At 43.6% G+C, this 576,716-nt stretch overlaps 6 protein-coding genes across 23 annotated transcripts; 2 read left to right on the top strand and 4 right to left on the bottom strand.

The window, feature by feature from the left end:
- Positions 1-70,953: 70,953 nt before the first annotated feature.
- On the bottom strand, positions 70,954-98,076 carry GEMIN7 (gem nuclear organelle associated protein 7). Of its 5 annotated transcripts, none has more exons than XM_033945004.1 (3): positions 97,944-98,076; positions 72,728-72,804; positions 70,954-71,900 (listed from the first exon to the last, which is right to left on the bottom strand). In XM_033945004.1, exons 2-3 carry the CDS (start codon positions 72,749-72,751, stop codon positions 71,490-71,492), a joined length of 435 nt encoding a protein of 144 aa, XP_033800895.1. In that variant the 5' UTR covers positions 72,752-72,804; positions 97,944-98,076; the 3' UTR covers positions 70,954-71,489. The 5 variants fall into 5 exon arrangements, with proteins under 5 accessions (XP_033800895.1, XP_033800896.1, XP_033800894.1 ...); XM_033945005.1 differs by having other exon boundaries at positions 97,819-97,987; XM_033945003.1 differs by lacking the exon at positions 97,944-98,076 and adding an exon at positions 97,502-97,798.
- Positions 97,903-163,610, top strand: CDIPT (CDP-diacylglycerol--inositol 3-phosphatidyltransferase). 4 transcript variants are annotated; one of them, XM_033944999.1, is made up of 7 exons: positions 97,903-98,034; positions 120,546-120,778; positions 135,805-135,939; positions 136,102-136,255; positions 136,578-136,659; positions 160,713-160,794; positions 161,365-163,610. In XM_033944999.1, the coding sequence occupies exons 2-7, from the start codon at positions 120,724-120,726 to the stop codon at positions 161,514-161,516; spliced, it is 660 nt and encodes a 219-aa protein (XP_033800890.1). In that variant the 5' UTR covers positions 97,903-98,034; positions 120,546-120,723; the 3' UTR covers positions 161,517-163,610. The 4 variants fall into 4 exon arrangements, with proteins under 4 accessions (XP_033800890.1, XP_033800891.1, XP_033800889.1 ...); XM_033945000.1 differs by lacking the exon at positions 120,546-120,778 and having other exon boundaries at positions 97,908-98,034; XM_033944998.1 differs by lacking the exons at positions 97,903-98,034; positions 120,546-120,778 and adding an exon at positions 98,113-98,226.
- Positions 163,611-195,193: 31,583 nt separating this feature from the next.
- PRRT2 (proline rich transmembrane protein 2) lies at positions 195,194-239,044 on the bottom strand. Its single transcript, XM_033944065.1, has 3 exons — positions 238,586-239,044; positions 211,261-211,393; positions 195,194-195,993 (listed from the first exon to the last, which is right to left on the bottom strand). The coding sequence occupies exons 1-3, from the start codon at positions 239,042-239,044 to the stop codon at positions 195,986-195,988; spliced, it is 600 nt and encodes a 199-aa protein (XP_033799956.1). The 3' UTR covers positions 195,194-195,985.
- Positions 239,045-258,720: 19,676 nt separating this feature from the next.
- Positions 258,721-348,542, bottom strand: MAZ (MYC associated zinc finger protein). 5 transcript variants are annotated; one of them, XM_033946400.1, is made up of 7 exons: positions 348,004-348,542; positions 347,670-347,791; positions 345,266-345,966; positions 345,078-345,141; positions 282,385-282,556; positions 262,661-262,883; positions 258,721-261,117 (listed from the first exon to the last, which is right to left on the bottom strand). In XM_033946400.1, the coding sequence occupies exons 2-6, from the start codon at positions 347,700-347,702 to the stop codon at positions 262,672-262,674; spliced, it is 1,182 nt and encodes a 393-aa protein (XP_033802291.1). In that variant the 5' UTR covers positions 347,703-347,791; positions 348,004-348,542; the 3' UTR covers positions 258,721-261,117; positions 262,661-262,671. The 5 variants fall into 5 exon arrangements, with proteins under 5 accessions (XP_033802291.1, XP_033802289.1, XP_033802292.1 ...); XM_033946398.1 differs by having other exon boundaries at positions 262,676-262,883; XM_033946401.1 differs by having other exon boundaries at positions 262,729-262,883.
- A 13,569-nt stretch (positions 348,543-362,111) lies between these two features.
- Positions 362,112-558,562, bottom strand: KIF22 (kinesin family member 22). Of its 3 annotated transcripts, none has more exons than XM_033946061.1 (14): positions 558,458-558,562; positions 527,090-527,306; positions 513,421-513,548; positions 512,886-513,046; positions 512,564-512,773; positions 511,666-511,896; positions 469,295-469,448; positions 469,046-469,208; positions 439,363-439,531; positions 439,029-439,209; positions 410,169-410,236; positions 389,211-389,408; positions 380,638-380,697; positions 362,112-362,329 (listed from the first exon to the last, which is right to left on the bottom strand). In XM_033946061.1, exons 2-14 carry the CDS (start codon positions 527,290-527,292, stop codon positions 362,300-362,302), a joined length of 1,956 nt encoding a protein of 651 aa, XP_033801952.1. In that variant the 5' UTR covers positions 527,293-527,306; positions 558,458-558,562; the 3' UTR covers positions 362,112-362,299. The 3 variants fall into 3 exon arrangements, with proteins under 3 accessions (XP_033801952.1, XP_033801953.1, XP_033801954.1); XM_033946062.1 differs by having other exon boundaries at positions 527,227-527,306; positions 558,458-558,495; XM_033946063.1 differs by lacking the exon at positions 511,666-511,896.
- A 36-nt stretch (positions 558,563-558,598) lies between these two features.
- On the top strand, positions 558,599-575,565 carry PAGR1 (PAXIP1 associated glutamate rich protein 1). 5 transcript variants are annotated; one of them, XM_033946057.1, is made up of 4 exons: positions 558,599-558,749; positions 561,773-562,157; positions 572,861-572,946; positions 573,630-575,565. In XM_033946057.1, the coding sequence occupies exons 2-4, from the start codon at positions 561,802-561,804 to the stop codon at positions 573,812-573,814; spliced, it is 627 nt and encodes a 208-aa protein (XP_033801948.1). In that variant the 5' UTR covers positions 558,599-558,749; positions 561,773-561,801; the 3' UTR covers positions 573,815-575,565. The 5 variants fall into 5 exon arrangements, with proteins under 5 accessions (XP_033801948.1, XP_033801949.1, XP_033801950.1 ...); XM_033946058.1 differs by having other exon boundaries at positions 558,614-558,829; XM_033946059.1 differs by having other exon boundaries at positions 558,614-558,857; positions 561,808-562,157.
- The last annotated feature ends 1,151 nt before the right edge of the window (positions 575,566-576,716 follow it).

The following is a 576,716-nucleotide window of genomic DNA, read 5'->3' as shown; positions in this document are numbered from 1 at the left end:
GTCAGACCAGGGGTCCATCGTGCCCGGCAATCCGCTCCCGCGGCGGCCCCCCAGGTCCATGACCTGAAAGTGTTCCCTACCTAACCTAAAATATCCATACCCTATTCGCTCAATGTCCTGTAAGGTAAACCTCTATCTGTACCCTGTTATCCCCTTCGCTTCCAGGAAGTCATCCAGTCCCTTTTTGAACCCCAGAATTGTACTCTGTCTTATCACTTCTCCGGGAAGCGCATTCCAGGTGTCCACCACCCTCTGAGTGAAGAAGAACCTCCTTGCATTCGTTATGAATCTGTCTCCTCTCAGTTTTTCTGAATGACCTCTTGTTTTAGTTGTCCCTGCTAGTCTAAAGAATCTGTCCCTCTCCACCTTCTCTATGCCTTTCATGATTTTATAAGTTTCTATCATGTCCCCTCTCAGTCTCCGCTTCTCCAGGGTAAAGAGCCCCAGCCTGTCTAACCGTTTGGCATATGAAAGGTTCTCCATACCCTTTATCATCCTCGTTGCCCTCCTCTGGACCCTCTCGAGTATTGCCATGTCCTTCTTGAGGTATGGCGACCAGTATTGGACGCAGTATTCCAGATGTGGGCGCACCATTGCTCGATACAGTGGCAGGATAACTTATTTTGTTCTGGTAGTGATACCTTTTTTGATAATGCCCAACATTCTGTTCACTTTTTTTGAGGCCGCTGCACATTGTGCCGCCGGCTTCATTGTGTTATCTACCAATACCCCCAGATCTTTTTCATGGCTGCCTTCCCCAAGTACCCTCCCTCCCATCGTATAGCTGTACATGGAGTTCCCCTTCCCTATGTGCAAGACCTTATATTTCTCCACATTGAAGCTCATCTGCCATTTTTTTGCCCACTCACTCAGTTTGTTCAGGTCGCTCTGCAGTTCTTTGCATTCCTCAACAGTTCTGGCCCTGCTGGAGAGTTTTGTGTCATCCGCGAACTTGATAACTTCGCACTTTGTCCCCGTTTCTAGATCATTAATAAATATATTGAACAGCAATGGTCCCAGCACTGACCCTTGCGGAAAACCACTTGTGACCCCTATCCAGTCAGAGTAGTGCCCCTTTACTCCTACCCTCTGTTTCCTGTCCGCCAGCCAATTTTTGATCCATCTGTACACGTCCCCTTCCACCCCGTGACTCCACAGTTTCTTCAGTAAACGTTCATGGGGCACCTTGTCAAAGGCTTTTTGGAAATCTAGATATATAATGTCTACTGGGTCACCTTGGTCCAATTGCTTACTTATCCCCTCAAAGAAATGCAGTAGATTTGTCTGGCATGATCGGCCTTTACAGAAACCATGCTGGCTCGATCTCATCAGATTATTTTTTTCTATATGCTCATTGATACCTTCCCTGATCATTGATTCGACCATCTTCCCCGGAACAGAGGTTAAGCTCACCGGTCTGTAGTTTCCCGGGCCGCCTCTCGATCCTTTTTTGAAGATCAGTGTAACATTCGCTATCTTCCAGTCCTCCGGGATTACCCCTGTTCTCAAGGACAGGTTGCAAATATGTTGCAGTAACTCTGCTGTTTCATCTCTGAACTCTTTCAGTATTCTCGGGTGGATCCTGTCTGGGCCCGGAGCTTTGTCCGTTCTTAATCTATCTATCTGCCTGAGAACGTCTTCGAGGCTTACTTCCATGCATGATAATTTCCCCTCTTGATCTCCCCTGAAGATTTTTTCCGGTTCTGGCACACTGGATGTGTCCTCTATTGTAAAGACCGACGAGAAGAACTTGTTTAGCCTACCAGCCACCTCTTTTTCCTCTTTCACCACTCCCTTCCGGTCACCCTCATCCAGGGGCCCCACCTCCTCCCTCGCTGGCTGTTTCCCTTTCACATATCGGAAAAATGGTTTGAAATTTCTTGCTTCCTTGGCTAGTCTCTCCTCATACTCTTTCTTGGCTTTCCTGACTACTCGGTGGCATTCTTTTTGTTGCTTCCTGTGCTCTCTCCAGTTTCCTTCAGTTTTGTCCTTTTTCCACTTCCGAAATGATTTTTTCTTGTCTCCTATCACTTTCTTTACTTCACTGGTTATCCATGCAGGGTCCTTTGTCTGATTCTTCTTGGAACCTTTCCTAAATCTTGGTATATATAGGTTTTGTGCCTTGTTTACTGTGTCCTTGAATAGGGACCAGGCTTGCTCCACAGTCCGAGTTTCCTTGGAGCTGTTTCTGAGCTTCTTTCTCACCATTTGTATCATGGCATCATAGTTCCCTTTCTTGAAGTTAAATGTTGTTGCCTTGGTTCTCTTTCCCATAGGTAGTCCTACTTGCACTTTGAACTGAATCATGTTGTGGTCACTGGTTCCTAGTGGTCCTATGATCTCCACATCCTTCGCGGGGCCTTTCAGCCCATTGAGGATCAGATCCAGAGTCGCTGATCCTCTCGTTGGTGCCTCGACTAGTTCCATGAAGCAGTCCTGGACTGCTTCCAGGAACTCCGTTTCCCTTGCACATTTTGAATTTCCAAGACACCAGTCTATCCCAGGATAGTTGAAATCTCCCATAACTATGGTGTTTGGGTTCTTGCATTCCCTTCTCAGCTTGGCTACCATTTCTGTATCTTCAGCTTCAGTTTGCCCAGGTGGACGGTAGAACAGTCCCATCTTTATCTCGGATCCGTTGCTTCCTGGTACTTTGATCCACAATGACTTCAGTTGGGCATTTGTCTCTGCTGTGTCCACAGTGGTTGAGTGAATGGTATCCCTTATGTATAGTGCTATTCCTCCCCCCTTCTGGTAAGTCCTGTCTTTTCGGTAGAGTTTGTATCCTGGCAGTACTATGTCCCATTTGTTTTCCTCGTTCCACCATGTTTCCGTGATCCCTATGATGTCTAGTCTCTCATTATTGGCCATGACTTCTAGTTCCCCCATTTTGTTCTTTAGGCTCCTTGCATTAGTATACATGCAGTTCAAGTCCTGGCATTTTCCCTTCCTTTCTATTTTCCCTTGCATTTCATGCTTCATTCTGTCCCCTTCCTGGCCTGCCAACTCCTGAGTATTGTCTCTTTTGTCCTCTCTTTGTGGTAGATTCCTATTGCCTTCCCCTTGTGGCGTGTTCCTATTGTCCTCCTCTTGTTCTTTCTCATCATCCAGTCCCGTTTTGACTTCCCCTTCCAGTATGTTCATCCTTTCCCCCTCTCGCTTCATCTGACTCCCTTGTTTGTTCATAGTCTGTTGCTTGCCACTTGTGTCTTCCCCAAAATCTTTCCCCTCAGTACCCTCACTGGGTACTGTTTCCCGAACCGTCGATACCAGGTCGACTGTCGGCTTTCCCCTTCTACTTAGTTTAAAGCTTGCTCTATCGCTCTTCTGACGTTATTTGCTAGTTGTCTAGTTCCCGCCTTGCTCAGGTGTAGACCATCCTTCTTGAAAAGCTTGTTCTTTCCCCAGAACGTTGTCCAGTTCCTCACGAAGAGAAATCCCTCTTCCTCACACCATTTTCTCATCCATGCGTTAATTGATTGTAGCTCCGTCTGCCTCTTCATTTCTGCCCTCGGTACTGGCAGGATCTCTGAGAAGGCTATCCTCTGGGTCCTCATCTTCAGTTTCCTTCCTAAGATCTTGAATTGTTCAGTCAGTGCATTCTTGCTGTAGTCCCTCCTGGTGACATCGTTCGTCCCGACGTGGACTATCACTGCTGTCTCTTCCGTCTCTGCTCCTTCCAGGATTCTCTCAATCTTGTCAACGATGTCCTTTGTTCTTGCTCCTGGGAGACAGGTCACTAGCCGATCCTCTCTCCCTCCTGCTATGTGACTGTCAACGTGCCTCAGGATTGAGTCTCCCACCAGGATTGCAGATTTCCCTTCTTTCAGCCTCCGTGTCGGTCGCAGGTCTGTGTCCTGGTGTTCTTCGTTTCTTCCAGCAAGGTTCCTCCGTGGGTATCCTCTACCTTGGTGTCAGATGTTTCTTGTCCTCTGCTCTGTGTGTCTTCCTCATTTCCGTGCTCCTGTTCTTCCACTCTCCTGTAGGCATCCTCGATGAACCTCTCGAGCTCCCTGACTTGTTCCTCGATGCACCCCTCTCGCATGGGGTCTTCGGCTGTCTGGAAGAAGGCTTCGGAGATGTAGAGTCCCTCCAGCTCCTGGATCCTGAGCTTCAGTCGACTGACTTCGCTCTTCAAGCTCTCCAGTTCCTGGCATCGTCCTCACACATATGACTGCTGCCCGGAGGGGAGGTAGTCATACATGTGGCAGTCCGTGCAGTACACTGGGAAGCTCATCCTTCGGGTTCCTTCCGCTTCCATATTTGTCCACTCTCTAGGAGTCCTGTTGCTCTTTGCTAGTGTGTTCACTCCTGTGCCTGGCTCTTCCTTACCTTCTTCGTCTTTCGCTTCCTTTTACTTATGCGCTTGTGCTATTTGCCCCTTGCTTACCCTCTGTGGCTGCCTTCTCCTTTAGCTCGTGTTCTCTCTTGAGTCCGCCTTTTCTTGTCCTGCTGAGCTTGTTACTGCTGTCTCTGTGTATGTGTGTGCGCTACCTTCTTAGCCTGCTTCTACCCTGTCTTCTGCCCTTGCTACTGTTCTTCAGTGCCTTCCTTGCCTGTCGTTCCTTTGATGTGTGGTCCTTCCTGGGCCTACTCCTTCCTTTTTTTCTGTGTTTGCTTCCCTTTTACTTGTGTGTGTGCGTGTATGTGTATACTTCCTTACCTTGCTGTCTTCCTTTCTTGGAGTCCTTGGATGTAGTGACCTGGCCTGCCCTTCTTAAGGCCCTTCGCAAAGGCGCTCTCGCTAAGGCGAGCGCCTTTTCCGCTCGCCTTCGCTGCGCGCCGAACGGCTGGGCGCTGTTGGCTCCCCTCCTCTTAAGGGGGAGTCCGGCCTCTGGCTCCGCTGGTGACGCGGTGCGGGTGGGCGGAGCTTACTCTCGCCGCTGCCCGCCCTCGCCGCCGCTACCTTCTCTGTCTCTGCCTCAGCCCTCCTTCTTCCTCCCGGCTACCTCTCTCCGCCGCTGCAACAAGCCTCCACGCGGCTTGTGCTGCCTTCGCGCCGCAGCTCCCCTCCTCTTAAGGGGAAGTCCGGCCTCTGGCTCCGCTGGTGATGCGGTGCGGGTGGGCGGAGCTTACTCTTGCCACTGCCCGCCCTCGCCGCCGCTACCTTCTCTGTCTCTGCCTCAGCCCTCCTTCCTCCCGGCTACCTCTCTCCGCCGCTGCAACAAGCCTCCACGCGGCTTGTGCTGCCTTGCGCCGCAGCTCCCCTCCTCTTAAGGGGGAGTCCGGCCTCTGGCTCCGCTGGTGACGCGGTGCGGGTGGGCGGAGCTTACTCTCGCCGCTGCCCGCCCTTGCCGCCGCTACCTTCTCTGTCTCTGCCTCAGCCCTCCTTCTTCCTCCCGGCTACCTCTCTCCGCCGCTGCAACAAGCCTCCTCATGTTCTCTATAGATTCAATTTTAGAATGTATCACTGTAGAATCTTTAACAGCTGATACCGAGACAGCTTGTAAATTATTACATTGAGTTTCAACAACATTTAAACGTTTATCCAAACAACCTAAGTTTGAGTCCACATTTTCAAATTTAGAAGAAACTAACTGAGAAAAATCTCCCATTTGTTTCATCGTTGTCCTGAGAAACCCTTCAACCCTGGATATTCCTAACCATAAGTCCTTTAAAGTAATATCCTGTGTTTCCTCTGTTCTTGGGTTTTCATCGACTCCTCCAGAAAATATCAATGGTTTAGGTATTTCAGCATGTACTAATTTACTAGTATGGGTAGATGAAGCCACTTGAGCATTGGATATAGTAGGGTTTATATTCCCACTATCACTGGGTACCGGATGAAGGGGAGGAGTGCGATTGAGGGGACTTATTGAAGCTCCTGACAAGGAGGAGTCTACATTTGGTAGTACCCCAGGTAAATTATCAGAAAGTAATGTTAAATGTCTATCCATTGGACCTGATATCACTGGTGTAGAGCTTTTTGGTTTGATTTCTCTTTTTCCCATATTGTAACTGTCATATAAAAATTATAGGAAAAAATTTTTATATTATCAACCAATTCCAGCTCCCGGACTCCTCGTGGCTCCAAGGGACTCCCAAGGGGCCACGCCCTGCGGCCGCAACCGTGGCAGCAGCTTGATTTTAAAGAGTTAGAGACGGACCCGATGACGTCAGGGGGTCCGTCTCAGTAGGTGCCTGCGGGCGTGTAAGGAAAGTTAAGATCCGCTGCTGCAGGAGGCCAGGAATCCACAAACGCTCCCCTCAGTGATATCCTCTTGGTAAGGACAAGGCTCCCGATACAGCCGCAGCAGCTGCTTGATTTTAAAGTGTTGGAGACGGACCCGATGACGTCAGGGGGTCCGTCTCAGTAGGTGCCTGCGGGCGTGTAAGGAAAGTTAAGATCCGCTGCTGCAGGAGGCCAGGAATCCACAAACGCTCCCCTCGGTGATATCCTCTTGGTAAGGACAAGGCTCCCCGCCGCGCTACATGCTAAGAACTAACGTCAGCTCAATGCTGGCATTAGCGTCTAGAGCGCGCACTAAAACCGCTAGCGCAGTTTAGTAAAAGGAGCCCTAAGTGACAATATGGGACAAATGTAGTGAGCAGGTCACAATGATAAAGTGAAAGCTGCATTGGGACTGAGACAACATTAGTGTCAGATAAAAATGAAGATCTATTTAGAGAATATAGTATTTGATACTGGAACTCCTTGATCATTGGAATTGAAAGATACAAATAACTGGAAGACTTGCTTATGGATGCAGTCTGTTTAAGGTAATACAACAAAAGTCAATGACAGTCCAGTGTATGAAAAAATTTGTGACAAAAGTCAGACTTACAGGCCTATAGTTCCCTACTTCTTTCTTTCTTCCTTCCACTTTTGTGGAGAGGGACCACATCCGTACTTCTCCAGTCCTTCAGTACCAATCTTGATTCTAGAGAAGTATTGAAAAAGTCAGCCAGTGAAGCTGCCAGAACTTCCCTCAGATGTATACATTCCGAGCCACCCTCGGATGTATACCATCCGGCCCCATCGCTTTGTCCACCTTTAGTTTAGTTAGCTCCTCATGAACACAATCCTCTGAAAATCAATCAAGGTCTACCACTTTTCCATCCCATCTGTTGAAAATCTTATCTGTAATAAAATTTTCAGCTGTTTTACCCAGAAATAGATATCAGCTTTTTATTAGACCTCAATCTCAATGCCAACCTTTTTTCTCTTATTCTCAATAATCAAGGCCAAAGGAAACAAAGCAACAGTCTGCAGCCACTGCAGCTGCACTTGCAATCCTCTCTTTTTTGACTATCTTCCTATCAGAGGCAGGATCTACTTTTTCTAAAACCCTTGGTATGCTTTCACAACAGACAATTGAGTCCTGAAAATTATAGATTATCACAATAGCATAAATTTCATTAATACTATACTGAACAAATGTCTCAAAATAATATCTAACGTTTCAGATGACTATGTACTAATTCTGGAGTAAGATATGAAGAATCTAATGTTAAACAGTGCAGTTGCAGAAGTGTCTCCAAAACAAAGAGGAAAAGGTTCTGTGCCAATTTCTTCCTGATTCCCAAAACAATTGAAGGCATCAGGCCCATTGTAGACCTTAGAAACCTCAACATCTTTGTCAAAAAAAGAGAAATTCAAAATGGATACCCTTTCTACTATCCTTCCTCTCCTTGAGAAGAAGAATTGGCTAGTCTATCTAGATCTCAAGAATGCACTCAAATCCTGATTCACCCAAGTCACTGGCATCTTCTCTGTTTTATCTTCATGGCCTCTCAACTGCACCCAGAATGTTCACGAAATGCCTAGTGGTGATGATGGCACATCTCACAAACAGAGATACTTTTTGTCATCCACATCTAGATTTGACTTTTTCAACTACTACACCTTCACTTATAGAAATTTTTTTTTTAAATTCTTTATTCATTTATAATTTACAATAAGTGTACAGTAAATATCAAGCATTTAAAATACAAGATCACTTATAGAAATCTTATTGCAAGCAAAAATGAATGGAAATGTTTTTTTTTTAAAGAGAATAATGAAGGTTCTGTAATCCAGTGGATTACAGGACCCAAGGCAACATGGATTCACTAGAGGCATAACTTGTCAGACAAATCTGGTAATTTCTTTGACTGGGTGATCAGAAAATTGGATAGAGGGTGTGCGCTAGATGTGGTGTATTTAGATTTTAGCAAAGCCTTTGACAGTACATGGTACTACTTGAAAGGGTCCAGAGAAGAACGACTAAGATGGTTAAGGGGTTGGAGGAGCTGCCGTACAGCGAAAGATTAGAGAAACTGGGCCTCTTCTCCCTCGAACAGAGGAGATTGAGAGGGGACATGATCGAAACATTCCAGTAAATAAAGTTTTTTGACAGTGACAGTGACCCCTATGAACCTGGAAGAATAAATTCCAACGCCATTCTGAGCCATGTGTGGACAGAGCAGGAGAGAATGTGATTGCCCTGACGCAGTCGTTGTTCGGCGAAACAAGAGCCTTGTTGGTGACATCCAGTTCCTTGTCTTTTGTCAGCGTGAGAAGTGCTATAGCAGGATGATCTACTCGCTGCTGTTTGTGCCATCGTCAGAAGATAAGTGAACTGTTTTGTTCTTTTTCTGGTTCCCTGTGCACAGTGGTGGCTTTGGTCCCATTTTGAAAAATTACATTTTGAAACGTGTAGAGTTTTTTGCCTATGATACAGAGCAGGACTGGCTTAAGAACTCATTGGGTTGCAGTCTGTATATTGTTGATAAGTTGAGGCTTTTTCTCCACCTATTATAAATGTACTTTCATGGGGTATCCCCACCACTAGGCTAATAATTTTTTGCTGATTGTATTTATATTTTGTTATTGCTATTTGGATTCTTGAGAGATGTTTAAATACCTACATGGCATAAATATGCATGAGGCGAGTCTCTTTCATTTCAAAGGAAGTTCAGATATGAGAGGGCATAGGATGAAGTTAAGAGGTGATAGGCTTAGGAGTAATCTATGGAAATACATTTTTATAGAAATTGTGATAGATGTGTGGAATAGTTTCCTGGTACAGGTGGTGGAGAGTATAGAATGACACAGGGAAAAAATTTGTCCCTGTCACCATCCCATCCCCGCAAGCTCGGTCTCTGTCCCTGCCCCGTAAACCATCTGATCCCATCCACACAAGCCTCGAATAGTTTTATACTGAACTTATTTTATTAAAGTATAAAAAGAAACAATATTCTGTACAATTGTCATTTTATAAATCAAAGTTCTGGCTGCTGAACTAGAGAAAGAGATGTTCAGCTGGCAGGGCTTTGTTTATAAATGTTTATCAATACAACTAATATACCACTTTATCCTAAAGCAAAAAAAAAAAGAAAATAAATAGAATTTTTTTTCTACCTTTGTCGTCTGGTTTCTGCTTACCTCATCTTCTCATTCAATTCATACGATCCACTATCTGCCTTCTCTCTCCCTTCCATCTCTCACTCCACCCTTCCCCTCATTGGTCTGGCACCCATCTTCTTCCCTCTGCTCCCTCCATAGTCTAGCATCTCTCTCTTCCCCATTTCCCTTTAGCATCTTCTCCCCTCTCTCTCTTGCCCATTTTCCCTTCAGTGTCTTCTCCACACTCTCCACTTCTCTTCCCCATTTCCCTTCAGCATCTTCAGCCTACTCTCTCTTCCCCATTTCCCCTCAGCATCTGTTTCTCTTACCCCCCTCTCTCTCCTCTTCCCTTCAGCACACGCATGCGCGTGGTCCAGCAGCCCCCTCCCTCCCTCCCAATTGTTGGAGATCCTTCCTACCTCCTGATCACCGAAGTCATCGAGTCATCCGAGGGCATCTACCTCCCTCCCTTTGTTCCTCTCACCTTACCATGGCAATTTTCTGGGATTTTTTTGTCTCCCAGCTGCCCGAGCCGGCTTTCATCAAGTCGCATGTGACTGCTAAAACTTCTCCTCTGCCGCAACTTCCTGTTTCCGGTTGCGTCAGAGGAGATGTTTCGGCAGCCACACACAACTTGATGAAAGCCAGCTCGGGCAGCTGGGAGACGATAAACCCCCCAAAATCTCCACGGTAGGGGGAGGGAGTGAAGGAAGGAAGGGAGGGAGATGCCCAATCGGTGACCACACGCGTTCCTGACCTTAACTGCGGAGACAAGGCCATTCACCGCACCATGGGGCAGTGAATGGCCTTGTTCCTGTACCCACGGTGATGATGATTTTTTCTCCTACCATTTTGGTGGGTTATCCACCACTAGCTGCGGCTAGCCATGGGGAACAGCCACCATGTTATTCTCTAGTGGAGACAAAGACTGTGTCTGAATTCAAGAAAAGGTCGGACAGGCACATGGGATCTCTTATGGAGGGAGATAATGGATGCTGTGGAGGGACAGACTGGATGGGCCATTTTGCTTTTATCTGCCTTCATGATGCCTGCAGGTGAGGCTAAATGATCTACATGCGGGACAAAAAGTTCTTTAATTTTAGAGGAATTGTCCTTAATTTGTAAAACTGTTTCTTTAACAGTGTCATAAAAGGAAATTTCCTGCAGAGGTTGCATCTGCCAATTTATGCAAGTCTTCCCATAAGCTAGAAGCAAGGACCCATGCCATCCTTTATGCCCCAATAGCGATAGCTGCTGATCAAGTAGTAGTAGTATATGCATATGTAGCTTTTATAAGATAAAAAGAACATTTCTGTAAAGATATAAAATTACAAAAATTGCTCTTGAGATAACTGCAGCATTTGCTTTGAGAGTTCAGAGAACTACTGCAAGAAAGCATGATGACAACGAACCCATGAGGTTAAAATAATAGTCCAATAATCTTTTCATCCCACGGTATCTATGATTTTATGATCCTTGCCCAAAGGTGAAAGCTCTTTGGTCTAGCTTTTCTAGACCACTGGATGGAAGCCTCTGATATCACCAACTAGTGAGGAAGTTGTGAATGGTCATGTCCTGGAGCTGAGCACACTTAGTATTTCATTTCCACTTTCTTGGAAACTGCTTGAATGTAAAAAGTTTTTTTTCCAAATTTCCATCCATAACTCCTTAAGTACTATATTTGATTTACTAGGAGTGTTAATGACTCTTTAGGAATCTTTAGGAATATTAGAATAACTTTGAAATCCCTTTGAATTTGAGAGTGTCTATGCTAGCTAAAGAGTTTTCATCAAGTTTAATAAAAATTTGGGATATCTTCCTGTTCTTCTTTGGAAGACCCTTCAGGGGGAGTAAGTTGAACTAAAGGCTGAAGCTGCTGAAATGCAGTGTTCTCTGATCATTCTGCATGTTCTCTGAGCATGTTGCATATACGAACCTCACTCTCTAGGTTTCTGAGCATCAAAATGAATCTAGAGACAACCAATTCTTTCCTTCATACTCAGGTAAACGACATCCCTGATGGGTATGGTCATCCATGTCATAGACAGGCAAAAGACCAAGAAAGTTTTCATGTTGTTAAAAGGATGACCTCCCCCCACGGGTCCTGAGGGACAGTTACAGGAGTTGATAAAAGCTGCAAACTATCTCTTAGAAAATTCTGAAGCAGATGTGAGGCTGAAGACAGCTGAGGGAAGATATGATTGAAGTCTACAAAATCCTGAGTGGATCAGTTTTTTACTCTGTCAAAAAGTACAATGACTAGGGGATACTCGAAGTTACAGGGAAATACTTTTAAAACCAATAGGAGGAATTTTTTTTTCATTCAGAGAATAGTTAAGCTCTGGAACGCATTGCCAAAGGTTGTGGTAAGAGCTGATAGCTTGGCTGGTTTTAAGAAAGGTTTGGACAATTTCCTGGAGGAAAAGTCCATAGTCTGTTATTGAGAAAGACATGGGGGAAGCCACTGTTTGCCCTGGATCGGTAGCATGAAATGTTGCTATTCCTTGGGTTTTGGCCAGGTACTAGGGACCTGGATTGGCCACCATAAGAACCAGTAAGGCTATTCTTATGTTCTTATGTGCTTCATTTTTATTACCAAGTGAAGACAGGTGTGTGGTGGTTGGAAAATTTGGCTGTATGCTTAAAAGTGGAGAATTGCATCCCAATTAACTTTTAGGCTTAAAAGAAAAACCCAAAAACAATTACAGCATTTCTTACTTGAACTTGGGGACTGCAACTGTGTGTTCTTTTTTTAGATGTCTTTGTCCATTTTGTCAGAGGTAGATAGCTCAGCTGCTTCTTATCTATGCTTGCATTGTAACAGTTGCAGAACACTGGCAGAAGCTGCCTATGTTTTGGTTTGTTTCTTTTTTGGCATTTCTGCACCAGAAAAGACTGACAGGTGAAGAGATGGTGGGGCAGAGAAGTGGTCTCTAATAAGTGAGCCACTAACTCCATTTATCTGAGCAGGTGCCAGTCTGAAACATACACTCGATTGGCTAGTAAGTTTTAATTTCCTTTTTTGTATTATAGCCGGCAAGCTCCAGGGAAGGTGTCTGGGGTCACCGGAACAAGTAGATTCCTGTGAGCCGCCACGGGCCGCATAAGGAGGTGATAATTTTAGCGTTTAGAATAAGGAACACCCTCAAAAGTCATAGGCACAGCTTCAATGAAATCAAGGCTTTTAATCTTCAAAACGAAAAAAAACAACTTATTTGTCAGGATTAATCAACAGAAGTCAGCGGGCTTCCCATGCACAGTTCAAAATAATGTTGGCAAATAGTCTCTGGATGAGAAAACAAGAGAGTCCAAAATCAAATAATCAAAATCTTTCACAAAAGTAAGTTCTCTTTTTAGTTTGCAGTCCAGCAATAGTCCATCACACAAGAAAAGAAAACTTCCCAAAACAAAAAGCAATACTTCTGGGAGGAAATACTCCAGCTCTAAGTCAGCGCTACTGTACTGGCTTCTTCAGCAACCAAATGCTGGAAAGACAGTGTGCTCCGTGTGGTCTTTAATTGCCAGAAATTAGGCCCACTATCCCACCACGTAACATGGGGCAAACCCCACTGCCTTAGCATACCATAGTACACTTTCCTCAAAGAGAAAGCACAATTAAGCTTTCAAAAAGGAAAAACAAAACTTCAAAATAAAAGTCCTTATTCAGCTTCACAGCAGAGAAAATTCACTCTTTAGCATGAGTCAGAATTATTCAGTTCTTGAGACAAGGTAGGCAAAAACAAATTTGCAATAAACTTCAGCAAACATTCAGATACTTGCTTTTGTGAGGCATGTGAGCCTCACAAAAATGTGAGCATTTTCAGAAGTCAGCACAGCACTAGCTTCAGGGCTTATTTCCAACTCCATGGCAAGTGGTTCCTCACACAGACTGGAAGGTACTTCTTCTCCAGCCTCTGAAAACTCCATAGCCTCAGGAGCTTGGCTGCTATCAGTAGCTCCCAGCCCTGAGCACTGTGACCTCTCCTGCTGCTGTTCCTCTCCCTTCTGATTTTCTAGGAGCCTAGTCTTCAGGGATAGCAGCTTGCAGCCCCGCCCCCAACCCTCAGGTGGAAAGGATTTCCGGTGATTCACTTTAGGACACAGAGGGGGATGGGAACCTACCACTGCTGCTCTCTTACTCCCTCTACAGGCCCCAGAAGTAAATTCAGTCTGAGAGACATAAAATGGTGTATAAGGCAGATTATGGGCAGGGTCTGGATTAGCACTGGGACCTGCACTAGGGACACTCCTAGCAGGCATAGTCTGCTTATCACATACCCCTCCCTTAACTGTCTGCTAGGGGTGGACCTGGTTCTACCCAAATCTTTTTCCCCAACCCTGGATAAAGCATCTGCATTAGTATGGAGACACCCCGGTTTATGTATGGTTTTGTATCGGAACGTTTGCAGAGCCAAATACCATCTCGTAAGGCAGGCATTATTGTTTCTCATGGAATTGAGCCAGCTCAGTGCCGCGTGGTCCGTGACCAAGGTAAATTCACGGCCTTCCAAGTAATGCTCTAAACTTTGCATAGCCCACTTGGCGGCCAGACATTCCAATTCCACTGTTGCATAATGTTTCTCATTATCATGCAACTTTCTACTGAGATAAAGGACTGGATGTTCCAATCCTTCCACTTCCTGACTTAGGACTGCTCCTAACCCAGTTTGGGAGGCATCCGCCTGTAGCACAAATGGACGCTGGAAATTAACTGCTGCTAAAGGTGTTCAAATAGCTCAAACAGGAATATCCCCACTGAGACATAACAAAAATATAACATGGAGGGCTATGTACGTCAACGCACACAGTTTAGGAAACAAGATCCTGGAATTGGAAACAGAAATAAGGAATGCCGACCTGGATGTGGTGGCGATATCCGAAACCTGGCTCACAGACTCCCACGGGTGGGACATGGTCATACCGGGTTACAACTTGCTTCGCCGGGACAGAGAGGGTAGGAAGGGAGGGGGTGTAGCATTATATACTAAAGATGACATTAAGGTCACGAGAATCTCAGATGTCCAGTATACTGGGGAATCCCTTTGGGTTAATTTGGCCAGATGGAAGGACAAATGCTTGTATCTTGGCATAATTTACAGACCCCCAAGACAACAGGATGACCTGGATATGGAAATAATCGAAGATATAGAAAATATCACCTTGCGTGGGGGCACAGTATTGCTAGGTGACTTCAACATGCCTGATGTGGATTGGGTTACACTTACCTCTGCTTCCGGCAGCAGCAGGAGGCTATTAAACTCTATGAAAGGAGCAAGCCTCAGGCAACTGGTGTTGGAACCGACAAGGGATCAGGCAATACTGGACCTGATACTTACCAATGGAGAAAGTGTCACAGAGGTCTCGGTGGGCGACACATTGGCCTCCAGTGACCACAACATGGTATGGTTCAATATCAGGAAAGGTTTCACTAAATCTACTACACTAACCAAAGTCCTCAAATTCAAGGACACAAATTTCAAAGAAATGGGAGACTTCGTTCACCAGGCGCTACAAAGCCAAGAAGAAACCGATAACGTGGAAGACATGTGGTCAACTTTGAAAGCAACCATACAAGAAGCAACAAACCGCTATGTAAAATCAGTAAGTAAACGGCGAAGGAACAATAAGCCACAGTGGTTTACTGCGGAGATCTCAGACCTGATCAAGGAGAAGAAAAAAGCATTCATCTCTTACAAACAATCAGGGAAGCAGGACTCTAGAGCAGACTACCTGGCCAAATCAAAAGCCGTCAAAACAGCAGTCAGGGAGGCTAAATTCCTCATGGAGGAGTCTCTAGCAAAGAACATCCAGAAGGGAGATAAATCCTTCTTCAGGTATATCAGTGATAGAAGAAAAAACTCAGGCGGGATTGTACGTCTTAGGAAACCAGACGGAGACTATGTGGAAAAGGATTCGGAAAAAGCCCAACTATTAAATGAATACTTCTGCTCAGTCTTCACCCGAGAAGCGCCAGGGCTCAGCCCTCAGCTACAGACAAGGGTTGGCTCAGTTGACCCGTTTAGTAACTTTGAGTTTACGCCCAGCAGTGTCTACGGTGAGCTGTCAAAGCTCAAGGTTAACAAAGCAATGGGGCCGGACAACCTGCACCCCAGGGTGCTTAGGGAGCTGAGTGATGTCTTGGCGGAGCCACTGTCCGCGCTCTTCAACCTCTCCCTTAGTACAGGCAGCGTCCCGTTGGACTGGAGGACGGCTAACGTCATTCCACTCCACAAGAAAGGCTCAAAGATGGAGACAGCAAACTACAGACCAGTGAGTCTAACATCGATAGTGAGCAAACTAATGGAAACTCTAATCAAACACCAATTAGATAAGATCCTGGATGAAGAGAATCTACGGGATCCCCGACAACATGGATTTACTAAGGGGAGATCCTGCCAATCCAACCTGATCAGCTTCTTTGACTGGGTAACGGGGAAGCTGGATATTGGGGAATCCCTGGACATCGTGTACCTGGACTTTAGCAAAGCATTCGATAGCGTACCACACCGCAGGTTACTGAGCAAGATGAGTTCTATAGGATTAGGTGACACATTGACGAAATGGGTTGGGAGCTGGCTTGGAGGTAGGCTCCAAAGGGTGGTGGTGAACGGCACCCCCTCCAAAATGACGGAGGTGATTAGTGGAGTACCACAGGGCTCAGTCTTGGGCCCAATCCTATTCAACATCTTTATAAGAGACTTGGCAGAAGGGCTTCGAGGTAAAATAACATTATTCGCCGATGACGCCAAACTGAGTAATGTAGTGGGCAAATGCACAACAGACGAAGATTCAGTGCCCGACAACATGATGCACGACCTACTCCTACTGGAGCGATGGTCTAGGACATGGCAACTCAACTTCAATGCCAAAAAATGCAAAGTTATGCACCTGGGCAGCCAGAATCCATGCAAGTCTTATACCCTTAATGGCGAGATCCTAGCAAAAACGGTAGCAGAACGAGACTTGGGGGTAATCGTCAGTGAGGACATGAAGTCTGCCAATCAAGTGGAGCAGGCTTCGTCCAAGGCAAGACAAATCATGGGCTGCATACGAAGGGGTTTCGTCAGTCGTAAGGCGGAAGTCATTATGCCATTGTATAGATCCATGGTGAGGCCCCACCTGGAATACTGTGTGCAATTCTGGAGGCCGCATTATCGCAAGGATGTGCTGAGACTGGAGTCGGTGCAAAGAATGGCCACCCGGATGGTCTCGGGACTCAAGGATCTACCATACGAAAAACGGCTTGACAAATTACAGCTATACTCGCTCGAGGAGCGCAGAGAGAGGGGGGACATGATCGAGACGTTCAAGTATCTTACGGGCCGCATCGAGGCGGAGGAAGATATCTTCTTTTTCAAGGGTCCCACGACAACAAGAGGGCATCCGTTGAAAATCAGGGGCGGGAAACTACGAGGTGACACCAGGAAATTCTTTTTCACTGAAAGAGTGGTTGATCGCTGGAATAGTCTTCCACTACAGGTGATTGAGGCCAGCAGCGTGCCTGATTTTAAGGCCAAATGGGATCGGCACATGGGATCTCTTCACAGGGCAAAGGTAGGGGAGGGACATTAAGGTGGGCAGACTAGATGGGCCGTGGGCCCTTATCTGCCATCTATTTCTATGTTTCTAACACTGGTTCTGAGCACAGACTAGACTTGAGATCCTCCAGTGCTTTCGTACTCTCAGGGTCCCAGCGTACCTTATCTGGCCTATTCTTTTTCAGCATTTTGGTTAACAAAGTTGCCAGGGTCGCAAAATGTGGAATAAACCGCCGGTAATACCCCACCAATCGTAAGAAGCTCCGTACTTGTTTCTTGGATTCCGGTACGGGGTACTCCCGAATGCATTGCACTTTATCCTATCAGGTATCCTAAATACCTAACTTCCTTCTTTCCTACACTGCATTTCTTAGGGTTGACAGTTAACCCTGCCTTCCGTAAGGCACATAGCACCGCCCTGACTTGCTCTATATGCTGGGCCCAGGATTGAGAATGAATAATAATGTCATCCAAATAGGCCGCACCATACTCCTGATGCCCCCTCAGCACTTGGTCCATTAGGCGCTGGCATTAAGCAGCAGCACCATGCAATCCAAAAGGCATTTTGACAAACTGAAACAAGCCCAAAGGGGTACCAAAAGCAGTCTTAGGCCTCGCTGCAGGTGTCAAAGATATCTGCCAATAACCTTTTGTAAGATCAAGAGTAGTGAGATACTGAGCTTGGCCTAACTAGTCTAATAGTTCTTCCACTCTGGGCATAGGAAAAGCATCAAACTGGAAGATAGCATTCAGTTGGCGGAAATCGATGCAGAACCTGGGTGACCCATCTGCTTTGGGCACAATCACAATAGGGCTGGCCCATGGACTTTGGGACGGCTCTATCACCCCTAGGGCTAACATCTTCTCCACCATCTCTCCTGTACAAGGACCTTCTTCTCCTCAGATACACGGTATGGCTTCACTCTCACTACCTGTCCTGGAAGAGTCTGGATGTCATGGTTCACTAATGTGGTACTACCAGGAATGGGTGAGAATACATCTTCAAACTCTTTCAGCAGACCCCCAACCGCCTTCTGCGTCTGAGTAAGCTCCTCTCCCATAGTCACTTGCTCGCTCAAATTAAATTCTCCTATCTGGGGTCCAAATTCGTCCTCCTCACAAGCCTGAGCAATGAGGGCTAAGGTCTGACGTTCCTTCCACGGCTTAGGGAGGTTTATATGATAGATTTGTTCCCTTCCTTTTTTATCCTTGACCTTATAATCGACCTCATTAACTCTCTGGATTATGGTGACCGGCCCCCTCCATTGTGCCAGAAACTTGTGGGGATCCATGGGAATTAAGACCAGGACTTGTTCTCCTACCTGCAACTGACGATTCTGAGAACCTTTGTCATAATGGGTTTTTTGATTCTCCTGGCTTTTCCCCATCTGAGCCTTACCCTTCTCCACCAAACTCTTAAAGCGTTGTTTAAGGTCCCCCAGGTAAGATATTATATTTACCCGACATTCTGGAGGAGGGTCCCACCTGTCTTTAAGGATATCTAGTAGCCCTCTAGGTTTTCTCCCAAATAACATTTCATAGGGACTTATTCCCAAAGAAACCTGTACCTTTTCCCTACTAGTGTATAATACCCAAGGGATCATCACATCCCAATCAGTCAACTCTTTACTGGCTACTTTCTTGAGCATCAGTTTAAGGGTCTGATTAAACCGTTCTACTAAACCATTTCCCTGAGGATGATAGGCCGCGGTCCTAATATGCCTTATATTAAACCTTTGCCAAAATGCCTCCATCTCTTGGGAAACGAAATTACTTCCCTGATCAGTGAGTACCTCTTTAGGGAACCCTATAGAACAAAATAAACTGATTAACTCCTTAGTGATGTTTTGCGTAGATGTCCTCCTTAAGGGAAACGCCCACGGGAACTGGTGGCAATATCTATCACCACTAGAATGTACTGATACCCCCATGGTGTTCTCTGGAGGGGCCCTACAATAGCCATGGCCCATCTTCCCAAAGGTTCCTCCACCCACGGAATGGGAATTAATGGGACCCTAAGGGGTTTTTGAATGGCTAATTTTTGGCATGTGGGACAAGAGGCACAGAAATGCACCAACTCCTGGTGTAAGCCAGGCCAAAAAAATCTTTGCAGAATCTGCGTCTCCGTAGCGTCCATTCCCTTATGACCAGCCAAAGGGTGATCATGCGCCATCTGCAGTATTAGGAACCTAAAACCTTGGGGTACTACTAATTGTTCAACCCTATTGTTCAATCCCCTCGCAGTACTAATTCGATACAATAACCCCCGTTTCACTATCATGTTAAATGCTCCCTTGCACTATTTCCCACCTGCTGCCATGCAGCCCGTAAAGAGGGATCTGCCTTCTATTCTGCCTGAAAGGTAGGAAAGGTCGCTAATACCTTTTCAGGAACGGATGGGACTTCCTGCTGTTGAGAGGTGCGGGTGAGAACTTGCCTCCTTTGCCATTTCTGGCGTTTCACTTGAGCCTTGGTGAGACGTGATCCTTTCCCTATTCTCTCCTGGAATAGCTCCCCCTGAAATGGGAATGTCTCCCCTAGGGTCTCCCCAGAAGTGGTTGTTCTTTCACATTGGGCCCGTGTACTGACCAAAGCCTGCCCCAGGTCCCAATCTATTGGCCAACCCTTCCAATCCCGACCCAAAATCATTTCGTAAGGTTGGGATTGGAAGGGTTGGCCAATAGATTGGGACCTGGGGCAGGCTTTGGTCAGTACACGGGCCCAATGTGAAAGAACAACCACTTCTGGGGAGACCCTAGGGGAGACATTCCCATTTCAGGGGGAGCTATTCCAGGAGAGAATAGGGAAAGGATCACGTCTCACCAAGGCTCAAGTGAAACGCCAGAAATGGCAAAGGAGGCAAGTTTTCACCCGCACCTCTCAACAGCAGGAAGTCCCGTCCGTTCCTGAAAAGGTATTAGCGACCTTTCCTACCTTTCAGGCAGAATAGAAGGCAGATCCCTCTTTACGGGCTGCATGGCAGCAGGTGGGAAATAGTGCAAGGGAGCATTTAAGGGAACCACCGCAATTAATAACTTGTCCTCCCTGTTCCCATATTGCACCTTCATCCAATGAGTTACATACTCCTGAACATCCCCATGAATACATTTAATCGAGACTTTAGGACCTTCTGTACCCACCATCGCCTCCCTCCTCCGGATAGCATCCCAGACCTGCTCCCTCATCATAGAATGAGAGACCCCGCTATCAAAGAAGGCCACCAAAGGATAAACTTCCTCACAGCCACATGATATCCATCCTGAGAGGAGTCAGTTGGGATCTGAAGCCCCAACAAACTTATTCCCTTGGTACACTTACTCTGAACATGCCCCCATTTACCACATCCCCCATTTCTCAGCAGCCACGATCTCCTCAAGAGTTCTCAGAGGTATTTAACTTGCTGCTTCGCTCTTCATAGAATAGTCCATCCAAAAAGAGCTCAAAAATTGAAACCACAAAAAAAAAACCCACAAACCAGAAAAAAAACCCACAAACACTGTCCTACTTTAAACTTTTATTCTTGGTTTTATCGTCCCTTATTGCAGTCTTGCATGTAGGCAGTAAATATAAATCCCAAAACTGATACCACGTTTGTAGCCGGCAAGCTCCAGGCAAGGTGTCTGGGGTCACCGGTACAAGTAGATTCTTGTGAGCCGCCACGGGCCGCATATGGAGGTGTTTAGAATAAGGAACACCCTCAAAAGTCATAGGCACAGCTTCAATGAAATCAAGGCTTTTAATCTTCAAAACGAAAAAAAACAAACTTATTTGTCAGGATTAATCAACAGAAGCCAGCGGGCTTCCCATGCACAGTTCAAAATAATGTTGGCAAATAGTCTCTGGATGAGAAAACAAGAGAGTCCAAAAGCAAATAATCAAAATCTCTCTTTCACAAAGGTAAGTTCTCTTTTTAGTTTGCAGTCCAGCAATAGTCCATCACACAAGAAAAGAAAACTTCCCAAAACAAAAAGCAATACTTCTGGGAGGAAATACTCCAGCTCTAAGTCAGCGCTACTGTACTGGCTTCTTCAGCAACCAAATGCTGGAAAGACAGTGTGCTCCGTGTGGTCTTTAATTGCCAGAAATTAGGCTCACTATCCCACCACGTAACACGGGGCAAACCCCACTGCCTTAGCATACCATAGTACACTTTCCTCAAAGAAAAAGCACAATTAAGCTTTCAAAAAGGAAAAACAAAACTTCAAAATAAAAGTCCTTATTCAGCTCCACAGCAGAGAAAATTCACTCTTTAGCATGAGTCAGAATTATTCAGTTCTTGAGACAAGGTAGGCAAAAACAAATTTGCAATAAACTTCAGCAAACATTCAGATACTTGCTTTTGTGAGGCAAACCTCCATAGGAGCATTTTCAGGAGTCAGCACAGCACTAGCTTCAAGCTTATTTCCAACTCCATGGCAAGCGGTTCCTCACACAGACTGGAAAGTACTTCTTCTCCAGCCTCTGAAAACTCCATAGCCTCAGGAGCTTGGCTGCTATCAGTAGCTCCCAGCCCTGAGCACTGTGACCTCTCCTGCTGCTGTTCCTCTCCCTTCTGATTTTCTAGGAGCCTAGTCTTCAGGGATAGCAGCTTGCAGCCCCGCCCCCAACCCTCAGGTGGAAAGGATTTCTGGTGATTCACTTTAGGACACAGAGGGGGATGGGAACCTACCACTGCTGCTCTCTTACTCCCTCTACAGGCCCCAGAAGGAAATTCAGTCTGAGAGACAGAAAATGGTGTATATGGCAGATTATGGGCAGGGTCTGGAATAGCACTGGGACCTGCACTAGGGACACTCCTAGCAGGCATAGTCTGCTTATCACATTATTCCCTCCTGATGATAACAAAGGGTTGTCCAGAGAAAAGAGGGCCTCAAGTAAAGAGGATCATTCAAACTCCCACAGAACTCATTTTGGTTCCATCAGGAGGATTAAATGCTGCATTCAGTTTCTCACAGAAGCAAAATAAATTTGGATGTGATGCTGTCTGGTTAAAAGTAAGGCTGGAATTGTGAGAGAAAAACAGGAGAGCCATGTTCATATGCAACCTGAAGAAAAGACTGCTCAGCACAGGAACTACTGCATCCGTTTAGGAACCCTTAAGCAAAGGGTTCCTGAGTTAGAGGAGGGCACCAGACCTAGGATCCATATGGAGGTCTTCATCAGTAAGTGTGCCTGCATATCCCTGCTTGTTGACAGAAGACTGTGGTTTATATCATATTCAGGGCTATAACTATGGGTAGGTGAGAATGACAGTTGGCTGGGACACCAAGCACCTCTGAGGTAGAAATAACTGATTTGTAAACATAGGCAGCACTGGTGGTGTAGATTCTATCCAAAATGCTTCTACAGTGCAGGGGTGGTAGAAGAATGCATTCAGTCACAGATCTTCTGAAGTAGCCTCCCTGGTTGTAGCACTCTTTCCAAAATTATTGCTGGGGGACAACTTAATTTGAACTTAAATCAGTAATGAGCTGCTCTCTCCTCTTACTATCCAGATTGAGAGGTGAGAGGGCTAGGGATCAGAATACAGGAAGAAAGGGGATTAGTGGGTTGAAACCAGGGTTCAGCTACACTTATCTCAGGTGCCAACATGCTCACTTACAACTATGTCCACACCATGCTGCCATGCTAGAAGCTCTCTTATTTGCATCCTCCTCTTTGACACCTCCATTGTTTCCTCTTCTCCTCCCTCACAGCTAGAGTCAATAAGGAATGAGGAACACATGGGTGGAGCTTATGTGACCCACCGTCGCCGCTCACCCAGACATTCCCCCCTGTCAGGGGTTGAAGCCGTCTCTCCACTGGTCTCTGAGGATGAGTTAACTTCCATCAAGGTAGAGCTTTTCACACTCCCTCTCTTATCATGAACCAAGGTATAAGTCTTATGACCCACTGTCACCATACAGAAGCTGGGTATGTAGATAAGGAGCCGTTTTACTAAAATACATTAGGAAATAGGCTTAGCACCTTTTAACGCAGGACTTTCCCATATGCCAAAGCCAATTTCTAACCTGGCAGTATTTAAAGCATTTTTAAATTATTTGTTTCTCAGGTTGTAATGTAATGTAATGTAATGTAATTTATTTCTTATATACCGCTACATCCGTTAGGTTCTAAGCGGTTTGAAGAAAATATACATTAAGATTATAAATGAGAAGTAAGAAGGTACTTAAAAAATTCCCTTACTGTCCCGAAGGCTCACAATCTAACTAAAGTACCTGGAAATTAATAAAGAAGAGAAAATAAAGATGGTTGAAAAAAGAAAAATTCTTTGTGAATTTATAGGATGGAAATTAAACTGACAGTGAAGAACTGTATGAAAAATACATATGGAATGCAGTTAGAGAGGGTAGGTTACAATCTATTTATGGTATTTGTTTAATTGGAAGGTGTTAAGGTGGGTAATTTGGGGGAAGGTTATCTGAAGGTAGGTGAATCTTCTGGAGGTAAAAGAGGAGGGGTTAAGATATTTGGATGAATTTTTTGAAAAGCAGGGTTTTGATTTCTTTTCTGAATGTTTTGAAGTTGTCTGATATTGTCATAAGATTGGAGATGGAATGGTTGATTTTTGCTGCTTGTGTTGCTAGAAGGTTGTCAAACATTTTCTTGCGTTGTGTGCCTTTGAGTGGGGGGAAGGCGAAAGGGTTCGAGGTTCTTCTGTGTCTTGAGGTGGAGATTTGGTTTAAGCGGTTATTTAGATAGGAGGGGGAAGATCCGTGTAATGCTTTGAATATCAGGCAGTAGAATTTGAATTGGATTCGTGCTTGTATGGGTAGCCAGTGAGAGTCTAAGAAGGCAGTTGTTATGTGATCATATTTTTTGAGTGAGTAGATCAATCTGAGGGCGGTGTTTTGTATGGTCTGGAGTTGTTTTATCATAGTGGCTGGACAAGGAAGATATAGGGAGTTGCAATAATCCAGCAGACCTAAGACTAGGGATTGGACGATTAGTCTAAATTGTGCTTGGTCAAAGAATTTTCTGATTTTACGGAGATTTCTCATGGTTAGAAAAGCTTTCTGGGTTGTTTTGTTGATCTGGGGCTGCATTGTGCAACATCTGTCTATCGTAACTCCTAGGAGTTTTAGTTCGGGTTGTATTGGGTATTTGGTATTTTTGATTTTCAGTTCAGTGATGGTAGGAGTTTGGGCTTTTTCGAGCAAAAGGAATTTTGTTTTTTCAGAATTTAGTTTTAGTTTGTGATCCATCATCCATTTTTCTACTGTGTCTAAGGTTGTTTCTAGCTTTGTTGTGGAGGTGGTCTCTGATGGGTCGAATGGGAGGATTATGGTGATGTCATCAGCATAGCTGAAAGATGTGACATCTAGGGTATCTAAAGTGGCTCCTAGGGAGGAGATAAAGAGGTTGAAGAGCGTAGGTGAGAGAGGTGATCCTTGTGGAACTCCGCAGGGATTTGTCCATGGTTCTGATTTGATATCATTGTATTTTATCCTGTAGGTTCTAGATTTGAGGAACCCCTGAAACCATTTGTAGACCTTGCCTGAGATTCCTATGGCGTCGAGAATTTGTAGTAATAAGGTGTGGTCAACTAGGTCAAATGCTGCGGAGAGGTCTAATTGTATTAATATCATTTTTTTTCCTTTACTGATGTGTTGTCGGGCTGTATCTAGTAATGTGACAAGTAGTGTTTCTGTACTATGGTTAGTTCGGAATCCTGATTGTGAGGGGTGGAGTAGGTTATGTTTTTCCAGATATTCGGTGAGGTATTGTGCCACTAGGCCTTCTATTATTTTAACGTACAATGGTATTGAAGTGATAGGTCTGTAGTTGGAGGGGCTATCTATTGGGCCTTTGTGATCCTTTATGATTGGAGTGATTAAGATCTCTTCTAGGTCCTGTGGGAATTGGCCTTCTGTCAATGTGGTTTGAATCCATAGCATGAAGTTGGTTTTGAATGTGGTGGAGGCGTTTGATAATATGTAGGTGGGGCAATTATTTAGGTCACTGGAAGCATGGCTGTATTTATTGTAGAGTCGGTTCATATCCGACCAGACTAGAATTGGGAAAACGGACCAGCTTCTGTCTGCTACGATGGCTTCGCTAGTTGATGGGTTTGTTGTTATCTTTTCTAGATGGGTGTGTGTGTTGATGAATGTAGATCTGATATTGGTGATCTTGTTTTTGAAATGGTCTGCTAGGTGAATGGCTGTTGGTGGGTGGATACCTTGGGTGGAGAGGTAAGGTTTGGTATCTGTGAGGTTCTTTACTAGATTAAATAGCTTTTTTGTGTCTGGGATTTTTTTGCCTATCATATTGGAGTAGTAGGCTTTTCGTTTTTCCTTGAGTTTGGTTTTGTATTGATTAATTTGGTATCTCCATGCAGTTTTAGTGTGTTCTAAACTCTTGTTTTTTTTCCAGACTCTTTCTAGTTGTCTGCAGAGCTTTTTAGATTGGAGAAGTTCGGCGTCGAACCATTTATCAGAAGGTCTGCATATTTTGAATTTTAGTTTTTCTGGGGCTAGCTCATTTAGAATGGTTTCGCTTATGGATCTCCATTGGGATATAAATTCGTTGGGAGCTATGTTGGTGGTGGCGTGGTCTGCTTTATCCCAGAATATGGAGGGTTCGATTTTTTGGCGTGTTTTGAAGGAGGTTTTTATTGGAGGTTGTTTGTTAATGTTTTGAGGCCAGTTGATGTCAAAGGTGTATTTATAGTGATCTGACCAAAGGGAGGGGTGCCATGCCCCATTAGAGATATTGATTTTGGGTTTGTGAAGATGTTGGGTCATATAAGCAGCAAGATCTAATTGGTGTCCTTTTTCGTGTGTGGATTGGGGATTGAGGATTTGGTAGTTTAGTGCATTGAGGTATGAGAGTAAATTTATTACTTGTTTTGAGGTGTGATCTTCTAGATTAGTGAGCATTACCTGAATATAGGTAACGAGGGATTTAGGAGGTGCTGCTATTTAGGAGGTGCTGCTCCCACATTAACCAGTTAGGGTGCACTAATGTGAATTTGTTAGCTGGTTAATACTTCCACACCCATTCTCTGCCCCCTTTAAAAAATATGTAAAACATTTTCTTGTATAATCCCATCTTATTCTGTGACCAGTGGGTTATTTCCTTCCTCCCGCCAGGGATCTGTAGGAAGCCTCAAAACTTTAGAGACTTTTACCCCCTCCCTCTCATACCTCATCTGTCCACAGCAGTCTTCTTTCCTACAAGCCAGGTTGTAGGAGCTTATATCTTTTGCTTGTGTTTCATTTTGTGATATTTCAGTACCTTTCAGTTATTTTCAGTCATGGTTTTTGCCCTTGTGCTGTGGAGGTTCCCTGCAGGGACATCCTTGACTGCGGGAGATCGCAGACTGTTGGAGAACCTCTACTTCTGGGGGGTTCCTTGCTTGGCAGTAAGCTCCCTGGACAACCTGCACATCAGATTGGGGCTCCGGGACCATTCCCTTGAAAGCTAACTCACCCCAAGTTCGTCCGCTAGTTGGATGGAGTGCAGGCTGAGTGGTTCCATGGGGGCATGGCCGGGATTGGAGCCAGACTGCTTTAGAAACATAGAAACATAGAAAGATGATGGCAGATAAGGGCTACAGCCCATCAAGTCTGCCCACCCTATTGACCCTCCCTATTAAGTCTAATGACCCCCTTAAGTATGATTGTAATTATACTTCCATTCTACTGACCCGCTCTTTCAAGTCTATACCCTATTGACCCTATCCCTTGGCATGACCCTCGTAGGGATCCCACATAGGTATCCCATTTATTCTTGAAGTCTGAGATGCTGCGTGCCTCGATCACCTGCACTGGAAGCTTGTTCCAATGCTCAATCACTCTCTCCGTGAAGAAGTATTTCCTGGCGTCTCCACGAAACTTCCCTCCCCTGAGTTTGAGCGGATGACCTCTTGTGGTCGAGGGTCCCTTCAGAAGAAAGATATCATCTTCCACCTCGACCCGTCCCGTGATGTACTTAAATGTCTCAATCATGTCTCCCCTCTTCCTACGCTCTTCGAGAGTGTAGAGTTGCAATTTGCTCAGTCTTTCTTCGTACGGGAGACCCATTAGCCCCGAGACCATCCTGGTGGCCATCCGCTGAACCGATTCAATTCTGAGCACATCTTTACGGTAATGTGGCCTCCAAAATTGCACACAGTATTCCAGATGAGGTCTCACCATGGCTCTGTACAATGGCATCATGACTTTAGGCTTCCTGTTGACAAAGCTTCTCTTGATACAACCTATCATCTGTCGTGCTTTAGATGAAGCCTTCTCCACTTGAGTGGCTGCTTTCAAGTCAGCACTGATGATTACTCCTAAGTCTCGTTCTGCCGTAGTCCTGGTTAAAGTTTCTCCATTCAGGGTATAAGTTCTGCAAGGATTTCCGTTACCGAGATGCATGACCTTACATTTCTTGGTGTTGAAGCCCAGCTGCCAGATCGAGGACCAACTTTCTAAAGTACGCAGGTCTTGCTCCATAGCATCCTGTAGATTATAGCCGTTTACTATATTGCATAGTTTGGCGTCATCAGCGAATAAGGTTACCTTTCCTTAAAGCCCTTGAGTCAGATCCCCAATGAATATGTTGAAGAGGAGTGGGCCCAGGACTGAACCCTGTGGCACTCCACTAGTCACCTCCGACATTTTAGAGAGGGTACCGTTAACCACCACCCTCTGAAGTCTGTCACTAAGCCAATCTTTAACCCATGCAGTTAGAGTCTCTCCTAATCCCATCGATTTCATCTTGTTCAGCAGCCTGCGGTGTGGGACGCTGTCAAACGCTTTGCTGAAGTCCAGGTACACGACGTCCAAGGACTCTCCTGAGTCCAGTCTTCTTGTTACCCAGTCAAAGAAGCTGATAAGATTGGACTGGCATGACCTACCCTTGGTGAATCCATGTTGACTGGGATCCCGGAGATTTCCCTCGTTCAGGATCGTATCTAATTTATACTTAATTAGTGTTTCCATGAGTTTACACACTATTGAGGTGAGGCTTACCGGTCTATAGTTCGCAGCCTCAGCCTTACAACCCTTTTTATGTAGAGGAACGAAGTTGGCTGTTTTCCAGTCCAACGGAACTATCCCCGTACTTAGTGAGAGATTGAAGAGCACTGCCAACGGTTCCGCCAGAACATCTCTCAATTCTCTGAGCACTCTTGGGTGTAAATTGTCCGGTCCCATGGCCTTGTTTACCTTTAGCCTTGCCAGTTCGTTGTAGACGTCCCCAGGTGTGAACTCAAAATTCTGAAACGGGTCATCCACGTCTTGTTTTACCTTCAACTGTGGTCCGTGTCCCGGTGCTTCGCAGGTGAAGACTGAGCAGAAATATTCATTTAGTAGTTCTGCTTTTTCTGAATCCGCCACTGCGTAGTTTCCGTCCGGTTGTCTAAGGCGTACTATACCGTCTGTGTTCCCTTTCCTATCACTGATATACCTAAAGAAGGATTTGTCCCCTTTTTTAATGTTTTTTGCCAGAGTTTCTTCCACTCGAAGTTTGGCCTCCCTAACTGCTGTTTTGACCGCTGCAGATCTGGTCTTATATTCTACTTTAGTTTCCCTTCTCTGCGTACGTTTGTAGGAAAGAAATGCTTTTTTCTTCTCCTTAATGAGGTGCGAAATCTCTTCAGTGAACCATTGGGGTTTGTTGTTTCTTTGCCGTTTATCTACTGATTTTATGTAGCGATTAGTTGCTTCGTGAATGGATGATTTCAGGTACGACCACATAGTTTCCATATTGCCGGCCTCTGCTTGGTCCTGCAGCGTCTGATGAATGAAATCTCCCATGCGTGCGAAGTCGGTGCCCCGGAATTTGAGCACCTTTGTTTTTGTAATTGATTTAGGGGATCCTTTCCCAAGGTTGAACCATACCATGTTATGGTCGCTGGAGGCTAGCGTATCTCCTACCGAGACCTCTGAGACGCTTTCCCCGTTGGTGAGTACCAGGTCTAGGATCGCCTGGGCCCTAGTGGGCTCCGTTACCATCTGTCTGAGATGTACTCCTTTTATGGAGGTCTAAAGCCTCCTGTTGCTGCTGGTTGTTGCTGAAAATGTGGTCCAGTCTGCATCAGGCATGTTGAAGTCCCCTAGCAGTACAGTGTCGCCCCGTAGAGTGATATTCTCTGTCTTCAATTAAATCTGCGTCCGTGTCTTCTGGTTGTCTTGGAGGTCTGTATACCACTCCAAGATACAGGCATTTTTTGCCACCTCTTGCCAGGTTTACCCAGAGGGACTCCCCGGTATACTTGACATCAGTGATCCTGGTGGTTTTGATGTCCTCTTTAATGTATAGTGCTACCCCTCCACCTAACCTGCCCTCTCTGTCCTGACGAAGTAGATTGTACCCCGGTATAGCCATATCCCACCCATGTGCGTCCGTGAACCAAGTCTCGGATATTGCCACCACGTCTAGGTTGACATCTCTTATTTCAGTTTCCAGTTCTAGAATTTTATTGCCTAAACTGTGTGCATTAACATACATGGCCCTCCACACTTTGTGTTTGCTGAGTCCCAGTAAGGCTATTCCTGACTGAGACTGTGTGGCTCCTAGAGAACTGTTTGCAAATTGGGTCCTTACCTCGGAAACGGAGTGTCGACTCGTCCCATCAGGATAGTTCCTTTCCACACCAGTATATGAGTAGGTCCCCTCCCCCAACTTACCTAGTTTAAAGCCCTGTGAAGCAGGCGGGCTAGTCGGTGTCCGAAGATGTTCTTACCTCTGCTGGTCAAATGGAGTCCGTCTGGTCACTGTAGTCCCTGCAGCGCCTCTCTATGATCCAGGAATCCGAAGTTCATATCCCGACACCATCCTTGTAGCCATTCGTTCGTTCGCAGGATGCATTCATCTCTGGCTCTTCCCTTGCCTCTAACTGGGAGGATTGATGAGAAGACTACCTGCACACTTGTCTGCTTCAGCCTCTCACCCAAGGCTCCGAAGTCTCTGGTGATGGTCTCCGGGGTGTTCCTGGCAGTGTCATTCGTACCTATGTGGATAAGAAGCATAGGAAAATGGTCATGAGGAGTAAGTAGTTTACCCAGGCTGGTGGTGACGTCCCGTATTTTGGCTCCAGGCAGACAGCAAACCTCCCTTGAGTGTGCATCCGGTCTGCAGATTGGTCCCTCGGTGCCCCTCAGCATGGAGTCCCCAATGACTATAACTCTGCGCTTCTTCCGTTGGGGGGGGGGAAGTCGGTCAGCAGATGGGGTTGCGTGTTGGGCCTGCTCTTGTTCTTCGAGTTCTTCGTGCTGGGCCTGTTCCTGTACTTTGTCGGCAGCTTCTTCCTGAAGAATCTGGAATCTGTTCTTCAGAACGAGTTGAGGGGTTGATGTAGGGTTTGCCTGTTGGGAAGAAAAAGAAGAGGATGAAGAGATTGAAAAAGGGTGGGGGGATCTTCTATGTTTACCTGTGGAAGAGGTCACCAACTGCCAGGTGTCATTGCCGCCAGCCATTTCCTGTATCCCAAATGTTGGCTTCAAAGCTGATGATTTGGGCGTCTCGAGAATGGACTTGTCGTGGGTCTGCTCTGTAATTTCCGACAGGCGTTTGCGCAATATGCCTATGGGTGGCAGAAGTCTCCGGCTGTGGTGGTCAGGCTGCTGCGGCAGTCAGAAGACTTCAAATCCAGATTTCCAGTTCACTGAGGCAAGGGATCTCCCTGTAAACTGTGTTCAGCTCTGCCTGCAGTTTCTCTCACTCAGCACAGAGAGTAAAAGTTGCAGTGTTTCCTGTCAGCACATAGTTATTTATTTATTTTAAAAATTTATATACTGTTTAAAACTAAGCGGTTTACATAATTTACATACATAAGTATTAAAACAGACACATGATAAAATAGACGTGTGATAAAATAAACATGCAAGCAATCCTCAGAAAGATACCATAATTTGGATAATAAAGATCTTGGATAGTTCATCAACTTTACTAGAAATGGCTAGAAAAAGGCATCTAAAATAACTGCGTCTTAAGTAATCTGCCCTTTTCACAGCAATTTCATATCTGACCCACCAAGGAATTCCATAACTTATCTCCTGCACAACAGAAAGTCATTTTACCAGTCTTAACAAGCCTTGGATTCACAGACGTCTTCAGTAAAGCTAAATTCTCAGAACGCAAAGATCTTTTTGGTTTATAGCTAAATATATTATTTTTAAACAAATCAAAAGATTTAGGGGAGGATCTTTAAAAGGGTTTTTTAGGGGTTTCCCTGCATGCCCTATGCCCCCACCACCCCTAAAATCTCTTTTTGAGGGTTCTCTATGGTTTTCCAGGGCTATTTTTAGTCAAAACAGGGCCTCAGTGGCCATTTTGGATTTTTCCAGATTTGATTTTGAAAGTTATTTTTCATACTTGACAGCTTAATTTTTGAAAGAAAACCACATAATCTCCCAGGGCAGGATGAGATGGATTAATGCCTTATTTGCTGTGGATGGTTGTTGGTTGTGCAGCTATGTTCTACATTCGCTGCGGCCTGAGAGGGGGGCAAGATTTGCTCGAATGTCATGCCTTTGATCTCCGAGGAGGATCTTCAAGCGCCTTCTGCCCTGACTCCTTCAAAATTGGCATCTGGGGAGTATGCTGATAGTATTTTGGCAAAACGCAAGCGCATCTTCAGCAATAAATCTCATAAACCTTCCAAACATTTCAAATCTGAGGCACATAAGTCAGCTTCCACCACGAAGGATGGTTTTCCCCCGGAATCTGTGAATATGCTTTATCAGGCATACTTACCCCCTCTTTTACTAATGCATAGCATGGGTTTTAGAGCTGGCAGTGGAATTCTATGAGCGTCGGAGCAGTTGCACCAGACACTCTTTCCATTCCTCTGCTTTCTCAGGGTGGCACTGTGGTGGCCTGGATGTGGCAAATCTAGCGGATCTCCAGGATCCAGATCCATGGGGAGCTCGTGATTGTGGTGTGCAGATTCTTTAAACCCGTACACCTTATGGATTTAATCTCTGAATCTCTGCAGGAATTGAAGCTACGGACAGAACAACCGGTCACTGCTGAATGTTCCCTCTTGGGTGACCAGAGGCCACAATTTGCCTCTTTTCCTGATCATCCTGACATTGTTTGGATTCTTTCAGAGATCTGGGACACTCCAGAGGATCCCTTGAAATGTACTTGGGCCATGGCGCAGCTTTATCCCATGGCGGATGGATTTTAACATGTGCTTTTGGATTCTTCAGTGGTGCAGATCACCAAGCACACATTTCTCCCCAGCGATAGGGAGTGGTCCTGAAGGATGTCGAGGACTGATGCATGGATTTCATCCATGGCCCATGATAGGGTGTCTGTTGAGGTAGATAGCAGTTCATGAGGGTCTGGTGATTCTGGTGGCTCCCGATTGGCTGAGATGGCCGTGGTTTGCCACCTGGTTCGGCTCCAGCAGGATCAGGGGCTCCAGTTACCTTGTCATTCTCACCTTCTCATGCAGGGTCTGATTGAGATGCAGGATCTAGACCGCTTTGGTCTTACAGCATGGCTCTTGAGTGCACAGCCTTGACTGGCCAGGGTTATTCTTTGGTGGTAATTGGCATGTTGCTTCACAGTAAATGGAAGTCCACAGTGGCAGCCTATGCGAAGGCTTGGCAGGTTTGGATTCAGAAAAGAGCAACACGACTGATAAAAGGTATGGAAAACCTTTCATATGCTGAAAGATTAGAGAAATTTGGGCTCTTTTCCCTAGAAAAGCGGAGGCTTAGAGGGGACATGATAGAGACTTACAAGATCATGAAGGGCATAGAGAAAGTGGAGCGGGACAGATTCTTCAAACTTTTGAAAACTACAAGAACGAGAGGGCATTCAGAAAAGTTAAGAGGGGACAAATTCAGAACCAGTGCTAGGAAGTTCTTCTTTATCCAGAGGGTGGCGGACATCTGGAAATGCGCTTCCAGAGGGTGTGACAGGACAGAGTACAGTATTGGGGTTCAAGAAGGGATTAGACAATTTCCTGAAGGAAAAGGAGATAGAAGGGTATAGATAGAGGATTACTATACAGGTCCTAGACCTGATGGGCCGCCGCATGAGTGGACTGCTGGGCATGATGGACCTCTGGTCTGACCCAGCAGAGGCACTGCTTATGTTCTTATGGTGCACCCTGAGACAGGTAGACCCTTCTCTTCCATAGATTCCTCGGATCCTGGAGTTTTTGTAGGATGTCCTGAAGAAGGGTCTTGCAGTAGCTTCACTCCAGGTTCAGATTGCTGGTCTTTTGTGTATGGGCTATCCTTCCCTGAGGGGCTCCTTGGCAGTTCATCCAGATGTGGTTCATTTTCTGTGGGGCACGTTATGACTGAGGCATCCCTTGCGCCTTCCCTGTCTAACCTGGAACCTTAATATGGTTCTTCGCTCTCTGGCTAGTCCCCCGTATGATCCTTTGGAGCAGGTATCTCTGATGGATATCACAATCAAGATGGTCTTCCTTGTGGCTATTACTTCAGCCCAGAGAGTTTCATAGCTTCAAGCTCTTTCCTTCAGGGATCCCTTTCTACATATTACAGATTCCACTGTGATGCTGCATACTGCTCCCTCTTTTCTTCCGAAAGTGGTGTCTGCTTTCCATGTGAATCAGGATGTCTGGCTTCCTGCTTTTGCTTCCTCTGGTTCGAGGGAGCAGGACCAGGTGTTGCGGTCAGTGGACATGCGCAGACTTTTGTTACGGTATCTGGAGGTTACCAATGAGTTTCATCTTTCTGACCACCTATTTATTCAGGGGGGTCCTACCCACACAGGGAGGCCAGCCTCTAAGGCTACCATTTCCAGGTGGATTTGCATGGCCATTTCCGTGGCTTACGTGGTGGCTGGAAAGAAGCCTCCCCTCGTGGTGCAGGCTCATTCGACCAGAGGAGTTTCCTCCTCTTGGGCAGAGTTGTTGGCTGTATCTGGATGAGATTTGTAGGGCTGCTACCTAGTCCTCCTTGCATACCTTCACTAAGTTTTACAGGATCGATGTGGCAACCAAGCAGGATGCTGCTTTTAGTTCCTCTCTGTTTGCAACAGGCTCATCAGTCCAACCCTGAATTTTTGGGACTGCTCTGTTATGTCCCACTGGACCCGGAATAAAGTGGGATTGTACAAGAACAAAAAATTAGGTTCTTACCTTTGCTAATCTTCTTTCGTGTAAATTCTCCATTTATTCCGGGAACACGCCCTATATATTACTGATTTGCTGATTGTCTGCCTTACAAGTACTGGTTAGCTGGATTTCTGTTTTCTGACCAGCCTTTATAAGAGTGCCATAAGACTGGGTTTAGCACTTAATTGGAGGGGTCCCTTAGTTCAGGTGCCCCCTTCTGACAGTGCAGGCTTTATCTCCCTTTAGCACTGTTGTGTCGCTCAAGTTTTCAATGTTTTATAACCCGTTATTTCATTTTACATTGTTATTGCATTTATTTATGAGCAGAATTGACTTGCTTGCTGGGGAGTTCCCCATTCCTCTCTCTTGTTCTTATCCTCTACAAATGTTCCCGGCTCCGTAAAAGTCTTTAAAGTTTTGAGGCTTTCTTATGGATCCCTGGTAGGAGGAAGGAAATAATCCACTGGTCCCGGAATAAAGTGAGGATTTACAAGAAAGAAGATTAGAAAAGGTATGAACCTAATCTTTCTTTTTAAAAAGTCTAATGTGTGAGGTAGCTTGTGCATGCTAACAGGCAGAACACTGCAAAATATGTTAATGTGTTTTTCAATAGCCTGATTTTGGCATTCTATGCATGCGTTAGGTCTTAATGACCTTTAGTAAAAGAGTTCCTGAATAATATGTATACATTAATGTAAGCAGATATAAGTCTTATTTAAGAAAGATTGTTTTTAAGAACATACAACACAATAAGGAAAAATACCCAGTCCATGATTTTCTATTGCAGACATGTGGCTTGTTGGCAAGGGCTGGGCTCCATAGCAGCTCTTGTTTATTTCTCATTTATATAAGCAGAACTTCCAAGTCTTGAACACTCCTGCTGCAAAAGATGACCAAACTCCAGTCTAGAGAATGACATGGTGACTTACCCACAGGAACAGGGCAAAAAAGTATGGTAGCTGTGGTTACGGGGACAAAGCCATTCACTGCCCTGTGGAGCGGTGAATGGCCTTGTCCCTGAAGTAAAGTATCTGCCACGTGTTGCCTCCCTTCCCACCCCTTCCGGTCAGCAGTCTTCCTCACAATTGTGCTGTCTAACAGCCCCCTCCCTTCCGATCGCCACAGTCCAGGCAACTCTTTCCCTCGTCGGGCCATCTCCTTCCCTTCCCATCACCTTCGAGGGCGCTTTTCAGAATCGAGGTTTTCTCTCTCCAAGCGGCCTGGATGCCATAGTCTTCTCACAGGTCACACACGACTTCCCCAAAACTTCTCCTATGACACAACTTCCTGTTTCTACATGGGCGGCTCGCATCAGAGGAGAAGTTTTGGAGCAGTTGTGCACAACCTGTGAGAAGCTGTGGCGTCTGTGCTGCTCGGAGAGAGAACCTCAATTCTGAAAAGTGCCTGCGAAGGTGACGGGAAGGGAGGGAGATGGCCTGACGAGAGGAAGAGATCGAGTGGCGCCAAAGGGGAGGGGAGAGAACAGATGCCGAAGGGAAATAGGAAGGAGAGAGGAGGGATCAGACGCTGCATGGAAGTGGGGAGGAGAGGGGAGAAGATGCCAAAGGGAAGTGGAGAGAGAGGGAGGATCAGATGCTGGATGGAAGCGAGGAGGGGAGAGAGGGGAACAGAGGCTAAAGAGAAGTGGAGAGAAGGAAGAGAAGAACAGAAACCGAAGGGAAATGGGGAGCGAGGGAGAGAAGACGCTGCATGGAAGTGGGGAGGGAGAGAGAGGGGAGCAATCACTGGAAGGAAGTAGGGAGAAGAGAGGAGAGCAGATGCTGAAGGGAAGTGGAGAGAGGGAGGAGCAGATGCTGGATGGAAGTAGGGAGGGAAGAGAGGGGAAAAGATGTTGAAGGGAAGTGGGGAGGAAAGAGAGGGTAGCACATACTGGATGGAAGGAGGGGATAAAGAAAAAAGGGCACATGCTGGATTGAGGGAAGAGGACAGAGTTAGTGAGATACTGGAAGGGGTGAGGGAAAGAGGTGGCAAGCTGTAGGTAGACACAATAAAAGGGAAATTGAGGACTGAAAAGTAAGAAAGTAGACAAGAGGTAGAAAACAAATTGAGAAGGAAGAGCAGAAAAGGAAGGGAAAGGGAGAGGAGAGATTCCAGAGCATTGGGGGAGGGAGAGGAGACAGATACCAGATCTGAAGGGAGGAAAGAAGGAGAGAGATACTAAAAGCCACCTGGGGGAGTGCAGTGTTCTCCCCAGAAATTTTTTCCAGCCAGGTGGCATGAAAAAGTAGCCTGGTGGGGCGGGATGGGGAAATTTGGTGGTGGGGAAGATTAACCCCCTCTTTTACTAAGGTGTGCTAGCATTCTTAGCGTGTGCAATCCCCCACGCTATGCAGGAAAACTAACGCCAACTCAATGCTGGTGTTAGCGTCTAGCGTGCATGGCAATTCTGCATGCGCTAAGTGCATGCTAAAACCACTGTCACAACTTAGTAAAAGGAGCCCTAAATGTGTACTATTTAATTATTATTATTTTCCAATGCTCAATATGACTTCCTTTTTTAAGGTTTGACACTTGTGCCAGAATATTTTTACTAAATTTAAGAAGTATGGGGAATGGGCGATGAGATGGCAGATGAAGTTCAATGTTGAGAAATGTAAAGTATTACATGTGGGAAGCAGAAACCCAAGGCACAATTATATGATGGGAGGGATGTTATTGAATGAGAGTACCCAAGAAAGGGACTTGGGGGTAATGGTGGACATGACATGACAATGACAATGACAATGAAGCCGATGGCACAGTGCACAGCGGCCGCTAAGAGAGCAAATAGAATGCTAGGTATAATCAAAAAGAGTAATACTACCAGAATGAAAGAAGGTATCCTGCCATTGTATCGGGTGATGGTGCGTCCGCATCTGGAGTACTGCGTCCAATATTGGTCGCCTTACCTTAAGAAGGACATGGCGTTACTCGAGAGGGTTCAGAGGAGAGTGACATGTCTGATAAAAGGGATGGAAAACCTTTCATATGCTGAGAGATTGGAGAAACTGGGTCTCTTTTCCCTGGAGAAGAGGAGATTTAGAGGGGATATGATAGACTTACAAGATCATGAAGGGCATAGAGAGAGTAGAGAGGGACAGATTCTTCAAACTTTCGAATAATAAAAGAACAAGAGGGCATTCGGAAAAGTTGAAAGGGGACAGATTCAAAACGAATGCTAGGAAGTTCTTCTTTACCCAACGTGTGGTGGACACCTGGAATGCACTTCCAGAGGGCGTAATAGGGCAGAGTACGGTACTGGGGTTCAAGAAAGGATTGGACAAATTCCTGCTGGAAAAGGGGATAGAGGGGTATAGATAGAGGATTACTGCACAGGTCCTGGACCTGTTGGGCCGCTACGTGAGTGGACTGCTAGGCACGATGGACCTCAGGTCTGACCCAGCGGAGGCATTGCTTATGTTCTTAAGTATCCAATTCTAGAAGGGAATAATTAGATATCTGCCCTTTTTCAAATGGTATAGAGGGTTAAAAAAGGGAAAGGCGTTAATGAAGTCATTAGGTTCAATCTAGCCATTTATTTCTGCATGAATTTAGACAACTAAAAAAAAAAGATAAATATAGCTCATCCAGTCATACAAGAAATGGCTCTATAGTAGGGGTGCACACACTTTTTCGACTTGCAAGCTACTTTAAAATGACCAAGTCAAAATGATCTACCAATAATAAAATTTAAAAAATACAAAGCACACTGTATGCAGAGAAAATGTTAATTATCATTTATATTCCGTAGGTCAAGGCAGATGACTTTATGCAATGTCACCTCAGGAACAACTATACAAAAATAGACAAATATACCCCCCTCCCTTTTTACTAAACCGCAATAGCGGTTTTTAGCGCAGGAAGATGCACTGAATGCCCTGCGCTGCTGTCAATGCTCATAGGCTCCCTGCGCTAAAAACCGCTATTGTGGTTCAATAAAAGGGGGTAATAGTGCAAAATATAGACAGCAGATATATATTCTCCAAACGGACACATTTTAATCACTAAATTGAAAATAAAATACCTTTTTGTCTGGTGATTTCATGAGTCTCTGGTTGCACTTCCTTCTTCTGACTGTAAATCCAATATTTCTTTCTTTCTGCCCCTCCCCTTTTCTTTCTGTCTCTTTCTTTCTCTCTCCCCCCTGCCTGCCTGTCTTTCTCTCTTCCCATGCCCCCCCAAGCCATCATGCCGATTTCTCCACTTTCCCAATTCTTTCCCTACCCCCTAAGCCACCATGCCAATTTCTCCCTGCTGGTTCCCCCAGCCAGGCCAGGCACGTACAAGCGATTGGCTGGCTCAGAACTTCCTCTCAGACGTCAGAATTGACGTCAGAGGTTAAGTCTTGTGAGTCCGGCGCTTGTACGTGCCTGGCCTGGCTCGGGGAGGTAGGAAGAAAAAGATTGCAAAGGCAACGCGATCAACTCACATTGCCTTTGCGATCTACTGGTTGATCGTGATAGACCATTTGGGCACCCCTACTGTTATGGTATCCTGTCCTGACCTGAGGAAAGGGGTTTAGTCCCAAAAAACTGCCTTATTTCCATTTCCTATCTATAAACTTTAATCAATACAGTTACAATACTACTTGATTCTACGTAAAGCAACAAAACAATTTTTTTCTACCTTTTGTCGTTTCTGCTTTAATCATCTTCTCTTCGCTCTCTTCTTTCTATTCAGCATTTGTCCTTGCTCCCTTCCATGCAACATCTATCCTCTCTTTGTCCCTTCCACCCATCCTCTGCCCTCTTTCTCTACCCCTTCCATCTACTGTCTACCCTCTTTCTGCCCCTTGCATCCACTGTCCACCCTCTATGCCCTTTCCATCCAGTGTTCGCCCTCTCTCTGTTCCATATGGCATCTTCCCTCTTTCTATGTCCCTTCAATAAACAGTATATCCTGGGCCCTTTCTCTCCTTTGTACATGATTCATTTCAGCTTCACCCCCTCCCCTATGCTCTGGCATCTCTCTCTTCTCCTTTCCTTCCTTCCTTCCCACTCCACCCCATGGTCTGGCATCTCTATCTCCTTCCCTTCTCTCCCCCCATACCCTGGCATATCCCTCCTCCCCCCTCTCCCCATATGCGCTGATATCTCTCCCCCCTCCATGGTCTGGTAGCTCCTTTCCTTTCCCTCCCTCCCTCCCATGGTCTCGGCATCTCTTGCCTCTCCTCTCCCTTCCCTGGTCTTACTTCTCCCCTCTCTCTCCCCAATTGGGTGCTGCTGCAGCAGCACTTCTCTTCCCCTCCCCAATTGGGTGGAGCAGCAGTTTTTCTCTCCCCCCTAAATTGAGTGTACCAGCTTTTCTCTTTCCCCTCCCCCCAAAAAATTGGGTGCAGCAGCAGCAGCAACATTTCTCTTCCCTTCCCCTTCCCCCCAAAATGGGTGCAGCAGAACATTTCTCTTCCCCCTCTCCTCTCCATTCGGTGCAGCAGCAGCATTTCACTTCCCATCCCTCCCAGCTCACACACCTGTCGGCAGAGTTGCTAGGCAAGTTGTAAGCTTCCCTCCATCGCTGACCTATCTTCCATAGGTCAGTGACGGAGGGAAGCTTACAACTTGCTGCTTTTACTTGCTTTGGGCCTTCCTCGTTGCCGGGTCCTGCCTACTTTCTGTTTCTGCGAAGGCAGGACCCGGCAGTGATGAAGGCCCGAAGCAAGTAAAAGCAGCAAGTTGTAAGCTTCCCTCTGGAGCTCTAACGTGTGCGTGCTGGCTTCCCTTCTCTTCCCTCCGAAACCGGAAGTTACGTCCCGTAGGAGAAAGAGAAGGGAAGCCGGCATGCACACGTTAGAGTCCCGGAGGGAAGCTTACAACTTACTGCTTTTACTTGCTTCGGGCCTTCCTCGCTGCCGGGTCCTGCCTTCGTGGAAACAGAAAGTAGGCAGGACCCGGCAACGAGGAAGGTCCGAAGCAAGTAAAAGCATGCTGGCAAAAAAAAAGGCAGGTGTCAAACAAAATTTTCGGTGGCGAGTCAGCCCGGGAAATAGCATCGGCAGCAGCAGGATTCACCGGGTGGTCATCTAAATTAGTTGGGCGGAGCACCCAGCTAAAAGGCCCTGGGGAGAACACTGGAAGTGAGATGAAAGGTTAGAAGACAGACGCCAGACCATGGAGGGAGCGGAGGGAAGAAGATGGGTGCCCGTCCAATGGGGGGGGGAGGGAGAGATGGAAAGGAGAGGCATACATGGAAATAGAGCAGATGCCATATGGAAGAGGCAGAGAGAAAGCAGACAGTGGATGGAAGGAAGAGAATAATGAGAAGGTGAAGAATGCAGAAACCAAACAACAAAGGTAGAAAAAAAAATTATATTTATTTTCTTTTCTTTTTGATTTTGGATAAAGTAGTATTGTAGCTGTGTTGATAAACATTTATAAATAAAGCTCTGCCAGCTGTAGATCTCTTCCTCTAATTCGGCAGCCAGAACTCTAATTTATAAAATGACAATTGTATAGAATATTGTTTCTTTTTATACTTTAATAAAATAAGTTCAGTATATTTATTTATTTTTATTTCTTATATACCGCTATACCGTGAAGTTCGAAGCTAAACTATTCGAGGCTTGTGCAGATGGGATCAGATGGTTTGCAGGGATGGGGACCGAGTTCACTGCAGCGGAGATGGGGACTGAGCTCGCAGGGACAGGGACAATTTTTCCCCTGTGTCATTCTCTACTCGAGTCTGCACAGAACTGGTGCTGGCTCAGCTTTTCCACCAGATGAGAGCAAGCCCAGTTAGCCCCTCCAGCAACAAAGACCTTCATCTTCCTCCCTACTACACCTCCTGCTACACCTACCTACTGTACCTTTCCCCCACTGCCATTTTTGATTTCCACCCTCCTTTCCTCCCATAACACACCTTGACCAGGCTTCCTTGATCATTACACTCCTTTCCCCAATTTCATGTTGAGTGTTAATACCATTCTTGATCTAGTAATCTTGATCATCTACAGTAATTAGATTAATGCAGCATTAATAATGTGATACCTATAGACCAGTGGTCTCAAACTCAAACCCTTAGTAGGGCCACATTTTGGATTTGTAGGTACTTGGGAGGGCCGCAGAAAAAATAGTTAATGTCTTATTAAAGAAATGACAACTTTGCATGAGGTAAAACTGTTTATAGTTTATAAATCTTTCCTTTAACAGTTAAAGGAAAGATTTATAAACTATAAAGAGTTTTACCTTATGCAAAATTGTCATTAACTATTTTTTCTGCGGCCCTCCAAGTACCCTATTTTTTCTGCAGCCCTCACATTTAAAGTTTAATATCTTTCCTTTCTCAAAACTCACACATTTCAATCACTATATTGAACATGAAATCATTTTCCCTACCTTTGTTGGCTGGTGACTTTATTTTTCTGTGCTTTTAACTGTTTCCAGGGCCTTCTTGTCCTTTGACTGTTTTTCTCTCCATCTTCACTTTTTGCCTTGCATCCATCTTTGGCATTAACTTAATATTCAATTTTTCTGCTTTCTTTTCAAAATCTACGTTTACATGTCCTACCTTCCCTTCTATCTCTCTCTTCTTCCGTCCCTATTTCCATGGTCTGACATCTCTTTCTTTTCTTTTTCTCCCTCCCTCCTTCCTTCCTTCCTTTCCCCTGGTCTGGCATCTGTCTCCTTCCATCCCCCAACTTATTTCTTTCACCCTGCCACCTTCTTTCTTTTTCTCTCTCGCCATGCCCCCTTTCTTTCTATATGTCTGGCTTTCTCTCTCTCTCCGTGTCCCCTTTCTTTTTTTCTTTCTCCATGCCTGCCCTTTCTGTCTTTCTCTCTCCTTGCCCCTTTCTGTCTGTGTCCCATCTCCCTTCTTTCTTTCTGTCTCCCTGTCCCCCCTTTCTTTCTTTATTTCTCCCTGCCCTCCCCCAAGCCACCACCATTGGGGAACAGGCCCGCCACTGCCGCAATCAGGGAACAGGCCAGCGCCGAGGTCTTAGCTCTCCCTTCTTACCTTCCCCAGCGCGGGGCCGACCAATTCTCATCACCCAACGTCATGTAGGTACCAACGATACCGCCAGGAACACATCAGACAGCATCCCTAAAGACTTTGAAACCCTGGGAAAGAAGCTGAAGCAGACAGGTGCACAGGTGGTCTTCTCATCAATTCTCCCAGTAAGAGGCAAAGGCAGAGACAGGGAAGAGCGTATCCATTGGACCAACGAGTGGCTTCGCGAATGGTGTTTGGAGATGAACTTTGGATTCCTGGATCACGGAGAGGCGCTACAAGGACTACAGGGACCTGACGGACTACACCTGACCAAGAAAGGAAAGAAAGTATTTGGACATCGACTAGCCCGCCTACTTCGGAAGGCTTTAAACTAGGTAAGTTGGGGGAGGGCACATACACACATTCCAGAACAACAAGGATCCACCCTGGGGAAGCAAGTAGCACCCACACTTCTGAGCCTAGGGTAAGTACCCATAGTATACACAAAAAAATAGGAACCACACAAAAAGGGACAGACATCTCTTCACAGGTTTGGAGAGCTATGTATGTTAACGCACACAGCTTGGGCAACAAAATCCTGGAACTAGAAACAGAGATAAGGAATGCTGACCTTGACGTAGTAGCGATATCCGAGACCTGGTTCACAGACTCACATGGGTGGGATATGGTTATACCAGGCTACAATCTACTTCGTCGGGACAGAGAGGGCAAGTTAGGAGGGGGGGTAGCACTATACACTAAGGATTATATAAAAACTACCAGAATCACAGAGGTTAGATACACAGGGGAATCACTTTGGGTAAACCTGGCCAGAGGGAATGAAAAATGCCTTTACCTCGGTGTGGTATACAGACCCCCAAGACAATAGGAAGAAAAAGACAAGGAATTGATTGAAGACATAGAGAACATCACTTTGCGTGGTGACACAGTACTGTTAGGGGACTTCAATATGCCAGATGCAGATTGGAACACACTCTCCGCGATTACGAGTGGTAGCAGAAGAATATTAACCTCCATTAAGGGTGCACAACTCAAACAAATGGTATTAGAGCCCACAAGGGAACAGACAATACTGGACCTGGTACTCACCAATGGAGACAGTGTCTCAGAGGTATCAGTAGGAGACACGTTGGCCTCCAGTGACCACAACATGGTATGGCTCAACCTCAGGAAAGGCTTCTCTAAATCAAACACAGCAACGAGGGTCCTCAACTTTAGGGGCGCAGACTTTGACCACATGAGAGACTTTGTCCATCAAGAGCTGCAAAACCATGCAGAAACTGACAATCCAGAAACTATGTGGTTAAATCTGAAATCCATCCTGAACGAAGCAACTAACCGCTACATTAATACAGTAAGCAAACGCCGGAGAAACAAAAGACCACAATGGTTCAACAAGGAAATTTCGGACCTCATTAAAAAGAAACATTTATCACCTACAAACATCTTGGGAAGAGGGAGGCAAGGGAAGACTATCTGGTCAGATCGAAAGCTGTCAAAAAAGCAGTCAGGGAGGCCAAACTACGAACAGAAGAAGATCTAGCACGAAACATTAAAAAAGGGGATAAATCCTTCTTCAGGTACATTAGCAACAGGAAGAGAAACAAGGATGGGATAGAGCGCCTTAGGCAGTCAGATGGAAACTACGCGGAATCTGATTCTACCAAGGCAGAACTACTAAACGAATACTTCTGCTCAGTATTCACCTGTGAAGCACCGGGAGCTGGTCCGCAACTACAGACAAGAGACAGTCAAAAAGGTTTTGAGTTTACACCCAGTAGCGTCTACTACGAACTTTCAAGACTCAAAGTAGACAAAGCCATGGGACCAGACAATCTACACCCCAGGGTGCTCAGAGAGCTGTATGAAGTTTTAGCTGAACCACTATCCGTGCTCTTCAATCTTTCCATGCGCACGGGAAGAGTACCCCTGGACTGGAAAACAGCTAACGTAATTCCACTCCACAAAAAGGGCTGCAGAACAGAAACAGAAAATTACAGACCGGTGAGTCTCACATCCATAGTGTGCAAACTCATGGAAACACTGATCAAACAGGAACTCGACCAAATACTAGAAGAAGAAAATCTACGTGATCCACACCAACACGGATTTACCAGGGGAAGGTCCTGCCAATCTAATCTGATTGACTTCTTTGACTGGGTGACTAGTCATCTGGATGCCGGGGAGTCCCTGGACGTGATTTATTTGGACTTCAGCAAAGCTTTTGACAGTGTCCCACACCGCAGGCTGTTAAACAAACTAAAATCTATGGGATTAGGGGATACACTCACTACATGGATTAGGGATTGGCTAAGCGGTAGGCTTCAAAGGGTGATGGTAAACGGTATCCTCTCCAAAACATCAGCAGTGACAAGTGGAGTACCACAGGGCTCCGTCTTAGGGCCGATTCTATTCAATTTATTCATAGGAGATATTACCCAAGGGCTTAGAGGAAAAGTATCACTGTTTGCCGATGACGCCAAACTATGCAACATAGTAGGTAAAAGCAGTGTGCCTGACATTATGACGCAGGACCTACGGCAGCTGGAACAGTGGTCGTCAAATTGGCAGCTAAGCTTCAATGCTAAAAAATGTAAAGTGATGCACCTAGGTAAAAAAAATCCACACCGAACTTACACACTAAATGGTGAAACCTTGTCCAGGACCAAGGCAGAACATGATTTAGGAGTGATCATTAGTGATGATATGAAGGCTGCCAATTAGGTGGAGATGGCTTCGTCCAAGGCAAGACAAATGATGGGCTGCATCCGTAGGGGTTTTGTCAGCAGAAAACCTGAAGTCATAATGCCATTGTACAGATCCATGGTGAGACCTCATCTGGAGTATTGTGTTCAATTCTGGAGACCGCACTACCGGAAAGATGTGTTGAGAATGGAGTCGGTTCAGCGAATGGCTACCAGGATGGTCTTGGGGCTCAGGGAACTCAGGTACGAAGAAAGGCTGAAAAAACTGCGGATGTACTCGCTGGAAGAACGGAGAGAGAGGGGAGACATGATTGAGACCTTTAAGTATATTACGGGACGTATAGAGGTCAAAGATGCTATCTTCTGTCTTACAGGGCCCTCGGTTACAAGAGGGCACTCGCTGAAAGTCAGGGGAGGGAAATTTTACGGTGATACCAGGAAGTACTTTTCACCGAAAGGGTAATCGATCATTGGAACGAGCTACCTCAGCAGGTGATTGAGGCCAGCAACGTGTCAGATTTTAAGAGAAAATGGGATATTCACGTGGGATCTCTAGGGGATAAACGTTAGGGAGTGGGTCATTGGTGTGGGCAGACTTGATGGGCTAAGGCCCTTTTCTGCCGTCAATTTTCTATGTTTCTAACGTCAATTCTAATGTCGAGGAAGAAGTTCCGGGCCAGCTAGGCAGCAATTGGCTGGCCTGGAACTTCCTCCCCAACGTTAGAATTGATGTCGGGTGGCGAGAATTGGTCGGCTCCGAGCTGGGGAAGATAAGCAGGGAGAGCTAAGACCTCGGCGCTGGCCTGTTCCCCGATTGCGGCGGCTTGGGGGAGGGCAGTGAGACGGGAAGGGAAGCAGATTGGGGACCCCTGCTTTAGGCGAGCCGCAGTCGCGGTCTGTACACGATTGTCCTCTCCACAATCGAATCGGAAAACTTGTTAAGTGGAGAGGACAGATCGCGGGCCGCAAAATAGTCCCTGGGGGGGCCACATGCGGCCCATGGGCCGCGTGTTTGAGACCGCTGCTATAGACCTTCTGCTGTTTCAGAAGATCTACAGGCACTACACAGTTTATAACACATGGAAGGATAGAAGGTAACAGACTAAGGTAGAGATGGAAAAAAAGGCATGACCCATGAGCAGAAAGATAGATTAATGAAGAGCTGGTGTGGGAAAAGCAAAGTCAAAAGAAAGATGCAAAAGATTTCAGGAGAGAAAGATGAAAATGGAAGGCAGATGGCACAAACAAATAATAGAAAAAGAAAACCAATATAGGAAATATAAGAGAGCACAATGAGGGGAAAAAAATTAGACAAAGACAAACAAAATTTTGAGAGTGATAGGCAAGATTTGTCTTGGTGACTTTGGATGTTACCCAAACAAATCTTTGATTTTGAAATCCTCTTCTTTCCCCATGACCATGTAAATTTGAGGCAGGAGGCATTTTAGGGGTACAGCTTCAGTCAGATAACTCTGTTCATGCCAGAAACCTTTATCTGTATTTATTCAGCAGTAACTGGACAGTTAATCAGGTAAAGATATTTAGCTATATCAATCATTCACCCCTGTGCTGATTTACTAGCCCCTTTATTTTCAAATAAATTATGGTTGACTTTTTTTTTTTTTGGTCTGGAAGTTTTTCTCTTGCCTTTTTGGACTTCCAGTTTAACTGGATTTATGGCCTCTTTTACAAAGTCGCACGGCAACAGCCCCGAAGCCCTTTAAATCTCTATGGGCTTTGGGGCCGTTAGCGTAGCGCAGCCGTTAGCGCGGCTTTGTAAAAGAGGCCGTTAGACTTTCCAACGTGGCTTTTAGTTGTAGCTACTCGTAGATCTCCCATCTTAATCCATTTAACCGAGGTGTAGAACAATTTATAACTGTGACAAATTGAAACATTGATACTGAGTTACCAAGCTAGCTCTGACTTGGAAAATTTTAAATTATGATGTGGTATGAAGTCATATGGCCACTTTTGGTACTGAGCTAAGAGGTAGAGTGATATTTTTTAAAATGCAGTAAGGGAATGGAGAAATACTACTACTACTAATCACTTATATAGTGCTGAAAGGCATATACAGTGCTGTACATTTTGACATTTATAGATGGTCCCTGCTCGGTAGAGCTTACAATCTAACTTGGACAGACAGACATGACATATAGGGTTGGGGATGCGGAACCCAAAGTGAGAGGAGTCAAAAACACCTTCAAAGAGGTAGGCTTTTAACTGGGCCTTGAACACCTTATTGTTAGGCCTGTTGTTGCTAGCCAGCATCTCCTCTCATAGCCACTTCTACTTCTGAATTCCTCCTCTAAAGGCCAACTGCTAATGCTCAGTTGCTAGTGCTTCTGGTGCCACAAAGGAGCAATAGCTCCTGTCCAAATCTGCCTTGTTAAAAGGTACAGAGACTTATGGATCAGTGGCGATTGGACCATTCCATTTCAAGTGATCTATTCTAGAATGAATATGTGCAAAGTCTTAGAACAGGATCTCAACTTTTTCCAAAGTTAGAGACCTCATTAAAGGGGCCGTTGGGGTTTTTTTTTTTGTTCTAGGGAAAATAGTGAAAAAAAACATCAACTTTTGGTTCAGGTTGTGGTAAGGATAGTTGCTCAACTAAGCAAAAACATACTTCTAGTAAAACTTTTTGTGCTGCATCCAAATATACCACTCAGACCATGAGTGCTTTGGTGTATCATTGGGGGACCGCAAAGTTGATGAAAAGGTTTGCAAATATTTGACACAACAGCTCCTTAACAGAAAGCACAATAGGGCTCAGATTTTAGGAAATGGAAGAGATTACGGCCAGTTACTGCCCCATAAACTTTTAGACATACTGTGTTTTCATATTAAGATTGTTGAAGAAATATTTATGTAAATTTTTACCTATATTTAATGTCATATTACAACTGTATATCCTCCAGTCTCTTTCTTTCTTGTACCATTTGAAAGAGCAATTGTTTGGCTACAAAACTCACCAAACCATATTTTTGACCCACTATTCCTAATAGGCCTGAAATTACATCAAGGTTTAAAACTACATCTAATTTTAAAATATGTTGGAGATGTAGAAAGGCACTGAAATAATGAGAGAAACTTTGAGTTGGAAATTTTTATTAGGATCGAAAATTAATGTGATCAAAGAACAGTATAGTGAGGAAAGAGTAACAATTCAAAAGACAAATCATGCTTCACAATCACTTCAAATGCAGCTCATCATGCAGCATAATGCCTTGAATTTGTTGTCAGTATTGGACAACACAGTTCATGAATGCTGTATTGCCTTCCTGTTGAAGTTGTCAGTGGAGCTTCAAGAACTATAAAAATATGTTCCTCTGAAACCCACACAGTAACTATTTTTATCCCAGGACAAGCAAGCAGCATATTCTAACATATGGATGACGTCATCCACGGAGCCCCAATGCAGACAGCTGCACAAGCAGTCTTGCTTGAAGAACTTTAGAAAGATTGTGACTAACTGCACCATGCATGCATGCGTGCCTTCCCGCCCAACGTAGAGCATGCGTCTCTTCAGTTCTAGTTTTTCTGCAGAGCCGAGAAGACCATCTTCAAAGTTCTGCGCGTTTTTCTAGTGCTTTCTCTCCACGGGATTTATTCCCTTTGGGTTCTTTTTTTTATCGTTCAATCTCTCTTTCCTTCTTTCATTAAAAAAAGAATATTTTCTGTCTTTTTTTCTCTTTGTCAGCTGTTTTCGACAGCAGGGCCTTCTCTTCTGCCTCAGACCTTGGACTTTGATTTGGCTGAGGCGGTGTTTCCATCCATGTCCCGCCCGCTCATTGGCTTTAAAAAGTGTAGCAGGTGTCCCTCACAGACCCCCACAAGTGGTGCATCCAGTGCTTGGGGCCAGACCACCATGTGGATTCTTGTTTGTGCTGCGCCACACTACAAAAAAGGTCAATTAAAAACCGACTTATTCTACAAAGGAACACCTTTGGGACCATGGATGCTGCTTCGGTACCCCCAACACTGGTAAAACCATTGACATCGAAGGCATCAACATCGCCAGAGATACCGGTGTCCAAGTCGGAATCGCTGTCCCAGTCAGGTAAGCCAGTTAAAGAAGCTGGCAGCTTCCCAGACAGGGTCTCAGGCCATACAGGTATCGAGTCCATTTGTACCGGCCAAACAAAGATCTCTGCTGCGGCTCGCCTCCAAGTCTCAAGGGGCATCTTCTTCAATGTCTTCCTCTCTGGAGTGAGCTGCGGCACCAGTGATACCAGCATCCATATCGCAGGTATCGATGCAGGCTTTCAAAGAGAAGCTCGAGGCTCTCTTTTAGTTGGAGTTTGGGAACATGTTCTCGATGCTTACTCCCATGTTGGCTCCTCCGGTACCAGTCTAGCCTGAGCATCGCTCCATGCCAACTGAAGGTACCAAGGTTGCCTCATTGGTACCAACTCGACGATATTGATCTTCGTCATCAAGTCATGCTTCTTGACACCAATCTTCAAGGCATCGATCTGCTTTACTGAAGCATCGCTTCTCACAGCGTCGCTCTCCACTGAAGAGTTATTCTTCACCTTCACTGAAGCACCGGTCTTCTTCTTCTTCTTCAAAGCATCGACCATGGAAGCATCAGTCATCTTCTCCAAAGCATCAGTCATTGAAGCGTCGATCAGTTTCTCCGCGACATCGATCATCGAAGCATCGGTCTCCTTCTCCGAAGCATAAATCTGATATGTACTGATCTGCTTCTTTGGAGTGTCAGCAAAAGCACTGTCGTACTTCAGGTCACAGGTCCAGTCTTTCCAGGCATTCAGATGCAGTCTCTGGCATCTTTGTTTCCCCTTCTGGATCACAACAATTGGTTATGCTCTCTGGATCTCAAAGAGGCTTACACTCACATTCCTTTTCATCCAGTTTCTTGCAAGTTCCTCAGATTTCGGGTGGGAAATCAACATTACCAATACAAAGTGCTACCTTTCGGCCTGGCATCATCTCCCAGAGTTTTCACCAAGTGCCTGGTAGTGGTAGCATCAGCTTTGCAAAGTCATGGACGCCGGGTTTTTTCATATCTGGATGATTGGCTCATCAAAGACTTTACGTCTCAAGGGGTTATTGTTGTGACACAACAGACTGTGTTGTTTCTGCTAAATTTGGGATTCAAAATCAACTTTCCCAAATCTCAATTGCAGCCTTCTCAGACTCTGCAATTTATTGGAGCTCTTCTAGACACTGTGCAACTCAGTGCATTCCTTCCCCAGCAACATCAGGATGCACTCCTACAACTTTGCCAACAAGTGTCCACCCTCACTTCACTCTCAGCGAGACACATGATTGTTCTCCTAGGTCACATGGCCTCTACAGTTCACATGACTCCTTTTGCCAGATTTCACCTAAGGATTCTGCAGTGGACCATGGCTTCTCAATGGTCACAGGCTTTCGACCCATTCTCCCAACACATTACAGTGACACCTTCTCTATGGCAATCTCTTCAATGGTGGATGCTCTCTTCCAATCTTTCTAGAGGTTTGCTGTTTCAAACGCCCCCTCATCAGAAGGTTCTCACTACAGATTCCTCAACCTACGCTAGGGGGGTTCATCTAAATGGTCTTTGTACTCAAGGGCATTGGTCCACCACAGATCGTCAAAATCACATCAATCTGTTAGAACTCAGGGCAATCATCAATGCTCTCAAAGCTTTTCAGCATCTTCTTCAAAATCAAGTCGTGCTCACTCGTACAGACAACCAAGTAGCCATGTACTACGTGAACAAGCAGGGAGGAACGAGATCTCTTCCACTTAGCAAGGAAGCTCAGAAAATTTGGAATTGGGCAATCCCTCACAACATATTTCTGAGAGCTGTCTATAATCAAGGAGAGAAAAATTCACTGGCGGACAAATTGAGTCGAATCCTGCCACCACACGAATGGACGCTCAATTCACCGACTCTCCATCACATTTTTTCTCAATGGGGGATTCCTCAAATAGATCTTTTTGCATCTCTCCACAACAGCAAACTGCCCCAGTTCTGCTCCAGACTAGAGAGTTGCGCGGGGATAGAAATCAAACCCATCTCCACCCATCCCAGGTAGAATCAAAACCATCCCTGTCTGTCCCCACTAGGAGTCAAACCCGTCCCCGCTGGAATCAAATCCATCCCTGCTCGTCCCTGCTGGAATCATATCCGTCCCTGCCCATCACTATAAACTTCAGAAGTAGTTATTTCATTTAATTATGCTACTGAATTAAAGGCTCTGGTAGAGACCCATTTACAAATAAGCAAAGACACTTTATTAATTTTGAAATATTAATTGGGAAGAATACATACTTTGTAAATGGGTTTCTGCCAGAGCTTCTAATGTAAATATAAAATATAAATACTCAGCTGATGAGGATTCCCAAGTTGTCAGCTGAGGACTTTCTCTGCAGTTGGCCGGGGATCCTTTTTGCCAAGCTTGGCAGGCAGCAGTAGTGTCCCTGAGTCACAGATGCTGGCACCTCAGTGGCTCATGGATGCTGCCATCGACTGCTGTGCTTGGTGGAGGGGAATTCTGGCCATCTCTAGGGGAGCCCACCAGCCACAGAAAGGGTCAGCAAAGTACTTCAACACTGTAGACATAAAACCAGAAATGCATTTCCTTTTTTTTTTTTAACACAATACAAAGATATCTGCTATATACATTTCTCAAAGCTAACATATTTTAGTCAATAAATTCCGTTTTTTACCTTTCTTGTCTGGAGACTTATTTTCCCATCAAGTTGATCCCAGTTTCTTTTTTCCGCTTTCCCATCTTCTGTAAATTCTTCTGTTGCTGTTCATTGGTTCCTCCTACCATGGTCCAGCATTTATCCCTTTCTCATCTTTTGCCCCTGCCCACCAGCACCATGCCCAACATTTCTCCTTCTATCACCCCTCTCCAGCACCTTGCTAGATCTCTCCCTCCATTCCTTTCACCACTATGTCCAATATGCCTCCCTCTTGCATCCCTTTCAGTCTGTCCCACTGTTCCCTTTCCACCACATTTCTCCCTCTCATCTTTCTCTTCCCTCTCATCTGTGCCTCACTCCTTTCCTATGACCAAAAATTATCCTTTCTTCTATTCCCCGTGTACATGACCATCTCTCTTTCCCTCTCACTGACACACCAATGCCCAATTCTCCCTTTCTATTCCCTCTCCCACCTCAGCATCTCTTTCCCTCCCTTCCTCCATCCTCTCTCCCAAGTTCATGCCTTCTGTGTCCAAAAACGCACTCCCTCCCCCTCCCTTCTGTGTCCCGCATTTGCCTCCCATGTTTGAGTGCAGATAACAGCAAGGGTTAGAGGCAGCTCAAGAGGCTTGTCTTCTTTTCTTGCCTGCAGCACGCCACGTGTAGCCAACCCAGAAGTCTTCCCCCAATATCACGGGCAGCGGAACCTCTCAGATCGACGCGGTTCACAAAAAGTAAAAATGCTGGACAATTCCAGCGATCTACAAATCAGACATTAACCTTTTTTAAAATTCTCTAGACTTTGCAAATAGCTCTTAACAGAATTGTATTCTCCTACGTTTAAAAAGTACCAAAAGACGTTTTGCTTACTCAAAATGTACTTGTCTATCCTTACACCAAGGTAGCTGTTGCTTGTTTCCAAAGTTTGAGCTATTTTTGCTTCCATCTTCTCTCAAAAATATTGCCGATCTTACTACTTGCACCTTCAAAAGTTCGATTTTCAAGAGTCAGGAAGTAAATCGTGCACAAAAAAAAAAAAAAAAAAGAGCAAGAGCAGATCATCCAAGCTCACGGGGCTTCATCTGGTAGCGGCAGAGCAGCTTTCATGCTCGCTTGCTGCAATCCAAGATCCCAGGTTGCAGATCCTCGCTGGGTTTTTGCAGCTTCTGCTCAGCAACCCTCGGCGTCCACCGATTCCCGCTTAGCTTTGAGCCACAGATCACATCTTGTGAAGCAGAACTGGGCCCTGCAAGTTGCACGAGACAGATGTGAAGCCTTCCCTCCAACGTCAGCTCTGATGTCAGGGAAAGACTTCCTGGTCGGCTACGTGTGGCATGTCTGCAAGCAAGAATAGAAGACGAGCCTCTCGGCTCAAGCTGCCTCCAACTCCGCGGGATTCCTGAGACCATGAGGGGGGTCCCCATGAGATACACGCAACCTGAGGGGGGCGTCCCCACAGGATCCCTGCGACCCAAAGGGGAAACCGTGGGATTCCCAACATCTCCATTCCTGTGCAACTCTCTACTCCAGACTCTACTCTCCTCATCGCCAGGAGGCAGATGCTTTTCTCCTGGAATGGGCAAATAAATTCCTCTATGCGTTCCCTCCATTTCCACTTATTCTCAAAACACTTGTCAAACTCAAGAGGGAATCGGCCACCATGATTCTGATAGCTCCTTGGTGGCCCAGACAATCTTGGTTTATCCTTCTACTTCAGCTCTGCTGCAGGGAACCACTGCCAGTATTTCCGTCTCTGCTTACACAGTCACGGTTCTCTTCTTCATCCCAACCAGTAGGTACGTGTCAAGGGCCCGAACTTGTCATGGGGGGCCTGCTAAAAAAAGATGACTAGGATTTTCTTTTTTAAAAATGGCAGCGTGGGTGGGATCGGCAACGCCTGGAAGCTCCCTCCTTGCTTCTTCCCCTCCCCCCCCCCACCAGCATCAGTAGCAACCGGCAATCATTCTGTTTCAAGCAGTGCTCAGCCTAAAGCTTCCCCTCTGACACAGCTTCCTGTTTCCGCCTGGGCGGTTCGCAGAGGGAAGCTTTGGCCGAGTAGCAGCAGCAGCAGCAGCACCGTTTGCAACAGAAGGGTGGCCACCACCACCGCAGCCACGTTATCGATCTTATGTCGATGCTGAGCCCGGGACCCGTCTTCGTTTGGAAAAAAAACAACCCATCAGAAAGAAGGTGAGTGGTGAGTCACCCGTTGTAAGGGGAAGGGGAAGGGTGACTGACCCGCCGCATGAAGGTGAGGGGAAGGGAGGGAGATGGGACGGGGCCCTGCAGTGGAGCCAGGACAGGAGAGTTGTTTGGGCCTTAGTCTGGCACAAGTAAGTAGGGTATTCCAGAAGTCAGTACAGTCCTGTAAGCTGTAAAGGCATTGATGGAAAAGGTAAGAGTAGGAAGGGACCAAAAGGGTAGGGATGTGGAATCTATACTGTGTGTTGACCTAAGGTAGTTGTGAAGGGGGATGATTTGGGAGCACACTGCAGAAATAGTTATCAAAAACATATCTAGAAAGTGGTTTGTCCATAAGAGGAGCATGGCAAAAAGGGATATTAAACAAAGAGGTGGGGATTTAGGTGTCAAAACTAGACAGGGCCTGAAGGAAATGTTCTTTACTAAATTTACTAAAGATCTGGCACATCCAGAAACAAAATATATCCCTCCCCTGGTTGGCTTCTTGGCTGGCTATCTAAACTGAGGAGACGTGCGCCCTACGTCGGGCGGGAAGGCACTCGTACATGCGTGGTGCGATCAGTCATGAACTTTCTAAAGTTCTTCAAGCAAGACTGCTTATGCAGCTGTCCGCATCGGGGCTCCGTGGATGATGTCACCCATATGTGAGAATATCTGCCTGCTGTCCCTGGATAACACCTGTTGCGGTAAGTAACTGTGCTTAATGGGCCAATGAAAGGATCGAGCAGGGCCTTGTGAATGCAGAAAGTTAATTAAGGCATCATTGTGTTATGAGGAGATTTCAGAGATATTTCCAATCCACCAATAAACTTTCATACATGCAAGCAACATATTGACAAGGCAGCAGATTGATAAGCTAAATAAATGAAGGAGGATTATCAGCTATAGTAACATCAGCAATGAAAAATGTTTCATCTCCTTATACACTGCTGAGACAAATTTTTATTTCAATTGGCTTAAATTGGTGATTTTCCCAAGTTCCAGCTACTGTATGGCCATTCTCAAACCTGGATTCCTGAATAGGTCTTAACTTCTCAATGTCTTCTTTTGAAATGAATAAGAATTTGACCCCAGTAATAATTTCTTCACAAAAGCTAAACAAATCATTTGGAGTGAAGATCTAATTTTCCAGAGGCCGCTGCAAGCTGGCATGTGTAGCAAGTCATTTTGCAGTTCCCCCAAAACTATCACATGATGATTTTCCATGGCTAGTACCAAAAAATAAAAAAAAATCTATTCACAAAGTCATTGTAAATGGCAGCAAAGATTAATAAAATTTTTGTATTGTGTTGCAGATCCATTGCTAAAGTGGTGCACATTTTTGATTCCAGGAATAAGTTGGTTCATAAAGGCAATTAAAATTTTCAAAAAGGCATGAACTACAACAGTGTCATGCTGCAAGCAGTCACTAATTATGAAGAGACTCAAATTCTGAAGTCCTGAGCCAGAACTGAAGTAAAGCATAAAGGGGTGCAAAGCTGTTTGGCTATTTTCCCAGTGAAAGCCTTGGACTGCATCCTGGACTATAAAAGAATAGTTCTAAGCAAAGTCCATTAAGATAATGATATGATCTTCCCTGAAACAGTTTTGGCCTCTATGACTGACCATCTTTTCCATTTGTTTTCCCGAGAAAAAAGCGCACTGGTACTGCAGTTCGATCTGAGCAGTGCCTTTGACCTTGTTGATCATGACCTCCTGCTTGGGTGCTTTGATTCCATCGGCATTTCTGGACAGGTGCTAAATTGGTTCACGGGTTTTTTTAAAAAACATACTTACCAGGTCTACAGTGAAGTAGCCTACTCTCAAGCTTGGTCCAATCCCTGCAGAGTGCCACAGGGCTCACCACTCTCCCCCCCTCACTTTTCAGTATCTACATGGCTTCACTTGGAAATATGTTATCCGATTTAAAACTGAAATCATACATATACGCGGATGATATAACAATTATTATTCCCATAACCTCATTGACCTAAGAGACAGAACAATTCATCTCATTCGTCCTTACCAAAGTAGAACATTGGACTATGCACTCCAAACTAAAACTGAATCCCGAAAAAACCAAGATTTTCTTGGCAAGTCCCAATAATAAGATCGTGAACACCTCCTTGAGACTAAATGGTTCAGACTACCCAATTAATCCCACAACCAAAATCCTTGGCGTCACCCTGGACCGAAGCCTGCCATTTGAAGATCACACTAATGCTCAAGTCAATAAATGCTTTTTCACTCTATGGAAACTTCATACCATTAAACAATACTTCGATTTATTTTCCTTTCGACTGCTGGTTCAATCCCTGATCTTAAGTACCTTAGACTATTGCAATATTATATACTTGGGATCTCTCAAGAAAACCATCAAATGACTGAAAGTCATCCAAAATGCTGCAGTCCGTTTCATTTATGGCCTCAAGAAATCAGACCATGTAAGCCCATATTACAAAAAAACTACACTGGCTGCCTGTGGAAGCAAGGGCTATTTTTAAGTTTGCTTGCATTTGCTTCAAAACCATGACAGGTTCATCCCCAACCTATCTGTCTCACCAATTCGAATTCCCAGGCACAACTAATACACGCAGTACCTACTTGTTTACTTTTCCAACCCTAAAGGGCTGCACCTACAAGAGATACCTCGATAGAACACTATCATTCTAAACAGGCAAATGGAACAAATGTTTAACCAACTTCATCTCAAACGCACTTTCGTACCAAATGTTTAGGAAGTCAATATAAACTTATCTCTTTGACAAATTTCTCTGACCCCATTTCAACCTGATGTACCTCAACCTGATGTAGTTCCAAAACACTTCCAGATAAACCTGACTACACTTAACATGCCAATGTAATTTCAAAAGTTCTCCGTAATGTTGCTGTCTGTATACAGTCTCTTCCCTTGTAAACTGCTTAGAACTGTTTGTGGTATGGCGGTATATAAAAATAAAGTTATTATTAAGTTTTTTTTAGGGTTCTGTGGTAGGAGCTTTGATGTTTGGAAATAAAAGTGGTGACTGGTAAGTTAGAATATCTTTGTTGTAAGTTCTGCTACAAAGTTCTCAGTGCTCAACTGACAGAAATCTAGAGTATCATGATCAGTTAGGACCCACTTCTTGAATGTAATTGGGTCGTCAAGGTCTGAATCTTTGAGGATCTCAGACAAGTAATCCTCAAGTGCCTCATTGCCTGGACACAGTTCACAGCAATGCAGCATGCGGTTGTTTGTTGTTATTTTTTTAAATCTAAACTGCATACAATTTTGTCCATTAGAAAGTTGTAATAATCATCTAAGGAAGTAGCTCCCAACATAAAAGTTTTATATTCTGATGACTTGTGCAGACACACACACATAATGGGTTCCAGTAGAGCAGGCTGTAACGCACCATTTTGGACGAAGCTCACAAACTGTAGAGAAGCCAACTTCAGGCCCATGGCATTGCTGATAAGCTAGCCAAAGTTCTTTTAAGTTGCACAATAACAGGTGCTTCTGCTTTTACATCTATTCACCATTTATCCTAACAGATACATAATCTTTCCAGGGCATAATCGAGAAAATTCATCATCCTGATACATTGTCAATGTCAACTGAAAGTATCTTCCCCTGCCTTTTCCCAGGCATTGCAAGGACATCCTTGTCATGTTTAAGGCCTCTGGCCTGATTTACCATTCAGGATGATATATTAAAATATTAAATAATCTCCTCAATCGTCTGTGTGGGGCCAATGTAAGGATCTTCATTTTTTGAGCATGACTTGTAATTTGTAACTTTGCCTTCAGATCCTCAAGTAATCTGTCATAATCGAAGCATTAGGGCAACAATTGGTATTTTGTTTTTCCAGGATTATCAATGGAGGGGTGAGACTAGGAAAAAAAAAGCAAGATTTAGGGGGACATGGTTCGAATACAAACCAGTGCCAGTTACCCCAACAACATTGACGACTTCAACACCACAGTCAAATAGCTACAGAAGAGAATCCGAACAACCCCATCATAATGACTCAGCCCACTTTCCTGAGTGAAGCTCAGTCTTCCAGGTACTAACCTTTAAATGAGCAGAAGGGAGAGTTATTATGCAATAACACACATAGCACAAGTACATAGAACTATATAACAAAATAAAGTTGGGAGAATGCTAGGTAGTGAATGTATTACAAATATGCCTGATTTTTGGTTCAAGCAAGATACTTTTTAAATAGCTGGTTTGAGTGGACATGTAAAAGCAAATCATGAGTTGTTACTTGTCAGTTGAGATGAAGGGAAGGGTTTTGTCTGGTTTTCAATTTTTCCAGGATTATAGTGAGCAGAAATTTAATAAGAAAACACGCACAACAATCTGCATCATCAGCAAGAGTGGAAAAAAGTTGAAATAAGAACTCAAAATGTTAATTTTGAATCATATTATTTCAACTATATTAACCAAAGCACGTTGATATCTAATAAGCTGGTCAGTTAGTAGCCCATGGGCCAAAATCTATGCCACTAAAGTTTATTAAAATTGGAGATATACAACTAAGAGCCTTTCTTGAACTTGCAATGAATCACCAAAAACTAAATTTCCATTTTGATGGGCCTTTTATAGGAGTATGTGAAAGCAGTGGATGTCGTAACCTGAGTTAGCATGCCAAGCCCAACAAGCTTAGCTGCACAATGCAATTTTACACTTCTAGCTCATTTTCATATTACAAAATAGGATGCTAAAGATGCCCTTTTTCAGCACTGCATGTATATACCTGTGAATAATGCATGCATTTGAGATCTAACTTCTGGCCAAAGCAAGGCGGGTTCAAATATGAAACGAAATGGCTTTTGTAACAAAAAAGACGCTCTTTCAAGTGATATAAAAAAATAAAATAATTGGACGATGTACAGTTGCAATATTTGCATCAAAAAACCAGCCAAAATTTGTATAAAGCACTAATATTATTTCTTTGTGTAATTATATCTTTGCTTCCAACTGGCTACAAAACCTCTTCCAATGCAATAGGTGAAACATTCCAGACAATAGGTTATTGCCCCATACTTGCATACCCTGCAGAAGGAATCCACGCCAAATTTTTCACTCTGCCTCTGATGTACTTCACTGATTGGTTTAGCACCCTGTACAGTATTTTTTTCTGCAAGTATGTCTGCAGCTATGTGTGTTCTGCTCTCCCCATTTTATTGTTTTAAATTTGTCCCCTTTGCGGGTATTTTCAGGTTTGAAGCAAATTTGGAGCTCTGCTTGCTTGAGAATTCACAGACTTCGGTATGTAGCTGACAGGCCGATCACTTTTGGGCATCTGTTGGCCAGTCTGCATAGTTTTCCTTGGAGCTCAGGGCCATCCCTGAAGTAGTCAAGCGCAGACTGTTAGGCATGCTTAGGGGGCTCAGCGGTGTTCCGCAGTGTGCCAGGTACGTTTTTGCACCTCCGCCCATTCTGGTGCGCATCCGGTGGTCCACGGGAGTGGAGGCATAGTCAGGCAGTTGAGTCTGACCGGCAGCTCAAAGATCAGCTTTGTGAGAGCATCCGGCAGTGAATTCTTGTACAGCTACTGAGAAAGAGCTGCAAGCAGGTAGAGTCCAGTCTTAGGTCACAGTGAGTACAAGGAGCAGACAGCTTGTGAGAGATTGGGGAAAGTTTTTAAAAAGTGGGGTTTTCTGAGTTTCTGCATGTTCCCCCTCCTGAAACATCTTAAAATCGCCATTTTTGGACTTTGGGAAGTGTGAGAAATATCATGTTTTTGGCGCAACTATGGTGCCGGTGGCCATCTTGGATTTTTAAAACACACAAAAAAAGAGGCAAGTGAGATGTCTTAAAACAACGAAATGAGACACGTATATTAGTCCAACAAAGAGAAACACTAATCTATTGTGGTCCCAACTAGGATCCCAGTTTCAGCACAAGCCTTCCTCAGGGGACTAGTGAGATACTTGTTAATGAGGTGTACGCAAAACCAGAGTACAATACGCCAACAAGGCCATTTGCGTACACCTCATTAACAAGTATCTCACTAGTCCCCTGAGGAAGGCTTGTGCTGAAACTGGGATCCTAGTTGGGACCACAATAGATGAGTGTTTCTCTTTGTTGGACTAATAAACTTGTCTCATTTGGTTTTTTAAAGACATCTCACGTGCCTTTTTTTTTTTGTTTTAATATTGATTTTATCGAGGCTGGTTTTGTACTTTTCTCTTTGTGTTTTCATCTTGGATTTTTATCAATCTTTTTTTTCTTCTTCTCCCTGTTTCTTCAAAACTTTGAATTTTGCCTGGAAAACTGCTGGGATGGAGACCTTAAGGTCTCCTCCTGTGAATTCATGCCAGGATTGCACAAATTTAGCGCTTTTATTTTATTGCAATTGTAACATGATTTCACAAGAGACCTCTTTTTCAAGCAATACAGAAAATAATATTTCAATAGAAGAAAAACCAAAATGTATACATTTATACTAAGGAAAAAGAACTTAATTCTTTCTTAGACCTCAATACAAAGGGGGAGGGAGTATGAAAAAAATGAGGACTAACTAAATAAGAAAATAATACAAGAATCAAAAGCCCTACTTTTCCTTGTGACTATCTGAAGATTTTCCTACACTTTCCCAGATGCTATTTTCTTCATATCTAGGAACGCTTGGAGTTGTTCGGGCATAAAGAAGGCATATTTTACCCCTAGAAATTTAACAAAACACTTACAGGGATATGTCAAAAGAAAAGTGGCTCCAAGGGTCAGTGTCTTAGATCGCATTGCTTTTCAAAGACCAAGGAAACTAATAATGTAGCTCTCTATGTTTCTGAAGATAGTGTAGATTCAGTAATTCAGCGATGTTTAAGGGTTCCATCACATTCAGAACTCCCTCTCCTATAGAGGTACCTGACTGCTTCTTAATAGGTATATAATATATACAGTTCAATGGTGGTAGTATATGTTCTGGAGAATATTTCAGTATTTCTACCAAATATTTTTTTTTTTTTAATCTTTATTCATTTTCATATCTTACAACAAGTGTATAAAAATCAATCAGAAAAATTTTTAACAAATCACTTGACAATCTTACTTATAATCCTTAAAATATAAAATAATCCCTTCCCACCCACCCATTTATTAATAATAAAACAATTAGCAATTATTATCTTTCCCAATCCCACCCCACCTATATCTTATATAATACCAAGGTGTTTAAGATGTCTGATCATTAGAATAAGTAATCAATGCTTGCCAAATATTTTTTAAACATTTAAAGGGGAGTCACTCCAAGTGCTTTCGAAAAATTCAGTAAATGTAAATTTAACCTCCTATTATGATTTTCTAGTTTATACTTCAGGATCCCATTTGTCAATTCTTGCAAATTTAACACTTTTATCATTGACCTTAATTTCTGAAGAAAACTCTTCTTTAGTAACAGTCAATGATTTCCCCAAATCAATGATTTCCACAAGGTTGGTCAGTTCCTGCGAAGATCTAGCAACATTTGTATTCAACCTATTAAGAGCTTCCCAAATATTCTCGAGGGTAACCATGGCAGGTTTCTTCTTTCCTGTTCTAGCCGAAAGACTGATTCCCAGGACTCTCTGATCTCCTTCTTCTCTCGAGAGCTCAGCTCCTTCCAATGGGGTTTCTCCAGATGTTTCCTCCGTGTATGGGTCACCCAGCTGAGCTACGAGTGGAGCAGGACACAGTGGCAGGATAGTCTCTGGAGGGGAGAGAGAAACCTCTAACCCCAAATCGCCGATGGCTCCTCCTGCTGGCGAAAGCTCGGGAAACCCTCTGGATCCCCGAAAGCCAGTTGTGGCAGCAGCAAAGTTCAAAATACTGCGCTGGGTCAGGGTTGAAGTCCTTGCAATGGAGGGTCCAGCCAGACAGCCCCCTTCCTTTTAGAATGAGCCATTAAAGTAACTTTTTCCAACCAAACAGATTTGCGATGTTAACCCTGCTGCCTATACCACCATCTTTACTTCTCCCCCAAATTTAGCGTTTTTAGAGCGTCCTTGTGCCACATGCTGCATGGCACAGCTGGGAGGAGAGGGCTGTAGTGACCGGCTTAGCTTTCCCCCCACACAAGCACGTGATCAGATGCTCAGCTAGCCTGGTGGGGCGGCCTCTATTGCATTCGGGAATCGGCACAGCTGGTTCTTTGGTCAGCCTGACTGCAGACTCTCCGCAGCCTAAGACAAGTGTATTTAAGTCATCTAAGGGTGACTCTATGCCCCAGTAGCCAGATACTTTCTATAAAATCCTGAGGTTTTGTACTAAGAGTAAAAAAAATAAAAAATAAAAATAAAAGCGTGTTCTTCTCCTGAGTAGTTGCCTGGGCAATTTTAGGTGGCGTGTTGCCTTCGGGCGTGTTCTCACCTCCGCCTGATCTCTTGATCTGCCTGCTCACGATTTGGGGGATCCTGACCTCTCTGACCCCTTGTTTGACAGTGGATCAGGGGATCTGGGCTTGTATGCTGGATCCAAGGATCCTTTGGGGGCTCCAGATCCTGGTGATGATCTTACTGTCCTGCACTTTATCAAGTTTGCGGCTCTGCCTGTTCTTTCTGCTAAATCTTTGCAGGAATTGAGCTTAGCCACTCAGCCAACTCCATCCACTTCTTCTCCCTGGCTTTGTAGTGGACGCTCGCAATCTGCGACCTTTCCCTGGCATCCAGATATGAGTTTATGGTCTCTGAGCAGTTTAACTCTCTGGCAGGTACCTTGAAGAGTGCTAGAGCTATGTCCTGCTTGTATCCCCTGGTGCAGGAATGTCAGCAGCTTTTGGGGCAGCCCAATGTGGATTCTTTGGTGGCACAAGTGACTCAACGCACCTCTCTTCCCAGTGCAGGAGGTGTTTTGTTGACAGCTATGTAGGACCACCGTATGGATGAGGTCCTCAGGAAACTTTTTAAAACAGCTAATTTGGGCATCAAAGCTGTGGTGGCGACATCTTTTATCACACATGCCTGTTTCTGTTGGCTGAGCATGATAGAGACTGATGTGCTGGAGCCTCCACCTCAACTGCGGATGGCTGAGTAGCATGATACAATGGATGCCTTATATTACCTTCTGAATCTAAGGAAAACCCGAAAAATGGGAGCTGAAAGAACTAAGAAAAAGAAAATCTCCCAAGCCCCAAGAAGGAAACTGTGATCAGGGGGAGAGACCGCCCACAGAGACAATCAAAGTAGAACAAACTACTTCACTTAAGCAGTGATTTTTTCACTCACAGCACTTTTGTGTTATTTAGCACTAAACTCACAGAGAGCCCGAGGATGTTTCACATTTGACACCTTTCTGGGTGCAAACCAGTGGCAGCCGTGTCCTCCGGAGTTCGGAGGTTGGTTGTGCGACTGAGGGCTCTCTATAAATTATTTTCATAGTCATTGTATAGCATTGCTTAAGTGAAGTAGTTTGTTCTACTTTGATTGTCTCTGTGGGCGGTCTCTCCCCCTGATCACAGTTTCCTTCTTGGGGCTTGGGAGATTTTCTTTTTCTTATATTACCTTCGACAGTGCTGGCAAAAGTGTCAGCATACTCCATTTCAGCCTATCGAATGCTCTGTGCCAGGCAGTGGGCTGGTATTTCCACTTACAAGGCAACTTCAGCACAGCTGTCATTAAAGGGGCAGTTATTGTCTGGCAAAGGCCTGGAGGTTCTCCTGGATTTAGTAATGGACCGTCGCCCTTAGACCCTGCCTGACAGTAGACCCAGACCCTCCTCTTAATCTCTTAAACAGTTATTAAGTGTAGAAAAAGCACTTAGCTATTGATTGGTTCCGACATGAACATGTTTCGTTCTCTGCTTCAGGAAACCAAAAAATCTTTGTACTCAATGTAGTTTATAATCAGCAAGATAAGGTTAGATTTCTAAAGGAATTGCACCTCTCATATCTTCAAAGACGTTCAGAAGCGTTGTTTAACCACTTCTGAAAGGTTCAATTCAATCATTCCTGTCTGTTTTTACTCCTAGTCCGTTGGTCAGCTGTGTCCTTCAGATGATCTTGGTTCATCCTGGCTGTTTTATCCTTGTGGCGTCAGCTTGATCATGTAGGCGTGTGTGTCATAGCCTTTGGGCTGAGCACTTCTTCGGATCTTTTCACGCAGGGTCTGGTTACCATGCCAGTTCCAGGGCTTTTTGCTCTCTTGAGCATGCAACCTTTGGGCATACAAGATGTTTTGCCCTTATTGTTGAGGCTCTTTTAAAGTCTAAGAAATCATCCAGGAGTTTGGCATATGCTACGGCGTGGAAGACCTTCCAATGTTGGTGCCTACACCACCAGGTAGATCCATATTCAGCTCTGATCTCGCTTTTCTTTCTGCTGGATAGATGCTGGCCTTACTGCGGGTCCCAGTAGCCAGGCTCTCTTACTTGGATCCCAGGACAGTTGGTCCTCTATGGCAGCTTATCCTTATATCACTCAATTCTTGCAGGGGTCTGTCATGTCGACGGCTGGTTGTCCATCTTCCCTGCATCGGACGTTAGCCTGGTGCTGTCTAACTTTATCTAGGCTCCCTTTTGGCCTTCTTTCAGATGCTTGGATTTGACGCTCTAGGCCAGGGATGTCCAATGTCGGTCCTCGAGGGCCACAGTCCAGTCGGGTTTTCAGGATTTCCCCAATGAATATGCATTGAAAGCAGTGCATGCAAATAGATCTCATGCATATTCATTGGGGAAATCCTGAAAACCCGACTGGACTGCGGCCCTCGAGGACCGACATTGGACACCCCTGCTCTAGGCTGTTGTTTCTGTTTTTTCATGTTGAGTGGGCAGTGTGTTTACCCGTCTTTTTGCTAATAGGTTCGACTCAGGACTGCCTGTTGTAGCCTCTGGACATGCACATGGTGAGATAGTGCATGGGGAGAGAGCATATTAGTTGAAAGTGAGGTTGGGAATGAAGGAAAATTGTTGCAGGATGAATGAGAATGATGAGCGGGATAAATGGTGCATAGGGAGAGAGCATGTTGTGAGTGGGGTAGGGGAGAGATGGACTGGGATTCATCCTATCCATCTCTCCTCACTCTCTCATCCTGCAACAATTTTCCTTCCTTCCTTCCCTCCCCCCAACTCCACTCACAGCTAATAAAGTCTCTCCCTATGCACCATCACCTTTCCTTTCCCTCCCCTTCACCTTCAAGTCCAGCAGCACCTTTCCCTGCCCCTTCCCTTCTGACAGGTCCAACAGCACCTCTTCTCCCTTTCCTTTCCCTCCCTTGTCCATCAGCACCTCTCCCTCTCCCCATGTCCAGCAGTACCTCTTCTCTCTTTAGCACTGTGTCCTAGGATGGAAAGGAGGGATGTCACACTTAAGGGGCGAAGAGAAAGTGTGCAGGAGGCAGAAAGTGTTGGATTCATGTAAAGAGAGAGGGAGAGATGGATGGGAAGGGTTGAAAGGAAATGTCACACTCGGGGGAAGGGGGAGAGAGTAAAAAGTTGGACTCTTGGAGGAAGAGATATGTTGGTTGGGGGAGTGAATGACTGGTGAAGAAGCATGCAGTAGACAGAAAGAAATGGACTGGTGGAAAGGAGGGAGAAATGTTTTATGTGGCAATAGAGGGAGTAGGAGAGATGCACTCTGAAATATCTCTCTCTCTTTCCCCACTCCCTTTGCAGAAAGGGAGGGAATGAGAGGACAGTGAAAGAGAGAGAGAGGGAGACATGTTGCCAACGGAGGTGGTGGAGAGAGGACGAAAAGTTGGACTCATGGAGGGACAGAGAGAGATGTTGGTTGGGGAAGGGAATGAGGTCCAGAGGAGTGGAAGCGTGTAGGAGGCAGAAAGAAAAAAAATATTGGATGCAGTCAGAAGGAAGTGCAACCAGAGGCTAATGAAATCACCAGACAACAAAGGTAGGAAAAATGATTTTATTTTCAATTTAGTGATCAAAATGTATCAGTTTTGAGAATTTATATCTGCTGTCTATATTTTGCACTATATTTGTCTATTTTTCTATAATTGTTACTGAGGTGACATTGCATATTTTTAAAGTCATCTGCCTTGACCTCTTTGAAAAAAAAAATCTGAATATCAATGATAATTAACATTTTCTCTGTGCATGTGTTTTATAATTTTGTGGTTACCATTATGTATTATTAATAAGATTGTGTGTATATGAAAAATGAATCGAAGAAATTGCATTATAATTAGTACTATTATTACGGGGAAGGGGTCTGGGGCGGAGCTTGTGTGGGGGTTCTCAGTTGATATTTGTTAGACTTAGGGGGTATTTGGCTTGAAGTTGAGAAACTCTACTTTGGATAATTAAAATAAAACACATTCTACCCTGCTGCTGCTTCCCTCTCCTCTCATCCTGGTAGAACGGAAGTTATTATGACACTGCATATGTTCATAATCGCTGCAGTGAGAGTCCCAAAAACAGGACAAAACAACCACACACGAGATGGGAAGTCTTCTGATAATAAAGCTGGCCCACAAGAATCCCCTGAAGGATGGCGCACTCCTATTGCTACAACAGCAGCAACAGCACAAAATTCTTGTAGACCTCCCCCTCTAAGATCTGGCTTCTCTGACATCTAATGATCCTGCCTACAGCTGCTCTTCCTTCTCCTTGATGTGCTTTTTACTGAAGGCAAAAAGCTAGTGACATAGCTACCATCACATTAACTGGAAGCTCCAGTCCTCCTATTCTGCTAGATTGCTGTTATGGTTATGCTGTTATCCCTTGCTGCTCCATCCCCAGATGGAAAGGAGGAAGATTTAAGAACTAGAACCTGTCCTTGGAGAGGCATGAAGGTGAGTGATGAGGTTGAGAGTTTGCATAGGTGATCGAGGCAGGTCAGCAGTGAAGAGCAAAAACTGTTCTACAAGGGCAGGGCAGCTGGACCAAGCAGGAGGGGTATGAGAAAGAAGTTCTGTGTGATGTACTGAAAAATCTCTTAAAATCTCTCCAGCCTAGTAACTTTGTATTAGATGTACTTTTGTCTTCAATGTTTAAAATTATATATGATTATTTTACTTTGTTTTTCCCTTCAGTCAGTTAATCACTCCCCGTCTCGGCTCACCTCTCCCAAGTTCCTGAATAAAATCTTACGTCGTGAACGGATGCAGGAGAGCTCCGATAGTGACACAGACCATATAGAGGATACAAGAAAGAAAGAAAAAGGAGGAAGCTCTTCAGTGCTGTAGCACTTTGAAAAGCAAACAAAAAATGGCTTTTTACTTGAATAAAACTCTGTAGTGTATCAAGCATGGCATACTCTTTTTTAATATATAGCATAAAGGATCATTTCTAAATATCTAATAATAGTCCAACTCTTGTGGTCTGTATATTGCTAGAATTTTTCTGAAATTCTAAGCCCAAGTTCCATTTGTCATCAGGTATCTTCAGCACTCATAAACTTGAAGACTTCTCTTCATTTGTATCAATACTTGTTTATTGGTATATCAACATGGTTTACAAAACTATTGCATAAACCTTGTGTCGCACCGTTTCTATTGGGGTCATTTTTTCAACATAAACAATTCGACTCACAAAGTCAGTATCAAAGTACACATTACTCTATACATGTTAATTCTTCCTTAAACAATGCCCTACAAAACTTTGCTTATAATAAGCACATAAAATAGCTCTTACCCCTATCCACCTCAAACCACCTTTCCATCTTGAAGAAGCCATATGCAGAGGGTTCTGTGGGTTCTTCGGCCCTCCACTCATGCAAGTAAGTCTTCCCCAACCCCCCATCCCTCACTTCCCCCCACCCCAAAGTCTAAGGAGACACTTTTATGAACAGTAAAGTCTAGTCTCTCTGATACTGCATATGATATCCTCTCCTTTTTTCAATTAAGTACGATATTCCATCTGGATCAGCATGTGAAAGTGCTCTCGCCAAGCATCCTTTGTGGGTGGCCTAGTTTTCAAGTTTCAAGTTTATTAAAATTTTTGATTAATCGCTTAATCTTGCTTCAAAGCGATGAACATACATAATAGGAAATAATTAAAATTACAATTTTAAAATTAAAGTTTTCTTCCAGTTTAGCACTATTAAACATTTTGCAGCTGCTAGCCCTAAGTGTAACAGTTTACTTTTCCAATAAGAGCCTCGTTTATTAAATATTCTCAGCAGGCAATTCTGAGGAGAGGCTATAACTGGTTTTAAGAAAGGTTTGGACAATTTCCTGGAGGAAAGTCCATAGTCTGTTATTGAGAAAGACATGGGAGAAGCCATTGCTTGCCCTGGATCTGTAGCATGGGATATTGCTACTCCTTGGGTTTTGGCCAGGTACTAGTGACCTGGATTGGCCATGAGAACGGGCTACTGGGCTTGATGGACCATTGGTCTGACTCAGTAAGGCTATTCTTATGTTCCTATCCCAACCATATTGACAGCTGCAGTAACGCTTTCCACAGTCCCACCAAATATGTATAAAGGTACCCTTTATGAGCATTAGTAATTGATGATGTCAGTCTCAATAAAATGGCCAGTCACATGCAATTATGTATGTAAATTATGTAAACCATTTAGTTTAAACAGTACAGAAATTTTTAAAATATCAATAAATAAATAATTCTGGGAGATTCCTGATTGTTTCCTGACCAGTTGGTAAGATGCCAAGAACTCCCAAGGCCTTAAATGTTTAAACTACACTTTTGTGTCTGGTAGTTTATTCCTGGCTTCCTCTAGACATAGAAGAAAGAGCTGAAGGGGTATGAAGATTGTTCATGCAGTTATTTAGAGCAGTCTCTGAAATCATCCAGTCCAATATCAGCCGCAACTGGGCTGCCTGATAATACCAAAACAAGTTGGGAACTGCCCTCCCCCCGTTTCCCTTGCTCCCTAAAGATCTTTCTAGTCACTCTTAGGTTTTTCTACCCTACATAAACCAAAAAAATTTCCTATGTTAACCCTGAAGCACTCCCCTTGGGATAGAAATAGGAAGGATTTGAAATAAAAATAGTAATCTGGGCAGTATATTCATTTTTACCACTGCTATTCTATCCCACCACAACAAACATATTCCCTTCCACTGCTGTAAGTCTAAACGTACCTGCTGGATAAGTCTAATATAATTTTCAGCATACAAATGGTATATATTTCTTGGAAGTTTAATTCCCAAGTACTGGAGCTCAGCTCCAGCCAAGTGAAACCTAAAACTATGTTGTGTTGCTCCTTCCCTTCTGTTAAGGTGATGCCCATCAGCTCATATTTATCCATATTAACTTCAAACCCTGCCAACCTACAATATCCTAAATACCTCTTCCACTAAAGGCAGAGAGAGTAGGGTGTCTCTGAGATATAATAGAATATCATTAGCAAAGAGGGCAATACTATGTGCCACCCCTCCCACACATATCCCAAGGTCTGTATAAGTTCTAATATAAGTTGCCAAGAGTTCAATATAAACTGCAAAGAGAAGAGGTGAAAGTGGGCACCCCTGCCTCATTCCCCTCTCAATAGGGGAAAAAAATCCATATATGAACCATTAATTCTAAGACAAGCCCTAGCATATCTATAAAATGCCTGGATCCAAGATTCCAGTTTTTGCATAACAGCCTATAGGAACCCCCAGTGGACCCTATCGAATGTCTTTTCCACATCTATTGTAAATAGGACCAACTTGTCTTGAGTGTGCTGAGCCCCTCCTCCATATACACAATAAATCAGCGGTCTCAAACTCGTGGGCCGTGGGCCGCATGCGGCCCTACAGGTGCTATTTTGCAGCCCGCAGTCTGGACGCGATGATCAACTGCTCCCTTGCTGAAGTCAATTGTTCCGGTCAAAGCTGCGGCCGCCAGTGGCTCCTCGCACCATCCACACTAGCATTTCTCTTCCTTGTGGAGCAGTAGCATGTCTGGCTGGCTCCCTTGCTGCAGTTGATCGTTCCGTTCAAAGCCGCAGGTGGCGGCTCCTCATGCTATCCACACCTGCGTCGGAAGCCTCTCTGACGCAGGTGCGGATTGCGAGAGGAGCCGCCACCCGTGGCTTTGAACAGAATGATCGACTAAGCAAGGGAGCCGGCCAGACATGCTGCTGCTCCACGAGGAAGGGAAAAGAAGGGGAGGGGAAAGAGAAATGCTTCTGCTGCACAGGAAAGGGGGAAGGGAAATGCTGCTGCTGCACAGGGAAAGGGAGGGGGAGGGAAGGGAAATGCTGCTGCACCCAATTGGGGAAGGAGAAGGGAGAGGAGAGGAACAAGAGATGCTATGGGAGGGAGGGAAAGGAGATAACAGACTATGGAGGGGGAGGGAGAGATGCCAGGGTATGGGGGGAAGGAAGGAGACAGATGCAAGACCAGGGGAAAGGAAGGAAGGAGGGAGGGAGGGAGAGAAAGGAAGGAAAGAAATGTCAGACCATGGAAATAGGGACGGAAGAAGAGAGAGATAGGAAGGGAAGGTAAGACATGGAAACGTAGATTTTGAAATGAAAGCAGAAAAATTGAATATTAAGTTAATGCCAAAGATGGATGCAAGGCAGAAAGTGAAGACGGAGAGAAAATCAGTCAAAGGACAAGAAGACCCTGGAAACATAGTTAAAAGCACAGAAAAATAAAGTCACCAGCCAAAGGTAGGGAAAATGATTTTATTTTCAATATAGTGATTGAAATGTGTCAGTTTTGAGAAAGGAAAGATATTAAACTTTAAATGTGAGGGCTGCAGAAAAAAAAGGGTATTTGGAGGGCCGCAGAAAAAATAGTTACTGCCGTATTAAAGAAATGACAATTTTGCCTGAGGTAAAACTCTTTATAGTTTATAAATCTTTCCTTTAAGATTTATAAACTATAAAGAGTTTTACCTCAGGCAAAATTGTCATTTCTTTAATACGGCATTAACTATTTTTTCTGCGGCCCTCCAAGTACCTATAAATCCAAAATGTGGCCCCACAAAGGGTTTGAGTTTGAGACCACTGCAATAAATGCAGAGTCCGCCGCATGTTATCTCTCACCTGGCCTTTCAAAATAAATCCCAACTGATCTACATGTATAAGCCCAGGCAGTACCTTGGCTAGATGCAAGGCCAAAATCTTAGCTAGAATTTTGCCATCTGTATTCAAAAGCAAAATAGGTCTATAGGCTCCACAACTAGAACTCGTATCATTCTGACCCAATTCTGGCAAGAAACACTACATTAACATAAGACAGTTTTCTTTATCATAAATGGTGATTTCTTAAATGAAAAACATAGGAGATGGAGTAGATTGAGGGAAAAGTGCTACGAAACACTTATGCTCTACCAGCCCAGTGCACGGCTGCCCAATCTTGGCCCTGAGGTGCTGCAACCCAATAGTGTTTTCAGGATCTCTTAAAGACCTATCTGTATATACTGCTAATAGAATATGAATGCAGCTAGGCAGTTTCGGTATGGAGATAAAGGGGAAGGGAATTTCAAAGATATGGTCCCAAGTATACACTGGCGTTTCTATATAATATAGAGAATCCAAAATGTTTTCCCATGAAAACTTATGCTTCTAGCCTAAAAGTGGAACAAGAAAAAAAAAAAAAGAAAGACCAGCATGACTCAGCCCACCCAACATCAATGGAATTCCTCTGTTATCAAGATCAAAAATGCAAGGCTAGCATACTTATCCCTTTGTGAAAATCTTGCAACCTTGAAGGGACTGTAGTCCTCCAGGACCAATATAGCCTAGTGTTTTATTTTTCCATATTATTCTTGTCAAAGCCATTCAAAGTAAAAGCAAAGAAAAAAAACCCTTCAGAAATTATTTGAGCCAATACTAATAAAGAATCTAAGTTAGAAATGCAAAGCAATCAACTTCAAAATTCTCTGTCATATGTTTCCTGCTCAAAGAGAAGACTGCCCTTATCTATTATACAGTAGAAAGCCAAAAATTAGGCAAGGTCAGCACTTTCCATCAAGGGTTCCCCCTACTCCTCTGAGGATCAGACAAACACAGGGAATATAAAGTACTAGTTCTGAACGAAATCAGAACACTCCATGCCCAAACTGCAGCAGATTTACAGGCAGTCAAGGACTCAAAAGTAAGTCTGAATGGAAGGACAAAACAGAAGGTCACTGTAAACTTGATGAGAAGCCTCAAAACCCATATCTTGATCCACTCCACAGCAGTGTATTATAATTAATAAAAATAACAATCAAAACACATTAACAAATACAACAACATATATCAATATAAAATGCAAAAACCAGATCAGCACCCCTCTTTAAGCTCTTGCTGTACCCCTGTGTGCTGTGGGCTGAGTTGGAAGGTGTAGGAGATGATGTCAGGGCAGCGGAGTAGAGCTTCTCGCTGCACTCCCAGTGGTGTCTGCAGCTCCGAGACCTGGAAGTTTAAAATATCAATGTCGGCACTGCCGAAGCAAGCCATGACAGTCACTTTCTCATACATGGTGAAGCAAACAGGTTGTCCCACCATAGCCAGGAGACTACGCAGATATTGTTCTCGCATCACTGTCCGTGCCTTCTGCTCTTGCTTTAGCTCCTTGTAGTCCTTAAGGCCCAGAGCCTGATACCTGGGTGAATTCAGGTCAAAACCACGACTGATGCCATCAGGTCCCCTAGGTAGCCGGATAACGGGGACAGGCATATCCATCCTTGATTCCTGCACCAAACAGATGGGTCATTTCATGAATAAGGCAAAAGAACTGAAAAAGAGATCCTATAGGGAGATCAGAGGATCCTAATTTGTTAATGCTTGTTCCCTCCCTAGTATGGAGTAGATTTTTTTTAATGTGAATTCCATTGCACTTAGAAAGGGCTCACAGATCCCTGGCACTTGCCCATTGAGCGATAAAACTAATTCTGGCTAAATTTCATAGGGACAAGTTCAGTTCAAATGAAATCTCAAGAGCTCAATGTAGTTTAAAAAAATGGTTTGGACAAGTTCCTGGAGGAAAATCCATAGTCTGCTGTTGAGACAGACATGGGGGAAGCTGCTTCTTGCCCTGGATCAGTGGCATGGAATGCTGCTACTATTTGTTTTTTTGCCAGGTACTTGTGACTTAGATTGGCCTCCGTGAAGACAGGATACTGGGCTAGATGGACCATTGGTCTGACCCAGTAAGGCTATTCTTATGATGTTATTGGGTACAATGAACACCAACTACAGGTCTAACTAGTAGCAGAACAAACAAGAACTAGGCAAAGAAATATTCCTGTATCTCAAGTTAGGGGAAGGAATAACTAGGCTACCGCTTTATAATGGGAGGCAAGACATGGAGAGCTTTCTGTTATGAAAATGAGAAAGATGAAGGCTATGTTTAGGCAGTACATCAGATGTAATAAATAAATACACGTCTGTGCTGTGAAGCAGATGGAAAATTTTGTAGAAGGAAATTTACTTGAGGTTGATGTGATAGGGAACAAAGGTTCAAAACATTCTGCTTAACTTCTGATATAAGAATTAGATTCAGGTTGCTACCTACATACCCAGCCTTGGGATCCAGGTATCATATTACAAGAGAGAGTTGCTGACTTCCTAGTTTATCCAAGGATCAGCTGCGCACCTAGAAATGTCAAAAATAAAAAGGTCCTTGTAATATAGAAAACAATAGTTCACATGAATTGTTTACTGTTAGTCGTACGGTGAAAGAACCACTACCACAGCCCTGAGTTCCTCCGCCAGCCATCTGCACGATGTGTTCGATGGCTATGGATGTCTGGCCAGTGGGGCAGTCAGAGGAATTGAAGTCCATGTTGCCTGCTTTCTGAGGCAGAGAATATCCCTGTAAGCTATTGTAGCTTTTTTGGCAGTGTTTTCCATTTAGAACATACCCCAGTGACAATTGGCTGACAGCCTGAATCAGCAATTATAGGGAGGGTCTAAAAAAGGGAATTTGGGGTGGTTTTCTGAGGTACCTACCCCCACCCCTAAAATCACCATTTTTGAGGGGTTCTTATGCTTTTCCCGAGCTATTTTTTTTTTTACTGTAAAATTGGCACCCTCAGCAGCAATCTTGGATTTTCCTGATTTGAAGTAAGTTTATAAGTAGGCAGCATATTCTCACATATGGGTGACGTCAACCACAGAGCCCCGAAGCGGACAGCTTCACAAGCAGACTTTCTTGAAGAACTTTTAGAAAGTTTGCAATTGCTGCACTGCGCATGTGTGAGTGCCTTCCCGCCCAACGTAGGGCGCATATCTCCTCAGTTCTAAGTTTTTCGCAGAGCTGAGAAGCCCTCGTTTCAAGGCTCTGCATAAGAGTTAGTTCTATTCACTGCAGCTCGTGTATTTTATTTACAGGGTCGCTGTGTTGCGTGTTAAAAAAAAAAAAGTTTAATTTTTTCAGTCATGTCACTGTGGGGCCTGGTCCACGGCCTCAGCCTGCAGGCTTTGATTTTGCCACTGCCGTGTTTCATTCAATGTCCCAGCCAGTCATAGGATTTAAGAAATGTAGCCAGTCAACATGCGAACTCCATCACTGACCCACATAAGTGGTGTGTGCAGTGTTTAGGACCTGACCATTGTCCAGAGTCGTGTGCCCACTGTGCTACACTTCAAAATCGAATTCTTAAACGTTGAGTTCAGATTGAAAAATTCTTCGGGGGAATGGATTTTTCTTCAACTAAAGCCTTGACCCTGATTGCAGCCTCGTCCTCGACTGCATTGAAGTTTTCTGTGGGGCCCTAAGCTTCAACCTCGACCTCGCTAAAACCCTCCTCGATGGGAGAAGTCCTCATCCTCGGGGAAGTCAGTTAAATCCTCTCCGGAGGGGCCGTTATCCTCAGTGTCTCCATCAGGTAAACTATCCAAGCCAACCCCTCAGGAGTCACAGGCCATTTCAACAGTGACACTGGTGGACCCGGTCGTTTCGAGACTTCCTAGGAAGTGTGTCTCAAAAATCGAGGCAACACTCTTCCTCGGGGTTGTCTTATTCGGAGTCCATAGCCACACCAAATGTACCAGCTCCAGTGGTCTCGGTGCCAGCTTTGCAGAATATGTTGGAGATTATTCTGCATCAGGAGTTTGGTAACATGCTTGCAAAATTAACTGCCTCAACCCTGCTTCCTGCAGTCCAGCCTGAGCACTCAGCAGTAATACAAGCAGTCGAGTCCTTGAGAGTGCCTCGAGTTCAACCTGACCATTCTATTCAAGGAGTCAAGTCCTTGAGAGTGCCTCGAGATCAATCTACACTCTATGCAAGGCGTCGAGTCCTTAAGAGTGCCTCGAGATCAATCTACACACTCTGTGCAAGGAGTTGAGTCCTTGAGAGTGCCTCAACATACAGCTGCACAAGAAGCTGAGTCCTTATCAGTGTCTCAACTTCGATCTCCAACTTCCAGTCCTACCTCTACACATAAGGCATTGCCTTCTTCGAGGCACAGGGCAAGGACTCCTTGATATTCCTCATCGAGGCTGGATTCGAGATCATTACCTCGTTCTCTGAGGCACAGTTCATCTCCACACTATCTGTCAAGACATTCATCAATGCCCAGGTCCTCTTCTCGAGACAGACCTTGTTTATCGAGGCATCGAGACTCCTCGAGACAACCAACTTCCTTGTCAAGGAAAGCACAGCATTCTCATCAGTCGAGTTCTTCTCCTGCGAGTTTTTCTTCACCAACTGGTTCTTCTAAACAAAAAGTTCTGCTTCTTCGGCTCATTCCAGAAGTGGTCTTTCCTCTGCTTCTTTGCCTATGGATTCAGATCTGCGGTATCAATATTCCAGAGAAGCTTCACCTTCTTTCTGTGCCATGAGAGGTACTTCGAGGAGCTCTTGTTCACCTTCACCTCAACAAACCACCCCTCTTCTGATCTGGTGTCCTTTACAAAGTTTCTATGTCACATGAGTAAAGATCTTAGCATCACTTTGAAGTCTGATTGAAAATACTCTAAGGAGTATTTGGAAGAACTGGGTATGCCTAATCCTCCTAGGGATTCCTTAAAATTATCCATGAATGGCATTCTCTCTCAAACTTTTAAAAGGAATCTTGATACACTATATTTTATTCCTGCTGTGCCAGCAAAACTGGAATCTCGATATCAGATGGTCCACTGTAAGGGATTTGAGAAGTCTCAACTATCCCATCAATCTCTTCTCGTAGAGTCTTCTTTAAAGAACCAATCCGGCCAAGGTCTATGCCATAGCCCCACCAGGCCGAGAAGGCAGGACCATAGACAAGTTTGGCCATCGGCTTTATCAAAATTCTATGATGACAAATAGGATTTTAAACTACAATTTTGTCTTTACATCATATCTCAAGCATTGGGTCAACGCTATGCCTACTTTCTTCAAGTATCTTACCGAACATCGCCTACCAGAATTCCAGCATATGCATTCCACTCTAAGTCAACTTCGCATGCATATGGTTCAGGCTGCATATGATGCTTTTGAGATGTCCTCCAGGGTCACTGCGTTCTCTGTGGCAATGCGCCATCTAGCCTGGCTTCGCACCGTAGATACGGATACATATCTGCAGGATCGATTGGCCAACAGCCCATGTCAAGAGAATGAGTTGTTTGATGACTCAATTGAGGTAGCTACAAAACGCTTGTCTGAGCATGAGAAATCGTTTGCCTCTATAGTTCGGCCGAAGCCTTCTACTGCTAAGAGTTACAGCCCTCCATCTTATCAGAGGCGTTATCCTCAGAAGATAGCACCTTATTCAGGCCACCTCCTAAGAAACAACAGCAGCAACAAAGGCAGCGTAAGCCTCAGACTCCTGCTGCGCCCAAGTCTATTCAGCCTTTTTGACCATCTAACACAAAGCATAACTTCAATCGTTCTGCCTCTGTCCTCTCCTCTTCCCATCAGAGGTCGTCTCCATCATTTTTATCATCGATGGGAACTAATTACATCTGACCTCTGGGTCCTCACAATCATCAGGGAAAGTTACTCTCTTCACTTCCTTCAGGTTCCACCAGATCTTCCCCCAAGAGAGCATCCTTCCAATCAGTCACAGACCACCCTTCTTCTTCAGGAAACTCAAGCTCTGCTTCGTCTCCATGCCATCGAGGAAGTTCCTCTGGAACAGCAGAGCATGGGGTTTTACTCCCGTTACTTTCTTGTCCCGAAGACGACGGAAGATCTGCAACCTATCTTGGATCTCAGAGCTCTCAACAAATTTGTCAGAGAAAAATTTTGGATGCTGTCTCTAGCATCCTTGTATCCCTTCTGGATCACAACGATTAGTTATGCTCTCTGGATCTCAAAGAGGCTTACACCCACATTCCCATTCATCCAGCCTCTCACAAGTTTCTAAGATTTTGGATGGGAAATCATCATTTTCATTACAGAGTGCTGCCTTTCGGCCTGGCATCATCTCCCAGAGTTTTTACCTAGTGCCTAGTAGTGGTGGCAGCATCTCTGCGCAGCCATGGTCTCCAGGTTTTCCCATACTTGGACAACTGGCTTATCAACGATTCAATATCTCAGGAGGTTATTGTAGCGACCCAACGGACTATTTGGTTCCTCCAATATTTGGGGTTCGAAATAAACTTTCCAAAATCCCAGCTACAGCCCTCTCAAAACCTACAGTTCATTGGAGCTGTACTGGACACTGTACAAATCAGAGCATTCCTTCCTCAACAGCGTCAGGATGCTCTCATTCAGTTTTGTTCAAGGTCTCGTCCCTCACTTCACTCTCAGTGAGACACATGATGGTTCTCCTAGATCACATGGCCTCTACAGTTCACGTGACTCCTTTTGCCAGACTTCACCTCAGAATTCTCAGTGGATCCAGACATCTCAGTGGGCGCAGGCTTCCGATCCGCTCTCTCAGCACATTGCAGTGACTCATTTGTTGAGACAGTCTCTCCACTGGTGGATGCTCTCTTCCAATCTATCCAGAAGTTTACTGTTTCAAATGCCCCCTCATCAGAAGGTCCTCAGACAGATTCCTCAACTTACGCTTGGGGGGCTCATCTCGATGGTCTCCGTAATCAAGGGCATTGGTCCAGCACAGATCGTCAGAGCCACATAAATCTGTTGGAACTTAGAGTGATTTTCAATGCCCTCAAAGCTTTTCAACATCTTCATGATCAGGTAGTCCTCATTCGTACAGACAATCAAGAAGCCATGTACTATGTCAATAAGCAGGGAGAAACAGGATCTCTTCCCCCTTTGCAAGGAAGCTCAGAAGGTTTGGAATTGGGCAATTCTTCACAACATCTTTCTGAAAGCCGTCTACATTCAAGGAGAGAAAAACTTCCTGGCGGACAAATTGAGTTGTCTTCTACAACCTCACAAATGGACACTCAATTCATCGCCTCTCCATCACATCTTTTCTCAGTGGGGAACTTTTCAAATAGATCTCTGTCTCCCCACAACAAGCTCCTCAGTTTTGCTCCAGAATCTACTCTCCTCACCGCTTGGAGGCAGATGCTTTTCTCCTGGAATGGACAAACAAATTCCTGTATGCGTTTCCTCCATTCCCTCTCATTCTCAAAACACTTGTCAAACTCAAACATGAACATGCCACCATGATTCTCATAGCTCCTCAGTGGCCCAGACAACCTTGGTTCTCCCTTCTACTTCAACTCAGCAGAAGGGAGCCACTACTTCTACCAGTTTTTCCGTCTCTGCTTACACAGAATCAGGGTTCTCTACTTCATCCCAATCTGCAGTTTCTGCACCTAACAGCTTGGTACCTTTCAACATAACTGCCAATCTACAGTTCTCTCAATTAGTTCAGGACATTTTAGAGGCTTCCAGGAAGCCTACTACTAGACAATGCTACAACCAGAAACGGACTAGGTTTTCTGCTTGGTGCGCTCTTCATCACAAGAAGCCTCAGTCTACCGCCTTATCTTCAGTTCTGGACTCCCGTTTCATTTATCTCAATCAGGCCTCAAATCAACATCCATTCAAGTCCATCTCAGTGCAATTGCTGCTTTTCATCAGCCATTGGAGGGGAAACCTTTATCTGCTCATCCTGTGGTTTCCAGATTTATGAAAGGATTTTTTAATGTCAAACCACCTCCAGTGGTTTGGGATCTCAATGTGGTTCTTGCTAAGTTGATGAAGCCTCCATTTGAACCAATGTCTTCGGCTCATCTGAAATTTCTCACTTTGAAAGCGGTTTTCCTCATTGCTTTCACATCTGCTCGTAGAGTTAGTGAGCTACAAGCTTTAGTAGCGGACCCACCCTTTCACAGTATTCTATCACAAGGTGGTCCTCCGTACTCATCCTAAATTCCTTCCAAAAGTTTCTTCAGAATTTCATCACAATCAATCCATTGTACTTCCAGTGTTTTTTCCAAAGCCTCATTCTCACATTGGAGAAACAGCTCTTCGTACTTTGGACTGCAAGTGTACTTTGGCTTTCTACTTACAAAAGATTAAACCACAAATATTTTCTCAACTTTTTGTCTCCTTCGATCCAAACAAGTTGGGACATCCAGTTTCCATGCGAACCATCTCCAACTGGTTGGCTGCTTGCATCTCATTCTGCTTTGCTCAGGCTGGACTGCATCTAGAGGGTCGAGTCACAGCCCATAAAGTTAGAGCCCTGGCAGCATCTGTAGCTTTCCTTAGATCTACTTCTATTGAAGAAATCTGCAAGGCTGCCACTTGGTCCTCGGTTCATACATTCACCTCTCATTATTATTTGGATTATTTTTCCAGACGGGATGGACAATTTGGCCAGGCAGTATTACAAAATTTACTCTCCTGAATTGCCAATGCCCCTACCATCCTATTCTGGTTAGCTTGGAGGTTACCCATATGTGAGAATATGCTGCCTGCTTGTCCTGGGATAAAGCACAGTTACTTACCGTAACAGGTGTTATCCAGGGACAGCAGATATTCTCACAACTCACTCACCTCCCCTGGTTGGCTTCTTAGCTAGCTATCTGAACTGAGGAGGCGCTGAGGAAACATGCACCCTACGTCAGGTGGGAAGGCACTCACGCATGTGCGGTGCGGCAGTCGCAAACTTTCTAAAAGTTCTTCAAGCAAGTCTGCTTGTGAAGCTGTCCGCACCCATATGTGAGAATATCTGCTTGCTGTCCCTGGATAACATCTGTTACGGTAAGTAACTGTGCTTATTTGGCTCTTGCAAAAACCCCTCAGATAGACTCCCCAGGCAGGATGAGGTGGATTCATGCCCTATTTGCGATGGTTGGCTATCGGGTGCGCAGCCGTGTCCCACATGCACTACGGCCTGTGAGGGGAGCAAAATTTGCCCAGAACCTGTGCCTTCGATCTCTGAAAGGGGGCTTCCTTTTTTTCTGCCCATGTGCCCACGAAAATGGCATCAGGGGCCCCGGGGAGTGAACAGATGATGCTCCAACGAAACGCAAGTGCGCTTCGGGGGAAAAATCTCACAGATCCTCCATTGTTCCAAAAAGGCTTCGAAGGAGGCTGCTCTTGCCCAGGAGGATGTGTTTTCTCCCAAATTTATCAATATGATGTATCAAGCTTATTTGGCTAAGAAATCCATGCCCGACTCTCTTCTTTTTATTTATTTTTTTAAAGTTCTTTATTCATTTTTATAACTTACATCAAGTGCATCAAAAAGTAACCACATTTTATCTTAAATACATCACTTGAAATTCTACGTTTCTTCATATTAAATAAAAATTTACCCCTTACCCTCCCATCTTTACAATACCTCATACCATATAATAAAATCCCCCTCTCCCCACCCCATTCTTTCATTTGTACAATCAGGGAAAATAATACCTATTCATTGCAATAATTTGTTAATGGCCTCCACACATCTTGAAATTTATTAAAATTCCCTTTCTGAATAGCTAATGATCTTTCCATTTTATAAATATGACATAATGAATTCCACCAAAAACTGTAGTTCAATCTATTCCAATTTTTCCAATTACATGTTATCTGTTGTATGGCAACTCCTGTCAAAATAAGTAAAAGTTTATTATTTTTGCAAGATATTTGACTCTTAGCCCTCATAGACATGCCAAATAGTACTGTATCATACGATAATGCCACATGATTTTCTAACAGACAATTTATTTTGCCCCAAATTGATTTCCAAAAAGCCAAAATAAATGGACAATATAATAATAGGTGATCTAAAGTCCCTGCTTCAAGATGACAATGCCAACATCTATTAGATTTAGAGCCATCTAATTTTTGTAAATGAACTGGGGTCCAGAATGCTCTATGCAACAGGAAAAACCATGTTTGTCTCATAGATGTAGACATTGTACATCTCATCTTCCAAGACCAAATTTGTGGCCATTGAGACGCAGTAATTTGATGCTTAATCTCAATGCTCCAAATGTCTCTTAGACCAGTCTTTGGTTTTTTTTTTCATAAATCCAGATATTACTTTGTACCACTGTGCAGCCTGGTGTCCCAGGAAGTCCGTCTGAAAGCATAAGAACTCTAAACTATATTGATTATTAAGATTTTTCCATTCAGGGGACCCCGCCTGAATTGCAACCACTTATAACTCTCTCTTCTTCTGGTGTCCTTGCAATCCACAAGGACCGCTCCTCCTCCAGACCCAGGTTTTCCTCTTGCCTCTCTTTGGGGATCCCGGTCAGTATGCTAATCATGTCCGTGGTTCATCCGGATGTCTTTCCAATGCCTTTGATTATGGAGGTGGGAATCACGGCTGCCGGTGATGTGGTAGCCCTAACAAATGTCCAATATCCGGATCCGAGCGAGGATCCCACTGTGTGCAGATTTGTTAAACCCGCTCATTTGGTGGATTTAATCTCTGCATCCTTCCAGGAATTGAAGCTGGAGGCTGGGCAGCCTATTGCTGCAGCGTGTTCCCTCATGAGTGACCAAAGGCTGCAATCCACCTCTTTTCCTGTTCATCCTGATATAGGTTGGATTCTCACAGATATTTGGGAAGCACCTGAAGGCCCCTTAAAATTCGCTTGCACTATGTCTTGGCTCTATCCAATGGCGGACGCATTCAACCAGCATTTCTCCGAAGGTGGATGGCTTAGTGGCACAGGACTGGCGAGTGGATTTTATCCTTAAGCACCTGTTTGATTCGGCAGCTGCCAGCATTAAGGTTGCGACGGGCTCGTCCTTTGAGGCCAGGGTGCGCCATTCTAAGTTCTGCCATATTCCTGACACTATTGTGCTCCAGGACCTAGATTTCTTGGTCTCAGAACATAAGAATTGCCACTGTTGGGTCAGACCAGTGGTCCTTCATGCCCAGCAATCCGCTCATGCGGCGGCCCTTGGTCAAAGACCAGCGCCCTGAGACTAGCCCTACCTGCGTACATTCTGGTTCAGCAGGAACTTGTCTAACTTTGTCTTGAATACCTGGAGGGTGTTTTCCCCTACGACAGACTCCAGAAGAGTGTTCCAGTTTTCTACCACTCTCTGAGTGAAGAACTTCCTTACGTTCATACGGAATCTATCCCCTTTCAATTTTAGAGAGTGCCCTCTCGTTCTCCCTACCTTGGAGAGGGTGAACAACCTGTCTTTATCTACTAAGTCTATTCCCTTCAGTACCTTGAATGCTTCGATCATGTCCCCTCTCAATCTCCTCTGTTCGAAGGAGAAAAGGCCCAGTACGGCAACACATGCAGCTCCTTAACAATTTTAGGTCGCTCGTCTCTGGATCCTTTCGAGTAGTACTGTGTCCTTCATGTATAGCGACCAGTTCTGGATGCAGTACTCCAGGTGAGGGCGCACCATGGCCTGGTACAGCGGCATAACCTTCTCCGATCTGTTTGTGATCCCCTTCTTTATCATTCCTAGCATTCTGTTCGCCCTTTTCGCCGCCGCCGCACATTGCATGGACGGCTACATCGACTTGTCGATCATAACTCCCAAGTCTCTTTCCTGGGAGGTCTCTCCAAGTATTCGTGCATGAGATTTTTGTTACCTACATGCATCACTTTACACTTATCCACATTGAACTTCATCTGCCATGTTGATGCCCATTCCTTGAGCCTGATTATGTCACGTTGCAGATTTTCATAAAACCCCCTGTGTCTTCACTACTCTGAATAACTTTATATCGTCCACAAATTTAATCACCTCACTTGTCGTACCAATGTCTAGATCATTTATAAAGATGTTGAAAAGCACGCGTCCAAGCACCGAGCCCTGCGGCACCCCACTGGCGACGCTCTTCCAGTCTGAGTATTGTCCATTTACCCCCACTCTCTGTTTCCTATGATCCAGCCAGTTTTTAATCCACATATTTCACCCTCGATTCCAAAGCTCGCAATTTTCCGAAGTAGTCATTCATGCGGAACCTTGTCAAACGCCTTCTGAAAATTCAGATATACAATGTTGACCGGGTTGCCCTTGTCTATCTGTCTGTTTACTCCCTCAAAGAAGTGCAGCAAGTTCGTCAAACATGATCTGCCTTTACTAAAACCATGCTGACTGGTCCTCATCAGCCCGTGTGGACTATTTGGCCGATGCCCTGAATGACATGTTAAAAGTCTTCTCTAAGCTTTTCGCCTATTCCATTTCAGCTTGCAGGATGCTGTGGATCCTTCAGTGGTCTGGTGATTTATCCTCTAAAGCAGGGCTGCCCAAGTCCGGTCCTCGAGATCTACTGGCAGGCCAGGTTTTCAGGATATCCACAATGAATATGCATGAGAGAGATTTGCTGGCACTGTCTTCTTGGTATGCAAATCTCTTTCATGCATGTTCATTGTGGATATCCTGAAAACCTGGCCTGCCAGTAGATCTCGAGGACTTTGGGCTCTAAAGCAACCTTGGGCTGGTTGCCCTTCAAGTGACTGCTTCTGTTTGGCCAGGGTCTGGATGACCTAATGGCCAGTGTGCAAGATCGAAGATCTAAGTCCTTGCCCGTGAACAGGTCCCACTCCTCCAGGTGTTTGGGGCGCTCTAATTTTCATCCCTTCAGGTGTTCTCATTTGTACTCGGGGCCCCTGGCTGGCCAGCGGCCCTCTGGCAGACCACAGTTTGGCAACCCTCAGTGCCAGCCAGCCACAGTGAGTTGTCCGCCGGCATCTGCAAAGAAGAGGTTCTGATGCCAGGCCTGTGTACCCACCTCCACGTATTGGGGGGGAGGGCAGTTGTCGGCCTTTTGTTGGGTTTTGGAGGCTCTTTAGGATGGCTACAAGTTGGAACTTCCCTGTCCTCTGACCGATTATTTCCTGGACTCCCTGGCAGGCCAGCCCGAGAAGGAGGCTCAGGTACAGGGTACAGTTCGCAGATTGCTGGATATTGTGGCCATAGAGCCTGTTCCAGAATAAGAATTCTACTCTGGGAGATGCTCAATATACTTTATCATTCCAGAGAGAGGCTCCAAAGTGGTCAATGCTGCGCTGCGAGTGCCTCACTTCCGTATGGAGACAGTACACTTTGTGATCGCCTCGGTGGCTCTGGGGGAGTTTCATGTCTCCATCAGATCTAAGGAGGCCAATCTCCACATTCCTATTTCCAAATAGATCCTTATGGCCATTTCCTCTGCTTACATAGCAGCTGGCAAGAAGCCCCCCCCTTACAGTGCGGGCTCATTCTACCAGAGGGATCTTGTCGTCTTGGACAGAGTCGTTGGCGATCTTTTTGGAGATTTCCAGGGCCGATACTTGGTCCTCTTTGCATACGTTCACCAAGTTTTGCAGGATGCTTCTTTTGGTGCATTTGTTTAGGCAGCAGGCTCATTAGTTCCTCCCTAATTCTCCGGGATTGCTCCGTTACATCCACTAGTTCTGGAATAAAGTGGGATTGTACAAGAATGAAAGATTAGGTTCTTACCTTTGCTAATCTTCTTTCTTGTAAATCCCCAATCCACCCTATGCTTGCTGATTCACCGTTTGCCTGCCTTTCTAAGTACTAGTAAGCTGGATTTCTGTTTTCTGACCAGCCTTTATAAGAGTGCCATCGGACTGGGTTTAGCACTTAGTTTGGGGGGGGGGGGTTCCCTAGTTCAGCCGCTCCCTTCTGACAATGCAGGCTGTCTCTCCTTTTAACACTATTTTTGTCGTTCAGGTTGCTAATGACCTGTTTCAATTATTGCTGTTTATTCTACATTTCTTGTTATGAGTAGATTAGACTTATTTGTCAGGGAGTGTCCCCATTTCCCTCTCTTTTGTTCTTGTCCTCTGCAATGTTCCTGGCTACTTTACAACAAACTGGCTATGGAGAAGACAGAGCTGAGTTAAAAGGGGTGGAGCTTAAGTCTCTGAAATATGAGGCTTTCTACAAGTTCTGGCGGGTATGGAGAAATAACCCACTAGTGCCAGAATAAAGGTGGATTTACAAGAAAGAAGATTAGCAAAGGTAAGAACCTAATTGTTCGTTATATTCAAGTCAACCTTTTTTCCTCCTTTTTTTTTTGGAGGGGGGAAGTTAGCTCATTTTATATTCAGATTGGTTTATATTCAAGTATATGGGGTAGGTACATGGCCAATGTTGGAAACAATACTGGGGTTGATGAACCTTCAGTTTGTCTCAATATGATAATTCTTATGTTCTTATGAACAAGTGAATAAGGTACCCATAGTCAGTATCTTACTATCGAATGAAAGAGGTACCTCCACTACCCTCGAACACGTCATGCAGATGCCTGGCAGAGGAATGCAGTCTAGCCCCGATCCCGGGTGCATCTCCACAGAGCCACGCAACCTGCACTTGACCCATTAGCAGACAAACCTGGGGTGAGTAAGCTCCTAAGGAAAAATTATGCCTTACCTGTTCATTTTCTTTCCTTGAGACACAGCAGATAAATCCAGAGACTATTGGGACACCGCACATCTACCAGTAGGTGGTGATAGAGAACTGAATTGCAGCTGCTCCTCTTGGATGGAGCCCCTTCTTGCCATTTAGTATTGCTCCTTGCCCAAGCATCAGGAACCACACAACTGCATGTATATTTTTAAAAACTTCTTTCCCAGAACAAAATCCAATCATGGACCAACAACAACCAACAAGCAATCACAACGCCACAAAAAAAAATGCAAACACCCCCTCAATGGGAACCAACCGCAGAAAAATCCCAAATCCTGAATGGGTGGGGCTCTTGATTCATCTGCTGTGTCTAAAGGAAAGAAAATTAACAGGTAAGGCATAATTTTTCCTTTCTTAGCAACAGCAGCAGATGAATCCAGAGACTAGTGGGATGTAGCAAAGCAATCCTCAGCAGAGTAGAAGCCAACACAGCCTCCGCGATAACCAAAGCACCAAATGCAGACTCTCCATGCGCAGTCACATCCAAACGGTAATGTTTGGAGAACATATTCGAGGAGGTCCACGTCATGGCCCTACAAATCTCCTCTAAGGAAAAGCCATTGGACTCCACCCAAAAAGTTGTGACCGCTCTAGTGAAGTGCGCGCACAAATCCAGTGGAACCAGCTTACCAGCCAGAAAGTACACAGAAGAAATAGCCTCCCGGACCCAACGGGCCACCGAAGCCTTGGAAGCTGCCAAGCCCTTCTTAGGGCCCAAGAACAAGACAAAAGGGGTGGTCCAACTACCTAAAGTCATTAATAACTTGAAGATAGTATAACTGCATCCTCCGCACATCGAGAAGGCGTAAAGTTCGGAAGCGCAACCCATAGTACTCCTCCCTGAAATAGGGGAGGAAAAAAGTGATTAACATGAAAAGAAGAAATCAGCAGTTGTGAAACACAGAAAGGGATTCCTGCAGGACAGAGCTTGCAGTTCACACACCCGACACTAGAGCCACCAGAAAGACCGTCTTCAAGGTGATATCTTTGAGGGAAGCTGCGCTCAAGGGTTCGAAGGGGGCACACTGCAAACCACAAAGCACCAGGCAAAGGCTCGAGTCTAGACAGGGCCTCCGCAAAGGAGGACAAAGACGCTGCATCTCTTTCAGAAAGCATACTAACTCAGGCATAGAAGTCGAGAAAGAGCAAGACACTCAGCCCCTGTAACAGGCGATGGCCGCCACTTGAACCTTGAGGGAATTGTATGCCAACCCTTTAGATACTCGATCCTGTAAGAAGTCTAGAATATGAGACAGAGAAGCCTGGAAAGGGGAAAGACCCTGCTGACTACACCATAACTCAAAAACGCTCCAAACCCGGGTATAAGCTGTGGATGTAGACCTCTTCTTTGCCTGCAGCAGAGTAGAAATAACCTGTTACGAAAATCTCTTACGCCTCAACCTTGACCGCTCAATAGCCGGGCCATAAGACCAAAGCAAGAGGGATCATCCGTCCGTACTGGACCCTGCGTTAGCACGTCTGGTGTTACTGGCAGCCAGAGAGGAATCGCAATCACCAGACCCAGCAGATCCACATACCACGTATGGCGTGGCTAATCCAGAGCCACAAAGACTACTTTCCCTCTGAAGCGAGCAACCCGATGTAACACTTGACCTATCACTGGCCAGGGGGGGGGGAAGGCATACAGATGGCTTCCTAGAGGCCATGGCAGAGCAAACATGTCCATCCTCTCGGAAGATGGTTCCCAAAGTCTGCTGAAGAAATAAGGAAGTTTTGCATTTTGAACTGAAGCCATGAGGTCCAACTCCAGACGCCCCCACCTTTACACTGCAAGCTGGAATACCTCCTGTGACAGTTCCCATGCTCCTGGATCTAGAAGATTTCTGCTGAGGAAGTCCACCTGAACATTGGCCGACCCCGCAATGTGAGCCAACTTCTCCATCTCATCTGACACCAGTGGGTACAACTGGTGCATCGCCTTTGCCACTTGCAATCCCGCCTCCGGAGAAGTCCACTGAGCCTCAATGAGCTCCTTCATGGCTTCATGAACCGGAAAAGACTTGGAGGACTTCTTTGTGCTGGTCATGAGAAGGTAAAGTGGCACAGACTGGCACATCGAGAAATCTGTAGCCTCTGGAGCGCCTTAGTAATAAATGCGGGCAGCGCCTCTATGGAAAAGATGAAGGGCCATGGGATTGTCTGCCTCACTCAACTGAGACTCCCCTATGTCCAAATCATGCAGATCCTACAAATCCCCATCCACCAAGGAGCTCGTGATAGGAGACCTATCAGGCTCATGGCAGGGTCTACCACCACCACGGTTTCCATCTTGCATCTTTGAGCACTCTGAGCCCTGACCCCAGCTGTCCCTGATAGCTAGTCCATTAAAAGGCAATCGTCCCAGGAACACATCCCAGATGGAACTACAGCGGATCCGCACATATGAAAAGCCTGATACATCAATAACACAAACTCTGGGAAAAATGGCATTGCTGAAGAACCAGCGTGTAGAAGCGCCGGATCCGGTGAGCCCAGCCCCAAAGACGCTCCGCTAGCATCCGTATCTGCTCCTAATTCCTGTCCATGACCCGATGAACCCAAAACCACAAGGCCCGCCAAAGTCAAAACAAGTGAAGCCGCTTCAGGTGTGTGGGAAAATACACTGCCCCATATTAGATTCCACAGGGGCACCATCCAAGCAGCCCGCCATGCAGAGGCCCAATGGCGAATGCCGCTTTCTACAGCCAAACACCGTTTAACACCCTCTGCAGCCATGAGCCATACAAATAAAAAGCGCACACGTGCCGAACACCCGCACACAATATAAAAAGAATATACAGTATACTCACAATTGCAGGGACAGTAGTTGCAGTGTGAAAGAGAAAGATAGTGCAAAACACTACTCCTTCTAAATGGTCTTTTTTTTTAGCCAACTGGGAAAGAAGAAAAAATACAGAGACGATAGGACCCTCAAACACCAGAGGAAGGGTGGGGTAGGGACCTGGGGGGCCCAGGTATAACCCCCAAAGCTGGCACTGCTCAGCTAGAAACCCCTGCATTAACTGAAGCCATAGCAATAGTGAAATCCACTTTTTCAGTGAATTTGACTAATTTTCAGTCAGTAAAGCAGGAGCCCAAAGACTGGCATTCATCCTCCTGCTGGAGATTGAGGATACTAAATGGAAAGAAAGGGTTCCATCCAAGAGAAGCACCTGCAATTCAGTTCTGTATCTCCACCTGCTGATAGATGTGCGGTATCCCACTAGTCTGTAGATTCATCTGCTACAGTTGCTAAGGAAGAAACTAATGCCGAAGCCCCGGTTCAAAGTACAGGCTGTCTAGAGGGTGCACCGACAAGCAGCCTGCCCCCTGGAAGCAGACTTTTTCCAAAGGTCGACGATCTCCTGCAGTCAGAGCTGTCCTCACGGGGAACCTCTGTAGCACGAGGGCAAAACCCATGAATGAAAAGACTAAATTAAAAAAATAAATAAACACGAGCAGAAAAGACAAGCTGGCTTGTAGGAAAGAAACCGACTATGGAGGCGACAGTGCTGAGGTAAGAGAGGTAGAGCTTAAGTCTCTGAAATATGAGGCATCCTACAAATTCTGACAGGTACAAATTTATTAAAAATTTGATTGAACGCCTATCTTGGATTCTAGGCATTTTACATTTTAAAGAATGGGTTATAAAATTTACAATGTGTAGACAAGGAATAACAAGATACACAAACTTGACACACAGTTAAACAAGATGAATGAAAGGAGAACTACAATATAGCAAAAAAAGAAAACATTCAAGGGATAAAAAATAGGAATAAGGTAGGGAGACTTTCTTTATCGCTGACACCTTAGAGAAGCAAAAAAGGAAGAATCATTGTTCAAAAGCATTTTTTATAAAGGAAGCACTTTAATGCTCCTTTAAATTTATCTAAATTTTGCTCCTCTCCGATATGAATAAGCAGCGAGTTCCAGATCATAGGGGCAGTTACGGAGAAGGTTTCCATTCCTTTCCTGATAATTCCTAACATTCTATTTGCTTTCTTAGCCACCGCCACACACTGAGCTGAGGGTTTCAACGTAGCCTCAATGATGACACCTAGATCTTTGTCCAGGGCAGTGACTCTTAACGTGGAACCCTGCATCACGTCGCTATAGTTTGGGTTTATCTTTCCCATATGTATCACTTTGCATTTGCTCATATTAAACATCATCTGCCATTTTGACACCCAATCTTCCAAGGTCCTCTTGCAATTTTTCACAACACTATTGCAATTTAACAACTTTGAGTCATCAGCAAATTTAATTCTCACTCGTTATTCCCAACTCTAGATCATTGACATATATGGTATGTAAAAAGCACGGTCCTAGCAAAGACTTCTAGGGAACCCCACTATTTACTCTTCTCCATTCAGAACACTGACCATTTAAATCTACTCTCTGTTTTCTATCTTTTAACCAGCTCTTAATCCATAATAGGACATTACCTCCTACTCACGACTCTCTAATTTCCTCAGAAGTCTTTCATGAGGTATTTTGTCAAAAGCCTTTTGAAAATCCGAATACACAATATCAACTGGCTCATCTTTATCCACATGTTCACTCACCCCTTCAAAGAAATGCAGATCGGTAAGGCAAAATTTCCCTTGACAAAATCCATGCTCATGTATGTGTTCTGTCATTTTGTTCTTTATACCATTTTGCCCAACACTGACAACAGACTCCCTGGTCTATAATTTCCTGGATCACATCTGGAACCCTTTAAAAAAAAAAAAAATTGGTGTCATGTTGGCCACCCTCCAGTCTTCCGGTACTATGTTGGATTTTAGGAAAAAATTACAGATTACTAACAATAGCTCTGCCAAGTTCATTTTTCAATTCTATCAGCACTCTGGGATGCACACCATCCGGTCTAGACAATTTGCTACTGTTCAATTTGTCAAATTGACCCATTACATCTTCCAGTTTTACAGAGATTTGTTTGAGTTTCTCCGATTCAACAGAATTGAATATCGTTTCTGGTACTGGTAACTCAGTAATTCCCCCACATCTTCCTCGGTGAAGACCAAAGCAATTAATTTATTTAATCTCTCTGCTATGGCGTCTTCCCTGAGAGCCCCTTTTACCACTCTGTCATCTAGCGGTCCAACTGACTCTTTTCTCGGCTTTTTGCTTGTAATATACCTAAAAAGGTTTTTGCTGTGTTTTTGCTTCCAGTGCAATCTTCTTTTCAGGGTCTCTCGTTGCCTTCCTTATTAGCGCCTTGCATTTGATTTGCCATTCCTTGTGCTGTTTACAGTTATTTTCAGTCAGATCCTTCTTCCACTTTTTGAAGAATTCTCTTTCAGCTCTAATTGTTTCCTTTACCTCATTCATTAACTACGCCAGCTGCTGTTTGGTCTTCCTTTCTCCTTTTTTAATACATGGAATATATCTAGTCTGGGCTTCCAGGATGGTATTTTTGAATAAAATCTATGCCTGCAGTATATTTTTGACCTTGAAGCTGCTCCTCTGTTTCCTTTTTTTCCTCATGTTATCATAGTCTCCTGTTTTAAAGTTAAAAAGAAATTATATCCTTACCTTGATAATATCTTTTCCAGTAGATAGATGAGGCATTCTAGACAAGTGGGTTATCTCCTATTGGCCACGAGTCTAGAATGTCTCACCTATTGCACTGGAAATACTATTTTATTGGAATTCTTGTGTGAACTTATTCCAGGGATTATTTCAAGTCTGATCATGTTATGATCACTGTTATCAAGCGATCCCAACACTATTAGTTCCTGCACTAGTTCACGTGCTCCACTAAGAATTAGGTCTAGAAATGCTGTGTCTCTTGTCGGTTGACAAACCAGCTGCTCCATAAAGCAGTCCTTCATTTCATCAAGGAATTTTATCTCCCTAGCTTGCCCTGATCTTACATTTACCCAGTCAATATCAGGGTAGTAGAAATCACCCATTTATTGTGTTACCCAGTTTGTTAGCCTCCTTAATTTCTGATAACAATTGAGCATCTGTCCGTTCATCCTGTTCAAGTGAACAGTATTAACTCCAATCACTATTCTTTTCCCCTTAACACATGGGATTTCTGATGATAGGGATTCCAATGGTGTGTTCTGGCTCCTGAAGAATTTTCAGTCCATTCGATTCAAGGCACTCCTTAACATATAATACTATACCTTCACTGATTCAATCCACCCTATCACTGCGATATAGTTTGTACCCTGGTATGACAGTGTCTCATTGGTTATCTTCCTTCCCCCAGGTCTCAGAGATGCCTATTATATCTATCTTTTAATTTAGTGCAACATATTCTAACTCTCCCATCATGTTTTTTAGGCTTTCGGCATTTGCATACAGACATTTCAAACAATGTCATATCCACTTATAATTTGCTTAGCAGTTGGCATGGATAATTTGCAATCTTTATAATCAGCCTGCTCTGTATTTAAGGAAACCTGGTCTACTGTGGCCTGTATTGCAACCTCGCTAGCAGCATACTCTAAGGTTCACAGGTTGAGGGAGGAAGGGCTGTGGCTCACTGGCTCTGCACCCAGAGGTCGTGAGATCAAATCCCAGTGCTGCTTTTTGTAACCCTGGGCAAGTCACTTAATCCTCCAGGGCCACCACTTTGAAATGCAAAGCAACAAAAATGTGATATACAAGTCCCCTTTCCCCTTTTTATGGTGATATATTTTAAAGATACCTTGTTCCAAACCGTCAGCCTTCCCCCAGTTTCTAGTTTAAAACCTGATCTCCTTTATAAAATGACACCAGCAACTTGATTCCGCATTGGTTATGGTGGACTATAGAGCCCATCTTTGTGGAACAGGTTCCTCCTTCCCAGATTGTCACCCAGTTCCTAACAAATCTAAAACCCTCCTCCCTGCACCATCACCTCATCCACACATTGGGACTCCAGAGCTCTGCCTGTCTCTTAGATCCTGTGCATGAAACAAGGAGCACAGCTGAAAACGCTACCTTGGAGGTTCTGGATTTTAACTTCCTAAGAGCCTAAATTTGGCTTCCAGAACCTCCCTACTACATTTCCCCAAGTCAATGATAACCACATGTACCAAGACAGCAGCCTCCTCCCCAGCACTGTCTAAAATCTTATCTAGGTGGCGTGTGAGGTCCACCACCTTTGCACCAGGCAGGCAAGTGACCAAGCAATCCTCAGGTCCATCAGCCACCCAGCTATCTACATACTTAATGATTGAATCTCCTTCTATAATGGGTGTCCTAGCCCTTCCCCTCTTGGATAAAAGCCCCCGGTGACACATCTTCAGTGCGAGAGGATATTTCGTCCCCTGGGCAGGTCCTGACTACAGGATTGCTTCCTACTTCACCAGGGTGATGCTCTTATTTGAGGTAGCAGAGGCTGCCAGACTGGATGTGGACTTCTCTACAACATCCCTGTAGGTCTCCTCTATGTATCTCTCTGGCTCCCTCAGTTCCTCCAAGTTTGCTACTCTAGCCTCAAAGATCAGACCATTCTCTGAGTGCTATGAGCTCTTTACACCGAGCACACATATAAGGCCTCTCACCAACTGGGAGATCAAACAAGTGACACTCGATGCAAAAGACTGGATAGGCCCCATCTTGCTGTTGGACTGCTGCCTGCATCTTGATATTGGTGATGTCTTTGTTAAGTTGCTAAGGGAGTTGGAATATGTACACTAAGGTCCCCTAAGATTGCTAGTTATTTATTATTTTATAATGTTGTAATTGGTAGATTACCCTCGGGGCGGTGGATGGCCTTGTCCCCATACCTGCAGTGAGCACTTTTTCCCCCCTCACCGTTTCAGTGGGTTACCCGCGACTAACAGCCACCGTGTCATTCTGTATCTCCTACCTGATCCACCCATGCAAATGAGGGGAAATGGCATGCAAAAGTAGGAAGCCATCGATTCACTAAGCAGAAGAAGAAACTCCAATTGGGTTTGCCGATATGAAATGAAGCGACTGCTGAGGACCAGCCGCTTTACTATCCTTGCCAACTCTCATGCCCTCTTCCGCCCTGAAATCTCAGTATCAAGGTTACAACCCCATATAAAAAATAAAACTGTAAAATATCTTTACATATGCATAAGAATTTCTTTTTTTATATATTCTGCAAAAATCACAGTGCAAGCCCATTGTTTTAACCTTCGGGTTTAAAGCGTGTTCTGTTCCATAATCTGGCTGCACAAAAATTCAAATCATTCCTTTTAAAATGTCCACTCGTAGGGCCAGCAAGTAAACTGCAGCCACCCCTCCCCCTTTCTTTTGAGCTCGCTTGTGCGAAGAGCAAGTGCATGTGCAAATTGCATCTATAACCAACAAAGATACTCTGTGCATGTGTTTCAATCGCGCTAGTGATCCATGGGATCACTATAGGGCGTGCGTCCGATAAGATCATTTGCATGCAGAATTTGTTGTGAATCGGTCTCTCAGCAAAACATGACCAAGAATCGCTCAACAATGATCCAGATCGGTGAGTTTAGTGAATCGGGGTCTAAGTGCGCAGAGTAATTTAAATAAAATTACATAAGTCTTTGAGCTTATCTATTTAGATTTAGGTTTCCCTTTTCCCAAGTTTGTAAACAATTTCCAGTAAAGCCTTACCAGTGACGATATCTCTGTCGCTGGAAGTGCACTCATAGCATTTCTTTCTGTTCTCAAAGGGAAAGGGATGGGACTTGTATACTGCCTTTTTGTGGTTACACATACACAGGTATGTATTTTGTACCTGGGGTAATGAAGAATTAAGTGACTTGCACAGGATCAGAAGGAACAGTGCCTTTGATTTGATCCCACTGGGTGCTAAGGCAGCAGCTCTACCACTAGGCCATTTCTCATTAGTGGGGGATGGGGTGTTGAGTCAGGGAAGGCTACCAACCTTGGGTCAGGGTGATCAGTTACAGTGAGGGGGGGTGCTGCTAAAACACACATTTCTCAACCAACCCTTCTATGCTGTTCCAGATATGTCACTTAATTTTTTCCCCACCTGCATTGCCATGGGATAGCTAATGTCCACATAAACATGCATTTCAATACATTTCAGAGCAGTCTGTGGTACGGCTTTCCACTTAAGTTGGCACCAACACTTAAACCCTTTCTGTACTGCTCTCACGGTAAATTAGTGTAAAAATCCACAATAACTGCATTGGTCTCTGGAATGAGGCATAGCTTTCATAGCCTGTGGGTGGGAAATGGGGAGAAGGAAAAATTTTCACAAATCACTTGGTTTCCTCGAGTTCAAATATGTTCTTAGTATTTATGTTAAAATCGGGAGGGGCAAAGTGATTAAAGCAGGTTTTGCACAAGTAGATGATGTTCTAGCATTAAAAGGATGAGAAAGGATGTGATGAAGTTACTGTAGTCTAGTGACTACAAGAAAGTGAATACACTTAAGAAGGCTTTTCACACTTTTTCTCCAGTAGTGCAGAGATTTTGAGGATACTGCACATACTCATCTAAAATCTGGCATAGAAACATAGAGTATGACAGCAGATAAGGGCCTGCGGCCCAACAAGTCTGCCCACTCAAGAACCCTCCCTCAACAAATCAGCCCACTCTAGAATCCCCTCTCCCACGAGAATCCATCTTTTAAGCATAACTCTAGCAACCCCATATGTTTGTCCCATTGTCTCTTGAAGTCGAGCACGTTGCTGGCCTCGACCACTTGGCGTGGAAGACCATTCCATCGATCAATCACCCTTTCGGTGAAGAAGTATTTCCTGGTGTCACCATGAAATCTCCCCCCTTTAAGTTTCAGCGGATGCCCTCTTGTCGCCGTGGGACTCTTGAGAAAAAAAGATTTCTTCCTCCACTTCAATGCGCCCGTGATGTATTTGAATGTTTCTATCATGTCCCCCCTTTCTCTGCGCTCTTCGAGAGAATATAAGCGCAGTCTGGTCAGACATTCCTCATAAGGGAGATCTTTAAGTCCTGAGACCATCTTAGTGGCCATTCTCTGAATCGACTCAATTCTCTTCACATCCTTTTGATAATGTGGCCTCCAGAACTGGACACAGCACTCCAGGTGAGGTCTCACCATGGATCTGTACAATGGTAGTATGACTTCAGGCTTTTGGCTGATGAAGCTCCTTCTGATTAAACCCAGCATTTGTCTAGCTTTTGCTGAGGCTTTCTCCACTTGATTTGCAGCTTTCATATCATCCTGGATGAGTACTCTCAAGTCTCTTTCTGCAGTAGTTCTTGTTAAGTTTTCACCGTTCAAGGTGTATGTTCTGCATGGATTACTGTTTCCAAGATGCATTATTTTACATTTTTTGGCATTAAAGTTTAGTTGCCAAGTACTGGATCATTTTTCCAGCAGAAGTAGGTCCTGCTCCATAGTGTTGGGCCTGGTTGCGCTGTCAGGGTCCTTTGCCCTGCCCACAACGTTGCACAGTTTAGCATCATCGGCAAATAATGCAATTTTGCCACGAAATCCCTGAGTCAGATCCCTTACAAAGATATTAAACAGCATTGGGCCCAAGACCGAGCCCTGTGGCACTCCACTGGTCACTCTTGACGTTTTTGAGGTATACCGTTTACCATTACCCTTTGAAGTCTGCCGCTAAGCCAGTCTTTTACCCATGCTGTCAGTGTTTCTCCTAGGCCTAGCGTGTTCATCTTGTTCAACAATCTACAATGTGGGACACTATCAAAAAGTCTAAATATACGATGCCCAGGAACTCACCCCCATCCAGTTTTTTTGTTACCCAGTCAAAGAAGCTTATCAGATTGGATTGACAAGACCTTCCCTTCGTAAAGCCATGCTGGTGGGGATCCCTTAACCTTTCATTATCCAGAATCGCGTCCAATCTGTTTTTAATCAACGTTTCCATGAGTTTACTCACTATTGATGTGAGACTTCACCGGTCTATAATTTTCAGCCTCTGACCTGCATTCCTTTTTGTGGATTGGGATAATGGCAGTTTTCCAGTCCAGGGGCACTTTTCCCTTGCTTAGGGAAAGATTGAAGAGCTCGGCTAATGGTTCTGCCAGGACATCTCTCAATTCTTGAAGTATTCTGGGATGCAGATTATCTGGGCCCATAGCTTTGTTCACTTTTAGTTTTGATAGCTCGTGGTAGACGTCGCTCGCGGTAAATTCCATGTCCCGGAATGGGTCCTCCGAGCTCCCCTTTGTCTATAGCTGAGGACCGGATCCTGGTGCTTCGCAGGTGAAGACTGAGCAGAAGTAGTTATTGAGTAGTTCTGCTTTGTCCGCGTCCGAATCTGTAAAGTTGCCATCAGGTTTCTTCAGGCGCCCAATACCGCTTGTGCTCTTCTTCCTGTTGCTAACGTATTTAAAAAAGGATTTCTCCCTTTCCTTTTCCTGCCTAGCTATGTTTTCTTCCATCCGGAGTTTGGCCTCTCTGACTGTCGTTTTAACCTTACTAGATTTTGTCAGATAGGTTTCTTTAGCTTCCGGTTGTTGTGATTGTTTGTAGATAGCGAAAGTTCTGAGATCTCCGCGGAGAACCACTGTGGTCTATTTTTTCTGCGTCGTTTACTCGCAGTTTTTATGTATATGTTGGTTGCTTTTTGCAGAGTAGATTTCAGAGCCGACCATAGTACAGTGGAACCTTGGTTTACGAAGCATAATTCATTCAAAAAGCATGCTCGTAAACCAAAATACTCGTATATCAAAGCGAGTTTCCCCATAGGAAATAATGGAAACTCGCTTTGATACGTTCCCCCCCCGAGACCAGCGACGCTGCTCCCCTCCCCCCGCAAACCGGCGAGAGGGAGAATTAGAAGGCCTTGAGCATGCGCAGATGCATTCTCTGTCTGAGATAGTTTGTCCCCTTCAATCTTGCCTTTTGTCGCCCTTTCTATTACCTCTGTTTCCTTCAGTGTCCACGCGATTCCTTACCTCTGACTCCAAGGAATCACATGGACACTGAAGGAAACAGAGGTAATAGAAAGGGCAACAAATGGCAGTCTTGATACCAAGTATGGTGAGGAATTGTGCAAAGATAACATTGTACTGCATACATTTTAGAGCAATAATTGATAACCCCATCATGGAAGCATGTGATGGTAAGATGCCTTTTAACAAAGAAAGGTTTGTATGCAAGTGTTCTTCAATTATGTTGTTTCCTTTTTAAATTTACCTTTTATGGAAACATTGATATCTGTGTTCAAGCAGCTGCTAGATTTATTTGAGGGGGGACTCTGCACTTGACTATTCTCTGTCTATTAGGATTTATTGATGAGAACACGCACGAAATTTAATCCTAACTTAATTTAAAATATTTTTTACCGTTCTTCCTGTTATGCTTATCATTTTTTTTATCCAGTGTACATTTTCAGGTCTTTAGATGCAAAATTTTAATCCTGTACAAAATAAAAAAAAGTTTTTAAAATAATTCAGCAGGCTGTTTCACTGAACCGTACCATTTTTTTTTTTTTTTGGGGGGGGGGGTGTTAAGAAAAGTTTGCTGCATATATTAAAGTTATTTTAAATTCTTAAAAGTAAGGCTTGTCTGAACTCACGTCGTAACTAGCAGTAACCGGCATTCTCCTCTCAGAAGATTCTGGACCCTGCCTAAACCCCGCGGCTCAAACCTAGAGACTACCAGTCCAGCGTGCTTTGAGCGCCGCCATTCACTAGGATCTGCTGTGACCGGGGCGGGAAATCCTGTTTTTACCTTGTTTCCGTAAAATGCACCAGGCTGGAATCCGAAGCGGCTAATAACCTTACAGTTCGCAACTAAGCTTCCCCGATAGATCTCAACGATCTTCACGTAGCTGTGGAAGATATTCGCTCCCTCCCTAGACAGTGCGTTCACGGAAAGAAAGCGAGAACAGGGGGCAAAGATAAGTGTCTTGGAGAATAGGGGTGGAAGCATCAGCCGAAAGATACAAATAAAACCATTTTTTCTTTTCAGTGTAAACTTAATTATCATTTAATTATTAAGGGACGTCCAGTGGGCAGCTACGCAACATCCAAGCTCCCCTTCCTTACTTCAAATGGATTATTCTAGTTCCTCCCACTTCCATCCTGCTGTTGGTTAGATCCGTATATTAGCATAGACGTCGGGGAAGATAAGTGACGTCACTAAAATTCTCGAAAAGGGTAGATCGGCAAACCTGTGTGCTGGCGTGTTTGTAGGAGAACACGACAGGAAAACTAGCAACATGACAGAGGAAAACATCTTCTTATTCGTGCCTAATCTTATAGGTGAGCGCCATCCCTGTCTGTCGTAGCACCTGGGTTAGGTAACTGAACCAATCCTTTAAGGGCATGCGAGGCGGGGCCAAATTGCCCCTCCCCCGAGCGGGTGGCGGGTCTTTATGGTCGGGAATCAGGATACTTTCATTCTCAGCGGGTCCGCGTTGTGTTTTGCTAGCAAGAGAGAGCTGGTTTCTTCCTGTAAATACGCTATTAGCGCTAGATTCAAAACAGTGCCGCTCATTCGAACATGTGCAAGTAGGGTAGAAAGGCTGAGGCGCCATTTTGAATTTGGCAGGAAGGAAAGAATCTAGTATGGGGTTCTTGTCTGCAAAAGACCTATTTAGCGAGGGTGTCTGAGAGGCCCATGCTTTAATATTAGCTGTGGTGTCTAGGAGGTGGAGAAGAGATTGAGATAGGTTATGACTTCCAAGGGGGCTGCCATGGGGTTTTCATATCCAGGGAGGGCTGCTTCTTTTGAGTTGAAAAGGTGGTGATGAGCCCAAAGACTTGATTCAATTGGGTAGGATCAGTATAAGCCACCCTAGGTAAACCTTCATTCATGTGCCCCCATCACCACCACAGTCAATTAACTTTTAGGCTTCTCTGAAATATGGATAATTAAACCCAGCAATAAGGATAATCCCAACATCAGCCTTCCCGGAGCAATCTTGCAAAATGCATAATTGTGCATCCTACTGGTAAATGTTAAACTCTTTGGACCCATATTAAAAAACAAATGAGTACTTAAATTTATGCTCCTGAACCCAACCCCCCCCCCCTTTCCCTTTTTACAAAGTCATGTTAGGTTTTTTTATCGCTGTTCACAGTGGTATTAGTTCCGACGCTCATAGAGATTCTATGAGAATTGGAGCTAATACCACTGTGGCCAGCAATAAAAAAGCTTAACGTGGCTTCATAAAAGTGTGTGTGTGTGTGGGGGGGGGGGGTTAAATGAGGATCCTAAATTTGTGCCTTAATTTTCAGCCAAATTTAGGTGCTTAAGTTTTCAGCTGAAAAGATATTCTTATTAGTTTAGGGCTGAAATTCATTTGCTCAGATTTGTGAGCCTAATTTTAGTGGTTCTTAACCCAGTCTTCAGGGTGCACTCAGCCAGGTGGGTTTTCAGTACAGTATATTCTTAATGACTATGCATGAGATAGATTTGTATATCAAGAAGGTAGTGCATACAAATCACATGCATATTTGTTGTGGATATCCTGAAAACTTGACTGGCTAGGTGTGCTCGTGAGCACTGGAATAGATAGGTGTGACCTAGTAGTTAAAGCAGGTGCATCTCCTTGTGATTCTGAATAAGTCACTTAAAACTTCATTCTATTGCAAAGACATAGGATTCTGTATTGAAGCTGTCATCTCCTATAGTATGGAATCCTATGTCTTTACAACAGAATGGAAGATTAGGTTCTTACCTCGGTAATCTTATTTATGTTGGAAGACATAGGATTCCATATGGCCTGCTCTGTGCAGACTTCTAATTTACCTGCTTGTTGCTGTGTCTGTCACGGGACTTCTTTTGAGTGAGTAAAAAAATAAAACAAAGCTACAGGAGTATGAATAAAATTAACCTTTGTGAGGGTTTATTACATGATATTACCATTAGTGACTTTTATTCCACCATTACCTTGCAGTTCTAGACAGATTACAAAAGAGATATTCTGGACATATCCAGGAGAATTACAAGATTGATATTTAATTAGAAAGTTACAGGGTCCAGGAATAGATTGAAATGATCAGTTAATGCATTAGTTTGTTTTGATACATTTCCTGAATAACAGGGTTTTTATTTCTCTTCTGAAAGTTTTGTAGTCTGATGTTGTGATCAGTAGGTTAGAGAGGTAGTAGTCTAGTTTCGCTGCCTCGGTGGCAAGTAGGCCATTGTAATTTTCTTGCACTGTATGCCTCTGATTGGGGGGTGAGTAAATGGTGCCTGGGTTCTCCTTTGTCTGGTTGTGATGTTCCTGAAAACCCAGGTGGTGGGGGCACCTATTCAAGTAAGTTGGGCCATCGCCATTCAGGGCTTTGAATAGTAGACAGAAAAATTTTAAAAGTATCCGTGCTTGTATTGGGAGCCAGTGTGTGTCTAGGTTTGCAGCGGTGGTGTGGTCATACTTGTTCAATGAATAGATTTTGTACTGTTTGTAATTGTTTTATCATGACTGTGGGACAGGGTAGGTATAGGATGTTGCAGTAGTCTAGAAGTTGCTAGTTGCACATAGCAGGTTGGTTCCTAGATACTCCTAAATTATTTGTTCTTTTGTTATGATTTACAGAGCAGAACATAAATATATGTCTCGGGGAAGTTCCCCTTGTCCGTCCTCCTCTCTTCTTTTGTTTCGGTGGAGTTTGATTGCTTTGGTACTAACTGAAGCTATTCCCCACTGGTGAAGGAGAGAAGTTGAGAGATTTGAATGATAACCTTCTACAAAGTCAGCTTCAAAAGACTACACTGTAATCTGGTATGACAGGCTCGTTCCACGAAGGAGGCTGCTGCTTTGATACCCAAATCTAGCACTTCAAACTGTCTAAAACAGGGGTGCCCAACACGTCGATCGCGATCGACAGGTCGCTCGCTCAGGCGACCCCAGTCGATCGCAGAGCGGATTCCCTTCTTCCCTTCTCTTTTTTCCCCTCCTGACTGGCCTGCTCCTGAATTCTGCTGCTGCCTTTGCTGCTCAACATTAAAAAACAAACAAACAAACGGCTTGAAGAATTTATGCTCCGGGGGCTAACGTGTGCTTGTACCGGCTTCCCTCTGAAACCGTAAGTTATGTCGGGGGGGGGGGGGAGAGAAGGGAAGCCAGCACGCACATGTTAGAACCCCGTTCGCGGGCTAAAGCGGGAGACAGGTCAGTGAAGCTTGCGATTTGCTCTTCTTGCTGCCAGGTCCTGCCTACTTTCTGTTTCCTCAAAGGCAGGACCCGGCAGCATTTCTCCCAATAGGTCGATCTTGGGCCGATCAGCCTTCCTCTCCCCGACGTCAATTCTGCCGTCGGAGAGGACGTTCTGGCCAGCGGAACTTCCTCTCCGACGGCAAAACTGACGTCGGGGAAAGGAATGCTGGTGGGCCCGAAGCAAGGAGAGCTTGGCCGGCGGCGGGCGGCTTTGGGGGCCTGTTATCCGATGGCAGTGGCAGTGGCTTGGGGGAAGGCAGGGAGGGAGAAAGAGGGCAGGCAGGGAGACAGAAGGAAAGAAGAGAAACAGAAAAAAAGAAAGGGGGCATGAAGAGAGAAAGAAAGAGAGGGCAGGGAGAGAAGAAGAAAATGTTGGGGGGGGGGGAGAATGAGGTCAGGAGGAGAGGAAGCATACAGGCTAAAAGAAGGGAAGAAAGATTGGATGCACAGTCAGAAGAAGAAAGTGCAACCAGAGACTCATGAAATCGCCAGACAAGGTAGGAAAAATGATTTTATTTTAAATTTAGTGATCAAAATGTGTCTGAATTTATATCTGCTCTCTATATTTTACAATATGGTCCCCTTTTACTAAACTGCAATAGAGGTTTTTAGCGCAGGGAGCCTATGAGCGTCGAGAGCAGCGCTGGGCATTCAGTGCAGCTCCCTGCGCTAAAAACTGCTATCATGGTTTAGTAAAAAGGGCGGGGGTGGGTATTTGTCTATTTTTGTATGGTTGTTACTGAGGTGACAGTGCATAGAGTCATCTGCTTTGACCTCTTTGAAAAAACTCCGGAATAGGAATGATAATTAACAATTCTATGAGTACAGTGTGCGTTGTGTTTTTTTTTTTTATTTTATTGTTGGTAGATCATTTTGACTTGGTCATTTTAAAAGTAGCTCGCAAGCCCAAAAAGTGTGGGCACCCCTGGTCTAAAATATGTAAACCACTTTGAATGTAACCACACAGAAAATGCAGTGTAGTTGCAGTAGGAATCAAACTCCAAAAGCGGTTTATCAAGTCCCATCTCCTCTTTAATTTATGAGCTTAGTGCTGAAAATCTGCGCTAGGTTCCATTTTCCCTATCTCTAAATTAGTATTGCCACATATACTCGAATATAAGACAAGATTTTGGGGCCTAAAAATGGGGGTCTCGTCTTATATTCGGGTCAGTTCTCACCCACCCCTCCTTCCGGACTTGTTGCAGGCCTCCACCGGGCCTGCTGTATGTAATGTAATGTAATGTAATTTATTTCTTATATACCCCTACATCCGTTAGGTTCTAAGCGGTTTACAGAAAATATACATTAAGATTAGAAATAAGAAAGGTACTTGAAAAATTCCCTTACTGTCCCGAAGGTGGGCCAGTACAGGAGGGGTCCTGGCTGACTCTGACAATTTTTTTACCTCTCTCTGACTTCCTCCCCCACGTACCTTTTTGAATCCCTGGTGGTCCAGTGGTTTACCGGGCAGGAGTGAGCTTTCCATGATCCTGCCCTGCGCTGAGCCCCTCTGAATGGCTGCTGCTAGTTCTCGCAGGACTCGTGAGAACTTGCGGCACCCATTCAGGGAGGGGCTCAGGTAAAATTTTACTATGCTGCACCTTGGGAAAAACATCATGGCGGCTTACAATCTAAAATACACCAACATTAGATACAATAAAATCATAATTAAAACATAGTGGATGAACACAACATAAAGGATAGGGGGAGGAACTACATACAATATAATAGAAAAAAAGAGGGGGGAGAAACATTAGGGAATTTCCATTTTACATGATACCCTCAGCATTGTCAATTCTGATGTCGGAGAGGAAGTTCCGGGCCAGCCAATCGCTGCCTGGCTGGCTCAGAACTTCCTCTCCGACGTTAGAATTGATGTCGAGTGGGGAAGGCTGGTTGGCCCGGTGCGTCTGCGTCCTCTTTACAGCGTTGGGAAGCAGGTAGAACGCGAAGGCAATGTGAGTCTATCACTGAGCCTGGGATGGGCTCCACGATCGACTCGCATTGCCTTCACTATCTACTGGTCCCAGAACAAGCATGCATACAACACAAATTTTACTGCACCCTATTCAGAGCCCTAAATGGAAATGGACCAAGCTATCTGAACAACCGCCTAATCTGGAAAAACACATCCAGACCAAGGAGAACTGAAGCACACTACCCACCCCCCAATCAAAGTCATGCAAAGCAAAAAAATATATGACAGTCTACTAGCCACCAGAGCAGCAAAAATAGATCACCATTTCTCAAATCTGCTGACCATGATGCCCAACTACAAAACATTCAGGAAAGAACTGAAAACCATACTATTCAAGAAGTTTGTCAAATGATCCAACCAAACTGTATCGACCATTCCCAGATCTCGACGCATACTATAGCTATCAATCTTGTAATCTCCCTGGGAATGCCCAGGCTAATTTCTTATTGTAAACCGCATAGAACTGAAAGGTATTGGCGGGATAGAAGACATCAATGTAATATAATGTAATTTTATTTTCAATGTAGTGGTCAAAATGTGTCCGTTTTGAGAATTTATATCTGCTTTCTATATTTTGCACTGTGGCCCCCTTTTACTAAACCGCAATAGCGTTTTTTAGCGCAGGGAGCCTGTGAGCATCAAGAGCAGTGCAGGGTATTCAGTGCAGCTCCCTGCGCTAAAAACTACTATTGTGGTTTAGTAAAAAGGGAGGGGTTATATTTGGCTATTTTTGTATGGTTGTTACTGACATTGCATAAAGTCATCTGCCTTAACCTCTTTGAAAAACCCCCGGAATATAAATAATTAACATTTTTTCTGCGTACAGTGTGCTTTGTGTTTTATAAAATTTTATTGTTGGTAGATCATTTTGACTTGGTCATTTTAAAAGTAGCTTGCAAGCCCAAAAAGTGTGGGCACCCCTGCCGTTTAGGATTGGATGTTGAGGAATAGTTTGTTGACTGATCTTGGGTTCCTAGTCAGTGTATATGTAAACTGGCGTGCTAGGTAAAGTGGTTCTTTTGCGATTAGGACCTTGAAAGTTAATAAGAGTAATTTGTAAGTACTTGTACTGAGTCAACTTGATTACTGCAATATCGCCTATTTAGCTATCTCCCAAAAGAATATGCGACGATTACAACTAATACAGAATGCAGCAGTCAAACTGATTTTTGGACTGAGGAAGTTTGACCACATGACACCTTACTACCGGCAGTTACATTGGCTACCGATCAAGGCACGCGCAAAGTTTAAGTTTGCCTGCTTCTGCTTTAAAGCACTATATGGCCTAGCCCCCAATTACATAACTGACCTTTTTTCCTTCTCTGCCAACAGACACAAGAGAAGCACACACCTGATCTTCGTTTCCCCCCCCCCCCCCCCCCATTAGAGGATGTAAGTTCAAAAGACACCACCAATACCTTCTCTCCAACCAAGCAGCACTATGGGGTAAAGATCTAGAACAATTGCTCACGCCTTCCACTTATGGGGAATTTAGGACATGCCTAAAAACATATCTGTTCCTGATGTATCTAAACAACTGACCCGTACAACTCTATCTCTTCAACATCGGTTACCTTGAACTATTAACTCGATCTCTTTCCTCTCAAGTTCATTCAACCTGTACCATCTTTTAATCTTTGTAAACCGCATAGAACTTCATGGTCCTGTGGTATATAAGCTATAATTATTATTATTAAGTAATGCGATGTTTGACTGGAAGTCATTGGGCTTCCTTCAGAAAAGGCGTGATATGATCAAATTTCCATTTTTACAAGATTGTTCTGAGAAGGTTGGTCATTATTGTTGGGATTAGTAACATAGATTGTTGCTACTATTTGGATTTTTGCCAGGTACTTGTGACCTGGATTGGCCACTGTTGCAAACAAGATACTGGGCTGGATGGACCATAGGCTTTACTCAGTATGACTATTTTTATGATAATTAACAAAGTCTTTGGGGGAGGGTGGGACAAGGCTGAAGATTTACCTAAAGTTTCTAATATTCTTGTACTAATCCTACTCTCCCCAATAATGCTCCCTCTCCAATTCAGAAGAAGTTGGCAGCCCCCTGAGAATGGTAATGGTGAGGTAATCATTATATAGAAGACAATTTTTATTTACTTGGCTAACCCTCCCTTTTACAAAAGCATAGTGTGGTTTTTAGCGCCGGCTGCGGCAGTAACAGCTTGGATGCTCATAGAAATTCTATGAACATCGGAGCTGTTACCGCCATGGCTGGCACTTTTGTAAAAAAAAGTGTGTGTGTTTGTGTGCGTGTGTGTGTGGGGGGGGGGGTTAAATGAGCTGTTTAAAACTGTCTATTCTCCTGGCATGTAAAAGGAAGTACTGCTGATTCTTGGCTAACAAGACCTACTTTTTTCCCCTTGACTGCAGCAGCTCCCATCACCTCTCATAAGCTGCTGCTCTAGGTAGTGGCCTAGTCAGCTAACAAAGGAGGGGGCATTGTGATCCTCAATAGGACAAGACTACATGCGTGAAGTCCTGAGACAGGTTCTTGACAGGAAATACTATCTATCGTTGGCAAAAGAATCTACAGAATGACTCAAAGAGGAAATTGCAGAATTGGTTGGCATATCAAATGGAGCAGGTCTCCTCACACATAAGGAAAAGGATTTCCTGAAGGTTGAACATCCAATCATTCCAACAATACACAATCCGATCATTCCAAAAATACACAAATCATTGTCCGAGCCACCTCGCAGGCCAATTGTTACAGCGAATGGATCAGTTCTGGAACCTTTATCAATTTTTGTGGACCACTTTCTTAGACCTTGCATATCTACAATTGACTCCTACATATGGGACTCCACTCATTTCATCAGCCTTTTGGACAAAATAGAATGTAATTTGTCTGAGATCATTCTAGTTACCTTGGATATAGAAGCACTCTATACTAATATCCCCCAGATCAACACCTTGGCCATTATAGAAAACACCCTAGATGGCAGAGATTTCATCAAGGATCGCGAACCGACTTATTATGGCTCTCGCAACAATGGTCCTAACAGAGAATTACTTTGAAATTCAAAGAACATTTTATCAGCAGGTCATTGGCAAAGCCATGGCACCCAACCTCGCTAACTTATTTGTAGCCAATTTCAAAAATATCTATTGAGAGATCATCCATTTCAAAATGGAGATGAGCTTTCATTAGATGCCTTTTTTAGGTGGTTCAACATGAGAGATCTCCACTTGAAATTTAAGATAAACCATGATGACATAAAGATTAATTTTCTAGACCCTTTGATATGCAAAGGTGAAAACAAGTTTACAACCATCTTTATACAGAAAACACACTTGTATTATACAAGTAATCACTATCCACCATATACCCAATTCCTAAGACTGAAATGGATATGTACTATCCATCAAGATTTTGAAACAAATACCACAGAATTAGCTAAAAGATTTCAAAGTAGAAGATATCCTTCTTCTCAAATAGCTTTAGGCTACAATAAAGTTACGAGAGAAAGGTTTGAGCTATTAAAACCGTCAATAAAGATTGCTCCAGGGACTGTTTGCTCCCTACACGATACATATTTATCCAAAGATATCAATAAGATCATCAGAACACATTGGAAAATTCTTGAGGGCTGTGAGTGCTTACTGAACAAAAAACTTGTCATGGCATACACGAGAGACAAAAATCTGAAAGAAAAATTAGTCCCGTCAAGACTTCCAGACTCGGTCCCTGACCATAGAGCACAAACATAGGCCACAGGAAATGTGGCAATGTACAGTTTGTCCTCTTAGTCTGGAAATCAGTAACTTCATACTTTCGGTGACCAATCATACTTTCCATTTACATCATTCGTCGGATTGCAACACCAGCTGTGTCATCTACATCAGTGTTCTTCAACCACCGGTCCGCAGAAAATTCCTGCCAATCTGCGCAGGGCCGGCGAGATCGGATTGGGGCCATCGGCAGTGTCTGGGCTGCAACAGCGATGGGCGGCATTGCCCCCCCCCCCCGTGACGCAATTCAAGATTGGCAACGGGCCTCCTCCCCCCGGCATCAACAGCACTTCAGATCGGCAACACGGTGCTCAGCCCAAAGCTTCCCCTCTGATGCAGCTTCCTATTTCCGCCCAAGCAGTTCAAGTCAGAGGGAAGCTTTGGACTGAGCACCACATTGCCAATCTGAAGTGCTGTAGATGCCGGGGGAGAAGGAGGCCCGTTGCCAATCTTGAGTGTCATCAGGGGGGGGGGGCTGTTACCAAAATTGGAAAGAAAGATGAGAGGAAGGGAGAGAGATGGGCCTGTGGTGAATGGAGAGATTGCGAGAAGGGGGCAAATGATGGAAGTGGGGGAAAAGAGACAGAAGGGGCAGATGATGGAAGTGGGGGAAAAGAGACAGAAGGGGCAGATAATGGAAGTGGGGAGAAGGGGGAGAGAGAAGAGGGTAAATGATGGAAGTGGGGAGAAGGGAAAGCAAATGCTGAATGGAAATAGTGAAGGGAACACATACTGGATGGAAGGAGGGATAAAGAAAAAGGACATGCTGGATGGGGGAAGAAGATAGTTAGTGAGATAGTGGAGGGGTGAAGGAAAGGGATAGCATGCTGTGGGTAGACACGGTGAAAAGAGGGAAACTGAGGACTGCATAGTAAGAAAGGCAGAAAATAGACGGAGGCAGAAAATAAAGACTGGAAGACCAGACAAGAGAAGAGAGAGAGATGCCAGAGAACGGGGAAGGAGACAAAGATATCAGATCTGAGTGGAGGAAATGAGAAGAGAAAGATGCTAAAAACCACAGGGGGGAGGGAAAGAGAGATGAAAGGAGAAAGATGCCAGACCATGAGGGAATAGAGGGAAGATGATGGATGTCAGACCAAAGTGGGGGTCTAGAGTAGAGATGGCAAGGGGAGACAGACAGTTTTTGGAAGGGGTAGACAGTGGATGGAATGGGCAGATGTTGGATTGAAGAGACAGGGCAGATGCTGGAAGGAAAAGAGTGAAAAGAAGATGAAAGCAGAAACCAGAGACAACAAAAGGTAGGAAAAAAATCATTTTATTTCTTTTTTGTCATTAGAATATATCAGGTTTGAACTATATATCCTGCTAGAGACATAACTGGGGACTGAAAAGTCCAGGCAATGCATCTTTAGCTTCCAGCTGGCTTAGGGCTCTCTCTGACCAAGGGGCACTCCCCTAACACTATTCCTGTCATGTGTGACTGTAGTATTCTGTTAGCATGATATTTCTGTATAGCATTCTGTAATAATTTGGCTTGTTCAGTTTTCTTGATAGTAGAGGGGATATATGTGAAGGGAAGGGGAGACAGGGGTTTTGTTGGTCCTTGCTCTGTATATTTGTATTTATAAAATGACAATTGTACAGAATATTGTTTCTTTTTATACTTTAATAAAATACATTCAATATAAAATCATAACTGAGGCTTGTGCGGATGAGATCAGATGGTTTGCGGAGACCGAGCTCATGGAGACAGGGCGAAAATGTTTTTTTTAATTTCAGTCTTAGTAGTTTGCCGGTCCACAAAATAATTCTTTTATTTCTGCCGGTCCATGGGTGTAAAAAGGTTGAAGAACACTGATCTACATCATGTCATGCCTGTGTGAGCTGATATATGTTGGTAAAACTAAAAGGATGGTCAAAACAGGAATCATTGAACACTAAGCAACATTAGGAGACAAGTTCTTTCAGCAGTACTGGTAGAACATTGGCTTGATCTCAATCTGTACATGATCTAAGATTTTTTGTCTTCAAGACAATCAATTCAAACCCAAGGTGATGACATATGTTATATTATGTTATGTTATTTATTTCTTATATACCGCTAAATCCGTTAAGTTCTAAGCGGTTTACAGAGAAAAATACATTAAATATACATCAAATTGCTACAAGTTGAATGACAAATTATACATGATCTCAAAACTCTCCGTCCTTCGGGTCTTAACACAGACATTGATTATAGTGTTTTTCTTTAAATATCTCACTTTTATACGTACTGGTTGCTTTATGGACTCTATTCACAATTCATTGGTTCATAGGTGCATTTCTGCATTGTTCATCTTTTAGGGTTTATCACTGTTCATAAAGATAGTGTCCTACGTCTACCGTTTTGATTTGTTTCTTTATATGTCTAATCATAATTGGTACTCTAAGCATTGTTGTGCATACCTTTTATATCTTTTTCTTGGTTTTTCCTTTTTATCTGACTATTGTTTTAATATTGTGAGATATTTCAATATTTATTATATTCCTTCTTTGCATTAGAAAAACATCTATTCCATTTGATTTAACTTTTATAATTAGCCTTTATATACTCCATTTATATTAGGCATTCATACATTGTCATACACTATTATATTTCATTGTGCCTGGCCTTAGTTCAAGTATTCAAGTTAGGCTGGCCTTTCCAGGTATGAGGCGCCTTGCGTTAACTTTTCTTCCAATACTTCATGCTCTGATAGGTAGCTTGCATTATTAACCTACCTAGGTATTAATGCTGGATATACTGTTTACCACTAACATATAATAAACTAACTGATATAAACTATTCAAGTTCAGTGATGTTACCCTGCATACAAATAATATACTGTACATTGTATGTAGGTATTGGCCAAGGTCCATGTTAATGCATGTGAAGTGGGCTTTCCAGATGTTGGGGCTGAGGGTTACCCCAGAGGCAGGTATATTAATAGCGTCAAAATGTACTTGGTGCTCTCCAGTTTCTCCTTAAAGGCACACAAATAGTTGAAGGATCCATTGCTTACAGCTTCAGGCATTAGGTGAAATGACAAGCAGAATTATTTAGGAAATGAGGGCAGAAAGCCACTGTAGATTAGTATGACTCTAACTCCCTTTAATGTGCACTCCAGTATTGTATACATATGAAAGCCGAAAGACACATAGTTGTAAACAGAATCAAACAGCTTTGTAAAATAAATACCTCTGGGTCTCCTCAAAACAGCATCATTTACCTTGCAGTCTACCATCACTTGCACTGCTTTATAAACTGGTTAGCTGAAATTTTCTTCTTCTGATGGTGCTTTTTTCTTCAAATGCTATTTTGTGGCTCTTATTTCTTTTAGTTGACATAGTGTCATGCCTCCCTCTCTTATGTGTTGCAACAGTAATGTGCTTTCATTACTTGATGTTCCTTCTAGCCTCCCCGCCCCCTTAGGACTCTGTTAACAGACAAGAGACCCTGGGTGAGTGTTTTATTCCTTTACCAAATCCACAGCTTCCAGGGCTTAGATGCACTAAAGAGGATTGGAAAGTCCGTGTGGGTCTCTCTGATCCGATTTTTTTTAGCTGATTCAAAAAGAGCTGTTGATACACTAAGTTTGCATGTAAACGATTCACATTGAAATTCGTCATAATCTCCATCTCTCCCGTCCGACCGATGGCCGTGAGAGCAACTCTCACGTATGCGCAGAAACGATAGGGAAAGCCCGAACAGCTGAGAGGTAGGGGAAGTCCCAAAAGCTGCCTCCTGTCACTCAGCTGTTTGGGGCAGGAAACCTCTTTTTTTTTTTTTTAAATGGGCACAAATGCTGTGCTTGTTACACATGCACACTATCTGTCCCATAAAAGAAAAAAGCCTCCCGCCCTGACAAACCGGCACTGGAAACTGACCCCTTTCTGCGGCAGCAAAAACACAGAAGGAATGCCCACTTCCTCCTGCCATAGTGACCCCCACCCCCCATGATTCTTTCCAGGAATTAAAGCTACAGTCTGAGCAGCCTGTCACTGCAGAATGTTCCCTCATGAGTGACCAGAGGCCACAATCCGCCTCTTTTCCTGATTATCCTGACCTCGTTCGGATCTTTATGGACATCTGGGAGACTCCGGAGGGTCACCCTAAAATGTGCTTGCGCCATGGCACGACTTCATCCTATGACGGATGCCCTTTTTTTTTTTTATTAAGTATTTTCAACATATTACATCCATTTAAACATCACAAGATATGGATTTCAAAGTAATTTATACATCATCCAAAATCAAATTAATCACTTAAGGTGAATATCCATCTAGCCCACAATTGAAAGAAGACAACTCTTATAATTCAGATAACATAAAGAAATCAAAAAATAGGAATAGAAGGAGGAAAATAAACTTTCCCTCCTTCATAACCTATATACCTTCATATGGCGCTACACTTATATATAACCCCATTGAGAATTGCTAATAACTAGTCTTATTTCTTTCCCTTAAGAAATAATTCTAATTGAAATGGGTCCCAAAAAACATAATCTTTGTCTTGAATATGCAACAAACATTTACAGGGAAATTTAAGAAAAAACGTTGCACCAATTTCAAGAACTTTAGGTCGCAAAGCAAAAAAGGCTTTTCTCCTATGTTGAGTAGCCTTTGCCACATCAGGAAACATTAAAACCTTATATCCACAGAATTTTGCCTCTCTGTTTTGGAAATATAATTTCAAGATTAAAGTTTTATCTAATTCATTTGCACAGGAAATTAACAAAGTAGCCCGGGTTTGGATCAATTCTTGAGAATGTTCTAAAAATTTTGTTAAATCTACATCTACAGCACTCAAATGATCCATTCTCCCTTCTACCAGAATTTTTTTCTTTTGAAGTATATAAAAGAAGTTAGAGAACATCATAGTATCTGAGTTAGTTACCCCAAGTATCTCCTTGAGATACCTTCTCAAAAGTATCTCAGGGGATAACAAATGGGTCAATGGAAAATTTACCAATCTTAGATTCCTTGCTCTAACCTGATTTTCACTCATTTCTAACTTATAATGAATATTCAAAGAATCTTTTGTAGATGCCACCATAGATGTCTGTAAATTCTTTATCTGCTTTCCCAAAGAGAGTGTACGTTTGTCTAGATTCCCAATGTTGGCATCTACATTTCCCAATTTATCTACTACTTCCTTGGAGAAAACCTGAACTTGATTAGTAACTTTTCTCAACATTGCCTCCATCCTCATATTAAGAGTCCACAAGTCTTTTAAGGTAACTTCCTCTGGATTTTCTTCTAGCCCCTCAGCCTGGCTAATTGTTCCAGGAAAAACTTGAGGCATCTGTGAAAATACAATCTCCAAAGCCTGCTGGGGGTTGGAGGCTTCAAAAGAAGCTGCTTGAGAGCCTATAGGTTCCAAGCCCCTAGGAAGATCAGGAGGGAGGGGGGGGAGTACGCTCTAGAGAGCTCAAGGAAGCTCCCAAAAATGAATCAGGTTTATCTATTGGCCTTGAAGTACCTGGTAATATCAAATATTTGTCCATGGGTCCAGCCATAACCGGAGTTGAGACTCGAGGTTTCCCTTTACGTTTTCCCATTGTCAATCTAGGAACAAAATCCAAAGCAAAATAAACTTAAGCTTAACTTAGCTCCGTTTCTACTCCAGAGGCTCCAGTGGCTCCCAAGTGGCTCATAAGGGGCATGACCTGCCCCTCAGGGCACACCCTGCGGCCACACGCCTGTGGCCGCGCCACAGGAGGAAGCGCGTTCTTATCTCCCGGGCTACAGGACCCGATGGTTGTTGGTGTCCTTCTCCAGTGCCAGTTGGCAATAGGCACTTTAATGTCGGGGAAGCACTCCGGAGAAAAACTTGCCACAGGAGGAAGCGCGTTCTTATCTCCTGGGCTACATGACCTGATGGTTGTTGGTTTCCTTCTCCAGTGCCTGTTGGCAATAGGCACTTTAATGTCGGGGAAGCACTCCGGAGAAAAACAGTAGGTAATAGCAAACAGAAAAGTCCCTGCTCTCTAGATTCTCTGCGCCCTCCAGGAGAAGCTTCCTCCACGGATGCCTTTTAACAAGTGCTTTGTTTCTCTAAAGGTAGATTCCTCAGTGGCGCAGGTCACCAAGCGCACTTCTCTCCCCAGTGACGGGGAAGGAGGTTCAGGACAGATGTGTGGATTTTGCCCTTAAAACGTCTGTTTGATTCGGCAGCCGCTGGAGTTAAGGTGGCATTGGCCTCTTCTTTCTTGGCCAGGGCATGCTGTTTCAAGCTGCGCCATAATCCTGATACTGTGGTGCTCCGTGACTTGGATTTTATAATCTTAGGAGTGGATTATAGGCTGATGCCTTGTATGACATCTTGAAAGTCTTTGCTAAGCTTTCCATCTATTCCGTTTCGGCTCACAGGATGCTCTGGATCTGGCAGTGGTCTAGCAATTCATCTTCTAAAGCAGGGGTCTCAAAGTCCCTTCTTGAAGGCCGCAATCCAGTCTGGTTTTCAGGATTTCCCCAATGAATATGCATGAGATCTATGTGCAGGCACTGCTTTCAATGCATAGTTATTGGGGAAATCCTGAAAACCCGACTGTATTGCGGCCCTCAAGGAGGGACTTTGAGATCCCTGTTCTAAAGCGACCGTGAGCCGGTTGCCTTTTGGAGATAGCTGCTGTTCAGCCAGGGTTTGAATAACCTGATGACCTGTTGTATGCAAGATTGCAGGCCCAAGTCACTGCCTGTGAATAGATCCCACCCTTCCAGAGGTTTGAGGTGTCCTAATTTTCATCCTTTCAGGCGCTTTTGTCCGTATTCGAGCCCTTCAGCAGGCTAGTGGTCCTCTTCGTCCACCAGACCACATTTTAGCAGTTCTCAATGTCAGTCGTCCAGCAGCTCCTGCAAAGAAGAAATTTTGATGCCAGGCCAGTGTGTCATCCCTCATCCCTTGCGTATCGGGGGGGGGGGGGGGTTGTCGGCGCTTCTGGCAGAATGGCAGGCCATTACCTCCAACTGCTGGGTCTTTGAGGTCCTCAGGAATGGCTACAAACTGGAATTTTCTTTGTCCTCTGACAAGAGTATTTTCTGGATTCCCCAGCAGGCCATCCCGAGAAGGAGGTTTGGGTGCAGGCCACAGTCTGCAAATTACTCGATATTGCAGCCATAGAACCTATTCTGGAGCGAGACTTGGGCTCTGGGAAATACTCAATATACTTCATAGTTTCAAAGAAAGGCTTCAACAATTGGAGACTGATTCTGGACCTCAAGGCGGTTAATGTGCTGAAAGTGCTCCGCTTCCGCATGGAGATGGTGCGATCAGTGATAGCATCGGTGGCACCAGGGGAGTTTCTAGCCTCTCTGGATCTGACAGATGTATCTCCACATTCCCATTTTTCTAGGCCACCAGAAGTATCTGAGGTTCCACGTCTTGGGGCAACATTTCCATTTGCAGGATGCTCAGGCAATTTGTGCCAGGCATATGGTGCAGCAAAGTAGAAGGAGCAGAGTCTGGAGTTGGCTGTAGAGGAGAAGGGTACAGATAAGAGATTTATTCAACGAGCAGAGTGCCCAGTGGGGAGTGTGAGAAGAGATGATAGAGGAGCAATACTGAGGAGTTGCAGAGTGCATACACTTGTAGGTCAATACGCCATTGAAGTGACTTGAGGAGAGGGGTAATGTAGGCATAGTGACAATGGCGGAATATGAGGCATGCAGCAAAGAGTTCTGAACAGATTGAAAGGGAGAGAGATGGTTTAGTGGAAGGCTAGTGAGAAGCAGGTTGCAGTAATCTAGGTGAGAGGTGGTGAGGGTCTTGGCAGTGTTCTCAGAAAGGAAGGGTCTGATATTAGCTATATTGTAGAGAAAGAACCAAATAGTTTTGGCAGTCCATTGGATATGTGAAGAGAAGGAGAGAGATGAGTCAAAGATTATCCCAAGTTTGCGAGCTAATGAGACAGGGAGGATTAAGGGTGTTGTCCACAGAAATAGAAAACAGGAGAAGAGGAGAGACTGGTTTAAGAGGAAAGATAAGGAGCTCAGTCTTGACCATGTTTAAGTTTAGATGGTGATGGGATTTCCAGACATCATCAAAATGATGCCAGTGAAACAATCTATGGATTGTTTCCATTCTGGCAGGGTTGGCTCAAGGGGCTATGGCTCCTGAAGGAAAATTATACATCTATATTTTCTGTTATGAATTGTATAGAGGCCAGAATTCAGTGTTTCTTACTGAAGGCCATTGCCAACCTGCAAAAGAGGTCTGTACAGAAACAGACGTTAACTAAACACATGTTTTTGCTGAGTCCATTCATTTACTATTTTATGGCAGAGATAGCCCGTGCTATGATCTACTAGGAATGTTTACTCTCTCTGAGACTAGGTGGTGCCAGAGGACATCACTCATTAGTGATAGACATTCTGATTATAGATACAATAGGTGAGGTAATTATCATATAACAATTTTTTTGTTGTTCCTGGGTGATGTGTTCTTTCTTAATTTCATATGCCACAAAAGTATAGAAAATGGCTATCATTCCCCTCAAACTTGGCTTTCGTGACCAGGACATTGATATTTTGAAATTTACCTTTTTTTGCAGAACATTGTTCCAAGCTGAGTAAACTTGGGGGCCCTTTTACTAAAGCACAAAGATCTGGCAGATGCATTTTGCTATGTATATGGCCAATTTATCAAGACAAGAGGAAAAAAGTACTCCCATAGAAGCATTTGCTAAGATGTGCAATACCTGCAAGGCATTTTTTTGGCATACCTGTGGGGGATGAAGACAAACCTTGTGCACTTCGCTTCACATGTGAGCACTGCCAAAAAACTCTGGAAGGTAAGACAATTTTGTTTCTCACTAGAATGGAGGAATTTTCTGCTATAAACATTTCTTAGAATGTTTAATTAAAAAAAAATATTTAAATTTAAATTTTTCAATGTTATTTGAAAATATATCAAATATGAAATATGTTGCGAGAATCTCATTCACACTAGTCACAGGGAAATTAATTTATTTTCATTACCACAATTTTCCTTTTGTTCTTCTACAGGATGGTACAGAGGGGAAAAGAAAGCCATGAAGTTTGCTATCCCAAGAATTTGGCGGGAACCCAGTGACCACTCAAGCAAGTGCTACTTCTGCATAGTGGACCCTTCCAAACATCGAACTGGCAAGCATGCATTTGCAATCACTTATCCAGACATTCTTTCATCCATTGCCCCGGTGCCAAATTGCCCTGAACTCCCTATATTCACTCCCCCCCAGAGAAAGAGCAGGTGTCTTCAGAAGAGAGCAGCAAATCAGAGAGTGAGGGAGATGTAGATCCAGTTTACAATATCAGTGGTGCAGCTGATGAGAGAAATCCATACTAAGTTTTATTTTTTTATTATTTGATTAATCGCCTATTCAAACCAAAAAGATACTATCCAAGCCAAAAAGACCTCAATGACTTAATCGGAGATCTTGGTTTCACCAAGTTCAATGCCGAGCTTTTGATGTCTAGGCTCAAGCATTGGAACTTGTTGGATAAAAGTGTGCAAGTCACAGATCAGAGGAAGTATCACCAAGCTTTATATACCTCCTGCTCTCATCAAGATGGGCTCTGCTTCTGCCACAATGTGACCAGTCTGAGCCAATTGCAATCACCTGTAACTCAAAAAAAGTGGCATCTCTTCTTTGACAGCTCATCCAGGAGCATCAAACCATGCTGATCCATAATGGTAACAAGTACCCATATCTTCCACTAGTTCACTCGGTGCACCTCGAAAAGGATTACAACAGCATCAAGACCTTACTAGGCATCTTGAAATATGAGCACAGCTGGGGGGTCATCAGAGACTTCAAAATGATGCTATTCCTAATGGGTCTCCAGGGAAGTTTTACCAAGTTTCCTGTTGTCTCTGCCTTTGGGACAGCAGGGACACAAAGGCGCCTCACCAAAGGCGGGACTGGCCACAGTGGACAGAGTACTCTGTAGTGAGAAACAACTTCAAATGGGAACCACTGGTAGACTCTAGGAAGATGCTGATGCCACCACTGCACATTAAATTGGGCTTAGTGAAAATAAGGATAGGGAGTCGGCAGCCTTCAAGTACCTACAAGACATCTTCCCTAATCTGTCTGAGGCAAGGGTCAAAACTGGTGCCTTTGGACCACAGATAAAGAAGATCCTGGAATGCAAGGAATTTCCCAAGAAGCTAACTAGGAAAGAGAAAAGTGGCTTTGAACAGTTTTGTCACAGTGGTTGGGGGCTTCCTGGGCAATCACAAGGCTGAAAACTGTATGGTGTTGGTTGAGAATCTGGTGAAGAATTATACTAAAATGAGCTGTAGGATATCTCTTAAAGTTCATGTCTTTGATGTTCATCTTGAGACATTCAAGGAAAACATGGGAGCATAAACAAAGGAGCAAGGTGAGCGCTTCCACCAGGATATACTGGACTTTGAATGCCATTACAAAGGACAATTATAATGAGAACATGATGGAGACTAAATTTTGGTGCCGATTCGTGAAAGTGACTTACAATATAATTGCAAATCTTGAAAAATTCACTTCTAAATCTTCTCTGGTCATCTTTGTATAACTTCAATATAAATGTATGTTAATTGTGATTCATTTGTTGCTTTTTATGACTTTATATAAGAATGAAAAGATGAACATTTGGCATTTTCACATGGTAAATTGCAAAATTTGACTATCCTGGTCACAAAAGCAAAGTTTTGTAGAAATAATTGACATTTTCTATACATTTTAGGCACAAGCAATTAGGAAATTACACTTACTGCTCAGGAACAAAAATCTTGTTATATTACACACCTTTGCGACCTCTGAAGTCCTCTCAAGGAGCATCACTATAAGTACCCTCATCAAAAGAAATTGTACAATGTGATACCTGCAAGTGAGTCTTCTCAGGAGTAGCCCCCCCCCCCCCCCCACACACACACACTCACTCTCTGGCATTTACACTGAGGTGCTATGTCTAACTCCAGACTACCTCTACTTCAGGAAGCAGGTAATAGCCTGGTTCTTCATTCAAGCTTTTAACACGTAGGATGATTTACTATATACTCATTCTGCACCAGGACTAGCTTGCAACACACACTGTAATTAGATGAGTTCCTTATGTATAATCAATTTGCCTTGAATTTAACCTCCCATCTGTTTATCCCAATGGACTCCGTACTACCAATCTTGTCCCCATCTAATAACTACACGGCCCCTTGGCTGTAGGATAAGCTGTATTGTAGAAAAGCATTAGCGTCATATCTGTTATTTGAATGTTCTGATTTCTACTTATTTTAATTTCAGTGCTGTTATTTTTGAAACTATTTCATGGTAGTCCTATTATTAAGTTTCAATTAGCTGATTTTGAGTTTACCTCACTCATTGTATTTGTTTATAGTTGGTCTTTTATTTATTAGTATTTTATATACCGTCTATCAATGGAGGATGTCTAAGCAGTTATTTCATTCAGGTAGTCAAGCATTTTTTCCTATCTGTCCCGGCAGGCTTACAATCTACATGTATTTGGAGCAATGGAGAATTAAGTGACTTGGCCCGGAGTCACAAGGAACAGTACCGGGCTTGAGCCTACAACCTCAGAGTGCTGAGGCTGTAGCTCTAACCACAAGGCCACTCCTCTCTCCCATACTGTTAACAAAATTGTAAGATTTTTATGTTGAATTGTACATACTGTATACCATCTTGGGTAAATCTCTTCATAAAAGCGGTTAATAAATCCAAACCATGTATGTATTTTCCTGGGTTTACTCATGTAAATCACACATTTGTAACATTATATAAAATATACTGCGAAGTTTTGTGTTCGAGACAGAAAAATCTAGTTTCTAGTTATGTCTGTCTCCCAGCACAGAAAAAATAAAACACTTTCACATATTGCTTTGATGACTGGTTTTTGGTGGAAGGAAATCTAGAGACCTTGAACTGGACTGTTTCAGGTTGCCCAGAGATATGGTTACTGCTTGGTAAGAAATTTATTTTTCCTCCGGTATGGCTGGGTTTTTCTGTTTGGTCCCTTCAATGCCTCTGAATATCTCATTTTATGTTTGCTCCTGTTAGTGCGTAGGCAATCTGACATTATGGAAATGTTGAAAGTGGTTTGTTTGACTGTATAACTTGGCCAAGTACTTTTGCTTACACTTTGATACTTCTGTTTCACAACTGAAAATATTTATTTATTTAGTTACTATAGTTAGTTTGCTTATTTTATTTATTTATACTGTTCTCCCAAGAGAGCTCAAAATGGTTTACATGAATTTATCCAGGTACTCAAGCATTTTTCCTTGTCTGTCCTGGTGGGCTCACAATCTAGCTAATGTACTTGGGGCAATGGGGATTAAGTGACTTACCCAGGGTAACAAGGAGCAGTGTGAGTTTGAACCCACAACCTCAGGGTGCTGAGGCTGTAGCTTTAACCACTGCCCATCCTCCCAGAGTAGCTCAGAACCGGTTACAGCATTACATACATAATACAGATTGGTATACCGAATTACTGTATTTTTTTTGCCCTATAAGATGCACTTCCCCCCCAAAAAAAAAAGTGTGTGGAAATAAGGGTGTGTCTTATGGAGCAAATACTTCCTCCCCCGGTACCTTATTGTAACCCCAGCAGTCCAGCGCTGTATCGTCAGGCGCTCCTGCCCTTCCCTCGTTGGACAGCTGCCTGAGTCCTGATCTGTTGCGGCGCATAAGGCAGGCGCGAGCTTTTCGTGCGCCTGCCTGGTCCCATTCAGTTAGCGGTAAGGAATCAGGCAGGCGTGAAAAAGCTCATGCCTGCCTTGTGCGCTGCTCGCTGCCGCAGCAGATCAGGTCTCAGGCAGCCATCCAGCGATGGAAGGGCAGGAGCGTCTGCTGATACAGCACTGGACTGTTTTGATTTACATTAACATTGCATTGTTTACAGCTCATTTTGTAGAATGTGGAAGGGGTCATAAATCAGAACTGATAAGAGGGAGAAGATGTGTCTGGAGGTAAAGATTTGTAAAGGCTGTTTTGTTTGTTTACATATATTGTAAATGGATACATGTGAGTTTAGTATAGTATGGCATCTTGCACTTGATTTCGGAATTATTGGCTGCTGTTGGATGGCATAGTCGTATGTATTGGTCTGGGGATGTTAACAGATTTTTCACTGCCTTCCTAAAGTTTAGTAGTGACTTGAGTGGTTGTGGTGTTTTGTTCCAGAATTTGGGGATGAAGTATGAGTATGAGCTACTGTTGGCTTTTTCATACAACAGTGAGTGGCTAGATGAGACTGTCGGGAGTTTTTCTTTTTGTGATCTTAGAGGGTGTTTAGGTATATAGGTTTAGAGCTCATCATGCATAGATCCTGGGATCATGGTGTGGAAGGATTTGTAGGCTAAGGTTAGGGCTTTGAATATGCAACATTTGTTTATGAGTATCCAATGCACTGAGGTCAGTGCTGGGATGACATGGTCCCAAATGCTGAGGCGAAACATAGTTTTATGTCGGAACTTGATCCCCCTAGCTGTATTGATACTAAAGATGAGATTAACATTAAATAAATAATTTATTGAATAAAGTTTAAGCATAGAAGAAAACATACAGTATATTAAAAATAAAAAGACCAATGACAATCTGGGTACCATTCGTCTGTGAACACCTTCTACACACAGCGGTACCGGCGAGGTCTTTGAATGACTTACTTAAGATATAAACTGTGAAGAATTTACTGAGGTTTTTTAGAAGACAGGTGCTGTTAGTTTTTCTTGGATAGTCCTACAAATAGTGCGTTACAGTAGTCCATTCGAGATAACACGTAGGCATAGAGGAGTTGTGCAAAATCTGCTTCAGAGAAATATGCTCAAATTTTCCAAAGTTGTCGAAGGTAGTAGAACGTTTTAATATCAGTATTTCACTCTGGGTTGGTTTTGGGAATATTCTTCTTTCCTTTTTGAAGGATCCTCAAGCCTCTCTGGGTGAGGGCTTCCAGATCTGTCCCTTCATTCCACGAGCCTACTTTTGTGAGAATAAAGAAACACCTTCTCACTGCTGCAAAAGGTGAGGCAGGCTAAGGGTATGCTGAGCCAGTGCCTCACCTGGATCATGCCTTAAACTGTCCCTGCATCCTGGAAAGAATGAAGGAACAGGATTGTGTTCAATTTATACAGAGATGGATTCCTAGAATATCAGGTATGGAACTTTAAAAAAATGGCGGCATAGAAGGATTTAAGCCTCAAGCCAAAAACCTTGTTTGTTCTCAGTTTCTAGGATGTTAAAAATACTGGTTTAGTTTGTGTAAAAGTAATGTTCTTTGAATCAGGGTCTGGATGGGCCGGGCCTGCCCAGTTTGGGCTCAAGCGCACCCACCCAGTAGCCACAAGCCACTAGCAGTGGTTCCTATACTATACACTGTTGGTGGCTGACCTGGAAGTCCTCTCTGATTTGTTTGCGTCAAAGGAAAGGCTTCTGGGTCAGCCACTAGCAGTATGTAGGAACCGCTGCTTGTAACCTAAAGAGAAATAGAAATGCTGCATGGGCTTGGGGACGAAGGAGAGAGGCTGCACTGGCTGGGGATGTGGGAAGGAAAGAGTGGCTACCGCACAGATAGGGGGTTGGGTGGGAAAGAAGGGAAAAGAGAGTTGGCTACACAGATGGGGGGAAAGAGAGATGCCTACCCACTTTGGGCTCAGGCCTGCACAAAATTGGCTGTCTGGCTAAACCATTGCCATGAATTATTCACTGAACTCCAAAACTTGGCAAAGTTTCACCAAAGATAAGTGGCTTCTTTGCCAGTAGTGTGACAAATATGATGTGCGAGATATTCCACCAGACAGCATGTTGATCATGCAAGGAAGGTCTACTTGCTCATATCCCCTAAGGAAATTTCAGTTCATCTAAATGACTCTTTGGGCTCTGCCTCTCCAACATGATGTAAAAACCAACTCTGAATTTTTTTCTTACTGGGCTTGCATTTTAGGATGTCAGAACTGTGTTATCTGTGCGCAAATATTTCTTTTTATTCATGTTATGCATTGATGGACGAACTTATGAGAGTCCCTGTTGTAACCTTCTATTAAAGAACCTTTGAGGCCAGTGATAAAAATTATTAGGAAATTTTACCCCTCCTTTACTAACACATAGTGCAGGTTTTAGCGCCGGCAGCTGCGGTAACTGCTCTTATGCTCATAGGAATTCTATGGCGTCTGAGCAGTTACTGGCACTAAAACCCACACTATGCGTTAGTAAAGGAGGGGGTTTATTGATGCTAGGCTAAAAAAGATGTTTGTTAATCTAAAAATGATCCTCCATATTAGGCCTTCCCTAGTGACAACATTTGCAAATGATAATTCAAGCAACTGTTTTGTCTCACATGGACTACTGTAACATTGTATTGCTGTGTCTCCTGGACAGACAAATACACCAGATACAAGTCTTACAAAATAAAGCAACAAAGTTAGTACTAGGGGGGGAAACCTACAGAATGTGCAGGAGATATTTAGAAGATAAGAATTGCTGCTGCTGGGTCAGACCAGTGGTCCATCGCGCCCAGAAGTCCGCCCATGCGGCGGCTCTCAGGTCGAAGACCTGTGCCCTAACCAAGACCAGCCCTGGCTTCCAGTGAATATGAGAATAAAGTTCATACTGTTAATTTTTATTTTTAAGACATTATGGGCCAGATTTAGTAAATGGCACCCAATATTACAATTGTAGATAATCAGAAGTATAAAATATATAATACTAGTGTATAATTTCACCTGATCAAAATTAATCACCAGTTCATTTAATTTTCTTATTAATAATAATTGTTCATTTCATGACATACATCAATTTTATTTACTTAAAAACATTACATTAGAACCTGTGTAGTTTATTTCATAAGTGTTCATTGGAGATTGGGTACTGAACACTTATGAGAAAAGAGCACAAAAACAAAATAAACTACATAGGTTCTAATATAATGTTTTTAAGTAAATAAAATTGTATGTAATGAAATGAACAATTATTATTAATAAGAAAATTAAACTAGAGATTAATTTTGATCACCCAATATTACACACCATGAAGCTCTACACTAAGCTAGTAGTCTATAAAGGGTGCTTTGCAACGTCCTTTTTTCACATGGCCAATGCTGGTCAAAAGAAAGGCCACCTGCAGCTGGACCCAGAGCTTATGTGCATCCCAGAGACGGGGAAAATACCTAGGCTACGACCTAAATGTAACTCACCTTAATTATCCCAGCCCTGGGTGACCCCCAACATTTGCTACCCGCTGAATGTCTTTGGCTTAATTCTCACTCACATGCTGACTTTATACACTTCAGATTCCTTCTGATATCCTTTCAGTCTGCGCTTTTGCTTACCAAACAAGAATACTACGCTCATTTAACCAACTCTTTTAGCTCTAACCCTTGCTGTCTCTTTGACACTCTCTACTCAAATTTCCCCACCTCTAATCCCCACTTCACTCTCCCCCAGACAATGGCAAAGTTCTTTCACAAGATTCACCTTGAGTTCTCAACCAGGTCACCTCCCCCCACCCCCTTTCCAGCTGTCTACTCTTTCAACCTCCCTTCAACCCCTGCTACTTTTTCTTCCTTTTCGAAATCACTGAAGAGAAAACTGCACATCTCTCTTCCTCCAAACCCACTACCTGCTCCTTTGATCTGATTCCTTCCCACCTATTTGGCACTCTCTCTCCCACTGTCATCCCTCCTATCTGCCACATCCTGAACCTATTGCTCTCCTGCAACTGTTCCTGGTGTCTTCAAACATGCCATAGTTACCTCCTCAAAAAAACCCTCACTAGAACCCACAACTATTGTCCCATCTCCCTCCTCCCCTTCTTATCCAAGTTACTTGAACGTGCTGTTCACTGCCATTGCCTGGACTTCCTTTCATCTCAAGCTATTCTTGACATACTTCAATTGGGTTTTTGCCCACAGCATTCCATGGCAACTGCCCTTGCTAAAGTTTCTAACGACCTGTTCCTGGCCAAATCCAATGGTTTCTACTCCATCCTCATCCTTCTCGATATATCTGCGGCCTTCCATACTGTTGATTACCACATACTCCTCAATCCCTCATTGGGATTCCAGTGTTCTGTTCTCTCCTGGTTTTCTTCCTAACTCTCCCATTGCATTTCAGTGTATGCAATTGTGACTCCTCTTCCACTACTCTCCCACAAATCTGTGTACCTCAAGGCTCTGTCTTGGGCCCTCTCCTTTTCTCCATATACCCATTCCCTCCCATGGTTTTAGTATAACCTCTATGCTGATGACTGAAATGGTATTTGTAAAAGCCCATTTCTAAACTGTCCAATGTAACTTCTAGGACATAATGATGAGCCAAAGATGACCTACATATACTTGCAACTATGACCTTACTGTTTAATAACTGTACTGATCTACATGTACTAGCAACTCTATTGAATGCCCATGTCAAACTAAACTCTCCATTGTAACTTCTTGGATAACTGATCCAACTTCTTGTAATGTAATCCAACCTTGAACTGAATAGGTAAAGGTGAAATAGAAAATCTGATTAACATAACTTAACATGGCTCCTAAATCTACCTTTCCACACCAGATATCTCTAGAGTAATCCAGGCCCCAATCTCAGCCTGCCTGTCTGACATTGCCATCTGTATATCTCACCACCATCTAAAATTATATGGCTAAGACTGAGCTCCTTATCTTTCTTTTTTTTTTAATTTATTTATTTATTTATAAATTTTCACATTATTTGACAAGCATATCATCTTGTACAGAAAGTGTAATTAAGATAACATAATATTAAAATTACAATTACAATTACTTTCCATCCAGGAAATAAATCAAATTATAATAAGAAATTATTTCTCTACTTAATCACACACTAGTCCTCCAAATTAGGATCCATGATTTTAAAAAAAATAGGAGTGATTGAACTAACTAATAATTAACAAGAAAGCTCATTATCTGATGCTGAAATAAAGCTAAATTATTACTTGGACTTAGATATTATTCCATTTCAAGGCGCTTATTGGAGAGGAAGGCTGTCAAATGAGCCGGTTCAAAGAACACATATTTTAAAGTACAATACCTCACTACACATTTACAAGGATATCTAAGGAAAAATAAACCTCCAATTTGAGTCACACCTTGTTTCAATAATAGAAATTCCCTTCTTCTCTTTTGAGTCTCCCTAGAGACATCAGGAAAAATTTGAATATGGAAACCCAGGAAGTCTCTGGATCTATTTTTAAAGAAAAGTTTAAGAATCCAATCTTTGTCTGGAGCCAAAGCCACAGACAATAAGAGAGTGGCTGAAATAGCCACTTCTCTATCTGATTGTTCCAATAATAAAGAAACGTCCAGGGAACTTTCCTGAGGTTTTCCAACACCTTCTTTCTTCTGAGAATCCTGAGTCTTTGTAGGTAGATAATACACTCTTGACAAAGGTGGTAAAGAATTCTCAGGAATTTTAAGTATTTCCAGAAAGTAACGCTTTATCATTTCACTTGGGGAAATTGACGGAACCCTTGGAAAATTAATTAAGCGTAAATTATTAATGCGACTATTATTTTCAAGTACTTCCAATTTTCTCCTTATAATCAAATTATCCTTTACAAGTATATCATGATGGCTTCCAATCATTTTTATTTCCTTCTTCTTGCATATCTGATTTCAATAATACAATATCCTCTTTCAAAATTTTTATTTCTTCTTTCTGGTCTTTCAATTCTTTATCTAAATTAGCTCCTTATCTTTCCACCTAAACCCACTCCCCCTGTTCTCTATTTCTGTGGACAACACTCTCCTCCCTGTCTTGTCAGCTCACAACCTCGGGATCATCTTTGATTCCTCTCTCTCCTTCCCCACTCAGATCCAACAAGCCACTAAAACCTGTCACTTCTTCCTTTATATAATTACCAAAATCCTACCATTCTAAGCACACTACCAAAACCTTTATCCTCACTCTCACCTCTCGCTTAGACTACTGCAACTTGCTTCTCTCAGGCCTTCCGCTCAACCATCTCTTTCCCCTTCAATCCATTCAAAATTCTGCCGCACGACTTATGTTCCACCAGCGCTGCCATACTCAACATTAATCCTCTCCTCAAGTCACTTCATTAGCTCCCCATCCATTTCCAAATACAGTTCAAACACCTCTTACTGACTTACAAATGCATTTACTCTGCAGCCTCCCAATATTTCTCCTCACTTATCTCCCTCTGTGTTCCCCTCTGTAAATTCCATTTATTGGCTAAGTCTCTCTTATCCGTACCCTTCTTCTTCACTGCCAACTCTAGACTCCGTCCCTTCTATCTTTCTGCGTCGTATGCCTGGAACAGACTCTCAGAGTCATTATGTCAAGTTCCGTCTCTAACAGTATTCAAATTAGAGAATGACACGGGGTTCGTTTACTGCAGTAAACCGTGGCCACCACAGTAAATCCTCAGGAATGGAGACATTTGCAACTGGTTTACCATGGGAATGGGGAGAATACCTTTTATCCCAGGACAAGCAGGCATGATATTCTCACATGTGGGTGACGTCATCTACGGAGCCCCAGCGCGGACAGCTTTTCAAGCAAACTTGATTGAAGTTTCAAGTTTGCACACTGCACCACGCATGTGCTAGCCTTCTTGCCCACTAGAGGGCGCATCCCCACCTCGTGGTCCTCAGTTCAATTTCATCCGCGGAGCCAGAAGCCCTGTGGAAAAAATTGTGCTCTTGTGCCTTCTGTCGCCGCGGCTGTGTAGGGTATTTCGCGCGGTCGCTGCGTTTTTTTGTCTTCTTTATTCTTTATTCTTTTTTTCCTTTCGTTTCAAAAAAAAAAAAAAAATTTCGATTTTTATCGCTACCGGGGGCTCCCGGTAGCCGTGGCCGAGGAACCTCGCTTGTTCCCGGCCTCCCTTGGGCCCATGTCCCGGCCCGTAACGGGCTTTAAAAAGTGCGGGCGCTGTGAACGGCTCCTATCGATCACTGATCCACACAGGTGCTGTTTGAGGTGCTTGGGGCCCCAACACCCTACAGCGTCCTGCGAGAAGTGTGCCACCTTCCAGAAGCGGGCACTCAAACGCCGCAAAGCCCGCATGGCAGAACTTTTCTCGGTCGAGTCCCCGCCCGGGAAGGCCTCGAGTTCGGCCTCGGCTTCGGCCCCGGCCTTGACCTCGGCCTCGACATCGGCCTCGACCTCAGCTTCGGGACCATCAGCTTCGCCTCGGGCCTCGTTGCCATCGAAGCAGCCGGCCTCATCCAAGGCCTCGGGTAAGTCTCCACTTCCCTCCTCAGCTCCTGGATCGTCCAAGAAGCCATCCTCGGGCTCTTCGGCGGGAGGGTCCTCCTCTGTTAAGCCCAAGATGCCCGCGTCCGCCGCCCCGAGGGAATACTCGAGACCGAGGTCGCCCTCCGAGGAGCAGCGGCAGGTCTTGCCACAGGGAATGTCAATCCCCGTGTTTCAAGACTTGCTCCGGGCGTTAATCGCCTCGGAGCTCACCGGGGCCATTGAACATCTGCAGCAGGCTTCGGCCTCGGCTGCTCCGGCCTCGGTGCCCCCGCAGTTGACGACCTCGGCCTCGGGTACCGGGGCTTCGGCTCCCGAGGCGCCCACGGCCTCGACCTCGGCAGTACCCTCGGACCCGGCTTCGCGGGATCCGCCGGAGCGTAGTGTGCGCCCGAAAGACAAGGTGCGCCGGGTGCGGAGGATCTCGTCTTCGTCCTCGGAGTCCTCACGGGGGTCGTCGCCCTCGGGCAGGTCTCGGGCGAGGCGCCGGCCGAGGAAGGCCAAGAGGTCTCGGGCCTCGCCTCGGCGGCACGGTCGCTCGTCACCGGCCGGGGCCGAGGCCTTGCAGGTGAGAGACCTGCGGGTGGATAACCCTGTCTTATTCCGGTCTCCGGCCAGGGAGAGCTCCCGGGCCTCCTCGCCGGGACCGAAGGGTCGGGCTTCGGTGCCTAGGACCCCGGGGGGATCCCCGAGGGGTTCCTTTAGACGCACCCGGTCTCCGACTCCGTCGAGGTCGCAGGACTGTGCCTCGTTGGGGTCGGGGTCTGGTAGGGAGCCCAGATATTCTCACGAGGCCTCTCCCTTCGGCTCCGCCGGGAAGTCTCGATCTCCCTCTCCTCCTGCTAAACCTTCCTCTTTTACGAGGTTCGTGCAGGATATGGCGGCGGCTTTGGGTGTAGACTTGTCTGAAGGGTCCACTTACACCAAGGAGTTTTTGGAGGAGCAGGATCTTCCTGCCCCACCTCGGGAATCCCCGCGCCTTCCGGTTAACAAGGTCCTCTGCCAGACCTTCCTGAGGAACCTTGAGGCTCCCTTGACGGTCGCTGTGGTCCCCTCAAAAATGGAGTCGAAGTATCGCACCCTCCCCATCAAGGGTTTTGAGAAGGGCCAACTTTCTCACAATTCGCTCCTAGTGGAATCGGCGGTTAAGAAATCGCAGCCCTCCAGGGTCTCTGCCGCGGTCCCGCCGAGTAGGGAGGGCCGGACCTTAGACAAATTCGGGCGTCGTCTCTATGCGAACTCTCTCATGGCGACGAGGGTCCTGAACTACGCCTTTTCGTACTCGTCCTTCCTACGTACGATGGTCAAGGACCTCCCCTCTTTTCGTGAGGTGATACCAGAGTCGCATAGGGACAGGTTTGCCACCTTCAGCTCTAATCTGGCCCAGCTGCGCCTATATTTGTTCCACGCAGTTTACGATGCGTTTGAACTTGCCTCGAGGGTATCGGCCTGTGCGGTGGCCATGCGCCGGTTGGCGTGGCTCCGTACCCTCGAGATGGAGGCACATTTGCAGGAACGCCTGGCTAACTTGCCGTGCGTTGGGTCGGAATTGTTCGACGAATCTTTGGATGCGGCGACCAAAAGGCTTTCCGAACAGGAGCGCTCTCTGGCATCTCTGGTGCGCCCGAAGCCTAAGGCCCCTACCCAGCGTCCCTTCCGGCAGCCCCCGAGAAGGTACCCTCAGAAGTCTACGCCGGCCTTTTCCAGACCGCCGCCACGGCGTCCACCCCAACAGAATAGAGGTGGCCCCTCTAAGCCCGTTGCGCAGGGGGCGGCCAAGGCCGCGCCGTCCTTTTGACGGGGTGGGCGGTCGGGGGCGGGCCCCCGCTGCGACATCGTGCCACCCCCTTCCCATCGGGGGTCGGCTGACGGCTTTTGCCGGGGCCTGGTCTGCGATTACGTCAGACGCATGGGTGCTCCGGACAATCTCAGAGGGCTATTCGCTCAACTTCTCCAGTCCGCCTCCGGACTTGCCTCCTGGAGCTTGCCCTCCCAATCAGAGCCAGTTGGCCCGTCTCCTGGAGGAAGCCAGGGCCCTGTTGAGCCTCCGAGCGGTTGAGGTGGTACCTCGCGAACAGATGGGCCAGGGGTTTTACTCCCGTTACTTTTTAGTCCCAAAAAAGACCGGGGACTTGCGCCCCATTTTGGACCTCCGGAAGCTCAACAAGTTCCTGGTCCGGGAGAAGTTCCGTATGTTGTCGCTTCCGGTTCTCTATCCACTATTGGAGGAGGGGGATTGGATGTGCTCCCTGGACTTGAAGGAAGCGTACACCCATGTTCCGGTGCATCCCGCTTGCCGCAGGTTCTTGCGTTTTCAAGTCGGGGATTTGCACCTGCAGTATCGGGTTCTTCCCTTCGGGTTGGCGTCGTCCCCTCGGGTGTTCACCAAGTGTATGGTCGTGGTTGCGGCGGCCCTGCGCTCGCGGGGTCTACAGGTCTTTCCCTACCTGGACGATTGGCTGATCAAGGCCTCGTCCAGGGAGGGGGTTATCTTAGCGACCCAACAGACTATCAGTCTTCTGCAGAACCTGGGGTTCGAAGTGAACTTTCCCAAGTCTCAATTGTACCCGGCACAGTCTCTTCAATTCATTGGAGCCGTGCTGGACACGGTTCGCCTCCGCGCCTTTCTCCCCCCGCTTCGGCGGGAGGCTCTGCTTCGGTGGAGCCGCCACTGTCAAGGGCAGTCGGAGGTGTCGGCCCAGAGCATGATGATTTTGCTGGGTCACATGGCGTCGACGGTTCACGTCACGCCTTTCGCTCGCTTGCACCTACGGCTCGCGCAGTGGACTCTGGCGTCGCAGTGGCGGCAGGATCGCGATCCGGTGTCTTCCCGGATATCAGTGACTCCTTGTTTACGTCGATCGCTCCGTTGGTGGACCGGCTCTTCCAATCTGTCCGGGGGTTTGCTGTTTCTCGTTCCACCTCACAGCAAGGTCCTGACCACGGACTCCTCCGAGTACGCGTGGGGAGCCCATCTGGACGGCCTGAGGACGCAGGGTCTGTGGTCGGCAGAGGACCGCCGATGTCACATCAATGTGCTGGAGCTTCGCGCCATTTTTCTGGCCGCACGAGCTTTTGTCCACCTGCTGCGCGACCAGGTGGTGCTCGTGCGGACCGACAACCAAGTGGCGATGTACTATGTCAACAAACAAGGGGGTACGGGCTCTTGGCCTCTGTGTCAGGAGTCTCTTCGCCTTTGGGAATGGGCGATCTCCCAGAACATATTCCTGCGGGCGGTGTACATTCAGGGAGAGCAGAACCAGCTGGCAGACAAACTCAGTCGTCTTCTCCAGCCGCACGAATGGTCTCTGAACTCCCGAGTACTTTGCGAGGTCTTCGACCGCTGGGGAACTCCTCAGGTGGATCTGTTTGCCTCTCCGGAGACTCGCAAACTGCCCCTCTATTGCTCTCGGATTTACTCTCCGGATCGTCTCGAGGCGGATGCCTTCCTTCTCGAATGGGAGGGGAGGTTCCTTTATGCGTTTCCGCCGTTTCCTCTGATTTTGAGAACGCTGGTTCATCTCAGATCGACCGGAGCCTCCATGATCCTCATTGCGCCTCGTTGGCCCGGGCAGCCCTGGTTCTCCCTGCTTCTTCAACTCAGTACCAGGGAACCTCTACTTCTGCCGGTGTTTCCCTCTCTGCTGTCTCAGAGTCGGGGTTCGCTGTTACATCCCAATCTTCAGTCTTTACATCTGACTGCTTGGTTTCTCTCCCCCTGACTTCGATTCCAGTGTCTCGGTCCGTGAGGGAGATTTTGGAGGCCTCGCGCAAGGTCTCGACTCGGCTTTGTTATGCCCAGAAGTGGACCAGGTTTACGTCCTGGTGTTCTTTGAATCGTCTGGAACCGAGTTCGGTGCCTGTGTCTTCGGTTCTGGACTATCTATTGCATTTATCTGAGTCTGGCCTGAAGACGACTTCTATTCGGGTGCATCTCAGTGCCATTGCTGCATTCCATCGGCACCTTGAGGGTCGTTCTCTCTCTCTTCATCCTCTGGTGACTCGTTTCATGAAGGGTTTAGTGAATGTCCATCCTCCTCTGAAACCTCCTCCGGTGGTGTGGGATCTTAATGTGGTCTTGGCTCAGCTGATGAAGCCTCCCTTTGAGCCCATTGACAAGTCGCATCTAAAATTTCTCACTTGGAAAGTGGTCTTTTTGATTGCGCTCACGTCTGCTCGTCGGATTAGTGAACTGCAGTCCTTGGTGGCGGATCCTCCTTTCACAGTGTTTCATCATGATAAGGTGGTTCTTCGCACCCATCCAAAATTTTTACCTAAAGTTGTGTCTGATTTCCACCTCAATCAGTCTATTGTCCTTCCGGTGTTTTTTCCGAAGCCCCATTCTCATCCTGGTGAAGTGGCGCTTCATACGCTTGACTGTAAGAGGGCGTTGGCTTTTTATCTTCAACGCACCAAGTCTTATCGGAAGGTTCCTCAATTGTTTTTGTCCTTTGATCCGAATCGGTTGGGACACCCGGTTTCAAAGCGCACCTTGTCAAACTGGTTAGCTGCTTGTATTTCCTTTTGCTACGCTCAGGCTGATCTCCCGCTTTCGGGTCGAGTTACGGGTCATAAAGTCCGAGCGATGGCAGCTTCCGTGGCTTTCCTCCGATTCACGCCTATGGAGGACATCTGTAAAGCTGCCACTTGGTCTTCGGTTCATACGTTCACCTCCCACTACTGTCTGGACACTTTGTCCAGAAGCGACGGCCGGTTTGGCCAGTCGGTGTTACGTAACCTGTTTTCTTAATTTGCCATCCTCCCACCTGCCCTTTTTTGGTTGGCTTGGAGGTCACCCACATGTGAGAATATCATGCCTGCTTGTCCTGGGATAAAGCACAGTTACTTACCGTAACAGGTGTTATCCAGGGACAGCAGGCATATATTCTCACAACCCGCCCACCTCCCCGGGGATGGCTTCTTTGCTATGATATGGAACTGAGGACCACGAGGTGGGGATGCGCCCTCTAGTGGGCAAGAAGGCTAGCACATGCGTGGTGCAGTGTGCAAACTTGAAACTTCAATCAAGTTTGCTTGAAAAGCTGTCCGCGCTGGGGCTCCGTAGATGACGTCACCCACATGTGAGAATATATGCCTGCTGTCCCTGGATAACACCTGTTACGGTAAGTAACTGTGCTTTACCGCCCCGTGGGAGTTGTGAAAAGTCTTGCTCATGTGGTAAAAAAAATTGTGTCTGAGACCAATGTGATTTGAAGAATAAAATTACCAGAAAACAAAAAGAAAAAAATTAATTTATTTTATATTTTGTGATTAGAATATTTCAGATTTAAAATATGTATCTTGCTAGAGCTGGTATTAGACATAACTGGGGACCACAAAGCCCAGGCTGTGCTTCTTTAGCTTCCAGCTGGCTTAGGGCTCTCTATCTTTCTGACCAGGGGGCAGTTGCCATAGTTGTACTTCCCTAACACTATTCTTGCCATGTGTGACTAAAGTATTCTGTTAGCTTGATTTTTCTATGTAGCATTCTGTAGTAATTTGGTTTGTTCAGTTTTCACAAGAGTGGAGGGGATATTTGTGAAAGGGAGGGGAGACAGGGGTTTTGTTGATCCTTGCTCTGTATCATTTGTGTTTATAAAATGACAATTATACAGAATATTGTCTCTTTTTATACTTTAACAAAATAAGTTTAGTATAAAATCATAACTATTCAAGGCTTATGCAGATGGGATCTGACAGCTTGCAGGGCGGGGACAGGGACTGGGCTTGCGGGGATAAGGCAGGGGCGGAGACAAGCTCATGGGGACAGGGACGGGTGGGAACGGTGATAAATTTTTTTCCTGTTTCATTCTCTAATTCAAATCCAAGCTCAAAGCCCACTTTTTCGAGACTGCTTTCAACTTCTAACTCCCATTCACCATAAGATACCTATGTCCATCCTATCATTCTGTCTGCAAGAAACTCCCCAACCACTATATGTTCTGTCTGTCTAAATTAGATTGTAAGCTCTTCTTAGCAGGGACCATCTATCGCATGTTGCATGTATAAGCTGCATAAGCCTCTCAGCATTGTAGAAATGATAAATAGGAATAGTGGTAGCAATAATTGTTGCAGAAAAGGTGTGAGCTAAAACTAAAATAATAAAAAAGGAGACTGTCCAAGCATCAGAGTCTCTTAGCAAAAATTTTCAGTTTAGAAAGGCTGCATAAAGAAACATATTTAACTGTTAAATATTTATTTAACTGTTAAATATTTGTTGCAAGGACTGATTTTACTGCTAACCAATTAATATCTTTCATCCAACGTGGCATCCTACATATCACAACCATCATACATACAGACCCTTTCCATTTATCAACTAATACGCCATGAACAATCCCAATTCAACTCTAAACAATCACCGGCAACCGCCCAACTAATAAAAGGAAACCCTAAACCCCACCTTAAAGAACCACTACCAACTTACATAGAATCCCTTAGAGCAGACATGTCAAACTCTGGCCCGCCAAACAATTCCTGCTGTCGTTGAGATTTGGCCCGCCGTTCCTTCCCTCCCTCCATCAGGTAAAGCACAGCTCCGCCAATGTTAAAAGGAGCTGCATCAAAATCAGAGCCCTGCCGCTGCCATAGCATGTTCTCTCAGCCACGGCAGAGGGAATGAGCTGCGGTAGGGCTTCAATTTCGACGTGGCTTCTTTTAACATTGGCGGAGGTGCACTGCACCTGATGGATGGAGGGAAGGAATGGTGGTTGGGCCCTTCTTTGGCCTAAGGCCCTCTCCTACCTCAGTATCTGCGCGTTGTGGATGCTCCCTCCTGTCTCAGACCGCTAGGGGGTGGTGCCTGTCTCCAGCTGCCGTGATGGAGGGAGGGAAAAAGAAAGAGGGGGCCCTGGCAAGCGAGTTATCAATAGACAACTAGAACCTGGGACCCCAACATGATCTGAATAATACCAGACAACAAAAGGTAGAAAAAATAAATTGTATTTTCTGTTTTGTGATTACAATATGTCAGGTTTAAAATGTGTATCCTGCCAGGCGTGAAGTAGGACCTAAAAGAGAGCAGAAAAATCTCTTTTTCAAAAATTATTTTGTTTACATCACAAAGCCGGTGTGGGGTTGGAGAGGTTGTAACCCTATACTTCTACTAATACTAAGGGGTCCTTTTATTAAGGTGTGCATTTAGCGCACCTTAATAAAAGGACCCCTATGTATCTTAATAAAACAATTGGCCCATGACTTAGCCTATGTTTTAGATTTTGGCCCCTTAAGTAATTGAGTTTGACAACCCTGCCTTAGACCTATCACTCCCTAGAGAAAAACAACCATTCCAGTCCCATGCATTTATATTAATGGCAGGTCAGTAACCAACAAACTCCTGCTAATGAATGATTTGATTTCCACCAACAACACAGGCCTCACCTTCTTCACAGAAACTTGGCTAAAAGAGTCTGCAAATCCAGACCTTCCCCACCTATGTCTGCCAGGCTACAGCATTATCTACATACCCAGACCAAACAAACGAGGAGGTGGCCTCGCTTTGATCTACAAAAGTTCCTTTCACATCTCACTATCCGACTGTACAATACAACTGGAACTAGAATATGTGATCTGCAAATTAGAAGATAAAAATCAAGCATACACTCTAACAGCATTGGACTGTTACTAATGTATTGACCCCCAGGACCCTGTTCCAACATTACAACAAAAATACAGGAAATTATCTCAGATATAACCTGTCAATATACCAGACTGATTTTCCTAGGAGATATAAGCATTCCACTTGAGTCTCAGAACAACATAGTCTTCCACAGGTTTTTACTAGACCGCCAGCTAGACCTGATGTCATGAGGACCTACATGTAAGAAAAGCCACACCCTGGATTTGATATCTTCAACCCCCCCCCCCCCCCAGCTTATAGCAGAAACTAAATGGACAACAATCCCTTGGTCAGACCACTACTTATAATCCTTCAACCTTAACCTTCACAAGGAAAAACAAACCATCAAGATTACCACTGGGAAACCTCTAACAAGAGGCAAGATTAATGCCAATGAGTTCTGGAACAAAGCCTCTGAAATTCTAGATACCACTTCAACCAGCTGCATAACCTCAGCTAGAGAGTCCCAGATGTGAGAATATGCTGCCTGCTTGCCCAGCATAGTTACTCATCTGTAGCAGATGCTATCCGAAGACAGCTGGCAGATATTCTCACAACTCTTCTCACCTTTTCTAGTTGACTTCTTAGCTCTGTTACTAAACTGATGGTCCCGTGAGCCAATATCAGCCTTAAAGTGCCAGTACACTTTTGACTGTCCGTACCGGGCTTCGTGGATGATGCCCACATGTGAGAATATCTGTCTGCTGTCCTCGAATAACACCTGCTACAGGTGAGTAACTATGCTTTACTTGCAGTTACATTACTATAACCTCCTTGTATTTTATGGTGAGCCCTCCAAAACCTTTTGTATACCACAATAATAGCCCTTATGCCTGCAGATGTCACCTATATGTAGGTATAGTAGATTTTGGGTGGGTTTTGGAGAGGCTCACATGTTTCACCACAAGTATAACCTTTCAGCTGAAAATGGGCTGAAGAAGGATTGTGGGCCAGTTTTGGTACCATAACGAAAACTGAAATTTAGTCAGCCTCTAATGCCTGCATTTTACTTCAACCACCCATGCAAATAGAAAGTGCAAACTATGATGCTAAAAGCATTTCTATACTTTGTGCTCTCTAATTTTCAAAGTGAAACTACGTAAGTTGCTAAATATGCATTCTAAAATAATTTGCAGTTACTTGAGTTGTTTGAAAATTGCCCACTTTGTCTAAATATTAAAACATTTTGCCCAGGTATGTATCAAATGGAATCTGAAAACAGTAGTGGATGAGTCTAGGGGTTGAGAACACACACTGCAAAAGACATTGAGACCCCCCCCCCCCTCAACCAATAACACATTTAACTTTAATCTCTCTCTTTCTTTTCCCAGGCTATGCTAGGATCCTGTTTGCATTTGTGGCATTCTACTTCATGCCTACCTGTCCCCTCACTGCATCGACCTTCTATCTGCTCAGTGGGCTCTTGGATGCTTTTGATGGGCATGCAGCACGTGCCCTCAATCAAGGTGATATTCTCTTATTTCCCCAGGTCTTTGGCTAGTGAAACTCAGAATTGTTTTAATATTGTGAAAGCGCAAAAGAGAAATTGTTCTAGGCCAGAGGCAAGGGAGGGCCTCTGTTTACTTGTCTATGACATCATTTGTCCCTGTTCTCCCCAACTTTGTCAGGTACCAAATTTGGGGCCATGTTGGACATGCTGACGGACCGCTGCGCCACCATGTGTTTGCTGGTGAACCTGTCCCTGCTGTATCCTTCCTACACCATCCTCTTTCAGCTCAGCATGACCATTGATGTGGCCAGTCACTGGCTTCACCTGCATAGGTACCTTTTGAGAGTAGAAGACATACCTTCACAGGTATTCAAAGGGAAAGGAGAATGATAGGACAGATATATGAAGTGGAAACAGGAGACAGGTGGACAGGTGCTCGAGTTTACTGGGGAATAAGGTGGGAGAGAAGAGAGAGCTACATGGGTATCCTGGAAGGGACAGAGAAAGGAGAGATAGCTTCAAGAGTACTGTGGGAAAGAAGGGGGATGGGAGAGGAGAAATAACTGAATGGGTATCTTGGGAAAAGAAGAATGGGGGGTTTTGAAGGTCCTTAGTCCCTTAATGTCTCCTAATGACTTTCAAATTCCTCTGCAGCTCCATCATGAAGGGAAGCGAAAGCCACAAGAGTATCGACCTATCTGGAAATCCTATCTTGCGTCTCTACTACACCTCACGGGTATAAAAGATGGAGGGCACAGACAGGAAAGTTCCTGTCCCATATTTCTCTCACTTCGAGTGTGTGTGTCTGGTTTTCTCCTTATTTAAGTTTGTTTCTCAGTCCCTCTAGGATTAATCAGGTCAATATTCAGCCATCACTGTCAACAATGTTTTTAAATGCTGGTTAAGGTGGTCAAAAGAGATTCCGCATTCAGTACTACCATCAAGATAGTGGCCACCACTGAATATCTGGATAAGGTGGTCAGCTCTAGAATTTCTAGAATAATAGCAATATTTGATTAGGGCTAGCTCAGGGGACTATGGCAGCCCTGAGCCTTTTGCTTTGGTGCCACCTTTCTCCCGATCGATTTGGCGCTCCCTCACATCAGCTTCCTTTTACCTGGCGAACTCACTCATCTAACCCCAGAGGTCCTGGGGACGACAGGAACAGGATGATCCCCCAACTCATTCTTGCCCTGATGGCTCTTTCTTCAAAATGGTGCTGTTAAGGGGTTCAAGTTGCCATATTTAAAAAACATAAGAACATAAGAACATAAGACTTGCCTCTGTCGGGTCAGACCGGAGGTCCATCGTGCCCGGCAGTCCGCTCACGCGGCGGCCCCTCAGGTCCAGGACCTGATAGTGCTCCTACCCTAAAACTCACATATGCTTTTCGCTTTTGTCCTGTAGTGTAACCTTCTATCTATACCCTGTAATCCCCTTCTCTTTCAGGAAGTCATCCAGTCCCTTTTTGAAACCCAGTATTGTACTCTGTCCTATTACCTCCTTTGGAAGCGTGTTCCAGGTGTCCACCACCCTCTGAGTGAAGAACCCTTATATGGCAGCTTAAATCCTAAAGCGATATTATTGCAAGACTGTTGCTATGGGGTCAACAGCACTAGTCTGAAGAAAACTCTAGAACAGAGATACTCAATTACAATCCTTGAGGTGCACAGGCAGGCCATGTTTTCAAGATATCCACAATGAATATGCATATGAGAGATTTGCATGCATTTCCTACGTGGTATGTAGATCTTTCTCATACATATTCATTGTGGATATCTTGAAAACATGGCCTGCCTATGGACCTTGAGAACTAGAATTGAGTAGCCCTACTACAGAACTTTAATATACCTACTGGGAAAACTAAACAGGTTGGATTGTAGGTCCTCATTCTTTTATATAATTAGCCCAAACTATGGAATACATTACCTCTGTCTTTATATCTAGAGCATAATCTGCAAACTTTGAAAAATAATTTTAAAATGTTTTTATTTTAAAAGCCTTTGATGTTGATTTGAACTGAAGTGGTGGCTTTATCTAATAGTGTTTTTATTTAATTTTTTTTTTTTTTTTTTTTTTTATTTATGAATTTTTAAAAATTTTAACAAGCATTACAATCTTGTACAGAAAAGTACGATCAAGAAAACATATCATTGATTATTCTCAAACTTGAAAATAAATCAAAATTACATCAAGATTACATAAAAGGTAATAAATCCGACTTAATCATACACTAGTCCTCAACAATGGATCCAAGATTAAGGAATTAGGAGTAAATATAGTACAATAAGAAATTTAACCAAAACACGTCATCTGATGCTGAAAGAGAGCTTAATTAATTGATTAAGACACAGATGTTTCTCCTTTTTCTAGGCGCTTCATAGAGAGGAAAGCAGTCAGATGAGACGGTTCAAAGAAAATATATTTAAAGGAATTATATCTAATTACACACTTACAAGGATATCTAAGATAAAATAATCCCCCCATCTGGGTCACACCAGGTTTTAACAATAAAAAGTCCCTCCTTCTTTTCTGAGTTTCTCTCGAAACATCAGGATAAACTTGAATATGGAAGCCAAGGAAATCCCTGGATCTATTTTTGAAGAAAAGTTTAAGAATCCAATCTCTGTCCGGAGCCAAAGCTACAGTCAGTAAGAGAGTGGCTGAACTAGCCACCTCTCTATCAGATTGTTCCAATAAAGCTGTAACATCCAAAGGATTTTCCTGTGGTCTGCCATCACCATCTTTTTTTTGAGAGTCCTGATTTTTTCTATTGGGCAAATAGTACACTCTTGACAATGGTGGAAATGAACCCTCTGGAATTTTTAAATTTTCCAGAAAGTAACGTTTTATCATTTCTCCTGGAGGAATTGACGCAACCTTCGGAAAATTAATCAAACGCAAATTATTAGACCGACTATTGTTTTCAAGTACTTCCAATTTTCTTCTCATATTAAGGTTATCTTTCACAATCAAATCTTGGTTGCTCTTTAACATTTTTAAGTCCTTCTTTTCTTCTTGAATCTCAGTTTTTATAAGTACAATGTCCTGTTTAACAATTTTAATTTCTTCTTTCTGAACTTGTAATTCTTTATCCAAATTCTTTATCTGAGGACTGAGAGAATTACCCAAACTAGAGACCAAATCCCATAAGGATTCCAATGTAACCTCAGGGGGTCGGATAGGGGCAAAGGAAAGTACCTGTGCAATATTAGTTAGTTCATCCGAGTGTTTTACCTCCCTTGAGCCTTGTTGACCCTCAGACATGGTTGTTCCGGTCGCTGGTTCTCTTACAAGGAGAAATTCCCCTTGTGCTGTTCCCTGTAGCAAGCCCTCCGCTTCGCTGGCCTCTCGAGAGGAAAACTCTGCCTCTTCAGACCTGCTCTCCTCCCTCGGAGAGCTAGCTCCCAGCGGCAACGGCTGTAGGGGAGGCGTCCTGACGTCGGGCCTTAGCGTGACGTCCAGCCCGGGGGTATCCGCTGAAGCACTCCTCTCAGCCGGCGCTCCCATCGGGCGATTCCCCAAACGACTCGGCTCGCTTTGAAGACGTCGGAAAATGTCATCGACGGTAAGGACTGCGGGGCTCGAGCGCTGGGAGGCTCCACCAACGCTTCTACCCCTTCTCTTCGGCATTATTGCAGTAAGGAAAAAAGACACCCTCCAGCGTCTTTTCAGCAACAGATGGCGGCAGCCATCTTGGATCACCAGCAACTCTTCCTTTTTATTTAATTTTAATTGTCTTTGGATGTTTTATTTGTTTTGTGTAAGTCATTTTCAAGTTCAATTTATTTGATATACCGTAAAATATAAACAGAAGTTTAGTCTAAGCAGTTTACAATAAAATCTCTGCATTCTATATGAAGTACAGTGGTGCCTCGCATAACGGACGCCTCGCACAGCGAACGCTGCGCACAACGAACTTTATGTCTTGATCCGTACAACGAACTTCGTTTCACACAACGAAGTCGCCCGAGCTGCATCCTTCCGCGCAGGCACTGCGCTTAACTGCCCTCTCTCCGCCTGGTTCCCTCTTGCCCTCCCGACTCCCCGACACGATCGGGGCAAAAAGGAGCCCAAGCCCTCTTGCCCCGCCGATTCCCCAACTCCCCACACAATATCGGGCCAGGAGGGAGCCCAAGTCCTCCTGGCCACGGCGACCCCCTAACCCCACCCTGCACTACATTACGGGCAGGAGGGATCCCAGGCCCTCCTGCCCTCGACGCAAACCCCCCCCCCCCCCCAACGACCGCCCCCCCCCCCAAGAACCTCCGACCGCCCTCCCAGCCGACCCGCGACCCCCCTGGCCGACCCCCACGACACCCCCAACCCCCTTCCCCGTACCTTTCTGTAGTTGGCCGGACAGACGGGAGCCAAACCCGCCTGTCCGGCAGGCAGCCAACGACGGAATGAGGCCGGATTGGCCCATCCGTCCCAAAGCTCCGCCTACTGGTGGGGCCTAAGGCGCCTGGGCCAATCAGAATAGTTTTTGCCGCTGAGACTCTTCCCTCTCACTGTAAAATTAGACTCTACTTAGTCTGTCTTTAAATTTAAAAAATGTGTGTTGTTTTAAAAAACAATTATGTTTTTAGATGTATCTAAATAAAAATAATAACCAAAAATTTATCTTTTTTTATGTCATCTTAGCATATTTTATGCTACAGAACGAATTATTTTTTTTAACATGTATTGTTATGGGAAAACGCGTTTCACATAACGAACTTTTCGCATAACAAACTTGCTCCTGGAACGAATTAAGTTCGTTGTGTGAGGCACCACTGTAGTATATTTTAGAAGGTGGATATTTAATTCATGATCAAACTCAACATTTGATTTTTAATTTTTGCCCCTGATGCAAATGCAAAAGGGCAGACATAGTGTCAGAAGGGAGTGAGGATGCTATACAATGGGAGGGAGGGAAGAGAGAGGGAGCAATGCTGGACCACATGATAGGGGAGATGGGAAGAAAGAAGGGACAGGAGGATGCTGATGATGGGGAGTGGAGTGGAAGGGGCAAGGAGATTTCAGGCTTCGAGGGTGGGGAGGAAAGAAAGAAGGAGTAGATGCTGGGCAAGAAGGACAAAAGAGGGAAAAGCTGGGAATAGTGGCACCGTGGGGGGAGGAGTGACAGGAAAATGAATGAGCAGAGGATGGTGATTACAGTGGCTAAAATATGATAATGGGGAGTAGACTGAAGATGATAGGGAACAGAAGGCTGGGGAAGGAGTGAAATATGGAATGGAAGAGTGAGCAGGATTTGATAGGTAGCTGAAAGGTAAAGAGTGGACTGAGGTAGAAACCCCCCCAGAAGGAAAGAGTTAAAGGGAATGGAACAAAACATATGGAACAGCAGTTGCTTGAAGGAGAATTTGCAGCAGAGAAACTGGAACCAACTTGGTAGAAAAATAAATGTCCAGACGACAAAGGTAGAAAACGCATGTTATTGAATTTATTAACTGAAATATGTTAGCTTTGGGGAATGCACATAGCAGATGTCTTTGTATTGTGCTCAGTAGAAAAGGAAATGCATTTCTGTTTTTATTTCTCTAATATTGCAATATCTGATGAGTTTAAGTTCTAGGGATTCCTAGTTCAATTTTTGTCTATGTATTTTTGTTACTAATTTGTGATCCCTTGTCCTGTATTTGGTGAGGGTCTGTCAGCATGATGTTAATGGCTGGTGGGGAGCTTGGAGCAAATAGAGAGGAGAGGGGATCATGAGGGCCCTTCTTTATTTTCTGCCCTGAGCTCCAGGAATGCCCTTTCCTTGAGCTACTAGGGTGCCAGCTTCTATGGCTCAGGAATGTTGCTGCTTTCCAAGGGATTTTTGGCCACCTTCGGAGAAAGTCATCAGCCAACAGCGTTTTAGGATCCTCATCAGCTAGAACATGGTTTGCCAAGTACCCCCTAGATCAAACAAATTTCAACCAAGTACCCTAGAGCTCCGAGCAGCAGAGATTGTGAAATGGACATTTTATTATTAAACAGTAACTAACTGGGCAACATACATAACAACAAAATGTCAGTGCAACTCGCATACAGTCACACGACATGATCTGTTATATTTCAGTCTCATATAAACTGCCCCTTGACAAGTGGTGTGCTATTCTTATAAACTGAGTGAAAATAAAGAATGACACTTAAAAAAGGCCTATTTATAAGAACTGGAGAAAGGAAGTTTGCCACAAAAGTTGTCAATAGTGACCAGTTTCATCTTTTCTCTGGGAAAATGAAATAGAAAATCCAATTGGTCATTCTGGGCAAGTTCTCACACACACATCCTTCCTGCCCTCAGCCACTCTTCTCCCTCTGAGATCTTGTTGATTTTGCTTTCTTATGAGACTGAGCATTACAAGATCAACAGGCTCACCTCAGCACAAATCAGTTACTGCAAAATGTCTAAAGCCTTGTCTGATGTTATGACAAACTAAAACTATATTTAAAAGTTTTGATATCACCTTAGTAAGGCCAGTTACACAATCCTACCACTGAAAAACACTTTGCACCAACTTGCGTGAAAAAAAGTTGGAATCTTACCATATCATAGCAGCACTAACTCCCAACACTCAAAGAGCAACAACATTATATGTTAAAAAATGCACTGTAAATATTATACCAGGTCCTAAAACACTAATACAACCCTTATAGTGAGAAAACAGAACAATGGGACCGCTGCAAGATTTCTACTCAAACTACATACTAGCAGAATATTACATCTTGGTCGCACACACAAAACACAGACAGACCCTCAACCAACCATGAAACAGGGGACCACAGATCAGTAATAGATATATGAAGACAATAAATTTAACCGGAAACCTCAAGAAGTTAGACTCAGCATATACAGCAATACTAGAGAAACAGAAACTAAAATACAACATATCAGAGATGTGCATTTCCAATGACTGATGTATTCCAATTAATAAATTCAGAATTAAATACTTTTTTCTACCTTTGTTGTCTGAGTATTTTATTTTCCCATTTGTTTTGCTCTTTGTCTTTGGTTTATATACGGGGTCATCTCTTTTCTCTCCGTGTCCATCTTCCCTCTGTATCCCTTTCTATCCTGTCCAGTATCTACCCTCTGTGTCCTTCTCTCTTTTTATACCTGTGATCAGTATCGCCTTTCTGTGTCCCAGTTCCCTCTCAATCTAGCATTGCCCTTCTATGTCTCTGTCCCTGTCCCTCCCTCCATGCCCTGTATCTCATCTCTGTGCATCACCTCTCTGTTCTTTTCTGCCCCCATCCCTCATCTCTGTGTCCCACACAGTGGCATACCTAGCATATGTGACACCCGGGGCCCATCATTTTTTGGCACCCCCCCCATCTGTACAAAAAACATGATTTTTAGTAACAAGCCACACGACACACATGAGTACCTAGGAAAAGGCAGCATCTTACATATGCAGTGAGCAGTACAACATCAATACACCCATTGTAAAACTAAACAAGCCAGACTAGTACAGATCAATTCTACACCGTCAATCCTAACCGAAAACCATGTCTTTCGAACACACAGAAAATACCTTCGCCTAGTATGGAATATGTCATCACAAACTAACCCCTCCCTCTTTTACAAAACTGTAGTGTGGATTTTAGCCATGGTGGTAACAGCTCTGACGCTCATAGAATTCTGAGCATCAGAGCTACTACCACCACGGCTGGCGCTAAAAACGCTCCACAGTTTTGTAAAAGGGGGATAAAATAGAAATATATAGACAAAGGTTAAATTGAACCAGCAAGAAGCTGGACTCTGCATACAATGCAACACCACAGAAACAGTGACACATGTCTCCTAAAGCAACAAATAAATAGAAAATTTTTGTTCTACCTTTGTCTTCTCTGGTTTCTGCTTTCCTCATCTTCTTGTTACTCTCTTCCTTCCATCCACTGTCTGCCATCTCTCTGCCCCTATATGGCATCTTCTCTCCTTCTATACCCCTTCCATAAACTGTATGCCTCCCCCTTCCATCTCTCCTTTCACCCCATTGGTCTGGCATCTCTCTCCTCTCCTTCCCTCTTCCACACCTCTCTTCTGCAATCTCTTTCTTCCCTCATTTTCCTTTATAATTTATTTTCTGCATCCATCTAGATTACGTTCTTACTACCCTCTCATCAATTTCCTTTTTTACTGTCTACCTACAGCTCGCCACCTCTTTCCCTCACCCTCTCCAGTATTTCCCTAACTCAATCATTTTCCCCCATCATGTGCCCTCCTTTTATTTATCCCCTCCTTCCATCCTCTGCCCTCTTCTCTCTCTCCCTTCTCTCCACTTCCATCATCTGCCCCTTCTCTCTTTCCCCCACTTCCATCACCTGCCCTCTTCTCTCTCCCCACTTCCATCACCTGCCCTCTTCTCCCCACTTCCATCATCTGCCCCTTCTCTCTCTTCCCCCCCACTTCCATCATCTGCCCTCTTCTTTCCCCTTCTCTCCACTTCCATCATCTGCCCCTTCTCTCTTTCCCCTACTTCCATCATCTGTCCCCTTCTCTCAATCTCTCCATCCACCACAGGCCCATCTTTCTCCCTCACCTTTCCGATTTTGGCAACAAGATCGGCAGGGCCCCCCCCCCCCCACAACAGCACTGAGCGGCATCAGCGCCCCCCCCCCCTCTGCGATGGCACTCAGCGGCATCGGCATCCCCCTCCGCGACAGCACTGAGCGGCATTGGCGCCCCGCCCTCTGCGATGGCACTCAGCGGCATCTGCGCCCCCCCTCCGCAACGGCACTCAGCGGCATCTGCACCCCCCCTGCCCCGCGACAGCACTCAAGTTCGGCCTCCTGCCGGCATCAGCAGAACTTCAGATCGGCAACAGATGCTCAGTCAAAAGCTTCTCCTGACTCAGCTTCCTGTTTCTGCCCAGGCAGTTCAGTCAGGGGAAGCTTTTGACTGAGCACCTGTTGCCGATCTGAAGTTCTGCTGATGCTGGGAGAAAGAGGCTGAACTTGAGTGCTGTCGCGGGGCAGGGGGGGCACCGATGCCGCTGAGTGCCGTTGCGGAGGGGGGGTGCGCCAATGCCGCTGAGTGCCGTCGCAGCCCAGGAATTTTTCAGAGTTATCCGGCTGTGCACCCCCCCCTAAGGCTGCACCCGGGGCGGACCTCCCCCCCTTGGTACGCCACTGGGCCCACATCTCTCCTTCCCTGAGTCCTGTGTTCCCCTTCCCCTGATTTAGACTCTCATTTTCCTCTTCTCTACTGCCCTCCCCCGCATCCAGCAGCACCTTTCCTTCTTCCTCCTCTGTCCCCAGTCCAGCAATACCTATCTCCCATCCCTCCCCCCAAGTCTAGCCACACCTCTCCCTCTTACCTCCCCTCACCACCAGGTCTAGCATCATTTCTCCCTCTCACCTCCCCTCACCTAGGTTTAGCATTAACTCTTCCTCTCAAACTTCTCCCCAAAACCAGCAGTAGCTTTCTCTTTCTAGCCCTATTAGCAGCAGCTCCCCTTTCCCCATCCCTAGTAGCAACAGCAACGTACCCCCCTCACCACCTCCTGCCCCAAATTAGCGGCAGCTTTTTCACTGTTTTAACTTGCCTGCACAGTAGCAGTAGCATTAGTGAAGCCATTCACTCAGCCAGTCTTGGGGCCTTTAGTAGGCCACAGCCTGCCTCCAAGGAAAGAGGAAGTTGTATCATTGGAGACAGGCTGTGGCCTAGCAAAGGCCCCGAGGCTGGCTGACTGAATGACTGTGCTAACGCTACTGGCAGCTGTGCAGGCAAGTTGAAACTGAGAGCGAGAGTGTTGCTGCTAGTTCCGGGGAGGGGGAGGGGTAAGGGAGGCAAATTGACAATAATGATGGCAGCTGCACAGGGGAAGGAAAGAGGGCAGGAGACATGCAGTTGCTGCATATCCCCTGCCAATAGTTCACGTACCCCTTCATCTATGCATATCTTTTGTTAGGAACATCCTGAGCTAGAGTATTTATATTTTATATTTACATTAGAAGCTCTGGCAGAGACCCATTTACAAAGTATATTTTCTTACCAATTAAAATTTCCAAATAAACAAAGTCACTTTATTAATTTGGAAATATTAATTGGGAAGAATACATACTTTGTAAATGGGCCTCTGCCAGAACTTTTAATGTAAATATAAAATATAAAGTGCCTTTGTTTATTTGGAAATGTTAATTGGGAAGAATGCATCCTTTATAAATGGATCTCTGCCAGAGCATCTATACATACTTCAGTAGCATAATTAAATGAAATTACTTCTGATGGTTATGGAGATGGGTGGGGATGGAAGAGATTACTTGTGGGGATGGGTCAGATTCCAGTGCCTCTGTGCAACTTTCTACTCTCAATTTCTACCTCTCAAAGTCAATCTGCACTTTTTCCCTGACCATCCCAATGTCCAGCATATCCTGTCCATTTTGTATGCCTTTGTCCAATATTTTCTCTCCGTTTCACCTCTATATCCAGCCATCTCCTCTTATCCTCCTTACATCCCTCCGTTTCCATGTGCTCCTCTGTATCCAACAACTCTCCTCCATCTTCATACCCCCCCAAGGTGTTCTGTATTTACTTCCATCTCCCTTTGTCATCATATGTCTAGAATGTCCTTTCTATCTCCCAATTCCACCTCCTGTCCACTATCTGCATGCTATCTCCTGATCTCTCCCCATTTCGTGTCTGCACTCTTCCCTCTTTACTACTACTACTATTTGTTATTTCTATAGAACTACCAGACACACTCAACTCTGTACACTAAACACGCAAAAGAGAGTCCTTGCGCAAGAGAGTTTGCAAATCTAATTATGACAGACAAACAGGACAAAAGGATGAATCTATATACACTGCTCAGGTAGGGAATGTGTTTACCTTGAATGTTTCTTTGCTTTTAAAAATTGTAATTCTTCCCTTTCTTTCCTTTTGTTTCTCGTAAGTCAGTATCAACATCAGTATTGTTTATATGTTTTCTTTGTAAATTACTATTTTAATATTTTTAATGTAAATCACTTAGATATTATATAAGCGTTTAATCAAATTTTTAATAAAACTTGGAAACTTGGAATTACAAAGGAAATGATGAAGTACATAGGGTAGGGGACTGTAGAAACATAGAAAATGATGGCAGAAAAGGGCTACGGCCCACCAAGTCTGCCCACTCTAATGACCCACCCCCCTAATTTCTTCCATGAAGAGACCCCACATGCTTATCCAATTTTTTCTTAAAATCTGGCACGCTGCTGGCCTCGATTACCTGCAGTGGAAGATCATTCCAATGATCAACCACCCTTTTGGTGAAGAAATACTTCCTGGTGTCGCCATGAAGTTTCCACCCCTGATTTTCAACGGATGCCCTCTTGTTGCTGTGGGTCCTTTAAGAAAAAAGATATCTTCTTCCACCTCAATACGGCCCGTGACATATTTGAACGTCTCAGTCATGTCTCCCCTCTCTCTGCGCTCCTCGAGTGAGTATAGCTGCAACTTACCCAGCCGTTCCTCATACGGGAGATCCTTGAGTCCTGAGACCATCCTGGTGGCCATTCGCTGAACCGACTCAACTCTCAGCATATCTTTTTGGTAATGTGGCCTCCAGAATTGTACACAATATTCCAGATGAGGTCTCACCACAGATCTGTACAATGGCATTATGACTTCCGGCTTTCGGTTGACGAAACTTCTACAGATACAACCCATCATTTGTCTAGCCTTGGATGAAGCTTTCTCCACTTGATTGACCATCTTCATGTTTTCACTAATGATTATCCCCAAGTCTCGTTCTGCTGTAGTCCTTGCAAGGCCAGCCGAAGGGAAACTGTAGGAGCTGTGCCTAGTCCTGAGCACATGGTAGAAGAGTCCTGAGCACATGGCAGAACAGTGAGCGGATAGTGTGCTAGCAGAAAGAAGCAGAGAGAGGAGCAGAGAAGGCGGTGCTAGCAGGGGAAGAGGCGAGAGCTAACTCCGCCCACCCCTGACATCACCAGCCAAACTCCCCCCATAAAAGGGGACAAGCCAACGGCAGAGAGTCCACAGTGCAAGGCCAACCGAAGGGAGACTGTAGGAGCTGTGCCTAGTCCTGAGCACATGGTAGAAGAGTCCTGAGCACATGGTAGAACAGTGAGCGGAGAGTGTGCTAGCAGGAAGAAACAGAGAGGAGCAGAGAAGGCGGTGCTAGCAGGGGAAGAGGCAAGAGTTAACTACACCCACCCCTGATGTCACCAGCCAAACTCCCCCCATAAAAGGGGACGAACCAACGGCAGAGAGTCCACAGTGCAAGGCCAGCCGAAGGGAGACCGTAGGAGCTGTGCCTAGTCCTGAGCACATGGTAGAAGAGTCCTGAGCACATGGCAAAACAGTGAGCGGAGAGTGTGCTAGCAGGAAGAAACAGAGAGAGGAGCAGAGAAGGCGATGCTAGCAGGGGAAGAGGCGAGAGCTATCTCCACCCACCCCTGACGTCACCAGCCAAACTCCCCCCATAAAAGGGGATGAGCCAACGGCGCGCAGCTGTTCGGCGCGTGGCAAAGGCGCTCGCCTTAGCGAGAGCGCCTTTGCGAAGAGCCTTAAGAAAAGCCAAACTACACAAGACAACGATACCTTAGGGCAACAAGCGGACCTCTCAAACACACTATCCCTTCACCCTAATCGTACAGGCTCTCATACTAACTCACAGACAGCAACCCTCTCAGACATCTCAAACTTTCAGTCTCTCAGACACCCTTATCTTTCAAGCACTAGATACCCCAATCTTCCAACTCTCAGACACCCTAATCTTTCAAAATCTCACACTTGCTCACAGACAGATTTTTCTAATTTTCCTAATTCTCTACCTTACTGACAGGCAGTCCTCAATTACAACTCAGCAATGGCAGGGAGAACAAGAAGCGCGAAGTCTACAATCAAGACCAGTATTCCAGTCGCTATGGGGATCCAGGAAGCGACCACGGACTGCGTGCAGAAGGAGGAGGACCCAGGACGGTGGACAGATCTCTCTGTGCAGACCGAGACCACTTTTTGGCATTGAAACTTAGTTGCCAAGTCGTGGACCAATGTTCCAGTAAGAGTAGGTTCTGCGTCATACTGTCTGGCACTGTGCTATTGCCCACTATGTTGCATAGTTTGGCGTCATTGGCGAATAATGTAATTTTACCTCGAAGCCCCTGAGCCAGGTCGCTTATGAAGATGTTAAATAGGATCGGGCCCAGGACCGAGCCCTGCGGCACTCCACTGATCACCTCCGACGTTTCGGAGAGGGTACCGTTCACCACCACCCTCTGAAGTCTACCTCTAAGCCAGTCTTTAACCCATACAGTTAATGTTTCACCTAATCCCATCAAACTCATCTTGCTCAATAACCTGCGGTGTGGGACTCCCCCCATATCCAGCTTTCTTGTTACCCAGTCAAAGAAGCTGATTAGATTGGATTGGCAGGACCTTCCCTTTGTAAATCCATGTTGATGGGGATCTCGCAGATTCTCCTTGTTCAGGATTGTATCTAACTTGTGTTTGATTAGTGTTTCCATAAGCTTACTCACTATCGAGGTGAGACTCACCGGTCTATAATTTGCAGTCTCCGTCCTGCATCTCTTTTTGTGGAGTGGAATGACGTTGGCTGTTTTCCAGTCCAACGGAACTCTTCCTGTACTTAGGGAAAGATTGAAGAGTGCGGATAACGGTTCCGTCAGGACATCACTCAACTCCCTAAGCACCCTGGGGTGTAGATTGTCTGTAGAGTGAATGACAAACAGATATAGGTTCTTTACAAGTGGGTTGGGGATAGGACTTAAATGCAGCTTTAAAAAAGTGGGGTTTCAGCATGAATTTGAATATTGCCAGTGACTGAGTTTTGATGTACCAAGTCGAGCAGTTTGTTTCATGCCTAGGCACAGCGCAGAAGGGACAGAGTCAGGAGTTGGCAATAGTGAAGGGTACAGACAAGAGAGACTTACCTGATGAACGGAGTTCCCTAGGTGGAGTATAGGGAGAGATGAGGAGAGGTCCTGAGGAGCTGTAGAGTGAAAACACTTGTAGGTCAATAAGAGGAGTTTGAATTCTATGTGGCAACAGACAGGGAGCAAGTGAAGTGATTTGAGGAGAGAGGTAATGTAAGCATAATGACACTGGCGGAATATGAGACATGCAGCAGCATTCTGAACAGATTGAAAGGGAGAGAGACGGCTTAGCAGAAGACCTGTGAGAAGCAAGTTGCAATAGTCCAGGCAAGAAGTGATGAGAGTGTGGATGAGGCAGTGGCATAGTAAGGGGGGCGGGTGGGAAGGACTGCCCCAGGTGCCGTTGTGGTGGGGGTGTTGGCTCCTCTCTGACCCACTGCCACGTATGTGCCTTCCCTTCCTCATACCTACTTAGAGCCAAATACACAAAGCTCCCATACCACGGTAAAAAATACCGTGGTGGGAGCAATTTTTATTTTACCAGCGATGCTCTGCACAATAGGAAAGGCTGGGTTTTAGCAGCATTGAAGAGAAAGAAACGGCAGGGTTTAGCAGTCTGTTGGATATGCAAAGAGGAGTCAAAGATGACTCTGAGGTTGCGAGTTGTTGAGACAAGAAGGATGAGAGCGTTATTCTCAGAAATAGAGAATGGAGGAAGAGGAGAGGTGGGTTTAGAAGGAAAGAAGGAGTGCAGCCTTGGCCATGTTTAATTTTAGATAGCAGTGAGACATCCAGGTATCAGTGATAGTCAGGCATTGATCAGCTGTTGGGAAGCCTATGGGTTTGTATGTTTTTTTGCTCTTTGGGTGATGGGAGGGGGTCGTAACCATTGGGGGAGTAAAGGGGGAGGGTCATGCCTTAAATCATTCAATAGTCTTCTTGTCAGTTTGGGCACCTTTGTGGAACTTAGACGCAACTCGAACAGGGCTAACTGCCAGCATCTTAAGTTCCCTCTAGGAAAGCTTTGATTATGGCTGGGGTGCATCCAGGTTGAAGCCTACCGATTCCTGCCCATAACCTCCCAACATGCCCCTTTGCTCTCTACTGCATGTCCAGAAAGTTGGTTTTGATTATCAGCATTTGGATGTCCCTCCTATTAGGACTTTCAAGTGCCAACTTAGGCAGGTTTTTGGACATTTTAAAGTTTGGATTATGAGCCCCATAGTTTATAGAATGCTAGTATTTACACACATCAGAGACAAGTTTCAAGTTTATTGGAATTTGTTATCTACGCAATATCATATATTTCAATGCGTATAACAATTGTTTTTAAAATAACAATTAACAAATAACAAACAAGATAATATAGACAAATTTTGGCATTCTATTACAAACTGGTACAAAAGGCAAAGGGGGTGAACTACAAATTTTTAAGAAAAGAAAGAGAAACATTTAAGGAAAAAACACATATGGAGGGGTCATATAAAACATATATGGTAGGATCTCAAATCCAAGATATAAAGTAAAATAAAGAGTATTTTGGCGACCTACACATAACACTCATTAAAAACCGGGATTTAGTACTTGTAGGTAATATTTTCTATACATTGAAAGCGTCCTTGAACAAAAAGCTTTTAAGGGAACGCTTAAATTTTTCTAAAGAAGGTTCATTACGTAAAAATAGTGGTAAATTGTTCCAGAGCTGGGGTGCTATGACCGAATAAATGGTAGATCTCCTCGTCCCTATTATTTTTAAAGACAGAATAGTTAATAGATGTTGTGTTGATCTGAGTGTCCTGGATGAAGAGTATGGTCAAAAAACGGTCCAAAAATAACGGCACATGTGATTGTTGAATTTTAAATGTTAAGAGTATGATTTTAAAAGTTATTCTGTGTGTGATTGGTAGCCAATGAGTAGTTTGTAAAAGTGGTGTAACATGGTTTTTTTTATGATTTTCAAATTTACATAATAGAAATATTATATACAAAAAAAATTATCCTAACCAACAAAAGTTTATTACAGAAATAAGGGAATTGGAAGGGAGGAGCAATAAATGAAAATATATGTCTGCTTTATCCAAAAACAAAAAGAAATTACAAGGATACAAATAAGATAATAAACAATTAATTCTCACTAAACCTAAACAAACCCCTGCTTAATTACTACTACTTCTTATCACTTATATAGCGCTGAAAAGCATATGCAGTGCTGTACATTTTGACATTTATAGACGGTCCCTTCTCGGAAGAGCTTACTATCTAACTTGGACAGACAGACATGACATAAAGGGTAGGGGATTCAAAACCTAAGGTGAGAGGAGTTAGGAGTCGAAAGCACCCTCAAAGAGCTGGGCTTTTAAACATGCTTTGAACACTGTCAGAGACAAAGCCCACTATAGGGATTGGGCAGCTTGTTCCAAGCAAGGCAGAAGGGACTGAGTTTGGAGTTGGCAGTTGAAGAGAAGGACACAGATAGGAGGAACTTACCAGCTGAGCAGAGCCCACAGGGAGATCATAGGGTAAGTAAATTCTTATCAACCACCAACTGCTATAAATCACACCCTCCTCAACAATCTGAACAGGTGTAGTAACTCTAGTTTACTCTTGAACTTTAATCAGGTTCTCTATTTCCATGGGCTCCAAAAAACATAATCCTTTTCCCAAAATTTCATCAGACACTGCCTGGGGAATTTCAAGAAAAAGGTCATTTTCAGGGACAAAAACCCTAGGTCTTAATTTAAGAAATTTTAATTGAATTAATTGTGTTCTATGAGATACATCGGAATAAATTTTTTAAAAAAATTATATATATATATATAAGAGAGCCATGAAAATGGGCTAATTGTTTTCTATAGAAATTGATCAATATTTTATTTCCATTTTCACAACTAAAAGTGGTACACATAAAAGTACCTCTTAAAATAGTTTCTTAAATAGATGTTTCCAGCGTAGTAATTAGATCTACCGCTAGCACCTTTTCCATCCCACCACCTGAAACATTTTTAATAGTTGAGGAAATATAACAGGTCTTATAAATTTGTCCATAGATAAGATCTCCAACATACTGTTTTAACATCTCTTTAGCAGAAATCATATTATGAGGAACATTTAAAACACAAAGATTATTAGCTCTCATTTGGTTCTCCAACCTTTCCACTCTATTCTCAAGTAAATTGTTCCCTTTCACCAGAGAATTACTAATAGTCTCCAACTGTTCAATCTTCTCTTAAATGAGTATTTAATTTTCCACTTTGGGAGATCAAATCTAATTCCAAAGTAGACACTTTGGCTGCTGCCTGGAATTGAAATTGCTCTGTCTAATGTTTAAGGCTTACAACATTGGACAACCAGAATATTTGTCAAGTGGGCTGTCAAGATATTTACCAACAAGATTGCTGCACTCCTTGCAAAAAGAGCAATTTCAGTTGCCAGGTCTGAATGTAATCAAATTATCATCTGCAAGAAATAGGACTTTCTCCTTCACTGGTCCAGCTCTCTGGATTTCATTATTGGATATTTTCCATAGTGATTGTCCATATTTAGCTTTTTCTAAGATGATTAAAGCAATCTGGTTTCAGCAGTGTTTTGTATAATTGTTATTTTGATTAATGCTGTGGATTGTTTTATCTATTAATTTCTAGACTAGTAATTTTGGTATTCTACTATTTTATATAATGTAAAACTCTATGAGATCTATTTGTTCTGTAAACCGCTTAATACTCTAGTCAATAGCGCTATATCAAATTAATAAATCCAATCCATAAAGGAGCACAGCTGAGATAGACAATTAGTCAGTGTCCCTTCCTTTCCAAATATTAATCTCCAAATCTCTTTAGAAGATGGAATACTTATACTATCTTCACCCATACAACCAAAGGTTACTGGTTTCAGAGAAGATATAGTAGATAACAGGTCTAGAGACTTCCCCATCTTCACCTCTCATTGGGGAGGTGGGCAAATCAGCCTCCTTCTGTTGCTGTAATCTTAGTTCCCCAACCTTTCTAGACCAGCCCCTAAAGAACAAGCCACAATTGAAAAATTTCCAGTAGCAGAAATAGGTGGATTAGAAGGAAAGCATGGATTTGAGTTCAAAGAGGTAGCCTCTATACTATTCCTGTCCTGAGGTGAAGATGATTTTCCAGGAATAGATGTAGAAATGGAACCAACAACTGTAAGAGTCTATTGGGCCTTGCACTGATCTCTTAGGGCCCTTAATGATTTCTTTCCTTTTACCCATCTTAGGAGATCTTCCCTGAATAAGAAAATGTGGACAGTAGCTCAAATTAAAGAAGAATTTTTTTTCTCCTCTGTTGCCTCTGAAGGGGATCAAAAGGGGTGGACCCCTTTGGTCACGCCCCTTTGGGGACACCCCCCCCCCGGTCCCTGTACATGACCATAGGCCACAGCACCTTCCCTTCAACAGGAACCTCGGTGTTCTGGCAGTTTTTTTATAGCACCTCCTAGTGTCGCGATGATATTGGACACTGACATTTGCAGAGCTCCACCTCTTCATGTTTGCTCTGTACAGGTTAAGCAGCACCTTCCCTTCAACAGGAACAGCAGTGTTCTGGCAGTTTTATATAGCATCTCCTGGCATCTCAATGACATCAAATGCTGACTTTTGCAGAGCTCCACCTATCCATTTTGTTCCATACAGGGTAAGCAACGCCTTCCCTTCCAGAGATGCCAATAATATGGCATATATATATGCATAAATGCTATGCCCGCGCTAATCTATAAACTATACCCTAAGAAACTTTAGTGTGCAACTGGGCGAGGATGGAGCATGGGTTTTCCACCAAGCACCACATGCAACTTATAGTATACATTACATTACAGATTTATATTCCGCCATTACCTTTCGGTTCAAAGCGGATTACAAAAAGAGTTATGGAAGAAGGGGTACAACGTTAGATCAGAGAAGGTTTCCAAGAGAGGGAAAAGTAGGATCTGGGGTTAGGGAGGGGATGGTAAGAGGGGGGTTAAGCTTTATCATGGTATTAAGCTTTATTAAGGGATTTCTTGAAGAGTATAGTTTTTATTTCCTTTCTGAACATCTTGTAGTCTGGGGTTGTTGTCAATAGGTTGGAGACTTGGTTGTCTATCTTCGCTGCCTGAGTGGCCAGTAGTCCGTTGTATAGTTTTTTCCGTTTTACTTCTTTGATTGGAGGGTAAGTGAATGGGGTGTGTGTTTTTCTATGCCTGGTAGAGGTGGTTTGGATGAGGCGGTTGTTTAGGTAGGTTGGGCTGTCTCCATTTATAGTTTTAAATAGTATACAGTAGAATTTAAATTGTATTCTTTCCTGGATTGGAAGCCAATGAGAATTGATGAATGCCTCAGAAATGTGATCATGTTTTTTCAATGAATAGACGAGTCTCAGAGCTGTATTCTGAATTGTCTGTAGTTGTTTAATCATTATTGCAGGGCAGGGGAGGTAGAGGATGTTGCAATAGTCTAGGATACTTAGGATTAGAGATTGTACTAGGAGCTGAAATTGTATTTTTTCGAAGAATTTTCGGACTTGTCTAAGGTTTCTCATAACTGCAAAAGATTTCTGTATTGTTTTGTTAATTTGTGGTTGCATGGTGCAGCCTTTGTCAATAGTCATACCTAGAAGTTTTAGGGTGGTTTGCAAAGGGTAGTTGATGGAGTTGATTTCTAAGTTGGTTATGGTTGAGATTTTGTTATTTTCTAGGAGGATGAATTTAGTTTTGTCTGGGTTGAGTTTCAGTTTGTGGTCTTCCATCCAAGTCGTAACTGTAGCTAGAGTTCTGTGTAGTGTGTCTGACATTAAGAGCATTGGTTGGTCGAAAGGAATGAGGATGGTGATGTCATCAGCATAGCTATAAGAGGATAGGCCTTGTTTGTTCAGGTAAACGCCAAGAGAGGCCGTATATAGGTTGAAGAGAGTAGGGGACAGTGGAGACCCTTGTGGAACGCCGCAGGGGTTGGACCAAGGTTTGGATTTTTCTTTGTCTGATTTTACTTTGTATGTTCTGGATTTTAAGAAACCTTCAAACCATGAGTATACTTTATCTGAGATGCCTATTGAGTCCAAGATTTGCAGTAGGATGTTATGGTCTACCAGGTCAAATGCCGCCGTCAGGTCCAACTGTATGAGCAGCATTTTTTTTCCAATGCTGAGGTGTTGTCTTGCTGTGTTGATAAGGGAGCCTAGTAGTGTCTCTATGCTGAAGTTAGTTCTGAAGCCGGATTGCTTGGGATGGAGTAAGTTATGGTCCTCGAGATAGTTGGTGAGGAATTTGGCTACTAATCCTTCTGTTAGTTTGATATATAGAGGTATTGAGGCTATTGGTCTGTAGTTGGATGAGAATGAGAGGTCTGTTGGTCCTTTTGGGTCTTTTAAGATTGGGGTGATGATGATTTCGCTGAGGTCATTCGGGAAAATGCCATCTGTGAGCATGGTTTGTATCCAGTGTAGGAGTAAGGTAAGGAACTTAGTGCTCGCTGATGACAGGACATATGGCGGGCAGTGGTTGAGTTCACATGATGCGTGGCTGTACTTATTGTAGAGTTTGTTGAATTCGGTCCAATGTATCTTAGGGAATTGGGAGCAAGATCTTTCTGCAGCACAAGATTCATTTTCTGTGGGGAGTATTGTGACTTCGAGTAGGTGGGTTGGGTTACTAATGAGAGTAGCTCTGGTGTTTGTAATTTTATTCTTGAAGTGTTCAGCTAGGAGGGAGGCTGAAGGGGAGGAGTTATTGTTAGTGGTCAAATAGGGTATGGTGTTAGTTAGATCTTTTAATATTTGGAATAGTTTTTTGGTGTCTTGGGTTTCCATGCCTATTAGGTTGGTATAATGTTTTTTTCCCTTTTCTTTTAATAGAAGTTTGTATTGTTTGTTAATTTTTTTCCAGGCGGTTTTCGTGTGATCTTGGTTGGTTTTTCCCCATTTTCTTTCCAGACGTCTACATTGTCTCTTGAGTATGAATAATTCTTCGTCGAACCATTGGTCTGATCATCTACATGTTCTGGTTTTGGTTCGAAATGGGGCTTGTTCATCAAGGATGTTGTTGCTCAAATAGCCCCAGTGTGAAATGAAGTCTTTGGGGTTATCTTCTTGGATTGTTTTGTCTACTTTTGACCAGAAAATGGCGGGCTCGATGCGTTTGCGTGATATGTAGGTTACTATTTTGGATATTGGTTTGGATTTGTTTTTGGTCCAGATGATGTTGAAGGTGTAAGTGTAGTGGTCTGACCAGAGGGTTCCATTAGACGTTTGAATTTCTGAAGTAGATGTTTGATGGGTCATGAAGGCTGCAATGTCCAGTTGGTGTCCTTTCTCATGAGTAGTTTGTGGGTTTAAAATTTGTAAGGATAGGGCATTGAGGAAAGAAAGTAGATTGTCTACTGGCTTGGATGAATGGTCTTCAAGATGAAGGTTTAGGTCTCCTAGGATAAGATTGTGTGCTGCTGTAAGTGAGTTTTGGTATATGAAGTTTTCAAATTCGGATCTAACCATGGCCCAGTTTCCCGGTGTTATATAACAGAGCATGCAGTTTAGTGAGTTTTTCAGTGCGGTGGAAGAGATTTCCCAATATGTTTAAGGTTAGGGAGTCTTTGAGTAAGATCGCTAATCCACCTCCTCTTTTTTTCTCTCTGCAGGTCACTGTAATTTTGTATCCTTGAGGGCAGACTTCTGTAATTCTTGGGTCTGTGTCGATGTTAGCCAGGTTTCTGTGAGGAAGAGGCAGTCTAGGTTTTCGTTTTTTATCCAGGTTTTTATAAGTTCTGTTTTTGGACCTAGGGCTGTGACGTTTAAGTAGGCAGAGTTAAGGGTGGTGGTTTCTGTTTGGTGGTTGTGAATCGTTTTATGGTAGATGAGTGAATTTGGGTTAAGGTGCGGTTTGCTCTTGGGTTGTGTTGCTCTTCTTCCCCATGCTGGTGTTATGGGGTGTTGAACGCTTGTTTGGTGGTTGGAGTTTCTGTCTATTGGAACTCTCCTGTTAGGGTGAAGGGTTTTGATTGCAATTGAACTAGTGGGAATGTTGGGTAGGTTGTTTGCTTCTACCTTACAGCTGGATATGAGAAGGATTATTAATAGGATAATCTGGGTGTTTGTTTGTGGAATTAGCTTAATTATGGAGGTGGGGCTGCTGGTAGAGGCAGTGTAGTTTCCAGTGGTTAGGTTGTTGGCTGTGTTTAGTGTCTGGGTAGGAGAGTGGATTGTGGAGGGAGGTGTTGAGGACCGGCGAGAAGGTAAAAGAAACTAAAACCGGCAAAATCAAACTTTTAAACTGTTGGGGAGATCCCGCTGAGCCTTCCAACTGGCTCAGCGGTGCACCTTCTGGAGGGGAGGGGGCGGAGTTCGCTCCCACGCCCAGAGTGTGCCTTACTCTGCTCCCACTCTGCCCCGAGTGCTCCCGGTCTGTGGGGGGAGGTGTTGAGGTCCGTCACATGGCGTACTTAGGTGTGCCAACATATGCCAACCATTCATCTGGAATACGTGGACATACCTAAATTTAGGAGTACCAATGTGGCTTTGCACTAGCATTCTATGACTGTTTAAAAACGTGCCTTTGATGCAATTGGTATTAAACACACCCTATTGTGGCACCTACATCTTGGCACCAAGTTATAGAATCTGGCCTCTATCTGGATAGTGCATAGGCAGTCAATAAGGATATTGAGAGGCACTATCTTCATTGTACTTTGAATATCCGAGTCAGCAGCACTTACCTGGATGGTAGGTGCTGTCACCAAGATAAGTGTTTTTGAATATTTAAACCAATATCTCCCATTTGGATTTGTTTTGTACATACCATGACATGGACCTCTTAAGGTGTATTATATGCAGGCATTATAAATAAAGCTCTGTGCTAGGATGTTTGGGGTTTTGTTTTTTTTTTTTTAATCAAGCTGTTGGCTCCTGACACAGTTGAGCCAATTCCTGCATCTTTCTGGTACACTTTCTTTGTCTCCAATTGCATCTCTTGATATCTGGTGATTTTTCTCTCGCTCTCTCTGTACATCATACTGGACAGTCATTTGGCAGACACTTCTATTAGTGATCTCATTCTTGTGTTTTTGCCCTTTATCACTCTATCTGGTTTTCTAGCACTTGGCACTAAGCTGTTTATCAGTTGATATGGGAATGTCCATATTGCATATGATCACAATGTCTTCCATCAGAGAAATAATTCTCATGTTTCTGTGGCATCACGATGTTACAGAGTTCATATTTTTCTATGGATGAGTATCAGTTTCTCTGTATTTTTTTTCCCCTTTCTCCTGGAGTTCAGCCTTCCTTCTTTTCTAGTGTACAGGGTTGGAGGTAGGGTCTTTTCTATGCTGAGGGCGCAGGAGGTGCAGAAAGTGGATTTGTGAGACTTTCAACCACAACTATCTTCAGTCGTTCAGCATAGTTTTTTTTAAACATATCTTTATTGATTTTTAGAAAACAAGAAATAACAAAAACTGCACCGTTTAGTACATTTGAATTGAATAGCTGCATAATGAATGCATTTTACAAAAAGAAAAAAGCAATGACAAAGAGATACATATGTAAGGAGATTCATACATTATCACAGAAAATGTCTAACACAGCCCATGTTCTCCGAAAGTGTGAATGAGTATGATTTTTTTTAAGCTATGATATCTTCATATTTTCTAATAGTAAAGATGTAAGTCCACCACTCATGAGTATTTAATTGGGAATTATCTTTCCAATGACAAACAATAAGGTGGACTATATCAAAGTGTTTACTGTTATCTGCTAACAGATGAATATCAGGATTGTGAGAGCTCAATACAATAGTTTTATATGTGATGGGATAGGAGTCGTCTTTAGAGAAAATATTTTTAATTTTATTCCAAATAGTATCCCAATATGATTGGTTGTTGGGACATTGAAAGAGAGAGTGGGATACTGAGCCCAGAGCTGAAGAGCAAGACCAGCATCTGCTAAGTTTATCGACCCTCATAACTCTTGCTAGTTTAGCTGGAGTCCAATATGCTTTATGCATAATGAAGTAGGTGGGTTGAGAGATGGATGCTGCTAGTGTGGGACAAGAGGAGTGTGCCCAGAAGGAGCTCCAATCAATGTCTGTGTGTTGTAGGTTGAGTTCAGCTTCCCAGTAGCTTTCTAGCTGAGCGTTAACATGGGGGTGTATTCTGATAGGTTTTTAAAATAAATCTTTGAGGCCTTTTTGTTACCAAGAAGAAAAGTCTCAGTAAGCAAAGAGAAATTTTTGGAGTGTAAAGAATGATATGGGGAGGATGTAATAATCGTAGTATAATCCTCGATGATGGACCAGTTTAAACACTGTAAGATGGGATAGTTTATGTTTTCAAGATGTAATCGATAGAAGGTAGCTGTCAAGCATTCATAAGTTGAGATATTAACCATAAGTCATGAGATTGCTCATAAAGGCTGTGGGATCATCAAGTTGTAAGTTACTATTGTGCCATAAAGGTACATCCATTAGATTATAAGTATTTTTATTTAGCAGTTTGTAGAAGTCTCTCAGGAGGAGAGAGGAGGCTTTTAGGACTCGGAGTGAGGGAGGGAAGATGAATTTGTCCATAAAAGGTAATAGTTTGATGGGGTATGAATGAATCAGAGATGATTCCAGATGAAGCCATCTAGGTACATTTTGAGTCTCTGATGGGATGAACCAGAGAAGAGCTTGAGAGCAGTGAAAGGAGTAATGATAATCCTTAAAATTAGGGAGACCTATTCCACCTGTAGTTTGTTGGGGTTTTTTTAATTGTGTATTATTCACTCAGTTAAACCATTTCTCTTCCCTCAAGCTCTCAATATCTTGGTTCAATCCCTAGTAATAAGCCACTAACTTACTGTGGTGCTCCTCTAAAATGAGGATATGTCCAGGTAAATCTGGACATCTGATAATTCTAGATGGGCTGTATATCAAGAACTAAAGAAACTTGAAATTTGTACCCTAAACCAGTGTCTCTTTCGCCCACAGCCTGTCCTTTTCATCATGTGTGCAGGAAATGAACTCTTTTACTGCATGTTATACCTACTGCACTTCTCTGAAGGCCCAATGGGTGAGTAACAACCAATGAGTAGGCCGGGTCTTGGTCATGAAATTATGAAGGGCTAACTTAGAGCTGGGGTGGGAGTAGGGTTACCAGGCGTCCGGGAAAACCCAGATATGTCCTCTTTTTAGAGGACTGTCTGGGTGCCCGGAAGGATTTCCAAAACCCACCAGTTTGTCCGGGTTTTTCAAGTCCCCAGCTTAGAGTCACATATGGAGGCCCTCTGTGCATGTGTGGATGTCAATGCAATGATGTCATACATGCACATGAGCGCATATGTGTTACTTTGTCACATCGACGTCCATGCATGCACAGAGGGCCTCCAGCCCTTGAAGAAAGAGACAGGCGGTTCAGCTGGGGCTGGGGCTGGGGCTGGGATACAGCTGGAGGCAGAATTGGGCAGGGCCAAGTGTCTTCTGTTTTTTTAAAGAGGAAATCCGGCAACCTTAGGTGGGTGGAATCTGGTACTAACCTACTGGGATGTGTCCTATTGTGCTTCAGAGAGCAGGGGTATAAATCTTGGGACTGGTCTATAGTTGTGAGTGTACCCTTGAACTGTGTGTGTTTCTCTGTTCCTAGTTGGCCTTCAGTCCCTGGGTCTCTTTCGTCTCATCTTCTGGGTCTCCACTCCAATTGCTTTACTGAAGACTGCCATCAGCCTGCTCCATCTCATCATTGCAGCCTGCAACATTGCAGCGCTGGATGCTGCTGAGCGCTCCAAAAAGAAGTAGCAGCAGTGAATCAACAGAGGGGGAGGCATTATATATACAGAGACCCGTCTCAGTCTAGATCCAGATGGAAAGGAAATGCAGGATGGGGGAGAAATATTACAGAGTTTACATTTACAGCTTTTTGTTGGGATGTGGGCTAGAATCCATTCCAAGGATGTATAGAATCCAGTCTGGTGTCTTAGTGTCACCACTATAGGGAAGCATTGGGAATTAAAGTTATTTCCACATTGAGGGATGCAAGAGTCTAGTCTGGGGTTCAACTGTGTTTTATTTATTAAGCAGTATTAGTGTATATAGCCTGTCTAAGAACAATCATGTACTGCTCCTACGAGCTTCCACTCTGTTTAAACACAAAGTGATTAACTGATTTGAGCTCCCACGCAGGGATTTGTTGGTAGCAGCGGGACTGAACATTGTTTTGGCAGGTGTCTTTGATCTGAGTGTCTTGCTGCTGAAAAGCACGCAGCTGGTGCCCTGTATATGTGATGGCTGTCTCACACTATGAAACTTAATATCTTTGTATTTGTGGTATACTCTGCACTATGTAGACTTAATTCCTGCTGATGATCCTTTACTACTGACTTGCAATATTAAGAGCTTGGATTTGTTGCATGGAAACTGGGCAGCAAAGAAGACATATATTTAATGAACTATGTCATTTCAAGTAGGTGGATGTGTACAGTGTGTCTGTGCTTGCAGTGTATATCTGGGGATATCCATTAGCTCACCCAAAAAAATATGTAGGCACAGAGAGAGAAAATTATCAAAATTACCACAAAATACCTCTCTTCTATCATAAAATGTTAGAGAAAAATCTTATATTTACTCTATTAGGGGATATCCATTAGTTCCCCACAGGCATCTTTCTGTATTATGAAATACCATTAAGTGTGAAAAATGCTTTTTTTTAAAGTAAAATCTGTATTTTTTGTTGTTGTTAAAGAAATTGGACCTAGGTTAAATTCCCAGTTTGTATCTCCAAGAGGAAGGGATAGTAGATAGTATGGCTGAGCAAACTGGTTAGGCTGATAAAGATCCGAATGGTCCGTCCAGTCTGTCCAACCTTACCCTCTCTTTAAATTACTGATTTAATTTAAATTTTCCTTCTTAGCTATTTCTGGGTCAGAACCCAAAGCTCTCCTCTGTACTGTGCTTAGGTTCCATTTAAACCATCCAAGCTGTAAAAGCCCTCCCCAGCCCATCCTCAACTAAATGACCATATACGGACACAGATCATACAAGTCTGCCCAGTACTCACCTTCGTTCTTTAATGCCATTATTATCATCTTTATTTGCTGTCATTTTCTGTGTTTTCCCTTCTTGGCCCTGCTGTATCTGGGGTACTATAGAGGAAGCACCCACAGCTGGGAGGGAGGGGTGTGCCCAATCACCACCATGGATTAAATGCCAGTCATTGCGGAGTGGTAACACCTAGTGGCTGGAGTCAGATCCCATAATTGCAGGACTCTAGTTGAAGACTCGCTCAATTGAATTGTGATGGGATATAAAATGGGGATGGGGAACTTCTAATGAGCTGTAAAGAAAGACTCATAGTACTGTACCCCAAAAGCACATGAGGAAAAGGCTGGGCCTAAAAGGAAAGAAGAGAAGACCAAAAGAGTTTTTCATGTGATGCATTTTCCCTGCTGCCTGACTGGAACAGACAGTGATTGCACTGGGGACTGGATATTACCCCAAGCAAAGAGAAAGTGTGGATCTGAGTGACCCTTGCTATTGTAAAACTTGATTTCTATTTTATAATCCATTAAATGTAATGAAACAAAGTGGGTCTGGTGATCTTTTATTAATATTAAATAGCTCACTGACATCTTATTATGATTAATGAAACCTGGAGCTGGTTTATAATATAGGACAAGGGCAGCATTAATCTTTTAACAAAGCAAGGAAGGACCATAGAAATGAATGATAACACAGGAGCAAATAATAAATGCTAGTATAACAGGTGCAGGGGTTGTTAGCAATAATTACGATTATATGCAGGGCAAAAAGTTTTGCTTCATTTGGCCTATTTTCCCTAATTTTCAGACTTTTGTTCAGTTCATTTTACTCATTTTAATAAAATGTTTAAACACACCCATCCATAATTCATTGGTTAATGCACATTAAATCAATTGATCATGTACTAAATGTTTTAAGGCATGCCAACTAACCAAATGCACATCCCTTGTAATAAGTCAAGATGTGGGCGGGCTGTGTTTATAGTAATAATCCATAACAGGAGCAGATTTAAATGCAGGAAAAATGAAAAAGGAAGCCAGGTTTATTGGTAGAACTAACAGCAGATGAGACTAAGAACTGTTGAAAATAGCCACTCAATAATTCAGCCTGGGGCGGTCTGTAGTTTTAAAGCTGCTGACTGCTTCAGGCTGAATCTAATCTGGATATTCAATTGCAGGGTCGTGTCTGGGCACCAGCACTGAAATTCCAGGTCAGTTGCCAACCCAGAAGTTATGCGGGTGCTGGCTGATACTCATTGCCATCACCCATACAACTAACTGGGCACTTCCTCTTGTGCACTCTTTGCTCAGTTACCTTTGTGGCCAATGGCATCGAATATAGCTGGTGTCTGCAGAACTGCCAGCAACTTATGGATTCTGCCCACGGATTGCCCATATACTAGCTGCAAAGTGCTGTAGCAGTCATTCGGGATATTCAGCTGTACTGTGCAGTTAAGTGCCACTGGATATTCAGGGATGGCCTTCTGAGCAGGGTTTAAGAAGGCAGAAGTCTCCATTGAATATCTACCTCATTAAGAGCAATTGCAGAAGGTAGGGAGTATTAGAAGTTACAGGCTGAGGAGGAATATTACATTTATCACTGTAATAAAAGTGGAGAGCAAATATTAAGATCAATAACACGTGATAGGGAATATTAAGAAGAACACAGGGCTGGGGATCACTAATGGATACAAAGGGGAGGAACAGGTCAACCTACTGTATAAATGCACAATAGTATAAAGCTGCAGTGCCTTGGAGCAGCAGCATTTGACTACTTGTCCAGGCATCACTTCCTGAAAGACACCAGGGATGGAGCTTTTATATTTACCATTTATTTGATAAACCCACAAGGTTTATTTTAACCAAAGTGGGGCAATCCATTTGAGAGACAGAGAGCTGAAGGTGCTGAATACGATGCTCCTTGTCTGTTCGAACTTACCCATCCTTAGCATTCTGTGCTAGTTCTGCTATGCAGTGCATAATTGTGTATAGAGAATGATACGGGGACAAATTTTTTCCCATCCCTGCGGGAACTCATTTTCCTGTCCCATCCGAGCGAGTTCTTTTCCTGTCCCTGCCCCATTCCTGTAAGCTCTGTCCTCATCTGCATAAGCCTCAAACACTTTAAAATCATAAGTATTCGAGGCTTGTGTGGTTAAGGCAGAGCTTACAGGAATGGGGTAGGGACAAGGACAGTGAGAAAACTTGCGGGGCGGGGAAATTGAGTTCCTGTGGGGACAGGGAAAAATCTGTCCCTGCGTCATTCTTTAATTGTGGCCATTTCATAATGTTTCTTTCTATAGCCAATGCTATGAACAGTGACAGAACACGTTTCAGCATTGTCAATAGTATCACATTGTGCTTTGGTTTCTCTAAGATTTCAATTTAAGGGAAAAATGAAATGAGAATCTGAATTTTAGAGTGTTGAGGGAACAGGGTGCTGTATGATACCATCTGGCAGCAAATTGGATGGTTCAAAATTAATTAGACAAAGTGGGGAGGGGGCACACAGACATGATGATTTTATCAGGCAACTTTCCCTTTAGGAAAGCAGATTGAAAAGAACGAGAGCAAAACCCGCCAACCTGAATAGATCTGTAAGCAAAAATGTACTTTATGTTAGAATCTACAACCATCCCTCACCTACCCATTTATCACGATGTCATCTGGGATCCCTGCCCTGAAATACACACACAAGCAAACACAGCACTGGGTCAGCTCCACACTGCGGCAAGAGAGAATACAGGGACTACTAGCCTGTTACCCCTGTTCCCCTCCTCCGGTTGCTAAGCAACCCTTCCTGTAACCTTATTAAATTTCAGTTCCTTAATGAGGAAATCTGGGAGCACTGCAGAAATGTCAGCAAATTATTCCTGCATTACGCTATGTGCCTACTTTGCTCTCACTCCCTCACCCCACATCTCTCATTCTAGATTGGTAGCACTGATTAGATTTCTTTGGGTATGGCAGGGCTCTTCCTCACTCCCCCCACCCTTCTCTTGTCTGCAGAAAAGCACCAATAAAAGGGATTATGTATTAAATTCTGACAGCTGCACCTGCTCCTGGGGTTTAGGGACTTTCCAGCAGTCCTTTGCTCTCAGGCTGAGCTGGGGACTGAAAAGACAGCAGAAGAGATGTTGTTCTTTTAAAATAAGTTGGTTTTGAGGCTTCTATACATTTATTTAGTCTATACTACACTCTTGCTTCCTACCCCTACCCAATCAAAGAATTGCATTCACTAATACTGTAGGTCCAAAATCTAGGGCTGATGCGGTGAGAGGCATCCTATGTGAAACCTTCAGTATTGCACACCCTCCTTAAATTATAAATAAATACATTTTCAGGCCCCTTGTCTCCCCCCTCCCCCTTAGATTTTTATAATTAAAGTCAACAATTCTGATTGTCCTAACAATCCTACTTAAGGGCATAGTAAGGGGGCAGGAGTGGATCACTGCCAGTGCCATCTTGGGCCCTCCCAGTTCCTTCCCATCCTTTTCTGCCATGCATGCTCCTTCACTTCTACACATACTACTAGCTTCAACCTGCTGCTCACACCAGCCTTGGCTCTCCCTCCGACATCACTTCCCTATCCTGTGACCAGGAAGTGATGTCAGAAGGAGAGCTGAGGCTGGCACGGGCAGCTAGTTGGAGATGCTGCTTGCACTGGGGAATTTAAAGAGGTACAGGGGTGGTCCCTCCTTGGTGCATCCCGGAGAAGAGGATGGGGAGTGCCATCGCCCCGGGCACTTCCCACCTTTGCTACGCCACTGGGTACCACTTTAAAGTGACCCAACTCATCTAATCAGTTCAAACAGGGAACTGCACTATTCTCAATGGCATAGCAAGGGTGAGAGGCACCTGGGGCAGTGATTCTCCTTCACCCTCTTCTCCACCCCCCCCCCCCCCGCCACACACACGTTCCTTTCCCTTCCCCGTACCTACATATTTAACATTGCTGGCGCAAGCAGCAACCCCAATCTGCTGCTCCCACCAGCATGGAGCCTTCCTCTGAAGTCACTTCCGAGGTACAGGTTCAGGAACTGACATCAGAGGAAGAGCCGATGCGGGCGCAAACAGCAGGTTGGGGTTGCTGCTCCCAGCGGGAATGTTAAAGAGGTGTGGGGAAAAGGAAGGGGCACACGCGGTAGTGGGGGGTGGGGAAAGAGGGGAATGGAGAAGAGGGATGGGTGCCAGCGCCCCCACCAAGATGGTGCCTGGTGTGGACCCCCCTCTCTGCACCCCTCTTACTACACCACTTACTATTATAGGCTATATTCATTGAACAGCAAAATTTAAGATGAACTGAGCCACCTTTTGCATGATGAGGTTTGAAATAGCAAAATTATGTTTCCAGTTATGCTGTTTCATTTGGTTTACTGAGGAATTGTCATTTACATCTCTCTTCCTCTTTTACTTTTAACTGCAAATGTAACTAGGTAAAAGTAAAAAATTGGCAAAAATTATTTCAGTAAAAGTAAATGTTATCCTATACTTTACAAGTAAAGTATCAAAGCTTTTACTTAAATAGAAACAGAGAAACATAAAAACATGATGGCAGACAAAGGCCAAATGGCCCATCTAGTCCAGTGGTTCCCAACCCTGTCCTGGAGGACCACCAGCCCAATCGGGTTTTCAGGCTAGCCCTAATGAATATGCATGAGAGAGATTTGCATTTAATGGAAGTGACAGGCATGCAAATCTGCTCCATGCATATTCATTAGGGCTAGCCTGAAAACCCGATTGGGCTGGTGGTCCTCCAGGACAGGGTTGGGAACCACTGATCTAGTCTGCCCATCCACAGTAACCATTATCTCTTTCTCTCTCTGAGAGATCCCACATGCCTATCCCAAGCCCTCTTGAATTCAGATACAGTTTCTGTCTCCACCACCTCTTCCGGGAGACTGTTCCACACATCTACCACCCTTTCTGTAAAAAAGTATTTCCTCAGATTACTCTGGAGCCTGTCACCTCTTAACTTCATCCTATGCCCTCTCATTAACAATAATTAGGTACATTTACTTACCCCCTCTTTTTTTTTTTTTAAATACAAAACCGTGATAATGTTTTTTAGCGCAGGCTGACACGCTGAATGCTCTGCGCTCCTCCCGATGCTCATACGTTTGTTAAAAAGGGGAGGGGGGTTAGTTACTATACAACAGTGGTCCCCAATTCCTGTCCTGGAGGACCATCAGGCCAATCGGGTTTTTAGGCTAGCCCTAATGAATATGCATGGAGCAGATTTACATACCTGTCACTTCTATTATATGCAAATGTCTCTCATGCATATTCATTAGGGCTAGCCTGAAAACCCTATTGGCCTGGTGGTCCTCCAGGACAGGGTTGGGGACCACTGCTATACAATACTGTCAAGGTGTGTGGGTAGAAGGGGCATGATTTGAACCTGGTCCTCATTGGTTTTTAGCTCTTTGCTTTTTAGCCACCAGACCACTTTTAATGGTTTGGAGCAATTTGCATGCTAACAATATCTGATCTAACATTTCACAGTTTCAGTTTTATTTGATATACCACAAGTAAAATAAAATCAATATCCAAGTGGTTTACATTAAAAAATGTCATATAAAAATAGGGAACAAGAATGGATAAGAGAAAGGGCAGCCTATGTTACAATCCATAAAGTAAAAGGGCTCTACAGTCCATTAATAAGAGCTAAACTCACAACAGATAAGAGGAATCACTGCAAGATAACCACAACTAATCTACAGTCCAGAATTTAAAGAAACTTGGAAGAGAATGCCTAAGAAAAATAATGACATTTTAAGGCAAAATTGTTTAATGAAGTTTCTGAATGGATTTCAAAGGGAAGATCGTATTTATGTTGATTTAAACTTTATATATCACCTTTACTGATAAGCAGGCCAAAACAGTGTACATTAAAAAAAAATAAAATGTTCAGAAAAGGAATGCCATATTACAACAGGAAATATATACGTGTGTTGCCCAGTGGGGGATATTTGCTTTGTCATAGGTGTGTCTCCTGGGTCGCAATTATATTCTGCAACAATGGATTTCTCCCTATCCTCCTTTATTCTGGCAGTGGAGGGCTCATTGGGAGGCGCAGGAAGCAACTGGTTCAGCTAAACATAGGCACCACTTTTTACTCCTTTGGGATTCTTATTTGCAATCCTTATCTCCTACGGGGCGTAGTATTCTTTTGAATACCCATGCTTAAATTGTCAGTGGGTCGACTGGACACCTACCAGGATTTGATTTTGATCTTTCTTGGGGGGAGGGGAATTTTGGAGGGGAGGCTGTGGATAGTTGCTGTTAGCAATAGCTTGCCCCCAGGGTTATAAGAGACCAGCCCTGGGATCTGCCTTTTTTCCCCTATAATGGTGGATCTTTTAGTACTCTGAGTTTTCTAGACTATCCATATAGGGTCTGGTAGGTCATGATGGGGGGAGGGGGGGAGAGGTCCATGAGGGATGGGGAGTTGGAGTGGGGGGTAAGGGGAGAGGGGGGATATTTTGATATCTGGCTAATTTTTGTTTTTCTTTAGTGCCAAAGTTCCGTTTCAATGCTTGTATTCTATGCAGTTATTTCTTGTTCTAACTTTGCTATGTGCAAAAATTTAATAAAAATTGTTTGAACATAAAACAGGAAATATATAATTTAACCAAGGGATGCAATCACACTTAAATAAAATAAAATAATTAGGAGACTCACAATTCCTGAGAAACTAATAATCCCAGAGAGTTCCCAAAAGCTAGGTGAAAAAAGCAAGTTTTTAACAAAATCTTGAATTTCTTCAGGGATAACTCCTTATGGAGGGAAACCAGAAGGGCATTTCAAAGTAATAGTGAGATGTAAAAAATTGTTGTGTGGCAGATGGATTCCAAGCGGGCATGTGAGGATGATGGAATAGAAAGGTGCTGTTCATAAACTGATCACATGGGGTAATTTGAAGAAACAGTAGAAATAAGATTGGCAAGATAGAGTCGAGATTGCTCAAAAATAGCCTGATGAGTCAATGTATTTTAAATTGAATGTAATATTGAACCGGAAGTCAGTATAATTGTATAGAAACATAGAAACATGATGACAGATAAAGGCCAAATGGCCCATCTAGTTTGCCCATCCGCAGTAACCATTATCTCTTTCTCTCTCTGAAAGATCCCACGTGCCTATCCCAGGCGTAATATGCCTATACCAGGTGCAATATGATCAAAGCATGTAGCCTTAAAAAAGAATCTGGCTGCTGTTTTGTAATTTTTTTTATTTTTTTTTTAAACATATGTTTATTAACGGTGAAAAAGTCACAACCCAACAGAGTACAAACTCAACAGCAGAGATACACAAATGGTCCAACACAAATGTGAGTAAAACAAATACAATACAACGAGCCCATCAGTGGAAGCCATGCTAGGCATCGGAGAAATAGAGCAAACAGAAGAAAGGCGCAGCTCGGCTAAGGAAGGGCTTAAACGGACAAAAAAGACAAAAAAGTGATATATCAGGTACAGTGGCCATCCACCTTTTTCGAAATAAGTATTCCCAAAAAGTGTTTTGTAATAATTGCAGACATTTCAATTGATACAGTGGTAATTCTGGAAAAAAGAACACAACAAATTACAGTAGTCTGGTCTTGAAAGAAGTAGTGAGATTACCAGAGAAAGTAATGTAGAAAACTCAAAGTGGTACGTAATGAACCAAGCAGACATCTAATGACCTGAAAACCTTTTTGCATTACAGATGATACTTGATGTTTAAAGGACAGTTCACTATCAATAGGGCCACCTAGTATTTCAATGACTTTAAAGGTATTTTAGAAGAATCCCATAGAATGAATGGGTCAGCTGGTGGAGTTAAGTGGCCTCAAAACCAAGAGAAAACTACCAAAATCCTTATTCACACCTTTATCACCTCTCACCTAGACTACTGCAACTTGCTTTTTACAGGTCTTCCACTTAATCATCTCTCTCCCCTTCAATCCATTCAAAATTCTGCTGCATGACTTATATTCTGCCAGGGTCGCTATGCTCACATCACCCCTCTCCTCAAGTCACTTCATTGGCTCTCTATCCATTTCCGTATACAGTTGTGCATTTACTCCACAGCTCCACAATATCTCTTCTTTCTTATCTCTCTCTATACTCCCTCCTCAGGAACTCTGTTCATCAGGTAAGTTTCCCCTATCTATACCCTTCTCCTCTACTGCCAACTCCAGGCTACATCCCTTCTCTTTTGCTGCACCTTATGCCTGGAACAGACTGTCTGAGTCCTTGTATTAAGCTGTTTCTGGTAGTCAAATCTAGGATAAAAGCCCACTTTTTATAGATTGCTTTTAGCTCTTAATTCCTACTTGCTTGTAAAGTACCCATGCATGTTTTATCATTCCGTCTCTGAGAAACTTACTGATCCTCTACTTGTCTGTTTTAATCAGAGCAGGGACTGTCTCTTAAATGTTTAATGTACAGCTCTGTGTACATCTAGTAGTGCTATAGAAATAAGTAGTAGTAGCTATCGCCTTCATAACCAATTCCAGTCTTGTTTACTCACAAAGCTTCTCCTACAAAGCTTGGCCTGTGATTATAATAAGCAGGTTGATATACAGTGTTATCTGAACTTACCATCTACTTCAAAGCATTGTGGTTTATACTATCAGGAGGTGGTCTTGATGGAGATTAATTTCCTTTTACAAGCAAATACAATGGAGATGGTTCTATGGTACAGCACCAACCAAGATAATATAATGAATGAATGAATGAATAAATCAATCAACCAATCAAATAAAGGGATTGACTCTCAATGCTTCCTTGTCTCTGAGAAATCAAGGATTGTTTTCCCATCTCTATGAGTTCATTCAGATAATTAAATTCATGATCATGTTGTTAGTCAGTATTCTATCCTTCCTCCAGCCCTTTGATCTCACTTGTAAAATTCCTGAATTTTACTCCTTAGGAGAATGTCACCAGTACTGACTCCTTTCCATGAATTTAGGGTTACCAGACGACCAGGAAAACCCAGACAATACTTCTTATAAGAGGACTGTCTGGGTGCCTAGAGGGATTTCTAAAACCTGGAAGTTTGTCCAGGTTTTAGAAGTCCCTGAGCTCAGAGCTGCGTCTGGAGGCCCTTTGCGCGGGCATCAACGTAATGGCACTATATGCCTATGCATACGCATGTGACATCATCATGTAACATCCATGCATACACAGAGACCCTCCAGATGTAACCCCAAGCTCAGGGAAAGAGGTTGGGCATTCGTGTGGGGGTGTGGCATGGCTTGGGGCCGAATGAGATGGAGCTGGAGATGGAACAGGGCAGGGCTTGGTTGGAGCACAGCAGGTCCAGGTGTCCTCTTTTTTTTTTTAAAGAGGAAATCTGGCAACCCTAAATGAAATCTACTGCTGGTGCAGATTCTTATAATTGTAGGGGGCTAAGCCATAGTTACAAACAGAGCTTGGTTAACAGCTACCTGCAGTTCATAATTCAGACAATGCTTCAATGCAGCATGACCTTTGGTCTGAATCTGCCATGGCCTGCACTTCAGCAAGAAGATGCCTGTGAGTCACTTAGATGTAAAGCGATCAATCAAATTTTAATAAACTTGGAAACTTGCAATCACCTTGTAACCATTGTATCATGAACTTCTTGTGCAGATATAGGAACATCTGGTCAAGTTACCCCAGCCACTTTGGAGCCTGTGTTCAAAGAGACTTTCCAGAATAACATAAAAGTTGGGTTTTTGAATGTCCAGGACAGAATTAATTGCTTATCTTATCTTTGGGAAAAGTGCCTCTGCCAGAACCATATAAAAAAGACATCCCTGGGGATCAAAAGTTATCTCGTACTCCATCAGGTCCAAGCTGTCAATTTATAAATTCTACTGAACTCCTCTACTCATCTCTGCACTGCTGGGACACTTCAGTGCTCTCCTGTCAGCTGGATCACCTGCTGATCTGGACCTTCACCCTGAACAAGAAGAAACTTGCCTTACTGCCTGGTTGTATACGAGGTCTGTTCAAAAAGTTCCAGGACAGTTTGAATTGCGCGCCAACAGAAAGTCACGCTAGGCAGCGTTGAGTAGCTTGAAACCTCACGAGTAACCTCCTTTTTTCCGTTTGTTGATATTTATTTTTGTTTCCGAGCTACAGCAGTTTTTGTGAAAATGTATTTTCATGATCGGCTATTTTTCATCATGTGCAACCTCAATGAGCAGTGCTACAGAGTGAAGTTCTGTTTTAAATTGGGTAAGGCCACTACAGAAACTTATGAAATGTTGAAAGTGGCCTATGGGGAACATGCCATGAGTCTTAGAAGGTGTTTTGAATGCTTCAAAATTCACGAAATTTGTTCAAAACTGCAATGACAGTTCTTCCCCAGTCACCTTACTCTCCTGACTTGGTCCCTGCTGAAAAAAAAAGTGATTTGACACCACTGAAAAGATAAAGCAAAATTTGACGCGACAACTATTGGTGATTCGTGAAGATGAGTGTAAGGACTGTTTCCAGAAGTGGAAACGATGTTGGGAAAAATGTATACGTAGGTAAAGGGAGTATTTTGAAGGGGACACACTGGAACAAGTTATAAGACTGTTTAGTAAATTTTTATAAACTCAGTCTTGGAACTTTTTGAATAGACCTCTTACAAGCTCTGTAGTGCAATCAGGCAGTCCCAATAGTGGGCCTAGGGGGAGTGTGTTTACTCTGAAACCATTTCTGATAAGTGTTTACATGTAAACATTTATAGAACTTTTGTTAATTGCTTTTCTGTGAGCTACGAATACCTAGCATTTGTACATGAATCTCACATTATAATTACCTCTGTTTTATCTTTGGCGTTCTTGCTTGTAAATAAATCAGCTTTTATGTTTATAATCTTAGGGCTTTGCATCAGTTGCTTGTCAGTGTTCCCAGGAGCTAAGGACTTAGATTTGCATAGCCAGGGGAAGGATCTTAGAAATCCTCCTGATACCAGAGTTCTACCATTACATAGTTTGGGCATTATTTCATACAGTGTCCACTAGGAGGCACTGCATATCGGTTTTGCTTTTTACATCACCATTCGATAGAAATCTATTTCCTTTCATCAATGAAGAGATAGTGCCATCAACTCATTAATCCCTTGCTTTGATTTAATTGAGCTCATTTATTGCTTTCTCTTTCTCAAGCATTCCTGCCTTTACCTTCACCATTTCTTCATTCTGGAACCAATGAAACAATTTAAGAATAAGGAAGACACAGTAGACTGCTATAATTTTTTTCCAGCTAATAGCTAGACCATGCATTCTGCATTAAGTGTAATGCCTTTATTTTTGTTAGTGGGCATCCCAAATAGATGGCATTACAGTAATCTAATCCACATAAATATAGTATGGAAATCAATAGGATGTAAAAATATTTTAAATGCTAGACCAATCTGAGCTTAGAGAAGACCCACACCACTATACATTTTACATGCTGACTTAAGGACAACTGAGAGTCAAACATTTCAACAAAGATTTGAACATCAGACACCAAAGACAGTGAAAAATCTGATCTCCATTTTGTGTTTGGTTTTTGTTTGTTTGTTTTAAATTTAAGGCAAGTTACTTCTTGCCATTCAACAGTGAACTCAATTAATACATAATAATTCAATCTTACTAGCACGGTTCAAATCAGACCCCCTCTTTTATGAAACTGCGATAGCAGTTTCTAGCACAGAGAGCCGCACTGAATGGCCCGCGCTGCTCCCGACACTCATAGGAACTCAATGAGTGTTGGGAGTGGTGCAGCCATTCAGTGCGGCTCCCCGCACTAGAAACTGCTATCGCAGATTCGTAAAAGGAGGTCATGCTAGGAATTATTTAAAAAGGGATGGATAACAAGACTAAGAATGTTCTAATGCCCCTGTATCACTCCATGGTGCGACCTCACCATATTGCGTTCAATTCTGGTCTCCTTATCTCAAGAAAGATCTTTGGGCTGAAGAAATGGGATCACATAAGCCCCTATTATCAAAAACTCCATTGGCTGCCCCTGGAGGCGCAAATTCTGTTTAAGTTCTCTTGTTTGTGTTATAAATCAGGACTTGGTTTGGCCCCCACTTACCTAGTTTCCCAATTTAATCTGGCAAATTCTATTAGGCTCACCCGAAGAATACATCTGTTCACCTACCGAACAATAAAGGCCTGCCACTATAAAAGATTCCTGCCCAGAACCCTCGCCTACCAGGCAGGCAAATGGAATGATTGGCTGAGTAACATTATCACGCACTCCTCAACCTACCTCAATTTTAGAAAATTGATAAAAATGAGTTTGTTCAATCGATTTGTAAACTAAGAATTTTATAGCACTGCAAATTCAACCATTAACCTTAAGAACTATATAGCCTTCTACTTCTTCCATTATATAAGATTGTATAGATGTCTTTGAATTGTAGACCTCTTCACTGATTGTCCAGCGCTTCTTGTTGTAAACCGCCTTGAACTTGTCATGGCTTTGGCGGTATATAAAAATTAAATTATTATTATTATTATTAGAAAAGGCTCAAAGAAGAGTGGCCAAGATGATAAAGGGGATGGAACTCCTCTTGTTTGAGGAAAGACTAAAAAGGTTAAGGCTTTTCAGCTTGGAAAAGAGACGGCTGAGGGGAGATAGGATTGAAGTCGACAAAATCCTGAGTGGAGTAGAATGGGTATGAGTGGATTGATTTTTCACTGTCAAAAATTACAGAGACTAGGGACACTCGATGAAGTTACAGGGAAATACTTTTAAAACCAATAGGAGGAAATATTTTTTTCACTCAGAGAATAGTTACTGCTGCTACTATTCATTATTTCTATAGCACTACCAGACGCACGCAGCGCTGCACAGTCACAAAGAAGAAGAACAGTCCCTGTTCAAAAGAGCTTACAATCTAAACAGCCAAGACAGACAAACAGGATGTCATGGATACAGTTAAGGCAGTGGTCTCAAACTCAAACCCTTTGCAGGGCCACATTTTGGAGGGCCTCAGAAAAAAATAGTTAATGTCTTATTAAAAAAATGACAATTTTGTATGAGGTAAAACTCTTCATAGTTTATAAATCTTTCCTTTTGGCTAAGTCTTAATAATAATATTGTAATTTATAGCTAAAGAGACATATGATCAAGAAACTGTTTTATTTTACTTTTATGATTATGATAAACATACCAAGGGCCTCAAAATAGTACCTGGCAGGCCACGAGTTTAAGACCACTGAGTTAAGGGGAATGGTTAATCAGATGGCTGGGTTGGAGGGCAGAGGAGTATGGTTAAGGATTGAAGGCTATATCAAAAAGGGGAGTTTTCAGTCTGCTTTTAAACATGGGAAGAGGATTGATGGACAAATGCATTGCCAGAGGTTGTGGTAAAAGTGGATAGCGTAGCTGGTTTTAAGAAAGGTTTGGACAATTTCCTGGAGGAAAAGTCCATAGTCTATAATTGAAAAAGACATGGGGGAAGCCACTGCTTGCCCTGCATTGGTAGCATGGAATGTTGCTACTCCTTTGGTTTTGGCCAGGTACTAGTGACCTGGATTGGCCACCATGAGAACGGGCTACTGAGCTTGATGGACCATTGGTCTGATCCAGTAAGGCTATTCTTATGTTCCTTGTACTTCTTTCCAAAATTACACCTTTCTGTGTGTTAAGAAGGCTTTTAATTATTTAAATATTTCTTCCTCTTTTCTCTGGCAATACGTTTGGGATGCTTTAAAGCTCTCTTTTTAGGATTTGTATGGCAGCTTCTCTAAACTGCCTCCATCTGTTCATCTGTTCAATGTTCTGTTCAATGTCCAGAGCTGAATACAGTACTCAAGAATGCTGAGATGATAACTGTTAATTAGGAAATAAATCTAAGCGTAATCAGTACAAATCCTTCTATACGATAAGTGACTAATGGATTTAAGTACCTCATGTGCATTATTTTGTATTTATTTATTTGTTTATTTATTTTTACACTGAAGAACAAAGCATTGACCATTCTAATCTGTTTTTTTAGGGTAATTTTATAACAAGTCTTCTAGATGAGGATGCCAAATAGGTGCCTATTTTATAAAGACACTGAAGTCAATATTCAAAATTATATAAATGGCTAGGAGTGACTCCTGACCATTAAAATCACTTGTCCAGGCACTTAGTAACATAGTAAATGACGACAGATAAAGACACAAATGGTCCATTCAGTCTGCCCAACCGTACACTCTATAAATTAATGATTTAAATTGTCCTTTTTCTTAGACATTTTTGGGACAGAAACTCAGAGCTCTGCCCAGTACTGTGCTTAGGTTCCATCTACTGGAGTCTCCGTCAAAGCTCACTCCAGCCCATCTAAACCATCCTGAAGTAAAAGGCTGCTTTGTTTACCTCATTGGAATAACTACAAGACGGCATTGTATCTTCCAAAACAGACAATATTTGTTTATTGTTAGCATAAAAATCTTACAGTATTAGAGCAGCAAAGACATATTGGAAAAAAATATATTGTCAGTTCAGAATATGCAATAGAGAGAAGAATTTGCACCCATATGCTTAGCAGGGGGCTAGCAGTTCCCCGTAGCATAAGTAAGTGAATCTCTCTGGCTTTTTTTTAGAATGCACGTGTTTTTTATACAGAGCAATTCTTCCTTTGTCCCAAGAACGTCCATCCCCGAATTCTGGTTATGTAATTCCCTATTGGTACAAAAAATATTGTATAACTAACTCCTCCCTTTCGTCCACGCCTCTCTCTCACCTCCACAACCCCCCCCCCCCAGTAAAAGGGGGGCCTTACAGAAACAGAGAACTGTTGTTGAACTTTCTTCTTTCAGCATTGAGACATGCAGCTGCTAATTAGAGGTGTTACAATTCTGTGCATATTCGAGTTGGTGTCCTTGTAAGATGAAAAGTTGGCAAAGATGACCTTTCAACAATCCAGCTGTCTGGTTCCCATAGCTTGGTTGGGAGACAGGAAACCCATGGTTTGGTACCAAGTTCTTTCATCTCGTTACACCCACATGAGCAGAGCTCCTTGCTCATTATAAGAGTTTTATGGCTTTCTAGGGTGTCTGGCATATGAAGTCATACAGCAGTGATAACAGTTCAGCATAGGGTGTCTGGCATATGAAGTCATACAGCAGTGATAACAGTTCAGCATAACCTTGAAAGGATATACTCCCAGCAAGGAAACAAGAACATCATTGTTAGCATTGCAAACAGTCTGGGCCTGGCTATGGGAAAATATGTCTGTAGTTTCCAGCAGGGTGTCCAGCATACACAAGTGAAAAGATAGATCTGTAGAGTCCAGTTGAATCATCTGTATGTCCAGGATATACATGTCAATCCCAACCGTCAAAGCCCTCCTCAGCCCATCCTCAACTAAATGGCCATATATGGGACACAGACCATTCAAGTCTGCCATGTACTAGCCTTACTTCTTCAATATATACCATTATTTTGCTGATTAGAGATTCTCTGTGTTCATTCCATGTTTGTTTAAACTCTGTCACTGTTTTTCTCTCAATCACCTCCCTCGGGAGCCCATTCCAGGCATCAACCACCCTCTCCGTAAAGAAGAATCTCCTAACATTACTCTTGAGTCTATTACCCCTCAACCTCAAATTATGCCCTCTGGTTTTACCATTTTCCTTTCTCTGGAAAAAAAAATTGTTCTATATTAATACTTTTCAAGTATTTGAAAGTCTGAATCATATCTCCCCTGTCCCTCCTTTCCTCTAGGGCACATGTGTCAAACAAGGCCTGCAGGCCGAATCCGGCCCACCTGGCTGTTTATGCAGCCCTGCGGTTCAGGGCCGGCATTACGGGGGAGTAAACAGGGCTTCACAATGTCGCCTTGCTTTCTGTTTTGGGCCCTCACCTGACGGCAATAGCACTTGTGGGCCGCGGTGATCATCAGCTTGTGTGTGTCAGCAACACAACAAAAATTACCCCAGCGACGCACCCCATTGCCGGTCAGTAATTTACACCACCGGTGTGATTGTCAACTTGCGTGTGCCGGCAGCGCAGCAGACATGAATTTAACTGTGCCAGCCCCAGCTGGGAAGCCTTTGGCGCGCGTCAAAGGAGCACACCTAAGTAGCAAGTCCTGCTCCTTACTGTGCTCCTTCGTGTGCCTCCTAAGTGCGCCTCCACACTGTCGTATTTTATTTTCAATTACACAGGTTTTTTACTCCTTCTATCAGTTAATCTATTTGTTAGCATGTCTACACCTTATCTTCCAGTTCCTGTTCATTGGGGCCATCACCCTGGAACAACTCTCCGTGACCCTCTTAAAGCAGACCCACAATACACCAATCTTGCATCTACCCAGGTACTTCAGGGTTCTAATTTATTCTGCACTAACTTTACAAAATTGGACTTATTAATTCTAGGTCCCTTAAATCTAAATATCACCTCATTTTAGACATTATCTTACAAAACAAATTTGATTTCCTTTTTATTACTGAAACCTGGCTAAGTAAAGGAGAGGAGAGTTACTTGGCTTTCTCTTGGTCCCCTGGTTACACTCATCAATATAACTACCGTTCATCAAAGAAAGGAGGGGGCGTAGCAGTAATTTATCGCTCTCATATTTTAGCTGACTTTGAATTTTCTACTAATAACAACAGTCCATTGGAATATTTGGAAGTTAAATGCAAATTCTCACCTTTATTAAATTTTTTACTACTATACATTTTTCCACCTGTTAATGTCTTGGTCTTGGCCCACTTGCAATCCATAATTTTGGATTTCTGTGTCACCTCAGCTAATCCGATTATTTTAGGGGACTTCAATATTCATTTTGAAGACTCCAACAATACTTTTACATCAGAATTTCTTACTTTTCTAAAGGACCTAGAATTAAGTCCATTAATAACTGGTCCAACTCACATTGCCGGCCATACCTTAGATATGGCACTAATCTTTTCTTCTCAAAGTAATAATTTCCTAGCACCTTCTATTACGTCCGTTCCATGGTCTGACCATTTCTTAATTTCATTCCAACAACTCATATCAAATCACCATAGTACTCTAAAACCAAAAACAATAACCATTAGGAAATATAACAAGTTGAAAGCTGCAGACATATCTTCCAATTTTCACCTCTCCCTCAAACAATTAGCCAATTCACCCATAGATGAAAAAGTTCAAATATGGAATCATTCTATTGTCAATCTTCTCAATTCAGTTGCCCCAGTAGACACTTTTACTATCTCTCCGCGCAAACAAAAAAACCCATGGTATTCTTCAAACTTAACTCTAATTAAAAGACAATTGCATTGCTTAGAACGAAAATGGAGGCACAATAAAACACCATCCAACTATAATAAATACAAAGAACACGCTCTATACTACAGATCTGAAATCAATAAATCAAAAAAAGACTATTACACTAAACAAATCAATAAAGCCAAAACTCTTCTGCTTTATATGCAATTGTCAAATCCCTAACCACACAGAAAAAGGAAATAAATACTCTCAGTCCCTGTCCTTCAGCAAAAGCCCTCACTGAATTTTTCATTAACAAAGTTCAAATAATAAGAGAAAAAATTCCACGTTCTTCTGATGACTGTGTAGACTCCACCATATCAACCATTTTGTCTTTTTCCCGATACTCACATTTCACCCTTCCTAGTTTGGAGGAAATACAAAGATGTATTAACACACTTAATATAAAGGGAACAAGCTCAGAAGTTATTCCTCCTTTCCTATTAAAACGATTCTATTCCATCTTTGGTCCATACATCAAGGAGTTGGTCAATTCAAGTCGGACCTCCGGATCCGTACCTGAAATCTGGAAACAATCAATTATCCATCCGATTATTAAAGATAAAACTATTAGTACACTAGACCCTTCCAATTATCGCCCCATAGCAAATATACTATTTATGGCCAAACTCACAGAAAAAATCGTTTTCCAACAACTTTCTGATTTCGTTGAGAAAACCAACGTTCTACACCCTAATCAGACCGGCTTTCGTCACTGTCATTCAACAGAACATTCCCTTTTAGGACTTACCACCAAAATACTCTACTTTCTCGATCATCATCAATCTGTATTACTCATCTCTTTGGACCTTTCCTCCGCATTCGATACTATTGATCACTGTTTACTTCTAACAAGGCTTCAGGAAATCGGTATCTCAGACCAGGTTTTGGAATGGTTCATATCCTATTTTAAAGATAGATCTTCTAAAGTAATCTTCAATAATATCTCATCTGAATCCTTTTCATGTAAGCATGGTATTCCGCAAGGCTCTATACTATCTCCTTTGCTTTTTAACATTTTTTTAGCGCCTCTTCTGACTGTTTCGCAATCCATCGGTTTCACCACATTTGCTTATGCAGACGATGTCCAACTTCTTCATTCTATCGATTTAAATAATAAGGAAGAAGAGTCCTCATTAATCACAAATTAGAAAAAATTAAATCTTGGTTGGATTCTAATAAACTTTCACTCAACATTAATAAATCTAAACTAATGATCTTTCCGTTAAAAGAAGGTACAACACTTCAGGCTCCCTTGAAACTTGAATCAACCCCTATCAAAACTGTTCCAACTTTAAAGCTTTTGGGCGTTACCCTCGACAGTAAATTTTCATATCATTCTCACATCAGTGCAGTCGTCCAGAAATGTTTCTATCGACTGAGAATGATCCGTTCCCTTTCAAAGTTACTGGAACCTGTCGCACTGAAAACTTTAATTCACTCATTGGTAATTTCTTGTATAGATTATTGTAATGCCCTCTATAAGGGCATTACAAAAAAGGAGATCAGACGACTACAGATCGTCCAAAATACTGCTATTAAGATCATTAGCGGGGCAAAGAAATATGATCACGTCTCCCCTCTTCTAATCAACGCTCATTGGCTGCCAATCGAACACAAGATTAGTTATAAAATTTTACTTTTAACATTTACAACCAGAATGAATAACCAACCCGATTTTATTAATAGTCTTTTAATCCCATATGGCACGTCAAAATCCCTTCGCTCAACTTCTCAAAATCTTTTAGTTATACCTTCATTAAAATCAATTAATACTTTACACACCAACAACTTTGCTGTTACTGCCCCTTCTCTGTGGTATTCATTGTCTACATATCTTCGTTACGAATCTGATATAAAACAATTTAAAACAAAATTAAAGACATTTCTATTCCAAGATGCTTTTTGTTAAAATGCCCTTTTAAGGGCTAATTCTATAATCAAACTTTAATCTTTTTTAATAATTTTTACCTAACCTATTGTTTTACTCATTTATGTTTTGCCTATTCTATATCAATTGTAGTTCTTCCCCATCTGCCCTTTATGTTGCCGTATGTCTGTGTAAGTAACCCGTTTTCCCTGTTTTAATATACGTCTCAATGTAACTGTATAACCTGTTTTCATGTAATTTTATTATGTTAACCGCTTAGAAATTAGATTAAGCGGTCAAAAAAAATTTTAATTAAACTTGAAAAAACTTGAAACTTGAAACTTGAAACCAACTACCTGTACAAGGCATCAACACCTTCTTTATTCTATTAGTTAAGGCTCTCTCTATACAGCCTAGCATCCTTCTGGCAACAGCCACCACCTTGTTGCACTGTTTCTTTGCCTTTAGATCTTCGGACACTACCACCCCACGGTCCCTCTCCCCATCCGTTCATATCAGCCTATCACCTCCCAGCACCTACAGCTCCTTCTGATTTCTAATCCCTAAATGCTTTACTCTGAACTTTTTTGCATTGAATTTTAGTTGCCAGATATTAGACCATGCCTCTAACTTTTGCAGATCCTTTTTCCTATTTTCCACTCCTCCTTGGTGTTCTAACCAAATCGTGGCACTGAATGTACCCATCAGTAAGCATCCTCTTCTTCTTACCTTCCCTCAAGTAGGTCAAGGAGTACTGAATATAACCATCCTGTTAGTGCCTCAGCCGAAACCTGCTATTTTGTGTATGGTCCAGGGGCAAAGTTGGCACTTATTTGGTTAAGTATCAATATTCAGCAATTAATTGGCTACATAACTTGGATAAATAGGACCACATAAAACATCCTAGGGCTGATTTTCAGACAACGGGAGACAGCCCGCCTAAGCCCCGCAGTTAGCAATGAGCCCAAACATTTAATGCTGGGCTGTTTCAGGTGACTAGCATTGAATATCCAATTTGTTTGTTGTTTTTTTGGCCAGCGCTAATTTAACCAGCTAAGTCAATATTCAGTATTGGCAAGTTGTTAATAGCGGCCCAAAATAGGACTACTATTTATACGGCCCAATTTGACTGCTAATTTTAGCCAGTCAGCTCTGAATATTGGTAGTTAGTATGCAATATAGTTAGTTACTTTTAGCTACTGTGAATATTCAGCAGAGATAACTCGCTATCTCCATTTCTGGCCATTAAATAAGAACATAAGAATAGCCATACTGGATCAAACCAATGGTCATCTAGCTCAGTAACCTGTTTCCAAAGTGGCCAATCCAGGTCACAAGTACCTGACAAAAATCCAAATACGAGTATGTAGTAGCAGCATTCCATGCTACCAATCCAGGGCAAACAGTGGCTTCCCCTATGTCTGTCTGAATAGCAGACTATGGACTTGACCAAACCTTTATTAAAACCAGCTACATTAACCACTGTTACCACATCCTTTGGCAACGCATTCCAGAGCTTAACTATTCTCTGAGTGAAAAAATATTTCCTTCTATTGGTTTTAAAAGTATTACCCTGTAACTTCGAGTGTCCCCTAGTCTTTATAATTTTTAATGGATTAAAAAATCGATTCACATGTACCCATTCTACACCACTCAGGATTTTGTAGACTTCAATCATATCTCCCCTCAGCCATCGATGAAGCCTTCCACGCAATGTGCAGCGGCGGCGAAAAGGGAGAACAGAATGCTAGGAATGATAAAGAAGGGGATCATGAACAGATCGGAGCAGGTTATCATGCCGCTGTACCGGGCCATGGTGCACCCTCACCTGGAGTACTGCGTACAGCACTGATCGTCGTACATGAAAAAGGACACGGTACTACTCAAAAGGGTCCAGAGAAGAGTGACTAAGATGGTTAAGGGGTTGGAGGAGCTGCTGTACAGCGTAAGATTAGGGAAACTGGACCTCTTCCCCCTCGAACATAGGAGATTGAGTGGGGACATGATCGAAACATTCAAGGTACTGAAAGGGATAGACAGGATAAGATAAGAACAGGTTGTTCACCCTCTCCAAGGTAGGGAGAAAGAGAGGGCACTCTCTAAAGTTGAAAGGGGATAGATTCTGCACAAACGTAAGGAAGTTCTTCTTCACCCAGAGAGTGGTAGAAAACTGGAACGCTCTTCCGGAGTCTGTCATAGGGGAAACACCCTCCAGGGATTCAAGACAAAGTTAGACAAGTTCCTGCTGAACAAGAACGTGCGCTGGTATGGCTAGTCTCAGTTAGGGCGCTGGTCTTTGACCAGAGGGCCGCTGCATGAGCGGACTGCTGGGCATGATGGACCACTAGTCTGACCCAGCAGAGACAATGTTCTTATGTTCTTATTTATCCTCCTCCATTGAGAAAAATTGCTATTTAATCCTACTCTCTGTTTTCTGTTCAATAACCAATTCCTAATCCACAAAACAAACATTGCCTCCTATCCTATAACTCTTTAATTTTCTCAGGGGCCTCTCATGAGGAACTTTGTCAAAAGCTTTCTGGAAATCTAGATACACTACGTCAACTGGCTCACCTTTATCCACATGTTTATTCATACCTTCATAGAAATACAGCAAGTTGGTGAAGAAAGACCTCCCTTGGCTGAGCCCATGCTGACTCTGTCTTGTTAAACCATGTTTGTCTATGTGTTCCATAATTTTATTTTTTTTATAATGGTTTCAACAATTTTTCCCAGCACTGAAGTCAGGCTCACTGGTCTATAATTTTCCAGATTACCATTGGAACCCTTTTAAAAAATTGGTATAACATTAGCCACCCTCCAATCTTCAGGTACTTCAGATGATTTTAGTGATAGATTAAAGATCACTAACAGCAGATCAGCAATTTTATGTTTAAGTCTTTTCAGTACCTTGGGATGTATACCATCTGGTCCAGGTGATTTATCACTCTTTAAGTTGTCAATTTGTCTCAGTAGGTCTTCCAAGTTCACTCAGATTTCTTTCGGTTCCTCTGCATTGTCACCCTTGAAAACTATTTCCAGTTTAGGTAAATCTCTTACATCTACCTAAGACCAAAGCAAAAAATTCAGTCTCTCCACTACAGTCTTATCCTTCCTAATTGCCCCTTTTGCTCTTTGATGATCCAACGGTCCCACAGATTCCCTCACAGGCTTTTTGCTTTTCGTGTACCTGAAAAAGTACGTACTATGAGTTTTAGCCTCTTTGGCAACTTTCTCTTCATATTCTTTTTTAGCTTTGCATCTAACTTGCCAGTGCCTATGTTGCTGCTTATTTCCTTCATTTGGATCCTTTTTCCATTCTTTGAATGATGTTCTTTCACTTCACCTTTTAACCATACCAACTCTTGTTTACTCTTCTTTCCACCTTTGTTAATATGCAGAATACATCTAGTCTGAGCTTCCAAGATGGTATTTTTAAATAACATTCATGCCTGATTTAAATAGCTTTGAATATTAGGGGGCTATTCTTATTTGGCTTAACTTATAGTTAAGTGTTGAATTCTGCGTTTAACTAGATAAGTAATATCCAGCTATATGAGTATTTAACCAGATATTCAAAGCTGGTGCCCAGACATGACCCGGCATTGAATATCCAGGGATACTGCTGATAGAAGACAAAAAGTGCTGACCACCACCTGCTGAATATTGACCCCACTACACCTATTATTTTCAAAATAGGTGTAAATTTAGCAGCATTTCCATGTGTCTATTGCATAGATGTGCAAATATCAGTATCAGAAAGCCACCATTTATATGTGAAGATCCACATCATGCAGCAATTTGAAAGGGGTATGGTTTGGATGGACTCAAATCTACGAGTATTTCCTGTTTAAAAGTGGAATTCAATACACATATATTTAAATTGGCATTGAAATTATGGCTATACCAACAAGCATTCAACAAGATTGGTGTCAATCCCTGAGCTTAACTTTTCACTAATCCATGCACCTTCCCTCCCCCTCTCTCCTTACCCCCAACTCTCATTTTATTTTCTCTATGCTAAAATTTACATAATGATTTATTTGGTATGAATGCATCTTTCCTGTCAAATAGCAGTAATTATTTTCTTATTTTCCATTGATTCTAGAAATGTACACCACTTTGACCTGGAAGTTAAAAAAAGGGAAAAAAGCAAAAATCTGAATAAACATAAGCATAAATCAGCTCAAAGGCACACATAGGTTTTTATAAAAAATGCTCATTTTGGCCAAAGCTTTACACCAAGGTTTCAGGGGATTATTTTCCATAATCCATTGTAGCTTAATTTCAACTCTAAAATTCAACCAAGATAAAAATGTAGCCTCACTATTTACAGTAATTGGTGGTGCTTCACATAAAGATTTGTAAAGTGCCACTTTCAAGTGGAAGTTGCAAAATCTCCAGTTCCATATGTAAAATGCTGATACCTGCATTTGGAAGCTGCCAGACTCATGCCATTCATTTTTTCAACTGATGTATTAGAATAGCCCAATGCTTTTTATGACGCTGTCTATGTAATATACACCATCAGTCCACAACGGCATTTAATAAACTTCAAAGTGCCTAGTTTCTAAGCAATCTTTTTTTCAGGTAATACATTTCTAACTACCTCTATGGTCTTCAGTTCCAGCCAATCACCAGCCAAATTATTTGAAGGCTTGTTTTTCTTTCTGGCTTTTATTCACCATCAGACCGTAGTTTTTTAAAGCGCTTGTGCTCTATACTCTATGTTTTGTGCAATTCATTAACCTTTTCTTATACAACTTTAGAACTTATGCACTTAGCTTAGAAACTAGGCACTTTGAAGTTTATTAAATGCCGTTGTGGACTGATGATTCATTTTTTCAATGCATACATTTATAAAATGGCTGTTGTCACTGCATATGTCAACTTGGACCTCATTGTAGGACTTGTTATAAAATTAACCTCCAGTAGGCAACATCCACTGCACCTCCCTCACCCACCATCTTTGTCGCCTTATTTCAGAATTCTATCAAATCAATGGGATGTTCTCTTTGCAAAATCACCTGAAATCCTAAGAAGTTAATCATTTTCTTTTTCAGTGTCTCCAAAGCTTTTCCTGCTACTGAAGTTAAACTGGCATCACTGGAATTATCTGTCTTTCAACTTTTGTGTAGGGAATATGTATTTTCATGTAATTTTGTTGAATGTGCATTAAATATTTTAGAGGGCCTTCTACTAAACCCCTTCTTTTACTAACGTGTAGCTCGGGTTTTAGCACTGGCAGCGGCGGTAACTGCTCTGACGCTCATAAGAATTCTATGAGCGTCGGAGCAGTTACCACCACTGCCGGCGCTAAAACCCACGCTATGCGTTAGTAAAAGAGGGAGAAAAAGCCCTAAAATATATCAGCTTGTTGCAGGCTAATGTGGGACTTTACTGTGCTCCGAGTTCATATTTATGCAACTTTTTTAGGGCATATTCTATTTATTCTTTTTTTGATTTTCAGGCCACATACTAATGTTCAGATTAGTCCATAGTACCTGAAAAAGTTAACGCAATGCACTTACGAGAGGGTGCTGAAAAGTTCTCATCCTAACCAACCAACTTCCTAAATTCTGAGCATTATTTTGCCACTGTAACTAAAAAGAGTGTTACCTTATTTTGCTGTGTCAATTTGCAGAAACAAAATTCTATGTTTTGACATTGTTTCAGATTATTGATTGAACCGTATCAATGCCATTCTCGTCTTGGTTGGGCTGAGAACTTTGCGGCACCCCTCCATACCTCTAGATTCTATATAGGGCACCCAAATTTGGGCACATTTCCAAGATGGGCATGCAACTTAATTGGCCAAGAAACTGTTAGCCATCAATAATTGGATGTCAACATTATTTACCACCAGTTAGGATTTGCACTATTCTATAATACTGGGCGCCTAAATCCCATAACGCACAATCCAAATGGGGGCCTAGTCATGGAGGGGGACACAGGTGGGTCAAGCATGGTCCCAAAAGTTGCGTGTTATAGAATATTGTGTTTCCACGTCCAACTTGGATGCTGAGATTTACACTAGAGAATGACACGGGGACAAATTTTTCCCCGTGGGAACTCATTTTCCCTTCCTATCCCGTAGAGTCATAAGCGTTTAAGGCTTGTGCGGTTAAGGCAGAGTTTACAGGAATGGGGCAGGGGCAGGGACAGCGATAAAACTCATGGGGACAGGACGAGGAAACTGTGTCATTCTCTAATTTTTACCAAGTTTCAGCAGGTAGAAGTCTGGCACCCAAAGGTTGGGTGTGGGAACGGTGCTAAATGCTATTCAATAAAGGGCATGCATTCTTTATAGAATAGCGCATAGCGCCAATCTTTTCCTGTACCCCATTTTTGATTGTGATTCCCTGTTTAGCACATCTTATTTAGGAGGTGTTAAGTGCTTCTTTGTTAACTCCGTGTTAACCTGTTAGTGCACCGTAATCTGAACGCATTAGCTGGTTAACATGTCCAAGTCCATTCTCTGCCCATAACACACCTCCACCCAAAAATATTTTTTATACAAATAGTGAACACAGAGTACAGAAAAAGGAAAATACCTGTTTTCACATGCAAAATGCATATTAAGGCCCTGATTCTATATACAGCGCTTAAAATACAGGCATCGAGGAACACAGCACAGAGCGCATGTCAATCATGAATGAGGCACTGTTTGTAGAATCATGCTTAATGGCACCTAAATTTGACTTAGACACCAGTAGACAACAAAACTATTATAAGCGATAGCATCAAATTTTAAATAAACCTTAGGCGCCCACAATTTATGTCAGGGTTTTCTTGGCCTAAATACCAGCGCCAAAGTCCAATTTAGGTGGATACATGCGCAACACACCTATGATCTACCCACAATCTGCCCTTAACCACGCCCACCTTGGACAAGATACATAGCTGAAAGTGGTAGGTGCCTACTAGTGCTGCCTGATTCAGGGAAAATTTTTCAATTCGATCCGATCTATTGAATTGATTTTTCGATTCAATTCGATCCACTTTTCCTTTCCAATTGGGTGTTTTTTTCCAACGGCCTGGCAGGATTATTTCTGTAGCCTCTTCACCCACCCCACCCCCCTTTGCTCTCTCCAACCCTACGCCGATGCTGTGGTGTAAGCAAAAAATACTTTTCCTCTCTGTTAAGTACTAGCTCATGCTCACTGTCTAACACCAGCTCTGGCAGGATACACATTTCAAATCTGACATATTGTAATCACAAACCAGAAAATAATATTGTTTTTTTTCTACCTTTTGTTGTCTGGTCATTCAAATCATGTTGGTTCCAGGCTCTGGTTTCTGTTTGTCTTCTGTTAACTCATTCACTAGGGTCTCCTGCCCATTTGACATTTTCTTCTTTCTCCATGCTCACCATTCATCTTTCATCTCTGTACCTTCCCTTCCACTGCTATAACCAACATTTCTATTTCTTTCCCACTGTCTACAATCTCTCTCTCTCCCTGCCTTCTGTCCTAAGTCATACCTCTCTATTCTTCTCCATGCATCTCTCCTTTCCTCCTCTCCATTATCACATGCAACATTTCTTTCTCTCTCCCAAAGAACCATCTCTCCCTGCTCTCCATTCTATGTTCAACATTTCTCTCTCTTCTCCATGCATATCTCCCTCCCCTCCACCATATGCAATATTTCTTTCTCCTCTTTCTACCTTTCTTGCATTTCTCTCTTCATCTCCTCCACCCTATGACCAACAATTCTTCATTTTTCCTCTCTTCCCACATGCAGCAGCTTTCCATCCCTCCTATCTCCCTGTACAGCAGCTTTCCATCCCTCCCTCCCATCCTCCTATGCAGCAGCCTTCCATCCCTCCTATCCCCCTGTGCAGTACTTCCTGATCGACACCCCACCACCACCATGAGACCTCAACTTTCGGGCCTCCCAAAGCAGCAGCAGCAGTGAACAGGCTGCATGCGGCCAGCCCACTAGGGCTTCCCTCTGCCATATCATCAGTGATGTCACCAGTGATGTGGCAGAGGTAAGGCCCTGGCAAGGCAGGCCAGGAGCAGCCTGTTCTTCTGGACACTGCCATTACTACTGCTGCTGCTGCTGTTTTAAGAGGCCCAGAAGTATTATCAGGACTCACTGAATTGATGAGGCCGATTTTTCCAGCTAATGAATTGATTCGAATTGGTGAATCGGACAGCACTAGTGCCTACCACCCAATTAATTTTAACTTAAGCCAATTATTGAGCCAATTAAGCTTGTTATTGGTGCCGATTAAGCTAATTAAATTATTAAGTTAGGCACCTAGATCAGCTAGGTGCACTGATTTATGAGCCTAACTTTAGGTTTTTTATAGAATGAGCACCTAAGGGCCTAACACAATTTAGTAGAAGAGCCTCTTAGTGTGCTCTATTAAGCTTTAATGCACATTGAAATGTGACGAAACAAAATTGATGAAATAAAAGTGATACAGAATAGAATAGCATAAAAATGAAACACAAATTTAAAAAAAATGTCCACCTGCACACCCCTGCTTTTATGAGCATGTACAAATGAGGTGTAAGCAGACTGAGCTATGGAACACACAGAATAACACAAGAGATGCTAAAATTTCATGCAGAAATATCAGAATTTATTGGTTTCTCTCATGCTTTCTGAATACAAAAAGTTAAGCATATATACTGTGTAGAGTATTATTTTTTTTCAAACATGTTAACATGTAAAACATTACATTTCAAGTCTTTTTTGGCATTCACATGCTTAGAAATGCTGGCAGATTAGGAAATAAGAGCTTTTATTTATAAGTAAACATTTTTATATTTAGAGATCAGGTATTTTGTAAAATGGTAAAAGAGAGAGAGAGAGGAAAGACAAACATGAAGAAGAAGATAGAAAGAGAAAGGGGCGTACAGGGAAAATAGGAGTAATATATTGTCATACAGTGATTACTGCAAAAAGAAGGGCAAGCCAGGACATTCAACAGAGATGTACAGCTTTATATATGAACAAAGAAGTACTCCAAAGAAAGTAGACAAAAGTCAACAATATAATAAGTTCAATAATATAGTAATATCTATTACTACATAAAGTGACAGTCAAGAAAGTGGTCCAGCTGGTCTTCCTCTGGTGTACTATAATATCATCTTGATGACATCACATTGTGCTTGGTGTGGGCACAGCCAGTCAGAGGAAGAACCATGGGATCAGGCTGCTGGTGACCTCTGTTGTAGACATGCCCTCTGGAGGCTTTCTCAGAGGTTCAAGGAGAGGTCACAAAGGGTAACTGTAGGCTCAGATAAAGCCACCCAATCCCGGAGTCATTACTGCATGTGTATGATACATGAGGGCTTCAAAAATCATTTCTTGGTAGTCTTCTGAGTTCTCTGAAGGAGCCTCTCTGTCACTCCAAAACAGTTCATTTCTGCTGTCATGGCTCTCAGTGATATCACAATGCATCTGTACCAATTGGGAAAATATCTGATGACATCATAATGCTCTGGGGGTTGGATAGCACCATGTAGATTTTTTTCTGTCTGACTTTTGTTCCCTCTACCTCTTGCTGTCTTTTTCTCTTTCTCTCTCTCTCAAGGTCGGTTTTAGCATTAGGTAAGTTTGGCAGACCTGGAATGCCAACATTTGGAAAGTTGGCAAGAAATGTCGCAACTCCCCTTCCCCCCCATTTACTATCCAAGAAACGAAGATGGAGCTGAACCATAATAGCATAAGGAGCATGAATCCCTTGGCCCCACCAGTTGAAGATATGTAGGAAAAGCAGCAGAAACAGATGCTGCTGCCCTCCAGTACTTTGTTTTTCCTCTGTGCCATCACCACCGGCATCTTCAGAACTTATGAGCCGGCACTTCCTGTTGCTGATCTCATGAGAGGGAGATGGAGAGGCAAAAGGCAGATGATATAAGAATTAGGAAGGAGAAACAGCAGGCAAAATGTTGTGGGAAGGAGGAAAAGAATAAAAACGACATGCTGGGGTGAAGGGGAACGAGTCAGAGGTGTATGCTGAGTGTGTGTGTGGGGGGGGGGAGAGAAAACAGATGTGTACATGTTTGGGAAAGAGGAAAAGGGCACAAGAGTGGATGCTGAAAGAGAAATAGAAGGTTGTTGGCAGAAAGGGGTAAGAATACAAAAGGAGGCATTGCATGTCTGAAGGACGTTGAGAACTAAGAGATACAGGAGATAGGAGACAAAAAAAGTAGGAATGGATGAGTAGGAGCAAAAATGGAATGGAGTAGTAGATGAGAAAGCTGAAGGATGTGAGAAGGAAAAACAACAATGAAGAGAAGTAATGGAAGCTGAAAAGAGAGATGGAGAGAACCAGGGAGAAAAGCAAAACTTGCAGTCCTGGTGGTGGAAATGGTAGGTAATGGTACAATAGCTGCAAAAGTTCACTGAGGGAGGGGATGTAGAAACAGCACAAGACAGGAGAATCACATGCCCAGGGTCACTTGGAAAGTTATGTACACAGCAGTGATGCTGAACAGAGGTGGGAGGAGAAAGAAAGGGGGTATGTGGCTGGGCAGAAGACAAGAAAAAGAGGGGGATTTCACCAAAGGGGGAGTGCGGTGCCAGAGCTGTCAAAGGGCTGGAGCTTCTGCCAGGAGGTGAGACAGGAAAGAAGAGTGGCACCTAGGGAGCCTTGCTCCATCTCTGGTCTCTCTCACATACATGTAATATTTTTTAAAACACACATTTGCAAGGCATATTCAATAGTACAGACAACAAAAGGTACTTTTTGCTCTTCTTTGAATAGTACAAAGTGCATAATTGTCATCGTCATCACTTGCATGCAAGATCTCAAAGGTGACAGAATAGTTGGAATTATACTTAATACACACACATACCATTTGAGGTTATATAGCTAAAAAATCATGACATATTAATTTTTAGTGAGGTTAGAGGCAGTTAAAGGTGACCCTTTCCCTTCGTTCCATGATCAGCCTCCAACTACAGCATTGTAAACCCAGGTGAGCCAGTACTTTTTAGCCCCAGTTTCAAAGATCTCTGGGTGTTTCTCACTTTACTGTGAAAGAAAACAAGTGACTTCTTCTTCCTTTCTGCTTTTCTTTAAATACAGTCATTTCAGCTATCCCCAAGCCTCCCCCCCATTCTGATTTACAGAGCTGTCGCTATTCCATTCTAGGCGAGAGACTCTTTGGTCGGTTCTGGTTTTGAACTTACAGCTCAAAGCATTGTGGGATTTATAGTGCCTCATTCTACCCATTGAAATCAGTGATGCAGGTACCAGAATGGAGATGCCAGAAATCTTGGACTGGCCAGCTCTGCATTCCTGGTTTTACAGTTCTGGATTCCTCCAGATCTGTCACCTGAGGAATTCTCAGAATGGGAACTCCAGAGAGTGGCTCGGCTTCTTCTGACCTGGAGTCAGGGTGAGGGTTGGAAGCTACTTTAGAGAAGAGGAAGATGCCGAGGAATCCCGGCAGAATCACCTGCTGAGAGCATCAAAAGCACACACACTTTTACCTGTTGTAAAGAGTGGGGTGAAAAGTGGTAAAAATGCTGATATAGTAAGTGGATGACAGAGCTGCCAAGTCACTCAGTTCCAGAAGAGAGATTTTAGATCAGTTGTGGATTTCTGGCAACTGCATCATGATGCGGTTAGGTACTCCCTGGGGAATTTTGCACAATTGTGCAATGCAGAATTTGTACAGAATTCCCCACCTTTGCCAAATTCTGCCTAGGCACCAATGATGACCACTCTCCTCTGTCCTCTCCCACACAGAGATTGCAGCCACAGGAAGAGCAGGTAAGCAGCTGTGCTTCAGGCTGTATCCTCCTTTACCATCCACGTGGGAAGGCTGAGGGGTGGGGAGTGAGAACTACGATGATTTGAAGGGGGATGTCAGGTTTCATGATGGGTGAAATCTGCACAAAAAGAAATAAAGTGTGCCGAATTTTAAAATATTGTACACTGAATTTTCAAACATTTTGCACAGAATTCTGATTTGTGTGTGTATGTGTGTATATGTGTGTGTGTGTGTGCAGAATTTCTCCAGGAGTAATTAGGGGACATAAGGGACTGAGCACCCTGAAAAACAGAGGAGGGCAGAGAAAGGAAAGCCTTGACAGAGAAAGAATGAGCAAGCCTTCGGAACTGAGGTAGGTTAAAGAAAGAGGACTGGGAGGCAATGTAAGGCCTGAGGAGATTCACAGGACAAAACTGAAATGCAAGAGGTTGAGCTGCCATCCCAGATCTGTCCCTTCAGACTGAGGGAAATGCCTCTGAAATTCAAATAGGAATGCTCCTGTCTCAAGTCACACACTAGCTTATTCCAAAAGAAAGGGTCTAAAAATTCTTCTCGAGGCCTATGAGAAGACTTGAGGACTTAAATATGTATACTCTGGAGGAGAGGAAGGATGGGCGATATAATACAGACATTTACCTACTTGAAAGGTATTAATGAACAAACAAATTATTTGCAAATAAGGGGAAACTGAGGAAATGAAATGAAGTTGCAAGGCAGTAAACTCAAAAGCAACATCAGGAAATATTTTTTCATGGAGAGGGTGGTGAATCCCTAGATTGGCCTCCCTGTGGGGACAAAACCAGTGATAGAATTCGAAAATACATGGGATAAACACAGAGGATTCCTAAATGTCAAGAAGATGGAATCCATGGGCAGAACATTTCCACCTAAAGCAAAAATCATATTACTGTATTTGCATTGGTAAAAGGCACGGAGCAGCAGCAGCTACAATCCTAAACAAAAGTATGTGGAGGTTGGCAAAAAAGTATGAAGGGAGTACAAAAAAAAAACATGGTGGGAGGTAACCTGTGCAGAGGGCATAAGAGTCTGCCTGTCAGTGACCCCTATTGCTTCTATTAGAGTTAGGTGTGTGAACTTTTGACTTGGAAAATTCTTGCCTAGCAATAGCAAGAGGAGGAGACACCCTTCCGGAGGGAGACTGAGGGACTATATAGAGCTAGTCCAAAAGAGTATTCCAGAAGAGAGGCGGAGGTTCCCCGGCTGAAAACATTAACTGCAATACACACATACACAAACCTATAGTTCAGGCTGCTGCATTATCCCCTGTCCATCAGGGTCAGTTGGTATGGGTACACCATGAGGATGTGTACTAAGGACTAGGGAGGGAAAGAAGATGGTTGCCACTGCTTAGATGGCCAACAAGCAGAGCTGAAAATGTACATTGGCACAGGAACCCTTCCGGCCCTGGGCCAGTGAAGGAATGAGTGCTGTTCAGGCATGTCACCTGGGAAAGTAGAACAGCAGAATCCTCAGGAGACAAAAAAAAATAAAAAAAGAAATTCAAAGTCTGAGGGAGGCCCATGCCCTAAAACACCCACTAAAGCTTAATAGGAAAATTCCCTTAAAGACACTACATTAAAAACAAGCATAGCCCTAACAGGAGAATTCATGCTTGTAACAGTCTTTAAAAAGGCAAAAAAATGTTCTTGCTATTAAGCCATTCAGCAAGTAGAAGAACAGACAAAATGGTGGGGATTTCAGTCTGTATTGCCCAGACTAGTAACAAAGGGGAAACAGGGGTTTAAATGGTAGGAGGGACAAAATATAAGGATTCAACCAAAGAAGTTCATATTTGTTTGAATGTTCCCCTTAAGAAAAATTCATAGAATGAACTTGTAAACACACCTTTTCCTGCCATCTTGTAAACAGAATATGTGTATACACACACTGAAAACCTTTATCTATCTATAGAAATAAATATATAGATAAATACAGATGTAGATCTATGTTTCTTTAACTTAGTCCTTTTCATGTTACTTGTATGACCAGGTGAGGGACATGATAGGAAAATATATTTACATAAGAAAGGGAGAGGGATGGTGTACCGTGGCATGGAAATTGGTTCATTTACCCATCCTCTCTCCCCTCATGATTCCCCTTCCCCCTTCTTGTTAAGAACAAAATTTCAATGTTAAAAACAGAGCCACCACTACAAAACGATAGGCAGGGTTGGAGGCATGGAGGGGGAGGGGGAGTTTGGCATTTCTTGAGGCAGCTGGAGTTGAAAGGAAAGCATGGTTCGGTAGGAATGAATTGTTTCGCTCTTCTCCTCTTCTTCTCACGTGAGTTTTGATGGCTGCTGCGGCCACGGAATGTCGTTTAAAAGATGTGCACAAGTTCGACTTCGACACATCGAACCTCCTCCTGGTGCCAAGCACATGATGCCCTGTCCTCACAAAACTGGAGGAGAGAGAGAGAGAGATTGTGAGGTATCTGCACAGAACCATGCATGCAGTAGAATGCCAAGTAATTCACTAAGGGAAGAAGAGAAAAAAATGTATAAAAACCCAGGTCTTGCCTAACACTTCCCCTATAAACTGGAGTCAGTGGTATAGTAAGGGGCAGGGGGGCAGTCTGCCCTGGGTGCCCTGTTGATGGGGACGCCGGCACCCCTCCTCCTTGCTGCCTCCATCTCTTCCCACTCCTCCCCTTCAGCACGCGTGCGCCCCCCTTCCCTTTCCCCATGCCTCTAGTTCACCACCACGAGCAACAACTTTAACGTGCTGCTTGTGACCGCGTCGTCTCTCCCGCTGATGTCACTTCTGGGTGCTGCACATAGGAAGTGACGTCACTGGGAAAGACGTCGGGGGTCACAAGGAGAATGTTGAAGTTCTTGTTGCTCACAGCGGTGAACAATTAGAGGTATGGGGGAAGGGAAGGAGGGGCTTATGTGCGGCAGGGGGGGGATCAGGGAAAGAACATGGGGTGGAGATGAGGGCAGGGGAGGGGTTGCCACCACCCTGGGCACCTCTCTCTCTCGCTACGCCACTGACTAGAGTCTTGATCAACTCTACTAAGGGAGGGGTGGGACAGGGGTTACTACAGAGCTTTCCAAATCTGTATTAGTGATCCCACAGCCAATTAAGTTTTCCAAAATATTTTAAAATGTATGTGGCATACTTATATCCTGTACGTCATGTCACTGACCCTATTATGTACTGTAGATCACAAATATCAAACAATTAACATTAAAGATAAACAACAAATTATATAACAAGTAGACATATAATTCCTCTTTGTCCCTCCAGATCAGTACAGACACATGGGTTTATGTTCTTCCATGAGCAGATGGAGACTGAAAACCACTGGTCTGGTGACCTCACCCTATATAGTATTCTGTGCAATCCACAGACAGCCAGGAAGGGGTTGCTCACTAGGGTTCACTAGTGGGCCACAGAACTGTGAAGTGCAGCATGTAGCAATGGCAGTTCAGCCCAAGTACAGATGCTGCTAATCTGATGCTGTGCCTGTGAGGAAGAGTATTGGGTGGAAAAAAATCACAGCCCAGGGATAATCAGAGTCGGTGGTGCTAGAGCTTCAAAGGCTTCAAAGGAGCAGACCTGACAGTGTAGCTGAATCAAAGCGTGCTCTTGATTATGTAGGAATAGTGTTTTTGGTGCTGCCTTTGATAGTGTTAATCACCTCAATACACTGTCCTCATTGGGATTCTGTTCTCTCCTGGTTTTCTTCCTATCTATCCCATTGTACTTTCAGTGTATGCAACGGTGGATCCTCCTCCACTGCGATCCCATTGTCCCACAGAAAAAGGATGGCTCAGTGGACCCGTTTAGTAATTTCAAGTTTACAACAAGCAGTGTCTACTGTGAACTGACTAAACTCAAGGTTAACAAAGCAATGGGGCCAGACAACCTACACCCCAGGGTGCTCAGGGAGTTAGGGGACGTCCTGGCGGAACCACTATCCGCTCTCTTCAATCTCTCCCTTAGTACAGGTAGAGTCCCGTTGGACTGGAAAACGGCTAACGTCATTCCACTCCACAAAAAAGGTTGCAGAACAGAGGCTGAGAACTACAGACCAGTGAGTCTCACATCTATAGTGAGCAAACTAATGGAAACCCTAATCAAACACCAATTAGATAAGATCCTGGATGAGGAGAATCTACGGGATCCCCGTCAACATGGATTTACCAAGGGGAAATCCTGCCAATCCAACTTGATCAGCTTCTTTGACTGGGTGACAGGGAAGCTTGATATTGGAGAGTCCTTGGACATTGTTTTTTTTTTTTATATATAATTTTTATTGTAAAAGCAGTCAAAAACACACATCTGTGGTCATTGTATACTTGGATTTCAGCAAAGCATTTGATAGTGTCCCACACCGCAGGTTGTTGTGCAAAATGAGTTCTATGGGTTAGGTGACACTTTGACAAAATGGGTTGGGGACTGGCTTGGTGGTAGGTGTCAGAGGGTGGTGGTGAACGGCACCCCCTCCGTAATGACGGCAGTGATCAGCGGGGTGCCACAGGGCTCGGTCTTAGGCCCGATCCTTTTCAATATCTTTATAAGGGACCTGGCTGAGGGGCTTTGTGGTAAAATAACATTATTCGCCGATGACGCCAAACTGTGTAATATAACAAGCAAGAGCACAACGGACAATATGAAACACGACCTACTCCTATTGGAGCAATGGTCAAAGACCTGGCAACTGAGTTTTAATGCCAAGAAATGCAAAGTCATGCACCTTGGCAGTCAAAATCCATGCGAGACTTACACCCTAAATGGCGAGATCCTAGCAAGGACGGTTGCAGAACGGGACCTAGGGGTGATCATCAGTGAAGACATGAAGACTGCCAATCAAGTGGAGCGGGCTTCATCTAAGGCTAGGCAGATCATAGGATGTATACGTAGGAGTTTCGTCAGCCGTAAGCCTGAAGTCATTATGCCGTTGTATAGATCTATGGTGAGGCCCCATCTGGAATATTGCGTGCAATTCTGGAGGCCTCATTATCGCAAGGATGTACTGAGGCTTGAGTCGGTCCAGCGAATGGCCACCCGGATGGTCTCGGGACTCAAGGATCTCCCGTACGAGGAACGGCTGGACAAATTACGGCTATACTCACTCGAGGAACGCAGAGAGAGGGGAGACATGATCGAGACGTTCAAATACCTCATGGGCCGTATCGAGGTAGAAGAAGATATCTTCTTCTTCAGGGGTCCGACGGCAACAAGAGGACATCCATGGAAAATCAGGGGGGGGGGAAATTGCATGGCGACACCAGGAAATACTTTTTCACCGAAAGAGTGGTTGATCGCTGGAATAGACTTCCACTTCAGGTGATCGAGGCAAGCAGCGTGCCTGATTTTAAGAAGAAATGGGATCGTCACGTGGGATCTCTGCACAGAGTTAAATAGGGGAGGGTTATTAGGGTGGGCAGACTAGATGGGCCGCGGCCCTTATCTGCCGTCTTTTTCTATGTTTCTATGTTTCTATCGGTGTACCTCAAGGCTCTGTCATGGACCCTCTCCTCTTCTCCATATAAACCCACTCTCTCAGTACACTGATCTCCTCCCATGGTTTTCAATATCACCTCTATGCTGATGACTCCCAGATCTACCTCTCCACACCAGATATCTCTACAGGAATTCAGGCATAAATCTCAGCATGCTTGTCCGACATTGCTGCTTGGATGTCTCACTGCCATCTAAAACTGAATATGGCTAAAGCCAAACTCCTTATCTTTCTGCCTAAACCCATTTCCCCCCTCCCGCCATTCTCTATTTCTGTGGATAACACTCTCCTCCTCTCTGTCTTGTCAGCTTTCAACCTTGGGGTAATCTTTACTCCTCTCTTTCCTTCTCCACTCAGATCCAACCAACCACTAAAACCTGTCACTTCCTTCTCTATATTACTAAATCTGACACTACCAAAACCCTTATCCACATTCTCATCACCTCTCACTTAGACTACTGCAATGTACTTCTCTCAGGTCTTCCACTCAACCATCCCTCTCCCATTTCAACCCGTTCAAAATGCTGCTGAATGATTCATATTCCGCGAGAGCTGCCATGCTCACATTACCCCTTTCCTCAAATCACTTCATTGGCTCCCCATTCATTTCTGAATATGGTTTAAATTCCTCTTACTGACTTACAAGTACATTCACTCTGTAGCCCCTCAATCTCTCTCATCACTTATCTCCCCCCCCCCCGTGAACTCTGTTCATTGGGTAAGTCCCTCTTATTTGTACCCTTCTCTTCCATCACCAACTCCAGACTCCATCCCTTCTTTTATTAAGGTGACTGTCTGAGAACCTACAGTTGCCCAAAACAGTAGGTATCTACCTTCTCTATCTCTTACTTCCCACTGCTCCTGCCAGGGGAGATCTTGTGATAGTGCTATAAGCACCCCCCAGGACTTCTTTTCTGCTGGTTAGATGCATAATAGAGGAGGGGGAAAGTGGAATGACTACAATACCTCTCATGGAGAGGCAATAGATGTGTTTCCTGCATAAAGGCCAAGTGGGTATGTGATCTCTGTAGATCTCTAAACAAAAGATGGTGCTTGAGCAGGGAATTAAAGCCTCTTACAATAAGAGACAGGCATTTTAATATAGACATAGATACAACCACAGTGGTGACAAAGACCCATGCAACTTCTCCGCAAGAGACCAAGTAAATAACCTCATGGGCTGTTAGGCAGTATATCAAATTGTAAATAAACTGCAAACCTTTTAACAACATGAACAGGTGATATGGCCTGCAAAACTCTTGAACTCTTGGTTCTCAAGTAAGTTCTTAAGGCACACCAGACATTTAATCTTAAGGCACACCAGATATGTAGTCCAGCCCCCCTGAAGAATTGCAAGCTTGTATTACTTGAAATTCTGGTAAAGACAGGGTCAGCTGAACTTTTAGTCACCTTAGTAAAAGTTTACCTTCCCAATGAGGATCAAATTAGGTTCTTTGAGAGCCTCACCCAGCTCCTTCTGCAGCACACGGAAGGCTCCCTGCTCCTGGAAGGGGACTTTAATCTGACATTGAGCCCTGTATATGATAACTCAGCTACAACATGTCTCCTATGGAAGCCCTGCCAGAGGGACATTCAAGAATTTTTTACAGCAATGGCATTTGGTATATCTATGGAGAGAGTTACACCCCCCAAACTAGGGACTACACTAATTACTTATTACCTATATAGACTACTGGTTTGGGGATGCTACCATATTGGGCAATCTAGAAGCTACTGAGATCTGGACCCGAACATGGTCGGACCATGCTCCCTTGACCCTGGACTTTGCTCTTTTAGAACCGGATCACATACCATTCAAGTGGCATCTTAATGATGCTCTGTTATTGGCTCCCCAGCAGATCATGCAGGTTGAAAAAGAACTTCTGGACTATTTAGCTCTTAATGACACTGGGAATGTTACCCCGGCGGTGGCTCTGGGCCAGGAAGAAACTCTTTTCTTCAACAAATTGCTGCTCTGGAGGTGAGGGTTAAGCGGGGGAGGGGGGAATACTACTCCAGCTCTGCTCCAACAGCTCCATGACCTTAGTTTAGATCTACACAAACTGCACTTGGAGACTCTAGCTTCTCAATTGGAGAAAGCCCAACAATTGAATTTCGTAACAAAGCAACAAGATTGCTGGCTCACAAATAGAAAAAACAGGGGGCCCGCAATTTTATTTCCTCTGTTCATGGACCAGCTGGTACCCTATGTGTCTCGCCACAAAGACCATTCACAAGAACTTTACACAATTCTATACTGATCTATATATACTGGAACATGATCCGCCTGTAGAGAACATAAACCACTTAAACTATAAACAGAGATGGGAGATCTCCAACTTACCTTAACGCCTCAGCAATGGTACCGTAACCTTCCCTATCTGCTTAATGTCTCTATAGCTAGCTCATTAACTGAAAATGAGCATAAAATGCTGTTCCGCTGGTACTGTACCAGCTCGCCTCTGTGCCTGGTATCATTTAGGTGACGGAGGCTGTTGGCAGGGGTGTGGTGACCAGGGCGATATGTATCATATTTGGTGGACATGCCCAAAAGTACAGGATTTCTGGAGATTGGCTTTTACTCTAGTCTATCAGGTCACTGGAGTGAATTACCCAGTACATACAGAACATTGTCTCTTACATATCCGGCTGCCCGACTCCAGATCCACCAAACTGGCTTCTCATATCTTTGTGGCAGCTAGATAAGCCCTGGTCTAGGACTGGAGGAAATCTTCACTCCCCTCGTTAGAAGTTGTTTACCATAAATCAGACTATATATTCCTGATGACCAAGTTAACTGCCTCGAAGTCTGATTGCTTCGAACCTTTTTACAAAATCTGGGACTCGTTTATCTCTTGGAGAGAGGCCCAACAGCAGTCCTTCAATTAGACCCTTGATACTCTATATTTTCTTTGACTAAATTTTTTTGTTTCTTTGACAATGGAGAAGGACACTTAGGGGGAGAGGTGGGGTTTGGGACTCATGCAAGTCCTCTTTTTTTACTCTTTGACTTATGCTGATATGTTGCCTATAATCTTTGCTTTGTATTCAGTGTATTTTTCAAACATGCTATGATTGTGGTATATGGTACAGTATGAAAATCTTTAATAAAGAAATCTTAAAAAAAAAAAAGGGGGGAGGGGGGACATTTATCCTATGCCCTGGATTTCCAGATGGTACTCAGGGGTAAAATTCTCTTTTATTCAAGAAAACTCTGAAAAAAGAAATAATACCTCAAGTCTCAAACTCCACCTCTCACTAAAGCCAACTACCCCAAACAAATAACCTTATCCATTTCTCACTCTTTTTGGAAAATGACCAATTTTTTGTAAGTTCTTGTTGTAATACATCTTGGATAATTCTTTTGTAATCCGCCTTGAACTGCAAGGTAATGGCAGGAATAGAAATCCCTAATGTAATGTAATGTAATTCTTTTCCATGTCTAATATCATCTTACCTCCCCTTTTATTTTATTTTTTCTGTTTTTCTTCCTCTCTATCTTCTTACCTTTTCCCTTCACCTATTTTCCCATGTTATGATCCCTTCCCTTACCAATTTCCACAGATCCAAGCTCTGATTAATTTTCTAGAAATGAATTACAAGTCAGCCCTAGAACTTTCTCCTATCCCCCTCCCCCACCCGGGGATTGCAGCTGCAGGATGCACCTTGCTAATGATATAATAATCATAGCATTCATGGTCTTCCTTCACTCATGCTTCCCCTCCTTTTCTACACTTGCTTTGGACAACTGAAGGTGATCCTCAAATCAGTGCCAGTCTTTTCCCTCCCCAGGGAAAAATGATTTCTTCTGTTAATTAAAAGTGCTTTGACTGCTCACTATGAGTAGCATAACTGCTGTCATAATCTGCCAACTCAGTGACTATGAATCCTAGAGAAGAGGATGATAGAATGGATTCTAAATGTAGCCCTGGGGTGAGGGCGAGAGAGAATATCCATAATTGAAATTCTATCTGATGCACAGAAATTTAATTTGAATTCTCTGTCCTAAGGGCTGCTCCCAGAGTTCATTTCAAGGAAGGCTCAGAAATCTACTTATAGGTCTTTTCATATGCTCAGGTTCTTTACAGATTCTATTAAATTTACTGAGAGATAAAGCATCCATCCCTGGAGACTAGTCTCTTGGGAGAAGAATTCTTTATTCTCTCAAAGACTATTGGTATTGGGCATGAATCCTGCATACCTGCACACTCCACCTAATTCTTTATGGTAGATGAACACTTTATTCATAGAAAATACCATATAGTCTTTAAAGAGATTTTGGTTTGCTCTGGTAGTTTTTGCTCTTTGGGCTTCAGCTCAATTGGAAACAGGACTGGATTTGGCACTACGGCCCTGATTCTATAAATGATGCCTTTCAGCATGATTGTTATTCAACTGCTAAGTATCGTTTATAGAATCCCGCCTAGTGACAGCTAAGCAGACTAAGGCACCGGTATATTAGGCCAGGGTTTTCTTGCCCTAATTTACTGGCGCCTAACAACCATACCCAATCTCTGCCTCTAACCACACTAGGCACCATGCCAAGTTCCATGCAGAATTTAAATTAATTGTTTGTTCATTTTTTTAATCAGCTTTTAAAATTTTGAATTTAGCACGGTCAATCACCATGTCAATCTTAAAAACGTAAGTTTTGCATGGAACTCGGCTAGGCGTCACTAGGTACCGCTTATAGAATCAGGGCCTATGAGCCCACATTCATAACTATCCAGCCCAGGGATTCCCCCACCCTCTATTTTATATCCCCCCTCCCCCACCAAACTCACTTAGCTCAACCATCACAACTATCCTTGGTTGGGTGGCATACATCAGAACCTGGTAACAGAAGGTTACAAGTCCAACCTATAGATGCCATCACTATGACTCTGGCGCAGGTAATTCTGGTCCTCAACAGCCCCAAGCAGGTCAGGTTTTCAGAATATCCACAATGAATGTATAGAAGATAGATTTGAATTCCAAGGAAGCAGGGCATGTAAATCCATCTCATGCATACGCATTCATTTTGGAGATCCTAAAAATCTGACCTGCCTTGGGCTCTTAAGGATGGAATTGCCTACCCCGGCTTTCTAGAACTGTAAACCCTGCCTCTGCAGTATCTCCAGCCTAAATGAACTGAGAATTAAGCCCGCCCCTCTTCATAGGAGCATATAGCTCTCAAACTGAGTTATCAGGCTAATCCAGTCTGATGACATAGAAAAACCTTTTCACTTTCTTTCTCTTCCAAACGCAAATGAGACACACACAAACACACACACACACTATTAAACCAGTGGTATTCACTCCCAGTCTTAAGGGGCTGCCAACAAATCTTGTTCTCGGGATATCCTTAATGAAAATGTATCAAATAGACTTGTAATGCAAAAGAAATAGATCCAAGATGGACTGTTTCAAAACAATCTCTCTTTATTAAAGCAATCACTCTACATGGTCCACGCTTCACTCACTCTTGGGCAGTTTCAGGGGTATAATACTAGAAGTGGGGAAGGCTATTATACCTCTGAAACAACATATTACCTCAATTTACCTGAAAATCTCTCTCATGTTTATTCATTAGAAATATATTGAAAACGTGAGTAGTTGATAGACTTTGAGGACCATCAACTCATATCACTGTATTTGATGATAAGATTTTTCTTACCAGAGTCTCTAATTTATTCTCCAATCTGATCCATTCACAGATGAGACCTTTATTAAATTTAATGTGGACAAATGCAAAGTGATGCACATTGGGTCCACCTTGCGGGTCAGCACTCAAGAAAAAGATCTGGGTGTCATTGTGGACAATATGCTGAAACTTTCCACACAATGTATGGTGGCAGCCAAAAAAGCATAAAAGATGCTAGGAATTAGAAAAGGGATGGTAAACAAGAATAAGAATGTTATAATGCCTCTGTCTCACTCAATGGTGCGATCTCACCTTGAGTACTGCTTTCAGGGCTAGATGCACTAAAGTCAGTTGGTAATACCAACTGGATCGCTGTTGGACGATTCTCTGGCCGATTGTGGACCAGCGATCGATGCGCTACCAAGTTTGCATGCAAGGTGCAAATCATTTGCATCAAACCCAACAGATCAATCGCTCAGTGAGCGATTGATACATGTGCAGAGCCCTAACAGCAGTGACAGGGGAAGCAGCCTCCTGTCACTGCTGTTAGGGCTTCTTCTTTTTTAATGGCACAGATGTTGTGCGTGTGTTCAAAGAAGAGTGACCAAGCTGATAAAGGAGATGGAACTCCTTTCGTATGAGGAAAGATTGAAGAGGTTGGGTCTCTGCAGCTTGGAAAAGAGACAGCTGAGGGGAGGTATGATTGAAGTCTGCAAAATCCTGAGTAGTGTAGAACGGGTACAAGTGGATCGATTTTTTACTGCATCGAGATTTACAAAGACTAGGGGACACTCAATGAAGTTACAGAGAAATACTTTTAAAAACAATAGAAGGAAATATTTTTTCACTCAGAGAATAGTTAAGCTCTGGAATGCGTTGCCAGAGGATGTGGTAAGAGTGTTTAATGTAGCTGCTTTTAAAAAAGGTTTGGACAAGTTCCTGGAGGAAAAGTACATAGTCTGCTGTTGAGACAGACATTGGAGAAACCACTTCTTGCCCTGGATCGGTGGCATGGAATGCTGCTACTATTTGGGTTTTTGCCAGGTACTTGTGACTTGGATTGGTCTCCGTGAAGAAGGGATACTGGACTAGATGGACCAATGGTCTGACCCAGTAAGGCTATTCTTATGTTCTTATGATCTAATGGAAGGTGAGCACTAAAGACTCCAGTTGAATCTCTGCTCAGAAATATTTCAGTTACCTGTTTCAATTATACTATAAAAATCAGGCTCTTTTTGTTAGGGAGTTGGGACTGAGACATGGTACCAATGGTAGATGAAGTCTTTTGTAACCAGAGGCTTTTCTTCAGATTCTAGTAGACGAGACTAATTTCTGAAGGATATCCTTCTTAACTTCTTTGGCAGCTTAAGAAAGGTTAATACACTGGACTGCCAGAAGAGTAAGGTGCTGGGATCTTGAGCACATGTTACACAGGGATTTGGAGTTCAGAGCACATAAATCACCCAGCTGCCCTCAAGTGCAGTCATGGTTCATTAACACCTAGGCTCTGTCTGGCGCACAGGCACAGTGATGCAGGATGTGATTTAAGTGAGGGCACCAACAGGGGCCCAGCACTGTCATTTGTTATATGAAAATTCATTTAAGAGAGATAGGGAGGAGGACACAGAGACAAAGACACTGGAAAAAAAAAGAGGGAGGGAGTCAGGTATAGCAACGTTTCCCAACCTTCTCGAGTCCAAAGCACACCTTTTGATTTTAAAAATGTGTAGCACATCCAATCTCTGGACACCGGAGAGGATTCATGGCATCAAAAGAAAAACTAAGGAAGCATTGAGGGCCCCACCATAAGTTAAAAGGACTCATGGGAGGACACTTACTCTCTTATTCAATAACAAGTCGTCTAAAGTTAGGCACCAATCAGCACATGTATGTTATGTAATACCAGCATTCATGTATGCATGCCCAAACAAAACAAAGCTGTGGAAATAAACAGAGGGACATAATTTAAAAAAAAAAGTCTAAGTCCCCTTTTGGCCTAAGGCCTTATACGTTGAAAGTAGAAGAAGGGAAAATGTCCATTATCAAAAAAAAAAACCGTCCAAAAGGAGGTTTTTTTTGATAATGGCCTGCCTCTATGTTCAGCTGTTTAAACGCCCAAACCACCACTACGTCTACACTAACAACATATAATCAACCTAAAAAAAGCCTAAGTCCCAAACGCCCAACACAAGAGCTTTTAGGTGAAGGAGGAGCCAGTCCTTCGCCTAAAAACTGGATTCTGTAACCGGTGTCTGTCAAAAACAACACCAGTTACAGAATCCACTCCCCCCCCCCACACACACACACACAACATCGGGGCAGGAGGCAGCCCAAGGCCTCCTGCCCCAAAGACCCATGACCCCCGCCGACAACATCAGGCCAGGAGAGTGCCCAAGCCCTACTGGCCCCGCCGACAACGATCGGGGCAAGAGTGAGCCCAAGCCCTCTTGCACCGGCGATCCTCGGAAACCCCCCCCCCCCCCCACGTCGACAACGATCAGGGCAAGAGGGAGCCCAAGTCCTCTTGTCCCGGTGATCTCGAAACCCCCCCCCCCCGCCGATTACGATCAGGCTAGGAGGGAGCCCAAGCCCTCCTAGCCATGCGACCCACCCTACAAGATTGGGCAGGAGGGAAACCAACCCCTCCTGCCCAGGCATCCACCCTATCCCCCACCGGGATCCCAGGCACTCCTGCCCTGACACAACCCCCCCATGACCACCCCCCCCAAACCCCGGATTGGGCCGCCGAAAACCTCCCCCCACCCAGCAAGCCGCGAGACCCCCCCGCCAACCCCATGAACCCCCCCACCCCGACCCCCTCCATACCTGGAAAATGTTGGCCAGACAGATGGGTGCCAAGCCCGTCTGCCCAGCAGGCCAGTCATCTCTTGAATGGCTGGCCTTAGGGCCTGATTGGCCCAAGCAGCTCAAACCCTGCCCACAGGTGGGGCCTGAGGCACCAGGGCCAACCGGAATAGGCCCAATAGCCTTAGGCCCCTCCTGTGGCTCTCTCCTGGCCCGATCTTAATCGGCAGAGGGGGGGGGGGTTCGAGGATTGCCGGGGCAAGAGGGAATAAGTATATCTTTTTTGAACCGGCCCAATTGGGTTTTTTCCTGGAAGGTAAAGGGCTTCCTACCGTGGCCCAGACTGAAACTGAAGTTGTATAATGAGGTCATAAAATGGTAAGAATGATGTATGTTCGAGCTTAATTTCCTTTTATTATATATTAGTTTTTGATCCTTGACTCCCACAAGGAGGTTTCTTAAGTTTTTCTCTCCTTCACAGGTGGACTATATTTAAGAGATTTTCCTCTTTTTCTTTTTGTGTTATATTCATTTGTTTAATAATGAATTGAAAAGATGTATTCAATATTTCTTGTACAATTTTGTATGTAATTATTTGAAAATATAAATAAATAAATAAATAATAAAAAAAAAAAACCCAACAGCCTACATAAAGCCCAACAAAACATGTGCGCCAAAAATAACCCCACACATAACCTAAAACAAAGTATAAAAGCAGGAATCAATCAACATTATCATTTCACAAAAATGCGCATGAACAGTAAAGTTTTTAACATTTTACGAAATTGGAGAATACCTGTAGCTTGTCGAAGTGCTACCGGCAGCTGAAAACTGACACATTTCAATCACTAAATTGAAAATAAAATCACTTTTCCTACCTTTGTTGTCTAGTGGTTTTATTTTTCTATTCATCTTTTCCTAGTATCTGGTTGCACTTCCTTCTGTTTGTGCTCTTAATTCTGTTTCCAGGGCCTTCTTATTCATTTGCTGTTTTTCTCTCCTTCACTTTCTGCCCTATATCCATCTTTATATATATCAAAAAGACTGACTTCAATGAAAAAACTGTCTACAGAGAGTGATCAGTGCAGGTGTAGTACACTCAGAGAGATATGAAACTTCAAAAAGGAAGGCTAGAAAGCCACCTTTGCGATAAGAGTTCACCTTCCAGTCATTGCGACCTCATGTATGTCTGATCATTCTCTGAGACTTGATGGAACAATATATCTAATGCTGCTTCAATTGGTTCATAAGCTAAGTGAACTGTTTATCATATCCAATCAATTTCAAGATTACATCATTTAGCTGCATACTATGTACCTTAATGAATTCAAACATATGAAGACAAGAAATAGTTTTTTAAAAATATTTTTGAACCAATTGATGCAGCATTAGATATATTGTTCTATCAAGTCTCAGAAAATAATGAAACATACATGAGGTCGCAATAGAAATAGAATGGATGACACTAGTTTAGGCTCTTCCCACTGAACTGATGTCATCAGTGAGGTAGTTAATGAATCACCTGATTTAAACAGAACCAAAATATGCCGCGGCCATCTTTACATAGAAGAACACATGTCGGGATGCTGTGGAGTAATTTTACTTCTAAAACTAGAACTGCTAAGATATTGAGGGATTAGTTTAAAGTTTTAGAACAATGAAACTGATGCATTTACCAACTCTTGCCTCTTATTTGCAGGGGACCCGTTCTTGAAAAAGACTTTGGGCGAAACTGGTTGAACGTTAAGGTCCTTCCGAGGTTTAAAAAAAGAATGAAGAAATAGCTAAAGCTAAGTACAAAAGTTTTAAAGTTGTATAAGAAAAGTTTATCGATTTGCACAAAATATAGAATATAGAGCACAAGCACTTTAAAAAAAAACTAAGGTCTGATGATGAATAAAAGCCAGAAAGAGAAACAAGCCTTCAAATAATTTGGCTGGTGGTTGGCTGGAACTGAAGACCATAGAGGTACTTAGAAAGGTATTTTCTGAAAAAAGATCACTTAGAAATTAGGCACTTTGAAGTTTATTATATGCCGTTGTGGATTGATGGTGTATATTACATAGACCACGTCATAAACAACATTGGGCTATTTTAATATATCCATCTTTGGCATTAACTTTTAACATTTACTTGCTTCCTTCTCAAATCTATCTACTTTTCAACATCTTCCCTTCCCATCTATCCATGTGTACCATCTTCTCCCTTTTTCGTCTTCCCTATTCCGATCTGTCCATAAACAGCATTTCTTCCATTTTCTTAACTTCCCCACCCCTCTCATTCCTGTGCACCATGTCCTCCCTCTCTCTCCCCTTCCCCTCCATCCCTGTGTACCATCTCTTACCTCTCTTTCCCTCTCTAATGGTCTGACATCTATCTTCCCCCTTTACCCCTCCTATGGTCTAGGATCTTCTAGTCTCATTCCTACAGGCTGGCATCTCTATTCCCTCTTTCCTTTCCCTCCCCCCCCCCTTTGTGGTCTGGCATTTTTCTGTCTTTCCCTTCCCCTCCCCTTGCCTTAGTGAGGAATCCCTCCCTCCTCCTTCCTTTCCCTGGACTGACATCTCTCTCTTCTTCCCCCCCCTTCCCCTTCCAGTGGTCTCACATCTCTCTCCTTCCCTTCCCCTCCTTACATGGCCTGATATATCTTTCCACCCCTTCCTTCTTCCCCTGCAGGTCTAGGGCATCTTTCCTTCCCTTTCTTCCCCATCCTTACAGTCCAGAATCTTTCTTACCACTACCACCCGTTCCCCAGGATCCGGTGCTTGATTATTTGGCACTGCTGTAAGCTCTTCATGCCATTAGCAGTGTGAGTGAACTAAACATACTGCAAAGAGAAAGCTTATGGGTTGCGAAAGGCAGTATATTTAGTCCACTCACGCTGCTGATGCTACAAGGAGTTACAGCAGTGTCGGGTGAGCAAATACAGGATCCCATGGGGGGGGGGAGAGGAAGGACTCTGGATAGGTGCGTGAGGGGGGAGTGGGAGAGGATGGAGGACTCCAGATAGGTGTGCGGCTTTAGGGTTACTAGATGTATGGTTTCCCCAGACAAAAATTCTAAAATTCAAAAGCCACCCAGCCTCCCAACATAATCTTCAAAAAGAGGACATGTCCAGGGAAATCCCGACATTTGGTAACCCTAGCTTAAGTTTCGCTTTTGAAAAATGCCTTCTGTAGTTTTACAGGAGCTCACATTATATTTTCTTCATTTGAAGACCTCAACCTTTCATTGTCTAATGTGGCTCAAAAAAAGAGGAAGACTTTTTTATGCCAAAACAAGGATCTTTGTTGGGACCAAGACCCACATATTAAAGTTTTGAGTTGGTTGAGTGGACATCTTCACTTGCCTGTTTATAGGAAATTTCTGCACATTACTACTAATTGGCTTCCATTATTGCTTGTTAAGGTCAATTGATTGATCCTTAGCACCAATTAAGAGCCAATTAACTTATTAAGTTTTGTATAGACATGGAAACAGTGTGCAGAATTCTGCACCTAACTGGGTGCCATATATAGAATCCAGGGGTTAATAGCCACTGCAGAAATCTCTTGTCAATGCAAGATGCCAAGAGCAGAGCCCACGTGCTACTCTACACCTGACCATCAGACAGTAAAGACTTTATTTTCAAGTCTGAAGGCACACCAACATGCCAGAGCACACTAGTTGGGAAATACTGGTATAAAAAAATATTTACAGGCACTCAAACATATATTTTTAGGAGCAGGACACAAGATAGAACAGTAGCTACTATCTAGGAATCTACTTACAGCCAAAATTGATGACAAAGATGGACACAATGATGATAACTCCTCCCACTAAGGCTACAATGCTGAGCAGTTTGGCCACACGACCCAGTCTTTGAGCCCCATCCACATCTCCCTGCTGGTAGCTGTTCCGAGACTGCAGGGGATACAGGAAAAGAGAAAAAAGTGGGTCATAATTCATACAGGGGTTCCACAGTCAGGCAACTTGAATACAACATATTATCATTTCCATTTCTGAAATTAATATGGGCTGGCATTTCCACAGTATCAGTAATGTTCTCATACAAAGCACATTGGACTGATATTCCAGGTTAAGACTGGATATAACTAATCTGGATATAACCATCTGGATATAACTAATGCTAACAGCAAACAAGGCTTTGGACTGATATCACCGTATGTGCTCTGACCCCAATAAGGCAGATCTCAAGTCACCACAAATATCCAAAGGGCTAAAATCATCTCCAGGAAAGCTGCAACTGCATCTTCACATAAAACACCCCAGGGAAATCTACTGCAACACAGAGAGGAAAACCACAGAACAAGTACTCAGAGCTAGAAGCACTGTGAAAACCCGTAAAATGCCTGCAGCCATTACTCTTGCAGGATGTTATCAGTCATAGAATCATTCCTCGCTCCAGTTCTAGCTTTCTGGCAACCACCTAATATGAAACAAAAATTAGTGCGAAGGAAGCTCTAAACAGATACTCACAGGGGAAAAAATATTGGTACAAATCCTGCAAGACAGCTCACTGCAAGCTATGCTAATAGATTTTACAGGATCCCAGTGTTAATCACCTGGGAAAGACAAACATATCATATACATTTGAATATAAACTGATATTTTTGGACCAAAAAAAGGCCTAAAAATGGGGGTCTCGGTTTATATTTGGATCAGTGCCTACCCGCCTCCCTCTTGGACCTATTGCAGGCCTCCATTGGGCCTGCCGTAAGACCTGGTGTCCAATGGTGGGCTGGGACAGGAGAAATGCCTCCTGCCTCCTGTCCCGGCCAACTCTAATAATTCTCCCCTCCCTCCTGCTCCTGATTGCAAAAATGGTACCTTTTAAAATCCCTGGTGGTCCAGCAGTGAACCAGGGCAGGAGTGATCTTCCTATGCTCCATGTCCCATGTGGAACCTGGATTAATTTCCACATCGTGGACAAATTTTTTAGTGATCATTCTGATTGATGTGTTCAATGAATAACTCAATCAAAATTTATAAGATAGAACAGTCAACATATACTGTATTGATCAGAGCATTAAGACTCCTGAGGCAGGCCTTCGGGCCGAAACACGTATGTGTCAAATCTTCATAGAATAAAGATATTGAGTTGCCTGGTTGCCTTCTCTGTTTTCCTTGAGTAGAGCCTGGCAGAACAGTGAGGGGGGGGGGGACAGTCTGCAGAGCCAGAGAGGTAGGGAGGCTGGGTGCAGAACCTGGCAGAGCAGGGCACTTGAATATAACCCCCCTCCCCCTCCAGTTTATATTCGAGTCAACCTTTTTTCCTCCTTTTAGGGAGAAAAAGGTTACCTCGGTTTATATTCAGGTCAGTTTATATTCGAGTATATATGGTATCTTTTTGTTCATTTTAATGTATATTTGTTGTTGATTTTAAGAATATTTTAATTTTACTTGACCTAGATCCATGGATAGAGTGGTAAATACATTTTACAATAAATAAAGTATAAGTAAATATATAGATATTCATGCCCCTCTCAAAATGCAATATCTATTATTCAGTACAGAAAATGTGAAGAGTGATGCTACATTAGCAATGCAGAACAGAAGCTGAAGACCAGAATAACATATACAGAAACAAGATTAACACAGCACAAGAACAAGGCAAGGATTTTATGACTTGTGATCAGGGTACTGAAAAGGAAATTCAGAACTATCCAAGAACACAAAACATTTAAAAATGAAAATGATCAGACATAATATGATTTAACAGGCATGGGCTTTCTAACTCACCAGCAGATCGTGTTCCGTTGTTTCTCTGTCAAAGGGATAACAGAATATGTGTTTGGTTGGACTGCCAACCATACCAATTCCCATCTCCCCTCCCCCAGGTTCTCTAGTTGTTGATGGTGATGCTGTATCGAGGAAAATATTGCTGGGGCTGTAGCCCCTGTGGCTCACCCCACACCTGCCTATACTCTGCCACCTTCTTGTTATTCTGCTAATATAGCATCCTCTCTTCTTCCTCTTCCTTTACACCACCATTATAATGCAATATCTAATTCACTTTATTTATTAATTTACATGTATGTCTTACCTGTATAAAGTGTAAGCTACCGGTACATTCAGGTAACATATCCTTGATCAGTTTATTTTGTTTAACATAAGCTAGTAACAAACTAAATGGTGGTGGATAAAGACCACTTTGCCCAGATAAGATTCTTCCATGTTGGGTAGATGAGAATTGTTTATTAAAAGCTTCTATACTAATGACTGGGGAGTCAATTCAGAGTGGTTTACATGAGCTTCTGTAATGGTGTTTCAATACATGAGCTTCTGTAAAGATGTTACAATACAGAGTTAGTGTTTTCTGAGATGGTTTTCAATATAGACATTTAAACCATAATCAATCATCCTACATATATACACATATATTACTAGTATTGTGTACTATGTTCATACTAAATCCTACTTATTTGCCCACATAATACCTGTATCATGTTCTATGTTCATCTTAGATTTAATACAGTACATCCTGCTCTTTTATCATCCTCTATGTCTTCTACCTGACTTCTCATTACATGTGCCAGTTCACTAGTTACTTTATTTCACTGTTGCCTCTTCAGCTGTAGTACAGGGGATGGATGGATGGATACTAGAGAAGGGGGAAGAAGCAATGGGAAGATGCTGACAGAGAGGCAGAGTGTAGATACCAGAGGCAAAGAGGGAAAAGCAAGGCGGATCTTGATGGAAGTAAAGGGGGAGGTAAGGGCAATTGCTGGGATAAGAGAAGAGGTAGTGGGTAAATGCTAGAAGAGAAGAATGATGAATGGAGGCTGGGGAAGAAGGCAGGAGGATGATTACTGGCCAAGAGAGAAATGAAAGGTTGGCGATAGTAAGGGTTAACATTAGGAAACAAGGAGCATCTCACCTCTACTCATTTGGGAAAGCTCTGTGCACAACTGTGGTGCTATGCAGAGTACAGTATATATCTATATTTATTTGTTCAATTTTCTATACCGTTCTCCCAGGGGAGCTCAGAATGGTTTACATTCAAGTACTCAAGCAGTTTTCCTTGTCTGTCCTGGTGGGCTCACAATCTATCTAATGTACCTGGGGCAATGAGGGGATTAAGTAACTTGCCGAGGGTCACAATGAGCAGTTCAGATTTGAACCCACAAACTCAGGATGCTGAGACTGTAGCTTTAACCATTGAGCTACACTCTCCCCTATACAGGAGTAGAGAAGTAGCCTAGTGGCTAGAGCAGTGTCTCTCAAACTATTTTAGCACCGGCACACTAAACAAAGCAAATACGGTATTTTTCACGGCACATTATAATTGAAATTATAAAATTGCAAAACCAACAAAAAATTAAATTTGAGAGTTATTTATTTAAAGTTCTTTAAGCTAAGTATGGGTTCTTTAAGCTAAGTATGGGTAATTATTACAATGGTGAAACTAAAGTAAATAGAATAGAATTGCTAATCAATGCGATGGATGTGCTTGTTTTTAAGTGCAAATTAACTAAAAATACAGCTCAATAGTTGACAAGCAAACATGCATTTCATCATCCACTATCTGCAGTCGTTCTCTTTTTTTTCAATTTAATTTCTGTCAGAGCTGAAAATCTAAGTTCACAAAGATAAGAAGATCCAAACAGTAGTAACATAGCCTTGCTTGCTTTGTTGCTCAAGTTAGGATAACTACTTCATAAAAAATAAAATTACTTGCCGCTAGTTTTCAAGGACCAACCACATCAAAGAATGATGCTTGTCTGGGCGGTTGTAGCCTTACGCTCACAGACGCTCATAACATTGACAGACTCTTGCGTACATCACGTACATGTCATCTATTCTAGTGTATACTTATGAAGGGATTTTATAAAATAAAGTAAAATTCTAGAATCTCTCGTGGCACACCTGGAATCTCTTCAGGGCCCACAGTTTAAGAGACACTGGGTTAGAGCACTGGCTTATCGTTAAAATCCCACTGCTGCTCCTAATGATCTCGGGCAAGTCATATAACCCTCCATTTCTTCAGGTACAAAATTAGATTGTGAGCTTTCCAGGAGCAGAGAAATACTACTGTACCTGAACATTACTCACCTTGAGCTACTACTGAAAAAGGTGTAAGCAAAATTCAAATCTACAGTATCTATATATAGACCAGGAGTTCTCAACTCAGTCCTTGAGATATGCCTAGCCGATTAGGTTTTCAGGATACCTACAATGAATATGCATGAGATAAATTTGCATGCACCACCTCTACTGTATGCAAATCTATTTCCTGAATGTTCATCGTGGGTATCCTGAAAACTTGACTGTCTGGGAGTGTCCCATGAACTGGGTGGAGAACCCTTGATATATAGACAGAGGGAGGTGATGGGCACGAGTGGAGAAGGGACAGAAAGATGATATGTTGCTGGTCAGAGTAAGAGAAGGAGTTACTAGCAAAATGGGTGGGGGAAGGGGGTAAGAGAAGAGATGCTATACTAGAGTAACCACTGTTAAAAGAGAAAGCTCTGTGCCATAGCTTCTACCACCAGGAGAAGGGTGTTGGAGCTCCTGCTAATAGGAAAGATGGGGTTAGGGACAGAGGGCATGTAAGGCTGAGGATTTGCTTAGGGAACCCCAAAACCCTTGCACTGGCCCTGTCTACCAACCTTTCCTCAGAATGAATTACATTTACCAGCATCCCGTATTGTCTGTCACATACCTCAAAACAAGCAGAAATGACCAAGGTATTCAGGCTGGTGTGTTTCAGCAAATGCCTGCTTCAGGGGTTTATAATCTCCTGAAATTGTAATACTGTAAGAAGTCCATTATGTAGAATGTGTAGCAACGAATAACAAATAAGCATCTCAGCGTTCTCAAAACGAAAGTGAACAATCAACCAGTTTCTAATCTACCTCACTCAGCTTTCTACTATTCCCCTCTAGATTGAGATTTTAAATGTACAGTAAAATCTTGGTTTGCGAGCATAAGCATAGCAGGGTTTAAAAAAAGGTTTGGATAACTTCCTAAAAGAAAAGTCCATATGCCATTATTAAGATAGACTTGGAAGAATCCATTGCTTATTCCTAGGATAAGCAGCATAAAAACTGTTTTACTCTTTGAGATCTTGCCAGGTAATTGATATCCGAATTGGCCACTATTGGAAACAGGATACTGGGCTTTATGTACTTTCAGTCTGTCCAGTATGGCAACTCTTTCATGTGTATTTATTTATTCAATTTTCTATACCGTTCTCCCAAGGGAGCTTAGAATGGTTTACATGAATTTATCAAGGTACTCAAGCATTTTTCTCTGTCTGTCCTGGCAGGCTCACAATCTATCTAATGTACCTGGGGCAATAGAGCAGCGTGGGTTTGAACCCACAACCTCAGGATACTGAGGCTGTAGCTTTAACCACTGCACCACACTCACCCTCTGTTCTTATGAGGAGGGTGCTAAAGCTCTTGCTAATAGGAAAGCTGGGGGTTAGGGACAGACAGGTGCAAGGCTGAGAATTTGCCTAAGGAGCCCAGAACCGTTGCACTGGTCTTGTCCACCAACTTTTCCTCCGAGTGAATTCCATTTACTAGTATCCTCTATTGTCTCTCACTCAGCCAGTTTCTAATCCATTCTGCTCAGTTTATTTTTGAGCCTCCTAAATAAGATATGATCAAACGCTTGGAAGAAAATCCAAGTAAACTACATTCAATCCACATTCTTGAGTAAAGAGTGGGCATATTCTGTGCTAATTGGTTAGCACAGCCACATTGTCATATGCTAACTGATTGGTACATGCCTGGTGCGTGAGCCTTTACTGCCTACATAATGGGTGGCAGTAAGGGGCTCACACACTTTTGGGAAAATCAATGAATGGCCATAATAAGAAAAACAGAAAAAGCAGCCATTTTACTCCAGTGGTAAAAATGGCCCTAGAGTGTGAGAATGACCTATGCATGAGTATGCTAAGGTCACATTTTACTGCTGTTTGGTAAAAGGACCCCTAAGTTTTGTAACTGAGACAACCGAGGATTAAGTGACTTGCCCAAGGTCATAAGGAGAATAAGTAGAACAAGGAAGTCCCAAACAAAATCTTGTATCTAAATGGTGTCACATCTCTCTACTCTCATGCTGTACTGATGCTCTTCTCCAAACATATACCAAACAGAAAGATTAGTTTAGCATTTGGACTTTTCCCATGAGTCTCTGCACCTATCACTCCTCATTACTTTTTACTCTTCTGATTCCACCTTTGACCTTCCTCTTTTCACTCAAATGCCTGAAAAAAATTGTCTTTTTACCTCTTTATTTCCCTTTCAGTTTGCTAAATCACATAAAGCACTCACAGCTTAGACAACATTTACAAACCACAAATGTCATACCATTTTACAATAGCTGCTATTCATCATAAAACCTAATGCAACGTGAACCTAAACCACAACTACAACTGAAAGTCAAATTTCCCACAGATAGCACTAAACATATTGCCCAGGAAATGCGGTCCTAAATAATTACTGGATCAATATTCAAAAGCTCTTATCTGTAGAGCAACAGCTGCTATACGGATAAAGTGCCCTATCCCCCAATTTTCAGTGGCACTACTGAAAAATCTTAAAAGATCTCCCCAGCCCTCCCTGGATAGCATCAGGGTGAAGAAAAGGTAGAATGTGGATATTCTGCCTAACTCTATAGCTAGTCAACAATGTCCAACTACTATCCGTACAACTAGGGGATAAATATAGTCCAGCAAAATGGCTGTCCTATCTTAAAACACACAGCTACGTAGATAGTGGCTGTAGGGTTGGCTCAGTCTCCTATTCGGCATGCAATCTTTGAAGTCTCTCAAACTATGACCCTTGCTGAGCTTCCAAAGCTCAGGTTGAGCATGTGGCAAAGAAACTGATGTGGCAGAAAGGTGGTCATAGGCCTGGAATCTGTGAGTGCCAGGGTAAGTGCTGCAGTGCAAAAGGGGATGAGGAACCAGTCCCAGAAAACAGGAACGTGCCAGGAGCCAGGGAGAGCAGAGCAAGGAAATGATCTAAGCCTGTGGTTTCAAGTTTCAAGTTTTATTGTGTTTAATATACCGACCATCAACATGTATCTGGCCGGTTTACAATGCTAAAAAAAAAAGAAAGAAAAAAGGTAAAATAGTAATTATATATATATGGGGAGGAGTGAACATTATTAAAGACAATAAACAAGAACATACATGAATTTGAGGGTAATAAGGGGAAGGAAGGGTCATTAAATACATTATTAAAATGAAATTTAAAAGAAAGGGAGGAGGGGGGGAGGATATGACATCAGGAATAGGGTCGCTTCATAAAAGTGGTTGAGATGATTTTACTGGTTTTGGGAAAGGAAGTATTTAGAGATTATGATATGCATCTTGAAAAAGAAATGTTTTTAATTTGGTCTTGAATTTACCGAAAAGATTGTCATGACAAGTTGAGGTGGCATAGCGTTCCACATGGTTGGAGCAACTACAGAGAAGTTAATTTTCTTAGTGTAGTAGAATTCTTTAATGGAAGGAACAGCCAGTAAGTTTTGATCTGCTGATCTTAAGGTCCGAGAAGGACAGAGAGGGATAATAAGTTTGTCGAGAAAAGATGGAAGACATGAGAATTTGATTTTGAAAACCAGCATTAAGGTTTTATAGGTGATACGGTGCGTGATGGGTAACCAATGGGCTTCTTTCAGGAGAGGAGTTACATGATCATATTTCCCTACTTTATGTATGAGTTTGATTGCAGTATTTTGTATGAGCTGCAAACGACATAATTTTTTTTGTGGGAGTCCATTATATAGGAAATTACAGTTGTCTAGATGGGAGATAACCAGTGAGTGCACAAAGGTTATGATTGCATTAATTTCAAGGATTGAAGTTAGAAAGCGGATGAGCCTGAGTTTGTAAAAACAAGTTTTTACTACGGAGCGTATCTGGTCGTGGAAGATTAAGTCTTTGTCTATGGTTACTCCGAGAAGTTTTATTTTTGGCTCAATTTTTACAGAGCAGGATTTAATGAAGATTTTTCCGGTTATAGTTTCATTGTTCCTGATTGGGAAGAGTATACCACAGGATTTATTGATGTTGAGGGAGAGTTTATGTATTTGGAGCCAATCACTGATTTTATCAAATTTATTATTAATTTCTTGTATTTCATTTGTTTTTGTAGAATCAACAGGGTGAAGTAGCTGAATGTCGTCTGCGTATGCGAAGATTGTAAAGCCAATGGATTGAGCTAGAGTGAGAAGAGGAGAAATAAAGAATTTAAGTAATAGTGGGGAGAGAATAGAACCTTGGGGGTCGCCGTAAGTTTGAAAAATAGGTGGTGAGGTTTTCTCTTTTGAGTGAACTTTAAAGTTTCGCTCATTAAAGAAAGAGATAAACCATGAGAGCGCTGAACCTGTGATACCGTAGTTCCTAAGACGATCGATAAGAAGAGAGTGATCAATAGTGTCGAAGGCAGCGGATAAGTCAAGAGAAACAAGAAGAGCAGATTTTCGGTGATCAAGAAAGTAGTGTATAGTAGTGATAAGACCGAGTAAGGATAATTCAGTGGAATAATTGGAACGGAAACCTGTTTGGTGGGGATGAAGCGCGTTGGATTTATCAATAAATTCTATGAGCTAATTATGTACTATTTTTTCCATAAGCTTTGAAATGAGAGGAAGGTTGGCAATACTCATTATTAACCTTCAGGAAATCGGTAAAGACCCTCCTCTTCAACTAAAGATCTCCTCTGTCTTCTCCCCCCCTTACGCCCCCCTCCACTCTCCTATCTCCTCCCCAAAACTCCAAGATAACCCTCTCTTACTCTCTCCACCAACAAATTGTATCTAAACGCATATAACTTTCCTTAAACTAAACTACTGTATTTCCCCCTTCTCTCTTTCTGCTATACTCTCCCTGTATTTAATTCTCTCCAAAATCTATAAATCCAATTACTAAACCTATTGTATTACTTATATGTCTATTTACTCTCCACTATGTATGTTCATTGTAGACCGTTCTGAGCTACTGGGAGGACGGGATAGAAATCCAAATAAATAAATAAAAATAAATAAATAAATAAATAGGACGAAAGTTAGTCAGTGATGTGTTATCTAAATTTTGGTTTTTCAGTTTTGGAAATACTAGAGCAGATTTCCAAGCTTTTGGGACAAGGTTGGAGATTAGACTTTTAGTTACCATTTCCAGTATAAATGGGCCGAAAATAGAAAATAATTTTTTGAGGATTATGGGAGTGATGCTTTCTTTTGGGTTATTAGGGACATTTATAGATTGGAAAACTTTGAGAAGGTCAGCTAAAGATGGAAGTTAAAATTAGAGAATGAGCTGAAGGATAAAAAAATTAGTATGATCAGAGGATTCTGGAAATTGTGTAGGTGTAGATTGTCCTAGGTTTGATCTGATATCTTTGATTTTCTTGTCAAAGTAGTTTGCAAGTTTTGATGCTGGTGGTTGTTTAAGTAAGGGAGGGGGGTTCTTATTAGAATAAGGGGATAGTGATCGGACTATACTGAAGAGCGCTGAGGAGTTGTGAGCTGTGGTTATATATTTTGAATAGTACTCTTTTTTTGTTTGTTGTATAGTGGTTTTGTATTGAGTAGCCATTTTTTTGTATTGAAGGAGGGAGTTGTTAGACCGTGTTTGTCGCCATTTGTGTTCGGTGGAGCAGAGTTGTTCGCGAAGGAGAATGAGATTTTCATTATACCATGGTTTCTTTTTGGGTTGTGATTTGGTTGTTTTTTTCCTGGGGGGGGAGCTAGAAGGTCCATAAGAGATTGTGTTGTAGTTTTCCAGAGAGAAGATTGTTCTTCTATGGTAAGATTAGTGAAATCTTGTAGGTTTAAGTTAAGAGAATTTTGGATGGCGGAGGCTGTGATCTTGTTGCTATCTCTGGAAATATAAGTGCTCTGTGAAGTGGTGGACGGTTGCATTATAGAATTTAATTGGAGGTTAATAAGAACGTGATCTGACCAAGGAAGGGAATAAGTTTAAAGTTTTTGGAAAATATGACTGATTGCTATTGGACTAAGAATCATGTCGATGGTATGTCCGGCAGAGTGAGTCGCAGATGAGAGCAGTAGAGTCAGGGAGAGATCTGAAATTAAAGTTAGGAGCTCTGATGTGTTGGGAAGATTGAAGTGTATATTAAAGTCGCCGAGAATTATAGGATTGGAGTGGGCAATGCTGAAATCCATAATTGCAGATATGAGAGCAGTTAAAGAAGGTTTTGTGACTGGAGGAGGGAGATAAATAAGAAGGAAGTTAAGGTTGAGGATTTTTTTAAATAGAAAATTGGAGAATTTCAACTGGATAATTGTTATTTAGAGAGGATAGATCAAATTGTAGAGGAATAGAAGCATGGTAAATCACGGCTAAGCCTCCTCTTTTTTTGTTTGGCCGACATTGGATTTTTGCTTTATAATTGTTTGGGCAGGCTTGGTTGATATAAGCCTCTTCTCCTTGAGTTAGCCAGATTTCTGTTAGACAGAGGATATGTAAATTATGTTGGAGAATTAGATCGTGTATTAGATGGTGTTTATTTTTGATAGAACGTATGTTTAAGAGACCTAAATTTGGTTTGAAGTATTGTGGTGATAAAATATGAGCTGTTGGAGCTGGAGTTAAAGAAATGGTGGTAAAACACCTAGGCTGGTTTCCTAAAGATCCTCGGGAGGAAGGTCGGTGTCCCCAGATGATTGGGATAGAGGCCATTGGATTGAGGGCATCATTGGGATGGGGGCTGGGTATGAGAGGGGGAAGGTAAATGGAACTAAACTGGTTGGCGGAGAAATAGAGAAAAAGAATATTTAGAAAGAAAAATATGGTTTTTCCAAAACTAAGAGCAGTATAAAAGGAACTTGAGCAAGAGTGTGCAAGAAGTAGCTGCATGAAGGAGTGCATAAAGGAGCAGGACCTGCTCCTTGAGTACGCTCCTTTGGTGCGTGCCTTTGACGTGCGCCGCAAAGGAGGTGGTTTTAAAGAGGGGGCTACAGTAAGAATATATGGGCAGAGTCACCGGCGCCGCCGTTTCACGGCGGCAGTCTTCTCTGGGAGCAAGAGACCCTGTTAAAACCAAAATGACAAGACATTAAGGTAAAAGAAATATACAATAATAAAAAGTGATATGGATAATAAAAAAAAAAGAAAGGATTACTCTGAAAGAAGGAAACTAACTTAAAAAGGAAAGACAATAGTAGAATTAGTATTAATTAGATACAACGTACTGAGTAAATTAAAGTAAATAAGCAGAGCAAAAAGAAGAAAACTTAAACAGGGAGAACATCGATTAAATACAGAAGATATTTCCAAGCTGTGGTGTACAGAGGGATCCTGTTAAGGTGAGAGCAGCTTAACAGGGTGCAACATAGGGTTAAGCGTGCGCCGCAAAGGAGGTGGTTTTAAAGAGGAGGCTACCGGTAAGAATTTGTGGACGGAGTCGTCGTCAATGAGAAGTCACAAATTGAAGATGAGTTAAATCTACAGACAAAAGGAAGTTTCACCTGTAGAGAAGAGTGAGAAATGGGAATCAGTAAAGGGATAGGGGAGCCAAACCTGCATGGAATCTTGCTGGGGAGCGGAGGAAAATGAGAAGCAGAACAGGTTAAAAAGATTTAGGGAGTAGAACAGGCCAAGAACAATTAAATTCCCTGTGCCCAAATATAAAACATCAAATTATGCCTATGCAAGAGGAGAAAGTACAGAGGGAGGAGATGAAATTAAGGAAAAATGAAAAAATTAATTGGGGAATAGAGTGAGGTGTATATGGGCTGAGGGAAAAGAGGGACTGGCTGGAAAAAAGTGCTATAAATGGCTTGAATGGAGGGAAGGAGAGAGAGAGTATGATGCTGACATGCTGGGAAGGGAAGGAGAGTGTGGCTGGACCTTAGCTTTTGATTTTTTGACATTTTGATATAGGCTGGTCATGACTACTATCCGCTACCAGATGTATTTTGGTTTTCCTTTTTTTTTTCTTTGCTGGGTAAGGGGAAATGTGTTGTGAGTTATGAGTTGAGCACCCCTAATCATTTGCAAAAGTTGGCTCCTATGATACCAGTAGCAGTGTTGAATATACACATTAGATTTAAATGTGATGGCTGTTATTATTTTTTTAAACCCTCTGATTGTGGCATTTGAATATTGTTTCGTACATCTTTTTAAGTCTACGAAACTCCAAATAGTCCTCAAAAATCTGCAGTTCCACAGGGAGTGAGGTCCAAATAGCTGGACCCACACACATGAAAGCCCGTCCCCATGATGGGGCAGATCAAACAAAAGGACTCACTATTCATACTGATTGCATTTGAAGGCATTAACTAGCTTTTCTTCCATTCACATTTTTGTTGCCTTGATTTCTTTGTGTGTTATGAAGGGAATGTATTAAGTCCATTAAAACAGTGTCAACTTGTTTTTCAGTTGACCTTTATTTCTGCACATTCAGGTAGACTAACATAGCAACTGCACTACTTTATTCAAAATAAAACAATTGTTGTTGAAGTCAGCATAATTTCTAATTCTCACTTTATGCTTTTGCAGCCCTCTTCAGTTACAAAGCAGTGCCAGTGCTTCCATTAAACTTACTAGTAGTTGTTTACACCACCGAGATTCTGGGGATGGTTAAGAGGCAATGGACAGGTCATTTAAATCCCCTCCCTCATGGCAGGGCAGGATTAAAGGGATAGGCAAAGTAGGCACGTGCCTTGGGCCCGAAGGGTTCAGGGGGGCCCAGTGTGCTGATCTGATGATGTCATTACATGTAACCATGCTGCTGTCCTGCTCTTGTAGCAATGTTTTGGGAGTGAATGTTGTCAGCTATCCATCATTTATTATTTTTTTGAGACTTGCAGCATAGCAAAGAAGCCCGGCTGGTGGCTGCCCTTGAAAGGAAGAGGAGGACTCTGTGCTTTGAAGTCTTCTGCCGTACACTGCTGGTGCTGTGGCAGAATGGAGGGCTTAAGCTGCTCATGTCTGGCCTCAGGAGAGAGAAAGAGTAACAGGAGTCACTGCGTCTTGGGCTTGGACATGTAGCTGAGCCGCATGGGAGTGACCCAAGGAGAAAAGAGTTTGCTGTAGAAGCCAAGAGGTAGAAGGTATGAAATGGAAAAAGGGACTAATGGGGCAAACAAAAGTGAGCTGGAGAGTAGTTTGTGTCTGGGTAGGAGAAAGGATTTGAGCTGGGAGGCTGGATAAAATGATCTGAGAGGGTACTAAGCCTGGGGTGGGGGCAACATGATATGGAGAAGGGATACTAAGCCTTGAGATACTGACCCTCCATATCTCAAGGGGTACGATTACCAGATTTCCTCTTAAAAAAAAAAGAGGACACCTGGCCCGCTCTGTTCCACCCCACGCAAACCTTGTGTCTCTTTCTCTGAGGCTGGGGCAGCATCTGGAGGGCCCCTGCGCATGTGCGGATGGCGACGCATGCACGGACCCTGAGTTTGGAGCCTTCCAAAACTCGGACAAATCCCTCCGGGCACCCAGACAATCCTCTAAAAAGAGGACATGTCCAGGTTTCCCCAGACATCAAGGGGGGGGGGATATTAATCTGGAGAAGAGTTAAGGGGAATAAGTAAATGCCATGAAATACAGAGGATCTGGCTTTTAACTGGTCAACCATGTCCATGAATCCTCTCCTCTGCTGCCTTGCTTAGTCTCTGCTCTGCCCCGGCCGGATCTTCTGTTCTGCTGCCTTGCCTCGGAAGGTAGGGAGTTTCCTTCACAGTTAAGTTGGATCTGGAGTTCTTCTCTGGATTCAACTTTGTTCAGAGTCAGGCCAAGACAGGATCAGGAGAACATCTCTAGATCCAACTTTTATATGAAGAAAAAAATCCCTACATTTTTAAAATAAAGAGAAAAATAAATAAATCAAATAAAGTATATAAATAAACAAGCAGGAAATAAATAACTGGAGGTGTGGGCAGGGGGCAGGGTCGTGGGCAGGGATGGGGCCAGAAGACCTAGTGTCCTTGTGTGCCTAGGGCCCACTGAAGAATTAATCCCACCCAACCTCCTGGAGGCCCCATGGCCAGTCAAGGCTTAACTCGATGGCTTGGCCCCTATGACCTGCAGGAGGAGGGCACAATACTGCTGCTTCCTCTTCTGCACATGCTCAATCTTGCGGTATGAGTATGATTATGAGCCATAAGATCCCATAACCCAGGGGTGGAGAACGAGGGCCACAATCCAGTCAGGTTTTCAGGATTTCCCCAACAAACATGCATGAGATCTATTTGCATGCACTGCCTCCACTGTATGCAAATAGATCTCATGCCTATTCATTGTGGAAATCCTGAAAACCCGACTGGATTGCAGCCCTTGTTCCCCACCCCTGCCGTAACCTCAGAGCTCATACTGCAAGAATAACCCTGCACAATAGAGGAAGTTGGTATACTATTAATCATCCTTCCTCCTGCTGACCACAGGGCTAAGTCAGTAGGCTGCAAGAGGGGCTGGAGCCAGGTGCAGGGGCACAGGGAAGGGAATATGGAGAGCACAAGATTAAAGCCCAACAGACAAAATTACCAAAACAATGCTACATATAAAAGATCACGACTACCCGATTACTAAAACAATAAAAATATTGGGAGTCACATTAGACACACATTTGACAATGGTTGAATACACAAATGCAGTGGCAAAAAGGTGCTTCCTGGCATTATGGAAATTAAAGACCAACAAAAAATACTTTGACCCATTATCATTTAGATTACTAGTGCAATTACTAGTGCTTTCTACTCTGGACTATTGCAATATCGTTTATATGGGTATACCCCAAAAAACAGTGAGGAAACTTAGAATTGTTCAGAACACAGCGGTCCGCTTGATATTTGGATTGAAAAAAAGCGACTGTTAGCCCCTACTATAGACTGCTTCACTGGCTGCCAATGGAGGCACGAATAATAGTCAAGTTCTCTTGCATATGTTTCAAGCTGGTTTGGGGACTAGCTCCTACATACTTGCTATCTCACTTCGTATTATATAGCCCTATAAGACAAACCAGAAACTGCAATCTATTTGCATATCCAAGCATTACCGGCTGTAAATACAAAACCTTTCTGGATAGAACTTTTATGTACCAAGCAAACAAACAACAACACTGGCTAGACAACTACATCAATGGAGCTAGACTGACCTATGACGCTTTTAGAAAAGTCATAAAAACCGTCTTATTCGACAGATATATCACCTAAACAGTAACTACACCAAACACTAAATACAATTCTATTATTTCTAACATGTCCCCTCTGAAATACTTAACAAACTGTTTATTGCAATTTCTCTGCATTCACTGTAATTTCACTGACTATCTGCATATTGTAACTCGCTGTTTGTCCAGCTCACTTCAATGTGAACCGCCTAGAAGTCGCGCGATTATTGGCGGTATAAAAGAATAAAGTTATTATTATTAAAGTGTTCTTATAGCACCAAATATCCTTGCATAGACCTGTTACTAAGTGATCAGTAAGCAGAGGCTGCAGATAAGGTGACACTGAACATAAGAGTTGCCATACTAGGACAGACTAAAGGTCCATCAAGCCCAGCATCCTGTCTTCAACAATGGTCAACCCAGATCACAAGTATCTGGCAAGATCCCAAGGTGAAAAACAGATTTTATGCTGTTTATCCTAGGAATAATCAGTGGATTTCCCCAAGCCATCTTAATAATGGCTTATGGTCTACTCTTTTAGAAAATGTATCCAAACCTTTTTAAAACCATGCTAAGCTAACTCTTTCACCACATTCTCCAGCAACAAATTCCAGAGTTCAATTACACGCTGAGTGAAGAAATACTCGTATTTTCTCTGGCTTGTTTTGAATCTACTACTTCATTGCATGCCCCCTAGCCTAGTAGTTTTGGAAAGAGCAAACAAGCAATTCACATCTACTCGTTCCATTCAGAATTTTATAGATCTCTATATCTCCCCTGAAGCCAGATCTTCTCCAGGCTGAAGAGCCCGAGCTACTTTAGCATTTCCACATAGGGAAGTCATCCTATCCTTTTTATTATTTTAGTTGCCCTTCTCTGTACTTTTTCTAATATTGCTATATCTGTTTTGAGAATTGCACACAGTATTTGAGGTGTGGTTGCATCATAGAGCAATGCAAAGGCATTATAACATTAAAAAACAATTACGATCACTGGAAAGAAAATGGCGACACACCAAATCTTATATAAACCTACAACTCTATAAAGAACAGGCTTCCCTCTATAAAAAGAAAATTAACTGCGCCAAAAGCAACTATTATTCCAAAAAAATTTCCAAAGCAAAAAATCCTTCCATTTTATATTCCATTCTAAAATCCATTACCCCTATTACTCAAAGAGAAAACAATAAACAAAAGAGTCAACTCATGGCCCAAGAATTGGCAGATTACTTCTGTAAAAAAATCAGTAACATCTGAAATACTTTTAATCCTATCTTAACAGGATATTCTACGGACAGTCTCAAAACTAAATTTTTACCCATAGCCAAATGTGCTAATTTCAAGATTCCTTCCTTAAAAGATATAGAATCCCTCTTCAAAAAAATTAATATTAAAGGATCCCGTTTAGAAATTATCCCCCGTTCTTTCTCAAAAAATTATTTTCTTGCTTTAGCCCTTTCATTCATTCTCTTGTTCAAAAAAGCCTGCTTACAAGTACGGTCCCTCTTTCCTGGAAAACTGATATTATTACCCCAATACTAAAAGACCATAAAATCAGTTTGGACGAAGTGTCGAACTATCGCCCCATTGCCAATATACCATTTCTTGCCAAACTAACAGAAAGACTGGTATTTGACCAGCTCTCTGGCTTTGTTGCATCCACAAATGTTCTCCACCCGAATCAGACGGGATTTCAGAAATTTCATAACACAGAATATTCAATGTTAGGACTGATAACGAACATTCACTACTATCTAGACCATCATAAATCCGTAATTCTCTTCTCATTAGACCTAACCGCAGCTTTCGATACAATGATCACGATCTACTACTCAAAAGACTAGAATCCATAGGTATCGCTGACCAAGTCTTAAAGTGGTTCATTTCATTTCTCTCCAACCGTTCATCTACGGTTAGATACAATGAGTCAAATTCCAAAGCCTATTCTTTAACCTACGGTATTCCCCAAGGTTCCATCCTTCCCCTTTACTGTTCAATATTTTCCTATCTCCATTATTGAGCATCTGTCAATCAATAAGCTTTACCACATATACTTATGTGGACGATATACAACTTCTACACCTGCTAAATCCAGAAAACATAGAAGAAATAAATGCAATCAATAAGAAACTCGAGAGCATAAAAAATTGGCTTAACTCTAACAAACTAGCCTTAAACATTCAAAAAACTATTTCGATGCTTTTCTCTTGGAAAAAAGATATCCTCCTGAGCACTCCATTTGTCCTTAACAATATCCCCTTAGAGTTAGCGTCTTCTCTAAAAATCTTAGGCGTTATCATTGATGATAAACTTTCGTTCCACGACCATATTAGTAATACAGTTAAAATATGCTCTTTTACAAACTATGTATGATACTAGTGACTGGAGGGAGGCTAGAAATGGAATTGCAAGACTGAAAGATGCTGTGAACCACAATGTAGAGAGTGATGAGGAAAAAGCAGATGTGCTTAATAAATACTTTTGTTCCATCTTCATTAGGATTGGCAGATTTTACGATTTTAAATCTGGACACCCTAGATTCGCCCCCCAGGCCCACCCATTTCCGCCCCAGTCCCGCCCTAGCTCCACCCCCTACTGCCTGCTTTGGTCAGGCAGGATGCAATCCGCGCATGCGCAGGTGCCGTGCACGTGACATCATCGTATGGCACCTGAGCATGCGCAGATTGCCTCCTGCCTGACGCGATTGAGAAGAGGCTTTTCAAAACCTGGACAAAGTGCCAGGTTTTGAAAAGCCGTCTGGACCCCTGGACATGTCCTGAAAAGGAGGACATGTCCGGGGAAATCCAGACGTCTGGTAACCCTAATCTTCATACAAGAAAAGCCTGGAGTAGAACATCGGTCAACGGATAAAAAGTACACATAAGAAGAAAGAAGATATTGCACCTTTCATGGAAGAAAGTGTTTATGAACAGCTCAAAAAACTGAATGTGGAGAAAACCATGAAGGACGCAAGGGATGCAAGGGATCCATCCCAGAATCTTGAGAAAGCTAAGAGAGTTTCGTGATCATGTGACACCTTTGTATTTAAAATTCCATTGGTTACCAATGGAATTTAGGATCAAATTTTAGCACATAGAGCATTATTCCAGTTACAGCCTTCATATCTTTCTAATTTGGTGCTATTCTACGCCCCAAGGCATTTATTATGATCTCTGAATGAAATAGGGTAGTTGTTCCTCATATTTCGAAGGCACATCTTGCATCAACTAGAGATTGTGCATTTTTTTATTTAGTTCCATAGATTTGAGAAAAGAAGAATCATATATAAATTTTAAAAGACATTTAAAAGCACATTTTTTCCAATTGGCTTCCTCAACTTAGAACAGAGTTTGGGACTGTGATCTGTGTTTTATGGTTTTACTATTAGAATTGTTACTGTTGATATATTTGCTATGATATTTTATGGAAATTTTTTTTTTTTTAACTTTTGTTCTTAATCTTTCCTTTTCTATTTTTAATGGAGTTCTTTTCTTGATGAATATGAATTGTGTATTGTAAACCGCTTAGATCCTTTTAGGCTGTTATGCGGTATATAAAGTTCTTCATAAACAAACATTTTTAAAATAAATCCTTGGAGACAAAGAATATGTAGAAATAAACAGGCTAGTATTTCACTTTGGAAAGGTCATGGAGGTGCTGGTCAAGGAAAGGGTAGTGAATTTCCTGGAATCTAATGGGTTGCAAGATCTGAGGCATCATAGTTTTACCAAAGGAAAATCATACCAAACAAATCTGATTGATTTATTTGACTGGATTACTAGAGAATAGGACATACCGGTAGATTAGTCTACTTGGATTTCAGCAAGGCCTTTGACTTGGTTCCTCATAAATAAACTCAGTGGACTAAAGTTAGGACCCAAAGTGATGAATTGGATTGGAAACTGGTTGACTGACAGCAGTGTTATGGTAAATAGAATTTACTCGGAGGATAGAAAGGTAAGTAGTGGAGTTCCTCAGGGATAGGTACTGGGGCCAATTCTATTCAACTTATTTGTGAGCAACATTGCTTAAGTGTTAGAAGGAAAGTTTGCCTTTTTTGCTCACTGAGATTTGCAACAGAACAGACACACGGGAAGGAGTGGACATGAGATGAGATCTTCAAAAACTAGTAGGATAGTTTAATGTTGGGTATTTAAAATGCAATGCAAAAAGTGCAAAGTGATGCACGGGGTGTAGAAATCCAAAAGAGTAGTAGTATGCACTAGGGCAGGGGAGGCAATTCCGGTCCTCGAGAGCCGGAGCCAGATCAGGTTTTCAGGATATCCACAATGAATATGTATGAGATGGATTTGCATGCACTGCCTCCTTGAGATGCAAATCTATCTCATGCATATTTATTGTGGATATCCTGAAAACCTGACCTGGCTCCAGCTCTCGAGGACCGGAATTGCATACTCCTGCACTAGGGCAATGGTTCCCACCCCTGGCCTGGAGGACCACCAGGCCAGTCATGTTTTTGGGATAGCCCTAATAAATATGCACGATAGAGATTTGCATATAATGGAGGTGACAGGCATGCAAATCTGCCCCATGCATATTCATTAGGGCTATCTCAAAAACACGACTGGCCTGGTGGTCCTCCAGGTCAGGGTTGGGAACCACTGCACTAGGAGATGAAAGAACAACATGAACAAATCAGGAGATGCGCCTTGGGATAATAGTGTCTGAGGATCTCAAGATGGCAAAAGGATGAGACAAAAAGACAGTGGTTGTAGCCAGAATAGTAGACTTCAGAGAGAGTGTTATAACTAGTGTGACCATATGGCTCCAGACAAAAGGGGACGGATTGAGACATCCGGGTTTTACTTCCATTGAAAGCAACCAAGATGTCTCAATCTGTTCTCCTTACTTCCATTGCTTTCAATGGAAGTAAAACCCGGATGTCTCAATCCGTCCCCTTTTGTCTGGAGCCATATGGTCACACTAGTTATAACCAGCAGAAGAAAGGAGGTGTTGATATCCCTATATAGTCATTGATGAGGCCCCACTTGGAGTACTGTCTTCAGTTTTGGACACAAAGGTTACACAGATGCACAGGTGGCAGTAAATTATTGGATGCAGTAAAGCTGTATGAGAAGAGATATCCGCTCCAGAGAACAGCTAAGTGAAAGTGTTTTGATACATTGTTAGTAACTGAGAGGAGTAGGAGTGGTTAGGGACTGATAAGAAGCTATGATGGTCCCTTGTGCAACCTCTGCTTAATTTTACTATTTGAGCACATAGGTACTGTAGTAGTCTGAGCACTTATCACTTTAATTGATGGATTTTAATTGTTTATATGAATAAGGTGGCAATGTGACTAAAAGATGACTGAGTGAATCCTGCGCTGGTTGAATAATTAAGCATTATCACAGGAAGTTTATTAGTTGTACTCCAAGATATATTAATGCCTTCAGTTTTGGAGACCATACCTCTACAAGGATACTTCAGTGGTTGGAAAGATAATGGAAGCTCTGCTGAAGGAAAGAATAGTTAACTACCTGAAAATGAATGGGCTACAAGATCCAAGACAATATGGCTTCACTAAGGGGAAATCATTCCAAAGAATCTGATTGACTTCTTTGTCTGGGTGACCAGAGAATTGGATAGAGGAAGTGTGCTAGATTTGGTCTACCTGGAATTTAGCAAAGCCTTAGACTTGGTCCCTCATTGGAGGCACTTTGTCTGGGTTTTGAAAAGCCTCCTCTCAATCGCAAATGGCAGGACTGGGGCAGAGATGGGCGGGCCTGAGGGCAGTTCTAGGGTGTCCGGATTTTACAATCACAAAATCTGGCAAACCTATATTAAAGAATCCACCTGAGGGGTGGAACTGCTACAGGACCTGTAAACACTTGCTGGTTCACAGGTGCTGTGCTGAATTTTCACCTTATTGCCACTGCCTGAAGACTTCCATAAGGATATATTTCTTTCACCTCCAGACGGATGGTTACATCCTCCAGGGTCCCCTCCCTCTCCACAATTTCTTTGGCTGGTTCCTTAATACTGTATCTGCTCAAGACCTGCCTTTGCAGATTCCATTTGCTTAGATATTAGAATCTGAGAACTGCAGCAGTAGATCCAAAAACAATGTTCAGCCAAAACACATTTAGCTGCCACCTACAAGCTAGAGTTAACATTTGCAAGCACAGCTGAATAAACAACAGGAAGATGGTCTTTTCACAGGGGTGTCCAATGTCGATCCTCGAGGGCCGCAGTCCAGTCGGATTTTCAGGATTTCCCCAATGAATATACATGAGGTCTATTTGCATGCACTGCTTTCATTGTATGCTAATAGATCTCATGCATATTCATTGGGGAAATCCTGAAAACCCGACTGGATTGCGGCCCTCGAGGACCGACATTGGACACCCCTGATCTTATATAACTAGATCCTATAGCCGTGGTTCCCAACCCTGTCCTGGAGGACCACCAGCCAGTCAGGTTTTCAGGATAGCCCTAATGAATATGCATGAGGTAGATTTGCATGCCTGTCACTTCCATTATATGCAAATCTCTCTCATGCACATTCATTAGGGCTATCCTGAAAACCTTATTGGCTGGTGGTCCTCCAGGACAGGGTTGGGAATCACTGTCCTATAGAGATATACTGTAGATCACAGGTGTCAAAGTCGGTCCTCGAGGGCCAGAATCCAGTCGGGTTTTCAGGATTTCCCCAATGAATCTGCATGAGATCTATTTGCATGCACTACTTTCAATGCATATTCATTGGGAATTCCAGAAAACCCGACTGGATTCCGGCCCTCGAGGAGGGACTTTGACACCCCTGCTGTAGATAGATAAATAATGGAAACAATCAGGAAAGATACTGGATATAAATAGATACTGGACATGCCCTCACCAACTTTGTTGCTATGTATGAGAATAATCAGGGGGTGGGCAACCACAGTCCTCAAGGGCCAAAATCTGATTGAGTTTTCAAGATTGCCACAGTGATATGTGCGAGATCTATTTGAATGCAATGAAAATAGTACGTGCAAATCGATCTCCTGCCTCTTCATTGTTGGAATCTTGAAAACCTGACTAGGTTGTGGCCCCCCAGGGACCATAGTGCTCACCCTTGAGGCAGATAAAGCCCCTGGCCTTAGGATTCTTTTATCATTCTCTCTGCACTGGTCTCTAGAAGAAGCACAAAACTATCCCTAGGGTTTCCTTACCTTGAATTAATTACTGTTAAACAGCGCATCACACTCCACCAGTGCCTGCTACCACTGTGGCTGGGAGATCTTGCATCCTGCTCTAGACAGCTTGATACACATTTGAAACAGCAGACAGAGTCTCCAGAGTAAGCACTTTCTAATTACTGCAGCAAATGCCTCCCTCCTTCATTGCCAGAGTTCTGCTTTCCCTCCCTTATCCATCACAGCATTCTCTATATCTCCATCAACTCTCTCTGTCTCTGCAGTATCTACCTGCAATCTCCGTGGCTCTCTTGACAGCACCTCTACATTGCATATCTCTTTTAAAGGAACTGACTGTGACTGAGCATTCTTTTCTTTGGCATGTGGAGGGGCATTTTAGAAAGGACGTCTAAGTCAGAATTGAAATATCCTGCTCTTAACATACAAAAAGAACATCCATCTCACAGCCATTTTCGAACAGGAATTAGTTTAGGGGTTCCTGTTCGAAAATATGTGAGAACATCCAAATTGAATAGCCATCTAATAACAATAAGCTTCTACTCATTATGACAGGGGTTGCCATACAACAGATTACGAATAACTGGAAAAATTGGGAGAGGCTGAATTACAGCTTTTGGTGGAACTCTTTGTGTCACATATTCAAAATGGAAAGGATAATTGCCATGCAGCAGGGAAATTTTTAAAAAAATTTCAGGTTATTTGGGAGCCATTAACAAGATACTGTAAAGATTGAAATTATTGCATGGAAAAAATATTAATTTTTTCCCTTTTGTTCATACACGTCCAGGATGGGGTAAGGGAATATTTTATGATCTCTTTTGCATATGAATAACTGTTGGGTATAAGGGAGGGGGTTATTTGATGCGAGTTAGAATTTAATGATATATTAAGCTTTGAAAATGAATAAAGATTAATAAAATAATTTTTTTTAAAAACCCAAATTGAATAGCCATTTTACAAACTGAAATGTCCACATCATGAACAGCAAAAATCCAGAGACAAAGATGTCTGTCTGGCAGCATTTTTAACAGTATTGGCCACACAGATATCCTTGCAGAGCAGAGTAGGGTTACCAGATTTCCTTCTTAAAAAAAAAAAGAGGACACATGCCCCTGTCCTGTTCTGCCTCCCAGTCACACCCTCACATGAACCTCGTCTCTTCTTCCCCGAGCTCAGGATCATGTCTGGAGGGCCACCAAGCATGCGCGGATGCGATGCAATAACGCATGAAGCCCTCCTGACGTGGCCCCGAGTTTGAGGCTTTCCAAAACTCGGACAAACTGCTGGGTTTTGGAAATCCATCTGGGCACCCAAATAGTCATAGTAGCATAGTAGATGACGACAGATAAAGACCCGAATGCTCCATCTAGTCTGCCCAACCCGAAGCCCTCCCCAGCCCATCCTCAACCAAACGGCCATATACAGACACAGACCGTGCAAGTCTGCCCAATACTGGCCTTATTTCTTCAATATTTACTATTATTTTCTGATTCTAGATCCTCTGTGTTCATCCCACGCTTTTTTGAACTCTGTCACCATTTTCCTCTCCACCACCTCTCTCGGGAGCACATTCCAGGCATCCACCACCATCTAAACAGAGGACATGTCCGGGTTTTCCCGGACATCTGGTAACCCTAGAGCAGAGGGGCAGCCTAGTGGTCAATGCAATAGATTGTAAACCAGAGGACCCAGGTTCAAATACCCCTATGACTCTTATTTTAAATGCTTGGCCCTCCAAGAACAGTGAAATACCTTCTCTTCCTGATTGTACACCACCTCAATAGCCTTCAGGCCAGGGCAGGATTAACCAATAGGCCCAATAGGCACATGCCTAGGGCCCGAAATGGTCACGGGGGCCCGATGAAGGAGGGCATCAACATTGTTTTTTCCAAACGGTGATGGGCCCTCCAGCATCATAGAAACATAGAAACATAGAAATAGACGGCAGATAAGGGCCACGGCCCATCAAGTCTGCCCACTCCAATGTCCCTCCCTATCTATCTTTGCGGATAGATCCCACATGTCTGTCCCATTTGGCCTTAAAATCTGGCACGCTGCTGGCCTCAATAACCTGAAGTGGAAGACTATTTCAGCGATCAACCACCCTTTCGGTGAAGAAGAACTTCCTAGTGTCACCGTGCAGTTTCCCGCCCCTGATTTTTCACTGATACCCCCTTGTTGCCGCGGGACCCTTGAAAAAGAAGATATCCTCTTCCACCTCGATGCGACCTGTGAGGTACTTGAATGTCTCGATCATATCTCCCCTCTCTCTACGTTCCTCGAGTGAGTAGAGCTGCAACTTCCCTAACCACTCCTCGTATGGGAGCTCCTTGAGTCCCGAGACCATCCTGGTGGCCATTCTCTGGACCGATTCCAGTCTCAGCACATCCTTGCGGTAATGTGGCTTCCAAAATTGCACACAGTACTCCAGGTGCGGTCTCACCATGGATCTATACAGTGGCATAATGACTTCAGGTTTACGGCTGACGAAACTCCTGCGTATGCAACCTATGATTTGCCTTGCTTTGGATGAAGCTTGCTCAACTTGATCAGCAATGCTGGCCCCCCCCCCCCCCCCGATCAGCAACACGGCTCCCCCTCATCGATGGAAAGTAAGACAAGCAAGCAACGCGGGTAAGAAAGGCAACGGGAACTGTAATTTTGCAAGCGGTGCTGCTTGCCCAAAGCTTCCCTCTGACGCAGCTTCCTGTTTCCACCTGGGCGCATGGTGAGGTGGGGCGGGGCGGGGCGGGGCAGGGGGCCCAGTGTACTTGTGTGCCTAGGGGCCCTCGACAAATTAATCCTGCCCTATTTCAGGCTTACAGGTGTAAAAAATATTTAGGTCCCAGAAGGTATATGTCTGTTTCTAGAGGGCAGGATTCTCAAAATTTTCTATGCCCTTAACCTGGTCGCTAAACCGGTTCCAACTGATATTTCACTGGCCAATTATCAGGACAACCTTTTCCGAGCTTCCTAGCAATCTCCGACTCTGCTATACAAATGTAGTACAAAGAGGTAGGAATAGTACGGGGTGTCGGGGGGCGAGGGGCGGGGAACCCCGGTGACGGGAGGCAGTGGGCATCCCTCTTGTCGGGGTAGGGTATTGTTAGGGTGGGATCACCAGCGGTTGAAGAAAGTGGGTATCCCTCCTGCTCAGGTGTTGTCAGGGGGGAGGGGAATCACTGGAGACAGGAGGGAGTGGGCATCCCTCCTGCCGGTAGGGGGTGGGAATCACCGGTGGCAGGAAGGAATGGGCATTCCTCCTGCCAGGGGAGGGGGTTGTTAGGGATGGGATCACCAGCGGTGGGAGAGAGTGGATATCCCTCCTGCTGAGATGTTGTCGGGGGGGGGGGAATCACTGGTGACAGGCATCCCTCCTGCCGGTGGGGCATGAGAATCACAGTGGCAGGAAGGAGTGGGCATCGCTCCTGTCGGGAGTGGTGGGGGGGAGGGATAGTGGCGGGGGCAGTGGCAGAGGACCCCGATGGTGGCGGCAGGAGGGAGTGGACATTCCTCCTGCCAATCTTGTTCAGTGTGTTGAGGGGGGGTCCAGACAGCAGCGGCCAAGGAGGGCTTTCAGTGGGAGGGGGGACTCTTCTTTCGGCTGTTCTCCCTGTTGGTTAATCATCTGAGCCGGCAGGACTTGGGGAGACCTGCTGCTCAGTTGATTAGAGCAGAGAGGGTTGCTTTGACAGGAGGGAGGAGCCGTGATTAGAGACTGCTCTTATGAGCAATTGCTAGGCACAGTTCGTCCCACTTTTTACCGGTGATTCTCTGCACAGGGTGCATATCATTTGCATGCTATTTTGCTGAGAATTGCTACTATTTCAGAATGCCCATAATACCAGATGCTATCATACAGACTGGTATTCCTTTCCAGTTTCACTTTCAGGGGAGAAGGAGAGAGTAACCACTGAGGGATTTGTGACGGTCATGCCTTAATCACCCCAGTGTTTAGTTGCTCAAATGAGAGCATCTTTTTGTACGGTGGATGTAATTGAAACAGATCTAAAGAAAAATGTCCTTCTTTTAAGACTTGTATATTTCTTCCCATTCAATTATCACTGCCGGATGTTCTAATTTTGTCCCTAGTCTCACCCACAACACGATCCCATGTAGGACACCCAAATTCTGACATTCTAAAATCAGAATTTGGACATTTTTTGTAGATGAACATTTTTATGCCGTTGTGAGATGTCATGCAGTGGAATAGTAAGGGGGGGCAGGAAGTATGGACTTCCCCGGGCACTAGGTTGGTGGGGACACTGGCACCTCTCTGCCCGGCCTCGCCACGCTTGCACTATCCCTCCCCCCGCCCCGTACCTTAGTAGATCTTCACTAGCACAAGCAACTTCTCCTGCCTGTTGCTTGCGCCAGCCTGGTTCTTCTCTGAATTACTTCTGGGTCACAGGACCAGGAAGTGACGTCAGATGGAAATCCAATGCAGGCGCGAGGAGCATACTGGCAAAGCCACTCGTGCTGGCAAAGATTTAGAGGTATGGGAGGGGGAATGGAGAGCGCAAGTGGGTGAGCAGGAAGGAGTGGAGGGGGCACAGATGGAGCGGGGGCAAGGGGGGGACACGGGGAGGGGGCGTTCCACCGCCCCGGGTGCCTCCTACACTTACTATACCACTGTATGCATGTGCTTTGAAAATGAGCACCGTTATCTCAGTCTTATACTATTTGTGGCTAAGTGCTTCTTTGTCTGACAGCTGTTCTAATATCAGATTGTGACGGAGGGTTCATCAACATTCACCCATTGTCCCTAGACTTGCATCCTGAAAAATTCATTTCCCTATCTTACTAGAGAGAAACCACAGAGTTTTTAGTACTTGCCATCAAAGAGTACACAAATCCCACGATGTTCACAGGCCACATAGGGCAAAAGCAGGACAGGATTGCCATCAGCAGGTAGTCCTTGGGCTTCTCTGGCGCATGGCCCTCTGCTGTGATTGTAGATGGTTGTCGGCACAGGCTGGGTCTTGGAGAGTTGTGAGCAGCTGCGGGCAAGTGCCCCAGGGATCCTGTCAGGCTGGGTGATTGAGGCCCCCCATTGGCTGTGGCATGGCCCTTTGGGGAGGCGGATTTGGTGATGGAGGTTTCTGCAATATTGTCAGTAGAGCCAGATTTGGGAAGGATGAGGTCTCCATTCTGTTGTTGCTTTGATTCTTCTTCAATGGTGATTGCACTTGTGGTCGCTGTTTCAAGTGGGCCTTCAGCCTCAGAGGTTGCCAGGGGAGAAGGACCCCGGTCCTGAACCTCTTCCTTAAACTCCACTCCTGCGTTGATGGCCATGGCATCCACAATAAGAGGAGAAGAAATCAAAGGGCAGTGGACCAAAGTGAAAGAGTAGGGACAAAAGGGGATAATCCAGTGGTGGAGATCTGAAATGAAAAAAAAAAATCCAAGAATAACAATGAATACATCAAGGACAAGAAATTAAACTACATCTATGAAGAGATTCATTCTATATCAGTGGTCTCAAACTCGCAGCCTGCCAGGTACTATTTTGAGGCCCTCGGTATGTCTATCATAATCACAAAAGTAAAATAAAAGTTTCTTGATCATATGTCTCTTTAGCTATAAATTACAATATTATTATTAAGACTTAGCCAAAAGGAAAGATTTATAAACTATAAAGAGTTTTACCTCATGCAAAATTGTCATTTCTTTAATAAGACATTAACTATTTTTTCTGAGGCCTTCCAAGTACCTACAAATCTAAAATGTGGCCCTGCAAAGGGTTTGAGTTTGAGACCACTGTTCTATATGGAATTAAATTTTTTAGCCTAGAGAAATTTTTTTTTGACAATTTCATTTTATTTATTTATGCTGATCAATCAGAACTGGCTCATCATAACATAAATTAACATAAAATTGTATTTCTATCCTGCAATACCTTGCAGTTCAATACAGGTAACAAACAATTAAAGAAACTGTTCATGTACAGTGAATTACAAGTATAACATACACAATTAATATATCAACAATCATAAATTAATATTTAAATGCTATTGGGCTCATAATCGAAAGAGAAAAACGTCCAAAAACCGGCCTAAGTCGGCACTTGGATGAACATTGTCCAAATACGTCCAAGTTCCGATAATAAAAACAGGTTTTGAACGTATTTCTAAATGACCTAGGCCTTCATAGTGCTGCTGAACGACCAAAGCTAAACAGGGCGTTTCAGGAGGAGTGTCGAGGATGGGATGTGGGCCGGCTTAGACTTAGTTGTACAGCATGTATAACCGAAAGTTATACAGCCCAGGATCGACGGAACTTGGACATTGTGACTTAGACCAGTGGCGTACCTAGCATATGTGACATCCAGGGACCATTGACCCCCCTCCCTCATCTATATTAAAAATATGATATTTAGTAACAATCCACATATCGCACAAGAGTGTACCTAGGAAAAGGCAGCATCTTAAACACTGCAGTGAGCACTAGAACACCAACACATACATTGTAAAACTAAACAAGCCAGATCCTGCACAGTCAATTGATCCTGTACAGTCGATGCTATTAGAAAGCCATGTCCCTTTCATACACACAGACAGATACACCCTCGCCCAATATGGAATAATCACAAACTAAAAATAGAAATATGTAGACAAAAGTTAAACTGAACTGCCAAGAAACCAGACTCTGCATACAATGCAACACCACACCACAAAAACAGTAATACTTGTCCTCTAATACTGTGCAAAATATAAAGACAGTAGATGTAAATTTGAAAAAACTGATACATAACAATCACCACTTTACAAATTAATAAATAAAAATAAAACAAATAATGAGAAATAAGAAAACACCATTTTATTGGACTAATCCCTATAAGCTCGGACCCCATCCCCGCAAACCACCTGATTCCATCCACACAAGCCTTGAATTGTTTTATATTGAACTTATTATATTAAAGTATAAAAAGAAACAATATTCTGTACAATTGTCAATTTATAAATCAGCCTCTTCTCCCCACTCTCTCTTCCCCATTTCCCTTCAGCGTCCTCAGCCCACTCTCTCCACTTTCCTTCAGCGCACATAAAAACAAGCAATTTTATATCATTTTCATTCTATTCGTTCATAGAAATTAAAGTCTAAATAATGCCAGTCACATAACAAAACATGACTTTACAAAAATAATTCCCTGCACAGTCAAGCCTGCAAGGATTACTAGATGTCTTTCAGCAGCTCCCCTCCCTCCCTCCCCCTTACCTTTGTGGCCAAGTCAAAATGATCTACCAACAATAAAATTTTAAAAACACAAAGCACACTGTACGCAGAGAAAATGTTAATTATCATTTATATTCTGCGGGTTTTCAAAGAGGTCAAGGCAGATGACTTTATGCAATGTCACCTCAGTAACAACTATACAAAAATAGACAAATATACCCCCTCCCTTTTTACTAAACCACGACAGCATTTTTTAGTGCAGGGAGCTGCGATGAATGCCCTACACTGCTCTCGACGCTCATAGGCTCCCTGCGCTAAAAACCGCTATTGCGGTTTAGTAAAAGCAGGCCATAGTGCAAAATATAGACAGCATATATAAATTCTCAAAATGGACACATTTTGATCAATAAATTGAAAATAAAATCATTTTTCCTACCTTTGTTGATAATTTCATCAGTCTCTGGTTGCACTTTATTCTTCTGACTGTGCATCCAATATTTCTTCCCTTCTTTCAGCCTCCTGTATGCTTCCTCTCCTCCAGACCTCATTCCCTCCCCCAACTTTTTCTTTGTTTCATCCTGCCTTCTTCTTTCTTTCTCTCTCCATGCCCCCTTTCTTTCTGTATGTCTGTCTTTCTCTCTTTCTCCGTGTTCCATTTCTTTCTTTCACCCTGCCCCCTTCATTCTTTCTCTCTCCATGCCCCATTTATTTATTTCTTTCATCCTGCCCCCTTCTTTCTCTCTCCATGCCCCCTTTCTTTCTCTATCTGTCTTTCTCTCTCTCTCCTTGCCCCATTTCTTTCTTTCTTTCACCCTGCCTCCTTCTTTCTTTCTCTCTCCATGCTCCCTTTCTTTCTCTATGTCTGTCTTTATCGCTCTCTCCCATGCCCCATTTTTTTTTCTTTCTTTCTTTGTTTCACCCTGCCCCCTTTCTTTCTTTGTTTCACCCTGCTCCTTTTCTTTTTTTCTGGCTCCCTGTCCCCCCCCCCTTTCTTTCTTTCTGGCTCCCTGTCCCCCCTCCTTTTTTTTTTTTTTCTTTCTCCCTGTCCTCCCCCATGCCACCGCCATTGGGAAACATGCTGCTGCCACCGCCGCAGGGGAAAGGCTGCCACTGCTGCCATCAGGAACAGGCCAGTGCCGAATTCGCCCTGCTTCTCTTCCCCACGGGGCCGACCAACTCTCGCCGCCCGACGTCAATTCTAATATCGGAGAGGATGTTCCGGGCCAGCCAGGCAGCAATTGGCTGGCCCAGAACATCCTCTCCAATGTCAGAATTGACGTCGGGCGGCGAAAGTTGGTCGGCCTCGCAGGGAAGAGAAGCAGGGAGGGAGAACTCGGCGCCGGCCTGTTCCCGATGGTGGCAGTGGCAGCCTTTCCCCAGTGGCAGCCTATTCCCCGGTGGGTGGCCAGCTGTGCACCCCCTTAGGGTGTGCACCTGGGGCGGACTGCCCCTTCTCCCCCCTTTGGTACGCCACTGACTTAGACTATCTAAAACATGGTCTAAGTCACAAAAATCCACCTAAAGTCACCAGATAAGCATTGCAAACACATAAAACAGACCCCCACACACTACCCCAGTGATAACCGACCCCCCCACCCACATAAAAATATTAATCACACCTTTAAAATTCAGCCTCCAGACCATCATCACCTGACAGCCTGGCATATGAAAGCCTAGTCGTCCAGCACAGAAGCGGCTTAAGCCATCTTGAGGGTGGGTTAGGGACTCATGGACAGGAGGACCCATGCCCATAAGCCCCTGTAATCACTGCATTGATACTTAAACATGTGCACTCCCCTATACACCCCCAAACCCCTTTTTTACTGGCATATAAGTGGCTCCTGCAGCCTTAAGGGCTATTAGGGTGGTAGATATGTGGGTCTAGGGGATTCTGGAGGTGGTTTGGCGGGCTCACCATGACCTATAAGGGAGCTGTAGTGAGGAGAAGCCATGGCACCCTTTTTGTGAAGTTCACAGCAGTGCCCTGTAAGGTACCCCACTATTTAGGTGCCATGTCTGGGTGTTCAGTCCATCACTTTGCAGACCCCTCCCATGTCCAATAGGGCTTGTTCTAGGTGTTTTTGACTTGGATGAAAATTTAGACGAAAATGTGGTATAAAAATGGATGATTTAGTGACTTGGACGATCAGATTGGCAGGATGTATACTTAGACGATTTTCGAAACAAAAAAAATTTTGGACGTATTTTTCAAAAATGTGCCCTAGGCTGTTTTTTACTTTGGATGACTTGCGACTTAGACGAAAACGGACTTAGACGTCCCTTTCGATTATGCCCCTCCACACATCTAAAAATTTCTTAATCAAGTTAGGTTTTAAGCAGTTTTCTAAACTGGAGATAAGATGTAGAATTTCCAATCACAACTTGCTGCCTGGTAAGAAAGCAATCTACCCTGAAATGTCAAACATGCACCCTCTGGCTGGGGGAACAACAAAGAATGCCAGATTTCGCAAAGAGAATTGTTAAATACAGTGATCCAGTAAATAACCAGGCAGCAAACCATGAAGTGCCTTATAATAAAAACAACAACTACAACTACAAAAACAATCTAACTTATACAAAACAGATGCCTCCACAGATAACCAATGCAATTTATGAAAGTAGGGTGTAATCTGGTCTGATCTTTCTGAATTGAAAATCAGACGAACTGCCATGTTTTGTAACATGTAGAGTCTTCGAAGCTGCTTCTGGGTACCAGACAACATAACTATACAGTTGCATCATCGGAGATGGGCTGGCCTAGCAAAGGCCCCGAGGCTGCCTGATGGAACTACAGCTAAACTAACACTAGCAGCAGCTGTGTGGGGAAGTTAAAAGCACACAATGAGCTGCCGCTAGGGAGAGGAGAGGTACTGCTGGACAGGGGAAAAGGTACTGCTGGACATGGGGAAGGGCTGGGGGAAAGGAGAAGGCGTATTGATGGACATGGAGAGAGGGAGAGGTGCTGCTGGACAAGGGGGAGGGAAAGGGAGAAGAGGTGTTGCTGGACCTGGTAAAAGGGGAGAAAAGGGAAGGGAAAAGTGCTGCTGGACTTGAAGGAGAAGGGGAGGGGAAGGTGCTGCATGCTAGAGAGGAGGGTGAAATAGTGCATGGGGAGAGAGCATATTAGTTGTGAGTGGGGTTGGGGGAGGGAAAGAAGGAAGGAAAATTGTTGCAGGATGAGTGAGAGTGATGAGAGAGGGAGAAATGGACATGTGTGGAGAAGAGGGAGAAATAGTGAAAGGGGAGAGTGCATGTTGTGAATGGGGTTGGGGAGAAATGGACTGGGGGGTGGAAAGGAGGGATGTCACACTTGAGGGAAAGGGCCTGGAGAAAGAGAAAAAGCGTGCAGGAGGCAGAAAGTATTGGACTCATGGAGAGAGAGAGAGAGGGAGAGATGGATGGGGAGGGTAGAAAGGAGGGTAGGAGAAATATCACACTCAGGAGAAGGGGGAGATGACAGAAAATAAGACGGTGGACTTATGGAAGGATAGAGAGAGATGTTGGTTGGGGGAGGGAATGAAAACTGGAGGAGGGGAAGCGTGCAGGAGGCAGAGAGAAAGAAATGTTGGACTGATGGAAAGGAAGGAGAAATGTTGGATGTGGTAGTAGACGGAGTAGGAGAGATGCACCCTGGATCTCTCTCTCTCTCTTTCCCCACTCCCTTTGCAGCAAGGGAGGGAATAAGGACAGTGAGAGAGAGACATGTTGCCAATGGGGTGGAGGAAAGAGGAAGAAAAGTTGGACTCATGGAGGGACAGAGAGAGATGTTGGTTGGGAAAGGGAATGAGGTCCGGAGGAGAGGAAGCGTGTAGGAGGCAGAAAGAAAAAAAAAATTTTAGATGCACAGTCAAAAGTGCAACCAGAGACTCATGAAATCACCAGACAACAAAGGTAGAAAAAATGATTTTATTTTCAATTTAGTTATCGAAATGTTTCAGTTTTGAGAATTTATATCTGCTGTCTGTAATTTTGCACTATATTTATCTATTTTTCTATAGTTGTTACTGAGGTAACATTGCATATTTTAAAGTCATCTGCCTTGACCTCTTTGAAAAAAAACCCCAAATATAAATAATAATTAACATTTTCTCTGTATACAGTGTGCTTTGTGTTTTTAAAATTTTAGGTTTACCTATTATTATAGGGGCGGAGCTTGGGTGGGGATGCTCTGTTGATATTTGTTAAGACTTAGGGGATACTTGGCTTGAAGAAGTTGAGAAACTCTGGCCTACGTAATGTGAAAGTGATAGGAGAAGCAGCATCTGCCAAGAGACAGCTAGAGAGTTAGTTCCCTGCCACTTTTAAGGAAATTATTGAAGAGAAGGTGGCAAGGAACTAACTCTCTAGCTGACTCTTGGCAGATGCAGTATGACAGCAGAAAATACATAGAGTATGACAGCAGAAAAGGGCCGACGACACAACAAGTCTGCCCACTCAAAGAACCCTCCCCTAAAAGAACCCTCCCCTAAGCATTTCCCCGGAGTGAACCCACATGTTTATCCCATCGTTTCTTGAAGTCGAGCACGTTGCTGGCTTCAACTACCTGACGTGGAAGACCATTCTATCGATCAACCACCCTTTCAGTGAAGAAGTACTTCTTGATGTCGCCATAAAGTCTTCCACCCTTGAGTTTGAGCAGATGTCCTCTTGTTACCATGGGACCTGTAAGGAAAAAGATATCTTCCTCCACCTCAGCACGGCCTATAAGATATTTGAATGTCTCTATCATGTCTCCCCTCTCTCTGTGTTCGAGAGAATATAACTGCAGCCTGCTTAGATGTTCTTCATATGGGAGATCCTTGAGTCCTGAGACCATCTTAGTGGCCATTCGCTGAACCGATTCCATTCTCTTCACAACCTTTTGATAATGTGGCCTCCAATACTGAACACAGTAATCCAGATGAGGTCTCACCATGGACCTGTACAACGGCATTATAACTTCAGGCATTCAGTGCTGATAAAACCACTCTATTTCGGAAGAGAATGCCACAGAGGACTTTCATTAGCAAAGAGGATAAAAGAGCACCAGGCTGTAAGGCTTAGACTAACCGTGCTGCGTTGTGCAAATACAGTAGGCGATATGAAAAATCTTATACTGATTTATAAAGCCGCGAACCCCTGAACCTTACTATTATTTCTTTAGCGCTACCAGATGCATGCAGCGCTGTACAGTCACAAAGCGTAAGAAAACAGTCCCTGCTCGAAAGAACTTACAATCTAAACAGGCAAGACAGACAAACAGGATGTCCTGGATACAGTTAAGGAGAACGGTTAATCAGCTGGCTGGTTTGGAAGGCAGAGGAGTAGGGTTAAGGATTGAAAGCTATATCAAAAAGGTGGGTTTTCAGTCTGCTTTTAAATAAGGGAAGGGGCTTGACAGACAAATTCAGGTAATTTATTCCAGGCATAGGGGGCAGCTAGATGAAAGGAATCTTGAAGGGAAAAGATAAGTTTCAGTTGCCTGTTTACTGGATGCCCAACAAGAAGGTTTGGACAACGAGAACACTGTTCCTTGAGTGGTTTCATCAGTGTTTACCTTGCCAGTAAGGGAAGGGCATTCAAGGTTCTGCTGCTTTTGGACAATGCCCCTGGACCCCCCAAACCACATGAGTTCCACACTGAGGGTGTTGAGGTAGTCTACATGCCCCCCAACATAACATCTCTCATCGACCCTCTCAGCCAAGGGGTAATAAGGGCATTCAAGGCACAATACACACGGTATTCAATGGAGAGGATTGTTCATGCAATGGCAGAAGACACCGATGTGGAGAACATAATGAAAATGTGAAAGGACTGCACTATTACTGATGCCATCAATGCTATCGAAAGAGTGCAGAAAGCTTTCAAGCCAGAGACAGTAAACTTGTACTGGAAGAATCTTTGGCCTGAATGTGTAAAGGAGTTCATTGTCATTACCATTGCGCAAGTCAAAGAAATTATGAAAGACATGGACTTGGCAAAGAAGATGGGTGAGGAAGGCTTTCAAGATAGGGGTCTGGGGGATATTCAATTTTATATAATAGCAGGTGACTTAATTGATCTGACTGTTCCTGAATGAGAGGCAATACCAGATGGAGAAGAATAAGCTATAGAAGACAAGTTTACACTGAAAAAATATTGCAGAGGGTCTACGCAGGTTCAATGCTGTCATGGACTTTTGTTATGCACTGCCCGAGGAGGCACCTGGTACTCGCTTATCCTTTTTGTCTCTTCCTCCTAAACCTCATGTGGAACATGTAAAGGACAATGAGGTTGAAGACACCGCCTGAATAAGAAATCAGTACATATTGCAATATTAAGAATTACAGTACTGTATATGAACCATGCAGAGGAGATTGAGAGGGGACATGATCGAAACATTCAAGATACAGAAGGGAATAGACTTAGTAGATAAGGACAGGTTGTTCACCCTCTCCAAGGTAGGGAGAAAGAGAGGTCACTCTCTAAAATTGAAAGGGGATAGATTCCGTACGAACGTAAGGAAGTTCTTCTTCACCCAGAGAGTGGTGGAAAACTGGAACACTCTTCCGGAGTCTGTCATAGGGGAAAACACCCTCCAGGGATTCAAGACAAAGTTAGACAAGTTCCTGCTGAACCAGAACGTACGCAGGAAGGGCTAGTCTCAGGGCGCTAGTCTTTGACCAGACGGCCACCATGTGAGCGGACTGCTGGGCACGATGGACCACTGGTCAGACCCAGCAGCGGCAATTTTTATGTTCTTAATGAGATTACAGTACATGCTTGTATGTACTTGGTCAGTTCTATAATACTGTATAGTACTTGAATTGTACTGCTAAAGTGTACAGTACAATGCAAGAACTGTAATACGTAACGTGTATTTTTTAAAGCAATTATGAATACCAACGATAAGTTTTATTCACAAGGGCTAAACCACAAATCCCGCGAACATGATAGCAAAAAGTAATTCATGATTTTTTGGTATTCACGGACCCTAACCCCCGTGACTATGAAGGGAGAAGTGTTACTGCATCAGCACATTGTAGATTATCCAAACATTATACTTTACCAGGTTATTTTTTCCCAAAAAAGGTTTTTTTTATTTTTTTTTTTGGGGGGGGCCTTCAGAGACACATCTTTGAGGTAGCAGATAGCATATACCGGTCAAAACTCATCATAGTTCCAGAATTTTAACTCATTTTTAACTTTATTCATTGTCAAAAATATTAATTACAATATGCAGTTCTGTTTTTCGTATAAATTCAAATTTTAAAAAAAGCGCACTTATCTGTTAGCAAAAGCTTGGACCCGCTGCCAACATGGCCAGTGTTTTGATACTTCATTAGGGAAGTGCTCCGTTAAATATCAAGTGCAGTCCATCTCTTAAGCTTCAAAACAATGTAGCTTTACTGTGACTAAGGGCTCCTTTTACAAAGGTATGCTAGGGCCTTAATCCGTGGAATAGTGCGCGCTAAATTACTGTGCATGCTAGACATTAAGCTAGACATTAAGCTGGCATTAGTACTAGAAGCGTAGCGTGGGTTTAGCACGCGCTAAAATCCTGTGTGCGCTAAAAATGCTAGTGCACCTTAGTAAAAGGAGCCCTAAGGACTCCTCGCTATCCTATGTAGATGTGGGAATGATGCATTTCTTGATAGAAGAGACTGAAATGAAGCTTGATATTTAACGGACCAATTCCCTGATGAAGTATCGAAACACTGGCCATGTTGGCAGAGGGTCTATGTTTTTTCTAACAGATAAGTGCACTTTTTAAAAAAAATATATAAAAAACAGAACTACATATTGTCATGAATGTTTTTGAGAATGGAAAAAGTGCCTGGCTAAGCGAAACCATTTTACATGCTTCATCCTATTATACTTTTAGAAAATTAGTGATTTATCTTTTTGATAAGTTTGTCATTTGATACTTTTCCCCCCCATTGTTTGTATTTCTTCAGTATCTGTACTATTCACCAATTGTTCAGTTCTCTTTTTTGTGAACCACCTAGAACTGTGGCAGTATACATGAATAAAGTTATTATTATTATTAAAAATGAGTTAAAATTCAATGACAAGTTTTGACCACAATGATATGCAGGATAATCTATTTGCTATTTGAAGAAAGATGTGTCTTTGAAGGACCCCCTAAAAACACATTTTTGCAAAAAAAGAACAAAAAGGATAATGTTTGAATAATCCACAATGTGCTAATGTGAATATATTTGAAAGTGTTTTACACTTGGGGTTTGCTGAATGGGGTTGTGTGTTTCCCTGCATATAATATTCATCATATTCAAAGTGGGGGCATATCTAAAATATAGTATGTATTTGACCAGGTACCAGGCCAGGCCCAGTGGCAGTGCCTATACTATCCAGGATTCCCCCCACCCCAACCTGCGCAGTTGGGTGAATCTCTTCCTACCCTCTTCTCCGCAGAGATCTCTTTCAGTCTCCTCTGCATCCCTCCCCCCACAAGTTGTCTTTGCAGTGGTTCATAGACAACCCAGCGAAAGACAAAGGCGCGCGCCGACAACTGAGCGTGAGATGGAGGTGCGCGCTGAAAAAAATTACAGTTTTTATGGGCTCCGACGGGGGGTTTTGTTGGGGAGCCCCCCCCCAGTTTACTTAATAGAGATCACGCCGGCGTTGTGGGGGGTTTAGGGGGTTGTAACCCTCCACATTTTACTGTAAACTTAACTTTTTCCCTAAAAACTAAACTAAACTAAACCTTAGGTTTGTATACCGCGCCATCTCCGCAGGCGCAGAGCTCGGCACGGTTTACAGAGTTAAGAGGAAAGGAACTACAATAAGGGATAAATGAGAGGGACTAAGAGGAAAGAGAGGGACAGAATACTGGAGAATGGGAGGTGATTAGATTTTTGCAAAGAGCCAAGTTTTCAAGTGTTTGCGGAAGGATTGGAAGGAGCTTGAGTTTCTGAGTGGGGATGAGAGGTTGTTCCAGAGTTCTGTGGTTCTAAAGGGGAGAGATGTTCCAAGTTTTCCTGCGCGGGATATACCTTTTATAGAGGGGAATGATAGTTTCAGTTTTTGGGAGGGTCTGGTGGAGTGTGGTTTTGAGGAATTCCAAAAGAGTGGGATGACGGGAGGAAGGACGTCATATAAGATCTTGAAGGCTAAGCAGGCACATTTAAAGAGGACTCTGGAGTATACTGGGAGCCAGTGAAGCTTGGAGAGGAGTGGGGAGACATGATCGAACTTGCCTTTTGCGAAAATAAGCTTAGCCGCGGCGTTCTGAATTAGCTGAAGTCTATGGAGGTTTTTCTTAGTTAGGCTTATATAGATGGAATTGCAGTAATCCAGTCTAGAGAGGATAGTAGATTGAACGAGGACGGTAAAGTGAGAATGATGAAAGCAGGATCTCACCTTCCTCAACATATGAAGGCAAAAGAAGCATTTTTTTATCAAAGAGTTGAGGTGATCATTGAAGGAGAGAGAGGAGTCTATGACGATGCCTAGGACTTTGCTTGAAAACTCAAGCTGAAGAGTGGGTCCAGAAGGTAATGGGATGGAGGTGGGTAAATGATCTAATGTTGGGCCGAGCTAAAGTAGTTTTGTTTTGGACTCATTCAGTTTCATTTGTACAGATTGGGCCCAGGATTGGAGATTCGTAATACAAGTGGATATGTTCTCAGCGAGGTTAGAGAGGTTCGAGTCGGTCTCGAGGAGGATGAGGATGTCATCGGCGTAGGTGTAGAGAGTTTCTAGGGGGGATAGATGAAGGAGTTTCAGAGAGGACATGTAGTTGTTGAAAAGGATAGGAGAGAGGGGGGAGCCTTGTGGGACTCCACATTTCGGTTTCCAGGGGGGGGGATGAAGTACCGTTTAAGTTAACGGTGTAGGAGCGGAAGCGTAGGAATTTCGAGAACCAATCTAGGACTGTGGAGCTTATGCCTATTTCGGAGAGTTGGAAGATAAGGATATCGTGATGGACGATGTCGAAAGCTGTGGAGAGGTCGAATTGTAGGAGAACAGCGAATTTGTTGCGAGAATGGAGTTGTTGCACCTTAGAGATTAGTGAGGCCAGAAGGGATTCGGTGCTGAAGTTGGGTCTGAAGCCGAATTGGTGGGGTAGGAGGATAGAGAATCTTTCTAGGTAGGATGAAAGTTGAGTGGATATGATGGATTCTAATAACTTGGTTAGGAGGGGGATATTTGCTATTGGGCGGTAGTTTGATGGTATGGAGGGGTCAAGGTCGGCCTTTTTCAATAGAGGGGCCAATGAAATATGTCCCATGTCGGAGGAGAAGAGGCCCGATGTTAGGGCTGAGTTTATAAGTTCGGTGAGGGAAGCGATGGCCTGTGTAGAGGTGTTCTCGAATAGGTAGGAGGGGAAAGGGTCCAAGGTGCACTTGCAAGTTTTTAGTTTGAGGCAAAGTTTGGAGACTTGCGATTCGGAAACAAGTTCGAAGACGGTCCAGGATCTGTTGGCTGGAATGGGGGTGGAGACAGGTAAGGTAGGGTTGGGGTCAGTGGAGACCAGGGAGTTGTAGGAGACTGTGGGTGGGAAGGAGCGTCTTAGGGTGGTAACCTTTTCATTAAAGAAGATTGCAAGGGCATCAGCTGATATGGACGGTGGGAGCAAGGGTGGGTCTTTTTTTGTAGTTAGGGAGCGCCAGATGTTAAACAGTGCACTGATCTGGTTGTTGGATTTAGAGATCTTGTCTCCGAAGAAGTTCTTTCTGGCTTTTTTTAGTGTTGAATTGTAAAGCTTAATATTGTCCCTCCAGATCTGTCTATCAGAGGGGGATTTAGATTTTTTCCATTTGCGCTCCAGAGCGCGACATTTCTGTTTCAAATCTCTGTGAAGAGGTAAGTACCAGGGGGCCTTTCGGGGGTAGGAGATGGTTTTAGTGGATATTGGAGCAAGGGAGTGGTAGGTGGACTCTGAGAGGGCAGTCCAGTTGCACCAATGGGATTTGGAGTCTGTAGGTCTAGGGTTGGAGGAGAGTTGGTTGAGGAATTTGGACCAGAATAGATTGCTCGAGATTTTTTTGCAGTAGGTTATGGAATGAGAGGTGTGGGGTGGGGATTCAAGATGTGACATGAAAATGGGGAGGCAGGTAGTCCCTAGGAAGTGGTCAGACCAAGGGACTTGTTCCCAGCGAGTGTCATTGATTGAAGTTTTGAAGGCGGTAAGATCGAGGAAAGTGGTGAAATCTAGTGTGTGCCCTTTTTCGTGGGTTGGAGATGGGGTGGGTGAGGGAAAACCTAGTGAAGAAAGGAAGTTGTTGAATTCAGTCGTGTCCTTGCTGTTGGAGTCGTCAAGGTGGAGATTGATGTCACCAAAGATCAGGGAAAAAGTGAAGTTTTCAGTAAAATGTGGGGGGTTACAACCCCCCAAAACCCCCACAACACCCCCACAACGCAGCGCGATCTCTATTAAGTAAAGTGGGGGGGTTCCAACTTCTGGTATCACCCTCGCCCCTTGTTGGTCCCAGAAGCTCTCTCTGCAGCATTCCACCTGCTGGGAACAGGAAGTCGTGCAGAAATAGAAAGCTTCCAGGGCTGGCAGGGGGTGAAGGTGCCTTGAGAGCTGATGCTGGAAAGTTGGAGAACTGCAGAGGCAAAATGGTGATGGGGAAGAGTGAAAGATGCCGGACCGTAGGGAGGAGGAAAAGGAGAGAGAAAAACTAGAGCATAGGAGGCAGGAGACAGAAAAAGCAAAGTATGATCAATCAGATGATTTGGGGGGCGGGGCGCAAAGAGGAAGAATGCGTTGCCCCCTCAAATTAGAAGCCTGGCTATGCCTTCTGTAAAGGAAAGCAAGCACCTACTTTTCTTCATAAGAATAAATTCCAAATAGGTACAAAACACGACTTTGAAAACTCTTGCTAGAGCCAAACGTTCTGACTACACAACTCCTTTCATTTCTTATCACTGGCTTCCCATCACATATCATATTCAGTTCAAGATACTTGCGCTGACATTTAAGCATTACATTAGACTGTCCCCTCCTATCTTGCTGCTCTTACTATACCATATGCGTCACCAAGATTACTTTGCTCCTTAAATGATTACTGCTTACAAATCCCTTCTCCTAGACAAGTATTGCTAGAATCCACTAGAAACTCTGCTTTTTTTTTTTTTTTTTTTTAATTGTATAGCCGCATCATTTTGGAATGCTCTTCCATGTCAAGCTCGTTTGGAACTGTTGTATAAATTTTTGAAGATTTTCTTATTCCTTGGATCCATTGACACAAATGTGTTTATGTCTTAATTCTTTTGTCATTATTGCACGATTATACTATCCTCGTATTTTAATTGGAGTTCATTTTTTGGCATTATGTTATGTTATTGTATATCGGCCTTTGATGCATACGAGGGGTCGCTGAAAAATTCTCAGCCCAGCCAACAAAGTTGGGGCAGTCTCCATCGAGGGCTATACACTTGGGGCTCCTTTTACAAAGGTGCGCTAGCGTTTTTAGCGCACACACCGGATTAGTGCGCGCTATAGTGTGTGCTACCCAAAAAACTACCGCCTGCTTGAGGAGGTGGTAGTGGCTAGCGTGCGTGGCATTTTAGTGCGCGCTATTCTGCGCGTTAAGGCCCTAACGTATCTTTGTAAAAGGAGCCCTTAGTCTTGCGATTTTCCTTTTTTTTTTTTATTCCAGATTTTTACAATGGAATGAAAAAAGTGGAAAATCACTGGACTAAGCATATAGCCCTCAATGGAGACAGCCCCAATTTTGTTGGTTGGGCTGAGAACTTTTCATGGGCCCCCTTGTACAAGAAGGGCAGCATATGAAATTTAAAAAATATGTAGAAATAAAACAAAACAAAAAGAAAGCAGGTGATACCTTTTTATTGGACTAACTAGACCAGGGGTGTCCAATGTCGGTCCTCGAGGGCCGCAGTCCAGTCGGGTTTTCAGGATTTCCCCAATGAATATGCATGAGAGCTATGTGCATGCACTGCTTTCAATGCATATTCATTGGGGAAATCCTGAAAACCCGACTGGACTGCGGCCCTCGAGGACCGACATTGGACACCCCTGAACTAGACTACTAGAGTATGGTTAGATTAGTTTTCAAAGGATTAGCTTCGAAAGCTAATCCGACTATACACTAGTTCAGGGGTAGGGAACTCCGGTCCTCGAGAGCCGTATGCCAGTCGGGTTTTCAGGATTTCCCCAATGAATATGCATGAGATCTATTTGCATGCACTGCTTTCAATGCATATTCATTGGGGAAATCCTGAAAACCTGACTGGAATACGGCTCTCAAGGACTGGAGTTTCCTACCTCTGCACTAGTTAGTCAATTAAAAAAAAAAAGGTATCACCTGATTTCTGTTTTGTTTATTTCTACATATTATCTTTAAGAGTGGACTAACACAGCTGCCACATCCTCTCTCTCTCCTTAAGTTTGAAACCCCCCCCCACACCAGTCCCTTCCAAGCTGGTCCTAGAGTACCCCTCCTTGTCACTCAGGTTTGCAGGATATCCACAATGAATATGCATGAAATTCATTTGCATATACTACCTGTATTAAATGCAAATCTCTTTCTTGCATATTCATTGTGGATATCCTGAAAACCTCAGTGGCATGGGGGTACTCCAGGGCCAACTTGGGAGACACTGCCATAAACTAATAGGCTCCCTTTGTAGGATTACTCTCATAATATATACAAATGCTTACACACAATCATAATCACACAACACACAGATACAATTGGGGTAGATTCTGGTGCCAGAAAAGTAGCTATTCTATAATGAAAAGCACACACGTATTTTCCAATATAGAATAGCGACTATCGGCTAGATGCACAAAACTCTCCGATCGTGTATTGATAGTCACTAAACCAGTTTGACTGGTTTAGTGACCGGTGGAATTTGCCAACCCGATTCTCAAAACGGCTCACCAAATGGTCTTCTTTGCATTCATACATTCTACAATTCTGACATGCAAACACCTCATTACTATTATAATGAGGCCGTTAATATTAAAACGAGCCATCCATTCGATGTCCTACCATTGCATTGCATTGCTAACGCCAACCTGAAAAAAAACAACAGGTGTGCCTGTTTTTTCATTTTTTTTCTATGGGCATAGATATTATATGTGTCACACACACCAAATCTGTCCCATAAAAAAAAGTCAAGCCTCCCTCCACCGACGACCCCTGGAAGAAAAATAGAGGCAGGAGGAATGCACACTCCCTCCTGCCTGAGTGAACCATCCCTCCCCCACCGAGCCAAACTGTCCCCCCCAGTACCCCCTCTGTGCAGACTAAAATAAAAATCGGCAGGAGGGATGCCCATTCCCTCCTGCTACTGGATGCCCCGCCCCACATCTGTACCAAAAGATGACAACAGGAGGTATGCCCAGTCCCTCCTGGTGCATCCTGGGATGCATGGAGAGGGGCCTAAGGCCCTGATTGGATCAGATGCCTAAGGCCCCTGCCAGATCCCTTCTGACTTTATTTTTCTTCTGGGGGTCGTTGGGAGTGGCTCAACTCACTTTTTTTTAATGGGGCAGTTATTGTATATATGTAACATACGCACATCTGTGCCATTAAAAAGAAAGGGAAAAAGCCCCAACAACTGAGTAGTAGGAGACTACTTTGGGGCTTCCCCTGCCGCTCCGCTGTTCGGGCTTCCCTAAACCGGCTCTGGCCATGAGTGAGAGCTGGTTTCTAAGCAAGCGATCAGATGGAATTACGACTGCCCTCCACAAAACTCATTTGCATGGGCAGCCGTTTAAACATCGATTGCTATTTAAAAGCGACCTGCATGGTCTTAGTGAAGGTGTTTTTGTTTTTTTCCTAGTCCTAAATCTGCATTTACACCCATTTAAGTGCTCCTACTTACACCAACTCCAAGGCTAGTAGTGTAAATGTGAGCACCTAATGTGCCAGATGTGCTCACCTACATGCACATATTCTGGTCATGCCCCTGACCCACACACATCCTTCTTACATCAATGCCCCTTTGAAGATGGGCACCCTAAAATTCATGTGCCAGGGTTACAGAATAGTGACTAAAGGCAGTTGCAGGGACAACTGAAAAGTGGTGCCAATTAACTCCAATTATAACCAATTGGCTGTTAAGTCAAATTAACAGCTAATTATATTAATTTGCACAAGTAACTGACCTTATTCTATAACAGCATGTGCATGTAAAGGACAATTTGTGCATGCTTTATTTTTTTTAATAGAATTTGCGAGATCCTGTGAATTCAAATACATCCAGTTTCATGCACAGACGGATCTGCTCTCACAGAAACCGAGTCATATCAAAAATCAACTTGCTAGGTTAGCACCCCTACAGCAATTATTATTTTGTCCCAAATGCCTCTTTTTGCACTTTTCTCGGTCCTTTGTATGTGTCTACTAGAAGCATGCAAAGGTTAATTTGTTTTAAACAAGGTTTTTATGATTCATGAATCTTTTGTACTTTTCCACAATTTGTATTTTTTGCATATTATTTTATCAAGTAGTATTTTTGCATGCACAAATAGTTGTGAACGTGTTAATTCATAGGCATCCACATGCACAAGCGATTTGAGTGAATTTAAAATTTTAGGCACCCTTATAAACCAAATGCAAATTCCCAGTGCCCACCACCTTTCTCCTATTCCTCCTGCTCAGGAGTTATAGCATTGTTTATAAGGCTGTGAAAAACTTCCTGACCTACATAGAACGAAGCCTGCAACCCTATGTCTACCACCTAATCTCCCTCTTCTACTTCCCTCTTTCTGATTCAGACAGTGCCAGTCCCTAAGGATTTTTCTGGGGGCCAATATCTCCAAAGGGTTAGTTCTGCGCATACCAAAACGTAATGAACCTCACTACTGTATGTAGTGCAATAATGAGCTTTTTGTATTCTGGAGGTATGGTAGGTTGGGGGTTGCTTTTACATGGCCCCCCCAAAAAATCTGGAGGCTGGGTGCAATCTGGGGATGTAGCAGTGGTCATAACAAAAGGTGACAATTTTAAAAGAAAAAAAAAGGATGGAGATTATTAATATTAAAAGCTGTCCTTTGCACAAGACTGTTAGGATGATAAAATGAAAACAAAGCGTGGAGGGAAGGGATTAGGGAGTATTTCTTTTAAAGGGAGGGAAGGCAGCAGAGCATGAACGAGATTTGGGTAAGCTCATCCTCAGGTTCACAATTAAGGGAGGAGGAATCCTCTAACCTCCCTCCTCTTCCCCCCCCCACCTTGCACACAAGCACATCGTACTACACCCCCAGCAACAAAGGGTAAAATGGATACAAAAAGGGAGGGGAAAAGAAAAGTCTTTCTGGAGGGGTGTGTATTTTGGGGAGGTGAAGACACCCCCATTCCAAACATCCCATAGAAATGCTCCCTGGTTTTCTTTTCCCATATTTGTGATTGGCAAGGCAGTGACATGCCTCCTCCCTGCTCCCCCCTACCCTTAGCTCCTATCCCCTCTCCCTGTTCTCAATACCCCTCTGCCTCCATGCCTTGCTCCCCCATCTCTCATCCCCTAGAACTGCATTTAGAGGTTCTGCACTTACCTCTTTCAGTTCTGCCTTTTTTTTTTTTTCCAGAGGGTGGGACAGGTCCAGATATGCTCAGCCCTGAAAAGATGGGAGCAAGCCCTACTTCTCCCTTTCACCAGCAGTCCTATTGTCCCCCTCCTGCTTACACGAGGGAACAGTCAAATAAGCTCCTGCTCAAAAGAAAATTAAGACAAACGGGATATCGGCTGAGGCAGCAGCTCTAGATCTCAGAAGCTTTCCTTACAATTTGTATAGCTGGCTCTGCTGCCTCTCCAACCCACCCAATGTGAGGGACCACCTCCGTCCCCCCTCCTCACAGCCAAGGAAACCTCTCCCAGTGTCACATGGAGATATAGCTGCTGCAGACTGGCCGGTTAGCAGCTTCTTACTCAGGCTAGCATCAATCAACAGCACTCTGGCAGGAGTGGAGAAGGAGTAAATGAAGCCCCCCTCCCTGTTATTCCCTCACTGAGACCCCATATCCAACTGTGAGAATACCTCAGTCCTACCCTAAAGCACTTTCTACCAATTCAGTACTGAAAGCCAGAGATACATTTCTGCCAATGCATCTCTTTACTCCTCGTGCATGCCTTGCTGTTCCAGTATCAAGACCCACACACTCTGCTCTGTAGCAGCTCCCACTATTCCAGTCCTGAGATGCATACGGATATATCACTTTGCTGGCAAACATCAATCTTGCCCCTGAAACATCAAGACAGGAAGCAATAAGGGAAATGGTGTGTGTTTATACCACAGAGACCAAGACTGCATACTGCTTTTTCTCCTGTCCAAGGATGTCATAGTGAAAACTAAAGATTTGTTCTTCATTTAGACCAGGGGTGTCCAATGTCGGTCCTCGAGGGCCGCAATCCAGTCGGGTTTTCAGGATTTCCCCAATGAATATGCATGAGATCTATTAGCATACAATGAAAGCAGTGCATGCAAATAGACCTCATGTATATTCATTGGGGAAATACTGAAAATCCGACTGGACTGCGGCCCTCGAGGACCGACATTGGACACCCCTGATTTAGACTAATCCACAATCCCAAGTATGGCTTCTCCCTCCAGCTGGTACATAATGCAAATAGATTTCTCCCTGTCTCATTAATTATTTAACACCAAGCAAGCTACTGGCTGCAGAGGTAAAGGCTGGATATTAACTCTCTAGTGCGCGCCAAGAGTGGCAGCATCGTTTACAATAACCACATCTGGAATTGCAACACAGGGATATCTGGAGTATCTGCTGCAATGACAGGCACATGTGAATTTAACAACTGAAAAGGTATGAAAGCCACATTTGGCATTACAATGCAGTAGGAGGATACCCACATCTGGAAGACTGCAGTCATACCGGTTATCATTTTTATTGTATTATTGCATCATAACTATTTTCAGGCATAATGCAACTCCTGGAACAGAAGCACAACAGATGGCAGAAATACCTCATAACATCTGCAGTGGTACAGGGAAAGAACAAAGCACTCCTATAACTAGGGAGTTTCAGTGAATCTGAATCTCTGATTCATGAGCAGCCGGAGATGCATTACTGGTAATGGCTGAGTTGCTCTTTCCTCTCTAGACCCTCCCCTCCTGTTTGTTAAAACTGCTCTCTGACCACCAACTTAAGCTGTTGGTAGTGCTGGAAGGAACTGTCTGGTTACATCATTATTGAAGAGCCTGCTTCACTGCTGTGATATCATACACAGAGACACAGCTGCCGGGCTACTATTGGTTAAGACAGATATGCAAATTAATCACATCTGCTGGCAGTTCTCCTTACCCAGAAACTAATGAAAACCAGAGAGATAAAGTTTGCATTTAAAAGTTTTACTAAAATCTGACATGAGGGTCACACAGCTTCAGTAGAGAGAAACAAGAAAGAAAGAGAAAGAGAAAAGAGGCAGATAGAAGGACAGAGGAAAGTTATCCTCTTATTACAGATACCAAAACAACATTCTTTGCTTTTCTTTTTTTTTCTTTTCTGCTTTGTATTAATACTCATGCAAACTACAGGACCTGGATGAAATGTATATTTTGTACAATAAAAGGATTTTGTTTTGTTTTATACAGGACTGAGGGGCATCAAGAGGAAAGTTTCAGACTAATCATTTTTCATTACATTTACAGAGAAAAAATACAATAAAAATGTCAAAACTTAAAAGCAGGAGACAAAAAGGGTTTAAAAACGTCTAAAGGAAAAATAACATATCAGACAAAACATCTGAGAATTTTTTTTTCTTTTTCTTTTTTAAAGGAAGGGAAGCTTTTGGAACTATCAAGATATGAGGACTAAAACAAACTCAGAGCCTGGTGAAAGCACCTCCTGCTGGTACCAGGAAGACACTGCTATCCTCTGCAGTCAGTGCTCTCCTCACTCCTGCCCGATGGCACCTCCTCCTGCCAGTACCAGGAAAACATTGCCATCCTCTGCAGTCAGTTTTCTCCCCAGTCCTGCCTGATGATTGTAGCTCCTGATGGTACTAGGGATATTTGTTTCCAATTCTCTCCATTCTAAATCAATGGGAACTCTTCTCCCACTGCGCTGTCTGTGACCCATGAGCTCAATAAGAGCACCTCCTGCTGATACCAAAGAGACTTGTCCATTCTCTGTATTGTCAATGCTCCATTAGTATGATGAGAGTGCCACCTGCTGGTAGTACTCTGAAGTCATTCCCATTGTCTGCCCTGGAGACTTCTCTTCTGCAGCTATACTAATTCTGAAGCTCATACATGTAGCTTTACCAATGTAGCTCTATGAAGTAGTGTTTACACACCTATCATGAAATAACAGCAGGGACGGGGTAAAAGCGCAGGGGCTCTTGCAACACAGCAATCATATCACAGGAGCAAGGGACTCTGCAGAAGGGCTGAACATTCCTGTAGCATACAATGGTTGCTAAAGCCTCCCCTCCTTAATATATACCATCATACAATTTCTACAGAGGATCACACAACAAATTTTTCAGTGACCTCAGAGCATGGTCATCAGCTCTTGCTGGTGGCTGCACTGACAATTTTTCCTAAAATACTCAGTTAACATTAGCTAATTCCTTCATCTGCAGTGGCCAAAAAAAATTCCATTGGTAGGCCGCTTCAAGAAACACTGTTCTAAGGGGCAGGTTAGGCCCCTGGCTCTCTGCACAGTATTTTTCACCAAAAATACAATTGTCATCCTGCTTACTAAATATACAGCAACCCACTCCTGCCTTCTCCCTCCCTTGTTCTTCCCTTCCTCCCCCTGGTGCTATGACCACACCAGAGAAGATAGGGTGGGAGGATGATGGCGGGGACTTCTGTAAGCAGCAGGCACTGTCAGAGAGAAAAGGTCCAGAAACTGCAAAACTATTCAGGAAAATTGTGTCTTTTTTCCTCTCTTCTGAATTTTACTTTTTTTTTTTCAATTTTAAATAACTTTTGTTGCTTTAGTTTTCTTTATGCTTTTCATTTGGAGGAGGGGAGGTTCCACACTCGTTTCCCTTGCCAAAATATCGAAATGTCTCTCCTGTCTCCCCTCAGTTTGATTCCTCATGGCAGTCATGAATTGGGCACCAAACGTAGATGAGATTTGAATGATTTCTTTCCCCCTCCTCTTTTTTCTCCACTTCCTAGTGATGTGTGGTATGTCATCACCAAGGCTGCGAGGGTAGTGGGAGGGGCTGCGTGACCACAGGGGCCCCTTCCATGGGGACCACCGTCACGGCCACAGAGGTAGCGGGAGCTGCCAGGGGACACAGTTCACCGGTGCCTGGAAGACAGAAAAAGAAAATGAGTAAATAGATGAAACCTACCATCACTGCCCCCATTTGTCTATGATTCTTATACAAATAAATATTTCCTCATACAGCCCCACCAAGCAGCAACCAGTTTTTCATGCAACAGAATCAATAGCAACAATTCTATACAGGCCGCTCTGTACCCTAAACAGGCCCTATATAGCACCCTCTCCCTCAGTACAGCATTAACAGTCTGCTGTACTCTATCCCCCATATCCACATTCAGTGGCATAGTGAGGGTGGGAGGTGGCCCCGCCCCCCTTTGTGCACACCCCTTCCCTTCCCCCATGCTAATTTAACTTCCATGGCGTAAGCAGCTTCTCCAACTTGCTGCCTGCGCCGGCCTCAGCTCTCCCTCCGACATCACTTCCTAGTTACGAGACCAGGAAATGATGTCAGAGGGAGCCGAGGTCAGCGCAGGCAGCAGGTTGGAGCTGCTTCTCGTACCAGTGAAGAGCTAGAGGTAAGGGGGGAAGTGAAGGAGTGCAGTGGGTGAGGGGTAGAAGGAGTGAAGGGGGAGGGCAGAGAGGAGAAGAGGTTCTGGCGCCCCTATCAAGATGGCGCCCAGGGCGGTCCATATCTCCCACCCCCACTTACTACTCCACTGTCTACATCCCTTCTCCTACCTTTTGCCCTATAGTTCTGTCTTTCTCTCAGAATTTTTTTCCCACTGTAAATCTCTTAGATACAGTTTCTCGCATTCTAAAATTTCCTCCCCCTTCGTTCAGCTGCCATATAGCAACCTCTGCAATCTACATACATCCCCTCTCCACCATGCAGAACCCATACATCATCACACAAAACCCCTCTAGCCTTCCGCAGCAATATAAAAGAATATTTGACAATTTCTTAAGTCAAACATGCTAATCACAATTTCGGACCCTGAAGTGGCCTCCACTGCCTCCTCTCACCACCCCTTCCACAAAATCTACATGTCTGTCTTTGCAGCAGTGAGAAATCACCTCAAAGAGCAGTACAATAAGAATTATGGATTTAAAACACAGTAATATTTTCTTGTATAAAGCTTTCTAAATTCTTTTTCTGGGGCTTTACATTCCCTAAACTTTTATTCTGCACACGTGGGTACTCCCTGCTTGCCACCCCCTCCCCCCCAATCACACAGTACCTCTTATGCAGAAATTCATGAGCCTTGAATTTGCTAGCCACTGTTAGCATATACAGTGGCCACTTGGGTGGAACAAAGGAGAGGTAGTGCCAAGAAAATCAGCACATGAATGGCCTCAGAAAGAGTATTATGGATTTTATATTGCCCGATTCTCTCTCTGCCCATCTCCAACCTGCTCCTTAATCTTGTGGGAAAAGGAGGAATGGGAAATATAACTGTGGAGCACAGTGGTGCACTCACACACACATATAAGACTATAGACAGGCTTCATTTCTGCCCTTCTCCATCGCCCTTTCTTTGTCCCTCTGCCCATCTGCCTCCTATAAACAGCCCTGGATGAATGGGAGAAAAGAAAGAAAGAGGAACGGGGAAGGGGAGGGGGGGCTTGCCTTGTCGAGCTTCACCTGAGCGGTGCAGCCTCAGGGGCCCCTCCCGGAACGGCGCTGGGGGTCCTGACCTCGCTGCCGCAGTGTGTCTGCATGTGGCCGCTCAGCTGGGCCGGGGTCTTGCAGTGGACTCCACACAGCCTGCACAGGAAGTGGTCCGGACGAGGGGCAGACAGCCCGTGGTGCTTCACTGCATGGGCGCGGAGGTATGCTGCCGTGGTGAACCCTACGGGGGAGGGGGGAAGGGAAACAGCGATGGCTTTAGCTACGCATGTTCACTGTTCCCCCTAAAAACTAATACCTCTCCCCCCCATTGCCTTTCCCTGAGCTGTGGCTGGCCAGCCAGCAGCTGGCAGTCAGCAGTCTACAGGTACAGTCACAATAAACCTGTTCACTTTTTTCCCCAAGCACTGAAGCTTATGAAAAACCTTTTCCCACTGTTAAGCAAGAGAGAAGTGCCCTACCTGGGATGGCAAATAAAGCTGTAAGCCTTTTCCCTCCCTCCTTTCCCTGAGGCTGTCCTAAACCTCCCTCATTCCTAATACAACCTTCCAAAAATCACAGCAGCCATCTACGTATATTCAGCACATTCCCAAACAGCTCTTAATTTAAAGCACTTGTGTACACTCTGATACAGCAGCCCTTCCCAGGAGGAAAAAAAGGACACTCTCCTCTACCCCTGAAAGAACCAAAATGTTCTGCTTTATAAATCTAGCAACCTCACACCACTGTGGACCTTCCTGAGATAAAGGACCAAATAGTGGTATACAGTTAACAGTGCACAGCAAGGAGCCTTGGGAAAGGCTGCCCTTAAAGTTCAGACTGTACATATGTAATGTAACAGCATAAATGGTGAACAGCTGGCTGCTTAAAGGGCAACACTTCCCCAAGCTGTGCGCTGCTACTGACATAAGGGAAATCCCTCCCATACTTCCTAATGGTCTAGAGGGGCAGGATTCAAGAAAAATTTAGAACTGGAAAACCCAAGAGTCACCAAAATGTTCTGATCTTTCCCAATATACTCCATTTCAAACAAAAACAAAAACTCTAGAACTAAGGTCTAATGTCTTAATGGTGAGAAGATGGAAACCAAGCATTGGGCGTCTCAGCTCAGAACACCAGTGAAATAACTTTTTTGGTCTTCAAAGAAGAAATAGGAGGCAGGCTAGATAGGCCACTTTAGCAATCATCTGCCAAGAATCAGAGACAGGGATAAAAACTGGTGACATGGCAGACTGCTCCAGAGGAGAACTTATCTGAAACACTCAGAGAGAAAAAAGGATGTGAGAGAGAGGAAAAGAAAATGGAAAAAGGAGACACACAAACCCTCAACTCTGATTTAACAGCACCAAGAAACATTCTAAAAATATGTCTTTTTATAGGTCAAATGGCCCCTATGCCTCACCTCAAAGAGCTGCTATCTCCAAAAGGCACTAGACAAAATTTATCAGTAAGAAAACCAAGGGACCAATATTCAGCCTGGGGCAGTCAGTGGTTTTCAAGTCGCTGACAGACAGGAGATGAATTAAGCCTGGATATTGAACGCTAGGCCAAGTCTGGGCTCCGGCATTAAATATCTGGGTCGGTGCAGTTACCTTGAAGTTAAGCCAGCACCAGATAATATTCAGGCTGGTGCCAGGTTTGCTTGGTAGATAAAGTTAGAACAGCTTTTTTGGCTGTCCTAACTTTATGTACTTAGGCCTCAATTCTCTAATTGGCGCCAATTTTTTAGGTGCAGTAGGCACCCAAGCTCAGTTAAAAAAAAAAAAAACCAAAACAGGTGTTTAAAAACGTTTTTAACTGAGTTTTAAGGCGCCTAAAAATCGGCACCAGAATCGTGCCTCTGTAGGCACTTTAGGTTTCCTAACGCCACTGTGGGCATGGCTAATGCCAGAAGTGGTGCTAGGTGGCCTAAAGTGCCTTTGTAGGCATAATTCATGATAAAGATAGGGGCTGGAAATGTAGGCCTAGAAAACCCTGGCCTACGTTTCAGGCGCCTATCTTTCCCAGAGGTGCGATTCCCTATATAACGCTGTCGTGTGATTGATACGCAATCAGTGGCCGCCAATATCGGTGCCATAAAGAGAATCCGGGCCTTACTGTACTTATTAATGGACTAAATATTGTTGCTAACAGGCTTAAGTGCCAGCTCCACCCATGGACCACCCCTGCAATTAACCAGATAGTAATGCAGGGGCCAGAGCCTATATTCAGAAGCACTGCTCCGTTAAATGGTGCTGAATATTGGCGAAGGCCTTTCTTGCCTGCTTAAACCATGTGCATATTGTCCCCCTCCCCCATCCCCAAAAGTGACCTCAATTTCTTGGTGTATACTGCTGCCCATCTTCATTTCTCTCATTGGATTTCCCAAATAATTTCCATAAGTTCTTCTAAGGCTCTTTCCCATGTTATGAATTAAGAACACTCTACTGTAAGGTTTTTCATATCTGTTTTGGGGACCTAGAGAATGACATGCAGACAATTCTTCCCTGTGGGATCTCAATACTCTTGTCCCGTCCCTGCAAGCTCTGACCCTGTCCCTACCCCTTAATACAAGCTCTGTCCTCATCTGCACAAGCTCAAACACTTTAAAATCATAAGTGTTTGAGGCCTGTGCAGTTACGGCAGAGCTTACAGGAATGGGGCAGGGACAGAACTCACGGGGACAGGACAGGGACACTGAGATCCTGCGGGGACAAATTTGTTCCCGTGTCAAGTCATTTTTACTAGTAGTACTACTTACTATTAATCATTTCTATAGCGCTACTAGGCATAAGTAGTGCTGTACATATTATATGTACATATTATCTCTTGTTCCTAGCGGGCTCACAATTTAAGCTTTTGTACCTGGGGCAATGGAGTGCCAGGTGACTTTTCCTGGGTCACAAGGAGGATACAGTGGGTGCTATAGGGTGAAGGGGTTACAAGTTAAAAGCAACCTTGAAAAAGTGGGTTTTTAGTCTGAACTTGAATACTGCCAGGGATGGGGCTTGACATACTGACTCAGGTAGTCTGTTCCAGGCATACAACGCAATACTCAAAATGAGGTTACAGATGGAGCGATACCGAGGCATTATAACCTTCTTAGTCTTGTTTCTTTTCTCCTTCAAACCAACAATTTGCTCCTCTGATCCTATTCCTACCCATCTACTTAGCACCATTTCTTCGACTGTCATCTCTTTTATCTGTCATATCCGCGTCTCCTATTCGGGGTAGCTCAGGCTCTGGTCTAGCATCATTGGAACTTTTTAGGAGTGGAAGTTGAGCGGAAACTTGACATTTCAGTTCTTCTGGAACTCCAGAATCTGTCTGGATCTGCAAAATGATCTCTGAGCATAAGTGCCTGCCGATGCCTGGTAAGACCGTCTGTAGCCAAGAAAGGAATTATGACTGGATCCCCCTGGGGCACAAGGTCTACTGTCTGGCAATGACTTAGGATGCCAATTTGCCATGTCCAACACATTGCCAAAGAGCATTTGACCCTTGAAAGGAAGCTGCTGAAAGTAGCTTTAGAGGCAGAATCTCCTGTCCATTGTCTGATCTAGAGCATTCTGCAGGTGGAGATAGAATAAGACACTTTGCTCATGACCCTGAACATGTAATATAGAGCATCTGCTACATAATAAACCCCCGAAAGTACACCTAGAGGTATAGTGATCTCTGGATGTGATGAAAAAAATGTGGATTTGTCTTAGAACTGTTCATAAGAGAAATTTGAGCCTTGGAAGCCTGTGGTGGTACCAAATTTAACTCCTTCAGAGATACTGTAATGACGTCCATAAAGTCTGCTGGTTTAAACAGTCTGTACACCATTTGGTCCTGTCTCTGGTCCAGGGCTGCCACAAACTCTTGGCTGGTAGCGCCCACTTGTGACCCAGAGTCCTCTAAAACTGAAAACTCACTTTTTGGGAGTAAAGGAATTGATCCTGACCCACAGTCATTCCAATCCTTTTCCAACTGGACCTCTAGTTCCTGTGGAATACCTTTTCATGATGGACCTCCTGTAGACCCCCCCCCCCCGCCACTGGACAGCCACTGGCATACTTCCAAGGTTGTGCAGATGACCCTTTTTATTTCAAATAAGCTTCAAACATTAAACTCACAAATTCAGAGTCAAACAGGATCTCTTGAGGATCTCTGCAGGAACATCTGCTGTCTCCTCATGGGTTCAGAGGCATCTATGCATTTGCGTTTTGCTGATGACGCCAAGCCACAATTTGAGAGCCTTAGAATGGACTCTTGCCCCAATTTCGAGCTTCCTATGACTATAAGACCCTGGAGGGACTAGAGGGGGCTAAGCCCAGCATTCCTCCCCAACTCACATGGTCGCTCCTCAGCCGGCCATCCAGCACAAAACTGGCATGATACAGGAGTAGAAAGGCCTGGGGAGCCCTTATAAATCAACTGTTATTAAAGTCAGAGTGTTTTGAGGTAGATAGAAGCTTTTAAATTAAAATCGGAAAATCTAAGATGGCCACCGCTGCAGCATTTTGGCACCACAAAACAGCCCAGGAGAGCTGAATAGAAGTTCAAAAAATTCAGGGAAGGGGTTTTTGGAGGTAGAGGACCCTATAGGAATCCTCAGAGACCCTCAAAACTATCATTTTGGAATCACCACAAAGTCTCTCATAGACACTAAGAGGCTATACTAACAGAACTGCCTGGTGCTGTGCTTGCATCATGTCAAACTGCAGCAGGACAAAGGAGAAGATTCTTGCCTCAGACAAGTACATAAGATCCTCCAGAGTCTTGTCTCTTCGGGCTGCCTTTAAGACAGACTCTGAGAGCCTGAAACCCTCGACCCCACTAGTGCCTCATGTGTCTTCAAGTGGGAAGGACGCAGCCGGCACCAGCCCTCTAGACCAGTGGTTCCCAACCCTGTCCTGGAGGACCACCAGCCAGTCAGGATTTCTGGATAGCCTTCATGAATATGCATGATAGAGATTTGCATATAAGGGAGGTGACAGGTATGCAAATTTGCCTCATGATATTCATTAGGGCTATTCAGAAAACCTGGCATACGAACATAAGAATTGCCGCTGCTGGGTCAGACCAGTTGTCCATCGTGCCCAGCAGTCCGCTCATACGGCGACCCCCAGGTCAAAGACCAGTGCTCTAAATGAGTCCAGCCTCATCTGCGTACGTTCCAACTTTGTCTTGAATCCCTGGAGGGTGTTTTCCCCTATAACAGACTCCGGAAGAGCATTCCAGTTTTCTACCACTCTCTGGGTGAAGAAGAACTTCCTTACGTTTGTACGGAATCTATCCCCTTTCAACTTTAGAGAGTGCCCTCTCATTCTCCCTACCTTGGAGAGGGTGAACAATCTGTATTTATCTGCTAAGTCTATTCCCTTCAGTATTTTGAATGTTTTGATCATGACTGGCTGGTGGTCGTCCAGGACAGAGTTGGGAACCACTGCTCTAGACAAACACGGGGCCACTCAGCCTGTGCTCAAGTGCCTGATAAATCAGGGGCAAGCTGAGCTCTAAGAGGACACACCCCGAGCTATGCGCAGGCTGACTAGGTAGGTGTTCTGCAAAAGGGATGCCGCCCTAGCTATAGCCCTCTGAACTAGAAGCTGTATCTTCTCCCAGGCAGAGCTATTTATAGGAACCTCTGGGACACCGGAAAGCCTTGCACTTCGGATTAAAACATGAAAATAATAAATCAATTGCAGAGCAGAAAAAAAGACACCTTCTTAACTCGCTTGCAAAAGGAAAAACCAAGGAGATGGAGACTGCCTACCGACACAAGAAGGCAGATCTGAAAAGCTGTAGATGATCCCTTCTGCAAAAACTCACTGGTCAAGACTCATGTTCTTTTTGCACTGTAAGTCTACAAAATCCTGAGTATTGTAGAATGGGTACAAGTGGATCGATTTTTTATTCCATCAAAAATTATAAAGACATGGGGTCACTCAAAGTTATAGGGAAATACTTTTAAAACCAATAGGAGGAAATATTTTTTCACTCAGAGAATAGTTAAGCTCTGGAACGCATTGCCAGAGAATGTGGTAAGAGCGATTAATGTAGCTGGTTTAAAAAAAGGTTTGTACAAGTTCCTGGTGGAAAAAAAACTATATTCTGCTATTGAGAGAGACATGGAAGAAGCCACTGCTTGCACTGGATCAGCAGGAAGAGACAACTTCACCGACAGAATGGCATAGCATAGTGTTCGAGAGGAGGGGCAATATAATGGTAGAGAATGCGTACAGGTCAATAGCCTGAAGATTCCTAAACATCTTGGTGGAAATTGGCCGTGTGAGAGGGGGAGGGTGATGAGTTGTGAAGGTTATCAGGTGATGGTCAGAGAGGGAAAGAACTGAGGTAGAGAGATTATCGATCGAGCAATTGGAGGAGAGGACAAGGCCACTCTGGTGTGTAGGGATGATGGAGCACAGCTGAATGTTGAATGAAGATATCAGAGCTAGGAACCTGGTGGTGTAAGGGTCAGGAAGGATCATTACCATGAGGGAAGGGAAGGAAAAATTATGTTCTTACCTGTTAATTTTCTTTCCCTTAGACGCAGCAGATGAATCCAGAGACCAATGGGATAGCTCACATCTACCAGCAGGCGGAGATAGAGAAACTGATTAACAGGTGGTCTTATTGGCTGGCACTCCTCTTGTTTATTCAGTATAGCTCCTTGCTCAAGCATCTGTAACCATCAATAGGCATAGCATGTAAAAAACTTCTTTCCCATAACAAATCTCAAAATGTAATAATACAGAAAACAACCTGCCATAATAACAAACTGCGAAAGTTGCAAAAGAAAAATCCAAGAGACAATATCCAGAAAGGGTGGGGCTCTGGATTCATCTGCTGCGTCTAAGGGAAAGAAAATTAACAGGTAAGAACATAATTTTTCCTTCCCTAGCAACAGCAGCAGATGAATCCAGAGACCAATGGGATGTAGCAAAGCAATCCTCAATCTGGGTGGGAAGCAAACGCCACCTCCGCAACAACCGAAGCACAAAACGCCCCTACCGCATGCGCCCCCACATCCAAGCAGCAATGTGGAGAGAAAGCACTCTCGGAAGACTAATTAGCAGCGAGACCAATCTCCTCCAAGGAAAAATCCTCTGGGCCGAGCCCAAGAAGTAGCCATCGCTCCAGCGGAATGGTCATGAAGTTCTTTCGCCAACCGCTTCCCTGCCAGCAAGCAAGCATAAAGAATGTCCTCCTGGACCCATCGAAGAATACATGAAGAATACAAAAAGGAGATATAAACAACTAAAAGTCGTTAGAAACCGAGCTCACGGAGAACGCTACGTACGTATCAAAAAATGCAGTGAATAAAAGCACTGCTCCCAATTTCTCCTCCCAGGAAGAAGGAAGGAAAAGCAAGCATGACATAAAAGAAAGGATGACACCCCCCTAGAAAGAAATAGTGGTACCATCTGAACTGATACCCCATATTTCGGAAATCAGAAACAGGAATCCCCGTTGAACAAAGCCTGCAACATAGAAAACTGCAGAGCTGAAGCCATGGCCAAAAGAAACCCCATGTTCAACGGCACAGCCCTTTAGAGTCCCAAAAAACAAAGAACAAGAAGCCTTCGGTAAACTGAGAAGAAGTACGTGAAGATTGTACTCCAAACCGGGCTTTCTAAGAGGCGCATGAATATACCGCACTCTGTTTAGGAACTGAACAACATGAAGCTGAGAAGTAAGCGAAGAGCAATATACCTAACCCTTGTAACCAGCCAAGAATGGCACTAGAAGCTGAAGGGAATTGAACGCTAAGCCCTCGGCAATACACCTGTGCCAAAAAGGAACTCTGGAGTGGTTCAAACGTTAAGAAGCACCCAAGAAAGGAAAAACCTCCAAAAGGAAGCAGAAGCCACAGGAGAAGACGTCCGTAGCACCTGGATAAGAGAAGAAACAACCTGCTTCGCATAATCCTTACACGTCAGCCAAGATTTTTCAAAAAACTAGGTCGAAATACTAAAGTAGTACAAATATCCATGTTGATCGGTCCCTAGGCGAGCAAAGCCGGAGATACCAGGAAACTTCTTAGTCCGGCTGTCGAAAGACTCATCAAATCTGCAAAGTAAGGATGGCGCCGCCAATCCAGAGATTCTACAAATACTGTGCCCGGAAAGCGAGCTCGAGATGGCAAATCCAAGCCATCATCAGCCAGCGGAAAACACTGAAAAAGAGAAGGCAGAAGCGAGAAAGGAGCCATGCAGCTACCCCCTCTAACTCCCACTCCCTTGGCCCGCCAAAGAAGCTAGGAAGCTTAGAATTGAGAGATGAGGCCATGAGGACTAGGTCAAGGAGATCTCACGTCCATAAAAAGAGCTAGAATGCCTGAGCCACAAATCTCAATATCCAGGATGCAGAAGATCACACTATTACTAACATGCACACTTTCCAGAGCGTACACAGCGCTGTACACTGTAACATACAAGAAGTGGGCCATGCTCAGATTCTGCGGAGAGAAAGTCTATCCAAACTCTTATCCTGATCCATAAAAGGATCTGCCAACAGAAGACGAAGATGAGAGTCCACCCATTGAAGCAGAACAACTTCACCTGCCAATGAGTACAACACCTACTGCCCAAGCTGTAGAAAATTACCCCCATCCTAATACTGACCAAAAGGACCCTCAGCGGCAATCCGGAAGAATGATCTGAAGCTCCAGAAAGGTAGCCTGACCCTGCTCAAGAGCAGAAGAATGAACAAGTAATGAGTCGCCTCTGAAGACCAGACTCCTGGAGCTGAGGATGGAAGCCAGACTCCTGGAGCCCGGGATGGTCGGTGATCATGAGATAGTCCAGCAAAGACCGAGGCATGCCTTGAAAAGAGAAATCGCGCTGTGCCACCAAATCATACAGAGCGATGCAGGAGGAGCATACCAAATAATTGGAGCCCTGAGATACCGGGAACCACCGGAACAAAAGCGACTGCTGTAGCGTAAGAAGGGGAAAGCAAGCTGAAGTCCCCAGTGGAGTCAGCAATATGGATCCCAGAAACTGTACAGAATCCCATACTCTTGGTCATGGTAAGCGAAGAAGAATACCAATCTGAGACCGGGACCCCACGCCCAAGTCTCCGGAAAGAAACACATGTCTCTCCTATATGAATAAAAACATCACCCCGATATACCTATAAATAGTACAGGAGAAAAGAGCGCTGTGCAAATTTGAAGATGCACGTGTAAAGAACTGAGGAAAAGATATCACCCTTTTCGTGTCAGTCAAATGGCCCGACTGGAAGTCGTCCGAATCAAGCAGGCAGTCAAGAACAAATTAGATGAATCGCCTAGTAGCGCCAAAACGGTACCACCGCCCACACCATCTAAAACGTTCGTGAAGCCTTGGGTAGACGAAATGGCATGTGCCAAAACTGAAAGCGCCGCTCCAAGAGAGGCAGGCAAACCAAGTGCCGATTCGGAGTCCACAGAGAAAATGTAAATATACTCCCAGGTTGTCTGCAGAAATGTGTAACCCCGAGAAACTAATTCAGCAGAATGGGATCCAGCCTGCCCAATGGCCCCGTCTCGGGCACCATGCAGTAAGTGGAACAACGTCCCTTAGTTCCCGAAGAACTACAAGAACTGTCCTGAGGACCAGTAACACTGAAAAGGGAAACACAAAACATAGAGATTCCAAGAAAGAACTGGAAGCCTGAGGAGGATGCAAAGATGCAAGCATCCTGAAAAATCTTCACAGCCCCCTGACCTGACATTATAGCGTCTTCTCCCTCATGAGAAAGCCTGAAGAATCATTGGAAGAAGCCAAGATCCCTCAGAATGAAGTGCAGAAGGTCAGGGAATGGCAGGATGAGACTGTAGGATCTGCAAGAAGATTCTCCTAGGAAAAATCAAGTTTCACAATGTAAAGAGGAATATACCGGAACCGTGAAAACAGTACTAACCCCATGCAACATGAGCGAAATACGTATGTCCTTTAAAGTGAATACGTACTAGACTCAATCAAGATGTTGCATCTACCGCCCTGTGGAAAACAACAGCATCCTTACAGGTATCAGACAAAGCTCACATCACTAATGAGAGTTTCAGGGATGAGGCTAACAGCCACATAGTGCGTGATCCTCTGCGGGTTTGATAGAATAGGTAACTGGCTCCTGGTGAAAAGGAGCTGTACAGCCCTTCCTGTCTGGTCGGGGGTACCCGTCTAGCATGTGCCATGAGAAAATGGTGACAGGAGAAACCAACGTGATAAGCATGGAAATCTGAAGTCCAGGCCCCCTCAGAAATAGAGAAAGAGAGTCCTGGCCGCAGAAAGATGCGCAGTGTCATTATGCCCATAGAGACAGCCCGAACTTGGAAACTGTTTGCACTACCTTTAGGCATATATATCCTGTGCCACTACTAGACACATACAGCTCAGCACAGAGGCCCAAATAAGGACAGTTACCAACAGACAAAGGCTCAATCTGCAGGGACCCCAAAGAGACAATGAGAAATACATGGCTCTTGTACAGAGATACCTGTGTGAAATACAGGGCAGTATCTTACTGCTGATCTCACCATGCCGTGAGTTGCCGTATGTCGCCCCAGTCCAGAGACAAACCGAGACTGGGTGATCTAGCACAGGTCAGAGTCTCTCTGGTAAACCCCTTGAGTGCTAACCCCAGAGTCCAATTAAACAAGCAGCTTCCTTCAAGGGAGTACAGCAGGAACACAGACATAGACATATAAAGCTGCCCAAGCTTGTCCCAAAGCTGGTGAAACACATACAACTTGTCTGAACCGGAAAGGAGAGAAGCCCCGGCATACCCTGACCAAAGTCAGCTGGAAATAAACTACCGGAACGCTGCAGCTCTCCCGCCATCGCCGGAGACCCAAGCGCACGCCTGATTCTGACACGTGGCCGCTGCATCAACGCTCCTAGAAACATAGTCGGAGTCAAGCCCCTCAAAGCCGCCGCGCCCCCGGAGAGCGGCCTTCTTCAGCCGGGCACCAGCAGGAGAGGAGCGTGTGAGCCCCGCTCCGCCCCCCTCCCGAACCCGACGCCTCAAAGCCGCCGCGCCCCCGGAGAGCGGCCTTCTTCAGCCGGGCACCAGCAGGAGAGGAGCGTGTGAGCCCCGCTCCGCCCCCCTCCCGAACCCGACGCCTCAAAGCCGCCGCGCCCCCGGAGAGCGGCCTTCTTCAGCCGGGCACCAGCAGGAGAGGAGCGTGTGAGCCCCGCTCCGCCCCCCTCCCGAACCCGACGCCTCAAAGCCGCCGCGCCCCCGGAGAGCGGCCTTCTTCAGCCGGGCACCAGCAGGAGAGGAGCGTGTGAGCCCCGCTCCGCCCCCCTCCCGAACCCGACGCCTCAAAGCCGCCGCGCCCCCGGAGAGCGGCCTTCTTCAGCCGGGCACCAGCAGGAGAGGAGCGTGTGAGCCCCGCTCCGCCCCCCTCCCGAACCCGACGCCTCAAAGCCGCCGCGCCCCCGGAGAGCGGCCTTCTTCAGCCAGGGCACCAGCAGGAGAGGAGCGTGTGAGCCCCGCTCCGCCCCCCTCCCGAACCCGACGCCTCAAAGCCGCCGCGCCCCCGGAGAGCGGCCTTCTTCAGCCGGGCACCAGCAGGAGAGGAGCGTGTGAGCCCCGCTCCGCCCCCCTCCCGAACCCGACGCCTCAAAGCCGCCGCGCCCCCGGAGAGCGGCCTTCTTCAGCCGGGCACCAGCAGGAGAGGAGCGTGTGAGCCCCGCTCCGCCCCCCTCCCGAACCCGACGCCTCAAAGCTGCCGCGCCCCCGGAGAGCGGCCTTCTTCAGCCGGGCACCAGCAGGAGAGGAGCGTGTGAGCCCCGCTCCGCCCCCCTCCCGAACCCGACGCCTCAAAGCCGCCGCGCCCCCGGAGAGCGGCCTTCTTCAGCCGGGCACCAGCAAGAGAGGAGCGTGTGAGCCCCGCTCCGCCCCCCTCCCGAACCCGACGCCTCAAAGCCGCCGCGCCCCCGGAGAGCGGCCTTCTTCAGCCGGGCACCAGCAGGAGAGGAGCGTGTGAGCCCCGCTCCGCCCCCCTCCCGAACCCGACGCCTCAAAGCCGCCGCGCTAACGGCGTGCAGCCGTTCGGCGTGCCGTCGAAGGCGCACGTCTAAGGCGCGTGTGCCTTAGCACGCGCCTTTGCAAAGCGACTGCGAACGACTCCTGTACCTGGCGAGCCCGATCCCCTCACCCGGATCCCAGCAACACCCAGCCTACTAACAACTGGGCTGCCATCTCCTCTCTCTTCTTTTCACGTTGCTCTCTCTCGCTCTTACGGGAGGCTGCGGTGATCTGAAAAATTCAAGCAAACCTGTTGGGCATCGCGCCGGAGAGAACGACGGGAACCAGCAGGTACCGCCAAAGCCACAGAGGAGACCCCCGGCCCGAGTCGTGAGGAGCGTGAAAGCACTGCTCCGCCCCTCTCCCGACGCAGCTCGGTGGACCACATACCGCCAAGAATCGACCCTGCTCAGCCGGACACCCCTCCCGAACCAGCAGGAACCCAACCGCGAAGCACCTGCGGGAGACACCCGCACAGGCAGCCTCCGATACCAGCCCACCGACCACAGAGCCTGCCCAGACCACAGAGACAACCACAGATCGCCACTACAGTCACAGCCCCAGCACTCCGACAAAGACACAACCGTCTCAACCCTAAAAGGAACTCCTTCCCACGAGACAGATCCAACAGCACCGACTCCGGGTCCCGTGGATATAACCCTGATACCCCAATCCGGATAAGTTTTACTGTTACATAAAACTCTAGTGTATAACCCTGCCGGACCTATACAGATCATAGTTTATCCTTGTTACATTGCTTAACCTTCAGGACATCTTACAGGAATCTACTAAACCGCCCTTTGACCCACCAATCTAGAAACCCCAACTTCCGTTTTTCCCCCCTTGCACTAATCCTGACCTCAATCGCAGGAAACTCCCCAACGTCTCCAACCACAGCTGGGACGAGCCCCTCACAATGGCCAAGCCAAATACACAACAATGCGTAGCTCTACTTATACTCCTCTTGCTCTCTTCCAGGCTCTGCAACGCAGACAACTCCAATGCATCCCCCATTCCCATCCACATCACGCTGCACCGATCGGTAAAACCCAGAACCACTACATACACTCTCCACACCACACAAGACCACCCGCACGCCCACTTGCCCAACAACCCCCCTCACCACTACAAACCGACCAAGCCCCACCCAAAAAAACTAAGAACCCTAAAAAAACTGGCATACTCCCACTACTCCCCACCCAATCACACCAACCACCAGTCCCTGCAGGGCTTTTACCTGAATATCAGATCTATGAGGAATAAATCCACACTAATCAAAGACTGGCTAACTGAAAACAACCCCGACTTTGTCCTTCTCACAGAAACCTGGTTGCTTTCAGACAAAGACATCATTATTAAAGATTGTCTACCACCAAGATTCAAGATACTCTCCCTAGCCAGAACATGGGGAAGAGGAGGAGGACTAGCAATAATCTTCCGAGACCATCTCAATGCTTCCGTTCTTAACACAACCTCTTCACCTAATTCCGAAATTCTAACCATCGCCCTAGCATCAACATCTCTGCCCTCCTCACTAACCATCACTTTATTTTACATACCCCCCAAAAAATGGACCACGACCAAAGACGACTTCGCTGAATCACTTCTTACCAATTCTCTAACAAGCCCATACAACCTACTGTGTGGGGACATCAACATACACCTCGAGCAAACTGACCAACCTGAAACCGCGGACTTCTGGTCACTGCTCTCACAACTAGGCTTTGACAAACACCCCCCGATCAAAACCCACCAAAGAGGACATCAGTTAGACCTGGTAACTCTATCCTCCAAGGAACAGACCAATCCCACTTTTTATTGGAAACAAGGCAACTGGTCAGACTCCCTTTGGTCCGATCACCGCCTATGTAGCTTCACCATTGGATGCCAACTTAAACCTCCTAAAAGCGAAAAAACAAGAACCGTCAAAACCCACAATACCAGAGGAAAGATTGACCCAATGGAATTCTGGTCCCACTTCGAAATCAACACCAATCCAATAGAAGATACGGAACAAATCATGACCTCCTGGATACAAGATAGTACCAATATACTAAACGAGATTGCCCCCAAAAAAACCCGCAGAATAAGAACCCCCAACCAAGAGGGCTGGTTCGATTCTGAACTGCTGCAATGCAAGAAGGATCTCAGAAAAGCCGAAAGATCATGGCAAAAATCCGGAACGCTAGAACACAGACTGGCATGGAGACAAAAATTAAAACAGTACAAATCCCTCACTAGTGAAAAAAGAAAAAAATTCTACTCCCACAAAATCGGTAATCCTAAAACCAATAGCAATAACCTCTTCAGATTGGTCAACGATCTATACAACATAGAAACCTACACAAACCTACACGAAGAAGCCACCTTAACCGCCAACACCCTTGCCGACTTCTTCAATACCAAGATCCAAAAAATAAGAACAACTCTACCAGCCAGCCCCAACCCCCTCGAGCTCTTCCCCATCCTCACAGACATGAATCCACCAAACCCAGACCCGGGAGCCAAAGTCGACCTCAGTTGGAAACAATTCGCAGTAACCGATTGGCAAACCTTCAATACTTACTACAACAAGTATACTCACTCCTACTGCCATCTGGACACATGCCCACCAAAAATCATGAGAACGGCCCCCCCCCCCATTTTAAAGCAAAAATGATGACATGGGTTAATTACCTACTATCCAAAGGTAACTTCCCGTCGGAGCAGGGTCAAATAATGATCACCCCAATTTTAAAAAATGAGAAAGAACCACCAAATTCCCCATCTAATTATAGGCCGATCGCCAGCATCCCCCTATTTACCAAAATAGCGGAAGGGTTGGTAAAAGCGGAACTTTCCGCATACCTTGAAAAATTCAACATTCTAAGTGACAACCAATCAGGATTTCGTGCGGACCACAGCACTGAAACCATCATAGCCTCCCTTCTCGACCACCTCCTCACACTCTTCAGTCAGGGCTCAAGTGCCCTGATCATACAACTCGACCTGAGCAGTGCTTTTGACCTGGTCGACCACACCATTCTCCTGGAATGCCTAGCGCACATAGGCATCTCAGACCAGGTCCTCAATTGGTTTCAGGGGTTCCTACAAAATAGATCATACAAGGTACTCAAGAATAACTCTTTCTCATACTGCTGGGACAACACCTGCGGGGTCCCACAGGGCTCCCCCCTATCCCCCATCCTATTCAACATATACCTAGCCTCACTAGGTAAACTCTTACACAACCTAAATCTCAAATTCTTCATTTATGCAGACGATATCACAATAACCATCCCATTAACCAACTTTTCACAAGAACTACTCGACCACATCTCAAACACTCTCAACCAGATAGAACTCTGGATGCTTTCATTCAGACTGAAATTAAACCCAGACAAAACAAAATTTTTCCTAGCCTCCCCCAAAGATAAAATTAAGGAAACCACAATTCAACTAAAAGGAAAGACCTTCCCCCTTGATCCGACCATAAAAATTCTGGGAGTCACGCTGGACAAAAACTTATCTCTAGATAACCATACCGACCTCATAATTAGGAAAAGCTTCTCGGTACTTTGGAAACTTCGCACCATAAAAAAACACTTCTATGACAATGCATTCCGCCTACTTGTACAATCCTCCATCCTCAGCATCCTCGACTACTGCAATATCATCTACCTTAACGCCACTAAGAAAACTACCAGAGACTAAAAATAGTCCAAAATACCGCGGTGCGCCTCATCTTTGGCCTAAAGAAATGGGAACATGTCACCCCTTTCTATCACCAACTACACTGGCTACCATTTGAATCTAGAATTCTTTTTAAATTTGCATGCTTCTGCTACAAATCGGTTAACGGCTCCTCCCCAAGTTACATAAACACACACTTTAACCTTTACTGCAGCAACAGGACATCACGGAGAACTCAATTGTTCGCCTTCCCTTCGCCTAAACACTGTCCTCTCAAAAGATTCCTTGATAGAACTTTTGCCTTCCAAGCAGCCAAGTCGAACCCATGGCTAGCACAGATGATACTCGAGGCCCCCACTTACCTATCATTCAGAAAACTACTAAAAACGTACCTTTTCAGCAAACACGACCCTTAATAATCCATTCACCTCACATGACACTTACCCCACCCCTGCCCCCTTCCTCCTTCACCAGTCCCTCCCTCCCCCACTCTCTACCTCCCCTACCTAGCTCGATCAAACCTGCAATTTCTGTAATATTGTTGTAAACCTGCCCTCTTTGCAGACAGTTAAGAATCGCTGTAATTTCACGGCTGACTGCGGCAAATCACTGTAATTTATCGTAATTCAGCCTGCAATTTGCTGTTAAAAATACTTCTAATTATGCTGTAAATCTGCTTCTAATTTTGTAAACCTACTTCTAATTTTGTTGTAAATCTGCTATTCAATGCAGATCATTTGCTAATTGATGTAAACCGCCTAGAACTCACTGGGTATGGCGGTATATAAGAATAAAGAATAATAATAATGAATAATAATAATAATAAAATTTACCCTGCCGTGGGTTGCATAGAAATAAAATCAGACTCAGGGAATAACCAGAAGAACGGCCCACAGCGCCGGAAAATACATGTCCCATCTCATGCTGCTATAAACCGGCACCTGCACTATCAGCTGCACATGGCCGTGACAAACACCGATGAAAGAGAGCCTCAGAATAAACAGGACTACTATTGCTGCACTGAAACCCAACAATGAGAACAAGTGCGAGCATAAAATTGCACCGCTACTGCCGTGCTGTAACCAACAAGGAAACCAAGCGCGTGAATGCAAAGGGCGGGAAGTCCCGGCTCCCTCCACGGATTTCTAGTCATAAAACTTAGCCTCAATAAAATATCCATGCCTTAAACATACGTTGACCGAACCCACATTACTAAGACTCCCAAACAGAACCTGAAGTTCAAACAACCGTAAAAGCCAGACATACTCACAAACTTGTTGTTAGGGCCGGTTGAAGCCAGTTAAATCTGGTTGATCAGCAGTAACCAGGCAGAATGGAGGAACTGCGGTCTCTTTTTTTTTTTTTTTACAGAGAAGGGAAAGAAGAAAAATATTGAGACCCAGTCAGACCCTCTATCACTGGAGGGAGGGTGAGGCAGGGACCTGGGGGGGCCCAGGTGTAACCCCTAAAGCCGGCACCGTTCAGCCGGACACCCCTGTCTCACTGAAGAGAAAATCTCAACAGGAGAAATAGCATTGCCAGCTCACTGAAGAGAAACCTCAACAGGAGAAACAGAATGGCAGTCTCACTGAAGAGAAACCTCAACAGGAGAAACAGAATGGCAGTCTCACTGAAGATAAACCTCAACAGGAGAAAATAAAGTTCCAGCCACAGCCAGAATTCAGGAGCTAGTTGAATAGCGATCTTTTCCTGCTGGGAGATAGAGAATACTGAATAAACAGGAGGAGTGCCAGCCAATAGGACCACCTGTTAATCAGTTTCTCTATCTCCGCCTGCTGGTAGATGTGAGCTATCCCATTGGTCTCTGGATTCATCTGCTGCTGTTGCTAGGGAACGAGAGTTCGAGAAAGAAGGAAAGCCAGCAATTGAAGTCTTTGAGAAAGGAAGAGAGGGATTTGTCAGGGGGTTCATAAATGACCGCTATTCTGAGAGGTAGAGGAGAAAATAGCTAGATGGAGTGGACTTTGGAGGAGAAGCAGTAAGACTGAGGCGGAAGAAGGGGTTGAAACGTACAAGAAGGTGAGAGGAGCAGCCCAACACCACCTCCCCAACCAGCAGGGCAATGCGAATGGGAGAGAAGGTATCCTCTATGACATACAACAGCGATGGAAACAGTCTTCAGGACAGAGCCAGGTTTCTGTTAGTGCAAGCAGACAGAGAGCAAAAAAATAAAGAGGTCATGGACATAAGCAAGCTTGTTGGAGACAGAGCAGGCATTCCACGGGGCACATGAGAAAGGGAGAGGAGAGGAACAGAGATGAGACTGGAGATGCTGCAGTGGGACCTGCATGACTTGATTAGGAGGACCGGGATTGGGATGGATATCCCTGGCAGAGAGCAAAAGAAGGAGCAAGAGAATACAGATGAGTGTAGGAGAGGCATGGGGGGAAAGCACTGTGGATGAGATACATAGAGGGAGAATGAGGATGGCTGAGAAGAAAGTGTTGAAGCTTTAGGACTGTAAAGAAGGTAGAAGACAAACGGGAGGGTGAGGTGATGAATTCAAAGAGCGAATGATGTGGTGGTGAGGAGTTTGGTGGTTTAGGGTGAAGAGAGAGATTGGGTAAAGTCAGTAGCAGGAGGAAGAGGTGTACAGGAGCCACAGAGGGGAAGGAGTGGGCACCTGGTGCTGCTTTAGTAGATTTAAATTAGTGAGACTTGTGAGGCAATGGTGGCCCAGGAGTGTGCTGTGATGTCAAATTGCTTGGGATAGAATGAGGGCGAGAAGAAGCTAGTAGAAATGGTCCTATCGGGAGGGTTTGTGTGTGAGAAGCATGGCTAAGTGTGCAGCAGAGGTGAGAAGATATGGGTAAAAATAAATTTGCTCCTGGAGTTCTCAGGAGCCACTCTGACCAAGGTCCCAGTGGGGGCAGGATCACTCCTGCCCTGACTAGCCACTACACCACCAACAAATGGTAGGCAGGGAGAGAAAGCACTTCTTTTGTTCGGGGGGGGGGGGGGGGAGGAGGGATGCAAAGTGGGGCCTGCACAGCACATTTCCATTTTTCCCGTCCCATCCCCATGAGCTCTGTCCCTGCTCCATTTCTACAAACTCTGTCCTCATCTTCACAAGCCTCGAACATTATAAAATCATAAGTGTTTATGGCAGAGCTTGCAGGAATGGGACAGAACTCGCAGAGACGGGGCAGAGATAATGAGATCCCGCAGGGACGGGGACAAATTTGTTCCCGTGTCATGTTCTAGTTTGGGATGTCCTGTTCCACTTTCCCTCCTTTTATACTGTTTAAATTTAGGTTATTTGGTGACCGGAACAGGCCTAATCTACAGATTATTGGAGAAGACATTTACAAAGCAGGATCAGAAATGGGGTGTGGCAGTCTACATTTTCAAACAATTAACAATCAACAAAAATAGGAGACATTTTAACTTAGGAGGCTGGGGAAGAGAGAGAAGGATAGGCAGAAAAGGAGAGACATTTGTGGTAAATTGAGCACAGCTAGTCACCGTTCCCAGAAGTCACTCCAATAGCTTAGCAATAGTGCTATGCACTGCTATGTGAACATCCAGATTTGGTTCTTCAGCTAAGATTTCTGCTCTTTAAGCCAGTGACACTTATTGGCCATATTGGTTGCAGTTTGTGATCCCCGCCTAAAACCAACACCACAACGGCTGGCCTACAAAGGTGGTGATTAAAAATATGGAGACAATTTCTCAGTAGCTGTGAATAAAGGCTCATGGTACTGTACAGGCTGGTACCCAATGAGCTGTAAATTGGCACTGAGCTACAAATTGAAGGAACAGAAGAAAATAGGGAATGAAGTACAAACCTCTTCCCAGGCAAAGAAGTAACTTGTTCCCTGAGTTAATTCTCTCCAGCTTTTGTCTTCAAGCTGACCTGAACCAATCTATTTAATCCTATTTCCTGCCTCAGTCTTTCCCAGGTTGAAAATATTTTTAAAAAACAATTTTCTTCATGTCTAGTGCTGCCTACCAATCTTGGCTCCTAATATTTCCTCAGCCCCATTACCCTATTCCAGTGATTAATCATATGGGATGGTATCCTGAAGGACTCCACTTACCTTTGCTGCAAAGCTCACAGACATGGTTGGGCCCTTGGTTATGCACCTTCATATGGTCAGTTATGTAGGCGGCACTCAGCAGTTTGCCACAGACATGGCAGGGCACCTTCTCCTCATGGCGCACCATATGGGCTCGCAGGCGGTCCTTTGTAGCAAAGGCAGCTTCACATGTCTAGAACACAGAGGGCACAATTGAGAGACAGAGAGAAACAGAGAATGAAAGAAAAAGCTAACAAGACTGGAGTCTGTGTTTATGCTAAAAGCATGTGTGTTGAGGATGAGGAAGATGACAACTCCGGTTTCCAGTCCCGTAATGCAGGGGAGCTACCTGTTTCTCAAACTAGGTCTTAATCTTAGACATCTTTAATTTTTTTCTTCTATTATATATATATATTGCTTCTATTATATATCTATATTTTTTATAATTTTTTTTTTATTAATAAACATTTTTGTAGATTTTTGAATTATTGGAAAGCTTTCTTCTTGGACTACTATCTACTAGAGGTGTGCACAGGGACAATGGGAAACCTGCAGAAATTCCCAGGGATGGGGGGGACAAATGAGTCATTACTAATGTGGGGATAGATCAAAAGTGAATGGGGATGGGAACCAGATGATGTTCCCGTCACCTTAACTAGGAAACTTGACATCAACAACTCGGCTTAAAAAAAATTGAAAGAGGAGCACACATTGATGAAAATGAATGCACATGTTCAGTAGTTTGACAATATGGGAAATCACTGGAACTGGTGAGAATATTCATCGATTTGTTTGGCAGAGTATAATCGCCGTTGAGCTATAAACTGATAATGCAGCTAATTTGAAAGCAATATTTCTAGATGAGGTCTGGATAGATTGTGCAGGTCATAACCTTAATCTCATACTCTCTCATGGACTCAAGCCATCAAAACCTGAAGGAAAGATTAGGCTCTTTCTGGTATAAGGACATAAGGAGTCTTGACAAGTGGGTCGTTTTCCCCCAATATTGAGCTGTGCAGAAGACGTCATCTACATTTCTCAGCTCTGCCTCCTTCTTCACTGGGCTGTATTGTATCTCCTCAGTTTGTACCAAAGCAGTCAATAATCATTATAACAGGAGAAATAAGAAGGAGGGGATAGGGGAATTTCCCTGATAAGACATTTCTGTTCTGCTCTAATATAGTAAACAACGTTAATAAAAACATTAGAGAACTGAGGTGGCACGAACAAGCCACCTACCTGAGTGCAACCAGCACCAATACTTATAGAGCTCTGATACTCACACTTGTTTCTATACCCATAAAAGTGGTACTTTGCTCTTCATATCTGACTGGCAGGAGAAGATCTTAAGCTCCGGACCGATATACCTTTCCGAGACAGTAAGCAGGAAAATCATAAACTGACATAGTGGGGCATCAAGAATCATATGCCCTTATACCAGAAAGAAGATTATCAAAACAAGAACCTAATCTTCCCTTCTGGTGCAAAGGGCATAGGAGTCTTGATGAGTGGGACATACCAAAGCAGTCCCTCAAGTCTATGGCAAGCCTGCCCTCAACACCAAGGACCCAAAAGTGGCGTCCTATTGAGCTGCCGCATCCACTCTGTAAAACTTTGTAAAGGTATGGAGTATGGGCCATGTAATTGCCCTACAAATTTCCTTGGGTGGAATTGTTCGGGCCTCTGCCCATGAAGATGCCATACTTCAAGTGGAATGTGCTTCAAAGCTATCAGCAGCTGTTTACCATAGCGCCATGCAAATCCATCTTGAAATGGATACCTTAGACGCTGGGCTGCATAGCCTACTTAGACTAGTTAGCACAAAAAGATGATCTGAGAGCCAGAAGTCATTAACTACCTCGAGATACCAGAGAAGAACTCTCTGCACATCCAGCAACATCAAAACTTTGTCCTTTTTCTTTGAACCCATGGAATGAAGTGCAGGTAACCAGACCTCCTGGTTGACGTGAAAGGCCAAAACCACTTTCAGCAAAAAGGAGGGAATCATGCGCAGGGAGATCCCACCTTCTGTAACTTTGAGGACTGGCTCTTTACACAAAAGTGCTTGCAACTCCAAGACTCTTCTTGCAGGGCAAAAGTCATCAAGAAGACTGTCTTAACCATCAGATCTATCAGTGACGCCTCCTGCAAAGGCTCATATGGAGCCTTACTAAATCCCTGCAATACAATGTTAAGGTTTCATGCTGGAAAACGTTGTCTTATGCGAGAGTGCAACCTGAGCACCCACTTCAAAAATTTGGCTATGTCTGGGTGAGAAGCTAGTGAAGCCTTTTTTACTTGAGCTCTGAAACACAAGAGGCACTTTGAGTGATCCAACTGCCTGACCCTTTTCGAATTCTGCTTATCGAAATGCCAAGACCACCGAAATTGGGGCTCTTAAACGTTCCACACTGTCTTTAGCACACTAGTGCTGAAACATTTTCCAGGCCTTAGTATAAGCTGTGACTGTCACCAGCTTCTTAGCTCTAAGAATAGTAATGATCACTTTCAAGTATCCTTTCCACGCTAATGCTGTATGCTCAAGAGCCATGCTGTAAGCCCAAAGTGTTCCGAATTCTCTATGGGAACTGGCCTGTGATAGTAGATCCAGAAGAATCGGAAGCTTGAAACCTTGATCTCTCCAACCACATACCACAGACAACACAGCCAATCCAGGGCCACCAGGGATTACCAACACTGGGTGGTTTCCTATTCTGCGGATGATTCAGTCTATCAAAGGGCCATGGGGGAAACATGTATAACAGCTCTTTCTCTGGTCATGGTTGAATTAAGGCATCCAGTCTGGTGCTTCCAGATTTGCATCTTTTCAATGATCTCTTGGCACTTGGAAAGATACAACTTTTATTTATAAGTTTTGAACTTGTACAGAAAGCAATTTAAACAAAAAAAGCAGTTTGAAACCATACAAAGAAACAAAAACATACTAAGGAAATAAATTTTTGCTTAAAACAGCTCAATTCCTTAATAAGATCCAGAAATGTAGATTTAGAGACACACACAGATGTGGGCGAGAAGTTCTTCTGCTAAAACCAGGTATTACAACCTTAGGGGCGACCTTTCACCTTCGCTATCCTTGAAAATGTATAATACATTATAATTCGCAAAAATATGTTTTCTTTGAGCCATTCCAGTTAACAACATTCCTATCGTTATCGTGACTGGATAAGGAGAAAGTACGAGGGCTATGGCCCAGATTCACTAAAGATAGGGAGTCAGTCACTGTTGGCCAATTCCTGGCTGATTTTAAAACAGCGATTGATTCACTATCTTTTTCATTGTTTTGGCCAATCAGGGCCTTCCTTAGATCCTCCCTAAGGAAATCCCTGATTGGCTGAGGGGCCTGAGGCACCTGAGCCAATTAGGGCCTTAGGCCCCTCCCTGTGCATCACATGATGCACCGGGGCAGGATCTAAGGCCCACATTCACCGTTGGAGGAGGCTGGAGCAGGAGGGACTTAGCACCCCTCCTGCTCCCCAACTTTTTAAAGGTACGGGGAGGGGGATGGGCCTGGCCTGGCCAATGGCGATAGGAGGTTACGATGGCAGGAGGGAATTGGCATCCCTCCTACCGTATTTGTGCTAGCAGAGAGAGGGTGGGCAACGTCAGGGAAGTTTTGGGGTTTTTTCGGCAGAGCTGGGCCCGATGGCAGGTGGGAGTCGGCTTCCCTCCTGCCTTTTTCTTGGGGGGAGGAGCCCGCAGGGCCGTGTTTGTGTATGTGGGGGGGGAGGGGGTGTTTTTTCTTTTTTTAGAAAAAATTGGCCAGATATTGTGCGTGTGTAATACAAGCAAAATATCAGTGCCATTAAAAAAAGTGAACAAAAAACAGGCAGACCTGTTTACCTGTGTTACCATAAAGATACTACAGAATAAAGCCTTAAGACATCAGCCCCGTATCTCAAATCATTTATAGCAAAGGACAATTTTTCTCCATTGAAACTTGGAGCCATTTGCTAAAAATAAACGTTGGAAGGTACACCGCTCGGTTGATAGTTATGATAAACAGCAGGATAAACATGTACATGTCGAGAAGATTGGAGTAACTCCACATAGGTTTTGGAGAGGCAGCTTATATTTAACATCCCCCGAGGAAGACCCATCTGGGGTTGAAACGCCCACAAAAAGAGAGGGCATTGGGAGTCTCTATGAAACATCAGCGTTGATGGTGGCAGGATCCACTAATCACTAAGATAAGTGTTGCCTTTCAATTAGAATGAGAAGGTTTTTTGTCACATGATTCACAAAATTTTTTAGAAATAGTATTTATGGGTATTACTAATTAAAAAATGAGTTAAAAATTTTAAAAAATTAAAAATAAAGAGATAATAGGGAATGGTAGATGGTGGTGGGCGTAAATGATTATAAAAATATACAAGACGAGGACTTGAAATGATATATACATCATAAGAGGTTCCAAAGACTAACGTCTGTATAGTTATAATATGCCCACAACAGGTTTAATCATTCAGAGAAGAAATAGGAAGAATATCAACAGAGATGAATGGTAGAAGTTGATGCTAGGAATTGATAACAACAGCCTATTAGTTATGACAATTAACATTTGATCAGAAATTTATTATTAAAAAGTTCAAATTTATCATCTTGGTAGCCCACTTTTTTGCTATAAATGGTAACTGTGTTACCGACAGGTCTGCAGCAGTTGGGTTTTAGGATAGTAAAACACGATTCAAAATAGCCAAGCAATTGTTAGAGAATCAATTTCTTGGCTATTTTGCATGGGGGTTTTACTAATTTGCATGGGTGGATCGGATCGGGTAGGAGATTGATCGGGCAGCAGTTTAGTGAATCAGGTCGGGGTTGGATCGTTGGCACAGGATCGGAAGGTTCAGTGAATCTAGCCCTATGTAAAGTTTGACGTCGTTAACTCAGTTATTTGATTGTCTGTTTTGTTAATGGAAAGATACAACTTAAGTCTAATTTTGCTCTACCCAGTAAGCAATGGCACTAAATTGTTAGTAGGACAACATCAATATGATAAGGGTTACTATAATAAATAGTAACTACTAATATCAAAAGTTCACAGTAGGATAAAAAGATATTGGGGATGCACCGGGGAGGGGAAGGCCCATTTTAGATGATGCAGGCAGGCCAGCTGGGAGGAGGAAGTCTGCCCTCCGTGCATCTAAGTGAAGGTAAGGGGGGCTGTCGGAGGCTGGGGAGGGGGTATCGGAGGTGGGGAGGAGGTTACTTAGCAGTGGAGAGAGTGGGCATCTCCCCCGCTGCGGGTGGAGCACGCAGCAGATGTGTCTTGGCAGCAGGGAGAGTGGGCATCTCTAACATTGCAAGAGGGGGGATGTTCGCTGTCTCTTAAGGGGAGGGATGTTGTGATGCAGCAGGAGAGAGAATGGGCATCTCTCCCACTGCATCACAGCACAAGCTTTCTAGTTGTCTCCGACACTGACCGGCATCCATGGACTAGTTGCTTATTTTTGCCGCCAAAAAATGATGCTGCTTTTAGAAAATGGCTCGACATTTTTTAAGAATCCACCGGAGGGCTCAATTCAATGCTGAAGAGCCCATTTACATGTCATTGTCGGAATCCGCCGCTAAAATGCATACAGGCTAAATCATCAGTAAACAGTTTAGTGACAGCGTTAAAGTTTTGAGAATATGGGCCCTAGTTTTCAAGTAAGAGATAAACCAACACAGTTCCTGCCTTTGCAGTCTAATTTCAATGAGCTGGTATAGCAGGAGATAATAGTTAACAAGATCAAAGACTGAACTCAGGTCAAGGGAGATGAGGATCACTAACATGCCCCCTCCCCCATCCAATGCACTATGCACATAAGTATAGATAACCGAACAGTTTCTGTGAGGAAGCTTGCTCTAAAACCCAACTATCACGAGTGAAGGCTACAGATTTCTTCAAGAAAAAAAATTTAAAAAAGAGGACACGTGGCCCTGCCCAATTCTACACCAGCCCCAACCCCACACAAACCATTTCTCTTCCCCTTCCCTGAGTCTAAAAAACCATGTCTGGAGAGCCTCCAAGAATGCACAGATGTGACACAATGATGTCACATGCATGTGCACATGCAAGTGCTATCATCAATTTGCATCTTCACATGCTCAGAGGCCCTCCAGAGGTGGCCCCCAAGTTTGGAGCCTTCCAAAACCCAGACAAACTAACAGGATTTGAAAATCCATCCAATAAACCAGCAAGTCAGACGTTGGTGCTGGGCAAAATGGTAGAAACTATTATAAAGAACAAAATGACAGAACATATACGTAAACAGGTACCTGACTTACAAATGACAGAGACAGAGAAAGTATGGGGCAGGAATTGGGACCTGAATCCTTTTCAGTTGGGGGCTCGTCCGGGATGGGCAGATGATATCACCAGTATTTTGTGAGTATTTCTGAATTTTTTCTGTTCTTTAATACTCACTGGGTAGTGGTGACCTGTACCCAACCCCTTATTTTAAGTTCAAGCTTTGGGTTCTATTATGGAGTTTTTTTGGGAAAAATCTCAGGGTACTTTCGGTAAGCGCCCCTCATAAATATAAGCAGCTGCCATTCTTTCGGAAAGAATGAAATTATTTTTGGAACCCCCCTGCCCACTCTGTCATTTGTAAGGTTAAAACTTTTATAGAGTATAAGATTTTATTGTCTCTTATTACTGTACCTCGCTTATAAGGTAAGATAAGCGAATATTTTTGCATTGTTATATTGGCTTTGTAATGAGTAATAAGGCACTTAGGTTACTCCTAGACAAATGAGACTTGTACGGATGTGTGTGTGTATGACATTTTTCCTTCAGCTCCCATCTTTCTGTGTCACCAATCTTTAATACTGAGGTAGGACATGCTGTTATGTGGAATGAATTGAAAGCGCTGGTTGAATCAGTCTAAGATCTTTCCCTTGTAGTTTGTACACAAGCACTATTTCTTGTCTTCCTTTTGATCCTGACTAATTTTGTGCGTTTTTTCTACCGGCTGCTTTCTTTGTGTTCTGTGCTGGATCATAAAAAAAAAAGAAACAAGAAAAAGAAAAAATTCCGTTTTAGAGGTTTTCTTTCTTGTGCAGAGCAAAAGCTAATCTGTTCTTTGCTTTCATTATCAGGGTCTGTGCATGAATGTTTTTGTCCCTTCCCCCAGACTTCTCTGTTTGGGCTTCCACTGACCCCCTATAGTGCTTCTTTGAAGTTACTCATTCTTGGTTTTATAAAGCAGTAAGGTGAGATTCCACTGCTTGTCTCTTGACTTTTCTCCGGCATTATCAAAACCACCATCTCTTCTTATAATACGCCCATCGCTCTTGTTGTCAAAGCTGATGGCATTATTAGGGCTGTTAGAGTTTTGGTAATTCTCATTGCACTTATGTTTCTTCCACCATTCCATCGGCAGCCAATGATTTTTTTTCTGTCATTTTCCTAAAGAATGTTTTATTTTTAGTCCCTTTGGTGAGGCTGCCTTCACCTTTAAGCAACAGTATACCTAGTGTGGAATGTCCTTCGGGCTATTCTACAAGTCATGCACTGCCCCTCATGGTCCTATTCTCATTTTGTACAACTTTTTGTGTTCCATAATTCAGGAGACCTGTCAGGCTGATAGTTTGTACCTTTTATAATGGTTGTCTGTGTGTGGTCACAAGGTGTCATGAAATAAACTGCACTGGTGTACATCTGAAGTGAAATACCTGGGTTTTGTCCTGTCTCATGGTCAGAGGAAAATCTGCACTTTCTGCATTGCTGCTATTCTGGGTCTGCCCCGCCCAGCTACCAAGAAAGACATGCTTACTTTTCTTGCTATGTTTGGTCACTGCCGCCAATGGATCTCTGCTTGTTCCTTCTATGACCAGATTTGAGACAGACCCTGGTTTCTGAAATGACTGCTCTTATCAGATGGACTTATGAAATGTTGGACATTTAAGATGTGCTTTGGTTTCTAGCTCAAGTCTGGGTTTTCCTGCTTATGCCCACATGTTTTATCTCTTTGTTTGGGACTATTGTAACACCATGAAGGGAGAACATGGCGGTAAGTTACGCTCTGTTGCCTTTTTTTATAGTCACTCCTGTTCAAGCCCTGGCTGCTTGTGCTATGGTGGTAGAGATGGTTACTTCTCTGACCCTAGGTCACCTCATTACCCTTCACACTCTTCACGATGTTCAAGCCCTTCTTTTAAATGGGCTTTTGGGTCTCAAGGGTGAACAGGATTCTCTTCCTCTCTTTTTTCACAGCTTCAGTCCTTTGTTACCACCCCCTCCTCTGAATTTGATGCCTGGCGTTTGGCAGGTGCCCAAAGCCGCCCTTTTGGACGGACTTTGGTGCAAAGAGGGGAAACCCTGGATACCAGCTGCTAGCTCTCCCTTATTCATTGCCCAATATCATGGTATTGGTTATCGTAGTGCTCGCTCGACATTTTAACTTCTTGCTAGTGATATTTTCATTCTTGACCTTTTGCTCCTTGATACAGAGATATATAGTTCGATAATTACAACTGGCACGGTTGTGAATTGAAAATAAATTGGAAAATACAATTCCTTTCTATTGTTTTAGCTGAAATTAGGATGTTGCTAATTTAAAATGTTTTTTCCGGATTTATACATAGCCATCCCAGATCCGTTTTGGCACAGATATTTCTAATGTTTTCCACGGGTCCTCTTTATCACTGCAGAGATAGAGACGCTCCAAAGAGACATTAGCTTTATGCCTTTTTCCAAATATGAGATGGTTATGATATACATTATTTGTTGTTTTGGTTTTTTTATATCAATGTGTTTATTTGCAGAGTTAAATTCAGCCCTGCACACTTGACAGATGAAGAAATAGCTCCACGCTTAAAACTTTATGTTTTGTCTGTGTCATGTCTACTTGTTTTAGTTTAGTGGGTACCCCAGGATACATAATATTGGCCATTTTTAGAGCTCTTTTTCCACTTTTTACTAGCCTAACTGCGCAATGTTCTTTTACTTATAGCTTTTATATTCTGAATATAGTTTAGTTAGGGGTTATAAGAAAAAGTTTTACTTTATACAGCATTTATTTCGTGGTGTTCCCTACATATGATCCATTCAGTATACATTTCTGAATACATTCAGTACATCAGTATGGTCTCTCTGAAGTGCATAATAAGTTATATGCAGCTCGCAAAAACATATCCTTTTGGATTGTTCAATTAAGAACCTTAAGTAACTGAGTATTGTCTCTCTTTTGCCATGGCTATGCTAAGTGAATGAATTGGTATTGTTGCATGTTGCCACGTTCAGTGCAGGCAACATGGTTTCTCTTGTTTTCTATCTCTTATTTGGATCACATTGGAGTACAGCTGCTGAATGATATTTGGAATGCTTTTCAAGCATTTCTTTTCAAGTATCTCTTTCTGTATGCACAGACATCTGGCTGTTCTCCCTTTGAGATTCTCACGGGATGACCTTTCCCCGCCCCATGGGTAGATTTTCCCTTGATACAGGAGGAATACGTCCAAAAGCTAATTGAAATATTAGGGCTTGTTCAAAGAAACGTGTCTTGCACTTCTCCTTTCTCTCCACAGATTCTTACCCATTTTTTCCAGCCTGGTGATTATCCAGCAGCTTTCCAAGGATCGGAAGCAGACGGATTTCCCCTTTGGCCTTCCCACTACTGTGATCGCTGTGCCCAGGCCCGCTGCACTCACTGAGGAGTTTCCTGTTTGGATCCACGCAAGTCGCTTGAAGAGGGTTAACCTAAAACCCCAGAAGCAAGTCTTCCCTGCGCAGATTTCACCTCCTCCAGTGGAACAACATAATGATCTCATTGCAGCATTCTACCAACTTTATCATTCTCTTACTGGCACTGCTGCTGCTAGTTTTTCTCCCTGTATGGATCATTTCTAACTGGGTCTACAGGGATGATGTGTTCTGGGTCCACGACACTTTCTGCCCATACCCATCTGTAAATGACACTCCTGCTGTAAACAGCACCCCCGACACCTCTTTGCGAACACGACGTCAAGCTGGACTACTCCCTCGCAAAGGCTGTCCTTCAATTGGAATCCAGAAAAGACCGATAGTATGCTACCCTTTGGTATAATTCCAGCAGTGTGCAAGTTGCCACCTTCTCCTTTGAGTATTGTGACATTGTGGACTGTTCATCAATTGATATCCCAAGGCTGTGCCATTGGTCCTCAGAGATTCCTAAAACTAAGGACATATATATATATGTTACTGACTCACGTTGGGGGGTTAAGTGTGCATTCTGGGGAGTGGTAGGGTGGAATATTAATACTGACTGGGCTTATAAACTAGAAAATACCCTGAAAAACAGTGAACCAAAATGGTAAATCACTGCTTACTTGTATGACCCTTCATAAGGTTGGACACTGTTATAGGAAAAGTGTTCCTGTACAAATTATTAAGCTTTCTCTTACTATTGACAACCCTAGACCTACTGATGAAGGTATGTACATTATGGACATGTGGTTTAAGGGTGGGTCTAGCTATCCGACCCATCAGTTTTCTTATGGGATCTATCTACCTCCACTCATCTTCTCCCGCCATTTTGTGGGGGCCCCAAAAAATACTAACCCACTGGTCCCTACATTCAATAAACTTACTGACATGATGGCTATTGCCAATCCCACTTTTGAAGATATTGTGGCTGTTGAGGTAGGGTTTTCAGAACCTAACCTTTGGTTAGAATGGATGAAATTCACTGCTGATCAACATAATAAGAGTAATTGTTACATATGTGCTCAAGCTAGACCCCATCTAGGAACCGTACCTCTGGACCTCCCTCCTGGTATCCAACCATGCTTTTTTGGGTTATTTACCTATCCCCTTTGTGCACTGCAGTGTTCTAAATACCCTTTGTTGCCAGGACAACAAAAGCTTGATATTGCCGTTACCATCTATAAGGGCAATTACACATGTCATGTTTTTAATCTGACACAGGGTAGTTTTGTAGGTAATTTACCCCCAGGTTATTGTTCTGTCTTGGCTCATAGGTATGCCCCATTGTTGCTGCATTAGATTTGATATTTACTGGCTTTATGGAGACTTTTGGCTCCCTGTTAAGCTACCCAGCCAGTGGATAGGCCAGTGCACTTTAGTTAAGGTTACTATGCTTCTGCATATTTTTCTGAAAGGCATCCTTCCTATTCACATGGTTTTTCCTTTTATTTGTCTTGATATAAATCTGATCACATGTATACATAGATGCTATAGGGGTCCCAAGAGGGGTCCCAGATGAATTTAAGGCCCGAGCTCAGGTTAAGGCTGGGTTTGAGTTCCTTATTCCCTTTATTACTATTAATAAGAATGTTGATCGGATTAGTTAAAATTATTATAATCAGCAATGCTTTGTGAACTATTCTAGGAACGCCTTGCAAAGTATTACTGATCAATTAGGCTCCACTTCTCAGATGGTTCTCAAAATCGTATGGCCCTAGCTAGGATTCTAGCTGAAAAATTCTCCTCAGTATTTTATGCTGTTGTACTTTTCTTTCTGACAATATAGGTCCTACTATGGACATTCAGAAATTAGCAGACCTCTTTGCTGAGTTCAAATGTAACTCTGATTTATCTAATTCTTGGGATCAGCACTTTAGTTGAATGCATAATCTCTTATTATTTGCACTCTTGTCTTGACTGCTCATGTACTGTGTTATTCGTATTACAGCTCCTAAAAAACCCCTCCTTGAGAGACATATCTAGAGTATCACTCCCTTCCAGCTCATGCTGTGTATTTGTGACGTCATTTACATGACGTAAGAGGGGATTTGAAGGGACACGTATCAGAACTTTAGTAAGTGTCCTTAGGCATATGTTGTTTAAAGATGCAAAGGTAGGCCCTGTTTATCTTTCCCTTCTTTGAAGATGGTACAAGGACAGGTAATGTTTAAACAGAGATAATGTGAAGTGAATTCAATTTTTTTGTTAAGCCGTATTTACAGACAGATTTAGTTAAGAAGCTCTGCTGGTTAAGGCTTTTTCTGACCCTCTGTGGACTTCAATCTCTAGCTAGGAAAAATGCTGATGTGTTTAAAGTTTCATGTGACCTTCCATATATGGTTTGTATTTACGTCACATGCTGACACATGCTGGCAAACCTGATTCGTATAAATATGTGAAACTCATAATAAAAGACGGACATGTTTTGGAAGACGATTTCTGGTCTTTAAGATGTGTCCCCAGGTACCTGACTTACAAATGACAGAGACAGAGAAAGTATGGGGCAGGAATTGGGACCTGAATCCTTTTCAACATGGAATAATGAAAGAAAATCAACATGGATTTAGTCAAGGGAAATCTTGCCTTACCAATCTACCAATTTCTTTGAAGGGGTGAATGAACATGTGGATAAAGGTGAGCCAGTTGATATTGTGTATTTAGATTTTCAAAAGGCATTTGACAAAGTACCTCATGAAAGACTTCTGAGGAAATTGGAAAGTCATGGGATAGGAGGTAATGTCCTATATGGATCAAGAACTGGTTGAAAACCAGGGCTGTGGAGTCAGAGTCAGAGTTGGAGGAAATTTCGGGTACCTGGAGTCAGAGTCGGAGTCAGAAGTACAAAAAACTGAGGAGTCGGAACATTTATCTACCGACTCCATTTTTGAACTTGGCATACCAATCACGAGCGATTCTTTCAGCTATAGCACCCACTATATATACAGCACAAATGTTGCGAGAAGCTTCTGCGGCCTTAGAACCTTGATTAAAAGCAAAAAGAAGGTGGTGTCGAAAATGCTCATTTCTCTCAACTTGACATTCCATTTTAACGATCTGAAAATTAACCAGTGCTGTGGAGTCGGAGTCAAGGAGTTGGAGGAAATTTCGGGTACTGGAGCGGAGTCTGAAGTACAAAAAACTGAGGAGTTGGAGTCGGAACATTTATCTACCGACTCCACAGCCCTGTTGAAAACCAGAAAGTAGGTTTAAATGGTTAGCGTCCAAGAAAAGGATCTGGGTGTTGTTGTATAAAATACAATGAAACCTTGTGCCCAATGGGCAGCAGCGGCCAAAAAAAGCAAACAGGATGCTAGGAATTATTAAAAAAGGGATGGTTAACAAGACTAAGAATGTTTTAATACCCCTGTATAGCTCCATGGTGTGACCTCATCTGGCGTATTGCATTCAATTCTGGTCTTCTTATCTCAAGAAAGATATAGTGGCACTAGAAAAGGTTCAAAGAAGAGTGACCAAGATGATAAAGGGATGGAACTCCTCTCATATGAGGAAAGACTAAAATGGTTAGGGCCCTTAAGCTTGGAAAAGAGATGGCTGAGGGAAAATATGATTGAAGTCTACAAAATCCTGAGTGGAGTAGAATGGGTACAAGAGGATTGATTTTTCACTCTGTCAAAAATTACAAAGACTAGGGGACACTCGAAGTTACAGGGAAATACCTTAAAAAACCAATAAGAGGAAATTTTTTTTCACTCACAGAATAATTAAGCTCTAGAACGCGTTGCCAGAGGTTGTGGTAAAAGCTGATAGTGCAGCTGGAAATTTTGGACAATTTCCTAGAGGAAAAGTCCATAGTCTTTTATTGAGAAAGGCATGGGGAAAGCCACTGCGTGCCTTGGATCAGTAGCATGGAATGTTGCTACTCCTTGGGTTTTAGCCATGTACTAGTAACCTGGACTGGCTACCGTGAGAATGGGCTATTGGGCTTCATGGACCATTGGTCTAACCCAGTAAGGCTATTCTTATGGTCAAAATTCTCAATGGAGAAGGGTAAATAGTGGGGCTCCTCAGGGGTCTGTGCCGGGACTGCTGCTTTTTAACATATTTATCAATGATCTAGAGATGGGAATAACTAGTGAAATAATTAAGGAATTTTATGAGCCTCAAAGTAGCATTGGGAGCATTTAGTGCTCCGGGCTGGGTATAGTAAAAGGGGAGGGGGGGATAAATTTGCTGATGACACAAAGTTGTTAAATCGCGAGAGGATTGTGAAAAATTGCAAGAGCACCTTGTGAAACAGGGCATCAAAAAGGCACATGACATTTAATGTGAGCAGGTGCAAAGTGATGCATGTGGGAAAGAGGAACCTGAACTATTACATTACATTGTTGTTTATATAGGTTTATGTATATTTAAGATTTGATATACCGCTCCTGCATTTTACTGACCTAAGCAGTTTGCAATGTATCAAATTAAAATGAAATTAGGTACTTGAGAAAAACTACCCTATCTGTCTTGAAGGCTCACAATCTAGCTAAAGTACCTGATTAAAATAAAAATATGTCATACATTTCCAAGATCAAAAATCAAAGAAATAAAAATAATGAAAGAAGATAAAAAATAAAAATAAAACAAATTTAAGAGATAACCTTGCAGTTCTATGTGGTTTACAGCTAGAAAAAACTGAGATAATCTCAGAAAATACAGATTAACAAATTATCCAATTCTAATTTTGTAAAAATTTATCAAATAGATGTGCCTTCAGAAGTTTTCTAAAATGTGTATAAGACACAGCATTGACTAATAGCTGGCTAAATTCTTAGTCTCCAATTGCTGCCTGAAAAGATAGTAACCCATCAAATTATCTTTTATATCAACAGTTCTTAACAGAAGGAAAGGAAAATATGTCAGAATAGGTTGTGAGCGTCTGGATGTAGCAAATACAAAGTGTTCCACTAAATAATCAGCTGTAAGGCCAAACAACACTTCGTAGCACTATAGCTATGTGATGCCGGGTTCCAAGTTAGGAGTCACTGCCCTGGAAAAAGATCTAGGTGTCATCGTTGAGGATACATTGGAACCCTTAGCTCAATGTGCGGCGGCGGCAGCTAAGAAAGCAAAAAGAATGTTAGGAATTATCAGAAAAGGAATGGAAAACAAAGATGAAAATGTTATAATGCCCTTGTATCGCTCTATAATATGGCCACACCTCAAATACTGTGTGCAAGTCTGGTCACTGTATCTCAAAAAAGATATAGCGGCATTAGAAAAGGTACAGGCGACGAAAATGTTAAAAGGGGGTAGGACAACTTCCTATGAGGAAAGGCTAAAGCAGCTAGGGCTCTTCAGCTTGGAGAAGAGATGGCTCAGGGGTGATATGATAGATAAAATACTGAGTGGAGTAGAAAAGGTAGATGTGAATCGTTAGTTTACTCTTTCCAAAAATACTAGGACAAGGGGGCATGTGATTAAACTACTAAGTAGTAGATTTAAAACAAACCAGAAAAAATGTTTCTTCACACAATGTGTAATTAAACTCAAGGTACAAAGCCCTTGTACAATTTCCAATCCAGGTTGGTCATATCTGTAGTTAATATAATTTGGTGAAGACTAATTTGGAGGAGTAAGCTCGAAAACAGTTGTTCCCAACACGTGGTACACAGCGACAAACAGCTCTCCTTCCTTCTCCCCCGAGCCGGCATCATCTCTCCCATTTAGTCCACTCATCATCCTGAATCGCTGCCAATATAGGCAGACTCGTGACCTTTGGCTAGGCTGTGCCCTGCCTTTGAGGAAACAGGAAGTTGTATTGAGACAAGGTGCGGCCTAGCCAAAGGTCGCGAGTCTGCCTATATGAATAGCTGGGCTGCCACTATTGGCAGTGATCCAGGATGGTGAGATGACTGAATGGGAGAGATAGTGCCAGCTCGGAAGCAGAAGGAAGGAGGGTTGCTTGGCAGCAATCGGTCAGGGGATAGACAGGGGTGCTGCTAGCTCTGGAGACAGAAGAGGGATGGAGATACTGGACCAGAGAGGGTGGCTGCTAGTCCTAGTGGGGTGAGAGAGAAGTATGCTGCTGGACTGGAACATAAGAGAGGAGCTGCACTATTGGTCAAGTTTCAAGTTTATTAGGATTTTATATACCGCCTATCAAGGTTATCTAAGCGGTTTTTACAATCAGGTACTCAAGCATTGAGTCCTGGGGAAAGAAGAGGGAGGGGTACTGCTGACCCTGGGAGCAGGATAAAAGGGAAAGGTGCTGCTGGAACTGGAGAGGACAGATGCTGCTGGACTTTGGAGGTGAAAGAGAAAGTTACTGTTGGCCTGGGAATGGTGCTACTGGCACTGGGGGTGGGGGGGGAGGAGTGAGAGGGAGGGGATGCTGCTACAACTGGAGAGATGAGTGAGCAGTGCTGTTGGACTTGGGAGAAGAGGTGAGCAGCAGGTGTGATTCTGGATCTAGGAGGGGTGAGTGCTGCTGGACCTCAGGAGCAGAGTGGGAAGTGCTGCTGAAGTGGGAGAGGTGCTGCTAGATCTAGTTGGGGGGGGGCGAGAGGGAAAGGTGCTGCTGGGTTGAGCGAGGGAGAGGAAGATGTTTTGCTAGATCTAGGGGGGGAGAGGAGAGAGAGAGAAGCGCTAGGACTTGGGAGAGGGAGAAGTGCTGCTAGACCTCGGGGGTGGAGAAGGAAAGAGAGAGACTGGTTCGAGGGGCAGTGGAGAAGAAAAGAGATACTGGATCAGGGGAAGAGAAGGGGAGAGACATTTTATTGCATGGGAGAGCAAGGAATAGAGAGGGAGATTTTAGCTCCAGGGTGGGAGGGCAGAAGGGAAGAGGAAGGGGCACAGAGAAGATGGGTGTGAAGGTAGCATAGAGTCAATACTGATCACAGGGGGATTCTGAATATGGGAAGGAAAAGAACAAGGACACAAAGGGGAGAAACTGGACAGAAGAAAGATGGGAGGGTGTACATGAAGAAAGAAGACATGTCAAATGGACAGGAGACACTGCAATGACAGGAAAAAAAAACCAGAGAAAAGCTGAAGAGAGACACTGGAATGGAAAATAAATTGCTCAAGACAAAGGCAGAAAAAAATAATTTTATTTTGAATTTATTAAATGGAATAGGTCAGCCTTTGGAAATCCACATCTCTGATACCTTGAATTTCACTTTCTATTTCTCTAGTATTGCTGTATGCCGAGCCTGATTTCTTGAGATTTCCAGCTTAGATTTTTGACCTTTATATTGCTATTACTGATCTGTGATCTCTTGTTTCATATTTGTTGAGGGTCAGACAATGTTTTGAATGTATGACCAAGATGTGGTATTCTGCTTGTGCCAGTCTCATGTGTTCTTTTTTCCAGTAGAGAGAGAGAGAGAGGGGGGGGGGGAGAGAGGAGGCAGGCTGGCCATGGGGGGAGTAGGTGTGAGAGAGAAGAGGCAGACTGGTTAAGACAGTGGTCTTAAACCCGCGGCCCGGGGACCGCTTGTGGCTCGCCAGGTACTATTTTGAGGCCCTCGGTATGTTTATCATAATCACAAAAGTAAAATAAAACAGTTTCTTGATCATATGTCTCTTTAGCTATAAATTATAATATTATTATTAAGACTTAGCCAAAAAGAGTTTTACCTCATACAAAATTGTCATTTTTTTAATAAGACATTAACTATTTTTTTCTGAGGCCCTCCAAAATGTGCCCCTGAAAAGGGTTTGAGTTTGAGACCACTGGGCTAAGGAGAGGTGGGAGGGAGGGTTGTAATATGTGAGAGAGAGAGAAAAAAAGGAGGCAAACTGGCTGAGAGCAGCTGAAATGTGTAAGAAAGGTGCCAATTTATTTGGACTTATTTCTAAAAAAGATACAACAAAAGTACTTCACAAAAAGTGGAGAACTTGTCCTAGTGACCAAAGATTTCTTGTTTCACTTTCCCCAGAAAAAAAAAATGAAACTGGATTGGTCATTATGGGCATCTTTTGTGGAGAACTTTCTCCTATTTTTTATAAATAGGCCCCTCATTGTTCATTTTTATTCAGTTTGCAAAAATAGACACATCACCTGTCCAGCAGCTACACAGTTTATACAAGACTGAAATAGATCATGCCAAGTGTGTTTTGACCAGTTAAAGTGACCTTTATTTGTATGCTGCCTAGTTAGTTAAAAAAAAAGTCTATTTCAAAATCTTTGCTGCTCTGGGGTACTCAGTTAAAATTTGTACGACATAGGGAGTACTTGGCTTGAAAAAGTTGAGAAACAATCCTAGATTTATTTTTTATTTTATTTATTTATTTATTTAGATTTTTATCCCGTCCTCCCAATAGCTCAGAACATAGTGAAACAGAAGAACCACTAAGACAGAAAGTATATGAATAGCCTGGTTAGACTGGGAATTTAATAATAATAACAATAATAATAATAATAACAATAACAGTTTATATACCGCAGGACCGTGAAGTTCTATGCGGTTTACAATGATTAAAAGATGGCACAACTTGGGTGAAATAAACAGAGTTAAGAGCTAGTGATTAACAGTTATTTTGGAGTAAGAATTGTACAGGTCAGCTGCCTAAATACTTCAGGAACAGATATGTTTTTAGGCGTTTCCTAAATTACCCATACGTAGTAGGCATAAGCAATTGATCTAGATCTTTACCCTATAATGCTGCCTGATGTGAGAGAAGGTATTGATGATTAGGTTTCATTGGACTCATCTCATATGGATAAATGACAATAGGAGCTATAGATACTGTGGCGTCATAAGGCCCAGTATTGTTAGAGGTTTTTTGATGCTGAATTACTCCTTCCACTGCAGTCACTATATTGCTGGCCTTGTTAGTAGGGGATAAGTCATGGCTTATGATAATCAGCAGAGCCCCCTATAAATTCAAATTTCAGATGCTAGGTTCAGATTGATCTACATGGATTTGCTCATGACCAGCTAATCATCCAAGGGAGAGATAATAGTTACTGCAGATGGCCTTTATCTGCCATCATGTTTCTATATGAATTCCCAAGTTGTAAAGGAGCACCAGAATGACCAAGGCCCTTGCACCCAAGATGGGAAGGAATCTTCCTGACTATTTAAGGAGCAGGAAACGCTTGCAGTAAAATCCTCATTGTCTCATAATGGGACAAATCTGGACTGCAAAGGGGAGGCAAGTTAAAAAAAACCTATTGTCCTTTTTGGAGAAAATATGAGGAATTTCCAATAGCTTCCCTTAAGATGCAGAAGAACTAGCTGTCTCCAGGTTACACAGATGTCACTAGTACCCATCCCCAATTTTAATTAAATGGCTGAATGGAAAGACCTCAAAGGTCTGCTGCCTGGGAACTGTTTTGGGGAGAAAAGCTGGTTCTCTGGAAGACCCCTATGAAATCTCTGCGATATACAGAGGGTAGTTTAGAAGTGGCAGTGGATAAGGTCTGAAGCATAAAACTGTGCTCTTTCAAAGAGCTCCATCATTTTCTTGATCCAAAGACATTTCCACCATTGTGCACCCATTCAAAGATTCTCATGAAGTAGTGAGATCCACAATATGACAGCCAATAGGCATCATAAGCCATAGCAGAGGCTCTCAATCCTGTTTCAAACACACTGTATTTCGTGCAAACCAGATGTTTCTCAAACACCTCACCAGGTTCCAGCATGTGAAAGAACTCTGCCCATTTCTTCAAGAAGAAACTTAGAGAACTTCTGGGCCCATTTCAGGATCATATGCATGTACTCCATCATGTAGATTTGTTAAGAAGCATTTCATAATACTTACTCCCAAAAAGGTACAGAATTGAAAAATAACATCCAGGGGATAATGAGGCATGGGTCTTTCAACTCTTGCTCCTCTTCAGAGCATATTTGGCTACCACACCATGGTGAAATGATAGAAACTTGCCAAATCCCTCAGCTACTTGCACATGAAACTGTGTTTGATTAGAAGTAAATAGTGTGAAGTCACCCACATCTCAGTTCTCTGAAAGCAGATGTTACATAAAGGTTCCTGACTGGACCTCTGCAGTAGAGAATGACACGGGGAAAAAATCTGTCCCCGTCACCGCCCCGTCCCCGGCCCACCATCCTCTGCACCGCCCCGTCACCGCCATTCCATTCACCGCCCCGTCACCGTCACTGCCATCCCTTTCACCGCCCCGTCACCGCCACTGCCATCCCATTCACCGCCCCGTCACCGTCCCCGCAGCATCCATAAGCCTTAGTACTCTAATATTTAGTGTATTCCATTCATATAAATCAAAGTTCCTGCTGCTGAACTAGAGAAAGAGATGTTCAGCTGGCAGGGCTTTGTTTATAAATTTTTATTAACACAACTAATATACCACCATAATGTTTTCGACAGAGGACAAGTATGCAATAAATGCATTTTGCTGTTTCAATGCCAGTGCTCAGCAGAACAACAGACAGCAATATGGACATTCACCTTATGTAGTACTTTTTTAATATATAAAAATAGGCAAAATTAGTTGCTGTTTTATCATTATATTTTCTTGCCATTATAGTATTCTTCATTGATCATTTTTCTTTTTAAATTCAAAACAAATTCAACCTATCTTGTGTCCCAGCATGAATTCATGTTTCACTCAATTGGCCGTTTCAAGGGAATTAACCCTCCAACTTCCATTTGCAAAAATACCCAATGTTGTTCCTTCTATGAGCAATATTTAAATTATGAGGAACAACATTGGGTATTTTTGCTGAATTGTGTGACACCATTTGGGCTGAACATGAAGATTGAAAATGCCTGGTTAGCCCTGGACAGATGATTTGAACAGCCAGGAGCCTGTCCTGGCCATTTAAATCATTTTGAATATCTAGTCCAATGATAACAGAATTAGGGTGATTATAGAAACATAGAACTTTGTTGATCACTAAAAACAGTGGAGACTAAGGGTCTATCAAGCTCAGCATCCTGTCTTTGACACTGGCCAGTCTTGGTCTTTGGAACTGCCCATTGTTTCAGAAGCAATAGGGATTAAGTGACTTGCCCAGGGTCACAAGGAGTGTAGTGTAGCTCTAACCACTGGATTTAGAAGTTGGCTTCTTTTGGGATCTTTAACTCATCATCGCTAGGACTCGAATCTTAGTCCGTGGCACCTAACATAGAATGGAATTAGTATGGCAAAGTAATGAAGAATGGTCCAGCAGCCCCCACTCTCCCTCCACCTCACCTTATATTCGTTCCGAGTTTGCCGGCTTCCTTTTTCCCTAGCCGCACGCGTTCAAAAAGCCGTGCATTTAGCCAGCTCCCTCCCTCCACCTCACCTTAAATTTCGAGTTTTCCGGCTTCCTTTTTTCCGAGCCGCACGTGTTCAAAAATCCGTGCACGCGCGGCTGCGCGAGTCAATCAAACTTCTCCTCTCCTGCAACTTCCTGTTTCCGGTTGCTTCAGAGGAGAAGATTGATTGACTCGCGCAGCCGCGCGTGCACGGATTTTTGAACACGTGCGGCTCGGAAAAAAGGAAGCCGGAAAACTCGAAATTTAAGGTGAGGTGGAGGGAGGGAGCTGGCTAAATGCTACGGGCGGGCGAGCGGTGGCTGCGGGGACCGCGCGATCCTTGATACCTCACTGCGGAGACAAGACCATTCACCGCCCCGCGGGCGGTGAATGGCCTTGTCCCCGTCGCCGCAGCGACTGCTAGTTTTCTTCCCCGTTTTCGGCGGGTGACCCGCGGCTAAAATGCGGTGGCCGCGGGTAAACCGCCACCGTGTCATTCTCTACTCTGCAGACAGGTGGAGTACTACCACTTTGTGCTCACTTCCAGAGACAGCCATTTTGATAGAACAGAACAATCTGCACCTTCCTGCTCTAGAAGTAATGCATCAGAGACACATTTATTTAGACAATTTCTTAATGCCAACTCTCTCTAGCTTCTTGCTGGTGTGTTCAAATGCCTTTGTCTCAGCTTGATCTGTGGGAGTGATATTTTTTTTTTAATAAATTTGATTTATGATTTTAACAAAACACCTATATTCAATTAAAAAAACCAATAAATATACAACTGTATTCTGTACCTTGTAAAGCAATATTCTGAAAGATAATAAAATGGAATACAGTCAATTCTAGGAGAAGGAAAAATAAAATAAAATTTTAAACCACCCCCTGTCTCAGATTCACCCCTCCCACATCGCCCCTTGGTCAATCATCAAATACACATCGGAGCAGACTTAGTTAAACAGAAATATCTCTCCATGATAAATACTTGTCCCATATTTTATGAAAAGCTATTAACTCTACCATTTTTATAGGCAGTAAGTTTAGACATCAAACAGACATAATCTAATTTCAACAAAACTATATCTAAGGAAGGAACCATTTCCCGTTTCCAAAATCGAGCAAGAACCAACATAACTGCCATAAAGAAAGAGGTGGAAAATGTATGCATAGCAGAAGTAATCCCCACAGGTTTAACATGTAAAATACAAAAACATCAGGTGAGAGAGTGGATACAGATGTCCCAAAATATCTCCCAATGTTTTCAATATCTGAGCCCAAAAAGGGATAATCACGGGACAAGTCCACCAAATATGGATGAAAGTGCCCCGTTGACCACATAACCTCCAACAGCCATCAGAGGAACCAGAAAAGATTTTTGACAATTGAACTGGAGTCATGTACCATTGGTAAAAATTATTGTAACCATTCTCTATCAGGGATGCTGAAGCGGATACCCGAAAGAGAGACCCATTGTCGGGGAGAATAAGAAGAATCCAATATCCGGTCCCAACGTGCAATAGAACTACCTACAGGATCTTTTTGAAGTAATAGGGCACGATACAACCGACCCAAACCTCCCCTCTGAGCAGCCCTAGAAAGGGATTTTTCCAAGTGAGTTTCACCCATCATCAATTCCTCCCCACCGCTGGAAGCTAAAAAGGCACGAAGTTGGTGATAATGAAAGAGATCGGAAAAGGACAGACCATATTCTTGCAGTAAATTCTCAAAAGATACCATCCTTCCCTCTTCCCAAACCTGGCCTACCGTTCTCAGGGAGAGCTTTGCCCAATCCAGGAATACTCTATAAACTTGATTCGGAGGAAAATTGGGCAAAAAAGGAATAGGAGATAAATGAGATATAGACCGCTCCGGAAATAAACTATGGCCACAGTTATCCAAGCTTTCAATGGTATTCGTATCAATTCCAGAAGCTCTAGGAGCAACTGACGCAATCTATCCATAGGTAACCATGGGAGTGCCCAAAGTGGTATAGAGGGCAGGTAACGCTGTTCTAACCGTATCCAGGGTTTCGTGGGACCTCCCACCCAACCTGCCACAATTTGAATATAAGCCGCCTGATTATATAAAGCAAAATGAGGAACTTCCATGCCTTCCCTGTTCCGCGTCAAATTAAGGACATCCGACTTAAACATATTTATTTTAAAACTTGAGACCACCCGATAGCTATACAAAATATCTAAAATCTCTGACAAAGAGCGCGCTGGCATGCTAAGAGTAAGAAGAATATCGTCAGCAAATAATAGCACACGATGCTCAACTGAATTCAAAGTCACACCTACTACCTCCCCAGAAGACCTAATCAAAGAAGCCAAAGGCTCCACTGACAACGCAAAAAGTAATGGGGATAAAGCATACCCTTGTCTAGTGCATCGATAAATCTCAAAAGCATCTAAATAATGACCATTTATTTTCAATGTGAAAAGAGGTTGGCGATATAAAGCCTGAATCCAGATCAGATAGGGGCCCGAAATACCCATTTTACGCAACACTGCCAACATACAGCCAGGACACCCGATCGAAGGCTTTTTCCACATCTAATGACAGAAAAGCGCTGATATTTTCTCTCTTTATGTAGCTTCAATTAAATGCAAAGCCAGCCTGATATTGTCCGAAGCTCTCCTTCCCCAAATAAATCCCACTTGGTCAGGGTGTACTGAAGTCGCCACCACTTTCTGTAAGCGAGCGGCTAATATCTTTGTATAGATCTTATAATCTGTAATTAAAAACGATATTGGCCTATAGGAGCTACAATGCTGAGGATTTTTCCCCGGTTTAGGTATTAATGTAACTGCTGCCAATCTCCAAGAATGTGGAAGAAGATTTTGGTTCCCGATTGTATTGTACACCCTAACCAAAAGCGGAGCTAGATAACTAACAAAGCATTTATAGAAGCGGTTGCCAAACTCATCTAGCCCAGGAGCTTTAGAATGAGGTAAATCTTTAATAACCCAAGTAGCCTCCTCCAATGTGATAGGTTGGGAGAGATATTCTGCCTCTGCTAACGTACAAGTAGGCAATTTCACCGTATCAAAAAACTGCTGGATCAGATCCATATTGGAGGAAATCTCTGGGGTATAAAGCATCTGAAAATAGTGCAAAAATTCCCCATGTATAACTTGAGTATCAGATGTTAGCTCCCCACCACTAACTCGTATAGCAATAATATAATGTTGTCCTCTATGCTTTTTCAGCTTGTGGGCTAGCAACCTGCTAGATTTATTATTAAATTCAAAGTGGGATTGTTTGAGCCTATTCAATTGGATAGAAATTTCTGCCATATGAAAATCATAAAGTTGTTGCTTAACCTTTTGAATTTGTGCACCATTCTTGTGTTTATCTGTTCCTAATTGCAATTCACTTTCCAATAATTTAAGCTGAGCCCGTAAATGAGACTCCTGAATCTTTCTTTGGTCAAATGAGCCTGCATAGAAATTACATTACCCCTCTAAACAGCCTTTAAAGTTTTCCACAATAGAAAAGGAGCGGTCTCAGGCCTATCATTATCATCCAATAAATTTTTTAAGTGCGTGGTAAGGGTGGTTACATTATCTGATTCCAAAAGAATGGCCTCATTCAATGTCCAATAACGCCTACCCGAGGGAGGCGTAGCATAAGAAAGCGTGATAGTAATAGGGGCTGTTTTCTGGCACAAATTACTGTGGGCGACAGCCTTGATCAAATTCTACAGCTTGAATCATTGAGGCCTTATCCCAGATACTCAGAGGGTGGTTGGTACCTGCCTAGAAAGCTCTTCGGGAAGAGGTGAAAAGAAAAACAATAGAGGGATTATAACAGAAGTTTAGACCAATAAGTCATAAGAGTTTACTCCACATCCCCTGCGGCTATCAGCTTGAATAATGGTTTATCCATCTTGGTAGAGGTAAGGGGTCAGGTAACAATAAAAATATGGCTTTGTTGGATTATCCAAAGTATCTTGTTTGATATCTCAAATTTTTGGTTCTTTGAAAATATCTGATTTGTTACTGTATCAATAAAGAGATTTAAACACAAACAAAGTAGCGGAATTAAAAAAAAAGCTTGAATCTCTGGTGGAAAGACAATACAAATGAAGCACTGGGGTAACCTGCAGGAAGCAGCAGTTACAACCCAGTTATGCCCCAAAAGAACACTGAAGGTAACCAGTGCCAGAGTAACCATTAGACAAAGAGAACCTGTAGTCAAAAATACACAAAATCCAAGAACCATCAGTGTAACATACAAGAAGGGTGGCCAATTTTCAACTAGCTCATTTACCTGGATAAATGCCTTTCAGAAACCATGATCTGACCAGGTGGCCTGATGTACAGAAGCAGAAATTGAGCTCATCAAAGAGGAGTTACCCAGCCACAGATCTATTCGTGAAAAAGAAGAATATTTAGGGGAGAAACAAGTATAATCACGTGCTCCCGGGTGTCTCAAACGCCAAAAATCGCTTAAACCCCATTGACTTATAAAGCTCAACAATTGAGCTCTATCCTTCTGAGCATAATTAACAACCCCTGCTGAATTATCCATGACTGGATCCAATGTTACGTTGAAATCTCATCCTATCACCAATGTGCCCTCTATATGAGCCGCTAAAATTTGTGAGATCCGAGTAAAAAACTCCCCCTGTGCCACATTCGGCGCATAAAGGTTCAGAAATGTGTATTTTTCCCGATAGAGTTGTGCCCTTACTAACACATAGTGACCCTCTTTATCTCTAATAATATGATGTATCTGCCATGGATGAGAACAAGAAAAAAGAATTCCCACCCCTTTAGTTTTAGAACCATCTTGAAAAGAGGCCAAATAACTCTGGGGAAAGCGCGGAGATACTAACAGTCCCTCACGTCTAGTGCAAAAATTGGTCTCCTGTATAAAGAGCACATCAGCACGGAAATGCTGTGCCTTCCTATACAAAAGAGAACACTTAGTAGGGGTATTTAAGCCTCTCACATTTAGGGACATCAAAATAATATCAATCATCACAATATATAGCAACCAAAGCTATAAACATCAATTCTGCAAAAACAAAAAGAGTCTGCTCCAGAGAGGGGTAAACCTAAAACTCAAAAACAAACCCAAACCCACCCACCACCCTCCCCATGGGAATCACAATTTTTCCCAACAGTTAACAGGATATATATGTACACTGCAATAAAAACCCAGTGTAGTGTCTGTAGGCAAAAAAAAAAAAATCAAAAATCAAAGAAAAAAGAGAGGGGGGACCTCTCCCACCGAGCCAAGCCAGAAACAGTAGCTTAAACTTGGCTAATACTCTAAGCACAGCAGAGTGATTATAAACACTAAGAACCTAGCAACAACCCCTATAGCCTAACTACTATAGGGGCACGGCAATATATAGAAACAGCAACAAACATAACAATGTCTGTAAACAAAAACCTTAAAACCTAAGATATCCATCAAGCTGACATCAGCAGACTCCAGTCAAAATGTCTGATTGCATTTGGATCTGGGAAGTTTGCCTGGTCAAATGGCCTTTGCCTTTCGATACACACTGCCATTTGGATCGAGGTGGCAGCAGAGACCCAGCAGTCGATTGCTTAGGAACTGAAGAAGGTGTACGATCCTCCGACGCTGTTACTCCAGCAACGCCTCTCTTGCTTCAGAAATGGAGCAGATTTTGTGCAATTTACCTTCCTTGTAATACACCAACGCAAAAGGATGCTGCTATTTATATTTAAGTCCTTGCTCCCATAAATATCTAGTGAAAGGTTTAAGCTCATTTCTTCTGCAAAGAGTGGTGGATGCCAAATCCTGATATATCTCAACAGAATATGCATCACATTGAAACGATGTTTTGGCCCTAGCCACAGTTAAAATTGCCTCTTTCAATTTATAGTTCTCAAAACATGCCACTATATCGCGAGGTACATTAGCTCGCGGGCAGTCCAAAGTGTGGTGCGGTCTTTCAAGAAGCACTTGCTCCGGGGGTCTGGCATGAGAAGTTTCCAGCAATAAAGCACTCACCAATCTTTGTACCGTATGCTCACAATCAGTATAGTCAGGCACCTCCGGGAAGACCACGAAAGCGTAAATTATGCCTCTGGGAACGATTTTCCAAATCTTCCATTTTGTCCAGGAGGTAAGTGTATCTGTTTCTTTGCAGCTTTGTATAGATGTTTCCAAGCTGCATAATGGTCATCCAAACAAGCCTCGGATTCTAATAACCGATTGCCAAGTTCAGTAATTTCTCCCCGAAGATCTGTTGTAAGCTTGGAGCGCACTGCTTTAATATCAGTATTTATTTCCTCTTGCAAGGACCGAAAGCTCATCAGCGAGTTTGAGGGTGTAAAAACCTCCAGTGTCACAGGCATATCATCAGCCTCACCCAGAGTAGTGAAAGCAGGCTCTGATGCCATTTTCTCCATGGCTGAGGCCTGCTTCGCGGCAGATTGAAACCCAAATGCTGCCAAATCCATCTGCAAAGTGCTGGGGTTTTTTTTTAATCATCGCTGGTTCCCGCCTTCAATAATAGTCAAATACACTTACTGCCATATATGTGGGCACGATTGGAGCTTATTAAATAAAAATTACAGGCCTGGCTCGGGGGAGCTCCCAAATCACATGTCCATCAAGCCCGATGGCGTCACTTCACCCCCCTCCCCCCCGGAGTGATATTTTTGATGATTCCTGAACCTGTCCTCTAAATGAATCAGGGATAGTTGTGCAACGCTGTGGTCCTCAGATTGAGCGTTTAGCATTAGCATTGAGTTCAGCTCCATTGTCCACACACTGAGCCTTTGAAGCCTGTTTTCTGGCACAAATTACTGTGGGCGACAGCCTTGATCAAATTCTACAGCTTGAATCATTGAGGCCTTATCCCAGATACTCAGAGGGTGGTTGGTACCTGCCTAGAAAGCTCTTCGGGAAGAGGTGAAAAGAAAAACAATAGAGGGATTATAACAGAAGTTTAGACCAATAAGTCATAAGAGTTTACTCCACATCCCCTGCGGCTATCAGCTTGAATAATGGTTTATCCATCTTGGTAGAGGTAAGGGGTCAGGTAACAATAAAAATATGGCTTTGTTGGATTATCCAAAGTATCTTGTTTGATATCTCAAATTTTTGGTTCTTTGAAAATATCTGATTTGTTACTGTATCAATAAAGAGATTTAAACACAAACAAAGTAGCGGAATTTAAAAAAAAGCTTGAATCTCTGGTGGAAAGACGATACAAATGAAGCACTGGGGTAACCTGCAGGAAGCAGCAGTTACAACCCAGTTATGCCCCAAAAGAGCACTGAAGGTAACCAGTGCCAGAGTAACCATTAGACAAAGAGAACCTGTAGTCAAAAATACACAAAATCCAAGAACCATCAGTGTAACATACAAGAAGGGTGGCCAATTTTCAACTAGCTCATTTACCTGGATAAATGCCTTTCAGAAACCACCCTTACTACAGTATATGTATTTGCGTTTTAGAGATGTAGATAAAGATATAGAAATAAATATAAATATATCACGTATACAGTCACACTCATATATACTTATGTACAAAACAAAAAGAGATTAGGTTCTTATCTTGATAATATCTTTTCCAGTAGATAGGGTTGTCCATGCATGCTCGTGAGCATACTGCAGACCTCAATCACAGCTTTTCAGCTCCTCCTCCAGTCTCTGCTGCCCCCTTCAGTTCATACCAAAGTTAGTGATAGCTCTATAGAAGAAAACAGAAGAAGGAGAGGTATGGGGAATTCCCCAAAGCCAGGTGTCTGATCTGCTCAGATGTATTTTAAAAACAAATCACCGAATAACAGCAATGTAGTTAAAACATTAACAAGCCTCAGAGAGGAAGAATGAATGTAAGAAAATATGAGTTAAACAAGAACATAACAGCCTGAACATTTATGTAGCTCAACATTCCTCCATTTCAAGCATATACAAAGACTCTTCATAATCCAATAGTCTGAATGAAAGGAAAACTCCTAGCTGTAGAGCTGACATTTAAGCTTGAGTCAGAAAGCAAGTGCATCAAATAAATTGCTGGGCAGTATACCATGCCAATCTACTGGAAAATATATTATCAAAGTAAAATCCTAATCTATTTTTCCAGTGCAATAGGGATGGTACGCTGGGGTGGGAGAGATGAGCCTGCTTGTAGTACTGAGGACCCAAAAGTGGCATCCTCCTATGCTACCTGGTGAAAGTATGAAGGGAAGGCCAGGTTGCTGATTTACAAATCGCAGGAGGAATTGCCATTGCTTCTGCCCAAGAGGAGGCCACTCATCTTGTCAAATGTGCCTTCAACAACATAAGCGGCTGTTTGTTGTAACCGAAGTATGCAGAGGATTTAGCTCTACGAATAGATCTGGAGATGGTAGCCTTTGAAGCAAGTCTGCCCCGTCCTGCCTGACTGGTTAAGACAAAAAGATGATCTGAGAGACAAAACTCATTGGTCACCTCCAGGTAACGCAATAGTACTCTTCTGATGTCCAAAATCTTTAAGGTCTTGACCACTGTTCCCTCTAAGTTAAGCGCTTGTGCGCGCGCACACAACTTGCTGAACCCGCGCACACAAATTAAAATAGCTCACACAAAAAAATAAATTTTTGCCTAAAATGATTTTCTCTGCTAAAATGAAATGTTGCAGAAGACCAGCTGTTCCGATTTCCCATTTATCACATTTATTGAAGCGCTATAATATAAATTTTAAGTCATTCACTTGATTCCGTTATCTTTGGCAGTTGAACTTGACACGTCACATGCTCCATAGGGCCATAGCCTATGGTCCATAGGATATGAAACACTTCCGATTCTTTGACTTCCTGAAGTTCCGCCATATTGTTTATTTCATGGAATTGTAGCGTGCAGCGTGGTACTGCAGTTGTATAACTGTATTCGTTTATTAAATTGCAACCAGATATAACTCTTAAAATGTCTAAACCGCGAATGGTGAAAAATGTAAAACGCAAGAGAGCTGCAGCTTTTAGGTCTGAATGGCTTGAAGAAATTATTGAAACGGAGACACCGGAATCTCGAAATACAATGCGTGTTCAACTGTGTGAAATATTTACCTATGACAAAGACGATGGAGTTGTGTGTTGTTATTGTCAAGATGCCAAAGCAACTGAAAAATTCTCTACTGGAAAAATATGGGATGATGTTTAGAAACTGGACTTTCTGAAATGCCATCTATCAAGTAAATCTCATACCGACAGTATTAGGAAACTCATAAGAAAAATCTGAATTTAAGAGGGAGCTGGTTAACATGTTGCTTGAAAGCCCAACCAAAAAAGAAAACAGGCAAATTAGTAATGAACGGAAGCGTTCCAGTCCTGATGAAATTAAGGTTCTTGTCGACAGTGTTGTGCTGGCCATTAAGATGAATATCTCAATGCTCTCTGTTCAAGATATCAATGAGCACATGGCGAAGTATGTTAGTATACCTGATAGCTGGAGAAGCAAAAACTATGCGTTTGAATTTCTTGGAATTATCAATGGCATCGTGCAAGATGATCGTATGGCAGACATTAAATTAGCAACGTATCATACGTTAACTGTTGATGAAAGCATAGACATTTCTGTCAACAAGTACTTAATACTCTAAGTATCGGCCAGTCAAGTCAAATGAGTATAGGACATCATTTGGTGGGATGCTACAGTTTGAAGCATGTGATGCTACATCAATAGTAACAGCAATTAGGAAATTCTATAGGAAAATGAACTTGACCTGAATAAAATGGTTATGTTCACCTCTGATGGTGCCTCTGTTATGTTGGGCAAAATAGATTGTGTTGCAGCACAGCTGAGAAAAGACATTCCACATTTAGTGCAGCAACATTGTGTTGCACATCGAGAAGATTTGGGACTTTCTGATTCATGGAAAGAAGTAAAATTGATGAAAGAAGTAGAAACTGTAATGAGAACTGTGTACACGGTTTTCTGTCGGTCTTCTACTAAACGATGCAAATTTCAAGAAATAGCAGATGCATCTGAATGTGAATCAATTGCTTTCAGACCTCTGAATGAAGTGCGCTGGTTATCTAGACACTTTGCACTTAAAGCAATTATTCAAAATTATGATCCCCTGTTAAAATATTTTGAAGACAAAGATAATGATCCTATTGCAAAGTACTGCTATAAGAAGCTGAACAGTGAACAATTTCATATTACACTTGAAGTTTTAAATGATGTCTTATCAGAACTGGCTTCCTTAATCATGGCATTTCAAAAACATGGTTTGACACTATTGGAAGCTTATCATCTTGCACAGGGTAAATTGAACAAACTTTGAATGTAATACTTAGGCAACAAGGTTAAGTGGAGTGATAAAGTCAACAGTCTTCTTGACAACAGGATGAGGTCTGGAGAAAAAGTTTCAGTGGATAAAGTCAACAGTCTTCTTGACAACAGGATGAGGTCTGGAGAAAAAGTTTCAGTGGATACTAATTCCATATTAACCTTCATCAACATCCTATGTTTGCATCTGGGTGAAAGATTTCCTGAAAATGAAGTTGAGGAATGGTCTGCTTTTGACTGTACAGCAAAATCACAATGCGACTTTGACTTCGGAAATGGACATATCAGATCTCTTTGTTTAAAGTATAAACAATTTCTTCTGGAGGAAAGTGTTATTATTCAGCAACACAATGACTTTAAATTCCTTGTTGCAGAAAAAATCAAAAGCAATCTGATAAACAGCTTTCCAGATATGACGAAATTTGCATTTCAGAATGATCAATTTGCAGATTTAGCAAAATTGATGGACATTGGTGCCACATTCTTAGCATCTAGTTCAGACTGTGAGTGTGGTTTTAGTCTAATGAACAATTTGAAGACTAAACAAAGGAATCGTTTACATTTAGAGCATTTGGAAGTGCTGTTGCGTGTTAAGAGTCACCTTCAAGATGGAGGCTCAACAGATCTTGACAGAATTTATTCGGACTGGATAAATATGAAAGATCGCAGGGAAAAACTTTGAAAACTAAATTGCTGTTATTTTCTAAATTTTAAGTATAAAGTACAATAATACCTTATTTATAGGTAGCACTCAATGAAACATTTCAATGAAACATAATTTATGTTTATTGAAATGAGACTTTATGTTACATAAAGTGTAACTAACATAAAGTGTAACTAAAATTACATTGTGTTTTCGTTAATTCAGACTAAACTCAAAGATCTGCCCATAACTGAACTCCGGGCCCTCTGGCAATCATTTTTATAGCACACAAAAATTTAGTTTTTCTTTAAAATGCGCACAGATGAAATTTTTTGCGCACACAGCCTATGAAAAATTAGAGGAAACATTGGTCTTGACTTTTTTCTTAGACCCTATGGGGTGAAATGCTGGAAGTCTAACTTCTTGATCGATATGAAACGCCAAAATGACCTTCGGCACCGGCAAAAAAGAGAGAGCCATCTGCAAAGTCACTCCTGCTTCTGTGAAACTAAGAAACGATTCTCTGCACTACAGGACCTGCAATTCTGAGACTCTTCTGGCTGAAATAACTGCCATCAAAAAGACTGCTTTGACTGTCAGATCCATGAGGGAGGCCTCCTGTAAGAGCTCATATGGGGCTCTGCTGAGTCCCTCTATAACAGCGGTCTCAAACTCAAACCCTTTGCAGGGCCACATTTTGGATTTGTAGGTACTTGGAGGGCTGCAGAAAAAATAGTTAATGTCTTATTAAAGAAATGACAACTTTGCATGAGGTAAAATTCGTTATCTAATACAGTCAAACCTCGGTTTGTGAGTAACCCAGTTTGCGAGTGTTTTGCAAAACGAGCAAAACACTCAGCAAACTTTTGACTGGCAAACCGAGTGTTGACTCGATTTGCGAGCACCCCCCCCCCGATGACCGGCATCGCTCCCCCCCACTCGCAAAGGCCCCCTCGCTCCAACCGGCACCCCCCCACCCCGCGTGAACCAGCCCCCCCGCCCAAACAACTTAAACTTACCCCCCCGTCTGGTACCGTCATGCAGGCACAGATTGTGCCAGTGCCTAGAAGATCTTCCGGCTTCTGCCTGCCTTGAGCATGCATCTGCGCATGCTCAAGGATTTCTAATTCTCCCTCTTGCCGAGATTCTCAGCGAGAGGGAGATCTTCTAGGGAAGATCTTCTAGGCATTGGCACGATCTGTGCCTGCAGTGCCAGACGGGAGGGGGGTTAAGTTTAAGTTGTTCAGGCGGGGGGGGGGGAGCGATGCCGGTTATCAGGGGGGGGGGAACGCATCAAAGCGAGTTTCCATTATTTTCTATGGGGAAACTCGCTTTGATAAACGAGCATTTTGGATTACGAGCATGCTCCTGGAACGGATTATGCTCGTAATCCAAAGTACCACTGTATAATAAAACCCTAGATTCGCATGTGCGAGTCCCCAGCCTTACAGCACCTACCTACATTCGCCGGCAGGACTGGCTGTCAGCGCTGGACTCCCTGCTCTCCACAACATTGCGGTGTTGGCTCCTCTCACAAGCCGCATCAGCATCGGAGAAGGCTTCTGACGCTGGCGGGGATTGAGAGGAGCCGCTGCGACACCTTTAAACTTTAAAAAAAAAAAAAAATTTGCCCGGAGCAGGCCAGACCGCGGGGCGAGCAGGGTAGCGCCGACAAAAAAGACTTCAGCCGCTCGCCGCTCAACGGGACCAGGCAGGCAGGCAGCCACGCAAGGGAGGGCAAGAGAATGAAAAAAAAGGTAACGTGCAGGGAGAAGCTGGGCCTGCTTGCGAGGAACGCAATAAGGGAAGGGGAGCTCTTGGAGCAGGCTAGACTGTGGGAATGGAAGGGGGAGGGGCCAAAAGGAGCAGGCCACATGTGGTAAGAGTAGGGAAGGGGGGTGGGGGAAAATGCTGCTACTGCTGCACAGGGACCTGGAGGGGAAGGGAAATACTGATGCTGCTGCTGCACAGGGAAGTGGGCGGGGAGGGAAATGCTGTTGCTGCTGCACAGGGAAATGCAGGGAAAAAATGACAGACAGACAGCAGGAGTGAGGGAGACAGAAAGAAAGGAAGAAAGACACAGGGGCAGGGAGATGGACAGAAAGACAGAGAAAGGGGGCCAGGGAGAGAGAAGAGACAGTGGGAGGGAGAGAGAAAGAAAGAAAGAAAGACACAGATATATATTCTAGCACCAGTTAATGTAACGGGCTTCAAGACTAGTAGTTTATAAATCTTCCTTAATTGCTTCTAACAATTTCAGCTATACACAACTGAAAGCAGTGCAACATGCAGAAAGTGAAGTTTAGACAGTTTTTCACTTTCTGCATGTTGCTCTGCTTTCAGCTGTGTATAGCTGAAATGATCAGAAGCAATTAAGGAAAGATTTATAAACTATAAAGAGTTTTACCTCAAGCAAAAATGTGATTTAGATTCTAAAGTATCAATTGCAAAAGACAACATTTTGGTGTAGTCCTCTAGGCTTTTTAGTAGAGGGGAGAATCAATATCCAACTTGTGCCTTAAGGCCCTGATTCTGCATGGGCCTACACTAACCCCGATTCTGTAACCGGTATCCATGTTACAGACGCCGGTTAGAGAATCGGGTTAGAGTAGAAGCGGCCGCTACACTTATCGCGGCAATGGATCTCCCTGCCGCATTAAGTATAGCAGCCGCCTGTCCGATCGTCAGCAGGAGGGTGCCCAACCCCTCCTGCCGGAATGCCACCCCCCGAAACTTCGAATCACCGGCAGGACCCCCCCCCCCGAAACTCCTGATCGCCAGCAGGACGGTGCCCAACCCCTCCTGCCGGAACGCAGCCCCCCCCCCCTGAAACTCCCAATCACCGGCAGGAGGGTGCCCAACCCCTCCTGCCGGAAAGCTGCACCCCCTCCGGACCCCCACGTGCTACCACCCCCCGATGACCCCCCTAACCTTCCCCCAACTAACCTCTAAATTGTTGGTTATTTTGGAAGTAGTATAGCAGCAATAAAGTCCCCCGATGAAGGCTGATTGATAGCTGAAATGCTCTAAAGCAGTGATTCCCAACCCTGTCTTGGAGGAACACCAGGCCAATCGGGTTTTCAGGCTAGCCCTAATGAATATGCATGAGAGAGATTTGCATATGATGGAAGTGATAGGCATGCAAATTTGCTTCATGCATATTCATTAGGGCTAGCCTGAAAACCCAATTGGCTTGGTGTTCCTCCAGGACAGGGTTGGGAACCACTGCTCTAAAGCAAGTTGAGCGTCGGGTAGTTCATGGCCCTCCAACGTTGATTTTGGCTGAAAAGCCATTAAGATAAGTGTTGCTGTTCTTCAAAATATACATAGTGATGAATTGATTTTAGGTTTTGATACCACAATTAAATTAAAGAAAGAACATTTTAAAACAAATGATAGAGTTGAACTCATGGTCAGTTAGTAGTTTAAATATTAAATATATTAAATAAATATTTGAGGTTATGGTCAGGAAGGAGGCTTTGAAGTAAATGATTACATCACATGCATTCAGGATGAAGACTTGAAATAACATCTACGTTATAAGAGGTCTCTTTACTGAGAACAGTGCATTTTTATGATACTTCAACCTCCCAATATATTTACTTGGGGATAAGTTCTTTAATATCAAAATAGGGTCTCATTTGAATGATAAAAGATAGTGGGTCGATGAAAGTGTTATATTTATCATCAAAAAGAAGTTAAAACTGATGTGTAAAAAACTGTTTAAAGCAGGCATCGTTTAAATTATCCTTTATACCCCCTTCTTCGTAATTGGTAAGACCAAAGCGTCCCAGATCTTCTCATGTACTTGGAGTCTGAGACTTTGCTCCTTTTGTAGTTGGGCAAGATCTGCATACCATGGGTGCCTGGGCCAATCTGGTGCTACAAGATCTACTGTTCCCGGGTGATGAGCTATCTGGCAGATCACTCGGCCTATCATGAGCCCTTGGGGGAAAATTATACAGTAGCTCAGTCTCTGGCCATGGTTGAACCAGGGTGCCTAGAGCTTCACTTCCGGGATCTGGAGAGCAGATCCACCTTTTTATTATTTGCAGTCGTCATGACGTCGATTGTTGGATGACACCATCATCTCAAAATTGCCTAGAATGCTTACAGGAATGTCATCCACTCTCCTGGATCTTGTCTGTTGAGATAATCCACTTTAACTTTGTCGACTCCAGCCATGTGCGCCTAGAGATCGCTTGCAGGTTTCTGCCCAACAAAACAATGCTTTCACCTCCTGTCAGAGTGGAGTGCTCCTGGTGCCTCCCTGCCTGTTGACATAAGCCACTGCAGTGGCATTGTTAGAGAAAACTGACTGCTATGACCTCCACCAAAGACTGCAGTCAGAGCAGCGCCAGATGAACTGCTCATAGTTCCAGACTGTTGATAGACCACTTCCCTCTGTGACAAAATCCATTTGCCTTGAACTGGGTGACCATTGCAATGAACCCCAAAGCCAAACAAGCTGGCATCCATCATCAAGACGACCCATGACTTGATTCGAAGCTGGATCCCCTTCGCCAAAGACTGTGAATGGAGCCACCAGCTCATGCTGTGCTTGGCTGCTGCTGTCCTGGGGACAGGAACTTGCAGAGAGTCTCTCTGAGGTGACCAGCAAGACAACAAGGTATCCTGGAAGGGGGGGGGTGCATGTGTGCTTTTGCCCAGACACCACCTCTATTGTAGCCGCCATCGACCCAAGGACTTGAAGGTAATGCCATGCAAAAGGCTCCGGCTTGGTCAACAAGTCTGTAATATGACCATGAAGCTTCTGTTTGCATACTTCTAGAACAGAGGTAGGGAACTCCAGTCCTCGAGAGTCGTATTCCAGTCGGGTTTTCAGGATTTCCCCAATGAATATGAATGAGATCTATTTGCATGCACTGCTTTCAATGCATATTCATTGGGGAAATCCTGAAAACCCAAATAGACTACGGCTCTCGAGGACCGGAGTTCCCTACCTCTGTTCTAGAAGAAAGACTTGGCTTTCTGCTGTGTTGAATAAGACCCCCAGATATTTCATGGACTGTGTTGGCTCTTTTGAAAGTTCACAATCCATCCAAGACTCTGCAAAGGGAAGCACTGAGAACCGATTGTGATTCTCCAACAAATGGAATCTGAGGAACGTCATGTGTTCCAGGAGATGGGGATGTGAAAATAAGCTTCTGTCAAATCTAATGCAGCCAGAAACTCTCCTGGCTCCACCACTGCAATGACAGACTGAACAGTCACCATCTGAAAACAAGGAACTCTCAGGGCTGCGTTGACATATTTGAGATCCAGAATGGGCCTCCACTCCTCTGAGCCTGTCTTTGGCACTTGCTCAGACCCTTTTTGCTTTTTCTGGCCAGCCTGCCAGCAAATCCATGAACCAGTCAGAGAAAAGAATATGCAAACTCTTATCTAAATTGAAATTGAAAAATTGTAACCCTCTCTGATAATGTCCAGGACCCAGCAGTTAGACATTATCCATTCCCAAGCCTCCAGATAGTCCGAGAGTCGACCCCCAATCTTCAGAGGAGCAGCATGAGGGCTGGCATTATTGTGGCTTTTTGGCTGGTACTGTGGAGTAGGAACCTGAACCTTGGTTCCTCCAGTTCCTGGAAAATTTCTGTCTTGAACCCTGAAAAGGCTCTCTGGATAGAGGCTCCTGTGGAATACTGGCAAAAGCACCGGGAGTCACAAAAGGACCCCCGGCTCTGGCCTCCAGCAGCTCGGGGTCTGCTGTCTGATAAAGATTTTGGCCAGCAATCTTGTATACTGGCCATAGGATTGTTTAGGCCTTTGCCAAACTGCATCTGTCCCCTGAAGGCAAGCCTGCTCAGCATTGCTTTAGAGGTCAAATCACCCGCCCATTGCCCGATCTAAAGCATACGACGGGTGGAAATTCAAAATGCTGAGACTTTCCCCATTACTCCTCCTTAACTCCCCATCCTACCAATCTTTCAGAAAATCCCTGAAGACCCACCTATTCGACAAATTTATTGAATAAGAAACCACCCTCCAACATTCTCATCCCCCTTGCTCTTCTCCAATAACCACCACAATCCCCAAATCCCCCCAATAACACTCTCTGCTTCACTGCTAGGGGTGTTAGGGTCTGAGGACTCCATTCCTACCAATTTTGAGGCAAAATAAGGTGTTTTAAAGAAGTTGAAAACTTAGGTGGGGGAACCCCCCACATCGGTAAATCCAAGATGGCTAACGTGGCAGTATTTAGGTGCCAAAATACAGCTTAACACTTCAGAGCTGACCAAAAACCATAAAAAAATATGATGAGGGGAGGGAGAACCAAAGCCCTAACTGCAAAACACTCAAAACACAGTTTTTTAGACACCCCTCCCCCTGATTTTCCCCTTAGGTTGTCACAGCCTGCACTCACAGATCATGTGCTGGGGAAATAGCGCTGCAACCCACTTCAGTTCCTTGAAAGTGCAGCTGCCTGAAGCCACCAGTCAAATGCCATGTTGAGATCTTTGGGCTTCCAGTCAGATTGAGCCTGTACCCCATCCCCCTGGGCCAAGAAGAACTCAGAAATAAGGGAGAGGAAGCAAAACTCTAGCCGGCACCCTGAGCGCCCCAAAGAACACTATTGGTGTCTAACAGTTGTGCACAAGTTCCTGACCAAGTAAAGGAAGCAAACAAGCCGGAACCCTGAGCTCCACAAATCTTCAGCAGGTTGGCTGCACAGGTCACCAAGGATACACCTGCCAGCTGTAGATTAAAATCTGCTCCTCTCCAAGCAGGCACAGCAGTTCCTTTGTGCTGTGTAAAAATCGCTTAACAACCAAAAAAAAAAAGAAAAACACTGCAAAATAATAAAGGGAGCAGATCAGAATGACACCTTTATGCTCACCTGCAGAAAGAAGAACTGAAAGAGGCAGCAGAGACCAGGGAGGAGGAGGAGGAGCTGAAAAGCTGTGACTGACACCTTCTGCAGTATGCTTACGAGCACGCATGGACAACCCTATGGTTCAGCATACCTAGAGAATGACACGGAGAAAAAAAAATTTGTCCCCGTCTCTGCCCTGTCCCCAGGAGCTTATCCCCATCCCTGTGAGCTCGGTCCCTGCAAACCATCTGATCCCATCCACACAAGCCTCAAATAGTTTTATACTGAACTTATTTTACTAAAAGTATAAAAAGAAACAATATTCTGTACAATTTTCATTTTATAAATCAAAGTTCTGGTTGCCGAACTAGAGAAAGAGATCTTCAGCTGGCAGGGTTTTGTTTATAAATGTTTATCAACACAACTAATATACTACTTTATCCTATAGCGAAAAAAAGAAAAGAAACAGAAATTTTTTTCTACCTTTGTTGTCTGATTTCTGCTTTCATCTTCTCCTCATTCAATTCCATCCATCCACTGTCTGCTTTCTCTCTACCTCTTTCAAATGCTCTGTTACCGTGCCTCTCCCTGCCATATCTCCCTCCGGTCTGGCACCCATCTTCTTCCCTCCGCTCCTCCCATAGCCTAAAATCTCTGTCTTCTTCCCTTCCATCTTTCCTTCCCTCTCCCAGGTGGATTTTACCATTTCTCTCCTCCCTCAGATGGTTTTTAGCATCTCTCTCCTCCTTTCCTCCCCTCAGATTTGGTATCTGTCTCCACAATCCAGTATGTGCCTTTTTTTTTTCTTTATCCCCTCCTTCCATCCAGTTCCCTTCAGCATCTTCTTCCCACTCACTCTTCCCCATTTCCCTTCAGTGTCTGTTCCTCTCTCCCCTCCCCCCCTCTCTCTCCACTTCCCTTCAGCAACCTTCACGCGGTCCAGCAGCCCCCTCCTTCCCTCCCAATCGCAGTGGTCCGGGCATCTCCCACATCCCTATCCCTCACCTTCGTGGCAATTTTCTTTTTTTTTTTGTCTCCTAGCTGCCTGAGCCGGCTTTCAAGTCACATACGGGTGCCTGAAACTTCTCCTCTGACGCAACTTTCTGTTTCCGGTTGTGTCAGAGGAGAACTTTCACGCAGCCGTGCACAACTTGTTGAAAGCCGGCTCGGGCAGCTGGGAGACAAAAAAAAAAGAAAATCGCCACGAAGGTGAGAGGAAGGGAGGGAGATGCCCGGATGGCTGCGATCAGAAGGAAGGAGGGAGGGGGCTGCTGGACTGCACACGTTCCCTCAATTAACTGCGGAGACAAGGCCAGTAACCGCTCCACAGGGCGGTGAATAGCCTTGTCCCTGTACCCTTGGCAACCACTTTTTTCCTCTCACTGTTTCGGCGGGCCACCCTGGGTAACACCCGGGTAACAGCTACCCTGTCATTCTCTAAGCCAGGGGTGTCAAAGTCCCTCATTGAGAGCCGCAATCCAGTCGGGTTTTCAGGATTTCCCCAATGAATATGCATGAGATCTATTAGCATAAAATGAAAGCAGTGCATGCAAATAGATCTCATGCATATTCATTGGGGAAATCCTGAAAACCCGACTGGATTGCGGCCCTTGAGGAGGGACTCTGACACCCCTGCTCTAAGCATACCATCCTTATTAAGAACATAAGAATTGCCGCTGCTGGGTCAGACCAGTGGTCCATTGCTTGATTTCGATGTATTTCAGGTATTTTCTTTCTTAGACAATTGCTTGATTTGGATGTATTTCAGCTAGGCCAATTTGTGTGACAACAGGTGGTTTCTTTTGTCTGAACTTCTTTTCTTCAATTCTTTGGATGTGGCTCTTCCGTTTCCAAAGAGCTCTTTTCTCCTATCCTATGTATTGGAATAGCAGGGGCTGTTGCTCTCGGGAGAGAGGACTGTGTTTTTTTCCCAGCGTCTGGGGCGACAGGTTGCAGTCTCAGGTTTGCTTTCTTCAGTCACCGGGTTTAAGAGTATGGGATTCTGTACATGTTCTAGGATTTATGGGGGTGACTCCACTGGGAACTTTATCTCGCTTTCACATGAGACCGCTGCAGCAATCACTTTTGTTCCAGTGGTTCCTAATATCTCAAGGCTCCAGTTGCAGTATCTAGTTTATTATATACAGCGGCCCCCAGCTCAAAGTTTATTATTTAGAAGCAGTATGTGTAATCATGTGTCTCTACAGCACTGTCCTGGGAAGAACGGAGTAAGAATGACAGGATGGATAAAAATCAATGATTTTAAAAAAATTTAAAACATTTTTTTTATTTAAATTGGATTTTTTTTTTAAATAAAATGCTTTTTTAAAGAAAATATCTATCTGAAGATAGTTTTCTGTTTAATACTCATATACATTATAGTCCAAAAGTAATTCATCATGAAATATGGATTAGTTTTAATTATGTAGCACGAGACTGTATGGATCCAATAGACAGTCCAAAATAGAACAAACCCACATCAATAGCACAGCAAAAAGAAACAGTGTGAATGGGACAATGGACTCTCCAAATAAAAGGCCAAAGGAGGATATATATAAAATATGTTTATTATGTTCATTCACAATGAGTATGACCGGACACAATACTGTGTTTCGGCGTGAAGTACGCCTGCATCAGGGGTCGTACGTACAGATATGAGGCATGCAGAATGCAACAAGACACGGTGCATTCTGGAGTAAAAAACTGTATATATCTTACTGTGCAATCTGTGATGTCGCATTTCCTTTGTGCAATACTTTTGTGCAAACCTTTGTGATATATACTGTTTTTTACTCCAGAATACACCGTGTCTTGTTCCATTCTGCATGCCTAACAGCAATTAGCTGACCAGGACTTCTCTCCAACATCAGAATTGACGTCGGGGGAGGGGGGGGAAGGCCTATGGGCCGGCAGTATGCAATCTTTGCATGCGCCTGGCCCTTCCCTTCCCAGAATCCGGAGTTGCGGCAGGGGATAATAACATGTGGGTGGCGGTGGTCAGCCCACGTACCTTCAAACAGGCAGTCCACATACCCACTAGGGTAAGCGTACTGCATGTTGAGAAACCCTGCTGTAGAGAACACAGCAGAGGGAGGGGTACAGTGAAACTCTATGAGAAACAAATCGAATCAGTTCACATCAATAACCAACTTAATAAACAAACAATCAAATAGTTTTATGGAAACAGAATAAACAATGAAACAAGGAGACTCAGCCTGCACTAACAGTGTGGGGCATGGGAATGTGAGACCCCCCCCCCACAAGGCAAAGTGCCCAATATTTCCGGATAGAATTCTTAAGAAGGCTGATCAAATAGTCAAGAAGTCCAATTTACCGGTACTTATGGAGACAGACCATCAGCAAATCAGCATTTCCCATGGGGGGCTTCAGGAATAGAGTATGGATTTACAAGAAAGAAGATTAGCAAGGTAAGAACCTAATCTTTCCTTCTTATACAATCACACTTTATTTCTGAACAACTGGGACATAACAGAGCAGTCCCTCAAACATAGGATGGGACTGATGAGCCAGCTGCCAGGATCAAAAATCCAAATGCGGCATCCCACTTGACCGCCACACCCCATCCTGTAAAACATGGAGAATGTATGCAGAGAGGACCAAGTGGCAGCTCTACCAGTCTCTTCTGAGGAAACTCATAAGGATTCAACTCATGAAGAAACAATGCCTCGCATGGAAAGGGCTATCACCGAAATAGGAGGCCACTTCCCAGCTACAACGTAGGCAGATAAAATAGCCATCCAGATCCATCTTGAAATGGTGGCATTTAATGTTGGCCTGCCCCTATGGCCAGCATCAACCATTATGAACAAATGAACTGACAAACAAAGTTTGTTCGTGACTTCTAGGTATCTCAACAAAAGTCTGTGCACATCTAAAAAGTTCAACACACTGCCGTGCTTACTCGACCATGAGGGAGCATAGGTTGGCAAATGCACCTCCTGATTGATGTGGAAGACCGAAACCACTTTCGTCAAGAATGGAAAAATTATGTTCTTACCTGTTAATTTTCTTTCCTTTAGACGCAGCAGATGAATCCAGAGACCAATGGGATAGCACACATCTACCAGCAGGCGGAGATAGAGAAACTGATTAACAGGTGGTCCTTTGGCTGGCACGCCTCCTGTATCTCCAGTAGCATGTAAAAAACTTCTTTCCCATACCCAATATCAAAAGGCAATAAGACCGAAGACAACTAGCAATAATAACCAACGCCGAATGTTGCAAAAGAAAAAACCGACAGGCAAAATCGAGAAAGGGTGGGGCTCTGGATTCATCTGCTGTGTATAAAGGAAAGAAAATTAACAGGTAAGAACATAATTTTTCCTTCCTTAACAACAGCAGCAGATGAATCCAGAGACCAATGGGATGTAGCAAAGCAATCCACAAACTGGGTGGGAAGCAAACGCTGCCTCCGCAACAACCGAAGCACCAAACGCTGCCTCCGCATGCGCCCCCACATCCAACCGGCAAAGCCGAGATAAAGGAAGCTTGGAAGACCAAGTAGCCGCGAGACAAAACTCTGCCAAGGAGAAAAAACCTGCGTACTATGTCCAAGAAGCTGCCAGTGTTCTGGCCGAATGGTCATAAAGAACTCCTGGACCCGTCAAGCGATGGAGGCTATGGACGCTGCCATACGTCTGTTGCACCCCTTGAAAAAAAGGTGATCTAAATGACCAAAAGGCGTTATAAACCTACAGATTGCGGAGAATGCTATGCACTTTTTTTTTTCCCGCCCCAAAAAAATGCAGAGATGAAAAGCTCGTTGCCCTATTCTGCCTCCCAGGAAGAAGGAAGGAAAGGTGAGAGCGGCATAAAAGAAAGGATGACACCACCATAGAAAAAAATAATGGTACTGTCCTAACCGACACCCCAGAAGTTGAAAATCAGAAACAAAAACCCCGCCGGACAAGGCCTGCAACTCAGAAAACCGGCGAGCATAAGCCATGGCCACAAGAAACACCATGTTCAACGGCACCGCCTTTTAGAGTCACAAAAGATAAGGTTGAAACTAAGCCTATTGGAAACAGCGAAGAAGCACCTGAAGACAGCACTCTGGACAGGGCTCCCTAAGAGGCATACAAAGATACTGTACGCCCGATAGGAACTGAACTACCAGAAGCCAAAAAGTAAGTGAAGAGAGAGATACCGAACCCCTGTAACAAGCTAATATTACCACCTGAAGCAGAAGGGAATGGAACGCGAAGCCCTTGGCAATACGCTCGTGCCAAAAAAGAAAGAATATAAAGCAGAGAACTCAGGAAGAGTGCCAATGTTGAGAAGTACCCAAGAAAGGAAAAGCCCCCAAACGGTGCAGAAACCACAGGTGAATACGTCTGCATCACCTGGAGAAGAGAAGAAACAACCTGCTTCGCATAACCCTTACATGTCCGCCGTGACTTCCAAAAGCTAGGCCGTAACACCAAATTAGGACGAATATCCATGTGGAACGGACCCTAGGTGAGTAAATCCGATACCAAGAATCTCAACAGTTCAACCGTCAAAAGACACACCAGATCCGCATAGCAAGGACGGCACAGCGAAGCCGGAGGTTCTCTAATTACTGTGCCCGGAAAGCGAGCTTGATATTGCAAATCCATCCAATCCTCAGCCAGGGGAAAACAACTAAAAAGAGAAACCAGAGGATAGAAAGAAGCAACACTGCTACCCCCTCTGACTGTCAGCGCTGTACAGGGGAACCTACAAGAGAATGTCCATGTGCAGAGTTTGCGGATAGAAAGTCCTGAAACACGATGCACTGACAGCAGAGGAAGATGAGATTCCATCCATGGAAGGAGCATCATTACCCATGTAGCTCACGTATCCTATGAACTTTCCTAGCTGTAGAGAAATACCCCAGGCATAACACAGGCCCAAAAGACCGTTGTCCGCATTCCGTGAAGAATTGTCCAAAACTCCTGAAACAAGAGCTTGACCGAGCTACAGACCAGAAGAATGAATGAGTACTGACTTCTTGCGCTGGGCAGCGAAGGCACGGAGCCCCCCAACCCGACAGCCTGGGATGTATGGTGACTGTGATCCTGTCCAGCAAGGATTGAGGAATGCCTTTGAAAAGATTAATCTCGCTGAACCACCCAACTAGATACTGCAACTGGAGCCTTGAGATATTAGGAACCACTGGAACAAAAGTGATTGCTGCAGCGGTCTCATGTGAAAGCGAGATAAAGTTCCCAGTGGAGTCACCCCCATAAATCCTAGAACATGTACAGAATCCCATACTCTTAAACCCGGTGACTGAAGAAAGCAAACCTGAGACTGCAACCTGTCGCCCCAGACGCTGGGAAAAAACACAGTCCTCTCTCCCGAGAGCAACAGCCCCTGCTATTCCAATACATAGGATAGGAGAAAAGAGCTCTTTGGAAACGGAAGAGCCACATCCAAAGAATTGAAGAAAAGAAGTTCAGACAAAAGAAACCACCTGTTGTCACACAAATTGGCCTAGCTGAAATACATCCAAATCAAGCAATTGTCTAAGAAAGAAAATACCTGAATCTCTCATGTGCGCCAAAACGCTACTACTGCCCCATGTTCTAAAAAGGTCATGGAGCCGAGGCTAGGCCAAATGGCCTCTGCCAAAACTGATAGCGCTGCTCAAAGAGAGCTAAGCGAAGAAAGTGCCAATGCGGTGTCCATAGGGAAATTGTAAATATTCTCACCGTTTTGCCCACGAAATGTCAAACTCTGAGAAACAAAGTGACCAGAACGAGATCCAGCCCCCGTCTGACCAATTCCCCCCCCCCCTTAGGCACCCTGAAGCAAATGGAATGACCGCCCATAGATCTGGAAAAACTAAATTACTGCCCCAAGTACCAGTAACATTGAAAAAAGAGTCTCGCACGACCGTAACCTTTGGAAGGCCAATACCCGGTGACACAAAGAAAAAATCCGCAGTGGAAGAAGATGATACAAAAATGCAAATCTAGAAAAACACCGTCTTGCGATGTAAAAGGGTGCATGAGGACACTCAGCAACCCGCCTTAACTTCATGCATGCAAAGGGAAGACAAGGCTCACCAGGCGTAATCCAGAAGCAGCATACGCCTCTCCATAGAAACGATCTGTACCTTGCCGGAAAACAGACCATGTTTCCACTCCAAGAGAGAGCTTAAGGGATGATTTCAATAGGCATACAGCGCAAGCTACCCTACGAACTCGCAAGCAGAGGTATCCACCCCTAGGGATCAGCAGCCTCCTAGACCGTTCTACTAGAGTGGAGGGCCGTCTAGCACGCGCCATGAAGGTGACCACCACGCGATAAGTGTGAAAAATCGGCCAACCCTGGAGACAATCTGGCCCACTGGAAGAAGAAAAGAGCCATCAGGCCTCAAGAGAGACCCACAACTCGGAATTCCTGCATACTACCATGAAGAACTATGCCTAGATCGCTACCAGATGCATGCAGCACTGTACATAGGCAGAAAGACTAATGAAACCTCCAACACCGCCTCACATTACAGGAACCCTGAGTGAGGCAATGAACCACCCGAATGAAACACGGGCACGCCCTTGTCACCTACTCCACCGTGCCGTCTGCCGACCCATAAGGTAGCACAACTGAGTGCAGGCGGCCAAACCCAGGGCAGAACCTCTTGTGTAGGTGCCTAGGGATATAATTGGACAGCCCCCAAGAACAACTAGCTGCTTCTCAGCAAGAGAAGCCTGTGAAATACCCACACACAGCAAACTTGAGCACCGCAATACGGGGCAAAGCTGTTTCCAACAGGGCTGACGATTCGACCCCGAAAAAGAGAAGCCGCGGTACACGCTGATAAGTCAGCTGCAGGACATGACTCACTGAACGCTGCAGCGCCGGGAACCTGAGCGCGGGGCAGTTTCGCGCCAGAACCAAAACTGGCTGGCTCCTAGAACAGTGCTGTAAAAAAACAGACCGGGAGCTCGTAGCTGAAACAGAAGCACACAGCCCCGCAAAGGAGAAGTCGAGGCACGTGCTGAGAAAGTCAGCCGCCTAAAATAACTCCCCGAGTGACGCGGTGCCGGCGACCCAAGTGCGTGACTGTTTCGCGCCAAAACAGGCCGACTCAGAGAACAGTGCTACAACAACAGACTCGGAGCCTATGTGTATATATATATATATATATATATATATATATATATATATATATATATATATATATATATATATATATATATATATATATATATATATATATATATATATATACAGTATATATAAATAACTATGCAGCTGCGTCCTACACACTTTTCAATACCCATTGCAAAATATACCTCGGGGAGGGAAGTAGGAAAGGCGCTCGGCTCCCAAGAGCAGTGGAGAACAAGCGCACGCCACTCGTGCTCCAGAAAGACCCGGCTCCAGTCCAGGCACTGTACAACACACCCGGAGCCGTCCTCACATCTCCGAGGCCACACCGAGAGCCACACAATGTCACACCTCTCCACCAGCTGCGGCAGTGCCGAGAAAACTACGCCCCAGAAACTCCAACGCCGCAACACAAGCGCCAGGGCAAGAAAGAAAGCTCTCCTTACTTATGTGCGGGAAGGCAGAGGCTACCTCAATCATGTGGTAGGCCCTTCACCGAAGCAACCCACATTCCACTGCACAACAAAACTGCCATAGTCAAGAACCCGCAGCTCTCACACAACCACAAAGTTCAAAGACAAGTAGAATGAAACACATACTCACAACCTACAGAACAGTGCTGGTAGATGCCGGGAAACACCAGCTGCTCAGCACTAGCAGGGCAAAAATGCAGCTGTGTAGTCCCCCTTTTTTTTTTTTTTGAACGGGAAAGAAGAAAAAATAGGGACCAAGGCAGACCCTCTATCATCGGAGGGAGGGCGAGGCAGGGACAAGGGGGGGTCCAAGTGTAACCTCTAAAGCTGGCACCGTTCAGCCGGACACCCCTGTCTCACTGAAGAGAAGATCTCAACAGGAGAAATAGATTAGCCAGTTCACTGAAGAGAAAGCCTCAACAGGAAAAATAAAGGCCCAGTCACAGCCAGATTCCAGGAGCTAGTGGAATAGCGACCATCACCTGCTGGGAGATAGAGAATACTGGAGATGCAGGAGGTGTGCCAGCCAATAGGACCACCTGTTAATCAGTTTATCTCCGCCTGCTAGTAGATGTGTGCTATCCCATTGGTCTCTGGATTCATCTGCTGCTGTTGCTAAGGAAAAGGTCATGCTAAGATCCATGATCTGAAAAAAAGGGATCTCTGCAGGAGAAAGCCTAAAGTTTGAACACTCTCTGGGTGGAGGAAATGGCCACCAGGAAAGCTGTCTTAATAGTGAGATCCATCAGAGAAGCTTGGATTATCGGCTCGTAGGGCGAACTTGCCACCACTTGATCTTTAAATCTTTTTTTAATTCAAAAATAGTGCATAAAAATATACATATCTACCAAAAAATAGTGGAAGTGGGTTATAAATAACAATAAATAGAAATACTTCACTTATTTAATATAGGAGCACTATCCACAACGGAAGAAAAAGCCTCAGGTATATCACAGCAGAGCAAAAAATGCTCAAACCTCCTCCACCTACATCATCGGCCAAAAAACTTCCAAAGGAAATGTGCAAAAACCACTACTCTATTTTTGCAGGACAAAATTCATTAGATGCCTTAAATATATATATATATTTATAAATGATCTAGAAACAGGGACGAAGTGCGAGATAATAAAATTCGCGGACGACACCAAACTATTTAGTAGAGCTCGAACTAAAGAGAACTGCGAAGAATTACAAAGGGACTTGAACAAACTGAGGGAATGGGCAACAAGATGGCAGATGAAGTTCAACGTTGAGAAATGTAAAGTACTACATGTGGGAAGCAGAAACCTGAGGTACAGCTATACGATGGGAGGGATGTTACTGAATGAGAGTACCCAAGAAAGGGACTTGGGGGTAATGGTGGACATGACAATGAAGCCGACGGCACAGTGCGCAGCGGCCGCTATGAGAGCGAATAGAATGCTAGGTATAATCAAGAAGGGTATTACAACCAGAACAAAAGAAGTTATCCTGTCGTTGTATCGGGCGATGGTGCGTCCGCATCTGGAGTACTGCGTCCAATATTGGTCGCCGTACCTTAAGAAGGATATGGAGATACTTGAGAGGGTTCAGAGGAGAGCGACACGATTGATAAAAGGTATGGAAAACCTTTCATACGCTGAGAGATTGGAGAAACTGGGTCTCTTTTCCCTGGAGAAGAGGAGACTTAGAGGGGATATGATAGAGACTTATAAGATCATGAAGGACATAGAGAGAGTAGAGAGGGACAGATTCTTCAAACTTTAGGAAAATAAAAGAACAAGAGGGCATTCAGAAAAGTTGAAAGGGGACAGATTCAAAATTAATGCTAGGAAGTTTTTCTTCACTCAACGTGTGGTGGACACCTGGAATGCGCTTCCAGAGGGCGTAATAGGGCTGAGTATGGTACTGGGGTTCAATAAAGGATTGGACAATTTCCTGTTGGAAAAGGAGATAGAGGGGTATAGATAAGAGGATTACTGCATAGGTCCTGAACCTGTTGGGCCGCCGCCTGAGCGGACTGCTGGGCACGATGGACCTCAGGTCTGACCCAGCGGAGGCATTGCTTATGTTTTTATGTGAAGATATAAGTGATGCAACATATCAGCCAACGTTTCACGGTGTGTAGCCGTTTCTTCAGGGCTTTGTTAAATGTCACTTCCCCACATTTATCTGTGAACCAAAGCATAAACAGTTGTCTTATGTATCTAATTGTGCTATCTTAAGCAGTACCAGATATAGCCCACTGTGATACTCACTGCGTTGCTTGCTATGCTACCGGTGTCCTGTCGCTGTAGTGGTTTTCTAACTCCATTTTATCGAGAGCGTCACCAATCAGTCTACTCCACGTCACTCACGTGGGAGACATTGGTTACTCTTCTCTGATTGGTTTGCTCAGCCTCGGCACTTCCAGATAGGTTGTCAGAGAAGAGTAATCAACCTCTCCCACGTGAGTGACATGGAGTAGACTGGTGACGCTCTCGATAAAATGGAGTTAGAAAACCACTACAGTGACAGGACGCTGGTAGGAGCAGAACAGCAAGCAACGCAGTGAGTATCACAGCAGGTTATATCTGGTACTGCTTAAGATAGCACAATTAGATACATAAGACAACTGTTTATACTTTGATTCACAGATAAATGTGGGGAAGTGACATTTAACAAAGCCCTGAAGAAACAGCTACACACCGTGAGACGTTGGCTGATATGTTGCATCACTTATATCTTCACAATTAGAAAAGGCAGCTAATGAATTTTGTCTTGCAAAAATAGAGTAGTGGTTTTTGCACATTCCCTTCGGAAGTTTTTTGGCCGATGATGTGGGTAGAGGAAGTTTGAGCATTTTTTGCTCTGTCGTGATATACCTGAGGCTTTTTCTTCCGTTGTGGATAGTGCTCCTATATTAAATAAGTGGAGTATTTCTATTTATTGTTAAAAATATACATATACATATTAAATAACTTCAAAATTGCACTTAAATCAATCATAAAAATACTTCAAGATATTTTCCTTCCCCTCCCACACCAATACAAAAATGAAAACCAAATGCATTACTTCAGACAAATAATGAAAATCATATTGAACATATTGATCAAGGATAAAATCAAAATATGATATCCCTCCACCCTCCCACCCTGGATGTAAAAATAAGAAATAAAGGGAATAATCCAGCTAATCATCGTTAACAAAATTTATCAATAGACTCCATGTTAATTTGAATAACTTATTACACAACATTTCTGAATTTATTTTCTCATATTTGTAATATAAACATACAGAATCCCACCAAAAGGAGAAATTAAGCCGATCCCAATTTTTCCAATTTGTGGCCACCACTTGGATAACCAGGTTAAGATACCAAGTTGGAAATGGCTGATGCAGCAGAGGGCGGAGACATAATGCGCCCTTTAAAAACCAAACTACACCCTAATGAGCCACAAGCGAGAACCAACAGGGCTTGAGACCGAAGCAGGAAAGTCCGGCTCTCTGGATTCTCAGAGAGCCAACTGCTAGTCCATTTTCCAGTCCCTCCTGGAGAAAGACAAGTACTACCACGACCAATGTTTTTTGAGTGCACCAAGACTGGAAATACTTTCAGGCCTTCACGTACGCTGCAACGGTCGACTTCTTTTGCTGCGCAGAATGGTAACCATGCCACCATCTGAGTAGCCCCTGCACACGAATGCTGCATGCTCAAGAGCAATGCCATAAGACCAAAGCGTTCCCTATCCTGAAGGGTTATTGGACCCTGCATGAGAAGCCTTGTGCAACAACGAAGCTTGAAACCTTGATCCATTGGCTAATTGGGCACCACTAGAAACACAATTCCCCAGTGTACTTTGATTCTTTGTAGGGGCCATGACTGTCCTGTGGCCACAGCTGAACCACGGTGCCTAGCCCTTCGCTTCCTGGTTCATGTCGGTGGCTGAAGAAATGAGTTGCTTTCTTGTTTTTTTATTTATTTATAATTTTACATTAAACTTCACAAGAGTAAATCTTGCACCATTAAACACAGGGAGGAAAATCAAGTCAAGGGATTAAAAATCAAATTTACAATATCAATCAATCATAATAATCCCCTTCTTAGACCATCATTAGGGGTGAGTGGTCAAATTATGTGAGAGATGAAAAAAAGAAAATTAGTTAAAATTAAAAAGGCTTAGGGCTCCTTTTACGAAGGTGCGCTAGGGTTTTTAGCGCACGCACAAAATTACCGTGCGGTAGCCAAAAATATCACCTCCTAAAAAGGAGGCGGTAGTGGCTAGCGTGCTTGGGAATTTACCACGCGCTATTGCGCCCATTAAGGCCCTAGCACACCTTTGTAAAAGGAGCCCTTAATGTTTCTAAACAACTGCTTTACTTTCCAAAACCCCTCTAAAGTCATTCCTTGACGATCTTCTTAACATCTATAAATTCCTTCAGGTGGTCTGGAGAAAAGAAGGTATACTTGACTCCTAAGTACCTAACTAGGCACTTGCAGGGATACGCCAAAAGAAATGTAGCACCTAATTTAGTTGTTTCTTGATGCAAAGAGAGGAATTCTTTCTTCCATTCTTGAGTAATCTTAGCAACATCAGGATATATCCATATTTTCTGTTCCCCAAATAATTTTTGAGAATTTTTAAAGTATAATTTCAAAATCATGTTGACATCCTGCTCAAATACGAATGGCACCAAGAGCGTAGCTCTATCAGTGTCAGCTGTTATTGTTTGTTCAAGAAGAGCAGTCACATTACCAAAATCTATCTCATTGTTCTTTTTCCCATTCTCTTTTCCTTTTTCTTCTTCCCTTCCAGGAATCTTTTTATTAGGCAAATAATAGATCTTATTTATTGGGGGAATACAATTTGAGGAAATTCTCAGATTTTCAATCAAATACCTTTTTAATAGATCCAGAGGCAACACACCCGAAATTAGTGGAAAATTTAGGAAGCGAAGATTCAATCGTCTATTAAAATTCTCAAATTGTTCCAGTTTCCTATGTATTGAACTATTATCCTTAATTGATGCTATCTTAAACTGCTGCAAATGGTGTATTTCATCCTGCATTTGCTTGGCTTGGAAAAGGGTGAGAGATAAGAGCATATTATTTGTACCATTGATGATTATTAAGTGTTATATTTATTGTTAATTTGTTTGGATATATTGTCATACTTATTGTAAATTTGAAAATGAATAAAGAATTAAAAAAAAAAAATCCATTTTCATTAATTCAACAGTTTTAGTTAGGGAGTCAAGTTTATCTGTTATTTTGATTACCTCTTCTGTAGATTTACTCATTTTATTCTCCATATGCTGAATGATGCCTCCATGCGAGAGGACGAAAATCCCTCTCTTTTGCTTTCAGCCATCAGCTGTTCTGCCATGGACAACGTGCCCTTGCTGGGAGACCCGGTATCTCCACTTCCGGGATTGCGTGTCTCTTGCTTCAATACCCCGGCAGTCGCTGAACACGGAGGATTGAGGGAACCCGGAGGAGAAAGCGATGTTTCCATGCCCGAAAGGGCAAAAGACTCCCTCTCATTTCTGCCCAACGCCGGGCTCTCCACTCCGGACTGCACAGTTGCTGGGAGAGCCGAGAAGAAGCGATCCATTGTCTGCTGAACCGGGGTAGACACCACGGCTGGCGAGGAAATGGCCCTAATCACCCCCTTCCTCTTCTTATGGGGCATGGAGGAAAACAAGGTACAAATGCGTAATGAGGAAAGCAGAGCCAATTAGATCTTTACTTCTCACTTGGCTCCTCACACCGCCGCCATTTTGCCACTCCACCCCCCCCCAACCCCCCGAGTTGCTTTCTTGTTGCCATCAGGTCGAATGTGGGACGCCCTCATTTCTTCACTAGTGAAAGCTCTCTGGGACAGCAATCATTCCCTGGGATCCAGGTTTGGTGGCTGAGATAATCAACTTGAACGCTGTCCACTCCTGATACGTGCCAATAGATGAGTATCTGTCCACCGGAAGAGCATTTAGGCTTCCAGATGTAGTGGAGCAATCCTAGTGCCCCCTTGTCAATTGGCAAAGGCCACTGCTATGGCACTGTCCAAGAACCACTTTGCCCTCGAGCATGCAGGAGGGCCAGGAAGTGCAGGAGGGCCAGCCAAATTGCTCAAAGCTCCAAGCGATTGATTGACCACTTCCTCTGTGAAGGAGACCAGCCATCCCTAGATAGACGGTCCTGGCAAAGCGCTCCCCAGCTGTAGAGGCTGGCATCTATGAGAGAACTCCTCTGGAAAGAGAAAGTGGGTTCCACCACCAGACTAAACTGCAACGAGCCTCCACTGTCCAAGGAAGCCATCAACATAGGATCCCTCTGTGGACACTAACGGAAGATGAGTGCTTCTTGAAGTGGGCACAAGTAAGCTCTGCCCAATGAACTACTTCTATGGCCAACACCATTGACCCCAGGACCTTCAAGTATCTGTAGTAATGGGACACCTGAGTCGGACTGGGTTCTTATGAGTCAATTGTCAAGACATGGGTGGATCTGGATACCAAGCCTACACATATATGCTGTCATTATTACCATCACCTTTGTGAAGGTTTGAGACGCCATAGCCTGCTTTAAGGGTAAGGCCATGAATTGGAAGTACTGTTGCAACACATGGATGTCAAATATAGTCTGTGTTCCGGGTAAATGGGAAATATGAATATAGGCCTCTGTCAGATCCAGAAATGCCCTAAATTCCCCCGGCATGACTGAAGCAATCACTGACCTCACCATTTCCATTTGGAATCGTGGAATTTTGAGGGCTACTTTGACTGTATTGAGATCCAGAATTGGTCTCAAGTCCTTGGATCCTCTCTTTGGCACGTGATAACTGCTTGAGCCCAAGTTGAATTTCAGGACAGGTTCTATGGCTGCAATGTACTTGTACTGTAATTAAGGCAAATTAAGTGTAAATTGAAATCTGTTAATGGTATATTATGTATGTTTAACCTGTAACCCATTCTGAGCTCTTTGGGGAAAACGGGATAGAAAATGAATTAAATAAATAAATGGTGCTTTTAGCTTAGATTTGAAGACTGCTACAGACAGAGCATGATGTATTGACTCTGGCAGCCTGTTCCAAGCATAAAGCGCAGCAAGAAAGAAGGGGCGGAGTCTGGAATTGGTGGTGGAGGAGAAGGGTACAGATAAGAGGGACTTACACAATGAACAGAGCTCGTGGGGGAAGGGCAGAGGGGAGATAAATTATCTAGCCCCTTCAAATCTTTGCTGGCATTCTGAAAAGACCTGTGGTCCGTAGGACCTCCAAAATATTGCCGATATCCCCTAGAGAAGTCAGTGTGCCCCAATCCCTCGGAGGAATGGGGCCTGCTGTAAGGACTTGGGCTTACGGTCTTGCACACCTGCCGTAAGATCCTCCAGACACTCTACTGTAAGAGGCCCCAAAGGGCAACTACTCATTCCATTCCACTCAGTATTTTATAGATCTATCATATTTCCCCTGAACCATCTCTTCTCCAAGCTGAAGAACTCTAGCTGCTTTAGCCTTACCTCATATAGAAGTTGTCCCATCCCTTTTATCATTTTCGTCACCCTTCTCTGTACCTTTTCTAATTCTGCTATACTTTTTTTGAGATACAGCGACCAGAATTATACACAGTATTCGAGGTGCGACTGCACCACAGAACGATACAAAGGCATTATAACATTTTCATCTTTATTTGCTATTCCTTTCCTGATAATTCCTAACATTCTATTTGCTTTCTTAGCCATCACCGCCACACACTGAGCTGAGGGTTTCAACATATCCTATTCAAAAGAAATAGAAGAAAAGGTTCCTGTAGGAAAAGTCCATAAAACGTTAAGAAGTTAGACCTGAACAAAGCCACTTATGTTTTATAGTTAAGTAACTTGGAATTTTGCTAATTTTTGGGTCTCTGTCAGATATCTGTGACCTGTACTGGTCACTACTGGAAACAAGATACTGGGGTAGATGAATGTTAATCCAAGGCTTGTTGAGACTGGCAAAATGACTTTATGCTGTGCAGGAGTTAAAATATAGAACTCCCTTGTAGGTCAAAAGAGAAACTGTAGTGAAAAGGGCATGTTTAGAAAATTACTCAAGAACATAAGAATTGCCATCTCCGGATCAGACCCTGGGTCCATCAAGTCTGGTGATCTGCACATGCAGAGGCCCCACCAGGTGTACCCTAGCATAGTTTTAGTCCCCATATCACTGTATGCTTCTCAAGGGAGATGTGCATCTAATTTACTTTTATTCGTATCACTCTATGCCACTCTTAAGGAGATGTGCATCTAGTTTACCCTTAAATCCTAGAACGGTGGATTCTGCAATTACTTCCTCTGCGAGAGCATTCCAGGTGTCCACCACTCGCTGCGTGAAACAGAACTTCCTGATATTCGTCCTGGACCTGACCCCCTCAGCTTCAGTCTATTTCCTCTTGTCCGTGACACACTGGACATTGTAAATAACTGCTTTCCCTGCTCCATTTTGTCGAATCCTATCAGTATTTTGAAAGTCTCAATCAAATCCCCTCGCAGTCTCCTCTTCTCAAGGGAGAACAACCCCAGTCTCCCCAGTAGTCCAGGTTCTCCATACCTTTCACTAGCTTCGTTGCTCGTCTCTGCACCCTCTCTAGCAGTTTTATATCCTTCTTTAGGTATGGTGACCGATGCTGGACGCAGTATTCCAGGTGCAGTCTGACCATGGCTCTGTAGAGCGGTATTATAACTTTCTCTGATCTACTCGTAATTCCCTTCTTTATCATGCCTAGCATTCTATTTGCTTTCTTCGCTGCTGCCGCCCATTGCGCCGACGGTTTCAGGGTCCTATCTATCAGTACACCCAGGTCCTTTTCCCGTTTGGTCTTTCCCAGAGTTACACCTGACATACTATACTTGTGATCTTTATTTTTTCTTCCTAAATGCATCACTTTGCATTTTTCCACATTAAAATTCATCTGCCATTTATCTGCCCACTTCTCCAATTGATTCAAGTCAATCTGGAGTTCCTCGCTGTCCTTCTGCGATCTGATTGCCCGGCATAGCTTTGTGTCGTCTGCAAACTTGATGATTTCACTGGATGTTCCTTCTTCCAGGTCATTTATGAAAATATTAAATAAGATGGGTCCAAGTACTGAACCCTGGGGTACACTGCTAATCAATTTTTCCCATTCTGAGAACTTCCCATTTATGCCCACTCTCTGTTTTCTGTTCCCTAGCCATTTGCCTATCCATCTTAGTATATTTCCCTCTATTCCATGGCCTTGTAATTTCCTGAGAAGTCTTACATGTGGAACCTTGTCGAATGCTTTCTGAAAGTCCAAGTATACAATATCCACCGGTTCTCCACTATCAATTTGTCTATTCACTGTCTCAAAAAATTGAAGTAGGTTCGTCAAACATGATTTCCCTTTCCTGAAGCCATGTTGACTCAAGACACAATTATTTGTAGACTAGTCTTTAAGCCCGTTACATTAACGGGTGCTAGAATAGATGTGTGTGTCTGTCTTTCTCTCTCTCTCTCTCCTTGGCCGCTGTCTGTCTTTCTTTCTATCTCTTTCCTCGGCTGTCCACCATCACCCTTGTCCAGCAGTAGCCCTCCTGCCTTCCTTTTACCTCCCCCTTGTCCAGCAGCACCCCTTCACTGCTCCCCCTGTCCAGCAGCAGCCCTTCTCCCTTCGTTTAACCTCCCCCCTGTCTAGCAGCATCTCTTCCCTGCTACCCCTGCCCAGCAGTAGGCCTTCTCTCTTCCTTTTACCTCCCCCCTGTCCAGCAGCATGTCTTCCCTGTTCCCCCTTGTCCAGCAGTAGGCCTTCTCCCTTCCTTTTACCTCCTCCCCTCTCCAGCAGCACCCCTTCCCTGCTCCCCCTGTCCAGCAGTAGGCCTTCTCCCTTCCATTTACCTCCCCCTTGTCCAGCAGTAGGCCTTCTCCTTTCCCTGCTCCCCCTGGCCAGCATCCGCTAGCCCGGGTAGCCTCGGGGCTTTTGCTAGGCCGGCCCACTTCGCATTATCAAAGTGGGCCGGCCTAGCAAATGCCCCGCGGCTGCTGCGTTTGCTGGTCCGGGGGTAAGAAGAGGCGCCCAGCAGTGGCAGCGCAGGAGTCAAACCACCACCGTAGCTCAAATCGCTGCACGCACCTGAAATCGAATTCGGCGATGAGGTACACATCACGCTGGCAGGGAACACAGAGTTGTAAGTGCACATGCGCACTTAGGGTTTTATTATAGAGGATGCCTTTTTTAGCCAATAATTTTCCTCTCTGTACAGTTGATGAATTATTCATGATTTTCATTATATAAGCTATGGTATTAGTTTGTAGATATGATTTCTGATGATTGTGTGTGTCTGTTTTATTAAATTATGTATGTAAATTATGTAAACCATTTAGTTTTAAACGGTATAGAAATGTTTAAAATAAATAAATAAATAAATAAATAAAACAGAAGGACCTTTGTTCTGACCTAATATGACAACTCTTATGTTCTAGCATATTTTTGGCCAAAACTAGAAGGCAAAAAAGATAAATTCTTTTGTCAAACTCTGTGGAGCTATAGAGATGACACATCCGAAAGTTCTACAAGTCTAAAAAGCAAAGCTGCTGGTTCCCTGAAGCAGCTCAGTGGTAGATTCTGCAGCAAAAGTAAGAAAGGTCCGCAGAAAGTAGGTGCAATATTTCAGAAACCTATGTGGTATTTGTATAAATTTGTATATTTTGTGTTTTTTTACAAAGCAGCACTAAAAAGAGACCTTAGTGCACTCTTATAGGGCATACTTCCTGCGAGCTAAGGCCATTTAAAATGTTCAGTTTTTTAAAAAATTTTGTATTAAGGGCCATAGGCTAACATTACAATTAGTGCATAGCCATTAATAAAAAGATTACCGTATATACCTGAATATAAGTTGATCTGAATATAAGTTGAGACCCTCTTTCCCCCCAAAAGGAGGAAAAATGGCTGACTCGAATATAAGTCGGGCAGCTTAATATTCAAGTGTCCTGTCCCGTCAAGCTCTGCACCCAGCCCCCTTTCTTCCTCCCCTGTCAAGCTCTGCGCCCAGCACCCTTCCTTCCCCACCTTCAGGCTCTTCGACCAGCACCCTTCCTTCCCCCGTCAGGCATTGCACTAGCCCCCCTTCCTTCCTTTCCCCCTCCCCTGCCAGACTCTGCACCCAGCCCCCTTCCTTCCTTTCCCATCAGATTCTGCACCCTCCCCTCCCTGCCCTAGCCTCATAGGTACCTCATCTGGCGAGCCGCGCTGGAGGTGCAGCGGGCAGGAGTGAACTTTCCAAGTTCCTGCCCTGCTGTTAACTGTTTCTTCGCCGCTGAGCAACATGAGCAGGAGCGCGATTTGGCGCTGCTGCTCGGTACTGAGAGGCATCCTTACTGGCTCCCGCAAATTCTTGCGAGAATTTACAGAGCCAGTAAGGATGCCTCAGTACTGAGCAGCAGCGCCAAATCTCGCTCCTGCTTGTGTCACTCAGTGGCCTAAGAAACTCCGGCAGCCGGTTAGCAGCAGGGCAGGAACTTGGAAAGTTTGCTCCTGCCCGCTGTAACTCCACCTCAGATCACCAGATGAGGTACCTATGAGGCTAGGGCAGGGAGGCGGGTGCAGAGCCTGGCGGCAGTCTGAAAAAAAATTCTGGGAGGGAGCATTGACCCGAATATAAACCGGGACCTCCATTTTTGGGCCAATTTTTTGGCTCCAAAATCCGGGTTTATATTTGAGTATATACAGTAGCTGCAAAAACTGATTATTGCAGACATGCTCCCTTCATGGTAAAAATAAATAATTTACCAGGTGGTATGCTAACCAAGAACTTACCACAGGAAACCTGAGTGAGTCCTGCAGTAAGTCTTTTTAAGCTGTGGTAAGCACATGCTGGTGCTTATTGCAGTACACCGTCAAAAGCACGGCGTGCCGACAATCATGCCCCAACATTTGCGCACAGAAGAAATGCAGGCCACTGCTGTGATTGCTATCAGGCCTTCCCGTTTGCGCTGTGAGGGTGTGTGTGTATGGGGGAAACCCCCCCCCACTTCACTTAGAACTGCTCGCACTCTCCAAATATATGTTTGCTTTAAGTGTACTGGGGGGTTCCCCCCAGATCTCCCTCAACAAGAGCACAAGCAGTTCTAAGTGAAGTGGGAGGTTCCCCCACACACAGCACAAACAGGAAGGCCTGATAGGTGGCGCACATTTCTCCTGCGCACAAATGTTGGGGTGTGATTGTCAGTGCACCAATGTCCGGCGCGCTTTTCACAGGTCACCTTTACTGCAGCCTGGTAAAAGGGCCTTTCAGCATAAGTAAATTATTTTATTGTATACAAAATAAAATTCTCTTTCCATCATTTCTTATGTGTCCACGTCATTTAGTTGGCTCTTTTTTACTCCCCTAAAAAAGGGATCTTGATGATCAGTGTTCTGATCCCCTTACTTGCTTCTCTTGACCTTGCACTGTGGGCTATTTCCTCCTCCCCTGCCTTTCTGGCACAAACGTTATGGTTGAACCATGCAGGACACTACAGTGCTGACAGTTCAAAGCATAACAGCAGAGGATGAGGCTCAAGTCCAAGTACCACAGAGCCACTCTCATCCTCTGAATAAGCTACTGCTTGCAATGCTTCTGCTCTCAATTTCTTCCAGCAGTTCCACAATAAATAGGGAATACTGTGAGAGCAGCTGGATTTTGCAACCTTTCCTACTGAAGTGCAAGAGTTCAGAGGCTCTGATGAAGAAGGAACTAAGGGGAGCTACAGGGCTTTAACAGTGCATGACCTACCATACATGAGCAGTGAAAGGCTTCAGCATCTTTCTAGAAAGCACCAGATTGTGTTGGTTGTTCCACAGCCAACACAATCATGTAACCATCTTTGTGATTCGGTAAGTATCAGAGAAAAGGCAGACCTAGAACAAGGAATCATAACCTGAAGCTCATGAAGAAACATAAGAAAACACTTCTTCCCAGGGATATGACAGAAGCTAATACATCAAAAGTGAAGAAAGTATGGACTATCCATAGAAGATCATAGTTGCAAGGAAAATGAGTAATTTTAGCCCACCCCCCCATTACTATTTCTTAATTTTGAGATTGTTTTAATGTTTAGCCATATTGATATATTATTTCTTTAATGTGAATTATTAATTTGTTCAACTATGTTGAATTACTAGATGGCTTGTATTTTTTCTGTTTCAAGTGTAATACTGATTGTAATTAAAATGTATATAAATAAAAAAATTGTAGGATATTGTGTTTTATTATTCAATCTACCTGATTCTCAAAACAGGATCACTAAGCTTTCCAGAACTGATGCTTGAATTGATGGCTCATAGGAGGGAGAATTTACATTTTTGTGTTTTATGTTTTAAATGAGATAATGGGCTCCTTTTACGAAGGCGCGTGGAATATCGCACGCTAAAATGCCGCGCACACTAGCCGCTACCACCTCCTTGAGCAGGCGGTAGTTTTTTGGCTAGTGCGCACTAATCCGGTGCGTGCGTTAAAAACTCTAGCGCACCTTCATAAAAGGAGCCCTATATGTTTTGTAGTTTTGATGCTATTTTTATGCTTTTGTCTAGTATGTGACTTTTTAGTGTATTTATAGTAAAATTTTGCTATAGACAGCTTTTTTATTGATTTTTAACCTGGAAAAGTAGTACATGCATTTATAATTAAATTTAAATAATTACATTAAAGCTAGAGGTCATGCAGGCATGAGTCTGAAAGGGATACTGCACAGACAAGTTGGGCATTATGATCTGTCTACCATCAAATTCTATGTTTCTATGTTCAGTGTTTTGCCTGTGTGAGGTTCAGATAAAGACCACCAAACAAATGTGCAGGATTTATTCATACATGTAATAACAGAAGAAGATGAACAGAAGGAGCTGTTGTGCAAATTCATGGTGTAACCACAACTTGAATAAAGTTTCGAATTCTGGTCACCCTATGTCAAAACAAAATAGTGGAATTAGAAAAAAGGCACAGAGAAAGGCAACCAAAATAAAAAAAGGGAAAGGGAATGGGGGACTCGTATGCTGCCTTTTGTCACTTTGGCAAAAAGCTGACAAAGCGGTGGGCACTGGAGGATTAAGTAACTTGTCCAGGGTCACAAGGAGCAGCACCAGGATTTGATCCCACAACCTCTGGGTGCAGAGACAGCAGCTCAACCAATGAGCCACAGCCCTTCCTTCAGCCTGAAGAAGAGATGAAAGGCGATATGATCACACTGCCTCTGCTGACCGGCTGCCGCTGCTGCTTTAGAAGAGCCACAGGTAAGAGATACCGGCTCTACAGGGTGAGAGGGGTCCATCGTAGGCCAGACCCATGTGGAGAGAGGGAGGTGGACCAAAAGTGTGGGTGAGAGGAAGAGACATTGATGCTGGACCTGCAGAGTGATGGGCAGGGGAGAGGAAATGGATGGATGTTGGACCCGTAAGTGTGGGGGGGAGGGAAGGAGAGAAAGTGACTCAGACCAGAGTTTTTAAGTGTGTATGAGTGTGTTTTTTTCTAAGTTACTTGAAGTTATAAAACTGTTATTGAAATTCACTAAGTTGAAAAGCTTATTGACTGCCATTTAACTAAAATTGCACACTGCATTCACAAAACTTGGGGGGAGGTTGTCTTTGTCTTAATTTGCATTTATTTACTGTATTTCATTATTAACATCAAGTCAATACAGAGTTTATGGTGTGGGGTATAGTATTAGTTAGGCTTATTTTTAATAACAACTGTCAAAATAGCAGAAACGACATTTTTACGGCATCTACCAATCTCTATGGGTTCCGGTTAACTGAGAGTCTACTGTGTATGGATGTAAATGACTAGAATACTGGCATTTACATGTGATTTTGGCCCCTAAAACTAGACTGTTCCTTACTGAATCAACTCCTTCATCTCTCTTCCCAAATGAAACCAGCTCAAGAATTATAAGCAGAGCTTTGGGGCCAGACCAGATTGAGGTGGAGTTCACAGCCTGAAGGCAGAGAAAAAGGAAGGGACATCACAGTCATTACTGAATGGTGGCATCGAGTGATGGCTTTGGGCCCACAATGGCAGGGAACAGAAATGAGCCCTGGTGCAAGACACCAGTTCAGAGGGTCCTGCAATGACTGGGCTAAATCGGAAGGGAATATAAATTTGATTTGAAAGAACAAAGAAGCATGAGCAAACTGTGAGATTTAAAAAAAGAGGGGGGTAGGAGTTGAATCCTTAATAATTTGTAACTGCTAAGCAGATTAATAAATTTATTTTCTTTACTAGTACTGCTGTGTTATACACAGTATGCAAAGAAACACACAGCTGTTCCCCTAAGATGTAGCACATCAATCCTTGAAAAAATTAAAGCCTTCAGTAAAAGCTTAAGTCACTTATGATAGAAAGTCAGTTGTTACGTGCTTGTTAACACCATTAATTAGAAAACTAAAAAAATTAACATTTCATAAAAAGAATAAACTCTGAAAATGAGGGACAAATTTGTTTAAGACAGCAAAGAAAAGTTCAGTAATTGCTTTTCAGAAGTAGGCTAGGGTGGACTGCCAGGCACAGAAAAGGTGAGGTTTAAAGAAAGACAATGCAAGTACCTGACATTTAAAGGGCCTCTCCGTGGAATGCACCTGCCTCACGTGGCTGTTCAGGTGGTCTGGCCTGTGAGAGAAAAACAGTCTTGTCAGGAAAGACACAAGACATAGTGACCAACAACAATGGGGCATTCTATACTCTAAAGTAGGAGACACTGTGACAGAGAATGCCAAGGCATTTTATTCCATACCGAGAAAAACCCTTGCCACAGTGGCTGCAGATGTAGGGCTTGTGGATGCTACCATCATGGGAGCGGACATGGTAGCTCATGCGGTCCTTCCTCTTGAAACGCTGCTGGCAGACATGACACTCGTACGGTTTCTCATCTGAGTGGGAGAGCTTGTGGCGGTTGAGGTGGTAGACATCCCGGAAGGCCTTGCCGCACATCTCGCATGCGTGATTCTTCCGAATGCGCTTCCCAGATGCCGTTGTGGTCACTAGCCCGCCTTCGCCAGAGGCGATAGTGGCTGAAGGGATGGGGACGGGACTAGACACACCTCCAATGGCGGCTGCTGCTGCAGAGACACTGAGAAGGCTAAGTGGGACCATAGTGGGGATCTTCATGGCGGAAGAGGTGGAGTTACTGCTGCCACCACTGCGTGGTTTCACACCAGTGTGGATGGCCTCATGGCGTCGGAGATTGTAGCCATTCTTGAACTCCTTGGAACACAGGGCACAGATGTAGGGCCCCTTGCTCTTTGATTTCTTTTGGGCATCGGGATGGCCTTGTATCCCTAAAAGCCCTTGCTTTAGTACTGCGGTATCCACAGTAGAAGCCTGAGGTCCAGTTGGCACTGGAGGGGCCACAACAGCATCCTGTGCAGCACTCACGGAGGCAAGGACCGGGAGCAGCTCCATCGGCAATGGCTCGGCTGGAGGAGGTGCTGGCGTCTATACAAAATAAAAACCAAAACAGGAGAAAAGTTGACTGAGAAGCCGACATCAAAGCAAGACAAACAAATATCAGTGAAATTACATAAGACATTTTTTATATAAGATGACCGTGTGCCCATCACTAAATACAAATTTTCTTTTAAATATTGTAGAATGTGTTGCAGCATAGTACAAGGTACAATTTTCACATACAGCATTATAAAGTTTTAATTAGGGGATAAGGGATGGGATTTGATATACCGCCTTTCTGTGGTTACAATCAAAGCAATTTACTTATATACCGTTACTGTATTTGTTTTGTACCTGGGGCATTGGAAGGTTAAAAGTGACTTGCCTAGAATCACAAGGAGCTGCAGCGGGAACTGAACCTGGTTCTCCGGCCACTACCCTATCCATGTTTCACCAGGTTATATTACATGCACAGTTCTGTATAAAGTAGAATTTCCCACCTATTTTGGAATTTCAGCTGTCTAGACGAAATAGACAGGGAGCTTTGGGGAAGTATCACCATCCCAAAGGCCAGTCAGCAGCCTCCATCTAGGAAGCATCCTCCATGCCTCTCTCAGAGGCTACTGTACTACCAATAGCCATCTTCCTTTCTCACCTGAGCTCTGCCTGTGCTACCTCTACAACCAGGGCAGACTGGAGAACTCAAACTAACCAGAATATTCAGACCCAAATTATCCCCCCCTTTTATAAAACCGTAGAGCGGTTTTTAGCACTGGCCGTGGCGGTAACTGAGCATTGGAGCTGTTACCACCACGGCTGGCGCTAAAATCCACATTACAGTTTTGTAAAATGAGTGGGGGGGGGGGGGGTTTATATCAGTTTTCCCTAGTCAACAGCATACAAGTTAAAATTCTTATTTAATTTTTTTTTTTAGTGGTGCTGACAGCGGACAACAATGCCATGTAATGGAAAATTCTTGTATTTAATGCTGATTGCATGTGACACTTACGTTTTTGTTTAGTTTAGAAAGCACTATTCAAGGTATAATTATTATTTTGTTTTCATACTTTATAGACAGTGTGTATGGCATGCTTCAAGGTATAATTAATTTTATAGAGCACTAACTGCACACAATATTTAATACAAGACTTAATTGTATTTTTATACAGCATTGCAGGAAGTGCAACTGTTAGTTTATAATAGTTATTCTAATGCCTTTGTTCTTTTTCCAATCGTGTTCCCACTGCTCATGCTTTATATACACCACAGGAATACCAGGAGGCTCCAAACTTATTGTTAGACATCCTGTTAGGGGAATTGATCATTAGCTCTATCTATGCGGCATAGTGAAGAGTCTACATTATATTGTTTCACCGTGTTATATGTGTATAATCTGAGCCCCAAAGGAAGACTTTGAGCAAGATAGAGCTCCCTTTACATTCTACATCTGTGTCTAACAGATATTTGCAAGGAGGCAACACTGAGGATCATAAGCAGAAATCAATGGAATAGACATGTACTCCATGTTGGTACTGGGCTTACAGAGGTGCTTCTGCAGGGGAGGGGAGGAAGAGGAAGGGAGGGGGTCTGAGGGGATCAGCAGCCCCCCACCCTCCTGAGTACAGTTTCGTTGCACACATTTAGCAAAATGCATAACCTTTAGCTGATCAGATCTCGACACACATAAGCAGATACCTCTCCCCCTCCCTCTGCTGCAGCAAACCAATATTCTTTTGCCCTTCTTTGCTTACCTGAAATATAAAGCTGCTCCAGTTTGCATCCATGATCCCCCTCGAAAAATAATACAAATTCCACCTAATCTGCTCCCCCCTTGTCTCTACCACGGGAGGTATCAGTTCTCAACCGAAGGCAGCTGCAGGATTTAAAGGAAAAAAAAAACTTTTAGAAGGTATTGATGGGGGAGGGGTACAAAAAGAGAAATCTATGACGTCAGGTCTGCTCTCTTTTCAAAAAATGCCCATGTTAAGAGTGCAAAACATTTTTTTATTTACAAATCATAATATGGCAGCTCCATGCACTCTAACCCCTGAACTCTGACCTCCTCCCAAATATCCAGGGACGTACCATGCAAAGAGGGGGAAAAGCTGGGATTTGGATTTCGTTGTTGGGTTTCTGAATCGCATTAGAATTTTCTTGTGAAAACAAGAATAAGCAAGTTGTAACGGTTGAAGAGGGCATGCACACCGCAAGGACAAGATTTAGGGGTGGGGTGGTCTTGTCCCTTTTTTTGCATCAGATGCAAATTATAAATGGATTTTCGAGCAGCTGCAGCCCTGCCTCCTGCTTTCCCAGGGCGGCCATTGTTTGCAAAGCCGCACGAAAGAGAAAAATAATTTTAAAAATAAAACAAATAGTCGAGAAAGCTGTAGAATTAGTTTGCACACAAGACAATATTCGCTAGCAAATCATCCAGTCCAAAAGTGATCTAAATGGTAATTCTTTTTCAAACGAGAGAAATAAAATAACATATAGGAAGAAGAGAAAATTTGCAAGGTGTGCTTAGATTTTTTTTTTTCCCTGCCAGGACCCTGCTGGGGTCTTAAAGGGGAGGTTTCAGCCGTGTTTACCCCTCCCCCTCCCAGCACTGCAGCTCCGTTTAGCCGGCGTTTATGCTGCTTTTCTTAAGGGCGCAGACGCTCGGATTTCATTGTGACGCTTTCACGAAAGCGAAAGTGCGTTAATTTGGCCAATGCGGCGTTACGCCGGTTTTGTTCCCGACAGTTTTTTTTAGGGCTGGCTGGTTTGCTACGGGCCTACGACCATTTTGGAAACGACAACATTGTTTACTGTACAGAAGGTAGTTTGTCTAGAAAAAAAACAAAACAATACTGTAACTACAGTTTTGCAAAGAATAAAGTTTGATGTAGCTGGTTCAGGTCTTGCAACGATTTGATGAAAATTAAAAATATTTTCTCCCGCTATATTTATTTAAAGGACTACAGTTTATGAAAAGATTTTTGCTGTATAGCATTTACACAATTTAGAAAGCACTGCAAAGAGATGGGCTCACTTATATACAATAGTCATTTTCCAGTATGTAACCACAAATGGCTTGTTATTAAATTCCGGCTGCCATATAATACATTGACATGATAGTGTATACTTTGCCAGTAGGCATGTATAGAAGTGGAGTGTAGATGATTTATGTAAATATATAAATAATCTAGGTGTAGACATTTACAACAGCACAGTGCCGTTAGAAAATACCACAGAAATTGCACCTACGTTGAATGCATGAACAGTATACCTACTTGTGAGCAAGTATAAATGTGTATATATGTACAATACATGCATAAATTGTGACCATGGCAGAACTCCACTGCTTAACACACCTACTATACAAATAGATACCAGCTTGCACCTCAAATCCTTTTATGCATGCCACAATTTAATTTTAGGAGTCCATTGATGCACGTAAATCAGTATTTTGTGTGAAAAAATGGAGTGGAGTAGCCTAATGGTTAATGCAGTGGGCTAAGAAACAGGGCACTGGGTTTGATTGCCACTGTGGCTCCTTGCAACCCTAGGTAAGTTACTTAATCCTCCACCAATGTACAAAAAATTAAATTGCGAGGTCACTAGGGACAGGGAAGTTGCAATATTTAAACTGCTTTTCATAGACCTGGAGCCCTGTGGCTGAAATACAGCAGGTTTGAAATGCCCAGCCCCTGGCAGGAAGGGCCATGCAACCCAGTGTGGTCATTGCTGGTTTACAAGTACTGCCTGGTTTTAGTTGGGATGACAAACATATGGCACACCAATTTTTAGGGATGACAGATACTCTATGCCACCTCACAGTGATGCCTATGGGCCACAAAGCACAAATCCCTGAAGATATGCCTCTCATGCCCAGATTAGGGTCCTGCACATAGCACAGGAAGCATAACAGTGGAGTATCATCCTTCTCATAGTTTCCTTCATTTACAAGAACAATACGTATGGAACGTAGACACAGCTCGTAAAGAAACTCCAAAAAGTCTTATGGTAAAAGCAGAATATCCTTTATTTTCTTCCTGGCCAGAAAGGGTGTCCAAATTGCATAAGAATGGGAAAGTAAGCACAAAGAGATCAGTAATTTAATTTGTTATATACTGGTAGTTAGTTCAAACATTTCTTAGTCCCGCTCATTGGCTAGAGCACAGTTCATAACCTATCAGATGCTTCCTTTGTTATTTCAATTTACTCTGCCCCTGTTTACTTCTCCCACTACTCTTATTCTTCAGACCTCCACCCCCATTTACAATTACCCATATTTGGGCACTTACTCCTCCCCTCACATGCTCACCCCTTGTGCTACATGCTGTGTCCTTAAACTGGTCACTCAAACAAAAGCCCTTTCGGTTAATTATGCTGAGACATCAGATTTTATGGTCACTGTAGGCATTGTGTTCATACCATAGGCGTCGGAACGGGGGAGGCCACAGGGGCCATGGCCTCCCCCAAATTGGCACTGCCCCAGCCCCTTCACTCCCAACCCGTCAGGCTCTGTCTTCACTCACGGAAAAGCGTTTCTTCTGCCGCTGAGTTGCAAAAAGCAGAAGCGTGCTTTGGGGCGCCTGCTCGGTGCTGAGCGGATTCTTGATTGTCTCCCACAAATTAAAGTTTGTGTTACAGCTCCTAGGCGTTGTTCTCTCTGAGGATGATGGTGAAGTCCAGCTTGGGTCAGAAGACATTGAGACCTTCCCGAAATTAAAAAAAAATTGCGAAAATAGTAAATTTCAGGTGGGGAAACCCAGGGGAACACTAGAAAACCCTCAAAATTGGGTTTTAAAAATTGCTGATAGAACCTGTCAGCTCCTCTTACTCACAGTACTGCAGACAGCCACTGCACCTGCTTTCTAGCCTCTGTGAGAAGCCAGATTCAGAATTCACTGCCATAATGCTGGGAAAGCTGATTCTTCAGGCTGCTGGTCAGACCCACTGTCTGACTATGCCTGCAGAATACCAACTGCGCACCAGGACGGGCGGAGGTGTGAAACGCATGCTAAACGGTCTGCGGCCAACACCCTGTTTAACAGGGAGCGAGACCAGGTCAGGGATGACCCTGAGCTCCAAGGAAGACTAGCAGACCGTCTAATAGGTACCCCGCAAGGATCGGCCTATCATGTACAGACCGAAGTTTGTGAATTTTCAAGTAGGCAGCTTTTTAAAATTGCTTGAAACGCGAAAGAACCGTGAAAGGGAATGAAACTACCTCGAATAAAAAATAATAAATATGGGAGAGCAGAACTAACATCTGCAGCCATGCATGCAAAAGAGAAAGACTGATGGGAGGAGCTAAACTAACCTGTGAAGTACTCTAGAGGCAGAGTGGAAAACCTGGAATGGGTCTCTTCTGCAGGTAAAGGGAAATAACCCTAAGGTCTAAGAGCAGTGGTCTCAAACCTCCAAGTACCTACAAATCCAAAATGTGGCCCTGCAAAGGGTTTGAGTTTGAGACCACTGGTGTAAACCCTTTGTTACCTGAATGCTAGGAAAGGGCACACAGTTATTTTGTTGGTTTGGGGACCAGAGCTGAGGTCAAGCATACAACAGACTTCCACTCTCTCCTCCAAATAAAGCAGACCACAGAAGGATGTAAAGTCCAAATGCAAACCTTTTACTTCTTGAAAAACAGGGAGGGCGCTCTCTTGAACAAGTGAACAGTTACTCAATGAACACAGTCCAAATTATGTACACTCTCAAATATATTATCCCATTAGGCAGTTGGTCAGTTTGTGTGATGAGATCTAAAAGACTCTACTCCCTAAATCTTTTACTGGTCAGTTGGGGATAGGGTTACCAGAAGTCCAGATTTCCCTGGACATGTCCTCTTTGTTAAACTCTTGATTACACAGTTGCATTTACTGGCCCTTCATTAGTTCTCTAATCCCTGTGTCGTGATGACCTAATCCCGCCCCTTGGAAAGAGACGCACACTGCACGGAGAATACCAAGACGGGCTAACGTCCAATCAGCTGAATTTGTCTTGTCAAATCAATGTGAACCATTCTATATATTTAAACCTGTCGGTTCTACAGTACAAAGAACCCTAATACGCCGCTGCCATCTTACTTTAAAAAGTTGTCTATGAGTTGGATGACAGTGGCAGTAGTAAGTGATTCAACATTGGAACTTTAACATTTCATGTCTTGTAGTGAATTGTGGCTTTAAATATCATTATAAGACATTTATTTATATTATAGAGCGGATCCCTGACGAAGCTATTGTGAAACATGTCGGGTCCAGCTGCATGAACTGCTTAAATCGATTTCTAAGATCTACAATCATTCAAATAAGTCTAAGATAAATATCTTAAAATATATATATATATATATTTAAATAAAACTAATTATGGCTCAAACCTATGAGGATTTAACACCAAGAATTCCCCGCTGATAAGAATATGTATGGGGCAGTGGAATGGTGCATTTGAGGTTTTAGAAACTGTTGAATAAATAAATAGAGTTTAATTGAATTGAACAGACAATGAAATGAGATTGAATTGAAGAAAATTATCTATCTTAGAGTTTGGACATTTATAAGGACTTATAAATATTGCTCTAAGAGAAAATATATAGTTCAAAGTTCAAACCATTTAGTACTTTAACTAAAGATGGATATAGGGCAGAAAGTGAAGGAGAGAAAAACAGCAAATGGATAAGGGCTTGGAAACAGAGTTAAGAGCACAGACAGAAGTGCAACCAGAGACAGGGATAAGTAGAAAATTAAAATCACCAGACATCAAAGGTAGGAAAAGTGATTTTATTTTCAATTTAGTGATTGAAATGTGTCAGTTTTCAGAATTTATATCTGCTGTATATATTTTGCACTGTTCAGGAAGAAATGTATTTCTTTCTATTTCTCTGGTGTACTGCATGCAGAGTCTGGCATCTTAGGGTTTAATTTGTGTATATTAGTTTGTGGCCCTGTATTTGCATAGGGTTTACCTGTGTTCTACACATGTAACCAAGGCCAGGTGTTCTGGTAGGAATGAATGTTGTGAAGCGTTATTGGTGTCACGGCCCCAAGTAGGAAAATATTTGCCAGCAGTTTGGGTTTTAAAAGGCACCAAGTTCAGGGCTGCGTCTGAAGGGCCTCTGCGCATGCACAGATGTGATGACAGCACATGCATGAGCATGTTGTCATCGCTTTGACGTCCACACATGTGCAGAGGCCCTCTAGATGGGTCCTGAAGCTCAGGGAAGGAGATACCAGGTTCATGTGGGGCCAGAACAGGGCAGGGCCCCATGCCCTCTTTTTTTTTTTTTTAATTTATATTTTTATTATTTTCAACTTAAATTTCAAGTATTACACTTGTACAGAAAGCAAGAATAGAATAGATATCAAATACAATAGTAATATAATTCCTAAGTTAACAAATATACTATTTATGCTCAAGTCCACAAATTAAGATCCAAGAATTAAAGAAAATTGGCGAAATTATAAAGAAAAACAGTAATAATAACAAGAAACTGAGAGCTATAGCATTGAGATGGGGTCACAATATCCAAATTATAGGGCTCAAAGATTGTTAACATTCAGACTAGACATAGCCACGAAATTGGTCAGTTGTAATGGTTCAAAAAACACATATTTAAGAGTACGGTAATATACAATACATTTACACGGGTGTCTCAAATAAAAAGTTGCCCCCAAAGATAAAACCCCAGGTTTCAAAAGAAGAAATTCACGACGGCGCCTTTGCGTCTCCCGTGCCAAATCTGGGAACATTTGTATTTTATAACCAAAAAAGCTTTTTTGTCTATTTTTAAAGTAAAGTTTTAACAACCATGTTTTATCAATTGGCAAAGCTAAAGTAATAATCATAGTGGCTGGTGATGCTAAATCCTTCTCAGATGTTTCTAAAATCTGTGAAATGTTTAAGGGTTCTTGATCTGAAGATTTTACTTTTGGTTGTTGATTTTGTTCTTTATCAGGCAAATAATAAACCCTTGAAAATGGTGGTAATGAATCTTCGGGTATCTCTAAATTCTCCACTAGATATCTCTTAAGCATATCTCTAGGTGTTACCAACTCAAGTCTTGGAAAATTAATTAACCTTAAATTATTACTACGTGAGTTGTTCTCAAGCATTTCAATCTTCTTCCTTATGAAAAAAGGGACTTGTGTTTGAGAACGACTGGGGAAAAAGCCTAACTGTTTTATTTGAAAAACACAAACTTATAGGAACCTGTGAATAAACAGGCTCTGCACTACTGTGGAAATAGAATTTTTTTAAATCTCCAGAGTGTGATCTGTCTTTCTGTCTGTGCAACCCTTCTCCTGGGCAAGCTGCCCCACTCTATCACATATAGTGGCCCGTATGGGAAGTTAATGTCTCTGCTTTAAAGAGACTGACCCAGCGTTTACAAACATTGGAAGTCTCAATGTAAACTCAGCGGGGGTGGGGTTTTGTTTTGTTTTAAAAGGGGACAAGAAGGGTTACTTCTCCCCAAGTCAGGGACCGGAAGATAGAGCCAAACAGGCAGGTTTATTTTCTTTTTAGTTTCTTCTGGCTACCCTGATCTAGAAGCAACCATGGAACAGTTGGTTCAGGTAATACTGGAAGGCCAGCAACAGTGGCAGAAGTTTATGCAGACCCACTTGGACAACAGCAACAACAACAGTTAATCCAGGCCCTCGCGGCATTACCACAAGCAGTATAAGTTCAAGGGGCCCAAGGCCCTGCTCCTATGCAGGCTGCACCCATGCCTCAGTTGATCCTGCCAACCACTGTTTTGAAGAAAATGGTGCCAGAGGATGATCCGGCTTAATTTTTAATTAACTTTGAGAGTGGCTCGTTTGGCCAGAGAATACCTGGACTGCTTACCTAGGCAACTTGCTAATCGGCAGCAGTCAAACCACTTTCCAGGATGTCCATTCTATAGGCCTAGCCCCTTACGTCCAGGTGAAGGAAGCAATTCTGACAAGAGCTGGATGCACGGCGGAAGTTTACCGACAGAAGTTTCGGAGGGCTCACTTATAGGGGAAAGAGAACCCTCAAAGCTTTTTTCGGCTCAAGGTCAGGTGGAGTTGGTTTCAGGCAGAGGAGAGGACTGAACTGCACTGCAGGTAGCCCAGGAGATACTCCTTGAGCAGTTCCTGGAGGGCCTGCCTCCGCCCATGCAACAGTGGGTCCGATGACACCAAGACTTGACCCCTGAAAGTGTGGTCAAGGCCGCTGAAGCCTATTACCAGGCGCAGCCAGGTAAGGAGGGAACCCACGACAAACATCCATCTAGGAGCCCCAGTAATCGGCAAAGCCTTGTCTAAGCCAGGCAATAAAGAGTCCAACCATGGAGCTCTAGCCTGAAGTTGCCAAACCCAGTCAAGACAGGATGGCCTGGGACATAATGCTAACTGTTCCGTACCATGGAATAAAGACTGTTTGGGGCATGACACGCTCTATGGAGGAAACTTACGTTTGAGAAAGACTGGGGAAAAGCCTTTTATTTGAAGAACACAAACATAGGAGCCTGTGAAGAAACAGGCTCTGCACTACTGTGGAAATAAAGAGGGTTTTTTTGAACGCCCAAAGTGTAGTCTGTCTGTCCATCTGTGCAATCCCTCTCCTGGGCAAGCTGCCCCACTCTATCCCATACTATGAATTGCAGTCTTTGAGAAGGTTGAAGTTGGGATTTTGGAAAGCTGACTTTCAACCCCAGCTGCTGAAGAAATGTTATTGTCAACTGTGTAGCAGAAAGTAGAGCTTGAGGAGATGCAGCTTTTATCAACCAGATATGGAAACACTTGAAATCCATGAGTATATAGGGTTGCTTCTACGAATACTAGGCACTTGGTAAATACTCTTGGAGAAGAAGCAGGCCGAAATGCAGAATTTGTACTGGAAGTGTTGATGAGTTATACAAAAACACAGAAACTTTCTATGAGCAGGATGTATGGTTATGCGTGTGTAAGCCTGTTTGAGGTCCAGAGCATAGCCATTTGCTTTGTTCTGGAAAAGGGCATAAAGTCCCTAAGCAGATAGCATACAAAACTTTTTTTTTTTTGATTAGGTATGTGTTTAAGTCTCAGATTCGAGAGCTGTCAAAGACCTCTCGCCTTCTTTGAAATTAGAAAATACCTGGAATAGAGTAGATGATTTTTCTGAGGAACTACTTCTATTGGCATTTAGTTAAAGCAGAGCTTCTGAAGAAGGGATGTCTGTTGTGATGTGAAAAAGGACTCTTGTAAGGTGATGTGGAGGTATAGTTACAAAAGAGAGAGTAACCCCTCCTTGATGACCTTTAGGACCCAAGAGTCCGTCATGATGAGAGCCCGTCAATGATACAATTGTAGTTGACCTCTAATAGATTAGGGAAGAGACAGAGGGAGAAATGGTAGCCATACTCTCTAGAAGCACATCAAAAAGACTGGGTCTTTTGAGGTCACTGCTGCTTCTATCTCTTCTGTGGTGGAGGCTTGGAAGAAGAAGATGTGGCAGGCTATTGTCTCTTATAGGCATAAGAAGCAGGTTTTGGAGCAGACTTAGATGGTTGACTCTTAGTTTTTGATCTATTCAAAGAATTCCAGGTCTGCTCATGCTGAGTCAGCTTTTGAACAGCAGCCTCTATCCTATCCCCAAAGAGTTTTTCACCCAGGCATGGAATGTTGGCCAGTCTTGAAGATTAATAGCCATGTCAGAAACTCGTAGCCAAGTAAGACATCTCATAGCAACAGACATGGCTGATGGTCTAGATGACATTTCAAAAGCATCATAGTAACATAGTAGATGACGGCAGATAAATACCCGAATGGTCCATCCAGTCTGCCCAACCTGATTCAATTTAAAATTTTTTTCTTCTTAGCTGTTTCTGGGCAAGAATCCAAAGCTCTACCCGGTACTATGCTTGGGTTCCAACTGCCAAAACCTCCGTTAAAACCTACTCCAGCCCATCTACACCCTCCCAACCATTGAAGCCCTCCCCAGTGCAAGTCTGCCCAGAACTGGCTTTAGTTCAATTTTTAATATTATTTTCTGATTCTAGATCCTCTGTGTTCATCCCATGCTTCTTTGAACTCAGTCACAGTTTTACTCTCCACCACCTCTCTCGGGAGCACATTCCAGGCATCCACCACCCTCTCCGTAAAGTAGAATTTCCTAACATTGCCTTTGAATCTACCACCCCTGAATCTCAAATTATGTCCTCTGGTTTTACCATTTTCCTTTCTCTGGAAAAGATTTTGTTCTACGTTAATACCCTTCTAGTATTTGAATGTCTGAATCATATCTCCCCTGTCTCTCCTTTCCTCTAGGGTATACATATTCAGGGCTTCCAGTCTCTCCTCATACGTTTTCTGGCACAAGCCTCCTATTATTTTCGTCGCCCTTCTCTGGACCGCTTCAAGTCTTCTTGCATCCTTCACCAGATATGGTCTCCAAAACTGAACACAATACTCCAAGTGGGGCCTTACCAATTACCTGTACAGGGGCATCAACAAATTCTTCCTTCTACTGGCTACGCCTCTCTTTATACAGCCCAGCATCCTTCTGGCAGCAGCCACTACCTTGTCACACTGTTTTTTTCGCCTTTAGATCTTCAGACACTATCACCCCAAGGTCCCTCTCCCCGTCCGTGCATATCAGCTTCTCACCTCCCAGCATATATGGTTCCTTCTGATTATTAATCCCCAAATGCATTACTCTGCATTTCTTTGCATTGAATTTTAGTTGCCAGGAAATTGACCATTCCTCTAACTTTTGCAGATCCTTTTTCATATTTTCCACTCCCTCTTCGGTGTCTACTCTCTTACAAATCTTGGTATCATCTGCAAAAAGGCACACTTTTCCTTCTAACCTTTCGGATGCCATCCTTGCCATATATTTGGTTTGTAGGAGACTTGAGTGGTCCACTGTAAATCCATAAGATGTTCTGGGGGAATATTCTGTTCAAAGTCAGCCAACTTCTTTCCAAGGTGTTTGAAATAAAACATATAGAAGTTATAATTAAGAACTTTATTGGCCAACATAGAGTTTTGGTAGAGATGACGACCAAATTTGTCCATAGTAAGACCCTCACGTCCTGGTGGTGCAGAAGCATAAACCCTGGTGCTGGAGAATTTTTTAAGGGTCGATTCCACAAGCAACGATTGGTGGTGTAGTTGTGATTTGTCAAATCCAGGGCAAATTATTCAGTACAGTGAATCAATTTTCCTTAGGGCTGCAGTGACAGAAAGAGGAGTCTCCCAGTTTTTTAAAAATGCCTTCTTAAGATTATGGAAAGGTAATTTGAGAAGTTCTTTAGGAGGCTTGTCATAGTCTAAGGGATTAAGGAGCTCTGCTCTGGGCTCAGTGTTAGCCTCTAAATTGACAGGCAGGGCTTTCGCTACTGAGTGCATCTCACCAGCGTAGGAGTTGTTGTTTTTATTATTTAATCCACATACCTGCTTATAGGACCTATAGGGACCATTGAGGAAGACAGTGTTGTCGAAACACGGACCATGATGTGTCCATATGTTTCCAGTGGTTTAGGCCCTAGACCAGTGGTCTCAAACTCAAATCTTTTGCAGGGCCACATTTTGGATTTATAGGTACTTGGAGGGCCTCCGAAAAAAATAGTTAATATCTTATTAAAGAAATTACAACTTTGCATGAGGTAAAACTCTTTATAGTTTATAAATCTTTCCTTTTGACTAAGTCTTAATAATAATATTGTAATTTATAACTAAAGAGACATATGATCAAGAAACTGTTTTTTGGGTTTTTTATTTATTTATAGATTTCAAATAACAAATCAAGATACACTTTTACAGAAAGTGATTACAGCAAAAGAAAGCAAAAAAATCTCACTAATTTTATATAAGAATAAAATATTGCATAATCTCTCAAGTCCACTAAAAGATCCATGATGTAATATAAATGGAATAACAAGAAAATATTAACTAGATACTTGGAACGTGGTTAACTGATATTCAGGCGTCTAATATCTTAAAGCCCTCATTTCTTTCCCTTCTCCAGGGGGGACAAAGAAAGAAAGGCCGTCAGCTGGTTTGGCTCAAAGAAAACATATTTCTGGGAATTATATTATACTTGCAGGAATGACAGAGATAAAAAGTTCCCCCAAGAGCCAAAACTCCAGGTTTTAATAATAGAAACTCTTTTCTATGCCTTTGTGTATCTTTTGCCAGATCTGGGAACATTTGTATCTTAGTCAAGAAACTTTTTCTCTTTATTTTTGAAGAATAATCTCAGAAGCCAATTTTTATCCAATGTGATAGCCAAGGTCACAATCAATGTTACAGGTATTGCGTTTTCTTTATCGGACAATTCAAGTAAAGCAGATATATCAATTGGTCCTTGGTTTCTTTCCTGGTGATCCTGATTTTTATTCGGTAAATAATAGACCTGAGTGAAAGGAGGCAATTAATCTTCCGGTACTTCCAATAAATAACGTTTTAACATTTCTCTTGGAGTAACTGTTAAACTTCGGGGAAAATTAATCAATCTAAGATTATTGTTCCTAGAGAAATTTTCAAATGTCTCTATCTTCCTTCTTAAATTGACATTGTCCTTAATTAATGTCTCTTGAAGCAATTTGGAAGACTTAAGTTGATCTTTAATATTCTGAATGTCTAGTTTTGATTCACCCAGGTCTTGTTTTATCTGAAGAACTTCCTTCTCCTGAGATTTTATTTTCCCCTCACTACTTTTATGATTATGATAAACATACTGAGAGCCTCAAAATAGTACCTTAAGGGCTGCATGTGGCACCCGGGCCGCGAGTTTGAGACCACTGCCCTAGACTTTTTTATGTGGATCATCTATTTGCTCTAAAAAAGCCTTCATCTTGGACATCAAATCTCCACTAGTTTTTTTGTTTCTTGTTGCATACCATGTGACACAGCAGCAGTCAAAGTGGGCTCACACTCCAAGTCAGTATGGTGATGTGAGAGATCAGAATCAACTGCAGCAACTCCCAGAGACTCTCTGGAAGATGAAGATTGTAGTGGAGAACGCTGAAAATTGTGGTGGCTAAATTAAACTCAATGAGGAGAAAGAAAAAGAAGCCCGCTAAATAAGAACACAAAGGCCGAAAGGCTCAGTGAAGAAAAAAGAAAGATATTTTGTTTTTTGTTTTAATTTTTTGAAAATAAGTGAGAAAAGAAACTAGGAAAAAATGGCCAAAGGCCACTCGAAGACAAAAATGGTTTTACGGGTTAAGATAATGCAGACTGGATGGAGTCCAGAAAAAGCACTTTTTTGCTCCCTGGAAAACAAAGAACTGAGGTACCGTTAGGCGGGAAGGCACTCACACATGTGCAGTGCGGGCATTCATGAAATTTCTTAAAACTTAAAGTGACAGTTCACTTTTAACACTGTCCACACTAGGCTCTGAGGATGTGAAAATATGTTGCCTGCTTGCCTTAGGATAAGCTGTGAAAATGTGAGGTAATTAATGAGGAGTTTCATTATTTATGAAGCAAAGATACTTGGAGATTCAGGTAAAGCTAAGGTAGCTCAGATATTGTGTGAATGTGCGTGTTGAAACTGTGAGCTGATTTCATATCAGAAGCATGGGGGGGGGGGGTTGGGAGGGTAAGCTTAGGGATAAAATAATTATCTGTTCTTTTGCATATGTTGTTAGAAATACATGGCTTTAGCCTAAGACGACACTAACTAGCCTGCATTCATCCAGGGAGATTAGGGTTTTGCTTCCTTTCATTTGTTTACAGATAGGATAGTTGCAAACTCCGATCTTCAGAAAAGCTGCTTGTTCCAGACACGTGACAGAACAACTCAGTGGTACTCAATGCAAGAAAGCAGCGATACCCGTGAAAAGTTTTTTTAAATACTTTATTTCTGGAGGAACAAAAATGATAATTTTCAAATAGCAAACTGCTGGACATCCAAATATAATTTTTGAAAATTGTCTACTTAGATGTCTTGGCCAACAGGACATCTAACTTTATACCCCATTTTTGATCAGAAAACAACCATGTTGAAAATATCCTAATCCTGACCATTTGGATGTGGGTGGGGCCAGCATAGTAATGGACTGGCCACATAGACATCCCAACAGAACAATGGGACATCTTAGAGGGCACTGCTGTGAACTTCACCTAAAGTGTGTCAGCTGTATATCTCACCATAACCCCCTTATAATTTAGTGACCCCCCAAAACCTCCTCTACCTTTCTCTGTACCACCCCAATAACAATTATGGCTGCAGGTGGCACCTAAATGGCAGTATAGTACATTTTGGGTGGGCTCACAAGTTCTACCATAAATATAGTGGTTAGAGTGGCTTATGAACCTAGGTCCTCCTCTCTATGGTTCACTAGCCCACCCACCAAGCTGCTTAAGACACCTGTGTGCAGCTCTACAAGGCTTCCCCATACCAGATGCTGCTGTTTTAGAGAGACAGGTGCGTACCTTTTTGTTCTCATTTTTGTATGGTGGAAGGGGATCAGTGAGCACTGGGGTGTCTTACCTTGATGTATGCAGTGGTCATCTGGTCAGTGTGGGCACCTTTGTGGCAGACACTTCTAAAACAAGTCTAGTTCCAAAGGTATAAGTTCCTTCCAGGATGTCTTGCAGTGTTTGATTATGCAAGATGTCCATGTCTAACCCACCCCTTGGGAATGCTTCCACCATGCCCATCTCAGCTCAGAGGCTGAGACACCTTGCTAGATACAAAAAAAGACTGCTTTGATTATCGGCACTTGGATGTCTTGGTGATTAGGATGTCCAAGTGCCGATTTGGGATGTTTTCTGGACATTATATTTTTTGATTATAAGCCTTCTAGTCAAATACTTAGATATGGTTTTAGATATCCTAGAACAAAGCTGGTATTAAGCTGTAAGGCATGGTATGCTTGAGATTTGACTATTATCACTAACTATAATGGTGTAATCAATGTAAATCTGATCACATGTGAAGGGTAAATTAGCCTTGCTATTCATTTATATTTAAATTTACCTTGTTTAAACAACATCTGATAAAAATTGTTGGATATATTTAGTTTACTTTCATCCTCACTTATTGTTTTTTTAGTTGCAACAAATAAATACAAATATTTAAATGTTTAACTTCTGTGTTGCTCTGAATTGAAGGTGAAACCTACTGAAACATCTGACCGTGATTATAACATCTCATATTATTTAATTGTAATAATTAAATAATGTAATTGAATCACAACACCACTAGGGGTTTTTACAGTGGCCTTATCAGGTTGTACTTATTCCATGTTGTTTTTGATCTTCTAAAATCCATCAAGGTATTCATTACTTTGCCACAAGATTTTTTGCCTACAAGAAATGTTGGCCTTGGCATCCAATCACAGTTTTGTCTCCTTAAAAGATGCTCCTTCCCACACTGAAGACAAAAGATGAATAGCATCAAAACACTAAAAGCACACTGCCAAGAGAAAGTTGGTTCTTCAGCACGCAGCACTGGTCAGGATGTTCGCCTATGAACAGCAAGAAGAAAGAAAAATACAGATGAAAGATCCAAAAAAGTATTAATCTTACTCATTTACTGCTGTGTAGTAGTTAGATTGATCCAAGTTATTTTGACACAGCAGCAATTAACCTTTCATGCTGCAGTACGTTTCAAACAATTATTATGAATGATTATGTGAAGAGAATAAGGGAGGGCAAGCAGAGCATCCCTCATCAAAAAGTGGGGGCTAGGAATCTGGAATATGGGAAAGTTCACATAATCACAATTCAAGGTACTTTTTATCTCCATGGCCTTTGCTTCAAGTTTCAAAGCAGATGTATGCACCTACTTTAGCTTATATTTGCACCAGTGTTTTCTGTGGGTACTTTTTGAAAATGGAAGATCAGGTTCTTATTTTGATAATCTCCTTTCTGTGTCAAGGAGTCCTGACGATAGGTAATATTGCCCCCACCTCCTTCTTGCAAGCTGTGTTGCAGAAGGAGGAAACTTACAATCTTCAACCCCACCTCCTTTACCAGTGGCTACAGTGCCCCCTTCAGTTTGTATAAAATAAAAAGGATGGAGAGATCCAAGATGGCGATTTCAAGTGAGGGCATACCTGTTTAAGCTCCTATTCTCCAACGCCACAGACCTCTACAGTGAATATCTTGCCTGTTTTCAATGGGTAAAAGACAGGAAAAAGTTTGGGACAATCCCCCAGCTCCAACTTCTACCCCATGTTGCAGCAGGTGACTTTAGAACAATTTTGGGTTCTACCGGATCAAATACTTCCTCCCCTCTTGCCGTGCTCAGCATGGAAGCATCAGGTAACAGTTTAGAAGGGCTGTCATTGAGCCCCCGTGGAATGGGCTGTGTCCCAGTGACCTGGAAGCAGCCCCGAGATAGTCCAGATAACAGCATCATCCAAAGAAGTGCCGATTTCTGGTTATTCTGAGGAAACACACAAAAAAGCAGCAAGTGAGGTGTCTGAAAACAACCGAATGAGAAACGTTTTAGTCCAACAAAAGAAACACTCATCTGTAATGGTCCCAACTAGGATCCCAGTTTTGGCACAAGCCTTTCTCAGGGGACTAGTGAGATACTTGTTAATGAGTTTTGCTCCAGAGTACAACACAACGACAAGGCTATTTGTGTACAACTCATTAGTCCCCTAATAAACATGTGGGACCCACTACAGATGAGAGTTTCTTTTGTTGGCCTAATAAATTTGTTTAATTCAGTTGTTTTTAGACATCTCACTTGCCTCTTTTTTGTGCAGTTTGGTATTGATTTTATCGAGGCTGGTTTTGTGCTTTTCTCTGTCTTTTTGGATATTCTGGGGGACAGGCTGCAGCCATGGTGGTTCCCATGATATTGAAAGATCCTTTGCTTCAAGCTGCTTCCAGGATCCTCTCTCAGGAAACCGAGTAGCCTTGCTATAGTGGCGAATCAGACTGCTTCTCTTTTTACTATGCAGGTGATTAAAAAAAACCTAGTCGTGACACTTGACTCACTCTGGGATGCAATACAAGGCATGCATTCTTCTGTGCTAACTAGAGAAATTTCTTTTTTTTCAAAATTCTTTATTCATTTTTTCATCTTACATCAAGTACACAATATTACATCATTTAAAACTTTTACACATCACTTGAATTTCTTTCTATTGTCATCGTAAATACATAAATTTATTCCAGCCCCACCCTACCTTCCCACAAATATTTCAATCAAAAAATATATTCTTATCTATTGATTAAACCTCCCCCTATGTATAAATATACTGTCAGTGGAAAATGATGTCTAATCATTACAATAATTTGTCAAGGGATGGAACTAGAGAAATTTCTAAAGATTGGAAGATTAGATGCCTCTACTCCAAAGAGCCCTTTCAACTACCCAAGACCACAGACTGGTTGGCATGAAAAGGCAACAGGAGCAAAAAAAGCAAAAGCTCAGATGTTCCACAATCAAAGAACAGAAGTCGAAAGAACAAAAGAAGAAAAGACTGTGGAATGCAATGATCTTGACAAGGCGTTTATCAGGACGAGTCAAATAAAAGTAAAAATCAAATAATCTCCACCATGAATAACTGACGTATGATGTGATATAGACATGAAAAGGCAAAACCACCTTCGGCAGAAAGGAAGAAACAAGGCCGCAGCACAACGCGCTCCCTAGAAAACTCCAGGAAGGGAGGCCTACAAGAGAAAGCTTGCAGCTCGGAAACGTGTCTCGCAGAAGTAATGGACACCAGGAAAACCGCCTTAAGAGCAAGGTCCTTCAACAAACAAGAACCCGGGGGGACTCAAAGGGAGGGCGCATGAGCTCAAACAGGACCAGATTGAGATCCCAGGCTGGAACTGAAGGCCACACTGGAGACTGAAACAATTTGGCCGCCCTTAACAAATGAATCACGTCTGGAGAAGGAGGTTAAATGCCTACCATGCAGCAAACTGTGAAACACAGACAAAGCTGCAAGCTGAACCCAGAGGGAAGAATAGGCAAGGCCCCTGTCCAGGCCATCCTGCAAGAAATCCAAGATGTGAGGCAAAGAGGTATGAACAGAAACCACGCCACTCCTCAAAGATACGCCAAACATGCACATAAGCCCAAGAAGTGGAAAGTATCTGAGACCCTAAGAGTGGAGATCACTTTATCTGAATAACCTTTCGTATCTAGGTGTTCCCTTTCAAGAGCCAAGCTGTAAGAAAAAAGGGAGCCAGATCAAACATTGAAATGGGGCCCTGAGTCAGAAGGTCAGGCGAGAGGGGCAGCGGAAGAGGATCTGCCAAGCCATGATGAACCAGATCTGCGTACTACGGGCACCTGGACCAGTCTGGTGCCACCAGGATCATGCGTCAGAGGTGCCAAGCAATGCGAAGGACTCTGCTCAACATTGGCCATGGAGGAAACGCGTACAGGAGGCCCCCCTTCCCCAACGGCCAAAGCTGCATCATAGCATCCAGCCCCTTGGCCTGAACATCCCTGCACCAACTGAAGAACTGGGGCTCTTTGACGTTGATACTCGTGGCCATCAGGTCCATGACCAGCTGACCCAAGCCTGCACAATTAACACAAAGGCTACAGGACCGAGACACCACTCTCCGGGATCTAGCATGTGACAACTGAGGAAGTCCGCTTGGACATTCACCACTCCCGCTAGCCTCCTCCTGTGCCCCCCATGATAACTGACGTAAGCCACCGCCGTGGCATTGTCCGAGAGAACCTGGACTGACTTGCCCATCAGCAACGTCTGGAATGCTAGCAACGCCAACCGGATGGCTCTGGTCTACAGAAGATTGATCGACCAAGACGCCTCCTCCGGAAACCAGATACCCTGAGCTAAGTGACCGAGACACTGAGCTCCCCAGCTGAGGGGACTGGCGTCCGTGATAAGCACTGACTCACTCCCTACACCAAATTGTAGCCACCAATGGAGGATGCGACAAACCAACCCCAGAAGAGGAATGGGAAAGTCCAGATCATTCAACTGAGGCGACCACTGCTGAAGCAGAGCATACTGAAGTGGGCGCATGTGAGCCCCCGCCCACCGAACCAAGTCCAGAATGCCCTCTTTGTGCAAGGCTGCCACCACAATCACAATAATCTTGGTGAACGTCCGCGGAGCCGTGGCCGGACATCTCAAGATCGCAAAGCGAAGGAATCTCTGATGGGAGGCGTGAATTGGAACATGCAAGTAGGCCTCCGTCAGATTGAGAGAAGTCAGGAATTCCCCCAACTGAACCACCAAAATGACACCTCTTTCTTAGGCACCATGAAGTAAGTGGAATACCAGCTGGTGCAAAACTCCTGAGGAGGCACTAGAACTACTACTTTAAGGTCTAGCAACCTTTGTAGTGTCTGATGAAAAGCCCGCTTCTTCCATGCCACCTGACAAGAAGACAGGGAGCGATCTGGCAAGGGCCGGGAAAACTCCAGAGCATATCCGTTCCGAATCACCTCCAGGACCCACTGATCTGTTATGATCTTGACCCACCCCTGGTAAAAGTCCTGCAACTGTGCACCTACCAGCACCAGGGGAAGAGCCCACAAGGAGTCATTGGGCGGGGTGGGCGGTGGAGGGACTGGCAGAGGAATCATGCCCTCCCTGACAGGCCCCCCGAAAGGATTGCATGTGCTGAAAGAAACGGCCCTGGAGAGACCCAGTGGAAGGAAAGAAAGCCGCCAATCGACCATGGCGGTAATAGCAAAAATCACACCCCCAAGCAAAACCCCCTGCGCAGGCGGGCGACCACGGTCTTCAGGAAGATGGGGCACCTTAGAGTCAGTCAAGGTCTGAAACTTGTCCAGATCCTCACCAAACAAGATCGACCCCTGTTAGGAAAATTTCATTAGCCTTAGAAGCTGCATCCGCTGACCAAGCCCAGAGCCACAGGGTACGATGAGCAGCCACACTGAGAGCCATGGGCAGATCATGCATGGCATCCGAGAGATAAGAGGCCCCCATCTCAATCTTGCCACCTCCTGATTCACCAAGGACCAGTCATTAGAGTCCCAGACAAGGACACCTCAGACCACCATAAACAAGCCCAAGCCACCAGACCACCACACTTTGCCACCTGGACCGCCAGGGCAACCACATCAAAACTCTGCTTAAGAAATTCTAACCTACACTCCTGAGTCCCGCAAAGCCGAGTTGCCTTTTTGCGGCACCATATGCAGATGTGCGATGGCCGAAACCACCACATCCACCACTGGTGACTTCAAGGTATCCTTATCCCTCTCCAGGATGGGATACAGATGGACCATTGACCACGCAAAATGAAAAGGTGTTTCAGGCGCCTTCCATTGGAGGGCCATTATACAACCTGGGCCAAGCAGAGCCTCAGGTCCAAGATGCACCGGGGAGAGTCAGGCCCATTTTAGACGATGCAGCAGTTAGGAGGAGGGTGTCCACGTCTCTCCAGCTCATCTATGTTGAGGTAAGGGAGAGGAGGGGCGACGGAGACAGGGGAATGGGGGTCATTTGAAAGTAGGGGAGAGTGGGCATATCTCCTGTTGCGGGGGGGTGTGGGTGTGGAGGGAAGGAACAGTCAGGTCACGTCAGGGATTTTAGTGCAGCAGGAGAGAGTGAGCATCTCTCCTGCTGCAGCATTAAACTTTTGAGAATCTTGCCCTCAGTATGTTATAGATCTCTATTCTATCATGTTTCCCCGAAAATAAGCCCTAGCATGATTTTTAAAGATGCTCCTAATATAAGCCCTACCCCCACAAATAAGCCCTTGTTAAGATCGATTCCCGAAGCCCCTCCCTAATGTCCTCAACTCCATTCCCAACACTAGTGCTGTCCGATTTGCCAAAAAAAATTGGACTCATCAATTCAGCAACCCCCACCCCAGTGAGACCCGACATACCTCCGCTCCAAGGCCTCCAAAAACAGCAGCAGCAACGCTCTGAACGGGCTGCTTCTCAGTCTTTCCTGCCAGGGCCTTCCCTCTGCCACATCACTAATGATGTCATCAGTGACACGGCAGAGGGAAGTCCCCGAAGCTGCTCGTTCAGCCATTACAGAGAACAATCTTCAAAGGCCTGCACCGAAGTCTTCCCTCGGCTGAGTCCCTCGCTGATGCAACTTCCAGTTTCACAAAACTGGAAGTTATATCAGCGAGGGACTTGATAGAGGGAAGGCCTCGGTGCAGGCCTTCGAAGATTGTTCTCTGTGGTGGTTAAGGCTAAAAGGTAAAATAGATGTGGGCCAATAGGGAAGTTGAGGAGGAACGTTTAGGTGTGCCAACTCGTATGAGGGGCAATCAGAGCCTTAGGCACCCCTGGGAAGGGGCAGGCTCGCCATTATTAAGAGGTGGGCCTGCAGCTGGAGGGAGTAGGCATCCATCTGGCAGGCCTTTGTGAAGAAGGGGGGGTTGAAAGTACAGAATGACATGGTGACAGAAATCATCACCATTCCCATCCCCATAGATAACTGCAGAAAACCATTCCCATGTCATTCTTTAAGGAGAGAGGGAAGAAATCAGAGTATGAATGGGCACAACCATTGACCCTCAAGCATTAAAGAATGCTTGCATAGAAGGACCAAGATCGAGATAGACACTAAAGAATAACACAGGATGGTTTCCTGCGGTTATTTATGGGGATGGGAATGATGATGAATTCTGTCACCATATCATTCTCTAGCTGAGGGCACGGGGGAGTCATCGGGGGCACGAAGGTAGGGAGTGGGCATCCCTCCCTCTGCTGGGGGAGGGATGTGTGCACATCGAGGGGGAGGGGGTTGTTTCACGGTGGCAGGAGTGGGCATACCTGCTGGGGATAGGGGGTTGCTTGAAGGTGGAAGCTTTAGGGAATGGGCATTCCTCCTGCTGATCTCGATTTGTTTTTTTGTGGATGTATTCTGTGCATGTGCAAATTGCTATCACTAGCGACCCTCTGCAAACCTCATTTGCATGCGTTGGTTTTTTTAAAGAATGACTCGTGTTTTTTAAATCGTTACAATAATGGCCACAATAGTGGCCCTTTCGATTTTACTGCAAACATTGGAGAATCTTCCCCTCATTGTTTCCCCATCCATTCTTTGGCCACATGAGTCCACTCCCATTTCTACATTGCCTGCTTTGTGGAAGCTGTGGTGATGCACAAATTTTTGAATATATTGATGTGCTTTGGGTTTAAAAAAACTGAGAAACACTAATATGGAGCAAAGGGTCACAGTAAAGTGTTGAGAGAAAGGGTAGAATACAGAGTAATTTAAGGAAATTTGACATTATGTTCTGTAAAACGAGGGTCATTTTATAAATAATTCACACAAATTTTTTTTATTTATTTACATGTTTTATTTTATTTTCAAGTGTTTCTTTACAATCCTTCAATATAGTCTCCGTACTTTGCAATGACCGAGTCCCAACATCCAGGAAGGAGAAATTAAGTTCTTACCTGCTAATATACTTTCTTTTAGCTTCTCCAGCCCAGTATAGGAAATCTTGCAAGTGGGGTATATCTCTCATCATGACCAGCAGGTGGAGACTGAAACAAAACTGTGTAATAGTACATAAGAGTTATCTTCCCCTATTCCTATCAGTCTGCCGAATAGCCAAACAGAACTAAGAACATGAAACAGAAATAAACAATACTCTGAACAGGAGTAATAACTAACCCGAGTGTGAGGTGCTGTTTTGGAACTGTTTCCTTGCCGCTGAAATCAGCGCGCTGAACAACAACAGCAGAGGTGGTGATTTCGGGTACCGAATCTCGGCGGGCACCCGCGGAGATAGACACCGCGATGTCATCAGGGTCCTGCACTCGTGAGTGAAAAGAATGCTGTGACTGCGACGCACGGCCAAAGGGGCAAGCTAGGCCCCTTGAGAGCCCCTTGGAGACACAGGAGACATGGGGAGCCATTATTTTCTGTATATGTATGATTATATTATCTATTAAAGTTGATGGGGAAAAGAAAAGTGAAGGCAAAAGTATCAGCTGGCCCTATGGATAGGCACCTCTTGCCTACCAGTGCCTTTGGACCAAGTATGGACGCAGATTCGTTATCAGGGGCATCGCTCAGCCCCTTAAAATGAACTCCACCTCCTCCTCCCAATACATCTGTTGGTCTGGATCCGATAAATGGATCCAGTTCTCATCCAGTGGTCTTATCGGGGCTACTGGTATCTCCTCTATAAGTCTTTGAGGAGATGCCAATAGCCATATCCTTTCAGGAGGAGGCTTTTGTTGATAAGAGACCCGAAACGAGCCACAGGAAGTTTCCCTTAAAGATTTGTGAATGATTAATACTAGGGTCAAGGGGTTATTAAAGTCAGTGGTGACTCAGAATGTAAAGTTTTCTAAAGAAGTAGTAAATAAGTTAGAAAATATTGATTCCAACTTGAAAGTTTTGGAGAAACGTATTTTAACAACTGAATCTCAATTTTCAATTCTACAAGTTGTTTCTTCTTCAGCTGTTAAACACTCACATATAATTTCACACGCGATTTGAGAAGATGGAAAACACGTTACGGGTGAAAAATCTGCATCTAGTCAATTTCCAAAAAACTCACTTATTGACTCCCAAAAATTTTGTTGCGGAAATACTTTAAAGAAATATTGGGGTTGGCGGATGCAGAAACTTTGCCCATAACAAATTTATATTATACTCCACAGAAAAAGAAAGCGTCTGCGGAATTAGGAGTAGACTAGTTAGAACAAATAGAGTTTGATCTAACTGGTTTCCTTGAAGACTCACAAGATATGATTCAAACTAGGTCTACCCTATTGGTGACTTGTGTGAGAGAGATAGATAAGTCCTTAATTATGAAAGCTTATTTTCAAAATCATAAGAACATAAGAAGTTGCCTCCGCTGAGGCAGACCAGAGGTCCATCTTGCCCAGCGGTCCGCTCCTGCGGCGGCCCATCAGGCCTATTGCCTGAACAGTGGTCTCTGACTAATTTTATAAAATTACCTCTAATCCTATCCCTATAACCTACCTCTACTCCTATCTGTACCCCTAAATCCCTTTGTCCTCCAGGTACCTGTCCAGACCTTCTTTGAAGCCCTGTAGCGTGCTTCTGCTTATCACATCCTCCGGTAGCGTGTTCCATGTATCCACCACCCTCAAATCAACTTGCAAAATTTTGTGGAGATAATGTTCTAATCTTTCCTGATGTGGCTAAAGTAACCCAGTTAAAGAGAAAAGCCTTTTTAGTTTTAAAACCAAGAATATTGGCCCTGGAAGCCATATTTTATCTGAAGTTTCCTTGTAAATGTCTTGTGAAATTTAAAGAATGTGAATATATATTTTGGGATTCTGTACAGCTTGAAGTTTTTGCAGCTTCATGAATCTAATAAATAGTTTCCACTTGAATTAATTAAAATTGGAGTTTTGAAAAGTATTTAGCACCATTAATAGTTGATCATAGATCAGAGCAGAGACAGAGGAGACTGCGGTAATAATCCACGTCGGAACAAACGATGTGAGCCGGAGGAACTTCAGCATGGACGCACTGACTGACCAGTTCAGGGTCCTAGGACGAAAGCTGAAGCGGAGCATACGGAGGATAGCATTCTCAGAGATCCTGCCTGTACCGAGAGCAGATGCAAAGAGGCAGGCAGACCTCCAAGCTGTGAATGCATGGTTGAGGAGATGGTGCCAGGAGGAGGGCTTCCGCTTTGTGAGGAACTGGACGTCCTTCTGGGGAAAGAGCAAGCTCTACCGGCGGGACGGCCTGCACCTGAGCACAGCGGGAACCAGACTACTGGCAACCAATTTGAGGAAGGAGATCGAGAGGGCTTTAAACTGAGGAGAGGGGGAAAGCCGACAGCTGATCTGATGTTGACGCTTCGGACAACAGTATCCAGAACAGATGCTGAACGGGCTGACTGCAGGGAGGAAACAGAGGGACCGGAAGATCTCCAAATCAGACAGCGAGGGAAACATCAGGTAAAGGGAGCTTGCTGGGAGAAGACTAAGGGGCATGGGGACACAGGGGGACTGGTTGGCATAAGGGCGAAAGCCGAGGGTAATATAGAGGTACCACAAGGCGAGGGGGATCAAACAGAAGCTCAAGGGATGATAGCCCAGGAGGGGGCCGGTAGGGCTAGAAATTCCAGAGGAAAAGCGGGAAAGTGGGGTGGCAGGAATGTGGGGAAGCTGAAAGCTAAGAGGGTAAAGGCTGAGGGTAAAGCAGAAACACAGAGAGCGGGAAAACTGCCAGAAATCCAAGGGCAAGTTGCCCAGGTACATGCAGAGGTGGAAGAAAAACGACGGGACCTGCGGTGCTTATACGCAAATGCAAGAAGCCTCATGGCCAAGATGGGTGAACTAGAAGTCATGGCCAAAGGGGAGGACTTGGATATAATTGGAATTGTAGAAACCTGGTGGACAGAGGAAAATCAATGGGATGTAGCGCTGCCGGGGTACAAGCTCTATAGGAGGGACAGGACCCACAAAAAAGGGGGAGGCATAGCACTATATATAAAGGACTCTATCCACTCAGTCGGGATGGATATGGAAACGAAGGCAGAGGGGCTGGAATCGATGTGGGTCAAATTACCGGGAAACAAGGGTGCGGGCATAAAACTGGGGCTGTACTATCGACCACCTGGTACGCCAGAGGGAGTCGGACACGACTTGGAAGCGGAATTGAGACAGGAGTGCAGGACTGGGAATGTAACAGTGATGGGGGACTTCAACTACCCAGGGATAGACTGGAGTACGGGTCACTCCAACTGCACTAGGGAGATAGGATTTGTAGAAGCTGTGAAGGACTGCTTCATGGAGCAACTAGTCAAAGAACCGACGCGAGGGGGTACTACTCTTGACCTCATCCTAAACGGATTAGGGGGGGCCTGCAAGAGGGGTAGAAGTGGGAGGACCACTAGGCAACAGTGATCACAACACGATCAGATTCACATTAGAAAGAGGGACACCATAGTTAGGAGGACCGCAACAACTGCGCTGAACTTCAAGAAAGGGAACTACGTTGCTATGAGGGAAATGGTGGGGAGGAAGCTCAGAAACATCTTTAGGATGGAGACTGTGGGAAGTGCCTGGACCCTATTCAGGGACACCCTGCAGGAAGCACAGAGAATGTACGTCCCCAATTTCAGGAAAGGCTGCAAGAACAAGCGATCAAAGGACCCAGTTTGGATGTCAATAGAAGTAAAGAGGGCGATAAATGACAAAAAAGTATCTTTCCGGAGATGGAAAAAGGACCAAACAGAGGAAAACCACCAGGCGCATAGGAAATGCCAAAAGGAATGCCACCAAGAGGTTAGAAAAGCAAAAGGGAAATACGAAGAGGGGCTGGCCAAGGAGGCGAAAAACTTCAAGGCATTCTTCAGTTACGTTAAGGGGAAGCGACCAGCGAGAGAGGAGGTAGGGCCGTTGGACGATGGGGACAGGAAGGGAGTGATTAAGGAGGATAAAGAGGTAGCTGAGAGGTTGAACACGTTCTTCTCGTCGGTTTTCACGAGCGAAGACAAATCTAATATACCAGACTCAGAGGAGCTCATGAGTGGGGAACAGGCTGAAAAATTAGAGCACATAGAGGTAAGTAGGGAGGATGTCCTCAAACAGATAGACAGGTTAAAATGCGGCAAATCACCGGGCCCGGACGGGATCCATCCAAGGGTTCTGAAGGAACTAAGACAGGAAATAGCGGGCGCAATACAACATGTTTGCAACCTATCCTTGAAAACTGGTGAGGTGCCAGAGGACTGGAAATTGGCAAATGTCACACCCATCTTCAAGAAGGGATCGAGGGGTGACCCCGGGAACTACAGGCCGGTGAGCCTGACTTCAATTATAGGGAAGATTGTGGAAGCTATGATCAAGGACGGCATTTGCGAGCACATCGAGAGGAATGGCCTACTGAGAACAAGCCAGCACGGATTCTGTAAGGGAAGGTCGTGCCTAACGAACCTTCTGTACTTCTTTGAGGGAATAAGCAGTCGGGTGGACAATGGGGAGCCCATAGACATCATTTATCTCGACTTTCAAAAGGCTTTCGACAAGGTGCCACATGAAAGGCTGCTTAGGAAGCTGTGGAACCACGGGGTGGGAGGGGATGTGCACAGATGGATCAAGCACTGGTTGTCGGAAAGACTGCAGAGGGTTGGAGTAAAGGGTCAATATTCTGAATGGCGGGGAGTCACGAGCGGTGTGCCACAGGGATCGGTGCTGGGGCCTTTACTCTTTAACATATTCATCAATGACCTGGAAAAGGATGCAAAGTGTGAGGTTATAAAATTCGCAGACGATACCAAACTGTGCGGCAGAGTTACGACCAGGGAGGAGTGTGAGGACCTACAAAGGGACCTGGATAAGCTGGAAGACTGGGCAAATAAATGGCAAATGCGCTTCAACGTGGACAAATGCAAGGTCATGCATATAGGGAAAAAGAACCCGTTGTTCAGCTACAAATTAGGGGGGGTATTGTTGGGAGACAGCAGACTCGAGAGAGACTTGGGTGTGCTGGTGGATGCATCACTGAAGCCATCTGCACAGTGCGCAGCAGCCTCGAAAAAAGCCAACAGGATGCTGGGCATCATAAAGAAGGGCATAGCAACCAGAACACAGGAAGTCATCATGCCATTGTATCGAGCGATGGTGCGTCCACATCTGGAATACTGCGTGCAGTATTGGTCGCCGCACCTCAAGAAGGACATGGCGGTACTTGAGAGAGTCCAAAGGAGAGCAACGAAATTGGTAAGAGGGCTGGAACACTGCTCATACGCCGAGAGGCTGGATAGGCTGGGGCTCTTCTCTCTGGAGAAAAGGAGGCTCAGGGGAGATATGATAGAGACCTTCAAGATCATGAGGGGCATAGAGAAGGTGGATAGGGACAGATTCTTCAGACTGAAGGGGACAGCAAATACGAGGGGGCATTCTGAGAAACTGAAGGGAGACAGGTTCAAAACAAATGCAAGGAAGTTTTTTTTCACCCAAAGGGTCGTGGACACTTGGAATGCGCTACCGGAGGAAGTGATCAGGCAGAATACGGTACAAGGATTCAAACAGGGATTGGATGGATTCCTGAGGGATAAAGGGATCGTGGGATACTGAGGGAGGAGCTGGGATGTAACACAAGTACAGGAAGTAAATCAGGTAATGAGTATAAACTAACCGGGTCGTGCATGTGCAAGACCGGAGGGCTAGGACTTCGATAGGAAGGCAGGACTTAAATGGGAAACCAAGGTGGCAAGGGAGCCACTTCTGATGATTCAGACAGGTCTTGACCTGTTTTGGGCCGCCGCGGGAGCGGACTGCTGGGCAGGATGGACCTGTGGTCTGACCCGGCGGAGGCACTGCTTATGTTCTTATGATTATTTTGAATTTATTTCCTAAGCTATATCAGGATAATTTCTCCCGCTATGTGGGCTAGAGGATATTGTGCTTACTTTTTCTATTGTTTTGTAATCTTTTCTTTATTATTATTTGTATAATGATAATGTTTAAATTCGAAAAAAATCTAACATACCCAAATGCTGCTGGAAAATGCAGAGGAAAGATCCCAGAAAGAAAATGTCCCCACAGCTCGCCAGCTAAACCACAGCCGCTGTTCTTCAATACTCCCCCAGCCCTAGCAAAATACTAGAACCCACAGAAAAGCCAAAATCTGCCCGCGCAACAGCCACAAGAACATGACAATAGGATGGGGTCCTATACTGGTCTGGAGAAGCTAAAAGAAAGTAAATTAGCAGGTAAGAACCTAATTTCTCCTTCTTTAGCACTCTCCAGACCGGTATAGGAAATCTTACAAGCGGGACATACCAAAGCCGCCCCATCATGGGTGGGACTTCCGAAGGGTTGACACCAGAACACTCTCACCGAACACTGCTTCCCGATGCGCCTGAACATCCACCAGGTACTGTCCGACAAAAGAATGCAAGGAAGTAGAGAATGACACGGGGAAAAAATCTGTCCCCATCACTGGACCACCGTCCCCTTTACCGCCCCGTCCATTTCACTGCCCTGTCCCTGCAGCATCCACTCTTCCCTCTCGGCACCTCACTGCCCTTCGGCATCCCTCGCACGGTCCGTGCATCTCCCTTCCTCCCTCCCCCTTACCTTTGCGGCGCGTTTTAAGATTTCAGTCTTGTTGAAAGCCGCCGGAATGTTCGTGCAGTCGCATGCGTGTGTGGGTGAAAGCTTCTCCTCTGACACAACCGGAAGTTGCGTCAGAGGAGAAGCTTTCGCCCACACACATGCGACTGCACATATGCTCCAACAGCTTTCAACAAAGCTGAAACCTTAAAACGCGCCACAAAGGTAAGAGGAGGGAGGGAGATAGATAGATTTGGGTAGGTAGGAAGGAGGGAGGGGGCCGTGTGCGATCAATGACCGCGCGCGTTCCCTTCCTTAACTGCAGGAACAAGGCTATTCACCGCTCCACGGAACGGTGGATGGCCTTGTCCCCGTACTTGCGGTGAGCACCTTTCCTCCCTCCACCGTTTTGGTGGGTTAACATCCACCGTGTCATTCTTTACAAGGAAGACCAAACTGCAGCCTTACAAATGTCCACTGGAGACACTAGCGAAGACTTAGCCCAAGATGCTGCCTACCCCGAATGGAATAAGCCTTGAGAATTTCCGGAACAGGCTTGTTCTGAAGAAGATATGCGGATGCAATAGTCTCTTTAATCTAACGCACAATGTAGCCCTAGAAGCACCATTCTCCCCCTATGAGGACCCGCAAGAAGGACAAAGAAATGATCAGATTTCCTGAACCCCTGGGTCCTCTGCACATAAGAGCAAAGGACCTGACCGACATCTAACTTGCGCAACTGCTTCTGCTCAAAAGAGCCCTCCCGACTACCCAACAGCGGGAAGACCTCTGCATGATTGACATAAAAAGGAGAAACTACCTTTGGCAGGAAAGAAGGAACAGGCCTCAACACTACCCGTTCCCTACAAAACTCTAGTAAGGGAAACCTACAAGAGAGAGATTGCAGCTCCGAAACACGTCTAGCAGAAGTAATAGCCACCAAGAAGACCGCCTTAAGAGTAAGGTCTTTCAATGAGCAGGTACCCAAAGGCTCAAAATGGGGGGGGGAGTGCACTAGCCCGGACAGGACCAGAATCAAATCCCAAGAGGGAACAGACGACCGCACGGGCGGCTTGAGCAATTTGGTCGCCCGAAAGAAATGAGTGACATCAGGAATGGCAGGCAACCGCTGACCTCGTAACAACCCCCGAAAGGCCAACTAGGCTGCCAGCTGAACCCGGAGAGAAGACCAAGCCAGGCCCCTATCCAGGCCATCCTGCAAGAACTCTAAGATGTCTTTTTTTATGCTTCTCTGCCTAACCACTCCACGCGCCCCACACCAGTCCTCAAAGATATGTCACACCCGCACATAATCCCAAGATGTGGGAAGTCTCAGAGACCCCAAGAGGGTGGAGATCACTTTATCTGAATACCCCTTCTTACCTAGGCGTTCCCTTTCAAGAACCAAACCGTATGACAAAAGGGACCCGGATCAAACATGGGAATGGGGCCCTGAATCAGCAGATCGGGTGAAAGAGGCAGAGGATCAAACACCAGATGCCACACCAGATCTGCATACCACAGACATCAGGGCCAATCCGGAGCCACCAGAACCACCAGGCTCAGGTAATGAACATTGCGGAGAACTCTGCCCACTAATGGCCACGGAGGGAACACATACAACAGCCCCTCTGCTGGCCATGGTTGAACCAGAGCATCCAGCCCCTTGACCTGACTGTTGCTGCGACGACTGAAGAAGCGGGGTGTTTTGGCGTTGACACTTGTGGCCATCAGGTCCATCAGGGGCTGACCCCAAGACTGCACTATCAACTGAAAGGCCACAGGGCTTAGACATCACTCTCCGGGATCTAGCACATGACGTCTGAGGAAGTCCGCCTGAACATTTTCCACTCCAGCTATGTGGGAGGCTGAGATGTCCTGAAGGTGGGACACTGCCCAGACCATGAGCAGAGCTGCCTCCTGTCCTACATGGGTGCTTTTGGTGCCCCCCCCATGATGATTGACATAGGCCACTGCTGTGGCATTATCTGACAGAACTCAGACCAACTTGCCCGATAAGAAGGAGCGGAAGCCTAACAGCGCCAGACGAACAGTTTTGGTCTCCAGCATATTGATCGACAAGGACACCTCCTCTCTGGACCAGGTTCCCTGAGCTGAGTGACCTAGACACTGAGCTCCCCAACCGAGGAGACTGGCATTCGTAAGAAGCACCATCCACTGTGGTGGATCCAGACTCGTTCCTTGAACAAGATGAGAGGTCTGGAGCCACCAACAAGACTGCAGTGCGCCAAGCCTCTCAGAGGAACAGGGAGATCCAAACTCTGGGGCGCCCTCCTCTAAAGCAGAACACAATGAAGAGGACAAATGTGGGCCCGTGCCCACCTTACTACGTTTAGGGAAGCTGCCACTGACCCAAGACTTGGAGGAAATCCAGCGCCTGAGGACACCGGGACGCCATAAGCAGGTGACTTTGAGATTGCAATTTGCTTACCCGGGCCTCTGAAAGGAAGAACTTCCCCAAGGTGTCGAACAGAACCCCAAGCTACTCCAGACACTGAGATGGGACCAACAGACTCTTGGAAAGGTTGACCATCCCAGCGACTGCAGAAACTCCATCACCCGAGCCATAACACGGGTGTTCTCCTGCAACAATTTTGCCCGAATCAACCAGTCATCCAGGTAGAGATGCACCAGAATGCCCTCTATCCTCAAGGCCGCCGCAACGACCACCATAACACCTTGGTGAATGACCAGGGAGCCATGGCCAGGCCAAAAGGTAGCCCACAGAACTGATAGTGCTGACCCAAGATTGCAAAGCGAAGGAAACGCTGATGGGAAGCCTGAATTGGAACAAGTAGGCTTCCGTCAGATTGAGAGAAGTCAGGAACTCCCCCGGCTGAACCACCAGAAGGACAGATCGCAGTGTTTCCATGCGAAAAGAGGGAATTTTGAGAGTCCTGTTGACCCCTTTTAAATCTAAGATAGGCCGAAAGGTCCCCTACTTGGGCACCACAAAATAAATTGAGTACATGCCAGTGCCGCACTCTTGAGGGGGTACTGGAACAACTGCTTTGAGATCGAACAAGCGTTGAGGGGTCTGGCAAAAGGCCTGCATCTTCCATGCCGCCCGACACGGAGAGGCTTGAAAATGATCTGGCAGAGAGCGGGCAAACTCCAGAGCACAACCGTCTCGCACCACCTCCAGGACCTACTACTCAGACGTGATCTCGGCCTACTTGGGGAAAAAACTCGCGCAGCCGGGCACCCACCGGAACCAAAGGGCAAAGAGTCATTGGGCAGCATGGGCAGCGGGGGAACCAGCAGAGGGATTCCCAGCCCCCGAAAGGACTGCATGCACTGATAAAAACTACCCCGGGAAAACCCCGAAGCCTGGAAAGTAGCAGCCTCACGCCCAGGGCGGAATTTCCAGAACTCCTGCAGACGCCTACAGGCAGTGCCACCCTGAGACGCCAGGCAGGCATGGTCCTCAGGCAGCGGGGCACCTTAGAGTCCGTCAGAGTCTGAACCAACTTATCTAAATCCTCTCCAAATAAAAAAGACCCCCGAAAGGAAAATTTAGTAAGCTTAGTTTTACATGCGGCATCTGCGAACCAAGCGCAAAGCCACAAGGTACATCAAGCTGCCACGCCAAAAGCCATTGTCAGACATCCACACCAAGTCATAGAGAGCATCCAAGAGGAACGAGGTAGCCATCTCAAGCTTTGCTACCTCCTGATCCAGCAAGGACCAGTCATCAGACTCACGATCCAGGATACACTCAGCCCACCGAAACACGGCCTGAACCACCTGCCCTCCACAAATAGCTGCTTGGACCCCCAAGGCAGAGACATCAAAATTCTGTTTAAGAATGGTCTCCAAATGACACTCCTCAGAGTCCCGTAAGACAAAACCACCCTCAACAGGCACGGTATGCCGCTTAGCAATCGCCGAGACCACCGCGTCCACCACTGGGGACTTCAAAGTAGCCCTATCCCCCTCCGGGATGGGATACAAACGAGCCATGGCGTGCGCCAACCGAAACGGCGCCTCTGGCGTATTCCACTGCACCAGTACTAGATCCCGAATATTCTGATGCATAGGAAAAGAGCGGGAAGCAGCGTGGATCCCCCATAAGAAGAGGATACCCCACATGTGGGGTCTCCAGTGGTGCTTCTTCAAAACGCAGCACCAAGGAGATCTGATGAATCAGGTCTGGTAGCTCATCCCTCTGAAAAAGGCTCCCTACAGTCCATACATGAGTCCACCAGACTTCAACCTTTTTCCAAAGTTGAAACAACCTATGTGTGGACATCATTTTGCATCTCTGGAAGAGATTTTTTTTCCATCGATACACGAGCCATTCAGCAAATGAACAAAAATGGTGTCTTGGATGGAATAATGAAGCTTCCCAGACGTTGGGACTCAGTCATTACAAAGCAGGGAGACTATATTGAAGGACTGTAAAGAAATATTTGAAAAAAATAAAACATATAAATAAATAAAAAAAAATAGTATAACTATAATTATGGGAGGGGGTGGTATATAGTTATAATATAGGTTGAATCAATATCTATGAATATAACACATTTATGTTATTTTTTTGATTGCAATATTTGTGAAAAGGGTAGATGGGGGAGGGAGATAATTTATGTATTTAAGATGACAATAGAAAGAATTTCAAGTGATGTGTATGATTCAATTGATGTAATATTGTGTATTTGATGGAAGTTGAAAAATGAATACAGAATTGGAAAAACAAAATTAAAAAAAATAGTGTGCATTATTTATAAAATGACCCTCGTATATGAGCTCAAACACTGCATGATTATTTTTGGGAACGAGGGCAATATATGGAGAGAACTGTACCTTAAGAAAGGACGCAATGAATTTTTCAGAGAAGCCTCCTACTTTCTGTAAGTCCTCCACCTATGAAGAACAAAGACAAAAATGGATAAGGTTTGGGAACCAAATGTCCTGTTTTCATTTTTTTTTTCTGGCGTTATTACTACCGTGTTTCCCCGAAAATAAGACCTACTCCAAAAATAAGCCCTAATCGACGGCTCCAGCGAGAAGGCTGCGAACAGCCTGTGTTTGGTGCTGGCCCGACGCTCCTCTGCAGCATGGTATTTATAGTCACAGTCAGCTGGGAGGGAAGGATGGAGGGTCATCGGCAGTTCGGCTGCACAGTGGGGGCGGGTGCTCAAAGGTTCTGCTGCATGAGGGATGGGAGAGAGGGAAGGATGGAAGCTGGGCAAAGGGTTCTGCTGCACAGGAGGATGGGAGGGAGAGAGGGAAGGATGGAAGTTGGGCAAAGGGTTCTGCTGCACAGGGGGATGGGAGGGAGGGAAGGAAGGATGGAAGCTGGGCAATGCGTTCTGCTGTACAGGGGGATGGGAGGAATAGAAAGATGCTGCAGAGGGAAGGCACAAGAGGATGGGTGAGGAGAGGAAAGATGTTACACATGTGGGGAAAAGCAAAGAGGAAGAATTGGGGTAAAGGAGAGGAAGGGAGAGATAATCATGTACATGAAAAAAATAAGCCCTACCCGAAAATAAGACCTGTACTACTATTGCATTATGAATTGACTTTTGAACCTCCTTTGGGTGAGAAGAGATCTGAAATTCTGGGCTGGTAATATCAGATTTTTTGAGAATAGACTCTTTAATTGAGGAGTTTTTACTCTATTCTTTTTTTTCCAATGTTTTAATTAAAGCCAATCAAAGAACTTTGTGATTCCATTGTACCAACATCTCGTAGCAATACACTGAGATTTGCTGGAGCTTTGAGGCTTTGTTGCTGATTTAAGGTACCAGCCAGCATTGATTCTATCGCTACCCAATAGGAAGTAAGCAAACAAATTTTCTTGTAGTTATTTTAGTTTGCCCCCTTTTTTTCTATTTGTGTAAGGTTTAAATATGCCACCTCACAAAAAGATAAACCAATTTTGCTTTTTGAAAATTTTAAGAATGTAAAATAAATACACAAAATGAATAACAAGAAAAAATTATAAATATCTATTGTAAAATAATAGGACAGGCATTTCAGATATTTGAAACAAAAAAAAAATATTTTGAACATTGTAATTGTGTAGGCCAGCGATTCCCAAACTTTTTCTGTTCATGGCTCACTCAATGTTTCAAACTTTTTCCATGGCTCCCCAGGTCAAACGATAGTTGAGAAACTCTGTATTAGATTTCAGAACAGCATAAAAGGCAAAAACTGGTTAATTTATGATATTTGAGGAGGGGGAACATAGGAAAACAAGCACAAACCAACGAACACTGGATTTTCTACCCTCCCCCCCTCATTCACCTCACACGCTGGAACATCCTATGCTGGCAATGTGCTGCAGCCTGCTCAGCTCTCAACAGTAGCTGGAAAGGGAGAAGAAATCACTACCTCATCCAGAATGTCTCCTCCAATGCTGATCTTCGGGCTGCTAGTCAGACACGGCATCTGACTGAGCCCCCATCCCCACAACCAGAAAAGGGGATGTGGAAACGCAGATGGCACCCTACGAAACACCACTGAGCATCCTACAGATGCCTAATAGCCTGCACTCAAACCCCTGCAAGCAGGTGAGCAATGCTCACCAGGGATGGCCCCGAGTTCCAAAAATGCTTCCATAAGCTGGCTAACAGGTACCACAAGGGATTAGCCTGCCAGCTATAGACTGTCTGTTTCTTCACCATGCAAGTAAATCTGGATCCACAAACAGGGAAGCTCCAAGCACTAAAAAATTAAGAAAATCCAAATATATATTTTTTTAAATTCTTTATTCATTTTTAAGCTTTCATCAAGTGTACAAAATTCATATTAACAATATTAAATAGACCACTTGAACATCTTATCAGTATAGTTTCAAGTTTATTAGGATTTTATATACCGCCTATCAAGGTTATCTAAGCGGTTTTTACAATCAGGTACTCAAGCATTTTCCCTCTCTGTCCCGGTGGGCTCACAATCTATCTAACGTACCTGGGGCTATGGAGGATTAAGTGCCTTGCCCAGGGTCACAAGGAGCAGCGCGGGGTTTGAACCCACAACCCCAGGGTGCTGAGGCTGTAGATCCAACCACTGCGCCACACACTCCTCACAAACATAAAAACACACTTTATAAACATAAAAGCAACCCTCCCCCCACCCTCCCTCTAAGCCCATTATTAATTGTAAGATCATAAACCCTCCAATAGAAACCCTCCCCCCTCCCAACACTAAGTGGTGTATAATTAATAGAAAAATGGCATTTAATCATGACTAAAAGATGTTAATAGCTCCCATATTTTTATCATTTCCATTCTGTACCGCCAGTGATCTTTCCATTCTATATAGGTGACACAACAAATTCCACCAGAAATTAAAATTAAGTCTACTGTGGTCTTTCCAGTTGTTATTAGTAATATGTTGGATGGCAACTCCTGTCATGATCAATAAAAGTTTATTGTTACACAATGATATCCGACTCTTTTTTTCTCATAGACATTCCAAATATCACAGTATCATAAGATAACGCTACATGATTTTCCAATAAACAATTTATTTGATCCCAGATTGAATTCCAAAAGGCTAAGATATGGGGACAGTAATACAAAAGATGATCTAAAGTCCCTACATCAAGATTACAATGCCAGCATCTATTAGACAAGGAACTATTTAATTTTTGTAATCTAACTGGGGTCCAAAAAGCTCTATGTAAAAGAATAAACAAAGTTTGCCTTATAGATGCCGACATTGTACATCTTATTCTTCAAGACCAAATTTGTGGCCATTGAGATGCTGAAATCTGATGCTTAATCTCAATGCTCCAAATATCCCTAAGACCATTTTTAGGCTTTTTTTTTAACCAGATCGCTAATAATTTTATACCACTACGCGGCCTGGTGACCGAAAAAGTCTGCCTGAAAACATAAAAATTCCATACTGTATTGGGTAGTAAGAGTTTTCCATTCAGGGAACCCTGCCTGAATGGCCTGCTTCAATTGCAACCAACGAAAACATTGTGATTTATGAAGCCCAAATTTATGTTGCAATTGTGTAAAATCAAGCAGTTTACCATTAGAAATAACATCATTCAAAGTTCGTATTCCTGCAATTATCCAATGCTTCCAGACGACCTTGAATCCGCCAATTTGAATCTTGGAGTTTAGCCATATGGTTTGATTTGTTAATAGGAATAGCTGTTAAATTACTGACAAATCGTAAGGTTTTCCAAGTATCCATTAAAATTCTATTTTCTTTATATAATCTGGGCATCTTGATACTGAGAACATGCGAAAGATGTAAAGGAAACATGAGTCGCCATTCCAAATATAACCAATTAGGAGTGTACTCAATGAGCTCCGGGAGGACTCAATACATAGCTTGATGTAAAATATAGGCCTGATGGTACCTATAAAAGTTTGGAAAATTTATCCCACCCTCCTTAATTGGCTTTTGTAAAGATACTAAAGCAAATCTAGGAGTTTTACCAAGCCAAATAAATTTGATAATAATAATAATATCTTGGCATTCAAGTTAAAAATACAATTGAAGATACCGTAAAAGAGAATGAAAAATATATATTAAAAAAAGTTACGGAATTGTGCGAGCAATGGAACCCTTTACATATTTCTTGGTGGGGGAGAGTTCAAACGATGATGTTGCCTGTAGTTTGCTATCAAATGAGTATGATACCTATTTATTTTCAGGGGTCCTTTTATAAAAAGCTTAATAGCATTTTAACAAAATTTCTTTGGCTTGGTAAAACACCTAGAATAGCTTTAGTAACTTTGCAAAAATCAATTAAAGAGGGAGGGGTAAATTTTCCAAATTTTTATAGGTACCATCAAGCCTATATTCTACGTCAGGGTATGTATTGGATCCTCCCAGAACTTATAGATAATGCACCAGATTGGTTGTATTTGGAATGGCGCCTTATGTTTCCCCTAAATTTAGTTCATCTTCCAAGTATTAACATACCTAGAAGATACAGAGAAAATAAAATATTAATGGATACTTGGAAAACGTTGAGGTTTATTAGTAAATTAACACCTATCCCAATAAATAAATCAACTAATCAATCTATATGGATAAACTCCAAGATCAAAATTGGCGGAACCCAAATCCTATGGAAGAACTGGATTATTGCAGGCATTAGATCTCTAGATGATGTTATTTCAGAAGGTAAACTGCTGGAATTTTCACAATTGCAACATAGATTTGGTCTTACTAAAACACAAAGTTTTAAATGGTTGCAATTGAAGTAGGCCATTCAGGTTGGGTTCCCTGAATGGAAAACATTGAATAATCAATATAGTTTAAAGTTCTTATGTTTTCAAGCAGACTTCCTAGGACATCAAGCCGCATTGTGGTATAAATTAATATCTGGATATTTGAATAAAAAACCAAAAAATGGTCTAAGAGATATTTGGAGCATTGAGATTAAGCATCAAATTAATGCATTTCAATGGCCACTAATTTGGTCTTGGAGAATGAAATGTACAGTGTCAGCATCTATGAGACAAACTTGGTTCTTTTTATTACATAGAGCTTTTTGGACCCCTACACGTTTGCAAAAATTAGATAGTTCTAAGTCCAATAAATGCTGGCACTGTAATCTGGAACCAGGGACGTTAGATCACTTACTGTATCATTGTCCCTACATTAAAAGTTTTTGGAATGCAATTTGGCCACAAATTAATAAATTGATGGAAAATCATATAGCAATATCATATGATACAGTGTTATTTGGAATGATGATGAGAAAAAAAAGTCAAATTTCACCAGAAAATAACAAGCTTTTATTAATCATGACAGGGGTTGCCATTCAGCATATAACCAACAATTGGAAGAATTATAATAACCTAAATTATACATTTTGGTGGAATACAATATGTCATATATTCAAAATGGAAAGAGCAATAGCAATACAAAGAGGGACATATACTAAATTTATAAAAATATGGGGGCCATTGACAAAATATTGTAATGAATAAATAATTGGATTTTTCTTCTTCTTTTCAATATCTTTTATGTGACACACATAGAGGGGGGTAGTGAAAATAATTTTTACATAATATGATTTAATATAATATACAATATGTAATATATGATAGAAAAGTAATAGAAGGGTGGGGGGTGGGAGAGGGGATAAAAATATATTTAGAATATGATGTATTAGATATAAAAGTGATATTGTGTATTCATCAATTGTATTTTAATATTTTGTACACTTTATGTAAAACTTGAAAATAAAAAATAATAACAAAAAAAAGATAATAATTGAATTCAATTTTTTATAGAAAGACCCCTGAAAAAACACTGGTATCATACCCATTTGATAGCAAACCACAGGCAATATCATCATTTTAACAGTTTGAACTCTCCCCCACCAAGATAAATGTAATGGATTCCAATGTTCACATAATTCTGTAACCTTTTTTAAAAAAAGTTTTTCATTCTCTTTTACCGTATCATCCACTGTATTTTTAATCCATATTCCTAAATATTTTAATCCATCTTCCTTCCAAACAAAAGAAAATGAATCAAACACACTTTTTAAATAATGTATATTGAGTGGAAGAATTTCAGATTTATTCCAATTTATTCTGCATCCTGAAAATTTTCCAAACATTTCAATCAACTCTAACAGGCAAGGAATGGAGGAACCTGGATTTCTCAAATAAAGTAAAATATCATCGGCATAAGCAGAGAGTTTATATTCCCATTCATTACGAGGAATACCCTGTATCCCCTTTGCCTGTTGAATAGCTAACAACAAGTTTTCCAAAACAATATCAAAAAGCAAAGGAGATAGTGGACAACCCTGTCTAACTCCCCTAAGCAAATGAAAACGATCTGATAAATTATTATTAATATATAATCTTGCCATTTTACAGCGGGCATTTGTTCAGTTATTGAGCAAATATAGTCCTGCCTGGGCAATCAGCAGTCTCAAATGAAGTCGAGTCCCTGCCTGTGCTTCGAGCTGAATCTACACACTCTATGCAAGGAGTCCAGTCTTTGCGAGTGTCTGGTCTGGACTCTTCACTCTCTATGCAAGGAGTTGATTCTTTGCGAGTGTTTCAACTGGAATCTTCACACTCTATGCAAGGAGCCGAGTCTTTGGGAGTGCTTTGAGATTCCTCGATCCAAACCACTTAGTCTATGGGGTTTTGTTCTACATCTTCCAGCACTATATCCTCACATAAGGCATTGCCCGTCTCGAGGCATAGGGCGAAGTATGAGACCTGCTTCCAAGCAGCACTCTCATCGCAGATCGAGGCATAGGTCCTCTTCCAGGGAGAAGCCTTCCTCGTCCAGGCCTTCCAGCTCTTCGAGGCCTCCAACCCCTCGATCTAGGTCACCAATAGCAGCACCTGAGGGCTCTGCTTTTGACAGTGCCTCGCCCCAATCTGTCTATTCACTGGGATATCAATACTCCAGAGAGGCGCCTTGAGCTCATCGAGTCCTACTCGAGGCCATGCTCTGGCAGATCAATTGTCCTTTTCCTCATTCCTCCATCAAATGGCTGAGGACTTGGATCTAAAATTGGACGCTAGTTCTAAGTAATCCAAGGAGTATTTAGAGGAAATGAGTATGCCTTGGTCTCCTGCGGAGTCTCTCAAACTTCCTCTTAATAGGATTCTGTCTTAAACTTTCAAATGAAACCTGGAGACTCCTTATGCCATCCCTGCGGTGCCAGGCAAGTTGGAATCCAGGTACAAAACTGTACATTGCAAGGGCTTTGAGAACTCCCATCCATCTCATCAGTCCCTTCTTGTGGAATCTTCCTTAAAGAGGAGTCATCCTTACAGCGTCTATGCCACTGTACCTCCTGGCAGAGAGGGTAGGACCATGGATAAGTTTGGCCGTCATCTATTGAGATCAAGCACCAATTTCTGCTTCTCAATGGCCACGATTTTGGTCTTGGAGATTAAAAAGTACAAGGTCAGCATCTATGAGACAAACTTGGTTCTTTTTGTTACATAGAGCTTTTTGGACCCCAGTTCGTTTACAAAAGTTGGATAGCTCTAGGTCTAATAGATGCTGGCATTGTAATTTAGATGCTGGGACTCTAGATCATTTACTTTTTTTCTGTCCCTTTGTCAATGCCTTTTGGAAGTTAATTTGGTCCCAAATTAATTCAGTGTTAGAAAATCATGTTGCCCTATCCTATGATACTATTTTATTTGGAACGTCTATGAGATTCAAGAGTCAAATTTCAGCAAATAACAATAAACGTTTGTTAATACTGACGGGGGTTGCCATTCAACATATTACTGGAAATTGGAAGGACTATACTAAACTTAATTATACCTTTTGGTGTAATTCAGTTTGTCATATTTATAAAATAGAGAGAGGGCTTGCTATACAGAAAGGAAATTATAATAGTTTCAAAAAGATTTGGGGGGCCATTGATTGCATATTCTAATGATTAGACACCTTGGACACCTTTTTATTACATAGGATTATATTTAATGTGGGGATGGGGAGGTATGTTATGTGATTTAATGGGTTTATTCCTGATGAATGGAATGGAGGAGGGGTCTTTTTTATATGCATTTGACAATAATTGTTAGAATGTCAAGTGATTTGTATGAATTATCTGATTGAATTTTGTACACTTGTTGCAAGAGTTAAAACTGAATAAAGAATTAAAAAAAAAAAAAAAAAAAAAAGGACCCTGAAACCGTCGGTGCAATGTGCGGCGAAGAAATCAAATAGAATGCTAGGCATGATAAAGAAGGGAATTACGAGTAGATCAGAGAAAGTTATAATACCGCTCTACAGAGCCATGGTCAGACTGCACCTAGAATACTGCGTCCAGCATTGGTCTCCATACCTAAAGGAGGATATAAAACTGCTAGAGAGGGTGCAGAGACGAGCAACAAAGCTAGTGAAAGGTATGGAGAACCTGGACTACGAGGAATGACTTAGGAGACTGGGGTTGTTCTCCCTTGAGGAGACTGCGAGGAGATCTGATCGAGACTTTCAAAATATTGAAAGGATTTGACAAAATGGAGCAGGGAAAGCAGTTATTTACAATGTCCAATGTGACACGGACAAGAGAACATAGACTGAAGCTGAGGGGGCACAGGTCCAGGACGAATATCAGGAAGTTATGTTTCATGCAGTGAGTGGTGGACACCTGGAATGCTCTCCCAGAGGAAGTAATTGCAGAATCCACCGTTCTAGGATTTAAGGGTAAACTAGATGCACATCTTCTTAAGAGTGGCATAGAGTGATACGGGTAAGGGTAAATTAGATGCACATCTCCCTTGAGAAGCATACAGTGATATGGGGACTAAAACTATGCTAGGGTACACCTGGCGGGGCCTCTGCGTGTGCGGATCACCAGACTTGATGGACCCAAGGTCTGATCTGGAGATGGCAATTCTTATGTTCTTATGTACACCAACTCAGTGGACAGAGTCTAAGGTGCTCTGCCTGCCTCTCACCTTTGCAAAGGATCCATTGACTTCCCTCCAGCCAATGATGAGTTTGGCCTTCTTATCCCCAATCATCTGCAAGCATTTCAGTTCTTTGAGGGTGCCAATATTGAGCACATTAAGGATCTTCTGTCTACCTTTCTCCAGCATATCTACCCTCATGTTAATGTCCCAGCCTTGTTCATTCTCATTGCCTTCCACTGTGTCCTGGGAAATGAAAAAAGAACAGATTCTAATATGAAAAACAAACAAGACAGCTTTCACCAATTGTCAACTAGATCTTTTAAAAAATGATTTCATTAAAATATTTATTACAAGTTTACAGCCATCCTCTTTTTGTCATTGCACTTAAAAAATATCACATTTTTTTTCTAAAATCTTTATTCATTTTTCATCTTATAACAAGTGCACAATATTACATCATAATAAATTTATACACATCACTTGAATTTCTTTCTATTATTATCTTAAATACATAAATTTATTCCCTCCTCACCCCCTTCCCACAAATATTATAATCATAAATTTTGTATAAATATTACATTCTTATCTAATGATTAAACCTTAAATAGAACTTTATACCACCCCCTCCCTGATATTATAAATGTACTTTTAATGGAATATGGCATCTGTTCATTGCAATAAGTTGTTAATGGCCCCCAGATCTTTTTAAAATTATTATAATTTCCTTTTTGTATGGCAATTATTCTTTCCATTTTGTAAATGTGGCACAATGAGTTCCACCAGAAAGTATAGTTAAGTCTACTATAATTTTTCCAATTCCTGGTGATATGTTGTATGGCGACTCCTGTAATAATCAATAAAAGTTTATTATTACTTGATGAAATTTGACTTTTTATTCTCATTGATGTACCAAATAGAATTGTATCATATGATAATGCTACATGGTTTTCTTAACAATTGACTTGAGACCAAATTGATTTCCAAAAGGCCATGATACAGGGACAAAAGTATATTAAATGATCTAGAGTCCCTGCTTCCAGATTACAATGCCAGCATCTATTAGACTTAGAGCTATCCAACTTTTGTAATCTAAATGGGGTCCAAAATGCTCTATGTAACAAAAAGAACCAAGTTTGTCTCATAGATGCAGACACTGTACATCTCATTCTCCAAGACCAAATTCGTGGCCATTGAGATGCAGAAATTTGATGCTTAATCTCAATGCTCCAAATGTCTCTAAGACCAGTCTTTGGTTTTTTATTCAGATATCAATTTATACCACTGTGCAGCCTGGTGTCCCAAGAAATCTGCCTGAAAGCATAAGAATTCCAGACTATACTGATTGTTAAGAATTTTCCATTCAGGGAACCCCTCCTGAATAGCCTGCTTCAACTGCAACCATTTAAAGTTTTGTGATTTGTTTAGACCATATTTATGTTGCAGCAGTGAAAAATCAAGCAGTTTACCATTTAAAATAACATCACCTAAAGTCCATATACCTGCAATAATCCACTGCTTCCATACGATTTTAAAACCGCCAATTTGAATCTTAGAGTTTAGCCATAAAGATTGATTTGTTGATTTGTGTATTGGGTTTGGAGTTACATTGCTGACATAACGCAATGTTTTCCATGTGTCTATCAATATTCTGGTCTCTTTATATTTCCTAGGCATCTTAACACTGAGATCATGAAATAAGTTTATAGGAAAATGAGTTGCCATTCCAAATACAACCAATCTGAGATATTTTCCATGAGCTCTGGGAGACCCCAATACATACCCTGGCATAAAATATAGGCTTGATGATACCTATAAAAGTTTGGAAAATTTACCCCACCCTCCGCAATTGGTTTTTGCAAAGATACTAAGGCAATTCTAGGCATTTTACCCAGCCAAACAAATTTTGTAAGAATACCATTTAACTTTTTATAAAAGGACCCCTGAAAAAAAACTGGTATCATACTCATTTAATAACAAACCACAGGCAATATCATCATTTTAATAGTTTGAACTCTCCCCCACCAAGAAAGATGTAAAGGATTCCAATGCTCACACATTTCTGTTACCTTTTTTTAATAAAAATTTTTCATTCTCTTTCATTGTGTCTTCTAGTGTATTTTTTATTCTAATACCTAAATATTTTAAACCATCTTCTTTCCATACAAATGAGAATGAATCAAATAAGCCTTTAGTACAATGTACATTAAGTGGAAGAATTTCTGACTTGCTCCAATTTATCTTATATCCTGAAAATTTTCCAAATTTCTCTATCAACTCAAGCAAGCATGGAATGGTAATTTCTGGATTTCTCAAATAAAGCAGTATATCATCTGCATATGCAGAGATTTTATATTCCCAATCTGTACGAGGAATACCTTGTAACCCCTTTGCTTGTTGAATGGCTAATAAAAGGGTTCGAGCTTGCTTCATCCACTCCATGCATCAACCTGGTATTGCAGTATCTCCAGGAATGGTGCACCTCCCTTTGGGGAAAATGTCATAGTTAAAAAAAAAAAAAAAGCAAAGGTGATAATGAGCCTTATCTAACCCCCCTTAGCAAATTAAAACGCTCTGATAAATTATTATTAATGTATAACCTTGCAGCAGGGAAGCTATACAATGTCTGAATCATTTGTATAAATCCTGAACCTATACCAAACCAATCTAATGCCTGATACATGAAAGTCTATTCAACTCGATCAAAGGCTTTCTCCGCATCCAAAGAGACAGAGAAAGCCGGATCATTCATGGCTTTTCTTAAATTTAACATATGAAAAGCCAATCTAGTATTGTTAGAAGAATGTCTCTTAGCAACAAATCCTGCTTGGTGCATATCAATAATAAAAGGGAGAGCCTTAGCCAATCGTAAAGCCAATATCTTAGCTAAAAGTTTTCCATCAACATTAATTAACGAGATAGGCCTGTAGTTTGAAACCAAAGTGGGATCTTTGTTTGGCTTTGGCAAAACAATTGTTAATGATTCCTTGTAATACAACCTTTAGTCAGTTGAAACTGATATAAATTTAATATATAAGGTAAAAGGGTACTTTGAAATGATTTATAAAACTCTACTGTAAAACCATCACCACCTGGAGCGGATCCAACTCTAAGAGACTTCAATGCTGTTTCTAATTCTTTTAGTGATATAGGCTCCTCTAAACTTCTTTATATGTTCAGGAACTTTCGGTCCAATAATTATATTTAAAAATTCTAAACCATCTTTTTCCCTATCTTCATAAGGCTCAGAAGAATATAGATCTTTACAAAAACTTAGAAATTGACTTAAAATATTTCCAATTTTAGTATGTATCTCACCATTTTCATCCTTTATTGCTATAATTTTTGTTGTTCTTTTCTTTGCTTTAAGATAATTTGCCAATAATCTTCCCGCCTTATTTGAATTACCATAATACTGAGTTTGTTGGGAAAACAAATCTTTCCTTACGAACTTAGAAGATATCTCATATTTGCCTTTTGCTTTTAATAAAGCCTGTAATGTATTATACTCCCATTTATCAACTAATTTATTTTCTAAATGTTTAATTTATTTTTCCAAATTATAAAATTGTTTTTTAAGTTGCTTTCTAATATAAGCTGAATATGAAATAATATTACTTCTCATCCCATAACGTTTCTATGTTAATATCTTCTGAAGTATTAAGTTGAAAGAATTCAATCATTTTTAATTTAAATTCTTCAAGGAAATTTGAATCCGCAATCAAAGTATTATCAAATCTCCAAACAGACTTACAATACTCCTGCTCATCTACCTGTAATTCAATCCATACTCCACCATGATCAGATAAAATAATAGGATCTATGATGGCTTTTGTCACTCGCTGAACTATTTGATTCGAGAAAAAAAAAAAATCTATTCTTGAAAAAGACTTATGAACCTGTGAACAAAAGGAAAATTCCCGATCATTAAAACAAAGTATACGCCAAATATCTATTAAATTACAAGATTGTGCCAAATTATCTAACCTTAATGATTTCATAATTTTACTTGGTTTTTCATCCATTAATAGATCCATTACAGCATTGAAATCTCCAGCCACTATTAAATTAGAAGTAGCCAGTGGGAGTAGTAATTGTTGTAGATTCTTAAAAAATTCCATTTGATTCGTATTTGGGGCATATACATTAAACAGTTCCAGGGTAGTATTTCCCATGCTCATTTTTACATGTACCCACCTACCCAAAGGGTCCAAATCAATCATCTGAAAATTAGCTGAACATTTTTTATTTATTAATATGGCAACCCCAGCTTTCTTGCCAACTGCAGGAGCAAAAAAATTTTGGCGAACCCAACCCCCTTTCTCGATTCCATCATTGATAAATGCGTCTCTTGAATAAAATACAAATCAGCATTCTGCTGTTTTAGGAAAGCTAATATTTTTTTCCTTTTTGATAGTTAAGGCCATTGACATTCATTGAAAATATCTTAATCTCCATCTTTTTCCAAATGTTGTCACCCAGTCGGGCCTGCACGGGCACTGCGGCGTTCAACGACGGGTGGCAGCACAACCCTGGCGTGGCTCCCAATGAGGGAAGACCCTACATGGTAGTTCAGTTCACTGGTGTATTAACTAAATCAATGTCAGATACACCGCATATGGTCAATAGTTTTAATTTAAAAAAAAAAAAAAAAAACCAAAGCAACAAAGCTGACTTTGTCTCAGCATAAAAAAAATAGCAAAAGGCAATACTTCTGTCCCATTGCTAAGTCCTCAGCTCACTCGGAAGAATACTGAAGATAAGGGAGGTAAAGGTGGCCTTCTCCGAGATCCTCCCGGTACCAAGAGCGGTTGGAAGGAGACAAGGGGAACTGCAAGCAATCAATGCCTTGTTGAGACGATGGTGCGAAGAGGAAGGCTTTGACTTCGTGCGCAACTGGACAACATTCTGGGGAAGAAGTAAGTACTACAGGAAGGACGGACTGCATCTCAACGAGGAAGGAGCAAGAGTATTGGCAGGCAACATGAAGAAGGCCATCGAGAAGGCTTTAAACTAAAGGACAGGGGAAAGCCGACAGTCGACCACCAGTTGATGGTCCGGGCGACAGGATGTCCCAAAGAAGAAACTACGGACAACTATTCAGACACAGGAGGGGACGACCACAAAGCATACAAGAGAGACAGCACAGGAGCAGCAAAGAATACCATGAAAGAACCAGGGGAGATTGCTAAGCTTAAAAAGAGTCCAAGAAGGTAACACAAAGGGAACTCAAATGTATGTATATGAACGCTAGAAGTTTGAGAAACAAAATGGGAGAATTAGAAGCAATAGCAAAAAAATGACGAACTGGAAATCATTGGCATAACAGAAACCTGGTGGAATGACGAAAACAAATGGGATACAATACTACAGGGATACAAACTGTACAGAAGAGATAGAGTGGCGCAGAAAGGTGGAGGTATTGCCCTATATGTTCGTGAAGGAATAGAATCTGTGAGAGACTATGACAGAAGGGAAAGAGAAGCTGGAATCCCTCTGAATAAAGATTCCCAGACACAATGGTGCTGACACAAAGATTGGCCTTTACTACCGACCGCCAGGATAGGGGGAGGAAACAGACTTGGAAATGATAGAGGAAATTAAACACGGATGTAAGACAGGTAATGTCATAATCTTGGGGGATTTCAATTTTCCGGGGATAGACTGGGACCTGGGAACCTCAAATTGTGGCAAGGAAGCAATGTTCCTGGAACAATTGGTGGGAGAGCCAACAAGAGGAAACGTCACCTTGGACTTGGTCCTAAACGGCATTACGGGGCCGGCAAAGGCAGTAGAAGTCACGGTTCCGCTGGGGACGAGCGATTACAACATGATCAACTTCAAATTCGATGTCGGGAAGGGAAAAGGTACTAAAACCTCAACCATGACTTTAAACTTTAAAAGGGGAAGATACGATAGCATGAGAGCCATGGTGAAACAACGGATCAAGAAAAAAAAATGGGCAAAGTCAAAACGGTAGAACAGGCATGGTCCCTTCTGAAAAATACTATCACAGAAGCACAAAGCCTCTACATTCCACGTATGTCCAAAGCAAAGAAAACCAAAGGCAAAAGAGAGCCGGCGTGGCTTACTAAAGAGGTGAAGGAAGCCATAAAAGAAAAGAAGGACCCCTTTAAAGCATGGAAACGCACGAAAACAACCAAAACTTGGAACAAACACAAGGATGATCAGAAGAAGTGTCACAGGGCGGTGAGGGATGCCAAAAAGGGCTATAAGGAGAAAATAGCGCAGGAGGCCAAAAACTTCAAGCCCTTCTTCGGGTACGTAAAAGGGAGAAAACCCGCAAAAGAGGCAGTGGGACCGCTGGACAACCAGGGAAGGAAAGGGTACATCAAGGAAGACAAACAAATCGCAGACAGACTAAATTCCTTCCTTGCGTCTGTCTTTACAAAGGAAGACACTGCAACAATTTGGAAGCAGTGAAAGTGTTCAAAGGAGTAACAGAGGATAGCCTTACCACAGTAGAAGTGGACTTGGGCCATATTTACTGCCAGATCGACAAACTCAAAAGTGACAAATCTCCTGGACCGGACAGAATTCATCCGAGAGTCTTGAAAGAGCTAAAAGTGGAAATTGGAGAACTATTGCAAAAACTTGCCAACCTGTCAATCAAAACAGGACAGATACCAGACGACTGGAAGATAGTGAACGTCACGCCGATATTTAAAAAAGGATCAAAAGGAATACCGGGCAACTATAGACCTGTGATTCTCACGTCGGTCCCTGGGAAGATGGTTGAGGCGCTATTCAAGGATAGCATAACCTGGCACTTAGACACACACGACCTGATGAAAGCCAGCCAATATGGATTCAGGAAAGGGAAGTCATGTTTGACAAATCTACTTCAATTTTTTGAGACAGTGAACAGACAAATTGATAATGGAGAACCGGTGGATATTACATACTTGGATTTTCAGAAAGTGTTCGACAAGGTTCCACAAGTAAGACTCCTCAGGAAACTGCAAGGCCATGGAATAGAAGGTGATATACTAAGATGGATAGGCAAATGGCTGGAGAACAGAAGGAAGAGAGTGGGCATCAATGGGAAGTTCTCAGACTGGGAGAATGTGACTAGTGGTGTGACTCAGGGCTCAGTACTTGGGCCCATCTTATTTAATATTTTCACCAACGACCTAGAGGATGGAACATCCAGTGAGATAATTTTATTTATTTATTTAGATTTTTATCCCGTCCTCCCAGTAGCTCAGAACGGTTTACAAGTAAACATTCACAATGGAGTGAATTGGACATATAAGATTATACAGTAGATTTAAATACTTGGACATACGAGACTGTGCATTTAAATATAGGGACTATAAAGCAAATTAAGAACAGTAGTTTAAATATAAGTAGTTTAGTTTAGATACAAGTTATTTGAGTATAGGCTGAGAGTGGACTATACAGAAATTTAGGCAGAAGATTAGAATGGAGAAAGAAGGGTAGAGGTGGGGTTTAAGGGGTTGGGTGTAGACTGAGAGTGATCTTTAGTTGAAGAGGAGGGTCTTTACCATTTTCCGGAATGTCATTAGTGAGTTCTGTAGTCTGAGTTGAGGGGGGAGTTGGTTCCAGAGTTGGGGAATGAAGTGGCTGTAGGAGCGTTTGCGGGCGGTTTCTGAGAGGAGGGACCTTCCAGGGGGAATGCATAGGCGTATCTCCATTTCTGAGCGGAGGGTGCGGGTGGGGATGTAGATGGGTAGCTTGGATTTTATGTAGGAGGGGGTGGTGGCATAAATTCTTTTGTGTGCTATTGCCACGGCCTTGAATGCACAGCGTTGGCTAATTGGGAGCCAGTGTTCAGCGCGGAGTGCTGGGGAGATGGGATCATGGTAGTTGAGGCGGTAGTGTAGGAGGCGGATAGCTGCATTTTGGACCCGTTGGAGGTGCTTGAGATCTTTTTTGGTTATTCCATTAAATAGGGAGTTGCAATAATCCATTCTGGAGAGGACATATGCTTAGAGGAGTTGGGCTAGGTCAGGTGTGGAGATGTAGGGTTTGATCCTTCTCAGTTGGCGGAGGTAGTAGAAGGAGGTAGAGACTACTTGGGATATGTGGGTGGATATGGATAGTTGTCCGTCTAAGGTTACTCCTAGGCTGTGTACTTGATCTGTTGCCGTTAGTAGAGTGGAGTCCCATGATAGTGTTGGGCTTGTGTATTTGGTGTTTTTGTTCCTGATCCATAAGAGTTCGGTCTTAGAGGCGTTCAGTTGTAGTTTGTCATCCAGGTTTTCATGTCAGAGAGGCAGTGTTGGAGGTTTTCGCCTAGTGGGAGGAGCCTAGTGGGAGGAGCAGCTGGATGTCATCGGCATAGGAGTGGATTTTAATGTTGTACTTTTGCGCTATATCAATGACAGGTCTGATGTAGCAGTTGAATAGGAGGGGGGATAGAAGGACGCCTAGGGAAACGCCATATTTAATAGGCTTGGGGTTAGATTTGTGCGTCCCTAGGACAGTTTGGGTCCTTTGGTGGAGGAAGGTGAACCATTGGAGGGCAGAGTCCTTGATTCCAAGGTCATAGAGTCTGGATATGAGAAGGTGGTGGTCGACCATGCCAAATGCAGCACTGAGGTCAAGTAGGACTAGTAGGGCATCGCTGCCTTTGTTGAGTATTGACCAGCTGTCATCGATGATATCTAGGAGTACTGACTCTGTGCTGTGGCCTGTTCGGAAGCCGGATTGAGCAGGGGATAGAGCATCAAGTTTGCAGATGACACAAAGCTATGCCGGGCCATCAAATCGCAGAAGGACAGTGAGGAACTCCAGAGTGACTTGAGCCGATTGGAGAATTGGGCAGATAAATGGCAGATGAAGTTTAATGTGGAAAAATGCAAAGTGATGCACTTAGGCAGAAAAAATAAGGAACACAAGTATAGTATGCCAGATGCAACTCTGGGAAAAACCAAACAGGAAAAGGACCTGGGCGTATTAATCGATAGGACTTTGAAGCCATTGGCATAATGCGCAGCGGCAGTGAAGAACGCGAATAAAATGCTAGGCATGATAAAGAAGGGAATCACGAGTAGATTGGAGAAAGTAATAATGCCGCTTTATAGGGCGATGGTCAGACCACACTTGGAATACTGCGTCCAACATTGGTCTCCATACCTAAAGAAGGATATAAAAATGCTCGAGAGGGTGCAGAGACGAGCAACAAAGCTAATAAAGGGCATGGAGAACTTGGAATACGAGGAACGACTTAAGAGACTGGGATTGTTCTCCCTTGAGAAGAGGAGACTGCGAGGGGATATGATCGAGACTTTCAAAATACTGAAAGGAATCGACAAAATAGAGCAGGAAAAAACATTATTTACAATGTCCAATGTGACACAGACAAGAGGACATGGACTGAAGCTAAGGGGGTACAAGTTCAGAACAAATATTAGGAAGTTCTGCTTCACGTGACGAGTGGTGGACACCTGGAATGCTCTCCCTGAAGACGTAATTGCGGAATCCACCGTTCTAGGATTTAAGGATAAGTTAGATGTACATCTCCTTATGAGAAGCATAAAGTGACATGGGTAAGGATAATCTAGATGCCCTTCTCCTTATGAGAAGCTCAGAGTGATATGGGGACTAAAACTATGCCAGGGTACACCTGGCGGGGCCTCCGCGTGTGCGGATCGCCGGACTTGATGGACCTAGGATCTGTTCCGGGGATGGCACTTCTTATGTTATGTTCTCAGTTCAGCACAGTCTTTAACCATTCTTTCAAGGAATGCCAAACTCACAGTTCTCAGTTCATTATACTCCAAGGATCCCTGGACTTTAGTTTATCTTAGTCCCGGTCTTCACCAGGTCCTTGGTTCTTAAACAAGCCAAACAAAAACTCCAGCACTATGCAGCACTCCGGTCCTGATGTTGCAGGAACAGGATTGTCGGGTTCACTCTTACACAAAAAGCTTTGCACAAGCACCCACAAAATTACCCAACCCGAGGTCTTTTGTGAACCCAACCCCAATCCTGTAAGTTCCCAGTCTTGCTGCAGTACTAACACCAGACACACACCAGCTTCTTACAACGCTCTCTCCCAGCTGGTGTGGAGTAGCTCAATTAGTGCTAAGCAACAGTTCAGTACTGCTTCCAGCCCAGCCCCAGCTGCTGTGCAACAACAAAACAGTTTTCAAAAACATGCTTTGCCAGGTCCTTGTAATCAAAAATAGTCCCAACAAACACTCTTTAAGGCAAGCTTCAAAAAACAAAAGAATAATTCATGGGCAGGAAACTGCCATACTTACATCCATGGGTTCCAAGGAATCCACTCCAGGCATTACAGATTCTGCCATTTCCATTTGCTCCACTAGAACCTCTTGCTCTGCCATGCCCTGTGGTACAGGACTTTCCCAATCCATAGGTTCTGGTTTGGGTGCTTGCCCTTGCCTGGCCAGGAGGATTCTTTCTGCCAGCCCTTCCTGAGCTTTCCCTCTCAGACTCTTTGAGAGCTGCTTTAAGGGAGAAGTGTCACTCCCAGTCTTAGGTGGCTGAGGTACTGCTTTGGAGGCTCTCTGGCTCCCTCTCAGCTCAGTGGTAAAATTACACTCTGAGAGCTGATTGTATCTCCTAAGGGAGCTTGTTTTCCTGACGGGCTTTGGCTCGGGAAAGGGAACTAAGTTTGCATCACATTCATTCTCCTCAGGATAGGCAGCCCTGTCCTCTACAACCTCTGAGGCTCTACCTGCTTCGGGATTCCTGGGTAGGGGAGTCGGCTTAACCCTTATCCTACCCTTGACAGGGTCATCCTTGGGGATGGGAATGTCACAATGTATACTCCAACAATGATATTTAAATTTATTTAATTTGATATGATTAGACAACATTATACAGATAAAAACTAATGCAAAGTTAAATTGATCTTCTTCAATCCCATCATTCCCTATCCACCACCCTTGATTTTGGGGAAAAAACAAACAAACCTCCCTTTTCCCTCCCTCACCCCCACATAAATTGATTGCCTTGGAACACACATAGGATTAGCAATCACAATACCACCCCCAGGCAACATTCTAGCACATATTTCCTCTTACAATATTTAAAAATAATAGATTTATTCATTAATGCATTATGAAACAATAATCCCACATTCATACCCTTAATAATAATGTGATCTTAATATTTATAATAAATAAGTTGGTGTTTTTTTTTAAATTCTTTATTCATTTTTAAACTTTCATCAAGTGTACAAAATTCATAATAAACACTATTAATTAGACCACTTGAACATCTTATCATTGTATATTATAAATATAAATCCCACCCTCCCCCCACCCTCCCTCTAAGCCCATTATTCATTATAAGATCATAAACCCTCTTATTAAACCCTTCCCCTCTTTCAACACTAAGTGATGTATAATTAATAGAACCCATTTTTAAAATGTTTAGTTAAATCAAGTTTACCAATTTATACCTTATCATTACCATATAAATTTTATTATCCTTTGAAAAAAAAAATTATGATTCTTGTTATCAAGTCAATAGTCCCAAACTACTCTTAAACTGACATCATAAAAACTATTTCATGTTTTACATGTCCATCAAATTAACATTGACATTAAATCAATTAGTATTACCAATAGCAAAATCATACACCCGTATAACTCAAGACAAAATTATATAGAACCTTTGAAGTCAAAAGTAAGAATTATCTTTCTTAATAAACAATTCATATTTCATAAATAACATTTTTTTCTGTTCCCCTTTTTTATTTTATTTCTTCCTATTTTTCCTCTTTTCTTCCCTTTTCCTTCCTTTCTTCACACTTTTCTCCCTTCTACCATTTTCCTTCTTATCTTTTTACACCTTTTTCCCTTCTTTTTCTTTTCCTTCCCCATCTCATCTTTCTCCTTTTCTATTTCCTCTTTTTCTTTTCCTTTTTTTTATATCACTCCTTTTCTTCCCCTTCTTTCCCTTTTCCCCCTCAAAAACCTTATAAGTGGAAGTTAAAATAAACATACCTATAGAACAAATTCATAACAGAATTCCACTTCTATTAAATAATTCATACTTCCTAACTGTCATGAATCTCTTTAAAAGTTTTATTAAAACCATCCAAAAATGCAGAAATATTGACTAATCCACTAACTTTTAACATACATTAAACCATCTTTTCATTTAATAAAATATTCATAAAAACAACAAATATTGCTCAATTAAAATAGCTAAAAACCATGTCATCATATAGATTCTTCCTTTGCTTATTTGTTTTTTTAATTTTTAATTTATTCATTTTGAATTCTTACAAGTGAATTAAACATAATACAAACGATTTTCACATATCACTTGTATTTACAAACAAATAATCTTGTAATATAAAATAAATACCCCCTTTTTTATCAATATTCCTAATTCCATATGATATACATTTCCCACCCTACCCCCACATATCTTCTATCTATGTGCTATGATATCTGATCATTAGAATAATTAGTCAATGGTTCCCATATTTTTTTAAAATTATGAAGATTCCCTTGTTGTATCGCTAACATCTTTTCCATCTTATATATGTGACAAACTGAATTCCACCAAAATGTATAATTTAATTTAGTATAATCTTTCCAATTTTGAGTAATTTGTTGCATGGCAATCCCTGTCAATATTAATAATAATTTGTTATTATTTGCAGAAATCGGACTCTGAGTTCTCATTGCTGTACCAAATAATATGAGAGTCCTACATGGTTTTCTAATAATTTATTAATTTGGGGCCAAATTAGTTTCCAAAAAGCATTTATACAGAGACAAAAATAAATTAAATGATCTAACGTCCAAACTTCTAATCTACAATGCCAGCATCTATTGGATCTAGTGCTATCTATCTTTCGTAAACGCGTAGGGGTCCATAAAACTCAATGTAACAAAAACATCCACGTTTGACTCATAGATGCTGACTTTGTAGATCTTAATCTCCAGGACCAAAATCGTGGCCATTGAGATGCAGAAATTATCTGCCCAATCTCAATACTCCAAATATCCCTAAGTCCAGTTTTCTTTTTTTTTATTTAAAAATCCATATAACAATTTATACCATTTTGCGGCTTGGTGTCCCAAAAAATCCGCCTGAAAACAGAGAACCTGTAAGCTATATTGAGTATTAAGACCCTTCCATTCAGGGAACCCTACCTGAATGGCCTGCTTCAATTGCATCCATTTAAAATATTGTGTTTTATTTAAGCCAAATTTATGTTGCAATTGTGAAAAACTAAGCAGTGATCCTTCTGAAATGACATCATTCAATGTCCTTATACCTGCAATTATCCACTGTTTCCAGACGATTTTAAATCCGCCCATCTTGATCCTGGAGTTTACCCAGATAGATTGATTTAATGATTTAGCAATTGGATAGAGGCATAGAGAGGGTGGATAGGGACAGATTCTTCAGACTGAAGGGGACAACAGGTACGAGGGGGCATTCGGAGAAACTGAAGGGAGATAGGTTCAAAACAAATGCAAGGAAGTTTTTTTTCACCCAGAGGGTCGTGGACACTTGGAATGCGCTACCGGAGGAAGTGATCAGGCAGAGTACGGTACAGGGATTCAAACAGGGATTGGACGGATTCCTGAGGGATAAAGGGATCGTGGGATACTGAGAGAGGTATCCAGGTAATAAGTATAGAAACCCAACCAGGTCGTGCATGTGCAAGACCGGAGGGTTAGGACTTCGATGGGAAGATAGGACTTCAATGGGAAACCAAGGTGATTCAGACAGGTCGTGACCTGTTTGGGCCGCCGCGGGAGCGGACTGCTGGGCAGGACGGACCTATGGTCTGACCCGGCGGAGGCACTGCTTATGTTCTTATGTTCTTTATGTTATGATCTGGTGATAAATTACTAATATATCTTAAGGTCTTCCAAGTATCAAGTAAAATTCTATTATCTTTGTATTTCCTAGGCAATTTTATACTAACTACATGTTCTAAATGTAATGGGAACAGGAGCCGCCATTCTAAATATAACCAATCAGGTACATTCTCCATGAGATCTGGGAGGATCCAATACATACCCTGTCTTAGAATATAGGCTTGATGGTACCTATAAAAATTTACCCCTCTCTCCATAATGGTTCTTTGTAATGATGCTAAAGCAATTCTGGGTCTTTTCCCAAACCAAACAAATTTTGTAAGAACATTGTGTAACTTTTTATAAAATGACCCCTGAAAAAATATTGGTATCATACTAATTTGATAACAAACCACAGGCAATATCATCATTTTAATTGTTTGAACTCTTCCCCACCAAGAGAGATGTAAAGGATTCCATTGCTCACACATTTCTGTTATCTTTCTTAATAAAAGTTTTTCATTTTCTTTCACTGTGTCATCAATTGTATTTTTGATAATAATACCTAAGTATTTTAAACCTTCATCTTTCCATATAAATGAATATGAATCAAATAATCCAATGAACATTAATTGGAAGAACTTCAGATTTACTCCAATTAATTTTATATCCAGAAAATTTTCCAAATTTCTCTAGAACAGGGGTGTCCAATGTCGGTCCTCGAGGGCCGCAGTCCAGTCGGATTTTCAGGATTTTCCCAATGAATATACATGAGGTCTATTTGCATGCACTGCTTTCATTGTATGCTAATAGATCTCATGCATATTCATTGGGGAAATCCTGAAAACCCGAATGGACTGCGGCCCTCGAGGACCGACATTGGACACCCCTGCTCTAGAAGATTAAGTAAACATGGAATGGTATTCCCCGGTTCTCTTAAATACAGTAAAATATCATCTGCATATGCAGAAAGTTTAAATTCCCAGTTAGAGTATGGGATTCCTTTTATTCCCTTAGTTTGATTAATTGCAATTAATAAGGGTTCAAGAACAACATCAAAAAGTAAGGGGGATAAAGGACATCCTTGTCTAACCCCCCTTAGCAAGTTAAATCTATCTGATAAATTATTATTAATATATAATCTTACACCAGGAGAGCTATACAATGTCTGAATCATTTTAATAAAACCGGGGCCTATACCAAACCATTCTAAAGCTTGATACATAAAACTCCATTCCACTCTATCAAATGCTTTTTCTGCATCTAAAGATACTAGAAAAGCTGGATCATTAATATTTTTTGCTAAATTTAAAGAGTGAAATGCTAATCTAGTATTATTTGAGGAATGCCTTTTAGCAATAAATCCTGTTTGGTGAACATCAATAATAAAAGGAAGAGCTTTTGCCAATCTTGATGCTAATACTTTAGCAACCAATTTACCATCTACATTTAATAAAGAGATAGGCCTGTAATTTGAAACCAAAGTAGGATCCCTGTTTGGTTTTGGCAAGACAATAATTACAGAATCAGCCATAGTACCTGATATATTCCCATTATTCATTTGGTACTGATATAAATTTAATAGATATGGTAAAATAATATTTTGAAATGATTTATAAAATTCAACAGTATATCCATCGCCACCTGGAGCGGATCCAACTCTAAGAGATTTCAATGCTGATTCTACTTCTTTTAAAGATATAGGATCTTCTAAACTTCTTTTTATATGATCCGGAACATTTGGTCCATTAAGTGAATTTAAAAAATCTAACCCATCTTGTTCTTTATTTTCATAAGTATCAGAAGAATATAGATCTTTATAAAAATCAAGAAACTGTGTTAAAATATCCTTAATATTAGTGTGTGTATTGCCCTGCATATCTTTAATTGCAATAATTTTAGATTTCCTTTTTTTTGCTTTAAGAAAATTTGCTAGTAATCTTCCAGCCTTGTTTGAATTACCATAATACTGAACTTACCGAGAGAATATATCTTTCCTCACAAATTGAGAAGAAATCTCATTATACTTAGCTTTTGCTTTTAATAATTTTTGCAATATATTATGTTCCCATTTCTCAATTAATTTATTTTCTAATACTTTAATTTCTTTTTCCAAATCAACAAATTGTTTTTTAAGTTGTTTTTTAATAAATGCTGAATATGAAATAATATTACCTCTCATTGTTGCTTTAAAAGCATCCCATAAAATCTCAACATTTATATTATCCGAATTATTAATTTGAAAGAATTCATTCATCTTTAATTTAAGATCTTCCAGAAAGTTCGAATCCGCAAGTAAAGCATTATCAAATCTCCAAATTGATTTAGAATATACTAAATCATCATTCTGAAAGTCAATCCACACAACAGCATGGTCCGAAATTACAATAGGATCAATAACTGCTTTCATCACACGCTGTGCTATATTATTAGATACAAATATATAATCAATTCGTGAAAAAGACTTGTGGACCTGAGAACAAAAAGAAAATTCCTGATCATTAAAATGAAGAATACGCCATATATCAACTAAATCACAAGATTGTACCAAATTATCTAAACCTAACGATTTCATAATTCTGCTTGGTCTCTTATCCAAAATTGGATCCATTACAGCATTGAAATCACCAGCTACCACTAAATTAGAAGCAGCCAGTGGTAATAATATTTGTTGAATTTGTTTGAAAAACTCCATTTGATTCGAATTAGGAGCATACAAATTAAATAAATCCAGGGTTGTATTTCCCAGAACCATTTTGATATGCACCCATCTTCCTAAAGGATCAGAATTTATTAATTGAAAATCAGCACTACATTTCCTATTTATAAGAAAAGCTACCCCAGCTTTTTTCCCTACAGCAGGTGCAAACAAACATTTAGATACCCAACCCTCTGTTAGCTTCTTAGATTCAATCCCGGAAAGATGTGTCTCTTGAATGAGATATACATCCGCATTCTGTTTATGTAGAAAAGCTAACAATTTCTTCCTCTTAATTGGGTGATTTAAACCATTGACATTTATAGAGAAAATTTTAAAATCCATCTATTTTTCTGATTAAAATTTGACATATAACTCTAAAATAAATATTATGATCAGACATCAGCACATATTTAAGATATAATTTCTTTCCCACCCCATCTCCCCTTCCCCTAATCCCCCATCCCTTTTTTTCCAGAAAATAAACATTTCAATTTCTGCACTTTTCCCAACTTCATGTCTTAAAGAAACATTAATCATCCCACTCCCCCTCCCCTCCCCATCCCTCCACCCTATCCCCACCCCCCCACCCTTTAATAAATGTGTAAGCTTGAAAACGCACATAGATAATCAGGTAAAGAGAATTCCCCCCCATAGAACATTCAAAAACAAAAAAAATCTATAATCATAAGTTAAAGAATATTTTAACAATTAAACCCCTTCCTCAAATCCCTAATATCTAAACCGACCCCCTTAAAATAATTTTCTTTAATAAAAACCAAACAAAACTTTTATGTAGAACCCCAATCAATATTAAGAATAGTGATTCATAACAAAAAAAATTTTTTTTCTCCTTTCCTTTCCTTTTTTTTCCTTCCTACCTCTTCCTTTTCCCTTCCTTTCCTTTTCCATCCTTTTTCATTCCAATAATCTTTTGACATAAAAGCATATTACTATATAAGTAATACCATATGAGGTTACTCATCAAAACTACATTAGCATCAAAAATAAACAGCCTGTAAGTGATTCCATAACTCCATAAAAGGATAAGATTCCAAATATGAAACCATTTCAATTCTAAAGCCAGTAAACTATACTAACTGTATTAATGACTGTATTAAAAGCACCAAATATATAATACATTGAACTGCATCTTTTAAAGAAATTGAAATGCAACACAGAGCATCTAAAAAATAAATAATAAAGTCCATGTCTCTATGTAATCATAAGTTCCTCTTGTTTCTGCAAAAAGTCCTGCAACTCTTCTGGTTCCTTGAAATTCGTTGTTTTATTCTTGAAAGTCACTTTCATCATCGCTGGATAAATCAGCCCATATTTTGCTCCAAGACTTCTGAGCTGCAGTGGCAGGAGCAAAATCTGGAACAAAGTGTATGCGAGAGTCCTGAAACTTTAAGTTCTTATTTTCTTTAGCCAGCCGAATAATATCCAATACTTGCTGATGTCTTAAGAGCTTGAATATTATTGGACAAGGTCCCCTTTGAGTATCATTCCTCCTGACTGGTATTCTGTGAGCTCTTTCGATTTCAATAGGATATTTAAAGTTGAGAGGCCTATTACTACAATCCTCCAGCATTTGCGTAAGTATATCCATTTTCTTCTGCACCAGCTTGAATTTGAATAAATCTGCTTCAACTGCCAGCATTCTATCATTAAGATTAACAATCTTATTTTCCACCAGCTCCATTTTCCTGTTAAGAATATTTACTTCCTTCTTAACCTCTTTAATATCCTTGGAGTTTTCTAGCACAATTTCTCTAATTGCTTTCAGTTCCTTCAATATTTCAGCTGTTTCAACAACTTCCTTCTCAGCCTGTTTTTTCGAAGGGGTCGGAGGCTCGGGTTTGGCTCTTTTTGCACTTGCCGGCATCACAAAAGCTGAATCAGCTTTGTTATTCTTTCCAGACGCCATATTTATAATTAACTCTCCCATATCCGACAAGAAAAGTTAACTTTTGTAACAAATAATCTTTAAAACGATCTATCGGGACGGAGCTCACCGTTCACCCGACTATTGCCATGCGCTTCCAAGCTGAAAGGACACATTTGAAAAGATAAGTTTTCTGTCTCTGTCTATGAAAGGACACATTTAAAAAGGACACACGTATTTTATGTCTTTTGTTCCTGTCTGTGCTGGAGGTAATCAAATGTAGAATGTTCGTGTTTACTCTCTCGATGGTTTGGGAAGAGGTCATTTAATCATGTTAACGAAGTTTCGTCTTTAAGACAATGAAGGCTCAAACCCCCCTGCCATGTACATATCCTGCTCACACACCCCCTCCCCTCTCTTGTCCATCCCCCTTTTCCTGTGATGGTTACCACTGACCCATGTGAAGGATATATAACTGAATGTATTCTGAAAATAAAACAGGCAATTTCTTTGGGCCTTCTGTGAATCCTTCTTACCTAAGGAAATTGCCTCCAGATATCTGACCAGGCGGCAGGATTTTTGCAGGACAGTTTCGGGACCAAGAAACAGACCTCATTCGTTTCACAAGCCACGCCCCCTCTTCCTTTGCTTATATCATTAAGCATGTCTAATGTATTTAAATTAAACTCTAACTGAAGTTGATATTTCAGAAAATGAATATCTTTTCATTAATGAGCAAACTAAAGATATGGCTGAATAGGTCTCTTTTATTTTTCTATTTTTCCCTCCTTACTCCATTCCTCTTCTTTTCTTCCTCTTCCCTTCTTCTTTTTCTTCCAATTATACTCATCCTTTTTTCCCTGTCTTATTGTAGATGCTGATCCTTTTCTTACTTTATAGTTTTTCCTCTTCCTTAAGTTAATCTGTCAAAAAAACTTCAAAAAATATTATAAAGACTAGGTTTTAAACTTAAAACTATTTAAATAGACATTGGCTCAGAATTTGTCAATAAGTCCTTTAACTTTTCCAGATCTTCAAAATATAAGGATCTATTTCCACTTGTCACCCTCATTTTAGCAGGATAATACAAGCCATATTTGAGACCCTTTTCTTTCATTTGAGGTCTTAACTGAAGAAATTGTTTCCGTATGTTTGCAGTGTTTTTTTTGCAAAATCCAGCAAGAACAGCAACTTTGAACCTTTATAATTTAAGTTTCTGTCAGCTTTAGCCAAATTCAAAATCTCTAAAGCCTGCTGGAATCTTAAGAGCTTGAAGATTAAAGGCCTTGGCTTCACTTGGTTAGCTGACCGTTTAGATGGAATCTTGTGTGCTCGTTCTATTTCTAGGGGGTGTTTTGAATTTACCTGTAGTAGCTTTGGGAAAAGGTTTTCCAAAAATTGAATAGCATTTCCTCCTTCCAAATTCTCAGCTAAACCAATAATTTTCACATTCTTCCTCCTTCCACGATTCTCATAATCTTCAAGTTGTCTTTTCATTTCTTTAATATCTTGACTGTCAGTTTTACATTGAACCGCATTAATCTCCAACTGCTCCATTTTGTTTTCTAATAACAACATTCTTTGATTGGCAACCTCCATCTGCTTGTTAATATTTAACACTTCTTCCTTTACTTCAGCAATTTCGACTGCATTATCTTGAAGCATTTTCTTAATGCTCCAAAATTCTGCCAACATTTCACTTTTATCCAGCACGTCCGCAGCTTCAGCAGGGAGAGGTATTCCACGGCGTAACCTGATCGTGTTTGACACGCTTTGCCGTCCCTCCTGCCGCGAAAGCCATTTCTAATTTCGCTTGTTGTGTAGCCGCCATACTTAATACTGCTTTATAACCTCTTTAATGAAGAAAAAGCTGCGATGTTCTAATCAAAATTATTTACGAGCCGCCTAGGATTGAGGAGCGTCGCCGACGATTACACCACCATCTTGTGCACCGCCAAGCTACCTTTCTTGGTGTTCTTGCTGAAGTGGAAGATTATGGTGTTAAGGCTGCCAAGTCCTTGCTATTATTTTTGTGAGTGGGAAGTAGGGATTGCTGAGTCCATCTGGTTTTTGTGGTAGAAGGTGCAATGTTGGTGCCATTATTATTTGGTATATTTAATGAATCCTGTGCTGTAAATGTCACCACATACCACTGATTTCTAGGGTCACCACCACATATCTCAGAACCTACAGATCTCAGGACTTTGGCTCTGAATTCCTGAGTATCCTCTTGATCTGTACCTGTAATTTATGTATCCTATTCTTGGTCAAAAAGTCAACTGTCAAAATGTACTCCTAAATACTCTATTATCCATGTCAGAATTAAGTTGCTAATGTTTAATAGTTTCCAATTTCTTCTCCATGTTATTATCTTCAGGCATTCCCACAACATACAAAAGAAACTGCCGATTCCACCAATGTAAAGAGGTACTTAATCCTCCAATGTGGTATATTTTCAATAAAGTCAGAAGCAATCTACAGATTATTCTGTACTTCAGTTCCTCACCTATGCACTTCTTATTTTTGTTCATTAATAGGCATCAGTGTATTTGCATCAGCTTTAATTGCTGCAGGATTGTTCAATAAAAAGATTTCTTGCATATTGTGTGCCTTTACCATATTAATCACTTTACCTTTTTTTGTTTCTCTCTCATTAGAAGCGGGATGCCTTCCTCCTGGGTGCTCGCCACTCTATTACAGACTGCAAAATAGAAGGGAGAAAAAGTAGCTAGATCAGATACTTTCAGGATAGTAAAAGAGCTCAAGAATGTACCAACTGCACCCCTCACACCTCTGTTCCTCTTGTCCTTGAAGAAGACTGGAAGAGAGCTGCTTTAGTCCCCCTCTAGTAAAGGGGGAACAAAGATGAGGCAGGTAACTACAGACCTGCTTAGCTTTAATACTGGGCAAAGTTATCGAGACAATGCTAAAGAAAGATAGTGTTGTATCTTGATTTTACAAAGGGAAGAGCCTATCAGATCAACTTGATAGAGTTCTTTTAGTGAGGTAAAAGAAAACTGTTAAACATCAGTAAAATGCATGGAAATAACATAGAAATATGATGGCAGATAAAGACCAAATAACCCATCTAGTCTGCCCATCCACAGTAACCATTATCTCTTTCTCTCTCTGAGAGATCCACGTGCCTATCCCAGGCCCTCTTGAATTCAGACAGTCTCTGTTTCCATCACCTCTTCCGGGAAACTGTTCTACGCATCTACCATCCTTTCTATAAAAAAGTATTTCCTTAGATTACTCTGGAGCCTATCACCTCTTAACTTCATCCTATGCCCTCTCATTGCAGTTTCCTTTCAAATGAAAGAGACTTGACTCATGCACATTTATATTACGTAGGTATTTAAATGTCTTTATCATATTTCCCCCCCCTCCCGCCTTCAAAATATACAGATTGAGATTAGAGAATGACACGGTGGCGGTTTACCCGCATTTTAGCCGCGGGTCACCCGCCGAAAACGGGGAAGAAAACTAGCAGTCGCTGCGGCGACGGGGACAAGGCCATTCACCGCCCGCGGGGCGGTGAATGGTCTTGTCCCCGCAGTGAGGCATGAAGGATCGCGCGGTCCCCGCAGCTCACACCCGCCTGCCCAATCGATTCTAGTGTTTAGCCAGCTCTCTCCCTTCTCCTCACCTTAGTTTGTAGATTTTCTTTTTCGGCGACCCGCACGCTATCAGAGAGCCGCGCACCCGCTGCTGCTCAGTTTTGATCTTCTGCTCTGACGCAACCGGAAACAGGAAGTTGCAGCAGAGCAGAAGATTGAACACTGAGCAGCCGCGCGTGCGCGGCTCTTTGGGAAAGCGTGCAGGTCGCCGAAAAAGAAAACCTATAAACTAAGGTGAGGAGAAGGGAGAGAGCTGGCTAAACACTAGGATCAATTGGGCAGGCAGGTAGTGGCTGCGGGGACCGTGCGATCGCTAGTGTTCCCGGCTCAAATTGGAAGGAGGGAGTGAAAGGGAAAAGGATTCTGGGCCAAGGGGATGAAGTCGGAAAGAAAAACCCACAGCAGGAAAGAAAGGGAAGGACTGGCAGGTGAGCCAGATGCTAGAAGCAGGGGGGGGGGAAGAAAGAGGGAAAAAAGCTAGATGGGGTTGAAAAGAAGAGACACACTGGTATGGAAGAGGAAGATAGGGGAAATCTGGACACAGGAAGGTAACAGAAAGAGGGGAAATTATGTGCATGGGGCATAGGGACAGAGACATAAAGGGGACATGCCATGGGGATGGTATATGGACACAGGGGGGGCAATGACAGATATATAGGGGAGATATTAGAAATGGAGAAAATAGGAGCACAGAAGCGAGATGGTTTGTGGGGATGGGACAGGGACCGAGCTTGCAGGCTCCAGTGGCTTGCACAAATTACATTGTAACGTGCCATGAAAATAAGAGGAAGGAAGGTAGATAGGCCACGCGAGAGGAGCTGAAGGGTAGTAGAAAGGAACAGATGGTAAAGGAGGGAGGGAAGGGTGGTGGTGGAAAGGAATAGAACAGACATTGAAGGAGGGTGGAGAGGAACAGACCCCCAAGGGAAATGTGGAAGACAGAGTGGGAAGAAGACAGATGCCAGACTATGCAGGAGCGGAGGGAAGAAGATGGGTGCTAGACCAATTGGGGGGGGGGGTTAAGGGAGAGGCACAGTAACAGCAAATGGAAGACGCAGAGAGAAGACACACAGTGGATGGAAGGAATTCAATGAGAAGATGTGGAAAGCAGAAACTAGACAACAAAGGTAGAAAAAAAAATTATATTTATTTATTTATTTTTTGCTTTAGGATAAAATAGTATATTAGTTATGTTGATAAAAATTTATAAACAAAGCCCTGCCAGCTGAACATCTCTTTCTCTAGTTCAGCAGCAGGAACTTTGATTTATAAGAAAGGAATAAGCTAAATATTACAGTACTAAGGCTTATATGGATGCAGCGGGGCCGGTGACGGGGCGGTGAATGGGATGGCAGTGGCGGTGACGGGGCGGTGAAAGGGATGGCGGTGACGGTGACGGGGCGGTGAAGGGAACGGCGGTGACGGGGCGGTGCAGAGGATGGTGGGCCGGTGACGGGGACAGATTTTTTCCCCGTGTCATTCTCGAATTGAGATCTTTAAGTCTGTCCCATACGCCTTATCACGAAGGCCACACACCATTTTAGTAGCCTTCCTCTGGAGTGACTCTATCCTTTTTATATCTTTTTGAAGGTGCGGTCTCCAGAATTGTACACAATATTCTAAATGAGGTTTCACCAGAGTCTTATACAGAGGCATCAATTTGTTCTACCCTCCCCTCCTTTTTCTTACTGGCCATACCTCTTCCTATGCAACCTAGCATCTTTCTAGCTTTCACTGTCACCTTTTCAACCTGTTTGGCCACCTTAAGATCATCACATACAATGACATCCTGGTTTTTGCAGCCCAAATGCAAGGCCTTGCATTTCTCAACATTAAATTTTAGCTGCCAAATTTCAGACCATTCTTCAAGCTGCGCCAGGTCTTACTTTATGTTATTCACACCATCCGGCTTGTCTATTCTATTGCAGATTTTGGTATCATCCGCAAAGAGGCAAATCTTACCTGACAACCCTTCAGCAATATCATTTATAAAAATGTTAAAAAGAACAGGCCAAAGAACAGAACCCTAAGACACACCACTGGTAACATCCCTTTCCTCACTATCCTCTGTTGCCTTCCACTCAACCAATTCCAGCCCGTCACTTTGGGACCCATCCCAGGGGCTCAGTTTATTTATCAGACGTCTGTGTGGTCCAACGTTGCTTTTATCGGCTACATATGATCAGATCATTATCCAAACTATTAGATGCCGCATCTTTGAACATTTTGATTCATTCTCTCGTGATTTCGTGCATTGACCATTGTAATGCCCTTTATAAAGGCATAACCAAAAAAGAAATACGAAGACTCCAGATAATACAGAACACCGCCGAAAAGATTATATTCAATGCAAAGAAATCCGACCATGTTACCCCCCTGTTGCAAGAAGCCCACTGGTTGCCAGTGGAATACAAAATCACTTACAAAATTATTCTGTTAACATTTAAGACTAGACAAAACAATCAACCTGAATTTATTAATAATCTTCTTACCCCTTATAATCCTTCTAAGACTCTAAGATCAACAGCTAATAACCTTTTCTCTATACAGTCACTGAAGTTTATATATACAATGAGGTCTACTATCTTCTCTGTCACTGCCCCCTCTCTTTGGAATAGTATTCCAAATTATTTACGTGAAGAATCAATTCTTAATAACTTTAAGACGAAGCTAAATAAAAAAAACAAACAAAAAAACACAACTTATTGTAATGATTAGACGCCATTTTACACTGAAAGTACATTTATATTTATAGGGTGGGGGGTGGAATAGCATTTTAAGGTTTAATCAATAAATATGAAGCTAATGTTTATGTTTAAATGATTTTTATTATTCCAGCAGTAAGAAGCAAATACAAACAGTAGTACCATTCAGGAAATAGCATTTTCAACAATATAGTCAGTTCCCCTCCCATCCCCTCCCCAAGAATCCATGGCCAGTCTAACAGCTGGGAGTGGGAATAAAATCTTAAAGATTCAAAAGTCTACTGCGAGTACGCGGTGTGAGGTCCTGCCAGAAGTGCTCCCACACCTGACAAAATTTGCGACCCGGGCCAAGAGTCAAGTCTCCCACCATGCGTCTCTCCAGTGTTGCGTGCACTATCATTAGGGATCTCCATTGTGCATATGACGGGGGATCACGGGAGAGCCAGTTGGTGAGGATGGCTTTTTTTCCCATCAAAAGGGCTCTGGAGATAAATGCTGACATTCCCCTGGGTTTGGGCGAGGCTATATTATAAAATCCAAATAACGCCCTCGGTTGCGGAAGCCATCGCCTTCCTCAAAGTGATGTGGTATATAGGCCAAAATGTCTCCAAAACTGTTGGATTGCGGGGCAGGCCCAAAACATGTGACTCAAAGATGTGTGAGCCTGATTGCATTTCGGGCAAGAATGCGATGCAGTAATCCCCATCCGGGCTGCACGTTCTGGTGGAATGTAAAGTCTAAGAACAATTTTCAATTGCATTTCCCAGTGAGTAATATTGGGTGACACCTTCTGAATGTTCTTCAGGACCCGTTGTAACTGTTGAGCAGTCAACTGGCAATGCAAGTCCTCAGCCCACGCTGACGCTAATATATCCAGATTCGTACTTGGTTGGCAATCCCGGATCCCCACAATATGAAATCGTAGAGGAATCCTCTGTTGGGCTGAAAGGCTGAAGAGTTCCAAAAGCGCCTCCTGCAGACTTCAGTAAGGGCAGCCACTAGGAGGGACTGAACATAGCGACGGATCTGGTAATAGGCGAAGAGATCATTAGCCTGTAGGTCAAAAGTCCGTTGCAGCTCGGCAAATGTGACCAGGCTCCCCTCCTCCGAAAACAGGTGAAAAAGATATTGTAGACCTTGTGCTTGCCACCTAAGAAAGGTGGCATTGAAGCTAATGTTTATATAATATTTTTGACTACAATATTTGTGGGAAAGGCGGGTGATGGAGGGAATTAATTTATGTGTTTAAGATAATAGTAAGAAATTCAAGTGTTGTGTACAAGTTTAGATGATGTAATATTGTGCACCCCCCCTGGAAGATCCCTGCTCACAAAAACTGCCCACAAACGATCCTACAGCCACTTCATTCCACACCTCTGGAACCAACTCCCCCCCCAACTTAGACAACAGAACTCATTATTAACATTCCGTAAATCGGTAAAGACCCTCCTCTTCAATTAAAGATCTCCTCTGTCTTCTCCCCCCCTTAGGCCCCACCCTCCACTCTCCTACCACCTTCCCGAAATTCCAGTATGACCCTCTCTTACTCTATCCACTAACAAATTGTACCTATACGCTTATAACTTTCCTTAAACTAAACTACTGTATTTCCCCCTTCTCTCTCTCTGCTTACTCTCCCTGTATTTAATTCTCTCCAAAAACTAAATCCAATCACTAAACCTGTTGTACCACTTATATGACTGTTCTAACTATCGTCCAATTGCGAGTCTTCCATTCCTAGCAAAACTAACTGAAAAGGTAGTTTTTCAACAGTTATCAGACTTTGTAGACAAAACTCATGTCTTGCATCCCAATCAAGCAGGATTTCGCAAGAATCACTCAACAGAACACTCTTTATTAGGTCTCGTCACTACTATTCATTACTTTCTGGACCAACATAAATCTGTCGTTCTCATTTCTTTAGACTTAGCGGCAGCCTTCGACACTATTGATCACCATTTACTACTTCACCGCCTTTCTTCCATTGGCATCAAAGACCAAGTTTTAGATTGGTTTCAGTCATATTTTACCAATAGATCTTCTTCAGTACACTTTAACAATTCTATTTCAAAGCCTTATCAAACAAATTATGGAGTACCTCAAGGGTCCATATTGTCTCCATTACTTTTCAATATTTATCTGGCCCCTCTCTTAACCCTTTGTCAATCTATAGGATTTACAGTGTATGCCTACGCGGATGATTTCCAACTTTTACACCCTATTGATTCTTCAAGTTCCCAGGATATATTCGAAATCAACCGTAAGCTGGCCAAAGTTCACGATTGGTTGAACAATAATCAACTTTCTTTAAGTATCAATAAATCTACATCTATGCTTTTTTCAGGGAAAGAAGGTGTACAACTAATCAACCCAATCTTAATAGATAACAAACCTCTATACCTCACTACCAATACAAAAATCTTAGGCGTCATTTTAGACAATAATCTTTCTTTCAGATTACACATCAGTGCATTGGTGAAAAATTGTTTCTATAAACTAAGAATGATCCGTTCATTGGTTCCCCTTCTTGATTCATTTTCACTCAATACTTTAATACATTCTCTAGTGATTTCAAAACTAGACTACTGCAATTCCTTGTTAAAGGGGGCATATCTTAAGGATATAAGGCGCCTCCAAATCATACAAAACACTGCAATAAAGGTAATCTCAGGTTCAAAAAAATTCGATCATGTTACACCGCTGCTTCAAAATGCTCACTGGCTACCAATTTCATATAGAATTACTTATAAAATAGCACTATTAGTTTTTAAGACATTAAGAAATAATACTCCTGCATTTATAGATAGGCTTCTGATTCCTTACAGCCCCTCAAGAGTTCTCAGATCATCCTCACAAGCGTCCCTTTATGTTCCCTCTTTGAAAGTCATCGGTACTCGCCGTGACCTGATTTTTTCGGTTACAGCCCCTACTATTTGGAACTCACTTCCTCTTCATTTAAGACTTGAACAAGATTTGAATAAATTCAAAAATAGTTTAAAGTGTTTTCTTTTTAAAGAAGCCTTTAACTAAAAATTTATTTTTCGGTTCATTCCTAATCTTATCGTTTTGTATTAAACTCTGATTATATATCCCCTTTTTTTTAGATTTTCAAGTTTGTAAATCCTTCTCTCACATTATCCTTATGTTCTAACCCAATCTGATTAACTCATCTCTTTTTTTTTTTTTTTTTATTGTATTTTTTCTTATCCCTCCTTTCCTACTGTTCCATGTGTTTGTTACCCCAGTTCGTTTTTTAATTTTTTAAGTAATTATTTTTATTTACGATGTATTTGTGATTTTAAGAAATCCAATTTTATTTCTTTGTAAAACGCTTTGTATCCTGAAAAGCGTTTAATCAAATAATTTAATAAACTAAAAAAAAAAAAAAAAAAAAAAAATAAACTAGTTGCTCCCCACTGTGTATGTTCATTTGTAAACCGTTCTGAGCTATTGGGAGGACGGGATAAAAATCTAAATAAATAAATAAATAAATAAATACTTGATGTAAGATGAAAAAATAAAGAATTTGAGATTGAAAGGGTGGGAGGGAAGGGATTAAACTTTATCTATTAATATCATAAATGATAGAATTTCAAGTGATGTATTTATTGTCAAATGTTTAATATTTATGCATTTGTTATAAGATGAAAAATGAATAAAGATTTATTAAAAAAAAAAAAAAAAGACGAAGCTAAAGACATTTCTCTTCCTTGAGACCTAACTGTCCTTTTAAGGGCAACTGAGTGCAAATAGCAGCCCCTCCTATTATATTTTCCTTAATTGTTCTCTTTTACTTTGACTACTGTAGTTCTTGCCTTTTTACCTTTTGTTCCTGTTTGTCTTTGTTTTTAAAAGTCTTTAAAAGTTATTAAAAGTTACAGTTTGGTGACAATGTCAGCTTAAACTTGTATTTTAGTTTGTTTTCTGTTTTTATGAATTTGTACACCGCCTAGAAAGCTGATTGGGCGGTATAAGAAATTTTAAATAAACTTGAAACTTGAACACTGTCAAAGTCTTTGCTAAAATCTAAATACAACACATCCTCTATCCAATTCTCTGATCACCCAGTCAAAAGAAATTGATCATATTTGTCTGACAAGATCTACCTCTAGTGAATCCATGTAGCCTCCAGTTCTGTAATCCACAGGATTCCAGAAGCTTGACCATTCTCTGTTATAAGAACATAAGAAGCGCCATCTCCGGATCAGACCTTCGGTCCATCAAGTCCGGCGATCCGCACATGCGGAGGCCCTGCTAGGTATACACCTGGCTTATTTTATATTCAATAATAAAGTAAAGTCCCCCTATGGGAAAATAACCTATATAATATTATCTAAATATTACAGAACTGGATATATCCATCTAGCTTTTATGGCAAAATGAAACTATGGATTCGATATATCGATGATATTTTTATGATCTGGAATGGAGATATGGTGGAACTTAAGGTGTTTTTTGAATACATCAACACGTGTCACCCGAAGGTAAAATTTACATATATGTATAGTGACACGGAGTTATCATTTTTGGATGTGCACATTACGATTGCTGATGGTATATTTAACACCAAGGTATTTACGAAGCCCACGGACAGCAATGCTATGTTACACTTTTCGAGTGCACACCCTAGGTCCTTAAAAACCAGCCTTCCATTTTCCCAATTCCTAAGGATCAGAAGGATTTGTACTTCTGATATCGATTTCAAAAAACAAGCTAACTGTTTAAAGGAAAAGTTTCTCAAACGGGGGTACCCGCTTAAGATTATAAATAGAGCCTATAAAAGAGCCTATTACAATCACCGCGAACTTTTACTGCAACCTAAACAAAGAGCGGAAAGCGCAATACCTGATAAACAGATGACGTGTATATTGACGTACTCAAACAATAGCTTTCAAATAGCTCGCTCGCTCAGGAAACATTGGGCCATGTTAAAAATAGCGGGAACATTCAGAGACCACTCTTTAAGAATAGCTTACCGCCGCACCAGGAATTTAAAGGAGATACTTTGTCCTTCTCAACCTCCTCAACAACAGATAAGAGACGCGGTAAGCTATTTGGGACATCAGGAATGTGGAGAATGTTCTATGTGCCATATAATGGACTGTACCAACACATTCGTTGATCCAAGGGATAAAAAAGAATATGTTCTCAAACATGATTCAAATTGCAAAACTCAGGGCGTAGTTTATATCTTGAAATGCCCATGCGATCTGCTCTATGTTGGGCAGACGTCCCGCAAACTAAGTACCCGATTGATTGAGCACAAAAGTACAATCAAAAACCATAATTTGGGGGCCCCGTTAGCGAGACATTGCATAGCAAAGAACCATGATTTTTCCACTTTAAGAGCAGTGGTTATTGAGGTGCTTAAACCAAATACAAGAGGGGGAGATTTTCGTAGAATTCTTGCTCAACACGAACAAAGATGGATAAACCGTTTGAATACTCTATATCCCAAAGGGTTAAACAAACATATAGAGTGGCAGCATTTTTATTGAATAAAATCATAGTAGGTGTGCATAATTTTACTATCCTATGATTGGATATGTAGTCCCGTTAGGACGTTTTTCATCTGACGTAAACACGTTGAGAAATGAGTTAAATAGAGGCTGGCGCCTTTTTGCACTTTGTTGAGACGGCTGGTAGCGTACTTGAGATAAGTAAGTTCACAACTGAGAACACTAAGTTGTATATTGGTATGACTCTGTGTTTGTGATTTTAACTGTTTGTTTTTGTTTTAATTTTTTGTTGCAGTAGCTTGGTACACACGTGAAATGGCCCTGAAGCAGTGGATATAAAGCCAAATCCACGAAACGCTGGCCACGTTGGTATCTGTTGATACATGAGCACTGCTAAAGCTAAGTACTTTTGCTAAAATAAGCTAAATAATGAATGCTAAGTACTTCTTTCAACATAAATCAAACATGTTAAATTGTTGCTAGTTTGGGTCTCAAGGGAACGAGTGTGTAGACACAATATGGTGATCAAAAGGAATATTTTAGAAGTTATTTATTAAGACATTTCTATATATAAACTAAAAATTCAAAAAAATAATTACATCTTCCTAGAATACACATAGGGATAAGAGATTAGGAGGGAAGAAGACCAATGATTGGAGCAAGGGAGCGCATAACCACGCTGAATTTTCCGGTCTGTGAATAACGACTGTGCGTGGGCTCCGTGTCTGAGGTCTCTCCCTAGATAAAATAGAGTATATGTTAAATAAAGTTAAGAATTAACACCACACTTTTTCTCTTTTTTCTCTATATATGGGAATATTTAGATAATATTATTTTATATTCAACCATATCTTTATATGCCTCTCTCAAGGAGATATGCATCTAGTTTGCTTTTGAAGCCTAGGACTGTCGATTCCGCAATAATCTCCCCTGGGAGAGTATTCCAGATGTCAACCACTCTCTGTGTGAAGCAGAACTTCCTGACATTAGTCCTGAACTTGCCCCCCCTTAGCTTCATGTCATGTCCTCTTGTACGTGTCAAATTGGACAATGTAAATAATCTTCTCTGCTCTATTTTGTCGATTCCTTTCAGTATTTTGAAGGTCTCGATCATATCCCCACGCAGTCTCCTTTTCTCAAGGGAGAACAATCCCAGTGTTTTAAGTCGATCCTCATATTCCAGTTTCTCCATACCCTTCACTAGTTTAGTTGCTCGTCTCTGCACCCTCTCCAGCAGTTTTATATCCTTCTTTAGGTAGGGAGACCAATGTTGGACACAGTATTCCAAGTGGGGTCTGACCATTGCCCTATAAAGCGGCATTATAACTTTCTCCGATCTACTCGAGATTCCTTTCTTTATCATGCCCAACATTCTATTTGCCTTATTTGCCGCTGCCGCGCATTGTGCCGACGGCTTCAGGGTCCTATCTATCAGTACACCCAGATCCCTTTCCTGTTCACTTTTTCCCAGAGTTGCACCTGACATTCTGTACTCGTATTCCTTATTTTTACTGCCTAAATGCATTACCTTGCATTTCTCCACGTTGAACTTCATCTGCCATTTCTCCGCCCATTTTTCTAACCGACACAAATCGCTCTGGAGTTCCTCACTGTCCTCCTGTGATCTGATTGCCCGGCAGAGTTTTGTGTCGTCTGCAAATTTGATGATCTCACTGGATGTTCCGTTTTCCAGGTCATTGATATAAATATTAAAAAGGATCGGCCCAAGTACCGAGCCCTGGGGTACACCACTAGTCACTTTCTCCCAGTCTGAGAACTTCCCATTTATGCCTACTCTCTGCTTCCTGTTTTCCAGCCATTTGCCTATCCATCTTTGTATATCTCCCTCTATGCCATGGCTTTGTAGTTTCCTGAGAAGTCTTTCGTGTGGAACTTTGTCAAATGCTTTCTGGAAGTCCAAGTATATTATGTCCACCGGCTTTCCACTATCAATTTGCTTGTTCACGGTCTCAAAGAATTGGAGTAAATTCGTCAAACACGATTTCCCTTTCCTGAATCCATGTTGACTGGGTTTCATCAAGTCGTGTGTGTCCAAGTGCTGAACTATGCTATCCTTGATCAGTGATTCAATCATCTTGCCGGGGACAGACGCAAGACTCGCAGGTCTATAGTTGCCCGGTTCTCCTCTCGATCCTTTTTTAAAAATTGGCGTGACGTTCACTTTCCTCCAGTCGTCTGGTATCTGACCAGTTCTGATTGACAGGTTTGCAAGTTTTTGCAATAACTCTCCGATTTCAACCTTCAATTCCTTCAAGACTCTCGGGTGAATTTCATCCGGTCCAGGGGATTTGTCACTTTTAAGTTTGTCGATCTGGTAGTATATCTGATCTAAGTTCACTTCAACTGTGGTGAGGCTGTCCTCTATTTCTCCTGTAAACAGTTTCTCCGCTTCAGGTATTGTTGAGGTGTCCTCCTTCGTAAAGACGGACGCAAAGAAGGAATTTAGTTTGTCTGCGATTTGTTTATCTTCCTTGATGTACCCTTTTCTTCCCTTGTCGTCCAGGGGTCCCACTGCCTCTTTTGCAGGTTTTTTCCCTTTCACGTATCTAAAGAAGGGCTTGAAGTTTTTGGCCTCCTGGGCTATTTTTTCCTCATAGTCCTGTTTTGCATCCCTCACCGCCTTGTGACATTTCTTCTGTTCATCTTTATGTTTGTTCCAGGCTTCGGTTGTCTTCGTGCATTTCCATTTTTGAAAATGTTTTAAAAGCGTTTCCATTAATTTGCTTACCACAGAAGTCAGACTTACCAGCCTGCAATTCCCTACTTCTTCCTTACTTCCACTTTTGTGAAGAGGGACCACATCCGCCTTTCTCCAGTCCTGATTAGAGACTCATTGAAAAGGTCAGTAAGCAGAGCTACCAGAACTTCCCTAAGTTCCTGCAGCACCTTCGGATGTACACCATCCGGCCCCATTGCTTTGTCTACCTTTATTTTAGTTAGCTCCTCACAAACACAACCCTCTGAAAATCGATCAAGGTCCATCCCTATTCACGTTTGTTTTCTGCGGTCCCGGTGCTTTGGCCGTGAGTGAACACAGAACAGAAATATATAAGCAATTTGACCTTTTCTTTACCAGCTTCTACATATTGCTCTCCTTCACCTTTGAGTCTCACAATGCCACTTTTGCACTTCTTCCTATCACTGATATATCTAAAAAAATGTCTTGTCTCCCTGTTTTACTGTCAGCTATTTTTTTCTTCCATTTGCATCTTTGCTTTCCTGACTACAGGGGTGACAATTACAACCCTAAAAACAACAGGGCAATTCTATAAATTGAGCCTTAGGGTCTGTTTTACAAAGCCGCACAGCAACAGCCCCAAAGCCCTTTACATCTCTATGGGCTTTGGGGCTGTTGCCACGCGGCAGACACTAGAGTGGCTTTGTAAAGCAGGCCCTTAGTTTAAGCGAACCAATTCCCTGCACTTAGCAACAACCTCCACCAAGTCTCCTGGCCAATCTGGGGGTCTAATTAGCCTGCGCTCAAGTGCCTGACTCCACAGGGGCAAGCACTGCTCCCAGGGAACCTATTCCCAAGCTCCAAATGTTAGAGCAGGCTGGCCAGGCAGGTGCTTTTTAAAAGTGTTGGCCTTCTAGCTTCAGACCCCAACATCTGACCTTTCTCCCAGAGCTGTTCCAGGACTATTAGGAACTTCTTAGCGCAAGGAAGCTTAAAAAAGAAAAAAAAGATTGGATTAATACCTGAAAATAACAAATCTAGTGCAAAGCAGAAGAAACATTTTCTCAACTCACTTGTAGAAGTATAGACTGAAGAGAGAGGGCCAAGGGAGACAAGGAGGCAGAGCTGAAAAAATGATTTATGCCTTCTACAATCCAACTTGCAAATTGGGGTACACAACCCTTCTGTAAGGAATTGAATGCTGTTTGCACAGGAAGACCAGTAAGCTCCGGAGAGATCAACAGCCAGGAGCCTCTCCTGGCATATAGGTATTAGTCTCAATTTATGGCACCTTTGACATGTGTAAGTAGCATGTACCTTTATATTCCAGTTTATAGAATTGTATCAAAAGGAATTTGGAATATCTTTCTGAGGACTGGAGACCGAGGACTCTCTTAAGAGATCAGACTCCACAGGTGACCCATCAAGAGAGAAATTGAGAAGTTTTTAAACTAGGAAGAAGGGGAAAGCCGACAGTCGACCAAGAGTCGATGGTTCGGCAATTGGTATACCCAGAGGATACCATGCAGGAAGATAGTGGGGAAGACTCACCGGATCATAGGTGAGACAGAAATCCTGACGGATCAAAAGGACACAAGAGGGAAGGAATTGAAAGAAAGTAACAGGCCGCAAACTCAAGTGTATGTACACGAACGCAAGGAGCCTAAGGAAGGGGGAATTGGAAGCTATGGCACAAAAAGATAACCTTGACATCATCAGCGTCACAGAAACATGGTGGAATGAGAAAAATATCTGGGACATTGTGCTACCAGGATACAAGCTATACCGCAGAGACAGAGCAGGTCAAAAAGGTGGGGGTATTACCCTATACGTCAAAGAGGAAATTGAGTCTACCGGAGAGAACACACTGGAAATGAAAAAATAAGGTAAGGTCTCTATGGGCCAAAATTCCGGGAACAAATGGAACGGAAACGAAGATCGGCATCTACTAGAGACCCCCTTAAACCCCTCCTTTCCCTCCCCTCCCAATACAATGTATGTTTTATGAGATCGTTTTAAATTTTTATGTTACACTTGTGGATGTATGAAAATGAATAAAAAAAATTTAAACGAATAAAAAAATTAAACGAGACCCCCAGGGCAATTCAAAGAAACTGATGGAGAAATGATGGACGAGATTAAATGCAACTGCAAGGGAGGCAACCCAGTTATCATGGGTGACTTCAATTATCCGGGGATAGACTGGAACCAGGCACCTCCGGCTGCAGTAGGGAGACCAAGTTCCTGGATGCTGCAGCCAACTGCTTCCTGAAACAACCTATCAAGGAAAATACAAGAGAAAATGCAATTCTGGACCTAATTCTAAATGGACTACAAGGACCGGCGCAAGGTGTAGAAGTAGAAAGGACGCTGGGAAGCAGTGATCACAATATGATCTGCTTCAACCTGGAGACAGGAGAGAAACATCGATCCAGAACAACGGCCATGGCACTGAACTTCCGAAAAGGGAATTACGAAGGGATGAGACTCATGGTGGGGAAGAAGATTAAGAAGAGGATAAGTACTGTAAAAATGCTAGAGCAAGTATGGTTGCGTTTTAAGAACACAATCACCAAGGCGCAACAACAAGGGATCCAAGAGGAAAAAGAACAAAGAACCGGTGTGGCTCACTGTAGTGGTGAAGGAAGCGATCAGAGACAATAAGACTTCATTTAAGGAATGGAAAAAGTAAAAAACGGACAAAAACTGGAAAAAGCACAAACAACAACAAAGCAGGTGCCATAAGGCAGTAAGAAAGGCCAAGAGAGACTACGAGGAAAAAATAGCCAAGGAGGCAAAAAAAAACAACAACTTCAAGCCGTTCTTTTGATATATTAAGGGGAAACAACCCGCGAAGGAAGCAGTGGGGCCGTTAGATGACCATGGAATAAAGAGAGTGCTAAAGGAGGACAAAGCTATTGCCAACATACTGAACACATTTTTTGCATCTGTATTTACCGAAGAGGATATATGCAACATACCGGAAGCCGACAGGCTATATGCAGGAAACGAAGATGGGAAACTGACAGTTTTGACGGTCAGTCTAGAAGAGGTATGCAGGCAGATTGATAGGCTTAAAAAAACGATAAATCCCCGGGACCGGATGGTATCTATCTGAGGGTAATCAAGGGAAGCAACCCTTCAGACCGGCACTACCTCAGGATTTTTTTTTTTCAAGAACAGACTCCACATGCTCTGAAAGCATATGCCTTGCTTGATTTAGGGGGCAAGGCTTACTGCTGAGGCTCCTCTAAAAAAAATGTGGTGAAATGGAGGGAAGGGACACCGCTTGAGACCCGCCGGGTTTGACACACTCGAGGTCGGACGGACTCCCCAACAGGGCCCACCCAAGCTCAATCCAGCCAGAAACAGGGACTAGAAACCCCTAAACAAATTCCAACAGCCCTACCAAGGGAGATGGGTACAGCTCACTCAACACCTGCTAGAAACTGAAAGAAGACTGACAGGAATAGGGGAAGGTATCTCTTATGTACTATTCCACAGTTTTGTTTTCAGTCTCCACCTGCTGGTCATGATTGGGATATATGCCCACTCGAAAAGATTAACCTCTACCGGTCCGGAGAGTGCTAAAGAAGGTGGTTTTTCAATGTCCTCTTCTGAAGAGAAGAACACCGGGTACAAGTCTCCAGGCGGTGCTCAGGGCCCAAACACTGGAGGCACCAGTGGTGCGGGTCAGTAACAGAGATGGGCCGAGCACGACTACACTTCTTAAAGCCCGTATGCAGGCGGGACATCGACGGGAAGACCTACCTGGCAAGACTGAAATCGGAGGCCAAGGTGGAATAACAGGCCTCGCTGGGCCAAAACCGTGAAAGGGAAAAAATGAAAATTGTTAGTTTTTCTTTTTTCGAAATGAATTAAAAGAAACAAACGAAAAATGACTGGAAGTCACAAACCGCAAGAGCGGGAAGGCAGCAAAAAAGGAAAAATTTCAACAGCCATTGAAATGCGAATTCTTAGCTCTGCGGAAACTAAGAAACTGAAGGCACTCGCGCATGCATGGGCTATCACAAACTTTCTAAACACTTAAAGTAGCGATACACTTTTGAAGTGGTCAGTACCGGGGCTCCGTCGGTGACATCACCCATCAGTGAGAATATGCTGCCTGCTTGTCCTGGGATAAATAATTTTTCAGCATCACCCATTCTGCAAGTTCTTTCAAAACCATAGTAGGTATTCATTGAGGTTCTGGTTTAGCTTTTAAAGTATCTTCAATCACTTGTAATGTACCAGCTTGCGATATCTTAGTGCAGTGTTCTTCAACCACCGGTCCATGGACCAGTGCCGGTCCACAGAAATTTCCTGCCGGTCCACAGGGCCAGCATGTACATCAGGCCCACAACAGTGTTCTTCAACCGCCGATCCACAGTGCGATCGATGCGGCGTTATCTTCGAGCCAGCTCCCTCTTCCTAACTGATTCAGTGCACAAAGCCACAGGCAGTGGCTCCTACAGGCATCCTGCGCCTGAACCCTTCTCTCTGACGTTACAACATCAGAGGGAAGGCTTCCAGATGAGGCACAGGACGTGCAAGGTGCAATTAGTACTATTATGGGGGCGGGATCTGGGGTGGAGATTGGGTAGAGATGGGCGGGGTCTGGCCCACAACTTAGCCCCGTGTTCTTCAACTGCCGGTCCACAGAATAATTCTTTTATTTCTGCCGGTCCATAGGTGTAAAAAGGTTGAAGAACACTGTCTTAGTGTATAAAGACACCACATCAAGGGTGGCCAAAAAAACTCCTTGTACTGGACCTTGATAATCCTGCAAAATTCTTAACATATGTGCAGTATCCTTCAAATAGGAACATACTTTCTTTGCCTCTTCACGCAGAAAGAAAGCAGTTCACAAATTTTGACAATAGCTCCAGCACTGAATGTCTTGCATTCATAATAGGCCTACCTGAGGGTCTCATTTTATGTATTTTGGGGACAAAATATATCTTCGGTATCCTTGGATGTTTTTCAATCAAAAATTGGTATTCTTTACTAGTTAATATCCCTTGTTTATAAACATCCTGCAAAAGAACTTATGTCCTTCATAAATTTCTTAGTCGGGTACTCATCCAGACTAATGACGAACTGGGAGTATAAAACTTAGTGTGATGAGATGGTTTGAGCTCTAAGTGGCTCCATTGAAGCTTTGAAGAAATTATTATAAGTTTTTTATTAATACCGAAGGTTTATATTTTGGTGAACATCTGTTGAATTCTTTGGGTTTATATACTGATGCCAATATGAGTAGCTAATTTAAAGCAGAGCATTCTGATTCTTGCACTCACTTCAGATCTTCCAGAAGTGTACCAAAACATATCTAGAGATAACACTAGCAGAGCTGCTGCTTCCACTTTTACTTCATTCACTGAAAGTTCCTCAGACAACACAAGGATATCTTCATTTGATGCTGACCGCAACATTTGATGTACCCTTAAAATAGAATTTCACAGTGAAAGTAGATCTAATGCAGTGGTTCTTAAACCTGGAAGACCCCTAGCCAATCAGGTTTTCAGGAGATCCTTAATGAATACTCATGAGAGAGATTTGAATGCATAGGAGGCAGTGTATGCAAAATCTCAGTTATGATTATTCATTGTGTATATCCTGAAAATCCAACTGGCTGGGGGTCCCCGAGAAAAGTTTGAGAACCACTGATCTAATACAATGCTTAGTTTAATGAGCTGAATCCCACCTAACACTGGGACAGCTAGATCATCTGATGGGTAGGGAGGCACCAAAGCACTATACACTCCCCAAAAAGCACTTGTTCTTTCCCTATGTGACTTACTTAACGAAGGACAGAATTGAGATCTGGTGTAGAGAATGACACAGGGACAAATTTGTCCCTGTCCCTGCGGGCTCTATCTCCATCCCTGTTCTGTCCCCATGAGTTCTGTCCCATCCCTGCAAGTTGTCCTTAACTGCCCAAGCCTCGAATACTTTAAAATCATAATGGTTTGAGGCTTGTGCATGAGGACAGAGCTTGCAGGATGGGGCTGGGGCAGGGACAGAACTCACGAGGACGGCACTGGAGACAGATCCCAAGGGGACAGGGACAAAATCTGTCCCCGTGTTATTCTCTAGTGGCGCATCTCAGTGATAGGAGATACAAACTTTTTTTTCTTTTTCCCCATAGTAGCCACAACTAATCTCCAAAGGAATCCTAAAAGAAATTCAGCACTCCAAACATAGAAAATAGTAGAGATACTACCATCTAGTGGTAGGCATCCTCTATAGCAAACATCATATTTTGAAAGGTTTCATTTCGATGGAGACAGAAATATTCAGCAAAAGCATAAGTATAGTAGAAATCTCAGCTATCCGGCACCCACAGGAATTGGTGGATACCGGATAACTGTTTTTTTTGGTTAATTGAGAGTGTTAGAAACCTTGTTCAACAGTCTCAATTCCCTCCGCCCCAAGGTCTTGAGCTACTAAGCCCCTCCCTCCCTCCCTCAAGCCTCGAAGTGGCAGAAGCAGGCGGTAGTCTTGAGCTGTGAATCACCTCGCTCCCTCTCCCTTCCTTACCAGAAGCACAGTGGTCAGCAGGAGGCAACCTCAAAACAGGCTGCTCTTGGCCAGCCCTGGCAGGGACTTTCATCTGATATGCAATCTGGACACTGAGAGAAGAGACCGCCACACCCTTCCTGACGCCATCCTGCAGGAAGTTCAGAACATGAGCCACCGACGATACGAAAGGGTCCACCTGAACCCCCAAACACCAAGCCTGAAAGCACCTCCAGGCTTTCGCATAGGCCGACACAGTTGATTTCTGCTTGCTCTGAAGGAGCTTGGCGATAACCGCAGAGGAATAACCCCTGGCTGTCAAGTCCGTTCGCTCAAGCGCCAGGCCGTACAACCAAAGAAGTCTGGATCTTGAAGTGCAACTTCCGATGGCAAGGCAGACGCAGACCCCTCTCTGAGCTCAACCTCACAAGATCTGCGTACCAAGTTCTTCTGGGCCAGTCCGGAGCCACAAGGATCACCAGAGCCCTGTGAAAGGACACCAGGCGCAGCATGCGCCCTATCATGGGCCACGGGGGAAAGACGTACAGAAGTTTCCTTTCGGGCCAAGATTAAACTAGAGCATCGAGTCCTTCACTGCCAACCTGTCTGTGGCTAAAGAATTTGGCTGCCTTCCTGTTCTTTGATGACGCCATCAGATTGAAGCCCAGCAGCGCACTATGGCCTCGAATGTCAGCCCGGACAGGGATCATTCTCCCTGGTCAAGAGTCTGACGACTGAGAAAGTCCGCCTGAACTTTGTCTACACTGGCCACATGAGCCACAGATAAAGCCAAGAGATGACGCTCCACCGAAGCAAAGAGCACCTAGCAGGGGACTCCTCGTGCCCCCTTGACGGTTGACATAGGCAACAGCCATCACATTGTCCAAGAACACCTGGACAGCCGTCCGGTGGAGATTCCCTTGAAATCTTAGCGGACCCCGCCGAAGAACCGTGTAACAGCAATGGCATAGAAATGGACGCAGGCACTCGCGCAATAGCAGGGAGCTGCCGCTGGCTTTCAGGCGAACCAGCCAGGGAGCAAATGGACATGCTGGAATCCAAAGGCTGAACTGACTGCCGCCCCGGAGTCTGAGAGGGAGATACAGGCATAGCCCTCTTTCTCATGAAAGCCTAATACATCATATCCACAAATTCCAGTGGAAAATAGTCCTCGGCGGCTAGAGCCGATCTGCAGGACTCAGATTTGGAATGTTTAGACTTATGAGAATTTTTGCCAGAACTGCGCTTGTGTTTAGCAGAAGCACCCTCCTCGTCCAAATTTGGCGCCCTGGATGCTGGAATCACGTCTCTGGCAGAATCAGAGGAAAGCAGGGAAGATAGTGCAGAATCCACGCATGGTTCATGCCCCTCACGGGCCGCGGCACATGTGATACATGGCTGAGAATCCATCAGCCATCTGCCGCATTTACGGCATGAATCCATGCCATCCTGTCCTGAGGTGGCCATCTTTGAATTTTAGCAAAAATGAAGCTTCTAAGTCAAAAAAATATACTTTGAAAAACTTTGAAGAAAAACCAAGATGGCTGCCACGGTTGTCGAGTTTGCATTAAAAACGCCCAGGAAAAAAGCAGGGAAACATGACAAATGGCTATTTTACAGGTGGTGGGGGGGACCAGGGCATGCAGGGAAACCACCCCATACCCCAATTTCAGCACTCCCAAAATCGGCAAACTCTGTAACTCACAAACACCACAGAGATCTGTGCTGCAATGAGTCTATGGCAGCCTGCAATACAGTACAAGCAAGGAGATCAGTACCTTGGGAGCTGATTAAACTTGATTTTTCAGGTCTTCTGACTGCCTCACCTTCGTCACCTCAGATTACGACCACCAGGTCCCCTCAGGGAAATTAGGGAAGACACGCGGTGCGGTTCCGATCCCAGCGTACCTCCATGGAACCGCAGCAGCCTTTGCGGATGAACCAGGGGAGAGATGGCTCCCGATCCCAGAGACCCAATCCAATCTGCAGGCTGTCTAGAGCAGTGTTCTTCAACCGCCGGTCCATAGACCGGTGCTGGTCCGCAGAAATTTCCTGCCAGTCCACAGGGCCAGCACCTGCATCGAGCACCAGACAGTGCTCTTCAGCCGCAGGTCCACAGTGCAATCAATGTGGAGTTATCTTCAGGCCGGCTCCCTCTTCCTCAGTGCTACAGTGCACAAAGCTGTGGGCAGAGGCTCCTACGCACGTCCTGCGCCTGAACCGGAAGCCTTCTCTCTGACGTCGCAGGAGCCTCTGCCTACGGCTTTGTACACGGCAGCACTGAGGAAGAGGGAGCCGGCCCGAAGATAACACTGGGGGGCAGGCCAGAAGGCAATGCACAGCATGGAGGTAGGGGGAATGATTTTATTTTTTAATTTAGTGATTGATTTATATCTGCTGTCTGTTCAGGAAGAAATGCATTTGTTTCTTTTCCTCTGGGATTGTACTGTATGCAGAGTCTTGCATCTTAGGGTTTGTTTGTATATATTAGTACTTTTAGTTTTTGGTCCCATATTTGCATGGTGGTTATCTGTGTTCTGGTAAGAAAGAATATTGAGAAGCATACAGTGTGCTTTGTGTAGTTTAATTTTGTGGTTAACCATTATGTGTTGGTAATACGATTATATTGTGTGTGTGTGTGTATATATATGTATGTATGAAAATGAATGAAAAAAATGGTTTTACAATTAGTACTATTATGGGGCGGGGTCTGGGACAGAGATTGGATGGAAATGGGCGGGGTCTGGCCCGCGGACCAGTGCCGAGTCACAAAATAATTATTTTATTTCCGTCGGTCCTTAGGTGTCAAAAGGTCTAGAGGGCTTACTACAGAAGCTCACAGAGTACCCTCCAGAAGCAGACAAAATTTAAAATGTCTGCAATCTCCCGCCGAAGAATCACTCCACAGAGTTGATCCGCAGCATGTGGGCAAACCTGCAAAATAAATCAAATAAAGACTAGGAATTGAAAACAAATCATGAGAAGAGACTGATTTCAACCATGCAGTGAGGCTGCAGGAACAAAGTGATCATGACAGGAAGCTCCCAGGCAGGTAGACTGAAGGGGAGTGAACAAATTTTATTAGCCTGCAGCCGAGGCAACAAAGGATGCAAGATCCCACGAGTTCAGCCTCCAGAGGGATTGTACAATAAATAAGATTCTGAGCTGATAATATCAGTAGTGGAATACAGTCATATTCCAAAGGTGACAGATAACTGAACATTCTGGATGGGCCAACTAGTCCTTATCTGCTGTCAGCTACAAGGTTGCTATGGAGCTTAAAACAACTTTCAGATCAGGGACTGTACCAATTATAGAACAATTGCCCTGATCCCCCACACCAGAAAGGTGCTTCTAAAAGATCATCTAGAGGTGCTTGGGCAACATTCTTGATCAAGAACATCCTGATGCCCAAGCTGGATTTCTTAAGGGCAGAGGGACCCGTGATCACATCGCAAACTTGAAGTGGTTCATAAAAAAGGCGAGGGAGTACCAGAAGCAGCTCTACATGTGCTTCATTGATAATACCAAGCTTTTGACTGTGTTGAGCATGACAAGCTTTGGAAAGCACTTACTGATCAGGTTTAATCAGATCGCTCTACTACAATCAAGAAGCTACAATGTGAACCAGGTATGGAGATACAGAATGGTTCAGGATCAAAAACGGTACAAGACATGGATGCATCCTCTTTTCTTTTCAACCTCTATGCAGAAGTAATCATGAGGAAGCTGGACTTAGATGATTCTACTGTTGGGGTGAAAATAGGTGGAAGAACCATCAGCAATCTGAGATACGTAGATAATACTACCCTGATGGCAGAGTTAGAAGTCTTTTCTCTTCAGATTTTTCTTAAATCTCTGAAAACTTTACTTTTTCAACCATTTCTTTATAATTGTTCAAACGAGTGTTAATGATCTATTGATAAGGATTAAGGTTTAAGGGATTGAGGGTTAAGGAGAAATTAGGTTCTTACCTGCTAATTTTCTTTCTTTTAGTCTCTCCAGACTGGCAGAGTTCACCGATAGCTGTGCCGGTCTGGAGAGACTAAAAGAAAGAAAATTAGCAGGTAAGAACCTAATTTCTCCTTCTCTAGACTGGCACAGTTCACTGATGGGACATACCAAAGCAGTAACCATCATGGGTGGGATACAGGAAATGGCTGGCGGCAATGACACCTGGCAGTTGGTGACCTCTTCCACAGGTAAACATAGAAGATCCCCCCCCCCCTTTTTCAATCTCTTCATCCTCTTCTATTTCTTCCCAACAGGCCAACCCCTCAACTCGTCCTGAAGAACAGATTCCAGATTCTTCAGGAAGAAGCTGCCGACAAAGTACAGGAGCAGGCCCAGCACGTAGAACTCGAAGAACAGGAGCAGGTCCAACACGCAACCCCATCTGCTGACCGACTCCCCCCCCCCACAACGGAAGAAGCGCAGAGTTATAGTCATTGGGGACTCCATGCTGAGGGGCACTGAGGGACCAATATGCAGACCGGATGCACACTCAAGGGAGGTTTGCTGTCTACCTGGAGCCAAAATACGGGACGTCACCACCAGCCTGGGTAAACTACTTACACCTCATGACCATTTTCCTATGATTCTTATCCATATAGGTACGAATGATACTGCCAGGAACACCCCGGAGACCATCACCAGAGACTTCGGAGCCTTGGGTGAGAGGCTGAAGCAGACGAGTGCGCAGGTAGTCTTCTCATCAATCCTCCCAGTTAGAGGCAAGGGAAGAGCCAGAGATGAATGCATCCTGAGAACGAACGAATGGCTACAAGGATGGTGTCGAGATATGAACTTCGGATTCCTGGATCATAGAGAGGCGCTGCAGGGACTACAGGGACCAGACGGACTCCATTTGACCAGCAGAGGTAAGAACATCTTCGGACACCGACTAGCCCGCCTGTTTCACAGGGCTTTAAACTAGGTAAGTTGGGGGAGGGGACCTACTCATATACTGGTGTGGAAAGGAACTATCCTGATGGGACGAGTCGACACTCTGTTTCCGAGGTAAGGACCCAATTTGCAAACAGTTCTCTAGGGGCCACACAGACTCAGTCAGGAATAGCCTTACAGGGGCACAGCAAACACAAAGTGTGGAGGGCCATGTATGTTAATGCACACAGTTTAGGCAATAAAATTATAGAACTGGAAACTGAAATAAGAGATGCCAACCTGGACGTGGTGGCAATATCCGAGACTTGGTTCACATAAGCACATAAGCAATGCCTCTGCCGGGTCAGACCTGAGGTCCATCGTGCCCAGCAGTCCGCTCACGCGGCGGCCCAACAGGTCCAGAACCTGCGTAATAATCCTCTATCTATACCCCTCTATCCCCTTTTCCAACAGGAAATTGTCCAATCCTTTCTTAAACCCCAGTACCGTACTCTGCCCTATTACATCCTCTGGAAGCGCATTCCAGGTGTCCACCACCCGCTGAGTAAAGAAAAACTTCCTAGCATTTGTTTTGAATCTATCCTCTTCTAATTTTTCCGAATGCCCTCTTGTTCTTTTATGTTTTGAAAGTTTGAAGAATCTGTCTCTCTCCACTTTCTCTATGCCCTTCATGATCTTGTAGGTCTCTATCATGTCTCCTCTGAGTCTCCGCTTTTCCAGGGAGAAGAGCTCCAGCTTCTCCAATCTTTCAGTGTATGAAAGGTTTTCCATGCCCTTAATCATTCGTGTCGCTCTCCTCTGGACCCTTTCAAGTATTGCCATATCCTTCTTAAGGTGCGGTGACCAATACTGAACACAGTACTCCAGGTGCGGGCGCACCATTGCCCGATACAACGGCAGGATGACTTCTTTTGTTCTGGTCGTAATACCATTTTTAATAATACCCAACATTCTGTTCGCCTTCTTCGCGGCTGCTGCGCATTGCGCCGTTGACTTCATTGTTGTATCCACCAGTACACCCAAATCTCTTTCAAGGTTACTTCCCTCTAATACTAATCCCCCCATTTGGTAGCTGAACATCGGGTTCTTTCTCCCTATATGCATGACCTTGCATTTCTCTACATTGAATTTCATCTGCCATTTATTTGCCCACTCCTCCAGTTTGCTTAGGTCCCTTTGTAGGTCCTCACACTCTTCCGTAGTTCTGACCCTTCTACAGAGTTTAGTGTCATCCGCAAATTTTATAACTTCACATTTCGTCCCCGTTTCCAGGTCATTAATAAATACATTGAACAGCAGCGGTCCAAGTACAGACCCCTGCGGAACTCCACTCGTGACTTTCCTCCAGCCCGAGTAGTGACCCTTCACTCCAACCCTCTGTCTCCTGCCTGCCAACCAGTGTTTGACCCATCTGTGTACGTCCCCTTCCACCCCGTGGTTCCACAGCTTCCTAAGTAACCGCTCATGGGGTACCTTGTCAAAGGCCTTTTGGAAGTCAAGGTAGATGATGTCTACAGGTTCCCCTTTGTCCAAATGGCTGTTTACCCCCTCGAAGAAGTGCAGTAAGTTTGTTTGGCACGATCTTCCCTTGCAGAAGCCATGTTGGCTCGCTTTCATCAGCCCATTTTTTTCGATGTGCTCACATATGCTGTCCTTTATCAGTGCTTCTACCATCTTGCCTGGAACCGACGCACATGGGTGGGATATGGCTATACCGGGGTACAATCTACTTCGTCAGGACAGAGAGGGCAGGTTAGGTGGAGGGGTAGCACTATACATTAAAGAGGACATCAAAACCACCAGGATCACTGATGTCAAGTATACCGGGGAGTCCCTCTGGGTAAACCTGGCAAGAGGTGGCAAAAAATGCCTGTATCTTGGTGTGGTATACAGACCTCCAAGACAACCGGAAGACATGGACGCAGAATTAATTGAAGATATAGAGAATATAACTCTACGGGGCGACACTGTACTGATAGGGGACTTCAACATGCCTGATGCAGACTGGACCACATTTTCAGCAACAACCAGCAGCAGCAGGAGGCTTTTGACCACCATAAAAGGAGTACATCTCAGACAAATGGTAACGGAGCCCACTAGGGCCCAGGCGATCCTAGACCTGGTACTCACCAACGGGGAAAGCGTCTCAGAGGTCTCGGTAGGAGACACGTTAGCCTCCAGCGACCACAACATGGTATGGTTCAACCTTGGGAAAGGATCCCCTAAATCAATTACAAAAACAAAGGTGCTCAAATTCCGGGGCACTGACTTCGCACGCATGGGAGATTTCGTTCATCAGACGCTGCAGGACCAAGCAGAGACTGGCAATGTGGAAACTATGTGGTCGTACCTGAAATCATCCATACACGAAGCAACTAATCGCTACATAAAATCAGTAGATAAACGGCAAAGAAACAACAAACCCCAATGGTTCACTGAAGAGATCTCGCACCTAATTAAGGAGAAGAAAAAAGCATTTCTTTCCTACAAACTTACGCAGAGAAGAGAAACTAAAGTAGAATATAAGACCAGATCTGCAGCGGTCAAAACAGCAGTTAGGGAGGCCAAACTTCGTGTGGAAGAAACTCTGGCAAAAAACATTAAAAAAGGGGACAAATCCTTCTTTAGGTATATCAGTGATAGGAAAAGGAACACAGACGGTATAGTACGCCTTAGACAACCGGACGCAAACTACGCGGTGGCGGATTCAGAAAAAGCAGAACTACTAAATGAATATTTCTGCTCAGTCTTCACCTGCGAAGCACCGGGACACGGACCACAGTTGAAGGTAAAACAAGACGTGGATAACCCGTTTCAGAATTTTGAGTTCACACCTGGGGACGTCTACAACGAACTGGCAAGGTTAAAGGTAAACAAGGCCATGGGACCGGACAATTTACAACCAAGAGTGCTCAGAGAATTGAGAGATGTTCTGGCGGAACTGATGGCAGTGTTCTTCAATCTCTCACTAAGTACGGGGAAAGTTCCGTTGGACTGGAAGACGGCCAACGTTGTTCCTCTACATAAAAAGGGTTGTAAGGCTGAGGCTGCGAACTATAGACTGGTAAGCCTCACCTCAATAGTGTGTAAACTCATGGAAACACTAATTAAGTATAAATTAGATACAATCCTGAACGAGGGAAATCTCCGGGATCCCAGTCAACATGGATTCACCAAGGGTAGGTCATGCCAGTCCAATCTTATCAGCTTCTTTGACTGGGTAACAAGAAGACTGGACTCAGGAGAGTCCTTGGACGTCGTGTACCTGGACTTCAGCAAAGCGTTTGACAGCGTCCCTCACCGCAGGCTGCTGAACAAGATGAAATCGATGGGATTAGGAGAGACTCTAACTGCATGGGTTAAAGATTGGTTTAGTGGCAGACTTCAGAGGGTGGTGGTTAACGGTACCCTCTCTAAAATGTCGGGGGTGACTAGCGGAGTGCCACAGGGTTCAGTCCTGGGCCCACTCCTCTTCAACATATTCATTGGGGATCTGACTCAAGGGCTTCAAGGCAAGGTAACCTTATTCGCTGATGACGCCAAACTATGCAATATAGTAAACGGCTATAATCTACAGGATGCTATGGAGCAAGACCTGCGTACTTTAGAAAGTTGGTCCTCGATCTGGCAGCTGGGCTTCAACGCCAAGAAATGTAAGGTCATGCATCTCGGTAACGGAAATCCTTGCAGAACTTACACCCTGAATGGAGAAACTTTAACCAGGACTACGGCAGAACGAGACTTAGGAGTAATCATCAGTGCTGACATGAAAGCAGCCACTCAAGTGGAGAAGGCTTCATCTAAAGCACGGCAGATGATAGGTTGTATCAAGAGAAGCTTCGTCAACAGGAAGCCTGAAGTCATGATGCCATTGTACAGAGCCATGGTGAGACCTCATCTGGAATACTGTGTGCAATTTTGGAGGCCACATTACCGTAAAGATGTGCTCAGAGTTGAATCGGTTCAGCGGATGGCCACCAGGATAGTCTCGGGGCTAAAGGGTCTCCCGTACGAAGAAAGACTGAGCAAATTGCAGCTCTACACTCTTGAAGAGTGTAGGGAGAGGGGAGACATGATTGAGACTTTTAAGTATATCACGGGACGGGTCGAGGTGGAAGATGATATCTTTCTTCTGAAGGGATCCTCGACCACAAGGGGTCATCCGCTCAAGCTCAGGGGAGGGAAGTTTCGTGGAGACGCCAGGAAGCATTGGAACAAGCTTCCAGTGCAGGTGATCGAGGCACGCAGCATCTCAGACTTCAAGAATAAATGGGATACCTATGTGGGATCCCTACGAGGGTCATGCCAAGGAATAGGGTCACTAGGGTATAGACTTGAAAGAGCGGGTCAGTAGAGTGGCAGTATAATTACAATTATACTTAAGGGGGTCATTAGACTTAATAGGGAGGGTCAATAGTGTGGGCAGACTTGATGGGCTGTAGCCCTTATCTGCCGTCATCTTTCTATGTTTCTATGACCCCTGAAGGGCTGCCACAAGAGCACACTCATCATCAGTAAACTGTGCCGGTCTTGAGAGACGATGAAGGAGAAATTAGGTTCTTACCTGCTAATTTTCTTTCTTTTAGTCTCTCCAGACGGGCACAGCCATCAGTAAACTCTGCTGGTCTGGAGAGGCGCTGAAGAATCTGTTTTTTGGGGAAATTTTGTCATCTTAATTTGAATTATTGTTACTATTTCAATCAATCTAACTATGTAAACTGAGTCGAGCCCATAATTTAGGAGGGGATGCGGTATATAAATCTTTGGATTGGAGAGGATCTCAAGAAATTAATCCTGAAGCTGAAAGAAGAAAGCGAGAAGATGAGTCTTTGCCTAAACATCAAGACCACCAAAATCATGATTATCACTAACAAGAAATTCCACAAAGATCACCAATGAAGAAATAGAAGTGGTTGACAGCTTCATTTACCTTGGGTCCCTCAATCACAATGGTGGTTCAACAGCAGAGATCAAGCATTGATTATCATCGGGGCATGCAGCCATGGTGAGCATGGACTAAATGTGGAAGTGCAAGAACATCTCAGTCACCATCAAACAGACTGATCATTGCCATTGTCTTCCCAATCACAACATAAAGCTGTGAGACATTGACACTCACAAAAGCAGATAGAAGAAAAATTGATGCCTTTGAGTTGGAGAAGACTTCTATGAATCCCTTGGACAGCTAGGATCACCAACAAAGATGTTCTTGATCATATAAATCCAGAGTTGTCCCTGGAAGGCAAGATTACCAGACAGAAATTGACCTATTTTGGACATGTGATGAGGGCAAATTCACTAGAAGAGGTGGTGCTACTCGAATGGTCAGTGGTAAAAGGAAGCAGGGGAGACCAAAGGCTGGATACCAGCAAGAATGACAAGGGAATGAACATCAAGCAATTGAAAGAAGCTGTGGAAAAGAGGGAAGCATGGGAGGACTGGCCTACAGAATATCCAAGGGTCAGAAACGACTGAATAGATAGTAGTAGTAGTTCCAGGGATGCTCAGAAACAGGCTGATTGACAAGAAAAAGAACTAGGATAGGCTGCAATCCCTCAATGTTCACCCACATCTTTCAACTCACCCTGTAGGGGGAAGACAATGGCCTGCTTTCGAGGACCACAGCTAGTGGCAACTTGACATCCAATCTTGAATGTGTTCTCCTTATCACCGACAGTAAGATCTGACTGACTCCTGGACTTATGTAGCAAGGCCTCTGCAGCAAGGGTCTTCTCCTCCAGTTCCTTCTGTCTCTTTTTCAATTCCTGAAGGGAAAGAGAAAAAGTAATATTGGTACCAGCCTTTCATCTTCATTCAAATCATTACTGCCCTAAGGGGATGCAGGAATGGGCCTATGATGGATGCACATGTGTGCCCTTCCCCCCCTTCTAAAGGTCTTCTCAATAGCCCATACCTACCTTAATTTCCTGTTGGTTTTCTTCCAACACCTTCAGCAAAGCCTGCCTCTCTCGCTTGGGTGTGCTTAGCAGTGGGATTCCCTTTGCATTTTTTTTCAGGAACATTTTGTTCAGTTTCTCTAGCCTTTCAGCAACAGCAGGGTTCTTGTATTCTTTTTTCAGGAGGTTGCTGCATACAGAAGAAAAAAGTTAAGGGAGTGTGACACTATATGGAGAAGAGCCTGACTGAAGTAGAGTCATACTTAAGGGATTGCTCAAGTCATGTGACATTAAGTGGAAGTGACTAACAAAATTTTAATCTTAAAATATTTACAGTGTACAAAAAGAAGAATCTAATTTCATATTTCTAATTTTATTCATGAGTTGACACACTTGTATAAAGTATATGAGGGGGTTATGAAAAGTTCTCAGCTCATTCAAGAAGGGAATGACGTGGAGCCATGAAACTTAAAAAGTTATTCCACATATTTACTCATAAGTGCAACGTGCTTGGCAAATTGTGTCTGAAGTTTCTGTAAAAAATATTCTGATGTCTAGTAACTGAAATACTGCTCCGCTGCTGCAATCACCTCCAAATCACTTGAAAATAGTCATCCTTTCAAACTGTTTTTAAGATTTGAAAACAGAAAATAGTCAAGATGGAGCAAGATTTGGCAAGTAGGGTGGATGGTCTATGCATTGAAACCCCAACTGCTCAAAATATCCATTGTTTTGCCAGCCTTGTGAGCAGGTGCATTATTTTACAAAAAGAAAACTCTTTTCCCAAACTTCACTCTCTCTTCTCTCAATGCTTCCTTTAATCAGCACAACAAGTTAGAGTAGTATTCTGCATTAACTGCTTTACCCCTTGGAAGATAGTCATTACAACACCTGCTTGATCCCAAAACACTGTGACCATGGTCTTTCCTGCTGACTTTTGAATTTCCTTGGCCTTGGAAAACCTGAGTGTTGCCATTACATGGACTGTTTTGTCTCATAGAGAATGACAAGGAGACAAAATTTGTTCCTGTCCATGTGGATAACTGCGGGAAACAATCCCATGTCATTCCTTAATGGCTATCTCAACCTCAGACCTTCTACACCAGCATTCTTCAATGCAAGGCCTGAGGGTCATTGGCTGTGCCTATTCATTTTCCGATTCTTCCCTCTCTCCTTCAAGAATGACATGAGAATGGTTTACCACAGGGACAGAAATAAATTCTGTCCCCGTATCATTCTCTAGGATCATAGTGATGTAACATCAATAGTGTGCAAACTCATGGAAACACTAATTAAAAGCAAATTGGACACGATCTTGAATGAAGGGAATCTTCGGGATCCCAGTCAGCATGGATTCACCAAGGGTAGGTCCTGCCAATCCAATCTCATCAGCTTCTTTGACTGGGTAACAAGAAAGTTGGACTTGGGAGAGTCTTTGGACGTCGTGTACCTGGACTTCAGTAAAGCTTTTGACAGTGTCCCACACCGCAGGCTGCTAAGAAAGATGGAATCGATGGGGTTAGGAGAGACACTAACTGCATGGGTCAATGATTGGCTGAGTGGCAGACTTCAGAGGGTGGTGGTTAATGGTACCCTCTCTAAAACATCGGAGGTGACCAGTGGAGTGCCGCAGGGCTCGGTCCTGGGTCCACTCCTTTTCAACATATTCATAGGGGATCTGACTCAAGGGCTTCAAGGTAAAATAACACTATTCGCCGATGACACCAAACTATGTAATATAGTAAGTGAATGCAGTTTACAGAATTATATGGCGCAGGACCTGCTTACATTGGAAAGTTGGTTCTCAACCTGGCAGCTAGGCTTCAATGCTAAGAAATGTAAGGTCATGCACCTCGGAAGCGGAAATCCATGCAGGACGTACTTCTTGAACGGAGAAACTTTAACTAGGACTTCAGCAGAACGAGATTTAGGAGTAATCATCAGTGCAGACATGAAAACTGCCAATCAAGTGGAGAAGGCTTCATCTAAGGCAAGGCAGATATTGGGTTGTATCAATAGAAGTTTCGTCAGCCGAAAGCCTGAAGTCATAATGCCGTTGTACAGGGCCATGGTGAGACCTCATCTGGAGTACTGTGTGCAATTCTGGAGGCCACATTACAGTAAAGATGTGCGCAGAATTGAATCGGTTCAACGGACGGCCACCAGGATGATCTCGGGGCTCAAGAGTCTCTCGTACGAAGAGAGACTGAACAAATTGCAGCTCTACACTCTCGAGGAACGTAGGGAGAGGGGAGACATGATCGAAACATTTAAGTACCCCACGGGACGTGTCGAAGTGGAAGATGATATTTTCTTTCTCAAGGGACCCTCGGCCACAAGAGGGCACCCGCTCAAACTCAGGGGCGGAAAATTTCATGGCGACACCAGAAAGTATTTCTTCACAGAGAGAGTGGTTGATCATTGGAACAAGCTTCCAGTGCAGGTGATCGAAGCAGACAGCGTGCCAGACTTTAAGAATAAATGGGATACCCATGTGGGATCCCTACGAGGGTCAAGATAAGGAAATTGGGTCATTGGGGCATAGATAGGGGGTGGGTAAGCAGAGTGGGCAGACTTGATGGGCTGTAGCCCTTTTCTGCCGTCATCTTCTATGTTTCTATGTAACTAGTCGTTCCAAAAAGTTGGTACCAGCTTGCTAAAAATACTGCAAAATCAACTTGGAAATGTCCACACGACGTCATTTCTCATCAACATTCAAACATTTGGGCACCCACTTGGCCGACAGCTTCTGCATACCCAGCTGCTCATGGATTATACACCCAACATATTTCCCTGGATATCAGTAATGTCTCAGTAATTGTTTTAGCTGATATGCCAAAATCAGGTCATGGACATGGTCAACAATTTCAGGAGTTGCCACTGTTTGACGCCTCCCAGACCTTACTGCATCTTCAGTCTCAAAATCTCCAAGCTAAGTTTGTACATCACTTCTTCACTATGGTGTATGAGGGGCATTTGTCACTCAATATTTGCATCATACATTTAAGGATTTCCTTTGAAGTTTTCTTCTGCAAGAACTTCAGGACAGTTCAAAGTTCTACACTTGGAAAATTCCACACTTTTTGTTGACATGGTTCAATCAATGGTCTGAAATAATGTCAAAACATAGCATTACGATTCTGCAAATTGGCACTTCGCAAAATAAAACACTTTTCAGCTACAGTGGCAAAATAAAACTCAGAATTTAGGAAGATGGCTGGGCTCAGAACTTTTTAGCATTCCCTTATATAGTATCATATTTTTCGCTCCATAAGATGCACTTTTTTCCCCCCAAAAAAAGTGGGCGGAAATACTTCTTTGAACTCCCCCCCCCCAGTACCTTTTTGTACCCCTGATGCTTCCCTCGCTGGATGGCTGCAGCAGTGACCTTTTTTTACTCCCGGCACTTCCCCTGCTGGACGGCTGCGACAGCGAGAGGCAGAGTGGTGAACAAGGCAGGCACAAGCTTCACGTGCACCACTGCCTGAATGGTTGCCTTCAGTTCTCGTGAGAACTGTCGGCAGCCATTCGTGCAGCGGCGCAGGACCAGGAGACACACGAAAAGCTCGCGCCTGCTTGTTCGCCACTCTGCCTTTCGTTGCCGTAGCCATCCAATGGGGGAAGCGCTGGGAGTACAAAAAGGTCATTGCCGCAGCTGTTCAGCAAGGTAAGTGCCGAGAGTACAAAAAGATACTGTTGGGAGAATAAAAAAGTACGGGGTGCCCTGCCAGGATTTTAAAAAATAATGGTAATGAGGGGGGAGAGTACAAAAGGGTATGGGAGCCCTACTGGGATTTTAAAAAAGTAAAAATAGTACACGTGGGGGGGGGGGGAAGAAAGTACAAAAAGGTATGGAGGGCCGCCCCTGCCTGCTTGCCACTAGGCCTGCCTGCCCTGTCCTTACCTGCATGCCAGCCACTAGGCCGGCCTGCCTTGTGCCCTGTCCCTGCCTGCTCTGTCCCTACCTGTCTACCAGCCACTAGGCCTGGCTGCTCTGTGCCCTGTCCCTGCCTTCCAGCTACAAGCCCTGCCTGCCCTGTCCCAGCCTGCCTTATGTCCTGTCCCTGCCTGCCAGCCACTAGGCCAGCCTGCCTTGTGCCCTATCCCTGCCTGCCTGCTACTAGCCCTGTCCCTGCCAGCCACTAGCCCTGCCTGCCCGCCAGCCACTAGGCCGGCCTGCCCTTTGCTCTATCCCTGCCTGCCCACCACTAGACCACCAGAGGGGGGACAAGGTTCAGAGCCTGTCAAGGGGTTGGGTACAGAGCCTGGCAGGGAGAATTTGGTTCAGAATGAGTTTTTTTCTCGTTTTCCTCCTCTAAATTTAGGGTGCGTCTTATGGTCAGGTGTGTCTTATGTAGTGAAAAATACAGTAAATTAAAGGCAGAAAACATTCAAATCCATACATTGATTTTATATTGTTGAAGTTCACTGGTCTGTTAATGGAAGATTAAGCTTATACCTTGGATAATCTTCAATCCCAATCCGCAATCATGGAGTTGCAGAAATCCAACACTTTTCTGAGCACATGCTCCACCCCCTTACCTGGATAAGTTTGCTAGCACTTAGGCTAAGTCTCAATGCCAAGTAGCATACCTAAACAAATCCATAACAAGGGGAAGATCCCCCCCCAACAAATAAGTCTTGAACTGCTCTGCAAAACATTGACAATAACAGACACAAAGGCAAAGCAAAAAAGCATTGAGGAACAATGTAGAACTAGCCTGCTGTGTGCAATGAGCACCTTAAGAAACCTTCGGTCACGTGTATACTCACAGAAAACACCCCACAGGATCACTCCAGACGCCCTCCCAAAATGAAATGAGTGTTTCAATCTATAAACAGATCTTCCTCTGGGGATATTGACCAGAATGCCCCTCAAAAGTAGAAAAAGCACTTTCTTAGATAATTTGGCAACTGTCGTTCAGTCGTTGAAGACAAAACATCCAAAGTGCCTGCCAAAGTTTGCAATAATTGTTATTGTTTAAACAATTATTGCAGCCTTTGGCAGGCGCTTTGGATGTTTTTCTTTAATGACTGAATGGCGGTTGCCAAATTATCTAAGTGCTTTTTCCACTTTTGAGGAGCACGTTGGTCAATATCCCCTGAAGAAGATCTGTTTATAGATTGAAACGCTCATTTCTTTTTGAGAGGGTGTTGGGAGTGATCTATCTCTAACCAGTGCTGGCTAATGGAGTAGTCCATTTAAGATAAGTGTTGCTTTTCTCTCAGTCTAATGTTTTCAGAGTATAAATAATATTATCCCTTTTGCCACACTATTGAAACTTTGTTAGCTTTTATCGTTACTGCTTATGAAAATAAGCAGACGTGTGTTTTATTTAAAAAAAAGTCACAATAGAAGAATTAAGTTTCTCATGACTGCAAATGATTTTTGTATGGTTTTGTTGATTTGTGGTTGCATGGTAAAGCATCTGTCTATTGTCATTCCTAGAAGTTTTAGAGTGGGTTGTATGGGGTATGTGATTGAGTTTATTACTAGATTTGTTATAGTTGGGGTTTTATTATTTTTGAGGAGAATGAATTTTGTCTTGTCTGGGTTCAGTTTCAGTTTGTGATTATTCATCCATGTTGCAATTGTTTCAAGTGTCCTGTGTAGCGTGTCTGTCATGGAGGACGTTGGTTGGTCAAAAGGAAGGAGAATGGTGATTTTGTCTGCATAGCTATAGGAGGTTAAGCCTAATTTGTACAGGCAGGTGCTGAGGGATGCTATGCAAAGATTGAAGAGAGTTGAGGATAGTGGAGATCCTTGGGGTACGCCACAGGGGTTGGACTATGGTTCTGATTTTTCTTTCTTCAACTTGACTCTGTAAGTTCTGGATTGTAGGAAACCTAGAAACCATGTGTGTACCTTGTCTGTGATTCCTATTGTTTCTAGTAGGATGTTGTGGTCCACCAGGACATATGCTGCGGTGAGATCCAGCTGTATAATCAGCATTTTTCTACCTATGCTGAGGTGTTGTCTGGCTATGTCCAGGAGGGAACCTAGTAGTGTCTCTGTGCTGTAGTTGGTTCTGAAACCAGATTGTGTACGGTGGAGTATGTTGTGGTTTTCTAGGTAGTTGGTGAAGAGTTTGGCTACCAGGCCTTCCATTAGTTTGACAATAAAGTGATATTGAGGCCTGTAGTTGGATGGTTGATCTGTTGCTCCTTTAGGGTCTTTTAGGATCGGGGTGACAACGATTTCACTGAGGTCTTCTGGGAAAAGGCCATCTGTGAGCATGGTTTATATCCATTGTAAGATGAGAGTGCGGAATTTGGTACTGGAGGATTTTAATAGGTATGGAGGGCAGTGGTTGAGATTGCAGGTTGCGTGGCTGTATTTTTTGTAGTTTGTTAAGGTCGGACCATTGTATTGTGGGGAAGTGGGACCAGGTTCTGTCTGCCGCTGCTGAATCTTTTTCTGTGGGAGGGATTGTGATCTCTTCTAGGTGGATTGGGCTTCCGGAGAAGGTAGTCCTGGCAGTTATTTTGTTTTTTTTAAATTCTTTATTCATTTTTAAAACTTTCATCAAGTGTACAACATATCATAATAAACACAATTAATCAGAGCACTTCCATATCTTATCATTATTATCTAAACATACAAATGTAACCCTCTCCCCACCCTCCCTCAAATCTTTTCATTCATAATAAGAAACCTATATTTGTATCCCTCCCCCCTCCCATTACTATTTGTTGTATGACTAATAGAAAAATGGCATTTAATCATGACAAAAAGACGTTAATGGCTCCCAAATTTTAATAAAATTATTATAATTTCCATTTTGTATCGCTATTGATCTTTCCATTCTATATATGTGGCATAATGAATTCCACCAAAAATTAAAGTTCAACCTAGTATGATCTTTCCAGTTATTAATAATATGTTGGATGGCAACTCCAGTCATGATCATTAAAAGTTTATTATTACTCGATGATATCTGACTCTTTTTTTCTCATATACATTCCAAATATCACAGTATCATAAGATAACGCTACATGGTTTTCCAATAAACAATTTATTTGATCCCAGATTGAGTTCCAAAAGGCTAAGATATGGGGACAGAAGAATAAAAGATGGTCCAAAGTCCCTATCTCCAATTTACAATGCCAGCATCTATTGGACAAGTAACTATTTAACTTTTGTAATCTAACTGGGGTCCAAAAAGCTCTATGTAACAAAAAAAACCATGTTTGTCTCATAGACGCTGACATTGTACATCTCATTCTCCAAGACCAAATTTGTGGCCATTGAGATGCTGAAATCTGATGCTTAATCTCAATGCTCCAAATATCCCTAAGACCATTTTTAGGTTTTTTTTTTTACCAAATCACTAATAGATTTATACCACTGTGCAGCCTGGTGACCCAGGAAGTCCGCCTGAAAACATAAGAATTCCAAACTGGACTGAGTATTAAGATTTTTCCATTCAGGGAACCCAGCCTAAATGGCCTGCTTCAATTGCAACCAGCGAAAAGATTGTGATTTATGAAGCCCAAATTTGTGTTGCAATTGTGTAAAATCCAGCAATTTACCATTAGATATGATATCATTTAAATTTCTAATTCCTGCAATTATCCAATGTTTCCAGACGATCTTGAAACCGCCAATTTGAATCTTGGAGTTTAGCCATATGGATTGATTAGTTGATTTATTGATAGGGATAGCTGTTAAGTTACTAACAAATCTTAAGGTTTTCCATGTATCCATTAAAATTCTATTTTCTTTGTATAATCTGGGCATTTTGATACTGAGAACATGAGAAAGATGTAAAGGAAACATGAGTCGCCATTCCAAATATAACCAATCAGGAATATATTCAATGAGCTCCGGGAGGACCCAATACACACCTTGACGTAAAATATAGGCCTGATGGTACCTATAAAAATTTGGAAAATTTACCCCACCCTCCTTAATTGGTTTTTGCAAATATACTAAAGCAATTCTAGGAGTTTTACCAAGCCAAATAAATTTGGCAATTATTGAGTTCAATTTTTTATAGAAAGACCCATGAAAGAATACTGGTATCATACCCATTTGATAGCAAACCACAGGCAATATCATCATTTTAACAGTTTGGACTCTCCCCCACCATGATAAATGTAATGGATTCCAGTGTTCACATAATTCTGTAACCTTTTTTAACAAAAGTTTTTCATTTTCTTTTACCATATCATCTACTGTATTTTTAATCCAAATTCCTAAATATTTCAATCTATCCTCCTTCCAAACAAAAGAAAATGGATCAAACATACTTTTTAAACAATGTACATTGAGTGGAAGAATTTCAGATTTATTCCAATTTATTTTGTAACCTGAAAATTTACCAAACTTTTCAATCAATTCTAACAGACAAGGAATGGAGGAACTTGGATTTCTCAAATATAGTAAGATATCATCTGCATACACAGAAAACTTGTATTCTCAGTCATTACGTGGAATACCCTGTATCTCCCTTGTTTGTAGAATAGCTAACAATAGGGGTTCTAAAACTATATCAAAAAGCAAAGGAGATAATGGACAACCCTGTCTATCTCCCCTATGCAATTGAAAATGATCCGATAAATTATTATTAATATATAATCTTGCCATAGGGGAGCTATACAAAGTTTGTATCATTTGAATAAATCCTGGACCTATACCAAACCACTCCAATGCCTGATACATAAACTTCCATTCCACTCTGTCAAATGCTTTTACCGTATCTAAAGATACGGTAAAAGCCAGATCATTCATATTTTTAGTTAAATTTAATGTATGAAACGCCAATCCAGTGTTACTAGAAGAATGTCTATTTGCAATGAATTCAGTTTGGTGTACATCAATTATGAAAGGGAGAGCCTTAGCCAATCTCAAGGCCAAAATTTTAGCTAATAGTTTTCCATCCACATTAATTAAAGATATCGGCCTGTAGTTTGAAACCAAAGTGGGATCTTTATTTGGCTTTGGCAAAACAATAGTCAAAGCTTCTGCCATAGTACCTGTAATACAACCCTTATTTAGTTGAAACTGATACAAATTTAATAAATGGGGTAGTAAAGAATTTTGAAATGTTTTGTAAAATTCCACTGTGAAACCATCCCCACCTGGAGCGGATCCAACTCTAAGAGACTTCAACGCTGTTTCTAATTATTTTAATGATATAGGCTCATCTAAACTTCTTTTCATATGATCAGGAAGTTTTGGACCCTCTAATAAATTTAAAAAATCCAAATCTTTTTGAACTTTATCATCATAAGACTCGGAAGAACACAAATCTTTATAAAAATTAAGAAATTGATTTAAAATATTATTAATCTGAGTATGTGTATTTCCTTTTTTATCTTTTATTGCTATTATTTTTACTCTTCTTTTTTTTTGCTTTAAGATAATTTGCAAGTAGTCTTCCCGCCTTATTAGAACTTCCATAATACAAAGTTTGCTTGGAAAACAAATTTTTTCTCACCAATCTTGAAGAAATCTCATTATATTTCCCTTTTACCTTTAAAAGAGCTTGTAAAGTATCTTGGTGCCATTTATCAACTAATTTAGATTCCAAACATTTAATTTCATTTTCCAAATCAGCAAATTTTTTAGCAAATTGTTTCCTTATATGTGCCGAATATGAAATAATATAACCTCTCATAGTAGCTTTAAAAGCATCCTATAATATTTCGGTACTAATATCCTCAGTAGTATTAATTTGGAAATACTCAGATACTTTTACCTTAAACTCTTCAAGAAAAGCTGAATCCGCAATGTATTATCAAATCTCCAAATTGATTTATTTAAATCCTGTTTATCCAACCCCCTCCATGGTCCGACAAAATAATTGGATCAATGGAAGCATGTGTCACCTGTTGTACCAATGAACTTGAAACCAAAACATAATCAATTCTTGAAAAAGATTTATGAACTTGAGAAAAAAAAGAAAATTCCTGATCATTGAAATGAAGTATTCGCCATATATCTTTTAAATCACAAGATTGCACCAAATTCTCTAGCCCTAAAGATTTTATATTCTTACTTGGTTTTTTATCCAAAAAAGGATCCATTACAGCATTAAAGTCTCCAGCTACAACTAAATTAGAAGCAGCCAGTGGGAGTAATAGTTGTTGTAAGTTTTTGAAGTAATCATTTTGGTTCGAATTAGGGGCGTAAACATTAAACAAAGTCAAGGTATTATTTCCCATTCTCATTTCTACATTAATCCACCTACCTAAGGGATCAAAATCTATCAATTGAAAAGAAGCAGAACAATTACTACTTATTAAAATGGCAACTCCTGCTTTTTTCCTAACTGCAGGGGCAAAAAAACAATGCTTGATCCAATCCCCTTCGAGTTTCTTTGATTCTACATCCGATAGGTGTGTCTCTTGTATGTAATATATATCAGCTTTTTGTTTCTTTAGGAATGTAAGCATTTTTTTCCTTTTTACTGGATGATTGAGTCCATTAACGTTAAGTGAAAATATTTTAATCTCCATTATATATTATATTTATTAAAAAATCTTTCCCCGATTTTGAAAAATAAGAAGAAAATTAAAATATGATTATAAGCTATTTTCCATATCATTTCATCATAAGCAAAACACCTCCCCCAATTATCATTATACCCTTTACAGATACCCATCCCACCCTACATAATGACATAAAGAACTTGGAACCACACATTTAAGATCAGGTAAAACGAGATAAAACCCCAACAGACCTCAATTATAAATCACTTTTGCAATACATTAATCATATAACATATATAACTTATCATTAATATAATCCATAGCTTTCGATAAATACCTTTACCTAATAATAATTTAACCCCAAATACATACCTAATTATTCAATATCAATATCAAATGATGAAAAATATAATATTTGAACAATCTAAAAATATATATATATTAATAATATTCATTTTATAGTCCTGTATAATCCATAAAATAACTAGTTATAAAGCCATTGAAATTAATACTGATTAGTTGAAACGAATGATTAATAATTATAACTTCCATCAATAATATTCAATTCATCCCAATCATATTTAAACTCTTAATGACCAGACATAAATAGTATTGACACTAATCAATGAAATATATATATATCCAAAACCGGAAGAAATTTAAATAATATAAATATATTCATTTAAAAGACTAACATATACCCTAGGAAAATTATTTAGTCACTCATAGAGAATCTACTCATTGATACATAAATATATAATTAAGCAGATACACATACATCAGCATACATTCAATTCATTTCTCACATATCCACAACTGATTAAATTTAAATAACTATGACCTTATTAAAAGAAAATTTCAATTTAAATGACTAAGTAAATAGTGAATAAATTATATTAATATATGATTACATAGCTAAATTTCATATATATTAATCATCTTCCATCCCTGTAAAATACAATATAAACTAGATGTCCAACCCAATTTAAAGAATAAGTTAAAGAATAAGTTCATAGTAATTCCCATAACAAAAGAAAATAAAATTTACCTGAATCCATTAGAAAGAAAACTCATATACCGTATTTTCACATAGATAACGCGCACCCGTGTAAAACGCGCACACGGGTATAGCACGCAAAAAACACAAATTTATGTACAGAAATTTTTATATACCGCGCACACCCGTATACCGCGCATGCTGCCCGACTCTCCTTTCACCCGCCCCGACTCTCCTCTGGCCACCCCGACTCTTTCGCCCGCCCCGACTCTCCTCTCCCCCTTGAAGTCCTGTGCCCCCCCGACGTCCGATTCACCCCCCCCCCCCCCGCAGGACCGCTTGCACCCCCACCCCGAAGGACCGCTCGCACGCATTCCCACCCGCACCCCCACCCTGAAGGACCGCTCGCACCCCCACAGCCTCCCGACCCCCCATCATGTAGAAGCTCCTACCGGTGTCCTGCTGCTTCCTCTTGGCAGTCTCGACTCCCCGACACGATCGGGGCAAGAGGGAACTCAAGCCCTCTTGCCCCAGCCAACCGCGGCACCCCCGACAGGATCGGGGCAAGAGGGAGCTCAAGCCCTCTTGCTCCCCAGACTCCCCGATACGATCGGGGCAAAAGGGAGCCCAAGCCCTCTTGCCCCGCCGACTCCCCAACTCCCCGACAATATCGGGCCAGGAGGGAGCCCAAGTCCTCCTGGCCCTGGCGACCCCCCCCCTAGTTGTTCGGGCCAGGAGGGAGTCCAAACCCTCCTGGCCACGGCGACCCCCTACCCCCACCCCGCACTACATTACGGGCAGGAGGGATCCCAGGCCCTCCTGCCCTTGACGCAAACCCCCTCCCCCCAACGACCACCCCCCAAGAACCTCCGACCGCCCCCCCAGCCGACCCGCGACACCCCTGGCCGACCCCCACGACACCCCCACCCCCCTTCCCCGTACCTTTGTGTAGTTGGCCGGACAGACGGGAGCCAAACCCGCCTGTCCGGCAGGCAGCCAACGACGGAATGAGGCTGGATTGGCCCATCCGTCCCAAAGCTCCGCCTACTGGTGGGGCCTAAGGCGCCTGGGCCAATCAGAATAGGCCCGGGAGCCTTAGGTCCCTCCTGGGGGCAGGGCCTTGGGCACATGGTCGGGTTGGGCCTCCTGGAGACCCCAAAACACATAGATATATATTCCAAATATTCAGTAAAAAGCTTTTCATATTATTTATTTATTTTTTTAAAGATTAAATAAGAAAACTTCATATAATATTTAAACAAAAACCATTAAATCTCCTTCCTTCAAATAAGCCTTAAACCCGCATAAAATTAGCACTCTTCCAATGTATAATCCCATCAGTCATTTTGTAAAGAACTCTGAAACTCCAATAATGTTCCAGGATACCAACATCAAAATGATCAGGAATTAGGACAAGAACCAGCAATTAGCTCCACCTTTTATACGCACTCATTCCTGACCCAAAAAGAAAAGAGATAACCCTTTGAAGTCGATGATCTCAATATAAATTGTCAGCGTTGATGAGAGCACGAAAAGGTTCTAAATGATGTAGATTAAAGTGTTCCTAGTCATCACTGAGGGCGGAGCATGCTTGCACACCAACCCTATATGAAGAGAGGCAGCATTCTGCCTAAATCGTCAATATTAGTAAAAGCAAAGTTCTGTCTATTACTACAAACAGTTCTAAACCGCCATTTGGGGGCGGAGCATGCTCTCACGCCCTGCCAAGTAAGAAGAAGTAGAGAATGACACGGTGAAAAAATTGGTCCCCGTCACCGCCCCGTCCCCGTCTCACCATCCCCGTCACCGCCCCGTCCCCGTCTCACCAACCCCGTCACCGCCTCGTCCCCGTCTCACCATCCTCTTCACCGCCCCGTCACCGCCACTGCCACCCCATTCACCGCCCCGTCACCGCCACTGCAATCCCATTCACTTTTCTTTATTTACGTATAAAGGAAACATTCTTTAAAACTTTAAAACTTAGTTAAATATTAGTTAATAACTATACAAAAACAAAACACGCAGAGAAAAAATTAATTAATAACAATTCTCAAAACTGACACATTTTGATCACTAAATTTAAAATAGTTATTTTTCATACAGTTTTTCAATCACTAATCTTCCACCACCCCTGGGGCTAGCAATGCAAAAACAAACACGACATGTACTTTAAATGCTGCCGTGATTAGCATAGTGACCGCGGCTACGGCTGCAAGTCTCCCCTCCCCCCAGCGATCACGGCAGGAGGGCACCCAACCCCTCCTGTAGACCCCCCCAACGGCACTCCCGACAATCGCAGCAGAAGGGTACCCAACCCCTCCTGCCGGTCCTCCCAATGGCCTCCCCTAAGATCGCCGGCAGGAGGGTACCCAACCCCTCCTGCTGGACCCCCCCCAAACGAACCCTCCCACCCCGGAACCCCCTTAGTCTTACTTTTCAAGTTGGACCGGACAGCTCCTCGCTCGTCTGGCCAGCAGGCCTGCCTCCGTCCAAATGAGGCGGGCCCGCCCCTCCCCTCCCCTCCCCTGCCTCCCAATGGCCTCCCCTAAGATCGCCGGCAGGAGGGTACCCAACCCCTCCTGCTGGACCCCCCCCCCAAAAAACCCCCCCCCCCCGGAACCCCCTTAGTCTTACTTTTCAAGTTGGACCGGAAAGCTCCTCGCTCGTCTGGCCAGCAGGCCTGCCTCCGTCCAAATGAGGCGGGCCCGCCCCTACCCTGCCCAACCCACAGGATCCTAGGGCCTGATTGGTCTAGGCACCTAAAGCCACTCCCGCTATAGGAGGGGCCTTAGGTGCTTGGGCCAATCAGGCCCTAGGATCCTGTGGGTTAGGCAGGGGAGGGGAGGGGCGGGCCCGCCTCATTTGGACGGAGGCAGGCCTGCTGGCCAGACGAGCGAGGAGCTGTCCGGTCCAACTTGAATAGTAAGACTAAGGGGGTTCCGGGGTGGGAGGGTTCGTTGGGGGGGGGTCCAGCAGGAGGGGTTGGGTACCCTCCTGCCGGCGATCTTAGGGGAGGCCATTGGGAGGCAGGGGAGGGGGGGGGAGGGGAGGGGCGGGCCCGCCTCATTTGGACGGAGGCAGGCCTGCTGGCCAGACGAGCGAGGAGCTGTCCGGTCCAACTTGAAAAGTAAGACTAAGGGGGTTCCGGGGTGGGAGGGTTCGTTGGGGGGGGGGGGCCCAGCAGGAGGGGTTGGGTACCCTCCTGCCGGCGATCTTAGGGGAGGCCATTGGGAGGACCGGCAGGAGGGGTTGGGTACCCTTCTGCTGCGATTGGCAGGAAGGGTTGAAATGACAAATGAGGAGCACGGTGAAATAGCGGTTCCTAGAAGGGGGTACATTGGCCCGCGGGGACAAACCTGTTCACCGTTTCCGCGGTCGGTGAATGGCCTTGTCCCCGTCACCGCAGCGACTGCTATTTTTCTTCCCCGTTTTCGGCGGTGACCCGCGGCTTAAATGCGGTGGCCGCGGGTAAACCGTCACCGTGTCATTCTCTAAGAAGAAGAGAAGCAGCCCAGGAAATCATCCACCTCACTGTAAAACATCAGTAGGAGTGAGAACTGAAAAAGGATCCAACCCTTTCAAACCAAAATCAAAAGATTCCCAGCCGCTTCCAGGAGACAGAGCATGTTCACATACCACTCCTACCTATGACATAGGCAGCCCAATTGTCCAAAGTTTGTTGTTTTTTTGTTTGGTTTTTTTTAATACCGTCAGAAATCCTCTTCACAAATAGCCAATAGGATTATCCAACTCTGATGTGCAGATAGGCAAATTTGTCCCAAAGTTGCAACCTTCCACATCAAAAGCAAGAAAACCCAAAGTTCATCCAAGGCATCCCACTCAACAGTAACTCAGTCACCACAGTAACATCTATGTCATTCCGTATATCAAATGCCCCTCCTTCCATTCAACAGCATTCATGTTAGAAAAACTGCAGGGATATATGTGCATTTTTTTTCTTTTCTGTCTTGGCTTCTTCTTATTGGGAATCCCTAGCAGCCTTCGATATTAAAGACCGCACTGATAATTACTAACATGGCAATATATAATTTCCAAAAACCTGAGCCAAGACAAACATTTGGATAAAGTTAATCCCAAATAAAATCTGATGTTTTTTGTTCATAACTTTTTATATTCGATAACTGTTTCTATCATGCATACTGGCTTTAGAATATTGCCAACATTCCATAGATCAAGTCAAACTTAGAAGGTTCTTTCTCCGTTAAGATTTAAAATAGTATTAAAATCAATGGAAATACATTAGAAGGGGGAGCTGCGACCTGTTGGAAGGACATGCACCGGGCGGACTGTCTGGCGGGATTTCCCGGAAGTTGAGGGAATAACCCTCCGACACGACTCGGAGGACCCAAGCGTCGGAGGTGATGAGGGTCCAAGATTGATGAAATGCCCGCAAATGACCCCCGATGGGCAACGGGGTCAATGACAGTGTGGAGAGGGCCCGCCCCCACCCGCTCAAGGCATCAAAAAGACGGGGCAGGCTTAGACGCCCCTTGCGCCTGAGGCTTCTGCTGCGGCGCCCTGGACTGCTGAGGGGGTCTCCTCGGCGGGGGCCTGGAGAAAGCCAGCGTGGTCTTCTGCGGATAGTGCCTAGGTGGAGCTCGGTAAGGCTTAGGAGCAGACGACTTCGCCTTTGGACGCATGAGGGAGGCGAAAGAACGTTCGTGCTCGGAGAGGCACTCATCAAAAAGCTCCGAGCCCACACAGGGCAAATTGGCCAGGCGCTCCTGCAGGTTGGGATCCATATCCACGATACGCAGCCACCCCAGGCGACACATCGCCACCGCAAACGCTGAGACCCTAGAGGTCAGTACAAAAGCGTCGTAGGTGGCGTGGAACAGGTACAGGCGCAGCTGGGAAAGAGATTCCATCAGCTTCCCAAAGTCATCCCGATGGGATTCAGGCATGACCCCGTGATAACGAGGCATGGACTTGACCATGTGACGAAGGTACGAGGTGAATGTGAAGGCATAATTAAGCACCCTATTCGCCATCATGGAATTTTGGTATAAGCGCCGTCCAAATTTATCCAGAGTGCGCCCCTCACGCCCCGGCAGAACCGCAGCGGACACTCGAGAAGGTTGGGACTTCTTGAGGGATGACTCTACCAGCAAGGACTGGTGGGACAACTGAGCCTTTTCAAAGCCCTTACAAGGCACGGTGCGGTATTTGGATTCCATCTTGGAGGGGACAGCCGTCACCGCATAGGGGGAATCCAAATTCCGCAAAAAAGCCTGCTGCAGAATCTTGTTCAAGGGAAGGCGGGGAGACTCCCGAGGAGGAGAGGGCATATCTTGCTCCGCCAAAAATTCCTTGGAATACTGCGACCCCGCTAACAGGTCCAGATCCAAGGCCTTCCCCATGTCCAGCACAAACCTCGAAAACGAGGAGGGACGCAGTCCAGATCATTCTTCCTCGGGGGAAGGAGAGCGAGAGCCTCGGGCCGCCGAAAACGACGGGGACGCCTCGCGAGAGTAGCGGGGCTCACAACCAATGCCAGCCTCCGACCCCCAGGAAACCGTGCCGAGGGAATGCGCCGGGGTCGGAGACCTCCGAGGCCCCGAGGAGCCCCTCGGGGAAGACCTCGGGGTGCGGGGCACAGAGACCTTCCGACGCCTCGGAGAGGAATCCCTAGAGCCCCGTGGTGAACCCCTCCTAGCTGGGGAGCGGAACAGCCTCGGATAAGGCAGGCTGAGCTCCGAAACGCGGAGAGCCTCGACCTCCCGGGCCGGCGAGGAGCGACCCTGCCTCCAAGGCGACCCATGAGGACGTTTCAACCTCTTGGAACGGCGCTTCGCCCAAGGCTTGCCCGAGGGCGAGGACCCGCGGGAGGCTCCGGACGAAGAGTCCGTGGAAGAAATACGGCGAACATGGCGCACCTTGTCCCGAGGTCGACACTACGCTCAGGCTGGTCCGGTACCGAGACCGGGGCTAAGGTCGGAGCCAAGGCCAGTGCCACCACCGGGGCCGAGGCCGAAGCCGAGGACGGCTGCAAATGGGCCAGGGCGGAGGACAGCTCCGAGGAGATAAGCGCCCGGAGCATGTCCTGGAACACAGGAACGGCCATCATAGACGGCATGTCCGACGCCGTCGGGTACTCCGCAGAGGGCGACCTCGGCAGCGAGTATTCCCGAGGATCACCCGACTTCGATGCCCGGGGCGGGGCCAAGGACGACCCACCCGCCCGTCGAGGAACCCGAGGAAGGCTTCTTTGCCGACCCTGGACCTGAGGAAGGAAGCGGGGACTTACCCGGAGCCGACTTCGAGGCCGAGGATGAGGGCTTCGAGGAGGAAGACATCCGAGGCGAGGTCGAGGGTACCGAGGCCGAGGTCAAGGCCGGGGCCGAAGCAGAGGCCGATGTCGAGGCCTTCCCCACCGCGGGCTCCACGATGAAAAGCTCCGCCATGCGAGCACGCCGGCGGCGGAGTGCCTGAGGTTGGAAGGTCGCACACCTGGGGCAGGAATCCGTAGGGTGATCAGCACCCAAGCAGAGGAGGCACCACCGGTGGGGATTGGTGATCGATAGCAACCGATCGCACCGGGTGCACTTCTTGAAACCGACAGAGGCCGGGACATGAAAGACAAAAAAGGCTGCGAACGATCGAAGTCCCGCGGCCGCGGCAACCGGGAGCCCCCGGTGCCGAAACGATCTTTTTTTTTTTTTCTACGATTTGCAAGTTCGCAGACGATAGTAAAACAATAAAACACACAGCGACTAAGCAAAACAACCAAGCCGCGGTGACAGAAGGCAAAAAGACACGGAGCAAAAACACGACAGGGCTTCTGGCTCCGCGGAAGAAACAGAACTGAGGACTATGAGATGGGGATGCACCCTCTAGTGGAGGGAGAAGGCATGCACATGCGTGGTGCAGCATAGCAAGCTTGAAACTTCAATCAAGTTTGCTTGAAAAGCTGTCCGCGTCGGGGCTCTGTGGATGACGTCACCCACATGTGAGAATATGCTGCCTGCTTGTCCTGGGATAATGATAATTACTAACATGGCAATATATAATTTCCAAAAACTGAGCCAAGACAAACATTTGGATAAAGTTAATCCCAAATAAAATCTGACGTTTTTTGTTCATAACTTTTTATATTCGATAACTGTTTCTATCATGCATACTGGCTTTAGAATATTGCCAACATTCCATAGATCAAGTCAAACTTAGAAGGTTCTTTCTCCATTAAGATTTAAAATAGTATTAAAATCAATGGAAATACATTAAATTCACATATGTATTTATTTATTTATTTGATGTAAAAAGTAAAGTAAAGCTGAAACGCTTCAAGTCTCACATATTCACTCATTCATTCATTCATGGGTTGTTCCTTCTGTCTTAAAAATTTCTTAAGTTTCTCAGGAGAATCAAAACTGAGTGTTTTATTATCTACTGTTATTTTTATTATAGCTGGATACAGTAAACCATATTTAGCTCCAATATCACGCAATGCCGGTCTCATATCTAAAAACTGCTTCCTTCTCTCCGCCGTAGCTTTAGCAAAGTCCGGTACGATATGAACTCTGGCATCCTGGCATCGCATGTTTTGATTTTCTTTTGCCAAGCGGATAATCTCTATAGCATGCTGGTACCTTAAGAGTTTAAAGATTATCGGCCGAGGACCAACAAATTTATCAGGTCTTCTAGTGGGTACCCTATGTGCTCTCTCTACCTCAATCGGATGTTTTGATTTAAAGGGGAGGACTTTCATTATGAAATTTTCTAAAAAGGAAATTGGATCTCCTTTCTCCACCCCTTCCGGTATCCTAATACTCTTAAATTCGACCTTCTCATCTGGTTTAAATAATCCTCCAGTTCCCTTGCAAGTAAGGCAATTTTCTCTCTTTCTTCACCAAACTGTTTTTTTTCCGTTTGAAACTCCTCCACGTTCTTTTCGAGTTGATTAACTTTTATTTCCAGTACCTCCATTCTCCTATTTAATGTAGAAACTTCCTCCTGTAATTCGTTAAGTTTTTTTGAGTTTGAGAGCACTATTTCTTTAATTGCTTTTATTTCTTTGAACATTTCATCTTCCCATTTGCTGTCTTTTGGTAGCGGGGTTTTCGATAGTGTTACTGGCTCAGGTTTCGATCTCTTCACACTTCCTGTATTAGACATCACCTAGTCAGCTTTGCTCTGCTTACCCATAGCCATTATAACTATCGGTATGAGAAAAAAAAACGGCAAATTTATATAACCCGATATTAATTTATGATAAAAATGTCTGTTTTCAACGGGAGCTCTCCCTTCACCCGTCCATTCGCGTGTACCATAGAAACATAGAAACATAGAAAGATGACGGCAGATAAGGGCCATAGCCCATCAAGTCTGCCCACACCATTTACCCACCCTCTTAAGTCTACTGACCCCTAAAGTACAATAATTGTACTGTCATTCTACTGACCCGCCAATTCAAGTCCTAGTGACCCTATCCCTTGGCATGACCTCGTAGGGATCCCACATAGGTATCCCATTTGTTCTTGAAGTCTGGGATGCTGCGTGCCTCGACCACCTGCACTGGAAGCTTGTTCCAATGCTCAATCACTCTCTCCGTGAAGAAGTACTTCCTGGCGTCTCCACGAAACTTCCCTCCCTTGAGTTTGAGCGGATGTCCTCTTGTGGTCGAGGGTCCCTTGAGAAGAAAGATATCCTCTTCCACCTCGACCCGTCCCGTGATGTACTTAAAAGTCTCAATCATGTCTCCCCTCTCCCTACGCTCTTCGAGAGTGTAGAGCTGCAATTTGCTCAATCTTTCTTCGTACGGGAGACCCTTTAGCCCCGAGACCAACCTGGTGGCCATCCGCTGAACCGATTCAATTCTGAGCACATCCTTACGGTAATGTGGCCTCCAGAATTGCACACAGTATTCCAGATGAGGTCTCACCATGGCTCTGTACAATGGCATCATGACTTCAGGTTTCCTGTTGACGAAGCTTCTCTTGATACAACCTATCATCTGCCGTGCTTTAGATGAAGCCTTCTCCACCTGAGTGGCTGCCTTCATGTCAGCACTGATGATCACTCCCAAGTCTCGTTCTTCTGTAGTCCTTGTTAAAGTTTCTCCATTCAGGGTGTAGGTTCTGCAAGGATTTCTGTTACCGAGATGCATGACCTTACATTTCTTGGCGTTGAAGCCAAGCTGCCAGATCAAGGACCATTTTTCTAAAGTACGCAGGTCTTGCTCCATAGCATCCTGTAGATTATAGCCGTTTACTATATTGCATAGTTTGGCGTCATCAGCGAATAAGGTTACCTTGCCTTGAAGCCCTTGAGTTAGATCCCCAATGAATATGTTGAAGAGGAGTGGGCCCAGGACTGAACCCTGTGGCACTCCGCTAGTCACCTCTGACATTTTAGAGAAGGTACCGTTAACCACCACCCTCTGAAGTCTGCCACTAAGCCAATCTTTAACCCATGCAGTTAGAGTCTCTCCTAATCCCATCGATTTCATCTTGTTCAGCAGCCTGCGGTGTGGGACGCTGTCAAACGCTTTGCTGAAGTCCAGGTACACGACGTCCAAGGACTCTCCTGAGTCCAGTCTTCTTGTTACCCAGTCAAAGAAGCTGATTAGATTGGACTGGCATGACCTACCCTTGGTGAATCCATGTTGGCTGGGATCCCGGAGATTTCCCTCGTTCAGGATCGTATCTAATTTATATTTAACTAGTGTTTCCATGAGTTTACACACTATTGAGGTGAGGCTTACCGGTCTATAGTTCGCAGCCTCAGCCTTGCAACCCTTTTTATGTAGAGGAACGACATTGGCTGTTTTCCAGTCCAACGGAACTATCCCCGTACTTAGTGAGAGATTGAATAGCATTGTCAACGGTTCCGCCAGAACATCTCTCAATTCTCTGAGCACTCTTGGGTGTAAATTGTCCGGACCCATGGCCTTGTTTACCTTTAGCTTTGCCAGTTCGTTGTAGACGTCCCCAGGTGTGAATTCAAAATTCTGAAACGGGTCATCCATGTCTTGTTTTATCATCAACTGTGGTCCGTGTCCCGGTGCTTCGCGGGTGAAGACTGAGCAGAAATATTCATTTAGTAGTTCTGCTTTTTCTGAATCTGCCATCGCGTAGTTTCCGTCCGATTGTCTAAGGCGTACTATACCGTCTGTGTTCCTTTTCCTGTCACTGATATACCTAAAGAAGGATTTGTCCCCTTTTTTAATGTTTTTTGCCAGAGTTTCTTCCACTCGAAGTTTGGCCTCCCTAACTGCTCTTTTGACCGCCGCAGATCTGGTCTTATATTCTACTTTAGTTTCTTTTCTCTGCGTACGTTTGTAGGAAAGAAATGCTTTTTTTTTCTCCTTAATGAGGTGCGAGATCTCTTCAGTGAACCATTGGGGTTTGTTGTTTCTTTGTCTTTTATCTACTGATTTTATGTAGCGATTAGTTGCTTCGTGTATAGATGATTTCAGGTACGACCACATAGTTTCCACATTGCCAGTCTCTGCTTGGTCCTGCAGCGTCTGATGAACGAAATCTCCCATGCGTGCGAAGTCGGTGTCCCGGAATTTGAGCACCTTTGTTTTTGTAATTGATTTAGGGGATCCTTTCCCAAGGTTGAACCATACCATGTTATGGTCGCTGGAGACTAGCGTATCTCCTACCGCGACCTCTGAGACGCTTTCCCCGTTGGTGAGTACCAGGTCTAGGATCGCCTGGGCCCTAGTGGGCTCCGTTACCATTTGTCTGAGATGTACTCCTTTTATGGAGGTCAAAAGCCTCCTGCTGCTGCTGGTTGTTGCTGAAAATGTGTTCCAGTCTGCATCCGGCATGTTGAAGTCTCCTAGCAGTACAGTGTCGCCCCGTAGAGTTATATTCTCTATGTCTTCAATTAATTCTGCGTCCATGTCTTCCGGTTGTCTTGGAGGTCTGTATACGACACCAAGATACAGGCATTTTTTGCCACCTCTTGCCAGGTTTATCCAGAGGGACTCCCCGGTATACTTGACATCAGTGATCCTGGTGGTTTTGATGCCCTCTTTAATGTATAGTGCTACCCCTCCACCTAACCTGCCCTTCCTGTCCTGACGAAGTAGATTGTACCCCGGTATAGCCATATCCCACCCATGTGCGTCCGTGAACCAAGTCTCGGATATTGCCACCACGTCCAGGTTGGCATCCCTAATTTCAGTTTCCAGTTCTAGAATTTTATTGCCTAAACTGTGTGCATTAACATACATGGCCCTCCACCCTTTGCGTTTGTTGAGTCCCTGTAAGGCTATTCCTGACTGAGTCTGTGTGGCTCCTAGAGAATTGTTTGCAAATTGTGTCCTTACCTCGGAAATAGTGTGTCGATTCGTCCCATCAGAATAGTTCCTTTCCACACCAGTATATGAGTGGGTCCCCTCCCCCAACTTACCTAGTTTAAAGCCCTGTGAAGCAGGCGGGCTAGTCGGTGTCCGAAGATGTTCTTACCTCTGCTGGTCAAATGAAGCCACGCCCCCCAGTTATTTTGTTTTTAAAGTATTCGGCTAAAAGTGTAGCTGAGGGAACAGGGATTCCGTTATTGGCCAGATAGGGTTTGGTGTCTGTGAGTTCCTTTAGTAATTGGAATAGTTTTTTTGTCTTGGGTATCTTTGCCTATTAGGTTGGTGTAATGTATTTTTCTTTTAGTTTCAGCTTGTATTGTTGGTTTAGTTTTCTCCATGCTGTTTTCGTGGGTTCTTCGTTATTCTTTCTCCATTTTCTTTCTAGTCAAGTGTTTTGCAAGACGAGCAAAACATTTGCAAAATCGGTGCCTTGTAAACCGAGCAAGCCCCCCCGCAATCTGGCACCCCCCCTGACGCGATTGGGCATCCCCCCCGCCGCTTCTTACCCTCATCTGGGCACCGGCATGTCCTGTGCTTGGTGCCGGTGCCCAAAGATCAGCCTCCTCTTCTGTTGGGCTTTGAGCATCTGAGCATGCTCAAGGCCTGCGAGTTCACTTTTCTTCTCTAAACCATTCATGTTTACCCTATGGTTCTATACAATATTTATATTCAGGTAGGAGGTTTTTTCTAAAGCTCCCTTTTCTATATTTCTTTGCAGCCCATACATAAGGCAACCACTGCTCAGCCCATCACCAATGCAGCACCTGCCCAAGCCTGACAGCACAGTTACTTACCGTAACAGGTGTTATCCAGGGACAGCAGGCAGATATTCTTGACTGATGGGTGACGGCACCGACGGAGCCCCGGTACGGACAATTTTAGAGTGATTGCACTCTAAGAACTTGGAAAGTTCTGGCATGCCGCACCACGCACGCGCGAGTGCCTTCCCGCCCGACAGAGGCGCGCGGTCCCCAGTTATGATAAGCCAGCTAAGAAGCCAACCCGGGGAGGTGGGTGGGACGCAAGAATATCTGCCTGCTGTCCCTGGATAACACCTGTTACGGTAAGTAACTGTGCTTTATCCCAGGACAAGCAGGCAGCATATTCTTGACTGATGGGTGACCTCCAAGCTAACAAAAAGAGGGATGGAGGGAAGGTTGGCCATTAGGAAAACAAATTTTGCAAAACAGATTGGCCGAAGTGTCCATCCCGTCTGGAGAATGCATCCAGACAATAATGAGATGTAAAAGTATGAACTGAGGACCAAGTAGCAGCCTTGCAGATTTCCTCAATAGGAGTGGAACGGAGGAAAGCTACAGAGGCTGCCATTGCCCGGACTCTATGGGCCGTGATAGAACCTTCCAGTGACAGTCCGGTCCGAGCATAACAGAATGAAATGCACGCTGCCAGCCAATTAGACAATGTACGTTTAGAAACAGGACGTCCCAATTTATTCGGATCAAAGGACAGAAAGAGTTGGGGAACTGATCTGTGGGGTTTCGTACGCTCTAGATAGTAAGCTAGAGCCCTTTTACAATCCAAAGTATGCAGAGCTTGTTCCCCAGAATGAGAATGAGGTTTCGGAAAGAAAACAGGCAGAACAATGGATTGGTTGAGATGGAATTCAGAGACAACCTTAGGGAGAAACTTTGGATGTGTACGCAGAACCACCTTGTCATGGTGAAAGACCGTAAAAGGTGGATCTGCAACCAGTGCATGAAGCTCACTGACTCTCCTGGCAGAGGTAAGAGCAATAAGGAAAAGTACCTTCCAAGTGAGAAATTTGAAAGGAGAGGTAGCCAAAGGTTCAAAAGGAGGCTTCATTAAGGCGGAAAGAACCACATTGAGATCCCAGATAACATATGGGCTTTAAGAGGTGGTTTCACATTGAAAAGACCCCGCATGAACCTGGACACCAAGGGATGAGCTGAGAGAAGTTTTCCATGGACCGGCTCATGAAAAGCAGCAATGGCACTGAGGTGGACTCTGATGGAAGAGGACTTAAGGCCAGAGTCAGACAAAGAAAGCAAATAATCCAACAACGTCTCCACTGCCAGGGAAGTGGGATCAAGACGATGAAGAAGACACCAGGAAGAAAATCTCGTCCACTTCTGATGGTAACATTGCAAAGTGGCTGGTTTCCTGGAGGCATCAAGAATAGAACGAACAGGCTGAGACAAAAGAGTATCATGAGAGGTCAGCCCGAGAGATACCAAGCTGTCAGGTGCAGAGACTGGAGGTTGGGATGTAGAAGGGTCTCCTGATGCTGTGTAAGCAGAGAAGGAAACAGAGGAAGAAGAAAAGGTTTCCTGGAACTGAGTTGAAGTAGAAGGGAGAACCAATGTTGCCTGGGCCACCTCGGAGCAATCAGAATCATGGTGGCTCGTTCCCTCTTGAGCTTGAATAAGGTTCTCAACATGAGAGGTAGAGGAGGGAAAGCATACAGGAACAGATTGGACCAGTCGAGGAGAAATGCATCCGCTGCCAGACGGTGAGGAGAGTAGAGTCTGGAGCAGAATAGGGGCAGCTGGTGATTGTGAGGAGCTGCAAAAAGGTCTATCTGAGGAGTGCCCCATTGAGCGAAGATGGATTGTAGAATTACAGGATCGAGTGTCCACTCGTGAGTCTGGAGAATTCTGCTGAGCTTGTCCGCTAAGGAATTCTGTTCTCCCTGAATGTAGATAGCTTTCAGGAATAGATGGTGATTTATGGCCCAAGTCCAAATCTTCTGGGCTTCCTGGCATAAGAGGCGAGAGCCTGTCCCACCTTGTTTGTTGATGTAGTACATGGCGACTTGATTGTCTGTGCACAGCAGAAGGACCTGAGGAAAGAGAAGATGTTGGAAGGCCTTGAGGGCATAAAACATAGCTCTGAGTTCCAGGAAATTGATGTGATGCTTCTTTTCCTGGGCTGTCCAAAGACCTTGAGTCTGGAATTCGTTCAAATGAGCTCCCCATGCATAAGGAGAGGCGTCGGTGGTGATGACTAGTTGATGAGGAGGCTGATGGAACAGAAGACCTCTGGATAGATTTGAGGATACCAACCACCATTGTAGAGACTGACGAAGAGATGATGTCACAGATATGTGTCGTGAGCAAGGATCCGTCGCTTGGGACCACTGAGTAGCAAGGGTCCATTGAGGAGTGCGCAGGTGAAGACGTGCGAGGGGTGTGACATGGACTGTGGATGCCATGTGACCCAAGAGTATCATCATTTGTTTGGCCGAGATGGAATGTTGTGGAAGCACCTGCTGACATAGAGACTGAAGGGTCTGAAGACGATTGGATGGTAGGAATGCTCTCATGAGGAGTGTGTCCAGTATTGCTCCAATGAACTGAAGTCTCTGAGTGGGGATGAGATGAGACTTGGGTAGATTGATCTCGAATCCCAGTATTCGTAGAAACTGGATGGTTTGGTTGGTGGCCAGGAGAACTGCTTGAGCGGATGTGGCCTTGATTAACCAGTCGTCCAGGTAAGGGAATACCTGAAGGTGGTGAGAGCGTAGAAAAGCAGCTACCACAATGAGACATTTGGTGAACACCCTTGGAGAGGAAGCAAGACCGAAGGGCAGCACCTTGTATTGGTAATGACAATGATTGATCATGAAACGGAGATACCGTCTTGAGGTTACATTGATTGAGAAGAGGATAAAGAATGGCTAAGGAAAGCATCTTGAATTTTTCCTTTACCAGATGTTTGTTGAGATCGCGAAGATCTAGAATTGGTCTGAGATCTCCTGTTTTTTTGGGTACTAGAAAATAACGGGAGTAGAATCCCTGCCCCTTTTGATCTAGAGGAACTTCTTCTATAGCGTTCAGAAGAAGAAGGGATTGAACTTCCTGAATAAGGAGGGCAGATTGAGGACTGTTCAAAGCAGACTCTTTTGGTAGGCTTTGGGGCGGAAGAGTCTGAAAGTTGAGAGAGTAGCCGTGGTGGATGATGTTGAGGACCCATTGGTCCGAAGTGATAACTTCCCACCGGCTGAGGAACAGAGAGAGACTACCTCCTATAGGTTGAGGCAGGAGAGCAGATATAGGAGTACTGGCTATACTTTGGAGAATTAAGTCAAAAGGGCTGTGCCTTCTGCTGTGGAGGTGGCTTCACAGGCTGCTGTTGCTGCTGTTGTCTGGGAGGCTGACGTTGTTGCTGCCGCTGACGCCTGGGTTGCTGAGCTGTTGCTGGCAATGGGCGAGCTGTGAAGCGGCGTTGATAGGCTGACTGTTGTCTAAAAGGCCTTGCTGGGGGAGGTTTTTTCTTATTTTTAAGCAGGGTATCCCAGCGGGTCTTATGAGCAGAGAGCTTTTGAGTAGTCGAGTCCATGGATTCCCCAAAAAGCTCATCCCCTAGGCACGGGGCGTTGGCTAACCGATCTTGATGATTAACATCAAGTTCAGATACCCGAAGCCAGGCCAGGCGACGCATTGCCACAGACATTGCTGTCGCTCTGGAAGTAAGTTCGAAGGTGTCGTAAATGGACCTAACCATGAACTTACGCAGTTGAAACAGAGACGACAAGCAATGGTGAAAGGATTGTTGTTTCCGTTGGGGAAGGTACTTCTCAAATGAAGCCATGGTGGTAAGGAGATGTTTAAGGTAGAAAGAAAAATGAAACGCATAATTACCAGCTCTATTTGCCAACATTGCATTTTGGTAGAGCCTCTTACCAAATTTATCCATGGCTTTACCCTCTCTGCCAGGAGGTACAGAAGCATATACACTGGCTCCTGAAGATTTTTTAAGGGTGGATTCGACAAGTAAAGATTCGTGTGGAAGTTGAGGTTTGTCGAACCCAGGAATGGGAATTACCTTGTATAAAGAATCTAATTTACGTGGGGCCCCTGGAACCGTTAAGGGAGTCTCCAAATTCTTGTAGAAAGTCTCCCTCAAGATGTCATGAAGAGGGAGCTTCAAAAATTCCTTTGGAGGTTGGTCAAAGTCAAGGGCATCCAAAAAAGCTTTAGACTTTTTGGACTCAGCCTCCAAAGGAATAGACAAAGAGTCACACATATCTTTCAAAAAAGTCGAGAAAGATGAAGTGTCATGCCTAGAAGACGGGTCAGGTACAGCAGAATCCTCCTCATCTGAGGAACATTCTCCTTCAGAGAGAAAAGGTTCCTCTGAATCTCCTCACAGATCAGGATCCCTGACATGGGAAGAACGGTCCCGAGACTCTGGAGTAGATGGTTCTACATGTCGGGTCTTGCGCACCGACTTACCCGATCTCATCGATACCGAGCCAGGCGATGTAATCGGTGGCACCGGTGCCGAAGTCTGCACCGACTGATGTTGAGCCCTCGGCTCCGGTGCAAGGACTGGCATCGATACCGATGAGGTCGAGTGAAGCGGTACCGAAGGAGTGGATACCGACAGCACAGGTTGTTCCACTATCGGTACCGGCTCAGTGCGGACCGGCACTGGAAGGTTCGGTGCCAGGATAGCTGGAAGGAGTTGTTGTAATTGCTCCTTCAGCTGTGCCTGGAGAATGGCCGTAATACGGTCATCAAGGGATGGCACCGGTACCGCCTTTTTCTTCTGCGGTACCTGCGGTGCCGCTCGACGCCCCGGAGATGAGGAGCCCGATGTCGAGGGACTCACCTCGATAGGGGCGGAGCGCTTCCGCTGGCGCCTCACAGTCGGCAGGATTGGACTCACTGCACTCGAGACCGGAGGACGCTCCAGCGGGGAAGGCTTCTTAGCCGGCTTACCTGAATGCTGGGACGCCGGTGCGGTGTTGCGCGGCGTCGAAGAAGAGGGTGCCGACTGAACTGGTGCCGAAGTCGGAGTCGATGGAACGGGATCGGACATCTCGGCACCGAACAGTAATCGCTGTTGTATTTGGCGATTTTTTAATGTTCGTTTTTTAAGTGTGGCACAGCAGGTGCAGGTGGAGGCCTGATGCTCAGGACCCAAACACTGTAAGCACCAGTTGTGTGGGTCCGTGAGAGATATAGGCCGAGCACACCGCTGGCACTTTTTAAACCCTGGCTGAGGGGGCATGAACGTGAAGATGGCTTCAGCCAAATCGAAGGCCGAGGCCTCGATGGTGGCAGAAGGCCCCGCAGGGGAAAAGCCAAATTGACTAAAAAAGAAAAGTTTTTTTTTTTTTACAAAAATGAAAGAAAAAGGAAACAGGCAAAAAGCCAAAAAGGTTTACGCGAGCGGGAAGGCAAGTCAAAAAAAATTTTCAACAGCCGTTGAAAAAACGCGTCTTCTTAGCTCCGCGGAAACTAAGAAACTGGGGACCGCGCGCCTCTGTTGGGCGGGAAGGCACTCGCGCGTGCGCGGTGCGGCATGCCAGAACTTTCCAAGTTCTTAGAGTGCAATCACTCTAAAATTGTCCGTACCGGGGCTCCGTCGGTGCCGTCACCCATCAGTCAAGAATATGCTGCCTGCTTGTCCTGGGATAATGTGCTATAGTTTCTATCTGTGCCACTCTGGAGCTCACAGACTCTTTTCTTCAGCTGCACAGCACTCTTCTCTATGATCAATTTCACCACATTTAACAGCATGGCACAGTAGAAAGACTCACTAAACAGCCATAAATCAAATGTTTATTTAAAAACCAAAAAAACCCTGTTTGCTGCTGCTTGAAACTTCAGCAGGCACTCAAGACTCCCCTCTACCTCAGAGGAAAAGGGGAGGTGAGGCAAAAAACACCTCACGCTCTCCCTGCACACTGCAGATTCAGAGGAGGAAGAAGTGAGGGGAGGTAACTGGCCACCTAGATGTAACACCCGTATGGCCAAAATATGGGCCAGATATTTATGCCTGCGTTGTGCAACCTCTCACAGCCACATCTGAACTGCAGTGGCTGGCTCTGGGCTACACAGGATACTTATTGTGAAGCTTTGAAGCCAGTGGTTCTCATTCTCCTTCTGCTGGTAGGTGTGTGGTTGAGAGATGCTAAGAAAACATGACTTTACTGCAGAACTCACCTGAGGGAAAATTCTTTGACCTCAGGAGACCCCTTGGCCTCAGGAGACCTTTCCACCTCTAAAGACTCCTCCTCCACCTCTGTTTTCAGTTTCTTCTTGTGCAGTACATTGCTGCCACTGTTGGTATCTGTCTCTTCCCGTGGTCTCTTCAAAGGAGCAAGAGCTAAAAGAAGTTATGCAGAAATTTTGGTCAAAAAAGGGTTTTAGTTCATAAATAGGAAAAAAAAGTCAATTTCTAAACTTCCTTACCTGTTGCCTGTATGGTCTCCCGTGTAAAGGGTCTGTTGACCACTTGTTTAGATCTAGCAGCAAAATTGAGGGCTGTGAGAGTGTCAAAATAGAATCTATGTTCTGGGGCAATGTTGGTGATCATGACACTGTGAGCTGAGCCACCAAGGGAATCCTGGAGATGCAAAGAGAAACATATTAAAAGGGGTCAGACACTTTATATTTACATGTATTTATTTTAAAAATTTTCTTACTTGCTACATCCTGCAGTTCTGCCTCCAAAATACAATGAACAGATGTCTTTCTATAGGTCGCTAATATAAGTAAGTTTAAATGTTTTTAGAATTGCTTGATATTTGACAGTCCGCTTTTGCTTTTATCTATAATAATAAAATGCTAAGTGTGCATGTGCACTCTCACCGCATGTTCCCTGAGATCCGATCTGTCGGGATGTGGCTGGTAGGCATGCGCGTGCACGCCAGACAAGCCTCCCTGCTCTCCACCTCGCGCTGCTGCAAGGATTCCGAGGAAGGCGGCGATGGTGAGGGGAGCCGCCGTGGCACATTCAAAATTTAACTTCGGCACCACACTCGCGGCTCAAAAATTTAACTTCGGTCCGACACTCGTGGCTCGGCTTGAAAGAAATCGCGCCAGCGCTCGCAGGCGGCTGAGGCCCGCAGCCGGTCTGGGAGAAGGGGGCGGAGCTCCTCTGCCACGCGGAGAAGGGGGGGGGGGCGCAAGCTCCTACAGAGCCAGTGAGAGAATGTCTTATCCCCCCGAGCAGGAAAGGAAAAGAAGTGAAGAGGTGGATTTTTATTCCAGGACCCTCCCAGCAAATGGTGGAGCGAGCGAGGAAGGGGGAGCGGCGAATCGGAGCTGACCATTAAGTGCTGATGGCAGGAAACCTTTTCCCTCCCAGGGCCCAAATTGCTGCTCCCTGAGCTCTCTCAGGTCAGCCCTTGCTGACCTGAAGAGAAGGTGCCTTCAGGCCAAGGAAGTGACTTTGGACCTCTTGCAAAGTAATGCTGCCAATGAGTTATCTGATTTGGTCCGTGTGTACTTTTAATTTAATATCAGTTAGAGTGGTAGTTTGGTCTTTTCAGCCTCACATTATTGGGAGTACTCTATACAGAGTCCATCACAAGTGTTTTTCTATTAGAAGGATTAACAGCAAGTTAAAGAAAATAACATATAACAAAATAAGTTGGATGGTGTAAAAAGTTAGAAAAACTTTTGGACAAGTTTCTGGGGGGAAGTTCACAAACTGTTTTTAAAGTAGACCTGGGGGTAGTTGTTGCCTTATTCATAGTGGGTTAGGTTTGTGTGGAATCTTGCTACTTTTTGGCATTCTGCCAGGGATTTGTGACTTGGATATTGGGCTTGATGGCCATTTAATCTTATCCAGTGTACCAAATAGGGCCCTGGTTATAAGGAAGGTGGTCTAATTCAGTTAAGGGAGAGAGAACCGGATGTGTAGAGACGCTCTCATATGAGGAAAAGCTAATGATAGGGCTCTTCTACTTGGAGAAGAGACGGAATATAATAGAGGTCTATAAAATCGGAGTGGAGTGGAATGGGTAAATATGCAAACTGATATTTCCATTTTCAAAAAATTCAGAGACCAGGAGATATACCTTAAAGTTACTTGGTAATACTTTGAAGGAGAAAATATTTATTTCACTCTGAGAATAGCTGCTCTCTATAACTCATCGCTGGAGTATGTATTGAAAGCAGATAGATAGTATATCTGGCTTTAAAAAAAGTTTGGATAAATCCCTGGTGGTAAAGTCCAAAATCTTTACTGTTGCGTCTCTTCCTGGGGCTCGGAGGATGCCTCTGAGGGTGGTCGGGGGCTACTGCTGGACAGGGGGGGAGCAGGAAGTAAAGGAGAAGAGCTACTGCTGGACAGGGGAGCAGGGAATGGGGGGTGATGCTGGACAGGGAGGAGGTAAAAGTAAGGGAGAAGGGCTGCTTGCATCCGTTAATGTAACGGACTAAACAACTAGTTATGGTATATATCACATTAACACAAGACCCAGATACTCATGCAAAAATAGCACGCTGATGGTTCTTCGTTAGAGCTCTGAATATTGTAAATGTGGGTCAGAACTTGGTTTGGATGTTTCATGTATACACTGAACAGATTTGAAAACTCAACTCTACATGTCTTTTTCATTATCACTACACCTTTGATCAACATGTGTGTCAACAGCACTACTGGAAAGCAATGTTGCTTACCGTAACAGTTGTTATCCAGGGACAGCAGGCAGCTATTCTCACTAGTGGGTGATGTCATCCGACAGAGCCCCGATACGGACGTCTCACAAGCATATCTTGCTTGAAGAAACTCAGAAGTTTCGAGATGCCCGCACCGCGCATGCACCAGTGCCTTCCCGCCCGATGGTCCGGGCGTGTCTCCTCAGTTCAGGTAGCTAGCAGAGAAGCCAACCCAGGGGAGGTGGGTGGGACGTGAGAATAGCTGCCTGCTGTCCCTGGATAACAACTGTTACGGTAAGTAACATTGCTTTATCCCAGGACAAGCAGGCAGGTATTCTCACTAGTGGGTGACCTCCAAGCTAACCTCAATGGGATGGTGGGAGAGTTGGCAACTTAGGAGAACAAATTTTGTAACACTGTTTGGCCAAACTGTCCATCCCTTCTGGAGAAAGTATCCAGACAATAATGAGAGGTGAATGTATGAACCGAGGACCAAGTGGCAGCCTTACAAATCTCCTCAATCGGTGTCGATCTGAGGAAGGCTACAGAGGCTGCCATTGCTCTGACCTTATGGGCTGTGACCTTACAGGGAAGGGGTAATCCAGCCTGGGCATAGCAGAAAGAGATACAAGCTGCCATCCAGTTGGAGATGGTGCGCTTCGATACAGGTCGTCCCAACTTGTTTGGATTATTATTTTTTATTTTTAAATTTTACATAAAGTGTACAAAATACTAAAATACCATTGATAAATACAGAATATCACTTTTATATCTAATACATCATATTTCTAAATTTATTTTTTCCCCCCTCTCCCTCCCCCCACCCTTCTATTACTTTTCATATATTTTAATTTTCAAATTTTACATAAAGTGTACAAAATATTAAATTACAATTGATAAATACACAATAACATTTTATATCTAATACATCATATTCTAAATATTTTTTTTTTATCCCCTCTCCCTCCCCCCTCCCTTCTATTACTTTTCATTCATACATTACATATTTTATAACATATTATGTAGAAATTATTTTCATTATCCCCCCTATATGTGCGTCACAAAAAAGATATTTAAAAGAAATAAAGAAGAAGAGAAATCCTACTATTTATTCATTGCAGTATTTTGTCAATGGCCCCCATATTTTTATAAATTTAGTATATGTCCCTCTTTGTATTGCTATTGTTCTTTCCATTTTAAATATATGACATATTGTATTCCACCAAAATGTATAATTTAGGTTATTATAATTTTTCCAATTATTAGTTATATGTTGAATGGCAACCCCTGTCATAATTAATAAAAGCTTGTTATTTTCTGGTGAAATTTGACTTTTTTTCCTCATCATCATTCCAAATAATACCGTATCATATGATATTGCTATATGATTTTCCATCAATTTATTAATTTGTGGCCAAATTGAATTCCAAAAAGTTTTAATGTAGGGACAATGATATAGTAAATGATCTAATGTCCCTGGTTCCAGATTACAGTGCCAGCATTTATTGGACTTAGAACTGTCTAATTTTTGCAAACGTGTAGGGGTCCAAAAAGCTCTATGTAATAAAAAGAACCAAGTTTGTCTCATAGATGCTGACACTGTACATCTCATTCTCCAAGACCAAATTAGTGGCCATTGAGATGCATTAATTTGATGCTTAATCTCAATGCTCCAAATATCTCTTAGACCATTTTTTGGTTTTTTATTCAAATATCCAGATATTAATTTATACCACAATGCAGCTTGATGTCCTAGGAAGTCTGCTTGAAAACATAAGAACTTTAAACTATATTGATTATTCAATGTTTTCCATTCAGGGAACCCAACCTGAATGGCCTGCTTCAATTGCAACCATTTAAAACTTTGTGTTTTATTAAGACCAAATCTATGTTGCAATTGTGAAAAATCCAGCAGTTTACCTTCTGAAATAACGTCATCTAAAGATCTAATGCCTACAATAATCCAGTTCTTCCAAAGGATTTGAGCTCCGCCAATTTTGATCTTGGAGTTTATCCATAAAGATTGATTAGTTGATTTGTTTATTGGGATAGGTGTTAATTTACTTATAAATCTCAATGTTTTCCAAGTATCCATTAAAATTTTATTTTCTCTGTATCTTCTAGGCATGTTAATACTTGGAAGGTGAACTAAATTTAGGGGAAACATAAGGCGCCATTCCAAATATAACCAATCTGGTGCATTATCTATAAGTTCTGGGAGGATCCAATACATACCCTGACGTAGAATATAGGCTTGATGGTACCTATAAAAATTTGAAAAATTTACCCCTCCCTCCTTAATTGATTTTTGCAAAGTTACTAAGGCTATTCTAGGTGTTCTACCAAGCCAAAGAAATTTCGTTAAAATGCTATTAAGCTTTTTATAAAAGGACCCCTGAAAATAAATAGGTATCATACTCATTTGGTAGCAAACTACAGGCAAAATCATCATTTTAATAGTTTGAACTCTCCCCCACCAAGAAATATGTAAGGGGTTCCATTGCTCACATAACTCCGTAATTTTTTTTAATACAAATTTTTCATTTTCTTTTACAGTATCTTCAATTGTATTTTTAACTTGAATGCCAAGATATTTAAATCCTTCTTCCTTCCATATGAATGGAAAATCTTTAAATAGTCCTTTTACACAATGAACATTTAAGGGTATAATTTCAGATTTATTCCAATTAATTTTATAACCTGAAAATTTACCAAACTTATCAATTAATTTCAATAAAGAAGATAAGGTAGATTCTGGATTTTTCAAATAAAGCAAAATATCATCAGCATAAGCCGAAATTTTATATTCCATATCTGAATATGGAATACCCTGTATCTCCCCCGTTTGCTGTATTGCTAACAATAAGGGTTCTAATATAACATCAAATAACAAAGGAGATAAAGGACAACCCTGTCTAACTCCCCTCCGCAATTGAAATCCATCAGATATCATGTTATTAATATTTAATCTTGCAATCGGGAAGCTATACAAAGTTTTTACCATTTGTATAAATCCAGAACCTATACCAAACCATTCTAAAGCTTGATACATAAAATTCCATTCTACCCTATCAAATGCTTTTTCTGCATCCAAGGAAACTGTAAAAGTTGGTTCATCTATTTTTTTTGATAAATTTAACATATGAAATAATAATCTAGAGTTATTAGAAGAATGTCTTTTAGCAACGAAACCCGTCTGATGCATATCTATAATATGTGGGAGAGCTTTGGCTAATCTTAAAGCCAAAATTTTTGCCAAAAGTTTATTATCCACATTTATTAAAGATATAGGCCTGTAGTTCGAAACCAAAGTAGGATCTTTATTTGGCTTAGGCAGAACAATTATTATTGATTCAGCCATAGTACCTTTAATATCACCTTTTATAAGTTGTGTTTGATATAAATTTAGTAGATGTGGGGAAAGGATATTTTGAAATGTTTTATAAAATTCTACTGTATAACCATCACCACCTGGAGCGGATCCAACTCTAAGAGATCTCAATGCTGTTTCTAATTCTTTTAATGATATAGGTTCATCTAAACTCCGTTTTATATGATCAGGAACCTTAGGTCCATTAATTAAATCTAAAAAATTTTTACCATCTTTTTGTCTCTCCAAATAAGGCTCAGAAGAATACAGATCTTTATAGAATTTTAGAAATTGTTTTAAAATTATATCTGTTTGATTTGTTATTATACCATTATCATCTTTTATCCCATTAATATTAGTTTTCCTTTTTTTTGCTTTAAGATAATTTGCCAATAATCTCCCCGCCTTATTAGAATTTCCATAATACACTGCTTGTTTGGAAAACAAATCTTTTCTTATCATTTTTGAAGTTAATTCATTATATTTACCTTTTGCTTTCAAAAGAGCTTGCAATATCTCATTTTCACATTTGTTTATCAGTTTAGCTTCTAATATTTTGATTTCTTTTTCTAATTCTATATATTGTATTTTATTCTGTTTCCTAATAAAAGCTGAATATGATATAATATTTCCCCTCATAGTTGCTTTAAATGCATCCCATACATTCTCAATAGATGTATCCTCCACTAAATTTATTTGAAAGAAATCATTAATTTGTGTTTTAAAATTTTCCAAAAATTTATCATCCACAAGCAGTGCATTATCAAATCTCCAAAGAGGTCTACCCTTTTCCAATTTATCCAATTGTAATTCTATCCATATTCCTGCATGATCCGAAATAATAATAGGATCTATAGAAGCTTTAATCACCTGTTGCACTTCATTTGTTGAAACAAAAATATAATCTATTCTTGAAAATGATTTATGAACCTGTGAACAAAATGAAAACTCCTGATCATTAAAATGAAGAATACGCCATATATCTTTCAAATCACATGATTGAGCCAGATTATCTAAACCTAAAGATTTTATACTTTTACTTGGTTTTTTATCCAATATTGGATCCATTACAGCATTAAAATCTCCAGCCACCACTAAATTAGAAGTAGCCAGTGGTAACAACATATTCTGTAATTTTTTAAAAAATTCTGATTGATTCGAATTAGGGGCATATATATTAAACAATGTCAGGGCATTATTTCCCATACCTATATCAACATGTATCCATCTTCCATGTGGGTCTGAATTTATTACCTTAATCTTGGCCATACATTTTTTATTTATAAGAATTGCTACCCCTGCTTTTTTACCCTCTGCTGGAGCAAAAAAACATTCTTTTACCCACCCACCCATTAATTTCTGTGATTCTTTTGTATTAAGATGAGTCTCCTGCAGACAGTAAATATCCGCATTTTGCTTTTTTAAAAATGCTAATACCTTTTTTCTTTTGATTACATGATTAAGGCCATTGACATTAATAGAGTATATCTTAAAAGACATTATATATTTTAAAGCTTATCAGTATAATCTTCTTCCCCTCTTCTTTCATATTTAGAATCCAAAAAATGTTTTCTATGACACACATATTTACCCTTGAAGTATCCAATCCCCTATTTATTTTTTCCTTAATCATTCTAGTAAATACCCTTTTTTTCCCTCCCTTTCCCACCCAATATAATGACTGCTTAAGGATACACATTGGAACTGCAACCCTAACATTCTCCTCCCCTCTAGGCAACCAATATTCAATCAACATCCTCTTTTATCTATCTATTTTTACCTTTAATATCTTTAGTCATTTTTTACTTCTTACATTTCATTAATGTATCTTTATCCATTAATCATTTTTTAATTTATATTTCCTTTGTATTATAATTTACATCATAAAATTTTATCTTAAACATATATTTAATATGGTATTAATATTTTTTCTATATCTTATTCTTTCTCTCTTTATATTTTTATTGTCTTTTCTTTAGATCATATTTTTCTTTCTTCAGTATTTCAATATCTCATACTTTTATAATTTTTCACAATGTCTTCAAAACCAATCTTAATGTTTTATATTAAAATGTCATAGGTTCTGATTTAGAAAGAAAGGCTTTTAGTTTTTCTGGATCATCGAAATACAAGGATTTATCTCCAGATGATACTCTCATTTTTGCCGGATAATATAATCCATATTTATATCCTTTTTCTTTTAATTGTGGTCTCATGTCTAATAGTCTCTTTCTTTTGTTTGCTGTGTTTTTAGCAAAGTCCGGCAAAAACCATATTCTGGATCCTTTATAATTTAGATTTTTGTCTTTCTTGGCAGCATTTAATATTTCTAATGCTTGTTGGTATCTAAGCATTTTGAATATTAGTGGTCTTGGCCTGCCTTGATTTTCTACATTTTTAACTGGGATCCTATGCGCCCTTTCTATTTCTAGTGGTTGTTTTAAATCCAGTTGTAATATTTTTGTAATTAAGTTTTCTAGAAAATGTATAGCATTTTTTCCTTCTAAATTTTCTTGTATTCCAAAAAGTTTAATATTTTTCCTTCTTCCTCGATTCTCATAGTCTTCCAGTTGATCTTTCAATTTATTCAATTCCAGACTGTCATTTTTGCATCTATTTGTTTCACTTTCTATGACCTCCATTTTAGATTCTAGTACAGTTGTTCTTTTATTATTAACTTCCATTTGTCTGTGGATGTTCAATATTTCTTCCTTCATTTCAGACATATTGGTTACAGTTTCCTTTAGCATTTGTTTAATTTGTCTTAGTTCTTCCATAACTTCTGCTTTACTCAATATGTCAGGTTCTTCAACAGGAAGTGGGATCTTACTTGGTGTTATTTGATCCTGCTTTTGTCTTTTTGCTGACATACCAGCCTCATTTTTGTTTTGTCTGGTACTTGCCATGTTGTTGTTTTCTTTTTCTTGGATTTTACTTTCTTTATATTTGTTAGGAGACACAAAATCTCTTTCAGTCACAATTCCCAGTAATCTGTCTTTGATATCTTACTATACCAGCTTAAAAGAAAAAAAAAATGATGAGGAAATATTAAATTCCTCTAGCTCTCCTATCTTAGGTTTTATTTCAGTTTTGGCAGTACCAATTACTCTTCACAGTGATTTTCCAAATCTTGTATACATTCAATACTATTAGCAATCTGTTCTTGTTGTTGCTTTGCACTAGCACTGAGAAGACGGCAAATCTTTGTCAGTCACACCATCAACAGATTATCCAAAAATAATCTATAATAGAGAAAATAATCCCTTTTTTTTTTTTTTTTTTCTTCTCTCAGGATTTCGTTTTAACTTCGGTAGCAGGAATTTTATTGACAGTTTTTTCTTTCTTTTTCTTCCTCTCTTGTCAGTTATATCCCCCAATGCCGCACTGAGAGAAAAAAAAAAAACCAAAGTTCAAAGGGGGAAACTCTTTTCTTTCTCTCTCTGTCTTCGGGTAGTTCAATGCCTTCAAGCTCCTTCAAATTCGTCTGTCACCTATCCCTCAGCACCACATCGCTCTGGCACAGAGAAAAATGGCGCTCCCTCTCCCTGACTCCTTCACTCTCAGGTTTTATTTCAGTCTCGGCGGAGGAAGGAAATATCTGTCACAACTTTAGTTTTTAATGAAATCGGCTACAGGGGGGCAAATTCACAATTTATTGCAGCCTGTCCTCCATCTCTTACCGTCCCAGTAAAAGAGAGAAAAAGTCGCTGATTCTTCGCCCTCAGGTTCTCAGTTCAGCGCCGGCAGGAGAGGACAGCTTCAAAACCGCCACAGTTCTAAAAATCAGTTGATAACGGTTTCACACCAAGATCTATCCCTCTCCAGTTCTCTTCACTGCTATTCCCCTTCTCTCAATGCCTTTCTTCTAGTCAGTATGAAGTTGGCTTAATTTACTTTTTGAGTAATTTGTTCACCTATATCTCACCGTTTAGTGAAGGAAATATACATAGATTCAGCAACTTGCCGTGAAAAACCGTCAAAAGGGAAACAGACCTTTTCTTTCAGGGCTTTATTTCAGTCTCGGCAGCACTTCTTTTTTTTTCCCTTTCCGGTGATCTTAAGTCTCTTTTATTATTTTTTTTTTTCTCCGTCTGCTCTCAATATCGTTCCAGCACAGAGAGAAAGGCGCTTTTTTGATTCCTTCTCTCAGGCTTTGCTTCAATTTCGGCGGATGAAGATAATATTGATCTGCCACAAGTTTAATATTAATAGGTAATAATTTTCATTGAAAATCGGCAAGAAGAGGATATATTTTTTAATAATCTTTGCCTAGTTGAAGAGGAGCGTCGCGATCACACGTCCATTTGTGTTCGCGTTAAGCCACGCCCCCCGTCCCAACTTGTTTGGATCAAAGGAGACGAAAAGTTGAGGAGCAGTTCTGTGTGGTTTGGTGCGATCCAAGTAGAAAGCCAAAGCACGTTTACAGTCCAGAGTGTGAAGAGCTGATTCTCCAGGATGAGAATGAGGCTTTGGAAAAAACACTGGAAGCACAATGGATTGGTTGAGATGAAATTCAGAGACCACTTTAGGCAGGAATTTCGGATGAGTGCGGAGGACCACCTTGTCATGATGGAAGACTGTGAAAGGCGGGTCTGCCATTAAGGCCTGAAGCTCAATGACCCTGCGAGCAGACGTGAGGGCCACTAGAAAAACCACTTTCCAAGTGATAAACTTTAGCGGAGCCTTGTTGAGAGGCTCAAACGGAGGTTTCATCAGCTGAGAAAGGACAGCATTGAGATCCCAAACCACTGGAGGCGGTTTGAGAGGAGGATTGACATGAAAAAGTCCTTTCATAAATCTGGAAACCACAGGATGAGAAGAGAGAGGTTTCCCTTGTAGAGGCTGATGGAAAGCCGCAATAGCACTCAGGTGGATTCGTATAGATGTAGACTTGAGACCAGACTGAGACAGGTGTAGAAGATAGTCCAATACAGAGGATAGGGAGGCTAGCTGAGGCTCCTTGGAATTGGAAACACACCAGGAAGAAAATCTAGTCCACTTCTGGGAGTAGCATTGACGAGTAGCAGGCTTCCGGGAAGCCTCTAAGACATCCCTCACCGCCTGGGAAAACTGGTGAGGAGTTACGTTGAGAGGAACCAAACTGTCAGGTGGAGAGACTGCAGGTTGGGATGAAGCAGAGACCCCTGATGCTGAGTAAGCAGTGAAGGAAACACTGGAAGTAGGCACGGTTCCCTGCTGCTGAGTTGAAGGAGAAGGGAGAACCAAGGTTGTCTGGGCCACCGAGGAGCTATCAGAATCATGGTGGCATGGTCGGACTTCAGCTTGACCAGAGTCTTTTGAATGAGAGGAAACGCATACAGAAAGCGATTCCCCCAATCCAGCAGAAAAGCATCTGCCTCGAGGCGATGAGGATCGTAGATCCTGGAGCAAAATTGAGGCAGCTTGAAATTGTGGGGAGCCGCAAAGAGGTCTATCTGAGGCGTCCCCCACTGAGCGAAGATCTGAAGAATGGTCTTGGCTCTTCTCCAGAACGTAACCCCGTCCCGCTCCTGGCACTCTCACACCAACCTCTCTTCTCTCATACTTATATAATTCCACTGGAGTTCCGTTCCTTCCCTAACCATGTAAACCGTGTCGAGCTCCATCTGCGGAGATGATGCGGTATATAAACCCAAGATTTAGATTAGATTAGATTAGAAGACGACTCAGGTTGTCCGCCAAGACATTGTCCTTCCCCGGAATGTAGACAGCTCTGAGGAAGGCGTTGTGGTGAATCGCCCAATCCCAGACTCTGAGAGCTTCCTGGCAGAGGGAGGCCGAGCCCGTGCCCCCCTGCTTGTTGACATAATACATGGCGACCTGATTGTCGGTGCGAATGAGGACCACCATGTCGTGAAGCAGATGTTGAAAAGCTTGAAGAGCATTGAAGATGGCTCTGAGCTCCAGAAGATTGATTTGATGGAGTCGGTCCGCACTGGTCCAGAATCCCTGAGTGCGAAGACCATCCAGATGAGCTCCCCAGGCATAGGTCGAGGAATCGGTTGTGAGAACCTTCTGGTGGGGAGGAGTGTGAAACAGTAAACCTCTGGATAGATTCGAAGAGGTCATCCACCAATGTAGAGACTGCCGAAGAGCAGGAGTGACGATGATATGTCGAGACAACGGATCTGACACCCGAGTCCATTGAGAAGCCAGGGTCCACTGAGGAATTCTGAGATTGAGCCTGGCAAACGGCGACACATGAACTGTAGAGGCTATGTGGCCCAGGAGGACCATCATGTGTCTCGCTGAGATGGACTGGTGAGAAGACACAAACTGGCAGAGATGAAGAAGAGCATCCATGCGCTGAGGAGGAAGGAACGCTCTGAGGCGAATGGTATCCAGGACTGCCCCGATGAAGGGGAGAGACTGGGTAGGCTGTAGATGAGATTTGGGAAAGTTGATCTCAAATCCCAAACTCTGCAGGAACAGAATCGTGGACAGGGTCGCCGAGATGACCCCTGAGGACGAGGGAGCCTTGATCAGCCAGTCGTCGAGGTAGGGAAATACCTGAAGACCTTGGTTCCGGAGTGCCGCGGCCACCACCACCAGACACTTCGTGAAGATTCTGGGGGATGAAGACAGGCCGAATTGAAGCACTCGATACTGTAGATGGAGATGTCCCACCCGAAATCTGAGGAACTTGCGAGAGGCCGGATGAATGGGAATGTGAGTGTAGGCCTCCTTGAGATCCAGAGAGCATAACCAGTCGTTCTGCTCGAGGAGGGGGTAGAGAGACGCGAGTGTCAGCATGCGAAACCTCTCTTTGACTAGGAATTTGTTGAGGACCCTGAGGTCCAGAATGGATCGCAGGTCGCCCGTCTTCTTCGGAACAAGGAAGTACCGGGAGTAAAACCCCTGGTTCAGTTGGTCCGTCGGGACCGGCTCTACGGCACGAAGCCGGAGCAAAGCCTGAGCTTCCTGAAGAAGAAGAGCGGTCTGAGTCAAGTTGGAAGGATACTCTCTTGGAGGGTGGTCCGGAGGGACCCGATGGAAATGAAGAGAGTATCCTTCCCTGATTATAGTAAGGACCCAGAGGTCGGTTGTTATGGCCTCCCAGCGATGATAAAAATGATGGAGGCGCCCTCCGATGGGAAAAACAGGGGTAGGCAGAACGAGGTTGGTTATGCCCTCGACGAGACAGTCAAAAAGGCTGAGTGGCCTTAGGGACAGCAGGCGACTGAGACTTAGGCTGACCCTTCTGAGGAGGCTGACGCTTCGCCGGTTGCCTCGCAGGTGGAGCTTGCCTCGGCTGGTAACGCCGCTGATAGATCAACGGTGGACGAGAAGGTAGAGACTGCTGAGGCTTAGGCTTCGGCCTAAGAATGGATTGGAAGGACTTTTCATGATCAGACAACTTCTTCGTGACCGTCTCGATGGATTCGTCAAAAAGATCCGCCCCAGCACACAGGACGTTCGCCAGGCGAAGATTGGGGTCCATTTCAATGGTCCGCAACCAGGCCAAATGACGCATCGCTACCGAGCAGGTCGCCGCTCGGGCAGAGAGCTCAAACGCATCATAGGCAGATTGCATCAACTGAAGCCGAAGTTGGGACAGCGAAGCAACCACTTCCTCAAACTCAAACCGAGCCTGGGACTCGATGTATGGTGTGAATTTCCGAAGCACAGGCAGAAAAAATTCCAAGTAGGCTGCAAAGTGGAAATTGTAATTCAGGACTCGGGACGTCATCATAGAATTCTGATAGATGCGTCGACCAAATTTATCCATGGTTCTGCCCTCGCGGCCCGGAGGCACCGAAGCATAGACCTGGACAGTTTGAGACCGCTTGAGCGAGGATTCGACCAGGAGGGACTGGTGAGAAAGCTGAGGACCCTCGAAGCCCTTATGATGCACCGTGCGGTACCGAGCATCCAATTTTCCAGGGACCGCAGGGATAGAGTAAGGAGACTCGAAGCACCTCATGAAGGTCTGGTCAAGGAGCTTGTGCAGAGGAAGGCGCAAGGACTCGGCCGGAGGACGAGGCAAGTGCATGGTATCGAGGTACTCCTTGGAGTATCGAGACCCAGAATCGAGGGTAATGTCCATGTCATCCGCCATCTGTCTGAGGAATGAGGAAAAAGACAGTTGGTCCGCCGTCGCCGGTCTACGAGAAGGACTAGAAGAAGACGAGGCTTCGGGCTCCATAGAGGCCTGTGAGCAACAGGGCGAGTAGAAAACCTTGGGGTCCTCGAACTCCGGGCCCGGAGGAGGAGACCCAGTCGAAGCAGCATACCCCATCCGAGGCAATTTCTTCTGAGGCGAGACGGTCGAGTGTCAAGAGGAATGCCTCGAAGAGTGTCTGGATCGATGCCCCTCTCGATGCCTGGAAGGGGATCGAGCCCTTCTGTGAGAAACCTGGTCAGACGCCTCCAAGGAGCAGATCGGACTCGATGTCGACTTTCGCAGAGGCGGAAGAGTCGATGCCTCCCCCGACGACACCCAAACTTGATAGGGGGTTCGGAAGAACTCGTCCTGCTTCCTGCTATGCCCAGGGCTGGGAGGCCTCGAAGGTGGATGCCACACTGAGTCATGGGGCGGGGTAACCGGCTCCAATGGAGGCAAATCGCTAAACGAGGCTTTCCTCGAGGGGATAGGCTCCAAGGGGGGCATATCACTAAGGGAGGCCTTCCTCGAGGGGATCGGTTCCAAAGGAGGCATAGCACTAACCGAAGACCTCCTCGAGGACCCGGACACCGCTCCTCCTCGCCGAGCAACGAGGTCGTGCGGTGCGGCAGAGGGGGCGATCCGCCCCTCAGAACCGGAACCGGGAGGTCACCCTGGATCGAGGCAATCAGCTGGGGTCCCATGGTTTGCATGAGTTCCACAAACTGAGCCTCCAGAAGGGACTTCAACGAAGCCGATATGGAGGGATCCGCACCAAAAGGGGGCCCTTCCGCACGGTCTCCACGTTCTTTCGGTGCCGCGTGCTTCTGCTTGCCAGCCTTTGGCACTTTAAGCACCACCGGTGGAACTGTAGGTGTCGATACCTGCTCCGAGGAGACGGAGGAAGGCACCGGCGCCGAAGTCGAGGCCGAAACAGGCGTGAACGATGCCGGTTTTAGGAGGCCCGAAGCAGCCGTGGAGGCAGCGGGCTTCGCCGATGTAGTCGAAGCACCAGTCGAAGTCTATGTCGAAGCTGAAGGATCCAACGAAGCTTCCATCTTGAACATGGACTCCCACAGCAGACAGCGGCACTTAAACGCTCTCGCCGTCAAAGTGGAGCAAGGCCGGCACGATCTCGGGAAGTGATCCGGTCCCAGACACTGTAAGCAGTGTTGATGAGGGTCCGTGAGCGAAATCGCGCGCTGGCACTTGCTACACTTTTTAAAACCGGTAATCGGCCAGGACATAGGCCGGAAAAGTTCCGCCGCAAGGTCGAAGGCGCGGGGCCCCAGCCACACGGCCGACCCGGTGTCGGAAGAAAAAATTTTTTTTAAAATTTTTTTTTGAAAAAAGAAATCAAAGAAAGAAACAAATGCACAGGAGAGCCAAAAGAACTCAACCCGCGGCAAAACAGAAGGCAAAAATGAAATTCAATGGGCGCAAAATTGAAGATAGACTTCTCAGCTCCGCGGAAGAAAAAGAACTGAGGAGACACGCCCGGACCATCGGGCGGGAAAGCACTGGCGCATGCGCGGTGCGGGCATCTCGAAACTTCTGAGTTTCTTCAAGCAAGACATGCTTGCAAGATGTCCGTATCGGGGCTCTATCGGATGACATCACCCACTAGTGAGAATACCTGCCTGCTTGTCCTGGGATAATAAGGATTTCACATTCCCTAGTCGCATTTCTCTTGCACTTCATTGTTTTAATCAGAACATGCAACACACAAGAGATCTTATAAATAGATGGGACAAATTTCCTAGAATAATCCTTTTGGCTCAGAAAATTCAAATTTCTGCATATCCAACACTCTCCATTTAATAGCCATCTGTAAACCACGCCCCTTCTCAATCGCACAGAGCTGTCATTGTTTTATCCCTCACTCAGACTTGCGCAAATACTGCAATGGCGTGACGGCATGACGTCTTTTTTGTGTGCTTTTTATTTCCCTTTGGAGTGGCATTTTTTCATTAAAGCTACTGCATCGCAACCGCTTGATTTTACTTTTGATTAACCTCTAAGCAAGGTAAGAACCATGTTTTCAATTTTTTTTTTATTTATAATTTTCAAATAACATTCACAAGAACATCTTGCTACATGAAACACAGAGAAGGAAAATATTTCAAAAGAAAAAATTCTTACAATATAACCAAATCTTAATCCCCTTTCTTAGACCACGATTTTAATAAGGGTAGTCAAACATTAAGGGAGAAATTAATTACATATCATTTACAGTAAAGCTTAGTGTGAATTAATGACTAATACCCTTTTTCCATTCATTCCTTGATGATTTTCTTAATATCTAGAAACTGCTTCAAATGTTCTGGAGAATAAAATGTATATTTGACACCCAAGTACCTAACCAGGCACTTACAGGGATAGGCAAGAAGAAATGTAGCACCTAATTTAATTGTCTCTTTATGCTGAGAGAGGAAATATTTTCTTCGTTCCTGAGTAGTTTTAGAAACATCAGGATATACCCATACTTTCTGACCTCCAAATAATTTCTGAGATTGCAATTTGCTTACCCAGGACTCTGGAAGGAAGACCTTCCCCAAGGAGGTGTCGAACAGAACCCCAAGGTACTCCAGACACTGAGCTGGGACCAACCGACTCTTGGAAAGGTTGACCATCCAGCCCAGCGACCGGAGAAACTCAACCACCCGAGCCGTAACCTGGGTGCTCTCCTGCAACAACTTCGCCCGAATCAACCAGTCATCCCAGTAGGGATGCACCAGAATGCCCTCCGACTGCAATGCCGCTGCGACGACCACCATTACCTTGGTGAACGTACGGGGAGTCGTGGCCAGGTCCAAGGGAAGCACACAGAACTGATAGTGCTGACCCAATATCGCAAAGCGAAGAAAGAGCTGATGAGAGGCCCAAATGGAAACAGGCAAGTAGGCCTCCACCAGAGCGAGAGAAGTCAGGAACTCCCCCAGCTGAACCACCGGAAGGACAGACTGTAGTGTGTCCATGCGAAAAAAAGGGAATTCTGAGAGCCCTGTTGACCCCAGTTTAAACTGAGGATGGGCCGAAAGGTCCCCTTCCTTTTAGGGCCCCACAAAGGAAATGGCATACCAGCCGGTGCCACACTCTTGAGGGGACACTGGACAACTGCTTTGAGATCCAGCAAGCGCTGAAGGGTCTGGCGAAAGGCCAGCGTCTCCTATGCCACCTGACACGCAGAGGCTAGATATGATCCGGCAGAGAGCGGGCAAAATTCCAGAGCATAACCATCCCGCACCACCACCAGGACCCACCGATCGGACGTGATCTCGGCCCACTTGGGAAACAAATTGCGCAGCCGGGCGCCCACGGGAACCAAACGGGGCACCGGCAAAGAGCCATCGTGCAGGACGGGCAGCAGGAGAACCGGGGAGAAACTCCCAGCCCAGCCCCCCGACGGATCCCCTGAAACGACTGCATGCGCTGAGCCAACCAACCCCGGGGAAAAACCGGAAGCCTGGAAAGAAGCAGCCCCACGCCCCGGGCGAAAGTTGCGAAATTCCCACAGATGTCCTTGGGCAGTGCCACCCTGAGACGCTGGGCGGGCACTGTCCGCAGACGGGGCACCTTAGAGTCCGTCAGAGTCTGAACCACCATATCTAAATCCTCTCCAAACAAAAAACAACCCCCAACAGGGAAATTTTGGGAAGTTAAGTTTTGGATGTGGCAACTGCCGACCAAGCGCAAAGCCACAAGGTACGGCACATGGCCACCAAAAGCCCCAGACCTAGCCGCACCAAGTCACAAAGAGCATCCGAGAGGAGCGAGGCATTCATCTCAATCTTCACCACCTCCTTGATCCACTAAGGACCAGTCATCAGACTCACAATCCAGGACACGCTCAGACCACTGAAACACGGTGCGAGCCTCCAGCCCCACACAAATAGCTGCCTGGACCCCCAAAACAGAGACATCAAAATTATACTTAATTAGTGTCTCTAATGTACGCTCCTTAGAGACCCTAAGGGCAGAACCGCCCATTAACAGGCACGGTATGCCGCTTAGCAAGCGCCGAGACCACCACGTCCACAACTGGTGAAATTAAGGTAGCCCTATCCCCCTCTGGGATGGGATACCCATGAGCCAAGGTGCGCACCAACCTAAATGGCATCCAGACGTAGTACACTGCGCCAGCACAAAATCCCGAAAATCCTGATGCACAGGAAAAGAGTGGAAAACAGGACAGACCCCCTGAAGCAGAGGGGCCCTTATACGCGGGGTCTCCGGTGGCGCAACTTCAAAAATGCAGCACCGAGGTGACCTGCTAAATCAAGTCTAAAAGCTCATCCCTCTGAATAAAAAGCGCACCATGGATGCATCTGTGCTGGAAGATGGGAAACCCGCTGCCCCGCTGCCAGGTCCTCAACCACGCTAACACGCTCCTCCGACCACCAATTCGCAATCCAAGCCCCCCGCGGGAGCTTGGATGAGGGAGGAGGAAGAGGGGACGTCAAATGAAAAGAGGGAGGCAGCCACAGGGGGCATGGAGGGATACACCCCCCCCCCAAAACCCCCCAGGTGCACATGGAACCCCCAATTGTCTGCATAAAGAAAGAAATTAAATTGAGGGCAAAAAAACCCTAGGGACTCCCTTTCCCAGCAGGGGTCCCTGCTGAAACCAGCCCCTGTTATTGCAATACAGGGGAAAGGTCACCTAAGGTTGCAGACAAAATGGAGGGAACTGTCTGTCAAAATGGCAAAGATCTCGCCAAAAATAACCCCTCCAGGGCCTGTAGCGGCTAGGAAACCAACTGTCCCAGACGCTAAAGCAGGCAAGCCAGCATCAGCTTTTGAAAAATCAGCTGATAGGGAATCCTATTTCCCCTACAGTCGCGGTTCGGGGAATCCCTCCGGAGGTAGTGAGAGCAGACCGGGCTGCCTCACTGCCTTCAGGCGGGTCACGAGGCACTAAGGCTGGGGAGCTCTGGATGCCTGCAGCCGCTGCTGACAAAGCTGCATGACCACACCGCCCAAACGGTCGAGTTCAGGCCGGCCGCCAGTGCCTCGCGGCTGGACCAAATTGTGTCACACTCCCCCGGAGAAGGGCACAATTGCTCCATACGCGACCTAGCTAGGAGAAAAAGTGCCAGTTCGCGACCTAGCTAGGAGAAAAAGTGCCAGTTAGTGGAGAAATACAGTAAACTGACAGGGAAGCAACCCTGCAAACCGGCACTACCTCAGGATTTTTTTTTTTTTTCAGAACAGACTCCACAGGCTCTCGAAGCAATATGTCTTGCTTGATTTATGGGGCAAGGCTTATTGCTGAGGCTCCTCTAAAAAAAAATGTGGGGAGGTGGAAGAAGTGGGGGGAGGGACCCCGCTCGAGACCTGCCGGGATTGACACCCCTGAGGTCGGACAGACCCCTAAACAGGGGCCGCCCAAGATCTGTCCAGCCAAAAACTGGGACTAGAAACCCCCTAAACAAATTCCAACAGCCCTACCAAGGGAGATGGGTACAGATCACTCAACACCTGCTGGAGACTGAAAGAAGACTGATGAGAATAGAGAAGAGAATATATTATATACTATTCCACAGTTTTGTTTTCAGTCTCCACCTGCTGGTCATGATTGGATATATACCCATTCATATAGATTAACCTCTACTGGTCTGGAGAATGCTAAAGAACCAAGTTTGTCTCATAGATGCAGACACTGTACATCTCATTCTCCAAGACCAAATTCGTGGCCATTGAGACGCAGAAATTTGATGCTTAATCTCAATGCTCCAAATGTCTCTAAGACCAGTCTTTGGTTTTTTTTATTCATAAATCCAGATATCAATTTATACCACTGTGCGGCTTGGTGTCCCAAGAAATCCGCCTGAAAGCATAAGAACTCCAGACTATACTGATTATTAAGATTTTTCCATTCAAGGAACCCCTCCTGAATAGCCTGCTTCAGCCACAACCATTTAAAGCTTTGTGATTTGTTAAGACCATATTTATGTTGCAACTGTGAAAAATCAAGCAGTTTACCATTTAAAATAACATCACCTAAAGTCCGAATACCTGTAATAATCAATAGGTAAAACACCTGGAGCCAAAGGAAAAATTCAGGAAATGAAGATTTAACCGACAATTATAATTTTCTATTTGTTTAAGTTTCCTAAGAATCAAGGTATTATCCTTAGGGGGCGTGGCTTAGCGTGCACACAAAATGGTCGTGTGATCGCAGCGCTCCTCTTACCTGGGCAACCGTTGAATAAATAAAGATTTCCTTTTAAACTGTTTTCGGCTGAAAACATCGGAGAGGACAGCGAGAGCATGGCGAGCACCCGACAGAGTAAGAGTGAAACCGGAGGGGCTGTGAAAAGGCAGAAGCAGGATCAAATTACCCCGAATAAGGTTCCGCTTCCTGCTGATGTATCAGAGGAGTTAAGCAAAGCTGAAGTTATGGGGGAACTGAGGCAAATCAAACAAATGCTGACAGAGACTGTGAGTAATATGGCAGAACTGAAGGAAGAAATCCTGAATATACACAGACAAATGGAAGTAGCTAATAAAAGAACAACAGAGTTAGAAGTTAAAATGGAGAGCTTAGAATGTGAAGGAAAAAGATGCAAAAATGACAGTTTGGAAATAATTCAATTGAAAAGTCAGCTGGAAGATTACGAAAACCGTGGAAGAAGAAAGAATATAAAACTTTTTGGAATACAGGAAAATTTGGAAGGGAAAAATGCAATACAGTTTTTAGAAAATTTAATTCCTAGATTATTGCAGTTGGATTTCAAACAGCCTTTGGAAATAGAACGAGCACACAGGATTCCAATAAAGAGTCTGGAAAATCAAGGGAGACCAAGACCATTAATATTCAAGATGTTAAGATACCAGCAAGCAATAGAAATTTTAAATGCTGCCAAAAAAGATAAAAACTTAAACTATAAAGGATCCAAAATATGGTTTTTACCAGACTTTGCTAAAAATATAGCAAATATTAGGAAGAAATTCCTTGATCTGAGATCTCAATTAAAGGAAAAATGACACAAGTATGGGTTATATTACCCAGCAAAAATGAGGGTATCTTGTGGGGATAAATCTTTGTATTTTGTTGATCCGGAAAAACTAAAGACCTTTCTTTCAAAATCAGAACCTATGTCATTTTAGCACAATGGGTGTTGAAATGAAGGGATAAATACTAAGACTGGATTGGTGGATATTGAACAAAAAATTAAATATAAAGAACTATGGGACGTTTGTTTGTTGGAAAAAGAAGAATATGCAACAAAGAACAGGAAATAAAAATGAACAAGTGAAAAAGAAAATAAAAGAATGTAAAGAAGAAAGAAGGATAGACTGGAAAGACATTAAAGTGAAGTTATTAGACTGAACTTTTAGGAGACTGAAAGATAGATGGTTGGAGTAAAGAATGAACAAGAAGGATTAAAGGACTGGACAAATTAACACAAAAGGAAAAGTGAAGACTGAATAGGAAAATAAATAGATGTGAAGAAGAAGAAAGCAGGACTGATAGACTAAAAGGATATTATTTAAAAAAAAAAATGAATGACAATTGGCAGTCAAAAGTCTTTAAGAGTGGATGGATGGAGATAAGAAATAAATATGAAAGTTCAGTTTATTTAATAAGTCAGAAAAGGAGAAAGTAAAGAATGAAAGGACAATAAGGAAAAGATTGCAGAATGGACTAATGATAGAAAGGACAAGTTATATGATATTTAAATGCAAGTAAAGGAAAGGAAAATGAATAATATAAAAGAAAGATACATAAGAATTTATTGGTAGCTGAAGGAATGTAAAGATTGATGTTGTGATAATATAGTTTTAAAAAGATTGGTTTTAAGTTTTTTATTGATTTTTACATATAACAACAAGTGTCATAAATTGTCATACAATTATTTTAACAATACACTTGATATATCTATAATGTATTTTATATAAAACATATCTTATATTATCTTTATTACGATTGTATATATCAATAAATTATAATGATTTTATCAATTATTATTTAATTATTAATCCTTTTCCCTCCCTTCATTTTGTTATTGTCACATAAGAATAATATTTATTATGATAGATCATTTATAATTTACGACAAAGAGAATAAAAACCTTACCCCCTCCCACCCTCTCTCCTTTAACCATTATCTTAATATGGGAAAAATGAAAATTAGTTGTTACAATATTCTGTTAATGGTCCCCAAATCCTTTTGAATTTATCTATATATCCTTTTTGTGTTGCAAATGTACGCTCCATCTTATATATATGGCAAACTGAGTTCCACCAAAAATTATAGTTTAATCTGTCACAATTTTTCCAGTTATGTGTAATTTGTTGAACTGCTACTCCAGTTAATATAAATAAAAGTTTATTGTTATTTGACGAAATTTGACTCCGAGCTCTCATTGCAGTACCAAACAAAATCGTATCATATGTCAAGGCTACCGGATTTTCTAACATCCTATTAATTTGAGGCCAAATTGATTTCCAAAATATTAATATGAATGGACAATAAAATAAAAGATGATCTAATGTCCCTGCTTCTAGATGACAATGCCAGCATCTATTAGACTTAGAGCTATCAATTCTATGTAAACGTGTAGGGGTCCATAAAGCTCTATGTAAAATAAAAAACCAGGTTTGTCTCATAGAAGCTGACAATGTACATCTTAACCTCCAAGACCAAAGTCGTGGCCATTGAGATGCATTAATTTGATGCTTAATCTCAATGCTCCAAATATCTCTAAGACCATTTTTTTTCTTTTTATGTACAAATCCAGATATCAATTTATACCACATTGCGGCCTGGCGACCTATGGAATCTAACTGGAAACATAAGAATTCCATGCTATGATAGTTATTAAGGTTTTTCCATTCAGGGAACCCTACCTGGATGGCCTGCTTCAATTGCATCCATCTATAATATTGTGATTTATTTAAACCAAATTTATTTTGCAATTGTGAAAACTCAAGCAGTTTACCTTTATTCATTACATCTTCTAAAATTCAAATTCCAGCTATCATCCAATGTTTCCAGATAATTTTAAAACCGCCAACTTTGATCTTTGGATTTAGCCATATTGTTTGAGTCATTGATTTAGTTATTGGAATAGGAGTTAGGTTACTTATGTACCTTATAGTTTTCCAAGTATCAACAAATATTTTGTGTTCCTTATATAACCTTGGCATTTGAATACTGATAACATGACTTAGACGTAAAGGAAACATTAGTCTCCATTCTAACCAGAACCAAACTGGTATATTTTCAATGGGCTCTGGGAGGATCCAATACATACCTTGACGCATAATATAGGCTTGATGGTACCTATAAAAATTTGGAAAATTTACCCCTCCCTCCGCAATTGGTCTTTGTAAAGATACTAGAGCAATTCTGGGGTTTTTTCCAAGCCAAATAAATTTTGTTAAAATCTTATCCAATTTTTTATAAAAAGACCCCTGAAAAAAAATTGGTATCATACCCATTTGGTAACAAACTATTGGTAAGATCATCATTTTTACAGTTTGCACTCTCCCCCACCAAGATATGCACAAAGGGTTCCATTGCTCACACATTTCTGACACTTTTTGTAGTTAATTTTTTTCATTAATTTTCATAGTCTCATCCAGTTTTAGTAATCCAAATTCCTAAATATTTTAAACCTTCCTCTTTCCAGATAAAAGAAAATGAGTTAAATAGACTTTTTGTACAATGTACATTGAGTGGAAGCACTTCTGATTTATTCCAGTTTATTTTATATCCTGAAAATTTTCCAAATTTTTCAATCAATTCAAGCAAGTGTGGAATGGTTGTTTCCGGATTTCTCAAATAAAGTAAAATATCATCCGCATATGCTGATAATTTATATTCTCTATCCGAGTGTGGAATACCCTGTATCTCCTTTACCTGTTCTATAGCTAATAACAAGGGTTCCAACACGATATCAAAAAGCAAAGGAGATAGTGGACATCCTTGTCTAACCCCCCTCTGTAGAATGAACCGTTCTGAAAAATTATTATTAATATATAATCTAGCAGCAGGGGAGCTATACAATGCTTTTATTATTTGTATAAATCCGGATCCTATACCAAACCATTCCATTGCCTGATACATGAAGGTCCATTCCACTCTATCAAAAGCTTTTTCAGCATCTAATGAAATAGAAAATGCTGGGTCATTAATAGATTTTGTTAAATACAACATGTGATGTGCCAATCTAGTATTGTGAGATGAGTGTCTTTGAGCTACGAAACCTGTTTGATGCATATCTATAATGAAAGGGAGAGCTTTAGCCAATCTTAGTGCTAATGCCTTAGTTAAAATTTTTCCATCTACATTTATTAAAGAAATAGGTCTATAATTTGAAACCAAAGTGGGATCTTTATTTGGCTTAGGTAAAACTATTGTTATTGATTCAGCCATAGTACCTGTAATACAACCTTTATTTAGTTGTGTCTGATATAATTTTAATAAATAGGGCATTATGATATTTTGAAATGATTTATAAAACTCCACTGTATAACCATCTCCTCCTGGAGCGGATCCAACTCTAAGGGATTTCAAAGCTGTATCTAACTCTTTTAAGGATATTGGCTCCTCTAAACTTCGTTTTATATGTTCAGGAATCTTTGGTCCCTCTATTAACTTTAAAAAATCTAAACCATCCTTTTCCTTTTCTGAATAAGGCTCAGAAGAATACAAATCTTTATAAAATTTTAAAAATTGTTTTATAATTGGATCAATTTGGGATAACATTTAACCCTCTCATTTTTAATGGCAATTATCTTTGTTTTTCTTTTTTTTGCTTTAAGATAATTTGCCAGCATTCTTCCCGCCTTATTCGAATTTCCATAATACAAAGCTTGCTTTACAAATAAATCTTTTCTAATTATTTTTGAAGAAATTTCATTATATTTACCTTTAACTTTTAAAAGTTCTTGTTGTGTCAAATAATCCCATTTTTCTATTAATTTTAATTCTAGAGACTTTACCATTTTTTCCAAATCTGTAAATTGGTTTTTCCTTTTTTATTTGCAAAGCTGAATAAGAAATAATTTGTCCTCTAATGTATGCTTTAAAAGCATCCCACAAAGTCTCTACTGAAATTCCTCCTGTATCATTAATTTGAAAATAATCTTTCATTTTTTCCAGAAGATTTTCATAAAAGTCATTATTTGCAAGCAATGCATTATTTAATCTCCATATAGGTCTATTTCCATTCTTATCTATTATTTTAATTTCACACTCCAGCATGATCAGATAGTATAATTGGATCAATTACAGCCTGTGTGACTTGATGTACTAATTGATTAGAAACAAAAATGTAATCTATTCTAGAAAAAGAATTATGAACCTGGGAGCAAAATGAAAATTCCCGACCATCAAAATGAAGTATACGCCAAATATCTTTTAAATCACAAGATTGTACCAAATTATCAAGGCCTAACGATTTTATAAATCTTCTCGGATTTTTATCCATAAGTGGATCCATAACAGCATTGAAATCCCCTGCTACTATTAGATTTGAAGTAGCCAGTGGAAGAATTAATTGTTGTAGAGTTTTTAAAAATTCATTCTGATTCGAATTAGGGGCATATATATTGAAGAGCGTCATGGTGGTATTTCCCATGTCCATTTCCACATATACCCACCTTCCAAGAGGATCAGCTGCCTTAAATTTAAATGAAGCAGAACATTTTTTATTTATTAATATAGCAACACCAGCTTTTTTTCCTATTGCCGAAGAAAAATAACATTGTTTGACCCAATCACCTTTTAGCTTTATAGATTCATTATTTGACAGATGGGTCTCTTGTATGCAGCATATATCAGCGTTTTGTCTTTTTAAAAATAATAATGCCTTTTTTCTTTTAATCGGGTGATTGAGACCATTAACGTTTAAAGATATTATCTTAAGATCCATTATGTACTAATATAATTTGTATTGTATCAATCCAATCTTCAATATTCTTTATATTCTCCATTTTCCCATATATAAGATAAATCAAAGACTTGCCTATTTTACCCAAACCCTGTAATTTTAAAGCCCACCCATTCCCTCCCTTCCCTCCCCATACGTCTACGAACACTTGGAAACGCAAAATTTGATCAGGTCTGACATCACTCCTTACAAGCTAAAAAATATTTTTTAGTATCACAAGTTCCATAATATTAAATAACATATTGCTGTTAGAACATAAAATATTCTTATATTTATACTTTTTCCTATTGTATGGATAACTGTCTGCTATCTAAAATTTATTATGATCAAATGAATTAAAATTATATGAAATATTCTAAAATTTATAAATAAAGTGTAATCCAAGATAAGATTTTTAAGAATCTTTAAACAAGCATATTATCATCTATATCTCCAATCATTCAACATATGCATTACTAAACCATTCCATACACATCATTTATCAAAATAATAATAACATACATATATTCTTTACATAACCCATTCTTACTCTCATACTTACTCAAGCTCTTGAACAGTCAAAATGAAACATTAATGAAGCATATCTTTAAACCAAATTCTTCTTTGTAACATAAAGAACTATATCTATAGCAAAATAGAATAAAGATTACATATTGAATCTTAAAATCAATATACTTTTGTATAGTTTTACAAGGATATTATTTTCTCTTATTAGACATTTTATTCCATTTTATATGCTTTTCAATATATTTAAGAGACTTCAAATCATATTTTTCCGATGGATGACATAAAGTTCCGCATTTCTGTAATCGCTCTTTAGCCTCTTCCTCAAGGCCTGTTTTCTCCCTCTATGGACGTGACATGACGTAAATCAACCAATCCACTTCACTTCCGGTGTATTTCATTGGCTGAAAGAAGATTTCCTTCAGTTACATCACGCCGTTGCGCAATTTTTTTTCCCCTAGCGATACTGCAGAGATTTCCACACTTCTAGCAGTTTCCTCTTTTCTTCTGAAGGCAAAGAAGCAACGGGGCTGAGGGAACATCCTTCGAAGACAAGTATTTTTCCACTCCTCAACCTCCTTTCGGAAAGCCGATGTCAATATTTATCTCTCAAAGCCGTGCAGTAATTTCTAGGTAAGGCCAATGCATCCGTGTTCCATGTACGTCACTCGAATCATCGACGTCTTCACCGACATGGCAGGTCAATTCCATTCTCGTGACAATAATTTTCGTTATTATTTAAAGTAAGTTGAGCATTCCAGTAATCGAAACAGTCATCTCTATTAGTAATTCTATTGTATTTTGCCATAAAAATAAAATAAAATAAAAGCAAAGCAAATATATTTTCATGTCTGTTTGATCGAATTAATATTCGTCCAGTATTCATTCAAGAAGTCATTGGTTGTTCAAATTGTTCTAAAAATTCTAATAATTTTTTATGGTCTGTAAAATTCTGAGTTTTATTTCCCAGTGTTACTTTCATAACCGCTGGGTAGAGGAGTCCATATCTTGCCCCTAGTGCCCTTAATTGTGGTCTTATATCCAGTAGTTGTTTCCTTTTAAGGGCTGTTTCCATGGCAAAATCCGGTACAATATGTATGCGTGCGTCTTGACATCTTAAATTTTTATTCTCTTTAGCAAGTTGACAAATCTCAACCACGTGTTGATATCTTAGTAATTTGAATATTAAAGTCCTTGGACCCTTTTGCAATGTTGTTTTTTGTCCCAGTATTCTGTGCGCTCTTTCAATTTCAAGAGGCACTTTAGATTTCAAAGGCAAGATTTTTGGAAGGAATTGTTCTAGGAAAGTAATGGGATCATTTTTTTCCACTCCTTCTGGCATCCCAATAATTCTCAAGTTGTTTCTTTTTTCCCTATTCAAACAATCTTCCAAATCTCTCTTTATTACTTCCATCTCTTTCCAGGCTTTTTTATTTTGCATGACTTCAGTATGTACCTCATCTGATTTTTCTTCTAAATGAGTTATTTTATTATCAATTAGATCACTCTTTTTGTAAGAGTGGCTACATCATCTATTGCCTTTTGAAGTTGTTTTTTAATCTCCAATACGATGTCTTTGATTTGTCTTATTTCTACCATCATATCCGGATCTCCTTCTGAAGGCAACGGAACTTTTGAAGGTGTCCCGGGTTCCGGCTTTGATCGTTTATTACTACTTGTCCCCGATCCACCGGCACCAGCATCGTTTTTATTTTGTTTGCCCGATGCCATATTCTTATGATCCACAACTTTTCTCAACAAAATATCAATATTGGAGCTTTTTATTTTAAAATAAGAGCTTGTTTGACACGGAGCTCGTCTATTACCCGACCATTCGCTTGCGTGTCCAAGCCACACCCCCGTTTGAAAAAGATTGGATTTAATTTGGAGAAGAGGAAATATAAAAAGGGGGGGGGAAAAAAAAATTATTTTGAAAATGAAATACAAATGTTTAAATACAAAGAGGATAAAAACTTATAAAATTGAAGTTTTGGTTTTTTTTAACAGAAATATATGAAGAGATGGATATTTGTTGTTGGATATTTAAAGGAGGATAGGAGAAGATGGATTAGATAATATAAGATATAGGAAAATGATACTTTTTATTAAATATATGACTATGATAGAATTTTCTTGAATGAAATAAAATGTTGGGGGAATGAATTAGAGATTGGTGAAATGATAAAAATGCATTAATGGAATGTTAGGAAATAAATATGGTTATGTGACTAAAGGTTAAATAATAGACAGAGAAATTAATTACTTTAAAAAGAAAAAAAAAGAAAAAAGGTTTTATGATTAGAAGAGAGATATAATTAGATATATTGTGGAGAGGTAGTGAGTTTGTCTCAATAAAGGATAAAGGGGTTATTAATAAATATTGGTTGCCTGGGGGGGATAGGGGAAGTTGGGATTACTGTCCAATGTGTGTCCTTAAGCAGTCATTATATTGGGGAGGGAGGGGTGGGAAGAAGGTGGGTATTAAAGATATTACTAGGATGATTAAGGAAAAGATTAATAAGGGATTGGGTAATTTGGAGGTAAGAATGTGTGCCATGGGGAGAAGTTTTTTAGATCTTAGTTATAGAAGAAGGGAAGAGGAAGATTATGATAAGGAGTATAAAATATATTATGTCTTTTAAGATATTTTCTATTAATGTCAATGGCCTGAATCATGTAATCAAAAGGAAAAAGGTATTATCATTTTTAAAGAAGCAAAACGCGGATGTTTATTGTCTGCAGGAGACCCATCTTAATATAAAGGAATCACAGAAACTAACGGGTGGGTGGGTGAAAGAATGTTTTTTTGCTAAAGCAGAGGGTAAAAAAGCAGGAGTAGCAGTTCTTATAAATAAAAAGTGTATGGCCAATTTTAAGATAGTAAATTCGGACCCACATGGAAGATGGCTACATGTTGATATAAGTATGGGAAATAATGCCCTGACGTTGTTCAATATATATGCCCCTAATTCGAATCAATCAGAATTCTTTAAAAAATTGCAGAGTATGTTGTTACCACTGGCTGCTTCTAATTTAGTGGTGGCTGGAGATTTTAATGCTGTAATGGATCCATTAATGGATAAAAAACCAGGTAAAAGTATAAAATCTTTAGGTTTAGATAATTTGGTTCAATCATGTGATTTGAAGGATTTATGGCGTATTCTTCATTTTAATGATCAGGAATTTTCATTTTGTTCACAGGTTCATTAATCATTTTCAAGAATAGATTATATTTTTATTTCATCACATAAGGTGCAGCAAGTGATTAAGGCTTCCATTGATCCCATTATCATTTCGGATCATGCGGGAGTATGGATAGATTTACAATTAGATCAATTAGAAAATAGAAGACCTCTTTGGAGATTTGATAATGCATTGCTTGTGGATGAAAAATTTTTGGAAAATTTTAACACACAAATTAGTGATTTCTTTCAAATTAATTTAGTAGAAGATACATCTATTGAAAATGTATGGGACGCTTTTAAAGCGACTATGAGAGGTCATATTATATCATATTCGGCTTTTGTTAGGAAACAGATTAAAAAACAGTATATAGAGTTAGAAAAAGAAATTAAAATACTAGAAACTAAATTGGTAAGCAAATGGGAACATGATGTATTACAAGCTCTTTTGAAAGCAAAAGGTAAATATAACAAATTAGCTTCAAAAATGATAAGAAGAGACTTGTTTTCCAAACAGACAATGTATTATGGAAATTCTAATAAGGCGGGAAGATTATTGGCAAATTATCTTAAAGCAAAAAAAAGAAGAACTAACATTAATGGGATAAAAGATGATAATGGTATAATAACCAATCAAACGGATATAATTTTAAAGCAATTTCTAAAATTTTATAAGGACCTGTATTCTTCCGAGCCTTATTTGGAGAGGCAAAAAGATGGTAAAAATTTTTTAGATTTAATTATTGGACCTAAGGTTCCTGATCATATAAAACGGAGTTTAGATGAACCTATATCATTAAAAGAATTAGAAACAGCGTTGAGATCTCTTAGAGTTGGATCCGCTCCAGGTGGTGATGGTTATACAGTAGAATTTTATAAAACATTTCAAAATGTCCTTTCCCCATATTTACTAAATTTATATCAGACACAACTTATAAAAGGTGATATTAAAGGTACTATGGCTGAATCAATAGTAATTATATTGCCTAAGCCAAATAAAGATCCTACTTTGGTTTCAGACTACAGGCCTATATCTTTAATAAATGTGGATAATAAACTTTTGGCGAAAATTTTGGCTTTGAGATTAGCCAAAGTTCTCCCACATATTATAGACACGCATCAGACGGGTTTCGTTGCTAAAAGACATTCTTCTAATAACTCTAGATTATTGTTTCATATGTTAAATTTATCAAAAAAAATGGATGAACCGGCTTTTACAATTTCCTTGGATGCAGAAAAAGCGTTTGATAGGGTAGAATGGAATTTTATGTATCAGGCTTTAGAATGGTTTGGTATAGGTTCTGGATTTATACAAATGGTAAAAACATTGTATAGCTTCCCGATTGCAAGATTAAATATTAATAATATGATATCTGATGGTTTTCAATTGCAGAGGGGAGTTAGACAAGGTTGTCCTTTATCTCCTTTGTTATTTGATGTTGTATTAGAACCCTTATTGTTAGCAATACAGCAAGCAAGGGGGATACAGGGTATTCCATATTCTGATATGGAATATAAAATTTCGGCTTATGCGGATGATATTTTACTTTATTTGAGGAATCCAGAGTCTACCTTATCTTGTCTATTGGAATTAATTGATATGTTTGGCAAATTTTCAGGTTATAAAATTAATTGGAGTAAGTCTGAACTTATACCTTTAAATGTTCATTGTGTAAAAGGATTATTTGACGCTATTTTGTCGATTCCTTTCAGTATTTTGAAGGTCTCGATCATATCCCCACGCAGTCTCCTTTGTTCTCCCTTGAGAAAAGGAGACTGCGTGGGGATATGATCGAGACCTTCAAAATACTGAAAGGAATCGACAAAATAGAGCAGAGAAGATTATTTACAATGTCCAATTTGACACGGACAAGAGGACATGAAATGAAGCTAAGGGGGGGCAAGTTCAGGACCAATGTCAGGAAGTTCTGCTTCACACAGAGAGTGGTTGACATCTGGAATACTCTCCCAGGGGAGATTATTGCGGAATCGACAGTCCTAGGTTTCAAAAGCAAACTAGATGCATATCTCCTTGAGATAGGCATATAAAGATATGGTTGGCTATAAAATAAGCCAGGCGAATACCTAGCAGGGCCTCCGCGTGTGCGGATCGCCGGACTTGATGGACCGAAGGTCTGATCCGGAGATGGCGCTTCTTATGTTCTTATGTTCTTATGTTTTCCGTTCATATGGAAAGAAGAAGGATTTAAATATCTTGGCATTCAAGTTAAAAATACAATTGAAGATACAGTAAAAGAAAATGAAAAATTTGTATTGAAAAGAGTTACAGAGTTATGTGAGCAATGGAATCCGTTACATCTTTCTTGGTGGGGGAGAGTTCAAACTATTAAAATGATGATCTTGCCTGTAGTTTGCTACCAAATGAGTATGATACCTATTTATTTTCAGGGGTCCTTTTATAAAAAGCTTAATAGCATTTTAACGAAATTTCTTTGGCTTGGTAAAACGCATAGAATAGCTTTGGTATCTTTGCAAAAATCAATTAAGGAGGGAGGGGTAAATTTTCCAAATTTTTATAGGTACCATCAAGCCTATATTTTACATCAAGGTATGTATTGGATCCTCCCAGAACTGATAGATAATGCACCGGATTGGTTATATTTGGAATGGCGCCTTATGTTTCCCCTAAATTTAATTCATCTTCCAAGTATCAACATGCCTAGAACATACAGAGAAAATAAGATATTAATGGATACTTGGAAAACGTTGAGGTTTATTAGTAAATTAACACCTGTCCCAATAAACAAGTCAACTAATCAGTCTTTATGGATAAACTCCAAGATTAAAATTGGCGGAGCTCAAATCCTTTGGAAGGAATGGATTATTGCAGGCATTAGATCTCTGAATGATGTTATTTCGGAAGGTAAACTGCTGGAATTTTCACAATTGCAACATAGATTTGGTCTTAGTAAAAAACAAAGTTTTAAATGGTTGCAATTGAAGCAGGCCATTCAGGTTGGGTTCCCTGAATGGAAAACATTGAATAATCAATATAGTTTAGAGTTCTTATGCTTCCAAGCAGACTTCCTAGGGCATCAAGCCGCATTGTGGTATAAATTAATATCTGGATATTTGAATAAAAAACCAAAAAATGGTCTAAGAGACATTTGGAGCATTGAGATTAAGCATCAAATTACTGCATCTCAATGGCCACTAATTTGGTCTTGGAAAATGAGATGTACAGTGTCAGCATCTATGAGACAAACTTGGTTCTTTTTATTACATAGAGCTTTTTGGACCCCTACACGTTTGCAAAAATTAGATAGTTCTAAGTCCAATAAATGCTGGCACTGTAATCTGGAACCTGGGACGTTGGATCATTTACTATATCATTGTCCCTATATTAAAAGTTTTTGGAATGCAATTTGACCACAAATTAATAAATTGATGGAAAATCATGTAGCAATATCATATGATACAGTGTTATTTGGAATGATGATGAGAAAAAAAAGTCAAATTTCAACAGAAAATAACAAGCTTTTACTAGTCATGACAGGGGTTGCCATTCAGCATATAACCAATAACTGGAAGAATCATAGTAACCTTAATTATACATTTTGGTGGAATACAATTTGTCATATATTCAAAATGGAAAGAGTAATAGCAATACAAAGAAGGACATATCCTAAATTTATAAAAATATGGGGGCCATTGACAAAGTATTGTACTGAATGAATAATAGGATTTATCTTCTTCTTTTTCTTGTCTTCTTTATGGCACACATGGAGGGGGGGTAGTGAAAATAATTTTACATAACATGTTATAATATGGTATACAATATATATAAGGTGATTGGAAAGTACTTGAAGGGTGGGGGGTGGGAGAGGGGATAAAAAAAATTTGTTCAGAATATTATGTAATAGATATAAAAGTGATATTGTGTATTCATTAGTTGTAACTCAATATTTTGTACACTTCATGTAAAATATGAAAATGAATAAAGAATTATAAAAAAAAAAGGTATTATCCTTAATTGTAGCTGCTTCAAACTGTTGTAAGTGTGTTATTTCTTCCTGTGTTTGCCCGGCTTGGTCTGTAAACTCCGTTTTCATTAAATCCACAGTCTTAGTTAAGACATAAGCAGTGCCTCTGCTGGGTCAGACCAGAGATCCATCCCGTCCAGAAGTCCGCTCGCGCGGCAGCCCATTCAGGTCAAGGACCTGCACAGAACCCCTGAATCCCCTCTTCCTTCAGGAAATCATCCACTCCTCTTATCTATACCCTTCAATCCCCTTATCCTTCAGGAATTCATCCAAACCCTTCTTGAAACCCTGTAGCGTACTCTGTCGTATCACACCCTCTGGAAGCGAATTCCAGGTGTCCACCACTCTCTGGGTGAAGAAGAACTTCCTAGTATTGGTTCTGAAACTGCCTCCTCTTAACTTTTCCGTATGCAACCTTGTTCTTGTATTTTTGGAAATTTTGAAAAATCTGTCCCTCTCCACTTTCTCCATGCCTTTCATGATCTTGTAGGTCTCTATCATGTCCCCTCTAAGCCTCCGCTTCTCCAAGGAAAAGAGACCGATTTTCTCCAATCTTTCGGCATATGTAAGGTTTTCCTTACCTTTTATCAGTTGTGTCGCTCTCATCTGAACCCTCTCGAGTATCGCCATATCCTTCTTAAGGTACGCAGTACTCCAGAAGCAGGCGCACCATTGCCTGATATAGCCGTTCTGGTTGTAATACCCTTCTTGATTATACCTAGCATTCTGTTCGTCTTTTTTGAGGCCGCTGCGCACTGCACCGACACCTTCATTGATCTGTCTACCATTAACCCTAAGTTTTTCTCAAGGCTACTCTCACCCATTACCAGCCCCCCCCCCCCCCATCGTATAGCTGTACATCGGGTTTCTGTGTCCTACATGCAAGACTTTGTAATTCTCTACATTAAACTTCATCTGCCATTTAATCGCCCACTCTCCCAGTTTGTTCAGGTTCCTTTGTAAATCTTCACAGTCCGCTTTGCTCCTAACCCCACTAAAAAGTTTTGTGTTATCTGCAAATTTTATAACTTTGCACTTCAGCCCTGTTTCTATGTCATTTATGAAAACATTGAACAGCAGCGGTCCGAGTATCGATCCCTGCGGGACACCACTCACGACCCCTCTCCAGTCTGAGTAGTGGCCCTTCACCCCTGCCCTTTGCTTCCTACCTGCCAACCAGTTTTTGATCCATCTATGTACATCCCCTTCCACCCCATGGCTCCTTAGTTTCCTTAGCCAGCGTTCATGTACCAACTTGTAGAAGGCTTTTTGGAAATCCAAGCATACATTGTCTATGGGGGCTCCTTCGTCCATTTGCTTGTTTACTCCTTCGAAGAAGTGTAATAAGTTTGTTAGGCACGATCTTCCTTTGCTGAAGCCATGTTGGGTTGTGTTCATCAGTTTATTCCTTTCTAGATGTTCGTCGATGGTGTCTTTTATCAGTGCTTCCACCATCTTCCCCGGGACCTATGTCAGACTTACCGGTCTGTAGTTCCCCGAGTCACCTCTCGAACCTTTTTTAAAGATGGGTGTAACATTTGCTATCTTCCAATCCTCCGGGATCACCTCTGTTTTCAAGGATAGGTTACAAGCCTGCTGCAGTAACTCTTGCTATTTCCACTTTTAGCTCTTTCAATACCCTGGGGTGGATTCTGTCCGGGCCCGGAGATTTGTCAGCTTTTAATCTGTCTATCTGTTTGAGCATGTCCTCGAGGCTTCCTCCATGGATCTTAACTTTTCTGCCTGATCACCTTTAAAGATCCTTTCAGGTTCTGGCATGCTGGATGTGTCCTCTTTCGTAAAAACTGATGAAAAGAATATGTTTAATCTATCCTCCATTTACTTTTCCTCCTTCACTACTCCTTTCCTATTTCCGTCATCCAGAGGTCCCACCTCCTCTCTTGCCAACTGCTTCCCTTTAACATTTCTGCAGAACGGTTTGAAATTTCGTGCCTTCTTGGCTAGCCTCTCTTCATATTCTCTTTTTTGCTCTTCTAACCTCGCGGTGGCATTCTTTTTGATGCTTCCTATGCTCTTTCCAGTTTTCCCCGGTTTTGTCCTTTTTCCACTTCCGGAATTACTTTTTCTTATCTCCTATCGCTTTCTTCACTTCCTTAAGTTATCCATGCCGGTTGTTTGTTCGGTCTTTTTTGCATCCCTTTCTGAATCTGGGGATATACAGATTTTGTGCAGTGTTTATCATGTCTTTAAATAAAGACCAGGCTTGCTCCACAGTTTGCGATTTCTGTAAGCTGTTCCTTAGTTTCTTTCCTACCATTGCCCTCATCGCTTTGTAGTTTCCTTTCTTGAAGTTAAAAGTTGTCGTTGTGGTTCTCTTCTCCTTCGATATCCCTGCATCGACTTTGAATTGGATCATATTGTGATCACTGTTTCCTAACGGTCCCACTACTTCCACTTCCTTTGCAGGTCCATTGAGCCCATTTAGGATCAGGTCCAGAGTTGCGTTCCCTCTCGTAGGTTCTCTGACCAGTTGCTCCAAGAAGCAGTCCTGGATTGCCTCCAGGAATCCTGTTCTCCCTAGCACATCTGGAGTTTACAAGACTCCAGTCTATCCCGGGATAGTTGAAGTCTCCCATGACAATGTGTTACCATTTTTGCATTCCCGTCTCAGTTTGGCTTCCATTTCTTCGTCGTTTTCTTTGGTCTGCCCAGGTGGACGATAGTACAGGCCCATCCTTAACTCGGGCCCGTTCCTTCCTGGTATTTTAACCCATAGCGATTCCAGTTTGTCATTCGCTGCCACTGTGTCCACTCTGGTCGAGTGTATGCTATCCTTGATGTATAGGGCTATTCCTCCTCCTTTCTGATCCGACCTATCTTTACGATAAAGTTTGTACCCTGGCAGTACTGTGTCCTAATTGTTTTCCTCATTCCACCATGTTTCAGTGACCCCAATGATGTCTAGGTTCTCTTTTATGGCCATGACTTCCAATTCCCCCATTTTGTTCCTTAGGCTCCTCGCATTTGTATACATGCAATTTAAGTTTTGGTATTGTCTTGTCTTCATTTCCTTGTCCTGTGCTATGTCCTTATCATCCTTTCCTTGCCGTGTCAACTCTTGGCATTTGCCACTTTATCTTCCCCCTGGGTTATGTTCTTCTTATCATCTTCTTGATCTGTCAACTCTCGTTATTTGCCTGATGTGTCTTCCCATATGGTATCTTCTCAGGATACCTTCTTCTGAACCATCAACTCCTGGTCGACTGTCGGCTTTCCCCTTCTTTTTAGTTTAAAGCCTGGTCTATGCCTCTCCTGACATTGTTTGCTAGAAGTCTTGTCCCAGTTGTGCTCAGGTGTAGTCCGTCCCTTCTGAAGAGCTTGTTCTTGCCCCAAAACGTGGTCCAGTTCCTCACAAAGTGAAATTCTTCCTCTTCACACCATCTCCGCATCCAGGCGTTTATTGATTGTAGTTCACGTCTGCCCTTGGTACTGGTAGGATCTCCGAAAATGCTATCCTCATCTTCAACTTCCTTACAAGCATCTTGAACTGTTCGATCAGTGCGTTCCTGCTGTAGTCCCTCCTACCGACGTTGTTGTTCCGATGTGGATCATCACTGCAGTCTCTTCTGTCTCTGCCTCTTCTAGGATCCTTTCAATTCTGTCAACTACATCTTTCGTTCTTGCTCCTGGGAGGCAGGTCACCAGCCGATCATCTCTCCCTCCTGCGATGTGGCTGTCTACTTGCCTTAGGATTGAGTCACCCACTAGGATTGCAGACCTTCCCTTTTTTAGACTTCGCTCTGGACGCAAGTCTGTGTCCTTGGTGTGCTTAACTGCTTCCCCTTCTGGGCCCCGGCAAGACCTTGTATCTCCTTCCTGTGGAGTTCTTCCACGGGCTTCTTCTTCCTTGGGGTCTGATTTCTCTTGTCCTCCATTCTTTGTGGGTGTATCTTCGTCCTTCCTACGGTGTTCTTATTCTTCCACTCTCCTGATGAACTGCTCAAGCTCCCTGACTTGTTCGTCGATGAGCCTTTCTCTCTCTCTGGATCTTCAGTGACTCAGCCCTTTTTTGGTTGTAGTGACTTGGCCCTTCGCAAAAGCGCTCTCACTAAGGCAAGCGTCTTTGCCGCGCGCTGAATGGCTGTGTGCCGTTGGCTCCTCCCCTTTTAAGGGGGAGTTCGGCGCTGCCTCTGACGCGGTGGGGTGAGCAGAGCGAACTCTTGCCTCTGCCCCAAGCTGTCGGTTCTTGTCTGCTCCTTACTGCCTCCTGCTCAGCGCTCCCTGCCAATGCTTTTCCTCCCTTCCTGGTTCAGCATGCATCTCCTCTACTCTTCGTGCTTGGCACCGCGTGTGCCGCAATGGATCCTCCCCTTTTAAGGGGGAGTTCGGCGCTGCCTCTGACGCAGCGGGGTGGGCGGAGCGAACTCTCGCCTCTGCCCCAAGCTGTCTGCTCCTTACTGCCTCCTGCTCAGCGCTCCCTGCCAATGCTTTTCCTCCCTTCCTGGTTCAGCACGCTGCTCCTCTCCTCTTCATGCTTGGCACCGCGTTTTGTTCTAATATTAGTTACCTCCTCTGTGATCTTGGTCATTTTAGTCTCCATTCGTTGTAGCAGCCACCAGATATCATTCAGGGATGCCTCTGTGGAACTGATACTTCCTCAGATCTCTTGATTGTAGCCATCAGCTGTTCTTCAGTTGACGCTGTGCCCTCGCTGGGAGACCCCGTGTATCCACGTCCTGGATCACGGCTCTCCTGCCCCAGAGTAGAGGTCTGCACGGGAATGGGGATCGCGGGAATCCCCCCTAACCCACGGGGACCTCCCTCTGACCCACGGGACTCCCACAGGGACCCCGCTCTAGCCAACGGGACTCCCACAGGGATGGAAGGCTTTGGAAGCAGGGTTCATCCATATAATATAATGGACACGTCAGCCTTAGTAAAAGAGGGGGTTTATAAGTTAATTTCCTGAACAGAAAACAAAAAAAGGGTTCCACCAAAGAGATTCCACAAGGAAAACAGCAGCGCAAACACAAAAGAAACTGTGGAATTGATGATCCTGTCAGAAGTAATTGCTGCTTTTTATGGGGACGGGCGGGGATGGAGGTAATTCCTTGCGGGGATGAGTGGGATTTTTGTCCACCCGCAACTCTCTACCCCAGAGCCCAGTTACAGCTGGATACAGATGGTTAAGGGAGGGCCGAGGTGAGAGAGATGTTTCAAGACCCGAAAGGGCAATAGGCTCTCCCATGCTTATGTCCAGCGCCGGGCTATCCAAACCTCCAAATGCTTGCGTCATCGTCGACAGAGCTGAGAAGAAGCGATTGACAGTCTACTGGGCTGGGGTGGACATTAGTGCCGGCGAGGATATGGCTCTAATCACGCCCTTCCTCTTCGTATGCGGCATAGCGGGAAGTACTGAAAAGTTTCTTTGCAAATGCCAGGTAATGAGGAAATCCAGCAGTTGTCAGCTCTTAACTGCATCTCACTCACAGCTCATACACCGCCGCCATCTTGGCTACCCCTCCCTCCAATCTTCAATTTTAAATTTCAATTTCACCATGCTGGCTTTATCTCTACATTTTGATGTTAGATACTCAAGTAATTTTAATTATTTTTTCCATTAGCATTTTGGTACTTACTTATTCCCCTCCGTAGATAGCAGATTCTTTCATGCACTCTCAGCAGCCCTATGGAGGCCCTTTCTCTAGCTCCTGGTTTTATCACAATTGTCTCTTGTTGAATGGCTCATGTGATGACCTGATACACACAGGCTCTCGAGGCCCAGTCTCTCATTGCTTTGAAGATAAAACAGTTCAGCACAGAATCATACTATCATCTAAATCCGGGACCTTTTCTCTTTGTATCCAGAGCTCCTTCATATTAACATCTTTTTCTTCTTCTTTCTTCTTGATTTGCATAGCAGTTAGAAACACAGAAGGGACACCCAGTAGTGGTAGTCTCTGGACCCCGAGTCTCAAACGAATTCCTGACCAGCTTCTCCTGTTCTATTTCCTCTATTCATGTCATCCATTAAGCTTTAATAAAGTCCTCTCCAAATCATATGTCTTTAAAACAATACCAGAATTCACTTGTGCCACCTCTTTCTGATCCGTTTTGCCCTGTAGTTGAACTTCCTGTCTCCGGCATAGAGCAGAGAGAAGAGGGGACAGTATGACGTCAGGTATGAATCTGCATGTAATTAAACTAATGAGATGGATGGAACTTTCCTTTAGAATTAGACTCCTCTCCGTTTAAATGAGAAAAAACTGCTCACAAAGTTTTTACAGTTGAAAAGAAAAAACCCCACCGCAGACAGTTGAAACTTCAAATTCCATGTATTAAATCATGTATACCCAAAAACATTAAATTCTTCTAAATCTTCTCAGATATCCCACCAAATAAACTCAAAGTCCAAAAAAACAAAAAAAAACAAATACAATAATAATCAAAATCACACATATGTCACTGTTCCCCACCCAGTTAATGACAGACACAATGCAAACCTTTAGGACATAGGCATTGCCTGCTGAAATATATATTTCCTTAATTCCTCAGGGCCTTCATATTGTGCTATATGATTTGCATGTGTGACCTTCATAATGGCAGGGTATAGAAGGCAATATCTCGCCCCAATTTGCTGTAAATCCGTTCTTAGTGATAAAAATTGTTTCCTGCTGTTAGCCGTTGCTCTAGCAAAATCTGCAACGAACAGTTGCTTTGAATCCTTTTATCTCAGGTTTCTAAACTAAACTAAACCTTAAGTTTATATACCGCATCATCTCCACCGAAGTAGAGCTTGGCACGGTTTCTATTTTTCTTTGCTAGATGGAGAATTTCTAATGCGTGTTGAAATCGCAAAACACTAAAAATTAATGGTCTAAGAGCAGAGCTACTACTTGGTCCTTTAAACGAAATTCTGTGTGCCCTTTCTATTTCCAAAGGGGCTTTTGGGGAAATTGGTAGTAGCTTGGGAATTATCTCCTGCAGAAATGAAATAGGATCTTTCCCTTCCTCCCGCTCTGCCAGACCAAGAACACGTATATTCTTTCTACGTGATCTATTCTCATAGCTTTCAAGCTGTTTTGCCATTTCATTTAATACTTTACATTCTTTTTTAAGCTGTGCCTGTTCCTCTTCCACCTTCATTACACGATTCTCCATTTCTTCCATCTTGGTATTAACCAGGGCCATCTGTCTTGATAAACTGGAAACCTCCTCCCTTACAGCTGTCAGCTGCTCTGCATTACTTGTTGTAATCAGTCTAATGTCTCTCAGCTCTGCCATTAAATCCAATGCATCACTCTCACCTTTAGATTCAGGAGTTAACTGATCTGATTTCAAATGCTTAGTTTTCCCACCAGCCATGAAAGAAGCCTCCAGTTTAGTCTGTTTGGAACCAGCCATCCTTTGTTAATATGATATGACAAAAATTATAAAAATAAAATAATTTTTAAGGCTGAAATTGACTAAAAAAAAGCCTGGGTATGAGGAGCTTCAAGTCTACCCGACCATTCTGCAGTGCTCCCAAGCCACGCTCCCCCCCCCCCCATTTCTCTTCCCAACGATTCTCCCTTCAAGAATCTTTTTCCCTCTTCCTCCACAGTACCCCAGGTCCAACCTCTCTCCCTTCATCTCACTCTCCTCACAGCCCAGCTTGCCTTTCCCTCCAGCGCCGGTCCCTCTCTCCTCACAGCCCGGTGTGTCTTTCCCTCCAGCGCCGGTCTGATATCGTCACCAAGCCGAGGAATCTGCCGGCCTCAGCAATTTGGCAGTGTTGTACATGGCTCCCCCTCCTGCTTTTCGCCTGCCATGGTCTGTCCCCAATGGCGTGCAACTTCCTGTTTCCGCCCGGGTGGACCGCGGTGGACGGAAAGCAGGAGGGGGTGCCACGGACAACACTGCCAAACCTGGCAGACTTTTGGCGTGACGGCGACGTCGGACCAGCGCGGGAGGGAGGACACACTGGGCTTTGAGAAGAGAAAGTTCAGGAGCATTGCTGCGGGCCACGTAAAAAGGCCAGGTAGGCCAGATTTGACCCATGGGCCTTGTGTTTTGACACACGTTCTCTAAAGAAACAAATGCAGGCTGGCTAACAGGTACCACCAGGGATCGGCTTGTCAGCTGCAGACCAGAGTCTGTGTGTTCACTACACAGGCATAGCTAAAGAAACTCTCAGAACACAAAGAAAACACTGAAAAGGGACGAAAAACACTGAAGAAAATAAGAAAAAGGGGAGAGCAGAACAGAAACACTTCTTTAGGCTCGCATGCAGAAGGGAAAAACTATAGGTGGCAATAGAGCTCTTAGTGAAGTACATAAGGGTCAGAGAAAAACATCTGGAGTGGATTCCTTCTGCAGATGGCTTGCAGCCATTGGGAGATAATCCATATGTCTAGAATGACTCACCTATTGCACTCGAAATATTGATTATGTTTCATCATCAAGTTTTCTTGGCAGAATACAGAAGTAGATTGCCAGACCTCTCTTCTGCACAGTATAAATTTGATGTTGTCGCATCAAAAGCGATCCTCTGCCTCCAACACTGACCATCTGCTACTGCCCAGATGGGTGGTACATCGTTAGTTTGCCTTGGAAGGCCCTACTGGTAGTTTGAAACTACCAACGGCATAGCTTTCAATTCCTCAGATACACACAAGCCTCAGTAGCACGACAAGCCCATGTACCGTGACTGAGGATAAAGATAGTACCTGAATTTAAGAAAGCCTTGGTGAAGTACATAAACTCTCTAAGTGAGAAGAAGAGATAGCAGGCGGTATGCATGGGCAGACTGGATAGGCCAGTCTTTAGATAAAAGAATGTCACAATAAGAGCCCTCCCTTTCTTAACTAGGGATCCCCACACTGCAGGGATTGATTTGGTATTATTTACACTACTGCTTTACACTGTTTTCTTTCATCTGGAACAGCCTCTAAAAACAAAACATTTTCAGTCTCCAACTGTCCAGCTATCAATCCAGCTAGGACACAAATGAAGCCCCTTTCTATCCCTAATAGAAATCAAAGTTTGCCAAGCTTTATTGTCCTTCAAGCTAAAGGTGAAAGAAACTACCTGTAGCAAGTACTTCAGTCGGTCCTTTTTATAGGGGAATCTAGGTAACAAGGACAGGAGGTGAGGCAGTTTTACCTGTAAGAGACGGGTCAGCTTGCTGTCTCTGTAGGGAATTCTACGCAAGCCATGGTTCAGGGCATCTACCACCTTGCTAAGCACAAAGAGGGAGGAATTGATTGCACCACTCTCTTTCAGTCGGATGCCCTGGTTCCCTGTACGCCGGTTGTCCTCCGATCCAGCCAAATCAATGAGATATAGCTTGCCTGTGAGCTGGCGAAAAGGAGAGAATTGTTCCCTTTTCTGAACCTGCCAAACAGAGAGAAAGTTGGTCATGCTGAAGAAGCACCAATAAATCACATGGGCTCAAGGGAGATATGATAAGCAGTCCATAAAATAATAAGTGGAATGGATAGATGTGAATCACTTGTTTATTCTTTCCAAAAATACAGAGACTAGGGAGCAGGCAATTAAGTTACTAAAACAAAATCAGAGCATTGAGCTCTGGAATTTGCTGCCAGAGAATGTGGTAAAAACAGTTAGTGTAGCAGAGTTTAAAAAAGGTTTGGACAAATTCCTGGAAGAAACGTCCATAAAAAACTCTATTAATATGGTCTTGGGGGAAAATCCACTGTTTTTCTATGTTGCTTATCCCAGGAATTATATTTACTCTTTTGGGATCCTGCCAAGGTACTTTTGAACTGGATTGTTTACTGTTGGAAACAGGATACTGGACGTTCAGTAATGCATATTTACTTAATTAATCTGTAAACAGTAGGGCTGTACAATGATTAAAATCACATGACCCAAATGTAAAATCTGAAATAAATTTTGCATGTACAGCCCTACAAAAATGACTATGTGACCCACAGCCAATAAGATATAGGGACTACAATTGAAGAATAGGAATAAATTCATACCACGCAGAAGTGATAATCAGAAGCCAGTACCCTCTTTGAGCTTTTTATTCTTTTACCTTGACAAGCAGCACAGCATGGCTTCGGCTAGATCGGTCATTCAACTTGGTGCAGGCTACGGTCCGGTTCTGGCTTGCAGGAATGAAGTGCTGTTCAAAGTCAGCAAAGCTGCTAATGGTCTTCTGGGTCAGATTGGGAATAAAGATGTTCTTCTCCTTGTCTTCTCGAATTGGGAGATCCTGATTCTTAGGCTCCAGCAGGTCCAGCACCTAATAAGAGATAGAGATGTCAAGAGATCTTAGGGGGCGGGGGAAGCCCCAGACCAGGAAGGAAGTTCCAAACCAGGGGAGTCCCAGACAAGGGGAGCAGATGAAGGTTCACCTTCTCTTGGTAGATCTCCAGGTAGGACATAGAAATGGAGATATCGCATTGCTCATAGTTTCTGGAACTGCTCTCTGCTTGTGTCATACGAAAGAGAGCAAGGACTGAACGTGGGATGACACCAGGTTGCTCTGGACTCCCCAGCATGGTGTGCGTCTTTCCTGTGGAAAAGAAATGCATCGTATATTTTTCATTTTACTACCTCTAGCTTTTCTCCCATTTTCCTTCTGTCCCTTCATATTCTTCATTTGGGGATACCCTGAGGCAGCTGCTTACTTCATACTCAAATGCTGCTAACAGCATCTTTCCCACCTGGATCCAGCACTCTAACAATGGATTATCTCCAATCCAAACTCCTCTCCTGCCTAGCCTCTACTTCCTCTTCTTGCCCAGGTACACCTCCTCCTCCCCTCAGCAGTAGCTCATTTTGCAGCTGTAGGTGTCAAATTTTAAGTAGCTAGATGATCTTGTTTCTAGCATTTTCCTAGTTCTGCAAAAAAATTATGGTTCCTCTCTCTCCCATCTATAATTTTACCTGCTCCAGTGGGGCCATAAGCAAACACACTGGCATTCTGACCATTTAGCAGGTTTGAAAGGATGGGCTCAATAGATTCAGTGTAAACCTCTTTTTGTGTGGAATCTTCACCATAAAAGGCATCAAACCTGCAAATTAGGATAGAACAGCAAATTTTCAGCATGAAGAAATATGAACACAAAATTATTTTCAATACAGCAAATTTTCAGCATGAAGAAATAAGAACACAAAATTATTTTCAATAAAAAGTACAGGATCATGTGACCGGGGTGCCAAGTACTGCGAAGAAGAACTCTGTCCACCATCGGCCACAGAGGAAACACGTACCGAAGGCCCGCCGTTGGCCAAGGCTATACCAGAGCATCCAGCTCCTTGGCCTGAACATCCCTGCGCCGACTAAAGAACCGGGGCGCTTTGGTGTTGACACTCATGGCCATCAAGTCCATGACCAGCCAACCCAAAAAGTCTGCACAACCAACTCGAAGGCTGCGAGACCGAGACACCACTCTCCAGATTCTAACATGCGATGACTAAGGAAGTCCGCCTGAACATTCTTCACTCCTGCTAGGTGGAAGCCGAGATGTCCAGAAGATGCAACTCTGCCCAGGACATGAGCAGAACCGCCTCCAGCGCTACCAGACAACTCTTGGTTCCCCCCTGACGACTGATGTAAGCCACCACCTTGGCATTGTCTGAGAGAACCCGAACAGACTTGCCCATCAACATCTGAAATGCTAGCAACGGCAGCCGGATGGCTCTGTTCTCCAGAACACTGATCAACCAAGACACCTCCTCCAGAGACCAGCTGCCCTGAGCTGAGCGACTGAGACACTGAACTCCCCAACCCAGGAGACTGGCATCCGTAAGAAGTTCCTTTCACTGGGGCTGATCCAGACTCACTCCCTGCACCAGATTGGAAGACTGCGACGAACTAACCTCCGAAGAGGAATGGGAGAGTCCAAATCGTGCACCTGGGTGACCAATGCTGAAGCGGTCGCATGTGAGCCCGGGCATGTGAGCCCGGGCCCACCATCGACCCCAAGACCTGGACAACCCTGAGCCAGAGGACACAAGGGAAGCCATCAGAAGACGAATCTGCGAGAGCAACTTGACCACAAGGGCCTCTGGCAGGAAGATCTTCCCCCAAGCTGGTGACGAAAAGAACCCCAAGGCACGCCAGGCACTGAGACAAGAGACAACCGGCTCTTGGACAGGTTGACTACCCATCCCAGTAACAGCAGGAACTCCACAACCCGAGCCATAACCCATAAGCTCCCCTGAAATGACTTTGCTCAGATCAACCAGTCGTCCAGATAGGGGTGAACCAGAATGCCCTCCTTGCGCAAGACCACCGCCACGACCACAATAATCTTGGTGAATGTCCGCGGGGCTGTAGCCAAACCAAAGGGAAGCGCACAAAACTGGTAGTGCCGTCCCAAGATCACAAAGCGAAGGAACCACTGATGGGAGGCGCAAATCGGAACATGCAAGTATGCCTCCGTCAGATCGAGAAAGGTCAGAAGTTCCCCCAGCCCTTGTAAAAATCTTACAACCAAGCACTCACCAGAATCAAGAGAGGTGCCAGCAAGGGGTCATTGGGTGGGACGGGCAGCATGGGAACCGGCGGAGGAATTACGTACCTACCCCCACCACACCCCCGGACAGGACTGCATGTGCTGAAAGAAATGGCCCAGAGAAACCCCAGAGGCCAGAAAAGAAGCAGCCCTTCGACCATGGCAATACCTTGGGCAGAAATCACACAAATGCCCCCGAGCATTGCCACCCCACACAGGCGGGCATGGTCCTCAGAAAGATGGGGAACCTTAGAGTCCATCAAAGTTTGAACCAACTTGTCCAAATCCTCGCCAAATAAGAAAGACCCCCGAAAGGGAAGTTTACTCAGCTTAGCCTTAGATGCATATCCGCCGACCAAGCCCAAAGCCACACGGTATAACGAGCGGCAACCCTGAGAACCAAGGACTTGGCTGAGGCTCAAAACAGGTCAAACAGGGCATCAGAGATAAGAGGCACCCGGGGGGTCACGTGATGGCCGGCACCTGAGCGGACGCCTGAACGCAGAGCTCCGTCCTCCCTGCACCATTCGGCTCCCCTAACGCCTGCCACCGGTGGTAAATTTCTGATTATTTCGGCTCCTGCACTTCCGGGATCACTCCCGCTGAGCTGGGGAGCGTCTGGTGCGTGACTCACGGTGGCGGCGCGGGGGATGCCGACTCGAGCCCTGAAGGACCCTAGAAACAGCGTGGTACCGGCTCTAAAAATGGCGGGGACGCAAACGGAGGCACCAGTGGACCGCACCTCGGATGAAGTGCTCCAGGTATCCATGAGGAACCTCTCTCAACTACTAGATGATAAATTGGCCAAGCTGCATGCTTCCATGGATGAAATCAAAGATGTGCTAGCTGGCCATGCGACGCAAATCCACCAGATGGAGGAACGGGTCTCGGCACAAGAAGATAGAGCAGGGGTCGCAGATAGCAGGCTTGACTCCCTGGAGACCCGAGTGTGCCAACTGCTCGAGAAAGTGGAGGACCAGGAGAACAGGGCCCGCAGAAAGAACCTCCGTCTGATAGGGCTCCCGGAATCAGTTAAAGACCCTGAACTTCTCCAAGTGGTGGAAAGATGGCTGCCGAAGGAGCTGGGCCTGGTGGAGCAGGCTGGCCTGGTGGTGGTAGAGCGGGTCCATCGTGTTGGGCAGCGACGCGAGGGAGACGGACTGGGCCGTCCGAGGCCAGATTCCACAATTATGCAATCAAAGCGCGCCTGTTGGACCTGTTCAAGAAAAACAGATCTCTGTCCTATGAAGGGGCTAAGATTATGATATTTCAAGATTTCTCCACCAAAGTCGCGGAGCAGCGCAGGGCCCTTACGCCGTATTGCTCGCAGTTGGTCACGAGGGGAATAAGATTTGCATTTCTTTACCCCGCTAAGGTGAGACTAACCCATGAAAATCGAACTTTCACCATGAGCATGGCGGATGAGCTGAAAAAGTTCCTCGAGAGGCTGCCGGACAATCAGGAGCGCTGATGGGCGTCTGTCGTGTGGTTTCTGGTGGTGTTTCTTCTCTCAAGTCGTTTTGGTCATCTGACAGTGTGGTGCTGACTTTGTCCTGATCACTGATGCTGGGGGCATATGTTCTGCTGCCGCCTGTGTGACCTGCTTGCGTGGCATGACTTCAGTCTATACAGTCTCCTTGAGCTACTGGAGGCCATACCGCCTCGACACCCATCTGGAGCGGGAGACCTGCACTGCAAGGACTTTTGGCCTCTGAATTCTTGGTTTGAGATTATGTTGAGTGCCTGTTTGAGAGATTTGCCAGTTTGTTGTTTATGCAGCTCTCTTTGCACTGCTTTAATGCGTTTTCCATATACTTGGATGTTTTAGCCCACTAGAGTTGTTGTGGGGGTTCCCACTTTAGTTTTCAGTCGGGGGGCCGGGTGGTGGATGGGAGGACGAGAGTGTTCGTGTGAGAAGGGAGAGGGGAATGGAGGTAATGTTGGGGTTTTGGTTGTGTGTGTGGGGATTGTTTGGTGTGAGAATGGTTGAGATGCCTGGGGGACCTGGGGGTAGGGTTGAGGGGATGAGAGCAGACGAGATTGGGGTGGGAGGGGTTTTTTGGGGGGACAGGGTGGGGGGTGGGATGCACTTGGGGTCTCTGATCAGGAATGTAATGATAATTCAGTGGGTGGCGTGCTGGTTTGGCTGGGAGGCCGGCGCTGCTGCCCCACAGATCTGTTGTCTCTGGGGGGACGTACTTCTTACCAACTGCTATTGTGAGTTCTGTTAAGATTGCCAGCTTCAACATTGATGGCTTGCACTCCCCAGTGAAGCGCAGCAAATTATTTCAATACTGTAAGAAATTAAAAGTAGATGTTTTAATGCTTCAGGAGACTCACCTCAGCATGACAGAACATGTTAAACTGAAGAGGGATTGGGTAGGGGAAGTAGCTTTTGCTTCCTATAACTCGAGACAGCGAGGTGTTGCTCTCCTCTTTCATAAAAAGCATCCTTGTACTATGCACAAGGTGATACAGGACCCGGAGGGGCGATATGTGATTTGGGCCGGAGTTTTCTTGGAGAAGAAATATGTGTTTTGTTCTCTTTATGCTCCTAATGTATACTCTCATAGATTTTTTTCTGTATTAGTAGCGGCTTTGACGCCTTTTTCTGAATACCACTTGGTACTAGGTGGGGACTTTAACATCACTGCAGACCCACTTGTTAATTGCAAGCCGCCTAAGCCTCGATTGAAAGGAGGCGACCATAAGGGGGTGAACTTTGTGCTACACCAACTGGGTCTGATTGATGTCTGGCGCACACTGCATCCTACTGAATCTGACTTCACTTTTCACTCTCAAGTGCATGATGTTCATAGTCGCTTGGACTACCTGCTGGTGGCTCCTTCTCTGCTGGCGGGTATTCCACGAGTGGTGATTGAAGATGGTGTTTTGTCCGATCACCACTTGGTTTGGCTGGAGCTCATTGATAGGCCGGGGTACCAGGGGTCGATTACTAGCTGGCGTATGAATCCCACGTTATACGAAGATGATGAGTTTAAGGACTTCCTGGAACAACAATGGGATTTCTTTGTGAACGAAAACCCTGCTTCTGATGTATCAGAGGTGGTGTTTTGGGAGGCGAGCAAGGCGGTCTTGCGTGGTAAAATTATTGAGTACACTATCCGCAAGCGCAGAGCCCAAGATAAGACACTGTTGGACTTAACACAGCGTCTGGCCGCGCTGCGTGGGAGTTTACATGCTCCGGGTGCTACGACAGCTCGATCTCAATATTCTGACGTAGGCAAATTAATGATTTATTAGCGGAAAGAGCGCTTAGAGATATCAGATTGTATAAATATCGCCTCCATCGCTGGGGTAACAAAGCCGGGAAACTGCTTGCGTCTTTGGTTACTTCAAGGGCTCCGAAGCGTATTATTTCACGGATTCAGGCGCCTGATGGTAGTGAGGTAACTGCCCAAGCTGGAATACAGCAGAGTTTTATTAACTACTATAGAGCGCTATATGACAGGGGGACCTGTGACACAGGACAGAGGATGACTTTCTTTCAAGACCTACAGCTTCCGTCCCTGGGACATGAGCAGAGGCGTTAAATGCCCCGGTGCAAGGGTTGGAAATTCAACAAGCTATTCGGGCCTTAAAATTGGCTAAAGCCCCTGGGCCTGACGGACTGGGTTCTGAATATTATAAGTTGTTGGGGGTACGAGTGGTGGGCCCATTTCAAGCCCTATGTGGGGCTCTTAGTAGAGGTGCATTGCCTCCGCATAGACTAACTCACGCTAATATTGTGGTTCTACCGAAACCGGGGCAGGCGGAAGATCAGCTGGGTTCCTATAGACCTATCTCTCTGCTCAATCAAGATATCAAGTTGTTTGCTGCTATTATGGCGGCACACCTGGGTCGGGTTTTGCCCAGCTTGGTTCATTCGGACCAGGCAGGTTTTGTGCCGGGCCGTTATTCCTCTGCTAACGTGCTGAGGGCGCTTTCGGTGCTTCAGAATCCTGGACTAGTTGGGCAACACCCGGGACAGAAGAACGCTCTTATAGTTAGTCTAGACGCGGAAAAAGCGTTCGATAAAGTGTTATGGGACTATCTTTTTTGGGTTCTTCCTCAGTTCGGCATTATGGGAAGCTTTCTGAATGGGATTCGATCATTATATGTTCATCCTACGGCCCAGATCCTGATTAACGGGGAGCTTACCTCTTCTTTTGAACTTGAGAGGGGGACGCGCCAGGGCTGTCCCCTCTCCCCGATGCTCTTTGTCTTGGATCTAGAGCCTCTTGCGGCTAAGCTTCGTCAGAGCCCTGATCTGCATGGTATTCGTTTGGGTTCCCAGGAATTTAAAATTAATTTGTTTGCGGATGACATGCTCATCTTTCTGGGAGATGCTGCAGAGGGGGTTCCTCGATTAATAGATCTTATACAGAGATTTGGAGCCTTTTCTGGGTTGCGAATTAACTTTGATAAGTCAGAGGCTCTGGCGGTCCGCCCACCGTGTACTCTTTGGCAGGATCCTTCCTTTCCATTGCAATGGTCTAAGGGTACGCTCAAATATCTGGGAATATATCTGCATGCAGATCCAGGGGTGGTCTATCGGAAGAACGTACTTGATAAATTTGATGCAGTCCGAGCTCTGTGTAAAAAGTGGATGGAGTTTCCCCTTTCGCTCCTGGGACGCGTTGCCCTTATTAAAATGGTCCTCTTGCCGAAGTTCCTGTATCCACTACAAATGGTGCCCATTTGGATCAAACAGAAAGATGTGCAGGCCTATAGGGGGATCGTTTCGTCCTTTATATGGCGCTCCCGCCGGGTGAAAATTGGCTATAACAAACTGATTAGGGGGCGCGAGCACGGAGGTGTGAACTTGCCCGATTTGCGTCTTTATAATGTTGCTGCTTTGTTGAGATGGGTACATGAATTATATACGGGAGTTGCCAGATTTGCCCCGGTTGGATTCTGGTACATTTTGTCAGCTCCAGTGTCAGTTTTTAACCTCATGTGGCATGGGGCGAGACCCTGTCCTTCTATGCTTCGACCCTTACGAATGGCCTGGTGCTGGTGGCGGTCTTCCTTGGGGGGGCGCGGTAGGTCCTTCGCCTTTTACGGAATTGGTGGGTAACCCTAAGTTTCCTGCTGGTTCGTTACATGCTTTTTTTGCCTCAGTTCGGACGTCTGGGTGTCGTTTTGTGGGGCAGGTTGCTGAAGTGGGGTCGGGCTCGGTTCCCTCTTTTCTGGCATGCCGGGACCGCTGGGGTTGGACCGCAGGGTCTATGTTTGCGTACTTGCAGATGCGTAGTTATTGTTTGGTGCTCCGCTCACCGGAGGGCAGCTTGCCCACCTTTACTTCCTTGGATCAACAGTTTTTGTCATCCCCATCTGAATTTAACACGCTCTCGGAGTGGTATAAAGTGGGGAGGGAACGACGGTCTGATAAGTTTCTTGATGCTATGGCAACGGATTGGACCTCAGCTTTGGGTGAGCAGGTCACTGCTGATGAATTAGTTCTGTGTTTTCAGGAATGTGCCTCTGCCTCCCCTAATGTGAGTTTGCGGGAAGTACATCTACAGATTCTGCACCAATCTTATTTAACGAGATGAAGGGGACGAAAGATGGGACTATGGCCTGATGACTGCTGCCCCCGTTGCCCGGCTCGTCGGGACACCTTGGTACATCACTTTTTGGAGTGTTCACATGTAGGGCCCCTGTGGATTTTTGTGCTTCAAGAGCTGGAGAAAGTTATAGGATTATCTATAGACTGGTCTTATAAGACGTTGTTGTTGGGTGTCACAGGTCCCCTGGTGGAAGCGGGTGTTAGCGATTCTGGAAGGCGCTTTCTTTTAGTGGCCTTTATATTTAGACTTTTAATACCCTATACTTCCTCTAGATCTCTTAGATCTCAAGATCAGCAACTTTTAGCTATTCCCTCACTAAAAGTTATTAACACAAGGCGTAACACTATCTTTTCTATAACAGCTCCTCAATCTTGGAACAGTCTTCCATTGTACATAAGACAAGAAAAAAACTTAACAAAATTTAAGTCAGAACTTAAAAGTTTTCTTTATATTGACGCCTTTAATAACTGATCTTTCTTTCTTTTTTCTCCGCATCCATAATTCAAAAGGTCAATTGTCTTTGTCCCCCTTCCTATTGTTTTTCCCCTGAATTTAAATTTGAATTAGTGATTGTATTATCGAATGTAACCATTAAATATTTTTCCTTTTGTTTCACTATAGCCTATTTAAATTACCTTTAAATGTAATGTTATTTGTGTTATGTATATTTTAGATAATTGTATGTTTAAATTAATAATTGTAAGTGTGTCACCAACTATTTTACTTGTACATCGCCTTGAATTTTGAATTGGCGATTAATCAAATTACCTAATAAACTTGGAAACTTGGATAAACAAAGAAACTAATTCTTCGCCACTGGATTGGTACCACGCGGCCAACGGTGCAACAGTGGCGGGCTAATATGTCTCTGATGGCTGGGTGGGAGCGGCAGCACCGCCGGGGGGCTGTGAGCTGGAAATCTAAGACCTATTTGGATTATTGGAGTTCCTTTTAGGGCTGGTTAGAGATCATGGGTGCACAGGGAGGGTGGGGGGGGAGGGGCTGGAGGGGAGGGTTTCATTCAAAAAATTGGATCTGCATGGGGGAGGATATGGTGTGGATGTATTGACGTTTGTTTCTTTTTACCTGCACCCTTGATTGTTGTATATGATGTCTTTCTTGTATGGTCACAATTTGTATTTTCTCGTATGCATTGATCCTTTAATAAACATATTTTCAAAAAAAGAGATAAGAGGCACCCATCTAAATTTTGACTACTTCCTGTTCCACCAAGTACCAGTCATCAGACTCAAGGTCACGCTCGGCCCACCGAAAACAGGCCTGAGCCACCAGACTGCTACACATCGCCAACTGGACCGCTAACGCAGAGATATTAAAATTCTGCTTAAGGGCCTCTAATCTATGCTCCTCAGTCTCTTGTAAGGCTGAGCCGCCCTCAAATGGGCACCATATGCCATTTCACGATGGCTGAGACAACCGCGTCCACCACCAGCGTCTTCAAGGTATCCCTATCCCTCTCCGGGAAGGGATACAGGTGAGCCACAAAATGTGCAAAATGAAAGGGCACCTCTGGCGCTTTCTACTGCGCAAGGACAATATCCCAAATATCCTGATGAATAAGAAGAGAGGGATGCAGAGCGGATTCCCCAAAGTAGAGGGTTCACGTCCCCCTGAGAGGATCCTGGAGGTCCAGGTACTCCTCAAGAGAAAACTGCTCCTCACATCCAAAATCATCGTCCCAAGAGACACTTGGATACTTGGACAAGAGAGGAGGAGACAGAGATGAAACTGGCGCTGAAGGGGGGCCAAACCGGAGTGGACGCAGAAGGAACACCCCCAAGACCCCCCAGGGCGGAAACAGGGGGATCCCTGGATGCTGGTACCCGAGGCCGACGAGGATTCCCTTTTGCAGGGGCCAGCACACCACAGACACAGGCCAGCCGCATCAACCTCCCTTTAAAAGTGCTCATTGCGCAATACGCGATTGAGCTGTAAGAAAAGTGCCAGTTAACAATAAAAAGGCAAAAACAAAGCACTGAAGTATCCCTTCAGACCGGCACTGCCTCAGGATTTTTTTCCCCCAGAACAGACTCCACTGGCTAAGCTATATGCCTTGCCGGTATCGGTGGCAAGGCTTACAGCTGAGTCACCTTTACAAATTTGGGGATGCTGGAGGAAGGGAGGAGGGACTCAACTCAGGAGTGTAACCACCCCCCCTCCATGGCCAGACAAACCCCCCAAACAAGGTCCCCCAAGCTCAGTCTGGCACCAGGTGGGGGCAAGACGGCCAATACACAAATTCCAACAGCCCTACACTAAATAGAGAAGACTACAATAGCTTACCATACCTGCTGGAGGCTGAGAGCAGACTGAGGTATGAGAGGGAATGAAAAATTATGTTCTTACCTGTTAATTTCCTTTCCTTTAGATGCAGCAGATGAATCCAGAGGCCAATGGGACAGCACACATCTACCAGCAGGCGGAGATAGAGAAACTGATTGACCAGCACTCCTGTATCTTCAGTATAGCTCCTTGCCCAAGCAGCCGTAACCATCAAAAGGCATAGCATGTAAAAAACTTATTTCCTATAACAAATATCAAAAGGCAATAATACAGAATACAATTAATAATAACAAACTTCAAAAGTTGCAAAAGAAACAACCGACAGACAATATCCAGAAAGGGTGGGGCTCTGGATTCATCTGCTGCATCTAAAGGAAAGAAAATTAACAGGTAAGAACATAATTTTTCCTTCCTTAGCAACAGCAGCAGATGAATCTAGAGACCAATGGGATGTAGCAAAGCAATCCTCAATCTGGGTGGGAAGCAAATGCCAACTCCGCAACAACCGAAGCACTAAACACATCCACCACATGCGCCCCCACATCCAACCGGTAATGCTGAGATAAAGCACTCTCAGAAGACCAAGTAGCTGCGAGACAAAACTCCTCCAAGGAAAAAACCTCTGGACCGAGTCCAAGAAGTAGCCATCGCTCTGGCGGAATAATCCTAAAGATCTTTCACCAACCGCTTCCCTGCCATCAAGCAAGCGTTAATAATGTCTTCCTGGACCCATCGAGCGGTGGAGGCTTTGGACGCTGTCATACGTTTCAGGCGTTCCTTGAAGAATACAAAAAGGTGATCTAAACAACTAAGTCGTTAGAAACCTAGCTCGTGGAGAACACTACGCACTTTCAAAAAAATGCAGTGAATAAAAGCACGTCTCCCCATTTCTCCTCCCAGGAAGAAGGAAGGAAAAGTGAGAGTGTTATAAAAGAAAGGATGACACCTCCTTAGAAAGAAATTGTGGTGCCGCCAAACTGACACCCCAGATTTTGTAAATCAGAAATAGGAATCCTCAACGAACAAGGACTGCAGTTCAGAAAACTGTCAAGCTGAAGCCATGGCCACAAGAAACCCCGTGTTCAACGGCACAGCCCTTTAGAGTCTCAAAAGACAAGGATGAAATGAAGCCTTCTGTAAACTGCGAAGAAGTACCTTAAGACTGTACTTCGGACAGGGCTTTCTAAGAGGTGTACGAATATACCGTACTCCTTTTAGGAACTGAACTACATGAAGCTGAGAAGTAAGCAAAGAGCAATATACCTAGCTCTTGTAACAAGCTAAGAATGGCACTTGAAGCTGAAGGGAATTGAACGCTAAGCTCTTGGCAATACACTTGTGCCAAAAAAGAACTCTGGAAGAGTGCAAATGTTGAGAAGTACCCAAGAAAGGAAAAACTTCAAAAAGGAAGCACAAGCCACAGGTGAAGACGTCTATATCGCCTGGATAAGAGAAGAAACAACCTGCTTCTCAGAACCCTTACACGTCAGCCATGACTTTTCAAAAGCTAGGACATAATACCAAAGTAGTATGAATATCCATGTTGCTCGGACCCTAGATGAGCAAATCCTGAGATACCAGAAAACTCAACAGTCCGACTATCAAAAGGCTCATCAGATCCGCATAGCAAGGATGGCGCAGCCAATCCAGAGATTCTACAAATACTCTGCCCTGAAAGCGAGCTTGAGATGGCAAATCCAAGCCATCATCAGCCAGGGGAAAACACTGAATAAAAGACAAACCAGAGGCGAGAAAGAAGCCACGCTGCTACCCCCTCTGACTCCCACTTCCTGTGCCTGCCGAAGAAGCTAGGAAGCTTAGAATTTCGAGACGAGTTCATGAGGTCTAGTTCGAGGAGATCTCACTTCCATAAAAAGAGCTGGAACGTCTGAGCCAAAATTCTCAATATCCAGGATGTAGAAGATTTCACTATTATTAACATTTACACTTTCTAGAGCGTACACAGCGCTGTACACTGTAACATAAAATAAATGGGCCATGCTCAGATTTCGCAGAGAGAATGTCGATCCAAACTCTTTTCCTTCCCCACAAAATGATCTGCCAACAGAAGAGGAAGATGAGGGTCCACCCATTGAAGTAGAACCACAACTTTATCTGCCAACTGAGTGCATCACCTACTGCCCAGGCTGTAGAGAAATACCCCCATCATAATACTGACTGAAAAGTCCTTTAGCGTCATTCTGGAAGAATGGTCTGAAGCTCCAGAAACGGTAGCCTGAACACGTTCCAGAGTAGAAGAATGAACAAGTACCGAATCGCCTCTTAAGACCCGACTCCTGGAGCTGAGGATGGAAGGCACCGAGCCCCCCAACCCGACAGCTCGGGATGTTTGGTGGCCATGAGCTAGTCCAGCAAAGACCGAGGCATGCCTTTGAAAAGAGAAATCTTGCCAAGCCACCAAAACATACAGAGCGATGCTTGAGAAGCCTACCAAATAATTGGAGCCCTGAGATACCGGGAACCACCGGAACAAAAGCGACTGCTGTAGCGTTATAATGGGAAAGCAAGCCGAAGTTCCCAGTGGAGTCAGCAACATGGATCCTATACTCTTGGTCATGATGACTGAAGAAGAATGCAAACCTGAGACTGTGACCCATCGCCCTAGTCTCTGGGAAGAAACTGTTCTCTCCTATATGAATAAAAACATCTCCCCGATATACTATAAATAGTACAGGAGAAAAGAACACTGTGCAAATTCGAAGATTCACGTCCAAAGAACTGAGGAAAAGAAACCACCCTGTTCGTGTCGGTCAAATGGCCCGATTGGAAGACGTCCGAATCAAGCAGTCAGTCAAGAAGAAATTAGGTGAATCACCTGGTAGCGCCAAAACGCTACCACTGCCCACATTTTCTAAAATGTTTATGAAGCCCTGGGTAGACGAAATGGCATGTGCCATAACCGAAAGCGCTGCTATAAATCGGCACCTCCACAATCAGCTGCACATGGCTGCAACAAACACCGACGAAAAGCAGCCTCGGAATAAACAGGACTACTACTGCTGCACTGAAACCCAACTAGGAGAACAAGTGCGAGCATGAAATCGCACCGCTACTGCTGCGCTGTAACCAACAAGGAAACCAAGCGCGTGCATGCAAAAGGCAGGAAAGTCCCGGCTCCCTCAACGGATTTCTAGTCATAAAACTTAGCCTCAATAAAATATCTATTCCTTAAACGTATGTTGACCGAACCCACAGTACTAAGACTCCCAAACAGAACCTGAAGTTCAAACAGTAAAAAACACACACACACTCACAAGCTTGTTGTTAAGGCCGGTTGAAGCCAGTAAGAGCTGGCTGTGCAGCATTAACAGAGCAGAATAAAGCAACTGTGGTCTCCCCCCCCTTTTTTTTTTTTTTATAAACAGAGAAGGGAAAGAAGAAAAAAAAATCGAGACCCAGTCAGACCCTCTATCAATAGAGGGAGGGTGAGGCAGGGACCTGGGGGGGCCCAGGTGTAACCCCTAAAGCCAGCACCGTTCAGTTGGACACCCCTGTCTCACTGAAGAGAAACCTGAACAGGAGAATAAAATTGCCATCTCACTGAAGAGAAACCTCAACAGGAGAAAATAATTTTCCAGTCACAGCCAGAATTTAGGAGCTAGTTGTATAGCGACCATCACATGCTGGGAGATTGAGCATACTGAAGATACAGGAGGAGTGCCAGCCAATAGGATCACCTGTTAATCAGTTTCTCTATCTCCGCCTGCTAATAGATGTGTGCTATCCCATTGGTCTCTGCTGTTGCTAAGGAAGCATGACTATTTCTACTACAGCCAAAAGATTTTGTCTCAATCTCCAACTGCTGGTCATGATGAGCTATTACCCATCAATGAAGCTGTATTGGTCTGGAGAAGTGCTAAAGAAACCTGGATTTGATTCAGAATATTGCTTTTGAGTTTCAGGCCAGTATTCACAACCCTTGAATAACCTTGTCTAGTGTGCTGCATTCCAGATGGATACATCAATGCTGCAATTATTGCGTTAAATAGGAAGAGAATTAAAAATAAGGAAGAAAACCTTAGTGTTGTACATGAAAACAGTGTCAATTATGCTAGGAACCTGAAGGAGCAGAAAAGATAGCTGAAAATCAGTTCATAAGATAATAGCAAATTCTCAGCATGAAAAGAATGTGGCATCCTTTTCAAGATCCACCCTGTTAGGGCCCCTGTTCAATGTATTCAGAAGCTGGATCCTCACTGATATTGCATGGTCTCCAGCTGGTTCCTCCAGTTGATTATCTCCAGGCACTGAGAGTCTAGACCCCGTACACATGGTCCCTGTTGCTTTAGGTCATCCTTGCGCATGTAAGGCCGCAAACGTACCACCACGCGTACATTTGCCAGGGAAGATGTTTTCTTTGGCTGGTTCTGCACTTCCATGATGCTAACACACTTTGCCATCTGTGTCAATTTTACTGAAAAACAAACACCCCATAGGGTTATATTTTTTAAAATGCATTTAATGGTGATATGGAGGATCATCTATCTATCAGTTCTAACTCTAGTCGGATACAGAGAACATTTTTTCCAGGATTTTTAATATTATACATTCCAAAAAAGAAAATGGAAACACATTCAAACTAACTCACATCAAGAGGAGATACAGTGGTACCTCGGTTTACGAGTGCACCTGTTTGCGAGTGTTTTGCAAGACGAGCAAAACATTCACAAAATCGGCGCCTCGGAAACCGAGCATGCCTCGATTTGCGAGCACCCCTCCCCCCGCGAACCGGCATCCCCCCGTCGCCATCAGGCACCCCCCCCCCCGCCGTGATCGGGCAACCCCCCACCACAACCTGAAGTCTCCCAGAGCCCTCTTCTTACTTTAATGTAGCACTGGCATGTCGGCCTCCTCTTCTGTGCTGATCTTGAGCATGTACGCATGCTCAAGGCCTGCGAGTTCACGTTCTCTCTGAGAATCTCGGACAGAATGTGAACTCGCAGGCCTTGAGCATGCACACATGCTCAAGGCCAGCACAGAAGAGGAGGCCGACATGCTGGTGCTACATTAAAGTAAGAAGAGGGCTCTGGGGGACTTCAGGTTGCGGTGGGGGGGTGCCCGATGGCAGCGAGGGGGGGGTGCCGGATCAAAGGGGGGGGGGAGTGTGTCGGATCGCGGGGCCTTCGGGGGAAGCAATGCTGGTTCTCGGGGGGGGGGAGCAGCGCTGCTGGCCTCAGTGGGGGGTGGGGTGGGGTGGGAACGTATCAAAGCGAGTTTCCATTATTTCCTTTGGGGAAACTCGCTTTGATAAACGAGCATTTTGGATTACGAGCATGCTCCTGGAACAGATTATGCTCGTAATCCAAGGTACCACTATACTTTAAACAAAGAAAAACATAAAAAGGAGCATGTAATAAAATAATAAATTCAAAACTGCATCCTGCTGACATACTTATTTTTTTTTTAATAAAACTTTATTAAGCTATTCAAAAACATTACAATTGCAGCAACCAACAGCGAACAATAATCCCACAGATAATAGTACAAAAATCATGATGTACCTGTGTTCTTTGGTACAAGCTATTAACAAGAAAGTCTCATGTACTCCCTCTGCATTCCAAACCCCCCCCCCCCGAGAATGTGTCCTGTTCAGTCAAATAGAATGAACTAGAAAGAAAAAGTTCCCAACATCAAAAAACTGGAGCAGCATCTGCCTGGGAGCTATGCCAAGAATCGTACACTCCCCAAATAATACAATAATTATGAAGCCGATTCCTCCTAAGCGCAGTCAGTTTAGACCAGGGGTGCCCAATATGTCGATCGCAATCGACCGGTCGATCGCTCAGGCAACCCCGGTTGATCGCTAAGCCATGCGGTTTCCTTTCTGTGCTGTCCGGCTTTCTCTCTGGCCTCCCGCGCATTCCTTTACTTAATTTTAGCAGGCAGCAGCCTGCAGAGATGATCGCCAGTACTTTAGCAATCCTGTCTCTGAAGTCAGAGGAGGGGCGGGACCGCAGCAGAGGGACGACAGCTCCTGAAGCCTATGGCAACCTGCAAGGATCGCTAAAATACTGGCGATCGTCTCTGCAGGCTGCTCCCTGCTAAAATTAAGTAAAGGGATGCGCGGGAAGTCATGGAGGAACACACAGGCCTTCCGGGGGGGGGGGGGACAGGCCTTCAGGGAAGACAGGCAGGCCTTCAGGGATGGGGTGTAGGCCTTTGGGGGGGGACAGGCAGGCCTTCAGGAATGGGGTGCAGGCCTTCAGGGAGGAGGGCCCTGGTGTAGAAGGGAGGGAGGGAAGGGGGGGATCAAAGAGACATGCATAAGCTGGACTTTGGGGGGAAGAAATAATGGGTCTAAAAACAGAGGAGTGGGAGAAAGATGGTGGTCAATGGGATTTAGGGAGGGAAGGAACAGAAAGGGAGTGAAGTTGGACTTAAGGGATGGTGTGGAGGGGGGGATAGAGATACTGGATAGGAGGGTAGTTGAGAAGGAAAAATTATGTTCTTACCTGTTAATTTTCTTTCCTTTAGATGCAGCAGATGAAGCTAGAGACCAATGGGATAGCACACATCTACCAGCAGGTGGAGATAGAGAAACAGATTAACAGGTGGTCCTATTGGCTGGCACTCCTCCTGTATCTTCAGTATAGCTCCATGCCCAAGCATCCATAACCATCAATAGGCATAGCATGTAAAAAACTTCTTTCCCATAACAAATCTCAAAAGGCAATAATACAGAATACAAACATCAATAATAACAAACTTCAAAAGTTGCAAAAAAAAAAAAAACGACAGACAATATCCAGAAAGGGTGGGGCTCTGGATTCATCTGCTGCGTCTAAAGGAAAGAAAATTAACAGGTAAGAACATAATTTTTCCTTCCTTAGCAACAGCAGCAGATGAATCCAGAGACCAAGGGGATGTAGCAAAGCAATCCTCAATCTGGATGGGAAGCAAACGCCGCCTCCGCAACAACCGAGGTACTAAATGCATCTACCGCATGCGTCCCCACATTCAAACCGGTAATGCTGAGAGAAAGCATTCTCGGAAGACCAAGTAGCCGCGAGACAAAACTCCAAGGAAAAAACCTATGGACCGAGTCCAAGAAGTAACCATCGCTCTGGCGGAATGGTCATGAAGTTCTTTCGCCAACCGCTTCCCTGCCATCAAGCAAGCGTAAAGAATGACCTCCTGGACCCATCAAGCGATGGAGGCTTTGGACGCTGCCATACGTTTGAGGCATCCCGTGAAGAATACAAAAAGGTGATCTAAACAATTAAAAGTCGTTAGAAACCTAGCTCGCGGAGAACGCAACGCACTTTCAAAAAAATGCAGTGAATAAAAGCACGTCTCCCCATTTCTCCTCCCAGGAAGAAGGAGTTGACTTCTATGCTCACTGGATGAAAACTAACATTTCCATCTTAGATAAAATCGCCCCTATACGAAAGAGCAAAAGCTGCTCAAACAAATATAACAAATGGTTTGACGTCGAACTCCTAACAATGAAACATTCAGTAAGACAATTAGAAAGAATCTGGAAAAAAACGGGATAACTGTCAGACCGAAACAACTGGCGATCCAACATAAAACTCTACAAACAGATAAAAGAAAAACGTAAAACTTTTTACTCAGACAAAATTAACTCAGCTAATACTAGCTCAAAAGGAACCAACACAAAAGAACTGTTCAACATAGTTACAAACTCATTCGACACCACACGCCACACTCAACCCATGCATAATACCAAACTATCCTCAGCAAATGAACTAGCACAACATTTTGACTCAAAAATCAAAAACCTAAGAAATAACTACTCAACAATTGATGCATACGAACATCAATCAATTGTCATACCAAGAAATGAAATACCAGCGGACATATCTGGAGTTCCTTCCACAATTCAGATTGTAATAATTACATCAAATTATATAACAAATACTCTAAATCACACTGTGTCCTGGACTCAAGTCCCCCAGAGATTATGAAAGCAGCTCCACTAGGCTTTAAATTATCCCTATTGAATTATTTAACCAATAACCTAAACAATGGAAAATTCCTCACTGACAATGGTCATATTATAATATCCCCAATCCCAAAAAATTGTAAAGAACCAGCAACATCAATAACCAACTATAGACCAGTAGCATCTATTCCATTTATGGTAAAAATCATGGAAGGATTGGTATACACCCAACTAATAATAATAATAATAACTTTATTTTTTCTATACCCCCATAATCTTGCAACTTCTAGGCGGTTCACAAAGAAGAAGAGCTGTACAATCAGCGAATTACAGTAGATGAATGCAAGGTGGTTGAAAGGAAAATTATACATAGGTTGAATTATAAGAAATTAACTATTTTACATTGAAAATAGTCAGACACCAGTGAGTATCAGGATACAATTATGAAGAGGGAATTTTAGCAGACAGGGAATGTGGATACCTAGTGTGAGGAAGAAATTCAGGGTAAGATGTGGAAGTTATGTTCGCGGGAGAGTGGCTAGGACAAGAATTTCTTAAACAAAGTGGTCTTTAATTCTTTCCGGAAGATGCTGTAGGTCAGCCTAGCGGTATCGATGAAATAGCCTAGCCATGATTGCTGTCTACCAGCTTGAAACTTGAAAGTTCTGTCCAGGAAGGTTCGATATTTGCAGCCAGCGATTTTCGGGTATGCAAACAGGTTGTTGTTTCTGGTAGATCTAATGGGGGAGTAGAATTCGAAGTGAGGTAGAAGGTAGTTGGGAGCCATTCCCCAGATTAATTTATAGCAAAAGCAGGAGAACTTGAATAGAATTCTTTCTTCGATTGGTAACCAGTGCACGAAACTCAATCTGGTTTTAGGCCTCTATTTAGCACTGAAACAGTAATTGCAGCCATTCTGGATAATTTGCATTACTTATTCAGTAAGGGCCTCAACGCCCTAATCATGCAATTTGACATGAGTTCTGCCTTTGATCTGATAGACAAAGGAAAACTGCTACAATGCCTTGACACAATCGGAATCAGAGGAGAAGTACTGAACTGGTTCCGAGGTTTCCTTATTTCACGCACCTACCAAGTCCGCTTTTAATCATCATCTCTCAAACACATGGAGCAATCCATCTGGCGTGCCACAAGGATCACCGCTATCCCCTCTGCTCTTCAATGTCTACATGTCCTCATTGGGTGCACAACTGTCCCAGCTAGGGATAAAACTATTTAGCTACGTCGACAACTTTACGATAATTATCCCATTCACCAACTCTGTCTCAGAAGTCACCCCCAAAACAACAGAAGTACTAAATCGGATGGAGCAATGGATGACTGAATTCAGACTAAAACTAAACCAAGAGAAAACAAAATTTTTCATAGCATCGCCATACCCACTTGACACTAAGCACCAATGTGCATCAATAACCTTAGTTATCCCATTCAACCCACTATGAAGATATTGGGAGTAACACTGGACCAGAACCTGACCATGAAAAACCAAGTAGACTCCTTGATCAGAAAACTCTTTCACAACCTTTGGAAGCTTCGGTCCATCAGAGCTTACTTCGATGGCTCTTCATTCCGAATTCTGGTACAATCCCTTATACTGATCAACTAGATTATTGTAACATCGCCTACTTGGCACTCCCCCAGAAGTATACACGGTGATTGCAACTAGTTCAAAATGCAGCGATCAGACTACTCTGCGGACTGAAAAAGTTTGATCACGTGACACCTTCCTATTGACTTTTACACTGGCTGCCGATAGAGGCACGCGTGAAATTCAAGTTTGGTTGTTTCTGCTTCAAGGTACTTTACGGCCTAGCCCCTAAATACATAACAGACCTTTTCTCTTTCACAACCAACAAACACAAACGAAGCTCACATCCGAACTTTGTCTCTCCACCAGTCAGAAGTTGTAAATTTAAGTCATCACCAACATCTTCTCGCACATCAAGCAGCATTATGGGGTAAAGACCTTGAACAATTGCTTGTGCCCACTACCTATGGGAAATTCAGGAAACGCCTAAAAACACATCTGTTCCTGAAATACTTAGGAAACCAATCTATACAATCTCAGTCCTCAACAAATGATCGCTAGAACTATCAATAACTAAGTCTGTACTTTGTTTATTCCATTTAATCTGTAACATTTCTAATCAGTGTAAACCGCATAGAACTTCACGGTCCTGCGGTATATAAACTGTTATTATTATTATTATTAAGGAAGGAAAAGTGAGAGTGTCATAAAAGAAAGGATGATACCTCCTTAGAAAGAAATTGTGGTACCGTCCGAACTGACACCCCAGATTTTGTAAATCAGAAATAGTAATCCCCGCCCAACAAGGCCTGCAACTCAGAAAACCGCTGAGCTGAAGCCATGGCCACAAGAAACCCCGTGTTAAATGGCACAGCCCTTTAGACAGTGGTCTCAAACTCAAACCCTTAGTGGGGCCACATTTTGGATCTGTAGGTACTTGGAGGGCCACAGAAAAAATAGTTAATGTCTTATTAAAGAAAAAACAACTTTGCATGAGGTAAAACTCTTTATAGTTTATAAATCTTTCCTTTAACAGTTAAAGAAAAGATTTATAAACTATAAAGAGTTTTACCTTAAGCAAAATTGTCATTAACTATTTTTTCCGCGGCCCTCCGAGTACCCTATTTTTTCTGAAGCCCTCACATTTAAAGTTTAATATCTTTCCTTTCTCAAAACTGACACATTTCAATCACTATATTGAAAATAAAATCATTTTCCCTACCTTTGTTGGCTGGTGACTTTATTTTTTTGTGCTTTTAACTATATTTCCTGGGGCCTTCTTGTCCTCTGACTGTTTTTCTTTCCGTCTTCACTTTCTGTCTTGCGTCCATCTTTGGCATTAACTTAATATTCAATTTTTCTGTTTTCTTTTCAAAATCTACGTTTCCATGTCTTACCTTCCCTTCTATCTCTCTCTTCTTCCGTCCCTATTTCCATGGTCTGACATCTCTTTCTTTCTTTTCTCTCCCTCCCTCCTTCCTTCCTTTCCCTGGTCTGGCATCTGACTCCTTCCCTCCCCCAACTTTTTATTTCTTTCACCCTGCCCCCTTCTTTCTTTCTTTCTCTCTCCATGCCCCCTTTCTTTCTATATGTCTGTCTTTCTCTCTCTCTCTCCGTGCTGCCTTTCTTTCTTTTTTCTTTCTCCAAGCCCTTTCTTTCTTTCTTTCTCCATACCCCTTTCTGTCTGTGTCCCATCTCCCTTCTTTCTTTCTGTCTCCCTGTCCCCCCTTTCTTTCTTTATTTCTCCCTGTCCTACCACAAACCACCATCAGAGAACAGGCTGGCGCCGAGTTCTTAGTTCTCCCTACTTATCTTCCCCAGCACGAGGCTGACCAATTCTCACCACCCGACGTCAATTCTAACGTCAGAAAGGAAGTTCCGGGCCAGCCAGGCAGCGATTGGCTGGCCCAGAACTTCCTCTCTGACGTTAGAATTGACATCGGGTGGTGAGAATTGGTTGGCTCCGCGCTGGGGAAGATAAGCAGGGAGAGTTAAGAACTCGGTGCCAGCCTGTTCCTTGATTGCGGCAGTGTTAGCCTATTCCCCGATAGTGGCGGTAGTAGGCTATTCACCGGCTGTGATGGCAGCCTGTTCCCCAATGGCAGTGACTTGGGGGAGGGCAGTGAAAAGGGAAGCATGTTGGGGATCCCTGCTTTAGGTGAGCCGCGAGCCGCATTCAAGTGGCTAAAGAGCCGCAGTTTGCCAACCACTGACATAGGCCTATGTGAAGAAACACCACTAAAGGAGAATCATAGGGGGTTAAAAAAAAAAAAATTTCTGTGGGACAGATAATTGCAAATTCCAAAGAAACACATTTTTCACATACTTGCCAAAGGCCTACAGCCCTACACTGCAACCGCCACCACAGCCTGGGATGCCTCGTTGCTTGGTTCCGGTGCTTGTGGGTGAGCTGCAGGGTAGAGTGAGTTGTGATGCATGGCAGAGTGAGCCGTGCACTCCGGATCTGGGCTGAGAGGGAGCAAAGGCTGAGATCACGAGATGCACAGTGCAACCCGGAAGTCGCAAATGCCGCCTAGAGACGCAAGCCAAAGCGGGCGGAGGGAGGCTGAGACTGGGAGAAGCACAGCGCCACCAGGAGGCCGTTTGCTGACATTCCCTCCGACACAAGTCATTTACAGCACTTGCGGTCTGTACGCGATTGTCCTCTCCACAATCGGAAAACCTGTGAAGTGGAGAGGACAGATCGCGAGCCGCAAAATAGTCCCTGGGGGGGCCGCATGCGGCCCGCATGTTTGAGACTGCTGCTTTACAGTCTCAAAAGACAAGGATGAAATGAAGCCTTCTGTAAACTGCGAAGAAGTACCTTAAGACTGTACTTCGGACAGGGCTTTCTAAGAGGTGTACGAATATACCGTACTCCTTTTAGGAACTGAACTACATGAAGCTGAGAAGTAAGCAAAGAACAATATACCTAGCCCTTGTAACAAGCTAAGAATGGCACTTGAAGCTGAAGGGAATTGAACGCTAAGCCCTTGGCAATACACTTGTGCCAAAAAAGAACTCTAGAAGGGTGCAAATGTTGAGAAGTACCCAAGAAAGGAAAAACTTCAAAAAGGAAGCACAAGCCACAGGTGAAGACGTCTATATCGCCTTGATAAGAGAAGAAACAACCTGCTTCGCAGAACCCTTACACGTCAGCCATGACTTTTCAAAAGCTAGAACATAATACCAAGGTAGTACGAATATCCATGTTGATCGGACCCTAGGTGAGCAAATCCGGAGATACCAGAAAACTCAACAGTCGAAAGACTCATCAGATCCACATAGCAAAGAGGGCGCAGCCAATCCCAGAGATTCTACAAATACTGTGCCCTAAAAGCAAGCTTGAGATGGCAAATCCAAGCCATCATCAGCCAGTGGAAAACACTGAATAAAAGAGAAACCAGAGGCGAGAAAGAAGCCACGCTGCTACCCCTTCTGACTCCCACTCCCTGTGCCCGCCGAAGAAGCTAGGAAGCTTAGAATTTCGAGACGAGGCCATGAGGTCTAGTTCGAGGAGATCTCACTTCCATAAAAAGAGCTGGAACGTCTGAGCCAAAATTCTCAATATCCAGGATGTAGAAGATTTCACTATTAACATTTACACTTTCTAGAGCGTACACAGCGCTGTACACTGTAACATACAATAAATGGGCCATGCTCAGATTTCGCAGAGAGAATGTCGATCCAAACTCTTTTCCTTATCCATAAAATGATCTGCCAAAAGAAGAGGAAGATGAGGGTCCATCCATTGAAGTAGAACCACAACTTTATTCACCAACTGAGTTCATCACCTACTGCCCAGGCTGTAGAGAAATATCCCCATCATAATACTGACTGAAAAGTCCTTCAGCGTCATTCCGGAAGAATGGTCTGAAGCTCCAGAAACGATAGCCTGACCACGCTCCAGAGTAGAAGAATGAACAAGTAACAAGTCGCCTCTTAAAGACCAGACTTCTGGAGCTGAGGGTGGAAAGCACTGAGCCCCCCAACCCGACAGCTCGGGATGTTTGGTGGCCATGAGCTACTCCAGCAAAGACCGAGGCATGCCTTTGAAAAGAGAAATCTCGCCGAGCCACCAAAACATACAGAGCGATGCTTGAGGAGCCTACCAAATAATTGGAGCCCTGAGATACCGGGAACCACAGGAACAAAAGCGACTGCTGTAGCGTTATAATGGGAAAGCAAGCCGAAGTTCCCAGTGGAGTCAACAACATGGATCCTAGAACCTGTATAGAATCCCATATTCTTGGTCATGGTGACCGAAGAAGAATGCAAACCTGAGACTGTGACCCATCGCCTAGTCTCTGAGAAGAAACACAGTTCTCTCCTATATGAATAAAAACATCTCCCCAATATACCTATAAATACTACAGGAGAAAAGAGCGCTGTGCCAATTCGAAGATTCACGTCCAAAGAACTGAGGAAAGGAAACCACCCTTTTCGTGTCGGTCAAATGGCCCAATTGGAAGACGTCCAAATCAAGCAGTCAGTCAAGAAGAAATTAGGTGAATCGCCTGGTAGGGCCAAAACGCTACCACTGCCCACATTTTCTAAAATGTTCATGAAGCCCTGGGTAGGCGAAATGGCATGTGCCAAAACCGAAAGCGCTGATCCAAGAGAGGCAAGTAACCCTAGTGCTGATTCGGAGTCCATAGTGAAAATGTAAATATTCTCCCAGTTTTTCTGCTGAAATGTGTAACCCTGAGAAACTAATTCAGCAGAATGGGATCCAGCCTGCCCAATGCCCCCGTCTTGGGCACCATGCAGTAAGTGGAACAACATCTCTTAGTTCCCGAAGAACTACAAGAAGTGCCCTGAGGACCAGTAACACCTAAAAGGGAAACACAAAACACAGAGACTCCAAGAACGAACAGGAAACCTGAGGAGGATGCAAAGTTGCAAGCATCCTGAAAAATGTGCACAGCCCCCTGACCTGACATTATAGCGTCTTCTCCCTCATTAGAAAACCTGAAAAGTCATTGGAAGAAGTCAAGATCCCCTCAGAATGAAGTGCAGAAGGTTAGGGAACGGCAGGATGTGAACTGTAGGATCTGTAAGAAGAAAGAAATTCTCCTAGGAAAAAATCAAGTTTCGCAATGTAAAGAGGAGTATACTGAAACCATGAAAACAGTACTAACTCCATGAAACGGAGTGAAATACGTATGTCCTTTAAAGTGAATACGTACTAGACGCAAACAAGATGCTGCATCTATCGCCCCATAGAAAACAACAGCATCCTAACAGGTAGCAGACAAAGCTCACATCGCTAATAAGAGATGCAGGGCTGAGGCTAACAGCCACATAGTGCATGTTCCTCCGCAGGTTTTATAGAATAGGTAACTGGCTCCTGGTTACAAGGAGCTGCACAGCCCTTCCTATCTGGTCGGGGGTCCGTCTAGCATGTGCCAAGAGAAGATGGCAACAGGAGAAACCAGCGTGATAAGCATGGAAATCTGAAGTCCAGGCCCTCTCAGAAATATAGAAAGAGAGTCCTGGCCGCAGGAAGATGCGAAGTGTCATTATGCTCATAGAGACAGCCCGAACTTGGAAACTGTTAGTACTACCTTTAGGCATATATATTCTATGCCACTACCAGACACATGCAGCGCAGCACAGAGGTCCAAATAAGAAGGACAATTACCAACAGACAAAGGCTCAATCTGCAGGGACCCCAAGAGAGACAATGAGATACCCATGTGAAATAGAGGGCACTATCTTACTGCTGATCTCACTGTGCCGTGACTGGGTGACCTAGCACAGGTCAGAGCCTCTCTGGTAATCCCTTTGAATGCTAACCCCAGAGTCCGAATAAACAAGCAGCTTCCTTCAAGGGAATACAGCAGGAACACAGACATAGACATATAAATCTGCCCAAGCTTGTCCCAAAGCTGGTGAAACACGTACAACTGGTCTGAACCAGAAAGGAGAGAAGCCGCGGCATACTCTGACCAAAGTCAGCTGTAAATAAACTACCGGAATGCTGCAGCTCTCCCGCCATCGCCAGAGACCCAAGTGCACGCCTGATTCTCACCGATACGTGGCCGCTGCATCAACGCTCCTAGAAACATAGTCGGATTCAAGCCCCGCAAAATTTACCCTGCCGTGGCCTACATAGAAAGAAAATCAGACTTGGGGAATAACCAGAAGAACGGCGCAGTGCTTCCCACAGCGCCGGAAAAAACATGTCCCATCTCATGCGCGCTGCAATAAACCGGCACCTCCACAATCAGCTGCACATGGCCGTGACAAACACTGACGAAAGAGAGCCTCGGAATAAACAGGAATACTACTGCTGCACTGAAACTCAACGAGGAGAACAAGTGCAAGCATGAAATCGCAACGCTACTGCCGCGCTGTAACCAACAAGGAAACAAAGCGCATGCATGCAAAGGGCGGGAATTAGAGAATGACACGGTGGCGGTTTACCCGCGGCCACCGCATTTTAGCCGCGGGTCACCGCCGAAAACGGGGAAGAAAACTAGCAGTCGCTGCGGCGACGGGGACAAGGCCATTCACCGCCCGCGGGGCGGTGAATGGGTCTTGTCCCCGCAGTGAGGCATGAAGGATCGCGCGGTCCCCACAGCTCACACCCGCCTGCCCAATCGATTCTAGTGTTTAGCCAGCTCTCTCCCTTCTCCTCACCTTAGTTTGTAGATTTTCTTTTTCGGCGACCTGCACGCTATCAGAGAGCCGCGCACCCGCTGCTGCTCAGTTTCGATCTTCTGCTCTGACGCAACCGGAAACAGGAAGTTGCAGCAGAGCAGAAGATTGAACACTGAGCAGCCGAGCGTGTGCGGCTCTTTGGGAAAGCGTACAGGTCGCTGAAAAAGAAAGCCTGCAAATTAAGGTGGGGAGAAGGGAGAGAGCTGGCTAAACACTAGGATCGATTGGGCAGGCGGGTGGGGGCTGCGAGGACCGTGCGATCGCTAGTGTTCCCGGCTCAGACTGTAAGGAGGGAATGAAAGGGAAAAGGATTCTGGGCCAAGGTGATGAAAACGGAAAGAAAAACCCACAGCAGGAAAGAAAGGGAAGGACAGGCAGGTGAGCCAGATGCTAGAAGCAGGGGGGGGGGAAGAAAGAGGGAAAAAAGCTAGATGGGGTTGAAAAGAAGAGACACACTGGTATGGAAGAGGAAGATAGGGGAAATCTGGACACAGGAAGGTAACAGAAAGAGGGGAAATTATGTGCATGGGGCATAGGGACAGAGACAAAAAGGGGACATGCCATGGGGATGGAATATGGACACGGGGGGGCAATGGCAGATACATAGGGGAGATATTAGAAAAGTATATAAAATCGTACCCGTTTGAGGCTTTTATGTATGCAGCGGTGACGGTGACGGGGCGGTGAATGGGGTTGCAGTGGCGGTGACGGGGCGGTGAATGGGGTGGCAGTGGCGGTGACGGGGCGGTGAAGGGAATGGCGGTGACGGGGCGGTGCAGAGGATGGTGAGACGGGGACGGGGCGGTGACGGGGACCAATTTTTTCACCGTGTCATTCTCTAGCGGGAATGTCCCGGCTCCCTCAACGGATTTCTAATCATAAAACTTAGCCTCAATAAAATATCCATTCCTTAAATGTATGTTGACCGAACCCACAGTACTAACACTCCCAAAAAGAACCTGAAGTTCAAACAACAGTAAAAAAAAAAAACCCAAAAAAAAACAAAAAAAAAAAACCACATACATACTCACAAGCTTGTTGTTAGGGCTGGTTGAAGCCAGTTAGAGTTGGATGTGCAGCACTAACAGAGCAGAATGGAAAAATTATGTTCTTACCTGTTAATTTTCTTTCCCTTAGACGCAGATGAATCCAGAGACCAATGGGATAGCCCACATCTACCAGCAGGCGGAGATAGAGAAACTGATTAACAGGTGGTCCTATTGACTGGCACTCCTCCTGTTTATCCAGTATAGCTCCTTGCCCAAGCATCCGTAACCATCAATAGGCATAGCATGTAAAAAACTTCTTTCCCATTACAAATCTCAAAATGCAATAATACAGAAAACAACCTGCCATAATAACAAACTGCCATAATAACAAACTGTGAAAGTTGCAAAAGAAAAAACCGAGAGACAATATACAGAAAGGGATGTAGCAAAGCAATTCTCAATCTGGGTGGGAAGCAAACGCCGCCTCCGCAACAACCGAAGCACAAAACGCCCCTACCGCATGCGCCCCCACATCCAAGCAGAAATGCGGAGAGAAAGCACTCTCGGAAGACCAATTAGCCGCGAGACAAATCTCCTCCAAGGAAAAAACCTCTGGGCCGAGCCCAAGAGGTAGCCATCGCTGGACTGGTCATGAAGTTCTTTCGCAAACCGCTTCCCTGCCAGCAAGCAAGCATAAAGAATGTCCTCCTGGACCCATCGAGCGATGGAGGCTTCTGACGCCGCCATACGCTTGAGGCGTCCCTTGAAGAATACAAAAAGGAGATATAAAACAACTAAAAGTCGTTAGAAACCGAGCTTGCGGAGAACGCTACGTATGTACCAAAAAATGCAGTGAATAAAAGCACTGCTCCCAATTTCTCCTCCCAGGAAGAAGGAAGGAAAAGTGATCATGACATAAAAGGATGACACCCTCCTAGAAAGAGTGGTACCATCCGAACTGATACCCCATATTTCGGAAATCAGAAATAGGAATCCCCGCTGAACAAGGCCTGCAACATAGAAAACAGCAGAGCTGAAGCCATGGCCACAAGAAACCCCATGTTCAACGGCACAGTCCTTTAGAGTCCCAAAAGACAAGGATGAAATGAAGCCTTCGGTAAACTGAGAAGTACATGAAGATAGTACTCCAAACCGGGCTTTCTAAGAGGCGCATGAATATACCGAACTCTGTTTAGGAACTGAACTACATGAACTGAGAAGTAAGCGAAGAGCAATATACCTAGTCCTTGTAACAAGCCAAGAATGGCACTAGAAGCTGAAGGGAATTGAACACTAAGCCCTCGGCAATACACTTGTGCCAAAAAGGAACTCTGGAGTGGTTCAAATGTTAAGAAGCACCCAAGAAAGGAAAAACCTCCAAAAGGAAGCAGAACATAAGAAATGCCTCTGCTGGGTCAGACCCAAGGTCCATTGTGCCCAGCAGTCCGCTCATGCGGTGGTCCAACAGGTCCAGGACCTGTGCAGTAATCTTCTATCTATACCCCTCTATCCCCATTTCCAGTAGGAATTTGTCCAATCTTTTCTTGAACCCCAGTACCGTACTCTGCCCTATTACGTCCTCTGGAAGCGCATTCCAGGTGTCCACCACACGTTGGGTAAAGAAGAACTTCCTAGCATTTGTTTTGAATCTGTCTCCTATCAACTTTTCCGAATGCCCTCTTGTTCTTTTATTATTAGAAAGTTTGAAGAATCTGTCCCTCTTTACTCTCTCTATGCCCTTCATGATCCTATAAGTCTCTATCATATCTCCTCTAAGTCTCCTCTTCTCCAGGGAAAAGAGACCCAGCTTCTCCAATCTCTCAGAATATGACAGGTTTTCCATACCTTTTATCAGACGTGTCGCTCTCCTCTGAACCCTCTCTACTAACGCCATATCCTTCTTAAGGTACGGCGGGTGGGCGCGATGGGAAAATTTGGTGGTGGGGAAAATTAACCCCCTCTTTTACTAAGGTGCACTAACATTTTTTGCACGCGCAAACTCCTGCGCTACAAGGGAAAACTAACGCCAGCTCAATGCTGGCATTAGCGTCTAGCGCGTGTGGTAATTCTGTGTGCGCTAAGCACACGCTAAAACTATTTTCGCAACTTAGTAAAAGAAGCCCTAAATGTGTACTATTTTTATTAGTTAATTATTATTTTCCAATGCTCAATATGACTTCCTTTTTTAAGGTTTGACACTTGTGCCAGAATATTTTTACTTAATTTAAGAAGCATCCAATGCTAGAAGGGAATAATTAGATATTTGCCCTCTTTCAAATGGTATAGAGCAGGGATCTCAAAGTCCCTCCTTGAGGGCTGCAATCCAGTTGGGTTTTCAGGATTTCCCCAATGAATATGCACTGAAAGCAGTGCATGCACATAGATCTCATGCATAGGGAAATCCTGAAAACTCGACTGGATTGCAGCCCTCAAGGAGGGACTTTGAGACCCCTGGTATAGAGGTTTAAAAAAGGGAAAGGCGTTAATGAAGTCATTAGGTTCAATTTAGCCATTTATTTCTGCATGAATTTAAACAACTAAAAAAAAAAGATAAATATAGCTCATCCAGTCATACAAGAATGGCTCTACAGCAGGAGTGCCCACACTTTTTGGGCTTGCAAGCTACTTTTAAAATAACCAAGTCAAAATGATCTACCAACAATAAAATTTTAAAAAACACAAAGCACACTGTACGCAGAGAAAATGTTAATTATCATTTATATTCCGCGAGTTTTCAAAGAGGTCAAGGCAGATGACTTTATGCAATGTCACCTCAGGAACAACTGTACAAAAATAAACAAATATACCCCCTCCCTTTTTACTAAACCATAATAGCGGTTTTTAGCGCATGGAGATGTGTTGAATGCCCTGCACTGCTCTCGATGCTCATAGGCTCCCTGCGCTAAAAACCGCTATTGCGGTTTAGTATAAGTGGGCCATTGTGCAAAATATAGACAGCAGATATAAATTCTCAAAATGGACACATTTTGATCACTAAATTGAAAATAAAATCATTTTCCTACCTTTTTGTCTGGTGATTTCATGAGTCTCTGGTTGCACTTCCTTCTTCTGACTGTAAATCCAATATTTATTTATTTCTGCCACTTCCCTTTTCTTTCTGTCTCTCTTTCTTTCTCTCTTCCCCCGACTGCCTGTTTCTCTCTCCCCCTGTTTCTCTCTCCCCCTGCCTCCTCTTTATTTCTGCCTTTCTTTCTCTCTCCCCCTGTCCCTCCCAAGCCATCACTCCAATTTATCCACTTCCCCCATTCTTTCCCTACCCCCTAAGCCACCATGCCGATTTCTCCCTGCTGCTTCCCTGAGATAGGCCAGGCATGTACAAGCGCTGGACTCACAAGACTTTACCTCTGACGTCAATTCTAACGTCGGAGAGGAAGTTCCAGGCCAGCCAGGCAGCGATTGGCTGGCCCAGAACTACCTCACTGACGTCAGAATTGACGTCAGAGGTGAAGTCTTGTGAATCTGGCGCCTGGCCTGGCTCGGGGAGGCAGGAAGAAAAAGATTGCAAAAGCAAAGCAATCGACTCACATTGCCTTTGTGATCTACTGGTTGATCGCGATCGACCACTTGGGCACCCCTGCTGTTATGGTATCCTGTCCTGACCTGAGGAAAGGGGTTTAGTCCCAAAAAAACTGCCTTATTTCAATTTCCTATTTATAAACTTTAATTAATACAGTTACAATACTACTTGATTCTACGTAAAGCAACAAAAAAAATTTTTTTCTACCTTTTGTCATTTCTACTTTAATTATCTTCTCTTCAGCGTTTATCCTCGCTCCCTTCCATGCAACATCTGTCCTCTCTTTGCCCCTTCCACCCAGCCTCTGCCCTCTCTACCCCTTCCATCTACTGTCCACCCTCTCTCTGCCCCTTGCATTCTCTGTCCACCCTCTCTGCCCTTTCCATCCAGTGTCCGCCCTTTTTCTGTTCTTTATGGCATCTTCCCTCTTTCTATGTCCCTTCAATAAACTGTATATCCTGTGCCCTTTCTCTCCTTTGTACATGATTCATTTCAGTTTCACCCCTCCCCTATGCTCTGGCATCTCTCTCTTCTCCTTTCCTTCCTTTCTTCCCACTCCACCCCATGGTCTGGCATCTCTATCTCCTTCCCTTCTCTTCCCCATGCCCTAGCATCTCCCTCCTCCCCCATACCCCCCATGGTCTGGTAGCTCCTTTCCTTTCCCTCCCTCCCATGGTCTTGGCATCTCTTGCCTCTCCTCTCCCTTCCCTAATCTTCCTTCTCCCCTCTCTCTCCCCAATTAGGTGCTGCTGCAGCAGCACTTCTCATCCCCCTCCCCCTCCCCAATTGGGTGCTGCTGCAGCACTTCTCTTCCCCTCCCCCTCCCCATTTGGGTGCTGCTGCTGCACTTTTCTTCCCCTCCCCAATTGGGTGCAGCAGCAGCTTTTCTCTTCCCCCCCAAATTGGGTGCACCAGCTTTTCTCTTCCCCCTCCCCCCAAAAAAAATTGGGTCAGCAGCAACATTTCTCTTCCCTTCCCCCCAAAATGGGTGCAGCAGCAGAATATTTTTCTTCCCCCTCCCCTATTCGGTGCAGCAACAGCATTTCTCTTCCAATCCTTCCCAGCTCACAAACCCGGTAGTCGCTAGGCAAGTTGTAAGCTTCCCTCCATCGCTGACCTATCTTTCATAGATCAGCGATGGAGGGAAGCTTACAACTTGCTGCTTTTACTTGCTTCGGGCCTTCCTCTTTGCCAGTCCTGCCTACTTTCTGTTTCCGTGAAGGCAGAACCCGGCAGCGAGGAAGTCCCGAAGCAAGTAAAAGCAGTAAGTTGTAAGCTTCCCTCCGGGGCTCTGTGTGCGTGCTGGCTTCCCTTCTCTCCGAAACCGGAAGTTGCGCCCGGGGGGGGGAGGGAATAGAAGGGAAGCCGGCATGCACACAGAGCCCCGGAGGGAAGCTTACAATTTACTGCTTTTACTTGCTTCGGGCCTTCCTCGCTGCCAGGTCCTGCCTTCACAGAAACAGAAATTAGGCAGGACCCGGCAACAGGAAGGCCCGAAGCAAGTAAAAGCATGCTGGCAAAAAAAAAAAAAAAGGCAGGCGTCAAACAAAATTTTCGGCGGCGAGTCAGCCTGGGAAGGAGCATTGGCGGCAGCAGCAGCAGGATTAGCTGGGTGGTCATCTAAATCAGCCGGGCGCAGAGCCCGGCTGTAAGGCCCTGGGGAGAACACTGCGTACTAGACTCAATCAAGATGCTGCATCTACCGCCCCGTGGAAAAAGCATAGTTACTTACCGTAACAGGTGTTACCCAGGGACAGCAGGCATATATTCTCACATGTGGGCGACGTCATCTACGGAGCCCCGATGCGGAAGCATTTTCAAGCAAACTTGATTGAAGATTTAAGTTTGCTCTGCTGCTCCACGCATGCGTGCCTTCCTGCTCCACTAGGGGGCGCATCCCCTCGTGGTCTCCAGTTCACTTAACTAGCAAAGAAGCCAACCTCGGGGAGGTGGGCGGGTTGTGAGAATATATGCCTGCTGTCCCTGGATAACACCTGTTACGGTAAGTAACTGTGCTTTATCCCAGGACAAGCAGGCATGATATTCTCACATGTGGGTGACCGCCAAGCTAATTGAAAAGGGATGGAGGGAAGTTGGCAATTTAAGCAAATAGATTTCGCAAAACCGATTGGCCGAACCGGCCATCGCTCCTGGACAGTGAGTCCAGATAGTAGTGGGAGGTGAAAGTATGAACCGAAGACCACGTGGCAGCCTTGCAGATTTCCTCAATAGGTGTGGACCTGAGGAACGCTACGGAGGCTGCCATCGCTCGGACCTTGTGTCCCATTACTCGACCATGCAGCACGAGACCAGCCTAAGCGTAGCAAAAGGAGATGCAATCGGCCAACCAGTTGGACAAGGTGCGTTTGGAAACTGGGTGACCTAACCGGTTTGGGTCGAAGGACAAAAACAGTTGTGGGACTTTCCGGTGTGACTGAGTGCGTTGAAGGTAAAAGGCCAATGCTCTCTTGCAGTCAAGAGTGTGGAGCGCCACTTCTCCGGGGTGAGAGTGGGGCTTGGGAAAAAACACAGGCAAGACAATGGATTGAGATGAAACACAGGCAATACAATGATTGAGATGAAAATCAGACACTACTTTAGGCAAGAACTTTGGATGAGTGCGGAGTACCACCTTGTCATGGTGGAATACAGTGAAGGGTGGGTCCGCTACCAGAGCCTGTAGCTCACTAACCCGCCGAGCGGAAGTGAGCGCAAGCAGGAAAATCACCTTCCAAGTGAGGAATTTTGGATGGCATTTGTCTAGAGGCTCAAATGGAGGTTTCATTAGTTGAGCCAGGACCACGTTAAGGTCCCAAACCACTGGAGGAGATTTGAGAGGAGGGTGGACATTCAGAAGACCCTTCATGAAGCGAGAGACTAAGGGATGGAGCGAGAGGGTTTTCCCTTCCAGGGGCTGATGAAAAGCCGCAATCGCACTGAGGTGTACTCGAATGGAGTTGGTCTTTAGGCCAGAGTGAGATAATTGAAGTAAATAGTCAAGGACCAGAGGGACGGGGACCGACACCGGGTCCTGGCTGTGAGAGGAGCACCAGGCTGAGAATCTGGTCCACTTTTGGGAGTAGCAGGTTCTTGTCGAGGTCTTTCTAGAGGCCTCCAGTATCTCCTTGACTGATTGAGACACAGGGAGAGAAGTCAGGGGGAAAGAAACCAAGCATTCAGATGAAGAGATTGAAGATTGGGATGTAACAGCGAACCCTGACCCTGTGATAGTAGAGAGGGAAACCGAGGCAGAGGTAGTGGATCTCTGACACTGAGTTGAAGTAGAAGGGAAAACCAAGGCTGGCGTGGCCAGCGAGGAGCAATCAGGATCAGGGTGGCTTTCACCTTTTTCAGGTGGACCAGCGTCCGCAGGATCAGAGGAAACGGCGGGAACGCGTACAGAAACCTTCCCTCCCAGTCGAGGACGGCGTCGGCCTCGAGTCGGTCCAGGGAGTGTATCCAGGAGCAGAAGAGAGGCAGCTTGTGATTGTGGGGGGGATGCAAACAGATCTATTTGAGGCGTCCCCCGCTTTTCGAACACCTGTCGTAGGGTCTGAGAGTGCAGTGACCACTCGTGTGGCTGGAGGAGGCGGCTGAGTCTGTCCGCCAGACAGTTTTGTTCTCCTTGTATGTACACCGCTCGAAGGAAGGTGTTGTTGGAGATTGCCCATTTCCAGAGGCGCAGGGCTTCCCGACAAAGGGACCAAGACCCTGTTCCTCCTTGTTTGTTTACGTAGTACACTGCTACCTGGTTGTCGGTTCGGATGAGAACCACCCGGTCGTGGAGCAGATGTTGAAACGCTACAGCTGCGAGATAGATGGCCCGAAGCTCTAGCACGTTGATGTGGCAGCGACGGTCCTCTGCTGACCACATCCCTTGGGTGCGTAGGCCGTACAGATGGGCTCCCCAAGTGTACTCCGACGAGTCCGTGGTGAGTACCTTGCTGTGAGGTGGGGCGAGGAAGAGCAAACCTTTGGAAAGATTTGAAGAGTCGGCCCACCAGCGGAGCGATCGTTGCAAGGAAGGAGTCACTGTCACGGGACGGTCGATCGGGTCCCGATCTTGACGCCATTGAGAGGCCAGGGTCCATTGAGGGATTCTCAGATGGAGGCGGGCGAAGGGTGTGACATGGACGGTGGGGGCCATGTGGCCCAGGAGAGTCATCATCTGTCGAGCTGATACCGAGGTCAGCAGGGAGATCCTTCGACTCAGACTTACTAACGCCTCTAGGCATGGAGGGGGGAGGAAGGAGCGGAGGCGAACTGTGTCCAGCATGGCCCCGATGAACTGTAGGGACTGCGAGGGGCATAGTTGGGATTTCGGGAAGTTTATCTCAAACCTCAGACTCTGCAGGTAGATAATAGTCTGTTGGGTCGCTGAGATAACCCCTTCCCTGGACGGGGCTTTGATCAGCCAGTCGTCCAGGTAAGGGAATACCTGAAGGCCCTGGGAGCGTAAGGTAGCTGCGACCACCACGAGGCACTTGGTGAAGACCCGAGGTGATGATGCTAGGCCGAAGGGGAGGACACGGGAGGTGCCAGTCCCCTACCTGAAAACGCAAGAACTTGCGGTGAGCGGGGTGCACTGGGACATGTGTGTACGCCTCCTTCAGATCGAGGGAGCAGAGCCAGTCGCCCTCGTCAATCAGGGGGTAGAGGGTCGGTAGGGAAAGCATCCAAAATTTTTCCCGTACCAGGAATTTGTTGAGGCGTCTCAAGTCTAGAATTGGGCGTAGGTCTCCCGTTTTTTTCGGTATCAGGAAGTAGCGGGAGTAGAAGCCCTTCCCCCGTTGGTTGGGGGGAACCTCCTCCATTGCTCTCAGTCAAAGGCCGGGACATAGAATCGAAAGTGGCCGCGGCTCGAGTAGCCACGCGGCCACGGGGACCTAGAAGCCTCCAGGTCAGTCAAAAATGAAGCAGGAATCAAGTTGAAAAGTAAAAAATTCGCGCACAGCGACTTAATCGAGAAAAAGCAAGAAAAAATTGCGGTGCTAGAAGGCAGTTGGGGCAGAGCCTGAAAAACACGACTTCTAGGCTCAGCGGAAAATTTTGAACTGGAGGACCACGAGGGGATGCGCCCCCTAGTGGAGCAGGAAGGCACGCATGCGTGGAGCAGCAGAGCAAACTTAAATCTTCAATCAAGTTTGCTTGAAAATGCTTCCGCATCGGGGCTCCGTAGATGACGTCACCCACATGTGAGAATATCATGCCTGCTTGTCCTGGGATAACAACAGCATCCTTACAGGTATCAGACAAAGCTCACATCACTAATGAGAGCTTCAGGGATGAGGCTAACAGCTACATAGCTCATGATCCTCCACGGGTTTGATAGAATAGATAACTGGCTCCTGGTTAAACGGAGCTGTACAGCTCTTCCTGTCTGGTCGGGGGGCCTGTCTAGCATGTGCCATGAGAAAATGGCAACAGGAGAAACCAGCGTGATAAGCATGGAAATCTGAAGTCCAGGCCCCCTCAGAAATAGAGAAAGAGTCCTGGCCGCAGGAAGATGCGCAGTGTCATTATGCCCATAGAGATAGCCCGAACTTGGAAACTGTTTGTACTACCTTTAGGCATATATATCCTGTGCCACTACTAGACACATGCAGCTCAGCAAAGAGGCCCAAATAAAGATAGCTACCAACAGACAAAGGCTCAATCTGCAGGGACCCCAAGAGAGACAATGAGATACCTGTGTGAAGTACAGGGCACTATCTTACTGCTGATCTCACTGTGCCGTGAGTTGCCATATGGCGCCCCAGATCGGAGACAAACCGAGACTGGGTGACCTAGCACAGGCTAGAGTCTCTCTGGTAAACCCCTTGAGTGCCCAGAGTCCAATTAAACAAGCAGCTTCCTTCAAGGGAATACAGCAGGAACACAGACATAGACATATAAATCTGCCCAAGCTTGTCCCAAAGCTGGTGAAACACATGCAACTTGTCTGAACCGGAAAGGAGAGAAGCCCCGGCATACCCTGACCAAAGTCAGCTGGAAACAAACTATCGGAACGCTGCCGCTCTCCCGCCATCACCGGAGACCCAAGCGCACGCCTGATTCTCGCTGACACGTGGCCACTGCATCAACGCTCCTAGAAACATAGTCGGATTCAAGCCACGCAAAATTTACCCTGCCACAGCTTGCATAGAAAGAAAATCAGACTCAGGGAATAACCAGAAGAACGGCCCACAGCGCCGGAAAAATACATGTCCCATCTCATGCGCGCTGCTATAAACCGGCACCTGCACAATCAGCTGCACATGGCCGTGACAAACACCGATGAAAGAGAGCCTCAGAATAAACAGGACTACTACTGCTACACTGAAACCCAACAATGAGAACAAGTGCGAGCATGAAATCGCACCGCTACTGCCGCGCTGTAACCAACAATGAAACCAAGTGCGTGCTTGCAAAAGGCGGGAAGTCCCGGCTCCCTCCACGGATTTCTAGTCATAAAACTTAGCCTCAATAAAATATCCATTCCTTAAACATACGTTGACCGAACCCACATTACTAAGACTCCCAAACAGAACCTGAAGTTCAACCGACAGTAAAAAACGAGACATACTCACAAGCTTGTTGTTAGGGCCGGTTGAAGCCAGTTAAAGCTGGTTGATCAGCAGTAACAGCAAAATGCAGCAACTGTGGTCTCTTTTTTTTTTTTTTTTTTTAACAGAGAAGGGAAAGAAGAAAAAAATTGAGACTCAGTCAGACCCTCTAGCAATGGAGGGAGGGTGAGGCAGGGACCTGGGGGGGGGGGACAGGTGTAACCCCTAAAGCCGGCAACGTTCAGCCGGACACCCCTGTCTCACTGAAGAGAAAATCTCAACAGGAGAAACAGAATGGCAGTCTCACTGAAGAGAAACCTCAACAGGAGAAAATAAAGTTCCAGTCACAGCCAGAATTCAGGAGCTAGTTGAATAGCAACCTTTTCCTGTTGGGAGATAGAGAATACTGGATAAACAGGAGGAGTGCCAGCCAAAAGGACCACCTGTTAATCAGTTTCTCTATCTCCGCCTGCTGGTAGATGTGGGCTATCCCATTGGTCTCTGGATTCATCTGCTGCTGTTGCTAGGGAAGTAGCAACTGTGGTCTCCCTTTTTTTTTTTTTTTTAACAGAGAGGGGAAAGAAGAAAAAATTGAGACCCAGTCAGACCCTCTAGCAATGGAGGGAGGGTGAGGCAGAGACCTGGGGGGGGCCCAGGTGTAACTCTTAAAGCCGGCACCGTTCAGCCGGACACCCTGTCTCACTGAAGAGAAAATCTCAATAGGAGAAATAGCACTGCCAGCTCACTGAAGAGAAAACCTCAACAGGAGAAATAGAATGGCTGTTTCACTGAAGAGAAACCTCAACAGGAGAAAATAATTTTCCAGTCACAGCCAGAATCCAGGAGCTATATGAATAGCGACCATCACTTGCTGGGAGATAGAGCATAGTGGAGATATAGGAGGAGTGCCAGCCAATTAGGACCACCTGTTAATCAGTTTCACCATCTCCGCCTGCTGGTAGATGTGTACTATCCCATTGGTCTCTGGATTCATCTGCTGCTGTTGCTAAGGAAACAGGTTTAGAATTATAATCTTAATTTATTGTAATTTGTGTAGTGCCTCCTGATGCTCGAACATATAACCCTCTGACTAGACCGTGTGCATGAAAATTTCATTCCAGAGACTCTGTTTGATATAAACTGGAGTAATGGAATAAAATAAAAAGCATCCTTAACAGAATGTAGTGGCCTCCTCCTCCCCTACAGCCACTCCCAAACCTCCAGGTTCCTTTAGAATAAAAAAGGAGATCAAGTAAAAGGTGTTGTGGATAATGTCCATTAAACAATAAGAAATACACGTGTAGGGAAATATACTTCAAGGTAATTGTATGAGCATCCTGGAAAGTACTGTATGAACATTGATGGTACAGTGGAAGATGTGTTTCAGTAAAAAACCTGATCGATCCTGCTTAGAGGATAAAGCAGTGAACCATTCATAGCATTTTCCAACTTTCAGCTCCATTGGTTAAGAAGAAGAAAGAACGACCAGAAAGAAAGCAATCAACTTGAGAGTGAAGAAGCACAAAAACAACTCCTTCTCTTCTTTCAATTTTACTGTACTTTTTTCATATTCAAGAGACCAACCAGACAACAGGAAAAAAAAACACCTTGTAGGCTCTACACCTGCGGTTCCCAAACTGCGAGCAGCGGCTTCCTGGGGAGCCGTGACTGACGTACAGGAGAGCCACAGATTCTTATATTACACATCTTTTACAACAGTGTTTCTCAACACACAGTACCAAGTCGCTTGTTGGGGGTATGTGGTACTGCTGCCCGATTCATTCGAATCAATTCACCAATTCACTTTTTCCCTATATGCATGACCTTGCATTTTTCCACGTTAAAGCGCATTTGCCATTTGTTTGCCCAGTCTTCCAGCTTGTCCAGGTCCCTTTGCAGGTCCTCACACTCCTCCCTGGACCTAACTCTGCCGCACAGTTTGGTATCGTCTGCAAATTTTATAACCTCGCACTTTGCCTCCTTTTCCAGGTCACTGATAAATATGTTGAAGAGTAACGGCCCCAGCACCGATCCCTGTGGCACACCGCTTGTGACTCCCCGCCAGTCAGAATATTGGCCCTTCACTCTGACCCTCTGCAGTCTACCTGACAACCAGTGCTTGATCCATCTGTGCACATCCCCTCCCACCCCGTGGTTCCACAGCTTCCTAAGCAGCCTTTCATGTGGCACCTTGTCGAAAGCCTTTTGAAAATCGAGGTAAATGATGTCTACCCGACTGCTTAATCCCTCAAAGAAGTACAGAAGGTTCGTTAGGCACGACCTTCCCTTACAGAATCCGTGCTGGCTTGTTCTCAGTAGGCCATTCCTCTCGATGTGCTCGCAAATGCCGTCCTTGATCATAGCTTCCACCATCTTCCCTATAATTGAAGTCAGGCTCACCGGCCTGTAGTTCCCAGGGTCACCCCTCGATCCCTTCTTGAAGATAGGTGTGACATTCGCCAATTTCCAGTCCTCTGGTACCTCACCAGTTTTCAAGGATAGGTTGCAAACATGCTGGATTGTGCCCGCTATTTCTTGTCTTAGTTCCTTCAGAACCCTTGGGTGGATCCCGTCCGGGCCCGGTGATTTACCACATTTTAACTTGTCTATCTGTTTGAGGACATCCTTCTTACTTACCTCTATGTGCTCCAATTTTTCGGCCTGTTCCCCACTCATGAGCTCCTCTGAGTCCGGTATATTAGATGTGTCTTTGCTCGTGAAAACCGACGAGAACGTGTTCAACCTCTCAGCTACCTCTTTATCCTCCTTAATCACTCCCTTCCTATCCCCATCGTCCAACGGCCCCACCTCCTCTCTCGCTGGTCGCTTCCCCTTTACGTAACTGAAGAATGCCTTGAAGTTTTTCGCCTCCCTGGCCAGCCCCTCTTCGTATTCCCCTTTCGCTTTTCTAACCTCTCGGTGGCATTCCTTTTGGCATTTCCTGTGCGCCTGGTGATTTTCCTCTGTTGGGTCCTTTTTCCATCTCCGGAAGGATACTTTTTTGTCATTTATTGCCCTCTTTACTTCAGTTGACATCCAAACACAGGAGGTGCAAGGGGAGGAGGGAGATGTTCGATCCAGGAGCAGAATGAAGTGATAGAGAGATGCACAGAATTCTGCCAGGAGTAAACAAAAAGGTAGAAAGGGATGAGAGGGAGAAATGTTGGATATGGTGAAAAGGGAACAGAGGGACAGATTAAAAGGGATGCAAGGGAGAGGAATGTCGGACATAGTGGTGGAGAGAATAGAGCAGTGGTCTCAAACCCTTTTAGATTTTTAGGTACTTGGAGGGCCGCAGAAAAAATCGTTAATGTTTTATTAAAGAAATTACAATTTTGCACAATTTTTTCTGCAGCCCTCACAGTTTAACATCTTTCCTTTCTCAGAACCGACACATTTCAATCACTATATTGAAAATAAAATCGTTTAAGAACATAAGAATTGCCGCTGCTGGGTCAGACCAATGGTCATCTTGCCAAGCAGTCCGCTCACGCGGCAGCCCTTAGTTCAAAGACCAGTGTCCTATTTGAGCATAGCCTTACCTGCGTATGTTCTGGTTCAGCAGGAACTTATCTAACCCTTTTTTGAATCCCTGGAGAGTGCTTTCCCCTATAACAGCCTCTGGAAGAGGGTTCCAAATTTCTACCACTCTCTGGGTGAAGAAGAGCTGGCTTACGTTTGTATGGAATCTATCCCCTTTTAACTGTAGAGAGTGCCCTCTCGTTCTCTTCACCTTGGAGAGGGTGAACAATCTCTCTTTCTCTACTAAGTCAATTCACTTCAATATCTTGAATGTTTCGATCATGTCCCCTCTCAATCTCCTCTTTTAAAGGGAAAAAAGGCACAGTTTCTCTAGCCTCTCATTGTACGGCAACTCCTCCAGTCCCTTTACCATTTTTGTCGCTCTTCTCTGGACTCTTTCGAGTAGTACTATGTGCTTTTTCATGTACACCAACCAGTGTTGGATGCAATATTCCAGGTGGGGGCGCACCATGGCCTGGTACAGCAGCATGATAACCTTCTCAGATCTGTTTGTTAAATTACATTACGGATTTCTATTCCGCCTATACCTTGCAGTTCAAGGCGGATTACAAAAGATTTGACTGGACATTTTCCAGTGAAGATACACTTTTTTTTTTTTTTTTTAACAACAGAGGAGATATAGCTGGAAAGATTCCGAGGGGATTTACAAGTTGGATAGCAAATTGACAGTGCAGAACTGTGTAATATAAACAATAGATTACATTTGGAGTAGGTAAGATTACAATACATTTCAGGGATCTGTTTACTTGGTAGGTGATTTGGGGAGGATTTTATAGGGGAGAATTATCTGGAGGTATGTGAAGAGGGGTTAAGATATTTGGATGAATTTTTTGAAAAGCAGGGTTTTGATTTCTTTTCGGAATGTTTTGAGGTCGCCCGTTGTCATCAGCAGGTTGGAGATGGAATGGTTGAGTTTTGCTGCTTGTGTTGCCAGAAGGTTGTCAAACATTTTCTTGCACTGTGTGCCTTTGAGTGGGGGGAAGGCAAAAGGGTTCGGGGTTCTTCTGTGTCTTGAGGTGAAGATCTGGTTTAAGCGGTTGTTTAGGTAGGAGGGGGAAGAGCCATTTAACGCTTTGAATAATAGGCAGTAGAATTTGAATTGAATTCGTGCTTGTATGGGTAGCCAGTGAGAGTCTAAGAAGGCAGTTGTAATGTGTTCATATTTTCTCAGGGAGTAGATCAGTCTGAGGGCGGTGTTTTGTATGGTCTGAAGTTGTTTTATCATCATGGTAGGGCAAGGTAGATAGAGGGATTTGCAATAGTCCAGTAAACCTAAGACTAGGGATTAGGTAATTAGTCTGAATTGTGCTGGATTGAAAAATTTTCTGATTTTACGTAGATTTCTCATAGTTAGAAAAGCTTTCTGGGTTGTCTTGTTGATTTGGGACTGCATTGTGCAGCATCTGTCTATCGTTACTCCTAGGAGTTTGAGTTCGGGTTGTATTGGGTATTTGGTATTTTTGATTTTCAGTTTTGTGATGGTAGGAGTTTTGGCCTTTTCGAGCAAAAGGAATTTTGTTTTTTCTGAGTTTAGTTTCAGTTTGTGGTCCATCATCCATTTTTCCACTGTAACTAGGGTTGTTTCTAGCTTTGCTGTGGTGGTGGTCTCTGATGGGTCGAAGGGGAGGAGTATGGTGATATCGTCTGCGTAGCTGAAGGATGTGACATTTAGGTTGTCTAAAGTGGCTCCTAGAGAGGAAATAAAGAGGTTGAAGAGCATAGGTGAGAGAGGTGATCCTTGTGGAACTCCGCAGGGATTGGACCATGGTTCTGATTTGATATCATTGGACTTTACCCTATAGGTTCTTGATTTGAGGAATCCTTGAAACCAATTGTGGACCTTGCCTGAGATCCCTATGGCGTCAAGTATCTGTGGTAATAAGGAGTGGTCAACTAGGTCAAATGCTGCGGAGAGGTCAAGTTGAATTAACATCATCTTTTTTCCTTTACTGATGTGTTGCCAGGCTGTATCTAATAGTGAGACAAGTAATGTTTCTGTGCTGTGGTTGGTTCGAAATCCCGATTGTGAGGGGTGAAAAAGGTTGTGTTTTTCCAGGTAGTTGGTGAGGTATTGTGCAACTAGGCCTTCTATTATTTTAACATATATCGGTATTGAAGCGATAGGTCTGTAGTTGGAGGGGCTATCTATTGGGCTTTTGTGATCTTTCATGATTGGGTGATTAAGATCTCTCCTAGGTCCTGAGGGAATTGGCCTTCTGTCAATGTGGTTTGAATCCATAGCATAAAGTTGGCTTTGAAAGTGGTGGAAGCGTTTGATAACAGGTAGGTGGGGTAATTATTTAGGTCACTGGAAGCATGGCTGTATTTATTGTAGAGTCAGTTCATATCCGACCGAAGTAGGATTGGGAAGTTGGACCAGCTTCTGTCTGCTACGATGGCTTCACCTGTTGAGGGGTTTGTTGTTATCTTTTCGAGATGGGTGTGTGTGTTGATGAATGCTGTTCTGATATTGGTGATCTTGTTTTTGAAATGGTCTGCTAGTTGGATGGCTGTCGGTGGGTGGGTTCCTTGAGTAGCTAGGTACGGTTTGGTGTCAGTGAGGTTCTTTACTAGATTGAATAGCTTTTTTGTGTATGGGGTTTTTGTGCCTATCAATTTGGAGTAGTAGGCTTTCCGTTTTTCCTTGAGTTTGGTCTTGTATTGGTTAATTTGATTTCTCCATGCTGTTTTGGTGTGTTCTAAGCTCTTATTTTTTTTCCATTCTCTTTCTAGTTGTCTGCAGAGCTTTTTTGATTGGTGAAGTTCGGAGTGATCCCCATTTGCCCTACCTTTGTTGTCTAGTGACTATTTTTCTGTGCTTTTAACTGTTTCCAGTGCCTTCTTGTCCATTGATTGTTTTTCTCTCCGTCTTCACTTTCTGTCTTGCATCCATCTTTGGCATTAACTTAACATTCAATTTTTCTGCTTTCTTCTCAAAATCTACTTTTCCATGTCTTACCTTCCCATCTCTCTCTCTTTCCATCCCCCCAGTGTAACATTTCTCTTTCCCTTCCTCCTTTCTGGCCCCCCTCCCAGTCCAATATTTCTTCCTCCTTTCCACCAGTCCAACATTTTTTTCTCACTTCCTCCTGCATTCTTCTCCTCTGGTCCTCCTTCACTCAACCAAACATCTTTCTCTCCCTCCATGAGTCCAACTTTTCACTCTCTGCCCTCTCCCCTTTCCCAGTGTAACAATTCTCCTTTCCTTCTTTCTGTCCTCCTCATCCTTCTTGTCCTCTCCATGAGTCCAACACTTTCTGTCTCCTGCACGCTTTCTTTCTCTGTCCTTGCCTCTTCCCTCAGTGGCATCCCTCCTTCCCACCCCCCAAGATGCTCTCTCCCCATGCACCATCTCACCCTCCCCTCCAGTGTGTAGCACTTTTCCTTTCTGCCAGGTCCAGCAGCACCTCTTCTCTTCCTTTTACCTCCCCCCTGTCCAGCAGTACCCCTTCTCCCTTCCCCTGCTCCTTGTCCAGCAGTACCCCTTCTTCCTTCCTTCCCAACAATACCTCTATTTTGCGGTCCGCAGTCTATATGCAATCTTGCACACTGGGCAGGAAGAGAGGCTCCGGTGCCGGCATCAGCTGACTTGAAACTTCCTGCTGTCGTCGCGTATGCCAGGACGCTTGCCTTCATCTTATCTATGCACCCCCGGCCAGCAGCGGCAGGCTAGAGAAAGGAGGTAGAGTCCCGGCAGATAGGCGAAGGCAGGAGTCCTGGCATATGCGATGGCAACAGGAAGTTTCAAGTCAGCCGACGCCAGGACCTCTCTTACTGCCCAGTGTGCGAGATCATGTACAGACCGTGGGCCGCAAAACAGGACCTGGGGGACCACATGTGGACCGCAAGTTTGAGACCATTGCCTTAGATCAACAACTGACATTTGACCATACCGACATCTTAGTTAAAAAAAAATGCTTCTGCCTACTATGGAAACTATGTACTTCATTATTCCTTAGTTTGCTGGTCTACTGCAAAATCATTTACCTAAGATCCTACAAAAAATCTACCAAAAGATTAAGAACAATCCAAACACAGCCATATGACCGATTTTTGACCTGAAAAAAATCCAACCACATCACTCCATATTTCAAAAAATTGCACTGGCTACCAGTAGAGGCCAGAATCATTTTCAAATTCGGTTGCCTATGCTTCAAAACACTATTCAGCACTGCACTCACTTACCTTCTGAAACACTTTATTCTCTAAGACAAACTCCCTTCTCACCCAGAACATTGTTATTTACCTTTCCGACTCCCAAAGAATGCCATTTCAAAAGATTCCTCCACAAGACACTATCCTTTCAATCAGGAATCTGAAACAATACTCTAAGTGATTTACTCCTTAACTCATCATCATTCAGAAGATCACTGAAAACCCATTTATTTGACAAATCCGTTTAAACTTCCTTAAACATCTCCTCTATGTCTACTTGCATACTCCTACCTCATGTTATATATAACTACATTACACATCTGTTTGTTTGCTCTTACTTCATGCAGCCTCTCTTGCAAACCGTCTTGAACTGAAAGGTATGACGGGATATAAATAAAGCTATTATTATTATTATTACTATCTTTTACTGTCCACTTGTGGGCCATTTATGAGAAAGATGAACAATCCTTAAAACACATGCAAAAAAAAAAAAAAACACCCAACAACAAAGAAGTTAAAAATCGCCGAAAGTGAGAAGAGTAGACTAATGTAGCTCAGAGAAAGAACTCTAAAACCGTGGTGGGAAAAAGTAGCAGGAAGAAAGGACGAATCATATCTCACGTTCAATCCTATCTTGTATAAACATTAATTTGTATAAACATTAGTTATTTTACCTTCAACCGAGGACCGTTGAAGGCAGCAACAAACGACGCTTCTTTGTAGGTGGGGGAAACACGCTCAGAATTTTGTACTTGGCGCGTCACTTCCCCACTGGCAAATCGCAACGCTCGCCGGAAGTGACATCAAATCTCCGGATGCGCCATTTTTTCAAAATTAGTTCTCACTTGGCGCTTCACTTCCGACGTGACGGAGGAAAAGTATTGGGGGTGCTGATCGCTAGTAGTCTGTTTAAATCATTGCCTCTGCTGGCCGACCACCGTTGCTGATGCTTTGGAAGAGCCTGCGGTAAGAGATATCGGAGGCAGACCAGTGTACTTGCGTGCCTACTATTGTCCTAGGGCTCATCGAAAGAATAATCCTGTCCTGTGAGTAGTGCTCAGGAGTCACACTGATGTGAGTCTATCACTTCAATGCTCTTTATAAAGGGTTAAAGTGGTAGGAAAAGGCTGATATTATGACTCCATGGCGTTGCTGAATGGGAGGTCAGATTCTATTTCTAAGCTTCAGTTATCCTCATTAAATCGCAGTCATCTCAGAATGGTTTCACTAAGTGACCAGACCACATATGTATTGTGCTTTGGAGAGAGTGACAGTTTGTTGTATCTTGCAAGGTATTGGTGTGACTGCAGGCTCGGTAAAAGATATGAAAGGGCTTAAAAAAATTATGAAAGTGGGGAAAAATCCAAGTAGTTGGCCTCTACTGGGCTAGCACCACAAGTCTTCAAGCACAACTACAGCAACAACAAAACAGGAGGAAACTACGAGTATTAGGAAATCCTGAAAATAAATTTGTAGGATGGGATGGGAGGGGTTCTGTTTTTTAGTAGCATATTTGTAATTGTAGTTGCTATACGCAATAAACTAAAGAAGACTAAATGGTTACCTATTAAATTAAAAGTAAAGGACCATTGATAGAAGTCAAAATGACCTTGCAGGTGATTTTCTCTAATTATTAATTAATTAAACAGGAACAAGCCTCAGATTGTGGAGTAATTTTCCCATTCTGGGATTTCTTCCAAGAGAAAGAAAGTTCTTTTCTCTTACTCCTAGTTACATCACCAGCTTGAACCCATCCTCCCTACCATAACTAAAACCATAATTTATTATTTATTCCTTAAAATGATATATCTCCTTACCTAATCTTTACTTAGGGCTCCTTTTACTAAGCTGCATTAGCATTTTTAGCGCACGCAGCATTTTAGTGCACGCTAAACCCACGCTACGCGGCTAGAACTAACACCAGCTCAATGTTGGTGTTAAGGTCTAGTGCGTGCGGCAATTTAGTGTGTGCTATTCCGCACGTTAAAGCCCTAATACGGCTTAGTAAAAGAAGCCCTTAATCTTTAATCAATTTTTATTCACCTATTAAATTAAATTAATTAAATATGAAAATTTTAAAAGCCTTTTATAATTCAATAATATTTCATGGTTGGGAATTTTTTCATTAGAGGACCACAGTTCATTTCAACACTCAAAATCAACAGAAACAAATGTGCTAAATGTTTTTAAGTGCCTATGTGCTATGTTACTTCAATGCTTCTCAAGACTTAAAGTACTTAGCTTTGTACTCTTTTTGAAACCGAGGCCGTTGCTTAATGCTTTCAATCTTCTGACGCGGCCTGTGTTTCATGGGAGAAAATTACAATCCCCGCTGTGTCAGGGAAATGACTCTAGCAACGCTTCTCTGAACTAACTGCATGCCACTGCCGGTTCCGAGCAAACACCTGAGCCATTCGGCAACTGAACTAAAACCGTGCCTTGGATGGAATAATGAAGCTTCCCCAGACATTGGAACTCGGTCATTGCAAAGCAGGGAGATTATATTGAAGGATTATAAATAAATACTTCAAAAAAAAATAAAACCATATAAATTAAAAAAAATAAATAAATAGTGTGCATTATTTATGAAATGACCCATGTAGTTTGGGTTTTAAATATGTGTCTGAACTGTTGTTGCCTTATAAAATTTAGAGAAAGCTGTGTTCAGAAGACTTATTGTCTCTTCCTTCGCTAAAAAACCCCAGGGCATTTTAAATAGTAACATTGAGCCTATGGAACAAGTTGCTGGAAAATATTTGGCAACAGTTAAATTTGCACATTCATAAAGGCATGACTGGCAGCAAGCATATATACAAGAAATGTATCGGCATTGTAGGCAGGGCCAACCCAGAGGTATCTGATGTCCTAAACAAACATTCTGCTGTATGTTCCATACCAAAATGCACTCTCCTGCCATATCCAGCATAACATTTCTCCTCCGTTATCCCCTTTCCCTATGTCAAGTATCTTGCCTTCTCTCTGTTCTTGCTCTTTCCTTTCCCTACCCCCTCTCATATGTAGCATCTCATGTCTTCCCTTCCCTTCCCTTTGCTAGCTTGCATCTGTACTATGTGTGTTTTGGCTGCTATTATTGCTGAAACCACTCTACCGGACTTGAACTGGCCTGCAATGCTGATGGTATGGAGTATCTATATTGCCTCATAAATTTCTAGATCTGCCTTAAAAGTTCCAGCACTAATTCTACTGAAGGCTACATCAAAGCAGAGCAAGGGGCAGTCTAGCACAGTTCTGTCCTCTGTTGATGCAAATTTCCAATTGGAGGTGACTGGACAAAGCAGCACTTGAGTATGGGTAGGTGCAAAAAAGATGTCTTAAAGTAGTGTGTCCCAAACCTGTTTTGGGCAGCCCACAGCTAGTTGTGTTGTCAAAATATCTAAAATAAATAGCATGCAAATTGATCTAATGTATACGCATTGTGAATATCTTGAAAAAACAGTTGTAGGGTCCCTAAGACAGGCTTGGGAAACCCTGCTTTAAAATGTTGCTGAGATGTGCTGTACCCCAGAAGGCTAGTTTCTTTAGAGGGTGGCTATGTTGGGATAATTGTAGACACTTGTTAATGCTTTGCAGATATGAGATTATGATGAAGTAATTAAAACCTACATACATATAACTATTGATGTATGGATTTATTTTTAGTGGATGCATTGTCATGTAGAAAGAGATTCAATTGTAATTACGTAAAGGAGAATATTTTTATGGATACAGTCAGTGGCCATCAGCTTGTCCTTATTACTAGTCCAAAATAACATCACTTTAGCTGACAAAGTATTGTGTGTATGTGTTATGTCAGGTGACTTAACACACTCGCCCTACATGAATCAGTCAGTTTCAGAATGTATGTAGGAAGTCACAGCCGAGAATCAGGCTTTGTGTGAAGTTATTTGTCTCACTTAATATGGCTGCTTCTCTTTAAAAAGAGTTGAAAAGTAAATAGCATTTTCAAAGAAACCTTTATAATTTTACAGAGTGCATAATTTTGGTATTACATGCCTTTATGAAGATGCAGTCAGCAACTCCAGATTCAGAAGAGGTGACAGAGGAAGCAGAGGCCAGCAAGGTTACTACTGGCATGGAGTCCCTTGCTGTAGAAGAAGAGGGGGAGGAGGAGGAGGAAGAAGAGCATGAGCCAGAAGATTGGTATGTGACCTGCAGTGATGAGGAGTTGGAATCCCCTGAAACCTGGATGCCTCCCCCAGAGGAGATCAAACGGCTTTATGAACTGCTGGACAGCCAGGGTACACTGCCACTACAGGTGGAGATTCTCCCACGGCGTCCACCCACACCAGATGTTGACCCAGAGGATGACAGGTCAGATGAAGAGCCCGAGGCTGAGGAGGAAGCTGAAGAGCAGTAAGTTTCCAGTCTAACATCCTTTGTAAATGTGTGACAGTTTTGTTCAGAGTGGCTTTGAGAAAAGGCAACACCATGTCTTTAACTGGTAGAAGTGCCTGAATTTGCCCATCAGTCTCTTGGAGATTTGACCGAAGCCTCATCTTCTTGGTACCTTGCATCTTATTCTCCATCACAATGCAGGCACATAGTAAGAAGTAAAAAACACAAAAAATATAGATTCCTTCTGTTTTTATAATATTTTAATGCACAATCCAGACAAATAGGTTATGTGCCTGCCGTCAGATAGAGGTAGAGATACTGAACTATTCCAGTGATCTTACCAACATAATAGCTTGGATTTCTCTACTTTCTGCAGACAGTGTAAGTTTGATACAACAGAATCCCTTGTGTAGACTCGACAAGCCTGACTCTGGGTTATAGTCCACATCTGCATTCCTCAAGTTTGAGTCATCAGGCTTGTGAGCTTTAGCTTGTGTATGGAAGGGACCCCTTACTGCTGTAGGCAGGTTGCATACTTTTCACTATAAATGGGCTCTTATCACCTCTGACCAGTGGGTTCTGGAGTGGTATGCCTTGGAATATGCTGAATCTGTTTCAGATGCCTCTCTGACTTCCCCTATAAGTTCCAATATCAAAAGAAAGATTACCCTACAGTAGTTTTCAGCAATGGTGTACCAAGGGGGGGGGGGGGGGGGGGGGTCCGCCCCAGGTGCAAGCCCTGAGGGGGTGCTCCCGGCCTTGAAGTCATTGGCGTCCAGTTCTCTGTCTGGCGTCCGGATTCCCCCCCCCGGCCTCCCCGCACTATTTACCATAGAGAAGCAGCCTGCAGCAAGATCGCAATGCCAGTGATCTTTGCGCTGTTTCCTCCGCCGCGGTCCCGCCCCACCTCTGACAGCTGTTTGTATTGACATGTGGCGATGTCTTGCTGAGTGGTGTTCATTTATTGTAGTTGCGTGTTTTTGTGTGCTGTTGCAAGAATGTTGAAGCTTGAATTAGAGCAACGCACAAACATTAAATTTCTAGTTAAACTTTGCAAGAATGGAAGTGAAATCAGAGACATGTTAGTTCAAGTTTATGGGGATAATGCCATAAGAAAACGTCAGTGTACAAATGTATTAAGACGTTTTTCTGAGGAGAGAGAAAGCGTCACTGATGAAGAAAGGTCAGGGTGGTCAGTAATGAGTAGAACTGATGAAAACATTGTAAAAATTCATCAAATTGTGCATCAAAATCGTTAGCTGACTGTGAGAAGCATAGCAGACCAAGTAAACATTGATAGAAAAACAGGAAAATCTTAACTGAAAATCTTGGCATGAGAAAGGTGTGTGCAAAACTGGTCCCAAAGTAGAGTCAAAGTTTGCCAAGACCTTTTGGAGAGTCATGGTGATGTTTTGGGCTATGTTATCACTGGTGATGAAACATAGGTTTACCAATACGACCCCGAAACAAAGTGTCAAAGTGCATAATTGAAGTCTGCCAATTCTCCACAACCAAAAAAGTTCCATCAGTTTAAATCAACAGTCAAAACAATATTGCTAATCTTTTTTTGATATTGGAGGGATTGTTTATTATGAATTTGTACCAACTGGACAAACAGTTAACCAAGTTTATTATTTGGAAGTGCTGAAAAGTCTGTATGAAAAAGATAAAAACGACCTGAACTTTTCACTAACTCATGGCTCTTACATTACAACAGTGCACCAGCTCGCACAGCACTGTCTGTGATGGAGTTTTTAGCCAGAAAACAAAATAACTGCATTGGAACTCCCTCTCTACTCACCTGATCTGGCCCCCAATTACTTTTTTCTTTACCCAAAGATAAATAAAATATTGAAAGGAAGACATTTTTATGACATGCAGGACATCAAGGTAATACAACGAAAGCTCTGATGTGCATTCCAGAAAAAGAGTTCCAAAATTTATTTGAAGGGTGGACTAGGCGCTGGTGTCAGTGCATAGCTTCACAAGGAGTACTTCAAAGGTGACCATAGTGATATTTAGTAATGAGGTGTGTAGCACATTTTCTAGGACTCGCAAGAACTGACAGCAGATATTCATGGAGCAGTGCAGGGCCATGCTGGAGCGCAAAAAGCTCACTCCTGCCTTGTGCGCTGCTGGCTGCGAGATCTGAGGCAGCCATCCAGCAAGGGAGGGGCTCGGCACGTGGCAGGAGCACAGAAAGCTCGCTCCTGCCGATACACCGCTGGACCACCAGGATTTAAAAAGGTATAAGTTTCCCTGGCAGACAGCCGGGCGCTCACTTAAATTAACTGGGTGGAGCGCCTGGCTAAAAGACGCTAGGGAGAACACTGCTCTCGGTAAGCAGCCGCCAGTTTCCCTTAAGGCTCACTCTATTAGAAGTGTTGCTGCTTCATGGGCAGAGTCTCACACAATTCATCCAGATGAAATTTGCAGGGCGGCTATGTGGTCCTCTCTTCATACCTTTACCTGGTTTTACAGGGTGGATGTGGCAGCTCGCTCTGATGCCGCTTTTGGTACCTCTGTGTTGTGGGCAGGCTCTTCTGTCCTTCCTTAGACGCTGCCATTCCTTTGGTACATCACCTAGCATACTGAATACAGAAGGGACATAACAGAATGGAAGATTAAATTTTCACTTTCAGTCATCTTCTTTTTGTTAGTCTCTGAAGGATTCAGTACGGCCTTCCCTCTCTGTGTAAGCTCAGATGTTCTGAATTGCCTGCCTCAGTTATTCTTGCAGGCTTGAGGATCTTCCAGCCAGTAGAGGGATTCTGTGGGGAATTTGCTCTTCTGTGAGTATGCATATTACAATGTGGGTGCTCGTTGCACATAGCAGGTTAGTTCTACATTTTTCCCAATGCTTTTCTGTGTTGCCTTTTGCCTGTTTACTTGTTTTCATGTTTTGCAGACAGAAATTGTTTATGTAACCAGGGAGGTTCCCCTGTGCCCCATTATTTTGTTCTGGATTTGTTCCAGTATGTTGCTTGGCTTTGGGACTGTACTGCAGGGGGTTCTTAACTCTCTCTCTCTCTAAGGTAAGAGGAGCGCATGCTCAGAAAAGTGTTTCGATTTCTGCAACTCCTGGATTGCGGGAAATGAATGAACCTAGCATATTGAATCCTCCAGGGACTAACAGAAAATTATCAAAGGTGAAAACCTAATCTTCTAATAGCATCCAAGTTAATGTTGGCTGGATGGCTCAGCAGTACCTCAGAGCTAAGCCCTAATATTGCTGCGGTAACCTCAGGAAAACATAACAACATAACAAGGCAGTGTACAGGGTAGTAAAAAAAAAAAGAATCAGGAACAGTAATTCTTAACAAATTAGAATACAGTTTTACAAATGCATAAAAAAACTATAAACCACTCAGGCAGCGAAGATAGACAACTAAGTCTCCAACCTATTGACAACAACCCCAGACTACAAGATGTTCAGAAAGGAAATAAAAACTATACTCTTAAAGAAATCCCTTAATAAAGCTTAATACCATGATAAAGCTTAACCCCCCCTTTTACCATCCCCTCCCTAACCCCAGATCCTACTTTTCCCTCTCTTGGAAACCTTCTCTGATCTAACGTTGTAACCCTTCTTCCATAACTCTTTTTGTAATCCGCTTTGAACCGAAAGGTAATGGCGGAATAGAAATCTGTAATGTAATGTAAATGAAAAATTGAGGTTTGTAATGGGGTAAGATGAATGAAAGTTGTCTAGTCTTGGGTCATCGGGTTTGGGCAAGAGGTAAGTTTTTTTTCAGGAGCTTCTTAAAATGCATGTATGATGTAGAAGAGCGGACCAGATGATTCCATTCTGGATCTTTAGAAGTTGCTTGGTAGGACAAAAATGTATTGATTACTCTTTTATGCGAGAAACCTTTTAACTGATGGAAAGGAAAAGAATTACTGGGGTCGAGAGGTCCGCCCGGGTCTGGAAAATAAGAAATGATTGGTGAGGTAATCAGGCAATAAACCATATAGGGCCTTATAGAAGAGACAGCCAAATTTAAAAAATACCCGATTTGTCAATTTTTAGCTAGACTTGGTGGAAGATCTACCTTTTTTAAAAGGCCCAGCACTCTCAGAAGACAAGTTAACTCTGTCTTAAGATCTCGAGAGAAAGAAAACATTTTTAGAGTTACCTAAAGAGATTGAGAATTCAGGGATTTCTGATTTTGCTTTAATTTTGATTTTCAGATTAAAAAATGAAATAGGATCATGTTCTTTAACAAACATAAGTAATTTTTATGTTTTTTAGTGGTAGAATGATCATTTGTTTGTAGCTCTTATGAGAAGCCTGCATATCTAACTCATCATAAGTCCAGAAGGATTTTGTGAGGTGATAACTGGACATCTCAAGGAAACTCTAGTCTGCTTGTTAAACAAGAACAGTGTTTGGAAAGTGCTAATTAATTCTTCTTTAGCACTCTCCAGACTGGTATAGGTATCTTACAAGCGGGTATATATCTCATCATGACCAGCAGGTGGAGACTGAAACAAAACTATGGCATAGCAGGTACCTTCCCCTATTCAAGTTTCAAGTTTATTCGAAATTTGATGAATCGCTTATAAATAAAATACTAAGCGATTTACATTAAAATCCAAATTTGAATATACGTTAAAATACAAAATAATAATGACAAATAAAATATTAAGCGAATTACAATAAAATCCAAATTTGAACATATGTTAAGATACAAGGTAATAATAATAAAAACAAATCCCCCCCAAAAAAAGGGGGTTTGACCAACAGACTCAACTGGATGGAACGGAAGAGGGATTCAGGTTACAATATTACAATAACTACTAAACATTACCCAAAAAGAAAAGAAACGGCTACAGATTATTCAAAATCTTGCCGTTAAATTAATTCACAACGGGAAAAAATATGACCATGTATCCCCCTTTTTGGTTGCCTCACATTGGCTTCCCATTAATCATTGCATCATCTTTAAAATTTTACTTTTGGTATTTAAAACTTTATCCACAAATGAACCGCAATTCATAAACAGGGTACTCATTCCATACAACTCTTCTCGCTCCCTTCACTCATCAAGCCAAGGTCTTTTGGTAGTCCCTTCTTTGAAAGTGATCGGCACAAGACGATACGATATATTTTCAGTAGTAGCCCCTCAAACCTGGAATTCTCTCCCCCAATATATTAGAGACAAAAAAGATATTAGCCGTTTCAAAATTAATTTAAAAACCCTTCTGTTTAAAGATGCGTTTACCTCCTATATGGAATAATTGCAGTGCAGCAGTCCTTTATAAAAAAAAAAACAACAACACCCTTCCTAATGTTTTTTCCTTTCGTGTTTCTCTCTCATTTTTAAAAAGAGCTTATATATATATATATATATATATATAAGCTGAGGGAGTCCTGAGCCGAACCAGCAGTAAGGGAATCCTTTTTACCCTTACCATCAGCGGATGAGAAAATCCCTCTGTGGGATATATATATATATATATATATATATATATATATAAGCTGAGGGAGTCCTGAGCCGAACCAGCAGTAAGGGAATATATATATATATATATATTTTTTTTTTTTTCCAAACAGCTGATGCCGGCTTTAGCAGCTGATGCCTGCTTTAGCAGCTGGGACAGTTCAGGCTTCCCAGCCACTACAGGCCCTGGAGGGGTTGTTTTTTGCAGGAACTTCACCATTTTCTCAGACAGGCCCATCCATTTTGTCTGTAACCTCAGGTGACCTTTTCCCTATTTGGAAAAACAGGGGCAGGTTTCAGCTGGGTCCCCTGCTGTGGTAGGGAATCCCATGGGACCACCGGGAGTTTTTCCCCCCCAATTTAAATTTTGCAATGTGCAGAGACTATTTTCATGTGGCTGGGAGTCCCACATGCGCCCAGGGGGTTTCGGAAGGGGGTTCCCTCCATACCCCCTGTGGCTTTGCCTCCCTCTTCATTTGGCGTCCCTTCTTCCGCCAGAGGGTGGCTTGGGATGAGGACCTGGTCAGAAGAGCATGTCGGCCTGGATGAGGACCTAGACCCTTATGAGGAATTCCAGGATCCTCTCGGGACGGCAGCGGGGTGGCAGGTTTCCCGCCTTCCAGCAAAGAGGCATCTGTGATGCACCTTTTTCAGAGGGATAAGCTACCAGACCTGATTCATCAGATCTCCTCGGTGCTGCGTTTTGAAGAAGTGTCACCGGAGACCCCGCATGTGGGTGACCCTCTTCTTAGGGGGATCCGCGCTACTTCCTATGCATTAGGATATTCAGGATCTCGTACTGGCGCAGTGGAATACGCCAAATGTGCCAAGTGGTCGAGGCCAGTAATGTGCTCGACTTCAAGAGATGTTGGGACAAACAAGTGGGGTTGCTACAGAGTTATGCTTAAAAGATGGATTCTCATGGGAGAGGGGACTCTAGAGCAGGCAAATTTGCTGAGGGAGGGTTCTTGAGTGGGCAGACTTGTTGGGCCACCGTCCCTTTTCTGCCGTCATACTCTGTTTCTATGTTTCGGTTGGCGCGCACCATGGCTCGTTTGTATCTCATCCCGGAGGGGATAGGGCTATTTTGAAGTCACTAGTGGTGGACAAGGTGGTCTCAGCGATTGCTAAGTGGCATACCGTGCCTGTTGAGGGCGGTTCTGCCTTATGGGACTCTGAGGAGTGTAAGTTGGAGACCATTCTTAAACAGAGTTTTGATGTCTCTGCTTTGGGGGTACAGGGAGCTAGTGGCTCATGCCGTGTTTCGGTGAGCCGAGCGTATCCTGGATCATGAGTCTGATGACTGGTCCTTGGTGAATCAGGAGGTGGCAAAGATTGAGATGGCTGCCTCGTTCCTCTCGAATACTCTATGACTTGGTGCAGACATCTGCCAAGTCTATGGTTTTTGGAGTGGCCACATGACGTACCTTGTGGCTTCATGCTTGGTCGGCGGATGCTGCATCCAAAACTAAGCTTAACAAATTTCCCTTTCTGGGGTCTTTTTGTTTGGAGAGGATTTAGATAAGTTGGTTCAAACTCTGACAGGACTCTGAGGTGCCCCGCCTGCCTGAGGACCATGCCTGCCTGGCGTCTCAGGGTTGCACTGCACATGGGCGTCTGTGGGAGTTCTGCAAATACTCCCCTGGGTGTGGGGCTGCTACTTTCCAGGCTTCGGAGTTTTCCCGGGTCGGGGGGGCCCATCGGGGGGCTGGGAATCCTTCTGCTGGTTCCCCAGTTGCCCGTCCTGCCCAATGACTCTTTGCTGGCGCCCCCTTTGGTTCCAGTGGGTGCCCGGCTGCCCGAGTGTTCCCCCAAGTGAGCCGAGATTATGTCCACTCAGTGGGTCCTGGAGGTGGTACGGGATGGTTATGCTCTATAGTTTGCCTGCTGTTTGCCAGATCATTTTATAACATCTTCGTGTCAGGTGGCATGGAAGATGCAGGCCTTTCACTTGACCCTTCAACACGTGCTTGATCTCAAAGCAGTTGTTCCAGTATCTCCTCAGGAGTGCGGCACCAGCAAGTACTGAATTTACCTTGTAGTGCCCAAGAAGGAGGGGGACCTTTCGGCCCATCTTAGATTTAAAAGGGGTAAACAGAGCTCTCAAAATTCCCTCTTTTTGCATGGAAACACTGCGGTCTGTCATTCTGGCGGTTCAGCCGGGGGAGTTCCTGACTTCTCTTGATATGACAGAGGCCTACTTACATGTTCCAATTTGGGCCTCCCATCAGTGCTTTCTTCGCTTTGCGATCTTGGGTCAGCACTATCAGTTCTGTGCACTTCCTTTTGGCCTGGACACAGCTTCCTGGATATTCACCAAGGTTATGGTGGTTGTCGCAGCGGCCTTGAGGACAGAGGGCATTCTTGTGCATCCCTACATGGATGACTGGTTGATTCGGGGCGAAGTTGTTGCAGGAGAGCACCCAGGTTACGACTCAGGTGGTGGAGTTTCCTCAGTTGCTGGGATGGGTGATCAACCTTTCCAAGAGTCAGTTGGTCCCATCTCAGCGTCTGGTGTACCTTGGGGTTCTGTTTGACTCCTCCTTGGGAAAGGTCTTCCTTCCAGAGGCCCAGGTAAGCAAATTTAAATCTCGGATTCACCTGCTTATGGTGTCCCGGAGTCCTCGGGCGCAGGATTTCCTCCAAGTCTTGGGGGTCGATGGCAGTTTCCCTAGATGTAGTAAGGTGGGCGCGGGCCCACATGCGTCCAGTTCAGTATGCTCTGCTTTGGTGGTGGTCACCCCAGAGGCATAGTTTGGATCTCCCTGTTCCTCTGAGAAGCTTGGCACGCTGCAGCCTTTGTTGGTGGCTCCAGACCTCTCATCTTGTTCAAGGGATGAGTCAGGATCAACCACAGTGGACGGGGCTTCTCACAGATGCCAGTCTCCTCAGTTGGGGAGCTCAGTATCTAGGTCACTCAGCTCGAGGCACCTGGTCCACAGAGGAGGCTAGTTGATCAATGTGCTGGAGACCAGAGCCGTCCTTTTTATTGGGCAAGTCAAGTCAGAGTTCTGTCAGACAATGCCACGGTGGTGGCCTATGTCAATCGTCAGAGGGGCACCAAGAGCACTCAGCGCAGGAGGCAGTTCTGCTCATGGTCTGGGCAGAGTCCCACCTTCAGGACATCTCAGCCTCCCACATAGCCAGAGTGGAGAATGTTCAGGTGGACTTCCTCAGTCATCACGTGTTAGATCCCAGAGAGTGGTGTCTTAAGCTATGGGGCCTTTCAGTTGATAATGTGGTTTTGGAGTCAGCCCCTGATGGCCATGAGTGTCAACGCCAAAACACCGTGCTTCTTCAGTCGTCGCAGGAACGGTCAGGCCGAGGGCCTGGATGCTCTGGTTCAACTGTGGCGAATGGAGGAGCTGGTGTATGTGTTCCCTCCGTGGCCATTAGTGGGCAGAGTTCTTCTCCACATTTGTTCATCACCTGGGCCTGGTGGTTCTTGTGACTCTGGATTGGCCCCGCCGTCCGTGGTATGCGATCTGGTGCAGCATCTAGTGTCGGATCCTCTTCCTCTTTTGCCCAATCTGCTGACTCAGGGCCCCATTCCCATGTTCGATCCAGGTCCCTTGGCTCTTGAGAGGGGGATGCCTAGGTAAGAAGGGGTATTCAGATAAAGTGATCTCCACCCTCTTGGGTCCCGGAAACTTTCCACATCTCGGGCTTATGTGCGGGTTTGGCGCATCTTTAAGGATTGGTATGGAGCTTATGGAGTGGTCTCTTTTTGCGTTTCCCTGCCTAACATCTTAGAATTCTTGCAGAATGGCCTGGACAGGGGCCTGGCTTGGTCGTCTTTCCGGGTTCAGCAGGTGGCCCTGTCGGCCTTTCATGGATTGTTACAAGGTCAGCGGCTGACTGCCATTCCTGATGTCGTCCGCTTCTTGCGGGCGGCCAAATTATTCAAGCTTCCTGTGCAGCTGTCGGTTCCCTCTTGAGATTTGAATCTGGTCTTGTCTGTGCTGGTGCATCCTCCTTTTGAGCCTTTGGGCACCTGCTCGTTGAAGAACCTTACTCTTAAGGCGGTATTTTTGGTGGCTATTACTTCTGCTAGGCGTGTTTCGGAATCAGGCAGTGGTCCTCCCACTGTTGGGTAGTCGGGAGGGCTCTTCTGAGCAGAAGCAGTTGCGCAAGTTAGATGTCGGTCGGGTTCTTCGCTCTTATGTGCAGAGGACCCAGGAGTTCAGGAAATCAGATCATCTCTTTTGTCCTTCTTGCGGGTTCTCATAAGGGGGATGGCGCTTCCAAGGCTACCATTGCGCGTTGGATCAAAGAAGCTATTGTGTCCTCATATCTTCTTCAGAAAAAGCCTGTTCTGGAATTTTTCAAGGCTCATTGCACTCGTGGTCAGGCAGCATCTTGGGCTGAGTCTTCACTAGTGCCTCTAGTGGCCATTTGTAAGGTTGCAGTTTAGTCTTCCTTGCATTCTTTTGTCAGACACTACCAGGTGGATATACAGGCGCGGTGTTTGGTGAGCGTGTTTTGGTGTTGGCCCTTCAGGGGTCCCACCCATGATGGGGACTGCTTTGGTACATCCCGCTTGTAAGATTAACCTATACCGGTCTGGAAAATGCTACAGAAGGGGAAATTAGGTTCTTATCTGCTAATTTATTTTCTCTTAGCTTTTCCAGACCGGTATAGGTCCCCACATTGTCTATTGTCATGTTGTGCTTGTGGCTGTTACGTGTGCCTTTTTTGTTTTTTCTGTGGGTTCTAGTATTTTTCTAGTGCTGGGGAGAATTGAAGAACAGCAGCTGTGGCTCAGCTGGTGAGCTGTGATGACATTTTCTTGCTGAGATCTCTCCTTTGCATTTTCCAACAGCATTTGGGTATGTTAGTTGTTACTCCTGTGCGGAGTCTTGTTTATTTCTGTTTCAAGTCCTTACTTCTGCTTGGCTATTCGGCAGACTGATAGGAATAAGGGAAGGTACCTATTATGTACTATTCCATAGTTGTGTTTCAGTCTCCACTTGCTGGTCATGATAAGATATAAACCCGCGTGTAAGATTAACCTATAACGGTCTGGAGAAGCTAAAAGAAAGTAAATTAGCAGGTAAGAACCTAATTTCTCCTTTGTTCTCTGGGTAATGATATGTATACTGTATATTAAAAAAAATAATTATAATAAACATCTTGGCAGGCCAAAACAAGGAATAACAATGAACTTCCAAGTGTATTTAAAAATTTGTTATACTGCTTATCATAATTCTAAACGTCAAGAAAAACAATGTTTTGCCACAGTACACACCAGAATTTCTCTTCATTGTGTTTTTGCAGGCCCCAGGTCCCAACTGAATTTGATTTTGATGTTGATGATGAGCCAACAACACCCAAAAATTCTCTGATTGACCGGAGACGAACAGGTAAGTTGTTGAGAGAAAACATAGCATCATATGGGTGAGTGGTTTCATAGAAATGTAGATTTGGGGGCTTAGAGGTCTAGTAAGGAGACCCATCTTCAGGTCCTCCTGCCAACAGCTCACGTGACATACTATAAATGCATACTTAGATACTGGCAGAACTAATTTTCAGTCCCATTCCTACCACCAACTCTTATTGTGTGCCTTCTCAATTCACTCGGAACTGCAGACCCTGCTTCTGGACTTGATACTGCTACCCCTACTGTGTGACATTTAGTAGTATTTATCGGGGGCTTTCCTCTCACAAAAGAATTTGGATCCCTTTTCTCCTCATTGGCTGGATTCTCATTGCTACAGAATGACCCTTATTGGCATAAGTGTCAACAGTCTTGGTGCTAAAATCCAGGCACAGGTGGCAAACATCATATACATTGGGCCCTGGCTCTACAGCAGAGCATATATATATAGCGTTAACCCAATAACTGACTGCTAAATTTTAACTCTATTAGTACTACTCAATCTGTAACTTTTTAATCATTGTAAACCGCATAGAACTTCACGGTCCTGCAGTATATAAACTGTTATTATTATTAAAGCTCATCCTCAAGGTAAATTGTTGAATTTTGTTGTTTCACTGTGTCATATTGTCTCAGTAACCAGTTGGGGTGGGCCCTTTTTACTCACAGGCAGCTCAGTCAAGAGTCAGAAAAGGGAGGCTCGGCTGGATAAGGTCCTTTCAGACATGAAGAGGCACAAGAAGATTGAGGAGCAGATCCTGAAGACAGGACGGGACCTTTTTGACCTGGAACCTGACCAGGTCCCCACTCCAAGGCGCTCATCTGCGATCTTTCCACGACAGCGCAAATACTGATGGTAGTGAACATTCTTCACCTCCGCAGTAGATCTGTATTTAGAGGGCTGTGTTAAAGCTAAACTGCTGCATTACTGAACTCTGTGCCCAGATACTGCTGTTTCTTTTCTTTCACAGTTGTTTGATTTTGGAATCCTTCCAGGAACCATACTATGAGATACAAACACTGGGTCACAAGCACAGAAATACCTATTCTGAGCATTCATCAGTTCAGTTTTTAAATATATTAATATAATATTGCTGCTTAAGTTCCTCAAAATATCAATTTATTTGGCTGGTTCAGTGACATAGGTGCCAAGTGTAGTACATTGCCATGTGGGAGCTCTCCAGTTTGCTTTTCTGCTCCCTGGATTAGCTAGATCCTTCAGAGACAGTATTCAGAGCCTTCCAGTTTAGGGACAGAGAATGGTCATTGCCAAAGGACCCATGTATCATGATTGCAGAATTATGGAAGGTGTTGTGGGCATAGCCCTTCTGAGGGCTGTTATATCAATGACCAGAGTAGGTGTCTTGGACAGAAGCAGAATAAAATATAGGGGGAAAGTTTCTAGCTATTTGAAAATGAGGACTTATGATACCAGATCCCAGACTTTATTTTGACCCAGCAGCTCAGTCAAAACCATCACTTTGGCTCTTTCTCTCTTTTATTCTTAAGCTTCTTTTATTTTTTTGTCCTAATGTATTGTGTTAGGCTGTTCTGGTTTTTTCTGGATTAAAAGGTGTGTAACTTTATTTTGGCTATGCTCTGCTCTTCTATATTCACACTTTGTATATTTTGGAAGTGGGAGCTATCAATTCACATTTCTCCATTCCAGATCTTCATTGGAAAACAAAGATTAGGGACCTGCCATGAAGTTACCTAAGAGTATTTTTTTAAACAAGTGAAAAGAATGTGTTCTGCAGTTTAATACAGTTTAAGTTCTGGAACTCATTGTTGAAGGATGAGATAAAAGCATGGGTTTAAAATTGGTTTCCACAAATTCCTGCAACTAATGTCCATAACTCTTATCAAGTTTAGACCCTGATGATAAAATAACATGGAATCTTTATTTTTTGGGATCATGTCTGATCCAGTGACCTGGATTCACCATTGTTAGAAACAGGGTAGTGGAATAGAAGGACCTTCTGATCCTGTACTGCAGTACTTATGTTTATTGTGCTCTACGGCTAGTCATCTTTATGTGTAGCAAGTTGATGGTATCACACTGTTAACCAGAGTATAATGAGTATTGTTTGTAAAACTGCTGAGAAAGGAGTCTTGCTCTAAATGAAGGCTCTTCAATGCAAGATATGCAGGACATTGATGACCCTTTCTGTTATTCTGTTATTGCTGATGCTGCTGGATATAGCCTATGGGCCTTGCATTGAAGATCACTGCATTTGATCACTTCATCTGCATGCTTCAGGAGTAGCTGGTGGAGTTGAAGGCCAGCCCCCTTATCTGCTCTGCTTGTACATGTATAGATAGATGTAGGCAAGAAGTGAAGAAAAGACAGAAAAATATCAAATGAGCAAGACGCTGTGAAGACTGAGTTAAGAGCACAGGCATGGAAGCAGAACCAAAGAATGAGAACAAGGTGTTTAGAAAAATCACAAGACACACAGGTAGGAAAAATGCACTAAGTCCAGTTTGGTGGCTGTAAATTCTCAAAATTGACATTTCATATGCTGTCTTTATATCTTGCACTGTACAGAAGGAAATGCATTTCTTTGCAAGTTGTGTGAAACCAAATAAATTGTGAGGTCTGCCATCTTTATTTATTTAAAAAATTTATATACCGTTTAAACCTAAATGGTTTACATATCATTGCATACATAATTCAGTAAAACAAACAAACATTCTCTATAATAAAACCCTAAGCGTGCATACGCACTTATACCAGCATGATCCCTGCCTCCATGATTTGTGCCTCCATGGCCATGTTTAATTTGCGGCGCGTGCAACTGTTTGCAGCACATGTGACGCATAACGTGGCAGTTTGTCTCTGCGGTGTGGCGGCAGTGATAGGTGGTGGCGAGAGCAACAGTAGGAGGGTGTCCTTCGGCCTAGACGAGGCGGACAGGGTGCATGTGCTGCGAGGTGTCCGGCTGTCAGAAGAGGTGTTTAGTCGAATGAATGAGTCCTCCCATGCTGGTAAGAATTACAGGATGTAAATACTGGGAAGTGAAGGAGTAGGAAAATGCTGCTGCACAGGGAAGTGGAAGGGTGAGAGACAGACAGACAGGGCCAGAGAGAGACAGACAAAGGGGGCAATGGAGAGAGACAGAAAGAAAGACAGGGCAGGGAGAAAGACAGATAGACACCGGGAGGGAGAGAGATAGAAAGATAGTGGGAGGTAGAGAGACAAAAATAAAGAAAGACAGACAAAGCGGCCAAGGAGAGAGAGAGACAGAAAGAAAGCCAGACAGACAGTGGCCAAGGAGAGAGAGAGAGAGACACACACACACACAAAGAAACAAAGATAGCAGCCAAGGAGAGAGAGATAGAAAGAAAGTGCTACTACTGGACAGGGGGAACAGGCAAGGGATGGTGGTGGACAGCCGAGGAGAGAGAGAGAGAGAAAGAAAGAAAGACAGACACACACACACACATCTATTCTAGCACCTGTTAATGTAACAGGCTTAAAGACTAGTAAGCATATAATCATCAGAAAATCACATAAAATGCCCTTCAAAAGAACAGTCGCAAAGATCAGTTTCTAAAAAAATGCATTAACAAATAACTGCGTTTTTAATAGTTTTCTGATATTTCCCTTGTCATAACATTTTTGTAATTGACCGACAAGTGAGTTCCACAATTTGACTTCTACACAGCAAAAGGCCGTTTTATTTGTCTCGGCATGTTTTGGATTAGCATTTGTTTTTAATAATGCTAAATTCTCGGAACGCAGAGACCTAGATG

This window comes from Geotrypetes seraphini, chromosome 5 (genome assembly GCF_902459505.1).
Source record: "Geotrypetes seraphini chromosome 5, aGeoSer1.1, whole genome shotgun sequence".
Lineage (NCBI taxonomy): Eukaryota > Metazoa > Chordata > Amphibia > Gymnophiona > Dermophiidae > Geotrypetes > Geotrypetes seraphini.
The sequence above is the reverse complement of the archived record's forward strand: the minus strand, read 5'-3'. Positions and strand labels throughout refer to the sequence as shown.

What these genes read in the sequence shown, in the direction of transcription:
- GEMIN7 (XM_033945004.1), bottom strand. Translation starts at nt 72,751, where the DNA reads ATGATACCTGGATCCCAAGGCTGG. An exon ending in TACCTGGATCCCAAGGCTGG is followed by an intron (nt 71,901 to 72,727) that starts GTATGTAGGTAG and finishes TGTTTGGTGCAG; the next exon opens with GAATCAAGGATGGATATGCC.
- CDIPT (XM_033944998.1), top strand. Translation starts at nt 98,148, where the DNA reads ATGGTCGGGAATCAGGATACTTTCATTCTCAGCGGGTCCGCGTTGTGT. An exon ending in AGCACGTGCCCTCAATCAAG is followed by an intron (nt 135,940 to 136,101) that starts GTGATATTCTCT and finishes CAACTTTGTCAG; the next exon opens with GTACCAAATTTGGGGCCATG. An exon ending in GTCTCTACTACACCTCACGG is followed by an intron (nt 136,660 to 160,712) that starts GTATAAAAGATG and finishes TTTCGCCCACAG; the next exon opens with CCTGTCCTTTTCATCATGTG.
- PRRT2 (XM_033944065.1), bottom strand. Translation starts at nt 239,044, where the DNA reads ATGGCCATCAACGCAGGAGTGGAGTTTAAGGAAGAGGTTCAGGACCGG. An exon ending in GATTTGTGTACTCTTTGATG is followed by an intron (nt 211,394 to 238,585) that starts GCAAGTACTAAA and finishes TATCCCCTGCAG; the next exon opens with TCTCGGAACAGCTACCAGCA.
- MAZ (XM_033946398.1), bottom strand. Translation starts at nt 347,702, where the DNA reads ATGGATGCAAACTGGAGCAGCTTTATATTTCAG. An exon ending in GGAGCAGCTTTATATTTCAG is followed by an intron (nt 345,967 to 347,669) that starts GTAAGCAAAGAA and finishes TATTTTGTATAG; the next exon opens with ACGCCAGCACCTCCTCCAGC. An exon ending in CTGTGAGCTTTGCAGCAAAG is followed by an intron (nt 262,884 to 282,384) that starts GTAAGTGGAGTC and finishes CCTCCCCCGTAG; the next exon opens with GGTTCACCACGGCAGCATAC.
- KIF22 (XM_033946061.1), bottom strand. Translation starts at nt 527,292, where the DNA reads ATGGCAAAGTGTGTTAGCATCATGGAAGTGCAGAACCAGCCAAAGAAA. An exon ending in CTGGAGACCATGCAATATCA is followed by an intron (nt 513,549 to 527,089) that starts GTGAGGATCCAG and finishes CCTAATTTGCAG; the next exon opens with GTTTGATGCCTTTTATGGTG. An exon ending in GGAGACCATACAGGCAACAG is followed by an intron (nt 469,209 to 469,294) that starts GTAAGGAAGTTT and finishes AACTTCTTTTAG; the next exon opens with CTCTTGCTCCTTTGAAGAGA.
- PAGR1 (XM_033946057.1), top strand. Translation starts at nt 561,802, where the DNA reads ATGAAGATGCAGTCAGCAACTCCAGATTCAGAAGAGGTGACAGAGGAA. An exon ending in GAGGAGGAAGCTGAAGAGCA is followed by an intron (nt 562,158 to 572,860) that starts GTAAGTTTCCAG and finishes GTGTTTTTGCAG; the next exon opens with GCCCCAGGTCCCAACTGAAT. An exon ending in GATTGACCGGAGACGAACAG is followed by an intron (nt 572,947 to 573,629) that starts GTAAGTTGTTGA and finishes TTTTACTCACAG; the next exon opens with GCAGCTCAGTCAAGAGTCAG.